General features: G+C 41.5%; 10 protein-coding genes and 1 non-coding gene across 29 annotated transcripts; 3 read left to right on the forward strand and 8 right to left on the reverse strand.

The window, feature by feature from the left end:
• Window positions 1-1,422: 1,422 nt before the first annotated feature.
• Window positions 1,423-95,004, reverse strand: LOC125009992 (contactin-associated protein-like 4). The gene is made up of 24 exons (XM_047588327.1): window positions 94,693-95,004; window positions 80,504-80,614; window positions 62,043-62,236; window positions 58,066-58,213; window positions 57,001-57,204; window positions 47,026-47,201; window positions 46,440-46,586; window positions 43,864-44,131; window positions 41,978-42,127; window positions 39,502-39,673; window positions 33,536-33,642; window positions 29,587-29,706; window positions 29,307-29,507; window positions 28,041-28,203; window positions 26,073-26,200; window positions 25,194-25,364; window positions 19,272-19,490; window positions 15,489-15,728; window positions 12,636-12,860; window positions 10,358-10,491; window positions 8,266-8,353; window positions 3,431-3,646; window positions 2,890-2,961; window positions 1,423-2,360 (listed from the first exon to the last, which is right to left on the reverse strand). Exons 1-24 carry the CDS (start codon window positions 94,784-94,786, stop codon window positions 2,167-2,169), a joined length of 3,942 nt encoding a protein of 1,313 aa, XP_047444283.1. The 5' UTR covers window positions 94,787-95,004; the 3' UTR covers window positions 1,423-2,166.
• Window positions 95,005-121,020: 26,016 nt separating this feature from the next.
• Window positions 121,021-125,358, reverse strand: ncbp2 (nuclear cap binding protein subunit 2). The gene is made up of 5 exons (XM_047586120.1): window positions 125,192-125,358; window positions 124,357-124,443; window positions 123,890-123,984; window positions 123,613-123,751; window positions 121,021-121,533 (listed from the first exon to the last, which is right to left on the reverse strand). The coding sequence occupies exons 1-5, from the start codon at window positions 125,264-125,266 to the stop codon at window positions 121,438-121,440; spliced, it is 492 nt and encodes a 163-aa protein (XP_047442076.1). The 5' UTR covers window positions 125,267-125,358; the 3' UTR covers window positions 121,021-121,437.
• A 1,311-nt stretch (window positions 125,359-126,669) lies between these two features.
• fkbp2 (FKBP prolyl isomerase 2) lies at window positions 126,670-128,425 on the reverse strand. Its single transcript, XM_047586619.1, has 2 exons — window positions 127,959-128,425; window positions 126,670-127,060 (listed from the first exon to the last, which is right to left on the reverse strand). The coding sequence occupies exon 1, from the start codon at window positions 128,414-128,416 to the stop codon at window positions 128,000-128,002; it is 417 nt and encodes a 138-aa protein (XP_047442575.1). The 5' UTR covers window positions 128,417-128,425; the 3' UTR covers window positions 126,670-127,060; window positions 127,959-127,999.
• Window positions 128,426-128,469: 44 nt separating this feature from the next.
• si:ch211-162e15.3 (protein NCBP2AS2) lies at window positions 128,470-130,635 on the forward strand. The gene is made up of 3 exons (XM_047586620.1): window positions 128,470-128,608; window positions 129,619-129,666; window positions 129,777-130,635. Exon 3 carries the CDS (start codon window positions 129,866-129,868, stop codon window positions 130,169-130,171), a length of 306 nt encoding a protein of 101 aa, XP_047442576.1. The 5' UTR covers window positions 128,470-128,608; window positions 129,619-129,666; window positions 129,777-129,865; the 3' UTR covers window positions 130,172-130,635.
• A 1,501-nt stretch (window positions 130,636-132,136) lies between these two features.
• On the reverse strand, window positions 132,137-142,464 carry meltf (melanotransferrin). The gene is made up of 16 exons (XM_047586618.1): window positions 142,174-142,464; window positions 141,464-141,618; window positions 140,988-141,087; window positions 140,213-140,395; window positions 139,596-139,746; window positions 138,903-138,970; window positions 138,596-138,759; window positions 137,738-137,891; window positions 137,416-137,567; window positions 136,847-136,943; window positions 136,556-136,747; window positions 135,717-135,870; window positions 135,551-135,618; window positions 135,273-135,460; window positions 134,741-134,933; window positions 132,137-133,953 (listed from the first exon to the last, which is right to left on the reverse strand). Exons 1-16 carry the CDS (start codon window positions 142,220-142,222, stop codon window positions 133,886-133,888), a joined length of 2,136 nt encoding a protein of 711 aa, XP_047442574.1. The 5' UTR covers window positions 142,223-142,464; the 3' UTR covers window positions 132,137-133,885.
• A 3,499-nt stretch (window positions 142,465-145,963) lies between these two features.
• On the reverse strand, window positions 145,964-247,173 carry LOC125009066 (discs large homolog 1-like protein). 7 transcript variants are annotated; one of them, XM_047586610.1, is made up of 24 exons: window positions 246,871-247,173; window positions 245,704-245,877; window positions 242,651-243,494; window positions 242,277-242,373; window positions 193,622-193,675; window positions 189,339-189,389; window positions 187,656-187,780; window positions 186,732-186,901; window positions 185,786-185,922; window positions 185,331-185,475; window positions 183,700-183,832; window positions 181,566-181,722; window positions 180,777-180,879; window positions 170,085-170,199; window positions 162,180-162,362; window positions 158,843-158,906; window positions 156,599-156,614; window positions 155,114-155,155; window positions 154,727-154,777; window positions 153,616-153,717; window positions 151,621-151,793; window positions 151,378-151,487; window positions 150,358-150,449; window positions 145,964-149,324 (listed from the first exon to the last, which is right to left on the reverse strand). In XM_047586610.1, exons 1-24 carry the CDS (start codon window positions 246,887-246,889, stop codon window positions 149,218-149,220), a joined length of 3,264 nt encoding a protein of 1,087 aa, XP_047442566.1. In that variant the 5' UTR covers window positions 246,890-247,173; the 3' UTR covers window positions 145,964-149,217. The 7 variants fall into 7 exon arrangements, with proteins under 7 accessions (XP_047442566.1, XP_047442567.1, XP_047442569.1 ...); XM_047586611.1 differs by lacking the exon at window positions 155,114-155,155 and having other exon boundaries at window positions 246,871-247,168; XM_047586613.1 differs by lacking the exons at window positions 242,277-242,373; window positions 242,651-243,494; window positions 245,704-245,877; window positions 246,871-247,173 and adding exons at window positions 217,644-217,766; window positions 220,826-221,233; window positions 235,809-236,295.
• Window positions 247,174-251,200: 4,027 nt separating this feature from the next.
• Window positions 251,201-365,793, reverse strand: lrrc7 (leucine rich repeat containing 7). 11 transcript variants are annotated; one of them, XM_047587608.1, is made up of 34 exons: window positions 365,393-365,793; window positions 341,875-342,149; window positions 288,074-288,276; window positions 284,539-284,656; window positions 284,267-284,345; window positions 283,410-283,499; window positions 282,750-282,806; window positions 282,069-282,132; window positions 281,234-281,308; window positions 280,993-281,137; window positions 280,376-280,448; window positions 280,124-280,141; window positions 277,770-277,899; window positions 276,461-276,576; window positions 276,069-276,138; window positions 274,864-274,963; window positions 274,462-274,586; window positions 273,050-273,340; window positions 272,712-272,834; window positions 272,115-272,226; window positions 270,170-270,383; window positions 268,138-268,635; window positions 267,647-267,871; window positions 267,304-267,535; window positions 266,843-267,193; window positions 266,444-266,689; window positions 264,981-265,193; window positions 263,289-263,456; window positions 261,670-261,789; window positions 261,266-261,473; window positions 260,820-261,076; window positions 259,997-260,089; window positions 256,408-256,482; window positions 251,201-254,482 (listed from the first exon to the last, which is right to left on the reverse strand). In XM_047587608.1, exons 3-34 carry the CDS (start codon window positions 288,260-288,262, stop codon window positions 254,372-254,374), a joined length of 4,986 nt encoding a protein of 1,661 aa, XP_047443564.1. In that variant the 5' UTR covers window positions 288,263-288,276; window positions 341,875-342,149; window positions 365,393-365,793; the 3' UTR covers window positions 251,201-254,371. The 11 variants fall into 11 exon arrangements, with proteins under 11 accessions (XP_047443564.1, XP_047443565.1, XP_047443566.1 ...); XM_047587609.1 differs by lacking the exon at window positions 365,393-365,793 and adding an exon at window positions 354,361-354,499; XM_047587610.1 differs by lacking the exons at window positions 341,875-342,149; window positions 365,393-365,793 and adding an exon at window positions 320,136-321,196 and having other exon boundaries at window positions 251,201-254,721.
• Window positions 365,794-368,014: 2,221 nt separating this feature from the next.
• On the forward strand, window positions 368,015-375,877 carry ccdc17 (coiled-coil domain containing 17). The gene is made up of 16 exons (XM_047586920.1): window positions 368,015-368,105; window positions 368,249-368,474; window positions 369,119-369,247; window positions 370,190-370,258; window positions 370,515-370,638; window positions 371,224-371,362; window positions 372,243-372,350; window positions 372,459-372,628; window positions 372,935-373,057; window positions 373,357-373,538; window positions 373,710-373,789; window positions 373,881-374,096; window positions 374,306-374,441; window positions 374,920-375,006; window positions 375,123-375,233; window positions 375,314-375,877. The coding sequence occupies exons 2-16, from the start codon at window positions 368,274-368,276 to the stop codon at window positions 375,479-375,481; spliced, it is 2,043 nt and encodes a 680-aa protein (XP_047442876.1). The 5' UTR covers window positions 368,015-368,105; window positions 368,249-368,273; the 3' UTR covers window positions 375,482-375,877.
• A 100-nt stretch (window positions 375,878-375,977) lies between these two features.
• Window positions 375,978-380,973, reverse strand: LOC125009398 (nuclear autoantigenic sperm protein (histone-binding)). 3 transcript variants are annotated; one of them, XM_047587327.1, is made up of 15 exons: window positions 380,782-380,973; window positions 380,381-380,437; window positions 380,151-380,264; window positions 379,873-379,953; window positions 379,618-379,724; window positions 379,055-379,444; window positions 378,736-378,803; window positions 378,585-378,655; window positions 378,428-378,501; window positions 378,160-378,348; window positions 377,889-378,052; window positions 377,669-377,764; window positions 377,504-377,578; window positions 376,770-376,901; window positions 375,978-376,191 (listed from the first exon to the last, which is right to left on the reverse strand). In XM_047587327.1, the coding sequence occupies exons 1-15, from the start codon at window positions 380,817-380,819 to the stop codon at window positions 376,153-376,155; spliced, it is 1,695 nt and encodes a 564-aa protein (XP_047443283.1). In that variant the 5' UTR covers window positions 380,820-380,973; the 3' UTR covers window positions 375,978-376,152. The 3 variants fall into 3 exon arrangements, with proteins under 3 accessions (XP_047443283.1, XP_047443284.1, XP_047443285.1); XM_047587328.1 differs by lacking the exon at window positions 376,770-376,901; XM_047587329.1 differs by lacking the exon at window positions 379,055-379,444 and having other exon boundaries at window positions 380,782-380,968.
• Window positions 380,974-381,335: 362 nt separating this feature from the next.
• Window positions 381,336-381,408, reverse strand: trnam-cau. The gene has a single exon. It is a non-coding gene; the product is annotated as a tRNA-Met (tRNA).
• Window positions 381,409-382,605: 1,197 nt separating this feature from the next.
• On the forward strand, window positions 382,606-438,756 carry LOC125009397 (glypican-5-like). Its single transcript, XM_047587325.1, has 11 exons — window positions 382,606-383,160; window positions 385,090-385,251; window positions 389,143-389,690; window positions 391,305-391,487; window positions 393,215-393,396; window positions 393,535-393,594; window positions 394,282-394,404; window positions 405,949-406,069; window positions 416,804-416,933; window positions 434,729-434,856; window positions 436,043-438,756. Exons 1-11 carry the CDS (start codon window positions 382,983-382,985, stop codon window positions 436,136-436,138), a joined length of 1,911 nt encoding a protein of 636 aa, XP_047443281.1. The 5' UTR covers window positions 382,606-382,982; the 3' UTR covers window positions 436,139-438,756.
• The last annotated feature ends 9,002 nt before the right edge of the window (window positions 438,757-447,758 follow it).

A 447,758-nucleotide genomic window follows, 5' to 3' on the forward strand; every position in this document is an offset into this window, starting at 1 on the left:
AGAGGGGAAATGTTGCTGTGTTTCAGCTTCATTTAACAGGGAAACAAAAGACCTCAGCTGCCTCTGAACCATTTTTTTTTTCCCCACAGCATTTTCTGCTACATTTAATGATTCTTTGTTTTTTGTTTTTTTTTCTTGCTATGGCAGGATTTAAATTTGCACGCAAGTCGTGGACATTGACTTTATAATCATCAGTGATGATTACTGGTAAATCTAACACCAAGTTGGTTCATAATATAAAACGACTTATTTTTGCTGGGTGCATTCAACAGATAAACACATAAAGAAAACTTAACAGCACATTTGAATGGTAATGACTTTCTTCATTAATAACGAGGCAGCCTCATCTGTCATTATGGGTGCCACCAGCAGACTAATGTAGATAAGGAGCTGCACATCTCTTTAATCTGAGAGACACTCAAGAGAGCACCTAAAGAGAAAGAGTGGTGCGCTTGGAAAACCCACATCATGACATTACTCCATTTATTTCACAGCTAGTTCCCCAGGAGGGAATTTGTTACCCTTTAACCTCTTTAGCCACCAGAGAAGACAGCCCACAGCCGACATCTCAGTCCCACGTCTGGACCCTTCCAGCAGCTTCAACACGCAGCTTTTCCAGGATGCAAAGAAGAAGGAAGAAGACGTTTTGACACTGCAGGGACGTGGTTTTGGTTGATGGCAGATCTAAAGTGAATATCTACAAAAGATCTTTGGGTTTGTCTGAAGCCCGATTCCGATCCGATCATTTTAAAAGTGCCTCAACACATCCCTGTGGCTACAATTTTGAACTGTCTGTGAAACAAGCTTCGCCAAAAGGTCGATGGCCTGGAGTAACCACATAACCACTCAGAAAACCAGTGGGTCACATCACAAAGGTTACATTTCGTTTTTTTACGTTTTTTTATGAAGATAATGTTAAAGAGAATTAAATAAAAGTTTCTTTTTGAATCCTAGAAATGTATAAAAGAAATAATGTACAGTTAGTAGAATGTGTTTTTATTTTTTTGTGTTTTATAGAACATTAAGAAATTCTTTATTAAGAAAATGCATGAAAAAGAACAAGAAACGTTAAATGCATCCTCTGAGTTTTCTAACTGTTTCTCTTGTTAAAATCTTGCCGATAAGTTTTGCAGAGAAAGTGGGGTGTAAACAATGAATAGTGTAACTTTGTTGGTTGACTTTCATGATTTCATCCATTTCATTATCAACATTTCTGGAGTTATTTGCATTTCCGTGATCTTTTAATCCATGTCTACCGATCAGGCAGAGACAGATGCAAACACATGAAACCGAGAGACCGTGTTTTATGGCCCGTGCTGTTTCACTGCTGAAAACTGAAAAACTCACTGCAGGTGGTGCAGGCAGGAAGCAAAAAAAATAAATAAATAAAATAAATAAAAAAATAAATAAAAATAGTCTGTGTCACATTGTGAAGCTTTTATTGTGGTCATGATATAAAGGAAAAGCACAGTGAGTAGAATAAAAACTGTCTGACTAAGTCGATGACAGCGCGGACGTAAAGTTTTAGACTGACTTCAGTTTTGTATTCATATATACAGCAGGTGTTGTCATTATGTTCAGTCGTGACAGATGGGTTTTCTCTGATTCTGGGACTGTGCTTTGGCTGGGCTTTTATATGTGAACCACGCATATCAAGCCTCCTGTCGGATAAGCCCGTGTCGATGTTTTTATTGTTTTGAAACATACTGTATGGCTCTGACATCTCAAATTTCACAGAAAGTTCATTGTCCTTGTAGAAAAGTGCTTCTTACAAATAAAGCCAAAAATACTTAACAGGAACAATTTTTTTTTCATCATTATTTTAGATTCTCTATTTTTTTTTCCTTTTAAATAAATTACTTGTTGGCAGAAATATTTAGCTATAAGCACACAAATCACCATTTACTGTACATTCTTAAATATTTACATCCTCAAAGTGACACCAGCAGCAACGTCCTTTACAGGGAGATTAGGCCCAACAAGTAAGTGTCAAATATTCACAAAAGAAAACAGAATAAATAAACTCATAAACTGTTCTGTTCACATCTTGTTGATCCACTGGGAGCAGTGAGGCAGAGGGGCTCTGTGCTGTCTTGCAATGAACCGTGTGCTGGTTAAGCCATCCCGCTCTGTCCTGTCAGGTCAGTGTGAGGCCAGGGGCTCCTGCTAGATGAAATACTCCTTCTGGTTTTCACTAGGAGCGCTCGGGGAGTCCGCCTGGCTGCTAAACGGAAACTCGTGGTCTTCGGGTTGTGCCGCCTTCATTTCCTGGTTGCGGTACGTCTCTTTCCTGGTGCAGATGAATCTGGCCATGACCGCCAGCGCACACAAAGTGACAAAAATCACCACGGCAATCACCCCTGGAAACGAGAGAAACAAAAATCGCTTACTACCTGCTTCACACGTGCCTGCTCATGTCGAGGACTGATATTAGTCTGTGCATTTGGTAAAGATGCAGAACAGGAATCGTTAGCATGAATGGAAACAGGGCGAATCTTCAAACTAGGCTTTTCAAAGAAAGTTGAAGAATAAAACCCAGTCCATCTGTGAAGCTTAATAATTAGCGCAAGTGTTCAAACCTTTACACAAAACCGTTGAAATGAAACGCAATGAGTGTTGTTTTCTTGACTCCAGCACAATTTAAAAATCGTGTTTATTTCTAAGTGATAATTTGAATTTCTCTGACATGTCACCAGGTTTTTCAGTTTGCTTTTGGCAACTGTGCATATGCATGATTTCACACTGGTACAGTGAGAGATGGCAATGTGTTAAGTGTGCCAGAGTAAAATGTAGAAAGTGTAGACGTCTGGTACTTGACCAAATTTTCTCAAGGGTTTTTAGTCAGTTTTCGCTATTTAATCTTATGCCTGCTGAAACGTATAGCATTACCTCCAATCAGAGCCGAGTCACTCCTGATGGCGTTGACTAAAGGTTGACCGGGATCCAATGAATCCGGTTGGTCTGGAGAGACAAAAAAATTATGATAATTGAGGGAGGGGAACAAAAAACAGGAAGGAAAAGTTAAAAACTCTAATGATAATGATAATAATAACAAATAATAAACCAGAGATGCAGATTGATGGCTCTCATAATAACTACCTTCCATCCTCCTTTACCTCATCAAGCAGCAGATTTTATTACAGGACACTGTAACTGTGCCATCACTCTGTCTGCTTACAGAGGAGGATGGTTAATGAGCCAATGTGAACGTCTAATGAAAAGTCATAAGAATAATAGTAAAGAGGTACTAGACAGATCCCTGCACTAGCGGAAGGAAGGTGCATAAGATCTATAGAGGCCCCTCCCCTCAACCCTCAGGAACCAAAGGTCCCCACTAACAACACTGTTTCAAGACACCACAGGACCCTCAGAAGGCCCATGTCCATCCTCTAACGAGTTACAACTATTTTGGAGGCCAATGTAAGGATACCTGATAAGGAGTGTGTGGTTTCTGCTGCATAGGGATCGGCTTCAGAGGAGGAACCACAGCTTGACTGTACCAGTGGGCCGGTGACAATAACGGGGCTGTCAGGATGCAGCAGAGCAGCTTTGAGAGGACTGATGGAGTTAAAGCGAACACCTGACAGGCAGCCAGTGAACCCAAGAGAGGCCAAGCCTGCTAGCTCTGCATCCAGACCATCAGACTCTGATCACAGGGAGAGAAACAAAGAGACAGAGCAGAGGTATGTATTATCAGTGCGAATAAATTACACGTTCAAAGTACAGCAGTGATGAGTCCTTAAGTATTTATCTTGATGAGACCGGTTGTGATGATAAGTGGTGTCTGTCTCTGGTGTAATTAATTTAATTTCAATATCCATTCTGCTGTTGCAAAATAGGATCTGAAAATGTCTGGTTTAAATAAAAAACCCAGCAGAGGTTGGCTGTGAACCACACATTATAGTCAGAGATAAAATTTGTCATAGGTTGAATGTCATAGGTCTTTAAACATGACATGATCGAAATAGGAAACTGAAACTCTTGGATAGATGGCTAAAAGACTACATCTAAACATAAATGCGAATAACTTTCTGGTGTGAAATGGCACATAAATCGTGGTACCGAGCATCAAAATCAAATACATGGTGTTGTGTACCCTCGTATTCTGTCATGCTACACGTGAAGGGCACGCTACATTCTGCACCTGCACCAAATACTGTCACAGGATATAAATCATGTCCCGCAGCGTCTTCCAATATAAATGAGAAGACAGGCCAATCTATGCGTGCGCCGTTTGGGCCTTTTGTCACGGTGAAACCTGTTCCTCTTTTTATTACTTTGAACTAACGGCTTATCAGGTGCCAAAACCCCGCAAATAGAAATGTAAATACAAAGGACACCAGGCAACATGTTAGACAGCTACATGTTGATATTAAAGTGCCACGTAGCAATATTCAAGAAATAAATTAACATTGGTGACAGTAAAGAGCAGGTAGTTATTTGTTTTCACATCAGTGACTGTTGAGGGCAGGAACACAGACTACGGTACAGCAAACAGGATTATATGGAAAAAGAAATGGTTACAAATGTAACCAAGGGTTCTATGAATTCCTACAGTGACCGAGAGAGCTCAACGCATGAGAAAACAACAACATGCTGCAAAAACCTCACAATACCATTCATATAATCTGACGAAATATGCATTAGGTGTTTATTAACTGAAAGTTGCTTTCAGACCAGTAAGTCGATAAGGGTTTGCTGGTGTTGTGAGAGTTTGCAGCACATTTTTGTGATTGCGCAGAATGAGGTAGAACACATGTAGCAATTACAAAACATTTCTTGAAAGAAACGCTGCATTCAAAGAAGGGAATGTGGCGACGCAGCTAATATGCATCACCTCTACCAGAATGCTTAATTATAGCTTATTTCCGAACACAAACACACCATCAGTGCTGTTCACGTAACTTCTCTTACTGGAGGAGACAGAAGTTCCACGGTGCAGTTTTAAACAGCCAGTAAGAGACATGTTTAAAGCCGACTAGCTGATAATGAAATGGTAATTAAACTGTATGTTATAAATGTGCTGAAAGTTTTGTAATAATAATGGTGCTAGAGGGAGGGTAAAAGGGCAATTAAACCCAGATTTATTCACTGTGGAGCATGAAGAAATTTCATAAAACCGTGGTTATGCTTAACTCCTCCACGAGTTCTTTCAACTTTAGTCTTGGGGAGACACCGGCCCATGATAAAAGACAAGAAATTCACTGCAGCTTCACAGTTTAAACACCTGCAATTAAACAGAAGCTTTTAAGATGTTTCCGATGACAGGAAATATATTTGCAGTGACATCAAGTTGCCTCCTTAAGAAACTCCCAGTGAGTCTAACTTGTGGCTGAGGAAACCATCGCAAACCTCACAATATGTGACAGCAGGTGCTAAATAAAATCTTAAGCATCTATAAATGTCAGTACGACGCTCAATTATTCCTGCAGTGCAATTTCATTACACAGCACATCATTGCCACTCATCTAAGTTATTACCAGAGCTAGACAACTTTTCACCATATGAAGGGGACACTGCAGCGTGGCCTGGCTGGAGAGGGCAGTTTATCAGCTGCATATTTGATCAAGCGCTGAGTTTTAAATTGAATGTGATCCTCTGAGCAGCGGGAGATAATTTGACTTGGATTTATTAAGCTCACACATGTCGATCTAGGGATGAATCAGTAAGTAAGATAGGGGCATGACTGAGTTGACAGAAAAGCTAAAGTAACAGCTGCATGGGTAAACTATTGTGTATTATTGTATTCTTTAGCCTTTCCCCCTTTGTAACGAATTAAAGCATACAGCCAAAAATTTAAATTAACTAAAATTCAGCAGGAAAATTTCCTATTTCAATAAAAAAGTAAAATATTTGTAAAAATACAACAAGATTCAAGAGTCTACTATTCTTTTATTTGAAAGAATGACTCATCTCTACTATTGGAAAAGTCTACGGCTTAACTTAGGATTTTGATGTTTGTGCATGCAGCCGAACCCGAACGGTGACAGCACCGGCCTCGTGAACTGAGAGAATACTGTCCACCTTCACCTCCGCCTCCTCCTGCTATCACTGTCTCTCTCCTCCCTCTCTATCTTTCTCCCCCTGCGAGTATCCGAGTCTCTCCATCCTTTCTCGGTCCATTAGTTAGGCTGATGGATGACAGGGCTGGCAGGGAGTGACAGTACATCAACCATACCCCTATGATACTGATATGACTGCTGAGTCCTCTGGCTCAGCAGGGGCGGCGGCTCGGTCGCACACTAACATGACCAGGGTCAACAATAAAAAAAAAAAAAAAACTAAGGAGATGAACTAAAAACAGCATCAATTTATGCTGGTTTCTTACACGTGGTCTTTTAAGTTACTTTCCACAGTCAGAACTTGCAAATATCTCAAATATCCAGTCATTTCAAGGCTTAAGTATAGTATTCAAAGTGCTGCTCCTCTTAGCTGCAGGTTGGACTTAATTCCTATTCTTTGTACCGAGGTATTAAATATAATAATCGTTTTTTTTTTAAGGCACTCTAGCCTCCATTAATTAACACCCAGGTGGCCTTGTGATAGACAACCTGTGGACTAGGTCAGGTTTTAGCTTTAAGTGGCCTTAATGGATGGATGGAAGGGAACAGAGCTTGTTTTAGATGACAAAATACATAGTGGTTTTTCAGTATTTCTATCACTGATGGCGTCTGCAAAGATTTCCCCAACATGTGTAAGACCAGACCAATTTTTCATTTTACTTGGAGAAACCGTAAAAGAAACAACAACCGTAATGATCTGATTTAAACCATAAGCAGCTCAGGTGAAAAACAGGATGAAATAACGCCCAACCCATTAACTGGATTTATACTGTAGTTTGCATTAAGCATAAAGATGGACTGCTCCTCAAAAGTGAAGCCAAAGCAAGTAGAGCTCCCTCTGGTGACTGGCTGCAGTATAGGTCATAAGTTCTACGTACTTCTTATTAGAATAGGCCAAAGTAAAACATTAAAATGCACATAAGATATGTTTTTCAAGGATAGCTTCTGTAATTTTAAGTATAGTTAATATACCATTGATGCAAGTATCAATTCTTTGAATACGTTTCATTTTCATCCAGGCCACTGCCATGCCAACCAGTCCGTAAAGCAGTCCATTAATCGTGCGAGTTGTAAAAATAAATAAATCAAAATAAATAAGTATAATGTAGTAAATGAAAAAATGTGCGGTTATTAGGGAACATACATTAACTGAAGCATGAGAGGCCTAACTTTAGCTGATACACTATCTAATGCTGAAATGTGTGAAAGACCTGATGCTGAACTATAAATTAAAACGTGCAACGTAGGTAATAAATCCAGCTTTTGGGGATTTCAGATTTAATCAGTTATGCAGTAACCACAAAGTACATGTTTTCAGAAAGACCAACGATTCAGTCATTGTTTTCTGATAGAGAATCCACAACAATACAGGACTCTGTCTGAGCTCTAAAGATATGCTGTCAATATATATGAAGCTATCAATGGTCATGGAAGATGAAAGTCACCATAACTTCTATGAAGTCTTTTGCCTCTGAGAGAATATCTGGCAGATAAATCCGTACAGTGTCTTCTCCGCAGTAACAGGGTGAACTGTACTGTCTGACATCCTGGTTTGCTTTGACCCTACCCACAGCATCGGAGACTTACCGGTTGCTGAGCTGAATCGCAGGGTGCTGACTCCAATCTTCTAAGTAATTTGCTCTTTTCAATCTCTCCTCATTACCATACAAAGTGAAGGACCTTTTCTGAAGTTATAACCATTACAGCTGTCTGAAACCCGGCTCAGCGAGACAGACATCAACACTGTATTACCCACCTCTTCAATAACACAAATAAAAGTGCACAAACATATACTGTGTGTCTGCATTAGCAAAAAAGAAAAAAAGAAAAAAGAAAAAAAGAAATGATTTGTACAATACTTTACCAACCCATATGGCACTAAAATGCATCTAATGCCACAGAAAACAGCGACCTAAGTGGGTGGCTGCACCTTCAGACATTTCTCAGCGTGTTCTCATTTTGCATCTCTACGAGAAAGCGCTCGCTTTGTGACCATTTGAATATGGATGTCAACTTGTTTTTAGAAGCACCACAGCTGCTGCTCTTGCCGCAGTTTTCCCTCTGGTCCATCAAGCATGATGAATAGAAAACGGCAGAAGGCTCCACAACAGTATTTTGTCGCATGAGGCCAAACATCTCAGAGCTGTGATTCGAAATGCGTCTGTCCAAGTGCTGGACTCAGCGCTAGGAGAGATTCACTTACCCTGCACTCTGCCCAGAATCACTGATTTGATGCTGTTGAATTCCACATCAGAGGTCAGGTTGAAGTCCTCTCTGGCACTCTGGTCAATCTGAAATATTATATGTGTTGAAAAATTATTCATAGCAACAAAAAAACAGCCGAACAGACACACTTCTTCATTGTTAAGTGCTCAAAGATGTATAGAAACTTCAACAAAAGTCTGCAGAGGAGCAGACGGCAGAACATGTTGACTTGGCCAGACTGATCTGCACATTCAAATGAGATGCAGCCCTTATGCTTGAAACCAATAGAGCACTGAGTGTTTTTGTAGTTCATGGTGGCTGAGCAGAAAAGATCAGAGGGATTTGAGGCAGCAAACATCTCAAAGAGAGACACTCTTTATGATGAACTCATTCAGTGTGATGTATTGCTTGCAATCACACAGATGTAGGCTTTAGTATCATTTTTCATAAGGGATTATCCGCTGCTGATCAAGTCGTGCCTTAAGTGGAGCCACAGCAAACAGTGCAACCAAAAGTAGCTCGAATAAAGAGGAGAAATGTATCATTTATGAAATATGGAAAGCTTTCAGAAGCGCCCTTGTGGTGGTCAGGGCTGTTTCTCGACTCATCTTTTCAACATGAGATTTTTGCTGAAATATTCTGAAGTTAATGTTACTGCTTTCTGATGTCACCCATTACTACTGGTGTATGCCTTTTCTGGTTTTAATTGTGATTTAGATGCCAAACATCTCAACAGGTACTGATCGTGTTAACGGTGGTTAGCATATTTCAGTGGACTGTGCTGGCACGAATGGATATGGAAAACACATATTTTAGAGGATATACTAATACACTCACTCTCCGAGACTGTGAGTGTTATTTTAAAAAGTTGACTATGACTGATCGGACCACGTTCACCAACTCCTACACTCTCATTCACTGGATGGAGGATTTGACCAAAGGAGGACACAGAGGGGACGAAGTCTGGTCTGTATTTATCAAGTGAAGCTGCTCCAACAAAGATATTATAAGAATTAAGTGGAACCACTGTGGAAGGTAAAGTAGCAAATGCAACTGAAAATACCCCTGAAACACACAACTAACGTTGCGTTACCTAGCGGTTAGCATTAGCATTAACATGTCCCCTAAACAAGCATTAACTTAACATATTTTCAGTCATGATTTATTCTAACCCATGACATTATCCAGGCTGAAACTGATGATGCATTAGATATTAATCTTATCTGATAAGAAGTGTGAGCATTGTAGTTTGTCTTACTCCAGTCCTTTCTTTTAAAGTTTAAAGTATTTGATACAATTTTGTTTTTGATTTGTCGATTTTAGCACCAAAAAATAAAGCAAAACAAGATTTTCATGGTTGAAAATGACAGTGTTTGCCTCAAACTTCCCTCTGTTTTGCCTCCACTTAACATTGTGATGTGACAGTGATGGCGGCCATGAAGTGGTCTCTAATCTTTCATTTATTTTCATTGAGCATCTGGAGGATTGTTTGTTATTTCGATGTCTGTCAGTTTAGGACTAATCTCTGACTGGAGCGTGAGTAAGTAGTAAATTTTATTTATATCGCACTTCTCGGAGAGAAGACTCACAAAGAGCTTCACAGGATAAAATACATAAAAAATGAGGTAGAAAAGTTCAGACAGCATGCAGTTAATATACAAGATAAGAAACATTGATCGAATTCTCACATGATGGCGTGTCACATATAGTATAGCATGCGGTGGCAGCATACACCTATATGCAGCATACATCTATGTACAGGATTCATTTGTAGCGGGAGACAGGAGAGTAACTCGACGAGTCATGAACTACGCATCACCCAGCAGCTTCAATTAAAGATATGACTGCAGGCCGACAACAGCCTGCCTACAGACTCCTCTCAGCAGCAGGTGTTCAGAGCAATGTGAGCACAGTTTGGATTTACACTGAAAAGCAGATTGAGCCATGAGGAAAAAAATAATAAATACAAGTTTCACCTCTTTGATGCCCTTTCAGGTAGTAGTGACAGCCTGGCTCACCCATGTCTAAAACTCAGCCCTGATCTGTGTGACACGGCGTAAAATATCCATATTTTTATTATTTTTTTTTACCTGCATGGAGACGCTGTCTGCCAGACGCTTGACGGTCACCGTGTGCAGGCGTCCATCAGCCAGGTTCATGACTCTGCTGCTCAACACCTCCGCATCTCTGCTGCTGTGTAACTTGTACCTCAGCTCCAGCTCATCTTCACGGAGACACAAAACAAGAAGAGCCTCACTGAACCGGCGAAACGTGCAAAAAAATCATTAAGCTGACTCAAAAATGTCTTTAAAATGATTGCTAAGGGAAGCATAGAGCTAACCTGTGTTTCAACTGATATTGATGGAGACTTGTTTGTGAGTACACTATTGAAACCATGTTCTGTTACTTAGGATGACTTAATCAGGGCAGTCAGTCAGAAGAGACTGGCCCGCTGTGAGGGAGTTTTCTATCAGATTGAGACGGGCGGTGAAAGCCTCTGATAATACGTTCAATGGGAAAATATTAGCGCCTGGGAAACCACTGATGCAATCGTGTCTCTCTGGAATTAATACTTTATGTCTGAGGGGCAGAAGCAGGGAGGTAGCAAAACTACAATCTGAGAAGAAGAATGAGGGCAGTGTCATCGAGTATGCTGGTCCGTCTCAGTCGTCTTCTTCTGTTTGATGAATAAAGCATTTTAAGTAAGAAAACTTCTTCCAACAGGTTCAACTCTCTACAGTGGCCACAGTAAAAACATTATCGTGTAAACAGCTTGAGTTTCTTGTTGGAATGAATTCAATATTCATTCATTGATTCATTTTCTGTAACCGCTTGTCATCATTGGGGTAGACAGATCTCCAGTCTATCGCAGGGCTAACACGGAGGGACAGACAACTTTTCTCACTTACACCTTCAGCCAATTCAGAATTTCCAATTAACCCTAACGAGCGTGTCTTTGGATGGCGGGAGGAAGCCGGAGAGAACCCATGCAGACATCTCAGTGCCGCCCGTGATTTCGATACGGTTGAAGAAACGCAGCCACCGTTAAGTCAAAAGATGTACATCTGTGCTCACATTTAAATGTTTCCACCTGGTACGGAGCTTTCTACAGTTAAAGGGCCGCGGTGAATTTAATTAACTTAGCATTCGAGCCATTTCACACAGAAATCTGCGCACCTTAGCAGATACTGTACGCATTGACTGCTTCAAAGAAAGAACCTTTAATATCTCACATCTGAATGTTCCCAGATACCAGCTTCCGAATCACAAAGCTGCAAGCCGTTTAATACTTTGAGGATTAATACTTTATCTGAGAAAAACATTCAATTACGTAAAATTAATTTAACTTCTTTTTTTTTACATTTAAAGCTTCAGTCCTATGGCCCTGAGATTATCTGAATGTTCTGCAGACTTCTCTTATATCTTATCTTTCCTCAAATCAAAACACACACAATACTAAATACTCCGTCCTATTCATTTTAACTGCACTCAAACGGACAGCTATTCCCTTATCATAATGCCAGATTTTTATATTAAAAAAAAAGAAAATAAATTGCGTTAGAGAAGGCAAAGAGTCTGTCAGAAACCTCAGCGAGTGGCTCAGAGCGTGCAGTGTGTGTGTTCGTGTGTGTGTGTTCAGCGGCGGCTGCAGCTTCAAGACACATGAGCAAAGCCGAGATAAACCTCTCCTCTGAGATGTAATTGGATCCTTCAGCGAGAGCGCAGATTCACGATGATCACTTGATCAGCTCACAACCTGCTACGCTTCTGATTTACCCCAGTCATTAAAAAAAACAAACATGTTGCAACTGTGAGCAGCAGGAGTTTATTCAGAGCAGTAATATACATCTATAAAAGCGTATGTTTTTAATGACTTCTAAGGGCAGATCTAATTATTTCTAGCGGAAGTTTTGATCGCAAAATGACACAAGAAATCTCCAACACTTGAGCACACCTCTTCGTGTTAAAAATAAGTCATGACATATTGTCCTAGGCAGTCGATGATGACGAATCCTATTAGACTGAGCAAGAACAGCTGCAGAGAAATGAAACAGTGTAAAGCTCTGCAGTGATGTGAGTGATCATAAGATGAATACAATAAATAATTACAATTGCAAGATAGCTTTCCCCCCTGTGAAAAAAGAGAATTATCATTTAGCATGAGATGCATGAAAAAAGGAGGCAGAAGAAGATGACAGACTGAATCCAAACAAGGAGGAGGAGGAGGAGGAGGAGGATGCAGGCAGTGGGGGAGGCAGAACAGAAGAAATTGCTTGCATGAAAGATGGGAAATGATGAGATGAATTAAAACTGAGCAATCTCGTCCAAACAAGTATACAGACGGACGGGCCATCTGAGTGTCCTCACCGTGTTTGTTGATGAGCAGGCTCAGGTACTCTCTGTAGAAAGAGCTGACGTAGAGCAGCAGAGCGGGACTCTGGCTGGTCCTGAAGCTCAGGGAGATGCTCTCACCTCTCAGCGTGACGTCCGAGTAGATGGATGAGGGCACGGCGCTGCTGTTCCTGCTCACTTCAAAGGGCTCTTTGAGGATGTAGGCGACGGACGTTGTCGACTTGAAGCTGGCTGAAAACTCTGAGAGTCGCAAAGTTAACCGGGGACTTGCATTTATACAACTAAATGGTTTAACAGCAGAGTTAGCGCTACAGTTCACGTCGCAGGGTTTAGTTAGAAAAAGCACAATGGTTGAGATTAGAGGATTTCAGAGGCTTTGATGAAACATTAATGAGGTCAAATGATCGTTTTCAGAATAAAAAGTATTTTGAGCGTGTTTACATGAAACACCACTTTGTACCGATGCGCAGCTTCGACATTGTCTTTATTTTGCAGTTCAGTATTAACATACTTTCTATTTTTAGAGGACGGGGCACGACAATTGAACAGAATACTGCATTTTCAAATGAGAACTATCAGCAAAGACGAAAGACTCGGAAATTACGCGTAAAACATTTTCTCTCATCAAATGCGTCTCTGTTCCTTTGCGGGTTGTTTGGCTGAAACTGACACGATGCTGACTTTCAGTCACGTGGTCGCACACTAAAGCTACACGAGTCCTTTAAGGTAATTCCACTGCTGGACCCGTTCAAAATGAGGCCGAGCTGTACAGACAGCAAATGAGACAGACGCGAGGGATCAATAGTGCTGATCTGTCTCCTCTTCAATGAAGCACCGGGGCTTCAGGTAAAGTGTTACAGTTGAATCAAAACTTTCCGCATTTGGAGTCATCGTGCTGTAGTTTTCATTCCAGCTATTTGCCTGAATGAGTTATAATCAGAAATCTGGATTGGAAAGCAACTGTCCTGCAAACGGCATCTGTCAAAGCCCATGATAGTCTATCACTGTTGTGTTTTTTATTTTACCATTTCCAAACCAAAAATACAAACCGTGTTCCATCATCTGTTGTGACATACGATGCACTAACTAGATTATTTCCCAGGCCTGAGATCTTTCATGCACTTTGTAAGTTTATGTTTAAACTTACAAAACAAAACCCTGAACAGCGTTACAATAATATACCACACTGAATGTATGTGTGTCAAGCACATGAACAAGCACTGTTCATCATGTTGCCTCCCATATGTATTAAATTAACACACTTTGCTTATGGATTTCTTCATGCACAGTCTGTACAGTTTCTCTTTTATTTATATTTTTATATGGTGTTATGCTTGTGCTTATCGTACTACCACAGGAAAGTATTAGTCTGTGCAAACGTACTTGGCAATTAAGTTGATTCTGATTCTAATAATGCAAATTATCTGATTTTCAGCTGGATGTGACACTAACCTTTTACCCTGGACATGTAGCGACAATCTCGAGGCATTTGTCTTAAATCCAGTAGCTGGCAAAAGCTGATTATGTCTATTTGTAGCAGTCTTTTGTGTAACGTTAAGTGAAATCAAGGAACCGTTGCTCGAAACAAACAACAAACCGTCGCTCATCTGACAAACGAGACGGGTCATTCGTCTTAATTTACAGATACTTGGGATAGGGATTCAACTAATGGCAAAATGTATGCAGTAATGAGAGACTTCTGTGGGTGTGATGTAGGTGTTAATCTCCTGAGAGCTTGTCTGATGTCACTGCTTCTGACTGCTGCCACATCAAACTGGCAAAACAAATCCCTTCCTCTTCATTTGGAGAGTCTCTGGAAAGGATGCACAGACTGAGCTGCAATAAAAAGCAGCCGCTGTTCAAACAAACCATAATATTGTACTGGCACCATATGAGAGAATACGTCTAAAGGCTTTAGACGTATTTTGTCTCTATTGTACCTATGGGTACAAGCTGATACCTTATAGGTCCTGTTAATTTATAATGTAAAGCCTTTTCTTTTTAAAAGTTTTAGTCTGTAAAGGCTGTAGGTGGACAGAACTTTTTGAATTAAGTCCCAGTTACTACTGTTTTTTATAAATTGAACAATGACTTAGTCACTATTGAGTATTGAATATTGGGGATGGGGGGGGTATAAACCCATTAGTTAAAAAAGCTATATTGACAAAAACGCTACAAGTTACTTCTTAAGGCGTTAAACATGTGTCGTCTGTATTATACATAGCGTTGCAACCTGATATCTTATAGGTACATTATATATAAAACTGAAATGCGTGGAGAGGTTTCTTTTCAGTATCAAGACGATATCAGACCAAGTTTCCTTGACGCTTTCAGTTTAGTCTTTTCTTATTTTAGTTTTGTCTGTAAAGGCTGTTATTGGACAAACATTAGTTACTAGTGGCTTTTAGAAAGATGAAAGAAAGAAAGAAAGAAAGAAAGAAAGAAAGAAAGAAAGAAAGAAAGAAAGAAAGATTAATTATTTTGTCTATTTTGTTTTTTTTTCCCCCTGTTTTATCTATTTTTTTTTAATTAAAATGTTTTTTTTTGTATCTATTTCAGTCTCCAGTTTTTTTTTTTAAATCTTGTTTTCCCCCCTGCAAGCGATTGGCCTGTATGGTAGTGAGGAATCAATGTTAACTATTTTTATTTATTTATTTTTTTTGGATTTAGGCTGTATATCACACTGTCTGTCCAGAATGTTCAAAATGTTCAATCAATAAAGTTGGAAAAAAAAAAAGAAGAAAGACAGTTTAGTCACTTTTGTTGAATCATCCAAAAGCGTATTTCAGAAACATTAAAAACATAATTTTAGAGACACAAACATCCAAGAATCCCGTTTTACTGGTGGAAATATGCAGATTTCTGTACCTTTATGACAGAAGGCTCCGGTGTAAGCCGATTGGCCGCAGTCGCAGGAGAAACCGCTGGCTTTTTCCACACAGCGACCCTGGTTCTGGCAAAGCAGACCGTAGCTGCTGCAGTGGCCCGGGCATCCAGGTCGGACCCCGGGGGTAATCTTCGCCCTCTCCTCCAAGTCCAGAGTCACACCGTTCAGCTGCAGAGAGCGGATGCAGCCCAGAAAGCCTTTCTGTCTAGATGCAGTGCCTCCTGCAAACACAAAATTAGAATATTACTATTAATATAAAAGTTTTCTACTCGCATCAAGGCGAAAAGTATAACACACGGAGAAGAGGAAGAGAAAAATCATAAAATATGATTTAGTGGTGGTTCAAAATACAAACTACCACACCAGGAGCAGAGTAAAAGCCGTCACGCTTCCCCTCTCATTGACTGACTGTAAATCTCTTTTTCTGTCTCCTCTGCAGTAAATTGTGATTGACGGCCACATGTTGACACCGCAGCGCGACAAGGCCGCGTCTGCTCCTCGGGGCAGAGACACGGACGCACCGGCCCGGGCAGCTGATTGGATAACTGCTCGGCTGATGAGCCATCTGGTGTCTGATATTCATTCTTTCCACTTTCTCCTTTCACCTGACAATTAAGATTCTGGTGCAGCAACCTCACGCGGTTTAGACTTGGCAAAACTACATTCCTCCTGGAGTTCCATGCTGGCGACATCTTATTTTATATCCATGCGTGACAGTTGTTTCCACAGATTGGAGCTGGCAGGGTATTAATCTCACAGTCGGAGTCAAGTAAGGCTTCAAACGTTCAGCTAGAGGAGCCTTCCCGTGCCACAAAATCTCGAACCCTTAAGTTTCCTTCCGCAGTTGCAAAACACAGACAACTGATTAAGAGCACGCGGGGTGGGAAATTTAATTAAGCACTCTTTAAACGACCTGATGTAGATAAGTTTGACTGCGAGGGCTAAAGCACAAGCAAAGCAAAATTCTATTTAATTTGGATCTAAAAGGGATAGTGTGAATATTTTAGAGCACTGGTGTGGCTGAAAAGAAGGGATTAAATCTAACTTGCACCTCGGATAAAAGTGCCATGGCAGTTTCCTGTTGGATGCCACCTCTGACTGAGGGAAGGAAACGGACAGGACAGGAGCCGCAGGAGAAAGAAAAAACGCGCATAACAGCGGGAATTTCAGCCGTTTAAGTAGTTTTAAGTTCACACTTCACTGCGCTAGAGCACAAAACAATCGTGAGCCCTGTCGTAATCAGAGCGGTGAGTCTTGTCGGGTCATGCGCACAGCTGCTATTTAGGTGCACGTGGCAGCGCAGAGTGCAGAAGTTCTGGCTGAAGTAAATTAGAGGGTATTATGAATAATAAATACATTCAGTTCAGGATTTGATAAATTCATTCTCAATCAGACACATCACTGGTCTCATCGCCCGGAAAAAGCGGAGTCAATCAGAGCGTCGCCTGATGGCAGCTACTTTAAAAGACTCTTCTCTGGGAAATTACATGTTTGCCTGAAAGGTGCAGAGTGGCTCTTTATTCACAGACTGTGTTACTGACATTTCAGGTTTCAGACTAAATAAATGCTAATTCTGTACGTCGATGTAAATGCATCCACAGGCTGGGGAATGATTAATTAAAAGTGGTTTGTGTAAAGTTTAAGAACTACAGCGTTATTTCCTCCCACCTGTGCACCTGGCGAGGAGCGACTGCACACGTACGTGCCGTGTTAAGGACCAAACGAGCTCTTTGAGCAGGTTTAACAAGACAAAGTGAAACTGTTTCTTGCAAAAGTGCGAAATGCCCCCTCATATTTTTCAAAAGGTTAGCAGGAAGGAGGTATAAATTCCTGTGTGTGCAACTTATTATCAGTTCTAAATATACAATTGAATTACTAAAGACAGGAACAATAATCAACAACAAATAAAAATAAAAAGGAGGTTATAGACGCTTTGAGAGCGCAAGAAGGATTATTATTAAGCTACAAAACCTTAATAGTGTGATGGGCGCCAAAGAAAAGCATAAAGCATCACCAAGGGAGGATGCACCGGGAGCATTTTTGTCAGACCCTCCATGCAAAAGTGTGCACGCAAGATGTAGATGCAACCTGCTTTTTTTCTGACGAGTTAAAAGAAAAGCAAACCATAATTCCATTCTTAATTAAAGTGCATTGTTCTGCAGCGTTTGTAAGGTTCACAAACCGCTAACCCACCGGTTTGACTTCACTCTCTGTGTGTCTTTTAATGAGCTGGACGTTGAGTATCTCCCCCTTTGGACAGCAGCTCACCAGCTCCTCACGTTCTTATGTGGCTTCTTCCTTTTGCACCATGCATCATCACAGGGCTTTTGTTCTTGTGACTTGATTGAAATGTAGACCATTACACAACATACACAATGATGAACACACCTTCCAGCAACAAAATACCTTATCAGACGTTTTGTAAGAGACATAACAGCAACTTATTATTGTGAGCATTAATTTCAGTCCATGTTACACTGTGTATACAATATTAATTATGTCCTGTGGCAATAAATTAAGCTGCACCGGAATAATTTTCGTCGTATAAATACACCCAAAGGCAATAATACGGCTTATTAATTCAAACTATGGGATATCTATTCTTATTAAGTTATACAAGGCAATTTTATATATTACGAAACGGGACGCAGTATTTATAGCAATACAGATGTCTCTGCAGATTTCTGGTTTTGCAGGGTGCAGGCTCTTAACATTTTGGGTTCAACTATAATTCTCCAGGAAGATACCAAAAAAAAAACCCCAACAACAAGAACACACAAATAGCGATGTTCTGCTGTAAATCAAGACAAAGACAAACACCCTTTTCAGGAAGTATTCTCTTTCATAATCCGCCATAATCACATCTCCATCCGAATATGATTTGGCGTCGCATTGCTGGTAAACAGCAGCCAGGGACGTTTCTCCACGTTTTGCGAGGAGAGAGACTCACGGCGACCGCTTTCAAGCTGCTCACAGAGGATTATTAGCTTAACACAGTCCGCCAGTCACTTCTCACCTCCATCTCTCTGCATCTCTCCAGTCTCATTATTTGCTGATTTTCTCTGCAAAGTGGCTGTTTACGAAGGAACATATGTCCGCAGTGTTTGCAGAGAGATAAAGCTGCATAATACGCGATGGATTTCCAAGCCCTCAAACACAGTTAACGCCTGAGCAGGAAACTCACAAAAGTCTGTGACAGACATGAGAAAGTGAGAGGAGTGTAAAAGGAAACAGTTTATGAAAGTTTATTTTGATACTAAGTTTTAGTATGTTGCCTTTGGTAACTTCTCAAAGTGTTCCTGATTTGAGTTATTTGGTTTATCCCTTGGTGATACCTATTCAGTCATTTCAGTATTTCCCATCTGTGTGCCTGTAGCCAAACATAGGCATATACACCGATCAGGCATAACATTATGACCACCTTCCTAATATTGTGTCGTGCCTCCTGTGTGGGACATTGATCTCACAATGTTATCTGAAAAGACTGGTAAAGATGGTGGAAGCCAGTGGTTCTTCTGATGTGCTTGTAGACAGAGTTTGCTGTGTGCCTGGAGTCTGAGATAAGAGAAGAGAAGACGAGGCACCGGCTAATGAGGTGAATGATCTAATCGTGATGACCTTAAACTAACCCTGACTCCCTCTCTCTCTTTTTTTAAAGTTAAACATAACACTGCAAAAGCTTTAACTCGCTTTAAAGTTTCCTCACGCGCCCAACATTTTCGAGGCCAGGCGGAAACAGACAAATTCACACTCCAACTCCTCACCTATGAATAACTGGCTGTTGAGCTGCAGATGAATGAGTCCGTCTGCGGGGGCCTCCTGGGTGGCGGCGGGGAAATCGTCCACACGCAGCAACGCCTCCTTCACGTTCCGCTCGGCGCGCACACTGTGCCACCGGTTGTCATCCAGCGGGAGGCTCGCCTCCACGCGCACCTCCAGCGGCCCGTTCCCCACGTCGAAGGAGAAAACGACCTCCGTGGAAGCTGGAGAGGAGAGGATCGTTACACTTGCGTTTTGACGATTGACTGTCGCAGCAGAAGAGTGAGCGCGACTTGTTGTTGCAGGCGTCGTTCAGTCTTTCTTAATCAGTAGAAAACCTGAATGACCCATAATAATCTGGTCCTCTGATGGTTTTGCAGTTTCTTCTGCAGCCTTAAACCGACAATGTGTGCAAGGATGTTCACTGTCATTAAGAGTAAGTGTATTAACCGTGTTTTATTTACGTTAAAATGTGTTTTTGGGTGACACCAATTAATTTATCCGAAGAAACAAAGCCAGCTCAGGTCAAGGATTTTACTAATTTGTTCTTAAAGTTCCTTCAAAGTAACATTCAAAACTGAACATGACGGACGATCGGCGTAATTTGGGCCCAATTGCAGGACACTTTCTTTTTCTCGCCTCATGTTTACTGTCAGTTTTTTTTCTTTTCCCAACTATTCACAGTCAAATAAATACAAAAACTGGGTAGCAGCAGTCCTTGTGGTCCTTGTAGTCCAAATTAAATGTACGACTTTTCGCAAATCAGAAGTATTTTTCATGTAATTAGATCCAAAGAGTGGAGCGGAGCGACAACTCGATTCAACTTGCCAGATTTTTTTTTTATCTTAGTAGAATGCAGCTATAAATAAATATCGATTTTTTTTGTTTGTTGTTGTTGTAATTCTTGTTGTTGTTTTAATTATCTAGTCTTTTTCCTGTCATGTTGTTAATTTAGATAAAGCCTGTTTCGCTGGTCGGGCTCCAGATTGCGCCATCTTTCAATAAACCCATTAGACAGTCACGTCCCTCCGTCATCCAACGTCGGCAGAAGTGTGAAATGACGTCCACCCACCAGTCCATCTGTTGGCAGGATGGACAGACAGCTGGACACGGATCTGACAGGATTCAGAGAGCGGCTCTGGGCAGGAGAGGAAGACTGCAGCTACAATATCTATTTGTTGAGTACAGCTGTTTAGTATCAAACATGTTAATATCTTCTTTGGGCCAATTCTGCACCGTCAAGAAACAAGGATCAGTTTTAACATCTTACATTTAAATTTCTTTATTTTTTATATTTCATATTTACATAGTGTTTATGTTCTGTCTGTATCTTAATGGGTTCTCTCCGGATACTCCGGCTTCCTCCCACCATACCGTTTGTTTCCTTGCCACTGTCGCCTTTAGGCTGGTTTTTGTAAAGCGTCTTGAGACAATTTGTATCTTTATTGACGCTATAAAAATAAAATTGGATTGAACTGAACACAGAGACATGCTTGTTAGGTCATCCCTTATAATGTGTCAGAAAGCTGCCCACATTTTTGATGGTAGCAGGTCAAAATTGACCCATGACTTAATCCAGCCCAAAATTGTAAAAAAAACAAACAAAACAAAACAAAAAAATGTTTATCATCCAGTATTGTTTTTTCACCAACCATATCTAACTTATTATGCATTCATATCCACTGCATTAAATGTTATTTTTTGGCCCAATAGACCTTTTTATCTTCAAATACACCACTCATATGTAAATTGCGCTAACCACCGAACCTAGAGACTTTCAGATTGCACTAAAATGGTGATAAAAATCCTTTGTTGTATTAAAATAGCTATTCTAAGAACTAGGAAAATTTACTCTTAACACATTTTAACTTGCAAATGGGTCAAATGTGACACTAACACAATATAAGGGTTGACTGTTGATTCTAAATACATTGGTATGAGTATGAATAGTTGCCTGTCTCTCTGTGCTAGCCCTGTGATAGACTGGAGCGTGCACCGTTACGCACTGATGCGTCAAAATGAGAAGGTTGTGGGTCTGAACCCATTGGCCAAAAGGGGCTATTTTATGCAGGGTATATGTCAGAAAGACATGCTCATTAGGTGAACTGATGATACTAATTTAGTCATTGGTGTGGTGCATGGGGGTGTGAATGGTTGCTTGTGTTAGCCTTGTGATAGTCGGATGACATATCCTGGTTGTTACTCTGGGCCAGTGATGGCTGCGACAGGCTCCAGCCCCTCAGCGACCCTCTAGAGGAGAAGCGCTAATAGACAATCTAGTAATGGTATGCTGATTTACATAAGGTAATGTTTCCCTCATGGGTTACTGTGGTGCACTTTATGCTGACATCATCCACTCTACTGGAGTACCAACAGGAAACATGGTAATAGAATCCAAGTGTGGATGTTCCAGCTCTGTCCTTTTTCACCCCTTTGTCACCCAAAACACACTGACTATGTGCTCAGCACTGACTTTAAAAATTCCGATCATGCCCCAAATTAGCACTATCAAAACTTATCAAGGATGTCTTGACTCCCTACATGACTGGATGTTCTTTTAGTTCAGAGGACAGGGGCCCTCTTCTTATTATAAATACAGCAGGGCTTTGCCATTAAAGCTTCCAGACTGTGCAAAACTATTGAGATACTTTCTTAAAACTTTATATGGGAAAGCAGTTATGAATATTTCATTTATCGCTTTGTGCTTACAACCCACTCTTTCAATTTTATATTTTTCTACATTTAGTTTTTATTAGTTTTAAACGTGCTTTTAGTATATATTGTTAGTACTTTTCTAAAGTTTATTGTTAATATATGCATCATTGTCCTTGTAATTATGTTAACATACGGGCTTAGCATTTGGCTGCCTCAAAGAGACAATTACAAAGGCTGGGACTCTCACCTGTAGTTGTACCATGACTGCGGTTGAAGCTGCAGTAACTTAGTGTTTTGGTACATTCTCCACCTCACTGTGCAGGGAAACGCTCTAGTTCTATTGAGAAGCATAATATTTAAACAGTATTTTCTGTCCTCTGATGGGCATAAACCCAAGTCAACGTCCTTTCTTGTTAAGGTATGGACGGCAAGCATCTGCTAATAATAGGTTTATATAATTAGCATGCTGTGGTCATTAATCTCCCCATTTACACTGCGCTAACAGCCTGAAAACTTAACCTATAATAGAGGGTTTTGAGCTGAAGGCCACGCGGACACCACTCATCCATCACAACTGTGCCAGCATGCCCACGCTCCACATTTAGGGGTGAAGTTAGCAGAGCGGTGACACCTGTGTCTGTGCAAAACATCATCCCTCACCGGGGCCGCAGACAGCGGAAGGGTAAACTCTGCTCTGCTGTACAACTTCACTTAGAAACTGGCTGCTGACTGGCTGCAGCCATGTTATCAGCAGTGGGTTGAGAGGAGGGGCCTCTGTGGATCGGGCTCATTCCAGTGCATCCCATGGAAACCATGACTGTGTGCATCCTGCTGGGGGTGGCTGCTGCCGTCAGTGAGTGTCATTGCTAAGTAACATCCACACGAATACGACGTCCAAAAGTTTCACAGCAGAACTTGGTGTTGTCACGAGATAATCAGTGTTATTTATTTTCTCCTGTCAGTGGCTTTAATGTTGTGGATGATCAGTGTGTGTACACCTACTTCCTAAAACATTAGGTAGACTATAGTGAAAATGAACACATTCATGACACTAAATCGCCCTCTGTGACTGTTCTAATGTTCAGTTTATGTTGAAACACAGCCAGCAAGGTTTTAACTCAACTGGATAATCATTTTGGCGGATGTCTTTTCTCTTATTTAGCCAAGCACGCAGACTAAAATGTGATTGTCAGAATAATAAAAACATGTGTCGGTACTACACAATAAATTTCAATAGCACCACAAACCACAGCCTCTAAAATGAACAAACAGCTCCTTCAGTTATTTTAAACAAATGCTGAATACCACACCCTTCCTGGCGCTAAGACGCATTTGCGCAGCACCGTTATATTAGAACGTATTTGTTTTCACTTGTGTACCCAATGAATTGGCAAGTAAGTTAGATGGAATCGATGGATGAGAAGGAGATATGCAGAAGTGGGAAAGGAGACTGAAAATTCGCAGTCTTCTCAGTGAACGGTTATTTATTTCTGATTTGGAACGTAACTGCTGTGAAACAACCAGAGAATTGGGTTTTATTTTCTACTTAACTCACTTTGTTCCTTCACTCTTTAACCTGCTCGAGCAGCAGCTCTCGTCATCAGCTCGTTCAAGCTCTTTTTATTTTCTCGTCTCTTTTTTCTTTAATATACTTTTTTCCCTCTATGTTAATAACAAACAATAGATGTCTGACCATTGTTAAGATATCAGCACTGGAGTAACTGGTTTCTTATTGAGTCGGCACAATTTGAAGAATCAGCCGTGGCAACTGTGTGCCTCCAAGCCAAGGAACACAACTCTGCTGGCTTTGCTCACCAACCTTTGGACAGTGAAAATAAAATCTAATCACTGGTTTCTTCAGCTGAATCACTGGCTTGGTACTGTCTGCGCAAAAGGTTCTTGGTCCCTTGGGAAAGCTCCTCTGTTGGAAGTACTGAATAATTAGGTCCGAAAGAAAAAGCACTGTCAGAGGCTTTGGATTTCCTGTTGCATACTGGACCGTGACTGGCTCTCAAGCACCTGTCCACTTATTGTGTTTTAAACCCAGACTTTAGATGAGCAAATAGAAACTTTCCGTCTCCAGCAGACGAGTCAGAAAACGCATTTTACAAATCTGTGGTTATGCTGACTGAAGCTCACATATCCAAGTTAAATAACACTAATAGGCAGTTTAGGCAACGCAGACCACAAGAGCTGAGACTGGTCCACTTGGTATTCGTGTATTTCTGCTTTACTATTTCTGGCTGCTTCACCATCTCCACAATCTTTGAATTGATTATTTTGGATCAATAAAGATGGAACACATCGAGGAAGGGTAAGATACACCAATTTGTAGGACTCGACTTTGGCAAAGCATATGGCATCCAAACGGACGAGCGCACGAGTATAAGTGGCTTGCACCGGTGTTGGCTATGTGCATAAGTTTTGGTGTCTAGGTACCCAGTACTCTAAAGGAGCCTTAACCCTTACCACACTGTAATACATTTAGACTTTAATGATCCACGAGGGAAATTACTTGGTCACGGCAGCTTTGTTTCACATAAAGGTAATTCTCTTAAAAACCACAGGAAAGACAAAATAAAATAAGATTAGAGTGAAATAAAATAAGAATAAATATTACCTAATAAACAGTGTAATAAAAAAAACAAACAAAAAAAACAAAATCAGCATTACGTACAAATGAACAAAAGTAGTTGGCAAATCAGTGTCCAAGGTGATACGGTTGTTTGGCCAGTTGCATAGCAACAGCGACATGAATCCTGTCACATGGTGACAAGGAAACACCATTTCATCCCATTCTTCCAAAATGAGGAAAAAAGCATTAAAAGAAGAGAAAATCTCTGCTGTCTGAAAACTCGGAAACAAAAGTTCACCTGCCGCCTTAAAGATGCGAGTGAACTCTGAACCTGAAGAAAACCTCAAAAGGTTATAACTAATGCTCATTTATTGTTTTAACTTGATACTATGAGTTGCGTAACTATTAGGTTACATTATCTATTGAAGAAAAATCATTTTATCTTGTCAAATGAACTCACATATTCATATCAATTACTATTTTAAGTTTAGAGAACCTTGATCTAATGCTTATTTGGAGAGTGTTGTGTGATAGGTATCCTCATTTCATCCTCTGCCTTATAGTAATAATAGTTCTAATCAAACATGCAAAAATGAAGGCAGCCTCTGTATTTCCCAGTATTCATATCATATCACCCTTCCTCCTCCCCTATTGCTTTTTTCAACCCCAAACTTAAACTGCAAAAGCTGTCACTCACAGCTGAGTTCAATCCGAATGAAGTCCTTGATGCCCAGATTTTCCAGGAAGACGCCGGAGGACGACGTCGTTTTGAACAGGAAGGAGATGTCCGCGTTCAGCTCTCCGTGAAAAGTGGGGAAGTGAAGGTAGGACGTCTCCTTGTCAAAAAACGCAGCATTCCAAAAGTTCTCTGCAAAAGACAGAGAATCTCACTCCTTAAATGCTTCACATTCTTTTTTTTATTTTCTTTTATGAAGAAATGTAAGATCGTTGTTTTCTTTTTTTTTTTCAGAGAGTAGACAAATGACTTTGGAAAGCTTATTAAAAGAAAACTCATTATGATGGCTGTGTGATGGAAATCACGTAGTAAACAAATGAACTTAACAATTCAGCTAATTAGCACGAGATGAACAAAGGCATTACTCCAGCTATCTCATTTACGTTGATTTATCTTTCATGGCATTTATTTACTTACTCGTTAAGCCGAGTGCTGAAATTAAAAGCAATTAATGCAAGGTACAGTGTATCACGCTTGTTTGTTATGTATCTTTGTATATTTTATATGTCGGCCTCCTAATTAGCGAGTGTAATCTGTTGTCGCAGATTTTCCATTAACTTAATGGGACATTGTATAATTTAAGGGTTGAATAAAATGTATCCGTTGAGTAATTTACCATCAAAAACATCCGCGAGGTCTGTCTGTTCCCGGTCATCCAGGTCATGGTAATCAAAAAGACGTTTCTTACAGAAAACAAGCCACAGAGTTTCCTACTCAAACCTCCACTTCCCACCACTCTACACGTCCAGTTGCCCCTTTTAAACGCCTTTTAGATACTCAAGATAAATGGTAGTTGAGAGCAGTTCTGTGAAAAGCATTGACCGGCTGGAGTGGACCTACTGTCTCCATGACAACGGAGGGGTCCCACTCTGTAAGCAGCCTCCGACCCCGGCCGATGGAGGTCACCCAGCACCAGGGACCTGACTGGGAGTGACTCCTTGTGGATGAGCAGGCCCGAGTCATCAGTCCTGGAGAAAGGGGGGAGAGAAGAGGAAGAGGATATTGAGTGGAAGGAGGGGGAATGAGTTAGAGAGACAAGAGGAAGAATGAGGCGGGGGGGAGCTGAGCAAGACATCAACATTAGAAAGCCGAATGATCGTGCACGCGGAGACGGCGTAAAACTTGCGCTCCCCCTGAACTCAAACCAAACAGTGGTTTTGAAAAAGTGGGACAAACTGTATTTAGATTACCGACGCAGCACCTCTCAACCGCGCTCATTTGTTCTCGGTGGTTTAGCGGTACGTTTCGCAGAACTGTTTTCTGAACGAACGCGGGCTGAGTGATTCATCTGCACAGTCGCGCTCGCTCGGCTCAGTGCTGCTTCGACATTCCAGCAGTCTGCTTTGTTCCTGAGGAACGTAGTAAAAAAAAAAAAATCTAGGGCTGAGGGTGTGTACAGCAGCCGTGAATCTGATGAGGTATTGACTGAAGGAGAAAGTCTATTAAAAGAAAAAAAAAATACATTGGCAGTCACACAAATTTAGGCTGAGAGATAATAGAAAGGACCTTTGGCTATGCAGACAGTAGCGGAATTGGTTACAACATGGGAAAATGGGTGTAAGTGCAGAATTGGTCACAGGATTGGAGACGGTGACCTAAATAGAGAAATGCTTACAGGATGGATACCAAGATTTAAATACAGGGTTTGAGAAAACAGAGAAACTCCCAGGCCAGTATACAATAAGTGGATGGGATTCATTTCCACGTATGTTACAGATACAAGGAATTCGCCTTGGTGTGTGGTGCACAACATTAATATCAAGCACAGTAAGAGACATATGTGGTTTTAAATGACGGAGCTGAACAGTATATGCAGGAAGATACAAAATAATATGAAGTGTGGACCGTGCACGTGTTGTTACTGTGAAGAGTGACAACATGCGTAATAGCCTGTTAATGTCACAAAAGACTTTTCACCTTTATATGAAACATTTCGACACTGGTTTGACTGAATCATTGGCTTTAAATAAATTAAACTAAATTTAATTAAATTGCTGGCTTACTTTGAAATTTGACCATTTGACCATGACCACCAAACTAATTTGTTGTTCTCCACTTTGTCTGCTTTCTTTAAATAGCAATCCATCAAATGGTTCAAAGGTATTTAAGACTAGACAAAAACGTTTGATGTACCAACAATCTACTGGTGTGTTACTGGCATGGTTAATGAACTTCTTTAATGTCATATAATAATAACCTAACAACCTTAGTTAGTTATGATGTATAATTTGCAGTTGTGGTGACAATCCACAATGTGTTAATTTCTATACTTTCCACCTCATGTGTATTCTTAATTTTCTTAAAGTATATTGTAAGTGAGAATTAAAGACCTGCACATTTAATTAAAATAAAAACTCTTAATAAATAGATATGTTTCAGTGGCTATAATTATATTCTGTCAATAATCAGAATAATAGCTCAATCAAAAACACATGAATTTTCAAATACTAGCTCCTAATAACCATTTAAACACTGGATCTGGTTGTTTCTCTCTGGTTGGAATAAATCCATCCTTAGGTGAAACATCGGCAGACGTTTCCAGGAGGGACAGAAACATGGAGGTAGTCAATCAACCACTTGTTCAAACATGTTTTTCTATAGACTGACAAAGCTGGAATCGATGTGAACAGCACCATTTAAAACAAGCGCCTCTGTCAACCATGTTTTCCTGTTGAATTTTATCAAATGATTTAATTTAGCATTCATGTAACCAGTGAAGGAATATTGTCCACGTAGCCACTGATGCTAGATAAATTCATGCAAGTATTTCCACTTCCACTTTGCTCCGACATAACATAAGAACAGTACCACTGGTCGTAGTCTGCGTCACAGTTGCAGTAGTGACTTGAATCCAGACACTCGTCCTTCAGACCGCAGGCGCACTGCCGGCTGCCAGGCAGAGCTCCGCCCCAGTAGGTCTGGACCTGACCTGCACCTGGACCTCCCACCCACCAGCTGAATGGAGCACCCTCTTTAACAGAGACACACACATGGAAACACACACCATTAATCGCCAGTCGTTGTCTGCTGCAGTGAAAAGTTACACTTCCAAACACAGAGAAATTCCACAGCAACTCTAAAACCGAGGTAAGATAATGAGTCCAGAGAGCAAAAGGTAACTGACAGCCGAATGGGAAACATCTTCACCAGTGAACTGTTACTCATCTACAGTTTTTACCAGACAGCAAACTCTGGGTCTGACCAATAAAGCCAAGTGTTAAGTCAAAAAAACTGCAGTTCATCGAGCGGCCACTTGAGGCTGGTCCCAAACATTTGTTTATTTTTTATTAAGGTTTAAAACTCTGCATAATTAAAGGCGTTCCCACTTTGAGTGATGGGCGGTAGCCTGAGCTAAGTCAATGGTTTACACTTAGCTTGAACATCGCATGTAAAATACATTTACGCTTTCCAACGTCTTCTACTTCTTCCACATCTTTTTAGGGTTTCGGCATAAACCTAGCACCCTCTCTCACTGACCAGCCTCGACCGTGCATCACCGTTGCTCCCCTGACGAAATTGAACAGGTAATAAGAAATTACTCTCTCATGACTTCTCTCCTTCAAAGGCATCCAGATAAGGATTTGGTTTACATAGCGGTGGCTCAGGCAAGAAGGTGTTCTTCTCGACGCGGTTCGTAGTTTCTTCCTCTGACCCTTGTCTATTATGTTTAATTAACAATTTATTTTAATTGAAATAACGCACAAGGATCCAGAAACAAAGCAACTGATGTTTTACTTGAGGAGTAAAGTTTTGTTGCAGATAAACTTTTAGCTGCATCTAAATCAAGAGGAGAGAATACACAACAGAAATGTAATTGATGGTTTAATTAGTTATTAAATTAAAGTAAATTGTAAAAACGCACCACTCCGCCACGGTTCCAGATATAGATCCCTCAGATACAGAAACGCTTGCTTTGCAAAGAAGCTTTCTGCTGTCATTTACCTTTTAATTACATTTTCCACAAACCGACACAAACACACCCAGGGTAATAATTAAATCTAGACGTCTCACTTTTCTCCTCTCTGAAGTATCTCTTCTCGGCAACTCGGATTAAACAAAGCGCCCAGACTTTACCCTGTGTGTTGAGGAGGCGGGACCTCCTGCAGTGGTAGGACACCTGCTGCTCACAGTGCTCTGATTGACCGATGATGGCTGCAAGCTGCTCCTCCTCAGAGGAGTAGTCAAAGTGGGCGAAGTGTTGGTTTTTCTCGGGGGAGGACTGAATCCTGGTCAGCTCAGTGTTATTGTGCTGGATCACCATCCACGTCCTGTCCTCTGGTGGAGAGGCAGGTAAGGGTGAAAACACAATAAAGAGGAGAAGAGACGATCATTTTTTTTTTTGTGTGTAACTTACCTGTCATGTTACAGTAAATAAGCTGGGGTTTGATTGGTCCGCTGCCGTCCACATCTACGTAATAATGTCCTGACGTGTTGCCCTTGTGTTTGTATGCCTCACATGACTGTTCATAAATTGCTGAGGAGGAAAACATATTCAATATTCAATATACGTACCGTTAATCAATTCCAACTGTTTTACAGAAATTTTAATGATTACTACTTCTCATTGAATTGTGTTTAAACTTTTGATTGGTAGTCTACTAACTAGCATACACCGATCAGCCACAACATTATAACCACTGACAGGAGAAGTGAGTAACATTGATCATCTTGCGACAATTCAATGGAAAACTTTTGGATCTGGGCTTCATTCATGTAGATGTTATGTAGAAGAAATGTACCATGGGGCACCCCCCACCACAGGCAATGCCACTCCTCGATGTCAGCAGCCATCCCCAGGAGGACACAGGGTTTTTAGAAACAGTTTAGGAACAACTAAAAACATCCACAAGGTGTTGACCTGGCCTCCAAATTCACTAGATCCCAAACTGTTTTAAGTATCTTTGGGATGCACTGGAACAAGTCTGATCCACAGAGGCCACTCGCCTCAACCCACGGGACCCAAAGGCCTCCACTAATAACATTCAGGACACCCTCAGGAGGCCCATGTCTTTTCTCCGATAAGTCCTAACTGTTTTAAAGGCCCAAGGGAGATCTACACAATGTTAGGAAGGGGGTCATAATGTTATGCCTGATTGGTATATAACTGTTGTAGCAACACAACATCCCACAGTACAAGAATCTTGTGCTTTGTTTGGTCATCATCTCTCCTGACCACCTCTTAACATTTCGCATATAATTAAAATAAGAAGGGATGAATATACCAAAACACAGGCAGCCACACCACAGTTAATCCTTCTTTAATCCAATTTATTAACGAGTAAACATGTAGTCTAGACGTCACCCCGAAGTCCCCCCGCCCACACAGATTTTTGTGGGGTTAGGTCTGAAGTCAGTGCGTTTATGAAGCGAAGAGTAATCATATAAAAATGTGAACAATAAGCTTAAATATGCATCGCAAAGGCCTTGATATTGATTACATAAAGGCTGAATGTCACTCCGCACAATACGCACCAACTACAAAAACCAACGCAAACTCTGGAGAGTTCCAAGGATCCATCTACAAGCGGGAGGAGAAAGTTTCCTACGCTCTACGCACATTTATCCATCTCAACTTTTCCCAAGAGGCTGCTCTGATACAACTCAAGAAAAGTTCTGACCTAAATCTAACAATCAAACACAGAGGTGAGCAGTGTGTGTGTGTGTGTGTGTGTGTGTGTGCAGAAAACCTGAATTGGCCGGGATCCAGCCCGGTCATGATCACACCACCAGAGCGTAGAAAGATTCAATCAATGCTTGGCAGCGTAATCAAAGCCACAATCTCTTTAATTTCTAATTTGACTCACCTAAAATACTGTAGGCAGTTTCTAAGTCGAAATCCAGTTATGTGGAAAGAACAGTCCGCCTCAGGACTCTCCTCTCCTCTCCTGACACGCTCGCACCTCCCTCTCACTCCCATCCTGACTCTTTCTTTATCTTTGTCTTTCTCCCAATCATCATTTATTTCTTGGTTTCATCTTTCGGTATTCTTACACTTGTCTTTGTCATCTCAGGTTTCTTTTTTTTTTTTTCTGGTAAGACTTGAGAGGAAGTTAAATAAATCTGCGATGCAATTACTTGAAGTTCAAGTTTTCTGACCTATATACATTTTTTCAGAGCCTACTGAAACAGATAACATTCATATATTATAGCGTAGTTCATTTTAAGAAGATATACAACAGCTGAAAGCAAACAATCTTTTCAAATTGTGCTGGAAGTTGCTGTTTGCTACCCTGCTAGTTAACCTTTCAAAAAAATTACCATAATGTAATTAAATGTGTACATTATAAGTATAACTTTGAAATTGCTTCAGTGCTCTTGGTTTTCAAAAAACAAACATTTTATTTATAGCGCCTGAATATCTCATAGCAATACATACAAATCTAAATATTAAGCAAGTAAAACGAAGGAGAGGAAGAAGAAGTTCACAGTCGGATACTGATGCTGCACTTGATGTGTGCTCTTTGAAGTGAGAAGTGGGAGAAATTGTGGCTTTCATCCACAGCAGGATGCAATCCCTTTGTTCTTTCTTCAGCTTTCCCTCAGTGGATAAAGTGACACTTTATCTGAGCATTATGTATTACCAACCAGGCTATTTTTGTTAAGAGGCAGCATAACAAATTTGGGGCAAACTCGTCCGCAAGTCTCCGCAGGCCTGCAGGTAATGCAGAACTTTCGGTAAATACCCATCACAGATTTTTAAGCTCATTTTGTACTAAAAGCGTGTTTAACTTAATTCTAATGTATCCAAAGCATTTGGGAGAAAAGGCACAAGGTAACAACTTAAGAGTTGCTTTGATCATTGTTTTGGATATATATATATATATATATATATATATATATATATATATATATATATATATAATTAAATTAGGCTGCACAAGATACAAAGTCGGTTCATGTTTCTCACAAATAACTTTATGTGCTAAAATGTTCCACCCTTTTATAGTGAGTCTATATCATTGTTCTTTATGCACATATTTACGGTATATTTAAGGTCCTAATGCACCGTAAGTATGTGTACATGCAAGAGCAGAGATAATGAGCCATCTGCAGGTGTCAGAAAGCAAAAACATAAGACCTTTTAAGTCCTTTAAATTAAATGGAAGCCTAATTTACGCAGCATAATGAAGTACCACCAATCTATTTGGTCTATTCCCGACTCAACGCAGCTAATTAAAGTTCTGAAACAATGCTCTGAGAAAAAAAAAAAAAAAAAAATAGACAGACAGAAATTAACCGTTTGGGGACATGTGGCCTCTGTGTTATTAAAACATGCCCAACAAAGACATGCCTGGAATATTAACCCCATTTACTCAAAGGAAACAACATGCAAGTCCGCTGTCATTTTGTTTGTAATGGAATAACAATAAATACATATTTTCAGATATCAACTGCACCATGGATGAGTGGCGTTGTAGTTTCAAGTTTGTACGTACGTCATGAAGCATATCACGGATGTGATGGAATTAAAGCCACTATCTGGGCAATTTAAATCCAGATTTAGCAAGAAACCAATATAAAAATCTATTTACAAGGCAAAAAATAAAACCCAGTCATGTTATAAATGCAGCGTACATGTTTTTCTTTTTTAGCAGCTTTTTTGCAGCAAGTTCATCCAGGTTTATCACAAGTAACTATGTAAAATGAATGTCTGCAGTTTCCTTTCAGCTCCACAGGAAACTGTAGCATCTTTCAGCTGATTGTTTTGACTTTTAGAACTTTTACTAATTTGTTTCAGGCTTGTGCATCACTGCTGACAGAAATCTATTTCGGTTTAGATCAGGGGTCTTTGATGCTTTTCAGGCCAAGGACCCACAAACTGATGGAGATTAAGAAGGGACCCCTTACCTTCTGTATGTGTTCTATATTGGCCTATATATACATACATCATTATTACCATTTTGCATACAGTATCAGGCTATCCCTTTACTAAAATATGTTGGATTCATGTAAACGTGTATTTAAACAAATTTAAAAAAATAAATTAATTTGTGGGGGAAAATAAAAAAAAATAAATGTGTGGTTTAGATAATCTCTGCATTGGATCAGTCATCACAGAACTCATGACCAGTTGGTGAAACACCATAACTCATTAATAGATTATGAGTTTTACCATCTGAATGTTTGCCACCTTTATCACCATTACCAGCTTAATAACTTGCATATATTGCGTTTCAGTGCATTTTCTTCCAATTTACCATACACCCCTGCTTTAATGAAGAAATAAAATAAAGCCAAAAAAAAAAAAAGAAAAAGTGCTGGTAAAATGAAGACGTGCGGAGGCCTTGTGGCTGATTGCTTACAGCTGTGGCAGGTGGCTCCTCTGTAGCCGCTGTCGGAGCAGTTACAATGGAAGGCGCTCCACGTCTGAGTACATCTGCCTCCGTGCTCGCAGTGACTGGGGGAGCACCTGGGACACAGACAGACGAGCAAACACACATCGACAAAGCCGCAGACAGAGCGTGAGAGACAGGCTTATTGTTTGCCAAAAGTTGTCTAAAAAGGACGTTGGTAAAAAAGATAAATAAATAAATAAAGAGTGACACGAACCAAAAAGTGACAATCTTTAAAAGACAGTTTCGGTTTTTATGTCAACTGGAGCACAGGTGCATGTTCTGTTACGTAGATGGTTTGAAACATTCCTTTGGTGCTATTGTTAACTAACATTTCATCACCCGGAGACAAAACTCTTGAACGCCCACACAACCTGTCTCTCAAGGACTAAAGTCACATTTTATTACTGTTTTTGAACCCAGAGACTGAACATGCAGCCACATTGTTCTTCTTAATTTGCTGAGGATGATGCTTCTCCCCAGCAGTCCCACAAAATACACGAGTGCGTTTCTATCCTTTTCTTTTTTTTTTGGCTTATATTTTGTCATATCATTTATTTGTCATGTGATACATTTGAAGATAGATTTTCTCCGTAAAATATATAAGTTTCCTTGGCTGCGGCTAGCGCTGATTGTGCCGATTAGTATGTAAACCCCTTGACTTTGCTTTATCCGCTGCTTTCGTGGCCGCAACACGCCACGCAATTACAGCTAAGCTATCAATTTCCAGCTAGTGCAGTGGATGATGTTTCCCAACTGGACAAGAACGCATTTGTCGTAGTTGTGGCGATGCTATTAGAGCTGAGAGGCAGTCATTTGCTGTCGGGGAGCCGGCAACATTTAAGAGTCAGCTGCATAACAGTGATTTTGTGCATATTTAGCTGGGACCCAGTGCGATTAAATTAACTGTAGTTCAGCACTAATAAGCTCATTTGCATTTGCGGTCCGTGGGCTCGATTTACAGCACACAGGGGCAGTGCATTAACAGCGATACTGTTCAGTGTGGGATATATTTTTTCCACTCTATGAAATAGCACATTAATGCACAATTCTAGCACATTAAAACAGTTTGAAGTCCAACTTTCAAACTTAGGAAATCTGCACGACGATAAAGTCAAAGGCCACCCAAGGCAGCTCAGTAACATTGCTTCAACATTAAGAAGTGGTGCGCCTGAGGACTGTGTGTGAACTTTCTTTACAGTCGGATGTAAAGCCAGCAGCCAAACCAACTTTGCACCAATATCTGTTTTCAAGCAAACTGAAATTCCTAGGTTGCCCACAAACGATTCAACAAGTAAACCTGGGGGCGTACATAAAAACAACACCAACAAAAAACTTTAACCTGGAGAACTCCGCGGAGGAAAAGTGTCTTCACCTGTCCAACAGAGAATGCATTTTTTTTTTTTTTTGGCAGGTATGATTCAAAGCAATCTTCTCTTCTCTCACACTGAAGGGTAGCGTTCTGCACTGTGGGATTTCAGCGCGGCTTGGCGTGTCAGTGCAGTTAAAGGCTGACTCACACAGGGGGCCGCGGAGGGGGATCACGGCAGTCAAACAACACTCACATCTCCAGAACACGTATGAGGACAGCATCGTCTCTCGGGCAAGAATAACAATTTCTCAACCATCTCACATCCTTCACTGTGAATACCGACTCCATCCATCAGCGCAGGATTTCCAGATTTATCTGGGAACGCTACAAACACAGCTGCATCTCAGTCCACTAAAGCTACAGCCAGCTGTTAACGATGGTTGACTGATTGTTGTTGTCATGGATTATAATGACTGCGCTTTATATTCATTCGTAATAATAATTTTAGTTTTATTTAGAAAAATCCATTAATAAAAACCACACTACTAATACAACAAGAATACATTTTTTTATTGAAGCTCAGACTGAAGATCTGCTCTCACATGCTCTGTCTTTATTTCTCCGTGGTCAATATTTTTTATTTTGTTCTTCCCTCTCTGCCACTACTTTTATCCAGTGACCTGATTGTCCTTGGTCTCCGTTCTTCAAATTGATTGAAATGCCATCGCTCTGGCTTCAGACCATCTCTGGTGCTGCCCCGCACTTCACCTCCTCCATCACATCCCGGATGTCGAAGGCATCTCAGCCAAAGCCTCCAAGAGTCTCAGAGAGATCCGGGCACTATCTCCTACTCTTATCTGGGATCATCTCTATCATGTTTCCACTCATTTGAATCTCATCCCCAAAAGGATTTATCTCACAGCCTCTTGTTGCTTAAATAAATGTTAATGAGCTCTCTTTACTGACTTTGCTACTGCGAGGAGTTTGAGTTGCAGGTAAGTAGTAGCTTTGCACCCTGCAGCGTAGCCTGACATGCACCTCCCCAGGAATGTAGCCACACAATGCAGACTGCAGCAGCTGTGAGTGGTTTGAAATGCATTTCCTTGTTCATGGAAATTTCACCCACCTCTGGCTCCTGTACACCAACATCAGACGTCTTCTCTCTTATTAATTGGACCTCACTGTGAAATTACGTGCGCAAACTGTAATTAGCGACTAGCTCCACCACCCCGCTTCCTCTCAAACATGTGCACTGTGCTTGTAGTACCCTCTGTGGTATGACGCATACCCTAGCTTTGAACCAGTTACCATCAAAACTGCCCTCACACGCAAAGTTCAAACTTACATCGGTCTTTGTAAAGTTAGAGGCGTAAGAGCACACAGTCACGCAAAATCTCCAGAGCAAAGCTGGGTATCCAACAGGATGAAAGAAAGGAGGCTGGTCTGGAAGGGTTCAGGTATTAGGAAGAGTGGACGGTGCAAGGGTGGAGGGAGAGACACGCAGAAAATGTGCGAAGGAAGAGGTGAGAAAGAGGGCCGAGGAGGGTGGAGGCAGGGCCAGATGAAGAGAGAAGCATAGGCGGAAATAATAAGCAGATACTTATGAATGGGAGACAGTTCAGTCATTAGAGACGATGAGGAGTTATTCTTTTGTCTTGTCTAATCCCTTAATTTAATTTAATTTATTTTATTCCAGAACTTGCCTAGTCACTTTTAATTATTTTCCAGTCAATTTATTACACAGCTTTATGACTTTTATGATGCCTTTCTTTTTTTTTTCTTTTTTTTTTTTCAAATGTGGCTCAAAGCACAAAATGAACTGCTTATAAATCTTAAAACAGAGACATTTTCTTTCTGCAATCTTTCTCATAAGTAGCTGCTTATCTGTCTCGGTCTCAATTCAGTTGTACTGATATGATAAGGCTCATCAGATAACATATTCTCAACAGACTCCTTGATGATTGGCCTTAAAAGATTTCTAATTCATTCACTCTTTACTGTAAGAGGAGACGAGAAGATAAAGTAGACACATTTATTTTTTTAAAAAAAAAAAAACTATTTTACTTCTACTGAAATTGGGAAAACGTGATCTTCCTTGGCAAGAAGCATAGACAACTTTGGCAGTTTCCTGTCATCTGCTGCATTTTCATCACCGCTAGAAATGCGCAAAACCTAAATATCGCAATAAAAAACTGGTAATGGACACGGCTACATTGTCATACATATCGCTCAAACATTTTCACGCTCTCTTGAGGTGTTTTTTCAGATGTATCAATATAAAAGTGTATCGCAGAAGTGCATCACCGGCGTCACTATAGGGGTCATGTGACCAGTTCATCTGAAGTCCATCTTCCTAACAGTGAAGTCTCTCGTGATCGAAATTTCAAAAACATAATGTTCATTTTGTGAAAGACTGTTATAGGGATGCAGCTAGTGGCTCACCGTGCAGTTTACTGATGGCACATGCCGCTTTACACATGAACCCAGAGACACAACTATAGCCCTTATAAATAAATCTACTTCCAGGGTTTAAAGTTCTGACTTTTGCAAAGACTTTGTCCTCTGTAAATCACCACAAGGCCACAAGCAAGACTAACAGTTTGTCATGCAACATGGCAGCATACTGCACCACAGCTCAGATCACAGGACTCCTGGATTAACTGAGAGAAGAGACTTTGTAGCTTATCTAAAACTTTGCAGCATGGTGTGACTGTGTCCTATAACGTAGCTTGGATCACAGGGCCTGCATCCAATCTCACTGGTTTCTATTACAGCCTCTGGCCAAACCAACACTGCACAGCAGCTCTCCCCTGATCTGCACACTATTACTGGACCGGGATGTCCTACAAAGACTTCAAATAAGTGGAGTCTGCTTGAACAGCATGAGCGAGAGAGGAGAAAGGTATGTATTTTTATCCTTTGAGTCCTCTCTGCACCTGCTCGCGGATACGCTGCCACATGGCCGACACACAGAAGGGAGCCCGGCATGACACGTAGCTGTGAGGGCTAAGATGTATGTTCCCTGGTCACACTGAACAACAGGCATGCCATAAAGTCACGACAGACGCACAGACAGACCCACAGACAGTCTGAAACAACAAGACAAGCGGACCTTTTGGTGACCCATGCCTCTTTTTATTTGTGAATGTGTGCGCGCGCTTTGACAAGGCGTATTATTAAGTTGTCAGGTACCTGACAGAAGCAAAGAGGTCAGAATTACTGCCTTCTGACAGCTTCATCTATCTCGCTTCAAAATGTACACACTCACAGAGAAAAAGAGAGACAGAGAGGTCTCGGAAAAACAAATGTGCCCTAAAGGTGCCAGCGTGCTACAAACAAAGCACGCGTTTCAATCCCACGGCCACCCATACTTAGGCTTTCTTTTGTTTCTCATTCTTTACAAAGCTCATTCCTTTAGTTTACATATGTGGAGTCACTGTTATCTCTGTTTGTATGATTTGTTGTGTCATGCCCTTCTCTGTGATGGGAAGGTTTTTGTCCTGCCTTTGAGCGTTATCAACACTTTAGCCGAAGTGTGTGTACACTGCAGCCTGCCAACTCCACGGCAAGACTCAAGAAACGGTATTCCTCCCTTTGCTTTTGAGACGAGAGGTGTTAATTAGTGAGCTTTATAGTTCGCTGAACGTTGGATTTTGTTATCTTCGGACAGAGCCGAGCCTCTACTTCACCTTCACGCTAAGTTAAACTAATCCCCGCTTCACATGTAATAGAATGAGAATTATATCAACCACCTAACCAACTCGGTAAGACCCTTTCTGACACTTTTGAGTTTGATAATAACCTGAACAACGAGCTTTTCTATTTTGCCTGTCAGTGACAATACATCTGCTGCACTGTACATACAGTAAGCCTTTCGGCGTCTCCTCGGGAATGCTGTTAAGTGCGGCTGATGTGCAAAGAAAAACGAGTGCTGGATTTGTTTGTGCCTCAGTGACGGATTTTTCTACATGAGAGTGTAGAACTACTTGAGAGGAGGTTCAGACGTTTCCTTGAATGAAAAGCCTGCTGATCGTCAGGGAAATAGAGCAGTTTTGCATTCTTTGAACAGTTCCTTTCATTCACCCTTTCAAGTTCTTTTTGTTTGTGCTGTAAAAACTGTTCATTATCTGTCTGTCTTTCTCAGTGTATTGAGGCCTCGTTAAAGAACTTGTATGTTGTGCAAAAAAATATTTAAAAAATGACACAACACACCTCTAAAAAGTAAAGGCACTATCCAATACAAATACATGAATATTTTTTTTTTTTTTTTTTTTTTTTTTTTTTTACAAAGAAACATGTGGGGCTATAAATGCAAAATAGCCTTCTGTAATGAAACAGTCAAAACCAGATGCTGCGGTGGCGCTGTTCAAGATGAGCAGCTGCTTTTTCTGGCAATAACAATCCCTCTGAATGACCAGACAAGTGCAAGTACTGTTGTCTTGATTTTCTTTGATCGGTGAGCCATGCACTGATATTTGCCATATTTATTTTGTTTTCCGGCGCTCTCCGGTTATGGAGGCATTGCCAAATACGAGGCCGTAATGAGACGCGAGCATGCAATAAAAGCTCATGTTTGATTATGTGCATCACGTTCACATCACTGGTGCCCGTTCTAGAGACTCACCTGTCGATGATGCCACACATATCAATCTGCAAGTGGCTGTAGTTTCCCAGCTGCCTTTGCTGCACTCTGATCAGGTCGACGAGTTGGTCATCCAGAGTTAAGAGACGCATACATCCCTGGAACACCGCGAATGGGTTCCTGCACTCCTCAGCGTTCTTCTGAGGAGGGCAACCTGAGGATGGCGACACAGGGAAATGCACATGGACTATATTAATCTGTACGCTGTTTATTTGGATCATCAACACATTAGGACAAACCACAGGCAATGAAGGGAACACAGGTTTTCTCCAATAAAGTCACAAGATGTTTTTATCACAATATAAACCTCATATTGTCCTCTAGGTCAAATCTGACCCATTTTGAATGTTTCTATATCACATAATTTTATATAAATTGTTGTCTAATGTCTATGAGTTCTGCAAAGAAATGCCCAATATATAGTAATTTGTTGAAAAGAAGTTTGCTTACAATGTGTAATACAGAATATTTTAGGCTTTGTAAATAGTCAGGGTTAGATATTGAAAGGAAGGTATATTTTGGTATGACTTCGTATCTGCTGAATATCAATCAGTTTCACACATTTAAAATAAAATATGACCTTCTGACCATATATGTACCAAGAAACCAATCCATTTAAGTCAACACTGACATACTGATAACACACCTAGATGGAACCAGAAGGTTGGCGTAGTTAATACGTACAAAAGCCATTACCATCTTGATGTTTTTATTGGTTTTCCAGGTACTTCATTTTAAACTTAAGTGTCAAACAGATTGAAATTATGGATCTTAATATTAAACTCTTGCTGGAAGCGGATGAGCAGCAAAAAGCAAATTTTCATTAAACTGACTTAGTTATTAGATGGCGAAATGGAAAAAAGAAAAACTGGAAAACTTGACCTGCTGTTGGCACTAAAGAAAAGATGAACAAGGCTCTTTTGCTTTCTTTTGGAGACTCTACAAGTCCTCACGTACAAAATGATGGCACGCCAACCGAGCTCAATGCATAATCATGGCTGAATATCGTCTACTCATTAGCTAGATGCCCTCAGACTGTTTTGAGTTCGCCAGTTTAATATCTCGGCCTGTGTGACGAGCCTTGACGCCGATGTTAGATTCTGCTGTATTTACCCTCTCCTAAGCCCTCAACACGGGCAGACTTTTGAGGTGGCTGTCAGATAAAACCACCCTTCGCCAAATCCTGTGAACGGGCTCCGTGTCTCATCCATCAATGATTCATGCTTGAGGTTGATCTTGGATGATGCCATTCCGTGGCCAAACACGGCATTCCCGCTCCAGGCTCTGCACTGCTCTAATTACAAGCAGGGCATCGGGCGCGCGGCTCGACACTTCCCAACAGGGGAAGGGAGGAGGGAGAAGAGATGAGTCACCCTTCATTGTCTATTTAAATTTTAGAAGAAGAAGATTTTGCAGGAGCCCTTTTCCTTATGGCAGCAACGTCGATGACGCAAGGAAGAAGTTGGATGTTACTCACCACGTCATAAAAAGTTTAATCTTTTAACTGCATGGGTTAAAGCTCACAGTGATTCAGTAGAGCAGGTGAGGTCACTGTTGTCTTTTTACATGTTAAGACTGTATTAAATTGCTGAGATTAGCATTCATAAGCAGTATATAGACTTTCACTGATTATAAAGTAGCTGTCAGTCGTATTTCTTAATGAAGTTACCACCACCTAAACCTCCTATGTGCCACTATAAATGTATGAACCAGTAATTAAATAGAGTAAAACCCAACTGTGAAAAATACAACAAATTGGGTTGACAAATACTGTACATTATTACAAGGACTAGATGCTTGCAATTACATTATAGTGTGTTATAAACTTCTGAATAACTGCGAATACACTGCTAGTATATACTAAGAGACAAAGAGTGGCTTAAAACACAATAAATTGCACGATTGTAAAACGGCTGTTCAAGACCACATGTCTGTAAATAGACAACGAGGAGCATGCAATTGTGTTAATATTCTGCATATATCCACAGCATGCAGTTTGACTTTATTGTGCAAGGGTGAAAACGGGAGAGAAAGAACACAAACCCTGCGGAGAATGTAAAAGTGGAAAATATGGCGTCAAATAAAGAGGGGTGATTTAGAGAGTGGGAGAGAATGTTCTCTGAGTAGGGCAGGGTGAAAATGAAAAAGGCAAAATATAGCAGAGAGGAGAAAGAAACCTGGTAGAAGAAAAGGAGGCAAAGGAGGCAAGGGGGGGAGGGGGAGGGGGCGGGGGGCTGAGCAGCTTTATGACTTCATCCCTCTCTGGGTGGTACTAAACCTCCAAAGGAGATCTGGCGATGATAATTGTTAGTGGGGTACCAGCATGAATTTTAACCAGCCCCTAAATGTCCATGTCAGCAGTTTCCCCATCTTTCACAGCAAAACACTGAGCTCGATTTATAATGTTTGACAGGTGAAACGATACCCACGGTGCTGTCGTTCTCGAATGCCTTCTTACCGCCGAAAAAGAGTTGAGTGTCCGAGGTCAGAGGGAGCGGGATGCTGGTCTGAGCGGTGGCTCCTTCGTCTCTGTCCACCGTGACGCTCAGGCGGTCTTGTCTGAAGTGCAGCTCCACAGAATGCCACTGACCGTCATTCAGACCTGAGCCTGGGAGAGAATGAAGACACGCAGGATGTGTTAATGCAAAACACACCAAATGAAGAAAATATATTTGAGGCATGAGAATGTGCTCTGAGTTATGGCTGAGTGATATACTGGTTCATACAGAATACTGGTATTTATTTTCCCACTATGATATGAATTTACAGGCATATCGTGTATTCGATAATGCATCGTTCGGAACGACACCATTTCAGACCGGACCTTTTTCAATGTAGCACTTCCAAACATGTGGTGCAACTGTGTCAATGCGAAGCGTGGTGAAGATGGAAAAGTCCGAAAATTGAAGCATCAGAACAAGAGGACTTCTGCCAAAGAAAAGGTGCCATGTCAGTTTCTTTTTTTTTGTTTGTTTTTTAGGGTGACCAGATGCTTTCTGGTGATATCCCCATTTTGGATGACCTGTCTAAAGCTGTCTCTGACTAGCCTAGCCAACAGCAGCAGTTATTATGGTAGGCGGTCGCGCTGTTATTGACATTATAGACATAGTAGTTTAAATATGCATAAATATGTCAAAATAAATGAAACCGAATATCTCTTTATTCATCCTGATAACATAATTTTTTATTTTTTTTTTAATATCGAATGTCCTCAGATTTCATTTCAGAATGAAAAATACTTTGCATTTTTGGTCATACCGCCCAGACCTACTCTGGGTCACAGTTCCACGCATAAAGTGATAAAGTCTGTGTGGACAGCTGCACTGGTGAGCACAGATGTGTGAGCTGGGTCACGGCGCAGTACTAGTTTTTAGATGTGCTGTGTAATCGTGTTGAGTGACTTGTTTAAATAGCAAACTTTCAAAGCCTTCAAAGAGATGGAGATGGGGCAAATGGCGAGTTTACGTGTTTAAAAACTGTGAAAATGCTGTACGTTTTCATATACTCTTTCCACAGAAGGACTGATATGTGGTTTTCAGTGGTACACATGTAAAGTGCTACACCCAGTCAAGGGTACCACTCAGAAAACTGTTAGAAAGAGAAAGAGAAGCATAATGGCTGTTTCATTCATTCGTTCAATATCTGTAACTGCTTGTCCTCTGGAGTGTCACAGGGGAGTCTATCCCAGCTGTCACCTATCCCACCGAGATGCAGTTTGCACCCTGTCCAGTCTTTTGCAGGGCTTACAAAGAGAGACAGACAACCATTCACATTCACATGCAAACTTAAAGCCAATTTAGCATCACAAATTAACTTAACAAGCATGTCTTTAGATGGTGGAAAGAGGCCGGGATAACCAGAGAGAACCAACGCAGGCACAGGGAGAACATGCAAACTCCACAGAGAAAGGCCTGGGTCGGCTGGTCGGACTGAACCCAGAACTTTCTGCAGTTGGCCAATTGCATGCGTGAAAGTTAGAGATAATGGATGACAGGGACGTCCCCTATCTGATGATGGAAAAGTTTAAGAACTTCTAAAAATGCTGACGAACCACAAACGTGGCTTATCTCTGCCAGTTTTGAGTTTAACCATTACTTTTTATCATCTGGTGTAGTCTGGTGGCAGGGGAGAACTCTTTTAACTGAAGGTCTCTTTTAACAGGAAGAGAAATTGAGCTGAAAAAGAGGCTCATGTGGGCATATCTGTCTGAAGCTGGCTGGCCAGCAGGGTGGAGAGACAGGAGTAAGAGGGAGGTGGGACAGATCACAAGGGGAGGGAGGAGATGAACATGATACAATTGGGTCAGTAGCTGCAGAGGCAGTCATAGTCAATAATTGGACCAACCTGTGCTGAGCTCCAGCGGAGCCCTGACAGCTTTACTGATCTGTAAACGAAGCCTGGCTTCATTCAGGTACAGGTGGACTGCGCCGTCCTGCTGAGGGAGGGTAAAGGTCAAGAGCAAGCCCGCCTTGTTCCACGTCCTGAACTGCAGAGCCACAGACACAACCCCTGATGACCACGATGTCAGTCCAGGCAACTGGAGGAAGCTGTGGGAATCGGTGAACGTCACAGCGACTGAAACTGGCTCGGCGCAGGAAAAGGTCACATTGCCCTGAGAAAGAAAGGAGGGAGGGGGAGAGAAATGATTATGAAAGAGATAATAAAACATGAATATTCAGCAACTGCAGAGGCTGACTCGATGTGACTTGATGTCACGGAGGTCTCGTCAGCTCCTCTCGGAAAAAGGACACCTGTATTACCATACTGATAACAGCTGAGCAGCTAAAACGCTGTGGGCTTCCAATGAAACCCTGAAGCTTCAGGGTCATGTATACATTACCAGTCACACCTTCTCATTTAATTCAGTGAGAAGATGAATGAGAAGGAGTGGTAGTGTAGGTCCTGCACCCTGCACAGTACAATACAAGTTTATTGGCATCATGCACGTCTAAAATTTCCATAACACAATCATAAATATTAAGTAGCCAGTGAGAAGTGAAATAATCATCAATGGATATGTGATATTATTAAAATAAGAGGCACATATCGTGTATTGGTTTTTATTGCTGTGCAACCGAAGAAGACCATTTATAGACTTCCCTGATTAATGTTTCCTTCTTTTTCTCATAGCTCTCGGGCTTTACTTCAACTTCAAAATGTGCACGCGATGACATTGGTGATGATAATGAACGCGATTATGATGACGCTAATGACGCCGAAGATGATGACAAGTGTAAAAATAAAGAGGACGATGATGCAGATGGTGAAAATGACAATGATGACGGTGACCATTAGCATAATAACAACATGGCTGCAGAAAAGGAGGAGGGAGCGGGAGGAGGAGCACAAAAAGTGTGATGGGAACTGAAGTGGCCGACTTGTTCCAAGTTTTTCATCAAGGCCGCATTTGATTACGCTGATAGCGGATGTTAACACCTGACAGATATAATTAATTACCACCGTGATCAAGAGATAGCCTGGGCCATAAAGGGCTCGACTAGGATGATGAAAAAGTAATGAACCAGTTTTTCTCCTAAAGTAGTTTGTGTTCATGTTGATTGGAAAAACCTGAAATAACCTGTAGCAGACCTTCGTCATGTGAGTTCAAGGGGGGCACCACCCACAGTCATTTACAAGACGCTTCTTGCGAAACTACTTTAAGAAAACTCAACAAGTACAGTTGCCTTTGTTTTAGTTTTGTTGGAAACAACCTTATAGACACCCATCACCTCACTTACACTCACAGGTTTCTTCCATATGGATCAGGCATAACATTATGACTGCCTTCCTAATATTGTGTAGGTCTCACTTGTGCCTTCAAAACAGTTGTGACTCATCAGAGAATGGACATGGGTCTTCTGAGGGTGATACATGTCTAAGTAACATCCACACAAGTGCCAGGTCTAAAAGTTTCCCATCAGAACAATTAACCATCACAAGATGGTCGATGTTATTTATTTCACATGTCAGTGGTCATAATGTTACGGCATATCTGATATGCATAAATGAGAAAGTTTGGGACAGAGACACTTTAAAATGCCTATAAATCTAACATCTGTACATAAATGCTGTTTTTTCCAGGTAAGTAGAACTGTAGATCGGACTGTAAATTTATTTTTTAATTCTTACTTACTACCTCATTCTTTATTCCTATGTCTATGTCTGGTTCACGTATGTTCTGTGTTACCCTGACACTCTTGGACAAAACAATTTCCCTGTGGGGACCAATAAAGTGATCTTGAATCTTGGCATGCTTTGTCGCTAAATTGAAAAAATAAAATCAATTAAGAAAGATTAGAAAAGTCACTCAACATCAGAACATTTGTTCAGTCGCTCTTATTGCCCTGTAACTCTTTCACTAGAGACAATCAATGTTATGTTTAATAAACAGATGCTTTATTCCTTCAGGCATCTTTGAATTTGACTGCTCTCTTTCATACCTACTGTGTTGTATCGCTGGATTTCCATCAAAAACATTTTTTTGTTTTTGTTTTTTTTGTTTTTTTCAACAAGTTCCTCTGGGAAAGCTTTGTTTTAATGAGTGTAGGTGGAGGTACCAAGCTGAATGGTAAAACATTACATTGTCTGTGGCAGACCTGCTCACAAAATAAATCTGTGACTCTGTGATCACATTCATTTTTTTGTTTGTTTGTTTTTAAATTTCTAAAATGTTTAATGCTGCGGCGTTTTACAATACTGCTTTACAACTATTAACTACTGATAGCTCTGAAATACCGCTACGAGAGGCCATGTGTACATATTGTTTTCTTATGGAGGCAAAGATGAACAGAATTCAAGGTCACCTGAACCCACTCTGAACCAGCGAATCCCTACAGTCACCCATTTTTGTCCTTCTCATAAACTCTGGATGGTGGATTACCATAATGCTGTTCCAAAAATGCTGACACGCAATCGCTTACCACTGCAGTGACCTGGGGGCTGCTCTGTTTAGCCAGGCCTATCAGGTTGAGGTCACTGTACAGCAGGTTTTCCAGGCAGCCATGGAAGTTCCTGTTGGACAGGATGGGTTTCTGCAGTCCGTGGCTCTGAACAGCTGCCACACCCAGCTGCACAAAGAGTCAACACACACACAAACACACACAAACACACACAGTCCCGTTAAAACCACTGCAAAAATTAACCGTCTTTAACAGAGCACACTGCTATTGAAACATACGTAGAAACAACATCATCTTCATTCGTTCTGTATATTAAAGCTTGCGGTGCCAAAATGCATGAGTTTCAGTGCCTTTCATGCTTGTTAGTAAGTGCATGAGCAGGTTGGGTACGCTGAGTCTCAGCACCTCCTGCCTTTTTCATTTTCTTGGAAAATGAATAAAATCAAGCAGGAGGACTGCACTGCAGGATTCATCATCATCTGGACCAACCAACGCAGAGACGGGCTGACCATAACTAGCCGTGCCGCATTCTGTAAAGCTTCAAACTTCAAACATCTCTTCGGGGCGTTTGATGCTCAAAAGATTCTGTGTGTTTTTTTCTTCTCACCGTGTGAATGTGCCAGCGGCTCAGCTCAGCTGGTACGCTGACCTGCTGGGTGTTTTTATCCACGGTGAGGTTGAGGTGAGTGCTGAGCCGCTCCAGCTTTACATGGTGCCAGTGCTGGTCATCAAGCAGACTACCGAGGGAAACGAGAAGCTGACCACCATGCGGTGAACTCACACCTGCCACATGGAGAGAGAAACAGAAGGAAGTTGTCTTTTTTTTATGTACATTTCCTGCTCAGGATCTTTCATTTTTTGTTATTTGTTTTCATCAAAAAACTGGTCAAGGTCAACGTCCCGTATGTTCCCCTCCATATATATTGTTAACAAGCACAGACATACTTAAAGAAACCAGTCAATGTCTCTTATTTCTGGCAGCCAGATCACCTAAAGACAGGTTTTTGTTTCATCTGTCACGAAAAGAGTCACAGAAACGCTGCAGCTTGAGTAGAAAATATTCATCTTAGTTTTAAACAAGGAGCAGGTCAGTGAGGTCGCCCACCCACTTTCTCATTAGGGAAAACATATCTGTATGCTGAAAGGGAGGAGGACAGCCGCACGATAAATGATGATGCAGCAAAATGATAGCAGGACATAATTAACGACAGGCTCAACGCCCGCAGGTCCAAATTGGTGGATCTGTTTTATGCACGTGTTGGTAGAGAAAAGAAGGAAAGAAACACACAGTCATTGAATATGAAAGACATCTCATTCAAAACAGATACATAGATTTACAGCACATTCATGATTATTTAATATATTTTATTTTATTTTATGACCAGGCATTCATGTTCATGTGCGTTTTGCTAAAATCCAGGGAAGAAGAGACTCATAGTGTTTTCGTTTTGGGGGAAAGCAAGAGCAGGATCTGGACACACACAGGCTGGAGACCGGGAGTGGTTGTTGTGCATAGCTCCTTACTAAACATAATGAGAAAGAGCTCCAGTGTCTGCATCTTCTGTAAGAGTGCACTCTACACCCATGATGCTTACACAATCAAAATCTGATGACAGTTGCCTACGAATGAGGCATCATTCAAAGCTGATTAGCCAACAATCAAACCGTCATGATGGACCAGATTGAGACAGATGAGCATCAGATTCTGAACATAATGTGAACATATGAAATGTGTTTGTTACAGAGTCGACAAGAACAAGAAGCTCAGGTCTTTTAATGTGTGCAACAAGTTGCTGGAGACTTTCAACCAGGCTGTTGTTATTGAGCGCCTTGTACTTTGCAAAAAGCACATTGGCAAGTTGATCTCAATGGCTGGGTAGGTGATCGGCCTTAAAAATAAAAAGACACCAATTTTGGACAAATGTTTGGGCACTGTTTAAGCATCGGCACCGTTTCAGAAGTCCCAGTTTGGCACCAGTATCGGATAAAATGATATCCATTCCTGTTCATATGCAAATGTTGTTATTTTTTCATATATATTATTTTATACTAGATTGGACTAGACTAGACTTGGGATCTTCAAGAGTGTCTTTATGTAGAACTAAGTTACTGTGACCAAACAATTTCCCTATACAAAGTCTGAATAAAGTCATTCTTAGTCTACGTGTCTCAGTTTTCAACAAGTAATACATCTCGGGAGGTAATTAGCTTTGTACAGAAACTGAAATAAGGGCAAACACAGTCGGCCTGTTCTGCCAGTTGAGGCTAGTTTCTTATGCTAAGCTAAGCTAAATGCGTCCTAGCCCAGACATGAAAGCAGTACAGTATCTAATGTTTCCCAAAAATATTCCTTTGACAACTTAGACCATTTAATGAAGCGAGAAACTCGGTTACAGCTTGAATAAGTGAAAGTAGAGAGGGAGAAATCAATCCGAGGGAAATAATGGTATCGTTTAACTTCCCTTCATGAAACGCTCCTCTCCCCCATTCACTCTCTGTCAGTCTCAATTTCCTTAATTCCAGTTCTCTTCTCTGCATGCTTATGAGAGAACGCAGGTTCGGTTTGAGAGCACCCCAACCTGCCACTGTCTTTATTGTTTAAATTGAAGTAATGCATCTGTCTTACGGACACACGCACTAACTGATCGACATATCCAGACTGAGTGGACTGATATTGAATGTTTCTCTCAGCTGAGGGCTGTACACTGAACACTAGTTTTCAACTTCGCAGGAGTCTAGTGTTCCAGACAGCTCCCCGAGGCAATATCACCTAATCATATTCTGTCTGCCATTCCATTAAGGTGCTTTTCTCAAGCTCTAAATCTGTTTAGGAAGGACCACAGTGACAGGTCTTATCAGGAGATACGCTCTCATTATTGTTTCGGGATTTTACCATCACGTGGTGACAGCATGTGAAATACGGCTAGATTGCAAAAGTAATGTTCCTTCACTAAACCATTCAACTTCAATCACAGAGTTTATTACAAAAAGACATAGTGGGTGAAAAACACATACTAAGATATTCATGGTAAGCTGTCAGCGTGTTAAATTAAAGTTTGTGAGGATTAAAACATGCTGCTGAAGTATATATGGATGTATGGACAGGAAAGTAACAGCGGCGTAGTCACACACTGTGGACCATTGGGAGTTGAATTAGCTGTAGGACTATGTCACATCCTGTATCTAGAGCCGCAACTCAAAACTTATCCAAAAAAATTGACACTTGAACGTTCATCAACATTATATAAAATAAATGAAATGACAGAAAATATCCCTGAAAAAAAATATTTTATGTATATTTTAGAGTTTAGCCCAAGTCCCATCCACAAACATGGAGGAGGCGGAGCTTATGACCTATACTGCAGCCAGACACCAGGGGGAGCTCTATTTGCTTTAGCTTCACTTTAGAGGAGCAGTTCCACATCCATATTTATACAGTATATGGTTGAACGACACATGAAATTTAAATTGTGTTACCAGACTGACTAAGAATTGCGTTGCAGCTACACCAGGCAAGAAATATGCAACACATCGATGACTGGGCTCTCATTAAAGCATTGCAGTTATAAAAAAAATATTATTACAAACTGTGTCGTCGATGGAGACACTACCTGAAAAAAAAAAAATTATATTAATAATGTTTCTTAAAATGCGGTAATAAAAAAGTTGTCTCTTATCTATGATACACAATGAAACATGCCCGTCTCAGTTTTGCCATAAGAACTATTTATCCCCGATGAGTTATAATTATGTAATTCTTGGAGGGGAGAGAAATTATAAATGCATTTTGGATTCATCCTGCATAGAAATCAGCTCTTTTTTCAACTTCTAACCATTAGTTTAACATAATAATAATATATGTTACAATGAGCAAATAAATCAAGAGGTAATTACCAAAAGCAGTTTTTAATACACTGCCGGTGTGTACACAAACATCCCTGGTTTATGTGTCATCCCTCTTCTCTCTTTTGCATTTGCCTTTTCACAATAAGCTGTGTGTGTGTAGCATACAATGTATTTATTTAGAGATAGCGTATTGTAGCTGCACAAACAGTATTAGCAACCTATTATACAACAGGGGAGTGCACAACAGCACGAGTGAAATGGCTATCTTTGCAGTTTCAGGCTCCCCTGAAACTCTTATGAGGCTGTTTACAACAGAAACTCCTGGAGGCCTGGTGTAAATCACTCCGGACAAAATGGAATACAGTAAGCAAATGCAACAGTAATCACCACAGCTCATAGTCTTATATACTCTGTGCCAACTGGCACAACAAAGACATTCATCTCTTTTCAACAGCGCTGTTTGGATGCCTGCGGCAAGATCTAGTTGTAGCTATTGTCACTCTGTGCAATGAACACAAACCTGATTGTTGTGATGTTTTATTTCTGCTATAATCTGAAATATTCAGCCTTTTATTGCTTTAAAACATAGCCAGCAACCAGACAGCAAGCGCAGCGTGTCATTAATACTGAGGATACAGAGAAAAGAAAGTGTCTCACTTAACATGCAGCTTGCCCTGCACGCTTCTCTGATGCCATCCTAATTTAGTCAGCAATACTTAACACCAGAATTCGTCCAGAACTCAGTGGAGCGGGACGCAGTAGCCCTCAGTGCATTTACTACTGTGTAGAACAGCTTCCCGGTGACAGTTCAGAATTGAACTGAATTATGAAGCAGCAGGCTACATTATAGCCAACTGACATTTTGATAAATGTAAAGCATAGAGGAAATGAGATGGTTTTGGATAGCGGACATAAATCTTAATGAGCCAGGCAATTTATTCCAACTTGCTTGGACAGCCACAGGCAGACAGTGAGGGTGTAACTGTCTCGCTGCGTTTGTTTGTTTGTTTGTTTGTACGTCTATCGTCTCCGAACGTCACATTGGTCTGTATGTAATGTCGGTTTTACTGTTTTCATTCAGCCATTAATTGACTCGAATGGGTGTTACTCACTGGCTAACAAAAACACTTCTTCTCTGGCTGAGCTCTTTATGTTTGTGTGTTTCTGGCTATACGTGTCCCTGATGCTCAGTGTCAGCCGTCATTAGCCACCTTTAGCTCCTCCGAGTCTCAGCCAGCTTGTTTTCCTCGTGATGTGACATGCATCACTGTTAACGTCAGGACCGGGACCAACGGGATCAGGTTGCCAAATGGGAGAGATAAGTTTGAAGAGCCTGGGAGAGTCTCTAACATTCCACCATGGAGATAATACATCTAACTAACAGAGCATTATCTTTGCTCCATTAGTTCCCCTGTCATCTTTCCTTTCCTTTCCTCTCCTCTCCTCCACTCTCCTTTCTTCTGCTCTCCTCTTCTCCCTTCCAGCAGCTGACTGTGGGGAGCATGCTGTGGCTCAGGATGGTTGCTCCAAGCTATTGATCTAAATTACACTGTCTGCAGACTGCAAACTCCTGGGAGTCACAGGGAGGGAGTTTTGTGAAAGAGGGAAAGACAAAGAGCATGCAATTGAAAAAGGTAAATGATCACCTCTGAGAAAAATCTAGATGCGGCGAATACGGTGCGATAAATAACGACAGAGAAGGAGAGGAAAGTCAAAAAAGGAGGGAATAGCAGGCAGGCAGTGAGGAAAACAACGAGCGCAAGACAAAGAATCGTGCATTGTCAACAATAAGGCAGAGGATGTTTTTGTTCCAGCCTTGACTGATATCACCGGATTATCTGGGCTCAATCTAATCTCAGCTCTGTGACAACAACAACGGTGTTTATTTTCATTCTCTGCGACCAGAGCTCTTTGAGCATGTTGTTGACTATCAGCCCGAGCCTAGCAGGTAAATGTGACAGGTGTCACTCAGCAAGCTGATGTCGGACTGATGACTTTTGCAGATGACACCTCTCTTCAGCTTGACAGATACCAATACCAGGAGGGAAATAATACTATTCCAACCTCTTCGCAACTGGAAGAGGACAATATTCTGTCCTCTTCCAAATAAAAAAAACATAGAAAAGGGAGAGAGGGAGGTTGAAATATATGAACTACAGCTGAAATATCCTGGGAAAAATACCTGTGGGAATCTGGGATCTTTGTGCACCTGTTGTCAGACGATACTCAGCTCTTGACATGTTCTTATTATGGTGTTTGAACATTTCACAATTGTCCTCAAACTGCTTCCTGTGCAAAGATGTTGGCAGTTCAATAAGTGTCTCAATCACATATGCAAACAGTGGAGTTTACCACAAATACATAGAGCCACAGATAAATGTCGTTTTTAAACATCCAATCATGCCAATAAATGTCTGCAAGTGCTGAATTTGAGTTCCCTCCCTCTGCAGCAGAAATACGCTTAGATAAAACTCTGCTGTATGATGCTGGTCATACTCCTTCACCGCTCCACGTTTACACAGAACAAAAATGAGGTGGGAACATTTCTATGGAAGTTCGGTACTTGGGTTAAATTTTCAGGCGAAGGACCCCAAACTGATAGAGAGATTTAAGTCGGGACCCCCTACCTACTATATGTGTTCTATATTAACCTCCTGAGATCCTGTGTCCTCATATGGGGACATTAGGTTTTAAGTTTTGTTGCAGCTTATTCTCCTTCATTTAAACCTGCTGTCCTCGTTAGTAGACACTTTTGTCTGCCATCTACTGGTAGCAAAGGTTAAAACTTATTTATTTATGCTAATTAATGTTTCTAGTTTGATATGACACACAAATTTTATCAACAGAAATGAGCTACAACCTCGCTAAAACTATGTACTCATTTGAGGACATTGGGACTTCTTTCAGTTGTTCGCAATTCTGGTTCTGCTTAGCCATGTGCAGGTATAAAAATAGTGGGTTTTACATTTTGTCGCACATTGGTGACTTTATTAGAATATAAATAATGAAATCCCAGTGTCCACACATGAGGACATTGTTTTTTTTTTCAAAAACTACTACTTCCTGTTGAAAAATGATGCTGTTTTTAATACTTCTTAGTTTCTTCTGATCCCAAAGAAATTTAAATTTGTGGGGGAAAATTTTAAAAATAGATAGGTAAATCAACCAAAGATTTTGGTTGATTTGACCCCTGCAGTGCCTCTGCGGACCGCCTGTTGAAGACCTATGGTTTACAGTATTACATCTACTATGTGATACACTATTCTCGAAATCTGGTCTATACTAATATGTCTTTGAATTCTTCCCTCATCCATGCAAAGAGCACCGTGACCATCAGGTTGATCTGAACACCATATCTTGTGAACTTTGCCAGCTACCACCTGGTTCCACTGGTCCTACTGATGTATGTAGGGTACATTTACGTATATTTCTATTTCTTGTAGTTTTTTTATATATGCAACTTTTGTATATTTTTGCTTATATGATTTTATTTTCCCTTTTTATTTTTTTTTTTAAACTACCTTAGACCTATTTTTCTTTGTACTATACCCACACATTTTCCCATAGTTTCTGCCATGCTCCGGTCTGTGCAGGAGGAGTCCGTCGGTCGTGTTATGTTGCACTAGCCCGCTGAGCTCCTCTATGTTCGTCCTTAACACATGTTGCTAGCATTCATCATAGATTAAAAGAGATAGAATCTGAGAGAGGACATCAAGCTGAAAGTGAAAAACTGAGAGATGCACCAGATTGGAGGGAAAGGCTCTGAGCCAAGTCTGAGAAATAATAAAACTTCCTCGTTCGCAGTCAGTCAACACTACTGTATTGACATGCAACTTCACAGCTGCAGCGATGTTATCTATCTACTTGTCACATTTCTTCAAAGCGAATGAGCTTTGGCTGAAACGCTGCTTGAGACATATGGATAAACAAATAAACACTGTAATGAGATAATTGGCATGTGCAGAAGGAAGACACACTCAAAATTGAATCAGTGGTATCTCAGAAAATCACATCTGACAAACACACAAGCGAACCAGCAGATGGATGGAGACTAACTTGAAACTTGCTCCATTTCATTATAGGGACAGAATGTGTTAGATATTAAATTCCATATATAGAGGCAAGATGCTGAAAGCTCATGAGCTTGAGTGAGTGTATAATTATTCAGTACAGTCTGAGCGTTTAGCTGACATTTACCCAGAGCAATGAACACCAATGAACAGCCAGATAGAGCGGCAGATTTTGTTAGCGAAGTTACCCAGAAGAAGTTAGCCAAAATAGCTTTTTTTTTGGACAAATTCAGGCATCCAGAGTTTCAGCAAGCCTACGGCAGAGGATCTTCAGTTCCTGTCCCCAGGAACTCTACTACTGCTGTTTTCTGCTCTTTAAAAAACTTAACTGGAATCAGTGGGAGTGAAAGTTGTGAAATTGTGTCTGACGAAATTCAGAAAACTAAATTTCATCCAAACTTAGGAAATAAGACACCAGATTTAAACGCCGAAAGTGCTTCCAAGAGTCATAATTATAGGAAGAAAAGATTTATTGTGTGATTCACAGGCAATTAAATAAACAAGTTCAGTTTGGTCTAGTAGCTCATTGCAGCACATTTTATCCAGAGATGGAAAACTTACGATAGACAGTATGGAGCTAACTTGTGTTAGCTATGTGTTGGACTATGATTTAGAAAATGATGTGTCAACTTTTCACTAGTTTTACCATAGATGCCCCCTGGCCACTTTGTAATAATGATAGAAACTGAATACTGTTCACACTCAGCTACAGGGACAACCGGACTAAACCGAACTGTTTCTATCCACAGGTCATCAGGCCACTGAATCACTGAGTGACTGCAGCTTTTTAACACATACCGCCTCATTGCCTCATCTGCACATATCAATGGCAATGTGACATTTGCACATATCTTTTGCACTGTAATACCGCTGTAACTGTAGTGTACAACATATTGTACCTTGAACCATCTTCTGATCAATACAGCTAAAACCAAGGAGACGGTAGTGGATTAACGGAGGTCCAGGTCCCAACTGCAGCATGTAACCACCAACTGGGAGTGTGTAGAGGTGGTTCAGACCTATAAGTACCAGGATGTCTAATTGGATCACAACCTGAACTGGTCAGCTAACATAGACTCAGTATCCAAAAAAGGTCAGAGCTGTCTCTATTTCCCCAGGAGGCTGAGGTCGTTTAAGGCAGATGCAGGAAGCTGCTGGACACCAGACTATCATTGCCAGTGACCTCTTCTAAACTGTAGTGTGCTGGGAAGGAAACACAAAGAAGAAGGACGCTTTGCGACTGGACAAACTGATATACAAGGCAGGCATCAGTGGCAGATGCAAGGACCCTGAACAAAATCCGGTCCATCACGAACAATGTTCACACAACACTCTCAGGCAGAGAAGCTCGTTCAGTGACAGGCTGCTGTCTCTGTCCCTCTCCATGGACAGGTTAAGGAGGACGTTTGTCCCTCAGGCCATTTTTTTATTTTTTCTTGTGTGCTTAGAGTAAGTTTATTTCCTTCATTTTAATTTAGCTTGGCTATTTATTTTAGTTGTGTGCAGAACTTGCAAAGTAAGACTCAGTGTTACCTTACTGTGTATACGACAATGAACGTCTTGAATCTTAAATAATAAAAAAGGGGATTTTACTTATCCCATAAATACCACTTAGTGGCCATAGTGACCACTACTGAGCAAGAGTATTACACTTTAACATATTGAATGTTGGACAGTAGTAGCCAACTAGGGTGAGTTTATCCAAAAATATATTTCCAATATTTTTTCATAGTGATCGGCAATAACCAAAAATATATTTACTATGTTATTAATGTGAAAGGAGAAACACCCAGCATGTTTGTTAGACCTTTGGTAGAACTTTTCATTTGAGATTTTAGGGACAATGTTGTCTACAGATTAGGACGGGATAAATAAATCATACAGGTCTTTTGAATAACTTTCTCCTCACTCAATGTGGTTCAACGTTTACGACATGTTGTGATGCACACGTGCACTGGGAGCTGTATTCACTTATGCTTCCCTTACATGTATCACATAGTAATATTAATAGACATATATACAGCGACAGGTTTGGTTTTTATCACAGATTCATTGAAAGGGCTGACACAGAAGCTGCTGCGGGGGCTTGAACTAGCGCCACCACAAGAGGCTTGTTAGCAAAATGTTATTGCGAACAGCTTGATAGTGCAGATTGTTGTATTGCGGTATGCTCAGTAGAATGGTAGCATCACCTTTTAAAATGACACAGATCCACCGGTGTTATATGACTTCTCCTGGCGACAGTTTTCCTCGTCTTTTGCTGACGCCTGACTTTCCTAATGGTTGCTTATTTCAGCTTTTCTAGCTGCATAAGTATTTTCTTTCCCTGTTTTGATCTTTCACAGCTATGGAAAAGAGCTGGTTGTGTTCTCAAGCAAATTGATTTATCACAAATGACTGGTTGGTACATGATTATTGTTATAAAGAGATCATTTTATCACCAAATAATTAAATTCACCAATCATAGACACGTATTCACCTTGGAAGACAATAACGATCCAGTGTAAATGACTGGTTGGTACATGATTATTGTTATAAAGACATCATTTTATCACCCAGCAATACAAATAATTAAATTCACCAATCACAGACACGTATTCACCTTGGAAGACAATAACGATCCAGTATAAATTAAAGTCTGTACAAATGGGATGTCAGTGTCCTACCTTGTTGATGGTAGAGCAGCAGCCTTCCTTTATCCAGCACCAGAGTGAGGCTGTGATCTCTTTGTCCCTCTGCATGGAGCAGCGTCCCAGAATTCTCCAGGGTTTTAAACTTCAGAGCAATGCTCTCCTTCGCTGTCCAGCTCGGCCTCACACTCAGTCTGTAGACCAGGCTGCTTCTGCCATCAAAGTTGGCCACATCAGAGGCTACAGAACATAACAGGGGGGCAGAAGAGCTTGATTCTGTACATTGCATAACAGTAAGAATAAAAAAAGTTCCTTGCATTTATAAAATCTGCTGTGACCTAGTTTCTAGTTTAACTACTGTATAGCTTAAAGCTTGTAGAAGTCTTCATCATATGTCCAGGCAGCCTCCCCCATATTGCTTGCTTGCATATTACACCAAGGTACCATGTTTGTTGCCGTCACTTCAGATGTTGAATTCACTCATGGTGAATGCATTTTATTGTTGGAGCATGTGGTCGTGTCAGTTCATATATCGATTCCATTCTTATCACACTCTATTATGAAAACAATGTACCCACGGTACATCTAAAAAACAGACAGTATTTTCGAGTGCCCGTCGTTATTTCTATCGTTTGTAACGCATTGATTTTTCCGGCCTATTTTTCTCCTTTAACGTCAAATGCCACAGTGGAACGTACAGCCAGGTCCCGGGCTAATGACTGCAGAGCAGCAACTACAGGTCCATAAAAAAGACGGACGGGCCATTAAACTGTAATTATTTAATAGCAAACCTGCTGTGAACCTGTATTATAAATATACATGCTACAACAATGTTCTGTGTTGTCCAGAAAGCTAAGCAACCAAGGAACCATTACTATGAATGTGTTTTATTTAATATTATCCAAAGTAAGTAATCTAGAGATCTTAAGGGTCCATTATTTTACACATTATTTCCTACAAACCTTCAAAAAATGAGAATGCTAAAAGCCAAAACCAACGACATCCAGTTTAGAATCTGACTATAAGATGTCAAAAAGATTAAGTATCAGCAAACAAGAGTCTGTTTCTGCCCCTGAAGTTAAACATTGAGAGCAAACTTACTGTATCGACAGCCATATATTTCCAGTCTGAGTCCAATCCTCCCTGTGGGGTTCCAGTCCAGTGGGATCAAGCGAAGGAAGCGAGCTACCACCGGCTGCTCCAGTTTGTACTGGACCACAGTGTCAGCGTTGCTGTTACCTGGAAAGGCCTGCAAGAGCGGAAGTAGATGTTAGTGCGCTTCATTTCTGATATTTAGCTGCTTGTTGCTGCAGCACGCAAGACGAATTGTTTGCAGGAACTCTGATGGAAAAAGTGATGTAGTGAACATGTTTGGGGTAGCTCAGACAGAAACATACTGTATTGGATGTATGCTGCCTTGAAATGGGTTCGTGTTTACCGTGTTGACGAGTCCATATGAATACGAGAAATTATTGAGTCTGAGTACACAAGTTGTGACATGCTTGCTGATGTTTCCAGATATAGTGGAGGTGGAAGGAGAAGAATATATCGCAGTTTAGTTGCACAGAGGTTCCTTTGTAGTTTTATCATTTGCACACACTTGTGAGGTTGCTGCGTGTTCTCACGACAGCTACAGTCTTGAAACGTCTTGACAAAAAGCACGCAATGTGCAGCTATATAACCACATTTGCAACTGAAAGGTACTTCACATTAAAAGGAGGCAGCAGTTCTCATTAAAATTTGCAGCCAGCGCGAAGAAAAAGTCTTCCTCGCCTCCTCGCTCCTGACGCAGTCCTCTCTGTATTTTCAAACTTTGAGCTCAAGGAGGTCATTGAAGACGATAACGTCCCTCCCTCTCCCTCATCTCTGTCCAGTGATCAATAACCCTGGGACCTCTTCTGTCTCCATACCAAAGCCTCTCTCAAAAGACTAATGGCTTCTATTTTCCCAATCAGCTGCATGTGGTAATCTACTGACACACACACACACAGACTGAAGTCATGTGCATGTGTTCATGAGCATGCCCTTTGCTCGTCTCTGTCCTCCCTGCTGAAGAGTGTGTGTGCCTGTGAGTCGTCTCTGTGTATATTGATGTGGCCATGTGAGAGAAATTGGCTTCCCCGGCACTGTATAATTGTGATCTCAGTGCCGTCTTCAGTGCTTTGAAGGGCTGAGGCGGCTGCGCAGCGGAGCGTTAAGCTCAACAAATGGCTCTGTTTCCTGCTGAGGAGGCCGAGGAGAGCAGCAGCTCATTTACTTGCCAGAGCATCTTTTGAAATATGAGTAGCCTCTGACAAGCCTTCAGTCAAGGAGAGAGAGCTGGTGTAGAGAAAGAGACGCAGGAAATCAGGGGAGGCCATGGGGAAGAATCATAGATCAGCGCGGGTGGAAGAATTTCCTCTGCCAGTTGTACCAGTGCAACAAAATAAAAATACTCAATTCCAGGTAAAAATAAATAAATAAAAACATCCATAATGCATCATGTGTAAAAGTTTTCGCCATCTTTTTGGAAAATAGTCTTCGGGTCCTGTAGCTGTTCTCTTATAAATGTGGTTGTGTTTGAAGAAGCAGGGGAGACGACAGTTTGGATAATAGGGGATTTTTAGGAGCTTAATGACCAGGTTTCTCTCAGAGCACCGTTAACGTGGTGCAGTTCTCTTTAGTTTCATCTTTGCTTTCTAAGGAAGCGACATGGCATCACTGTCATAGAGCTTAACACTCACCTCCCTCCTCTCCAAACCGTAAACGCTTGTCTTCTTTGTCTCTTGACAATTAGTTGATGACATTTGTTCATCGGGAAGTTGAGAAGCACTGCCAGATTTATTTATTTTTTGTTACCTTAATTTCTCCTGTATATTTCAGTAAGCTAGGTAACACATTTTATCTTGGTTTCTTCCGTAAATACTTAGCGCCACATGTTTTAAAACACACTTTAAATTAACTGCTGGTGTAGACTTGGGATAGTCTTTTTCATGTTGAATCTTGTCACCCTTACACAGGTCATGATCATAATCTCTAACTAAAGACAGACTACTCCTCAAAAAGCAAGTAGAGCTCCCCCTGGTGGCTGGCTGCAGTGTGGGAACCTGGGCCAAAGTAAAACACTGAAATACGAATACAGAAACAGAATGTGACCTCGTGATGTCTATCGGTTGCTGTGCCAATAGGAATATGAGAGTTGGAAAAAATAGTGCGTAAAAAGTGTATAATCCAACATTTCTTTGTGACTGCTGGAGATAGAGCAGAGCGCAGTGTTAATTAAACAAAAAACTTAAGTCAGTCAGGAGGTGTGGACTGGTTGTCCATATTTGTATGCAGCCTATGGTCATAACACAGTTGTTTTCTTGCTGATATCTGACACAACTGCAACAAATTGCTGCAGTTAGAAAAAAATCACAAGCCAAGAAAAGAAACAAAGCTGCTAATATATTTTATAATCTAATCCCGTGTGATTTCCGCAAGATAAAAATAAATCAGGGACTGTGTCAGTCAATGAATGACAGCTATCAAGTTATTGTATTTCTGTATAACAAGAAATTAAACTGAATTTGTTAGATAAAGTACTAGTATTTCAAATCTGTACTCATGTATGTAATTCTTTACCGGTGCAGAGAAAAATGAGAAAGAAGAAGCATCTAAGCAGCAGCGGTCAGGGAGAAGCTGACTGATAGTCTCCACCTTCACAGAGACACTGAGCTGACTAATTTATGGATCTTTAAAAACACTCTTGATAGTAGATCTGGATTCATCACCTTTCATGGTGAGTGTCAAATCAACATGTTTTTGTCTCTCTCCAGCGATGAATCCTGGGGCTTCTGAAAAGTTTGCGAGAAAATCGCATCGAGTCGAATCTGAATCAAAAGCAGTTCTTCATGCTGCGACTGTAACAAGTGGGCCACACTTTCCTCCATAAAGCAGGGAGGCGAAGCGTGAGTGCCTCTGAAATATGATATCAAATGTTGTTCAGCCAACTGAGGCTTGCGTGGCTCCCTGTCATTCTGACATTAGTCATTCTTCACACTGCTACTCTCTCTATTTAATGAAACAGTTCTAAAAGGAACACCGGAAAATAATGATGCAAGGAGAGAAAGCGAAAAGGGAACACCTGCAGACGCGAAGCAGCCACAGTTCTCAGGTAGTTAAGTTAGCCCGTCTCAGTCGGCTCTCTCCTCTGCATTTACATGTTAGGCAGCGAGCTGACACTCCTATCAAGACCAACCGTCAATGACTGCGCTCGTAAGCGTTCCTTCACCGACTTGCTTGCGCACCTGTGATGGACACCTTCGCCGCTCCAGGAACCAAAGGAATCAAAGGAATCAAAGGTGTGACTTTTTCTGCGTCAGGCGGTCTTTCTAACAACAGCACCAACCTCCTGTCAGCAGAGGTTAAACTGTTTGACAGCGGCTCCATGCCATCAACACAGCCTTGTCCAGGTCCCTTTCATAGTTCCATGCATTATTAATAAAGAGTGAAAGGCTCCTGGTGAGCAGGTTTGCAGCTGCAGGCACTACCAGTCCCCAAAGATAATGTAAATGATGTCTAAGACTGCGAGGCCGAATGTATTTTTAACTTCGGTGAAACGGAGGATTGAGTTGCACTTCCTTGCAAACTGTTGAAATGTGCAATCTTTAATTCTTTAACTATAAATTGTGAGCTCTTCTTTTACATAGAAATTACTCTGCAGATGTGTTTTATGCACTTACAGGGAAAACAGAAAAATCTATCTGACGGATTATATGGATATCTAAATCTCTAGTACTGTAATCCTTTAACTTTTCAAACTTTCCCCATCTCCGTATCAACATGGTGGATTTAGATTTCTGACATTCATGCTCCAGAGTGGATGCCTCCTTACAACTGCAGTGATCCCGACTTTTCCTCTAACTCCACCAGAAAGTTGGCACATGTCAGATTAATGTTTAGACCGCTGAGACATGACAGCTCACTTTTGACGTCTCTGGACACAACACTAAATATAACATCAGAAAATCCATAATGCCTTTTTCTTAACATTGTCCCACCAATGTTTGGTCCATTATTAAAGTGAAGCGGTTACTTATTAATAGCAGGGGACTCACCCCCAAGCTGTCCTCCTGCCGGTGTTGTCTCCAGTTGTGTCCCGTGTCGCTAAACATCAGCAGGTAGGCTGTCAGCCAGTCAGAGCTCCCGTAGCGACCCTGCGTGGCAACGGCAGTGATTCGGGTCCGTCTCCCAAGGTCCACCTCCAGCCACTGGTATCTGTCCGAGACGAGAGGAGACCAACCACCGGCCCCTGCACAAGGGAATACAAAAGATGTGTTTTACTGAGGAGTGAATTTATATTATGTGTGTGTGCAAAGAACCTAATGTAAGTATTACTCATGTTGGAGGGACAAAAAGTCCCAGTGATCTACAGTAAATTATTAAATTTAAAGAGGAAGTCTTGGTTTGAGGTTATGGCGTGGGCTAGCGTTAGGCAAGTGGTCGGTAAGGGTTCGTGTAAGCCTCCATGAAATGGAGTGTAATGTCCTCTGAAGTCATGTAAACGAGACTGCGTGCTGGCGACAGTGAAGAGTGGTGATCCATGTGTGCGTCTGATGCAAACAGGCAGAAGAGACATCAAGGATGGAGACAGAGCGTGATGCATTACATTTTAATGTACTTGGAATTAAACTTTAAAACTGAAAGTGTATAGTTCAGAACAGACAATTCAGGTTGAGATGTTTAAGGTGGCCAATAATAAATCTCTGTTTTGATGAGAATGCAAACTGCTTGTTTCTGTAATACAGCCTTGCAGATTAGAGGAATGCCAAAGAGAAGGGATCTAAGCTAATGTTGTGTTTCTATAATAATTAATAGACAGCACATTCAGAGAAAACCCTGTTTAAATGTTTCAAAGCGCAGTATAAATTTGGTTCAGCTCTTCCCTGGTTACGATTTAAGTCCACTTACATGCTCAAAGACATAAAATGCAGCAGTACGTCAAATATTACCCCTGGTTTCAGGGTGATAAATAATAAATCCTCATAATCAAAGACATTGAGTGGGATATATTTGGGTCTCAAATGCTTGAAGAGAAATGGATTAGATGCAGTAGCGGCACCAGGATGGTATTTAAAGCAATTTGATGACTCCCCACAACTCCGTAGGAAAATGTCTCCTTATATTTAATGCATCTGTTCTGGTTTTTATGGAACTAAGTGAAATTTGCTTCGAAATCATTCAGAATCTTATTCCTTCACGTTTATGCACTTCTACGCCTGAAATTAGTGAAAATTTGTCTTCTCTACAGCAAATGCAATCACGTTTTTAAGGGGTAACACGTGCCATTTTTACCCTGGCAACAGCTGTTGCAACAGCTGGAGGGGACGTCCAGGTAAGATTAACTAATTCTGTGCTCATATTGTGACTAAAAAAAGCTTGTACCAACATCACCGTGGCACTTCTGATGCTGCAATTTAAAGTCGAAGCCAAAGGGAAAGGTATATGATTTGTTTACCAATTTACTTAATAGAATAAACTGTTAAAAACGTAATTGGAGGGAGCAGGAAACAGGACTGGCATTCCTCATTGGCATTAGACTATGCCAATACTGTGTAATACTGTGTAATATTTGTCTTGCAATGGCAAACGGCAAAAAGGCACACAGGCTTTAATATCGAATGTACACATGTTTAAAGTGGATTAAACAGGATTTTATCAGGTTCCCTGACTTTCACTTCACATCGTTGAATCCCGGTTGATTTGATGCAGCTTTCAAAGTGATGTAAATTAAATGCAAACATGCACTCGCTAGCCAGTTTATACGGTAGCTAAAACTCGCTAGCATTCGAACATACAGTAACTGCAATAAATCTTGTGATTATGAAGCATTAACGCTTCGTGAAGCTCATGGTATTCAGCATCAGCACAACCGAGAAAGCTGCTGGCTCAACAGTGTTTACAGAGGCAGTGGTTTACAGTAGCTACTATTTAATTGTATATCTTTGTACCGACACACATTTCGATTATTCTTGGTCGGTGGGCCCGTGATCTGAGCTCACCATCAGTTTTCACCTGTTTCACCAGTCACCAGTTTTTAACCAGTATTGCGTGTCTCCCTAAATAGGGCTTAAAGTATTGCGGCATTTAGAGAAAAATAAAATAAAAATGTTGATGCAGAATATTGTCAGGTTCGATCAGTCAGTTGAGTTCCTCTACCGATGGAATGAGAGTAAGGCAGCTTTTCCTCTGCAAACTAACACCATTAACCAATCAGAAGTAGGGTGTGATGTGGGTCTTGGTTGAGATCCAGATGCAGCTGACGCTGCATTCAAGACAACTTGGGGTAAACAAATAGCTCTGAGTTGTCAATTACTGCTTCTAAAATAAAAAAAATAGCTGCTGAACATATTTTACTGTTCAGCAAACAGTGACAATATACCATTTTTTTTCTCCTCTGAGTCAACCTGTAACGTGAACACCACGATATTGGAAGTATGAAATTTCCAAGTTGGAATGTTGAATTTCCGAGTTTTAATGAAGGCATCATCTAGTTAAGAACCACTGGGCCAGTAAACAACAGTATCACTTTTATATTTGACTTAATATAGTTAAAGTGTCCAGTTGAATCACCAGCTTTCTTACTCTGTTTCAGCATAAACTGAGCTTTACAACAGTCATGAAGGAGGATTTAGTGTGTGGCCGTTATATTATAATGCATTTATTTTCACTGGTGTAACTAATAAACTGTCAAGTGAAGGTATATACAATATAGTTGTAGTTGTAGTTGAGATACGCCTTCGGGAGCAGTATGAATTTGTGAGTGCATCTTGAGTTATATCAATGTAGACTTTAAGTGTGTTTTTAATCGAGACACTGCTGCAGTGAAATATAACCAGAAGTAGCTGGTAGATTTCTGATTTTATTTGTAATATGTCAAAGCCATTCATTTTTATACAACTTAAAAATGAGTCAATGATTCAACTGAGTTCACAGATTCTGTATCACCAAGCATCCGAAGCTGATTGCAGGTGGATGTGTTAACTGAAGCTTATAGTAAACACTGGTCTCCAGCAACAAGAAGAGCTGAGAATGCTTACGTAAGGGAAAGTGAGTCCAGAGTCTATTAAAAGTTGTAAAGAGGGGGAAAGGAGTAATTTGTATTCTGAAATGAGAAAGGGGCGATAGAGTAGGCATCTTAGAATGTACTTTTAAAACCTGATTTATACTCTTATTTTGAATTTTCTTTCCTTTTTTTTTTCACTTGTGAACAAAATAAGCCCAATAAACTCCCAGATTCCATTTCCATGGAATACACGCGGTTATGCATTTGTCTCGCTCGCGTCCTCAGCTCATGTTTCTAATTTAATCTCTTGGCACAGGAATCCCTCTTAAAACTGAAGTAAATGTGCGTGGTATTTTGAAACTGATGGCTCAGCAACAAAAAAAAAAAGCCCTGCAAGTAACAAAATAGCTTTGATTTGAACAATGGAAGGTCCTGGTTTTGAATTAACCTCAATGAACGGTCCAGTTCGAAATAGGAAGGACGCCAGGAATACTTCTCTCGGGACTCATGCGGTCTGAACTCTCTGTTGTGTTATGTTACCCAATGCATTTGTTTGGTGTGGGTTTCTACTTGGGATAATTGAACTTGTTGCAGAGGACTCGTGGGTGGGAAAAAGGTGAGCGGAGGAGCAGATAGGGCCAGAGAGCAGAATGAGGGAGGGACTAAAAGACACAGACGGAGAGGACTGCCTTAATACAGTTGCTAACCTTTGCAGGGACGGTGCCAACACGGACCCAGCTGAAATTTCATATGGATCCTACTGGCATCTCAAAGGAGTGTGTGTGTCTGTGTGTGCGTGTGTGTGACATATAACAGAAGTATAACCGAGAAAGGAGGAGCTACGAGTTTCAGCCAAACCTGATTATGAAGAGGTGATGGAAAGGGCTGCTACATTGTAATGATGCTCTGAATACTGAGAAGACTGTGTGTGCACGTGTGTGTTTGTGTGTGTGTGTGTAATGAAAAGTGCAGAGTCAGGGCAAAGCAAATCTATGGTGCCTGAGCAGCAGATGGAGGGATTTTTCCCCTACAGAGCACACACACACACACACACACACACACACACACACACACACACACACACACACACACACACACACACAAACTAACAGCCAGCCCGAAGAGCACTTGAGACCGGGTTGCCAAGGTGATGTCATGCTGACAAAAGGACAATACAAATCAATATCACACACACTTCAGACACACAGCCGAAGCGGACTCTCTCCTTCTCGCATCTACCGCGCAGCCTCTTCATATTCAAGTATTCGAGTAACAGGAGCCACCGTGAACCCCATTAGAATTGTTCCACATAATGCTCCGTTGGACAGATAGCACCAGAGGCCGACGGCTGGTCACGTCAATTAGTTTGGTCCGGGGTGAAATAACATAAGAGCGAACAGTGTGTCCCCTTGCTCTCGGCTGCCAAAAGTTAGGCGAGGATATTTCATTTGAGAACAACAAAAAAACATAAAAAATGACGCCATGAATATTTTATTCCTCAGTTTATACAGAGCTTTTAAACAGCTCCAGTACTCCAGGATGATTTGCAGTGTTATACGGTCACATCTCTACAGCAGAAACTATCTGAGACATTTTCTGGTGGGGAGCAGCAGCCTTGTCCACTGTCGTTTCGTGTAATCACAGACTGGGTGTTTGGTTCGACTCCTTGTTCTTCTTTACGATTAAGAAGCTGTTTCATGGCTCTGGTTGTGGGTTTGTGGCTGTGGCCATGCTGCAGAATGACTGTGGGAAGGCAGTGGAAGCCCTTGAAGGTAATGAATGCCAAATAACAAGCTAAACATCTGGTATTTAGTGCTATATACACCAATCAGGCACAACATTATGACCACCTGTCAAATATTGTGTAGGTCCTGCACCTGTGGCTCCAAAACAGTTGTGACTCATCAGAGGATGGACATGGGCCTTCTGAGAGTGTCTGATTACACTTTACCAACCTTTAGGTCCTATGGGTTGAGGGGAGAGGCCTCTGTGGATCAAACGTTTTTAATTGCATCTCACAGATACTTGATCACTTTGGGATCTAGTGAATTTGGAAACCAGGTCAACACCATGTGTCGTTCTTCATGTTTTTTTTTTTTTTTTTTGTAGTTATTCCTGAATCATCTGTGTCTGTCTTTGTCAGGCTGCATCCTGCTGGGGATGGCTGCTGACATCAAGGTGTGTCATTGCTTTGTGGTGGGAGCGTCTGGTCTGATCTAGGTATATGTCTAAGTAACATCCACGTGAATGCCAGGGCAAATGTCGACCAGTAAAACATTTAATTGTAATAAGATGGTCAGTGTTATTTACTTCAACTGTTGGTGGTCGTAATGTTATGCTTGATCAGTGCATAAGCCAGTTTCCACCTACTACATGTACTCAACTTTTAGTTTACTTTCCTGCTCACCTTGTTTTTTTTGTATTTAAGCCACTCTTTTATTGTTGCCTGTTAGACATTAGTTCTGCCTGTTTTCGTACTTGTTTACATCCTTTGTCTCCGTTTTCAACGAAGTGAGTAATCATAATAATGAGGGCATCTTTAACATATATTTCTTTTAACATTACTGCAACTACCACTAAGGCTGGCGAATCCCTTTTCAGAGGGACATCAAAACATCAAAGTGTCACAATTTGCATAAAGCGATAATGTTGTTTCTCTGGTGAGTAAAACAAAGCCAGCAGGAGCAGCTCAAAGCTGGATACTCGGCTTCCACGTCTCGGTGGGGAAACAAAATCCTTTGGGTTGAGTTGTCTGTGTCTCAGGTCATCTTCTTTCCTCTTGCTGTGCTTCCTGCTCATTAGAGCAGCAGCTAAAGGCCAAAGCTAATAAGTACCTCAGTAACAGACATGGACACTGACAGCACAACAGGAGAGGGCAGACACACTGACCTTTACTCATTACAGCCGGTCTGCACAAGGAAGAAGCAATGAACGCAGACACAGGAAAGAAAGGCAGAGTGAGAGAGTGACAGGGAGAAGCGGATCAATTGACATGTGGGGCTGCAGAGGTGGAATTAGGAGGAGGTGGGTCCTGCTGGTTACCAGCCCAAGGAGAAAGCAGAGCACAGAGTGCACTCGTGGAAATCCGTGTGAAAAAAGGGATTTGCTAAATCCACTATGTTAGCCATGCGTCGTGTGTTTGATCAACAGAATAACCGTTTGTGTCATGCATGTCTTTCAGCGGCGTTCCAGGATACCTGCCCGCTCCCTCTCCCTAATAGCGAAAGCTTTTACACACTCTGTAGGGAAATTGAGGTTAAATGCGGGTCAGGGGCGCTACAGCAGCGCTCTGCTGGACGCTCAAATTGCCACGTTACCACAGCCAATTAACTAATCAGAAGACCGTGACTTTTTAGGGCGATGGACCAAACACCTTGAGAGGCAGGTGTTCTAAAGTTAGACATTCCCACATTTAGCGGCACATGAACCATGAAGAGATGTTCACAAAGATTGCACCAGACTTTAGTTACGTTTGGGCGACTAATCAAAGGCTTAATGGTAAATAACCTAAACAGGCTTTGAATGCATCTAATCTCTGTCTAAATTGATAAAAACGTATTAGACCTGTTGAGGGCAGTGAAACCAGCTATAAAAGCAACACTATCATTATCACTTCAGCAGCTAATGTGGCAGACTTTTGACTAAGTAGTTGTTTAGCATCACTGTCACTGAGTTGGAGTCCAGTTGGTTTCCACCTGGCAAATGCGAGACCAATATTCACTTGTGTTTAACTCTGTGCTGGTCGTTTCACGGTGTTACCATTGTAACTACTGGAGTATTTGAATGCACTGAGAGCAGCATGCTAAAGAGGAACGCTGAGAGTCAATTACTCTCATCCCTGAAGTGTTGTAGTTTAGTTTCTGTTTGTTAAATAAACTCAGACCAAGTTCACAGCATCCATCGCCAGTGACACGACAGGTGAACCGCACTGGAGGTCAGCAAGTTAGCATTTAAACATTTCATGTGTCACACCTTTCTTTAATAGCCTGGAGTAAATTCAGAGACAAATATCAGGCTCTTTAAATCTGGGACCAGCACATTATTATTGACACTTAACCTTAAGCTCAAGATAACATAAGATGATGCCGCAAGGCTGTTTGTGCAAAGCATTTTCATCCTCACAAGGGAGACAGACGGATAGAGAAGTTTGAACGTACTGCCTTAAATGCTCCATTAGGTTCACCAACTAACTTCGTATAAGGTTCAATTTGTGGAGGTAAGGTACAGCCTCTTGAACAAACTCTGAGAGCAGAAACTCTTAACAAAGAACATGCAGCTCAGTGGAGTTAATCACAAAATACATAACAAAAAGTAATTTGTTAAATTTCAAATTACGAGTACAAGAAGGATTATGCAGATGACCGGATATTAATGCAGTTTAAATACAAGTATCTTTACATTTATTTTTCATTTTAAATGCACCGAAAACACCTTTATCTTGTGTCCAAAAAAAAAAAAAAATACTGGCAATGAACAACTCTATAAATATGATTAAAAATTAATGAAATAAAATATTTGCTTCTGTGAATTTTTGATGAACGACTACTTCAAAGAGGTCTGAACTTGGAGTGCTTTATTTCAAGGACTCGTTTTAGTTGAACTTTAATTAGCACGTGGTCTCTTAACGGAAACGGAATTTAGAATCAGGCGAACCAGACTTCTCAAACAGTCCGTCAGTCTCGGGCTAATCTAATGACTTCATTTGATAGAAGTTTCTGAGGAATGAGTGCATTCCTCCAAAGACGCAAATATGTGTCATTACTGCTAATCACACGTTGATTTATTTGGGCTAGCATCAAAGCATCAAAGGGAATGTTATTTTGGATGCTTCCTCCTCGCTCAGTGCTAGGATACAGGCCAAGGACGTGTGGTGTCAGCGATGGATTATGACTTTTTTATGGCGACAGTGGTGGGAGATGGAACGGAAACTCAGAGATAACAAGTTCAGTTCCCACAGCAGCAACTTTGTGCCCATCAGAAACTGTGTTTTACAAGTGTCCTTGAGTTACTCCGAATGAGAACACCACCTCAGTGCCCATCATCCTTTCAATTTAAAATAAGAATACGCATTAGCTGGGAAGCCTGGCCACAATGGGGATTAGCTAAAAATGTGAAGGTTTTAGTTAAGAACCTTGTATCGATCAACATACTGCATCAGTCCACGGTATGGGGAATAAAATCTGACACTGGAAACAAGCTTTGGGAAATGGACATCTTTAAACCCAAGTACACAGCGCAATATAAGAGTTGTAAACATGTTTGCAGCAGGTTCACGTTTCAGCTAGGCCTACTATATGAGGGCGGTGGTATATTCTGCCCGGATAGGATATACTGTCTGTCTGTCTGAAACATAAAGTGAGAACGTATCAATTATAGAAAAGGAAGTGAAATATTAGCAGAGACAGCAGGAAGTTCAAGAGGTTAAAATTCCCAGGTTATAAAATGTCTGAAATGAGTCAGATTCAATCAAACACTGTGATGCTGTGTTTAGTATGAGGCTCACTCAGCCTGAGTCAGCTGCACTAGATAACTTCCTAACTTAAAATTTATCTGGTTAGACATCTCATGCATAATCCATTTTGTCACAATTGGCAAATAACATATTGAATTAAGGCTCGATCTTCACATCCTGGTTGGTTTCTTCCTCGAGGACTCCTTGATGTTAAATTTTTGTGCAAAATGTGAACGGGATTCAGAGATGGGCTTCACAAGAATTGGACGACCGGACGGATAAATTACTGTCATAGCAGCAAAGAGATTTGTAAATGTAAATTAGTGTTGTTTGAATTATTAAAAAGGGAATATATTTATTTGCAACCCTTACATTCCAAAACTATTACGCTAATCATAATAAAGTAACTTCTAATCTAACTTAGTTACGTTTAAATCAGTAATCAGATTACTTTTTTTTCAAGGTGTCAACACTGAGTGTAGGTTATAATGTCGGAATCATGTGTTTCTCAGTGTATAAATATGTAAATGCCTGTAAAGATATTCATACTTAATATTGTCAGTTTTCATTCTTTACAGCTCAGAGTGCTGAAGTCACACTGTGTTCATGCAGCTGACTGCTTTAAAAAATATAGCTGCATATGTTTAAAATTATTTCATTTGATAGCATGTTTGTACTTTGATTTTGCAATCTGATTTAATCAATTACTGCTTTTAGAGCGTGTGTTTACTCTTATCTTAACGGGATTAACTAGTGCATGTAATAATGTATTTAATAATGTATGTTTCGTAACACCACACATTTAACTAGGCCCTGCTGGTGTTAGCCGGAGCCGGTGAAATAACATCTCACACGCCGTGTCAGTCCTTTCTGTTCTAATTGAAATCTCCAACGCATTAAAGTCAACTGGGAAATACGGGGTGACACAACACTTGTCGGACCAGTGGCTTCACTCGGAGCAGCAGAGGTGTGCACCAGATAAATGTAATGTTTGTTTGGCGCCGGTGCACAGTGGTTCCGCCCAGTGCCGAGTAAATGAAAAGTGAAGCGACTATAAGGGACAGGAAGACAAAAATGGGACTGATGAGGAAAAGGAAACGAGCCATTACCAGGAGAAGTGAGAGAGAAAAAATAAAGAAAAAAAGAATTGGTGGATTTGAAGGAGATGCAATAAGCCAAGCTGAGACACATAAAAGCATTACCAGGTCACGATTTGTAAATGTTTCTTGCCACCCTGAGGGACGTTGGAAGGTTTTAAGCTAAGGTTTAAAATTGAAGCTTAAGATATTTTTATGACAACCTGTGAGATTATATGTAGGTACAGTATATATGAAAGATGGATAAGGTATGTTAAAAAGAAAGAAGAAGAACAAGAAAGAGAAACAAGGTTTAAAAGATGAAGTTTTTAACAGGAAGGTCAATGGAGCATGTGTGTGAAACTATCTTTTATGAAGACTATAAAGGCAGGTAGAGATTTACGGACTGCGTGTATAAAAGTAGAATATAAAGTAAAATTAGGGCCGGCCCCGAGAGAATTTCAATTCCGCTAAATAACAAGACTCAATCTTAGAGGGACTTTGTAAAGAAGAACAAATAAATTAAGTTTTAAAGTATGCCGAGGTATTAAAATATAATAACGCTAATACACACGCTCCACAGAAATCTATTTAGATTATACTGAAGCATCTGCAGTTCAAGAAAAAATGTCTAAATTTGAGAGTCTGAGAGCAAAATGGAGCCAAAGCTCATATCCCCTCTGCTTGATTTCAGTGGTACTAGGTTGGACCGTGTTCAGATACATTCAGGCGTGACTAAATCCTTCACAGAAAATGAGTCCAGTAACCTCTGCATGCATTTGGACAGACCAACAACCAAACGGAGCAATGAAATATGTTGTGCCTTGGTGTCCTATTGTTTGAGGGGACAGGATCAGGCATATTCCAGTGGATCCCACAGACACTTGATCAATTTGGGGTCTATGGAATTTGGAGGCCAGGTTTTTTTTTTTTTTTTCCTAAACCATTTTTGTGTGTGTGGGGTGGTACTTCAATGCCAAATCCCAAAGTTTCCCAGCAGAACATTGTATTGTCTCAAGATGGTCAATGTTATTCACTTCTTCTATCAGTAGTCATAATGTTGTGGCTGATCGGTGTAAGGAATTAAAGCACTCTTGTCAAAAGCAGTAAACACTGTTCACTCTTTGTCCTTTTAAGTGATTTTGTGTTGAATGTCTTTTGTTGTAAACAAATTCATTGATCCATTACCACATAAAGTTTGCCCAAATAGGCCTTGACATTAACTTTCTTCACTGTCACTAGTTGTTTTCCAAAGTTACTGTCCACTCAGCATTTTCACTAGCCGCAGTTTTGTTGTTGGGAAATTATGGTCCTCATTCCAGTGTGGGTTTGATTGCGGGTTTCTTCAGCTGTCCCTATCTAACACAGGTGCAAAAGCCCCAAAGAAATATATTTTTTAAAAAAAGATTTACAAACCTTTTAAATGTAAATGATCCTCGTACACACATACAGCACCAAGAAATGTTTAACACTGCAGGTCAATATCAAGTATTCAGCTCCGATAAGGTTCTGCATCGGCCTAAAGCTCTTTTTATATGAAAATATGAAGTCTATAGTAATAAATAGTGTGGTTTCTTATCACATATTAAAATCCTGCTTGGAACATAGTTTACAACCAAATTATTCAATAATGTGACTCAATATAATGATTCAATGACTCAATTTTATTCATGTAAAATTAGCTTCCTATTTATTTTCACCTCTCTCTGACCTCTTTTCTTTTCTTCTTCTTTGCCAGGGACATGTTGTTCTTCAGCCATGTATCCAGTATTTTGTCCTCTCCAAATGAATTAAATTTTATATTCAGTATTCAGTCCACTCCATTGTTGTAGTTATTAAGTGAGTTAAAGTTGGGTGTTGATTGCCAGGAGCAGCTGTGGTCCATCAAGAAATAATCACCGCTGAATACTGGCGATTCACCAAACAGAATCGATATTCAAGAGAGACACATTGTGTTTTTGTTAAACAGGCTTCTCATTTTCTTTGTCTCCTCACCTGTATTTCATCTTCAGCTTTTCTTTTGGTTGTCTCCTCCCCGGGTTTTCTGACACCTTAATGCCTCCACATCATCGCTCCACAGAAGTCAGACCACAGTGATGTTGGTCACGAATGAACCAATGAGCAAACTCTGTGCCCACACAGTGCTCATGGGAATTGTAGTGTTGTGGTCTCACTTTGCATTTCGTTTATTGTTTCAGATGCGGTTTGAGAAAACTACAATTGAACAATGTATATAAAATTCAGCCCGACAAAGTGGCTAGTGGCTGTGCTCCCGCCACTGTTGAAATGCACCTGCATTTGGCGGCTTGGCAGGTGTTAATGTCAAGCCCTGCGCTCAAACAATTTGATTGGCCTGGCAGATCTCTGAGCGAGCATGAGTAGTTCCCAGATGAGGGGCTGCAGAACAACTTTCCACAGTAATAATAAATATTTGTGAAACTAAAAACCGTGTATTCTAACGTCTGCACTTCTCACCTAATGAAATGGAAAACAAACACACAAAGAGCTTGTTCCTCCAATGATAGTTTAACTCTATACCTTGTTTTCTTTAACTCTCACTGCTCTGTTAGTGTTGTTTTTCAGCCACAACAAAAGAATCAACACTTTTCACTTCCTGCTCAGATGGAAGAAGGACACGGAGACTAGCTGGTAAACGAAGAATTATGGAGCCCGATATTTCCCTCAGGAGTTGGTAAAGGTAGCCCTAAATAAATAATAATGTAGCTCCCAAACTGCTAAGTGTGTAAATTAAAAAAAAAATCAAAAAAAACATTCCAAAATCCTGTGAAAACCTACGTGATTCGTTTTAAAGCTCATTTCTTTTCAGAAGTTACCCACCTGGAACAAGCTTATTTCTAACTTTATTAGGAATTTCCCACCCAGGGACACAACCTGACCTAAACATCCTGCAGATTCACACACAAATATCGCGGCACATATTTCATCACTTTGGCCAAACACTTTTAAAGTAGACATACGGAGTGCAGTTCAGGAACAGCAGCAAATTGGGGCGGTAGTCGCGGAATAAAAATATGGTTTTTAATGAGCTGTCAAGGATTAGCGACTCTGGCTATTTCTAGTAAATTGAGTGAAGGATGTAGAAGCAATATAGAAAAAAGCAAGCTAAGATGAGAGGCTTTTAGCTGCATTTTGTGAAGGAATCAGGCAATATTTACCCATATAATTAGATTTATGGAGAGAGTGACTACCTACGATTAAGAGGATTTTCAGTGGAGGAGCTGTGGAATTTAACCAGATAAGGCATTTAACGCCGGCATTTATAGGGAACCTGGAGAGCCAGAAGTGGTGCACAAACATCACATAAAGATCAATTCACGATTCTATGGCCAAGCGGACAATTTCACCCAACAGTGCCATGCTAATGTAATAACCCAACCCCTTTTCAAATCCAAATTAGTATTTCCAGAAAATGATTGCAGGGGATTGATGAAGAGTTCCAAGCCTATTTCAGCATAATTACAGTGTTTGAATGTGCAATTATCAGTATGGCCCGCTGAAAAACAGCTACCGCTTAGGTGTTAAATGCTGCCATTAACATTTGCCTATAAATGTTAAATGCTGTCATTAACATTTGCCTATACGATGCGATGAAGTTATCCCAATGTTTTCTCGGCAGTTAAAAAAAAATATAATTATACCAGAGCAAAATGGGTTGAGAAGAAAGTGTTATACAAGAGAAGAGGCAAAGAAAGGGAAGAGGAAAAGGAAGGAAAACAAGTGGGTTTTTTTTTTTGGAAGGATGACCGCATGAGCTGCAAAATGGGGTCAAGTGAATTAAATAATATAATAACATTTTAAAAATACACATTTCCATCCAGTCAATAGACTGTTACGGCCTTTCCCTCAATTCACCAGTATGAAGCTTCCTCTGTGATCCAGGACCTTTGCGTTAGCTTTCTATTTCACATAACCAATTCCAGCTCGGTGTATCTCTGCAAATTTGAAAACAAGAATACGGCCAATTAGTGGGTGCCTAATCAACCCTATAGGGAATGCCACAACAGCAACAATACAAAGATGAGTTTGCTGTCTGACTCAGCGGGACCATGAACCACTAGACCTACTTTCTCAACAACCAATTTTTACAAGTACAAAGTGCAAACTCTACAAAGAGAGAACTATAGCAATCCCCGTAAAATAACTATTTCCAGCCCTGTTGCGGACTTCATTTTTGCTCATTCCCATACCAGGCTCGCTGCTCCGGTCTGAGACCCACCGCTGCTTTCTGACAAGTTGCAAGAAAAGAGTCAACTGAGGGCAGTAACAGCGGTATGCAGCGCTGATCGACTTGTACAAAGAGCACCTGCTGCTAATGTATTAACTTGAGTGAACCTGAAAACTGGACTGAGTTGTAGCATGACTGAACTCGTTATTTTAGACTTGATGCGTGCGCCATGTCCCGAATTCTGCCTCGGTATTACTTTCTTTCATGTGCCATGTGGAAACTACTTCGCTTAATGTGATATTGCCATGTCTTGATTTAACAATAAATCATTCCAGGGACAGGACGGAGAACAGCCAACTGGTGCTATGGACTGTGGTCATCTTTTATGCATCATAAAGTCCGCTGCTGAAGTTAATGTGCAATAATTTATCCGCCTCTAATGGCTCGGACGGCGGACTGGACTCACACAGGTCAATCTACTCCAGTTAGAAATTCTAACTCTAACTCCACTTCTCTCCGGTAGAGTGGCACCATTTACAGCTCAGAATGTGCTCCTTATTTTCTCACTTATTGGTGGCAAAAGGAAACGTGCTCAACGTGACAAGTGTGTTGGTCGTCGGCCTTTAAACTAGAGCCTTATGCTTCAGGCCCGCTGCTGGGTTCTGGTCAAAGCTCCTCGCTCTGCCCTCGGGATTTTTTTGGACTCCAACAGTGCGGCAAGGACAAGCGAGTCCCACGGCCAGGGAATTTCCCATCTTAATGAATCATCTGCTTTTTATGAATGTTGAGCCGTTGCTGCTGTCCATCGCTTCAGCACGCAGCCAAAAAGTATATAGGTATATCAGTAAGGTACAACACTGGGAGTGGAGGGAAAACTGTGCAGCTAAATGGGATTAAAAGGCCACCATGTGTGAGCTCTCCACCCTATGTCAGTCCCCATATGGGCTGACCGGCCAAGATGAAACTAAATGGCAGCAGTGAGGGCCAAGGAGACGTGTGGGAGTTCTGTAACCTCTCCCTCCAAGCTGCCTACTTGGCTTCTGGTAGAGATATCGAATGCTCTCTGATGGACTTCAACTGTTTTTTTCAAGTCCCCTGTTCATTATCAAGAGGGATTTAGTATGTTGACAACATTGCTGTGAGCATATTCCATTTGGATATGCTAAATTAGGTTATTCCAAATATAACTAACCCTTATATATAATCAAGCCGACATTATTCAGGCTTTAGCAGCATTCTTGGTGCATTAGTGCACTGGGAGTATTGATTGCACACATTTTGAGACACATGGCCACATGTGTCGGGGTTCGAAAAGTTTGCCTCTTTTTGTGAAGCTGAGCTAACACAAACCCAATTTTTTTAAAACACTGTACACAAAACAAAAGACAGTTTGGAACGCTCGGGTCTAGGTGCATGCACAAAAAAACACAAGGAAAAACACACTAACACACGTGCAAACACTGGAACACCAACCTGTCTCAGAAATTGTTTAAAGGAATGAAAGCGAGAGGACGTGTTTGCACTGTCATCCGGCTGCATGCAAACATAAATATTTGTCAAATATTAATTTCATTAGTCATGTAATCAGCTTAGTGCATTCTCCTTTTCGGAATAAAGGGAACTAAAAAGCTGAATATCTCGAACAAAACGGTCAGCGATAGCTGGTGTAGAAATGCTGATGCTTTCTGTGTGGTTCCTCCAGACAACACATTGCAGATATTTGCAATCTGTCCTGAACGTGCTGGACTAAATTCATACACTGCAGATAGACGCGCCATATGCTCCAGCATTACATACTGTACGCTGTGGGAATGTGTCCAGCTGAGAGAGAATGGATCTATGTTTCAGTGGCTGCTACAGACCCGAGCGATAAGAAGAATAATTGCTCCCTCAAAATTAATTCCTTGCAAATGTTTCCATTATAATGCACATCATTCACGCTCACCCAGAAAAAAAAATCTTTCTTCTGACTTTTTTTTTTCCTCCAGGTGTGTCAAATTATTCTTACAGTGGAAGTAAAAGTGAAAGAAATCCCAGACTCCCCAACAATTCTCTGCTCTGGTACCGCAGTCAGCCACTGAGCTCTGTAAAGGGGAAAATCTGCAAAGCCTTCACCAAGAAAAAAGCTTGAAAACAAGTCCTGATAGCCCTTCACAAAGCCTGCATCAGCATCCTATGGAGAGCTCCCTGTTGAATTTTTACTGTGGCTGGTGAATCACAACTCAGTTTTATGCCCCTATTGAGAGGAGGTGGCCCTGTAGAGAGCTTTTGATGTACTAGTCTAATACGATTCCAATACATTACTCTATGCAGTACAAATGGTTGACAGGGACTGCTATCTATCCATCTATGGACACATTTATCATACAGATGATGAATGATCCATCCTTTTTATCTCGTCTCTGCCTCCCACTCTCAGTCCCAGCCGCTACTACAAAGTTATTTTTCAGACCGTGTGATGTTTTGGGCTCAGCGTCCTGCGGAGAACCAAACACTTTCTCCCGCACTAAGGGGAAATGCACCACTGCCGCCCACAGGACCAAACACATCTCAGTAAAAAGAGTGAGATTCAGTCAAGGGACATTGCTTTTTCCCCAACCGGTTCCCACCGTTTCACTGGCCCGAAGGTGATTCTTGACAGTTCACATCGACAGCTGATCGAGAGTATGAAGTTTAAAGCAGCACGAGGTAAAACTTTTTATGGAACGCCTGCACCGCCGGCCCCCCACCACCACCCCCCCTTCGCTGCTCATGCTTTCAAACACAACTGTGAAAAATGGAAAAGGTCATAGCTGTAAGGGAAAAGGGTATAGAAGAGTGATAACCATGCAGCTTGAGCTAACCGAAATCTCTTGTATTTTAGCCCTTTTGACCAAATAGTTCCAAGAAATAGGGAACCATTCCTGTTTGTGTTTTTCACAACATCTAAAAAGCTTTCAAAAAATGAACCCAATAAGACCAGTGATGGATTTCAAAAAAAGCACAACAGTTGAAACGTCAACACAGGGTCACCCAGGTGATCTCCTTTATTTCTGTTTTCCTGTTGTGTGTCTCTGATCTTGGATGTAATCAGTGAATGTAAGGGAAACATGCAGAATTTTGATTTATTATAACATTGATTTGTGAAGTACATAAACAAAAATGTCTCACTCTAATTCTAATATTAATACTAGACACACAAGTCAAACATATTTTGAGAAAAGAAGTCGTGGTTTGGAGTGAGGTCTGTGTGTTGAGCTGCAAATTCTGCTTCGGTAGTATTTTCGACAGTATGCGTCTCTCGGTGGCTGGTCTAGCGAAGAAAATTCTCCCTTCTCCTGCCTAAAACAAAATCCAAAAGTGTGGCTGAACACTGGGAAGTTGCGTTTTCTGGGGAAAAAAAACTGCCTTTACGGTAATGATGATGCACCACTGCTGTCAGCTGCAGGTTGGGGAGCGACGCAAGACCAGGGAGCCTCCGAGAAGAGAGAGTTGTTTGGAGGAGTTTGTTGGTAAAAATGGAGTTAGTTTTACCCTTGAGATGTCACAAAGGTCTTCCAGACAAAAGCACAACTTCCCAATGCTCAGCCACACTTTGAATTCTGTCAATAGCACAAACCAACGTGAGTTACGGTAATTCAAATACCGCATTCTTTGACGTATCACCAGCGATACGTTCAGGCTCATGAAACATTGGTGAAGGGAGGTTCCCAATTGAAAACCTCAATGATGTGCTACTTACTGCCTACTGCTGCTGGCTAGGCTAGTTAGTCTTCTTGTTGGTTGCTACCTGGTAGCTGACTGCTGGCCTGCTGGTCAGTTTTCAGCTGAATTGTGTTTTGCCTGGGGTCTTGGCACAAGGGATCTTAACATCTTGTCCTGGGTATTAATGAATTTCTGGCTGCTTCTCCATCTCTGCACTTTTTGAATTGATTGTTTTGGATCAATGGAGATAGAACACATCAAGGAAAGGTTAAGTGAGGAGGTTCGAAGAAACAAACATTTGTAAGTCTCGTCTTCAGAGAAAGTTTGAGTCGCAATTGTCGAAAGTGAAGCAGCAAGCAGAAAGTGAAGCAAGTACAAACAACTGACTTTTTTTTATAGAGCGAGGCAGACTGACGAGTGTAGGCGTCGTGTGTAGGTTATGGCAGTACTCTAAATGAGCCTTAAGGTCTGCTGCAATAGGAATAAGCAGCTGGGGGACGATGCATTCAGCCCATGTCCTCTATTCTCTTCTCTCTCATATCGAGCTCCTGTCCTCTGGTTCTTATCTAATTTCTTTTATATCACGGCTCGTGGAATGACTGGTGCTACTGCATGGCACGTTAACTGCTCCCCCTCCCCTTCTCCCTCCTATCCTCTCCCCTCTTCCTCCATCTTCTTGTGAGTGCCTTTGACTCGGAGTTGTGTGTTTCTGACCTGTGGAGCTCCATTCTACATCTGTTGTCGTGGTCTCATCAATCTGGCCAGCCTTCATGGCCCGCAGTTATCCACTCCTTCCTGAATGCATCATTCTGCCTGAGAGTCCTCTTATATTCAATCATTATAGCAGCTAACTCACCGGTGAAATAACAACTGCTGTCACTAACAGCTTTATGTATATGCATTATCAAACTGTCATGTAACATCAGCAGATATATATTGTATTGTTATCACCATGAGATTATACATACAGTCAGATGTATTTTGTCTTATATCTCCTCCTGTTCTCTTGTCTCTCATGTCTGTCTCTGCCTGGCTGATCTTGGGCAGATGGGTCCCTCCACATGAGCTGGGTATTGAATTGAATTGAGCTGAATTGAATTGAATAGATTCCTCACCTTCTCTCCTGTTGACCTTAGCAAAGACAGGCCCATGACTGCTGGACAGCTGGGAAGAGCTTCTGAAGGATGAAGGTGGCAGACTGGACACCAGCGGGCTGTCACACACCTCTGTTAACAAATCACAAAGCAGAACAGACAGGGATAAGTGTTAAGAATCATGAATAATGTCATCAAACCTATAAGCCAGTGTGATAACTCATACAGCTGCCGGCTGAGGCAGAACAAAGTTTTCTTGCAGTCGAGAGCTTAAACTTGAATATGACCCAATACCCCAAAACACATGTAATTATAGCTGAGACTAGATAATATGTCATATAAGGTCACTGCAGCAATAAGACAGCTTGGTTTCAGTGAGAGAAAGGAACAACCGATGAGACCTTTTCACGCCTCCCGCACTTTAATGTTTATGAATGTCAAGGGCAAGAAGTGGAGTACAAATTTAATCTGAATGAGTGACTCATGAGCCGCAAGTGTCTTTGAGTGAATCACTGTTGTGTTGCACGAGAAGACTGAAGTGCTTATTTTGAATTCATGGATGACTATTACACATGTACATGATTATATTGATGCATGAACAAACATTTTGGCAGCGGAGTGTGATTATGTTAAATATCAGTGTATTACAGAATGAAACCTGATTCATTCCTGTACACAAATTACTAGGGTTATTAGGGTTTTAAAAGCGTGAACAAGCAATAAATGTATCCGTCTAACAGCTATTTTTCTGTTGCATAGTGGTATAACGACATGATATACATTTCTTTTTATGATTTGTGAATTATTGTGTAGATTTGAGGTCACTAGTTTCACTGTAGTGTCATATTCAGCATCGGGTGGCATATATGAAAAATTAGAAAGATAAAAATGTTGATTTGTCAGAGATTTGTATGAAGTCTTATAAGTTTTTATGACTTTTTGACAGATGGACCTATAAGGAAGACGTTGTGCAAACATAATGACTCCATAAAGATGGAGAAACCTAACATGATATCGCCTATTTGCTCCCCTGAGAGCAGGTTTGAAGTGCAACATGGTGGCTAGTGCATGAACCAACTGACCGCAGACCAGTGAGGGCATCCACCTGCTACTCAAAGAGACCTCTACCTTCTTTGTGCACATATTTAAGCCTTAATGTAATTTAATAAGGAGAGTTATCAAAAATTAGCCATAGGGGTTGCACAGCTGTAGGCGACTGCTATGCGATGTCAAGTTGCTGATGGAGTCACTAATAAAACCACCGTAGAAAATAATGCTTTGCAACAATGAAATGTATATTCTTGACCTGAATACATATGCTGAGAACAGACACTTCATATATGCACCGCAGATATGTATAGTCTGTATAAAAACAGGCTGCAACTCAGCACCACCAATAGCATTTAACAGTTCCTTACAGCGTGTCGTAAGATAGGATAGTTTAGACAGTGTACACGTTGCAGTAGTACTGTTGTTGCTTCAGGACTAACTTACATATTGATGGGCTTCATCTTTAATGAAGTATTGCTGCTGATAGTCTGCTTCAATGATCTACTACTGATCTACACCTGTATTGTCTGAGGTGTCCATGTTGTTACATGACTAGTGTTTCCCAACAATTCCTGAGCCATGGCACGTATTAGAAAAATCCCACAGCACACCACCAAATAAAAATATCACAAAAAGTACAATGAAGTAAAAAGTACACGTACCCATCACTTATTGTTTGGAGAAGGTGTTTAAGTTTGCTTGGAACCATGGCTCACTACACACCAAGCATAACAGAGTCGGGTCAGTTGGTTCTCCCAGTAAAAGATAACTTTCATTGTATTGTCTTGAGCTCACAGTATTTGCTTTCTTCTGACCACTACTCATACTAGGATCTTCATCTGGGTCAGAATTTTCTGAAGGACCCAGTTTGGACTGAGTGCTTCTTCTTTTACAGAATTTATCCATCATTATCACCGCTGTCTCACTCCAAACATCATGACTTATCCTATTGTCTATAACCTCAATTAACCTCAAAGTTTGGCAATTTCACATTAAAGTGTATGGGAATGGACTTTACAGCCAGCCTCAAGTGGGCATTCAAAGAACTGCAGTGCATACTGAGTAGCACTTTAGTATTGGCTTCACTTCTCAGATGAGGCTGCTGCTTGGTCAAGAAGCACATATTGACCATTTGCTCATGCTGCTGTAGTTAAATTTCATACGAGACAATGTATGTCGGAAAACTGCAAAAATAACTTACAGCACGTCATTACTATTCATTTATGTGTGACTGTCAAGATCTGTCATGCAGTAGAGTCTTTTAGTAAAGGATTAAACTGATGCCTGGTGCTTGGTTTATAACAAAAGTAGTTATAAAACAGAAGCTGTGATTAAATTTATCCATGGGGAAACAGTTTCCTCATAAAATCTTACTATTAGGTAATTACAAATGTTCACTCACTTCTATGTTTATTGTGTAAGTGTAATCCAAATCCTCTTTATTAAAGGATTTCCACCACCGAGAACCCGTTCAAATCATTCACAGTACCTTCAGATGTGCCCGGTCCTGTCTCCCTGCTCCGACAACAAGGCTTCAGCTGAGATTACTTTGTCAACATTATTGCACTTCATTTCAAGCACAGAGGGATTCTCATTACCTGAGACAATAAACCACAAGCTGTTGACAGTTCTGAATATCCTGTCACATCCACCTAAGTCTACAGAGTCGAACTCTACTCGAGCACTTCAAAGTCCCTGCGCATTTCATTTCAAACGTAGGTCATTTCCTGCCAAAGCGGCATGTGAGGAAAATCCTGTGGCTGGTTGTTTATTCGCTGGTATTTACACAAGTGAAATTGATCGCTCTACTGTCTTCTGTGTTTTCAGATGGCAAAAGCGATGACGTTAAAATTCAACACTTTTTTACAACCAAACTACAGATAAAACAATATTCTGAAATTACTTAAAACATTGAAAGGCCTCTTTTGCTTTATTAAAAGACCTGAATGTCATGTGCATGTCATTGTTCTGGAAAGTAATTTAAAAGCAGTCTAAATTAGCTGATTAGCACCTAAGTGAATTGACTGAGGCCCATCCACGGTATAAAAAAGACATTATGGATGTGTTCAAGCTGCTTGAAATTTGTAGTAATTCTGAAACAATGGTTGATTGATTTCAGACAAAAGACGAGCCTCATTTGTGACAACAGTAATTTTTTAGTTGGCTAGCTACTTAAGCTTCCGTTGGCGCCATGATTCAGTGCGTTTCCAGTTAATTTTCCAATAATTCCAGCTGAAATTCTGAAGATGACTGTGAGAACAGCACAGACACAGAAAAGCTTAGAGGGAAATGAAGACAAAAAGCCTCTAAACCCCCACTACTGACCAGGGCTTTGTTAGATTAATTCGGAGCTGTAAGCGATGCACAGTTTCTTTGCTTTACCCTCCGCGGGGAACTAGATTGACAGCAGAAGAGAACTCGGGGGCAACATAGCCGCTGCCTACATATGAGCATATTCTCTGAACGAAAAAAGCACCGCATTTGTAAACTGCATCAGAGACGGCGCAAATACAAGAAAATCTCACACCAGAGACCTACAGTTTCTATCCAAGGTACAGCTTTAGGCAGTCAAAGCATTGAGGTTTAGGTCAGGAAAAGATTGTGTTAAAAAAAATCAAGTCTAAAACAATAACCAACCACTACTTGGACGAGTGTCAAACTCCTGTGTTTCTGAGGCTTTTTTGTACATTGTTGTAAATCACAATTTTTTCCCAAAGTTATCAAAAGTGCTGTGACTGCCTAAATGCAAGTGAAAATACCCAGAATAAAGCTGGAGGGGATGTTGTTCTGCAGAAAAAAATGAAATGTTCACACATGATCATATGTTCAGTGTCCGCGGATTTGTGCCTTTCCAAATACGCTATGATGTGATATGATCATTATATTACACTACAAACAGTAAACCCTAGTTGCATTTGCCTTTCTTTCTGAGTACATTTGCTTCAGCAGTTTAGTTTCCAGGAGACACAAGGTCACACAATTCAGAACACCTGCATCTATTTGTTCCTGTAACGATAACAACTGTTATTTTCAGGCGTCAATGTACACTTGTCTTTTAAAAAGCAAAAATTTTACTTTATTCACCCCCACGATCTTGGTTACTGTACTGTGTGCTGACTGCCTCTTGTCTGGATGAGGGGTAACGGGCATCGATTGACACAAGTCAAATGGCGAATCACTGATGATGATAAAGCTAGTGTGTTTTGCGATGTGGGTGCATTGAGTGCAGGAGAGAAGAGAGATAAGTCCATCCCTCTGCCTCATCTCAGCCACTTTCAGTGACTACAGTTTGCACTCAAACAAACTCCAACAAATGAACCTTAAAAGAGATTAACATAGTAGATATGTCAAACTCTTTTAAAGTCAACTTGTTTAATTTCTTTTTTTCTGTAAACAAGACAAATGTTCTTGCAGAAAACAAAAGTTATTTTTAAACTTACTGAAATTATGGATAAACTTCACACACTTTCATAGTCATTTCAAAGGTTTATCTACTTTACAATGTGCAACTGTTTTACTACAAACTAACAAGGTGCCAAAATAAATCCATAAAATGCATATGGAAATATACCATTGACAACTTTTGCCTTTGTTGCTTTTATTATGATGAATATAAATGAAAAAACATCTTAATTTTATATACAGTATATAAAGGCACTGTTTGCCCATTGTCATTCAAAATCGAGATCAGCCTTGTCTTCAAACCTGCACTCTCCAGGCTTTTGACACATTCGCAGACACAGACACACGCAAGCTAAAGGGTCAAAGCATGACAATCCGCCTGCCAGAAACAGATTCTGTCTGATCCCACGCGTATATAAGGAAAATGCGAATGATGAGACGGGAAAGTGGTGGAAGGCAAATACTTACATCCAAAGTCACACTTTAAAAAGCTCTGCCTTGCCATCTGTAAAGCTGCATATTTTGTGGATGTACTGTGAAACAAGCCATGCATAATTCCATGCCAATTCTCTGAGGGTTCACTGATAGCGGGTGAAGAGCAGTGAAGAATCTCAGTCTGACTCAGAGGCATTACTTTTCTTGCAAAGCGGTGCGTCAGGACACACTGAGATATCTGAGCGATACGTCAAACCGTACAGGTTTTTAAGGTCTTGTCATCTGTGTGTGTTTGTCAGTGTGTCTTGAGGAGTATGTCAAAACAGTAATATGAAGGGTTGCTGTGTGGACTATAGAAATAATTTTTTGTATTACTATGAAGAAAAGAAAATGTTTCTCAACTGTAGGCAGTGATTCTAGGAATTTAAATCAGTTACTTTGTTCCAATCATATACATCTCAGTAACTACCACAGGTTCAGACAGGACGCCCATTATCGTGTAGTGTCTCCTGCTTCCTTTAACTCATGTTAGCCAACTGCTCTGCTCAGGTACAGGTACGGTTCAGATAGTTCTGCTGCCTGGTCTACATTGATCAAGTATGGCATATTTAGCACCCATCTAGACCAGACCCCATAGGATTCAAGGATTCAAGGATTTTGTCATTCGAAACCATACAGAAGCATGAGATGGAGTGAAATTACGCACTCAGGACCCGGATTATTACCGATATAATATATAGACACTAAAGTAACTATAATGTCAAGATACTAGTAAACAGTGAATAAACAAGATAAGTAAAATAAGATAAATAACGTAGGAATATAAATAAAAACGGCAACCAAGGAGCATGAAAAATGGTAACAGAGCAGCATGAATTGTTCAAGTTTGCACAGGGAAAATAAATGTGCAAAACAACTGAGTTGTGCAAATCACACAGCTCCACCAGAGTTTAACAGTCAGTGGTCCTGCTCTTTATACCCCACAGCCTCTTGCCTGAGGGGAGGGGGGGACCTGAGTGGGGTCCTTCCTTATGCAGGTTGCCCTCTTCCTGTATCTGGAAGTGTAAATGTAGATTGCTGTGGAGAGGCTGACTCCAACAGTCCTTTGTGCAATGCGCAATAGCATTGCCACTCCTTGAAGGCAGCAGCCATCCCCAGCAGGATGCAGCCAGACACAGACGGACACACAAAAATGGTTTAGGGACAACTAAAAAAAAAAAATGAAAAACAGCACAAGGTGTTGACCTGACCTCCAAATTCACTCGACAAAATTCCTGCACATAATTAGGAAGGAGGCCATACTGTTATGCCTGATCGATGCATTTTCTCTGTGCACAACAAGCAAATGTGGCTAAATAACAAATAGTCAGTTCAGTACAGACAAACAACAAATCAACAACCTAAAAACTCAGTAAAGACCTCAACTATGTTTAAGTTTGTTTTTGATTACCAGTAATTTTGATTACTTATAATTGTCTTTTTATATGTAAAAATGTATGCTCACACAGGGCCACAAGTGAGGTGTGACTGAAAGCCATAGGAAGGAAGATCTTCAAGTTAAACTGTTCGGTTGAGTCATCCTCAGTCGTAGTAAGTCAACCTAAAAGTTTGCCTGGTGGTGCAGTTTGGTGGAGGCTGACGTGAATCCTGCGCCTGATTTGGCTGCATACTGGAGTCTGACAGCCTGACAGCTCAACTGAGAAGCTCTGCTGTAAGGCTGGCTGCTAACAATGAGCGAAAGGTTTGTTCCTCCTTTCCCCTCATTTGTCTGTTGGCGACACACCAGGCAGCCCGATAATTCTGCTGGCTTTCACCATCAAAGTCCTCCAGAGTTAGAAAATTACATTACACTTGTCAATAAAGAGTTCTCTGCAACAATTAACTATATTTTCTATGGAACGGCATTAAAAGTGCTGCAATGTGCCTTCACGGGAGGCAGACCTAATCAGCGAATTAAGCAATGAAAACAAAAGCGAACAGCAACAAAGCAGCAATTAAAACATTTATCTCAAGTCTGTGAAGTTTAACCCTTGTCACATTAATACACATGCTGAGTGCTGGAACAAGCAACCATAAATGAGTGCACACATTGCTAATGAGAGGAAAAACTCAAGATTTTTCACAATGAAAGATGTTAGTCCTATGTAGATTTGGGAGAATTGCTGCAGGTTACATCACTTTTACTAATGGACCCAGGAGGAGACATGTGGAGAATGTGATGAGAATGTCTTTAATGGGTCATATTTGCATTTCGAGATAGGGGGAAAAAACACTGAATAGCATACTTATCTTTGCAGACGCTCTCAGAGAGGAGACGCTAAGTCAGTTTGTGTTTTAAGAGAAACAAACACTTTTTACAAATTATCATACTCTTCCTCCCGTCCCTTTCGCCTCTAGCACTTAGGAGTGATTCTCCCTGTGGGTAGACAAGAGCTGACGTTTCTAAAACATTTTAATAATCTTCCAAAGCTCTGCTGTTTTTCTTAAAAATACATTGGCGCCTGACTTAAACCTTGAAGCTACAGGGAAGTCTTTGGGGCAGTGTGGAGGCTTTGCGATAAGTTCTCAATTTTATATTGTAAAATACTTTGTAGAACAACCATTTTGTTGTGATTATCATCCTTTCCTTTGTTACAAATTCTGTTATAAATGCTCCTTTCGAATGGTTGGTAATAAGTGAGAACACCTCTACAAAGGTCAGAAGGTAACTTGATTATGAAATGCTAAAGATGAGCCACTGGGAATATTTTTCGGACATTCGATAAAGTTATGAAGAAGAATTTTTTATTTTTATAACTAAATTTCACTGTGAATGCTATGTTCATATGAACTTTTCTCATGAACACACATGAACACTTTGAAGGCAATACCAAACTAGGAAGTTACATTACTTCCTCGTTTGGTATTGCTGACCCTACAGTGGTTTGTTGCTTGAACATAAACTTACATCTCTACTGAGCTTTTGTTAAAAGGACTCAGGAAGGATGCTTGGGACGACATTCTCTTAGACTGGGTTGGTAATCTTATCTGATATGAACTGTAATCAAACTGAAGCGTGAAAGCATTTGAAGTAAATCTGTTTCAGTAAAACAATCGTTTCCTCATATGATTGAAAGTTTGGGGCCCATCCCAACTGTCATTGGGCAAGAGGCGGGGGACACCCTAGACAGGCCACCAGAGCATCACAGGGCTAACACAGGAGGACAGCATTGGATTGTGCCACCCTATCCAGGTCATTGTATGTCCAAAAAAACAAAGCTGAAACAAAGGCTACTAAACTGGGTAAGATTTCTTGAAGATGTTTAACCCAAGTAGCTCCAGTTCTAAAATCAGAATCAGAAATTCCAAGTGGGGAAACTAGGTGAGCAGCAAGAGGCTGAATACATGGACTGGGAGGACAATTTAGGCTTTTATTAGGAACATGTTTGGTGGTGACCACCAGAATCTCCTCAGTTCTGGAACAACCACAACAAATAAATTGGAGGAATTCGTTTGCCCAGTGAATGAGGAACCCATTAATAGCCAGGGACTCCAGACTCAAGGTGTTGACAGGATGGCTTCCTTTACTCCTCTTTCAAACCATCTCCAGCTGAAATCAGGATGTCCTCAAAAAATGTGTCTTGTCTTTCAAGTATAGGTGGACTGTTGAATGTGGACTCGGAGAGATGGCGATCCTGTATTGAGCCATGCACTTGTGAAGGGGTACTTTTGTTTTTACCAAACATGCAAGTCTGTGCACTGGGCTTTTAGTACAGTGTAGTTTGTGCAATTGAGTAAACAATTGGGAAAAATTTCCTCCCTCCAACTTGTGCTTTTTGATCATCAATTTGAGGAGCTGCTTGAAGTCTTCCTTTGTCTTGTCAGTGGAGCTTTTACCAGATACTGAGTCAGCAAAGGTTGGACCTCCAAAACATGCGTTTTGCATTTAATTAAATATCTGATATTTAAAATTTCAAAGGCGGTGAGGAATGAAAAAGAGTGACGCTACATTTCCTTTGAATTAAGGTCTTCTCACTTATTATGATTTATGAGATCATAAGCAATTAACCAATTTACTGTTCATGTTCCAGTAGTGCCACCCTGCAGGCAGGAGAGTAAGACGGCGATACCGGGGAACAGGACTTTATTGGTAGAACTTGTGTCGCTGCGCACCACAGAGCTGCAGCTGTGCGGAGGTGAGATGAGGGGAGTCAGCGAATGAATGTGACAACACACACACGAACACACAAAGAAAAGCCACTGATGGATGAAATGAGAGAAGGAGTTGGGAGTGTCACTGCATGGCTTAAAGACGGAGGAGGGCACCGGCAATGAATGTCCTCCTTCACTTATTTCAGTACACTTCTGATTCCTTCTGCTACCACCTCCTCTTCTTCTTCTTCGGGTTTCTTTCTTCTTCCCTCCCACCACTCTGATAGAAATAGATTCCTTCTATTCATGTTACTTGAAATGTCTTGGGGACACCTTTTACCCTCCTGTTTCTTTAAAACTAAATCTCATTTTGGCAGTCTCTTGTCCCAAGCTGGATAACCTCAACACTGCAGGATATTGCTGGATATCTATCTAAATTATTTAGTTATAATCCCATATATAGTTACCACCATCTGTTTCCCTCAGCTTTATAGAACCCTTCAGCATATTTTAAGTCATTGTTTTGGTTTTATAGCCATTTGTTTATGCCAAAGAAAAGCTCTTGCCAGCACCAAGCAGCAGATGGGTGAATTTAGAGACTTGCAGTTGAACAGAGTGGAGCATTTTGCAGCCACGGAAACTGATAGTTGTCCCAGCAGGGTCAAAACGGAGCCGCTCGAGAGTAAATATTGAATTGGATTCTTCAGAGGGCCGGAAACATGACCCCAAATAAAACACGTATGTACATTTCTCCAGATCTGCTGGATATGCAGTTTGTTGCAAAAAAAGGCAAGCATCGGTGGATTTGATGTCTGTTTTCTCTGGTAAACACAACAATCACATTGTTAAAAATTTGTTATTAGAGATTTCAACTTACATACTTATTTACGTGGATGCTAAATATAAATATTTTGATGTATGTGTGTAATGCTTCACTAATAAAAATCTTCTTTTGAATTTTTAAACCATGGATATTTACAATTATTTAAAGAGAGTTGTTTAAAACTGGAGGAAATGGCTCCAGACGTTATGTTGACTAGTTTAATTTTATAAGCGCTAGCTAGCAAAGTCAGATAGAACAAGTTAGAAGTTAGAAAGTTAGAAAATTCAACTGTTTGCACTGCACAGAATACCACGTTCCTACAGCTTATGTCTAGTATTCACGTACATGAACTACACAGGATGCTGCTATTTGTCTATATTTGAGTTATTACTGTAATTTAAAGATGGACTGATAGAAAACGCATGCCCTTATTTGCTGTGCCATATACTGTATAAGTAGGTTACCTTAAAAGAAGGATATTTAATTTTGTGGGGAGCACTGTGTTGTTTCCCTTTTTGATCAGGGTTCAGAGCTTATACACAACAATCTCGCCACAGTGGAATGCATTTAGTAGCTGTTGTCGAGCCATGAGCACATCAAATACTCATCCGTGGAGAGAGTCTGCATAATTGTCCATGCTGAGTCAGCACGGATGAAGACTCCTCGAACTGTTCATAAGAAATGCAACGTGAACATCTCTAAATCATTGGCAATTAAGCACTAAAAAGAGACAGAACATTCCTAACCAAAGAACATGCTGAATACAGCTGAGTGAAGCTCCCACAGATGGTCACAATCATAATCTGCAGTTTGACATCTCACTCCCCATAAACACACACACAGGGTGTTTTTGCTAATAGCTGATGCCTACAGTTTCTAGGTTCCTGCTGCTTCAGAGAGTGACAGTGAATAGTGACCTCAGCAGAATGTGGCTGATTCTTGGACCGATAACAAGTCATCTGATATGATGACAGGGCCATTTGATGAATGGGTCTGTTTTTAGGGAGGCAGACATTCACTGGGGAGCTGGCCTTGGGCAAATACAAAATCCCACAGGTCACAAAGGCAGATGGATGGACTGCAGTTCTCTGTCACTTTTATCGCTTAAATACTTGTCCCCGGATTAATAAATCTAGATTCATGACTGGCAACCCTGGGCTACCGCCACCTTTACTTAACCTTGACTTAATCAGAATCTCTTCATGATTCCCCTTCAGCTAAACAAATGACACAAAACAACAGCGATTTATCCCCCATTACTTTGCTTTCATACGGGTTTCTTCAAGACCACCGGTTAAAGCAGAATAGGAACGGTTTTCATAGAGAGCATCGCACGCCTTCACACCAAATTGATTTTATTCAGGGGTTTATGTTCTCAGTGCAAACCACCAGCTCATTGAAAAGTAATAAATTCTGATAAGACAGAGAGGTTCGCATATGAAGCAGGGAGCCAGGTCTGTATTCAAATCCACTTTTCTCCCAACAACTTATTCTCTGTCTGGCTGCGGACTGCGGGATATGAATTTCCAGGACTCTGACAAAATATCCACACCTTGAATATCCTCCCTTCAGCCTCAGCTAGTTAAATAATCACCCAGTCCGCAGTCTTGGGGATCTGATCGATGAAACGCTTCCGAAGTTTCTTTCTGCCTCAGTTTTTTAAAAATGTTAAAGAAAACTTCGTGGACGCAGCGTGCGGTAAAGTGATGATAAGTGCAAAATGAAACAAAGCAAGCGGGGACGTGGGAGGAGGAAGGTCCTGAGTACTCTCCACAACCATTGTTAGAAATGGTAATGGCGATGACAATGATAATGATGAACACTGGTCAGGAGAAGCAGTGGAAGTGCGATACTGTTAAAGGAAACCGCGGCTCTGACGTTCCAAAGCAAAGGATTCAACATTCACACCGGATTTGTGCCAAGCCTGATCGGATGAAAAGGTTGATTTCTGACGTGATTTGACAACGCGTTGCAGAAGCCACTTCTTTTCAAGGTCCTGCTCCTTACAAAGTGATTTTGTGGCCTTTGTACAACAGAACCATTTACACAGAGGTCATGGTGAAAGGCTGAGTATATGAATTATATTAAGACTTCAATATTGGAGACTGTGCCATCTCCAACCAACAGTCACATGTTATAAAAGACACCAACATACGCCGACCAATCAGGCACAACATTATGACCAACTTCTTGATATTGTGTAGGTCTCCCTTGTGCCTCCAAAACAGTTGCCTCCGTGGTTCATCTCACGGATACTTGATCAGTTTAGGATCTAAAGAATTTGAATGCCAAGTCAACACCTTGTGCTGTCCTTTATGTTTTTTTTGTTTGTTTGTTTTTTTTGATGGTCGATGTTATTTACTTCTCCTGTGAGTTTTTTTTAATGTCGTGGCTGATCTGTGTGTTTTCCTGATCTGAAATTGTACTTATTTTCTGTGAAATGCATTCAGCACTGATGTTCTCTATATACGGTTTAATGTGGTTTAAGCTTTCAGGCTGTAAGAATTTTGTTTAATTAAAGTCAGAAAAAGGGTCAGGGTCAGAGACGATGGGAAATGACAGTTAAAATGGTGTCTACACCTAAATGCTTCAAGCTCGACACCTTTTGCCTCTCCACTTCAAGCCACTTCATGATGGAGCTAAAACCTTTTCGTGCCTGACAAGGCATAATCTAGACACAATACAAGTTGTTAGGTGGATGACCAAGTCTTTGACCGATACAAATTATGATGCAGAGAAAAATATATTAAGCACGGTGAAGGATTGCAGCAAAATTGCATTTTTTATTTTTTTTTTCTGATTGTCTCTTGTTGTTTATGGATTCCACGTGCAGAGGGACATAGTCATGCCTGAGCCAACATAATTTACCTTCTTCATCTGAATGTGGGTCTGTTTCGGTCAATAATATAAATATCTACCCTTTTGAGGCTGTTGTCTTTCCAAGCAATCAATACAGCTGAGAAACCACAATGCCTATTGATGCCCTTCCTCCCCGTCCCCCTCCTCCTCCCCGTCCTCCTTGATCAATCTTTGTGTTCAAACGTCAATTTCAAAAATTGGATGTCTCTGAGCCGATTAACAACGCGTGTGTGAAAACCTTCCGATCCATCGGGCTTGTTAGTGATTTCTCTTTGTCAATCTGTCACGTAAAAAGGCTGCCCTTATTCACAGCATCAGTGCAAGGGAGTAAAGTAATTACAGCTGGGGAGGACAGGCCGTGAGATTTTACCGAGCCATTTCAACAGTGAAGCTCTGGAAGCTATTCATTAAAACGTCCCCAGAGGAAACTAACAGCTCACATACGCCGAGGGACTCGGTGACAGTAGGGAATAGGGGATCAGTCGCACTTGTTGCAGGGGAGATTATCTTCCTTTAAGATAATTTCTCCTACACAGCTATTCAATGAGCAATAATCTTGACTGATCTTATTTTTTTTTTCTAGATCTTACACAAGAATAGACTTTTAGGATATTTCTTAAGCCTACCGTGTGAATAAAATTGGAGCTGAAGAAGAGGCAGCAGCGGCGGCAGCAGCAGGAGCATCCCCCTGTGCAGCTTCCTCACATCTCCACAGATAAACCAGTCTCTTCCCCCTCTCCCTTTCTCTCATGAGAAAACATCAAATGCTGGAAAAGCTTTTTTTAAAAAAAGGAGGAAAGCAACCTGTGGGATTTGGTATCTCTTAAAACTTATCAGCAGCACCGCCCCAGAGGACGAGCGTTCCCTTTTAACAGCGAGCCCCTGTGGTGGTCTGATCACACCAACTGTTTAAGTCACTAAACTCGGTGAATAAGCCTCATTTTCCCCCAACACTGGAGAAACAGGTCGCAGATCGAAATCAACTTGTAGCTGCGTCCTTGACATCCATCTTTTACACTGTTTTTAGTCATGGAAAAAGTGAGGCCTCCTACAATGTGCGAGGCAAAATAAAAATCCAACAACCCACATTGTTTTTAACACCCAAGTTGCATCTTCTCCAATGTGAGGATTTGCAAATTTCCTGGATTTTGCACACTTGAAAGCATCTTCATCAACTTTAGCAAATATGAATTTGGATTTTATGACATTTAGATGGTGCATATTCCCAAATTAAAATGCTAATAAAAATTGACCATGTGTTATAGCTTTATGAGAAGCGTCCTTTCATAGTTTTGATAGTTTAGAATCTTCAAAACACATTACAGATTTTTATTTCTACTTTTTCCCTGATTCATAATTGAGCATTGACAGCCTGTATGTCAGCAGTATGCCCCGCACTGTAAGTCCACACTCTAACAGCTGTGTAGCACAAACAAAAGGGGGTCACTTTCTACGAAACAATGCACTCAACACCCCTCTCTGGCAGCGGCAAGCGCAAAAAGCTGCTCACCTTCTCCACCTGTCCCACAGGAGCCCAGCAGCAGCAGCAGCAGCGATGCGATCAGCGCAGTAATCCCAGCGAGTCTTTTACTCCTCAGAGGCATGTTGAAGTGACAGGATACTGCAGAGTATAATCCCGACTGTCGGAGCGGAGACAGTCCGTCCTTCCTCTTCCTCCTCCTCCTCCTCTTCTACTACTACTCTCCTCTCCTGTTCGCGTCCCTCCAGCCCCGCTCCGGTGCGCCGCGCTGCGCTGCAGTAAAGTAGAACCTCGCCGGTACGCGGTGGGGAGGAGGAGGATGCTCTCACACCGCCTGCCCTCTGTCAACTGATGGAGGGGGAAAAGAGTAGAGCGAGGTTAAAAAAAGAGAGAAAAAACAGAAAGGGAAAGGAGGGAGGGCTTTTAGGAGACCGTGGCATGTCCAAATCCGGCAAAAGCACCTCCCTCAGTGAGATCCTGGAGATGCTCAGAGTTCCTGGAGGGAGTAAGTTTCACTACGACAGTGAGAAGTTTAACTCTTAAGGCAACTATCATTCAAAAGCAACAATAATAATAATAACCATAATAATAATCATAATGACGAATGTATAGGAGTCACTGGATGGCCCCTTCTGAGCTCTAGACAACTAATAGCTATTGTGCCATATTTGGTGTGTTTTTTTGTTTTTGTTTTTTTGTTTTGCGGTTTTTTTCATCAGGTGGAGCTCAGTTGTACCTGATAAGACAGTTTAGTAATGTATCAACACAAGAAATGAAATTGAGAAATAAGATGATCACCTGAAAAAAAAATATCTATAATACAGAGAATAATAACGCTGTCCCCTGATTCACTGAAAATTACATTTTATGTTGGTGTGAGCAATAGTTCTCAAGTTTCCAACTCAGTGACATGCAGGACCATGACTGGCCTCAAACTAGTCTTGACATTACAAAGTCATGCTCGTGCCTACACGTCTGGACCAAAGATTTAAAGCGAGCACAGTGAAACTTTCTCCGCCTTCAGCAGATGAATGTGCTTTCCACCCAAAGGCCTTCTGATGTCAACGTCTGCACATGCATCACTCTGCACGCAGAGGTCAAACATCTGAGGGAATTTACACTGCATGAATCACGTTTTTGAGAGGAGAGGCTTTAAATTTGTCACTCTGTCGCTGTTTCCGAGGCAGGTGTGTATGTTGAGGACACTGCAGAGTAACTATGTGTACAAAATATTTAAATACCAAAGAAAACCATTTAGAAAAAAGTTGCAATCTTTTAATGTTAAAAACGTAAGTGTGTTTCTTCTTCTCCAATTAAAAATCTATTCAAAGCATGCAAGTGACACATATTCTGAATGTTCTCCTAAAAACTGACCAATACTGACATATCTTTTACGCATTAATCAGAAAGAGCAACATTCAGAAAAAAAAGCCTAATGTGGAACATCCTAAATGGATACGGTGTTAACAATAACCACATCAAATTCAGAACATTGAATATTGAAAAATGGAATATTAATGTGTATGGAAATGTACTGAAGTGACACCGAGCTTCCTCAGTTTTTGCAAATATTCAAGAATCAAGAATCAAGAATCAAGAATCTTTATTGTCAATATTGACATTTATTTTGACATTTGTCCAAAATCTTTCTGAAAAAAACCTTAAAAAGATACGCTTGCATCTAATTGCTTTCACAAAAAAATATATTTAGAGTAATTTCTAGGTGTGCAACAAGACATGAAGGTTTTTTTCATCATTCACTTTGAGAAAAAAGTCGAAATTTCAAGAAAAAAGTCAAAATTTCAAGAAAAAAGTTGAAATACAATTTTAAGAAAAAAGTTAAAATTTCGAGAAAAAAGTGGAAAAAACAAAGTAGACCTTTAATATGGCACTACCGTATGCGCATGGTACCCGTGATACTCCGCAGAAGTGCATGAGGAAAAGAAAAAACATCTATCTCCTCTAATTTTTTTTTGTCATGTGTGGCCCTAATATACTTCCACATGTTTCAAACATCCATCACAAGTGTTTATCAAGACGCATAATTAAGACATGTTAGTGCAATGTTAAAAGCCCGCGAAAAAATTAGAACTTTCCTCCCAAAATCTCTGTACTGAAAATTTCATTGAATACATAAAAGTCTCAATTAGGAACCCCTCCAAAGGTCATGGTCACCCACAAAAAAAATAGATATAACCCCAAATAACACTCTTTACAGACTTGCTATTCGTCCTTGGGTTTTCTGTGGAAGCTTAAAATATTATCCCGGAAACATTTTGGCCTTGTGAGGAAATTCACAATGAATCGAGAAGAGAAAGCTGATTGAATGACACCAAAGGTTGGTGGCTAGATTTGACCCTAAAACCATCATGGCTGTCATGCTCTTGAGCCACATAAATCTCCCTTTTCTTTTTTTTCTTTTTTTTACAACGAAAATACTGCCACCTCACCTCACCTCACCTCGCTGCGCTGTCAAACTCGCAGAGCTTGAATATTTAGTCAGACCTCAGAATAATGAATATTTCATTCGGACAAGCTTCATTAGTCATTTTGATGCACTGGAGAATGGTGAAATGCCAATTGTCCCAAACTGCCAACACATTTGATACTCTCAAAACAAGATGTCCATCACTCAGCTCTAGATATGTCAGTCGTCCTCGAACAAAAAGTCCAAAAAGTCAAAGGTACCACAGCCGACCTTCAAACCAGTTGAAGAACAGCAGCGGAGCTTCTCCCGTTTCCCGTGAAGGTCACCAGCGGGAGCGGAAGTAGTTTAGCCTTCCTAGTGTTCACCCACCCGACCCCTGATCTTTGCTCTCGATGTCACGCTGTTTATTGTCAAGGTCAAGAGTTGCTCTTGCTCCCTGAGGAGGACGCAACAACAGCAAAAAAAGATAGATTGTTCCACCCTGTGTGACACGCTTGTTCGTTACACATGGAGGAATCAAAAGATCACGTCCCCAGTGACAAGAAACAGAAATTAAGATGAGAGGGGATGTCTTATATTCTGCAGAGTTCAACCAAATCTACAGTCCCTGAAAGTCACTGATTTCCAAACAGCATCTTGACAGGAAATGTACACGTACCTATCTGGATTTAACGTGTGATCCATTCAAACGATCAATAGTAGGCATACTAAATTATGTATTCTATAGATAATATGTTTAGAAGCTCCTCTCACTGTCAACCATGCATGCTGTCCATATTCTGTAAATATCATGTAAGCTATCAAAAATATGTCTATATTTTAACCCTTCACGTTCTCTACATAACACAACTGTACATAATTCACCGACTGTGTAGCCACTGCAGGAGAGAGCAACACTCAGCTCTATAGCTGTCACCTCTGTACTTACTGTACCTGCACTTTCTGTAAATACCTTCTTTGCACTTCGGGTGAGATGCTAACTGCATTTCACCGACTCTTGTACTCTAATAATAAAGCGGAACCAAATTTTATCTCCATGATAAATCCTCCAAAGCGAATTGTTTGCACCAATAAGTGTGTATGTGTGTGTTTTTAATGAAATTCTTATACGACGGAAGAACTCCTGTTTACTAGACTAATGTAGTACTGGGCGGTTGCAGATGTGGAAGAATTATAGAATTATGGAAGAATTATATCTGTAATCAACCGCGCTAATATGTGCTGCCTCCAACAAACTGCAGCTGAAATTATCCACACCAAACTTCAACTATGAACATCTGAGCAGCATCTTATAAGAGGCTCCCGTTACAGGAGATTGCACCGATCAGTTATGAAACACATCTGACACATGCAGATAACAAGATAACAGCTTAAAGTCCTCTAACCAACAATTTAAGAGTCCAGACTTTTTCTTCTTTGCCACAGTAGTGAAAGCATATCTCCGTATACTTCTGCTGCAAAGTTGGACATTTTGACATGGTTGTTATCATTCTGTGGGGGTTGACTCACTTTTGGAGCCGGTTTCAAGGGTCCGTTCGAGGAACTATAGTCTTCTGCACCTCTGCGCCGGCTTCATTCTCCAGCCCTGGAGTTCAGCTTGTTCTCACTGACAATATCTGTAAAAGTGTAGCCTTTCTCAACTTTCCCCTGTGGTGAATCCATCCAGCATATTATGCTGCCTCTAGCAAAGGCCTCGGATATGCAGGGCAATGGAAAAGTAATACAACTGTAACTGAACTACTAGAGCCCGTGGGATGCCTTAAATAATAAACCTGGAAGGAATTGGAGTGTGTCTTGTCCAATCTGGAAGTCTATCTCACACTAATGCTATTTATTTATCTTCCTGCTGAGGGTCATTTGTCACCAGTTAAACCAATAACAGCTTGCCAAAACTTTTATCAGTTCAATATCGCATCAGTCGATATCGCCAGCATCATTGTTCACCCCCGCTCCACCACCAGCTGAACAGTTCATGGCGTAAATACTGTTTATAAGGACTCTACTTGATTCCTTAGTGTCCCTTCTAAAGAGGCTTTTAGGCGATGTACAAGTGCTATGTTACTTTTCCCAGAGAGCACCTAAGTGTAGACTATAGCACTGTACAGAAGATGAAGCTGAACGGGTGACTCACAACATCACATTTGTGCTGGAAAATGGTAGTTTGACATTGTTTTGAACAAACAAACTTTAAAGGCAGCATTATGGACAACCAAACTCTTTAAAATGACACATATCCCGGTAATGACGGGGGAGGTTACATTCTGAAGCATTAGGGACTTTTAGTCTCACCTCACCTAAGAAACACGCATAATGTGGGCAAAGTAAAGAGATTTGTATATGATTTGCATATGCACGATTATACAGGTGCAAAGAGGCTTATTTTGGCATAAATCCACTCTGCATGGCTCCTTTTCCTGCTCTGCTGCAAATGAACACTAACAAGACTTCAGTGCTGAGCCAGAATGAGCTGCACGCCGCCTAGTTCATTTCCCCTCTGATGCAGTGTACTGCCAACACTGATGAAGCTGCTGTGTGATTACATTCAACAAAGCATGCAGGGTAAGGAATGATAGCTGGCAGCATAAATGAGAGGAGGCACCTGTTCGTATGCTGTGAAGGAGGGGCAGCGAAGAACAGTGACTCTGAAGCGATGCACGAGATGAGGAACTGCGGCGAGTAACAGCAGGTAATATCAACCGAGAGGGGGGAACGCAGCGTGGGAGTGACAGTGGTTTACACACACACACACACACACACACATACACGGAGCAACTGTTACCTCTCGGTGCCCGACCGACTGGTAGCACACAGAGGAATCAGTGGAGTATGTAATGGCAAGGCCTGCTGTCTCCTCAAATAGAAAAAGAGCAAGTTGTGGCCATCCCCAGAAGGAGTGTGCTATAAATAAGAAAGCCGGCTAATAGCCACAGTTTTTATTGTTGTAGAAACAAGTTTATAGCATCCATCATATCACATTCCACTTTCTCTCCGTAGTAACAAGCTGTTACATATAACGTAATAATACAGGACAAACCCTCTGCTCTAGAAGGTTTATGGCAAATTAAACAGTTTTCTCAACTGCTCTGTGGAATAAAAATCATTCAATTCACTGGACATTATGACCACCTAATATTATGTAGCTCTCCCTTGTGCCTCCAAAACAGAATGGAGATGGACCTTCTGAGGGTGTCCTGTTGTGTATGGTAGCAGGATGTTGTTAGTGAGGTTTTTTGGGTTTTATGGGTTGAGGGGAGGGGTTTCCATGGATCATCCCACAGATACTTGATCAGTTTGGGATCCAGTGAAGATGAAAGCCAGGTCAACACCTTGTGCTGTTCTTAATATATATATATATATATATATATATATATATATATATATATATATATATATATATATATATATATATATATATTTTTTTTTTTTTTTTTTTTTTTGTTGTTCCTAATCTGTTTTTGTGTGTGTCAGGCTGCATCTTGCTGGGGATGGCTACTGCCATCAAGGAGTGTCATTGCTATGGGGTTGGGGGGCCTGGTCTGGTCTAGGTGGGTGGCACATACCTAGTACATGAATTCCAGGTCCAAAAGGTTCCCATCAGAACATTGCATTATCACAAAACGGCCAATGTTATTTCCAGTTTAATACATTAGAGTCATGTTGGACTAGATTGACCAGACTGTGAGGAGTGTAAAAAACTTTCTTCCATCCTTTTATAAGTAAATGTTAGCATCTAATAACCATGTGAACACCTGAGTCAAACACCAGGCGGTGTGAACGTAGCAAATATAGCTAGCTATAAAAAACAATTGTTTGAAAAGAACAAAGCCAGAATAGATCAGAGAAGCACCATAGAAAATGTGGGTCAATCTTTGTCAACTTCTTCTATTGAACAAATTCAGTGTGGTCTATAAAGTTGAACATTTTATTCTGTTGTGTTTCAGGCACGTTCGAATCTCCACAGTGGGCAGAATCACTTTGCACATGTCAAAACAGATATAGTCCGATATATTTTATTATATTTTTTTTTTAATTTTATTTTATTCACCATTCACAGTTTTATCTTAAAACCATTTGTGGTTAGTTTTAGGGAACAAAAGCGATTTGAACTTTTCCTGTACACAGCTGTCATGAACTTACAGTACTTTTGTTATTATTCTTGTCTCAAATAAACCACATATAACCAAGTTCCTACTCAGTGTGTGGTGCATCATTGGCACCTACAGTCAAAGTCATATTTATATTCTACTAAACTGAAGGGCAAATATGTTGTGAAGGAAAGTGGTTGCATATCGGACAATGTTTTCTATCAAAATAATGAGGACATGTTGTCAGTTAATGAATCTGGTCAGGGCAATGTTCATTAACAACATATTTGATTAGTCACCCATCAAAATATATTCAAACTTGCAGTCCAGTGTTTCCTCATGGTGATTGCAACATTATTAATCTTTTGTTATGATTACCTGTTTATGATTAAAGTCAGAAAAAGGTTGGGGTTTAGGATCTGCACGGCTTTTAAGCCACTCCACTGCAGCACTCACTGACAGATCAAGTAGAGTCCAGCATGCAGGCTTGAAGCACTGAATGTTCTCCGCAGTAAGTGCACTCAGCTACAGTAAGCTACTGTTAGTCCAAGAACTTGAAACAAACTTGTCAGGAGGGAGTTAGACAGCAACAACATCTATTGATCACACATCCTGAATGACGTAAACTTCACAGCATAAATGTAAAAGGCGGAATTATTGTGGATAAAATGCCTGTGACCAACAAGTTGAATAACTGAAAAAGAAATCTCAGCTTTTCTACCTGTGTGTGTATGTCCTTCAAACTATAAAACTTTAAAACAGAAACTCAAAGTTAGCTAACAATTAAAAGTATTGTGTCTTTGTTCTCTCTGCCTTCCTCCCTTCCTTACAAAACGCTTATGGGGTAGAAAAAAATCTTCTGAAAATGCAAAGTGAACCCCACTCTCTAGGACATTGTGTCAACGATGGTAACATACTGTTGTCATCACCGACGTCCCCGCCTGCAAAAGGAAAATTGGAAATTGGATTGATGCTATTTGCTGTCTTGATTATTTGTTGCCGTATCTGAGAGATCACATGAAATTGCCTTACAATCGCGCAGAATGTGAAACCATTTTGCACTGGAGGTGCGAGAAAAGTAATTTCTTGCTGATTGTAAAAATGCATTGTTTACTCTCAGACATGTCTTTTGAATATTACCATGACAATAACACCCTTTCTGCTTTGAATGCAAACATGTTTTATTGTCGTTCTACCTATTGTTACCTCTAGGCTGTATCATAATGAACGAGTTGTGCATAAATTTGATTTTTAAATGCACCTTTCATTAAAAGAGAGGGAATTCCAAGAAGACCTGGGATGAAAAAAAAATAAAAACTAGTGCAATTAAAATTAAAGACAGCAAACCTAAAACTTTTAGGCTGTTTTAAAAGAGTCAATTGTCTGCATGCTTGGCTTGTTTGCTTCTCTCCCTGCAGGCTGAGTATAGAGCGTACCCCTAGAGACAGGAGGAAGCAGGCTGCAGCTAGATCTAAAGGTGCAGAGACAGTAAGTAAAGCGGGATTCATGTGAAACTCGTTTGTACAGGTTTCTGTCCTGCAGATTGGCGTTTGAGTTACGTTAAAACTCTCGGAACCAGAGCTGCTCTAAAGGGAGAATCAAACCTCAACGAAGGCAAAGAAGAAGAGGCTTCCTGGATTAGTAATGAGCTCCAATGATTACCTCAAGAAGAGGAACAGTTAATATTATGAAACTCAATGCTACTACCGACCGCAAGACCATTTTCTCTTCCTGCTGTCAAACGTTAAATGAATCCTTGTTTCACAAGTGTGTAGTCTAGTTTCATTTATCTCGTTTAGCAAAGAGAATGAATCAAGATGCTGACAATTCATCATATGTCAAAGTGGTAACTTGCTTTTTCAAAGAGGTTAGAGATCAGGACGGAGAGAGAGTGATGACCAGGAAACTTGTAAAGAATAGTAAACAAACTAAATGAAAAGAAGAAATAAAGATAAGCTACAGATAGAAGCTACAGAAAATGAATGAATGAATGAATATTTGCAGCTCCCAAAATGAGGGCAGCAATAGTGAGTCAAAGCAATACTACTGTAAACCAATGATACTATGATGCGCTCTGAGAAGAACTACTGATAAAGTCTAGTGATACTAGTGACCCTTTTATTGGTGTGAAGAGATATTTAATACATTGTTCATGTACAATTCTGAATAGTTCAGCTGTTTAACCTCCTGCAGAAACTTGTTTATCTCCAACTTAACACTCTATGTATCTTAACACTCCCCACCACATTATCCCCCCTCCACCAAACTTCACGCTTGGCACAGTGCAGTCAGACAAGTACTGTAATCCTGGCAACTGCCAAACCTAGATTCATCCATTAGATTGCCAGATAGAGAAGCACAATTAGAGTCTAGTGGTGGCGTACTTTACACCACTGCATCCTTTGCATTGCACTCAGTGACATATGGTTTGGATGCAGCTGCTCAGCCATGGAAACACATTCCATGAAAGTCTCTAGGCACTGTTCTTGAGCTGATCTGAAAACTACATGAAGTTTTGGAGCATCCGCTGACCCCACTCTGTCATTTTATGTGGCCTGACACTTCGTGGCGGAGTTGCTGTTGTTCCCAATCACTTCGACTGTGTTATAATACCACTGATAGTTGACTGTGGAATATTTAGTAGAAAGGAAATTTCACGACCGGACTTGTTGCACATGTGGCATCCTATCACAGTACCATGCTGGAATTCATTGAGCTCCTGTGAGCGACCCATTCATTTACAAATGTTTGTAGAAGCAAGTCTGCACGCCTAGGTGCTTGTTTTCATACACCTGTGGCTATGGAAATGATTGGAACACCTGAATTCAGTTATTTGGATTGGTGAGACAATACTTTTTGCAATATAATGTGCATAAGGAGTGCTATTTAGACTATTTTTCTCTATATGTATATCTAAGGGACAGAATTAAGTTGCTGGGTCAGCTAGCATCGACTGTTGGAATTCATTTCTTTTCTTACCTGCTGTTAGCCCTAGTTAGCATATAATGCAAATGAGTCTCAGTGGAATCTGTGAAAATAATTGCCTCATTTATCCAGACATCCGCTTCACTTTGATATTGAAATCTTTTTCGCCCATTAATATGTAAACAGATGCATGCTCACATAGTTAGTCTCGCTCACGCTGCGTTGCCCACACACACAAACAAGCATACACACACAGATTTTCTCCACCACGACACGTCTTCCTCTCTTTTGTTTGTCATGAATTAATACAGCCAAAGCTAGCATTAGATTTCAGACCAGTGAGTCCGCTAATGTCAGCTCCCCTCTGGGCATCAAGCTCTTCATTTGTGTATTTACTCTCGTCACTGACTTTCTTTCATTTCTATCCGATATAATTAAGAAAAATAATAATTTATGATTTGATTGAAAACTGTAATACTGAAATAGATAGCTTGCAATGGCAGTTCAAATAATGAAATCCAATTAACCGATAGTTAAAACAGTTGGCTGAAAGTACGAATCAACGACTGTAGTTTGCAGTGTTAAAAGGCTTAAAGTATAAATGAATGAAACTACTAAAAATAAATAAGTTCAAATAAATAGATGCAGATGATAAACAATAAATGTGCTGTTTGTATCTTGGCGCAAATGGACAACAAATATAAATGTTTTTTTTTTTGTTGTTGTTTTTTAATTTATCAGCTTCAACCAAAGTAGTTGGTTATCTGCCAGTGAGTGGATCCATGGGTCCGTTGTTGTATTCAATGTAACATGCGGAAGGCGCTGTCTAACAGAACTTGATGGACGTGGATCAGTACATTGTTTTACGAAACAATAAGAGTATTTCAGGGAAGACAACGTGACTGCAGAATAACTAAGCTGCATATTTCAGGTGAAAACTAGAAATAACTTTCTACAATTAGGGAATTGTTAGCTACTAGCTAACATTATAGATTTCTGCTGACAAGCCTCGTTTTTCCATGTCAAAAATCACGTCAGATTAAGGTTCAAAAGACATTTTAGCCTGGGCTAGGGAACCACAGCTAGAAGTCATGTATTTGGGCGCTCTGGCCCGAAACACAGTACAGTTCTCATACTTGCTCTTACTTTGAAAACAGCAACTTCCAGTTGCAAAATATGAAAAAATGGGTGCTTTTTTTATTTCTGTCTTCTATTTTATTTTTTTAGTTTTAGAAACAGGAAAGGAAAATAGAGCGTTTTTTAAGTTCTGTTTATCCATTCTTGACCCTGATAAAAAAAAAAAAGAAAAGAAAAACACGTTGAATCGCAAATTTGAATTTTATTTTCTAATTTTTTGTTTTTTAATATCTAATATATTAATGTCTTTTCTGAATGGAAAATTCAGTGACCAAAACATACTCGGATTTGAGTGTGACTGCTATAGGCATTTTGTTCTCATGCTTCTGAGTATAGTCCAACACCAGCTCATGTTCCATGGGCTACTGCAGGCCACTCTCTACCTCTAGATACAAATTGCCCAGGTCATTATAGCCACTTACACTAAGTCAAATAGGTCTTCTAGGAGGCTTGACCAGCCAGTTATCTAGTGATCAAATGCAATGAATCAGGCAGGCCTGAAAGCAACTGTCACACTTTTCATGGAGAGAGGACTATTGTCAGGAACATGCCTAATGTCAATAACAGAGATAATTTTGCTGCTTTAAAAGAGAGATGACTGAAATTTCAAAGTAAGTGCAACTTGTGATAGCACTTGATGTATCGCAAATGCAGTGGTTCAATATTAAATGTTGTACACTATACACTTCTCTTTATTTGAGATTTGCTGCACAATGTACGTGATGAGTTGAAGCTGATGATTCATACAAATGTCTTGAAACCAACCCATCTATTGGAGATCACTGTGGACCATCTATTCATTGTTGATCCAAACACGTGGATGGATGACACTCTTGCTTTAAATTTGTAGCCTAAAGAGAGGTCTTTGTTTCACATTACCGTCTGGTAGTAACTGGCGGTATCGCTACCTTGTTGTTGTACCTTTATTTAAACAGGTGAGTCAATTGAGAACAATTTCTCATTTACAATGACGACCTGAGGCATACAAAAACACAAAAAGTTAATTGCAATGATCACAAATTATTGTTGGGAGTGCGTTTTGGAAAGAGGAGAATGGGATCAATGTGTTGAGTTTGAGTTTTTGCTGCAGATCATTCCAGGCACTAGCAGCAGGAAATTGAAATGAAATGATGGACGACCAAAGGAGGTGTGGGCTCTCGGGATAACCAGGTTAATGTCGCTGCTGGGGTGTAGGTTACTGTTTATGTTGCTGATACAGAGTAGTGAGATGAAATATGAAGTGATCGTCTTGTAGATGAAGTGATACCACTGGATCAGTCTACGAGAGTGAAGGGATAGATAGTTGACAAGTGAGTACAGGTAACAGTGATGTGTGTTAAAAGTAGCATGTGTAACAAAGCGGTTGGCAGTGTAGTAGATGATGTCCAGTTTATTGAGAAGTTTTGGAGGCAGACCTATATATTATGTCCCCATAATCGAGGATTGGGAGAATTGGCATTTTAGTCAGAGTGGATGAAAGAAGCCTCGTTACGGTACAGAAAACCAATTCTAGATCCTACTTTGGAGAGAACTGTGTTAATGTGCACATCAATTGAGAGTGAACTGTTGAGCCAAATACTTAAATATTTGTAAGAATGAACAAATTGGAGCTCCGAACCGTCCAAGGAGAAGATTTTGTGAAGGCAGGTGATAAGTGGTAGATTGACTGGTTGAATATCATGCATTTTGTTTTATTAGTGTTTAAGTGAAGGTTTAAAAAAGTGTGTTGGATGTTGTTGAAGCTAATTTACAACAAAGTCAAGGCAGCAACCAAGGAGGGGCTGGATGTGTACAAGATGGTGTTGTCGGCATATAAATTGATATGAGAACTACCCGCAGCAGAGGCAATGTCATTTATGTAGATTATGAACAGAGTTGGACCAAGTATGGACCCATGAGGAACACCTCTATCTGAGTAGAGCAGCAAAGAAACAAAACAATTGTTCAATTCAATGTGACAATGTCTTTTTCTGTTTGCTGCACTGATGAATTTGGGAAATAGCAGCAGTTGGAATTACAATAAAACTAGAGTTATTGGAAAAATAATGAAGAGATGGTGGAAACAGTAACCTTTGTATTTGCAATGAGTAAATGAAATGGCATAGAAAAGTACAGTGTATTTACATAAAATAGTTAGAATTGTCTAAAACTAATGAATAAATGGAGCTAGCTAGTATGACTCAGGGAAACAATTAAAAGTATGAGTAAGTGGTCGGAGTCGGCTAGATGGGTCAGAGAATCAACTTCATTCACAGCTATTAACTCTAGTTTTAGTGTGTGTGTGTAATTTTTGCTGGCTCATTTACATTTCACACATTTGATATGGAATTAGACAGAATGGAATATTTATGAACACAGAACATTTAACTCTGGGAGTTTCAACAGTTACGTGGCAGCCGATTCACCGTCTGAATATTGATAGAAAACGGAGGTTATTTCCCCTCAGTGTCCTTTATGGTCGAGTTCAGCTGATATGAGATGATGAAATTTCATATCGGAGCTTATAATGGTGACTGTGCCTGTCATCATAATTGGACTGCCTCAGGAGCAAACAGAGAGAGCGTGTAGTTGTGCTGGACTGCTCCCAGCTGTAAATGGATGTAACTTATGCTGCAAAAGAGTGTGTGTGTGTGCTCAGCAAAGCCTCTATGTATAAATGAAGTTATCTTAATATGAAGTATAGTGATCAAATAATCAACACCTTTCAATTTTCTCAGTGAGCACATATTCCACTCCAGCACATTATTTGGCGGTGTCCGGTGATAAAGGAGTAAAATTTAGCATACCTTTTACCCTATCCAGCTACCACTACTGATATGATGCTTTAATTTGCTCCTAAATGAAATCCATATTTTTGCTTTGCAGCTGTTCTTCTTAAGCCACTCTAAGGTCGCCCGTTCCAGTTTCTTCCACATATTTATTTTGAAAACCAAATGGGGCAGCTGAGTGACCAAAATTCTCTTCCTCTAACGTTTTATCTGCAACATCTGCTGTTGGATGCTTTTGGCAGGTCATTTGGTTGGAAAAAAAAAAACAATTCAGTGGCTCCATTGCTCCTAAAAGAACCTCACCATGGCCTTAGTTGAATTATTCATCTATTTTCCAAACCTACTTATTCCTGTGCAGGGTCACATGGAGCCTATTACATCATGCACTGGGTGGAGAAAAGAGGCATAAAGGTCTCCACCTGGATTTAACTAAGCAAATAGATTTGAGCCCCCCATTGGATAATTGCATATGACTATTTAGCCCGAACTGATGCATTGAGTAGCTTCTCATTTCTTAAACCACCATGCCGAAAGACACATCCTGTGGTCAAAGATGTTAGTCTGTTTGAAAATGGTCAAATCGTTGGCATCATGAATCAAGCAGAGAAAATATCTAAGGACATTGAAGCAGAAACTACTCAAATTGGGTTAGGAACTGTTCAATGCATTAAAAACTGGAAGGATGACATAAATCCAATCGAAGAAAAAACAACAGTAGAACTCGGGGCTATATTTAATAGTGAAAGTAAGAGAATTTCCACACAATGAGAAGGGAACTCAAAGGATTGGGAATTAACAGCTGTGTAGCTTTAAGAAAACCACTAATCAGTGAGGCTAACCGGGAAAATAAGACTTCAATTTCCTAGGGAGCATAAAGATTGGACTGGAGCAATGGAAGAAGGTCATGTGGTCTGGTGAGTCAGGGTAAGAAGAGAGACAGGTGTACTGATGCACCCATCACGCCTAGTGCCTACAAGTCTGTGGGGGCAGTGCTATGATCTAGGGCTGCTGCAGTTGCTCAGATCTGGGTTCAGCAACATTATGCACAAGAATGGGATCATGTGACTACCTGAATATACTGAATAACCAGGTTATTCCATCAATGAATTTTTTCCCCCCTCCCTGATGGCACAGTCCTATTCCAATATGACAATGCCAGGATTAATCGCGCTCAAATTGTGAAAGAATTGTTCACGGAGCATGAGACATCATTTTCACACATGGATTGGCCTCCACAGAGTCCTGCTCTTAAACCCCACTGAGAATCTTTGGGATGTGCTGGAGAAAACTTTGCGCAGTGGTCGGAGTCTCCCATCATCAATACAAGATCATGGTGAAAAATGAACGCAATGGACGGAAATAAATCTTGTGACATTGCAGAAGCGTCTTGTCAAAAGAATGCCACAGTGAATGCATGCTGTAATCAAAGCTAAAGACGGTTCAAAAACATATTAGAGTGTGCAACCTTTTCTTTGGTGGCAACTTTTTCTTTTTTTGTGCCAGGCGTAGGTGTATTATTGAAGTCCAATAATTCAAATTTGAGATGGCGCTGGGCCATTGTATAATATTCTGTGAAGGTTTTGTCGGTAGGCTGAGAGCTGTTTCTCGTCTCTGTCCAGTCACCCTTGTAATGAAAACAAACACAGCCTCAAGGTGTTACTTATGAGACTAGATTTCTAAAACAAGGTCAGACAAGAGGAGAGAAAACAACAGTCTAAAAAAGGGCTATCGGTGTGTTATCAATGTTTCCTCTGGCTCATCCTTGAGATATTCAAATATTACAGGTCTAGAAACAACACCTTTGTTTCAGACAAATACTGCTTTCTCATGAAGTTTCTTTACAATTTATTAAAGCTCATTGTTTTGGAACAGGAAACATACCACCTGAGGTTGCTTGACAGAAACACTGTTGGGTTAATTCTAGGCCCATCAGCATGACTGACATCATCATCTCTGTCTAGCATAATCACATTCATTGTCTGACAAAAAAACAAAACAAAAAAAACCGCCCCCATAAAAAAAAAAAAAAAAAAAAAGAAACCCAGAACTCAAGCAGGAACTACAGCTCTGCGATTGCCTTCTATGCGAAGTGTCTGGCACTTACATCTACCCCCCTCCAGAGACAGTTAACGCCACTGGTATGAGGTCTCAGGAACAGTTTCCCTTCCATCCATGCTGGTATTAAGTGTTTGTCTTACACTGTATCCAGGTTGCTTCTGTGGAATCAGAGAGCCATAACATCCATTTAACCAAATTAAGATGATATTCCACTGATCACTGCCTCACAGTAAACTGGTGAGTCTTTCACTGTTTCACTATTTTCATAATTTTTAGGCATTAAAAATTCAAAGGGAAACTGTCTAATTACAACTAATAATAGAAGTTCATTTCACCTACTTAATTAAAAAGGTTATTTGAAGGAAATTAATCTGCACGTTGCTGCGATCCTGTAAGAGGCCGCCTGTCACCCTCAATTGGTTTGCGTTTGTGTTTGCTTGGCTGTCTCTTTTTGCCTCAGGTGTGCAGATTTGAGCTGTTGGTGGTCGTTATGCTGGTACTGGGCTGTCATCTCACCTGCTTCTCATCATCCAGTCAAGCTGAACCCTACTTGAGGACTTTCAACTCTCCCAATCACCACCAGTTCTTCAGTTTACCTCTGCGGTGCAGCAGACACTCTGGCCTGTTTCGCCAGCTAGCGCCTCCTAGTGATGGCCAATCGAGGCTTTGTTGAATCCTCCACACGTGAGTTAAAAGAGGTTCATAACTCAAAGCTTCATTGACACAGTGCTCTATTAGTACATCTAGTGGACAATAAAAGTAGTAGAATCGAGTACAATTGAGATGCGTCTTTATTGCTTGTATGGGACTTGATTTGCCATGAACATTACTGTTCCACTGCACTACGTGGATATGTGGTCTAAATCTGATAATAAATAAATAAATTGCATACATATAACAATTAAATAAAAAATAAGACAAGCCAATGGTGGATACTGGCCCAGACAGATGTGCATTGCTCAACAAATCTGTGCATCCCATGGACAAACATAATTACTTTTTCAAATAGGAAAATTCTCATGAAAGTTTTTGCTAAAGAATCATGATTCTAAAGCATATCATATTTCAATCTGTGAAGATTCACTGATGTATCTAAAAAAAAAAAAAAAAAGACAACTGGACTTGTTCAGATATCTCACCACTCATTAAAGTGGCTTCAAGCTTATCTTAATTTCGGTTCCGGTTTAACTGGAGCGTCTTCAAGAAATTAAAACAAAACACAAACAAGAAAAAAACAATGTACACCTGAACAATTTACCTACTACAGAGCATAGCCTCTCATTTAATTCCCCTAAACAATTACGGTAGTTAAATTACCAATTATATCCCCTGCCTCTACTGTAATTACTGTAATGCTAATGAGATAAGTCATGTAACTAAAGCTAGTAGCTGGTTACCTCTGCCTGGCTAAAAACTAAATATTCAGCACATAGCCCCATAAAACCTGGTCTTGTATTTATTCTTTTCAAAAGATACACAATAATCAGAGATATTTTTGATTTTGCGTGTACTAAATCAAAAATTTTAAATCAAAATTTGCGTGATTTTGTGTGTACTAAATTAGCTTAGCATATGAATAAATTTAGAGTACAAGCATGAATGTAGTACCGGTCTTCTGAAAATTTCGGTTTCTATGAAGCTTGGTCTCAGCCCTCAAAGTGACAGCATAAGAATTCACCCCAAGTGGCACATTATTTAGGAGGGAGGCTAGAAAAAGACAGTGGGTAATCCAGGTGGACACACAAACATGTGTACACAAGCTGACAGAAATACAGATGCCCAGTCTGACATTTCAAGGTAGGATAAATATAGGTCTCACATCCTGAGCAGACGGCGTCTGACAGGGTTTGACATGAACCAGTGGATGACATTGGCTCTGCAGGCTCCTGCTCATTTGTCAGCTGCAGCTTGGCCTGGACATCGCCGGGCTAACCTGAGGGAACAATGACGAGGACCCTGGCCTGCTGAGAGGTAACATCTCACCGGCTGATCAAGTCTAATTGAATCTATTGAATCCACGTTTGAGCTACAGATTGGGAGGGATGTGGAAATGATGGAGAGATTCTATTGTTAGTGGTGAGCTCAGTTTTCTCCAGATGGTGTTTTTGCTTTTAATTTGTCATCTCCTGTGGGCACAAAGATGTCCCGCCAGATAACAAATACCAGAGATAAACCCAGAAAAAAGGGGCTTTTTCATGGGATTTAGGATAATAAATATGTTTTCTCACTTCTCAAAATAATTTCCAATAGCGAACATTTAAAGATCAGCCATAACATTATATGTAACTCCCTAATATTGTGTAGGTCTCCCTTGCGACTTATCAGAGAATGGACATGGGCCTACTGAGAGTGTCCTGTGGTGTCTGGCAACATACTGTTCTTAGTGGGGGCCTTTGGGTTCTATGGGATTACAGGAGGGACGTCTGTGGATCATCCCACAGATACTTGATCAGTCTGGGATCTAGTGAATGTGGAGGCCAGGTCAATATCTTGTGCCGTTCTTCAAGTTTTTCGGGTTGTTGCTAAACCATTTGTGTGTGTCTGTGTCAGGCTGCATCCTGGTGGGGGTGGCTACTGCAATCCAGAAGTGTCATGGTCGGGTCTAGGTGGTTGGTACCTGTCTTAGTGACATCCACACAAATGTCAGGTCTGAAAGTTATGAGCTTCACGTCGAGAGGAAACACCAGAAGTAGACGTGAAAAATTTATGGTTCAGATGAGCTCAGTCATAAAGTGAAAGGAGCTGAAATGAAAATGGCATACCCCACCATCCACCCTTCCATCCAAAGAATCCCAATCGAGATATACTGTAAAATTCAATGTCTGCCAAAAGAAAATAAAAAAATAAATAAAACCCCTCTCTGTTCCGGTGATCTCTCTATTCATAAGTGATGGATGGTTTGCAGGTGTTTCCTCAGAAGGTGAGAGACAAGGGTCGCGAGCAATGTTTACCTGCTTTTTGTAACTGTATGCTTTTGATTTTCAAAAACATTCGTCAGGGCCACTGGGAGGAAGAAAGCAAATCGATCAGAGGTGGGAAATGCACTGTGCGAAATTGAAACAGACTGAAAAAAATTTCTGTAATTACAACTGCGTTTAATTAGCCTTAACATAATTACTAAAGGGACCAGGTGTAGCGTGGTTCAGGCAAGAATAGCTCAAGCGTGGCAGTTGTTTCTGTACATACATTACACTTCGAGCAGCATGTTTAAAGACGCCACATCAAAGAAGAGATACTGGGGCAGTTTTTTTTCTTAAGCTTGAAGGCACAAGATTGTCGCTAGGCATCCGAGAGTTCAAATTTCCTTTCAGTAAGTGTTTCACTCAGCTGACATTGATCTTTAGTGAGTGAGCAACAGGAACACATGTATTGCTTCACTGTTTGAGCACCACAGATGAGGTGAAGCTTCCCCAGAAGACTGTGGGGGTATTGAGAGTGTTGTGGAGCGTGATATTAAGGCCAGCGCTTCCTGCAGAGAGACCTCCGAGCCGTGACGACCCGCAAGCATCACCGGTCCAGAAGATATGACAGACAGGGTCTCTCAGTCGGGACAAGACGTCGAAAAGGATAGCGAAGTGTTACAGCTGCCGTCCAGACAGACAATCTTTTTTTTTCTTTTTTTTGCGAGAATTATGTTCACATGAAAGTGTTGTTGCGATAGGGAAAATAAACCTAATTGGGTGGATCTCTTGCCAGTCCTTAATTATCGCCCAGCATGTTGATTCCCGTCAGGGTCTGCACTGTGGTTGTTGCCATTATTCTCTCTGGGGACTAATGAATGCCTTGAACAACCTTTTTTTTATTTATTATTTATATTTTGGGTCTTTTGGACATACACTGAAAGCTCTTGTAGTAAATCATTAGATGTAATAAATGGTTACAGGGTGAAAGGGGCCTGGTCCAAACTGATGCAACAGAGGTGGGTATGTCCTGAACCATCAGTTTTAAACAATACCACTCAGTATGGTATTTTTGTCAGATCCTGGACTGGTCAATTAATGTCATTACACTACAGATCCATCATGGTACAAACATGTACTGGAAATGAAAGACTGCCAAGTACAAACCATTATGACCACTCACAGATGAAGAAAATAACATTGATTATCTCGTAATAACAGCACATCAAACGATGCGGTGGATGTGAAATGGACATAAAGACTTGAGAAACTCTGACAAATCACTGAGGCCAGACAACCGTCATGCATCTCTGGAAGGATGAGGCATGGGGTATCAGTATAAACTGGCCCAAGGAGGGACAGAGCATGAACCAACAACAAGGTAGCTCAGGCTACCAGGCGGCAGTAGTTCAGGAGGTAGAGCGGTCGTCCAATAACCTAGTCCGTCTGTCATTGTTGTGTCCTCAGGCAGGACACTTAACCCTCCTTGCTCCCTGTGTGAACTCCACTGGTGTATGATTCCGAGTGAGTGATGTTGGTGGTGGCCGGAGAGGCCGTAGGCAAGGATTGGCAGCCATATTTCCATCAGTCTGACCCAGGGCCTTGTCTATGATAAGGCACTATACAAAACCAAGGCATTCATTATTATTGCCAGGAGATGTGCTGGAGCCAGTCTAATTTTTAGTGCTTCCAACTTCCGCCAAGGATGTCTTGGTAGCAGATGCCTTAATGGGTCAGAGCTGTTTTGGTGGCATGCAAAAGACCAACAGCACATTAAGCAGGACAGTCATAATGTACGCCTCAAGTCTACACTGAGCCAAACATGAGGAATTATAGGAATTATTATGTCAAATCATTGACTAAGACTTGACAAAGCTTAATCGGAGTCACTTTGAGTTTCACATGCTGAAAAGTACTTATTTTGACTGGTAAATGGATGATGGTGAGCAACTAAGTTTAGAACAGTTTTTTCAAACACACACTTTATATGATGCTGTCTTGCTATTTACTTTCTTTAGATGCCTTTTGGGTTACCATGACCTGGACCTGACTTAGAATTTACACTAGCTATAGAGTTTTACACTGCAAAACAAAAACAAAGCCGAGTTCAGATCATTAGGATACCAAGTTTTTGCTTGGCACTTATGGGCGGTTTTAGACTTCTGCATTAAGTTGATGCAGACAGCACACACCCCTACACAGACAATGCATGGATCCTTGCGCCGTAAGTAATGTGAACCTCCTACACGCAGCATCAGCTCAGACTGTAAGAGCTGTAATTGGTCCGCTTGGTGGTTGCATATTTCTGGCTGCTTCTCCTTCTCTGTAATTTTAGAATTGATTGTTTTGAATCAATACAGATGGAAAACATCAAGGAAAGGTTAACTGAGGAGGTTCAGAGATGTTTGTATGACTCGTCTTCGCCATAATTTCAGAAAGAGTTTCAGTTGCCACTGCTGAAAGTGAGGCAGGAAGTAGAAACTAAACTTAACCTAACTGGTAAAAAAACAAAACAAAAGACACTGTACCAACTAGCATTTGGACGGCAATGCACTGACACAGGCTGTGTACATAAGTTACAGTGCAGTTAAGTTAGGTCCTGCAGTACTCTAAATGCACCTTTAGCTTGAGCTTTAGTCTGTTATAAGCTGCTTTTTGCAGGCAAACTTGATGCTTGTTAGTGAGCAAGAACAGCCAACTACTTTTTGCTGAAATAAAGAACAGATTGACCCAAACATCATTACTATATTTGCTTGAGTGATAGACCTAGAAGTATTATTGCAATAAATTGCATATAAATGTGCAGTGAACAGAGACCTTGCCAGGCACAGCAACAGCAGCAGGCTACAAAGACCCACTGCTACAAAGTACTGCCGCCGTAATGTAGTCAGCATCATTAATTTGAAGGTCGAGACCTATTAAATGAAATAAACACATTAAATGAAATAAAATCAATCTTCTTGTGAACCCTCAGAAATGTAATTCCCTTCCTTTCCCCGCCCTCCTACCCACCCCTCCGTCTGTGTTATTTTCTCAACATAGCACCTGTCCGTTCCAGCAGATACTTTTCTAATCTTAGTCAGTCACCTGCTGACAGATGGAGGGACTGATGTATCACATAAACCCCCACTGAGAGAAAGCGAAAATAAATGTAGCTCAAGAGGAAATGCAACGGGACACTTGACCACTCGGAGGTCAAAAATTTTCGATTTCCTTAATAAATAAAAGTTGTCCCCCGGTGTCCAAATACATCACAATATATATATATATATATATTTTTTTTTTTTCATTAACATCAGGCTTGTGTTTTTTATGTGTGTATCACATGGCAGATGAAACAGTTTTAATGAAACTACATTAGATTAAACAAAATACAAAAAAAACAGCCTCTGTGTGGAAAGACAAAGGGTTTTTCTTAAGGCTCGACGCGGAGCAGCTACCTGTCAAGGCCTTTTCACCATCTCCTCAACACATAGCACTGCTGTCTGAATCAAAACCGACCCTAATGCTCACACTTAAAGCATTAAAGCTGAACGCAAAAGCATCCAACCAGATAAAGCACCTCCTTTCCCTCGAACGCTTCTCCTATGACCACAAAATGCCAAGCTACCATGTGCTAATTCGGCCTCTTTATGGACACCCAGCAGCTCTTCAGCGTTGATGTGTTTCCAAACAAACCATGGAGGAGTGGGTTACTTTGCTGTAATGAGATCCACCTCAATACCAGCTGCATGTTTAGTCACTGGTGTATTTGAAATGTGTGCAGCTGATAAGGAGGAGGTTAATGATTTTTCTGACACTGCAGAAATGTGACATACAGTACGTATTTTACAATATGTGACCCCAGAATTAAATACGCAGTAGCCTAGGCTTCTTATGGACATGTTGGCTGAAGAGCATTTAACTTTCTTTCATTTCATGTTTTTATCTTGCAACCACCAGAAGTCAGTAAGTCAACATCATAAAACTTACTTTTTTAGTCAAACATTACAGGATTTTGACCTTTTGTATAGAAATTATTTTAAAACATAAGCCAATACTGACTCATAATTAAACAAACATTATTTAACCTGAGCACATTTCCAAACTTGCCGTTCAATTTAGTTTCCAAAGGGCTTCCACGGTTACAGGCTGAATCCAGTCGTCTCTCTGCAGTGCCTCTCACCTGCTTAACATACACTCGCGAAATGCTTTTCGGTTGCTCACTCCTTCCTGCTAATTTATATTCCCCCAAAAGGCTAATTACGTGTTCAATTTTCTTTCCTAACCGTGGAATTAATTTATTAGCGGACTCTGTTAGAGCTAGTCTAATGCAATCATTGTCTCCTATCTGGGTAAAACAACGGAGAGGATAGAAGCAGGTGAGCGTTCGAGAGGGGAATTATGGCTCAATACTGGGTATGATAATAAAAACAGCATCTTTAATCCATTTTAAGCAAAACATCTTCTCTTATTTTGTTCAGGAAGCGAATAAATGAATGAATTCACCCTAATTTTCCTGACAAACCACTGCACTGTGCCAGAAGAACTGATGTAGCAGATAGTCGCTGTAGGTTGATGTAGTAAAGGCAATATAGCATTTAGATTACACACTCTTTTGCCAAAAAATATATATATAACTAGATAATTATCCTTAAAATCTTTGGCATAAGATTCAACAAATACCAAACTGCCGCTGCTACCTTTGGATGATTCTGGATCCTGGTTGTAGGCGTTTGCTTTAAGCCACAAGAGCATTCCTGAGGTTGCAGATAACAGTTGGGCAACGAGATCTGGTTCACAGACAGCGTTCAAGTTCATACCAAAGATGTGTTGCAGAAAACAAACCAAACTCAGGAAACTTGGATGCAGACCATTTTAACAGCCAATGGACAGGTGTAATTGCCTGTCCGTTGCTGGCTCGGTCTTTGCGTACGGGGACAGTTAATGGAGCGGAACCATTGTTGACTGAATTAGCTTCACCTGTGCTCCTCTAGCTTTGACAACGTGTCCACTGTGGAAAAGGCTGCTTGTTACCGTGGAACAAAAACAGAACTTCTCAAAGATGTTGCCAAAAAAGTTTTTGGGAACACCATTCAGAAAATATCACTCTGCTATACATTTAAATGTTATGTCCTCTCTTGAATCTGGATAATATATACACAGATCAGACATAACATTATGACCACCTGCGCAATATTGTGTTGATTGCTCTTGTGCCTGCAAAACAGTTTAGACTCATACAAGAATGGACATCTTCTGAGGGTGTCCTGTGGGGTCTGGAAACAGGATGTTGCTAGTGGGGGTCTTGGATCATCCCACAGATACTTGATTAGTTTGGGATCTAGTGAATATGGAGGCCAGGTCAACACCTTGAGATGTTCTTCATGGTTTTTTTGAGCTGCTCCTTAACCGTTTTGTGTGTGTGTGCTTGTGTCGGGCTGTATCCCGCTGGGGATGACTGCTTCCATAAAAGAGTGTCATCGCTGTGGGGTGGAGGTATCTGCTCCGGTCTAGGTGGGTGGTACATGTCTAAATAACATCTACACAAAAAGCCAGGACCAAAGGTTTCCCAATAGAACATTGTATTGTCACAAGATGGTCAATGATATTAACTTCTCGGGGGTTTTAGTGGTATGGCTGGTTAAAGTCCGAGTCTAAAAATATGTGGATAGTGGGGGGAACTGAGGCTGAGCGTCTTGACATGAGTGAGCTGAATTGTTAGTGTCCTTATCCATGAAGCAGCCTCCATCCCAAATTAATGGCCACCTTATCTCATTACACATTAAAGGCTGACATTGAGAGCTGTTGCTCTTCATTGTGGACCGTGGATCATTATCTAACCACATCATCTGTAACCAGTCAGTGACGGGCTGTCTTGGTAATGATTTTTCTTAGTGAGACAAAGACAGGGATTTTGTGGCATTTCTTTCCATATTTCCAAACAGTCCTGTCATTAACACAATGTCTCATTAATTCTGGGCCTGGCCTCGGTGCTGTCTAATACTCACTTGAACCCATTTGAACTTGACTTTTTGAACCCGACTGATAACAACCAACGTTGTAAATGTGCAAGAACCGTATTATGAGAGGCACATTTGAGGCGAATCAATGAGCCTCACCTCTTTGCCGGAGGAGCATGGAAATGGATAAATCCTCAGGCTCCTTCAAAATACACATCATTCAAATGCATGGAGCTCCTATGGACCTTGGACAGGTTCACTGTGGTACTGAGGACAGAATTAAACCCTTTTAGCAGCTAAGGCCTGAATTCTTTTATCTTGAGGACCCAACATTGTGCAGTGACAGGTCTTGAGATTGGATAAAACAGATAGGTGACAAACTGTGGCCAATAATTACGCCTGTTTAACCTGCTTATGAATATCTTTATCTTATTTGCTTTCAAAAGCAAAGGTGTCTCCTAGACTTTTTGGTATCCACAGAGCTCATTAATAACACTTCAAACTTATTCAAGGATTTCAAAAAAGGGATGTTAAGCATGACTACTTTTTTCCCCACTGCGTTTAGGCCGGTTTGGTCAAATTCACATTACTACTACAACCACTTGGGAGAAATCCGATCTAGACCTTTCATCCTTTAATTTTAGCCATTTCTAATGATTTCAGCTTATAGATAACAGGTTGTCAGGTGTCTCATCTCTTACTTTTACCCATTAATTTCAACAGCTTGTTGATTTCAGCGAGTAATGAAAAGTATTCAGATTATTTTTATTTATTATTTTTTAGAAGTTATTTCAACAGTTTCAGTTACTTAAGATAACTAATGAAATGTCCGGTATTTCTGTGCTTTATTTCTTACTTTTAACTAGTTTTCTGTTAACCCATTATCTGTAGATAACTGTTTCACCTAAACTGTTTAACCTAAACTGCTTATTTGTTAGCTTAAGTTCATTTAAACTTTCAACCTGATGATTTGCTTATTTTGCTAGCTGTGCAAATCACTTAGCAATAGCAATTAGTTAAATATTTTCACTTTTCTTTTTAGTTTTAAGGTTATAGTCGACTTAAATTGCTTGAAGCATGTATTCACTAAAACTGAATTTCTGGTTTTATTTAGTACATTTGTTCTACAGCTGTTTTATGAGCTCTGGCGGCTGCTTAAACACCACTTGGAGAAGAAGTATCTCTTATTGGTCATAATTGCTCTATGAGATAAATACCCAGTTAAAAAGGCCAGTTGATCAGCAAGAATAAAAAAGGAATAAAAAGGAGAACAATTTGCTTTGTACTTGGTGCAAGTACTTTCACCGGCTGACCGTTTCCTCTTTTAATAAAGGCTACAAAGTCAAGTGGAGGCTTTGTTTCTCTTCACAGTGAGAACGTAGTGGGTATGAATGGAAATTGCTCGACTGCTGCTTCACTGTCTTTTCTCTACTTAATTATTTCAAAGGAACTCCACCTCCTCTTCTGCCATCTTGTGTCCATTTTCCAAACCTGCTTCTGATCAAGAATGAAGTCTATTGCCTGGACGGCAGGAACTAGAAGTGGAGATATGATCAAAAATGTAGGAACAGACCAGACATACAACTCCATCTACGGTGTGTAGGGGAAATGGAGCAGGGGATGTTCACTTTTAATTAGCTGTTTGGGTCTTGGTACCAAGACGAGCCAAACATCAGTGATATTCAAGTAAAGGTTTGTTATTATTATAAAGAGGGATTTTATATCGAAATGTACATTTGATGTGATTGTCTTTTACAAATAAATTGGGAATGCAAGAGGTTTTTTTTGGTATTTTACACATATTTTGAGCTTTATATGGGCTCAAATATGGATTTTGTTACCTCTAGACTACCCTTTGAGAGTTTCTGTGGTGGATAAATGGACCTCTAAGGGTCTTGACCCTAAACACAGAAAAAAATAACCAGTTTACAACAACCAGCCCTTTTTGTTTCCACTACCCACAAATGACAAGAATATTTTGTTGATCCAGGCATCAGCCATACACAAAATTCTGTATAACGAGTTATCTTAGCTATAACGAGAAATGCAGGTCGAGTAATAGTGCCCTAAACATTTGGAGAGACACCTAGATAATCAGACATCATTAGAAAATTATTTCATGTTTCGAAAAACACTTTATTTAAAAAAAGGTATGCACAATGTGGGACACAACGTTTCATAGAAAGCACGGAGGTAACTGAGTTTTCTTTGCCATTACCTCAGAAGAATTTGAACTTGACATGAAAAATTCATTTTACCTCTACATTTTTACAGAGCATTTCCAACCTGAATGACAACTGATGGTATTTCTAACACACAATTGCTTTGGGGATTTGGCTTCTGTTGCCCCGTAGACTGCTAGTAGATATGGCAATACCAGAGTCAGACCTTCCCAAAAATAAATAACAGCCGATTGTTCCTGGAGTCCATTAATCCGTGGGGGCCTGAGTTTTGTGGTCAAAGTCGGACAATGTCTGGTAGCTGTGACGTCACTGGAGGATTGATCCTGGCAGGGTCCAGGTGTGGGTCAGTCTAAAAACTATTGCGGGCCTCTGTTGGTCGATGCTGAGCCAGCTTACCATAGCCGCCTCTGGCAGGATCATAGTCCTGCCTGTACTCATCTCTCACCTACACAAGGAACAGAAACAAAATTAAATGTACATAGACACACACAAACATTAACAGAAGTGTTCCATTCAGATTTGTAAACTACAGAACGTAAAGTTATTTAACTTCTAACATGTTTAAAACCAATCATTTAATTCATTCTCTTCTTTCTCCCCATTAAAAACAGATTTTAATGCAATACTTTATATCTTTAAAGGCTGCTACATAAGTGAAGTCTCTACCTTCATTTGTAGAGCAAGTCATATCTTAATCAGAGTCTAATCAAACCAACTACACATAATGCTTACTGTAAAACTGAACTGAATGACAAATGACTCACTGTCTTCACTCAGCCTCTGGAGCTGGCTCAGATGTCAAGGCAAGTGGTTTTAAAGTCGCAGAAGCCAGCAGAGGGATTCACTTGAACATAACTAGTTCGTACAATGTGCCGTCTGGCCACATCAGAAGAAATTAGACTCGACAACACAGGAAAGCTGAGCGAGCGCAGCAACCACACAGAGGTGGTGGGTTGTTTCAATATGCGGATAAATGCTTGCTTTTTAGACCTTGAATTAAAAGAAAGAAGGAAAGCTTCCCCAAAACACTAGAAGTAAATAGAAGAAACCTCAAGTATTACACTCCCTGGACCAACAGATATGCACTTGATACAGGTGACCAGGAGGAACTCTAGGGACTGTTCACAGCGTAACAGCTTAACCAGACCTTTCCTCCTCCACAAATTAAAGTTACATACATTGTTTCTCAGACCTATGTAGATCTCTCAGTAAATATCATTTTCTTTATTTTAGTGGAGGGGTCTTTTCATAGTTAGAACCTGCTGAGTGTATTTTTTTTCTTAAAAGCAAACTTCTCCGCCTGTATCCCACACAATGATATTTCCAGTTTGCCAGAGATCATCGTGACACACCAAAAAATGGTGTAACTTGTGTTTGTTGAGAGCGCAATATAAATTTTCCCTTTTCTAATCCATTACTGCATTAATGCCATCTCTCCAAAGGCCACGGTTAATCATGCATAATTTATTTTGGAAGTTGTAAATATCATACCGGTGTATTAAAATGTCGTGCTACAGCGTATTGATTTTTGTTTTAATGTCATTTCATTGTATGTCATTTTTCAAATGTCATAGTATGCTGTGCTTTTTATTGTTTTTTCAAAAAGCTGCAGTGCAGAAAATCCAAAACTTTTTCATAATTAATAATAAAGTGAGAAGGCAGGAGACCTCGAACCTCCTCATGACACAGGATTCAAATCAAATAAAGGGCTACAGATAAACACCTGGCCAGTTTAAACTGCTACAGTCTCATCATGGACACCTGCACCACCTAGTTTCTATTTTAGGAACTGTGTCTTCGATTTCGTGTTATGGAATGGTTGGTTACAGTATAACTGATTTTACAAGCATATACTGGCATTTTTGGACTGAAGCTACTGAGATGTAATCTGAATCACAGCAAGCATTGATTGTTTCCCACTGAACTGCATCTTTGACAGAGTGGGAGAGAAAGAGACAGGTCGTGGGATATTAAAAACACTACCTAATAAAAAAATACAAAAGGAAATTTAATCATCACTGTGTTTAAGAAGCTGGTCAATAAGATTGTAGCTGCAACAATCCTGGATCGGCTTTTTTTCGATTTTTGTTTTATATTAAAAACCACTCTTGAACAAACCATCTTGAAAACATATACTGGCGGCCGGCTACCGACACCGAATGTTCATTAAGTTAACAGCAGGTGAAAGACAGGCCCAATATATCCATTAGTCTATCTGTTTCAGATCAAGTCAAGTTGGGAGATGCATTACTGACAAACACAGTTCCTTTAAAGTCCTCAAGTTTCAAACATACAAGATCCAGTAGAAATCATCATGTTTATTCGCGGAGAGGCAGACGGGTTTTCAAATATATTATACAACCATAAGTAAAGGATCAACATAAAAAGCTTCCCATCTATCCTAAATATTAGGAAGATTCAAACTATATTGTTTACTTTTTTTTTTAGTTGGTTACAAAACAATTTAACTAGTCAGCAATCTGATAATCACTTACTCATAAAACGACTCTGAAAACACACTGACCTGTCCTCCAGATTTGCCGCGGCCGTACTGTCGTCCCTCTTTGAAGCCGGCGTCCCAGTCTGTTCTGATGATACGGTCGTCCAGCCGCGTGCCATTAATGAAGCGCATGGCGTGTTCTGCATCTCCACGTGTGTAGTATCTAATAAAGATCAGGTTAAGGCCTGACAAACACACTTCATGCTGTAATGGTAGCGTATGTCATTCTGGTTACTAACCAGACAGGCAGATGTTCACTCTGAACTAATTATAATATGGTCTGTTATCTAATGAAGGATACTCTACGAAGCAGAATCCGCAGGCAGTCTTCTTGACTTTATCCAGGCCGATGATGATGCGCTTCACATCTCCACTTTTAGAAAATAGCTCGTGCACCTGTTCATTGGTCAAAAAATATGTGCCGTTACTCCACTGTGTTAACAGACATATCAAATATTAATAATAAGACATAAGGAAACATCTGCTAAGCATTAGAATACCATCCTGGAAATTATTATTATAGTCGGCCTTAAAAACATCTACATTTCAGTGTAAACCACTCGTATCCAATTTAAAAACACTGTAAATTTCACAGAAAACTCAGTGGCTGTAAAATTCATGAGATTTCGGGGACAAACAACAACAACAAAAAAAAAAAAATAAATAATGAACATAACAAATTTTAGTAACAGATTTTTTCCTTTTCAAAAGTATGAAACAAAAGTACATTTGTGTAGAATTTTAACTTATGTACGCGGTTTCAGTTACCTGCTCCTCAGTGGTGTAGAAGGAGAGGTTCCCCACATACAAAGTGTTGCTCTGTTTCAGCAGCTTCTCCTGTTCATAGCGATTACCCTGAAAACACAGGCAACCTTGAGAAACTAAATGGAAACTTAAAGCATTTCAGCTGATGCCTTAACACAACAGCTGTGAATCAGAGGCAATTCACAATGAGACATAACACACTTTGCAGGCAGCAGGACCATAAAACAGGATAAGAGGTCGATATAAAAAAGTGTCAAAAGTCAAATGAGGTAGTAAAGAAGTAAAGATAAAAGCAACATATGTCTGGCAAGTTCAAGTCACAGCTTTTGATTGACGAGCTGAGGGGAAAGATAAGAGAAAGTTGAATATAACACATATTAAACTACCCAACTCTCAGTTTTTCTATTTATTAATGTGAAACGATGTTAAGCATCATGGCTGAAGAGTAAACAGGATTTCACAAATCTTTTGTTTGTAAAAAATACAAAAAAGGCATTTTATCCAAAAACTAGACCAGGAAGTAACGGTTAGATCCAGGGAACGATCTCTTTATATGTTTAAACAAGAGAGTCCTACTTCAGACAATGGATAACTCGTTTTAGTATTCATTTAAAAATGTATGTAGACAGTTTCTTGATGCATTTCATTGATGCGAAGTCAAAGAAAGCACACTGAAATTTCTACATTAAGTTACAAGGAGGCACATTTATCCCAAAGCACGAGCTGGTCGTGTTGTTGTTTGCTAACGCGTGCTAATTGCTAGTTAACAAAATAAACCGTTGTGTTGAGGTTAAGTCGCTCGGTGTAACGTCATCCGTTGAGAGTTTTTGACACTTACCTTAAAATGCTGGTCTCTATATTGACTAATGTCGATGTAAGAATCACTATTTAAAGCGTTTAGTTTAGCAGACATGATGAAAAAATCGTGGAAAGGCGCTCTGACTATATTCAATTGTGAGCAAAGCGGAAAAACGATGGCAGCACTTCCGGTCAACGTGTCCGTCCTTTGAATGGCTCCGGGTGGAAACGATTCGGTTCCCTTTAACTTCGAACAACGTTTCAAAACGCCGCCTGTTGGTGTCATAGTATGGTGCTGATTCAGTTTGATATACCGTTCATAAAAGCTAAAAATAGCTAATTTGGAATAAAACAAGTCACCACTAAATTTAAAACAGCATTAGAAACATTTTGTATTTCTATGTGTGGAGTGAAATTATGGAACAGACTGTCTGGGGAGTGAAAGCAATGTCTTAAGCAGCGGTACACAAACACATGGCGTTCACCGGGTATGGGGACGAAGGGGTGTCTAAATATGTCTAAAATATACATGTTTATGCCTAGTATATACAGTCAATGGTTTATTGAATGTGTAAAAAAGGAAAAGTAAGAGAAAAATACGCACACGGGAAGTAAATGGAGAAGGGGTGGGATCAAACCAGACCTTTGAACATGTTATGCAAATATTATACAGATGTCCCCCCCCCCCCTTTTTTTGTATTACATTTGAAAAAAAAAAAAAATTCATTCATAGCTACAACACTAAAGTCCTACTATTTAAATTGATCTAATAACAAACTTGATTGTTTTAGTTTTTACTAAAACTGAAAATGCAGATTTGAAATTGTTTAACTATACTGTTTAAAATTGTTTTATCATAATTGTGTCATGATATTTTTTTCAAACAGTGGACATTACTGAACAATTTATTTTATTTATTTATTTTTCTATAAATACTAGAGCTTATTTTTTATTATTATTATTTCATCGTCTTTGTCTCTCAATCAGATTGCACCCAACATACAGAATACAGTTCTGTAAACTTGGCATATGGATTCACAGTCACATGATCATTGAATCGCTGAAGAGATGTGGTGCCCTGCTATTGGCTGTCGTCATCCTGTTACCATTGGCTACTGACAGACTGTTTTTTTTAAAGGATTCATATTTATTCAAATTTTTTTTAGAGAGCTGACATTTTATGAAGCACATTCTCCTTTTGGACATCATATTTTCACTTATCATATAATTTTGTTGAAAATTATGACTAGGAAAAAGTATAAAAATCCAGCTTTTTTCCCAAAGTTTGCACAGTTAGTAGAAAATCTTTTGATTCTTTCTGAAAGATGATACAGCTTTATTTCCAGTTATACTTTCTACTTTCTTTGTTTTTATAACTACTGTACTACCAGAAAGTTTCAGTATTTAAGTATTCACTGCCAAACAGAAAAAGAGCCTTGTTTTTTTTTTGTCCTGCAAACATCATTTGTGTTTGTGACCTTTAAAATCCACATAAACAATAAAAACTCTTTAAAAAAGTCCTTGTAGAGTAAACATTTTATTATCATAATTCAAATTCTTGAACAAAACCATTTATTCTAATCTGGCCCCAGATTTACCTAAATTTGTTAAACAAAGAATACACAGATATGAATGAACCCGCTTACAAATCACAGAAAATTAAAAAACAAAAATGAGATGAGAAGATGTTATCATTAGCCCCCAGTCAAATACTGCACTTAACTCCTGACTGTAAATGTTTAGCGCAGACATACAGCCAGTTCTTATATCATCTAATGACTCCAGTCCAATAAATCAGAGCACAACAAGCCAGTGAAGGGGGCACAGTGGCTCTATTCTCATGTTTTGCCAAGTAATCTTCATCAGAGGTCAGATGGTCTCCACTGAACGCAGCAGATCCTCCTGGAACCTGAAAGAAAAGCACAAAAGACTCAATGATCATCATATAAGAAACATGTCAGTCAGATGTGGAGGGAACTCAATAAAATAAGTTCACTTGTTGTTATTATGTGAAAGTACAGCAGGTTAGGTGCTCAAAATCCAATAATAACTATATTTTTCTGCTCAAGTATGTCTACACTTAAATCTTTTTTTTGACTGTCTCGCACCAGGTTTTTCCTGTCAGGTTACTTAGAAGCTGCTTATTGGTGGAGACTGTTGCTGTGCAGCCAAGACAAAAAGAATATTTGTTCAACTAAAACCTTTCTAAAGCTACAAGGCAACATAAAAAGGTGTAGTTGGTGGATCTAATATCATACAATCACTAAGATATTTGTAAAAAGAAATTCTAAAGTAATTTAAGCTAATCATAAATAAATTTAAAAAAAAATGGGGGGGGGGACTGTTATTTCAATGATCTGTTTTCCCACCATAACTTTACAGTATCTGTTTTTCAGTTTTAAAAATGTACCAATAAACTGTTATTCAAATATTTTATGAAATATTTATGGATATTTTTATTTGTCATTTTAGTTTATTTTTTTTTTTTACTTTTATTAACTGAGCCTGCTGTCCAGATTTTTCATTTTTTCCCCCTCTTTTCATGATGCCACGTAGGTTTATGCAAAGAAGTCAGGTGAGTCACATCTGTGGAAACTTCAAAAGTCTTTTTATTTTGTGATATATACAAAAACATTAGGATGAATTAGATATCAAATAATGATAATGTCTTTCATATTGAATGAGTGGCTTACATAAAAATCCAAATCTGCCCAGAACTTTTTGGATACAGGATATTCAAAAAACAAATTGCAATGAATCTGTTCGTGGGGTTTATGTTAATGTTTAAAAGTTTAAAGTGGACTTACGTTTAGTAGTAAGTAGTTGCCTTCGGTCCACCTCTTCTTCGTCAGAGATCGGATCTCCTCTCGATGCTCAGCAGCTCCACTTCGAAGATAAGCGTCGCTCCCCCGGGGATCTTTGGGGGGGCTCCCCGGTCTCCGTAGCCCAGCTCGGAGGGGATGACCAGCTTCCTCTTCTCGCCCTCGCACATCCCCAGCAGGCCCTGGTCCCAGCCTTTGATCACCTGCCCGGTTCCCAGGGTGAACGTGAAAGGCCTGTCGCGGGGAATGCTACTGTCAAACTCCGTGCCGTCCTCCAACTTGCCCGTGTAGTGCATGTTCAGCACGTCTCCCTTGCGGGACTTGATGGGGCAGTTGTCCACCCGCTTCTTGATGCCGATCTGCAGCTTCTTCTTCTCGGCTCCGCTCACCGACGCCGGGCTCAGATAAAGCACCGCCACCGCGAACAGCACAAACACCCGCATGGCCGCAGTCCGCTCGCACTTTATCCAGAGGAAACGCTTGGAAAGGCCTCAGCTCAGCGACGCACGGGAAAAAAAAATCACAGGGGAAGAAAGAGTGAAGTGGAAATCTGAAAGCGGAAGTGCGTATAAAGCTACCGGATCTAGTCCACCGGGTGGTGCAACCGGAAAAAGCCACCGGCGTTAACTTCCGAAGTAAGTTTCAGATTCGTAGATTTTTGTTGAAACTTTGTGAAAACTTCAAAAACACCCCTTTAGATTCGTGAAACCTAAATTCAACTCGCGTGCTATTCATTCTTGACCTTAAAATTGCCTATTCTACCCACATAGGGTGTTCGATATATCCATATTATGGCAAATGTGCTCTTTATGTGTTTTTACTCTTGACGCATATTTCATGGTCTTTTTATGTGAAGTTTCATACAGTCAGTTTTTTTTTAGGCTTTACATTATCAGTGGGCAACTGTACAGCTTTGTCATACTTTTTATTTTTAATCTAATTTTTTTCAGTTCTATAGAAAAATAAGTGTTATTTTCCAAGAATTTATACATACCTCCAACAAACATGCGTGGTCAATACATGTATTTATAGTTATTCTAAGGTCTCCTTAGTTTATATTTTTCGACCTCCTCAGGAAGATTTTTTTCTTTTAAATGTAGTCTACAGTCTACCATCTTTCTATGTCTTAAAGATTATTATTATTATTATTATTATTATTATTATTATTATTATTATTATTTAAAGAGTATTATAAGTCTGTCTGTCCTGGAAGGTCTTCTTTTTCCTCTTCCCCAGCTTTCTTCCACTTTTGTCTCAAAGGACAGATAGATAGGTTTGCTGTAAAGGGCTTCAAAATTTACTTTTGCAGATGACTTTTCTGCGCTTTTATCATATAAGTTTGGTTGGCTAACGTTTACGCGTAAATGTATTGTTTCTGCAGAATTAGTTCTCACTGCTTACCCCTGATGACACGTTCATAAAAGGGCCTCGAGTTCCATCCAAATGTAGTGGATCAAAAAACCTGGCGAATAATTGCAAATATGAGCTACATAGTCAGGCTGCATAAAATATTGAGTGTTATATAACCAGACATGTAATGTACAACGTTTTGTTTACGCAGAGTAGAGCACGTAAAGCTCAACTGTCCTTCATCTTTAAGGAGACTACTTACAAACTTGAAACCAACTTCATCTTCTCTCTATAGTTTGTTATGTCATACACCGCGACACAGCGGTCACCTGGTTCACTAGAGGTAAGTCAACTTTTTATGTGTGGTTTGTTACATTTATACAACTGCTTTTAAGAGACTCTGTGTGAGTTTGCGTCTCCAGTTAACTGACTCGAACGGTTGTGTCTTTGCAGGACTCAAACACACTAGAATTGGACGGGACCAGCTAAGCTACAGCTAAGCTACAGCTAAGCTAACGTACAACCAAGCTACAGCCGGGGAAATGCTCTCTCGCCTTTTATTCTCCCTCATCAACAGACTTCATGTGGTCGAGAAGCTGGCAGAGTCTCGCCCGATCCGCAGGGCGGCTCAGATCACAGCCTACGCCATCACCAAGGCTCAGATAGCCGGGCGGGACGCTTCTCAGCGGGTCATAAGATCCCAGACGCTCCGGCAGGTGCGTGAGGAGGCCGGTAAAGTCCCCGGAGACCTGGGAGAGGTGGGCACCCGGCTGAAGAGAGTCCGAGAGACATTTGTGAATGAAGTGAAGGAGGGATGGAAGGAAGGCTCCAGGCAGATCAAGAAGTAAAGAGGACAAAGAGAAATACTGCGGTTTGACAAGTGGACAGTATGTGATGTGTGTTTGCAGCCCCGGGAGGAGGCTGAAGGAGAAACGATGCCGGAATAAACTGCCTCAACAATGCAAAACAACAACAACAACCACAACCAGGAGAAACTCTGCAGGTGTTTTTTTTAATTATGTGGCGAGCTCTCTGCTGTTATCTGTCCAAATATCTCCAAATTAAGCTCATTATTAGAGGTCATTACTATGAAATGCTCAAACTGCCTTCTACTCATCCCATGACCTCTTCAGATTATTCTATCCTGTTTTGTGTGCAATCATCCACTACGGCACCTGCCGAAGAGCCTCTGTGGTTCTGTACTTGGTGAAATAATGTCCTGTACATATAAAAAGAGCTCTTGTATGTATAGACAATGAATTTGCCTGTTTAGTTTTCACTGTAGAAATAAAGATTATAATTTATGACATTACTTTGACTAGTCATGTATGTCAGAGTTAACATTTTTAACATAAAGTATGTCTAAAATAAAATGCATCTTTATTAATACTGCATTCATTCTGCATGTGCACAGCATCTTGTTCTGCTGGGAAACCTGTGGACCTGGTATTCATGTGGATGTTGCTTAGACATGTACCGCCCTACACCTACACCTACACCAGACCTGGTAGCCACACCCCAAAGCAACTGATGGGAGCAGCAGGATGTAGCCTGACACAGACACACACAGAAATGGTTTAGGAACAGCTCAAAAAACGTGGAGAACAGGGTGCTGACCTGGCCTCCAAATTCACTAGATCCCAAACTGCTCCAAGTATCTGTAGGATGTCCACAGACAGGTTGAGGAGGTCGTTTGTCCCTCATGCCATAAAATGCTACAGCGCCTCCTTGTGAGGAACAAACTGGACTTCGCCATCGCTGCCAATACTGTATATATTTTATTGCAGAATTATATATGCACATTATTATAGAGCTTAAATTTCTTGACATCTTTTTCTGTGCAGTGAAGGTACTAGACACTGAATTTCCTATGGAATAAATAATGTATCTACCTGTCTACACAATATTGCGCAGGTGGTCATAATGTTATGCCTGATCGGTGTATGTGTATGGTCCACACTATTAATCAGGATCGAAATTCTTTGACATTTTCAAAGTGGTTCTGCTGAATAAACAACAAACTGCTGAAGACTCCAGTAACAAAGTGTTTTGTAAGTGTTTATATGAGGCACTTTTATTGAGACCGGGCTGTTAAACTGATTGTTGGTGGGATATTACTGTCAATGTAAGTACAACTAGAGATGTAACACAGTAGGGAGAATTTACAACACACTTTATTTCATGATAAGAGGACGATTTACGGCCCTGCAGTGGATCCAGAAGGATTAAGCTTATTTAAATGTCTAAGTAACATCCACAGAAATGCCAGGTCCAAAAGTTTCCTAGTAGAACACTGAATTATCACAAGATGGTCAGTGTTATTTACTTCTCCTGTTGGTGGTGTTAATGTTGTGGCTGATTGGTGCATATTATTACACTGGTGGCTTTAATGGAAATTTACTTGTCAGCTTCTTTCCCGTTTTTCTTTTTGTTGTTAGGTTGCCACAGCCTGAAATCATCTCCAGTGTCTGTGTCTTTTCATCTTCTGTTTTCATATTTACCACCTCTCTGTAAATTCTACATTCTGCAGTTTATTCAATTTATTCTCTATTTACTATTGAGCAGATTCATATGATTATTGACTGGCTGCCACTTGTCATGGCGTCCTGTTTGCACTAATGACAGCCAAATGTCTCATCTCTCATTTCTTCAGGCACGGTTTCACTAACAACCGGCCTCCAAGGAGCTTCAACCACTTCATAGAGAAAATTAAATATTCCTCTCCTGCGTAATTAGAGCAGGTTATGTCCAGAATGCATATCCAACACAAAATTCTTTCACCTCGTTTGCCTCAAAAAAAAGACGAGCTCAGCTTAGTGCATTTGCAGCTTTATTTCATTAGAATGAGCACAGAAAACAGCTAAAGTCAGCGGCTTTGTGTAGCAATACTTATGCAGACGCACTGGCCTGGCAACTAAATATTAGTTACATGTTACGTTATTTCACATAGAAACAAATCTCTGTGGGGTAGAAGAGAGGGCGTGAGTTTCTGACAGCATGAGTCAGTACATATACACTGATATGGCACCTGAACTTCATATAAAAATAAATCTCTCAACATAAGAAAATACACATCCAATCAGCACTTTAAAACAGCAGCAAGGCAGCAGGAAGTACAGCAGGTGTGATGGGAAGAACGTAGAACGGTATTTGTGGAGTTGTCTAACAGCTGATTTCACCTCAGAATAGTCTAGCTTAAAACGTTTGTTGCTTTTTACCCATTTATTTAATTCTTGCATGAGTTGAAAACCTCCACCAAGCAAAAAAAACTATTAATCCCTTTGTTCTAAATCAATCAAAAGCGAACCTAAACAGCTTGGGATTTCATGAACAGACGTAAGCTCATTTTCCGCACCCTCAGCTAATCACAAAAGCATTCTTGATTTAAACCACATTGACAAGCAAAACCCCTTTCACACTGCAACACCAATCACAGCACGTCTTCTTCCGCGTTCTCCCCAAATCTGACGGAACCTGAACAGTATGTCAGGTTTACTCGCTCCATTTACAAAACGCAAAATGTGTTGGCTGCAGCCGGCAGGATCAGATTAATGACACCAATAAAGCATTTAACTGCACGGATGCACGACTGATCAAATGATCTATTTTCTTGATTTTTAGGTATTTGAGGAGAACCCATGAAGCAGACAGCTCCGTGTGGAGGCAACGCTGGCACCAATTAGCACCGATTAGCTTTTATTATCATTAGCTTTTAGCAGACTCAGCAAGCGAGAATGAGGCTGCGTTGGTTAGCAGCGCTCACAAAGCAGCAAAGCAGAGCGACAATCTGATTTCTAGATTCACACGATGCCTTTGAAAACAGGAGAGCTGATCGGCCTCGACGGCTTTGATCAGCACAGTTACCCTGCTTTGAGGAACTGGTTGAAGAGACCTTGAATCCCTTTCTTTGCAACAGTGTGGAATCAGAAATCTCGCGAGCAATTTCATAACTTGCACCGATTAAACGGATATTCAGGATAAAATATAAGATTAAACTGACAATTTAAACTGTTATAAAATGAGAGAATGAATGAAATCTTTGAAATATCAAAGATTCTTTGATATTCAGCAGAAATCTAACAAAAAATTTGCCCTGAAGATTTAGCGAGGAGAGTTCCACGACGAGACAAAAATCACCCAGTCTTTGAGTTTCTCTACCGGGAGTGCTAACTTTGGAGAGGAGGAGGGGTTGGCGCACTAACCACTACAGCAATGTAACAGGTGGCAGCATACGCACTGATATGGCAGCTCACCTTCAGTAAACGAAGTGGTAGAACAACCTTCCCTTGACTTATTTATATACACTGGCTGAAAATTGCTCCGGGGCTTTAACTCTTCTCTCGCTTCATCGTTAGCACAATTCAAATCGAAAGGCAGCTACAACAATGCTATATTACATATAATCACGTAGAAACGATACAAGGAGGCTAAACTGAGGGAATTCACCGAACAGTAAGGTGATCAGACAGCAGTCAGAACGGTTAAATTTACATGAGTGAAAGGAAAAAAAGGGCGGACTGTAAATGGGGAAAAAAGCAGGTAGGAGGTTTCATGTCGAATCTTTACATCCAGAAGTTGGTCAGCATGAAGCTGAGCAGGCTCATCAGCAGCACCCATACAGATGACAACACTGTAAACAAAAAAAAAACAAACAAAAAAAGAGAAGAGACGGATAAGAAAGTGTGACACTTTACTGCATGGCTTTTAGGAAAGTCATGCAAAGAAATCTGGTTTCCATGTTCCTAAAGTGTTTCCGCATTTGTCTTCCTTTCTCATCAAGCTGTATATTATATTTTTGTCCATCCATATGTCTCAGTGCATCTCAAAGACTCAGTGATATTGGTCCGAAAAAATGGCTGTTACATTGCTCATCCAGTTTATAATATGTTGAATATTTAAGACGATACTGAGCAAACGCAATGACAGAGGGAGGAAAAGACTTATAGTCTTAATAGCTCCTGCAATCAAATGTCAAAGCAGAACTAAAACACGTGACATTGTTACTGATTGGCAAGTCCACACCTGTGCTGTGATATAGGCCTGCTAAATATTAGACAGGGTTGAACTTTATACTATTTTGATCAGATTGCTGAGTGCAACAGTCTAAATGGAGAGGGTTTCTTGGAATACAGTGACAGGGCAAGACTGCAACCAGCTAGATAGCTGCGTTTCAAAAGCTCAAGATTGTTCATTTTGGCCTTGCAGTTGTGGAGCTAGTTGTGGCTAACGGCTAGCAAAGATGGACAGAAGCAACTTAATCATACACTTCATCTGAGCTATGAACAAAATGGCTCTGGCTGGTTGTAGAACTATCCACTAGAGGAATTTTTTCTTTGTCATGTTACCATGGCAGGCTTTCAAAGAAGCCCCTACATCCATCATCTGGCTTTTGTAAAAAAAAAAGAAAAAAAGTTTACCTGCATTCGATGAGCTGCACTCCATGTCGACCAGTGACTCCATGTAGCCCTGGCCCAGCCAATCCTGGTACGTCTTTCTGTCCGCAACACCGATGAGGCGAACGGTCGAGTCTTTGAAGATGAGATCGGTGCCTTTGTAGGCCTGAGAGTCAAACATCTTGAAAGTGGGATTTGTGTCGCTGCCAAAAAAGGTCTACAGAGAAACAGACCGGGACAAAGAAACAGAAAAAGAGCAGAAACTGAATTAGCGTCAGAACGACCATCAATTTCTTTGCAGTTTTGAAACAAAACAAATCTGTGTGGTCAGTAATGCACGATCATCAGAAACGGCAATTTTATTAATGTAAGAGGCTATTTTCAGCTTCTTATGACTGAGAAAGAATTATAAGGGCAGACATCCACGGTTCCATTTCTTATATCTTATTTTGCCATAATGTTTTCTAAAGCATGTTAATCTTCAGCTAGTTTCAGATGTCTGCACGTTGCTTATCTGCACTGCCCCTGCCTCACTCAGACAGATGACAACTCGTACCTGTGCGCGGTCCAGGAGTCCGTAAATAGCGTGGATGTTGGTGTCTGGTCGCACCATTACAGCGTGGGATGGGACTCTGGCCAGGTTGCAGAACTTGTACTGTGACACTTCGGCTTTAGTTCCCTGAGAACAGAGCAGCTGGAAATCTTTGGACTGGAGACCTGCAGCCCACGAATCAGACGAATGACCTGAAACAAGCACAGCGAACATTAACTTGTTTCTTTAAAATGATAAGAAGCTTGAAAACAGCATTTCCACCTTTATGTCACTTGTCTTACCATCAGTGTTTTGGAAGACAGTAGAATGCTTGATGAAAGCCACGTCTCCTTCACCTTTTGCCAGACACCTGATTAAATGAAATTATAAACAAACACATGTAAGTGTAAGAGGGACTTTTCCAGGTGGAGAATGAGGAAAGCAAGATACGTTTTTTTCTTTTAGTACCTGAAGGCACCATCGTATCCATCATACAGGTCTTTTCCCTTCTCGCATTTGTTTTGACCCGCGCTGTCTCCCACGCACAGGCCGCACAAGTTGCTGGGGAAACCGGGCTGATTGGCACCTGGTACACAGCTCTGCTTGAAGAATTCTCCCACCGCTAAGCACCATGGGAAACAGGAAATACCAAGTCAGGATTGTTTTATGACCTGCTGTGCTCAAGTCCGTGCACTTATTTTACATTTCACTCAAAGGAGGTTTAACTAGTTGGAACAATGTAACTCTGATGGTGGAACCACGGCTACATTTGATTGAAACACCACCACCAAGAGAAATAATGGGCGATGCAGGATTCTTTTAGTGGCTGACCCGTATTAAAGAGAATAAAAATGATGATTTCACATCTTTTTGCTGTAGAAATTTTCATCTGCTGTCCTTAATGGTGATGAAAAAAGTTAAAGAAATTGCTTCTACTGCAAATAAACACGCGTCACGGCTTTGACGCATTGAATAATTTGAGAGATTTGTTGATTAAATTTCATTTCAATTTTGAAATCCTCAAACAGAATGGCAGCACCACTGATCATCATCAAAAACAATTAGACTAGCATGTATACAAAACAAGCATGTTGAGGATACATTTTGCCATGTTATTAACTCAACACAAAGCTAATCATTAGTGAAAAAATAATTTGTTTAACTCGTGACAAAAAAAAAAAAATCTGAAAAGCTAAATGTTCTGGCTTATGAAATGTTCTTTTTTTTTTGGTGCACAAGGAGTGAGATCACAAAACTGCACCACCTCACACCTGACACACACACATATCACATCACATCACACTGACCTTGGGGTATCTGACATTGCTGAGGGTTGATCAGGCCTCTCTCCATCAGCGTCGATACGGGAATGTTCCATCCGGCCGTGCGACCGTACCCAGTGTGACAGGAGCGAAGGCCGCGCAGTTCGTCAAGGTTACGGATGTTAAGGCTCTTTTTCACGACGGCAACCGCGTAGTAAATGGAGCCATCGCGATCCTCTGGAGAGAAATAGAGAAAAACAACACAAGTCTGTATGAGTGCTACTCGTCCCTGAAAGCAGAATGTGTATTTTGTATTTTAGTTTTATTTTTTTTTACCTGTGTAGCTCTCGCCAACTGCAGGGACCAAGCCGTAGTCTTTGCCAGCTGTGTAGATGTAACCTCCATCCAGAGTGATGGCATCGGCCTCGTTGTTCTAGATGAACACGGAAAGGAAGGGAATTAACCTTTTATTTCTACGAGACAGGACCTCATGGATGTTGGCATGTTTGATTTTAGCGACTCAGCGTTATGATGATATCTGTATGTTGGCTAACAGTGATCGGAAACATGTACCATAGATAGCCCCATGAAAAAAAAGAGAAAAGTGGCCCCCACATGGCAAACCTTTTGGAATACATTGCATTGAGAACCACAAACGGATAAGGCCGCTTTCACTAGGAGGCCCCACAGAACCTAGCCATTAATATAGATGTAAAATGAATGATAGTTAATCGTGATTAATCGGATTAATCTCATTAACCGATCGTGTGGAAGTCAATGGGTTAATAACTGAAGGTGTTTTTATGTTGGAGGATAAATATGGACGCCGTTTTCCGTGGTGCTTCTCCCCATGTTTTAATTTTAAACGAACGAATATCACTCCAGCTGTTAAAAACATTTGTTACCTTTATTCTCGCCATGCAGTCTGTCACAGAGTCCCCATAGATACATTTGATGGTTGGGGTCAGACCTTTAGAGTGGAAAGCATTGCTCATGTCGGCACATTTCTGCTGCTCACCGCTGGACAACACACACCAGCGCAGTTGACTTGGGATATCTGTTGTGCAGATAGGGAGATGGGAGCACGGTAATGAATATTTACGCTGTTTAGCATCACAATGTATGTTGCATTTATGCTATACAGCAAAATTGTTATTAGAAAAATGTGACAATGGAACTAATCAGCCACTGGACATGTTATGCTTTAAATAAGTACTTGTGCTGTACCTTCAGGTTTACAGTCCATGACTTTCATAGCGTTATAATAGTCGTCCCCCATCCACTTCTTGGGGTCATCTGACGTGACCGCCTCAAACTTAGTTGTCAAGTTAGAGAAAAGTACGGTTCCAGGAGACGAAAACATGTTGAAGCCTGACTTTTCCTGCAGGCAGAGGTAACACAGTGGGGGAAAAAAATGATTACACTAAACCCAACAATTTTATTTCTGGGTGGGATGTTAAATCATATGTTAGGATGAGTAGTCGGCCCATATATTTTTAATGTCTTTCTTTCCTTTGGCAGATTGGCAGTGGATGAACGGCATAAATGAAATACAGTTCTGAATGTTCAAGGGTTAATTATGCATATCATTAGTACTGGTCAAACTACCCAGTAACTACTTTTCTTTCACACACACACACTTACACTGCACTCATGTCCATAGCTTATATGCTAATTGAGCGCTGACTGACAGTCACATAAGACTGAGTCTTGGACTAAGAATACAAGAGAAGATAGACTCTTCATTTTGCCGCTGTCAAGCCAACTGCATTAAACAATTAGCCACAGGTGTGGAGATGAGGAAGCAGATTTGAGCCTCTCTGGTGAGATTTTGTTCTTTTACTTTCTGTGTAAACAACTGACTGCAACCCTAACTTAACCAGTGCAAAGTGAAGGGTTACATTAACCAGTGTCATGGTTTCAGGCCGAGATCATTTAAGTTAAAACAACGCAGCTACTAGGTGGAAACATTAGTTTGGACAAGACAATGATATCACATCGTCATCATGACATCCCCACTCAGGTGACGGACATGGCTCTGGCGTTCAGAAACAAAATCATTTGGTTCAATGAGGCGCCACTTACCAGACCCTCGTTCAGCATGTTAAACACCACGGATGGATCGACGTCGGTGTTGACCACAATTCCACGAAATGGGATGCGGACCAGGTGGCACCTTTTCCAGTCAGTCACAGGAGCTCTGGTGCCGTCAGTGCACAGCAGCTCATAGTCCGATGATAGCAACGTTGCTGCACAGGTTTGATTAAATAACTGATTAGCCGACAAGTTGTCTGACTAAGACAAAGTACCTGAATGGATCATTAGGTGATAGAGTAATCACTTAATAATTTAATTTTATTTCTCTCTACTATTAAAGTAACTACAACGTTACCATTAGCGTTTTCCTCGACAGTCGTGTGTTTGATAAAGGCCACCTGTCCCGCGTCTTCAACCAGACACCTGAAAACCCAAAATGAAATTTAAAAATGCAAGCAGAATGTCAAACCAATTGAAAGTCTTTTTGTTCACCAATTGTTTCATAAAACATGCTGGTTCCAGTCACAGAGAGGATGGTAACATCACAACTACTGCAAACCCCCAGTACACTGGCATTGTCCCACAGATACTTTTCTACACATAAATCCAACAGCAAACATATATATGCGCAAGAAATATAAGATTTTTTTGTATATATTATATATATATATAGGTTTCCCTTTGGATTTAGTGTAAACATAATAGTGGTATTACACTTTAATTGACTGATTTATTTGACATTTTGGGATATAAGTCTATTTCACATCTTGCAGAAAGTTGAACAGCTTAGCATTAGCTTAGCATTAAAACGCAGGACACGATAATTAATTAGTGCCTCTTCTTGTAACTTCTGTGGCTTCAGTCTGTCATTTCCATTGTTAACATACGATGTATTAAAAACCCGGTTGTTATGCCTCATGTGACACGTACAACTGTGTTCTTTTACATCCAGTGGCAATTCATGACCTTTAACCTTAAGTGTAAGGAGTGATAAAACTGTCCCCTTCTATGTATGAAGTCTGTAGAATAAAACTAATAGGTGTGTTACCTGAAAGCTCCATCATAGCTGTAGTACATCTCTTTGTCGCTCATCTCACACACATGCTGCCCTTTGCCGTCTCCTTTGCACAGCTGACACAGAGAGGGAGGGTCCCCTTGGCATCCGGGGATGCAGCTTGCACTGAAGAAGTTAGCCACACCTGATCCCAAACACACACAAGCATGCTTAATACCTACTGATAATTATTATTGGGTTTAATTGGTTTGTCGTTATTGTAACTGATTGCAAAGAAGACACACATGGAGCTATTTCAGACTGTTGGTTCAGTGTTAATATTTGCAAATCATATTAAAAAGTGTTATGTCCCATACATATTATTATTCACATCAGTCCAACTAGAAACTCCTGAATTTTTGTGTTGAGATGTGGTGGTTTGTGTGCAGTTCAATCTGTCTGTTCTGTCTGTGTCTGACATATTACAGCCATATACATGTAAGATGTTGCTATAAGATTTATACTAAATAGTGCAGTGTCCTTTTAATTTAAAAATATGTGTTTGTGCATTATTGAATACTTCTGAAAATTAAACGACTAAATGAAAGTTTGCGGTTTCAGGAATGTTTTAGTGACTCATTCAAACTCTGTTAGCTGCATGTCCTTCCTACTTTGTGCGACGTTGCAGCCCATCATGGACATGTAGCCCTGGTCTAGGAGGTATCCCAAAGGCATCTTCCAGCCGGCGGTTCTGCCTTTCCCGGTGTGGCAGCTCTTCTTTCCCGCCAGGTTGTTGATATTGATGCCGGAGTTTGCTTTCTTCACCACAGCGACAGCATAGTAGGCGGCGGTGACTGAGGAAACAGCAGCATAGGAATTAACACTGTACGACAATAGTACATCAGAGCGTTCTCGGACAGCAGCTCTTATTATCAGGACACAGAAATTAGACGTGGGTAATTTGATCCTGAATTAAACATTTAAGCAAGCAAAAAATGCTACATAAATAAACCATGTTAATGTATTGTTCTTAGTGTAGTTTCACATTTGGTCTAACATTGCTAAATTCTTTAATTTGTGAGCCAACCCTCACTGAGGAGTGAGACCTGAGTTCTAACAAATCACCTTTCTTTATATGTTGTCCTGTTTTAGTACCATTATGCACCCATTTTCCTCTCTGAATCATTCCCTATACACACTGGATTTCTCTGTCTGGCTCGCGTGAGCTTGTCAGCACATCATGGAAAGTCGTACACACAAACTGCTTGTGTTAACTTCAGCTGCTGCTGGAGAACTGGTGGCGTCAAGAAGCCACTGATGATGAAAATGATGAGGCTATAATATTTGATATTTAAATAATAATTAAAAATATATGAAAAAATCATTATTATTTTTTCCTCTTGTCTCTGTCTATTGCCTGTCCGTCAAACGTTTGTCAATTCTTACGTCCAGCCTTTGATTCACTGGCAGCCACCTTGAAGGAAACAGTCTTCCCCAGATTGTAGATGCTAGAGGCGGACATGGACAAGGCATCAGCTTCTTTTGCCTGCACAGCAAAGACACAGCAAAGAAAAACATCAAAAAGGCTGCAAATATGCAGGGGAAAATCCAGACAAACTGATGAGTGACTGATGAGAAGCTGGAAAATTCAACACTAGATTTAAAAAAAAAAAATGTTTTGGAAAATGTAAAGTTAAATGCTCGTTTAAATTTAAAGTTAATTTCCTGGTAACTGGGACGTGCTGTTCTCAGTTCAGAAATCTTCCAGTGGTTATCATAAACACCTGTTATCAAGTTTATGGCAACTTTCCATGTGCTGTCTCTTGTTATCTGATGCCTGATTGTGTGTTATGCCACCCAGACAATCTTATTCACGATCATATACTCTTCTACTAGTTTTAAGTTTCTGAAAAAAATCAAACCTGCAGTTTCTGAGCGCAGCCCTCGACTGACTGCCCGTTGACACAGCTGAGGGAAGGACGGATGGAGACGGCACCGAAAGCCTGCGACATTTCCTGACATTTCTTCTGCTCTGCCTCTGAGATGGTGCACCACCTGATGTTGCTCTGGCCAAACACTGAGAGGAGGGAGAGACAGACAGACGCAGAGGCCACTTATCATCATGTTGTTAAACCATCCCATTAAGTGATAACAATCTTTTAATCTCAAGACTTGGCCATTTTAAAACACACAATAAAACGGGAAAAGAAAGGTATCTGTGCTTCTACTTTGTGCAAAGTCTGTTTTGCTGTTTTCACACATGTGCGCTGGATAATTTTACTTCTTCAGACACCACTGAAGAGATTGCTGAATTGTTATGCAGTCACTGTCTTTAGACGATCAGAATAATCACAGAAAGGCCATCGAGTGAAGCCAAGTGCTTAAAAAAGTGCTAACATTTCTGGGATGTATTTTATTGTTATAATTTATTATAGTCTATACAATTATTATGAATACGTTCACCTTTGCTTCATTACTACCTCAATATATTCCCTTGTTCTGTAGATATGTAATATATTCTGCACAATAATTATAATGCTGCACAGGGACACAAAGTACTCCATAAAAAAGAATAAGGTGGTCCATTTTATGTGTGTTTAAAGAATAGTTAGGTTTAAAAGGCAGCACTTACCAGCATGTACAATGAGCAAAAGAGCTCCGAGTGTCCTCCACGTGGCCATGGTCTCGTTCTCAGTCGCTCTCTTTGTCAGGTAATAGTCAGCCTCTCCCTCTCCTCCGCTTTATATATTGGTCCCTGAGTCAAAGTCCTCTGTCTATCCACAAGACTTGGCTTAAAGTCTGAGTGTGAGGCAAAGACAATGGTTGTAATTTAACCAATTTACAACCCACGTCGCCTCCGGCGATTACTTCAGGGATCACAAGACTCCCAGGTCCAGTTTTTGAGGCTCAGTGTAGAGTGCTTCCCTAACTTACCTGGTCTGACACGTATCTACCGCTGCTACTGCTGCTGCCGCCTGGCTGCGGGCCAAAGCCCAAACAGAAAGGTCTTTTATAGCCCAGACCCCACCTCTGCCTCTCCCTCCCCAAACTCCTCTCCTCAACTCGTGTGGTGCTTTTCCACTGACGGGCCGAAGGAAAGGAAGGATTCAGGCCAACGGCGGGGCTGGTGGTCACTGACTCACTGCCTTGGCTGCTGAGACCAACAAGGAGTCTGTTTACCTGCTTCCATTGCTAACTATGACTTCATTCCTGACTATAGCAGCAAAGGTGGTAATGTCAGTTTTCCCAGTTGCAGAAAGTGACAAACGTAATAATAAATATAATTATGCCGGATTGCGTGGCATTCGTCCTGTATCCAAATGTAAAATGCACAAATGCATAAGCGAAATCCAGCATCCTGCAAAAAAAAAAAAAAAAAAAAAAAAAGACTCATTCTGCCAAAAAATGACCACAGTGAGTCTAGGGCTTCCCTGTTTTCTGTTGTTGGAGTATATGTTTTTCAGAAGTATAATTCAACTTCATTTTTTCAACTAAGGGAAATCTGAAACATGACACAGAGAGTATCATGTTATGTTTGACCAGCCAAGACTACTCGAAACCACTCCTTTATTTACTTAATAATTTAAGTACTTTAAAAGAAATGTAGCAATGTTACAATGTTTTGAGGTGAAATCACAATTTTAAAAGTCAAAAATATCTCCTGTTGTTTCTGCTGAATGCAGTGCAGTTTAATACCTGGATGGGCATGCACTCGTTACTCAACACAGATTAGGAATTTTCTGTGAACTTTGCAAATATTCACTTGAAAATACTCGGAACACGTTTTAAAAGAACAGCTCAATAATCCCCCATTACTATTTCAATGTGGCACATATAGGAATGGCAAACATTTTGACCAAAGTGCCTTGTGTTTGATTGATCGCCACTGGCCTTCTGCCACATAGACACTTCGGAATGCGAGGGCACGTGAATGCGGTAATAAAATAATTATGCAACGTCTGGAAAAACTCAGGAAGGAGGAAGGTAGCCTCGTCATGAAAAAGCTATAATCATATTCTGATTGTTTCACCCTGTTCAGGTTCAGATGCCAATAACAAACATTTCCAATAACAGAAGGGGAATAATAAAGATTTATGTGCAGCGGCACAGTCATGCTTTCAGCGAAATGCTAACTTTAGCATGCTAGCTTGCAAGTCACTATCTTTAGCTTATGTTTAGCACTGTGATAGCCAGAGCTTATCTCTGAGTTGTTGATGTAATCAGTTTTTTTCCAGCATGCTAACATGATTATTAAGTTTATCCTGTGTGACGATTCTGCCTCAAAATTCAAAGAAACAATTCCAAAAAAATAAATACTAACTGTCAACAAACCTGTCGTGCATTCAAAGTAAAAATGGTGCCTAAATGAACCCGTGCATAATAAATTTTAAAGAGGATATGGGACCTAATTAAGAGTAATTACTAGTACACTAAATGCGACGGCAGCAATGGACGCTGTAGCTGTTTACACAGATTACATTTATACTACCGCAACATTCGCAGTCACATCTCAGTGTGACAGAGTGAGGATGACACAGAGGTGACAACCAAACTGAGGTGTCAGGGAGGTTTATTTTCAGTCGTGTCTTAACATCAGCTGACTTGTGAATCAGCTGTCGAATCTTCTCTAAAACACGAAAACCGGAGGGCTGAAGTTTTTTTTATTTTATTATTTTTTTCCACTATGTTGTCACTGAAAACAGCTTGAGACTACACTGTCCCTACAAAACTGTTGAACCAGCTGAATTGTTCTTATTGGTCACGTACAGCAGGCTCTGCGAGGTGTGCAGGCAGTATAACTATAAAGACGATTTTGTAAGATGCTTAGAGATCATATAACAATAGTTTTGTTCTGTTCACATCCTGTGGCACCCTACATGTCAGCTTGATTTGTTTTTTAATCCATCTACATCCCTTACCTCCGATAGCCGTTTATTGCAGGATATTTCCCGCTAATTACCGGATTATGGGCCACTTGAACTCAAGGACTGGAAGATCTAGAAAAGTGTGATAGTGCGAACCTTGGACCTGACATAAAGAGAAAAAAAACGCCTCTAGATATTTGTGAACCTCCAGAATAACTGACCTCAGAAGTGCTTTGCTGAATAAAAAAGGTAAGCTCAAATTATGTTCAAATATGTTTTTTATTCCAGGTTTTGTAATGTTTTAAATTAGCGTCCCTTTTCTTAAAAGTTGCTGTTTATCATTATTGCTAATTTATCATCGTCTGCATGCCCGGGAGTATTTTATCTCATTTAGTTTGTCAGTAATTTCAAATATTTCTTTAAAAAATGTATTGAAAATGATATTAATTATTATTAAATACAGGTATAATAAAAACAGCATACAATTTGTAAATGTGAAAAAGTGCAAGTATAACCTGGATAGTCTTTGTACAATTCTCACATCCTGTTTCTATAGCACCAAATGAAACTTAAACAGAAAACTGACACTTGAACATATATCAGCAGTATATTATATTAACACACACGCTCCACGCCGGTGGCAGCATGAAGGGAGGTGAGTCCACGATGCTGGAAATCACTGTTAAGCCTTCTTTGCGTGTCACGGGCCTGACTTAACGAAGCATCGCTGAAGGGAGGTGCCCACTTGAAAACCCCAATGATGTGCAGCATACTGCATACTGCTGTTGACTAGACTAGGTATCTGGTGCCTTCTTGTTGGTTCCTAACTGGTGGCTGATTGCTAGTCTGCTGGTTGGTTTTTCAGTTGGACTGGTCTTCTAAATGTGTTTAGTCTGGGAACTTGGAACAAGGGATTGTAACATCTCATCCTGTGTAATAATGAATGAAATAATCCTTGAAAAAACATTTTTTTGACGTGTGTTTTAATGTTTAATCTCAGTCTAAGTCCCATCCACTAACATGAGGAGGTGGAGTTTATGACCTATGCTGCAGCCAGTCACCAGGGGGAGCTCTACTTGCTTTGGCTTCACTTTTAAAGAGCAGTTTCGCCGTCCAGTTTTATACAGTCTATGCTCAAGATGAACTGTAATAACTAGCTATACTGAGGTGATTATTCTTCTTCATCCTCAGCATTACTGTTTTTCTTTTTTGTTGTTGGTGTAATTTAGTTGTTAATTTTTCATAAACTGAATCCAAATATCAAACTTATGCACAACCAAAACTGCACTGTGACTGTAGCTCAACTATGTATTCAGTTGGTTTTCATGATGGGCTTCATTAATGTTAAATTTTAGTTACATTTTTCCCCCCACAACTTATTTTTATTTAACTTAACTTAAATGAATATTTTCTACTTTGTGAACGTAAATGTGTTTTTAAATTTAGTGTGTGCCCCTGTGCTTTGTGTTATCTTGTGACCTTTGACCCTTTTGGACAAAAATGAAGTGATAAGGGAAACACATCAACACATCAACAGAGACCACTACAAACCCACAGTAGAGGTGAACGTAAAGGAAAATATATTGATATTTGCAGTTATCATAGAATATTCACATTCATACATGTTCCACGAACAAAAAGAATAATCATCTGTGATCGTCAGTCGAGGGGATTTTCGGTAAATCTCAATAAAGACCTTTATTTATTTATTTATTTATTTTTTGTACCAAAATAGGCAGTTAGAGCAGGGATAAATATTATAATATGTTAGATATAGATCCATCTCTGTAATAGATTCTTTGCATCAGTGCTTTACTCTAACAGACAGTGGCATGGTCCCCTGGCTAAAAAAAAAAAAAAAAAAAATCACACAGCCGGAGTCATACAGAGAGTCTGGTTCTGTCATCTGACAAACACCACACATCTACTTGAATCAGCGACAACTACAGATGGAAACAGATTTAATTTAGCTGGACGTTATGTGAGTAAACATTAAAGCTTCCAAAGCACATACTGTCAAAAGTATTCAGTATTTGGGAATAGGAGCTACTCTGTTGACAGAACGGTCTTTCTGTATGTCTCTGGTCTCCAGTCAGCTTGGAGGAGTCGCCTCGGGGTTGAGGATGGAGATGAGGAGGGGATGGCGGGTGGCTGACAAGGTCCATAAAGGGGCTGTGTCACCAAAAGCATCTTGGTTTCTCAGATGTTACACTTGGCGGATAAAAGCAGCGAATTTAACCAAAACGTAAAAAATAAAAAATAAAACGATTGGGTTTTTGTTTTTAGGACACCTAGCAAGTGGAGTTTGGGAAATCCTCCTCTGAACAGGGGATCTGGACTGAGATATAATCTGCAATCAATTTACAGTCTTAATTTCTGTCCCCATTCACATGTTGAGACTGGAGCTTCTGACTTATAATAAATTATCACTCATTAGGGAAAGATGACCGGTAGCAGATTAACAGATGCTAGTCAAGTGAGCTTCTGGGTGATTATACCCACAGATGTTCTTGTTTAAATACCAACTCCCCCCTAGTGTTTCAGAGACGGCTACCTCAATGAAGGGAAGAACGTCTTCAAGAAACCCTACAAGTTCAGTGGCCTTTTATTTTTAGCATTTCTGAGATATCTGAGATATTTATATCTGAAGTAGGACTTGCTGGCTTCTCATACCAGACATATGGCAGAAATCAATAGGATGCTCGTGCAGTTCCTTAAAATTAAATCAAACTTAATGCTATTCTGCTAAAAGTTTATGAACAATAATAAATGCTCAGAAACTCCATGATGCACCTTTAAGTCTGCTGCCTTCAGTTTGTGGAAACGTTGAAATGCTAGTTAAGTGCTCGGGCAAATATTTGATCTTTCAGCGCAGAGACCACACATCTGTAGGATCATAAAAATACCTTAGCTGGATAACGGGTAAAAAAAAAATAACATAACCATAACTGGACCATGCAGTAACATATGTAGCACTGAGATCATTGCTGTTTTATATGCACTGGTCTAAAGGCTTCAATCCAGAGTGGAATAAAGGTTGAAACAGAGCTAATGCAATGGAGCCTGTTCACCAGACACTTGATGTCTTTAAATACAACAGAAAGACATATTAGCAAGTGAGGTTTGGGGCTAGAAACCATCTCCTGTACCTCCTTTGAAACTACTATAATAATCACTGAATGAAAACATGAGTGCATTGTATCTAAAAACCAGAAACACTGGGACGGCATCAGCTCGCAGCGTCGCCCTAAGATGCTTTCAGGAAACCAGCCCTCATGAGTGCAACTACAGTAAGGAAGGAAAGCCGTAACGATGATGATTATGATCGTGATGATAGTGCCGATGAAGAAGATGATACACTGTTTAATGTCTGAGTGCCCGACGAATGTCACGCGGCGGATAAGGAGGGAGATGAAGGCGTGTGACAGAGAGGAGGAGGAAGAAGAGGTGTAGGAAAAGCAGAGAATCTCTGTTTGGGATGAAGACTCGGACCCGAGATTCCTAAACTGAGAATCTGCACCTGTATTTATCAGTTTACTGAGTCGAGTTTTGAATTTTTTTTTACTATAAATCTATCAAATTCGTATTTCTTAGAATGCAGTGTTTAGGAGCACTTATACAAGCTGTTCAGAAACAGCTAAAAACACTAGCTGTAGCTCTATGTGTAATTTATAATACGGCAGCTTGAGCTTTTTATTTGAAGATTTAATACATTTTCCACAGCAAGAATAACGGTGCGATTTCATGCACCCTTGTCTGCAGCTGCAGCCAATTTGACTCCGTTGTTACCGCATTTGTTATTTACTATAAACACATTAGACTGCTCCAATCGTTACTTTTATGGAAGAAAGAAAATCAGAAATGTGATTAATACAGACTCAGAGCTCCCAATGCAATCCAACACCATCATAAAGTTTGTATTAGGCTCTCCCAAAATAACATGCTGATGGACTACTTCATCTGTCCGAATGCAATCTAATTCACTTTTCTGTTTGTAACAGTGTTGTAACAATATTAAAAATGATCTCTGTGACACAAACTCTAAATCGTTTATAATTCTTCTTCTTGCTACATCTCCAGCCAGCGGCTGCACTATAGTTTTATTTCGGCCCTCGATGCCAAAATACAGGGGCACATTCTAATTATAGTAATTGTTTTTTAAGTCTGGAGACGGTTAAGGGGGGTGGGGGGTGGAAAGAGAGGGATGAGATATGAGAAAAAGTAAGAAAGATACAAGAAAGAGACTGAAAACGGGAGTGGTGCAATGAGAAGAGACAGACAGACAAGGAAGGATATCAAGATTTTGTCCCAAAAACATGCTCTTAAAGCTACAGCGTGCAAAAGTCTGCCTCTTGGTGACAATATTATCATTACAAACCCATACATGAATGCATTACCCTTCGTTAATATGAAAACAACAACGACAACAACAATAAGAAGAACAATAATGAAATCAAATCAGATAATGGTACATGTCGCCTTGATTTGAGCCACCTCCTTAAACATTAAGGAACTGAACAGTAGAAGGATCCGCTGATAGGCTGCTGGACAGACATGAGCTCCTCCCACTGCAGGAAGTAGCAGTCCCAGATAGTCCCAGCCTCGTCTGACTTCATGTGCTTGTGTGAATATGCAGTGATGTGTGTGTGTGTGTGTGTGTGTGTGTGTAATAGAGAGAGACAGAGAAAGAGGGGGAGAGAGGGAAGAAGAAGAAGAAGAAGAAGAAGAAGCAGGCTGATAATAGAAAATTAGGAGGAAGTGTGGAAAGTGTGATGCGTGCATGAATATATGTCGTCTATGTGTGTGTCTGTTCAGAGTCGATCCTTGGTGGGGACCCAGATGTAAGGACCAGACTGCTCCTCGACGATCTGCTTCACCTGCGAGTAAACCTCCTCTAGAGACGAGCCCTGGACTATAGCTGCACAGGCAGAGACACAGAGAGAGACAGAGGGATGAATGACCGACAGATGCATCAACAAAGCCAGATAATAGCTCCTCCTGGAGACCAAAAATAGAGCTAAAAGGGAGATAACGACTGAAATTCAGTCACAGTGTCCCAAAAATCAAAAACAGTGTCCAAATATCCCCCAGTCTGTTACTGCCATCTTTAAGAGCAAAGAGCGATTACAATGTTAAAATGAAGAAGTAGACGGTATTGCCATCTCACCTGGAATTTGAAGCATACTACTCAGGATTTTCAAAATTGCAATGGTAAATCCATACTTTGTATACCATTTGCATCGTTTTAACTATAAGTGTTGCTCGCTTCATGAAACTACATGAAACTAGCATCATTAAATAAATTATATTTTTAATTTTTGAAGATTCTAGTTTGGTCTTGCATGCAATTCATAGTTGAATAAAATATTCTTAATACTTCAATCAGGGTTCCTACACATATGAAATTTCAAAATCCCATACTTTTTCCGGACCCTAATTTCCAAAAGCTCAGTAAAAAACAAACAAACAAACAAAAAAATAAATAAAACTAATTTATGGCATTTGGGTAAATAGTTGTGTGTCATGTAAATAAATAATGGAATTATTCTTTTCATTATTCATATAGAACAAACCCAGATAAAAAAAACAGACTGATCATTTTATTTGTTTTAGATAACGGTCATGGAAACGTGAATATTTTTCCATACCCCTAACTTTCACTTTCCATACTTTTCCAGACCTGGAAATTTAAAAAATCTAATTCCATACTTTTTCCATACTTTCCATACTTTCATAGGAACCCTGTTTTACTTTACCCATAGTTATCCAGCCACACATTCTATTGGTGCTAATGTAGCTGCGGTCTCCTGTAGGAGACTATATCTGCAGGTCAGGAGCAGCTCATAAAAAAAGTGACTCTTGCTCCCATTTCCACACAGGATTATCACATTTGCACAGAACATTTATCTTCACACAGGACATAAATGTAGGACACGTGTTGGGTGACGAACCGGTGAAGAACTCTGTGAACTCCTGCTCCAGTTTGACGGCCCTGTCGAAGGTCTTCCTCGCCTGCTCCTCAGTGAAACGCTTGTTCATCTCTCTGCAGAACGAGAGACGTTACTAGTGAGGACAGTGATCCACCAAGATAAAGACAGACAGAGGACGATAATGCAAAGCGTCTTTTACACAAATACAGACTGAATAACTGCACGGATTAACATTTATTATCAAGGAAAAACACAACCCGGACATAATATTCACATGTTAGTAGTAAACAGCTACACGTTACTGGCAATGGTTCTTAAATTATGCTACTTAAATTTTATGCAAAGACGATAATACTTCAATCAAACATGTACAGAATTTTACAGAACAGCTGACAAAAAAAAAATCTAAATTTAACATTTTATTGCAACATTTTGCAACATTAAAATCTAGGAAAATGCAATAAAAAAGTATTAGCAAAAAAATGTACAAAATTAGCACATGAACGAATGTACAAGAAGTAGAGACAGAAGTTAAAATTATGGTTGAGTGTGTGATCATTTGCTCTGGAACTGTAATGTATTATTGCATGTGCTGTAATACATAGTATTGTAAGTACTGCAAGGTTTGGTGATACCTAGCAGTTCCTGCAAGGTATCACCAAGTCTTCACCAGCCAATAGGCAGCGTGCTGACATGTCACTGAGCTGGCAAATTTTCAAATCAGTGCTCTTACATAAGCTCTCATAAATGTTATCTTCTGGTCTGACTTGATTCACATTTCCTGACTCGGACCGTGTGGCACGGACAGAAATGTCATATTGGCTGCTAAACTGAACAAATGTTGAGGTTTTAAATTTATTGGACAACAGAAGAAAGAAGCTTTTGAACATCTACAGTTAAATGCCATATGCCCAGACTCCTTACTGCTCATCTGTGAATTGAGAGCTTAAAAATGACTGAGCACCCAGTGTGAGACTGTTGGGTTGAAAAGCAAAGTGTTGTTTATGTTACGGTGATGGTGTTAATGTTTATGTCACTCACAGGATGTTGTCGACATTGCGTGGTCTAATGAGGATAGCGATGGGGTGGAGGCCTGCCATCTGCAGACGCTTTATAGCGTTCCCTGATACATCCAGTATGCAGTGTTTACCCTGGGACAGCAAGAGAGATGTGGAGGTAGTCAGACAGATATACGCCCTTGGACAGTCAACACTGTTTTTCTCTGTCCTTTGCAGTTGTTTGTCCTCTCTTCCTAACGTTTCCCACTCATTCGTCTTGTCTCACCTTGTCTGCGACCTCTTTGACAGACTGTATGCTGGTTCCATAAAGGTGGTTGTTGTACTGCCCAGCCTCAATGAACTTGTGTTCCTGGATCTCTCTCTCCATGAGCTCCCTGGAGGCCATGAAGTGGTAATCTCTGCCGTCCACCTCGTAGTCTCGTCGCGGCCGCGTCGTATCTGAGGATGATTTCACACAGATAAACTGACTGCATCGTCATCATATGCATCTGAAAACACATTTTACTGTGGCGGCTAGATAAAAAAATGACAGGAGGTTCAGGAGGTGGCGAGTCTATCTAACTTCTTAGGGGAAACTTTTTTGATGACTTCAGCAAAAAAGAAAAAAAATGTCTTGGTATGATTCGTTTTAATGACTGATTAACGTGGCACTCATTTGACCTTCAGCTTTTAAAGGGATACGCTACCCCTATGTGAAATTTAGCCACTCACCGTATTCCTCAGAGTTGGAGAAGTGAGAATGGGCATTTTTAAAAATCGGCCCAGGCATTGTCCTAAGCCGGCAGTGCAGCTGTTAGCATTAGCTTAGCATTGGTGCTGTAATATAGTATTGCCAATTAGCCAGTGATTTGCAAAGGTTAAAAAAAACTCAAGAAATGTCCTAATTACTTCTTGTGACATGTACCATATAGATATAGGCTTGGGGCTATATTCTGGCAAAGACACCACACAGCACCTGAAAACCCCAACTTCCGTCAATAGCTAAAGCTAACAGCTGCGCTGCTGGATTAAGACAATACCTGGACCGATTTAAAAATGCTTTTTCTCACTTATCCAACTCCGGGGTGACTCAGTTTCATACAGGGGTGGCGTATCCCTTTAAGCTTCGCCATCGTTTCTAGCTCTGGTTCCCCTCAGGGCTGTGTTGTTTTTAATCATGCACACAGTCAGCTGTAGATCTTCAAGAGGGCAGTAACATGGTTAGTGACAGCGCCCTGCTGTCTCTTCTTCCGGATCCACAGTCTGATCATGGCTCCGCTTTAAATGATTTTATTAAATTGCCTGATGACAACTTCTTGGATCTTAATGTAACAAGAACGAAGGAGTTGATGACTGATTTCAGAAATAATAGTGCAGAGCCAAAAAACGGAATCTGTCCAAATTGTGGAAACTTATAAATACTTGGATCTCATCTCTCATGTCAAGTTGGACAAAAACACAGAGTCACTTGTTAAACGGGGACAACAAAGAATGCACCTGATGCGGACGCTGGACTCTTTTAGTGTTTCTAAAATCATTTTATGTTCCTTTTATCATTCTTTTATTGAGTCTTTTAATGTTCTCTCTTTCACTTGTTTGTGCAATGGTCTCTCTGTGACGGACAAAAATATTTTGAATCAAGAAGTCAGAGTCTGCTCCAAGATCACTGGAGACCAGCAAACAGACCTGAGTGTCCTCGCGAAAAACGTCCAGTGGTCCAGAAAACAAAATGCACAATGATTCAGGGAGACCATGTCGCTTAATTTAAATTTGTTTCCCTATCCTGCTTACTCATTATTTATTCTTTTCCTTGTTTAAATATGTATTTTGCATATTTGCACATGCATGAGATCACTGCTGGGAAACCATTAGTCAATTCATTACTGACGACTGAGAGGTGAGTGGATGACGGTCTTTAATGTTTGTTTTATTGTGCTGGGAGCTGTAAACCGAATTGCCCGCATGGGATAAATAAAGTTTTCTGAACTGAACTGAACTGAACTAAGCTTTCAACTAAGGTTTTTCTTTGGGATCCAGAAAATCATTTTCAAGCTCTTTGTCAAGTAAGTGATAACCAGCGGGAGCATGACTGCTGGGCCTTGGTTTAATATAAATGTGATTAAACGTTCATCATATTTTGGTGTTTCTGCACCGTAAGCATCACTTTATAGTTTTCATTATGTTTTAAAGGTCACAGTTATAAGGTTGCACTCCGTGCCAGGTTTCAGTACGTTGAATATATCACTTTTATTTGAAAAGGTTTTGAAGTGCAGAAACTCACGTGGGACGCAGGAGCCAAACTTGTCGGGGAACTCGGAGATGAGGTCGTCGTTGATGCGATCTTTCATGGGTCCGAGCACGATGACAGGTCGTGTGTAATTAACTGGGAATTGACGAACGGAGAGATTGAGCCATGAATAGACACAGTAAGTGGAGTTAAACAATAAACCAAACTAATTAGATTTCAGACGAGTGTTGTCTTTACATCAGGTTGTGCCTTTCCCGAAGTGGCAAATCATTTCATGCAAGTTTAAGGTAAGAAAACCACACTGTTTGAAATGATCATGCATCAATATTTGGATTGAAATAAAAAAAAGAGTTTTAAAAAAAAAGTTCACTCCAAATGATGAGCAAATAGTGACTGCAACCTCCAGGCCTTTAAAAAACGAAGCCAACAAAAACTGCAGTTACTCTTTTGGCCACTTGAGGGTCGCTCCAAAAACGAGTCAATACCCAGAGACATTTATGTTGGACTGTCCAACTTTACAGCAGAAATAAACATGTTTACACCCTGGTAAATGATGAGCGGTGGCACCAGCTGCACACAGGCAGAAAGACAGCAGTAATAATGGATGCTCAAATGCAAGATTTGACCATATGGAATCAGTACAGTATATTAATAAAAAAAAAAATGAAGCTATGTATAATTAGGGGCACAGTCATTAAGCTTTGAGTGACAGGTTGGCGGCCTCATAAGCTGCTAATTAGAACTTTAAGTCCATCATTAGGAAATCTATGCGAGACGTCACCTCAAGGGTTTCTTCATCTGTTTATGCAGTCAATGGTAATGACTGACCCACCAGTATTTCAGTGCGGGGGAAACAAGCTGCAGAAATTTCACAATCGTCTAATTGGGTACCTTTTTCCCTATGCCAGGCAGTTTTAAAAAAGTAAAACTTCAGATAGTTTGTGGGCCATGCATCCAGCCCACAGGTAACCAGAAACTTAATATGTGCACAAAGAAGCCTTTCGCAGTCAGATTCATTTAAAAAAACAGCACATATTATTCTGAACACAAGTTTCTTCCTCCAGTATTAGAACATGACACTTCCCAGAACAAATAATAATTAAAGCTTGAATACATAAAATGAGGATGAGGAGTTAGGACTGACCTTCCTGCTGCATGACAGGTTGGTAGGTGAGCAGGGCCTCCTCCTGGCCAGCTGTTCAGACAAACAGAAACGACGGACACGTTTAAACACGCAGCGGACAGATTCCTGAACACATGTCACACTCTCTCCCTTTTCCACATTCGGAGCAGACTTCTTCAGCAGCTCTGGAAACAGCAGACCGGAGGACACCAACACACCAAGCACATGCACATGAGACCGCACTAGTCACAGCACGCAAGTACACACCGGGGAAAAACGCACACGGACCAGCAGCTACAGCAAGTAGCTGAGGTTTGGAAAAAAAAAAAATAAAAATAAAAATGTGGTAGGATGGTGAGGGAAGAAAGAAAGAGAGACAGAGAGAGACAGAGGAGGGTCTAGACTTACAGGAACTACTCTCACTATCGCTGGTGCCAGAGGTTACCAGCTCTGGAAGGACAAGACAGGTCAGAGTCAGCCACACGTACATATACAAACACACACATGTACAAAGACAGACACAAACTTGCACATAATCACTTAGCGACACATAAAAGACACAATCATTCACATTCTATATCTGAGTATTTACTCTACACTGAAGGAATGTAAGTCCTGTCTGAATGTTACAACCTCCAGATCACAAAAGTGAAACACAATATTTTCCATTTCTACTCTATCACCCTACATTAGGTAATTACTCCTGACTGTTTTGACTGACCTCACCGTGTTGGACTTTTCCCTGATGGGGGATTTGTTAAAGACGTGGAAGACGAAGTAGCAGAGCCCGTCTAACTCCACACCTCTTGTGATAGAGGATGAACTGAAGTGCTCCTCCAGTGGCACAGAAGACATTTACATAAACTTGTTTTTTTTTTAACAGTACTGTTGCTGGTGCTGAGAAAACTGAACTTCAAATGAGGTGTCTCTTAAAATAGCACTGTGTGTTTAAGCATTATGATTTCCTTTATTTAAAACTAAGGTGCCAAAACGAAACCGGAGGACACATAAAAGGGACTGGAGATTTTCTCCAGTGACTTTATTTCTTCCTCCTGTTGTATGTATCGCTGATGTAGTCATGCATTTGATTAATATTTAATTGTTATGTTATTTGATACTACAAACTGTATAATGCTGTCACTTGACTTAACTTCAGATACTAAACATATACTCAGTATCTCTCATAAAACTAAACTTGTATACCTTGTAACAGAGTATTTTTAAACTCTGCAATTGGTGCTTTTGCTAAAACACAGATTGACATATAAGTCTGTTTGTAAAGTGTGAACATTTAAACAGGTTTTGCCTGCTGTAGTTGTTCATGTTTTAATTGTACATTTAAAAACCTTTTTCCTGATTAACTTCCTGATTCCTTATAAGTGATGAAACCACACACGTCTGTCTTAGCTAAAATACATTTAGAATTGAATTTACATTATTTTAGTGTAAAAAAAGGCTAAAAGGCTAAAAAAAAAGGATAAAATTCAAACACAGTGACATCCACTTGTTTCGTAGAATCTAATTTCATGAAGCCTCAACTAGTTACATTTAGGAAGGTATTATGCAAACTACAGATTTCATTGACAATCTTTTAAAGGAGGATGTCACTGAACAATTGTTCTATAACTACTGAGGTTTTCCCTTTGGCGCAGGTTTACTTTTTCAGACTTTGTGTGTGCCGCCATATTGTCAGAGGAATCCAGAACTATCCGTTCCATTCACACTCTCCAGTATATCTCAGCGCATCCTTCTCCCCCATCAGCAAGCACAACAGAAGCTACAGAGGCTTTATATTTGGAAGTGAAACTGACACTGGATATTAGTGTCAGATTTGACTGGAGGTGGTGTTACCAGTACTGACCAGCAGGTGTCACTGATGGAGAAAATACTTACCTTTATCATCTTGATCCTATACACGCAGACAAAGAGAGAAAGAGAAGATCATTAATCACCTCGCTGAAGATGATCATAACAGTATCTTGACTGTTATCAGAAAAAGTCTTATTTGAAAGCTCATGGGGTCTCACGCAAACTCACACAGAGTTCGAGCGAGCAAGACTAATTGCAGTCTTTCTCAAAGCATGGTGTCAGGAGATCCACCGTGTGTGTGTGTACGTGTGTGTGTGTGTGTGTGTGTGAGATAATTTTTAATTATCATCTCTTTACCATGCAGAGCTGCTGATTGCAGAGTTGCTGATTCACACGGTGTGAAGAAAACAGAGGGAGAGTGAGAGCTAACAACACGGTGATATCAATAGCTCTTGTTAAACTCGTGTGTCAGCTCTCATTAATCACGCTGGGCGAGAGTGCAGTGGTGAACGTCACGCTGCTGCCTCACCTCTCAACTCAGACTGGAACTTTTTGCAATCCAAAGACCTAACACGCAAGTCTGTGCACTCTGGATAAGTCTTTGATTACGAGTTAACATGCTACATGTGCATGCTTCCTAACATACAAAGTGAAGTGTCTGTCGCCGACTGTGTGAATGTAGCTCAGCTCAGTTACTGGAGTTCTTTGACTGTTGTGCTGATTGAAAAAAAACTAATCTGTAAAATCACTGCATTAATTCCACAAATGAAAACTGTCAATGTGACAGATTGCTTGAACTCTACTTACACAGTAAAGAAAGTTTATTGATATTATTGTGATGCCAGATGTTTATATGTTATTTTTCAGGCTTAGTTTATGAAGGATTTCTCGTTAAGCAACAGTTACCTTTCACTTTAATTATGTCTTTCTCTCTGAAATGCTTTTTAGCACACTTTTCTGTATAACAATTCATTTAGACAATGAATTGCACAACAGATGACGGTAACTTTCAGGATGATTTATCACGTTGCACAATATACCATACAAACTTAAATCTTTAATTTAGCCGTCCTTATTGCTCCCACAATTAAAACCAAAAGTGTGTCTGATCTGGAGCTTTTATCATTTGTCTGCACTCATAAACCACTACATACAAAAAGTTTCTGATCTAATATTGTCTCCGCCATTGTCAATGTTCGGCTTAGTGAACATTTAATTACAGATATTGTTGATAAGAAATCTATTAATTTCCATGTCAAAGTTTATTCAATCATCTGACATCCCTCAAGTGCTATTGATGAAACACTGAGCTGACCCTTATGTTTATATTCTTTTATTTCCCTTTTGAGGGTTATATTTTATGTTGGTATTATAATAATAATAATGGCCAACACTGATTACCAAGTAGTAGCTGCTAGTGTATGCAATGGGCTTTGCACTGGGCTTTGCAGTGGGCTTTGCAGTGGGCTGTAATGGACAGAGGGGGATGTGAAACCCTGTATTGATCCGTCATGGCGACATTCTTTCTCTCAGGAATCAGATGGATTTTTCTCTCTGGGTCATTTTATTTTCATTATTTATAATATTGGATCAAAGACCAACACTATAAAAAGTAAATCCATGTTTGCTGAACATTAAACATAACCCGTAGCTGTATCCTCGCAATGCTATATGCAATATTAATGCTATATCACGCAATTTAAATTTAATTAACAGTAAAGTTACAGTAAACAGCGTCTATTGTTATGTGGACAGGTAGGTTAAAAAAAAAAAAAGAAGCTTTTTACTGCAAATAACACCTGCTTGAGATGACAAGACTTATTGTGACGGCTGCAATTAATAATAATTTTAATCAGCACTTTACTTATGGTTTATTTTTTTGAAATCATCCGTTAATCGTTTACTTTATAAAAAGACCAAGTACACAGCATAACTCCTCAGACTACAGGATGACAGCTAATATTCTTTGTTTTATGTGAACAAACATATACAAAATATGTTCTTTTATTATCTGACAAGGGAAAGAAAATCAGCAAAACCTCATTTGACCGTTATACTTTCAACTTTACATGTAAAATCCTTTTATGTCTTCCATGCCTTTTTTTTTTTTTTGTAATAAACTGAACATCTAGGGTTGATGATAACACTGCAGAGGCAGCTTAGAGGATTTGGTCGCTTCCCATCTCACACAGCAGGTGGTTCAGCTTTTGAATGTAACTAGTGCAGCACTACTGAAGACTCACTAGAAGTTCGTTCTTCATCTGTGCTTTCATAACCTTTTTAAGAACTGCTCTTAACTTTGGGGCTCTGCAAAACGACGCCACTCACCGATCTGTCCTGAGACCTTGTCACTCTGACCGTCTTTAACCTCGACCTCTCCTTCTTCTCTGCCCTGTGGAGAAAACAGAACAGAGAAGGGAATCATTAGAAGACACGCAGAGAGAAATTGATGAGCTCCCTCTGAAGCTACTTTGATGTCTGAACGATTCAAACTGTACGTTAAAGCTTTTGGCATCTCAGCAGAAGTACTGTGCTGAACAGCGAATAATTGAGATCTTTTCACATCTAAAAAAAAAAAGATTATTACACAATATTCCCTTATTTAAAAATATTTTCAAACTTGCTTTATTACAATTTGAAGATTCAGATACTTTCAAGAGTCATTATGAGATTAACTCAAAATGAATGCAAAGCAATAAAAGGAAGATGCAGGACTTTTTTTTGGCTCTGCTTGCTCTTGCTGTGGGGACATTCTCATCTCCTGGGTTTAAATTTAGATTTGTCACTTCCTGTGCAAGACCATTTCCTGCTGGAAATCATGCCCAGCAGGAGAATTTCAAATAAGGTGAATCTTTTTTTTTTTTTTTTTTTTTTTTTAACATTAGACTCTGGAGCCGGATGCATTTCTGTTGTCATATTGAAGTCTTATATAACGCAGGTTTCTGCTTCCAAATGTCTGGACAGTAACAACAACAATGGAGTCCCCAATTATTAGAAACTAGAGAGAAAATTTTAAATCGTAGCCCATTCTTCACCCCGAATCATCGGTGCCATCTGAGCTGTAAAAGGCTTCATAAGAAAACAATCAATTCACAAGGGCATGTTTACACGACTGCATCTGCAGTTCGGAGCTTTTCTGTGCTCCCACTCGTGTTTTTTTTTTTTCCATCAGACATCATAATTAGAATGAGGAGCTGGAGGAGAGGAGCTGGAGGAGAGGAGAGGAAGAGGAGGAGGAGGTCACGCTGGTGGCTGAGAAAAAGGAGCAGTAAATGCGAATGGACATGAGGTGTTAAGAGAGCTGGAAGACAAGCGAAAGAAAGATCGTGGAAAGAGAGAGCAAAAGGTGCAGATGGAGGAGGGAGAGGAGGACGTAAGGAGAAAGCGGAAAATGGATGAGAGAAGCAAGACGGGCAAAGAGTGGGAGGAAATGCAGGAGGACAAAGTAACTGAAGGCATGAGAGGGGGAAGCGGAAAAGTTGGAGGGGATGAATTTGATCGCTTTGTCTTCATTGTTTAAGGCACTTTGTGACACTGATTTTGGAATGTGCTGCAAAGACAAACTGATTATTGGAGAAGGAAAGAGGAGGAGGAGGCAAAAGGAGCTGGAAGAAAAGAAGACTAGGAGGCTAAGAGAACAGGAACACGGGGGACAGGAAATTAACTGATGGTTAAACAGCGAATATACTTGAAAAATTAGATGACATTTTATGATCATACATTAACTCTGAAAATGCTGTATTTTAACTGTCCTCCCGTATCTAAAGCTCTAAAGGTGGATATATTCCAATGAGAACTTAAATTCTCTTAAAACCCGTAATAATACTTTATTTCCCCAGGGGATGAATATAGTTTCTATTCTATTCTATTCTATTCTATTCTATTCTATTCTAGTTGTCCCGTTAGCCTTAATGCACCTGCCTCCATTCTAACACCTCACTCTATAAATACCACAACACTAAACCCATCTGTAGCAAACCCCTCCCCTGCTCCTTTCACCTCACTCCCACTCTTTCCTCTAATCCCTCTTTCCCTCCTCTCCACCATTTAATACACTCTCTCACTTTCTTTCCCTACTTGCACTCCATCACTGTCCCCATCCTTACCTCCCCTCCCTCCCTCCCTCCCTCGTCATCCCCTCCCTCTACGTCAAGTGCGCTAACATGACTTGTACTAAACCCGTCTCCCCCTCGCACCTCAGAAACCTATCAGCATCTGTCTGTCACCTCCCACGCGGGGGAAGCATAGGGAGAAGAGGTGAGGTGTTTTTTTTTTTTTTACACCGCAGGTTTGTATCCCAGACAAGGATGACAATGATGCTTGCGGTAAAGTGAGTCGACAGAAAAGTGACGCCTCGATGTGAAACTGAAGCTAATTTGGAGCTCGTTTGTCTTGGTGACGGGAAGCAAAGAGCAAGAATCCGGTGCTTAGTAGCACACGAGTTTATTAGGCAGATTTACCAAGAATAGGATAATATGTTAAAAGATGCTGAATTTTACTAATGCTTATAAACAGATATATTTTCTTAACTGTGACAAAAAAATATATGTATATTTTATAGTTATGCTCATTATGCTCACGTGCATGAGCATAACGCTATAAAAATATAATCCGTCTTGAGATTCTAAGGAAGTGAAAGATTTGCTGCAAAATACAGCGAAAAAACATTCATACACTTACTTTTTTTGTATGAATAAATCAGATTTTTGTTCTGAAGGTGATAATTAAACTTAAAGAATAGATGAAGAGTTGTCCTATTCCCATATATTTAATGTTAATAGAGATTTAAAATATTTCTATGACAACAGAGACTGAATATGAAGGCCATTTCAATTTTAATTTTAAGTACTTAGGTTTGTTATGCCATCCAGCAGATTGCAGTCATAATCTACTGTATGTTTTTTTATTATTGTTATTATTTTTTTTTTTTCATTTTATCTCTTAAGGATGTATGATTGCAATATTTTTCTGAATATATTTCAGTGTTTTGATACAGGTAATGTAATTGAGAATGTTTCCATAAAATTATCGGTTTATTGGCTGACCGTGGAAATTTTGTCTGTTTGCACTCCCACTTCCTGTCCATACACTGATAACACATGTCTTAAAATATTAACTGCTGATTTCATTCACAAGTTTCTACCAGAACCTCCTAAAAAGTGGTAAATGTACCAAAGGTTTCTCTGCTCCTGTACTTTATAACCACATCTCTTTGTCTTCATAACATGGTCTATATGCTGTGCTAATCTAAAGCCGCTCGATCTGAAGACTGGAAAATATTGTTGAGAACTCAGTTTTCAATTTTTTAAGGTTTAGGACAGTCTGTGGATATTTTTTGAGTGATTTTTCTAATAACAGGTCTTTATAAGGTGATCTGCTCTACTAATCTAAAGTCAATTGATTTGCAGCACTCAAGTCTGAATGAAAATTAGAAAATATTGTTGAGAACTCAGGGACTTTGAGTGTTTCCAGGGTCAGGACAGTCTATGGATGTTTTTTGAATGATTTTTTTTCTTTTAAATAATTTCTAATAAAATGTCACAGCACCAAAACACAGGAAAGCAGGTAGTATACGGGTCTGTATAAAACGCAGCCTGTGACTAAAAGATAGATGTGAAGACTTGAGCTGAGAATGAAAGCCGTCTGAAACCCCTTCAACTCTGACCTTCGTCGGCTGGGGATGACCCCGACTTCAGGGCAGTTTGGAGGCGGGGGGCTGAGGTGACGGGCGGGCCACCACTCCTCCTCGCCGGCGCTGCTCACGTGGAGGATGTCCCCGAAATTGAAGGCCAGGGCCTGATTGGGCGCGCTCAGATCCGACGCACTTCCGTCATAGTCGAACAAAGCCCTGCAGACACAAGGAGGAGAGCGCGTGACTCCCTCTGGTGACAAATACGTTTTGCGCTGTAGGCACATTTGACAGTAAGATATTAGACAATTATTAACAAATCAACACATGTAATAAAGAAATAAAAATAAAATAGCAAAGTAAACAAAGAGAGAGTGAGAGAAATGTGTTGGAGTAAACAAGAGCCAGAACAGCTGAGTACTGCTTTTCCACACTATTAATTTATGACCTTGTCTGGGTGCAGTAGTACACATCTGTCTGTGTGCATCAGCCTGTTTGTGTGCCACAGTGCGCGTGTTTGCACAGTGATCTGACTGTGTGACCACAGAGATCTGAACCCATCCAGAGGGAAAAGACCCGGGAAAAGTAGGCCAGCAATATGTGTGTGTGTGTGTGTGTGTGTGTGCATGCGTGCGTGCGGACAAGTGTCAGTGTGTGAAAAGGAACTAGAGCTGAAATAACCGGCATCCCCTAAAGTCCCCCTTCTGCCTTCATCAATAAACCAGAGCGGAGACAAGAGAATGATAAACTGGGAAACAGAGGACATCAGACCCAGAGGTAGACGCTGAGGTGGACGGCAGCGTCAAACCACAGCCACACATATTACTGTAACGGAGATGGAGAGGAGGAAAATGAGCACGGCAGAGGGTCAAATCTCTGCAGGAGGTTGGATGTCACTGATTAGCAATAATGGCCCACATGCTTCCATAAGAGATAATCAGATTAGAACCTTGATCTAGTGGAAACAGGGCTAATTAAACAGCAGGTATAATTGTGTGTACAGCTACTTTACTTTCTCATAATTTCTAGAGAGTTTAAATTCACAGTTTGGTATTAATACAGGAAAAATAGAAGCAGGGTCGATATTGTACTTAATCGTGCCGAATCACTGACTTTCTAGAAGGAATTTACCTTGAAAGAACCTTTCAGGTTCACCCCGAGTAAACAGAGGTTCATCATTCATTTATGCTTATTTGAGTTTTTATGTTGAACTCTCCAGGAGTCCTCGTCCTCCTCTTCCTCCGACTAAAAGGCTCAAGGTTCAGAGCTTATAAATTTGTAATAAACCGAAAGTGTATCAGCTCATCTTTAATTCACAATTCACAAGAATAAATCCACGCGGATCTCCAGGAAACCTCCAATCAGTGTGAGCAACCCTGCAACGTTTTCAAATCACTTTAAAAGTAACATCCGAATCTGAATCAGAATCTCTTTATTGGACAAATGTACACAGGAATTTTACGTGTTGTATCAGTGCCACATACATTAAATAAGTTAACTTGGCAAGAAAGAAAAAAAAATAAGCAATATATACAATTTACAAAGGTAAAAAACTGGAAATATACATGTGATGCATGCCTGGGGTACAGGTAAGAAATAGCTGGTGCATGCGGAAATGGACTGGCCTTCCTTAGGGAATGGTGGGGGTGGGGGTCTCAGAGGGTTTGCTCAGGAGAGAAACGGCCCGGGGAACTGTTCAGGTGTCTGGTGGTTTTGGTCCTGATGGACCTGAACCTGCGACCTCATGGGAGTGTTGTGAACAGGAAAATGTGTATTCCACCGTATAGAAAATATACCAAACCGCAGCTTCCTCTAATGACAACTGCACAGCTTAGTGGGACACTAAGTGATGTTCCTGTCACGCCCCAAGAAATAGAAATGACCTAGAAAGGTTCTGTGAGTCCACAGATGCACACAACAAAGTCAGTTTCATACATTTTACACCTTTTCATGTCTTCTGGTTGAAACTCTCAAGATCTATAAAGCTTAGCACTTGGAATAAATTGGAAGTTTACCGACTGATCATTTTATTCATATACTGACAGAATGATATCAAAGGGACGGTTCAAGGAAATCTGCTAAATAGTTTGGAAATGACTCTGTGCGGGGGAGTTGAGGTTTATGTAACCCTTCAGAAACTTGACTTTACTTGTGTCCGTTAATGATCATCAAGTATCTGGTCTGTTTTTTTTTTTGTTTTTTTTAAACCTCACCAGTAAGTCCCCACCAGACTTTTAGAACTGAGGAAGCTACTTTGTTTTAGATAAATTAAAAAAAAGAAAAGGGTTAGAGTGAGCTTCACAACTTCAGTGGCACCTTCAGCCATGTTCCTGCATCCTACCTGAAAATAATTTTAATGTCCTAATATAGAGAAATTTATAGGAAAAAAATAAAGCTATGACACAAAAACCACAAGCTTAGTGACTCCACATATATAGAGAGTGTATGTGGCGATAATTGTTGAAACGAAATATACAGCTCATAGGCAAAGCTTTTTAGATATTTTGTCATATTTCAGGCTCGAAACGGATTCATTCGGCTGAGCTTGAACCGTTCTGCCTAGAACAACAGCGGATGCTTCCAAAAGAAACGCGTGCCGGGCGCGTTTTCATTTCCAAGAAGACTTGAGTCTGTCACCGCTGCTAAAGATGATTTAACCAAGTACTCAGGTGACGCAGACACTGAGGTGAGAAGAAAAATAATGAGTCTTAAACACATGGAAAGGGTCTGAAAACTTCCTGTAAGTGCTGCACAGAAGAAAATGAACAGCTCCATACGTCCCTCATGATTCTGCAGCAAAAAATGTTACACTGATGGATGTATGTAGCTATATATATAAATATAAAGGACACAGCTTTGTTAATGTAACTTTAAATCAATTACAGGCTCTCACTATTACAGTATTATTAGACTTGAAATCTAATTACTTGAGCGAGGGGACATTGATTACTGCAGAAATATTTAGCCACCTTACAGAATACAATAATAAAAGCGGTTGAGTTACCTTGTGGGAACGCACCTCTGGTGGGTTTAAATGTTCAACACACACTGTTCATGCTGCGTTTGTGCAGCCATCAGCCTATTAAAGGTCAGACATGGATGCTTAATTAATCTTAAAATGCTTTTAACTGAGCTGACGAAAATATTAAGTACCGTAAACAACAACAACAACAACAGGGTTCCATACATTTCAAAGCGCTTTGTCGCCGGCGGGTTACACTGATTGATGGCGTGTGGAATTATTAAGGCTACAGCTGTTAATGTGTGTCTAAATCAATTACCTGTTCTCAGCATTACAGTCGCTTTAATTCATACGCGCAAACCTGACAGGAATTACTCCTCTGAGGGAACACACGGTAATTACTGGAATGTGTCCGCGACAGAAACACTCAGTTACATTATTGTGTTGGAGTCGGATTTTGCACGGCCAGCAGACAGCGGTGCAGTTCACCTCCGCCCCCGAACGCTCCTATAGTATTACTGCTTGTGTGCACTTTTCAGAGGTGAGAATAGGCTGGAAAATAGTGCTGTCTAATATGAAAAAATGCGACTGGAATCAGGGCTGCATAGGAAGATTAACGGTAGCTACAGAGAGAACAGAGAATAAAACATTCACTGCACTCCCCTGTAATTTAAATACTTTTTTTTCCAGAAAACATTTAAAATGTTTGAAATATTCTGCAGCACTAAGTCAAAAGAGAACCACCATTCACCTGTAGCTGAGATTATTGCAGCGCATGCCCTTAGTTTACTTTCCCAGTGGCTTTAATTTGTCCTTCCCAAATATCCCTGACTGTTTCAATTCAATGATGTAATAGAAGGGAAAGCACAAAAAACGTCAAACTCACTTTAAATTACAAGAAAACTACAACAGTAGCAGAAAACAGCAGCAGCTTCGGACAGCTCACTCTGAAATTTCCTTGGAAGTGCATTGCAAGGTACGACCTCACATCTTCACCAGTTCAAACTGGATGAAGAAAACACAAACCTTTACCAGGATAAACGTCCAGCTGCAGAGGTCAGGCAATATGAAGAGGCTCTCCGGCTATTTGAAACCACAATATTCAGTTTCAAGAAGCCTGTGTCCTGAAACATTTTAAAATGCCTTGAAACTGATATCTGCAGCGGGAGTCAGTAAAGGAGAGACTCAACCTGTCTGGAATCAATGCATCATGCTTTGTTTGTAGCTGCATTGATCCTCATCGAGTGGAACGGCTGCAGGGCGCACGTTAGAAACTCTACCTCTACCCTTCTTCCCTTGACTGCAATTAAATGCATAAAAACAGCTGATGCGTTCTCGAGTAGAATAAAATAAACGGACGAGAAGTAAAATGAGGATTTTAAACATGCCGTGTGCCTTCAGAGGGGATGGGACTTGTTATCACATGCTTTGCAGCATATCCCTGCCTTTCCAGATGAATATTTCCACAGTGAAATATACAATTACAATGTCAGGCCATCGAGCCTTACGGTGGGCTTAAAATAGACCATAATGGAGTATAAAACGAGGCAGGAGAGAAGAACAGAGGAGAGGGCGCACACACCTTGCGCACAGAGGACAGCCATACATACCGAATGCCACTTTGTTTCAGTGACATTTCATCTGAGGAAAGGTTATTCCGTCTAGTACTCACAGTACACACGGATATAACACTCAGCGGCTCGTACACACCACACACTGTATGTTCATGTGAGGACACACAGCGGCAGCCCAGAGCGTCAGACACCCCCAATCTGTCACGCACGCACCGGCGACCGTGGCTCGACCATTCGACCGCCGACTGGCTGCCAGTCTGAAGATTCCTGCTCGGTATTTGCATACTGATTGGTCACCTTCGGGCAGACGCAGGAACTCCCAGTATGACAGTGATTTATCATGTGAGTTGGGGGTGGTGGTGGTGGTGGTGGGGGTGGTGGTCGTTCTGAGTTAACCTTGAAATGATCCCCGTGGCCTGATTCTGACAAGACTTGGAGGTACGTTGTCAATAAGATTCAGGGTGTGAACGGATTCAACTTGCAGGGGGGTGTCATGATAATTACCTCACACTGAAATGTCTTTATTAAGCTTATAATTACACCGTTTACTGTTACAGAGTGTTCTCTAATGTACTGCACTGTTCAAGTGTGGTGCCTTGTAACAGGGTGTTGTTAGTGTGGGTCTTTGGGTCCTGTAGGTTGAGGGGAGGGGCCTTCGTGGATCATCCCACAGATACTTGATGATCTGGTAGATTGGGAGGCCAGGTCAACACCTTGTGCTCTTTTACATATTTTTTTGAGTTGTTCCTACAGCGTTTGTATGCGTGTCTGTCAGGCTGCATCCTGCTGCCATGAAGGAGTGCCATTGCTATGAGCATGGGGGTGCCTGGTCTGGTCTAGGTAGATGGTACATGTCTATGTACCGTCTACATGAAGGCGAACGGAAGTTCAAAAGTTTCCCAGCAGACCACTGAATTGTCACAAGATTTGATTTCAGTAGTTTTAATGTTTTGGCTGATCGGTGTATAGTTTAATCTGAGTATAAGAACCTGTAACTTCAAAGTTAGTTTAGAATGAGCCCTTCATATCTACAGAGGCAGCGGATCCTATTTCAGAGAGTCCACCATGTTTCTATAGCAGCCCAGAATGGAGAAACCCAACTCTGGACTTAAGAGAGAACACTTTTCTCACATTCTTATGTTGAAGCATTCGCTAGTCTGATGTATTTTTAGCACTGACAGATAATGAACCCTTCCATGATGTCACCCATAGGATTTCAGGAGTCAGAAATGACCAAAGAGGTTGTGCGTGATTGAACCCAAACAACCTGAGATGGCACCCACCTGTCACAAACTGCAGCTTTGTCCACTATTGCATGTCTTACTTTAAGCTCTGATATAATTTAAACCATTGGATTTATAAAAAATCAGGCCCCTGTGCAGTTGTCATGAATGTTCTATTAACATGAGCATTTTAACCTGCTTCCTATGGGGACAGACTTGTTTTTGGAAGCAGCCCCAAACTGTCACATTAGCAGCACGGCTCTTTTGAAAGAACTAGCATCGAGCTGTCCCCTAATGATGAACTGTGATAACACACAAAGCTGTGATGGTGAACAAGGTAAATGTCAAGGTTGCTAAAACACATTAGCATGTTGCTATTATGAGCCTGTAGCATTAAGCAGAGAGCACATTTTTACAAATGCACTGCTTCACTGATTCAGTCTTGTTTTGGTCAAGATTGGTTGATTTTTTTTTAGCATCTGACAGAAGAAAAGTGATCACAGAGAATGGTTAAGAATGGATGGACTGCTGAGAACAGTAGAAAGTCTCTCACATCCAACTTCAAGTTTATTATTACCGCAGAACTTCATCTGCATGCAGTTTGAAGCACCCTACAGAATATTGTAATAGCATAATTAATGTATAAACTGGTTGTGGGTGACCAATTGCAGACTTAATGAAAACAATGGGCAGCCCATCTCTATTCACTTTTAACAAAAAAACAAACCGTGGATGCACACTAATTTATGCTAATGATAATCATGCTGGTGGCCGACGAGAATGATGCCAAGCGGGTGCAATGTCACGTTTCCTCAAAATTAACCATTAGATCTATATTCTTGGTGAGGATTTGAAGCAGAAGCACCACACGTCCTCTGGCATCTCACCTAAACAAGGAATGCAATTATATGAAATGAGACTTTAAAAAGTAACAGTGAGTGGATCAATCCTGTTTATGAGTCTGTGATGCACCAGATGACCAGTTAACCTGACAAATCGTTTTGACTTGTTAAGCATTTGTCAACGTACAGCTCCCTGATGGTTGAATTTCACGTTTGGCCTCCCTGAACAAGCTCTGACCTCAGGCCTGCTCCCTGTCTCAATCAGAGTGGGTGCTGTTTAAGGTGACGCCACCCGAGCTGCTGCTGCTGCCTTTTGCTTCCAGGTCACTTGCACTTAGTTCGGGTCAAAAGTTCCTATCATGTATAATATAGTCTGACTTTTCTTTCGGGTTTCATGCATCTTCTGGTAAAAGTATTTTTACAGAAAGTGAAAAGACGTGAAGCATAACTTTTTTTCACGCCTTTCAAAAAGACACATCTGTTAGAAGCACAGTGGGCACCGAATCCAAGTTTGAGCATGTGTCTGCCATAAAACTTATTACGACATACTTGCTCTTTACCGCATAAAGTTCAGGAAGAGCCTTAACCTTAACTTTAATCTCTCTTCCTTAAGCACCTGATCATTGACTTTTTCACCGTGTTTATGTGGGAGCCAATATTTTTCTTGCCTCCTCAGAAAGGGTGTTATTTGGAGTTAAAGGTAAAAAAAGAAAGGTGCAAACGTGATAAAAAAAAGTAAGAAAGCTTTATCCTCACCTTTAAAAATAGTTTAGCATGCAGTGATAATGAGCTCTGTGTTTTAAACTGAGAAAACTCATTGATGCACAGGTTGTTCAATAAGGATTAAACTGAAATAATATATGACCTAAAGCATATTTAAATCAGTCAGCTGATACAAACTGTGCCTTCTTTCTTTCTTTATTAATCCATGTATCTACCTATTTAATCTTAACTGCTTAACTGTGACACATAGTGACCCAATCAATATTTCAAATTCTCTTGAAGAAAGGACATCAGATGCATAGGTTTAGAACAAAAGTTTTAAGCTTTTGGGCTTTTTTGAGCTAAAGAATGAACCTGGTGAAGACTAAACGAGCGGGACAGGTAAGGACAACAATAACACAAGGACAGAGGGACACACACCGAGTTGATGGATGTGTTTGTGCGAGGCCGTAATTCGCCAGACAAACCGGCGCGATAATGTCCATTTCGGCATCTCACACACAGAAAACATTGAGCAGACAGCTGAGATAAGACCTTCTAATAGTTGTGTCACTCTAAAAGACACTGGACCATCAGTCACCTCTGTGCCGCAGTGTGTGTGTGTTTGTGGACCATACCTGACGTAAAGTGTTCGTTTCTGTGTGGAGCGGAGCGACGTGGAGCTGGAGCTGACACTGCTGGTCATCATCTGTTCCCTCAGGTCATGGATCTTTGCCTCGAAACGACTGTACTCTGCGCACGGAGACACACAAAGGGGACAAACATCGTTAAACAAAGGGGACTTCGGGTGAATCACATCCCAGGCCCTTCTCCTAACATTCGACATTTTCATATTTAAACAGAATCTGGTGCAGAAGATTTTTTTACAGTCTTCCTGATAATGCACATTGAAGGCAGTGGTTTTTACACTTCAATCGCCACTGACTCAGTGGATCAAAGACAAGAGCATGAACGAGCACAGACCAAAGGATGGTGGAGGCTCGTTCCCAACGATAGGCATTCCCTATATAAATGGCTGCAGTGCAACAAGAGCAGTGCATATTTTGAAATGGCATAAAAAAATTACAATACATTTATCTTTTCTTTTCCTTTTATTTGCTGCTCAGTTCAAATTCACAGTTCATAATACAGACTTTAAGGCCTCGAAAGATCCTCTACCGCCATAATCTCACAGTTCGTTTGATGTGAATGTTAACTCCTGTTACATCAGACCCCATCCACGTCAATTTCAACACCAGCACATCCATTTGCACACGTCGCTTTTTTTTTTTTTGACGGACTGAACCAACAATCAGCACTGGGCACGATTTGTGCAGATGGGATGTTATTAAAAAAACAAAAAAAACTGTGGCTTTATCAAAGTGATAAACAGACGCTGCAGTGTTGTTGGAAGTACCTGCCATCTAGTTTGACTTAATCCGTCTTAACTTTTCATTAACGTTGCCAGGTGACTAAATAGCTATGCAGAAGATTTATGTTCCCCTCCTATCTTCTGACAAGTTAATGGGTCCTTTAATTGGGAAAACAGCTGTCAGTGCATCCGACAACATAGCAAATCAGAGGTCTACAACAAGGGGATGATTCTTTTCCTCCCTTCCCTCTCCTTTAACCACCTTAACATGCAACTGATAAAAAGTTTCTCTGTGAGACACACTGATGTAATAGCAAACACGGCAGCTGCACCTGCCTGATCGATCCGACCTCGGCTGCTTTCACGTTGTGCAATAGGTGGAAAACCTGAACAAAAGAGTCACATTATATATGCGCGATGACTTCACACAGTGACGTCCGAGCGGCTCAGCAGTGGTGTGACACAGCCTCCTCGGTGCGGTAGTTTTTTTTTTATTTGGGTGAAATGCAGAAGGTCTACTGGAAATTCAAAGTATGAGAAAACAAAAATGATAGTGGGCATTTAAAGTGTCACCTATCACTCTCTAAACCAACTTACACTGCAAACAGTATTTCTTCTTGAACTTGTGCAGAGCCACAAATCTGAACCAATGATTTTTTTATTTTTTTTTTCCCAAACAGCACTTTTAGCTTAATTGCCAGGAACAACTATATACTCATCTACCTTGAATGACAAGTAGTAAATTGCAGGAGAGCACCGGTTGGCCAATCAATGCAAAGTGCAATGATTTGCTCACGCACTCAGCACAGCGTGCTTTAGTATCCTCCTGCTACATGCAGCAAAAACACTTTAGTTTCTGACCCATTTTTTTTCTTCTAGTGGCCATAAAAATGTCATTGTGCCTCTTTAATTATAAATGTACATTATTTATGGAAATGCAGGAAGTGGATATAAAATCAGATGATGTTTCAGATGATGTTTATGGTGATAGTCTTTCTTCAGAGGGAAAGTATATACTTTTAAACGGCAGCGTTTTGATCCGGAGAGGCTAAGCAAACAGCAGATACTGTATGTGCCGCAAATCCTGACTGATGGTCTTCTACTCTGTTTAACAACACACAGCTTCCCAGAATCATCTGAACTAACACACGGATGACAACGCCGCTGGCAATAAGCCTGAAAAAAGCCCTTCTGAAGGATGTCCCTGCCTGTGTGTGTGCGTGCGCCTGAACCATTACTTTGGACTGCAGAATCTAATTAACCCTGAGTAATTCAATCATACTTGAAGCACACACAGCCTTGCCCTCGTGTACACACACACGCACACACACACACACACACTGAAACCAGCAGTCTATCCTGATTTTTCCCTTCCTTATCCCCATTTCTCTGTCTCGCTCACGAGCCCCCGGATCTCGGCCGATTTACCACAAAGCATTCATTAGCCTGACACACTGACACAAACAACCAAACTGTGCAAAAAGAGCGCAAACGTTTATCCACCTCTGTGTTTTCAGTACTTAGCCTGCAGCGCTGAATGCTAATTATAAAAACAAAAAAAAACTACTTTCAGACTTCAAATAAAAACTGAGAAACCTGTGTGATTTCGGGCTGAATCATATTCAGTCCTTTATTTCTGAAATGTTTTCACTGCTGACCCCACTCTGGCATTTTCAATTTTCAGCGCACATCCACTGTAAGCCGCCACAAACTGATGGACTGACACTTTCAAAATCAAGATATGAACTTACGCACATCAGCATCTGACAGTCTCTGCCGACACACATTCACCTCAATATAGCATTATGGGATTAAGAGGGAGAGAGAGAGGGAGAGAGAGAGAGAAGAGGTGAAAAACAAGGAGAGGAAAATAGGTGGAAGAGGAAGCAGATTAGAGAGGGTGGTTGGGCTTAGGTGTGTTGCAGCAAAATCAAATATAAAATAAAAGCATCAATCAGTCAAAGGGCTAACACAGTGGAATCAAAGGCATACCCAGACACCACAGCTACACAGAGGTGCTGTTGCTCTTGTGATCAACAGAACAAAGACTGTGTTGCAGCTAGAATATTTTTTGCTATTGAGTCCCGATCAGAAAGGCAAAGTGTACAAGGATGCAGCTCTGATCTGATCTCTAGTCTTGAGTCTTTAATCAAAAACTGAGCTTTAAAGCAAGTCGGCGAAAGTAAGAAAACTAAAAACAACAGCACTGAAAGTGACACTAGATCACCACTGATCCACATCGCTGATCATTTCTCAGACAGCGAGAGATTAATGATGCACCAGCCGCCCTCAGAGGGTTAACCGTGATTTACCCGATCGGGTTTGACCATCAAACATTTCAAAGTGGCAAGAGTTAACCGCAAACGGCGACGTTACCCGAGGCAAGACGTTAACAAGTAAATCAGTTATAGTCTCCCAACTCCCTCTCGCACGCTGTACTCACACGCTGCTGGCAGCCTCGGCGTCCGGGATGCGATGCCGGCACAGCGCTTTCTTAGACTAGCGTCTCTGAGAGAGTGAGGTCTGAAGCTGAGATGTGAATGAGAGGGAAAAGCAGAGAGAAGAAGGAGCGATGCTGAGGGAGATCTAACAGCAGCTCCACGCGGGATTCAGAGAGCCAGAGCGGAAAGTGAGAACGCGTGTGTAGGTATGTACTACATGTGTGGCACAGAGGAAGAAAAAAAAAAATGTGTGTAAAATCAGTCCAACGTTGCTCAGCTGCCACAGGAACAACAGATGCTAACTCTACTACACTCTTCTCTTTCTCTATCTCTCTCTCATTTGCTGGTGTGTTCGTTTTGCTCCTCCCCCTCTTGGACAGCAGCTTGCTGTAGGGTGGAGACACACACACACACACACACACACACACACACACACACACTCAGAAACAGACACACACACTGTTTCCTCAGGTCACTCATGCAGGAAGCTGAGTCGATGCCAGGCTCTGCTGCCCTACTTTGGCCCAGGGAATCGGTCTCCACACCACACACAGACACACAAACACGACCAAAGCCTGACCAGGCACTTTGATTATATTGATTTCTGGCAAACTTAAGTAACAGCTCAATTCATATTTCTTAAATGGATTGACTACTCCTTTATAGGGAAGCAGCAGCAAAAGAGACTTCATCTTCATAAGGATAAGCAATTAAAGCCTTAATGGCCTGTGTGATCCATCTTCATATTCGCCTCCATCTGTCTCTCCTTCCAATGCTGGGACTTTTTCCCTGTCTTTAAATAGCTCCTGTGTATGTGGTTTTGCTGATAGCACATTTTCTACAGGTAAAAAAGGTAAAAGTCCACGATGAGCTTCCACAGTCCAAATACGCACGATTCCTCAGACACCTCAAAATCACCACATGAACGGCACCTGTCAACACCTCAGTGCAGAATTATGAGCATAAAAGCAAGAGAGACACAAAGAGGGAAAAGGTTCAAGAAAGAGGAGGGGAAAACTAAACCTAATAGAGAGATAGAAAGGGGGGCGTGAAGAGGGGGTGGAGGAGGAGGAGAACGAGAGGGGGAGGGGTTATGACAGAGACTAATGGCTCTGGGGTTCAGATTCTCTGCCTTCCTCATTTACCTACACACTCCCTTTCCTCCTCTCCTCTCCTCTCCTCTCCTCTCCTCTCCTCTCCTCTCCTCTTCTCTCCTCTCCTCTCCTCTCCTCTCCTCTCCTCTCCCAAGAGGAGCATTGTTTCTCCATTCGGCAGCTGGCAGAGACCTTTCCTGCATTGTGCAGCTTCGGTGCTATCCAACAGAGACGTGCAGTTCACATTTATAGCATTGTGTGCACTGCGCCAACATTTCCCTTTCGAATCACCTTTCCCTCTCTTGTCTATTTACTGTTCACACAAAGCTTGCTCTCCACAGCTCTGGGACCTCCTCGAAAGGCGACACAATACACCTCATCTCAAGGGGCATTTATCCTCATCTAATAAATGCCTTCTGTTCTCTTTTCCTGTCCTTTTTGCTCTTCACTCTTTACTGTTTATGTCACGTTTAAAGGGAATTTTTCCACCAGGGGGGAATGTTTTTATCAGTGGAACTTGTGCTTTTTTTTTGTTTGTTTTTTTTGCAGACAACCCAATCCTGCCAGAGTAATGTTGCTCCAGACACTGAAAGCCGAAGGCAGCAACACACAAAGAAATGGAGCAACACAATGACAATGGCAAGGAAGAAGATAAAGACCCCAAACTTAAACACATAGATGGAAAGAATGCACCGTTTAGATACAGGGGAAAAAATGATACTGTGAAGAAGGCAGCGCATTCAAAAAGTATATATGCAATGCAGCATGCAGAAACTCATCTAATTTTCCATGGGACAAAAATTTCTTCTTTCCTGCTGCATTGTCGTCATTTTAAAGCCATTATGTGGGCTATGCGTGTTTTTTATCATCTTACTATGTGATTTAAACAGATATATTAACAGGGGCGTGCACGCAAAAGCTTATTTTAGGAGGAGCGCGTTTTCAAAAAGTAATCAGTAACATTTCATAAAACTTGCATTTGCAAACATTAAAGTCCTTTGTCGGTTTTATAAGCGAAACAATAATTAATGTAAGGCTCCAACTCTAAAAATAGCCGTGCTTGGAGAGGCTCATTTATAATTGAAACGGCACAATGCAGTAATCTATATTGGTATTGATTGAGTGATTAGATTGCAGGAGAGATGGAAGATGAGAGAAAGAACAAGAGAGAGTTGGAGATCAATATACGTATGTCAAATGTTATTTGACATTTTGAAGTTTGAGAATTTTTGAAAACTGAAAGAAATAAAATAAATAAAAATGTGGTTAATCTCTGGCAGCTCAGCGTCAGTGACGAAAATAAAAAAAAGAAACTCAAATCAGTCACTTTCCCATTAAATACGACGCCTTAAAGCCCCCATATCGTACACCGTGGGTGGTGAGTCAGACCATTACTGCAGACACCAGTAACACCGTGGAGGAGACGGAGGAGGAGGAGGAGGAGGAGGAGGAGGAGCTGACAGGTGGAGAGGAAGGAAGGGGAACGAAGCAGAAAAAATAAAGAAAAGTACTTGATGTATTCAACCAATATTATTCCAAAAACTTTGTGTGCGAAAGCGATGGAGATGCTGTTAATTCTCTGCATAACAACTGGTGCACCACACACACACACACACACACACACACACACACACACACACACACACACACACACACACACACACACACACACACACAGAAAGTGTAATAAGCAGGCTAACACAAGTGAAGATAATCCCCTCTGCATCACCTCAGTATTAACAGACACCGCCTCTGTGCGAGTGTGTGAGGGTGTTTATGTGACAGTTGTGTGTGTGTGTGACAGTTGTGTCTAATCCCAGTGACTAATACAGCTGTCAACCTGCATCTTTACAGTCCCACATCAGGAAACTTAACAGTACATGAGACGATCAGGCTAAAAGATGCGCTGCCGCATTTTGGCCTTTTTTTTCAGCCGCTGTATCGGATATTTGAGAACGTGGAAGTGAAACAGCAACACTTCAGCTACAGGAGTGGCATTTATTTAGGATTTTGTGTTGGTTTAAGGGAGCTGCAAAAGTTCTGACACTCCCTCAACACTACGTTCTTGCAGAGTGTTTTGTGATTGCTCATAATTTTGGAGGAAGATCGGATTAGAGGCATAGATAATGCCATTTATAGCGGTTCATGTATCACTATGTGAAAAACAGGTTCAGCTCTATTTCTGTCGGGTGAGTGCTGTTTGAAAGCGAGATTAAAAATAGATGTTATGGCAGTTGCTAGTGTTAGCTGACTATATAAAGATACTGCACCTTTGTCTTTAAAGCAACTCAGTCAAAAACATATGGAAATAAAGTTGGTTAAATGATTATCCTGACATTAAAAATTTTAACCTTGGTGGATAATGTGGCTCTTTTTAAGGTGGAACTCAGACTTTACACATTGTTGTTAACAGGTTTTAGATAGTGTTACAGTATACAGGGATCAGACTTTTGAACTTGCCTACTTAGACATGTACCGCTCACCCAGACTAGACCAGATGCCCCCACTCCATAACAATAACACTCAACAAACATGAACTACAAATTCACTAGATCCCAAACTGATCAGGTATGTGCAGTATGCACTGGAACAAGCCTGATGCAGAAGACCCTCTCCTCAACCCATGGGACCCAAATACCCCCATTTCCATCATACTGTTCCCAGACACCACAGGACACCCTCAGAAGGCCCATGTCCATTCTCTGATGAGTCACAGCTGTTGTGTTTCGGAGACCTACACAATATCAGGAAGGTGGTCATAATGTTGTGCCTGATCGGTGCAAATGAGAAAAAGTTGCAAATAAAATTTTGAGGCAGCAGACGGAGCTGTGAGAAATGTCGATCGTAGCTTCAGTGGTGCCAAACCATCTGCAGCTCATACAGCTTCACTTCCAGTTCCTATGAACTGTCAGCGGTCAAACTGCATAATTTCAGGTTGACAAGGAATAGTGAAGAGTGTGTGGAATAACAATAATGTCATCTGTTTTTTTTTCCATAAATCAAACAGTGTCACAGGAGTGCAATGCTGAATTGCGCTGCCATGTGTTTTATTTTTGCACTTTTTGAAATTATTACTGGAAATAACCTCCAAGGTCCTGAAGTTACAAACCATGTAATTTCCACTGCATGTGCAACTTTCACTTGAATGTCATCATCTACTTTTGCTGTTTTTTTTGGATGGCTGCTACAATGAAATGAGACTTTCAAGGTTTATTTCAGTGAAGAGAAATCTGGCCAATGACAGATGACTACGGCTGGAAAACAGGAACCATTTTCCCCACTCAAACGTCCTTACCCAAGTGGTCCTCTGCTGTAAGTACACTGCAAACACTGAGTGGACAGTAACACTAATGTCACATAAAAACAACGCATTAAAAGAATACTGGAGCCCAATATTTACAGGGTCATCTGAAAAGTTAAGTGAATGATACATAGGATTGCAATTTCATGATAGGTTAGCAGAATTTTATGCTATATAAAATAACACCTTACAAAAACTGTACAGATTAAGTTTTGAACATATTCTAGTACAACAGCCACACTTGGCAGAGCGTGTTTAAAAGAGTGAATTTAATTAAAAATAGACTGAAACGTGATGAGGGACGCCTGCATCACTGAGTCACACAAACACTCCCCATCTGCTGCACTTGATATAAACACAGGTCTATATCTGCTGCGTCAGCTTTAATCAACCATGCCTCTCTCACTCACACACACACACACACAAACACCCACCATGAGCAGTCGAGTCCGGTCCAGTGCCGTGCTGCGCCTGGCTAAAGCGGCCGCCATATTTAATATAAATAACAGGAGGAGACCTGCACGCATAAACACGTTTCCTCTCCTGGTGGAGGTCATTATCAGTTCCTCTCTCTCTGGCAGGAAGTGTGCGCGTGAAACAGAGGGAGCTCGGCTGGTCACCGCGTGCCATCGCCACGGGAACGGGACAAACACGGCCCCGTGTCAGATTGGTGCTGACCAAAGCCCAGCGTGGACAGAAGGTCTGATATAGGGTTCGTTCAACAGTCAATAATGAGGTCTGCAGGAGAGTCACGACTCAGACACATAATGTGACTAAAATCCACTACCAGGGATTTTACTATATCTAATGAATGTGGTAGTTGAAAGACTCCCACTAGCAAACAGCAAACAATGCCAAGCTGGAAGTGGACCAGGCCAAACCAACCTCTGAACCACTTTAATCTTTGGTTAGTTGAATACCAGCAGGAGGCCAGACATCTTCAGCATAAGTGATAAGTATTGAAGGATGCTGCAGTTTGATGTTGAGTCACACTAAAAGCTGCTTCTATTATTTAAATAATTGGTCGACATGGAACTTGTGGGAGATCCAGCGGGGACGTTGTGCACATTTAGATCAGTAAATGTAGAGATAAATGGATACAAGGAAATTATTAAATAGATGTTTTGCAAACAACAGAGGCTGAACTCTGGTGGAGGATTCCTTGGGGCCCTTTTAAAATGTTAGGGCGCTATCCGTGGTGCTGAAACCACTTAACACTATGGAGCAGATACAGACACAACAGGGCGAAACATGCTCTAGCTCGTTTTCCATCTAAAGGAGAAGCAGTCAGTGTCAGGACGAAGATATCAGCAGCATTACACCTTTATTCTATCATCTCTACTCCCCCGCAGAGACACACCTGTGTACACAAAAGCTGCCCTCCCACCCCCACCCCTCGTGCAATAACACAGAGGTTAAAAGGCTTCAGTGATTTTGCTGCACACTTAAAGTATGACTACACTAACAACCAAGTTCAAAGGCAGTTTATTGCTTTTTCTCACCGAGTACTTACACATAAATACACATAAAAGAACGAAATACTGTTTCTCATCAGTAGTATTTAACTGTCAGGAGGTGGTTGATTGAGTATGTAGGTTCAGGGAGGGGGGACAGAGGCAGTTTTTTTTTCTCCCCCCATTATCAATTTAGTTTTGTCCCCTGAAGGGAAACGTCATTTGGGATCATCACTGAACCACACTTCCCCCCCTGAAATCGGATTCCTAATCCATACATCACGCCTGTTCACCCTCTCAGAATTCATAATCCATACATCACGGTTTCCGGCGTGATGTATGGATTATACTCTCGTTTTATCTCCATGCGCTTTCAAGAAATTTGAATACTACATCCTCTAGGGAACATCATTATGTCAAGACAGTGCCTTCCACGTCCTATTATACAGTATGTATATGAATCAGAACAATAATTTCATTTACAGTAAATCTTTCCTATGCATCATTTCTATATATTCTGGTTCAGACTCAAACATTTCCGCCACGCTGATTCTTCCTCATTCTGTCAAACTCTGCAGAGCAGCGCAGACATGATAAATGAAGATCATTACATAAACATTCTGTTTATTTGAAATCAGAAAGTCACTTATTTTTATTTGTCCTCAGCGAATTTAAAAATTATTTCTGCAATTATGTGTGCAATAAACCAGTCCTGTTTATAACAACATCAAAGATCCTATGTGAACAAACAACACATTCGACCTCTTTAACTCAATAATACATGAAGATTGATGAAACGGTCTCGCACAAACACATAACAGACACAGAACCTTCTACCCGTGAACACACCTCCGAATGAAATCAGGGATCAGGGGACCTCACACTGCTGAGCTGTGTGTATGAGTGGGTAGTTGTGTATGCGCTATGCTCAGGTCCCAAGCCATGACAGCATCCCATTAGTTTAGCCAATCAAAATGTTATGACCTGGTTCCCTTGGTTACGGCCCTCTCAGTTACTTCCAGTTGACAACTATCCAGGATGGGGATAGTTCGGAAACCTAAGGGCGCGCTCACATTGTGTAACTCCATATTTGTGAGGACAAAGTGTACGTGTTGACCGAGGGAATGAGGATGTTTTGATAGGTTTAAATTTATTTTGTGTATGGTGAAGGTTGTAGTTAAGAATCGAGTTACTTTTTACATTTAGAGTTGAGGTCTAGTGAATATATTATGCCGGTGAGGCCTCTCAGAAGCATTTGTGTGCATATGTAGTACTTCTGTGTTTTTGTAAATTAATATTATGCAAATATCATTAAGGTTAGACCACACCCCTCCTAGAAAGAGTACAAAAACCTAATTCTTTGCACATCTGTCACAGATTCCTTTCAAAAGATGTCACTGGTTTTCTGCATTCTTTCAAAGATCCTATGTGAGCAAACTTTTTTTTGGATGTTTTCCCAGAGAGCACAGACTTAACTGTAGAGGGCAGCAATACACCAAAGCTGCTTCCACAGAAAACTATTAAAAACCACCAAAAGCATAGAAATCTAAAGCAGCTCCGATGTATTTAAATAATCTTGTCCTCAGTTCATTAAGTTTTCCATCCGGGTCAAAACAGTATATACTTATGCATTAAATAGGGAATGAGCATAGTATCTGCAGTACTCACCCTCTGGTCTGTACTGTGCTACTATGGTAACGGTCGTTCCTGCGTTCTTCAGAGCTGCGGCCGCCTGCTCATGTGTAGCAGTGGACAGGTCCACCCCGTTTACCTGCACACACAGCACACACGCACAAAATTAAAGACCAACGGTGGATCAATAGTAATAAATGTTCAGTGAGATGAGTGGGTCATTAAAAAACGCTGCATGTCTTAGTGGGTCAGTGACTCACACGTGTAGTACTTGAGAGCTTGGTGTAGGCCTGTTTTAAGCCATTCCATGTCGGTACTTGCATACATGAATACTTAATACAGTAATTCTGCAGAGACTGACACCGTCTCTGCAGACTAAGGATTTAATCCACTCCTGTCTGAGCAAAATTAAAACCATATTTCAGCGTCAATACACACACACACATCTTCTATCAGCCCCCGGTGAGCTGACTGTGGAAAGTGAAATTTCATATCATCATATCATCCCTTCAGTTTTCAGATTGCTGTGGACAACGTAGATAAATAGAAGATGCTTTTGCACGAGTTGAAAATGTTCGGCTTTAGCAGAAATTGTAATTCTGCTGAGTATATTTGCATGACTACACACATCACTAATGTGCAGAAGCAGACACACAAACTAGAGGGGCCCTGGAGGAACATAAACTGACAGGATGACTCTCTTTATAAGCCTAGGGTATACAATCTATACAGCCATAAAGGTAAAATTAGAGTGACTAATAACAGTAATGATGACAGCGTCGTGTTATATTCCCCGGGGAGTTGTGTGTGTGTGTGAGCTCATACCGACAAGATGCGGTCTCCCTTTCGAAGCTCCCCGCAGAGATCGGCTGGACCTCCGGCAAGAATGAAGGAAATGAAGATTCCCTCTCCGTCTTCCCCTCCGACAATGTTAAAGCCGAGACCTGTAGAGCCCCGCTGCAGCACCACCCGCCGGGGTTCCCTGGAAGGAACATGCACACACAACATTAGAGCAATCCAACTTTTCTTTCTTTCATTTTTTGCATTAAGGACTTGGTCTTCTCCCAGTTTTGCAGTGGACAAAGACATTTGGTCTAACACTCAATTCAAGAATTTATGATAAATATAATAAATGTTGATATATTAAGCAGTGTGCTTTATGTGTGTATGTATGAATGTGTGGTGACAAATGTCAGTGGAAGGAAAGAGAATTTACGATTAGGAGTGTTCACCGTTTTCACCAGCAGATGTCAGTATTGCACTTTCTTATATTACAGCACCGATGCGTTAGTGCGAACACCCAGAGCCGTGGGTAGGTCTGCATTTCCCTGAACACACACTTCTGAGTTTTACATATTATTGTAATGAATATTATTGTAATGACTCAGCAGCACTTGCAGAAGGAAAGAAACAAAGGGGAACGCAGAGGACAGAGAGGCAAAAGCTGCACTTGATGGACTGAATTGGTTCTAACTACAGGTGCAACCCGACCCACTGGATCAGTGTCGGGGGCTGATACTGACCTCACTAAGTGGGGTCTCGATCGGCCTTATCCACATTAAAGAATCATTTACTGTCAGTGTAATTAAAATCCAGCAGTTTTTAGGACCACAGAGAGCCTTGGCCTTCATTCAGTGTACTGTGCATACGTTAAGGCAAAATGGAAGAATTTGTAAGTGGTTTAACGAGACAGGCTCAGTTAATATATCGGACTCGAGATGGAAAATGTCAAATAAGTCGACTTCTTAAAGCTGAAAAAATCCTTTATGGACATTTATTAAAACCCTTAATCCTCTATTTGCATGACTAATCAGAGAATGAGAAAGAACAAGGTGAAAGGTAGAATGAGAGAAAGAAAAAATAATGCACAAAAGAGAAGGGCAGACGTCAAACTGACCATTCTGCAGTCCGTCTGAGGCTTATCAGATTTATTCTAATCAAAGCGCAGTGATTGGCCCAAAGGTTCATGACGAAATGAGTCATATTCCGGTAACCACGGTGATGCCAGTCGAGTGACGAGGGCTGTGATTGACTGTAATCCCTCCATTAAAATGGATTAAAGACAGTAGACCAGCACTAGCGCTGTTTCTCTGTGCGTGTCTATGTGTGTGTGCGCATATGTGACCTGAGTTTACATGCCAGACAAAATTCACAGAGCCATCTGCCTTTTAGTGACAAACACACACACACACACACATGCGGCAGCAGAGTGAGCAGGGGAGGACAGAGGTCCCGCTGTGTATTTTGGGCTCTCTAGGACTCTATTTTATGAAATGGTGACCTCTGTTTGGGTCAGGAGGAGGACCGGAGGAGGACAGGACAAAGGACATGAATGAAAGGAGAAGGATAATGGAAAAAAAAAAGATTGACTTTGGATCACGTAGAATGAGAAAAAAGCTGCAAAATGAACTTTGAATTTAGTTCATGTTTGCTTCATACATTTGCACTGTGTCTCTCAGTTGCAATTCATGATATTTTGCAACAAATAAAAACAGGACACGGACAAAGTCCACATAATTAACCATTTTGTTTCACTGTGCAAAAGTTAAAAAGTTACAGTGAGCATGGCTGATGTTACAGCTAAAGTCCCCATGTCTGTTCTTCTTATAATTGGACATCTAGTAGGTGTAACAGTCTAGTGTCGTGAAAAAAAAAGCACGGACTACTGAAGGGTCGAACTAAATTCACAAGGACACTAATTGCTAAATTCAAGTCGGAAAGAAAAATGGAGACACCAGAAAAGTTTTAGAGAAACTAATCTAAATGCACATTAATAATACTGCACCTAATCCTATTAGCAGAGCCTTAGTCCACACTTGGATAATATTTAAAAATTAATAATGTGATATAAACTAATAGCTTTACTTTTATGACTTGCCTCAGCATGGGTACCAGGATTTGACCACACTCTGCCCTGTGACCGTCTATACAAACGTCTGTGCATGTGCCTGCATCTCACCTGGGGACATCGTCGTCTCCGGTCATGGACCTGGGCAGCGGGGAGTACCTGGGAGTGGTCAGCGGGGCCGGGCTTACAGACTGACTGCCGCTCATGTAAGGGCTTATGTGATTGTCCTGGTGTGGGGAGTACGCTGGAGGAAAACACACACACACACAATGTCATGCACAAAAGCACTTATTTTTCAAGATCAAATGTAAACTCAGTAGGCACCAGTGCTCCTGGTCCCAGATGTATGCAGCATTGACGATGTGTTAGATTTAGATTTTTTTAGATAATATGCTGATTTGGAGGGATGACAGATGGCTGTAATCCAGTGGACCAAATTTACCCCGGTCTGATAATCAGACTGTTATATAATACATAAACTGACTGTTAAATAGGAGCTGTGACCAGTAATGAATGTATTTTAAATAGCAACACTGACATTTTCTAACGTTTAACTGTTTTTACAGCACTTGAACTACCTTTTTTGCACCTTTTTATCCTGATCTAACATAGCTGCATGTTTTTCTAGTGACGCCAAAGCATTTTCTCTATTAAGATATCACATATCTAAGGTAACCTCAGGGATAATAAGTGGTCTGACCGCCCACTTAAACTGAGTGACACACGAAGTGGTGACAGGGAAAAGCTGCCACTTACCTACACAGACCGACTAAATGTACAGATGAAGTTTACAGATCAAGTAAATAATATTAATACCTAATAGTTCATATTTGCCTGGGAAATATAAGATAATAAGCAAACTGTCAGTTCTTCTAATCAGTGTGTCGGGACAAAGGCATGTGTAAATATCTAATAAACTTTTAAATGGGGAAAGAGTGTGTAAGAGTGGTAAGTACCTATAGACAGTCCGGTGAGGGACACATCTGCTATTTTAGTTATGTGATTGTGATTGTGAATGTGATTAACTAAGGTTAATCTGCAGCAGCATTAAACTAGCACATCTCACAGGACAAGAGGTAAAGGGTGGATCAGAGGTGACGCTCAGAGGAGCACATTCCGAAGGTGTCCTAATGTTTTGGCTCACGAGAGCCCCTTTTCAAAAATTAATTTGGCACCTTAAGTAGTGCTGGAATCCATGAAGTGCTGCTCTACACCTACAGTACGTGGGATCCTTCTTATTCATCCTCAACAGGAGCCCTTCCGTCATCAGACAAGTCATCTCACATTAAAAGCCACTTTCACCCCCTTTAATTCATTTCTCAGTGCTCACTTTCCTGATTTTACTTCTTTCCCTAGCACGTCTATCTTACATAACCTACTGAACATGTTACCTTGATTTGTTGCTTGTAATGCTAGGGCTGTCATGATTCACAAGTGAGACGCTCTGAGTAAGAGTGTCTACTCAAAAGCCTCGGCCTCAAGCAGTAAATGGAAGCTTTCTTCATGTGTGGGAGCAAAAAAAAAAAAAAAAAATGCCTGCTTTGTTCCTTGCTGTTTTTTTATTTTTTATTTTTTGTAAATCGTCCGACACCATCTGCCTCCATAACGCCGCTCCGTCTCGGCTTTAGCGACGTGCGCAACGTTGTATTAATGAGCGAAAAAAGTGAGAGTCTGCACACAGTCTGATGAATCTGCTCGTTCGCTCTCGGTCACGTAATGAGATCTCCGCGGTGTGTACTCACAGTTGGTTACATCGGGCGGAGGGAAGTTGTCGTTGATAAAAAGGGAGTTGTGTTTGGCCACACGGAGGTACACAACATCGGGAGTCGACTTCAGGGCGGCGACTGCCTCCTCGTGAGTTACCTCCTCCAAACAGGCGCTGTTTACCTGAAGATAAGAAGATATTAGTATCTACAGACAAGAACAGACACAAAATATGAAAAGTAGCCACCAGAAAGTTACACCAGATTTAATAAGTGTACGGATTTTGCTGTGTGGAATATTTGCAACGTGCAGCCTGAATAAACACAATTATAGCATGTGACAGTGAATGCTAATTATGCTGCTAAGGGGCTTAATTGGAGGTAATTTCATTACATAATCAAAACAATCGAGGAGACTTTCTCCTGTACTTCATTGCATTTTTTTTTTTTTTTTGCTTTCTGATGTGGACAGATGTCAGGAAACAGTTTCTTACAGCGACGAGTTTGTCTCCTATCTGTAGTCGTCCGTCTTTGTGTGCCGCTCCTCCCTCGATGATTTTCGTCACGTAGATGCTGTTGTCACCCGGGACATGTTGGTTTCCAACCCCACCTGCTATGCTGAATCCTAAACCTGAGAAAACATCGACGGGGCATGTTTTTGATGAAACGTTCAGGTTATCAGAGGAGGCTTTGTGGCTGTGGAAGGTGCTATGTAAACTATACCTTCTTACACAGTAAGTTTTAGAACACTCCAATATTTCTTTACTTTTTTTAATTGACATTAATGGAGTTTAATGTCTCATTTACTCTGAAATGAAAGCATAGACTAAATAAACAACTGAAGTTAAAAAGAAAAAACGTGATACATGTAACTCAAAATATATTCTAAACTTTCTAATTATAACATGTGACATTCATTCTTTCTGTGAAATGGTAATGAAATATTTGAGAGAGTTCTTCCCAATGTTTTTGCAGAAGTTCCCAGAAATGTGTGGCACTTGTAAGGTGGCTTTGCTCCACTTCATCACAAACCAGCTCGATGGGGTTAAATTCTAGAGACTGGGCCACGGTCCACTCCATGTTTTCAAGCTTTCCATCTTGTTTTTATCCTGAGTTAGTTCTGGTGTAGCTTGAACTAATGTTTTGGGTCATTATCTTGCTGTAGGATGATGAAGCCCTGACCAACTATACCAGAGGATACTGGGTGCTGTTCTAAAGCTTTTCATCGGTAGTGTATATTTTAAAGTTTTCTGTCCTTTTTTTTCATCTCAATAATACCAAAAAAGTTTTGCTGCTTGATCCTGCAATCTCACATTTTCTTTATTTCCATCAAACAGCTCTGAAGTCGAAAGTTAGAACTTAAACCAATCATCACGATGACTGCCGTTTTACCACTTCTTACTGACTCCACCGTTTGTTGTGTCTGTACTGTCGTCTCACCTTTGGGACCTTTGACCAGCTTGATGTCCATGATTCTCTCCGTGAGGCTCTTCCTGCGTCGTATGCACAGTCTGACCAGACCTCCCGCCTCCTTCAGAGCCTCCACAGCCCCGCTGTGGGTCACCTCCCTGACGTCTGTCTCGTTCACCCGGACTATACAGTCGTTGACTCTGCACAGCAACATGACACACACAGTTGAAGGCGTGTATGAGGAGACGAATGGGGAGAAGACAAAGAGTCTCTCAATCCTAAACTGAGCAGAAGCAACTACTACCGACTGTGAGTTCTTTTATGTTCTGTTGTCGAATTAAGGAAATGGAAAAGAATATTTGGCCTATAATAAATATGTAAAGTGCAGCGAAGACTCATTTGAGGGAAACGCCTGGTTCGCTCGCACATCTGCTGATGGTGCCTGAAGCTCTGTACCCATCTGCAGTAATGCACACTGGTAAAGGGCAAAACTGTTGAGGGCGAGACATTCAATTTCTGGATTCTCTGCAGGAAACTCACACATCGGCCAATTTACTGTGGAGACGCTCTCCAGACGGCACCCTTTTCCAAATGTTAATTGAGTTAGTTGGCACTTGACAAAATGATTTCTGCTTAAGTTCAGTACTTTGTAACAGTAACGTTAGCTGGTCGTTCACAGCTTCACCAGCAACAATGAACTTGAAAACTGCTTGAATGTCTTGAACGGGGAATGAATTCTAATCGGCATTTCCAGCTTTTGCAATCGCGTATCGGCAAATGTTACTGCGTCCAGTTCTACCTGTTTAAAAGTATCTTGCCCCAACAGTTATTTAATTTTAGGCTTATGGAGGAGGTTTTCGATTTTGCACGTTCTGGTTGGAAGAAGCCTGCTGGTAGTCTAGAGCCAAAGTCCATCCTCGCATTGGATGAAAACAACTCTGTCTGTGTTTGTACCTGAGTCGTCCATTCTGGGCTGCAGCTCCTCCAGGTATAATCTTGGTGATGAAGATTGAGGGGTCTTCTCCGATGTGGGGGTTATCAGTCCCTCCAGCGATACTGAAGCCCAGGCCAGAGTTACCCTGCACGCAGGAAGAAAAGCACGGAGTGTGTTTTAATGCTGGTTTTAAAAGATCAGCTGTGACGTGTGAAGCTGAACAACAATCTAACGTTATTCATTTGTTTTCCAGTAGGAAATAAAGGCTTACAGCATTTTGTTCCGTCTATACCTCTTGCCAAACCCTGTTATAATTTGAGCAAACGTTTTCTCTTTAATGACAGACTTTTATATTGCATCAGTCCGATAATAACATGCTTCTCTAAACTGGACACGCTACCTCTTTGTCTTTAACCTCTCTGTTGCTCACTCATGCTCTGTCACCGGGTTTAAAGCTATAGCACAAGATCTGTGCCCGCGATTGCATGTGCGCCCATAGTGTCTTTAAAGCAGATCCAGTGAAGCAGACAGAACCAGGTCTCGGGAGAATAGAGAGATGGAGAGACAGCCTCGGGGGTGAGGGAAAGGGGAATATAATGAGAGAGACGAGGGGGGTGGAGGATCAGGGGGAGGGAGGATGGACGAGAAACAGAGAGGACAGGGAAAGAGGGTCAGCAGAATCACGTCGGTGCTCTGGCCGAGGGAAGGAAAAGCAGAATGACGAGATGATGGCAGAGGAGACAGATAATAGAGGACTGGGTCGGCGGAGGCACACGGCAGATGGACGTTAAACGATTGGACAATTTCGAAAGGAAAACCCATTATCAGCCGTGCCGTGATTTCTTGCACAAAACACCTTTTCTTCTCATAGTTCGTCTCTCTCGTTGAAGATGCTTCTGAGCTTTGATCAAGATTAGGCAAACATTAAACCAGAATCTAGAGAGAGCTGTTTACCTGCGTTGCCAGGCTACAACAGGCTCTTACAGTCACATTTTACTTGAGAAAAAATGTTTTATTACAAACCGATGAGTAATAACGATAAAGATGAAAGTCTTTTGTTGATTTAACCTCCTGAGACCCTGCGTCCTCATATGGGGACATTAAGTTTTAAGTTTGTGGCAGCTTATTCTGCCTTATTTAAACTTTTATCCTCTTAACTAGATACTAGTTGGTGTAAAACCATGATAGCAGGCCTTTTTAGCTGATTCATTCAACAGCTGATCACGTGATAAAAATGCACAAGGTACAAAACCTCATCAAATGCTATCAATATTAATGAGCTATAACTTTGCTAATTAGCAAGTACTCGATTGAGGACGTTGGGTCTTCATTATTTGCAATTCTGCTTCTGCACAGCAATGCTCAGACATGAAAATGACCAGTTGTATATTTTGTTTCATATTGGTAACTTTATTATAATATTGAGTGAAATAGTCCCAGTCTCCACACGTGAGGACATAATTTTCTTTCCAAAAACTACTTCCTGTTCAAGGACGATGCTTAGTTTTTATACTTAGAAATAGGGAAATTAAAAATGCATACCAAATAGAAGCTCAGGTCTAAGGAGGTTAAAGAACTTTCATCTTGTTTCCAGGATTAATGGTGTTTTGGTGTGATACACATTGGAGCGCTCTGAGTGCACTGACAGTGTGTGTGTCATGTGTATGAACGTTTCTTTTTTATTGTATGTTATGTGTTTTTACCCGCTCCAGCGTGATTTCCTCATATTCATAGTCTGCCTCTGTTCCATTTACCTGTTAGAAAGAGAAGAACGGGAAGAAACAGGCTCAAAACGTTTGCTTTCATATGAATACAAATGAAATTTTTTGGTAAATATTAGTTTTAAAGCAACAAAATGTATGAAAATGAATGAACACTACAATACTAAAACATGTAATAATAGTGCAAATCATTCTACTGTAAAATAAATTGCATAATTATTTAAATATTTGTTTTATTTTCAGGCAGTTATAGTCATGATATTGTGTTTTTTTCATCCTGTCTGCTCCTTCATGACATTTGATTTGGTTTTCTCCTTGTTCTGTGTCTTGCTTTTATTCCCCATCTCCTCTCCTTTGTGACTCAGTGATTGCTTTCTCCTCGTGTGCTTCTCCCTCACTAGTCTCACCTGTGCCACATTAGCCCTTGTATGTGTGTGTGTATATATATATATATATATATAAAGCCCTGTCTCTCCCCTTGTCCTTTGTCAGTTTGTTGTCAGCCATCCACTTGTCCTTCCTTGTTCCTTGCATTCCCTCGCTTCCTTGTTGGCATTTCTTGGTAGGCTTTGACATATCAAACAGTGACGGCGTGTGTCATTTAAATGTCACATTTCCTTGAACCACAAGTATAAAGCGACGTTATTTAAGCAAAGCAAAAACCTTAAAACTGAAATCTCTGAATCCTGGTTATGTTTTCCTTCTCATTTCAATGCAAAAAGTGAGATTATCGTCTTATTATTAATGCACTAAAGAGGTGAAACGGACCGTGACAAATACGGGAATTAAAGAAAATAGTATTTATGAATGACGCATGAATCCTAGAGATTAAATTGTACTTAACGATGATGTATCTCTGATGTCATATTTGAACCAATCACACTGCTCAGACCTGGACCGCCTGTATGTTTGACTTGTGTTAGTTTTATGGATTATTCTGGATCACCTTTCGTTGGACTACCGTCCACTGGATTACTGTTCTGTTTGGACTCACTCTTAGACTGCATGCTTTCGCAGGGCACAGCTTTGTGATACCAACTCAAATGTTCAATAAACCGACTAAGTGTGTGGCTTATGTCTGCGTCCGTGCTTTGTAGAAACATGACATTTATGCCGATATTTTTGACAAGAACAGAGGAACAGAGTTAATGTCAGATCGGGCATGACCAATGACCAAGAGTAAATTGTCCCCAGCAAGGAACAAAAGGTGGGAACTGTTACAACTATATATATAATAAGGTAGTTCAATAAATCTGAGGTTGTGATATGACAAAAATGGGCAAGGTAGAAGGTAAAAAACTAAGTTTCAGACTATTCAGTCTGTTATTTCAATGAAATAATATGAATACTATGTTGTTGTATGTAGTTGTATGTGAGTTTAAATACTTAAGTGTCGTGTTAAAATGGTATTGAAAACAATAAAATTTGTGTCGCTCTGATGTTTTTACATTCTATGATACTTTCACATTTGAGCTACTGCTTTACTAGCTGGTCTGTGACAGACTCTTCAATCCCAAAACCAGTCGAGCAACTCTACAAAATAGCATTTAAAATTCTGGATAAAAAACCTTACACTTATCACCACTGTAATATCTTAACAAAATACAACATGTTACGTATTGATAATTTCAGGAAATTAGCAGCGCTGCCTCCACTTAGAACCACATGCTATTCCTATTATATTTGTTTTAAATCACTATTAACACTGTACCGTTCATCAGTGTGCATTGTCCAGTTCTTTCCCAAATAAAGTAAAGAGGGGTGCTATGTCTTTGGCGCCTCGCCTGTGTTCAAGCTATGTGTTTGTGGTTGATCCCCTACTGAACTACTGTCAACTAGGGATGGTGTATGTTAGGTGTTATAAAGACCAACATATACATACTATATTATGCATGTATAGACAGATATCATAACTAGCTGCAATGAGTGCTATCTAGCTTTCAAAGCTTTCCTCTTCACCCTTCTGCTGCCTTATGTGTTTGGTAAATCTCACTAGTTAAAGTTAGTGTGGCTAGATGGTGATGATCAAAAAGGGGTTTACAAATGGCAACTGAAATTGTTTTTTGAAGTAATTTCGCCACTCATCCGAGTAGCTTCTTCAGTTCTAAGAGACTTGTGGGAAGTTAAATAGGAAACTCTGTAGGTACCTACAGAGTTTCCTATTTAAACCTTAACCTTTTGGTTTACCATGACCTGGATGACTGAAAACCTCCAAAGACCTGATGGTGACGGACACATGGTTCATACAATCACCTGCTAAGTGCCTGGCCCTTTCCAAACAGCTTTCAAAGACGACTATTCAGATCGGCCTTTGCAACAAATCATGACATTTTACATCATGATTCTGTCTTTCATTCTGTAAATACTGTGTAAAATGCCACTGGGGTCCAAGAAATACTTTGTCAAGGTCCAAAATTAACTTGTCAATTACAGATTAATATGTATTGTGTTTTTTAATCTTAAGTTTTTATACTTTATCTGGAAAATCAAGAGTAGCGATTTATTTAGGCAAAGTAAAAACCTTAAAACAGAAATCAAGGACAGCTTAACTCTGAGCCCTGGTTATTATGGAAATTTGGAAAGGAAAGCTGTTATATATATTGTTAGACTGCAAATTTGATTCTACAGTAAAGCTTTTGTGGATTTCATCATTTCTGAACTGCTTTTTTTTTGTCATTTCTCCAATGCAGCATCAAATCCCTCCTGTTTATCACTGTTTTATCATTGCTCTTACCATTTGCGTTCTATAAATAGATTGAGGGGAAAAAAAACAGCATTTTTTTTTGTTTTCTTTTGCATTTTAATGCAAAAAGTGAGATTATCGTCTTATTATTAATGCACCGAAGAGGTGAAACAGACCGTGACAAATATCGGAATTACAGAGATGAGTATTTATGAATGACGCATGAATCGTAGAGATTAAACTTGTAATGCGTACTTAATGATGATGTGTCTCTGATGTCATGTTTGAGCCAATCACACTGCTCAGACCTGGACCGCCTGTGCTATATCAAAAATAAATACATTAACATCTATGGTTTCGGGCTGAATGAGAAGTGCACAGTATTAAATCTGGACTGAACAGACTGTTACATATTTGATGTACCACTGGGTTTATACTGGGATATTAGTGTCTTGTTCCAGATACAGATGCAGCAGGCACGCACGCAAACACACTACCAATGCACACACACAAACACAAACGGTGGTGGAGTGGCATCCCAATGGCCTGTGTAATCCCCTTGGATGTAATCTGCGTCTCTGTGTGGTCAGATTAGTTTAGGTTTTGAATTTCTGTCGTTTCAGACTCGGGGAACGGTCTTCCATCGGGCACCGTTCGCAGTCTGTTGACCAAACATGTTCAGTTTCAGACTGGATAGCGCCTATTTACACATTTATTTATTATTGATGTGAGGGAAATGTCCTGCATCCAATTAAATGTATTTTCCTATTTTTAAAAAAGGGTTTACCGACTACTTTTGCCTTATTTTTTTTAGCCCCCAGAATAACCCTAGCATGAGCGATTAAATTACTTGGTTTTCTGTATTTCACCAGAGGAAATTACTGCCCACAAATAAAAAGAGTCAAATGTGCGTGAGAAAAAAAAAATATTTTCCTGCCTGTGTTTTATTCCACTTCCAGTTCAGCGGGGAGTGATTCCACGGTAATTACATAATAAACTTATCTAACAACAGCAGAGACTGACTCTGTGTGGCAGCTGGCTACCAGTAAAATGACATCTGGATCCATCTCATTCTAAGACTGAGCGTTCTGTCAAAAGCCAGTGACGATACAGTCATCACCGTGCACATTTGCTGGGCGAAAATATTCAAATCAAAGCACTTGCACACCACAGTGTGGTGTTAAATCACGGTTGTGCTGAGCTGTGTAGGTGTGTGGGTCCTTCTGCTTTAGCTGAGATCTTGGAAAATGCATCTAAACGTTATTGAATAATTTATAGCGACGGCATGGAGCAGATTTGAGGAAGTCAGAGTGATGTCTTTGCATAAGTAATTATTGTGAGCTGACATTGCTGATTCGAAAGCAGTTAAGCACTTCAGACTTGATCAATGCCTGATTAAGTACACCTTCACTTAGGTCAGCATCAACACAACTCACACAACTCCTGACATCTGATTCCACGTCTTTCTCGAGTCTGTGTGATTTAACGCCTCTTGGTGTTTGACAGGAAAGTCTTCAACCGGCCACCAAGGTGTCACAGTGTCAGCAAGCGTTTAAATCGCAAATTTTAAAGAGGCACTCACGTAAGGGGGAGTGTCGACGCTGTCGGTGTTGACCACCACTGGAGGGGGGTTGGCCTGCAAGAGAGAAATACCACATTTTAAAACATGTTAAATGTCAAACATCGTATCCAGTGCTGAGGAAACAAGCGGGCGGGCAGCAGCGACTTACTCGTCTCATGTTTTGGTACAGCATGTCGAGTACATCTGCTACAGATTACCACCATGGAGCGACTGCATACACCGCATGACATACTGCACAGCCCTTATATTGGACAGTACTAACGTACTACACTGCAAACCGCACTAGATTTTAGTTTTCCCTGCTGAATTTTTACACTTCCCTGCTCCTGTGCCATACAGTCTCCGTCGCAAGCCACAAATTACTCTATCACAACATTTACATTTTATATTACATTCTCGTAGTATAAAACATCGCTGCTCTGAGTGCTTTTTACGACCTATATTTTACTCTCCTATCTTATTATATGTCAACCAATTCATCAGTTTTGCAATCTCCCATGCAGTTAACAGCGCCTCCTTCGCCCCTGTCTCCTCTGTCGCCGGGGCCTTGATCTAGTGTGCAGGCTCGGACAAACGAACGCAGTAAGAACTCGGGTTAGAGCAGCTGCAGGCGACTGGCATTATCCCCTATCTGCTGGCTCTATGCAAAGCGAACGGCAAACCTCACGGCGGCTAATGGAAAGCCACGGGGTGTCTTTTTCTCCTCATATTTGCGAGGCGGGGCGTGCAATATAATTCCACCCTTTGCCTCCTGTTCTCCCTTGTCTAAGCTCTCGCCTTTTTTTACTCCCGAAAGTATTTTTGCACTCGCCAACGTCCACCGTCTGCAGTCTCCTCCAGCACACGAGAGATGAACGTTCCGGTACAAGGTAGCAGCTCCACCTCTTTCTCCAGAAACCCCCAAAAAAGTTAGCAAACCAACTAACCAGCTACACAAGCATCAAACCCAACCGGACACCATATCGTTCAGGACGTGAATGTGCAACAGAGCAACGACAGCATCTATCCCTCTGCCCTAATCTCTTCCTCATAAACCCTGTTCCACTCCTTTATCTCCTCTCTCTCTCTCTCTCTCTCTCTCTCTCTCTGACACACACACACACACATGGACACACACACACACACTCTGTCTCTCTGCCACATGTGCAACTGTGTGTCCGTCTAGCTGACGGGATGCTTGATCCCACATGGGAAGAGAAACAGGGGGGCAGCGGGGGTCAGAGGGATTATAGGTACGGTGGGAGGAGTGAAATCTGCCTGCGCAAAAACAACAACGAGCAGCAGAGGGTGCAGACAGATGCACACACAACAAAAGAACAGACATGAGTAGAAAACTAACAGAAGTGGAGGAAGGATTAGACAGGGAGGGGTTGGAGGGTACAGTACAGTTTATCTAGACTGACAGGTGCAGCTGTTACCAACTTTGAGTGTGTAATGATGTGAATGAAGAGAAGAAAAAGAGATTATTATCACAAAGAGTTTTTTTTTTTCCCCCACTTTGCAGCACTGCATTTGAATGGTGTTCGCTTTTATGCAGAGGCGGCCTGTGCAGGAAAGGAGCCCTTCAACTTAGCGGGTTTGAGCATCTCTCGAGCTGAGTCACAGGAAAACACCGCAGATCATTTCCCAATGGACTCTGGGCCTTTTATTACTGATGGGATAAAACCCTTCAAAATGTACTGAATGAGCAACGCATTAGAAGGCGTAGCCTTACAATAAACCATGATTATTGAAATCAATAAAGAAAAGACACATTAGGTTTATTTTTGGATTTGTATTAGAATGTTTTTTTCTAAAAAAAACACAGGATGCATTTACTGTATCCCTTTGGGATTTAGTTAATATTATTTTATCGTGTAGTATTTTTCATCATACGTCACAAAATACGCATGACATCAACGCCTCTGCATGGCTGACAGATTGAATCAAATAAAAAACAAACACAAAATGTTTAGTTAATTAAGTTAATTAAGATGTTTTTTTTCACGTGTACCCTAGTTTTAGTGTTGACTATAACATCCTGTATCATAACTCAAACACACACATAGATCATATGATATTATATATTCATGTCTTCGTATGCATCTAACAGCCACAACATTAAAACCACTGACAGGAGAAGTAAATGTCGTTGACCATTTTGTGATAATTCAATATTCTGCTGGGAAACTTTTGGACCTGGCATTCGTGTGGATGTTACTTAGATACGTAGCACCCAAGCATAGCACACTCCTTGATGGCAATAGTCATCCTCAGCAGAATGCAGCCTGATCCACAGAGGCGCCTCCCCTCAACCCATACGACTCAAAGGCCCCCACTAACAAAGGTCTAATGCCAGACACCAGGGGACACCCTCAGAAGGCCCATGTCCATCCTATGATGAGTCACAACTGTTTTTTTAGGCACAAGGGAGACCTACACAATACTAGGAAGGCTGCATTATGCAACGACTGCTAAACGTCACACATTTACTGAACGGTTATTATCGAAAGATGCAGAGTCACCTCAACCGATGCTGATGTAAGCTGTTAACACCAGACAACAGCCTGCTTGTACTTTAATACCCTACACTTACCAGTCCATTGGCCTTATCTGACTCTCTCACCACTGTAACCGCACTGTACAACGTGTAGCTGTGTGTGTGTGTGCCATTCACAAAATGAGAAATCCAGTTGGTCCGTCAGCAGGTGATCATATCGACATGTGTGGAGAGGGCTGTGTTACATGAAAAGGCCAAAAGGACGAGCGTAAAAATACAAACAGACGAGCACTCATACTCAAATGCGCAACATCCATATCCAGATAGCGTTTTGTGGCTCTGTGCGAGTGATTGTCAGTCGTTACATAATCGCTGTTACACCAGCTGCTATCCAAACAAGTGACTTAGCCCTGTAGTTCATCGCTGTCATGCTACTGGATCTGGGCTTTTGGAGGTTTTGGGAAATTACCGTGGGGTGCTCTGTTTTGCATCCCACATCATGCACATAATAATTATCAATTAGCCGAATTGTGATCCAATAAACCGAAACGCAGAGTCTTAATGATGCACAGCTGCAGTTAGTTAAATAATCATTCAGTATATACAACACGTACAAAGCACGGAAAGTAAGCAACTGAAACAGTCAGGATTACAAGTGCTGCATGATAACAGCTCCAGTGTTTGAAGGCTTATTTCAGAAGACACTTGCTGCTCTACCACTGATTTCACTGACAGCACAGAGGAGCCTGTTTAGAGAAGTGGAGACGGATGCACACATTCATAACATTATCTCCTCTCAACATCACGGCGCGCTCCGTCTTCCTAATGTGCAACTAAACTCCATTGGACTAACGAGTTAATCAGATGGAGCGTGACTGTAATCACATCAGAACGGCCATGATAATCACGATAATCACGCTATCGCTACCTGCTACATCTGATTACTGTGGCCGCAGCAGATGTACAGTAACAACCTTGTTACACTAGCGAATAACAGGAAGAAGCCGTGTTTTATCATTTTTCTTAGCATACTATTGTGCAGTTTATGCAAGTCCCGTTACACATGGATGCTTATGTTGTTTTGATTATATCATTGACCATCAGCGCTCTAACCCTCCTATTATCCTCACTCAGCGTTGTCCTAACCACTGCAGGCTTTATTTTTGGGGATGAGCTATTTCAGTAAACATCTCATTTATCCCTAATCTGTTTTGTGTTTATTTCCGAATCCCTTTCAGCCTCCCTCAGAGAACAAGAGAAAGTCACGCCCTGCACAAGATATGAACACAGCGCAATTCAGTTGGCGGCTCAGAGTGCAGCTCTGAGTGGAAAACATCAGTGGAGCACTTGGAGCTGCTTCACTTAAAGGGCAGTTTAGCAGAGATAATTGCAACCTTACCGTAGTGACCTTATACTTCTAACACGTCATCACCACTTTGGCTGGATGTGAGTGCAAGACTTGGACTTTGCTCGGGTTTGATGGAGACTGATTGAGAACATCAGAACGTTTATAGTTTTCAGCTTTATGGACCCTCAATTAACCCCCAGTGTCTCTGTCTCATTTTCTCCACTACTGCAGCTTGTATTACAGGCGACCCAATCCACTGCAGGGTCAATACTGAAGTTGTGTGGGTTTAAAAGCTGTCTTTGTCCTCAGCAAGCATTGCCACTGCATTCGCATTCATCAAATGCTATATTACCTCAAATAAAGCCACTTATATCCTGGTTCTCAACAGGTACAGTTTGTATGGGGGCGCTTACTCCTTACTGTAAATCCTCGCCTATACTCTTCTAGTCAATCAAAGAAAGGATATGAAAACTGTGTGTGGATTACAAATTTCTGCAAAAAAATGCATATAATCTCATGCATACCTGCACTATATGTTAAAATAGGTATGCATAATGAAGACCAAAGATGCATTTTTTATTCTGTAACATGGAGTAATTGGAGTTATTTGTTAAACTATCAGTGTCCTACAACCTACCTGAATATGGGCCTGTATCTGTGGAAAGTGGTGTATGTGCGGCGCGTGTGGGGGCGCTTCTATCGAGTGTGTCGTCCATATATATGTGTCATTGGGCCACGGCCGGGCCGCAGCTTTCCCTTTGCTCTTTGTGGGACTTTTCTTCACGCTGTCTCTCAGGTTGGGAAATTTCCCCTTAGAGCCCCTGGTGGCAAGGTTGTTAGGCAGCGTGCTCCACCCATAACCCCCCAGCTCCGAGCACAGGGGGAGCTGCGGAGAGTGAAAAGGGTGGATGGACAGCGACTGGGACGCGTGAGGAAGAGGGGGAGGAGGAGAGTAGTTGTGGTGGTGGTGGTGCTGGTACTGCTGGAACAGCGAGTGGTGACTGGGTGAGTGGAGCCGCTGCTGGTGGCAGAGCTGATGAGTTGAGCGCGAGGAAAGCAGGTGACCGGGCGAGGCCGGGGGGTGATACTGTTGCTGGTTTTGAGAATGATGCTGCAGCTGATGATGGCTAGGTGACAGGTGAAGCTGGTGGTGGCTCGGAGATAGGTGAAGCTGGTGGTGACTGGGCGACAGGTGAAGCTGCTGGTGGCTCGGCGAGTGCAGCAGGTGATTCGGTGACGGTGGAGCCAGGTGGTAAGCTGGTGACGGCGGAGCGAGCTGATGACTTGGAGATGGCGGCGCTATGTGGTAGTAGCTGGGGGAGGGAGATGGAAGCAGATGTTTCTGCGATGGGCAGCCGCGCTTCGGTGAACGTTGGTGGTGCTTTGGTGAGTGAAGCGGTGATGGCTGGTGATTTGCCGTCTGTATTTGCAACAAATTCTGATTCTGCTTGGAATGAGAGTGGCTCTTCCCTGACTTGGCTTTCCCCTTGCCGGATTTACCTTTGGTGGAACCGCTGCTGGGCTTCTTGGGGCTACAACAAAACTCATGGCTGTGGAAATACATGGTCATTTTTTTTTTTATCTCTCTCTTCTTTACATGGACGACAAAAGACAGTAGCTCCTCGGAATCACTCGTGTCTGAATAATGTAGGTCACGCCGCTCAAGAGCAGCCAATCCTCCTCTGCGTCCAGAATAAAGTTGCAGCCCTATTCTCTTGTATATTAATGTGTCTCAGGATGTAAAACTCACTTGACAAATTTGCAAAACAATCCCTCGTTTGAAGGCAATGATTGTGTTTTCTTTTCCCGTGTGGACCATGTCCCCGAAAGAAAATCATCCACCTTTAGAGCGATACTTAATACTCCACTTCTCTGTTTTCTGCCGTCAGGTGTATACTGACCCCCTTGTCATCTCTCAGTGTCACAGGGTCAGCGTGAACATAAAGGGTGAGTCCCAAAAAGAAGGAGCGGAACAAGTTGGACTGGTCAAACCTTTCGTCTTAGTTTGTTGCTGTAGAGGATGACTCGGTCCACGCACTCCAAAGGAGGATTACCATTCCTCACTCCGCGATTACGCCCCACTCCAGTGGTCAGTCACTCTGAGTGGCTAAAATTATCCACCTGCGTTACTGAACACGCCGGCTTTCAGCAGATACACCGTTCAGTTTATATATCCCAAAAAGTAGAAGTAGTAAAACAGGAACTGAACTCTTTTCATTTAAGATTCCATTTTTCCATCCAGCCAGAAAAAGTCCACATGTCCTGGTCTTCCTTCTTGTCTGGTTTTGTCTTTCTGTCATGATAAACTGCGATTAGGCCACATCTCTAGGCACAAATCTTTCACTCTCCCTCTACGCTGGTCTCAGCGCCTGCTTCCTCTCCCTCGCTCTCTCTACAACTCTCTGTCTCTCTCTTTCCCAGACTGGCCAATTAGGGTCTTTCCTGGACTCCTGCACATGATAGCAGCCAGGCATGACTAATCAATAGGCGACCGGGGACAGTGATACGGCGCTCAGAGCTCAGTCACAGGGTGCGTGTGTGTGTGTGTGTGTGTACAGCCGAGGGAGAGCAGTGATTGGTGGAGGGCAGTCGCTTCCATCAACCTTTGTCTTGTTCTCTTGAAGCATCACAAGGCGGGCAGGGTCAGCTGCGATACAGTGTTTGTGAGTGCGCTGGCCTACTTCCCTGGAAGAGCATGTCTCGATGTGTGTGAGCAGCTCTTCATGCGCTCACTTATTATGTGCTTCCAGTTGAAAACACACACATACACACACACAGAGGCAAGACTCCAGGTATATACTTTACTATGGGACACATTTTACTGTGTTTGCTCTTTTGATCTGAAATGTTGTGGCTGGAAACGCTAATTGTATGCATTTCTAAATATGTATGCACATCGCGTGTACATCTTTGTAAGCACAGGCATTACCCCTACACAGGTGATTACACAGCACTAACATTATCTTGTTAGCTTTCCTGCACCTGTGAAGGCGGGACAAATTATACCACATAAATCCAACACCTGCGTGGGTTTAAAGACCTCTCAGGAGAACATTTAACGTGATTTTGTTAACTGTGACGTCCTTTGTAAGTCAACGTTTTCATACTTGCGTTTGCCGTGCACGTGAGTACGCAAATCAATCATTTTATCCATTAATAAGTCTTTTACTTTTACTTTTACAAGACAACTAACATCAGTTTAAGAACACTCTAGTGTCTGAATGCCTACAGTTGGTATTTAGCAAACAGAAGCTTTCATTGTTGTAGATGCACACACACACACACACACACACACACACACACACACACACACACAAACGCACACACACACCTATCTGGCAATAGCTACGAGGTCTGTGCCTTTATAATGTCAGCTAATATATGCCACAGCTCGCCCCAAACCGGGCCGATAAGAGGAAGAGGGGCACGCAGACGGACGAGGCGCATTAAAAAGCAGCACCCATGTGGAGAGCACAAAGAGATGAGGGGAGAATGTGGCTGAGAGAGAAGAATGTTAACAGCGTCTCACTGCGTTAGCGGCTATGTACGCGTGTGTTTGTGCGTCGCCCGTGTAAAGTACTACTAACGCTGCAGGCCAGCCGCTCAGTCAGGGAGAGGATGAGCAAGGAGAATAGGCTGTTAGCATCGCCAGCGCTAAATGAAGCCGGCACTAATATAGTGCTTTGAGGGGTGGGGTAGGAAGAGGTGGAGGCTGGTAGGAAATGAAAATGCACTGGTGGGGTGGAGGGGTGACAACGAGAGAGAGAAACAAGGATGTGAGAATGGCTGCAGAAAGCTAGACCCGAGGGGTTAGGCTGCAAGTACTCCAGTCACATCAGCCGCTTTCTTCCTGTGATTAGATGATATAATTACAATATACAAATACTTAGTTTTCTATTCATACACACTGTTTAATAAGAAACACATTGGGCCTATGAAGTGTCACATTGTCATCTCTGTAAAATAGTTTCTCATTTTATGTTCTGGGTCAGACGAACCTGACTATTCAGGGGGAAAAAAACATCCTCATTGTCTGGATATAAAACCTCTCCTATTTCACGTAATTAGTATAATGGATATAAATTAGTCTCGGGAACACGAGCACACATTTTTATTCTGATGAAAAGGCTCGCAGTATCAAATGCAGACGACCCTTTTTCTCGTTAGAAAAAAAAAAAGAAACATATGTTCATCAGCGAGGACTGAGCGTTCAATAAGGAAAGCGATTCGGAAATAACATCTTGGCCAGGGGCTTAGCAATTTAGCTGAAAGACTTCCGTGAAATAAAAATCAATTAGCATTATTTCCTGCAGGAGACCAAATTGCGATGGTGGCTGCCACCAGCAGGGGGCCTCAGACTCCACGGACGGCTGGGCCACATACAGTGCACTCACGACATACAGTGTATTGATGGTGCTCAGCTGTACTTCTCCTTCATCGTTACCGAGTTATTTGATGAAACAGTCTGAGATTATTGGCACCGATTGTCAGCTTGTGCTCTGTTACACATAGATAGTGTCGCAGAGCATCTCAAATCAAAGTCCAATAGTCTCTTACAGGAGCTAAAAAGAGTGGCATGCATGCAAGCGCACAGCAATCCACTCCATTGCAAATAATTACACACTATGACGCACGATAGAGGGAATCTGTGAAGTGCAATTATTATCCAACTCCAACAACAAGATCTATTAGCATTTAAAATGGTTCTACTGGTAACACTAAACAATTGATTCTACTTTTCCTATGTCTCTCTGACTGTGGTGAACCAAATAGCTGCACACTGACAGCGTCTGATTGTGAAGCATATGAAAAGACTTCAGAGCAGAGCTGCGATCTCTGTGGATTTACTGGTTGATCAGACATGTGAGGTTGCAGCCTGAGCTCTTCATTAACATATATCACACCAGCAGCCACACACAACATGGCAGAATAAATCTGTATTCATTTACAGAGACGGAGGTGATTGGAACAGGGATTTATTTATTTTATTTATTCATTTTTATTTATTTATTCATTTTTTTGCTGGTCTGAAACAGAGCGCAATTATTAACAATAACTGTGCTAGGCTAATTCATAGTGTAACAATAAATAGTTTTAGGCTTGACTTCAAAACCATAATGAGTAATTTAATGGGGTTAGGGACTTTTCTTGCACTAATCGGTGACTGTCTACTTTCTTAGTTTGCTTCCTTTACCAGAAACCGAACTAATGTTCTACACTAGGGTTAAAAATAAACTTTTCAGGTTCGATTTAGCTTAAATCAAGGGAATTTTGCAAGATCTTATTTTTCAGGATCCATACAGGACGTTTAACAAATATGGGACAATACTGTACATTATATCCGCAGTAACTGCCAAAAGAAATACGGAAGAGAAGCCAATAACATGCCAGTCTGTCCAGCTGCATAAGAGTGCAAGGCAACTCTGCCACCCACATAACATCTACAAGCCGCAGACTAGAACTGACTTTAATTTGAGCACTTCTCCCTGATACCGAATGTGGAAAGCCTAATTTAAAGTCAGCCTCCCCCTAAAGGCATAATATATGGGCAACCATTGGCGATGCACACTATCTATGAGTTTTACAGTCTTTATTAATAATATTTTAGTCCATCCAGTGAGATTCCTCAGGGCCTTGTCTTATCTTTTCTGATCTGAGCAGAAATGCTGCACATTAAGTGGCCAGCTGGGGTAATCTTTATTTTTGTTTAACACTCACACTTAACACTTATTTATATTACTCTATAAATAAGTGTAACACAACTTGATTGAAAGAATTGATTTCTGCTGGAATTGCTTTTTCCATAATAGTGGACTTTGATTAAATAGCATTGCTTATTATTCCTGGATAGAAGTCGTCCTACTTCTGGATCCCTTCCTCAGGCTAACACACAAAGTTCAACTGTATCTGAGAGGCTCACTTTCGCCACAGCGCTTCCCCTCTCTCCAAACTATGCTCTTTCTGGTGAAACCCTAGCTTGTACCGTGTTAGCTAGTCTGGCTTGTGTCTCGTTGTGAGCCCAGGCTTCAGAGTGAACCGCTACCTCTGTTAAGGGAACAGCCTCAGTGTCTGTTACAGATCGCCCTCCGCTTCTTTGTTTCCCTCTGTCTGCATGTCTGCCGTGGATGCCAGACCGCCGAGCTCTTCCTCCATGACTTAATTACAAACTGTTTTAAATAACAGGAGGTGCCGCTGCCCGCCTAACGCTGGCAGAGATTAAGGAGCTGCAACCATTACTGTGACAAAGTAGAAAGAGTGATTTAAAACTGTACAGGTTATAAAACTCATGCTAATGAGCATTCCTCCTCCATGGCTGTGTTTTTCAAACCCAAGGAAGAGCCTCCGTTTATCTCCTGATTATCTTCTACATTAATTATACGGTATAAACATTTTCAGTAGATATCTAATGCCTCCTATATATAAATATATAAATTATATGTTAAAACTGCAAGCAGGAATGACATCATTGACAGTACTTGCAGTGTTCAATTGATGGTTTAAGCAATGCTTCGCTAATGTTAGCTTGTTTACATGTCATAACACGAGCAGAATGCTGCTCAGAACACTGGTGGATGTACTGTGTGTACATACTGTGCGAATTTATCTGCGTGCATCTGCTGCTCTGTTCTCCTCCTCCGTTCTCTTCTGTTCCACCTCCCTCTGCTGTTTCTGTCTATCTAACCGGCCAGCTTGAAGCAGATGAGTGCCCTATATGAGCTTAAGGGCGTCCGCTCAATGTGTCTTCCTGTGAACAGGGGCTTTTTCCTTGCCACTCTCACCTTAGCGCTTGCTCTGGCGTCTCTGGGTTCTGGTAAGGGTCTTGAGAAATCCTATTGGTGCAATAAAAATAATATAAATAACTGCATTTAAGTGTCTAAGACGTTAACATTCAGTTCAAAAAAATGTATGTCAAAATACACCAATCAGCCACAACATTAAAACCACTCACAGGACAAGTGAATACCTTTACCTATCTTGTGATAATCCAGTGTTATGCTGGGACCTGGCATTCATGTGGACTTAGCACCCATCTAGACCAGGCACCCACACCCCACAGCAATGACACTCCAACCAAAAAAACAAACAAACACAAAAACCAGAACAAGGTGTTGACCTGGCCTCCAAATTCACTAGATCCCAAACTAATCAAGTATCTGTGGGATGCCCTGAAACGAGCCCGATCCACAGAGGCCCCTCCCCTCAACCCAAAGGACCCACAGGCCCCCACTAATAACATCTTGTTGCCAGACACCACAGGACACCCTCAGAAGACCCATCTCCATTCCCTGATGAGTCACAAGAGAGACCTACACTGGTATCAGTAATGTGGTCATGATGTAAACATTAATGAGAAATAGTTTCAGGTATAACTCATACAAATAAAGATGAATGCAGAAAAGACTACAATTTATATATATATACTGATAAAGCATTTATACTCGCTGTATCAAAGAAATATTTGATCACAAAGGAGTGGCGTAACTTGTCATAGCTGTCAAGGGCCTAAGCCTGGCAGGTTTCAGCACTTACAGGTAAAGGCTTCTGTTAACTCGTGAAACAAAAGCTTTTCCGATTTAAATCTGGGCCTCGTACCGTACACTCATGAGCCTGTTACTTGTGGTGGTTCATGGATGTGTGACCGTGTGACAAAGACACTAATATCACTCTGTCTGGTGACATCATTCAACCACGCACTGCTGCTGTAACGCAGAAACCCGACTATCCAAAGAGACAACGCAAAGCTTTTGACCCCCATCATCATTATCATCACTTTATACCTTGTAATGAAGTTCCCATGCGGCGACAGTGCACAGGTCAAGCCCCCCTCCCCCCCGTAATCACACCAGGATGGATGTACTGTAGATGTCATTACGTTGTGTTCAGCCTCATTAGTTAGTGGTCATATTAAGTGATTGCTCGTGGTCAGTTAATCTGTGCTGATCATATCAGCATAGACGGAGAACAGGCTGGAGGTAGGAGACGGACGGAGAGGGAGGAGAGAGTGTGTGTGTGTCTTCGTGGAGACGTGTGTGTGTGGGAGAGGGAGCAGATATGCAGGCTTCATCCCACACACAGAAGGTGACGCAACACCTCACACACTCTCGAGCATCACAAATCGAGCGCACTGCTACAACGCAGTGTGTGCGTGCGCCAGTGAGTGACAGAGCAAACCAGTGTGTATCAGGACTGTTAAGTTTATACACACACACACACACACTCATGTACTCTTTTTCATTGCCTTTAACTTTCTCTCTTACACACACACACACACACACACACACACACACACACACACACACACACACACACACACACACACACACACACACACACACACACACAGATAAACAGACACACACACACAGACAGGTTCAGCATGACAATAACCATGGCTGTATCACCACGACAGCAGCCGGTGCCACCCGCGGTGTACGCCAGCATCTGATGCGGAGCTTGTAGGTTACCAGGGGCAACGATGGTCCAGATTGTAAACATTTGCATTAGTTTCACCCACTGATGACATCACCTCCATAATTTTCATAACTTACTGTCATAGAGCGCAGCCTCTTGTTTCAAATGTAGGGATTGGTTAATTCATTTATGAGAACAATAAGCTTTGGCGAGATAAATAAATTCCACTCTTCTGTCTACTGTACAGTGTCAAGTAACGGCTGATCAGAATTAACCGAAGCAGAAGGCACACGCCAGTCACAGCGCCTTGAGGGTTTCAAACAAGTCTGAACGCGTTAATATTTCCATGTCACTGCTTTTAACCTTCCAGTTGCTCCAATATTCATTCCCGTGTGACGTGAGCGCAGCACACTCGTGGCACTTCTGTGCAGCATCAAGATGAGTTTTTATGATTTCTGAATTTGTGGTTTTTGTTTCAGATGAGATTGCTAAACTTCAGTTTATCACACAGTGCCCACTTAAATATTGGGATTTAAACTGTGGTGAAGTTTCAGTTTGGGTACGAGCGTAAACGGGTACAGTATCTGACAAACCTTGCACCTAACAAGGAAATTTACTGCCCAGCCGACCAATGTGGTGCCATCATGTTAAGGTGGCATAATTGGAATAGCAGATCTGAAATGAAAAAAAAAAACAAAAACAGAGAAGCCTACACATGCTAACTGGTGTCCCATGAGGCACGGGCAGAGTGGAAAGTTTCCTAGGGCAGGAGGAGGATAATGAGGCACTCTCTACAGGACTGGGGAGTGTGTTGGGGAGAGTATGTTGTACTAATGTACAAACTGAGAAACATTTAAGTGTTAATGACGTGGAGTCCCCATCCCCATCTTTTTCATTTTAAACTAAATTTAAACAATTTCCAGACTTCATTCCAGCAAAATGTGAATGTAAATTTGCAATGTATTTATTTATTTAGAGATTCCAGCTTTCTAAGGACATGTTTAAATGCCCCAAACCCCAAACATCTGATTTTTTTGGGATCCACAAAATGGTCCTGCTGCTCTGGAGAGTAACACCCAAAACACCTATTTAAACCCCAACTCACCACCGATACTTTCCAAGTGAAGAAGCTACTTGGATGAGTGGTTCAAGAAACTCCACAAGTCCAGTAGCCATAGAATTAGTTTTCCTAACTTAAATGACAACATTAAATGGACGTTTAACAGGCTACATAACCCCTGTGCAATACATGAGGTATTTTTTTACTTTGATTATTAGCAGAATAGAGTATACAAATGGAGTATAAAGATGGACAACAGAACTGCTCTTCAAAAGTGATGCTAAAGCTAGTAGAGCTCCAGCCAGTGACTGGCTGCAGTATGGGACTTGGGCCAAATTAAGACACTAAGATCTTAATTTGGCCCAAGGACGGTTTCTGTCATTTCAGGTAATTAATATAATGCAGATGCACCTTCAAGTATTAAGGTTTTTTTGTATAAGTTTCTTTTTAGTAATAATGGTGACTACCAGTTGCCGTGCCAACCACCCTATGTAGTCTTGCAGGGCCGTGAGAGTTATAATAAATAAACAAATAAGTGCACTGTATAATCCAACATTTCCTTGTGACTGGTGGTGGTAGAGCAAAGCATAATGTGCAAACTCTGGCTTTTGTAATATGGTGCCAACTGTGTCCCTGGGAAAAACAACATCAGTTTGGCCAATGCAAGAAAGTGGGGACATATTCTCCATATTTATACAGTCTATGGCAGAAAATACACATGTGGCCACTGTTTTACAGTTTGGGATACTAGTGACATCTGTTGTGATGGAATTTAACTCCAATTTAAACGCTTTGTAACTTTTCCTGATGCCGAGGAGGAACATCTGAGACACGGAACACTTGAGTAGTAAGACTCGAGTCTTAGCGGCATTAATGCATCTGGCACTTACGAGCACTTAATGCATCTGGTGTTCATAATTCATCGGCTGAAACATCTGATAGCCATCCAAACATCCATACCCATCCAAAAATTGTCACTGCCTTGACAACTGACTTGATGTATGCTCCTCATGTTGGCTGTGTATGTGAGCTGACAGGATCAGATTTCATTCACAGTCCTGATCGGTCACCAATTCTCTCCTTTGATGTGTGTGTGTGTGTCTCACTCTCTCTCTCTCGCTCCATCCCTCTCCACACCCATTTCCTGTGACCACTAAACACCTCTTTAAGGCTTTCAAGGCGCTTTCTGAAGAGCCAGAATGACTTTCATACCTCTGCTTTACCACTCATCAATTATACAGAGGAGAGGGTGGGCGGACTGGATCACGGTTTGTATTGACAACAAAAACACTGTTAACGAGTAGGGTTAACCATTTATCTTTGATTATTGAGATTACTAAACTCAGGTGAGGACGTGAGATGTAAGATACAGACGTGATAAATACTTGGTGTACTTGCTATGGTGACAAAATTACTTGAAGAGAGAGAACAGAGAGAGTCAAATCGTGCCAATTTAAAGTAAAATGCTAGACATAAAGATGTGTATTCCAGGCCTCTAAATGTCACGCCGCTTTGTTCTGAGCAGTTTTGTGAAAGGGTACTGTTAATTTGATTTAAAAATAATGAATATGTTTGTGGAATAACTTCCAGGTGTCCAGCTCAACCACAAAAATCTAATCTATCCACAACCCTGGACACTTGCAGGCCAACGCACACAAACACAGAGAAGCAGACACAGCCTGAAATGTGTTGTGGCGTGGTTATGGTTTGTGCTAGGAGACTCGTAACGGCCGATCCAAAGCTCTTCCATCAAAAAATAGCCTGTTCTCCCACCAACAAAGCCAACTGCTGTTTGTGTGCGTGAGTGTCTGTGTTTGTGTGTTTAGTTTTAATGGCCTATCAGTCATGCAGTAAGTGCCTTAGACAGGAAAATGGCAACACCTTGGGAAAACACAGACCAATGCGATTACTGCGAGGGGGTGGGTTAACTTTTTCCAAGGGCTGAGCTGTAAATCTGGAGGCAACAGCAAAAGTGGTGCAGGATGGAGCGGCGACCGGCGCCCCGTTCACTGAGGAGTTTCTGATCGATAATGCAGGTTCGGATTCAAGGGAGACATTGCATGCAATCTCCAATCCAACATATGTGAGACTGTAACGCAAATTAAGAACGACTAATCGTGCTGTCAACAATAAAGATAAAGAGAAATGTTGATTCTTTGAATTTAGGTGATAAATCTCCGAGACATACATGCTGAAATAAGACAAACGTGTCAGCTAATATTACATGTATTAGTACATGCAAAACTATACTTATCTTCCTTGAACAGTGTGTTTGACCTGTTAGTCAGAAGTGTCTCGTGGGGAAATGGGCACAAACACAATCACAAGTACAACATCAGCACGCAAGACCATAACCAAATCATTTCAAAAACTGTTGTGGCCTGAGGCTTAAGCATAAATTTAGCTGATGCTTTATTTATGCATGATACACAGTATCAGCATGACGGGGTGGGGTTGAAGCCACTAATGGCCAATCACATAATCTCACAGCAGCAGTTTCCTAATGGGCCAATGGTGCAGGTCAGAATCTCCTCAGAGAGAACTCGTCTTTTCAAAGAGATGCTAAGTGCAAGGCACAGCATCCTAAATATAGACATGTAATATTAATAAGCAAGACGCTGAATGAAAACAGATGACGCACAGTTTAATGCACAATCAAAGTGGACGTGGAATTACGTGAATTGTGTGAGTTGATTGAAAAACGGTCGGTATCTGACAACTTTTGTAATACACACAAGGGCAGTGACACATCAAGTCAACTGACACCCTTTACGCTATTTTTGTTTTCGGGGTGGGTCCTGTACAATTGCCACTGGTTGGACCTGTGTCTGTGGGTTTCTGGTCAATGTGGAGTCAGTGGTGGAGCGCGTAGGTGAGAGAGGTTTCGGTACATATGTCATGAAAGTGCAAACGGTGAAGCCAAGAGGGTTTTTCATCTTCATCGTATCTGAACTTTCACACGATCATCTGGAATGAATGAAAACGTAGACCAACTGATCAGCATGATTCAGGGGGGACCGGGTCTGTGGAATGATTTGTAGCTCCTTCTAGCTCCTTCTAGCGCAGCCCAGATCTCCCAGTTTGGTATTCTGACAACAGACTAGTGACACTTGTAGATGCGAAGAGTTACTTTCTTTTATGCATAAATAGAGCACATGTGCCAGCTATTTTTACTGCTGTCTTTGTGGTGGGTTCAAGTGCAACTTTATAGTCCAGATAAAGGCAACACAAGGCTTTGTCACAGTCGCCCTTTGTTGCCAGAAGTTATTTGATGTCGGTTTGATGTGTTTGCCCCCTTAATGCAATTACGTATGATCAAGGTGGCTTGGACATCAAAAAGACGGGACATAGAAAAAAAAAATGCCAACACATGATGAGTGACTCTGGTGCACTTACCAATGGTAATTATTTTCTATACTTTCAGTATTTCCTTGCAGTTTCTAAAAGGCTTTTCTTTGCAAATGATTTCCTGTACAGGTATAAGGGTATTATTAATTTTTTGTCTATTCTGGGTTATATTCATATTTTTGTTTAAGCATTGTTAGGCCACCAGTAGAAATTAACTGTACAACATTATACGCCACACACTTAATATGACTTAATGTGATCTTGGAGCACATGCCTTATTTGGTATATCCAACTAACCTTTATGAATTTATTTGGCATGTTCATTTTGAGATTATCGCAGTGTCAAAACAAATGAAATAAACTGATGAAAAACGAAAGAGACTTATTCTCAAAAGGCAGACAAATGAGCGTCTGGATCACAGCTGCAGCAGTAGATGGACAATGACGTTTCAAAACCGGACTATCTGTGTTACTTAATAGGAGAAGATGAGGAGAAGTCTTTTTTTGAACTTCCTTACAATTGTTTCATCTGAAAATTAAAACCTCAGACACTAAGAAGTGCAAACTGACCAATTGTAGTACGTCTGGTTTCCATATGTCTGACTATGTTTAGGACAAGGTACAACAGATGTATGTGGAAAAACTGTCACATTTTATTCCAGGGAAACCTAGATCTATATTATTCATAGACGCACTGTATTCCTATCTGTCATAGTGCTGTGACGTGACCATTACACATGTGGTGACAGTGATGCTGCTCTCCTCTGCTTAGTAACGCACCTTTCTGTGGTAAGATTTTGATTTCAGTGTGGAGTCTGCTCAGCTAAATGATGGCTTTGCCATGGCAACACACCGGCTCTCTGGGTCTCATACACTATGCCAGGGCTCATTTCCATGACAACATTATCAAAAATCTCAAACACAGAGCTGTCTCAACTTCCATTTAAAAAAAAAAAAAACCCTGCCTGCTTCCCCTGACTGTCTCTCTATTTTGGCTAAGAAACTGAAACTAGAGAATGCTTGCTAAGGTAATGACCAGCCCTGCAAATGGACACACACACAAACACACGCACACACAAAAGCTCAGGTTAAGTTACATGTGTCCCACACTCCCCCAACGTCCCTCAGGCATAATGCTCACACACACACACATCCAGCGACCGTGACGTGTGTTACCTGGCTAGCATTGATACAGTCGGTGAAGGCACTCCTCCTGGAGAAGAACATAAGGAGCTGCTGCCAGCGGGAGGAGGACGTGGACGGGGAGGAGGAGGCGGGAGAAGAGGTGGAAGGTGAGGAGGTGTGGGGAGGCGCCAGCTCCTCCGAGGAGCCCCGCTTAGGCCCCAGCTTCTGTTTGACCCCTAGCCCCGCCCCTTGACCCCCGGACGACCCGCCCACCCTCGCGCTGCGGGGGTACAGGGTGTTGTTGCCAAAGATATAGTTCATTGTCTCTGCTGCCCACTCGACCCCTTAGACGGACAAGATCGAGTTTATGTTGTAACGCTCCTCCGCTGCTTCATCTCCAGTTTCTCTCCGGCTCTCGGGGTGTTGCTTTCAAGCGCACGGTCCAACTTTCCTGTCACCACTTTCTGAAGATTATGCTGCGTTTGTTGATATTTTTATCTTCGCCTCCCTGATTTTTCTCTTAATAATATCTCTCCTCTTTTATCTTCTTCAGCTCCCTCATGAACAACAGAGCAGCTGGCAGATGGAACGATAAGGAGGAGGAGGAGGAGGAGGAGGAGGAGGAGCTGGGGGAGGAGGTAGAAAGTGCAGGGCAGGTAGACAGAGTCCTCTCAGAGTTGGCGCATGAGTCCGTCCGTCAGGGTCTCTGTGCATCTGTCCAAACGTCAATCCATCCAGAAGCCCGTCTGCTTCCGCTGTCCATCCATTCGTCCATCATCCCATCTTCTCTCTACCCAGGAGAAATGTCCAACATCCACATCTCTGGAAGTCCAAAATCTCCTCTCCTCTCCTCTTCTCCTCTCCCGCCTCTCTTCAGCGAGAGGACAGAGTGAGGGGGAGTGCGGGCCGCGCAACGGCAGGATATGAGGATTGATTATTTAAGGGAGTTCACTCTTTCTCTCTGTCTTCCACCACCCCACCTCCTTCTTCCTCCCTCCCTCCCTCCTTCGCCTTCTCTCTGAATCCAAGGAGATGACCAGTCAGTCTCCCCTCTGTCACTGTGAGAGCTCCCATTAAATATGGAAGGAAGAAGGGAGGGAGTGATGGGTGGCTGGACGGATGAAAGGAGGGAGGTGGAAGGATGCAGGCGAGGAGGAGAGCATCTGAAGTAGGTGGATGGTTGGAAGAATAATTCTGCAACTCTTCTGTTTCTCCTCCCCTCCCTCCTACATCTCTGTTGTTGCTCCAAGTCTCACCCTCTCTTCTCGTCTCTCTCTCTCTCCCTCTCTCTCACTCACAGTACATTACTCAGTCTTTTTCTCCGGCTCTTTTTTTTTCTACCTAACCCCCACCCACCTTCTCTCCTTCTCTCAATCTCTCGCTCTGTCTGTCTTTCAGCAAATTGTCTTTTCCAGTCTTTTATTGGAGCTGCAACCCGATGCCTCTCTCATTCTCCCTCACTGTCAGATATCATTACTGGTACAAGCCCCGCCTCCAGGTTCCAGCCAGCCAATGGCATAACAGACCTTCCCAGCCATTACTCCAAACACACGCACACACACACACACACACCAAACCTAAATGCACACGCAAAACATATACAGTGATGCCTGTTGCAGGTTGCAGCCGAACGTCATAGAAAAACAAAGCAAATGTGGGCTGGACGGATGACAAAATAAGTGTTGAGCGTGTAGGTGTGCTAAGCTGTATGCGTGTGCATGCATGTGTGTGTAAAAGGGGGGTAACGTTTAAAAAGAAGAGATATTCACCCACTTTTACCTAGTAACAGCAATTTACACTGCAACACAGTGCAGACAGGTTTGCTTCTAATGTGTTTGTCTCTAAGTGCGTGCATTAGATGTTGTTTCTACATGTGCAAGAGAGACAGAGACAGAAATCTTCTCCCGAGGCTGTTTCCAGACACTGCAGCAACCGGCTCTCCCACACCTCTCTCAGTAATACACACAAACGCAAACATGTACGCATAGAGGCGCGTAGCACGACTCCAAAATGGAAAAAACAACAGGCTGTTGCTCGGAACCAACCGAGAGGAGACGAACTGGGCTAGCAAGTATCCACACAGCCTTCCACCGGCAAGCATGGCACAAGGACCTGGAGGCTTTAGCAGACACTCTGTTAGCCAGCACATCTGGGCCACTGGCGAGCCGTGTAGGTAATTACTGCCTCGCCACAACAGCTGACGTGAACTAATGTCAGAGGTGCGCAGCCAGCCTGCACAGCTGTCTGAGCCTCCCCAAGGATTAGCCACAGGTGGAGCAGGACCCCTGTCACAGCTTCTTTCTGTTTCCTTGGGAACCGTATCTATGGCAACGGCTTTCCAAGTCCTGAAATACACCTGGTACTGGCTGACTAATGTGTTGTTTCCCAAGATCTGAGAAGACGTCGCTGAGATTTCTTATGCTTTTTATTATCCTGCTGAAGGGCCCCGGGCCCGCAGGTCAAAGAAATATGGTGGGTGAGATTTTCAAAGTAGCTCAGCCCCTTAAACCCGTCGCAAATCCACCTGCATTGCAAATTACTTTCCTAACTATGGTTCAATACAGTTTTAATGTGGTAGTTGCAGATTGGTCAAGCTGCAATAACACCAAGCGGGACTACAGAGTTGATATCCTATATTCTGTGAATCACACAGTTAATTCAAAATTCTCATTTTAACATTTTGACATTCCTTAGAGCAACCCAGACAGTTTGGCTCATGTAGGGGCACTCAACAAAACCTCTGCCAAAAATGTGTGTAACTGTCAGCGCAGCCAATCCAATCAGTACTAGCTATTGAGTTATTCAATCAAAAGCATTTTTAGCCACGCCAGCAGTATTCAGTCTGTGGTCCAGGCTCCAGAGTGAATATGCTATTGGGTGTAGAAATTCATGGTCCCCGGAAGATTTGCTAATTCACCATTGTCTGCATGTTAATATGCTGAAAGAAAATGGTTACCTACAGCTAGCTACATTATCATTTTAGCATTGCCAGTGTAAGCATCTTAGCTCACTAGGGTTAGCTTTTAGCTCAAAGAACCACTGTGTGCAGTCTTATAAAATCAGTAGCAAGGATTTAGATAGTTGTGTTTTCTTGTTCACTTGTCTGACATCGCTAATTAAATGTCGCAGCATGTTTATAGTTGGTCAAAAAGTGACATAAAAGGTTGATTTCATAAATTTACTTCCAAACATATGCTACGGATGCACGAACGGCGGGTAACGAAGGTTACAAAACACAACACTGACACAACTTGAGCTTCTTACGCAGCCCACAATCACAGTGGATAGAGCAGCGCATCACTCACGCTGTCTGCGGTGTCAGGGCTCAGTAAAAAAAGCTATAACGTAGCTGAAATAAATTACAACCGGAGCCATATTATTAGCATCTATCAGCCACCTTCTACAACCGGCCTGTCTGCAGCAAGGCGCAATAACAAAAGGCACAATACGCAGACATGTCAGCTGATACAGCAACAATTCAGCGGCACACGACCCTTAATGTGCCTCTCTCTCTTTCACTTTTTCCTTCTCTCTCTCTTTCTCTCTCTCTCTCTCTCTCTCTCTCTCACTCCAGTCAAATGTCAACCAGTGAATGCCAGCACTATTAATATTTCAGAACCAATTAAATAAAAGCACACATCATGCATGATTAATGTCCGGCTGCTGAGAGAGCCAACTTTGCCCTTCTGTCCTCCACAGGTAGGCCGGTCTAGTGATGGACAGGCCGACATACAAATGCTGTGTTTACAAATTATTTCTCTCGTCTGGCTGAGGGCCCAATGCAAACTGACCCACAACCTATTTTGTGTCCCAGCTCAGCAGGCTCTAGACAGCCTGACCCCGTAAACACAGTGACCCAGAAAACAGTGCGCTGGACATGATCAAACGTGGACTCTAGACTAAACTAGAAGAAAATAGAAGAATTTCCAGAACTGGGAAGAAGTTTGTGAAGAGTTAATAATGTTGTCACACTGACTTCGCTACTCTGTAACACGGCTCTCAATAAAAGCCGTAATGAATATTTGCTTTTTTAATTGACAACAGCCGTAAAGGGACCCCGATGCAGTCAGGAGCGCTGTAAAGTAGACGCCATGCAGATCTATACTGTGGTTTATTGCAGCAGTTCCTAACCGTTTTGGCTCCTCCCCAGCTCTTCCATTAGATCCCTTCTGGTAAGGGCAATTTTAAAGAGCTATGTCAAGCTCCCCTGGTAAATACTTGGCATATAGAGGCATATGCTGCAAACATACAGAGCAAGAAAGTGCATCATTTTGCAAAAAGGAGAATCCCAAAAGGCAAAACGGAAATTCTTTTATCTAGAGCAGGATATGTTGGATGTTTTTTTTTTTTAAAAAGACCAGTGTGCGGTACAGTTTGTTTCACTTTTTAGTTTTTAAAGATGATACAAACAATATAAGGCTGATGGTGAATTAAAGCAATGACTAAAAGGAGCTGGTCAGTGACACAGTGATGCCTCCAGGCCACTTCCCCTTGGAAGCTTCAGACCTTGATGTACAACCAACCAGTAAAATAAACCTTCCTGGCCAGGTTTAGTTATCAGTTGGTGAAATTTCACTCTGCTACGAGGCTGAATACCAGCAGAGACAAAGTACAACAGAGTGACAAGTCCAGAAACTTGATCAGCTGACAGCATGCGGAGACTCAGATGTATCGGCTTTACATGTGTAAATAACTATAAGCTGCTCAGTCAGGTCCAACCAGTTCTATGCTGTTGTTTTATGGACATTAAAAAAAAAATAGTATGGGTGGTCTGTACATGTTCAAGTTACCATCACTCAACATTGCAGTGAGCTCTGTGCAGAGGTCTTACTCGCTCTTAATTTCTAATAGTGTTTGAGTAGGAGGGTCGAGATTGTTTAAGGAAGGGTGAACTGGATGACTGACAGGCTGATTAACATCCAGCTCTCTGTGTGCCTGTAATTCTCTCTCCATCCCATGGCTTGGCGCTCCACGGTCCTCTCTGCCTTTACTTCCTTTCTAATTATCTGCATTAGCTTAATGACTACGAGCCGCTACGGTCTGCGACTGGACTTTGTGTGTCTGACTGTTTGTGTGTTGGCTCCACTATGGTCATTCAGCATCCGTGGCAGATATAAATCGTGTCTGAGTTTTTATGAAGGGCCAATTATACTGATGCAGTAGCAGTTATGTGAATGCTGATGACAATAAGTCCTGATATTCCAACTGCGAAGCTTCAGCATTCAATCACTGCGTATGTAACCAGTGCTATGAATTCAGTTTTGATTTTGTGGAGGCATTGTTTAGATCTTTGGCCTCTGCTGCCACCTGCAGTTTACAACGTGTAACTACATGTAAACAGAGCATATTAAATTTTAGATTTTTCTTAACTCTCTTCCTCCTTTTTCCTGATTTTTCAGTAATAAGAATGTAGCACAATTAAGATGTGGCACAGACATTTCTGAAAGCATCTTAAAATTACAGATTAAACTAAATTACACAGTGTATAAGTAAAAACAGACTGATTCCTTAAAAGTCTGTTCTTAGTGTGTCGCTCACATTTATTTCCGACCACATGTACAATGAGACTCAAAATGTGACATTACATACACATGTCAACAATCACACCATTAACAGAAAAAGCTGTGTTTTGGTTGTGTTTCCAGTAAAGTAATATAGCGCAGTATTTATGGTAGATTTGTGTTTAATTATATTCACAACATGTCTCTTAAAGGTCCGACGTATAGCTTTTATAAGAATATATCATTGTAAATTGCATTATTTAAGCTCATGTTCTTCCTCTAAATTGAACCGTGGAGCTTCTTAAATTCTTAAAGAGGATTTTTAACTTGTTCCATCCTCCCTGCTGCCTCCCCTCCAGGTTGTGGCTCCTTTTTCTAAAAATATGAACATGTTTGGAGCTATTTTTCCTTCACTTTTCCTCCTGCCATCTGCTGCTTAGACCTCTGGCACTTCCGCTCCAACAGAAGAGTGTCCCATTAAGGTTATATTTTTAATATTTTATAAATGTCAAAGTGCCACATGGAACACCTCAGAATTTCGGCCAATGCGACGACGATGACAACAACAACGTGGCAAGAATGTGAAAATCGGCAAATGTGTAATAATAATAATAATAAAGAAAATAGATAAAAACATGCAAAAATTAAACTGCATGCTCACGTAACCTGAACTTCAGAGACGGGAAACAACTCAGAACACAAACGAACGGCGGTATGAACGCATGCTATCGCCGCTGAAGCGGGATTACCTGGTAGTAGGCGTGGCTTTGCGAATAGAGGGAGGAGAAAGGCGGAGCTGGGACTTCGTTCAGCCTCTCCACCTCTGGGTGAGGCCACGCCTCGTCATCATAGGGAACCTCGGGGGATTCTACCTACAATATACAGACAGAGCTCAACACGGTGCAACACACACACTGTGACACACTACAGGTAAGGTCGGCTAATGTCTGATCCCTGCACAGGTGGAGGATGGATGAGAGAAGAGAAGATGCAACTGTCAATGACATTACCTAACAACTGATATGAAAGTATATGAAGATCAAAATTACGCATGTGACGTGAAGAGCAAACTCTTTGCAGAATATTGGTATATAGGTCCTTGTATATATGGGGCCCATTACTTTTTGAGGGCTAAAACCTGTTAAGACTTGTTTTTAGGATAAACATCAAAATGATGTTTACGATTACACTTACTTGAGATGGTGAGAATTAAGGTTAAGGGGCTAGGGAACGCAATATGTCGATGTGAAGTCGTTTCAATTATAGAAACATGAGCGTGGGTGCGTGTGCAAAAAAGGGAAAACAAAAAGAAAGAGACAGGACAGAGAGAGAGAGAGAGAGAGAGAGAGAGAGAGAGAATGGAACATGCACATGGGGAGAACAAGATGGCAGGTCCATCTGTCAGACAGAAGCAAGCCAGATCCAGCACCTGTGGTCGCACACGCAGTCACAAAAACATTTGGACAAAAACCGAAAGCACGAATACACGAGCAACAACACAAACATGCATGCTAACCACATACACGCAGGAAATTCTCATCACGGATTATACACAGAGGGACAGACGGATGGACAGACAGACAGACAGACAGGAGATGAGCTGCTGGACTAGTCTGTGAAGAGCGACAATAACAATGATTATGATGTAAAGGCCGAGACCTCTAAGCTATTTACTATGTAAAAGATTTATACATGGAATCCCTCAAGATCTACTTTGCTGCCCTAAAAATATTTGGAAGCTACAGTGACGTTATTTATGGTTATGGAAGAAGATGGAAGACTTATGAGTGGACAGATAAAAAAAACAGTTCAATCATCCTTCTTCACAATGTCACAGTCACATCAAACCAATGTTCTGTATTATCCTGGTGTTATTTAGGTGAGACAGAAGACTGAACTTCTGGAAATATTGAGGAGATGGGAAAGTGACTTCCATCCACAAGGTGGAGCTACACGACAACGTTTCCTCCAAACTGACGCCATGAACCTCTTCAACTCTGTCCGAAGCTTCCCCCCGCGGACAAACTTTGAACTTGCGGTGACTGACGACTGACTGAGTCAGCGCTGAGACGAACAAATGTATAATGACTTGGAAGTGACACATCGCCAGTGCACACCCTCCTCAGCTCTGCCTGCCCGCAGCGTGCCGGGGGCTGTCGTAAGTTACCCACACACAGATACAAACACCAGCACCAGCATCATAACATTTAATAAATAATACGCAGCCAGAACTGAAATAGGATGGTTTGTCAGTGGTGGAAAGACGGAGATACAATTGAGCCAAAACTCAAAATAACAAAATGGGAAATCTGAGAATGGAGTATGGTCTTGAATTTGTGGTTTATTGCTGATATAAAAAGAAAAGCTTTTGCTTGGTAATATGTTGGAATTTCTACAGGACCACCACTGGATTAATGGGCATTAGAAGACCTTTATTTAATGAGTAAGGATGTAATTTGCATATTCTTCTATTAAATAAACCACGGACCTGGGTGTGTAAAATCACACATAAACTATAGAATTAACATAAAATGGAGAAAAACACATGCATTATGGAGAATAATGTACTATTGAATGGGCTGGGAACAAGTGTGCGTGAGAACACATGAGTGTGTGCATTCAGAGCTGAGAGAGAACAGTGGTGTAAGCCCTAATCTGCAGACAGATACAGTCCAATCAACCAAAATAAAAAGATTACCGGGCTTGGCTGTGCGATTATGAGTGTGTGTGAGAGCGATAGAGAGGCTAAAGAAAGAGACAAAGAACGAGAGAGCCAGACAGACACAGACTGAGTGCAGAACAGAGATAGTAATGGGCCTCATTACTAAAAAATGGGACAAGCATTCGACTGAATCCCCTGCATGCTCCGTTCCGCAAAAGTATTCTCCTGGTACGAAGAAGGGCTCTGTGCATGGAAGCAAATTTAGGCCAGTTTCGCTGACTTTTAAGTGTTTTCTTCTGTCCGTACCACCTTGACCAGCTCCGTGTAAAGTCACGAGCTTCTAAAAGTGAAGCAGTTTTCAGACCGTGAACATGAAGCATATCGGAGCCTCTACTTCCTCAGAGAGAAAGTGGCGACCAAGTTGAATTTAAGCTTCACGACATTAAATTCTCATAATTAGTTTGGTTTAATTTGAAATATATACGCCAGCGATGTCCAGCAACCCTGCCTTGCAGAAATCACATTTACATATTCCTAATTTACAAATACATTTGTTGCTGTACGTCAGTATCCTGAAACTGACTTTAGTTTGGTTTCCCACAATATCTGCTGATGTATTCACTCTTAGTAGCTAAAGCTTGATAAAAGCTTTTTTTTTTTGTTGTCATATTTGAGCAACTACAAGCTTTTAGAAAATACTGAAAATACTGTTTTTCATTGCCTTAACCTGACCGCATAGGGTGAGGATGCAAAACCTACACTCTTGTCACATCTTAGCATCCCATCATTGAGCACCTTGTTCCCTGGAAAAAAATCCTACCAAACCTGCCACTAATAAGCCATCATTTGACAAAGTTAGTCTTCAGTATTTAATATCTTTAATTTCTAAACACAGCAGGATAACTTCGCTGTGGTTTCAATTACCATCAACTGATGATGCTGTTACCTCCGGTTATGAATAAATGCATCACATAATATCTTGTGTCTAATATGTCTAATATGTGTCTTAAAACATCAGCACATTTGTCGCCAAGGTCCTTCTGACTCATGGATTGGCAGGCACTGGTAATCTCATTAGCCGACATGATGTAAGAGTGACCTCGGTGTGTGTATTTGTAAAACACAGACAGACAGGTAGACAGGTATATAGACAGGTAGACGGCGCAGGCTCGCTGATGTGACGATGAACAGATTGACGGCGTCAGTGGGCCGCATGCGTGATGTGTCTGACATGCAAAGCCACAGAGACAGATAGCCACGGTCGGTTACCTGAGCAGGCGTGATGTGCGTATGAGTAACGTATCCGTGAACGTGTTGAATCTGAGACAGCTGCCGCTCCGCCACCTGAACCAGCTCTGCACCCCGCAGGTCACCGTGGCGACCGAGAGATCCGTCCCTCCCCAGCGACCGGTCCCGTTCTCTCTCCATGGTGCCGGCGAGCCCTCCGTCTCTTCTCCAGGAGCCTCCGTCCCTTCCCAGAGTCCCTCCGTCCCTCCCCAAGGTCCCTCCGTCCCTGCCCAGGGTCCCTCCATCCCTCCCCAAGGTCCCTCCATCCCTCCCCAAGGTCCCTCCATCCCTCAGTTCTCTGGCTATTCCCATTGGGTGCTGATGGCAAGGGTGTTGGTGGAGTTTCGGAGCGCCTGGTGACGCCCCTTCTTCTTCTTGACACCGATACTTCTACAGTGACAAGGGAGTCGGATGCGAGGAGAGGTGGGAGGTCAAGGGAAATGCAAATGAGTGAAAGGGAAGACGGTTTGGGAAGGGTAGGTGGAAAAAGAAGGAGAGAAATGACAAAAAAAGAAGAGGGAGGTTTGTTAAAAGACAAGTTAAGAAGTAGAAAAGATTTATTGAAGCTGGAAAAGAAGGAAGCATTAGTGCAACTGGTATAAAAGAGCATAGCAGGACATGAGTGTGAGTGTGCGCACATGAATGTGTAATGAGATTTTTTTCATCGTGCAGTTTCCGTGTGTCAGTGCATGGGCCAGTCCAGGTGTACACACAGCATGGACGTAATTGTTTCCTGAGCCTCCTCTCCTCAAATACACAAACACGTACGCAGGACTTGAAACAGAAGTTTCCAGGCAAAAATAAGATGCAAGGGACAGTGAGCGAGAGACACGGCTGCCTCAGGGAATAACTCATCTCTCTCTACCTTCATTGTGCCTCTTTCCCTTTCACGTCCAGCAGCCCCCCACACCCACCCATCCTCCCCCATTCTAATGCACAATCCAAGCTTCCTTTTTATTTTTTATTTTTTTTTAAGTATTTGATTTTTTTTTTTTTTTGCTTTACTGGACACAGTACAGACGAGGGAGCTGGTGAAGCTGATGGGGGAGGGACGTCGGGTCCTTGGCCAGTTTTTGAATGTATGAGATTACGTGGTGTGCAGCTCGGCCCGCTGAGCAGCAGAGGCGAAAGAGCCTTTGTGCACTGAATGAAAAGAGACAATCAACCCGTTCAGGAAGTAAACGGATGAGGTGAAACCAGGTAAAATCCTTTATCCAGCGGTATTTCATCGTCTTAAATGTAAACCAGGCAGGAAGGAGAGGTACCGATGGAGAGAAGCAGATGGCTTCTTAAGCTTTGAGACAAATGGACCGTTTCCCTGATTCTCTGATCACATCAACAAGCATTCAAAAAGAGAATCCACTGTACACTTTTACATCATAATCAATACGACTGTTGAAATGTTACAGCAACTGTAAGGCCAACCTACGAGACAAGAAATACATTCTGAATAACATAATGACATGTCTAAAAGCAAGAAAGGGCTCATTTACTTTATTGGGAGAACCAGAATCCCAATAATATGTTATGACTTATTATAGCATATATATATATATATGTATAGTATATCAGATCATATCCACTGATCAGCCACAACATTATGACCACTGAGAGGTGAAACAAAAAACACAGATCATCTTGTAGCAATTCATTGTTCTGCTGGGAAACTTTCGGACCTGGCATTCAATCATGTGGACGTTACTTAGATATGCACCACCCACCTAGACCATATCAGGCACCCCCACCCCATAGTAATGACACTCCTTGATGGCAGCAGCCACCCCCACACAGGCACGTAGACAAAAACAAGTTAGGAACAACTCAAAAAAACACTAGATTCACTAGAGCCCAAACTGATCAAGTATCTGTGAGATGCACTGGGACAAGCCTGATTCACAGAGGCCCCTCCTCTGAACCCAAAGACCCCCACTAACAACATCCTGTTACCAGGCACCACGGGACACCACCAGAAGAGCCATGTCCATTCTCTGATGAGTTGCAGCCGTTTTGGAGGCACAGGGGAGACCTACACCATATTAGGAAGTTCATTAGGGTTCCCTTTAGTTTTTCCATTCCCTGAGTCCGAGATGCTCTATTCCTTTAATAAACTAATTCTAATATAAATAAGACAGAAATTGTATAAACAACAGAAACCTGGATATTTGTGAATAGAATACAGCTCAATGTAACAACGTAGGTGTTGGTAATTTAAATTTAAACATGGCACAATTTCCAGGATGATAAGATTGTTTCTGGACTCACTGCACGCAAGGTTTCAGATGAGTGAGACCGGTTATCAGAGAGAGATGATCCATTTAAAGAATCTTAACTATAAATCTATGGGAACATTGCGTAATGCTTTTGATGGCGATACTACACAACGGCCCAATAAACAGTGATCAAAAAGCCATTGTGGGAAATGTATCAAGTCAATTGTCCACAGCTGAGGTTCACAGCGGATTAGGTAACAGTAAGTGTGAGGGTACTTAATGTCCTGCTGTATTCATAAACCAAATTATAAAGTATGAATGTATGCAGATATGGCTATTCATTTGCATAAGTGCCTTGGCTTAAGTGCCTTGGCTTGTAAACCTGAAATACAGCAACTGCCCTGGGGGGGCGTTACCTAGATCACGGCAAGCGGTGATACTTTCCCATTGAGATTATTGTTTCGTCATTACAGAGCTGAGAATACAATGAGCAAAGCTAAACTAATTATCCTGCAGCTTAGAGATGAGATGGATTCACCTCCCCTGTAGAGAGCCAGACAGTCAGTCCCATTAATATGACATCTGACCTTCTCACTTGTTATCTTCTAGGCAGCCGACAGAAAACCAGAGTCTCCATGTACATTAATTAATAGAAGAAAAAAACCTGCCCTCACGATCGCATTCTGGTGACAAAACAATGGCGGCCACAAGCATTACCATTTAGTTTAGTGTAAATAGGTTAGAAGTGGCCTTAGGTTAGGCATTTGGATATTGTAGTAAGTCAATACAATGCCCTAGTAAGTACTCTAAAAACAACCGCGGCTCTGTGATTTATCATACAGCTTCCTCTGTGTCTCTGCATCAGTAACTACATAGCCTACAGTATTAATTAAACCTCCTTCCCACTAGAGAAATTTCAACGTTTTGCCCCGCCTGTTAAATTACACTGTTATTGGTTTTTCTCTTGTCACGAATAATTAAACATCAAACCTGATGTACTCAAAAGATATCATAATGTATGCACACATGGTCTTAACTATGTCACGACGGCAAGCACAATTCATCAAAACACTTAGGTTTGACCCTGCAGCAGTCTGTCTGTCTGTCATCTGGGCAGCAGTAAGATGCTGCATCTATTCTGGCAACTGGGTTTTGGGGCAGGGAGCCGGGCCGACTGCTTTGCACAGGAGAGCACAGAAAAGTATCAGCTAATTCCTGCGAATTCAAACAGACATGGCTGCATGGGCGCTCCCCACCCCTGCTGCATCCTTTCACCTCATCTTTTTTTGTACCGGGACTGGGAGCGAACGCACATCTCTGACAACACGCGCCTATCTGACCCCCGATTCACAACCGTCAGCACGTTTCATTTCCTCCCCGCCTCTCGCTGTGATCTTTTCACTCACGGTCGTCTTGCTAATTAGCGAGAAAAGCCTCAAAATAATCTTGAGAGCAGAGAGCGAACGGCCAGGCACTAAGACCCTGGAGAGACCCTGACTCGCACTGTTGTCACAACACTGCTGCTGCTGCTGCTGCCCTCTGCTCTCAAACACGCACACGTACAGTATGTGTGCGCGCGCTGCAGACACGCAGCTATAATCCTATATTTGGTGTTTAATTTACACATAGCACAAGAGCACCTCTGAATGAATGAATGAATGAATGCAAGAATGGACAGCGACGCCAAATATGTCTGTTTTTACATCACCGGACGTGTATTTGTGTGTTTCTTTCTGCTTGCTCGACTATCAAGAGCAGAGCAACCCTAATCAGGATTGTGCCTGCAGATAGCCCACCGACCAAACACACACACACACGCGCGCGCACACACACACACATCTGGAAAGACACGCATGCACATTCTGGCTGTCATGTGTTAGTGTGTCAGCCAGTCTTGCGTAGCCAGAGAAACGTGACTAGATTGGGAGCAGATTCAGCATCCTGGTACATGTATATGTGTGTGTGTGTGTGTGTGTGTGTGTGTGTGTGTGTGTGTGTGTGTCAGAGTAAAGCCAGGCGTTAGTCACGCTTGGTGAGATATGAAAGAGCAGGGGATCCTCCGCCGTAAGGAACTTCTCGCGCACACACACACACGTGCCTTCATCTTTCCCTCTTTTCTCTCTTTCTCGTTCCCTCCATCCGTAACATCACACTCTCTGTCTCATGGTTTATTGGATTCGAGCACAAAAGGAGTTTTTTGGCAGGAGAACAGCTGATGATCAGATTCATTTAGGAAAGCTGACAAAGTGACAGCGACGACACGTGCAAATGGTTTGATACGACGTCAATGGACATGTTTGTCACTAACATGACATGAGTGTGCACCACTGGGAGGTTCTGTCTCACACACACAGCTGAATGAAAATATATTCTTCAGAACCGTTAGGTCTGAGAGAAGCAGGGACTAGATATTAATTTGTCACGAATATCTTGTGATATAAGAATTTAAATCTCAAATGAGCGCTGTTTTCTGCAGCGACTTCTTAGCGTCCCCAGAAAAAATTCACGGGCCTCAGCAGAAATAGTGGAACAGATTCATCTATTTTGAATGTGTTCAAATGTCTGACCTAGTTAAGGTGGATTTGATTTATCTTCTCAGGCACTTAAACAGCCTCAGATATGGACACGTAGCCGGCAAGGTAAGATTTAATGTACTGTAGCTCTCCTTCTAGTGTGAAAGAGATGCCCTCCTCGTTGCTTCACAGAGTTCCTATTCATGTGTCCGGTTTTTCTGTCACCACCAGTCATTTTTGATTAAATGAGAGAGTTTGTAATTGTTTTTGTAGGAAAAGGAAAATGTGTTTCCTCACTGTTGTTATAATATACACATGTTGAATGTAGTTTTACGCTTATGTGTCGTTGTGGTTGTCATTACTGTATCTACTATACAAATCTAGTACTTTTATATTGCAGGATATAGGATTTTTCTGTGAGTTGTGACACACTAAAAAACGATGTTGGCTCTCTGTCGCCAGCTTTTTTTTTATATATCTGTTGCAGCATTTCCTCTTTTGAATGACGAATTGAAACTACTGCCACCTGGTGGCATAAAGACTTATTTCCTAGCACGCAGACGCAGAACATATGTGCTGCTTCGCCTGCTGGCAACAGTCCACCACACAGTAAACAGTAGTCGCGTGAATTCACATGCATATGTCGATGAACGCTAATGGACTTCATTTCCGGTAATGAATCAAGAACCAGTTCTCAACCCTGAACCCGTATTTTATCTGAAAAGAATTCCATACTGGAAACACCTAAGCGTGGAATAGATTAGTCCTGATACTGTACACTATTACAAATTCACTGTGTTCACGAGTCGATATGAACATCCCACTCTTGTCGTATTCACAGCCTCGTAACTGAACATTTTTGATAAGGTCTGACCTCTTACTCATTTAGTTGTATAGCGGTTTCTTTAATTCATATTCGTAAAGTACTGATATCCTTGGTGTCAGCTGTGTTGCTCTCAAAACTTACAGACGATGTTATCGTTTTGCTGGTAAGCATTTAGAGTATAGAACCCGTCCCATGTGGTAACCACAAGTTCATGAGTTCAATTTGAAGGCAGCGTAAATACAAACAGTTCCTGCAGCTGCTGCACGCTAAAAGCTTTTTATAGATTAGTGCAACCAAACCAAAACTTAGTATTCACATAGAGATAATGTAAAAAAAAAATACACGATCCCTTCCATAAATTCCCTGCCTGCAACTGGATGATGGTAACAAACCACTATCTCTTTAAAACTGCCGTACAGCACACATTAGGATAAACTCACTTGTTACCCTCTTCAGCTACTCTTCTAGAGGACAAAGCTACGACTCACAGCGTGCCTCACGCTCATGTTGACTCGTTCTGTCTCTCGCTAGAGCTCCACAGTTGTCTCTCGGCCTGCCTCTATATAACAGGCTGTCATGTTGAGGTGATCTAATAGGACAGAAGTGAAGTTCATACACTTTAGTGTGGCCTAACCGCTGAACTGGACAACTGCATAACCCGAGCATGCACACATGCATAGTCCGATGATCCCTCTGTATCCTCTTATATTACAGCGCTGTGCATTGATTTCTCTCAGGCTCAGTGTTTCATTATTCAAAGACGAAAAGCTATAAATAACTTCCTTCACGTTCTCTATCGCTCCCCCGGATCAGGTCTGGGGTGTTTATTGCGCTATTTAGACAAGTTTATGACCTCATAATGAAGTCATTTATTTAGGTTAGCTGTGAGTTTAATGACTATCCAAAGATGCAGCGCAGTGTACCAACAGTTCCTCCACATCAAAGGCTCTCCCTCCTTAAGCGCTGGGGCGGAACTTTAATATTTCATGTGTTGATTTTCCACTCAACAGTTTCAGAGTACTTTGCAAGACGACAACTTCCAATTTTAGCTCGTTCTCTTAGCACAAGTGGACGTTATGCAATTAGCACTTGTGAGGGATACGGTGGGTTTGATTTAATAATGGGTTAAGGATGCCTAAGAACCGCCAGGGTTGGGAATCTTTAACATTCATACGTAGACGATAAGCCCGTCTACGCTCACTTCTAGAGTCTGTCCTACCTGCCAACACACACATGAGAACTGCTGCATGCCCAACGCAGAGTTTCCCACTGTCTTACACCGTCTTGCAGTGTGGAGGGAAAAACAACGCAAACACAAGAACAGGCAGACTCCCAAAGCACTAGTTGGCCGACAAGTTGGAATCTTTTCTACTCGGCTAACATGCAAATACAAGCACAAATGGCTGCACACGAAGAAAACATAGCCGCTTATCCGCTACTGCAAACTGTCAGGCAATTCACTGTGCTGATCATAAATTATTTCGCAAGCACTGCGATTTAGGGATTCAGTGTGACAAGTGCAACAACACATTTGGGAAGCAACATCCAGACTAAAATAAACAAAAGGGACAAATGGGAAAATGACACCTTCTTGATGTGACAGTATACGACAGTATAACAATGGAGAAGTTGAACAGAAACAGAAATCATTTTTAATGGTTAAGCTACAGATCTAAGATTAAACTATTCTGAAAGCAAATAACCACTGAAAACAATGCACTTCTAATATTTTCATAATCCTGTTTTACATTAATTTGCAAACAATCAGTAATAAATCACAAAAATAAAAATACATATCAGTCAATAACGGAGCCACGCTTGCATTAGTTGCGGCCACCGGAGAACAAACTAAGATTTAAATGCTGGTGATAGCAGAGCATGAAATTGAATTCATCATCTGTGTTGGGATATTGATAGATATTGACGCTCACACCCTTTATGTGGACATTTACTGTACGCGCGAAAGACTTAAATAACTTTGAGCCGATGAATTTAAAACGAGCGAAACATCAGGTCACATGGCTGCAGCAGCGGGGCCTGCAATGAAGATGTTGCAGATAAAGTGGCTCCGGAGTTTGTAATATAAAGTCTCAACTGAGCTTCCTCTCCCGCGCTATCTCCATCTATACCTCCCTAACACACACACAGACACGCGTCTGCTTCGCTCTCGCACACTCCTTCCTGCACTCCCGCGCTCTCCTGCTGGCTACAAACTCTCACCTTACTTTACCTCAAACCATGAGCTCCTTAACAAGCTTAGTCACTACATCTTCCCTTCTCTCTCTTGTCTCTCCCTCTCCTTCAGCAGAATGTGCCTTAGTCAGTGTCTCTCTCTCACTGTCCTTCTACGCCCCCCCCCCCCACCCCATGCATGTCGCTGTCACTCTGTCACACTAACACAAACACAAACACAAGCGGACAAACCTACCTTGCATCCAAACATCAGAGATATGGTGTTGTTGGTGCATGCTACTTTGCAGTGGCACAACATGTGGCTAACGTTAGCTAGCTGGTCCCGCGCTAGGGGGGCATCCTAGCCTTCACGCACACATTCCACGCTCGCACACTTTCATACATACATACACACGTGCACACACGCGCATGCACACGCACACATGCACATGCACGCCTTCCATCAACCACGCTCCATCCTGTCCCACAATCCCCCACTCTGCCTGCCCCCCCACCGCACCACCACCACCACCACCACCCTCCCTCCCCCCCCCCCTCCGCCTGGCTACGGTCCTCAGCTGTGGCAGGCCAGCGTCCTCTCCCTCACGCTCTTCATTGCTCTCATCATCATCATCATCATCATCATCATCATGATCATCATCATCATCTTCATCAGTGTAATCCTCATGGCCGGTCAGGACGCAGAGAGCAACATGGTCACTGTCGGCCCGCGCGTGTCAGAATGTGTTAGCACATGTGTGTGTGTGTTTTTAGTGTGTTGTTGCTGTCAGCATGTGTGGGTCAGTCCGTCTGTGTGTGTGTGCATGAATGAATGTGTGTATGTGCCAGTATGGATGTGGTCTCTCTTGTCCTCCTCTGCAGCAGCAGTCCCAGTCCTCTGTCTCCTCTCTGTCTATCTGTGTGAGTGTTTGCCTCCCTCGTTCTATCGCTACCCTTCTCTCTCTCACTCTTGCTTTCTTTCTATCTATGTCCCTCTCTCCCTCTCCCTCTCTCTCTCTCTCTCTCCCCCTGCCTTGCTCGCTCTCCCTCGGTTTGCTCCACTGCCTCTCTTGGCCCGCCTCTCCACAGCAAGATCAATGACAGATAGAAGAGAAAGAAAGAGAAGAGACCTGGACACGGAGGCAGAGGGACAATTAAAACACTCTTTCTTGTTCCTTCCCTCTCCTGCTCTCTCTCTCTCTCTCTCTCTCTCTCGTGTCCTGTCTCCTTGTCTCTTTTTACTTCTCGTACTTTCCTGCTGCAGTAACGCTCTGCCTCTCGCACAGTCATACACCGTATAACACAGCGAAGAGAAGGGGGAGTGTGGGAACGGTATTATACGGGCTAGTGGGGATTGAATTGACTACATACAACATGGGGGGGAGATGGAGAGACATAAAGAGTGAATGAGTGTGGCAGTTACATCACAAGTTATGATCGTTCCAAACACACACACACACACACACACTACAGGGGTGACCTGTTCAGTTGACATCTGAACACATAACTGCTGTGGCACTTTGCCACTTAGTCTTTCTAAAACCACACGTGGCCCCCAACCACATACAGTGTAAAAACCATCTGTGCGTCCGATAATCCAACAATAAATGCATCCGCCCTATTCGCAAGATTGTCCCGTTCATACTAGCTGAGATGCTTTAGATCAAATAACAGAACTGCATTTAAACTTAACAAAGTACCAAAAAGTCCTGGTCTCGTGCACAAAACCACTTCACAGGTTAAAATACAGCGACACAGGACTTTCTAGATAATAGAGGGGATGGTTTTGGTTGGATGGGGTGCTCGCTGTCACCCGCCATGTGTGTCATGGCGGCTGTGGTGGTTCTTGGTGACTGGGTCACCTATTCAGACACCTTTACCCTCCTGGACTCTCACATCTTCCCAGAGATCTACGCAGAAACCCCCTGGACCCACTCAATCCTTAGTGAGGTGACTTGGAAAGCAGAGGATCCTACACTCCACCAGTTCCTACCAGCACCACATGCCTCCCCTGCCTTCCCCTGTCCATCCTTCCACACCTTCTCTGTCCTTTGTTCCCCCCCTCAACTCACTAAGGTGTAGCACTGCCCTCCCTGCCACACAAGGTCACTCCACTCAATAGAGACCAACAAACTAGCTCCCAGGGAGGGTCGGTGATGGTCACACACATGCACTGAAACAATAAAATATTCAGCTGCAAAAATATAACTGCATCAGTCTCATAATGTTGATGACACTGACAGTGGTTGTTCAACTATGTGGACAAACGCAGACAAAAAAGAGACACAAAAGAGAGCAGAACTGCAGCATAAAAATATGCGAACCATCTTCTTAAATAATCAACTTTCTGTGTAATATGTGGCATAATAGTGCAAATTTGACCATCACAGTATTTCCCAAAAAGTCAAGGTAAAGCATTAAAGTCTAAAATTCAAGTATTTTCAGTTTACTATTATATACGACAAAATAATTCTTACACTTAAAAAGCTGAACAACTCAAAAATCTCCAAAAATAAAACAGCACACAATTATCTCTTATTGATCAACTGATCAACTAATCCTGTTGAGCAGCAGCATGTTTAATTTGTGGGACTGTTACGTTTGAAGGGGGACGAGGCCCGTGGGAGATTAAGGGCAGAGGAAGTCAAACAACTCGAAGCGAACTCAGGCTCTTGAAGCTGACGGCCGGGGCCATCTGGACCATCGCGCACACACGCACACACACACACACACACACACACACACACACACAGAAACGTGGACCCAAACACACACAGCAGTCTCTCTGCGGTTGTCTCTGCCTTCTCACCTCCACTTGAAAACAAACAAGGCTGCACGGTAGAGGGGGAGACAGAGAGAGTGGAACAATGCGGGAGAAAGACGAACGGATGGAGGGTGCAGTTTTGGGGTTAATGGAGGAAAATATCACATAAAAAAAGATACGGAGAAACAAACTGATGCCATTCTACGAGTTAACAGATAAAGTAATCGATCCACAATTAAGGGAGACGCCGCCGGTTATAGTTAAAGCAGGAAATCTGTAAAAACAGATAAAAGATGCACAGATCCGAGCCTGGAGGAACCAGTGAAATGGAGAAGTTGATGCAGGTAGACAAGGCTTATAAATAATCCAGTGAGATGAAAGGTTACTCTGAGTACAGCGGGGACTTCTTCCTGGAAAGGTGAATAATAAACTACATACATGTGAAACTTCAATGTTCAATTTAAGGAACGTGAGAGTGAGAGGAACGACGGGATCCTTCATCAGTGTGCCTGCATACATTACTGACTTCTTATTGTTATTTATACATTTCAAAGAATAACTTCACCAAAAAAAACTGAAGCAAACTACTAGGAGCAATAGATGTAAAAGTGCAGATGTATAAGCAATATATAATTAAGATTTTTTTTGTGGATTAATTAACTCCTCTCATGTGCCTAAGCCTCCGCTTCCACACAACAAGCTCAACTTTATAGAGTCCTATAGAATAAGCCAGTGAGTCTGTGGCGCTGGTCACTTCCAGAGGTCTCAGCTTCTGTGATAATCTAACTGCACAGTGAGTCCCTGCATGTTTGGCAAGAACCATATGGAGACCCCGCTGACACACACATACAAACGCGCACATGCGTTCATACATCTGGAATGGCCGCGGGCACTCCAGATGACACGGTTCACAAAATATAATGCGGATATAAATATAGCATCACATGATAGAAACAGAGAAACAATCACAGAATGGAAAGTAGGGAAGGAGAAGGGACGAGGGAGGAAGAAAAAGAAAAGAAAGGAATGAATAACAAATGGGTAGAGAGAGAGAAAGAGGTAGAGGGAGACAGAGAGGGGGGAGGAAGAGAGGATGCTACCTCATGAGCCTAGCAGGCATGCACTACATGTTAACATTAGTAGGTCAGCCAGCACAGAAATAACTATGCTGCGTGTATGTGTGTGCGTGTGTGTGTGTGCGGTAACCTCAAACACTCCCTAGCAGGCAGTGGTGGTGGATTCTCCATTCTACATGCTGACCAATTAAAAAAATAATTAACAAATTCAATACGTCAACGTTTTTAACGTGATCGGCTTTTACCAGCTGTGTGTTCAGCTTCCACGCGAGTGAATTTTCTTCTGTTCGTCTCTGAGACGATGTTTGACGGAAAAAAAGAGGCCGCAGCTCAAACGAATAACGGCTGTGCAGCAGAAAAATATGCGCCCGATATCTGCTGCCGAATATAAATATGTTTCACTATTAATGATTAATGTCAAGTGCAGTTAAATAAAGAACGTGTCAAGTCACTGCACAACACCAGTTTAAGAGCCATGTTATAGTGTTTATCATACCGTGAGTGCAGTGCCACCATGTGGTGAAACACAGGAACCGTATCAAGGGGGGAAAAGTTCTTTAAGTACTTGCTAAAAGTCTGAGACTACTGTAAATCTGGGATTATATAAAGTTTTAATGACATAAAAAAACACAAACTATTATATAACATGAAGAATAGGTTCTGTGGTTTTGACCGTGTTTGTATTTTTGTGAAAAAGATCCGATCTCCTTGAGTTGCAGTCTTCACTTGAAGCAGTGCTCAGTTACTGTGTCCCCACTTATGTTTAAATTAATCAACCTGCAACCACCGATCATTTGCTGTAAGTGGGACAGCACCTAAAGTTTCTAGCAGAACATTGCTGACTAGTGTAAGAAACACGCACACATCAAAACTAAGTGTCAGAAAGTAAGTAAAAGAATAAATGCAGGCCTAGGCTGAAGCTCTCTGAGGGTCTGCGAGTCTGTGCATGATGGGGCCCTAAAACACTTTGCGGAAACTGGATCGGTTGTATGGGCGCGTTATCAGAAGGTCAACACGTCAGGTCGTAAGAGCAACTTAATGCATAAATGCAGACGTTACAATAAAGAGCTCAAAGCTGCAAAAGATAGTTGATAGAAAGATTTTTAGAGTCTGTTTAGTGTCTATAAACTACTTCTCAGGAGGGAAAACGAAAACAAAATGCTAAGACGTACCAGCTTTTTACTGCTTATTGTACTTGTGATTAGATGCTAAACTGCATTTCGTTGCTCTGTACCTGTACATGTGTAATGACAATAAAGTTGAATCTAATCTAATCTAAGTTAAATGAAGAAGTCTTATTCACAGATTATTAAAGTCCCAGATGTATAGCAGTAACATTCATTCAACCTACGGCCAATATAGAATCACTGTGAGGCTTCTTGCTGTGAGGCATCAGTGTTGACCACCACACCACTGCGCCGCCCTATGGTAGCAACAGTATGTAAGAAAGCAAAGCGAGAATGAAACTTTGTTTTTTGAGTTTGGACTTTTTTCTGTTATTAGGTTCTCAGTTTTGGATTTACCTCAGTTTGGGTTCAACTACCATCAGCTGTGTGTATATATAGCCCTGCCTTTCCCCAAGTCCTTTGTCAGTTATCTATAAGTCCATTTCGTAGCCTGTGCTCCTTTGGCATCACAGTGTTTCCTGGTTCTTTGTATTTTTGGAATACTTGGACTATTTTTGGATGACCCGCTAATCATCACAATACATCTTGATTTGTAAGATTTCATTAAAGCCCCCTTCCTGTATCCTCATCCTTTCTAATTTGTCCTCTGTCTTGCATTTATGTCCTCCCCTTTTCCTCTTACACTTGACAGGACCCAAAGTGAAACAAGTGCAGCTGAATATTCAAGCAAGGAGTTGGACACTGGACACAAAATCAACTCCCTAAGCAAACAGAAGCAGCACTCCTTCCTTCAGAGACACGCTACAAGTTGTGGTTTGTATCTGTGTGGATTTACACTGCAGCAGGATGATGACACCAAAACCACACTTCAGAGGAACGAGGAACATTTTCGTCACCACAAGCTCTTGGAAAATCCGGCTGTACATGGACCAGGTTTTGCAGCTTTAATGAACAAAATAGTCAGTAAAAATATTTAAGAATATTTTTCAGAGATTAAAACTTGTCACACAAACCTTTAAGATGATACAGTTTGGAACGGGAAAAAAAAATAATAATAATAATAATTTTGATGAATTCCTAATAAATGCATAAATTGCTCCCTACATAAATGTCTGTATGATTGATACATACAATATTAATGAAAATCCTACAAATGCAGTAAACACTGAAAACCCTTAACTCTGAATGTTGCTTCCTTATATAATTAAGGCTTATTGGATTTAAATATATGTCCAAATATTACCTTTAAGAAATCAACTTTTACACCCTTTTCACCTAAATTGCAGCTCTGGTATTTAGACAGTTTATACTCACACACATTTATTATTTTTATTTTTATTTTTAAACTTATGTAAAAAGGACAAGCCTGACCTGAACTAAACTGACTTTCGCTGGGTTCGCAAATCCATTTATGTTCCTAAAAAACTGATGACTACACTAAATTAAAACCAACTTAACTCCCTGCCTCGTAATCTGTCCGTGTGTCTGAGATTAGTCATCTTCTTAAAGGGATTACCTGCCCTGGCTGTATCTGTGCGTGACACTGTCTGAACAGTTCATAATAGTTTATTTGGGTTTTAGCTACTACAGGACAATAGACGGATGAAAAAATTCTTACAGACTCAGTAAACTAACTGCTGGACATAAATGACACTTTAGTTACACAACTACTTCTGCAACACATTCTTGAGGCTGTCAGATAAGTGGTTTATTTCTTAGAGACTAGACGATTTACAGAGATCCCGGTAAGTTCCTGGTAACCAGACATGCTTGGCTGAAAAGGTGAGCTGGCTGTCAATAAAGGCTTCTGGATTTGATTATATTTGGACTGAGAAACAGCTAAAGTTACAGCACTTCCGGTCACTACATTTTTAGATCCACACGTTCCATTGTGTGGCCAGTATTCAGGTGTATAAGTGCGCGTAGTGTTCTTTAGTCAGTTGAGTGAACCTCAGTTGACTTGTTCGCCTGTGAAGATTGGAGCAGAAGTAATTGGACGTCATGGCCTCGACCGGGATTGAAGCAAAGGCGAGCAGCCGTCATTAAAGCCATTAGACTCAAGTTCTAATTCCTCTTAATTCAACAGCTTTGGATTAATCAAAATCACAAGACGCTGCCTATAGTAAGTACACATACAAATACTATGTAAACCCACACTTTTGATTGATTCACAACAAGTAAAAAAAATAAAATTATCTGTGTATGTAGAAAAATGTGATGAAACAGATTTAACAAAATAAAAAATAAAATGTATTTAAATAAAATGGTATACGTTACATTGATTGGGAACGCAGATTGGCAGCGGTCCATTTTCCTGCTTGTCCAGTAGCGATACTACAAACAGTGCAATCCAGACACCCGCACACTTAGTCCAGTTCTTTATAACAAAGTGTGGATCATGGAGAGCAAGAGGTTAACAAAGTGACAGCAGTCCTGTATCGCTGTGTTAGTCCCGCTGCAGATGCATGCCTCTCGCCCCTTAAATTTCCTACAGCTGCTCGGGATGTTCTCTCCCTCTTCCTCTCTCCGCTCATTCCTTCTCCATTGATTAAGTTGTCAGTGGCAACCCCTCCTCACACTTACATCACAGTGACAGCTGGAGAGTTGAGCAAAGGGATGGATCGGTGGAACGATGCAGCGTGGAGTTTGCCGGGAAAAAAACTAAAAATTAAAAAATAAAAACAGCCCGCCAGAGCTCCGGCTTCCAATGGAAACATGTTGTCATGCAGCCGCAGATTTACCGTCTCACCCTCTCTCGCTCTGTCTTTGTCTTTTGTGTGTCTCTCCATAAATTGTTTCTCTCTCTTTACTCCTCTTTGTTCATCTTAAAATAGCCCCACCTCTGTAAAGTCTATTAGCCGACTTAGGTAAGCCTCTTAGGAGAGACTCCTGCTCTCTTCATGCACAGAAGAGGCCAGACACCAAACAACAATTGTGCACAGATAAAAACAGGGGAGGATTTAAGACTGGATAGAGGAAAAGAGGATTGGATAAGACAGACAAGCAAGTCCCGATAAAGAGTAAAACTCATAGTTTGCTGTATGAGTATTCTGATAAAGTAAATGTGCGTGGCTCATTTATTGATTTGATGAGGAAAAGATTAGCCTTTTAACACAAGAGATCTTATATGTTTATTTTGCATCTGTAACGTGTCCTGGTGTGATCATTTCCCCTTTAGCACAAACATAAACGAGTAATTAATTTCTCCCCTGCAAGTTACTTTCTTGCAATAAGCACGTATGTGGCTTTTACATCGTTTATAAGGAAATTAATCTAACAGGATGAGAGAGACTGAACTGAAACAGTGTCACTCTGTCATTTAGCAGTCTTGAGATTAGGTAACGCCCTCTGTTTTGTAATCTCAAGGAACACCCTTGCTTTTCTCAATCCATTATCTTAACGAGATAAACAAGATTAACCAAATGAATGTGAGACGGAATCCCTAATGTGCATTGTACTCTATAATGCCCGGATCGACCCACGTCCCGCGCCGACCCTGGTGTTTTTCGTGCTGTGTGAAAGGGTCGACCCGGGAGTTAATCGGCTCAGCTCGGCTCAGATGCAGTGTGAACAGGCACCCCGTGACGTCCAGCTAATTTACACCATGACGTTGATGTACCCAAATGAAATGTGTTGTTACACGATCATTAACGGAAGTGCATACGTGAATTAGCCCTGGGTCATGTTTGGGAAATCGCACGGATGGGGGAATACATGTGTTTATATGCAGCTTCTATAGCGTTATAACACACTTTTTTTTATCGATCATGGCAGCGCACTGGCAAGACTGTGAGATCCGCGAGCTGCTCTGCATCCAAGTAGAAGAGGAGATTCGGTGGAAGATATTGGGCACTGTGCAGGACACAATTTTTTATTCGAATTTGGCAGGTCATCAACAAACTGAAAGCGTTGAAAAAAAAATACCTCCTGATAAGATAAACAACAGGATGTGCAGGAGCAGCATGGGACACACCATGCTGTCCGTTTACTTTGCAGTGTTCCAGTGCGCTTAACTGTGTAATGATGATGTTGGGGACGCAATGACATATGAGAGTGAGGAAACAAAAAAAAAACTGGTACGCAACTCTCACAGCGGGGGGTCAACCCAGGACTGCTGGCAGTCTGAAAGGACACCAAGGCAAGTAGACACGGGTCGGAAAATCCCATATCAATCCACTATTTTGGATGTGAAAGCGGTATATATCTGCTTAATCTTAGGGTTTCATCAGACCTTGCTTGGAAACTCTGGGAATAACACACAGGTTTGGTTCTCCCTCTGGTCTCAATATTACAAACTGTTTGACAGAAGCATGTTAAAATGTCTTAGTTGTAATTTCCCTGTTACAAAAAAAAGCATAATTCTGAAACAAAATTACCTGCTCATGCTTGTTCGAGCAGCTGTGGGAGATGCACTAGCAGTAGTGAGAAACAACAAAAGGAGACACGGGGGAGTTAGATTATGAACTTGGATGTCCATAGATGGATGTCAACCAATGACTGGTAGGAGAGTACGTAACACTGATCATTCTCTTCTGGGAAATGTTTGGACCTGGCATTAGTGTGGATGTTAATTAGACATGTACCACCCACCTAGACCAGACCAGATACCCAAACCCCATAGCAATGACACTCATTGCTAATGGAAATGGCTTAGGAGCAATTCAAAGGCGACCACAGGACCAAAAGGCCCACACTAACAACACTGTGTTGTCAGACACCACAGGACACCCTCAGAAGGCCCATGTCCATTCTCTGATAAGTCACAACTGTTGTGGAGTCCAGGACATAGAAGGACAGTCAAGAGAAAGTGAAGAATATAAAGTCTAGCAACGGATAGAAATTTACAAGAGTGATCTGCACTGACAGTATTTCTTACAAACATGCATATCAATTAGATCAAAAGACACTGCAATAACAAGTATCTGTCGACACATGTTCTGTTTCCTTTCCTCTGAGGTATAAATACAGGCTCCTTACACCTGCCACCTCTACATCTCTTGCCCAAGCAGTCAAGATCACTTTATTCTCAATTTCTGCAGCACCACCCTTGTCCAAGCATCAATTTGTCTGCGTTTGCTGAGCTAATCAATCCCTGGCCCATTCTTTAAAATCACTGTAAATCCGTCACTAGTCCTTTGGTCATGTACTCCTCCAGCTCCACATATACCCCTCTACCTAGTTGTCCTAGGAATCTTGATCAGAGATCTCATTATTGTCCACCTGCTAACTCTGTAGTCCCACCAACACCAGAGACTCCACCTAGAGGGATCTCTCCTTATTGAACAGTTTTTTGTTTTGTTTAGTTTTTTTATCAACAAATGTTTCAGTATTCTTCAACTAGTATCTGAATGTAAAAGCTGTGGCAATTATTGTAACTTTACAAAACAATAACTCATTCGCTTTTGACTGGTATAAAGAAAACATAAAAAATTGTAACTTTTCTCTCAACTTCCGTAACAATTTGGCTGCCCAACCTAAAACAATACCATGCATTCCTTGGCGGTGAGGCTGCTCCAAGAACCCCCTGGTCTCGACCTCCAACGATTCTGCTGCTTTTATATGGGCCATGCATTTAATTTCTGAGGCATGCACATATGTGCATAATAACTTTGCCAGCCTAGTTTTACAGCCAAGTTTTCTCTCCCGCCTTTGAGACTAGTCAGTCGTTCAGGCGAGCGGCGCATGAGCCATCTACCTACAATACACAGCCAGAAAGTCGGCCTTTTGAAGTGTGTGTCCCATCAACCCAGTTTCCTGCCTCTCTGGGTGTCACATGTTGTCAGACCAACAGCTGAGCGGCAGAGCTCGGCATTCCCATTAGAGTCGTTTCACCAGCACAGCCTGTTCCTCAAAGATGCCACCTTTTAGTGTGTTGACTCACAAATTATAGGAGGCCATCTGTACAATATGCAACCTGTCCTCAATTTCATCTTTTTGAGCTGGTGGACTTTTTTTTTCACTAAACCTGCAGTATATTGTGAAAATGCTTTAGTTGGATGCGACAATGGGATTGACAAAAAACTGCAGACCTCAGACTCCATTAAAATCAAGTAATTTTGATTACTGCAAAAAGATCCGGGGTGGAACATTCAAAGCTTAGCGGGCACTTCACACACTCTGTAAAACTTGCTTTAATGATTAATAAATGCCACAAAATGAGAGGCTGACGGGAGACAGACACACCCAATTCTCTCAGGTCCTTTCTGTTCTACTCTAATCTGTGCTCTTCCCGTGTCTCACCTTGGTAGTGAGGATGCAGATGCAGTCCATCCTCACCAGTCCGACCGGCAAACTTTCAGCATAACATCTTCCAGCTGCAACTTTTCCGTTCCCCCCCAATCAGACGCTTGTTGCCGTTAGCAGCATCCCTCCGCCGTCTCGGTCTCCTCCTTTTCTTTCATCCCTCAATCTCCCTCTCCTCCTTTTCTCTTGTCATCTCCACCTGCGCGTTCATCGGAGAACCCGGAGAAGGACTTCTCCGCTAGAATAGGGGCCGACTCGGAAACATGGCAGCAGTCCCGGTGCACCTCCGCCCGCCCTCTTGTTTTCCAGCTGCTGTCTTCGTTTTATGGCAGCTGGTAGCCACATTTTGACCTCGAAGAGTGCATGGCTCAGAATATATATCGGCCCACGTGCAGAACTCGAGAACGCACGAGAAACAAAAATAAAATGCAGGCAAACATCTAGAGACAGGCGCAGAAACGCATACACATGGATGCACAGGCAAACACTCACGCAGACGGACGTGTATACGCAGACATAAGCGCACACACAAATACTTACACTACACACACACCACTCTCTGCTGTTTTATCAGGTCAAGTCTCTGTTTGGCAGGAGTGTGGGTGGGTGGAGGGGTGGGGGGGTTACACTGAGTGAACAGTAACGCCGGTATAGCAATAGATGCTCTACTTTCAACTTTAACTGTGTGTACGAGTGAAGTTTGCTCCGTCTGCAGCCTGAGGGTTTAAACAGAGATGGGATTTCACTCCGTTAGGCTTTTTCGAGACGCAAAAAAATACTACGGATACTACAGCATGTTGTAATAATAGTCCTGTGGAGCAGATAAGGATCAGAAAGTGGTAACAAACCCGCATCCGACACCAACATCTCTAGCTTAACGCAAAAAATATGCAGTGTTCTGCTCTACTTCTGTCCAGTTCCTGGCTCTGCACACGTTGTCGGTTCTCTCCTGATGCTCTCTGATGCCAACAGAAGGTTGTCAGTCTGTTAGCATCAAGCTGTGATACTGAGACTCATTATTGGGTCTCAACTCCTCCTAAAGCCAGTAATAATAATCCTATTCATATATGCGTTATTGACGTTTTGGCCGCTTACAAACCTACACAAAAAAATAATCAACTCTTTACTTATTATGAAAAATGTACGTGTAAATCAATTACCCTAGCTTCCACAATATTATTTATTAAGGACCACCTGAGAAGAGCATGTGTGAATAAGAAGTTACCATGAACCATGGAAGCAAATGGAAGGACAAATGTGGCCCGATGCTCATACAGCAATGAAAAGAATACAACTCTGGCAAAGACAAAACACATCGTTGCCGGCACGATTTCCTGAGATGCGTTTTGTCAGAAGCAAATCGAAGCAACTCTGTGTACAGTCAGTGGAAGCCTGTGGTCAAATGACACAAACCGCACAGGAAAGCATTCAATCTCTATCTATGTGAGACAAAGACAAGTTACATCATCCCTTTGAGCTCAGTCTGCTGACTCTACTAAACACTTAAATGTTACTGAACTGAATTGATTCCACTTTATGTAATGTAACATAAGACAGCATTCAAACAGCCACGCTGCATAGACAACCTGCTTATTTTCTAACTTGTAAACACTTTTTGTTCACTTTTGATACACTCTGTCCTTGTGGCTACTTGGGACGACGGGGAAGATGTTTTTTTGTTTTTTTTGTGGAACATCCTAAACCCCTACACTGGGCATAGCAACCCAATTCTGCCTCCTGCAGCCACCGGCAGCCTTTCCATGGTTCAAGAAGAGATACTGGATTAGTGAAAACATGTGTCCTCTCTATCAGAACTATTTGCACAAGGAATGAGTGATATGTGAAACATGAACAACAGCATCCAGGGAAATGTAATCACGTTCTCTGTCATTAATTATGTCGAAGGCTTGACTTTTGACTCTGAGAAACCTTATATTGAGTGACAGCATGTTTATATTCACAAAGTTGACACCAAAAGATCAAGTGGAAACACACAGATGGCTAAAACCATGATGTAACATGGAGAAAGAGCAACATTTGGAGATAAAACTAGCACTACTGTCTCATGGCTGGATCCCGACCCCATACCTTCAGCAGTAATTTCAGTGCCTATGTCACTTAACATATAGCGGGGCAAAGCAGAACCAGTCCAAACAACGGCCATGTCAATAATGCTCAGAATTATCATTATTTCATCCTTGAGTCCAAGTCAATGTCTGTGCCAAATCTGAAGAAATTTCTTCAAAGCGTTCCCAAGATACTGCCCTCCCAAGGATGGGATGGGACACCACTGTCACCATAGCTATAAACACCATTAAACCAACTAAATAAATAAATGCTCCTTTCTTTTCCAGACTCTTGCAGCCCTGGTGGTACTAAAGGCCCAATGATTGCCATCACCCACCTTCGGAGAATATCTGTATCTCGCTCTGCTATCGGCTGCAGTGAGATTTCCCGCGGGTTTCCTCAGACGCTAACACGAAACAACAAGCGATGTCTTACCTTGGTGGGGGTCAGTGGGTTTATAGCTGGCCTGGAGTGGACTGGACCAAGGCTGGGGCTAGTGGGGGTGACTTTTTCTGGCCCAGGGCTGGTTGGACTGGGAACAAAGATCAGAGAGGGAGGGAGTCTGGAGGTGAACTCTGAAAACTGTTGTTGTTTTCTACACATCTACATTCTCAAACTCCTAAGGCAGTGTTGTAATATATCTCTCATTTTTTCAATGCATTTATGTTTTCACTATGTGAAGCATTTAATACATCTGCATCTCTTTAGTTTATTGCTTGTTGATTCCCACAAAATTTTGATTTATAAGTTGTTGTTTAGATGCCAATAACATTTATACATTAAAATTTTACTAAAGACTGCAGGCATACCTCAAATGAGGTCCTTTGTTTAGCTGCACAGGAGGACTTGTGGGACTGCGGCTGCTGAAAGTAAATTTTCCTTGGTTGGGGCTCGTTGGGCTTGGGCTGTAGTTGACTTTGCCGAATCCTGGCTCTTGGCTGTTTGTAAGAGCTTTAGAGATTGCGGTCGCGTCTGTGGCTCTACTGAAGCCTGGGCTGGTGGTAGGAGTGTTGCTGGTGGGGGTTAGTTTGTCGGAAGTGGTTGGAGACACAAGGCCCTGGATGGTACTGGACACGAGGGCTGAGACAGTCACTAGGTTGCGGTCTGGAGAGGCTGAGAGGCTTTGTACACTGGTGTAGCTTTCTGTAGAGGCCACAGAGCTGGTGGCAGTGAGTTGCGGCTTTGTTCCATTCTGTGATGTTTTTAAGGAGCCTGTGGGGGTCGTTATACTATTTGCGGAGGCCGGGGGAGAAGTAGGAACAGAGGGAGAAGAGGGTTTAGAAGTCTCTGCCGCCAGTGGTTTGGATACATCGGTTTGAACGGGAGGAAGAGGAGCACGGTACTTGACTTTAATTGACTGTGACTGAGTTGGGCTGGACGTTGTTGTAGGAGAAGATGGCTTTGAAGCAGGCGTTTCGGACGGAACTGGGGGGGCCGGCGCCTTGATTGAGCTAGTTTTGTGCATCAGCCGCTTAGGTTTGGATGGTACACCAGAATTCTGAGGGGTCAGGGAAGGATCTGAGGAAGGCTGCGACTGAGCTGAGGCTTCTGCACACGAGTCACAGGGGGCAGGGAGCTTCCCCGGCCCATGTGTCGGGTCCACAGAACACTTACTGTCTGCAAGTATGGTCAACTCATAGTACTCCTGGATATCTGTAGAGAAAACAACAGATTATATGGATTGTTGAATGAGATTATGATACATGGCAAAAAAAATAAGGATTGAGTACATCTTGAACACAACATTAATAAAATAAGTGCATAAATGTTTATGAGCATGTTTTTCATAAGTTTGTAAAGTAGTTAGTTCATATTTAGGATCTGCTGCTTTCGTTTTATCATTCATCATTGTAAACTGAACAGCTGAATAAACATTTTTTTTTTTTTAATTTTGGATTGTGAAAGTAATCTAAGCGTCTTCCAAACTGGTCACAAAAAGTCCTTATTTTTTTCAATAAAAAAACTATATGAAACTTAGGCAGTGCACTGGCGACACCTAGCGCCACCAAATGAGTACTGCACCTTAGTAACTTTAAAACAGTCGCTCCTGGAGTATCTATCCCGGGCTTCCCCACTTAAAAAGGGAGAAGTTCCCCTTTCAAGAAGTTAGTGCAGAGTGTATCAGCGACTGTTATGATCGGAGGTTTCACTTCCCCCTCTCTGCATAAAGAACTGATAGGCCCTAAATCATACACATGACTGTGAGCTCAGGCTGCAGATAAGTTTGGTGTCAATAAAGACACAATAAAAAGCAATAAAAAGTGAGGTGCAATTAGTGAGAAAAGAAAAGGAGAAGAGTCATAAAATAAAACATGCCACAGATATGGAACTACAATGACAGAGAGACACACCCGTGGATATCTAAAATAGTCTACTAAATGAGAAGTAGGTGATTTCATAAGGATCAATAAAAGGAAAGTGCATATCCAACAAAACAGTGCCAGCACTATTTCACCAGAGACAGCTCGGTTGAAGGTCAAAGTTACGTTCAAAACAGGAACTCATGCTCGTGTTTTGTGAGCAGCAACATGCACGCGCACTCAGCACAGCGCCAGAAGGATTTCAGTCAGTCAGTCTAAAGGTGTGGGCGGGGCACAAAGCATGAGGGACCAGAACCAGTTTGACATCGGCCACATCAGACACGCTGGTGTTTTTCCTTTCAAGAAGCGACAATTAACCACAAGAAAGCAATGCGTACGTGTCGGAACTGTTAACTCTTCAAAACTGCGCACATTCTCAAGATGTGTGATTGCTGTCCACAAAGAGCTCTGTGTTCTCTGTGACTGTGCATGTCAAACTTACATCTGTGTGCTCTGGTTTTTTCACCACAAGTCACAGGAGACTCAAACAGCTTCTATGCAATATGTACACAACAGAAAGCAAACTCTTTATCTCTTGATCTATCCTTCTGTCAATCCATCTGCAGGCCTAATATTATTACTACAGTTACCACTACTACTACTACTACTACTACTACAGAAAAATACAGATACACTGATCAGTCACAACATTAAAACCACTGACAGGAGAAGTAAATAACATTGATCATATTGTGACAATTCAATGCTCTACTGGAAATCTTTTTGACCTGGCATTCATGTGGATGTTACTTACACCAGACCAGGCACCCCCTCCCCAATGACACTCCTTGATGACAGCAGGATGCAGACTGACACAGGCACACACACAAAAATATGACGAACAGCACAAGTTGTTGACCTGGCCTCCAAATACACTAGATTCTAAACTGAGCAAGTTTTTGTGGGATGATCCACAGAGACCCCTCCCCTTAACCCATAGGACCTAAAGACCCCCCACTAACAACATCCTGTTGCCAGACACCATAGGACACTCTTGCTCATGTCCATTCTCTGATAAGTCACAACTGTGTTGGAGGCACAAGCGAGACCTACACAATATTAGGAAGGTGTTCATAATGTAATTTCTGATCAGGGTACTGACACTTGCAAAATGTACAGTAACAGAACTTAATCAGGAGCGCATCCCAATAAATGAAAACATGGTATAAACTTGCACATACATTTTAAATTAATAGTGTTTGAATGAAGCTGTGTGTCCAAATACTCCAAAGTACGGTTTTGTGATCCGGTTGAATTATGCCCTTACTTCTGCATGACAATACATGACAATAAATATCGCTAAATATCTTGATTATTTAATATAGTCTAAGAAAATATGCACATGCAAGCATTAAAATGTAGCTAAAGATGCAATTAAACATGGCTAACACTCAACAGAAAATACCTCAAACAACTCAGCACCTTGTCTATGTACCCTTCTTAAGGAGACGTAAAGTCCTGGGAACAGGTGAATAAATCCCGACCGCGTTTAATGTTCTTACCGAGGAGAGCGTTAAAGAGCTGACTCTGGAAGACATTGATGACTCTGTCCAGAGACTGCTGCAGCTGGCAGTCTTCCTCCACAGACCCGTCTGGTTTGGTCTGGTTCTGGTTCTGCTGTCTCTGGTCCAGTTTGACCCGATACTGCTGGAGCAGCTCCAGGGCTCTCTGGGCGTCTGAACACAACATAATGAAGGAGTCACAAATACGTTTATAGTTCCCATAAACAGGAATGGCAAAAAATTCCCCATGCACTGGAGGATGCAGTAAAAGTTTACACTTAAAAGCTGGTTTAGTTTCTCACAGGGTCTTAGCTGGGGTAATAAAAGATAAATTGGCTTCCTTGATATAGTCATCGCAGACACAGGTATAGTTTTATACTCTTGTTCTTCTTCTACAATGGGTTAAGGTGCATGTTCATCCTCAGCTCAATACAATTTCATTTACGAACTGCACATAGGCTATATGTTTACAAAACGCATATTCAGTTTTGATTGACATTTTTCTAATAATCTAATCATCACTGGAAACAAATATTAAATTGAAAACCATGTATTTATGTTTCCTTGATGCCATCACGTAGAAAGACAAGGAATTTAAAGCCCCTATAATAAACCAATTTGGAACGTTGCATTCCAGCATGAACAGCTGATTAAACCGGAAGCGGTGACATGTCACCGTCAAACTCGGACAAACTGTGTCACCGTTCAACTTTATACGTGTACAGAAAGATGTTAAGCCATGTGGCGATTAAATCAATGCAATTTAGTTGTTCTTTCCGTATCTTCAACCGAATTAGTGGACGAATAATTGGGAACGACCTTTTTGACACAGCATAAAGTTAAGCATTTCAGTGTAAACGACCAAAGATGTTGCTTTGTGAATATCCACGCCGAACTTACCACGACGTCTGAATATTTAGTAAGAGCTTGAAGGGGTTTTTCTATAAGTCCTACTCGTGCATGAATACACAACTCAACGTTAAATATCGCGTTTTCCAGAGAAGCTTCGTGCGTAAAAAGGCTTCGCCCACAACGCAGCCTTATGTAGCGAATAAAAGTGGCTTATTCGCCGTCGTTTCTCAAAAACGGCACAACACGTGGAGTGACTGCGCTACTAGAAGTGGAAATACAAGTAGGTAATTATAAAAAAGCTTTATATTTATTTACCTTTCTGTCGCACAGGCATGGTGGCACTCACAGCCCTCCTCCCCGCGTCGCTGTGACAGAGCGTCTGTTTTTACAGATGTGTGCGTCTGTCCCGCGACAGCCTCCTTCCAAAGTGGGACAACAAACTGTCACTGCAGCGGCCAACGCAAACCGGGGGTTACCGCCCAAAGAAAAACTTGTTAAAAACCAAGGAAATCGGACATGACAGACGCCGCGTGGACTTGGTTCACTCCCCTTTCACTTTAAGTCTTCCTCCGTTTCCCCTTGGCCAAACTAGTTCTGTATTTCTTCATTCAGGTGTTCAGGTGACTCAAAACGCTGTTCGACCGGTTAGACGGTACAGCAGAGACACACACACATACACATACACACACACACACACACCACACACACATGGACTCACTTCAAAAACACCATTAAAGCAGGCTTGAAAGGCTCTTCATAAGAAGCTTGTGTCTTGCAGGTATTGTCATGTTAAACAGCCTTATTGTGTGCAGTGGATAAAAGCCTGGTTTATTCCAGGGTGTGGACTGGAGCCAATCCACTCAGCGCAGAATTTGGTTTACTGATACAGATCTAACTCCCACATTAGATCAGTGTAACCCTCTCCTGTTCCCACTATCGGCTCTTAGATAAACTGTGTTTATGGTGCGCGCATGCATGCACACACAGCAACACAAAAACAAAAGGAACGCTAAGTGTACAAGATAAGGAGGCCCTTCTGAAATATCACACGTGTAATCCTGCCAGTAGCTAGGAGAAGTTCATCCTTTTGTGAGTTTTGTGTATTGTCGTGGTAAGGAGCATATTGTGTTGAGCGGGTTATCCTTCCTTTACGAAGATGTCCCCGTTGGCTGTGACATAAAATCATGACAGAGGCTTCTTGTCCATTCAGCTAAACTTCTGTTAACTTCTGTTCTTACAGTAAGTGTCTTAATGGTCCCTAATGATACACCTTAGACACAAATGTGATTTGCTGTGTGTTTATATTCATGAATAAGTCAAACTGTTACATACACACAGAGCCCTACTTTTGTTCTGTTATTTGGTTCATTCCAAACTAAGTGCTGTCAGCCTACATAATCACATTTATTTTACGCCTCAGTTTTGATCTTCAACTAATCAATTAGCCTGGCATAGAGTATTAGTCTGGTGCCACATCCATGGGGCAGGTTTCAACCATAGACTGTATAAAACATGGAAAAACCATCTTCCCTATCCTTGCAGGATATGGATACAGATCTCCTTGGGCTCCCCTATACCCTAACCCTCAACATGTAGCAGAAAAACAAGAAATAAATAAAATGGAAATATAAACGTTAAAGTACACATATATCTGGCACTGTATTGTTTATGCGATAACATTAAAATGATCCAAACTCTAGATTTGTGAAACATAAACGGTCTGAGCTGAATGTAGCCGAACATATAATTGATGTCATCTAGAAGCACCGGATACTCTGCGAGCTGAGCTGGCAGCCCGAGCAGATCTGGTACCTACACCTGTTTGGAACCAGAGTCTGAGCTGTACCGATCAAGATCGGAGCCCCGTTAGCTATGATCTATACTGCAGCCAGTCATCAGGGGGAGCTCTACTTGCTTTGGCTTCAATTTTGAGAAGCAGTCATGACGTCCATCTTTTATGTACAGTTTATGGTTTCAACCTATCTTTAACTGTCTAATCAGCAAGTTAACCACTGCACTTACCAGCACAAAGACACCAAACTTATACACAGTACTTGAAATTTACTTACCGAAAAGACTGGATGTTATGTTTCTTGGATGTTCCGTTAAGCAAGTTATTGTTTGTATTTAAAATGATCCAAAAAAGGGCAAAAACCACGAACACAGCTCATCTGACAGTCAAAGTGTCCATTTTAAGCTTTGATGAGTTGCCACAATTAGCGAAATTAGCCTCAAAACAGTCTGTAAAACTGGACATTTTAACAATGAGGTCTATGGGGATGGACTTCCTTTTGGAGCCAGCCTCAAGCAGTCATTAGACAAACTGTTTTTGGCACTCCAGCATTAGCTTCATTTTGCAGACCTGGTGGTTGCCGCTTGGTTTCAACCCAAACAGAGAGAAAAAAATATCTCTAAATGCAATTGGACTGACCTATAACCAGTCAATGTAATTTTATTGTAAACTAATTCAACCCCAAGGCACTCAGACGACGTTTTATGACTAGAGGTTAAACCTCTCTCCAACGCAGCATAAAACCCACTCAAATGATGTGAATGGCCTGGCCAATCTTTGCCGGCAGTCCAAGGGAGCAACTCCAGACTAATTTAACATTACAAGACATTTGCGGGCATTTTATGAACAAACTACTTGTTATAAGTGCAATTTCAGACACATTGCTTTCTGCTGGTTAGCAGCGGGTCTTGTGTTCGACCTGATATTCTTACTGCACCAGTAGGAAAATTCTGAATAGCAGTTACCTTTACTGAAAATGTGCAGTTAAAGCCTATGAAAAATCCACGTCACTGGCCAGTCAGAGTAAAAGCTGAAATAAGCAGGAATGCGAAATGCAATGCAAAATGTAAATTACAAAAATTCCTGACTGCCTGTGAACAGTGGAGCGGTTATGGGGAAGCTTCAGCAGGATACCACACATATGCAGGCAGCAGCCGAATGCAGGTCATGGACTCGGCCTCTGGTATTGTTATCGATCAGGTCACGGAAGCTTATTGACTGTTTTGGTGGCTGCACAAAAAAAAAAAAAAAACTCTGTATCTCTTACACACACTGACACACACACACACTGATTCCAGCATAATATATGAGCCAACGTGGGCAGAAATTTATGCATGATTGTGTAAGCGGGCTAGTCACTCGGTACACAGAAGTAACTTTTTGTCCAGAGCAGCGTGTAAAAAAAACTGAGCAGAGAGGAAAAGGGAACAAAGAGACGTCATTCTGCTTTTGCCAGCCCGTGCTGTGGTGTGCGTGCAGTGTTACCCTCGATTGTCCATTGTCGGCCTGCGCCGCAGTGAGCAGAGTTCTTGTGCAGGGGCCGCCGATGCCAGGAGGACAGAGGGGAATGGTACAAGACAAACAAAGTGGAGAAAGGTTAGGGAATGGCACCTGTGTCATTATAATGCAGCTAGTGGATTATACACTGCAGTAGTGGTATGCTCTAGGATAATGCAGTACTGGAGGAAATACTCATTGCGTAACGATTGACCATAACATTATGACCACCTTCCTAATATTGTGTAGGTCTCCCTCGTGCCTCCAGAACTGTTGTTATTCATGGGTGTTGTTATTCATCCAAGTCAACACAACCTGTGATGTGTGCCTATGTGCCTGCGTCAGGCTGCATCCTGCTGCCATCAAGGAGTGTCTTAGCTATGGGGTGGTCCCTGGTCTTTTCCAGGAGGGTGGTACATGTCTAAGTAACATCCACGCTAATGCCAGATCCAAACGTTTCTCAGCAGAACACTGTATTGTCACAAGATGGTCAATGTTACTTACTTCTCCTGTTAGTGGTCATAATGTTATGCCTGATCGGTGTGGTGCATTAAAGAGGAACCAGCATTTTATTGTAATAAATGACTGATGGATTCAACTTGTTTTTTTCCCACTGTTCATGTTTTGTTTGCCTTTTTTTTTTAATGTTAAAATGATGACATTTTTATGTTAATGTCTCTGTGCTGTACGCACACACACTGATCATGAATGAGTGCATTGTGCCACAGCAGGCCTTAAAAACATGGACTTCCCTCGTAGTAAGGAATCGAGTTTCCACATACAACAGATCACTCATTTAGGGACTTCGTCTGTGTCAGATCAAAAGCCTGTTCAAGTTCTAGCAAAAAAAAAAAAAAAGAGACTCCCATTGCTCAGTGACTGATTATTGTTTCTGTTGCATGTGCAAAAACAGCAATTAAAGTAATGTTTTATGCAGTTAAAACCTTTTCACTGACACTGGCTTTATCCGCACTTCTGAGGCGGCTGTCTCTCTGTGATCCATGGGTCAGATAAGAATAGATGAGATGACCAGATCGAGAGGGATGAAGAAGAGTCAGGCTGTCAGACTAATGGACAAAGAGACAAAGGAGCATCTGCTGAGATGATGAGAGGCTCTGCTGAGCGTAATCCACAAAGGAGCAGAGGTGACTTTTCATCACTCTTTCCTGCCTTCATCCATCGCTTCCTTTACTCACCTCATCTGCGTCTTTTTATTTCCCTTCCTATTTTGGACCCTGCCGCTCCTCTTTCATCTCACTCCTTCCACCTTTCTCTCCCTTGCCTTGTCCTCTCTCTTCCTTCTTTACTCCCCAACCCTCCTAAAGACAGAGCGCAGTGCACCAGAAGAAGCCCAGATTACCAATAGTGACATTTTTATTATTTGTACAATAGAGACTTTAGTACATTATTCAAAACACTTCTTATATACTGAAAAAATGGTACGTCCCAAAGCCCAAAATGGCTCCAGTAGAATCGCTGCACAGCATTTTTTCAATTTTATACATATATTATTTTTTGTAAAAACTGTATCTTAAATAGTATGTACAGATAGCGTCTGCAAAATGCATTCTAAACACATGATATATATTATATATACTTCGGCAATTACATTTCTCCGCATTAATACTCAAACTTAAAACTGGAAGGATTTCAACTTGCATGTGCAAATAAATAATGAAATAAATAGTTTCTGTTAAAACCGCCACTAAAATTCGTCCAACGTATAACTCGACAGCGTTTCTCTCCTCGGAGGTCAAAGTACTTTTTGTCACACAACAGAAGAAGCAGCATTCAAGTTGGGTAGGTGTAGGTACTGCAGAAAGCATGAGTACATTCACAATCAATATGAGTCGTTGTAAATTGGATTTCATTCACAGCTATGTACAGTGACACCGTCCTCATTTGTTCAGCTCTTATGTAGTTTAAACACATAGAAAATGACTGTTTTTATAGCCATATACATATATATATAATATATATTTGTATAACACAAATTCACAATTACAGTAGAAATACATTTTATACAGTTTTGGATAGTACATGTGTAGGTCTCCAAGTCATACTGTGCGTACTTCCATCCATAACTTTGTTATAAGTGTCATTATAAAATATCACAATTTTTGAGCAAAGCTAAGGTATATCAATATATTTAGAAAGAATTACCTGAAACATGTAGTAAAAAATAATTATATTATCAAAGCTTTTTCTCTGTTTTTTTTTTTTTTTTTTTATGTTTTGTTTTGTTTTTGTGTTTTTTTTCCGTCACAATATCTTTGATATTTCAAACTCTAAATAGGGCTGGGTGGGTTCACCTGTGGCTAAACTCTCTCAACCACACGATTTACCTGTGCCATCTTGTGTCGCCTTGTGTTAAATCAACTGACGTCTAACGCTTATTAGGAGAGCTGACACAAAATGGGCACAGGATGCGATGGCGTCATGTCACGTAAAAAGCAAAGGACAGTGACGGTCGTTGTTTCGCTCCGGATGAGACATCGGATGTTGTGCAGAACAGAACAAAATTCACCGCTGTGAAATGTCTTTAAGACGCGCGTTGCGTTTACACACAAAGATGGAAAATGAACCCCTTCGCAACTTCTCAAGTGTAACCGTGACGCTCAGACCGCGCTGCCATGGTTGCACCTTAGGCCAAAGGCTTCCTGTACAAACTCACATCTCTTTTTTTAACTTCAAATATTACCCGACTCTATCTACATTTACCAACCAAGTCGGCAAATCTACAATTTCACGTAGCGTCTTGTAGCATCTCTTCTAGTTGCACTCAACATTCAAGTGTAAGTAAAAGGAAAAACCTTGTGACACAGATCCGATCTTTCACCCGATTGTCTGAAAAAGGACAGAAAAAAAAAAAAAACAGCTTCTGTGCTAAACATGGTTCATTCTTGTGGGGACGCTTTTTTCTTTTTTTTTAACCTTGTTGCTTTCCACAGGAAGGACAGAGGTTTGGACACAGCCTGCGAACGCTTAGATTTGAAACTGAGCCAGCGCTTAAGAAACTCTCTCCAGGCTAGATGTGTGCAGATCAGATCTGAGCCACAAAGAGGTAAAGCTCTTGTAAATACAACCGGCGAGCGGCAGAGGGTCCAAACGGGTCCAACAAAAGACCATCATTCTCATTGAAACTCAAAGCTATGCTAGAGACGTCTAGAAGCCAACAACAACAACAACAACAAAAAAAATACATAAAAATAAAAAATGTCCGGCTGCAAGTGACCGATGATATGAAAGCATGCTCTGACTTTATTGTACAACTCAAACCCCTAAAAATGAACGTGACAGTGCTGTGACAAGAGTAGAAGACTTGAAAAGATGGCACACGTATTAATAACAGTGTTCAGTGTGAGTGCGTTTTATGTTCCAAAATCAGATTAAATTATCAACAGGGCTTCATTATGCAACAGTTCACAGAAGTGTGTGTGTGTGTGTGTGTGTGTGTGTGTGTGTGTTTGCCTGTGTGTGTGCGTGGCAGTGTGTGTGTGTGTAAACATTAGCGTGACTTGCTCAATAGATGGCACTGCAGGACAAGTTAGGCTCTGCTGGAAAGCTCAACGGGCTGAGCCTCGGAAATATTGCTTTAGGACTTCTCAGCACAGCTGTGCAAGCAAATGAAAAATACGAGTAGCAATGGTGAGCTATGAAAAAGTGTTTTCTATACAGATAAAATAGTGATATACTTTAGAAAATCATCCGTTCGGAGAAACCGTCCCTGTGTGCTCACAGGAGAGAATTCAGAATATAGTCTATCAACAATAATTATATTAATCATAAACGTTTAGAGCTGTCTGTTCAGGCCCTAGGGAGAGTGCAGCTCTAGAAAGTTGAATCTCTATATATGTACACAAGGCAGAAAGTCTTAAGTTTTCAATTTCTGTACAGTGGAGGCAATAATACCTGCAGAACGGAGGAAAAAAAAGACAGCGGGAAAAGAATGAAACACGAGACGCAAAAGGAAAAGAAGGACAAAAAGGATTAAAAAAATATATAGAGAAGACGGCTGAGAAAAAAGACAGAAGTGCACCATGTGCTACACTAAGCAAATCAATCAATTAAGATCAATCATGGCGGGGAGGGGGGGGGGGGGGGGAGTTGGAGAAAGGCAAAAGCATCCACGAAACTAACCAACAAAAACAAACTACTGAGACAGAGAGATCAGATGACTGCCTAATTAACAACCAACCACAAAATCCAAACTGCAGCAGCCCTGTGGGGACTCCAAGTGTAGAGTCCTCTTGTGGTCCGTCCAGCCGTCGATCAGGTCCCTGACCGCCGGTCGACAGAAGAGCCGATATGTTTGCTATGGTACATTTGGCACTGGTATTTGCCTTTGGTCCAGCAATAGGCAAATAAATGTCTGTGTGTTCCCCTAAAAAGGTAAAAAAGGCTCTTTTTTTTTTTTTTTGTCAGTTCCACCAGCCTCCAGCGGAGGGCAGGTGGGGTGGCGCGGAGATGGCGATGAGCAGAGAAGAGAAGCGTTGTTGTATTTGTTTGTTTGTTATAAAACTATTTCTAGCGCGTGCTGCTGTCTCTCAGAACCACCAAGTCCACCGTCCGCTGGAAACTCTTCAGCAGAGAGACGGCTGTCTCGTGCTCCATGTGTAAAAAACTATGTCCGTTAGCCTGCAAGGCAAACACGCAGCACAGTCAACAGCATGTGTGTGTGTGTGCATGTATGTATAGAGGTATGTGAGCTGCAGGGTTTGTTTTTTTTTTAGTTTTTTTTTCTCTTTTTGTTTTTTTCCATACACATGTCTATGTGTGAGTGTTTGTGGAGGGATGGAGGGTCACTGCCATCATTATCTCAGTAACACATCACTGTTGGGGAAAAGAGAGAGAAGAGGAGGAGCTACACAGTCATGCTGTAGAAAGAGAAGGGGTAAAGACAAAAAAGGGCTTTTAGATGAGTTCATCCAGCTAAACTGTACATCTGTGGAAAGAAGATGAAGAGGGGGGAAAACATGGAAGGGATGAGACATGAAGGGAGGTAAATCTATCACAGTCGAAGCACTGACAGCTCATTTTCACCTCACAGCACAACTCTTATCTTTTGGGGCCTTAATTCTAGGATTATATTGGAATATATAATAGTAAAGGACTTTTAGAAGCGAGTTCATACTTAGTGCACAGTGAGTAATTTAGTTGTATGTAAAAGCAGATTGAGAAAAATTATAATTAAATCTGGTAAAAGACTTGGAAATATCTCAGAATCCAGACACTTGTAGTTTACAAGTGTTCTCAAAGTATTTTGTCTTGTACCTGTGTTGCAGAAAATTTAGTAGTAAAAAAAACCCCAAAAAACTATGTACTGTTGGGCTTACCCAGTGGGCTACACATATCAAACTAAACTCAAAAACCGATATATATGCATATATATCGATATATAAGCATAATATGACATAATATTTTTTAAGCCCATATTTGTAAGTTTAAAAGGTAAAATTCTGACGTATCAGCTGATGTTTGTAGTTTCAACCAGGTTTTCTTCATAAACAGGAAAAATAACTCAATGGCCATTCCTCACTAAAAGATGAGCCACAAAACGTGTTTAAACGGTGGCATTTTTGTAATAGTAATCATAGTTTATAATGGAACACATACACCAATCAGGCATAACATTATGACCTAATATTGCATAGGTCTACCTTGTGCCTCCAAAGCAGTTGTGACTCATCAGAGAATGGACATGGGTATTTCTGAGGGCGTCCTGTGTGTGTCATTGTGTCTTATAGGTTGGGGGCCTCTGTGGATCACAGATATTTGGTTTGGGATCTAGTGAATTTGGAGGCCAGGTCAACACCTTGTGCTGTTTTTCATATTTTTTCAGTTGCTCCTGAACTGTTTTTGTGGGTGCAAAAGTTTCCCAGCAGAACACTGAATTGTCACAAGATGGTAAATGTTATTCACCTTAACCTGTCAGTGGTCATAATGTTATGCCTGATCGGTATGCGCTTATCCAGATATAGCTGCTACTGGCTAATTTAGTCATGATGTAAGTCTTTCCAGTTAAAATCAGACTTGTTTTCCGCTCTTCGTATTTAAATATTCTTATTGTTTCGTGATGAGACGTTTCGCTGTTTTCACCGTTAATTGCGTCGTCGTCTCACTTCGTCACTCCAGCTACCGAGCTGTCAGTCTCGTGCTCATGATGATAAAAGCCAAACGTTTTCTTTTAGGTCCCTGAAATGTGCAATCGAAGCTCCATGGGTGTCACCAGCTGATGATGAACATGTAGAAAGTGTGTGTGTGCGTATGCAGAGGAGTCATGCTTGATTTCTGGAGGGTGCAGACACAGAGGCAGAACATAAAGCAGGAAAATGTTTGAGACTCTTATGGGATCTACACTAAACAGACGTACATGGTGTGGTCAGCCCAGCAGATGAGCTGCAGGTCACCAGCTGGACAACCAGAGTAACTTTACTCTGCAGGTTAATTTGTTAAGGACTGTCTTTTTTTGTCCCGCTGAATGTCCTGCCTCGCTGTTCAAACACTCAGTGTTGAGGAGGCTGATTCTGGTCCTGATTTGATGACGAGTGAGAGGACGTTACCTGCAGTATCTTGTCTCCGGGCTGCAGGGCAGAGGCGGCGGGCCCGTCATGCTGTACCCTAGTAACAAAGATACCCTATAAGTCAAAATGATACACCGTTAGGACAACACAGGGACACGATGGTTTAGAATCTTTGCCTTTCTCATTCTCATCTCAATATCCACCACCACCCCTCAAAACAAATCACATTTCTGCCAAAAAAAAAAATATGCATCTGGTTCACCAATGTCTTTTTTAATTTTTTTTTCTAAATTTAGATGCATGCAAATGCTGCAAATTTATTATTAATTCTTAAGGATTTCATAATTTAGCAACTTTCTTAAAATTTGCAAAAGCTGAGTGATATGTTATTTCCATAAAGACATGTCAATATGGCTTAGTAGCAATTTATTGGCATAGAATAGACGTTATAAAGAGAGAAAACTAGCCGTAGAGTAAATATATAAAGAATATAGGAAGAAGAATAGGTGTGGGATGGGTTCTGACTACGGGAAGGAAGTAGGTAGCAGGGAGGGCAGAAGAGATTTCATCACCCCATATTTTCCCCCTCGATCACCCAAGGCAGAGATTGTAAAAACACCAACATCTTTTCACAGAGAGCTGAAAGATGTTTTTGAACACAGAGGGTGTTGGACAATGCAGCTGTATTGACTCAACACGGTTCAACAGGTTGTGCACGTGTTGAACGCACAGTAGTAACAGATAAATGTGCCACAGATAAGTGACTCCGGCTGAAAACCAGGAGCACGAACGATGTGGTAGTGACAGTGCAGCTACACACTACAGTCTGTGAGCGAATGCAGGAACAAACACATATATTGCACGTTCAGAAAATGCACATTAGAAGTACATGTCTAGTTAGTTTAGGACTGACATTTCATGCAGTGAGCCTCACATGTACAGACAGTCAAACAGTTGGTGATAAATTGTTTAATTTCGAATGCAAATCCACATCCTGAGAGAGTGGACTGTCTGATCTCATATGGAGCTCACCGCACGTTACAAACAACTTTGTTAGCGGCTGAAATTGCGTAGCGTTAGTCACAACAATTAAACATGTACGCTTCATGAAGCGGTTGCACACAAAGCTGCAGCATCCGGCAAAAATCCTCTGAAGAAATTTGGAAAAATCTGGACACAATTGAGGACGAGGTTTTTTGCAACTGCTTGATCACCTGAATAATTACAGCTTAGTGCGCAACAACAGCATATCTCTCAGCAGCAGGATCAGGAAATTGGATTTTCAAAATGTTTATGACACAGATCTGAGTAAAAATCCATGTTCTGATCCTTAAAACCTCCCGTCTTCTGTTCTTACACCGGGCCCGAGGAGGTAATGCATCAAAGCTCAGGATCCCAATCCAATCAATATAGGAACTGAGGCGCCGCCTCTACTCGCTGAGTCCTAATTAGCCAAAAGTGAAAATGACCCAGTGGCTTAGAAGGTGTTCACTAGCCTTTTAAGCCCAACATAGAGGATCATTCTCATTTCCTTTTAGAAGGAACCTAATAATGACTTCTTGGAACGACGCGTAATAAAGATCCCCTGTTCTCAGAAGAGTGGGCAGGATTATTCTGTGTCTACATCCCTACGGAAGGATTATTACTCCAGAATAAGAATAAACATCCTGTGTGTTTCTAGATACATTTAAGGATATAGGGGTTGTCAAATTTCAGATTACAGCTAAAAAAATAAATATATATTTTACACTGTTACATAACGTTTGAAATCTGGACATTGGTGTATTTTCCTCTACCCCAGACCACCAGCTGACCACCAGGGGGAGCCACAGCCCACAGCTGCAACGGGTTCTTGAGATCCAATCCATAGATGTATAATTTAGTAGTCAAGCTGTTTTCAAACATAGACCTTTTCAACTATCTAAAAACTGGGCCGATTTAGCATTAGCCTTAAACCTAGAGGAGTCCTCTCCAGCCAAAACAGCCACAGATATATCTGTGGAAAGTGTTGGGGGGAAAAAAAAAAAAATAAACCTTAATGAGTTCCCAGAAATGGGTCGGAAAAGACGATCAAACTGCAGTCAGAAGCGTCTGCATTAGTGTGAGATAAACCGATGACAAATCGGTGCGAAGATGATCAAACGATGAAGGAAACCTTCGGCTGCTTCAGGAACATGCGTGGGAAGAAACAACGGCGTGAGAACGAGGAGGTAGGGGAGGATACTTGGCGTAAGGTCAATAGAAAATGTCATTCTCTGTCAGGTCTTGTCTGAGGCCCTATAGGTGTGGCCTGGTCAGGTGCGTGTCACACCACAGGGAGGACATCTAAATCCTTGTTTACACTGTTCACACGCCCGTGACTCAGAGAAGAATAAACATTTGGTGACGTTTACTGTAGACATCAAGAAAATCCGGTATTTTTGGAAGCTGTAGTATGTTTGATTTTATTCTTGAGACTTCCTTATATGTATAAACAAGTATGTCCATATCTAGACCTTATAGATGGGCTCATATATATTTATAATTATACATTCTTGACGAGAACTTGTTGAGAATCTGTAGAGAAACCGTTCATCTGTATTGATTCCGTTTGCTGCCACTGTAACACAGCATTAATAATGGACAAACTGCAGCTGCTGGAAGTCTCAGAGACACGCGGAGAGGGGAACGATAAAATAACAGCACGAGTCAGCAGCTGTTCCACCAGTCGTCTGCTCAAAACTAAAAAGTTAAATGATGAATTGACAGTTTCCGTATAATCCGTTGACTTAAATAATCATTCCTCAAAAGGCCCCGGACGGAGGCTGAATGTTCAAAGAGCTCTCATTGGCGCCTTTCTATTAATAGACCAGCTGTCTCGTGTAACAATCAGTAAAATCTGTCGTACTACCATCCCTAGATCAAAGTGTCGAACATCTAAAATCACCCACGGCGTCCCAGAACAGAGCAGCCTTCCTAAAATAGTAGTCAGAGCTCCAAGAGCAGCCTGGGCTCCTTTAGACTGACTATAGCAGCGTGTTTCTAGGACGGGCTGCTATGTGCAGCGGGCCTGGGGGATCTGCAACCCCAACAGGCTCTCAGCACAGGCACACACTGACAGACTCAGTCAAAAGTAAAAAAAAAAAAAAAATGAAAGAGTTTGGCATATCTTGTAATGTACATGCATGCTGGCAAAAAAAAAATGTTTAAATTTGCTGACGTTACTACATTTTTTAAAAAGTGATGATCCTGCCAAAGATCATAAAGTTAAACTACAATACGTAAATTCAATTTTTCATTTGCATGGATCCAGTATCAGTAGTCCTAAAATGACTGTATGCAAGACCCAAGTGGCTTTATAACTAGTGGGGCTGACAATATTATGGGATTAGTTTAGAAGTAGCATGTGAATAACCCAGGGAAATAAGTGTACAGGTAATTAATTAATTAATTAGTTCATTAGAATTCATAACCCCTGGTCAAACTGCTTTTCCAGCAGACTCAAAGTTAACCGAGTCAACTGCCGCCCCACAGACAAACAGACAGACTGATAGACGAAATACTGCGGTAACGAGCAGCAGTTTCCATGGCAACTCTGAGGTAAAGCCGGAGAGGCTGTGATTGGCTGGCGGTCCGGGTCAGGTCGTACCATGTCGGAGGGTTTGAAGGGGTTCCCCTGGCCGCTGATGCCACCAGAGATACTGAAACCGAGACCAGGGTTCTTCTCTATTCTCACACACAGCTAGGAAGAAAGAGGAAGGAGAGGAGGAGAAAGAAGGGAAAACAAAGGAAAGAAAAAAAGAAAGACAACTGAAAGTGAAACACAAAGGTCGTGGGAGCCGCTGCACATGCACGGAGCGAACGGACAAAATGTGGAAAAAAGTGCACTCGTGTGACGTGTGGCACGGTTTGGCTGCTATACTGGAGGTCCTCGGATCTTTGGCAGCGGCGCTCGAGCTACAAATATCCCTGTCAGAGTTGTTCTATTTGGCATAATGAGCGCCACGCCGTACTCGTAAGGGGACAAACACAAGCCCTCGGGAGGAGCAGCTGATCCTGCTGGTGCTAATGACTTCATGCTCCCACTTCAACTGATACACGGATCTCCATCTGTGAAATATTTCTGAGTTACAATGACACCTCCGGGAGTTTTTTTTTTTTTTTCCTAGATCTGCTTCAGCACAGGCTGTTTCTGTGAATTACATCTCATCCTTACATTTGGTCTCCTTCACTTGTGTGATCCCCTCCTGAAACCATCAAAACCATTACACTGCATATCTCAAGCATTTTAGAGTAAGAGGAAGCGTACTCTGTCAGTTGCACAAATTACTACAATAATAACAACAACTAATATCCTTTCTAACCTAGTTACTACCTGTTCGGCCAATTGAGCTCAGCTAATTTTCGAACAGACCTCCAGTATAGCATGTGACGTGACTGCCGCAGGCACACACACATAGACAGACGGATACCTGTTCCTGGAAACCGTCCGTGCTCTTCTGGCCTTTAGTCTGCAGCAGGCAGCGAGCGCTCTGAGGCCGTGGGTTGGTGTGGGTCATGACGACCTGGTTGCTATGAACCATGCCCTGGTTGCCATGGTACTGGGGGTTGGTAGAGGGCAGGGAAGGCTGGTGGGAGCTGTGGGGGTTGTACTGGGATTGGTTTCCAGATGGGGACATAGCCATGGACATGCCACTGCTGGAGTAACCCTGGCCTTGATTGGAATGGGCTGTATGGGGAAAAAACAGAGACTGGTGGCATCTAATAAAAACAAAACATTGTAATGTTGAGCACTAATTGTACAACTGTTTTAAACTTAAAAACTTCACAATTGAATTTGATTGGAATGCATGGACGACTGAATACATAAATCAGTGTGCACCCCTCTGCACCATCTTTGGGTTTCAGTACCACTTACCTTGAGACATGTTGCCTTGGTACTGCCCCCCAGAGGGAACCACGGACAGAGGCATCCCTGGTTGGTACTGACCACCGCCCTTGTTCATCATCCCGTCGTAGCCCTGCTGCCCAACCACACGATGAGGCGTAGTGGCCGAAGAGGAGGAAGAGGAAGTGACGATCATGGTGTTGTGTGACTGGTGGGAAGGATTGTGGGAATGGCCGCCCTGTGGGAAGGAGGACGGGCAGTTAGGAATATATGTAGGAGATTAGCTAATTAGTAGCAAGTCTCAATTTCCCAACTGAACCACTTTTAAACATCATGTGCAAAGGAACTAGCATGTTCAGCTACACTCTGCAGTCAGAGAGTGTAAAAGAGGCTGGGAACAAGATGAGACATTTCACTGATTAATCAACAGATACCTTTTTCATGAGGTTATCAGGGGGGACGTCTCTCCTGCCAAGTGAGTAGGGAGCCCACTGGTTGCTCCCCGATACCCCCTCCTGGTCATTGTCCAACATGGCAGCTTGCTGAGAGGGGGTCTGAGAGAGACACACACAGAGCGACCATTACTGAAAGTGAACTAGATCCTTTTGATTTTATGAATCAGCTTTTGCCTGTCCGCCAGGTTTTTCCAGAAGAACGTCACTAATATTACAGCCAGTATCAGGCATCCCATATTTGAATGGAAAGATATTTTAAAGGTCCCATATTATACGTTTTTTCAACAATTTTAGAACTGTTGAACTAGAATCTGACCCAGAAGGAGAGGTTCCTGAAGAAGTTCAGACTGTAACTTAGTTTGTTCATATGTGTTGTAACAGTTACCACCGTGTTGATAATGCTAGCTTCCACTAACTCTAAGGGTAATTGTTGACGTAGCTGCAAGGGTTCGTTGATGTAGCCAACAACAGTGCAACGGCCGTGCTTTGCACATATCTTTGCCATGTGTGTTTGCGAGGAGAAAAAATGGCACCCGCTCCGTAATTTTAGAGAGCGGTCTCATATATTCGGGAGTCAAAGGCAGTATTTATTGTTTCCCCGTGTGACATCAAGAAGGGAAAAATCTCAGATCCACCTGTTTGAGCACACATTTGCTAAAAAGTGGACCAAACAAGTGAGGGAAGTAAGTTTTTTCACTACTCATGCCTCATACACAGGCTATGGGGACACATATTACTGTTAGAAAACCTTTGTAAAAAGAATTTTGCATAATGTGGGACCTTTAAATTCACCAAGAGCTTCTGCTTTAAAAACTTCAAAATAAAAGTATATCTCTGCAGCTTTAATGGACAGTTAATGTTATCATCTTGACTGGTGCACCTGTACAAGCATCTTCTCCTAACCGAAGCCCTGCCCAAAGTAAAACACAGAGAAGTGCTCAAAGAAAAAACACGGTCTGAACTCTTCAGTGTGCAATGAGCAAAACTCTTCTAGAAAAATGTGTTTTCTGGTAAGTTTCAAGGCATTCGATATATATAACCTTTTTTTTTTTTTTTTAAAGAGTTCCAAGAGCAAAAGTGCAGCTTTTCTGTTCTAAGTGGCAGGTAGATGAGACATGAAACAAGCCTTTAAAGATCATAACAAACAAGCTGCTGTCAGTTCTAAGCCCTAAAATGGTTGAATGTGGCATAAATAAGCAATGCCCAACGACTTCAAGCAAAGTTTAAAAGACAGTGTATCTTAGGGTGGTGAGGGCAGATGTGTTCTGTTTGTTGAGCTGCTTCCGCCTTGTTGTCTTGTTTTGACTTAACTCAACCACAACAAGCCACCATGCTGCCACACTTGGACATTATATAGGTGAGAAAACATCATGGGATTTGAACGGCAACACCAAGACACGTCACGCTTTTCACTGATTCTCACCTTGTGAGATGGTAAATACGGTAGTTAAAGTATTCTTTATTATAATAGCAACAATTTAACCATAATTCATGGCATCTTTAGGTGAAGAGGCAGAGGCTGCGGTCGTCTATAGTTACTCATGAATGCAGTAATAACAGCAGTACCAGGGGTTCGTTGTTCTCAGAGGGATACTCACAGCATTAGCAGACGGAGGAGGAGGTAGTGGCAGCCAGCGGCCAGCAGGGGGCTCATGCTTAGTGTTATTGTAAAGGTTAAAGTTCAAAGTGCTGCTGCGCCCCTGGCCGTGACCCCCGCCCTGACAGAGCATGCCCAGCGTGAGCGTGTTGTGCTTTAGGACACCACTCTGATTGGAGAAGACAACATCACACGACACGGGTGAATGTGGGGGAATGGGGAGGGGCGGAGCCGACACAGCGGGCTGCAGCGTGGCGACAACACACTGTTAGCTCCACAAACAGATAAACAGACAAACAACAGTGACACGGATAAAAACAACAACAACACCAGTGCAGAGTTGCTGAAAGCACAGAGAAATGTTAGCTCGTGATCGGTCAATACACACAGAACATTGTGTCAACAGGTGGATCAATTCATTCCAACAGTACAATGTAAGGTTTCAGATCTTTAACATTTGTGGATATTATAACAAAAACTTGTCCACTCTCATGTTAAACTTCTACCTACGGAGAGTCCAAGAGCTGCATTGCCTTACTTTAAACTTTAAAGACATGGTGGATGTATTTGCGCCTGTGAAGAATGACTTATTAACAGACGGCCAAGATTCTGCATGTCATTTAATAAAGCTTACTTCACAGCTGTGCGCTCCAGACCTCCTCCCTACCTCCTCCCTACCATGTCTGATTGTCTCGTCTGTTGAGGCTCTGGTTCTAAATAATTAGCCTGACATTTTGGAAAATATGCTCATTTGCCGTCTCACTGGGAGTTAGATGAGAGGACTGAAAGCCCTCCCATGTCAGTGCTGTGAAAGTGAAACGAGGAGATGTAAGCTCCGGAAACAAAGGTTAAAAATCAGTCTCCCTCCAAAGGTGAAATTATCTGCGCCTCTAAAGCTCTTTACTATGTTTAATCTGTAAAAAAAAAATAAAACATAAAAACAAGAGTATAAAGTGGCTAAAACCAATAGGTTATATCATAACTGCGTAAGAAATATGGGATTAAGATCACGCCACATGTTGAAACTGTGATGTTGAAAAGTTTTTAAGACTTGCATTTAAAAAAATTTAAACTTGAGCTTTAAAATGGTGATACTTTATTTCAAAACTGGGGGAGAAGCGTGTTTGGACTCGTGTTGTTGAAGCCCGGTCGAATCCATTGACTGTACATACGAGGTCAGACAGCCACAAATTCAAATTCAGCTTACAGACATGAGAGGGGCATCAATTCTTTTCACCCAACTTTTGGTAAAAAGGACTATGAGACTCAAATGAGATTTCTTTAATAATACTACTAATTCTTAGCTAAGTGCCAAGATAAGCCCTTCACAGTACTCTCATCCTCAAAAAGATCTTGTGTTTTCTATGAAAGAGATAAAAATGTCAGACATGAGAAAGTCCTAACTGCTGTATCATAAATTAACAGCAGATTTCTTTTGTTTGTCTCAGGAAATGTGATTTTCACGGCACATATCCGGTAGTGAGTGTGCATTAGGTCAGGCTGACAGAGCGACAGTGTGGAGTGGACACACATGCAGCCGGACACAAATCTGGTCAACCTTACAACACAGACTCACACAGATACAAACAGAGAGGGCTTCTGAATGCCGTGTGTGTGCTTGTGTGTGTGTGTGTGTGTGTGTGTGTGTGTGTGCGCGCTTTCTCTCAAGTGTGCCTGCATTGGTTTGACGTACCCTGTCCAATCGTTTGGCCTCTATGTGCCTGAGTAGCTGTTGCCTCCAGTCGGCCGGCATCTTGGAGGTGATGTCTTCGGGTTTCTGCGGTACGACGGGTCTTACTTTGATGGTGTCGTCAGGTGATTTCTCAGGACAGGTTGCCAGGGTGTAGTCGGGTGGCATTTTCTCCAGGAGAGCGGCCATGGTGGGACGAGCTGACACTGGACGGGCCTGAGGACGAAGGGTGAAAATATTTTTACATCTGGATATACTACATGGGTTTTTCAACTGCTTGGTGAACAAAAAGGGGGTGTTTAGCTGCTAAAATGCTAAATGTTTCCAGGGTAGATGGCGGAGACCAAAATGGAGATAAAAGTAAATATTTATAATTTATTGAGTGACCAAAAGAACGTGCAAAAATATCAATGAACTGTGATGAACTGTGACCTGAAAAATCAATTGATGCAGGATTTCAGAACAGATGTTGAACATTTTGTGTTACTTAGACCGAGATAACATTTTTTCTTTCTAATCTGTAACTGAACTTAACAACTCATGGTTGACATTTGCTATTAGTTTTGCAGGTTTTTAGTCATGAACACGGACAAACAGTATAAAGTAGAATCCAGTATTACAGGATTATAAAGGACACGAGAAAGTCAGGCAGATAAGTACGAAGTAGTAGTAATGCGCCAACTATACCAGCCTTGCCTGGAGGAAATAAAGCTTAATCTGAAGGTGAAGTCTTAGCATAACATCCGATGTATATCCCAACCTTCACTTTTGCGCTTTGGCTAAAAACAGCAAGAATAAGACTGCAGCCATAAGTGCTATATATAAGTCTCTTAGCTCTCAGCTTCCTCCGTGTGCCCTGCTTCTTCATGCTGAAAGGTGCCAGAAAAAAAAAATGCTTTGCGCACCTAATCAGTATGCTGCTGGACACCTCGCTGTGACTATTTTTGGAAAGTCTGACTTGAGGCAAACCCATAACATCCTGAAGGGATTATTTATGGACACGGGATTGCCTTTGGATCTGGAATATGGCCGAGGCAAAGGACACCAGCACCACTCTGCCTGGTCTGCCGCTACAATAACCCGGAGCCAGGTAATTGCTGGAAAATGGAAGGATGAAAATGCTGTAATCCCAAGTCCTCACACCTCTCTGAAAAAAGTAGGCCATTTGTTGTGCGAGCCAAGAATTCTTTTATTTTTAGGCGACTAAATCTACTTCAGGGACAAACTGTAGCTTAGAGAAACTCAACTTCACTGCTGTTGGGAGAGGGTATGCAAACCGTGATCTCTGGTGACGATGGATGTTTTGACATTTTTGGCACATTGTGCAAAACCATGATAAATGTCCTTTAAAGCAACTTGATAAATCCCTCCACATCTACACCTTCTGTGTTCCTCAGACTTTGCGAAACTTGACAGAAACACAAAACTTTAACACCTTCCATCAGCGCCTCAGGTGACAGACGTACCTGAGACGCTCCGTAAGTCTCAGTGCTGTAGCTCCTGGCAGACAGGGGACGGCGTTGAGTCAGGCTCTTGGTGGGATAACCAATCATGGGCTTCTTCTGCTCCTGGTAGGTGGGATAGTCGTCATCATAGCGACCGTTTCTCTTGTTGTGCATCATCTGACTCTGGCTGTCGGCCATGTTGCTGAGAGCAGAGTGCTCCATGGGTGTTGAGTAGGCGAGAGCCCGGCCATAGAGAGGGGGGTCCGCCTGAAGATAGGAGAAGGGAAGAGAGGATAGTTTCATAGGACTACATATTCAACAGAGGCATAAAATGAAATAACAGGCAGCTGAATTGGAGAAAATGTATGCTTAACATGCACACACATAAAAATAAACATAAAATCAGCTGTAAGCCCCTACCTGCTGCCTGTACTGAGCTTCCTGCAGCGCCTCCTGCTGGGCTTCGTGAACACGACGGAACAACGCGAGCTCTGTAGAGCTCACCAACGAGTCCGCTCTCCGTAGAAACCCTGGTCTGGAGCGCTGTGATGGGATCGGCTGCTGCTGCTGGCTCTGCGGACCATCCTGGTTAATTGGTGACTGGGGGAAAGAAAACATCTCCAGTGGCGGATAGGCGCGATACCGAGGGCTCACTAGCTCCTTGGGTAACGTCTTCCCTGGTTGATTTAAGTACTCCAAAGCCTTCGACGAGTGGTTGACGTAGTCAGGTGTGTTGGGGAAGGGAGGAGGGGCCCGACGATCCATGGTCACCTGGTTGGTCGAAATGGTCAGAGTGTTTACCAATGAGTGCATGAAATATCTTTTAAGTTTAGGTTTATTGTGCAACGTAGCACTACCAGTAGCAAGAAAGTCCACCTAACCTGGGGGTTGTAGTTCTGGTCAAAATGGTAGGCCTTGTGTGGGATGGCAGGTTTTTGGTTCTGTCCCTGCTGGTGCTGGTTGCCTCCATGTCCTGGAAAGCCCAGCTCATCGTCTAGCATGGGGGCAGACTGTGATCGCGACATGCTGGTCTGCTCCATAGAACCAGGCAGCTCTGGACGGTCCAAACTCGTCTGCTGCTCGATGGATGAACTATAGCTCTCCATGGGAATACTGTAGATATGGATAATAAACCAGTTTCACCTGCCACATTCGAGTCTGGCTGCACAAATGCTACTGAAATAAAATGAATCACGTTCTTAAAAAAGCAAGAAGCAAACCAACCTGTAGACTTTGTATGAGCCGATGTCAATCTCATCTATGCTCTGGGACTTCTTAAACTTGGATCTCGTCTCTTTCATCATGGGCGACAGGCGGTCCGAACTTTTGCTCATCACCACCGTCACCTTGTTGCCGCCGCCCACACTGAGCTGATCCTTCCTGTTCTGCTCCCCCTGATTGTCGTGGTACGTCCAGCTGCCAGGCAAAGGGCCTGAGCCTTGTTCCAGCCTTGGAGCAAGAGACGAGGGATCATGATTTGATGATTATGACATTTTACAAATACAAGCCCTAAAAACCAAGTAGGACTAAAGTGGTGTTGTAATAGCTGAAACTGAGAACAAGGACAGGTCAGACTGAGTTATTATGGACAAATCATCAAACTGAGTCACTTTATTTCCATGTCATCATCATGGCGATCTGGGAACCATTACAAAAAGTGTTGCACAAAGTTGTATGCTTGTGACCTTAATCTCTCCTCATTCTCATTCGCTCACCTTGAGTCCATGTCCTTGCGATCTGGGTTCGGGCTGGAAGTGGGAGTCAAGTCTAGTTTCGAGGGGAAAGCGGTTCTGTCCTCCAGCGGGCTGGGGGTCCTGGTCCAATTTTGCCAGGGGTTCTGTGACTGAGACGACTGCGGATCATTGTCTGGGGTGGACCGCTGGTTGCCGTGGAAGGGGAGCGTCTGCGTGTCCAGCTCCAGGGGGACTCCTACGATGCGCTCTTGCCTGAGGAGGGGTCGGCGGCCGTGTGTCGACTGGCTGCGAGGTTTAGAGCCCAGCGGTGGGTTTCCCTGACTCGTACCAGATGGAGCGTCCATAGGAGACTCCTCTGCGTCAAAACCCGTGTTGTCGTAGTGAGGGACCTCAGACCAATCGAAGGGCTCGCTAAGTGGACGCCGATCCCCGCGCTGCTGCAGGGTTCCTGACGGGGGCGTTTCTCTCTGAGACAGCAGGGGCTTGGAGTCGATGGGCTTGGGGAACGACTGGGCAAGTCTACAAAGACAGAAAATATTACTCACTGATTATACTGACCAAATGATCTGGATTTTACTGAAGTGCCACGCTACATTAATATGCATTACGCTTAATCAGAGCCACTGGGCACCAGGAACAGAACAACATTATTGCCTAATTTCTGAAACATAAATTGAGCCAAAAACCATGTTTGTGGTAATGAACGTATCCGAGAGCATGAACAAAAAACTATTAAAGCCTTCATACTCCCTCACCGCCACTTAAAGTTGGCAAATACCGTGTTTCACAAGTACACAGACAAAGGAACGAGTTTACAGGCTGTGATCTGTACCTCACCCCGGGCCATGTGAAATGACACGTCTAATGTCAAAAAATACCAGCCGAGCTTTCACCCTGCGGGGACTCCACAGAGCAAGGAGAGGAACGGGAAAGGGCGAGGACGAAAAAATTAGTTTCACTATTATCAGAGACTCAGCGTCTGTTGATGGAGCAAATGGATGGCGAAGTGTCACAAAGAAACTAAAAAATCAAATCAAATCTGCAAGGTACAGTCATTCAGTCTAGTCCAGAGTAAATCGGTACATGTTTATCAGATTTTTCTACTTAACTTATGATGATTGTTTCAGATTTGACTGGCTCAGTTTTCAATGTAGAATCACAAATGAAGATTTTTTTTTTTTTTTTTTAAAGTTTAACACATATTTAATCATTCTAGTTTAACAACTAACATTTCCATTTTGAACAGATATTGCAGCAACAACATCCACAAGCATTAGACTGACAAATTAATTAAGGAAATGTGTTTGAGGTAGTTTAGAAGCACTTTTTCAACTATAAAATATATTCCTCAGCCCATACTGAGGTCACAATCTGAAGTAAAAACGTCTGTCAAGAATAAATATTTCATGATAAGTGTTGTTGTATAAAAGTGATCGTCAGCCGACGTATCTGATTCAGACTTTTCATTCCTGCGCCCGGCTATCGCCACCGGAATCCAACCTCATCAGCGTGATTGAGGATATGCTGTCATGAATATGGCAGGCAATTTGAGCCGAAACGTTTGTTGTTGTTTGTAGATTCAACTTTTCCAATCAGCACCCCAGAAGAGATTTCCAAACAAGTGTTGATATCAATTTTCAATGTCACATCTGTTAAACTTCATTGTGAGGGCACAGCGAGTAAAACGAAAGACTCCAGGAGAAACGTGGCCGCGTAAAAACAACCCTCTTGATAGTAGCCTTACCCCAATCCAGGTGGCTTCGAAGATGAGGGGAGGAGAAACGGGAAAAAAAATCTTGAAAAGAGGTCCGAAGCATGCTAATGAGCGCCTCTGACCTTGCCGGATCAAGCACAGAGATGAGGAAAATGCAGGTAGATGGAAGGAGGAGAGGATGCGTCGAGCAATTGGATAGATGGATGAGATAGATGATGGATGGAGGAGATTGAAGCGGGGGTGGAATCGAAAGAGAGGAAGATGATGGATAGCTGGAGGGAGCTGCTGGTGATGAAATTGAACATGAAGCGGGTTTGTGTTTGCGCGTTTTGCGTGTACCTGTTGGTCCAGTGTGTCTGAGGAGCCTGGTCCTTGCTGGGGGCCGGCAGCGCCGGAGTGTGTTGGTGTCCGTGAGAGTGTGCGTGCGAGTGTGCGTTCGCAGGCGGGTTGGAGGAGCCGGAGGAGCCCTGTGAGGGAGAGTAGTCGGAGTAGGTGGCCGAGGAGCCGCTGTGGTTCAGACAGTGGAGTTTATCCACCTCCTCATCTGTAGACTCTGGACGGGGAGAGAGACACAGATTGACAGACAACTCCATTCAGTTGAAATGTCACATCCTCGTCTTTTCTGATAGCCTCTTGTACAGTTTCTGAAGAGCCTTTGGCATGCATGAAAAAAAAGAGGAACCCTTTCTGTGCGACACCCCACTTCTTCCATATCACATTATCAGAAGACGCGACCGGTTTGCACGGTTAGTGATGACGCAATCGTGTATTTTGTTGAATAGCAGTAAAAGGGGCTAAGCTAATCTCTCAGTTCTTGAAGTGTCGTGGGCCTAAATTAACGAAACACTGGTGAAGGGAGGTGCTAACCTGAAAACCCCATGATGTGCTGCTTACTACCTACAGCTGTTGGCTAGGCTACTTAGCTGGCTACTTAGCTACGTCACTTGTTGGTTGCTAGTTGGTAGCTGACTGCTAGCCTGCTGGTCGGTTTCAAGAAATAAGCAGGATGAAGCAATAAAGTTGTTAAATGACAAAGGGGTCAGAAATAATAATTATCATATAAAATTATAGAGGAAGAAGAATAATTCCTCATTAAATTAGTGATCTCTTGAGCCTGGAGAAGGAGAGAAGCAGGAAGCAGGAAGAGGAGGGACTTTCTAATACAGCGTCACCTTGGATTTAAAATTAGTACACACCCCCAAGTGCAGAATGACTCATCAACTTTTTTTCAACTGTTTTCCAGGAACTCCAATAACATTAACTTATATAGTTTGGTACTGTATAGAACAAAACATATAGAAACACTTTTATTTTAAGGTGTTAAAGACAAGATTAAAAGGCTGCAACAGTGTTGAGAAGCGAGAACAGCAAAACTCCTTTGTTTGTAACCTGGACTTTTACCCGACAACAAATAAATGACCAGAACTCGTACGAGGAGCCTCTTCAGTCATCGTGAAATAAGCTCCATTATATACTTCAGCACCAGACCGTGCAAAGTACTTTAAAATGGATTCTGAAGAACAGTGGAAGCCAGTGCGGGCCTTGTCATCCGTTTCTTAACCTAGATTCCTGTCGTGCTCTCATTATGTTTGGACAATATTCAGTCCAACACGCTGACGCAAGACATGGTCTCCTTTTAAAACATTGGTTTACCAGGTTTCTAAAATCTTTGTTTAACTTGACTGCTCTAATTGTAAGCAGCATCGAAGTAATTTAAAGACATAAAGCAGGGGGGGAATTTAAATTCCTTTTACAAATACCAGTGATATCAAACCAGCACTCTCTCCAGTCACACCAATTTAAACCTTAACAAAACAAACAATAGAAAGTTTTGTATTTGTTTGCAGGCTACACCGTCAATAATTCAGCAGTTTTAATCATTTTGTAGTGACTTGTGTGATGAAGGGCTGGATTACAAGGTCACAGTTCGGCACAGAGAGCAGTTAATAAACAGTTTCTTTCAGAAGATGTGATTAAGACGTTAAATAGTTTAGCTAAAGTAAAGTACAGGATAAGTAAAAGGGGTCAAGCAGAGAGCTGCACACACCAGACTGGAACCTACATTCACTGTAATGGTTCAGAGGACTCTCTCCCTCTCCCTGAATCAAATTAATCTGCTTGCCACCATGACTAATTAATAAACATGATTACAACAGGCCCCAGAGCCCTTTACAAAAAAAAAAAACACATTAAATTACTGTGTGCCGCCTTGTTTACATGTACTTTACGTTTGCACTGTATGTTTCAGTGAAGCTGTACATTCGCAGTAAATTAATTACAGTACCTTTCTTATCCTTGCCCAGCAGCACCACCTTTGGTTTGTACATGGGTGGCTCCACCAGGGTGGGCCTCATGTCAGAGATACGGATGTCGTTGGGAGAGCCGCCCATTGAGTCCTGTAAAGATACAAAACAGTTGACGTGACGTTAGGCTCTAGTACAGAAGGACAACTTTTGGCAAAGCAGCTGGCAGCTAATGAGGTACCAGACTGTCAGTCTATGGAACTAACTAAAGTAGATGGAGTGGAAAGTTATCAGCAGTAAATAAGATGAATTATACATAAAAATGACATAATTGTGTTGAATAAATACATAATTCAGTAGGTGTTTTGAATTAAGTTACATTTTGAAAAGAAAAAAAAAACAACTTTTGTACTTTCTTTGTCAGCACAACCTAGATTTGGGAATTTCTACGCTGCTGCATTGTCATTGTGAGTCGAATTAAATACAAACACAACTTTTGTTTGTGTGCATTGTACACAAAGACTTATGTAGATGTGCAACAAACAGACGAGAGCCTCACAGAATGACACCATTAGCATTACATTTTATACATGCATTTTTGACATTACTACACTGATGACACACTGAACTCGACAAACCTCAGAGCTCTCTGTCAGGTCCTCTTTGTCCTTCCTCTTGGGGATATCGATGCCAGAGTTATGCATTGATCCCTGATCCATTAGCTGAGTCTGAGAGAAGTCCTGCATCTCTCTATCTGTCACCTAGAAAACAGCACATGGTTTTCAGTTATGTGCCGATAACTGCATGAAACAACAAACACAAGCAGATGAGGAGTTGATACTTTAAGTTGTCTCAAAACATCATGATCAGAGATTTTGCAGCCTTAAGTCTATCTGTAGATAAAAGACATTCATCTGGAAAAAACACACAGCTATGTGATTATCTCCCCACTTGGCCTTGCATGTTTGCTTCCTACCTCTTTGGGCGGAAGGGGCCACGGCGGTTCGTACGGCTCTTTGCTGAGGTGTGTATGCTCCATGTTGGTTCCTGCCGAGGTGGCCGTCCCTGTGCTCAGCTGGTGCTGGTGCTGAAGTTGATGTTGATGTTGATGCTGATGCTGATGTTGATGCTGATGTTGATGCTGATGCTGGTGCTGGTGCCCGTGTCCGGCATGTACGCTTTTGCCCACCAGACTTTGCACCGACTTGACCATGTTCTTAAGGTCCTCCGGGTAGGGTGTCGGGTATCGCTTCAGATTTATCTCCACCTGCAACACATTTGAGGATAATGCTACCAGAAATTCTCTACAACAGTACGCACGATCTATTAAAAGCAATCCTGTTTTTATTTTTCCCACGGGCTTTTAAGACGCCTGCTGGTTTGAATGTTGAAATTTCAGTACAGACCACATTGAATTGAAGGTTTCTGTCCTGGCTTCCTCATGCCAAAATATAAATATCTATCAGATGATTTATCATTAATGACGAGTTGGATGATGAATATTTGAATTATGACAACTCAGAGATTTCAGATGTAGCATAGCTATGATCCCTTTGTGTGATAAATATGTATTAAAAACAGTTAAAATGAATTGAAAATCTAGCTGTTCTTACATTGTGTTTTCAATATATAGTCAAAGGTACGATTTGCCAGGGACCCAGAATTTTCAGCTCACATTTGTGTTAATGGTTTAAATTGAAAAGCTTCTTGCTAATCTCACGTTACACATTATACCCTCCTATTGTGTTTGGTCAAATCTGACCAGTTTTCCCTCTTAAGAAAATGCAGTTATTTTTATCAGTTTGTCATGAGATTCAATGACTTTGTTCTCACATGGCTTCAGAAGTCATAAAATAAGTTTTTGGTATATTTTGTGTGTTCTATTCAACATGTAAACACCCATTGTGTTCCCACTCAAAAATGGCCAGTCATTAGAAATGAATGAGTAAGACTACAACTAGTATTTAGTATAGATCCCAACAGCTCTGGTATGTAAAGGCTTTGGGGGGATCAGCACGATAACTGGGCATTTTAAATAGTACAATATGTTTCATCTGATAAGTTGTTGTAGTCAAAATAATATCTATGGAAAAACAAGTTGTATGGGCTAAAGTAAATTGGGCCCACGAGGACATACACGGCAAATAGATGTTTAAAACCTGTAATCTTCACAAGAGCTGAAGCTGGTAAACACATCTAACACGACAACAATTAGGTGATAATGTATGTATTATTGTGGATTTATAGTCACATTTGACCGGGAACATTATGAGCCAAAACGAACACAATAGGAGGGTTAAATTAACACATTTCGTAGAAAACCAGCTCCCCTTATTTTACCCTTTCCCTTGTGAGACACAAGGAAATGCGGAAAGACAGAGGGCTGACCTTGACCTTCCCAGAGTTGTCTTCCTCTTCTTTCTTATCCTCAAAGTCAAAGGCCACAGTCATCCTCTGCTGTCTCTGCTCCTCCCACAGAGTAGGATTAAAGCTGTCACTGTCCGACTGGTAATCTGCACACACACACACGCACATCAGTGATTAATGACCGAGGGGTTAACACTTCCAATCTGGGACTGTAAATTGTCAAATAAACCCACGCTGACCAGTACTCACACATCCTCTACAATGAGCTCACAACATCCTGTCATTTATAAAAAAAAAAAATAAAATAAAAATAAACGCTAACACTGTTATATTACTCAGCGTAATCAAACTCGTTCTAAATATTCAGTGACCTTTTCCAAATGTCCCTAAACATTCACGCGTTACGTGACACATAGTTTGTACCCTCATCGTGTCGCGGCTGCTGAGGGAACATGTAGTTGGTCAGAACCTTCTGTTTGGTTTCGGGGTGGGCTTCTGTCTGCAGTGGGATCAGAGCCTTGGACTGCAAACACACAAAGACACACACACATGTTTATAGTCTTGTAGCAACATTTACTGATGATATTAATCCCCTAATTCATAATCTTCCCATAATCCTACATCTATTATTAGAAATAACATTTTACGCTTGCTGCTTATTCAAATCTATCACGGCTACAAAAGAGACTTAACTTACCTTTAATATAAATAGCAGGGAAATAATTTGCAAATCAATTTTGCCCACAGAGCTTGGATTACAAAGTGATTCTGATTTTGCAGAGTGTGGCTTAGCAATGGAAAAATAATTATTCAATTTGCATGCCGGCCTAAAAGAGTCCATTAAAATGCTAATGTGATATAAATAGAGACGTTACTACACACATTAATTAAAAAATATTTTGATGGATTACACGTTCCCGTGTTGGCTTAAAATACAAACGAGCCATTCTGTCCTTCCTGAAACTTTAATGTCAACTCATCTGGATTTTCATGATCAAGTTCCCAGCTGTAATGGGCGAAGCAGCATGAATGAATTCTGACGCGGGGCGCGCGCGCAACAAATGGCTGTTTTAAATGTAAATGTGAGACCGCGCTGCCATTTAACAAATTGCATTTGAATTTTAAATGTGCTTTCTTCTTAACACGTAAATAAGGGTCCGGGGTTGTTGTGACATTTGATTTCATTTCACAGCTTTGATTGAAACTAAACGTTAAATGTCTTTTATGAATCATAGTGTCGCTGATGAGAACCCTGACAGGCAGGGAAGTGTCTAATAAAAGCACATGATCAAGTCATTTTTGATTTAAGAACAAATATATTTCACAGACATATGAATATTATCCATCATCCTGAACAACCTGTTGCTTAATACATGACTAGTATTGTTTATTAACGTTTTTCAAGCGCTATTTCATTTGTTTTTGTAATCTCATCTTTAAAAACTAATCCTTTAAGATGATAAGTTGCCATAAGTGAAACTCAACACAGATCTTAAGCCTTCCAACTGGTGGGAATGGGAGGCAGTCTGAGTAATGAAGCTTGATAACTCGTGCCATAAAATAAGTTGGGTTAATGTGGATTAATGCGTTGACGTTTCGACGAGGCACAGGAGGAGAGAGAGAAGTACCTGATTGTCAGAGAGCCACAGAGCTGCCAGGTCCTTCAGTTTAGTGAAGGTAAACGGTAGATTCTTCAACCTGAGAAGGAGGCCGAGAGGAGAGGAAGTCAGGGAGGGAAGGAGGGGGTGAGAGCGAAGAGGGAGATGTTTCGTCAGCCCACGCACTGTACAGCCTGCAGAGCGCGTAACCATGGCAACACACTCACCCATCCCCATGGCAACCGCGGGCCGTGAGAGCAGCTACGGAGCCTAAGCGGCCATTGAGAAAGGATTCGCCTTTCGTGTGAGTGTGTGTGCGCACCCCATTGTGTCACCAGTGAGTCACACCTTGGTCTTTGCCGGAGTGTGTGTGCATGCATGTGTGCGTGTGTATGTGTGTGCATGCATGTGCGTTTGGGTACCTGTTGTCACTGAGGTTAAGGACTCGTAGTTTGGTCATCTGTCCGATCTCATCGGGCAGAAACTCCAGCTTGTTGGACCGCAGTGACATCACCGTCACGTTCTTACAGTTACCGATCTGAAACGCACACAGTCCGTCAGATCGCGTTATAATTAGGTTAAGTGCACAACGAGATCCGCTGCACGAGGGACACCTTTTAAACAAGATGGATTACGCGGCGTGTTTGCAGGCTCTGTGGTGTTACAGTTAAGTCGTTTAGAGACCTTTTTAGGACCACTTTGATGAAATTTACAGCCTTACATTTACAAAATGAAAAGGGGTTTTACTGAAGCTGTGTTTTTATTGAACTGACACAAAAAAGAGCAGGACTCCATCGCTACAGCATCATCTTGTCATAAGGTTTGTAGCTAAGGAATTATGCCGAAGCTAAATAATTAACGTTAAAGTGAGCTACTTCTCTCATAAAGTTTAGATGATTCTTTTTTTTCCTTTGCCTTTTGGAGCTCGAGCGCAACTAAAGTGTTCACATTTATCCCGGTTATGTAACCGGGCTATGGTGGCACCACTGGAGTCATTAAAGTCATTTAGGCACTCATGCACACGCTGATTGCAGTATTATTAGGTCAGCAATTCAAGAGATGTCAAATCTTTTAATCTCAACCAATGTTTTAAGCGGACAAAGGAAAAGAGCTGATACATCAAGAGCATTCATGTAATGGAAAATACCAAGTACCAAAAATAAACTTATTGGTCACGATGTCAGAATAATTTAAGAAGAAAACTGAAATTTAATAACAAAAAAAGCAGTTCCCATAGATGTTCTATATAAGATTTTAAATTAAATTACTCTGACTTTTGGTAGAGGCTAAATGTGTATCCAGTGGAGGCTTTTTACAGAGGAACCGTGGAGAGCTCTGTCTTTTTCTTACTCTTTTACGGCACAAGCTCACAGCAGCATAAGCAATGAATTTGCAATATAAATCAATGTAAATAGCAATGTGCAATAATGGGACAACCCAACACGAATGTATGAAGTATGTTTTATCTTAAAACTTACTTTAAACTTTATCTTAACTTACTTTTTATGCTTTTTTTTTTGTAGAACTTGTGTGAAGCACTTACGGATCTAGCTAGGCATTTTCGTTGTTTCCTCAACAATGACAATAAAGTTCTTTCATTCATTCATTCATTCACAAGCTCTCAGAATAGTTTCGGATTCATTTGAAGATGGTTAGTTGATTCATAGTTGATCTCTTCAGACCTATATTACACCGCGTGAATGCCCTCGCATGCGTCCACCATCTCCCTACCTCCCGGGGCAGCTCGGTGAGAAAGTTCTCGTCGGCAGCGAAGGTCCTCAGGCTGTGCAGGTAGCCGATGGTGGGCGGCAACGACTCCAACTCATTACAACTACAGTCCAACTCCTCCAACAGAGACAGACTGGGTGAGAGGAACAGAGGCAGGGAGGAAGAGTTAGAGGCGGCAATGACGGACACGGGCGGAAAAAATCGCTCTGCAGGATACAAAATCTCTGCCACACTGCTAAGTTATTAAGGCATTAAAGGGTAAGAGTGGCCATATTCTTTATTTTTAGCAACTAACTTATCAAATCCTTTGAAAAGACTGAAACCAGGAAATAACTGATCCCACTACTGCCTGATTTACTGTATATATTTGTGCTATATTGGTCTCTTGTTGACCAAAAATCACATCAAAGAATCAGATTGTTGCATTTGGTCGTTCATTATTATCTACACACACATTGTGTTGGTGCTGTAAATCCACACCATACATCTATAAATCTGCATCTGAGCCCTGGGATTGAGAGAGTGCTACAACACCAGGTGGGAACGTCGCTTATTTTCAGTCTTTACATGGGATTAGTTGACATTAATAAAAATAAAGAATGACAGCAGCCGTATCTTCTAACACTTAATGATGAGAAAGAAAATTCGCAAGAGTGTCGAGAGAAGGAAAAGATCCCGACAATGAAGAATTTGTCAATTCATTCGTAAATTTGGTCCGCCCACACCCTCATTTCTTTTTCTACTTTGTACCCTTCAACGTCCCAAATTCTTCAACCTGGATCTCGGCTTCTCTGCTCCACTCAGATTAAAAGTAACATCCACGGCAAGGCCTCTACAGAACAACGTGACCCCACTTCTAACTGCCTCTGCTGGCCTCGCGTCCCGCTAACAGCAGGCTAATGCTAATGAGACAACAATTTTACATTAATGTACTGTCACTGTTAACATTGCATTAGTCTGCTATTATTATTCCCAATAGACCGGACCATCTGGGCCACCATACGGCCGGACTAGGAGAGGAGAGGAGAGGAGAGGAGAGGAGAGGAGAGGAGAGGAGAGGAGAGGAGAGCTACATAATCCTATATTCAATAACAGTTGTTGCATGTGGCTCACTTTCGGTCACTTTAAGTCAAGTCTAGATTAAAATCCTTTTTTTCTTTTTTTTTGTACGTGGAGCATTAAAACTTTTGCTGTGGGTTTTCAGCAGGCTGCACAATCCTTAAGTCTCCTTCTGGCTGAGAGTAAAGTCTTAAGATGCTGTTGTACATCATCATTACACTAAGAGACTTCTTGAGCAAACGAGGTAGAGATCTGTGTCGCAAAAACAGCTGAAAAATCACAATGTAATAACTACAATCAAAATATATACTCTGTTTAACCAATTAGCTTGTACAGTAATTTATCTACTGACCCAGCAGTTCTGTTGCGCAGTAAGCTACTGTACTGATAAAGCAAGAGGAGAAAGCATGGGCATAGGCATAAATTCTATTGTAGCAGCCAATTAAATACAACATTTAGTTATTTAGGAATATACTGTATTTACGAATCATAGAAACCGAAGCGTAGTAAGAGGTTCACATTCATCATCGCCACACTTAAAAACTAGAGGGTAAGAAAAAGGTTTTTAAGGGGAAGTAATGAATCTACAGCACTACTTATTGAAGCTAAAGTCTGGGGCTTGTTCAGGAAGACAAAATGGTTTCAACACGCTCAGATACAAATCTTGCCGAAAGTGTTTGCTGGTGTTTGCATCTGCACAGTCACACCGCGCAAAAAGGAAGTGATTCTAATTATTCTTCGCTGATGTAAATTTGTGTTTTTGTTCCCATTTGGATTGTTTCTCTTCCCCCCGAGCTAATAAACTCAAAGCTTATTATCGGTCTCTAAAATACATAGAGATGAAAGGAAGCTTCACTGACGAGTCCTTTAAATTAAGAATTAAAAAAAGAAAAAAAGAAATGTCTCTGTTTCATTCTATAAATGTTCGTCTCATTTAAAAGGCAACTAATGTGATTATTGTGACTGGATCTAGACTGTGATGCATAATAATGAATTATTGTAATCAGATTAACTGTAATCCTTTTACATGCAATCATCTGCATCTCAGTCCAGCAGGTTTTAGCTGGGCTGAGTCCTGCACATTTTCAATTAACGATTTTATTCAGTTATTACATCTAAACGTCCGAGCGTAAAGAAAATGCACGATTATGTTTGCATGTAATTCACAGAACTATAAGAGGTTCCCCCACACCGATGTCATGTGGTAGCAAGCTGGGACCTTTGCATCTGCAACGCATTCAAAACATCCGTCTGTCTCTGAACACACCCCTGGTTTCAGGTAGGCTGATGTTACTCACCCGTGCTTCGGCTTCGCACTAACGCCACGGCATCGCAGCAAACACAACACACAGAACCCCCCAATCATCAGCCAGCATTACAACACAGCAGCTAACAGTAATGAACAAGGAGAAGAACAACCCACCAAATTTTTAAACAAACACCCACTGAGATCATCTGAACTGACAACAGATTTCTGGCTCTTCAGATCTAAGCTGGCTTCAATTTTTGTTTTGCTTTAGTTCTGGTGAGAGTGCGTGCGGGTTCCTTACCTCCCGATGGTGTTAGGCAGTGAGGTCAGCTGGTTGTCATCCACCTTCAGCGTTGTCAGCTTCTTCAACATTCCTACGTCACATGCAAACACCCACACACTTATACTTCTTATTAAAAGAAATACAATCTGATCTCTAAAAACTATTTCAGTTATTATTATTATTGTATAATTCACCCCCTGCAGTGGATTCCAGATTCATTCTTGCTTACTCATTCGTGCAATCTATATAGTGCCTTTACAGGATAAATAAATTAAATTAATTTCTAGTTAGGTGAAATATACAGTGGTGTATGGGAAATATAAAGCTGCAGAAGATATCTGGTCATGTTAGATAAGCCAAACTAGCTTAACTATGTCCAAAATGTCACTTATTGACCTACCAGTACCACAAAGCACACTAGCTAACGATATATCGATGGTTTATTGGGGAGAAAGTGGGAGGAAGATGAGTTTTAACTCTTTGGATAGATCCATCCATGCAACCTGTTTCCCCTGTTTCCTAATCTTTCAAACGCCTCTCCTAGACAACAACAACTGGTGGATGTGAGAGAAAATAACAGCTTGGCTAGTTTTTCTGAGGAGTGTATTCGTGTGTGTGCATGCATGTGTGAGCACCTATAGAGTCAGGGAGGTGCTGCAGCATGTTGGAGGACAGCAGCAGGTCTTCTAAGGCCTCACAGCCTGAAATGTCCGTGTCCAACGTCTCAATGCGATTCTTCGCTAGGTCCAAGTAACGCAACTGCCGAAGCTTCCCTATTGACTGCAACGCAGAGGGCGAGGGGAAGAACAGACGATTCAAAGACAGTAAAACGTTACGACTTTAGTTTTTACCCTTAAAAGCTGAGAGCCGTCTTACCCCCGGTATAGACTGTAGAGAGTTGTTATCCAGCCACAGCTCCTTCAGGTTGTGGATCTGTTCCAACACCTCCGGCTAACATGCAAACAGAAGAGTTCTCATATACTAAACACAAACAAGAACTTTTTCAGATTCACAAACTGACCATGAGGTGCATTTTTTAACCAAGACGAGTAGAGATAGATGAAGGAAATGCTGTCGTATAAAAACCATCTGGGCAAGAAGCAGAACATGTCCTGTCCTCTCATCGTCAACTTCCTGTCTCCCCCCTCCCTTTCTGTCCTTGTTCTCCCAATTTCACCTCATGGCCCTGCAGAGCATGCACCTCATCCCTAATCGGGACGGTCCACAGGGGCTTGACCATCTGCTGTGTTCCCGATCTTCTTCTCACCTCTCTGCTTTTACAATGTTTCCAGTCCACTTCTTTATATGAGAGACATTAATGTCTTGAGCTTTTGCGAAAGATAAGCTGTTTAAATGTTGAACAATAAATTCAAAAAAATGTGCCAAAACTCTTAGGACTGTTACTCATCACACTACACCGTAAGGGAGGTCTCTGGATGATCCTAGTTTATAATCCAACACGACAATGACCCCAAACATAAATTGAGACTCATTAAAAAACTAACCTCATCAACAAGGAGCATATCTATGAGAGAGCTTTATTCAGAGACACAGTTAATGATATTATTTCACAAAGCATCTACACTGTACTTTTAGTGCAGAACACATTCGAACAGCCCTCTGTTTTTTCGGTTCATACTGTATTCTGCATTCCCTAATACCGTACCACGATCAGGCTGATTTGACAAACATGGGGGCAATCTGCCCTTACCATTTCAGAGAACTCATTGCTACCCAGATCCAGCCTCTCCAGCTGTGTCAGTCTATGGATGGACCTGAGAAGAGAAGATACAATAATTATTAATACGCACAATTGTGGCAACTGCACAATATACTTTTAACCTGAACTGCGGTTATGGTTTGCTTCGACGTAAAGTCCATCTTAATTCATTTGCCGTCCATTATCAGGGACAATTTAGACAAACTGTAAGACTTTCATATTCAAAGAAGTCAAACTAAGACATTAATGATTCTGTTTGCTCTGGCAGAATAGTTGCAAAGCGGCGGCGTTATTTACATGCATCTGTTAAAATATTGGAGATGCAAATGGTCCTTCCAGTAACTGCTGTGATATTACCTTTTTTCACAATTCATTGTAATTGAAATCACTGTTAAACTAAACACTTAACTAAGAGGCCTCTCCTCTGTCATGATGGTTATACGAACAGAGGGATAATTGAACAACTTTAGGTTTAACACAAAACAATTACAACTGTTAAGACCCTGGTGCGTTCCTGTTATAATAACCTCCATCAGCACGCAAGAACACCTGCCGGGGATTAATATGGTTTTTAATCTGGACACCTGGGAAGACAAGCACGGGCTCAGTGTGCACCAAAGAATCAACTTCGTCTCTTCCTCACACACATACACATATGGCGGTTTGTCTCACTTTGGCATGGTTTTCAGGTGGTTCTCTCTCAGCTCCAGGATCCGTAGTTTGGAGAGTCTGAAAACCAGATGGCACACAAACCAAAACTTAATCCCATGTACTATTACTCCATCAGTGGCGACAGTTATCACAAAAAAAGCCAAATAATATGAAAGAGAGGTAAACAAAGATGATGATTCCCTCCTCAGCAACTGTCCAATGTTAGCTCTCAATAACAGTCAAGTAATAAACAACAAGTCACTCACATTGTGATATGAAAACAACAGATTAATAATTAAAGCACATCTATATCATTTTGTTTTTCTATAATATCTGTCATGTTATAGAAAAAACAAAAAACATACACTAAGACCCTTTACTGGATAAACAGCTCAAATTAACTATATGAAAGGGTTAATATGAAGGAAGACAAATTTACTAACTGTGCATAAATTTTGTGGAAAAAAAAATAAAATAATGTAATTAATCATTCATGCACTCCCACCCTCTCATAATCCAAAATAGTCTTGCCCCAAAGGTAGAAATCCACACAAAGCTTAAGCCTCACTCCGTTTTCAAGCCAAAGTTCAGTAATTAACTCACACAAGGAGGCACAGAATAAACAACTTTGAAGCAACTTAAATTATTTAAACCGTAAAAGCGAGTCACGCATCCGTTTACCTGCCAAAGTTAGCCGGCAGATACTCCAGGAAGGCATCGTTTAAGAAGAGCTGGGTCAGATTTAGGAGCTGTGTGAAACCATCTGGGAGTCTGGAAGAGATAGAGATAGAGATAGAGATAGAGATAGAGATAGAGAAAGAAAGAAAGAAAGAAAGAAAGAAAGAAAGAAAGAAAGAAAAAAAGAAAGTGTATCCTTGAACAGCCTCAGTGTCATAAAATATGTTCAATGTTCCCATAACAACCAATGCGGAAACAGCTAACTGCTGTTAGCCTGCAGATGACTCATCTGCTGCACGCAGACACACACAAATAAAGCACAAGAGTCATTCTGCACTGTGTGGTGGAGTCTTGTTTTGGTTCTTGAACACTGTACATTGCATATATGAAAACAGCAATTACCAGGGTAACACCTGAAGCTCAGGGCATAATGTTAAACCAACCCACTATAGTAGCTAGTAGCTATATCTCCAGTTGGCTGGCCATCACTGAGCCAATAAGATATAGGCTTGAGAACAACGGCTGTATATGGTCAGTGCAGCCCATTATTATAAAATATTTAGTCTCTATGTGGCGCTAAATTAATACATTGCATTTTGATCCAAGTCCAACTCCACTCAAAGTAGCTGATAAAAATAGTGCCATAAACCAAACATGTTTCCCAATAAAGACCCTATAAACGTGCCAGTGTTTTCCCTTGGGCTGTTATCCAGAAGCAATGCTCAGATTAATTAGCTGCAAACTTGTTAGTCCTTTTTTTTTCATACTTTTGCAACATAAACTCCAATTTAGCAAAAGTCCAAAGCAAACTTTTTCACTCAGGTTGGGTTCTGCGGCGGCGCCGTGTGCTGGTGTCTTACTTGGTGATGGGGTTGACACTGGCTTCCACCACCGATAGGCCTTTACAGCACTTTATATTGTCTGGAAACTCCTGGATTCCTGTAATAGAGGGAGAGGCAGTCGGAGGAAATGTGATGATGCAGCATGATCAGATTTTGCTTTGCTAATGTTTTCACAGCATCGCGTTCCGTCTTCTGCGAGAAAGTTCAACTCCGGATACTTTATTTGGACAGACTGACTTCTGAATTCTATGTATATTTTTTCAATTGGTGGATACGAGATGATTTTTTACCGTTTTTACTGATGTCTAGCTCTTTGAGGTTAACCAGGCTGGCGATGGTGGTGGGCAGGTTGGACAGGTCGTTATCGGGCATGCTCAGCTTCTTCAAGGCCTGGCAGTTGAAGAGTTGCTATGGGAACACAAAAGGATGACAAAGGAATATTATAGTCTGTTCGGCAAGACCTTAAATAGAAAGACACGGTGTGTGTGGAAAGCCAGCTGGAGGCGAGCAGCACTTAATGTTGTGGAAAATCTATGTGATTTCAGTTGCATTCTCCTATGAATAATGCAGATTTAATCTCCTGCATATGGTGGCCCCGAAGGACAAAACACAGAGCAGAGTGAAGGAAAAGTAACATCAACACAACTGGTAAAAGTGTCGAATTTTGCTAACTCTACATTTGTCTTATTTGGTTATTTAAAAAAGAATTTGAAGCTTAAAAAAGGTCGAACTCGTTATGGAACTGTTTCAGTAGTTTACCTTGCGACGAAACAACAAATCTTCAGGAGTAAAGTTGGCACCTCTTTATAAATTCCACCATTAAGAAGCAATTACGAGCTTATCAGGAAGCTAATTATTCTAAATAATAATTTTATAGCAGAGCCACTCAATAATGTACTAGGTTTTCACAACTAATATCATTTAATAATGTGGTGTGTTAGCATTAACTTTAACAAGAGATACTTAACAGCAATCAATTCAGTGCTAAAGGGGTAATGCTAGCAAGCAATTTATCATTAGCAACATTAGCATATTTAAAGCAGCTAAGAGCTATTGGTGTATACATTTTATAAAGGTTTGAGGCATTGTTACTTATAAAATACATCAAACCCTCCTTTTACAGCCACAGTGGAGGTTCAGGACTGTTTTCTGCAGCTAAAAGTAGCAATTCCTTTGACTTTAGTTACTCTAAATATGGAGCAGTTTGGGCTAGCGACGGCGACAGATAGTGTTGATAGATGAAGCTGATGTTCCCAGACCAAAAATCACACAAACACACATGATATTAGATTTAGTTCAGTACTAGAACAATCCAGATTGCTTCAGCTAATGAAGCCTATCATAAAAACCAAAGCACCAGAAGTCATAGACCAACAAACACAGCTACCACCATGTAACTACAGCAAAGCCATTTGATCGCGTCCTGTAGTTCACTACTCTTGTTAAATATGGAGCAAAACTCTACTCTTCAAAAAGAGTCAGCTCAAACAACTGTACCAAACATTGTTAGTCACGCGAAGACAGATTAATGACAACTGGCATCTTCCTCTTTACATAAGCACAGCACATTCAGTGCACTCATGCATGCACAATCATACACACAGTCTTGGAATGAGTAAATGCACTTTGATTTTGTTCCAAATCAGAAAACCACCAAAATGATCCCCAAACTGGCCCAAATTTTGTTTTCCCATTAAAATCAAATTCAAAACACCCTAACAGGGCGTGAAACACCATAATCAGGCAACACTGGAGCTCCAGTGAAAACTAAAACACATGCACTTATCTCCAAAGAGTTCTGCAAAGACCGTGATCCAATCAACTCCTTTTCGTTTCCTCACCACACCATCACGTACGAAGTCACTTAGGAGCTGATAATTACATGATCACAACCTCTAATCAAATTAAAGGTGCAACAAAATGTGCTATGATTTTCAGAACATGCACTTGCACAGTAAAGGGGCAATCACGCGAACATTAACAACAAAAATAATTTGTGAAGTTTACATGTTTTTCTGCCACATATGCTCTGTCACATCTATCTCTTCAACCAAAGAGCTGCATTTAGTTTAACATGGGCTCTGGGTTAAAAGGTCACACCAGGCTACTCAAGTACTTACACAAACACACTCACATAAGGAGCTGTCCAATTCACTTACACAAAGGCCAATCTCCCAATAGCTCTTATAAGTTTTTGGCACATACACAATGTCGAGGCTTTTTATTTTTTGTCGGTTTGCCCTGCCTTACACACCACCCTGTTACACCGTCTCCAGGCATGCAGGCTAAGTTACAAAATCTAATTCATCATCTTTGTCATTTAAACCAGGGCATGATATCAAATAAACATGACGGCCTTCAAATAACGGCCCGTATTTCGCCTTTAAATATTAGAAGGGCATTTTGGCTCTACACTACCCACACAGCAGTGTAGTCCATTTTCTATCACGCTATGTTTCATGGAGCTTGCTGTAATTTGTCACTCTTTGCTTCAAGAATATTGAAACTCTGTCCTTTTGTCGGGCAGTCATTGTCGAACACTCAGCACTCATTCAGCCAGGTCGAAGAAATTTGTACAACACAACCCCCCCCCTTTACACTTAGACCCCGAGTTTCCAAGACTGTCAAGGAAAAACTCGACAGCTGCGTAGACTGAATGATCCCATCAATTACTGACTGACATAAAATGTTGTGATGGTCCCCTGAGGAAGACCTATTAATGACCCGGGCATGCCGACATGGACATGCAAGCACTAGCGTTTTCATTCGAATCACGGCACAGCTGAGCCTCACGACAACTGATGTGAAAGAAATGAGCTGAAAATATAAGTAACTGCACGGCTTTGTCACGTTCCTCAGGGGAAACCTGAGGCTCAAGCATGAACGAGTGGGCTCAACAGTGGCAACATTTACATGCAGTCCTTCTGATTAGAGATTCCTCCTTAACCGTTTATGTAAATAAAGTGAACGCCTTTTCCAAAAACTTGGAACACAAAATGGCTCAGCCCTCTGTGAAACTTCTCACCAGAAATTTACCAGTGCTATTGTGACATTGGATTCACTCAACTGAAGGTGAAGTTGTGTGCCGAAAAATACTATTTATTCCTTTGAAGAAGTCTTTGCTTTGCTCGAGGCAAGAAATGCACAGAAGCAATGTATTTATTTCAGCTGGAGAGAAACAATTAAATCAGTTGTTTACATGGCTATTAGGAGCCAAAATTTGCCACTGAATGGATTATTAAAGGCTTACACCACCCCTGAAAATTCCTTCATGATCAGGTCAGTCGGTTCTGATTAAGGTGGTTACATGAGGCGTTTTTATTATTATTCTACATTTGTAGTTTTCTTGTAACCAGAGCCAGGGACGTCCCAACATTTCTCAGCTTCTGTGAATGTACAGGTAAATAATCAGAGGGGATATTTAGTACATGAGGGAACCATGAGTTGGCATCAAGAGTTCAAAATTCATAGATATGACAAAGGAATTTGCCAAAATGCTTTGAAAGACATTGCTTTGTATCTTAAACAATGCTGCGCACAAGTTGTCTGCACAAGTTGGGTAAATCTGGGTACGTGAAATAAGTAATAAGTGCTTGATCCTTTATTAATTCTTGAGGTGCCCCTGAGCAAAGCCCTTCACCCTCAGCTGCTCCAGTGCAGCCAGCAGATCAGTATGAACCGAGCTGCTTTCAGTCGTGGATGTGATAAAATGTGAATGTGGCATGTGTCCTGTTTGACAGGGCTTAAAAGACAAAACGTAAAAGTGGTCAGTGAAAGGAAAGAGCGGTTTGAGACGGAAAGGGTTAAAATATGAGTCAGAGCTACCTTGGGTAGTTCCTCAATCTGATTGGCGTCTAAGTAGAGCTCCTCCAGAGTTCTCTCGAAGCTGAAGATCTCCTTGGGGACCTGCTGAAGGCTGCAGTGGGAGTAGTCCAACACTGAGATCACTTCCTCTTCACCACGGAAACAGCGGCACGGCACCAGCCGGCCAATCAGCTTCCGCTTAGTGGTCATCTCCAGACACTGCACTGTAAGGGCAAGAAGAAGAGAGCAGAGGCATGATTCATTGCTGAGGGTCTGCAGCTCATGACCATTAGCGGGGTCATTATATCTGATGTAGTCAGTGTGTCTGTGTTGGTCTGGGAGCAGCATGTACAAAACCAGGCTGAACCACTAAAAGGGTAACAAAGTCTCTGATATATATGGAAATAGAATCAAACATGGTTTTGCACAAAGGATTAGCTTCGGAGCTGGCGTTAAAATTCATGAGTGGGCTTCTGTCTAAAACATTCTAAAATTTGTGATAACAGCCGTGCGAGCTGCATTCATTAACGCTGACAGGTTTCGGTGCTTTTGATGAGTAATGAAATAAATAAATGCACAAAGAAACATTTTCGCAAAAACACCTACTGCAAACATTTCCATATCGTGCAGGGAAAATTCGTGTTTGTTTAAATCAGAGGGCGTAAAAATGACGAGGTCGAGTCGACTCTGAATCCATCAGAGTTAAACTGACGCTCAGATCTGACATATGAGCTGGGATTTGCTCCAGCCTTTTACCTCCTTCAAGCAGAAGATGTGCTAATGCAGAGAGCGAATTATGTTATGACTGTTAGAACTGTGAGGACATTTTTTCCCAGTAGAAAATTGTAACTCAAACTATATAGTCAGCGATAGACAATCTGGTTCACCTAACACCACATTTGTTGTAAGGTTATCAGTTGCCTTATATCAATAGTGTGATGACTCTGTTCTCTTTTGCTGCTCTTTATCTGTGTTTTAGATTTATTGACTGCAGAACTGTGTCCACAGAAAATACTTGTTTCTAACTTCTAACATCCATAAGATTTTGTATTATTGGTCAAAAATGTTTAAATGTTTGTATGTGGCTGGTGTTTTGTTGCTTACATGGGTCAACCTCTAAAAGCACAAGGCTACTCATTGTTTCTCCTGCTCATGCTGGCTGAACAGACACACATCACTTTTTAACATGGTTCGGATAATAAAGGTATTTCTGAGCAAACCTAAGTTTAGGTTGAATCAATCAGGCAGTTTTAGAAGCCATGCTGTTCTTGAGAAAGTCTGAGCCAAAGGTGCAGTACATCTGGTAATAGTGAACATAATGTACTGTATCTACACATCTGATGTAAAAGCTTCACTTTTGAGGAGCAGTTCCAACATCCACAGTCTACACCAAATGAAAAAGTGAATTATTGCCTTAAACTGGACAACGTAAGTGCATGCAAACATGTTACTCCGACTAAAATCTGAGTTCTCTTTATCCGATTAAGACAGATAATAGACAGATAGATTACTTTATTCATCCCTGAAGGGAAATTAGGTTACGATTTCAAATCGATTAAATCGATTATCTTAATCGGACTTTAACTGGACAACGCGTGTGCGCATGCACCACAGCCGCTGCGTTGGAGTGTGACGGCAGAAGAAAACATTTTATCGCATTGATCTGTGTTGTGTATGCCACTGTGGAAGATCATTTTAGGACTCTGCACAATTTAGTTTATTAAAAAAAATAATTATCAGCTACAGCACTGGAACATTTCAGTATCTCAATAAAGAGCCCTGCCTGGGAGTAACTTTGGTTTCTGCTTGTTATGGTTTACAGTGGGATGATTGGAGTTGTGTCTATCTGTCCTGAGAAGGTGAAATAAAGCTGTATGTGTACTGCTCTAATAGAATGTGTAACCTGCACATCACCCACAACCTAGAGACATTGGACACTGTCCAACAAGAAATAAGGCTTACATTTGTAATGCAGTTTTGCACAAAAAAAACTTGTGAGTGTTGTTCAGAGACAAATATGTGATTTTATCCATTAGGTCACAGGTGCTGTTGGACAAACACGAGCTAAAAAGCTTCAAATGCTATATTCGCTGCCAGGCAGGTGTAAAACTCGGGGCAGATGGGTAACGCAGTCTTCCCCCGCCAACCAGCAGCTACCCAGTTCACAGCAGGCTAACGCTCGACTCTCTTTGTCTCACACGAGCACACTGAGTCTTTTCAAACAACAAGTCAGAGCCATATAATTAGACCGAATCCTTTGTAATTCTGTGACAACATCACTCCATTACACAACTCCATTTAAAAAGCAAGTAGCTGAATGGCATAAGTAGGCCAACCCCGGGTATTAAAATCCCGGAGTGAAGATTCATCACTCAGCGTTCATCATTTCAAACGCTTACTACACTCAATCTGCTGACAAATACACACGTTTTTAAACAGAACAAAAGGGTGAATCCTCGGTTATCGGACCGCCGCTTCAATTTCCTGTTTGATCTCAAGCTGCGATCAGGGGAAGAGGGAAGGGAGGAAGAGGAGGTGATGAGGAGTTAAGAGGGACATTAGGACTGAGGCACGAGTCAAAAGGAGAAGAAAGGCAAGGACGGAACATGAAAATGAGGTGTAGAGAGCACAGAAGGAGACACCAGGAGGGCCAGAGATAAGACCTGCAGCTTTATCTGCCCGTAAACACACACACATGTCCAGCTGCATAGATGAAACCAGATGATAGACGACGTGATCTCGAGCATTGTCAGTACACTATGTTATTGGCTCGAGGTTCGCTGCAAACGCTGTGAAATCTGATAAATAAAAAAAAAAAAGGCTGCAGATCCTGCAGGACTGTTTATCTAAAAGGGCCGGACCATTAAAATCAATAGAACCTTTTCCACAGTCATGCTCAGAGTGGGTGTAATGAGGCCAGCAGGGATTTGCTGTTTGTCTACTGTATGTGTAAACTGGCAATCAGTGCTTTTCATTAGGCCGCTGGTTCTTTTCTAACTGCTCGTCTTTAGAGCTAATAACCTAGGGTTTGGTTGGCAGTGAGGGAATGGGAGGGATTTCACAATGAGGATTAGAAAAAAAAAAATTAAAAAATGTTTTTTTCTTCTCTTTAGTCTTTATGGTTTGGTTCAACATCACAAGGTAAGTTTATCTTTATTTAAGATCCATAACAAAAAAGTCCCATAATCAAAAAAAGAAGAAAAAGAAAACTTCAAACTAACTTTTAAAACAGAAGCAATTCAAATGGCATAAAATACAATATCTCTAAGCCTTTTTAAGCTCTTTGCATTTTAAAAGTGAATCATTCACGTGAATATTTCAGGATGGTTGTATGTCTTGTATTTATTGAACTATATCCCTTGAACAGGCATGACAATAACTTCTGAACTGAAAAAAAAATTAAATTAAATTAAATCAAATTAAATGTTAAAAGGGCTGTGTCACACTAAGCCACAGGTGTCAAACATTTGGCCGGCGGGCCAATTTTCTGTGATTTTTTGGCCCGCCAGAGGCTCAAATCTGGCCTGCAGCATGAATTTCCAAATGTTTGAAAATTACAAAGAAGGCTGCAGTTTTTAATTGAAAATAACTGCTGAGCCTAATTTGTCCACTGTTTTCGTCAGAGGAGCGGACAGGACACAACACTGAGACCAGGGACTAAACAGTAAATAGTAATGTGCCCAAATTGCACTTATTTTCATTAAGAAACAAAGAAGGATAGTTTATTAAATGCAACCATTCTCCTAATTTACTTGTTCTGGAGTTGTTGTTACTTATAGATTATTATGCTGTTATAGAAGTCATGATCGAGGGCTGAATGTGGCCTCTTAACTAAAATGAGTTTGACACCCATGCACTACAAATTAAGCATCACAAAAGTGACACAATTCAACAAAGAAAAGTTAATTTCCAGTTGATCCACACATTTAAATATACTAATATTTTAACAACAACATAATTACCTAGAATAAATAAACTGTGGCATGATTCAGGAGAGGCCAGCTCTTTATGATGGTGTGTAACTCTTCCTAACTTCCCAGCCTCCCAGCTCATAGTAACTCATCCCGTTTACTATTTTGATTGATGAATACAGATGCCTGCCGGTGTGAGGAGATATTATTTATATATTTCGTTTTCTGTTCCTTAACCCAAAGAAGGCTAAATACAGAAAAATGTCTGGGGAATATTGGGAGAAAGTTATGCTGGCTATTAGATCTTGATAAATGTGTTGCAGCTCAGGCTGGTTAATAAAACCTCGTTAACATTATTTAGACGTGAGAAATGCAAGCCCTGCTAGATTTACACTGTGGTAATAAGCCTGTGGTCCAGACTCTGAATGCTTCCCTCCTCCAAAGAGTTTGAATTATGTGAAATATTAATATCTGATGTATTCATATTCAGCAGTTTGTCATTCTGCTCTCTCCACCACCATGCATTCCTCATGGAATACAATGAGATACAACAGCATGACCATCATCAGCAGATACTGTAAGCAGCGCGCGAACCCCGAGCAAAAATCAACACGGCACATTTACAGTTGGAGACATATCTGCTGCTCTGCGCGGTCTCTATTATATTATCTACAGCAGACAAGCTTAAACAAAGCAGTGGAAACATCTTGAGCACATGCACAACTATATACAGCATGTTTAAGGTCAGTATATGTCAGCCCTCTCTGGCAGATGTCAAGGTTTTTATGTATTCTGCCTTCAATAATGTCCTGGTAAACATCGTGTGTGTGTGTGTGTGTGTGTATGTGAGACAGCACAGCCTAAAGGGGACACAAGTCAGGTGACAGACTGCGTCATGGTTACACAGCAGAAATAGCCCCGTGGTTCTTCTCACCGGCTGAGTAAGAAGGGCCCTCTGACTGCTTGTTTGGCTGAAGGCTGCATGGCCGGAAAAGGTGTGAAATCGGTTTAGTGCTTACTGCATCCACCAATCAACAGCTTGACATCCGTGCCAAGAGCCATAGGACAATGTCCCAAGTAAACACCGACGCGGCTCATACCATTCATGGGTTACAGTTTCTTAAAAGCATTTCCAACGGGTTATCCTGTCCGTCGGCTGAGGACGTCTAAATCTGTCCCTCCTGGAAAACCCGCCACCTGATGTTTACCCCACATGGGGAAGACATATATGTGCATAAAGTATGTGTGTTATCCAGAGAAACGATCAAGTGACTACAGGTGAAGAGATTACAATGGAATCAGTGAAAATGAGCTGTTGTGTTCGATGACTGGACTGAATAAGCAGCTAAATATCAGCACACAGTCGACCAAACAATGTCTTTATTTACTCCCCGATAATGCGTCTGCTTGACTTTGCCCTCACGGTCTACTGATGTGTAGCTAAATGTGTGTGTATTCAGAAACAGGGTGGACTAAAAATAACAGAATTCGTCAAGAGGAGGAGAGCTGATGTTATCAAGTGCTGCAACAGCAGGGACAATGACAAATATTAGCAAATGGGAGTTTGTTTACGTGGGCAACGACGAGAGACGAGAGGCGGTGAGCAGTCACCTCCACGGACTGACTGACTGCACGCCAGGAGAATCCCAGAAGAAGCTGATGTACAGAGCAGGGAGCCATGTTTCCTTTGAACAGACTGTACAAAATGATTTCAAACAAACATGACAAATTTTAAAGTGTACCTGAGCATTTGGTTGCGCGTCCATTTGTGGATTTTAATGCTCTGGGGGCAAAAATACACTTAACTGCTACTAAAAGTTGCATTTGTCCTTTGTGTTTGCTGCTCTCGGGTTGACCCCTTCTGTTAGAGTGAATGAATGTAAGAGGGGCACTCAAGTGTATCCATTGTTGCCCAGACTCAGAGAGTGCAAGAAGCCAAAAGACTTAGAAGTAGAGCTGGAGTGAACCGGCACCAATAGGGAGAGGTTAGGAAGTGAGCGTGGTTGGCTGCTGGGTTGGCTCTCGCTGCTGCTATGGAAACAGGATGACAGAGCAGACTGACTCTGCAGAGGCTACATGTACATGTGCACAGCTACCGACACATTTCAATAATGTAGCCCTTGTATCGGCACGGTGACGAAGATGTACATAAAAACAGGGATGTTGTGATAGATTTTCCAAGAAGTGCTACTGTAAACACACACACACACACACACACACACCAGCAGGAAGTGGTGGAAGAACATTGAGACATTATTTACTGAAGGAAAAGCAACTAACTAACTAACTAAGCTACTATGACCAAGCCATTTCCCTTGTGGATAATTAATGTTTAAGTACAAGTTCAAATCCAACCACATAGAAAATAAAGAATGGCAAAAAGGAGGTAATTGCAAATATTTGGCTTTAAATAAATGTCTGAATGAGTTATCACAATGTCGACTGAACCTATGACCCACTGGGAGAAAAAAAAAAGAAAAAAGGTTACAAAGTTACTGCAGATGTAATTGTAGAATAATCTGGATATGAAAATAAAAATCATCCTCGGACGATAGCTGATAGCTCATCTCATCTTCCATAACTGCTTGTCCTCTCATTGGGCGAGAGGCGGTTAGACCCGTGAGAGGTTGTCAGTCTCAGTTGCCTATCGCAGGGCTAATAGAGAGAGACAGACGACCATGGAACAAGAAAGAGCAACCGCAGTGAGCTGTTGGATGAAGAGCTGCAGGCTGCACTCTCTTTTCACTGTAACCTGCTACTCCTCTTTAAAAGAGGAATAGCAATTTAGAAATGTGTCCTAAAATACAAAAAATAATACAAACTGTGCTGCAAAATCTTACTCATTTCTATGAGGTTCATTTCAAAATGAAATCACCAGATTAATCAGGTGCATACAACCATTTGCCAATTCATTAGGTACACTATTCAAAGGGCATGCATTCTAATATAAGAGCTAAATATTAGCTTAACAAAAGTTATAGTATTCTGGAGTGCTGTTAAACTGTATTGTTTATATTGTTTTGACGACCTCATCATAGCCAGTGAGCTAGGCTAAACAACAAAACCTACTCTGTGTTAGAGTTCAACAGCACCACAAACTACATCCTGGAAAAAAGAGTGAAATCACCACTTTCATTATACTGTTCCAACATAAACTGAACGTTATAGCAAGGGGATTTAGGATTTAGTACAGGACTGTTCTATTAGAATGTATTGTTTTCACTTCTGTGCCTAATGTTTTGGCAAGTGAGTGTACATAAAGTGAAGTACAAAGTAAAACATTTCCCAAAAGTATTAATAGAAATACTCTCTTACTACCGACTTTTTGGTGTCACAGCTCCTCTTGATTTCCTCTTTTCCTTCTACTTTTCATTCAAGCTCATGTGTGTGTCTGTGTATGTGTGTGTGTGCGTCCTCCGGCAGCTCGAGAGGGTGAATTCTCCAGGGCGCCATGACAGCCATCACTTCACGTGCAGCCCTGCCGTCGCCATAGCAACCGCTGCCATAGAGACCGTCTCCCAGGAGCTGGGTGTATTTTTATTCATTCTCTCCCTCCCCATCTCGCTGTCATAAAACAGAACATGCTGCACTCAGTGGGCGATCGCTCCACATTTGGCGACGCTTAACGTAGACTCAGATATATCAGTCAGTTTTATAGCACCTGAAGAAGAGCTTCGGCGCGGCGCCTCCATCCCTCTCCGTGTGTTTGTCGTGGAGGTGCGAGCGCTACACTCTGCAGAGCTCAGCCTGGGCTCCTGCGTTCCCTCACTAATAAACAGCCGCGCGGGAGCACATAAAACACTCATAAACCAATGACAGTAACAGACACACACACATGCAACGCAGACTCATCTCGTTTATGATTACTTGTGACAGCCAGAGAAAATGGGTCCCGTTCACATCCGAGTGCTCCACATCGTCAAGCAAATCCCTGAGCCGTGCGTGTGAGACTGTATATGTGGGAGGCAGTTAGCTAACAAGTGGCCAAGAACAGCTTGTTCTGTCTTCTTGTTGTGTTTTGTTTTGGTTTTACGTCTACTTAAAGCAGTTACCTGCACCAGCACATGCATACAAACAGACAGATTTATTTGTCTTTTGTTTTGGGCCCGGGAGCTTAATCATTTGCGAATGTTCTGTTCGAAAAGCAAGAGCAGAGATCAGCAGAAATATGCTGCATTAAGGGGCTTTCAGCGAGTCAGTGCGCACGCACGGGAATAATGCCACGTTATTTAGCTTTGAAGTACAGGTGTACCTCGAGGGGGCGGATTTTTGTAACGGAAATTGAGTTTGACATTTTATTCCTCAAAACCGATGTGGTCTGGGATATCCTCCAGCCGCATGTCACATTAACAAGGAACGAGCAAATGAGGACATCAAATGGCGGTTTAAACAGGTTATTTAGCTGCCGACGCGACAGTTAAATAAATACAGAGCAATATCTGACCAACTCCCTCATCCATCAGATCCACTTTTCATGGGGTGGTGATTGTTATCCCGTCCTCGTGATAATATTTAAAAGGTAGCTGACTTTGTATGCTCAGTGCTTAGGTTGGTGCAAGATTTAAGACATGTTTGAGATCTTGTTTTGTTACTGTGTATATGTGCAGCCTATTGGACTTGGAAGGAAATAAATGACGCTTGTTTTCAAAGAGCAGAACCAGCGGGAGGGCATGATGTGCAGAAACGGGATCCACGCTGGCAGCTGCGGAGCCATTAATCATCAGCCACCTATTGACTGATTTCCTGTGCTGCTCCTCACATTTTAACATTTAAACAAACAAATGTGCACAGAAACAACCCCCGACCCGAGCAGGATGTCCAAAAGAACGGATGTGAACCACTTTGCATCTAAGAACGTTTGACCGGTTGTAAGGTTGTCTATGAATTTCTTAATAAGCCAGCCAAGTCAGGGGCATAATGTGAAAATATATTTAGTTTAGCGGACGATGGACAATAACTGACAAAGAATATGTTGAACAAGAAATATATTCAATTAAAGTGGATGTTATGCTAGCGTTGACCTGTCCAGGCCCCACTTCTTGCACCAATGCCAGCTGGGACAGCTTCCAACCCCCTTTGACTCTCTACATGATAAGCAGTTATAGATAATGGACGTATGGATCGATGTTAGGGCTTTAAAAAAAAATTGATTCTAAGCCGGGGTGGCTATTGGCAGCGACTTCACAATACGATACATATCACGATACTATGATATTGCGATATATTGCAGTATTCCACATAGTTCACTGAGAAATTTTAAATGCAGCTTAAAATACAAGCTGTATATATGTACATCAGATGTACAGAGAAAGTGGTGGTGAAGGTGCGGAAGATGTTTACAATCGGCCCAAAACATGACTTTTTTTGTTTCTTTTCAAATATTAAGACATTCAAAATCGATATTGTATCGGAAGAAAAAGAATCGCGATATATTGCCATATCGATATTTTTTCCCACCCCTAATTCTAAGGGCCTTCCAGATTAAATGAACTTGGTTAATATAAAGGAAAGACTACCTTCAGGGTTAACTTTTAAGTCTTGCTAGGAGATAGAATGCAAAACTGAGTCCACGTGTATATTTCTCACAATTAGTTGTTGTCAAGTGTCTGTGTGCCACCTTTCTCAGTCTTCTTGATGAGTACACAGTCTCAAGGATCCACACCTGAGTCTCACTGAATCCCTCTATGGGCGTTTTCACACTCACAGCCAGTCCAATCTGCATGCCACTGTGGCTCCAGGTGGCACGTCTCAAAGACTCAACGACCCGACACCGCCACCGACACTAAAAATAACAATCGGCCGGCTCAACAAAACACGGCAACAGCTGACAGTTCACCTGCACCCAAAACGTGGCAATCAATTATGCTCAGACGCATGAATGAGCAAACACACGAGCCGAACGGTCGTTGCTTAAAATGCGGGCAGAGAATGATTTGAAAAAGATGTCTTCGGTGTGCTCGCAGCTGACAAGTGGGTACCCACGCTCACTCTGCGGTGGAGAAAGTTTAGGACGTGATGTGCGTGTGGTGACAAATACAAATGGCAGGCGGAAAAGTTAGACAGACAAACAGTGGGATGTATAAATAGTGCGCAATAAAGACGGATAAACAAGCAGCCAGACAGAGAGAGGGTGCGTGACAGAAGCAGCACGGAGAGTCGTGCTGTCGGAGAGGAGCCCGTCTGAGTTACTGCAGGGATTTTATGGCATGCAATGCTGTCACGTGTCAGCTAACGGATCAATTTATGAATGAAAATTCGCCAAATATGCCCCGTTATCCGCCTCTTAAATGTATCAGCTGAAAATCTTTCTCTGTTGTTTGTCATTGTAGATTGAATACAGGTTGAATAGCATGTGGAACTGCAGAACATGCAACATGCCTGAAGCGGTTGGTCACTGTATATGGCAGTGATTCCCAACATTTCTTTTCCTTAAAGCACCCATTACATGTATCTAGGGAAAAGGTGAGCTCCCCCCACCTCAGGCACACACACACACACACACACCAACCTCTAGTCTTGTTTACACACGAATGTTTTGTGAGCGTCTTAGCACAAGATGAAGTTTGATTCAGCATTAGCCTGCTTTTCGCCACAAATGACACAGTCTGGTTTTGTCCTCCAATAAAACCAAAGCTTGGTTATCTCTTGAAATACAGTTGTAATAATCATTACTTTTACATTTTGCATGTCGTTTCATTCATAAACTATAGTGACGCTCCGGCCATAAGGAAAACAGGGCTGAGCCAATGTGTATTACTATTGCATATGCACCAATCAGGCATAACATTATAACCATGTTCCTAATAATGTGTGGGTCTCCCTTGTGCCTTATCAGGGTTTGCTGTGGTGTCTGGTAACATGGTATTGTTAGTGTGGGGCCTTTGGGGCCTATGGGTTGAGGGGAGGGATTTCTGTGGATCATTCCAGTTTGGGATCTAGTGAATCTGTTTTCTTGTTTTTTGAGTTGGCTGCTGCCATCAGGAGTTTCATTGCTATGAGGCTGGAGGTGCCTGGTCTGGTCTAAGTGCTTGGTACATGTCTAAGTAACATCCACATGAATGCCAGGTGCAGAACTTCCCCAGCAGAACACTGGATTGTCATCATAATAATAATTTTAACCTTTAACTGTCCCACAATGGGGAAACTGCAGTTCTTGCTGACCCATTAACTCCTTCACGCAGTAGTGTGTACAGCTGGAGCAGCGGGCACCAGCCTTTACGGACAAAAGTCCTTAAAGGCTGGGGTTCGATGTTTGCTCAGGGCACCACAACAATGGGAACCTGGGACACCTCGGTCGCAAGCTGGACCTCTAACCACTACCCCGCAGCTCCCCAAAAAATTGTTAATGAAATGGTCAGTGTCATTTACTTCACCTCTCAGTGGTCATAATGTTATGCCTGACCAGTGTATGTGCATGATTATCCCGTATGTGTGTCATTATGATTCTATTTAACCTGGCCACACAGGTTGGGCACAACAGGTCTGCAGTACAAAGTTTAACTACCAGGTCACCAGAAAACATAACCGATAATTGATTAAAACAGTGTTTCACAATAAGGGCTTTCGATCATTACCAGGAGGAGTTACTGTATGAGACAATTACCAAGAGAAGAAAGCAGCCTCTTTTCTTTCCAATTGCTTCCTTTGTCTAGCAAATTCTTATTGAGTAAAGTTCCTCATTCCTGACTGATAAATTGAACAGAACAAAGTGCACATAGACTGGCAAACATTTACTAACTGTAATAAAAGGGTTTCAGGAATCATCCACAGCTTTGCCTCAAAGAGTAAGGAAGAAGTGGAGTATTGCAGAATTTAGGTTAATGTATATTATGGGTAGCCTGGAAGCCAGCCCAAACATTTTGTCTCCCAATGGGAAGTGATTATGCCTGGCAATCAGATTACTCCTACATGTCATTTGAGGTTTAGCACACGCTCAGTAAAGAAACCCAATTCCTGAATTACCAGACTCATCCCCTGATAAGACAAAATTATGAAGATAATTCAGATCTTATTATTTGCAAAAGTTTGTTTGACAGTTTATCATATAATTGAAGAGCCTGAAGGTACAATTCATGCATAATTGCACAAGAAACCATGGCAAGATCAAAAATGAAGCAGAATATTTGTGTCTGAACAGTAATGAATGTCTAAAATAGATACTGTGAGAAATCCTTTAACCCTAGACTTTCGTACATACAGTATTGTATTGTGTGCAATATCCGCGATAATGTGCGATTCAATATTTTTTGTATACATGCCAATACATGTATTTTTTAATCTATTTTATGTTATTATTAATCTTTTATACAGTCCACTCTTTACTCTTGTTATTTTTTCTGCCCCTTCGTATGCTGTTGCAACCCCACTGCAGGACAAATAAAGGTTTTCGCATTCAGTTTCTAATGCAGTTGACCTCGTAGTTTGTTCATGACTTTGCACTGCTTTTGTTTCCTTGCCAGCTCTCGACAGCAACGCTATCGTAAACCAGACCCGGACGAGGGTCGACCTTAAACCTGCTCGTGTGTTAACGTAGAGTGATGTCACTATCAACGCAAACACAACCAGCTGTTCTCAAACATTTCCAGACCGACTTATTTGGTTTTTCATTTCAAGGCTGCGCTCCTCCAACTGTTCCTCGGTGTCTGCTGAAGCTCACTGAGCAAAGACTTCATGCTGTCCTCTCCTCTCCCTCCTCTCCTTCTGCCATCTCTCACTTTCTCACCCCATTTTTCCAGGCCAGTCTTTTCTTTTTCTCTCTCCTCTCTCTCTCTGTTCCTCCACGGCTGTGCTCAGTGGCCCAGTTCTTTCTGCCTGAGACGCCCCAGCACATCTCCTCTCTCTGTCTTCTGCCTTTTCCCTTTTAGGCTTCTCTCTCTCTCTCTCTCTCTCTCTCTCTGTCTGCGTTGAACTTTTCTCTCTCTATCTCCTCCTCCCTCCCACCCCCTAGCAAGATAAAGAAAGGGAAGCCATCTTAAATCAGTACTTTTTTGTTTCCTCGGCACAGGAGCGTCTCGATCTAAATCCGTTTTTAAAATTCCGGGAGGTGATTTCAATGCTCCTCAGCCTTCTGTGTCTTCTGGTCTCATCATGAAGGGAGCAAACTTTCTGTCCCATTTTCCAAAGCTTTTCAAGTTCGTCTTTTCACACAGCCTGAATTCCTAAACCAGAGATGTTCGTGTCACTACAGTGACCTCTTTAAGGCTCTTCATCATCACAAATTAGATAAGTACTGGACCTGACAGCTTGAGGATTTTACGCCCTGTTTGAATCCCATTTAGAGTGCATGGTTTGACTTTAGGTCAGGTTTAAGACTCTAAAATTTTAATTTATGACTCTTTGTATGCATGTTACCAATGAGCAGGCACGTGTCATGAGTCAATCAGGGCTGCAGTGAGCTTTGCAGAATAAGAGTACTTTCAGATCCACTTCAAACTTCCAACTTCCAGCATTTGACAGCATGAACGCAGTAATGGAACTCAGTTTGGGGAATAAATCAACCGAGCTGAGACCGGTTAGAGAGGGGGGTCTTAGCCCGCCTGCAATCGCTCCACAGGGCGATTCATTTGCAAACATCAAGCACGGACCAACTACTGCGGCTACTATATATGAGCTTAGAATTTTATGACCGAGCAGTTTAGCTGATGCACCTTTAGAAGAGAAACTGGCAGGTGAGTGGGTCCTTGCAAGCCTCCAAAGAGGTGGCAGCAGCAGCAGTACATATACATTAAAACTCTACATCGACACATAGACTATGTGATCAAACTATGATCAAACAAAACAGTTTGCAAGCACGTAGAGTTTTTCTTGATGAACCCTTGGTGGCTGGCTGCAGTATAGGTCATATACTAGCTTATAAGCTTCTCCTCTTCATGTCATTGGTTAGGACTTGGGCCGGATTAAAACACTAAAACACATGTCAAATGTTTTTTTGTTTTGTTTTTCCAAGGATGGGTTTTGTCATTTTAGGTAGTTAATGTAATGCTGATGCATGTTCAAGTGTCCACTTTCCTGACAAGTTTCATTTTAGTTAGTTATTTGGTCCTAAAGAAACAGGATTTGACAGCACGATGACCACCTCACTCCGTGAAGGAAGGTGAGAGCAGGAAATAAACGCAGTGTATAATCCAACATTCCTTTGCAACTGGTGGAAATAGATAAGCCCAGTATTGATCTAACGAAAACGCGAATGAGTTTAGTAAAGTGTGGGCGGCGGGGCTGGGTTTATCGATCTAAATATCGGTAGTATCGATACCACGGCTAGTATCGGCGTCGGATCAATATTAGCGTGATGAGATCGATTCTTTTGTTACAGGTTCTCTACGGTTCATGCGAGCGCCGCTTCTCTCCAAGTCTAAGTGCATCGGGAGTTTCTCCACCTGTAGTAAAAGGTTGGGACAGAGTTTGACACTCAAAACCTAGCATCACAGCAGAATCTCACAGCTGGCACTCAGAAGAGTATGACTTCTTTTTCCTAAAAAAAGTGTGTAGTCAAAAGGGAATTGCTTAACTCTTATACTGTTAAATCATTTTGTTTTGTGTTCAGTTAATAGAAACACGTTTTTTTGCCTAAAATATTTGCCCTGTGTTTTATCATAATCACAATCAACGAACTAAGGGCAAAATTACAAAGTTATCCAGTGATCACGACATTTCAAGTTTAAAAAAAAGTATCGGTACAGGCGATACCGGCCCTGCATTTACTTGATATCGGATTGATACTAAAATTCCCAGTATCGCCCACCCCTAGTGTGCAGGTCATCGGTAAAGTGGCTCCGCTGTTGGGCCGCAATACCAGATTCTGGCTCAAAACTGGCAAGATGGCGCCGCCCACATCCCATCCCCAATATTGTAACATATTGCATTACATCGCTCTGTGAATCAGATCGAAATATACGTGGGAAAGCAGCATAAGAAAATATGGAAAGGACGGTTTTAAACTCCTGCGTGTGTTTATTTATGTGTTCTCCATCTGAGGTCACCTTGCCATGCTGGCGTCCCGGCAGCTTGTCCAGCAACGCTCAGAGCCAGAAAGACCAAGAAGAGGAAAGAAGACATGGATGACTACTATTAAAGCACCATGTTCTCATATCCCTGACCTAGAAGTCTCAAACTATTTATAGATGATGGTAAGAACAGAGGGACACTTGTTATTAGAAGTTTGCTCAGTCTCCAGCCAGAGTTGTAGCTGATACCTTAACTTTTTCTGACCTCAAAGAAAGAGATACAAAAAAAAGAAAGTTTTTTTCCCCTCACACCTCATGAAGACACTGCTTCTTTTTGAACATTTTTTCTTGGCAAAACATGAATGCATTATCTTACAAAGAGGCTGCTGCAGCATATGCCGTCGGTTAGCAGACAGGCGCGTATTTACACGTCTAGCAGACACAGAGAAATCGATTTTAAATAATAATCTTTTGTCACCCAGAGAATAAAAGCCTCATGTTCACTCAGCTTTCTGTTTTTCCTTTTCTTTTTTATTTTTTTCCTTTTCCATGTGCAGTGGTAATGACTCAAAGTGCCACTGTTAATGGTTAATATTTTGGCGTGGTGTTCATTATTTGTTGCACTTTGTGTTTTTTTTAAGCTGCGCTGTTTTGGAAGTGGAAATCCTACAAATGAAGCATCTTCTAAGGCATTTGATGTCTTGCATTCAGGCTGCTTATTCCTGACCGGCACGTTGCTAATTGTGGCGGGCAGGTAGTTTGTAAAGGCTTTATCAGAACCATATTCCAGAAAACAGCTGCCTGCTAAAGCTGGAAATGACGCTGACGCAGGGTTTAAATAAATCACCAAAGTTGCTAAAAGATTCTCCACACACACGCGAGAGGGCAAGAGAATGACAATGAGGCGAGAATGAGAGTTATAATTTAAAGTTTAATCCTAAATGGTTGTCCTGAGATGCTTCACCGAGCGCCGATATCTGGGGTTTGTTTCCAGCCTCCTCTCCCTGCAACGTGATGCATACAGATCACACGGCCCTGATTGCGAGAGAACGGTTCACCTTCACCTGAAAAACTCTCTCTGTACACACTGTGAGACCTGCTGCTATCTGGAACAACCTCTCCATCTTTCTGTCATTCCTCTCTCTCTTTCGCTCTGGCCGGGAGTCAATCTCTCTTTTTTACTGCCAGCTGATAGCTGTGCATGACTGTCTGGATCTCTATTCATGCGTTCACTCCATCTATCACCTGCTGCTGCCTCTGTCACTCCTCCTTCCTCCCCTCTCCGAGTGAGAGCAGATAATACGTATGACGGGGCTTCTCATTTTTGCGCTGATGTCTTTTCAGTTTATGTGCTTTTCCTCGGAGGAATCAGATCGGGTTTACTGTTCGCCTCAAGGTCACTTAGAGAATAATGCACATTGTCTGCTGCGGGAATCTAACCCGTGACTTCTGCACGCTTCTCTTCCTCTTAACCTCGCTCGCATTTACTAGGGGCTTTTCAATATTCTTTCTCACCCAGCACGCATGAGAATCCATTTGCATAAACACCCCTTAGTAAGTTTTATCCCTAAAGCTTTCCTTAACAGTCCATGGAAATTGCACATTGAGCGGTTGCTATGGTAACCAGAGACTCAATAGCCCAAAATTACCATAAAGCACTAATTAAAAAGGCCTGGCTAAGAGCACCATTTTGACAAGCTTTACGCAACACACTGCTGAACCAGTCCCTCAGGTGAGGAAAATGAACTGGGAATGGAAGTCATTTCAACACCCACTGTACGAGGTTTTATGACTCGTTGACTCTCTGAATGTAAACGTGGTGTAAAAGTGTTTATGCAAGGGTACGCGTGCAGCTTGTGAGGTGAAAATGTGTGCAGGACGTCAAACAAACCTCCAGTACAGTTGGACAAACAACCGGTGGAGGTGTGAGGTTATAGAAATTTTAAATTTTTATGTTGGTTTTAGAGGCATCATCACCATATTTTGCAGAAAGACAGTAAATATATACAGTAAATATATACATAACATCAAATCTGCTGTTGTCAAACTCACACTGAATCCTGCCCTTGAAAGTTAATACCTAAAGAGATACGCCACCTCTGTGTGAAATTGTGTGAGTGATAAGGATAAGTGAGAAAAAAGCGTTTTTTAATCAGTTCAGGCATTGTCCTAATCTGGCAGCACAGCTGCTAGCTTTAGCTTAGCATAGGCGCTGTAATGTAGTCTTGCCAATTAGCCGGTCGTTCGCAAAAAGGATAAATAAAGAATTTACATTCACATCGAGTAGGGAGATTCTTGAGTTTATCACTTTTGCGAACGACTGGCTAATTAGCAACACAACACTACATGTGCTAAGCACCTGTGCTAAGCTAAAGCTAACAGCTGCTCCACCGGATTAGGACAATGTCTGGATTAATTTAAAATTGCTTTTTCTCATTTATCTAACACTGGAGAATACAGTGAGTGACTAAATTTCACATAGGGGTGAGCGAAAAATCACTCAAGCACAACACTGAATGCGCCAAAGAAGGTTGATAAAATTGTTGTTTTGCTGGAGCATTCATGGCGACTGCGGTCACCAGAGCTCCTCACTAATGAGCCGGTGCAGAATCAAGTAGGCGTGGAATTCCTGGCTTTGATTTTCTGATTCTTGAACCTTCACCACCTACTGTATGTTAAAATGGTGTACAAAAAAAAAGAAAGAAAAAAAAGATGTGCACGAACCTGTGACGCTCAGATGCTGTCAGTGCGTGGGATTACTGTATGCACAAAACAATAGATACAGGTGTTTGGATGCGTGTCATATGCCGCCTGTGTACGCTGTTTTTCACATGAAACCGGATAACAAATCCTTTGTTCTTCATTGCATAAATGGGGATGCATTACATTGAATACGTTGACTTTAAAACCTGTTTTTCGAGAGACTGAACTATCTGTTTCCATGACATGCAGCCTGATCCTAGTTAAACTCAGAGAGAAAGTCCTCCAATAAAACCAAGCTTCAACCGCTCGAGCTGAAAAAACGGAAATAATAACAAAGTCCTGAAAACTGGTGGTACCACACTCAATTCTCACAACACGATGCAGGGGAGTCGGTCTGGCTTCCAGGCCACCAAACTCCTCAAATGTCCACTTGGGGGTGGCTTCAAAATTTCAGTATACCTTCAAAATGTTCAACCACACAGTGGCAACAAACAGGTTAACAGCGTGGTATATTTTGGTCTCCATTTCTAGGTTATCCATTCATAAAAACTGTATGTCTCTTTACCATTAAAAATATGGACATCGTCTCGGGATAAGGGCTTCACCATCTTGCGAGTTCGGAGTCAGAGCCATGCGGAGCCGTGAAAAGGATGACCCGACCACACTTCCTCCAGACTCAGTCGCATTTTGGTTTAATTAATTCTACACTCTGCTCTACCTCCACCAGTTACAAGCAAATGTCCCACAGGATGGACATCAACTGGTAGTCAAATCCTGTTTCTATAGGCGTCAAATAACTAAAACAAAACATTGACACTTGAACATCCATCAACGTTATATTAATAAATATTATAATTGCAGGGACCATTCTTGAAAATTTGATGTGTATTTTAGGTTAGGTGCTTGGAGCTTATGACCTATACTGCAGCCAGTCAACAGGGGGAGCTCTAGTTGCTTTACTCTACTTGAATTCTGCGTCCATCTTGTCTTGTGACTGTCTATGGTCTTTACAGTTTGGAGTGATGCATAATTTAAGGTGTGGTCACTTAGAGTCACAGGGGTTACTTAGAAGTTCCGCCATTTTTTTTTTAGCTAGAGCCACCACACTGAGCCTGAAAAACCACTCTTCAGGCAACATATGTGTGATATTCCTGAAGGTACCAGATCAGGACAGTTCATCTAATATTAACAGTGAGAAGTCTTCAAACTCGCTCACTCGTTATCTTCATTAGAAAATCTAATTGTGTTTGTCATGGGTTATACTGCACTGCAAGAATAACAAAGGAATGCAACTTCACATCTCTAGTCGGTAAAACCAGCAGAGAGATGCAGTGAAAGCTTTCAGGCCAAAAGCAGCTGAAAAGGTTGTGAAGTTGCAGAGGGGGTTGCATCTTCTAACGGATCATCATCATCATTACCACCATCTCCTCACTGCGGTGATGATAACAGTATTTGTGCCACCACGGTTACTATCAAAAACCGAGCGGACGCAGCTTGGTGCAGAACAGAGTAGCTGCAGACGCCTTCCCTGTCTGGAAGCGGAAAGACGGGAGGAGGAGAAGAGCGAGAGCGAGGAGGCAACTCCGTGAGAATACGCTCATGTGAGGCCCACTAGTCACGACGCAAACGCTGCTGTGGGAAAAAAAGGTCTTGAACACGATGCCGCTGCCGCTGCCGCCGCCGCCGCTGCGGTGTTGTGGGCATCTCAAGGTAAATTCAGGCCAGTCATCCAGGGGTGAGACACCCCACTCCCACGTACCTGCGCACCGTCAAACCTCGCCGTCACGATTCACAGCGCTCCGAAAGGTACAGCCGCGCACATAATGCACCACTGATGCAGAACACGAACGCATGCTTAAACTAACAAGGAGTGAAGTGACACTTTTTGTTGCTGCAGGCTGTTACTTAGACTCTGAAACCTCACGTCACAAATGTCCTCACAAGCCGAGTTTACTTTTACCATCGTCTGCCATGTAGTAGTGACAGGCATGACTTAAATATGAGGCATGCAACACGAGGTTGTTTTTCACTTTCAGCCTCAGAAACGAATGCACACCGTTATGTACCGAGGAATGAAAATGTGGAACAGTTTGCCACCAGTCGTTACACATTTAACAAGTAAAATTGGTTTTAAAAAGAGTATAAATAAACACCTAATGTCACAGAACAACCCTTAATCCGAATAATTTCTGATTACATGGTTATCAGTGGGAAATTTACAGACTATTTTTAGATATTTTCTAAATACCGGTGTTATTGATAGTTTAGTTATTTTGTGTCATTATTTTTGTTTGTTTTTCGTCTTGGTGATGTAATGTTGACTTGCGCGGACCCCAGGAAGAGCAGTTGTTACCTTTGGTAGTGACTAATGGGGATCCAAATAAATAAATTAACTAATTAATACAGCAAATAATAAAATGTCACAGCCACTTATTCGCCGCAGAAGTGCACTCGTTATCTGTCTTCTGCATCCCGAATGTCACCGTGATGAAAAGTAATTCATCATCTCAATGGTACGGGTACAGCGACACGCAGACCCTTTCATGTGTTTCTTTCATATATTTGAAAAACCACCCACTGAAAAAGTTTCAGCAGGAAGTTTTTTTTCTCGGGGAAACCTGGGACATTCTAGGTCCAATTTGTATTCAGTTCCTGCATGTCTATAAAAGACCTGCTGTTAAGTTACAGGTCTGTATTTTTATTTTAGTTTTTAGATGTTAGCTAATAGTAAGTAGATATAGTACAAACTGTACTTGATTGTAATGCAGAATCATTTAATATCTTTTGGTTGCATTGTCGTTTCATGCTAAGTTTGAGAGATGTTGAAATGCATCTCAGACAGTATGTGGGATTTCTGGTATGACTCTCAGTCATCGGTTAGACTGGCTTATTAATTCGATTTTAGGTAATTCACCATTAAGTCTATGTGGACAGTGGATGTCTAAAAAGTGATGTTTCTTTATCAAGGTTCTGGCCATCTTGTCGGGGTTGTCAGTGGGGTTGTCTGAAGGTTTTATATTTAGTAGATATGAAATGGATTACATCACGCATGGACACTTGCAGACTTCCATAAATCATTAACTCAACAATAAATGTCCTTTATATCAATTCACTTAAGACCTTTAAGACAGACTACAATCCTTTTTCTTGTATTAATCAAGCTTAACTACACCTTTGGTCTTACGTTTCTGCTCATAAAGGCACAGTGTTTCAAATAAAGTTTTCCATGTCAGTTCCATGAATCTGATTTTGTGTCAGTGTGCAAATGAATAATATCCAAGAGAACGGACAGAAAATCCAATAAAGCTGGATGGAGAATCCTTCTAAATAAGATATGACGGGACAATGATTAATGGAATAAAAATACAGGCAGGTTTCATGTTTTCTGATAACGAGAAAATAGTTAAATTAAACTATTCTTCTTTGAAGAATTGGATACTAGTTCATTCTAAACCAAAGGGATTTTAGTCTATAACAAGAATCAAGATAAAAACACCAGGAAGGAGGTATGAGAAGATCACGCCTCAGCTCCAACAGGCACAATTGAATCGTTAATAAACCATGCAGACTGCATGTTAAGGGGAGGAGGGCGGCAGAAACAGGCTGACAAGCTACAGCTGCCATTCAGGCAGACCTATGGACACCTATAGAGTCCATAGGACCAGCAGCAGCTGGCCCACATACAGTATGCTGATATGGTGCACGCTATAATGAGAGACAGTCAACAAGACGAAAGAGAGAAGACAAGAAGGAGTGAAATAAAAAGTCAACGGAGCATTAAGCATCCAAGCTAAGGCTCTCACACAGTTTGTCCTTTATGGGTGAGGACCCCTCAATCCAAGGCCATCATTTACTCACTGGAAAAAGAAAAAAAATGGGTATACAGAAGGAGAGACACAGGTAATAAACCTTGTATCTTAACAAACCAGGGTGACATTTGTAGGTATACGCTGTTTGATGGGCTGCAGCTGAGAAGCTAATTACCCATCTACCCTGTAAACTAATTATAGCAGTGCAATTTCCGCTGCGAATGTTTGTTTGGACATTCGTTCAGCAAGGACAAGGCGTATGTTCGCGTTTGTAGGTCGGATAAGGAGGACCAGGAGAGTTAATGTGGCTTGCTGCTCTGAGTGTGCGACTCTTATCCTGTGTAGCAGCAGCAGCAGCAGCAGCAGCAGCAGCAGCCTATGACACAGGATAATGGCCCAAAGACGATCAGAACAGGTGGATGAGTGATGACTAAAGTAAGGGGGTCGACTTTTATGGAACCAGAAAATATTAATTTCGGGCTCACGGTATGAGTGGTTCACAGATCAGAGTTTAGTGTCTGACAAAATGAAATAAAATCAGTTTGACTTCTCTGAAGGATCGGGGATCGATCAAAATGTCCTTACTGCATTGTTTTTAAAACTGGAATCCTCACAAAAAATAAATAAAATAACAAGCCCACAAATACAGATGGGCAAAGTGATCGATGGGAAAGATTTTTCTGAGCAAGAAATCCTGGTGTTGCGGTGTTTTAATTATAAAATGCACAATCAGCAGTCCGTTCTTTTTGAGTGTGTGTGTGTGTCTCATGCACCTTCATGCAGTCACATGTAGCTCCACACACTCCGGACACACATGCATGGATAAGTACTCACTAGAGCCCTGTGACACAGTAAAGTGCTCACACACACAGGTCTCCCTCGGTCACGTGTAGCGGTCTATTAACATTCTGCACACATCGTTGCGTACAGTGAGCCCACGGGACTTTGCTCAAATGTAAGGAAAAAAAAACACTGTCAAACAACATTACCGCACCAGATTTCATCCCACAGATGAGCTCATGAATGGGCACATTCAACAAAGCGTTTGGCAAATACACTTTACTAAGAAGAAAATAAAGGAGTAGAAAGGAGGCAGTTTACTTCTGCAATTTGTTTTGCATAAAATCCTGCCAGGGAATGTCGGACAAGTTGACACGCAGGACGTTTGGCGAAACGGCGAAGAGAGGGGCGCTAAAAAAATATTATTAAAATGTCACCTGTCATCCTAAGAAGCGTTATCTCTTTCATCCTAATATAATAAATCTTAACTCTTTTGACAGTAAGACACACTAATAGACCTTTCGCTCCAGCAAAAGACACTGACTTGTCACAGCACGAATGGCACAGACTAAGAACTTCAACAACAGCTGGAGGTGTTGCATTTATGTGGAATATAGATATCATTAAGGTCAATGCAGTTTTCTTAAATTTATTTAAGCAGATTTATTTTACATGCAATCCTGACAGTGAACTTTTGACACTTTTGTTGTTATTTTTCTAGGTGATGGTTGGAAGTACTGTGTAATTGTACGATTTACAGATTCAGATTTCTAACACCAAATAGGATCAACAGACGCAACCAAGATACCGAACTGTATATACTAATCAGGTATGACATTATAAGCTAATCGTTCATGCCTGCAAAACAGTTCAGCCCATCACCGAATGGACATGGTCCTTCTGAGGGTGTCCAGTGGTGTCGGGTGGGTTGAGTGGAGGGGCCTCTGCGATCAGGCTCGTTCTAGTGCATCCCACAGATACTTGATCAATTTGGGATGTAGTGATTTTGGAGGCAAGGTTTTTGTGTGTGTTTCTGTGTCAGGCTGCTGCCATCAAGGAGTCTCATTGCTATGGGGTGGGGGCACCTGGTCCAGTCTAGGTGGGTGGTACATGCCTAAGCAATATCCACACTAATGCCAGGTCCCAAAGTTTCCCAGCAGAAACTTTGCTGCTACAAGGTGGTCGATGTTACTTACTTCTCCTGTCAGCGGTCATAATGTTTAACTTTTATTTCACTAATAATAACAAGAATGAAAGTTTGAATAAACTATAATTTATCCTTAAAAGACTGCATTTCTTCTACCACTGCATCCTTTTGACTTTTGCTGCTGTGAAGGTTTTAAGCATTCATCACCGAAGGGAGGATGGACAATCTTTTCCTTGGCCTTAAAATCCGTTCTTTCCTCTGAGCCTTAAGAGGAAGTGGCATCAGGCCAAGTCTTCATTTCCTCCCCTGATCCTGGTGGAAGCCTCACAGTTCTGGCAAAGCAGATGACCTCACTGCTCATAGTAATGCACTGAGCAGTGTTGGACTGCCACTGTTGGCTGGCCAGAGTTTGCTGTGACTGCAAGCAAGTCTGCAAAAGAATTTATGGGCACATTTTCCACACGAATAGAAGGTACTATTTCTCTCATAAATGTTACACAGATCCCATGAAAATACCAAAAACAACAAAGAATCATCCTTATTCAATTCATTCCTACCACAGAACCCCTGCTGGATGTACTCACTAACAGGGCCTACACACAGGAAGAGAGTAGCAACAGTACAGTTACAAGAGAACATGTAATGTTAATGAAATCTGGTGAAACCTTTGGAAAACGGGTGGGTAGTGAGTTGAACTAACGTCGACTTTGAGATCAGGGGACCAATGGTTCCAAAGTGATACGGTTGATTGACACATGACGCAAACCACGAGGAAACATCCATCAAAATGACAACAGACCTGCGCTCTACAATACAACTGTATTTACAAATCACACTCAGTAACAAAAATGAAAAGTGTGATGCTTAGATCCACATTTATTCTAAAACGATTGCCAGGCCTGTGAAAATCCCCTTTAATCACAGTGTGGCTACGTGTTAAAAAATTGTTGGTAGGAAATATACAAGAGGTAGTGGAAAAAATCAAGTTTAAAGCTGACAACCAATGGGAGTTGACTAACATATGATATCTGCAAATGTCTACCTCAGGGGAAGACATGCATGATCAAATTCACCATGCTGACTGAGGGCTTGGAGTCCCGGGCGAATCCAGATGGAGTGACGGAGTTGTTTTTTTTTTGTTTTTTTTCCCCCAAGTAGAGAGCTGATGGCAAGATGAGCCACTGTCCATACAAGGAGTTCTACAGGCTAGTCAACTAGTCGGTTTATCGGCATGTGCCGTGACGCTTTAAGAATCATCTCGACTACTCACTGAACTCTGACAGTAACAACGTAAACCTTCAGGGAGACAGGTGAGGAACCCAGAGAGTCCTAGCAGCAACTAGCAGTGGTCCATCAAGTGTATGGAGTCAACTCAAAACATAAGAACAAAAGTACTACTGCAACACACACGCTTATCAAAAGACATCCGCTAACATGAATAGAGGAACAGTCCAAATCCTCTTGACAGCAATGAATTAACTACTTACACTATCACGAATTTCATCGTTAAAGTTATTAGACCTTTAGCTGCAGTACACGCAAAAGGTTTCAGAGGAATACCGCACGTTTCTTAACCCAGCTACACTATCCCATCTTATGACACACTGTGGAATACTATTAAATGCTATTGATGTTGCAGCCTGTTTTTAGACAGGCTATACATGTCTGCAGCGCACAGTATGTAGCACATGTATGTATTCAGGTCAAGGATATAAATTTCACTGTTGCAAAGGAATTAATTTTAACCCTAACCCTAACCCTAGCAACGTAACTGATTTTATGTGTGACGTCGACTTGACTGCACGTCATCACAAAATAGTCGACTTGTGCAACCCATTGGTGGGATGGATGGCAACCTAGAGGCTTCACAGTATAGATAAGGCTACATAGATAGATAAGGCTAAACGCATCAAATCTAAAGCTCCAAATGGTCCTTAAAGGGTAACATTTGATATGAAAATCACAACTAAGTTTAGGCACATATGACGTGAAACTGGTAAAGTTTGTTTAGTCTTGAGATTGTCGTGAGATTTGAGACAAGCAACAAAATAAAAATGTCAGACTACTCTTTTACCGGAGGAGCCTAAACATTGAAAGACAAAGAGGCAGTGATTCCAAAGACAAAGTTTCCCATTGACGTGATAAAATGCCAAAGAGCGGCGAACCCGGGTGAACGCTGACACAAGCCATCTCTCAGTCTCTTCCCGTCTGATAGCCATGACAGCTGAGCTGAGACAGACAGAGCAGGACAGCGGGCAGATGCTGTCGACTTAGAGAGATTACCCTCTTCCTCTTCAGCCTTTTTGTCTTCCCGTGTGCTCGGCTGTACTGCTTTCCAAAACTTTCTCTACAGGCTTTCTTTGGCGTGTCACAAAATGTAGAACAATTACACTAAAATAGCAGAGACGGTGGAGGATGCTACTAACTTCAATTACAAGTTAATTGCAGTTATACATTTCCCACCGTGTCTTTCTCTGCAGACAAGCGTTGTGCTTTTATTCAATTTCTTTGGCGCTCTCATTAATGGAGGCTGTGGTTATTTTTGCCACACTGAAACTACCATTATTAAAAGACTCAATGGGTTCAAATTACCTCTATGTTAAACGCTGAGAGTCTGAAACGGATGAGAGGATTTTAAAGACTCTAACAGAGGCCTTAAGGGCGCTCTCTGTCTGTCTCTTACTCAGTTGCCATGCCGGGCTGTAGTGCCATTAGATGAGACTGGGCCGCCCACGGCAACACGCCGACTAATACAGGATGCGGATAGACCTGCCCCCCCTCCTCCCATCTCCTGGGAGACTGTCCCACAATACACTCTGACTTTACTGCTTCGGTTCTGACCTGACACGTGTTTTTTTTTTTTTTTTTTTCTTTGTAATGAGGTTTTACTTCTATTAAAGCATCATTAGACCCAAGTTTCAAAGTGTTAAACATGAACAATTTAGGAACTACCATAGCTTTACAATATGTGTCAACACATGTTGGGCGAGAAGTAACAATAAATTCACAGCTATTAATCACACGTATGTGCAACATATTACCTTGGTAATCATGTATGGGGGAACAGGAGGCATCATTAAACTAAGGTAAAAATAAGTTTCATCTTACACCCATAAATCCATGGTTTAACCCTGACAATGTTGTTCTTAAAATGTGTACACATGTCTTGCAAACTTTATGGGTAGCATGTGTTAGTTTAACCTCTTGTTCCTCTCCCACTTACTGTCTTGTTTCTTTCAGTTTTCAGTTTTTCAGCCTGTACTCTGGATGAACAGGCTGGGACCAAAGAACTAGACATTCTGAGTATGGGCTGACGGGCTAAACAGCATTTGTTTACAACGATCAGGCGTAACATCATTACCATTTTCCTCATACCCGTCGGTCCAACCTTGAGTCTCCAAACCAGTTGTGACTCATCAGAGAATGGACATGGGCCTTCGGGGGGTGTCCTGTGGCGTCTGCCCACAGAATGTTGGTAGTGGGGGCCTTTGGCTCCTATGAGGGGCAGGGACCTCTGTGGGTTAGTTTTGTTCCAGGTCCAAAGTTTCCCAGCAGAACACTGAATTGTCTCAAGCAATGTTGTTTATTTCTCCTTTCAGTGATCATAATGTTATGCCTGATAAGTGTATGTAAAATTAACTTACAATACAATGAAGAGTGCGATGGTGAGGCGATGAAGACACATATCAGCAAGATCTCACCATGCCAATGGGAATGTGAGAATTTAGGGAATAAAAAAACAGAGGCACCTTGTGGCCAATTCCCAGCTGGAAGAAGCATTGACAATAGGCGACATGGAAATTTGGAAACACACACACACACAACCCAGCAGATTCACTAGTAACACAGGGTTCATACCGTGTGACGCATTGGTCAAGTGTGAAAGACTCTATCAGCACACGCACACAGAGCCTCCTATACAGTGTGAAACACCTTGCTACAGTCCTGCCAGGTTCTTTAACAGCTGCATGGTTACCTATCGTTTCTGCCAAATCTGTTCATTCGTACAAAAAACATCTATATTACACTCAATCAAACAGATGTTTATTTTCCCATCTATGTACACCGGCGTTACACCACATTTGTGGCCATCCTGCTCTGCCGCTGTCCCATTTTCCACACCCATGAACAGCCTCCAAAACTTGGCACATCCCAGCCTCAGTATCCAGGCTTCGCTTCGTGCCTGTCAGTGACAGGTCACCTTCTTAAATGTTCCTGTAGCTGTCACAGTAAATGAGGGGAGACTTGTTCGTCGCGACAGACAGAAACCGGTAGCTCCTCGACCCTGTCCCGTCAGTGAATCACAAAGAAGATTCCTGCCCGGCGTAGCACAGCTGAGGAGGCTGAAACTTAAAGTGGAGCCCGAGGACTCAGATGACGCTGCTTCAGGAGGCATCGTGCAATTATGGATATTACTGTGGCAACTGAAAGCAACAGAGGTACAGTATCTTTTCAGTATGATAAAAAAGGACTGATTTCTACTTTAATGTGCAGAACATGCAGTGAAATCATAGTTACTAAGCAGGTAATCTATTTGGTCGATAGTTTGTTTTTTTAAACAGAAAATAGTTAAAATTGTGATGCACCCGAACATCTTGTCACATCGGAGCAATAATAACATTACAAAAAGTATGTTGAATCACAGAAATCTGCTAAAGTAGAGCTGCAGTTAAGAATGATTTGCTTTATCAATTATTTCTTGGATTACTTGGTCACACATTTCCACCTGTACTCTTTCATCTGACAATAAATAGTAAAACCCCCAAAGATATTTAGTTTACAATTAAATAAATCAGAAAAAAACAAAGATTGGAAGAGCTTAAACCAGACGATATATTTCATAAATCATATTAAAGAATTGTTTTAGCACTAACCCCGTTAAGGCAATTAATTCATAGCAATTTATTTTCTACCTTACAACCTGCACATTCATACAAATATCCAACCACACTATGATTGCTCTACGCAAGCAAAATCTAACTATCATGATTAAGACAGAGTACAAAGCGTACTCAAAAAAATTAATTATTCCATTAATTTCACCGCCGAATTTAATTCCCCTTGAAGACCGCGAAGGAACCAGAACCTCTAACTCAAGCCAAATAATTATGTCACCCCAGAGAGAACAATGTGCATGATGCAACGATGGCAACACTGTCACCACGGCTGGAGAAGGGGCAGAACGGGTGCTCCTATAAGAATCTGTGCTCACAGACAAAAAAAAAAAAAAAAATCACATTAAACCGGAAAAAAATGGACAAAATGACGGAGATGAATGCATCCTCTTAGAGACCGGTTTTGGAACAGCTTCACGCAGCCATGTGTGAACCAACAGTACAGTACGTACCGTGACGAAGACGATAATATTTCTGTCTGTTCTTCCTCCCTCCCCCTTCCACTGCACTCATCTCTCCACTCTGCTCTCTCCTGCTTCTTTAAAATCCTTCCTAGCATGGATTTGGTGGTTTAAAAAAAAAAAAGAAGCACATCTTTAAAGCTTAAATGTAGCTTTAAATCATACTCCATCGTAAATCTTTAACGGTTGGTTGTGGTAAAAAAGTCAGCTTGAGGTCAAATTATAAATAATTATTGATGGCAAGGAGGAAAAAGTGGCAATGGGAAATTGTGAAAAATCTGCTAAACTGATGCTTGTTTTTGTTGCATTTCCTGGCAAACCAACAAAGAAGTTTAAAGTGTGCAGAGTCTTGATTTGTGCAAATATATTCCATTTATGAAACTATAAAACAATCCATGTCACAGACTCTATTAGAAACAACAAATCATTAGATTATTACCAGACTAGTTATGGATTAATCATGTGCATCTCTACAATCCATCCGTCCACCTGTCCATCAATTAACCCTCCGTCCGCGGTGGCAACAGTTAACGTTTCTTTAAAGTACGGCACTGACACTGACCTATTTGATTTATGTCGCGGTCACATTCTGGCAAAAACACAACATGACTCTGTAAAGTGGCCAAATCGAGATCAACGTAATTAAACTTGACATTCTTAATACCCTTCACCGGGATCATGGCTGACATCGCCGCATCTGACAACACTGATCCATCCCAATAAAAGCACCGCGGTCTTCATCATCACCCTGGACAATATCACAATTCATCCTCATCACCGTAGCACACACTGCAGATGTACTGGTATCTCTGCCCTCCTTCCCCACCACCACCCCTACCGCCACCCTCGGTTCCCTCACTGGGTCTCTCTCTCTCTCTCTCTCTCTCTCTCTCTCTCTCTCTCCCTTGGCCCATCACCATGACGATGGGAGCCGGTTCCATGGATACAGTCACTAGGCAACCAGCAGCATCAGCAGCAGCAGCAGCGGCAGCAGCAGCAGCAGCAGGAACAGCAGTGTCCTGTCAGAGCTGGAGTGGAGCGGCAACGAGAGCCCGAGCCAACCCTCCTCCGTTATCCGCATGCAAGTTCGGTCTTTGAAGAGGAAATGTTAATGCATTTATCATGTCGCGGATCTGAAGCCTCTTACGTTACACTCAACGCCGGGGGTGCTTAATTTAGAGCGACATAAAAGGACTTACACCAGCGAGTACATCTATAGTTAGAATAAAATGGATACAGAGTGTGGGGTGGAAACGGAAAAGTGACACAGAGACTGTGTGCATCTGGTTTAAGCCACCATAAAACACATATCAATGTTATTATGACGTTCACCATCAGCGGGGGCTCATGAATGGACAATGCTTCTCAATCGTTCTCTGGATTTATGTCTCACAAATGGGGGAACCACCGAGGACCACAGGGTGATGGAGTAAATAATTAGATCTTCTAGTATTGATTAAAATGGGGCAATTTTCACATCTGAAACTGGAGAGTGTTTAGCAATTTTACTTTAAAATAGGAAAAAAAAATGATAATAAAAAATAAGAAAAATGTGTCTGTCAATCTGCCAGTCAAATACTGGACTCACCTGCCTGCTGCTAAGAGCTAAGAGTATAATGCATGATGTGGTAAAACAAACGAACAAAAAAAAAAACACTACATTACAAAAAGTTACCATTAGGAAAAGCCAGATCAGCAGAATGTAGTTAAAATGTGAAATGTGAAAATAAAGAAGGATTTTATACATAGAAGAGTTACCTCTGATGTATGTGCATGAATGTAGGTGCACCTCGTAGAGGTGATTTCAACTACTATGTGTTTTTATAAATACATTTATACATGTGTATGCTAATTCCTGCTGAAAACAGGCCCATGTTTACTGAGAAAGACTTGAATTAGGTAAATGTAAATAAGATTAGATTTTTCACTGAACGATGCTATCATGTTAAAAAAAACTTAGAAATGTTTTGTCAATAAGACAATGTGCGAAATAATTATCATTTGACATCCATATGAATGCAATGAAGGAAAAGTACAATAACCACTTCCATGAAATCGAACTAAAGCACCTCCAACCTCTATCAACTGTGCAAATACATTTAGTTACATACCTATTCAGCCATTGCCACACACTTGCACCAATTTCAACAGCTTGATAAATCACTGTAGAGTCTCCAAAATGGAATTAGCAGCAGAATTCACATACACAAAGGAAGGGATGGGACTTCCCAACGCACATCACCAGGAAACATGGAGGATTAGTCTATATGTCTGGAGACTTGCATGTTTTATACATGCAGGCTGGACTGCATGTATGCGGTCTATGTGGCCAAAGCCCAACACTGAAAACACATAATCGCCTGTTTGCTAAATGATAGAAAATAAGGTCGTTAGCAAGCGGCCGCAAAACCCCGCTGAAGAGAAAATTTATAAATAGCACTGATCTCGGCAGCAGCACGGACAGAGTAGCTTTGAAATGCGTTGCATTGAAGATTTCAATTAAATATTCTCTTTGATTGCAATAAGCTTCTTCTTTCTTTTTTTTTTTTTGCACGTTGCTTTAGTTCGCTGCAAGTCAGAAAGAAAAGCCACATACAGAAAACACTGGGCATGAAATTACAACAACAGCAGTAATTGGAAAAATTATGATCTGGATAATAAAAGGCTTTAACCTTCTGCAGGTGTGTAACTGCAGCAATAAACCGTTTAACCGTATGGTTTACAAGTCTTTGTCATTACAAGCTTGTAACAAGCATGACACACTGATACAGCTAAATAATGGGCGGGATAGGCTAATAAGCTGCAAATACCTCCGGCTGCTGGATTGAACAGGTGTGCTGGTGTGTGTGTGTGTGTGTGTGTGTGCTTGTGCATGTGCAATGGTGTATTATATGAAAGCATGAAGTTATCATGGCAGAAATGGCTGCGAGCTACATGTCAAACCAGGAGGGTATGTGACACCGCATCATATATCATCCTCACACACACACACACACACATTGCCCCCACCTCTCTCCCTCTTCTCCTCCTGCAGTCACGGCTGTTTCATTAGCTCATCACAAAGCTTTAAAGGCCCATTGAGGGTCTATGGCGAGATGAAGGGAAGACATGTAAAATTCCCGTGAATGCACATATGAATATGTTCCACACCGAGCCAGTTTTGCTGCTCAAGCCTGATGCAAGGATTGAATAATGCCATTCAAGCAGTGGCATTAAACTGGGCTAATAAAAAATGTATGGTCATGACAAAACATCGAGAAATGCCTGTTGTGACCCCTCCGAGCCAACGGGAGCAGATTTATGAGACATTTTAATATAAAGAAATGACATTTTCTGCAGTAAGGTCACACTGCTACAGATTACTCATTAAGGGATGCCCACAATTTAAAGCAGCGTGAACGAGAAATACTGCAGCAGGTATGTGTCTGTCTTACATTGTAAAGTAGAGTAGTTATCCATCTGTCAGGCTGCTGGTGGTCCGGCTTTTAAAAGGAAAAGAATATCACTCTGGTGGCCCCTGTGAGCACCGCAGCACCGGGCAGGATCAGACTACCGGGACGAACCGAGCCGGTGTGAAACCAGGACAGGTACCCGCGCTACCACCAGCCGCATCTTTGGTACCCACGGGGCCGGAAAACGGATGAGGCGAGCACATCGACCCGGGCTGTGTGATTCATTTCAAGATCGCTCGCTTTTTAAATCCAAAGTCACACAGACTACGCGCTGCTCTCAGACAGATCTCCTCGGTCCATGTGAGAAGAAAGAGGCGGGGGGGAGAAAAAAAAAGCCAAGACGTGGGCACAACGGGACCGGGAGAGGCCAGCTGTGGAAATCACACCGGAGGATCCGTGGCAGATGGAGAGGAGCAATGCGCGCCTTCTCCCTTCTTCTCCGTTACTGAGAAACCCGCTGCAGGAAAAAAACACATTCAGCAGCGGCAGCGTCTCCTCCCATCTGTCCCCCGTGGAGAAAGGGAGAGGGAGGGAGGAAGAGAGAGAGAGAGAGTAGTGGAGAGATGGATGAAGATGGAACGAGGACGCAAGGGGTAGATGCGTTTGCGCGTGCGCATCAGTGCGCGTTATAATTGTGATTGTGCGCGGAGTGAAGTGGAGGCTGTCTCGGTTTCTCTGTTGCCATGCTGTCTCCACCTTTCCCTGAGAGGATAATATGTGTGTATATATATATATATACATTTTCTATTTTCTGGTGGAGCAGGATAGCCCAGTTATGAGGAAAGACTGAACGAGAAGGTCCCTGGATGTGTCTTCAAATGTTTGAGTCATTCTAATTCAGTTCAGGGGCCACATACACCCCATGTTCATCTCAAGGGGGCCAGACCAGAACCACAACAGCACATTCACCTATAAATTGTGACAACTCCTATTGCTTCTAATCCTCTGTTTCAGTGAAACATTTAATTAACTGCACCTTTCTGAAACATTCAATGAACAGTTGGACATTTCTTAAGAAAAACAAAATTAGAAAAATTGCAGTGAATCTCTAGTTTTCAATATCATTTTTGCATATTCATCCCACGGGCCAGACACCTGGCATCTGTGTTTAAAAGGGTTTATAAGTTATAAGCATAAGTTCCTTATGCTGTTAATAAATACTTGGGTACTGGCTAAGAGCTTAGTCATAAAAAAAAAAAAATAAAGACTCCCAAGCTGATGTTTCCACTCTGCTGGTACATTGTGTAATTCACCATGCAGTTGCCTACGAAAAATCTTTATACCTGGGAAACATATATAGACCGAAATTAACAATCTGTGGTAAGTAAATAAATAAGCATTTAATCTTCATCAGTCTCTATGTCTGTAAGGCTAAAATGAAGAACTTTAGGCCCGGCTCAGGCTGCAGGGGTTTTTAAATCCTACTCTTATTTTGAAATCAGGTTGCATCACAAACTCAAGGAAAAAGTGACACAGACGGCCTTCTCTCTCATCCCAAAAACAATAGCACCATAAGATAACACGCGATAAGATGTGTTATCGGCACCGTGGTCGTGAACATTCACCTCAAGGACTCAAATGTTCGCCGCTGCTCGACAACGCCATCATCTGACCCACGTCTTTGTGTTGGATGCCGCGAAGGCACTCGCGTGATCATCCAGATTTTAAAACCTTTGATATTAATATGATATTAAATGATGAGCCTTGGGGCTGTTCAGGAGGTGCAAGATCTGTGAACACCTCATATTATGGGATAATCATAACCTCAGTACAGGGAGGTATTCTCATCTGACCGTCGGGAAAGGTTAATCGGGCAATCTGTCTAAATAATATGTCTCCTAATCCTTATCACCAGTGGGATTTCTACCTAAAACATTAGTACATGATTTTAAATCCATTAATAATAACTCAATTTACCACTAATGGTGTACACTGTAAATACTTGAGTCAAACTTTAAAGTTAACTTTAAAAAAGCGTAAATCAGAACGATTATCCGAGAACATCTTGTCACAGATTTTGAGGTCATCCGGCCAACCCTTTCATTACATAAAACAGTTCTTCCAGCTGTAGCAGCAGTAATGTCCAGACAATGAGCTGCGTGTTTGAGAGTCGCCAGCATTATCAGCAGCTGTCCCCACTGCCAAAGATTTCAAGCATTTGGCATCGTGCCCAGAACAAATGTGTCCCTACTCATCTTCATTCTCCTCTTGACCAACATTTCCGTGTCCACAATGGAATCGGGACCTGAAAGGTTAATGTGCCATCCAAGAAAAATGATGATCAATGTCCCGTCACTGAAGCTGTACCTCGGCCTAATTCGTTATTAGATTTTGCAGGATCCCTGCTGATAGCGATGACTGGCTTTACATTTACTTGCATATATTACACTGCACAGCTAATGTGTTCACCTGTCGGCAGGAAATGCAGATGCTCCTAGGAAATAAATGATGGTGCTTAACAAAAAAAAAGTGGTTTGAAGCTATAACACTGCTGGATAGTTAGCTTTGCTGTTAAACGCACTGATGTTAGCTTAATGTTAGCAAGGGTTAGAAAAGCTGACTGACAGAAAATCTGCCGTTCCACTTAAATGGAGCAGTGACTGATGTTTCACTTTGGTTGAACCATATGGTAATGACTGATCGAGGGAACCCATCAGGTGTCACGAGGGCAGCTGAGTTATGGTTTGAGAAAACCTTTAGACTTTGATTGCATTATGCATTAAAATATACAACCGATCAGGCATAACATTATGACCACGTTCCTCATATTGCGTAGGTCTGTGTTGTGCCTCCAAAACACTTGTGACTCCTGAGACTCGTGAGAGAATGGACATGGTCCTTCTGTGCGTGTCCTGTGGTGTCTGGAAACAGGATGTTGTTAGTGGGGGGTCTTTGGGTCCTGTGGGTTGAGGGGAGGGGGCTCTGATCATCCCACATATGCTTGATCTGTTTGGGATCTCGTGAATTTAGAGGCCAGTTCAACACCATGTGCTGCTCTTCATGTTTTCTTTTTTGAGTTGTTCCTAACTCGCTTTTGTGTGTGTGTCTGTGCAACATGTCTAAGTAGCATCCACATGAATGATCCAAGGTCCAAAAGCTTCCCAGCAGAATATTGAATTGTCTCAAGATGGTCAATGTTAATAACATCTCCTGTCAGTGGTTTTAATATTGTGGCTGATCTGTGTAAATTAATGGTCTTAATATTGTTTTCTGTGACGAATGGTAAGAGCGGGATAATGTCCTTTAATACAACAGTTATTCCCCTAGTGCGTAATATCTGTTTTAAGGCAATCTGCCTCTGAGAGGTGTATGAGAAAGATTTAAGGGATCATTTCAGTGTATGTCCCTGAGTGCAGAATGACTCATCAACATTAAATCATTTTCCAGAAAATTACAAATATCTACATCGACATATCGACATACTGTGTCATCTGAGAAAAACTCACTCAGTGAATTTGATGTGAACTTTAAGCAGGCCAACTGTACTAGAATTTAAAGTACTTTGGGTCTCATTGGTTTATACACAGTCACAGCCGGTGGCCAATTCATTCCATTTATCTTTAAGATCTACAGCAGGGGTTTTCAATGTTTCTCAGGACCCCAAACTGATGGAGAGATTAAGTAGGGACCCCCTACCTACCATATGTGTTCTATAGTAAACTAGTGGTATTTATAAATATACATTGTATATATATATATATATATATATATTATATATATATATATATATATATATATATATATATACATGTATATATTTATATATATATATATGTGTATATATATATATATATATATATATATATATGTATATATATATATATAGATAGATATAGATATAGATATATCTTATAGGTATGTTATGTATATATTCTATATAGATATAAACTGTCAATCTGTCAATTATTTTCTTTAATTGTCTATACATATCTATTTTTTTTTTTTTTTAGTTTTTTTATTTCGTCACATTGCTTTTATTTCCTTCAAGTGTGCATATTGTACACTTGACTCAGGCTATGTTTAGTAAAATTGTGATTTCTTCACAATTGTGATTTCTTGACAGTTTTAACTTTAAAAATAGCTGGATACTAACATACTGAAATATGTTGGATTGTTGTTTATTAATTATTTAAAGAAATTTAAAATTTTGGCAGAAAATTTAAAAAATATAAAAATTGTCTAATCAACCAAAGATTTTGTGACCCCCTCTGGAGTACCCGCTGTTGAAGACCTATGCTAATAAATCCACTCGACATGACATGTTTCAGTCTTGGCGACTGAGCATGAGCAGGTTGCCAGCTAATTATTAGCTTAAGATCCACAAAATAGTTTAATACTATTTAATCCCAGCTACTATGAGGTTTGATCTAAAGTGCAATTCGTAGCCCACCTCAGTGACACATTACCTGAAAATTAGCAAATCGTATCCAACTCCATAATATATATATATATATATATATATATATATATTTTTTTTTTTTTTTTTTTTTTTTTCATAAATCATTCACAAATAAATTACACCAATGTCAGTGTGAGAGTGAAGTAACAGGCATGTGGCAATAAACTTTCCTTCTGAAGTCTTGTGTCTTCTTGTGCAACTGCAGGAGCATTGAGTGGGTGTATGTGTGTACGCAAAGCAGATAAAACCAATCAAAAAAGAACAATACATAAATCGTCCTGACAATTTAGACCAGATCTCTGATGACAGGGTGTTTTAAATGCTGTCCAGTATTCGCCTTCCCAATTGTCTTCTGAAATAAAAGTTCCCTGAAGGTTAAGTTCAGGGTGAGTTTTCAATCAACTCAAACAACGTGGGCAGAAATTACATTTCCATAAGAAATAATACCAGGCATGGACCACTTGAGTGGGAGGTCATTACAACATTATGACAGAATCACAGCTGAATGAATGAAGCTGGCTTCTGAAATATGGATTTATAACTCCTCTTAAATAGAGTGTGGTTCCTGTCACGGCTTAAAGTGACCTCTGATGCCACAGCTCTGCTTCATTCTACTGTAACAGTGACATAGTATCCTTATACCATCTGTTCCAGTTGGCAGCGTCGGGATGAAGCTCCAGTTAAACCCAGATGGCAGCACTGGGATTCTCCAAGACCGACTGAGTTTGACAACAGTCTGTTAGAGAACAGGAAGCTGGCCAGCCCGTCACTCTGTCATCAAATCATCTTACTATCTCCGCATCTCCTACTTTCTGTGGCGGGTCACCTCGAGGTTCATCGGGTCCACCTAAGCTCCGTCAAACGTCTTTGAAGTGAATCTGAAGAAGTTATTTTCAGCTGAGATTGGTTTTGTTGCCTGGCGACAACGGTTTGTCAGATCATTTTGTTTCTGAAGAAGATGGATGGCAACACCAATAGAAAAATATTTTAAAATCATACCATTTGTCAAAAGGCTGGTTAATAGCAAGTGTCTCACGTGAAATCAGTTATGTGGAAGTCGTATTGCGCTAAATGTGAAGTCGTTCTTGAACACTTGCTATAAAAGAAAGCTGAGCCCTTATGGTTTTGCTACATCCAGCTGTGCACTGTATCACACCCGCCCTCTGTTTGATTACAGTGCTGTATCATATTACCACTGTTTTATAAAAGCAATGAGCCACGAGAGACCGAGGCTTGCCGTGATTTAAAATCAATATGAAGGGCTTTTACTGAGCGTCGTGTTGCGCCTGCTTATGATTTACCGCTTACACATGGTTATCGTGTACAACAAAGTGGCCGCAATTACGAGATGAAAATATACTTTGCAGCCTTAAGTAAGAGAATCGAATTATTTTGCATCTGTCTTTGAATTATTAATCAGCTGTCGCCATCGAATGCAGCAGATATAAGTTATTAAGATGGCTGACATTTAATGTTGATTGAATACAGAAATCTTTTTAACTTTGTTAGGAATTGATGGTTTTCGTGAAGCTATTCGAGGCCTTTTAGATTGTATTGGTCCCCATTAGCTAGTCTTCCTGGGGTCCACACAACAAATTCAGCAATGAAAACAAGCAAAGGTGAAATTGTACTATTTACCTAAAATTGTGCTAATTGTCTTCAAGAACATCAAACAAGTCCCATTTCATTTTAGTATTGTTTTATCTTATGATCTGGATCAATGGAAACCCTCACAGAAATGTGTGTCTAATTGGCCTTGAATAGCTGCTTTGCAAATCAGCTTTTAATGTGAGCAACATTGTGTCACGTGAACAGACAAATTTCAGCCAGAGTTAGAACTGTTTGTTGATTCAGACCTTTGTTTTACTAACAGCATCTCATATAAGTTCAACAATTTAAATGGCCAGTAGAGAATCAGCAAATGTATTCAACCATTTACAGTGGATGATGGAGCTAAATGGGTCTAAAGACATAACAACTCATACATTTCATGAGTCAATATGAAAAATGTCCACCGCGGCCTTAATATTTCCTGGACGGATATATTAGAATAGAATGGCTCCCACTCCTCAACCAAAAAGTGGAGAAACATGAAGAAAGCGAGATAACACAGCGGCTCCGTCTGCTTATCGGACTGTCAGGCAAGAGAAATTACACACAGGAGGGTATAAGCATCTCTCTGGTCGGTGTATTTCCAGGAGCTGAAGGCCATTAAAGTCGACCACAAGTCTATATACTATATATGAATGTGTGTTTTTTACTGAATAAGTAGTATGGAGACTTTCAAAGTTTTGATCAAATATTGCTGCTTGAAAATGTTACTGAAGCACTCCCTTCAAGTAAATCTGATAGCGGATTACTAAATAGTGCATTTTACACTCGGTGTAACACTTTGATGTGGTTTTTGCCCACCGGTCCTATTTCAGGCAGCTTGGATTCAGCTGATTTTGCCCACAGGTCCTATTTTGGGCAGTCCTGGTTTAGCGAGCCAAGCGTGGATCTGTAATAAAACATAGGTACAGAGGCTGTACATTTAGAGAGCTGGCCTATTTCAGGCACCACATTGCGGCTCTTTTAACAACCTGTGTGTATTTTGGGTTTTCTGCAAATAACACAAAGAGGCTGAATGCCAAGATTCACAGCTGTGAAAATACAGTAGAATTAGCAGCGGTGTCCAAACTCTGCTCTGACTCTTGTATATACTGGACATGAATCACTCTGTGCTTCTTTTATCTTTTCAAGGACAGACTTTGCACATTTAAGCTTTAGATGGGTTACTTTAGACTTAAATTAAGCTAAGTGCAATTTTTTTTTAGTAGCTTGTATTTGTCATAGTTAATGTTAGGGTTAAGGGCAATGATGTCTGACAGGCATAGACACAACTGGTAGAATTGTATCCTCACAGCTGTATTCACACGCAGCTTGAACACCGAGTATCTGCAACACACTATTATGCACACGCTACTGCATCCCAGAGAGACAATATGAGTATGAGATGAGACGCTGCAGGTAGCAGGATGTCATGCAGCGAGCTGACAGCCTGGTGCAGAGACAACAAAAAAAAAAGAGTTGTGTCATTAAATCACTGAAGCCTCAATAGTTGCTTCCTGTTAAGATGTTCACTAAGTTAATGTTGCCAAGCAACAAATACAATTTGAGCCTGAGAGAGAAGCTTTAGCCAAAATCACTTGGCAACAAAATTATGCACAAAGGAAAAGGGAAGGCTCAATAGCTTCAGACCTCGTGTGACATTATGAGGTTAAGATTTCCGAGAAATTGGAGCCGTGATCCAGTTCAAGATTTATAAGACAACTGATAAGCACAATTTGCAGCAGTGGTAGGCAAAAACAGGTACATGGGCCCAAATCCGGCCTTCTCTCTATCATGTTAGGCCCCATAAACCCACTGTAGGTAACAGACACAAACAGGTGGCAAGTCTAACAGTTTAGTGACTGCTGAATAAAAATAGGCCTGCACTCAAATGCAGTCCTAAAACTTAAACCCTAACAATACATTTTAATCTTTTTCAAAAGCGCTACACTGAATAAACATGAAAAAATATATAAATAATGGAAAGGATTCCCACCTGATTAAATTGCTGTATTTTAACCTAATGCAATTCTGTTGGTTCTAGTTGTTGTACTTAGGGTGGGTCAACTAATTCAAACTAAGCATCATCTTTGAACAGGAAGTAGTAGTTTTTGAAAAACAAAACAAAAAAACAGTGTCCTCATATGTGGACACTGGTATTATTTCATAATTTATATTAGAAAGAAGTCACCAATGTGTGACAAAATATAAAACAGTTTATTTTAATACCTGAACATGGCTGAGCAAAGACAGAACAATGAAGTCTCAACATCCTCAAACAAGTACTTGCTAATTAGCAAAGTTGTAGCATGTTGCTATCAAACTAGAAACGTTAATAAGAATAAATAAATATGTTTTTATCACCTGTAGAATTAATCCACGATCATTTTTTACACAAAACTAGTGTATTGACCCTTTGGCCATTAGATGTCAAACTAAAGCGTCCACTTATGAGGACAACAGTATAAATGAAACTAAAACTCTTCCCGTATGGGTGGACATTAACACAGGAGGTTAATTTATAAATGTCACATCTACTTATTTACTACAGTTGGACCCAAATTAACTTAGTAATGTTGGCCAAACTAGCTCCAACTCGATCCAACAGAGTTGGTCAGTTTTATTACATTTTAAAACAGTACAATTAAACTGTAAATTGTATTGGACCAAACCATGCAAAGTCAGTTAACAATAGTATGTTTTTACTATATTGGTCCCACATTTGCTAATGTCTTTCCTCTTGATAGAGGAGTTTAAGATGCTGGTGAACTTAAAGGTTTTCTTCTTGTTTTTAAGCCACAAGAGGGCAGTCTCACACACTATTCTATTGAGTTTGAGGTAGAAACCAAAAAGGTGGAAAGAATACTTTAGGTAAATGTCAATGAATATGCTCTAGAGGTGGGTGTATTAGTGTTTTGAGAATTTTGTTGGATAGTTTGTTTCCATATAACATCTTCTGCAGAACTTGTGTCTGTATCCGAGCCCCTGAGGGTAATTCTGGTTTAGCCCATAGACAAGACCAAGCAGCATCACCACTGCAAAAGCTCAGTGTCATGAAACTATATGCTAGCAATCTAACCATTAGTTGGATTGATTTGCTTGACTGCATCATTGTAGACTTACATGACTGAACCTTGAAAATATGCAATTAGCCAAGTATAAATACAGAGTAGTAGAGAAGGTGCTGTCTAAAAAGACGAGGGTTTAAATGTGAATATCAATCGCCTGCATCTTTGCTTCTCATCATCTGCTGAATGTACATGCCCTCAGCCTCAACACCTAGTACGACATCTAAGTTTTACTTATTCAGTGTTGCTCAAACTGAATTTAAATACTGGACGTTCACACTAATACGATGGATCCATTCCATTGCGGCTCCATATGGTTTCATAGCAAATAATATAATACTTGACACCGGAGACGGCTGCTGTTCATTGAAGAAAAAAAAAAGAAACTTGTGAAAAGAGAGGTGGTTCTGATAGGTGAGGTTCCCCTAATTCATAGGCTCAGAATAAGTGGCATGAGATCACGATGTGAGTCATAGAGGCTCAAGCTCAACTCCAATCACACACACACACAGTGCACAGGGCTTCCCCTGCCTGAGTGCAGTTTCCAGAGCTCCTAAAGTGACAGAATAAATGCTTGATTTATCTGCTAAATTATGTGAGGAAAAAACAATTGTTACCAGTTACTTTTCTCACATTTTCTTTTCCAACACTTCAGATCCACTGACTCTCCCATCGGTTCTCTTCACAGCTCCCTTCTCCCCCTCTAACCAGGTGGGTAATAAAAAGTCTCTAGATAACTCAAGCAAATAAGTCATAAATGAAACAGAAAGTAAGTAATGACTTTAGAAATGTGGCGTACCAAAGCACTACGATATTAACACATCATTGAACAACAGGTAAGACCTAATAACTTCCTATTTGTGAACTTTTACAAGGATCCATCATTGCCTGTGAAGAACAGGGTTATTTTTAGAGACGCTTTCTTTGAGATAAATGTCAGAAAAGTCCCGAATGTAGCGACAGTGTTTGAAACAGTAAATATCAAGACCATGTCTCTGCAGCCTGAAGGCGTGTTTGAAATGACACACGCACATGTGAATCAGCGATATAGTCTGAGTTTGATACCATGAAGATATAAGAATACAACAATAGCTGATTAGAGTAGGAGAGTAAAGACAAGAGCACAGTCTTCTTCTCCAAAAAAATGGTTGCCACGGAGACGCAGTTTCATTAATCAACTTTTTTTTTTCTTTTCTTGACGCCAAAATCGGCAGTTTATAAAGCTCTCTTGTGCTCGCGTGTTCCCATTGCTGCCTGTATTGTAAGCCTTGAGATCTGCTAGGCATTAGGTGTGGGAAGAGACCAAGTTTTAGTCTGCGCCCACTGAGATGAGTAATTGGCTGGCTGGTCGGTTTGTTGGCTGGCTGACCGACCGGCAGCTGAGCGACTCACTGACAACGGAGACACGATGAGGGAAGACGGGAAACACATGGGATTAAATGATAGGCAGGAGCTGGTATTTTAATGACATGGTAATCTGAAATAGTCCCTGACAGGAGCAGCACACTGTGTGGGACGCCAAACCTGCCGCAGGACTTAAACAGACCTACTGCCCCCGAAACTTTACAAAGAGGAGTAATAACTGAACAGGGCACGTGTTAGGAGACAAACAATTGTCTTAATTGGGCTTTCTTGTATGTAAAATAACAAGGAATGAGCCTAATTGACGTCTTTGTGTCATAATTGCAACCTGCCGAGCAGCCACAGGCTCCTGTTTTGTCTTTCTAAAAGCTCTAACACACATAAACAGCATATTTCCTGGTTTGTTATTCAGTCTCTGAAAAGCCAAGTCTCTTTAATGTTCCCTCTTTCTCGGTGCCTCGTTCTGAATCTGAGAGTACATACAGTCTCCATACTGGATTATGCCTTATATGGCATTTTGTGAATGGATGTTGCTAGGTAACTGGAGTGCAGTAAAGCGTGCCAACTTGATTCTTGTATTTAGGATGATTGTGGATCAAAGCAACAGTTTTGAGCACTGACACTACATAGGTACCTAGAAGAATTGCTTGTATAAGCGAGTTGCAGGGTTTTATCACGTAGAAACTGAGCGCTTTTCTCAGTAACTAAGCTTTGAAGCATGCGTTGTTGTGCGAAAAACCATTATTTTTCACGTTGTAAAATCTTTATCCAGACCAGGATGTCTAAATGGCATAACTGGATCCTTTGACCTGAAGGCTGAACCTTCACTAAACTGTGTGTGGAAGAAAAATCTCTACGTTGCCTACAGCTCCATCCACGAATAAAGCAATTTGCTCGTAGCTGAAAGTCGGTTGCTAGTGGACGTTCCAGGCTCTGGTTTCCTTGGTAACTCCCTTTCTTAAACTTCATACCGGAAGGATTTTATGAAAGAAACAAGCAGAACATAAAAATGTTCTTGCTGCTGTCACCACACTCTGTTGGAAAAGAAAATAATGTCAGTGCACAACCAAAGTTGTGGATGGTGTTTCCTTTAGGTTAATGATTCAGGAGCTGTATCAGTCTCTCCTATTGGCCGCTGCCTCAAATTTGAGATCAGTTCAACTAGGTGCAATTGCACAGTTCTTTCAAGGACTATTTTAAACCCTCAGAGTGGAGAACAGTTCATCCTGGTAGCCTACGGTTTTCTATCACCTATCAGCAAAGTTGTCATTCTTAGGTCATTCTTGGCCGGCTCGGTTGAAGCCTCTTAACTGGGGGCAGCATTCATGCCACCCAACAGCATCCTTCAAGGTAAAAAAATAAATAAATCGATGGACTGTCTGCTACCAACTGGTAAAACATGTAGAGCAGCAAAGTGCAGACACTGAAGGATGTGAGCCTCTGAGTCTGCAGTCTCCACCTCCTCATGCTGGATGGCGACAAAGGATGGCAGCTCTAGTCTTTCCAACGCTGAGCTGCAGGTGGGTGCAGTAACTCTGATCCAGATCTATACTCCTCTTCACTGCACCTCTCGTGGGTACTTGTAAAAATTCATTCCAGGCGTTTTAAACGGAAATGCCGCAGTTCGTGTCTATTTATGCATGAGGCATACAGAGAAATGAAAATGTACTGTGTGACCGAGCAGTGGCGATAGTTTACTCAAGTACAGTATATGTTTTGAAAAATCTAACATGTAGTTCCTCTAATGGCCACTTGGGGCTCCCACATAGAAAGCTCCATGCTGAATTATCTAACTTTACAGCAAAAATAAACATGTTTACAACCTGGTACAAAAAATAATTTTGGTCTCTATAGTCAGTTTTTCATTTTTTTTACCATTATATGGGTAAGAAAGCTTAAAATTATGCTTGAAAACCACTCCATCCTATCATGCACTGTTTGGCCATACATAATACATAGTCACTGGTCTTTATAAATGTACATAGCAATACAAACAAACAGAATCAATAATTTGTTTTTAATTCTGATGACAAATTGAACATTAGCAGAACAAGAAATGTATTTTTAATAGTTGTAATATACTACATTATAATATGTAGCCAATAGACTTCATTCCTTATACAAATGCACATTAAAAATTATCCAGTTGCTTCCAAAATCAGTGGTGAAGCTGTTGCCTGGTTAAGATTTAGTTAAGTTTTTGGCACAAGTAAGTACAGGGAATAGGCTTGGGCTAAATTGACTATGTCTTTAAGATTAAGGGGCATTTGTCCATAATAATGCTAATTCACACTTGGCTATAAGTTTGTGGATAAAAAAAAACAAACATTGACTGAAAATTGAAAGTAATTTTCAGAATTTAGGTCCAAGATTTTCGGTCCATGTACCCTGAACTCCTTCCTACATAGACTGTATACTTCACTGCTGTCACAACTGAAGGCTTCCCCACTCAAATGAGGATACGCATGACGCTGATGCTTTTGTTCTTCCTGGTAGCACACTGAATGCGGTATTCCTACTGGTAAATAAACATGATTTCCCGAGTGCCTCTCTGTGTCATGTTTATTAACTGCTCGGGATGCAATCATCTTTTTTTATTACTGCTGTAACAGCGCTTAACAGATGCATGTCACACCTGGTTGGCTAGGAGATGCAGCCAGCTGTCCACAGTATGGACAGGCTCCTGATGGATTATGGGTAATTACGGGTAAACAGCCTAATGTCAGGAATTTGTCCTGTCATCCTTCCTTCTATCATACTACCATCTACTAATTTTTCTGATCTGTATAATTTATCCGATCTCGTTTGCCTGTTTTACCGTATATTCGTGCACAAGAGTGAACGGGGATAGAAGCAACAAGGAGAAGCAAGCTTTCAAGCAGAAGTTCATTTTTCAGGGAGTCCGCTGTGTGTATTAACAATGTTATCTAAGGATTTAATTGCCCTTTTATCTATAGAGAAGAGAAGAGAAGCTAATTGATTTTTCCTGTCCTCTTTTCCACATCTTTCCAGGACACTTCACATCTATTATTCGGTCTCTTTTTGCCAATTCATCCACTATTCATCAGCCTCCTGTATAGTTAATGTATACTTCACATATCCCATTAGTGGATGGATGGATGGATGGATGGATGGATGGATGGATGGATGGATGGATGGATGGATGGATGGATGGATGGATGGATAGTTGAATTTCAGGATTTCTTTCTCTTCCCTCTCGCTTTATCTCACACATTCTGCCTCTCACTCTCTCCATGCCTCCTCTCATTCTCACTTGCGTCAGCACTTCTGTCCTGCTGATGAATATATGAATGAGATTAAAACAGAGAGACACACACGCACGCACACACTCTCCTTCTCCAGCACAAAGCCATCACTGCGAAAGGATATAAACATTTTTTACCATTAATATTTTTGGCGATGTGAGCATTTACTGGCTCTTATTTCTTATTTTACACTACGGTGAAAAGAAAGTGACGCAATCTATTTTTAATATTTAATAATGCAAGAGAGCCTTCCAGTCAGGAGATGCGGTGTGATTTCTTTAACTCCCCGTTTTACATCAACCCAGAAAATCTGCAGCAACAAGTAAATAATGCAGCTAACAAGCAGTTTTTACCTCGAGCAAGAACGCATCCATCCCTGTTTACAATAGAGGGGGAGGACCACGTTTGTTAGACCCAAAAGGTATAATTGGCCCTTAAGTCCATGACACAGAGGGACGGATGAAGGATTAGAGGCAACGCTGGAGGCATGGATAGAAGGAATAGATGAAAGCTTGAGGATAAACTTCCAAGAAAATGGAAAAACACATGTGGAGAGATGCTGTGCAGATCGTAAAGTTCTCCCTCCCTCTGTTCCCATTTCACTCATTTGCTGTCTTTCTTTTATTTTGCAGTCTTTCTCTCACTTCACCGTAGGCTCTCTGTTTCTATGACGACCGTTCTTTCCATCGCCGGGAAAGAAAGGATACCTGAAGAGAGGGAACGAAGATAGCTCGGGAGCAAACAGACAAAATGAAGACGGATGGAGGAAAGATGGAACAATATATTTATTTATAGATTCAAGGCTATGTAACTGTGTGCGGTAATGCCACTGTCGCCCAGTAGGTAGTCATGCAAGAACTGGATGAGAAGACTGATCGCAAAGTTGGTGGTCTGATCCCCAAACCCTTTCAGTAGCATCCTAGGACAAGACATTGAACCTGAAATTGCCGTGCGAGCACCTTGCACTGCAGCTCTACTGCCACTGGTGCTGTGTGTGTGAATGTGTGTGTGAATGGGGGGGGATGAGAAATATTGTAAAGCACTTTGAGTACCACTAAAGTAGAAAAGTGCTATATAAGTGCAAACCACTTACAATTCACCCTCTCATACTGGTTCATTAAATATAAGGCGACTGGACTATAAATTTAAAGCTATAGTGCGGTACTTTTACATATAAATGAACGTCTATTACATGTCTTAAACCAAAGGAGTTAAAGGAATGCTGATTGAGCCGAACAGCGCGACAGAAATCTCTTTAAAAGTAACAGTTAAATCTGTTCTTGTCAACCAGCGTTGACTGTTTGCCAGAGCTGAAAAAGGCAGCAACTACAGTGACGGAGACAGAGTAGCATACAGCCACTCGGAGAACAGCGGAAATTACTAATAAGTCACACAGGAGGAAACAAGGATAACTATCGGTGCATCTTTTACATATCGGAGGGAAAGGGACAGAGCCACTAGCTTATACAGGCAATATTTGTGTAATTACTCCCATTACCACAAGGGGGCGCTTTACATTTATTTTAACCAGAGCCTTATATTAGAGAGAGTCTGTCCAACTAGGGAATGGACCGTCTGAGCTATCCCTCTATGTTGATTGGTTCTGAGCTGGTCACGTGTTTCACGGGCGCCATGTTGGATGCATCTAAGCAATATTAACCCATAGAGTGACTTATGAGGCGATTGGGCTACAAAGCATTTTACAGGCTCATTTAAGATATTTAAAGTAAGTAGAAGTAAGAGATATGACAGATGTTTGCAATAACATTTATAGGCCTATTAATGGGTCAAAATAAGACATTTATTTCAACATAGCACATCTGCACCATAGGATTACACTGTAGAATCTTCCCTCCGATGTATCTAACATGGCGCCCATGATTTGAGTTGGCCAGATTCTTGCTAATATACTGGTCTGATTTTAAGATGATATTGCAATTTTGTAAGGACCAAGGCCATGGTAAAGAGACAAAAAGATAACCCTGATGTTTCAAAGCCTGGAAAAAATAAATGCACGTCAGAAACTAGAACTAGAATGAATGTGAAGGTTTGTAGTCATCCACATCATAATATATCCAAAACAACAAACTGAAACATGGGCAAATTGGGCTGACATCATTAACCGTCTTAGTTTGTCTGACAAAAACTAAAAAAAATGTTCAGTTTACAATAGTGAAAAAGAAAAGTGGAAGATTCTCAAACTGGAGAAACAGGAAGAACGACATCTGTGTAAAATAAATAAAACAAGTTGAATTGATTGGTCCAACTAGTTATCAACAGAGCCGCTTGCCTTGAGTCCAGATTGAAAAATAAGACACGATGAAGCTCTGGAGATGTTTGGCATTGACAGCACAGCGGACGAAGATAAAAATAAATGTACTGACGGTGCTCTTTAAATCGAAGCATCGTGTCCATACCTGTCAGAAATGTTTGGGTTTCGGCTCCTAATGGTTGCACAAGGTCAGCAGAAGAGGATGATGTGACTCACATTTCCTTGAAATACCAGTGGCAATGACTGTTGCATTCAAGTGGCCGGAAATATAGTGGTGGCATTAAAAGCAATCAGCTGGTCTGAACGGAAGACATGAATCACCTTTACCCTCAATCAAAAGGCTGTTAACGTTTGGTTGAACGCTTTTAATTATTTGACTGTTTGCTTTTGAGAAATAGAGGAAACTAGCTGACCAGTGTGTGTGTGTGATGTTCCATAATTAAAATTCAGTGGCAGGAAACCCCCTCTGATTAATTCGGCCAAACTCCCAAATGTGTTGTTCTTATGTGGACTAAGACGAAACAGCAGCAACAGTGAGCTTTCCAAATGGCACCAGATGACTATAATCTGGCCAAAGAGGGAATTCCCTACATGATCCCAGTTTAGCCAATAATACGAGGAGGTCCTGAGTCCCCAGGGGTTGCCAGCTGGTTATCTATTCACCTGCACGAGCTCTGATATTCTGCAGAAGGAAACAGACCATGACTGCAAATATATCTCACTCAGCAACAACAAGTTTGCTTATACTAAGCACACAACCATGTTATCCTAATCAACAGAGATAACAATGCCTTCCCGGATTTCTTGGCTTAATCAAATTGCACCAATCTGGCGCAACATTATGACCACTAACAAGAGAATTAAATAACATTGACCATCTTGTAACAATATAATGTTCTGCAAATGACACAAGGCACAAAGCTAGGCTGTAGATTCATTATTATAGAGGCTAAAGATACCTTTACTATGTATGTATGTGCACAGAAGTCAATTTTTTAATTAAAACCACAAACAGGAGAAGACGTCTCATGACAATTCAACGTTCTGCTGGGAAACCTTTTGACCTGGTCTTCATGTTGACGTTAATTTGACATGTACCACCTACCTAGACCAGACCAGGCACCCCCACCGCATAGCAATGACACTCCTTGATGGCAGTTTAGAAACAACTCAAAAAACATGAAAAACAGCACAAGGTGGTGACCTGGTGCCCGAAGTGATGAAGTATCTGAGGGATGAACTGGAACAAGGATGACCCACAGAGACCCCTCCCCTCAACCCACAGCACCTAAAGACCAGGCACCACAAGACACCCTCAGAAGGTCCATGTCCATTCTCTGATGAGTCACCACTGTTTTGGAGGCACAAGGGAGACCTACATGTATAGTGACAATCTGCAGTGTGAATGTCGCTATGACATGCAAGAAGACTGTGTTGCCATTAGTAAAACAGCGGTATTAACACACTAACGTCACATGGTGTAGTGATGTTACGTAACTAAAAGATGACTCAGTCATTTAGAAACGTACCCTAAAAACAGTTTTGCCATAATGCTGGGCAATATTTTACAAATTCCCATTTCTGAAGAGAAAAGAAAATCCTTGGGTGCAATTTGAAGGGTTGACTTGCTCTGTATGTAAAAGGTTTTATGGGTTACATCTGAAGCACAGTAGAGTCAGTGGAGCCAGTCATGAGTCCACCATCAGATGAAATTATTTTGTGCCTCTGCGGCCGATTGAGGCTGATATACAGACTTCAACGTTACAGCCTTATTGGCACTGCATTCAGCAGCATGCCCCTCCGTCTTGGAGAAACTCTAAATTGCTTTCTTAAGTGGGATTAAGATAGGATTTTCTCATTCGAATGTTCCTGTAATGTGGCCCCCAGGAGTGAGTCACGCAGGAGTTGTTCACAAAAGCCATTAACTCTGTTCACTTCAGCTCAGACTGAAGATTCACTCCCATGGGATTCATTTGCAACTGCTTCAATTACCACGGACCTGCCCAACTGTTCTCTGTTGCTCCATTGTCGCACACAAAAATAAAATATGAATGTTGCAACCACGGTTTTGCACACAGCATATGATCTCTCTCAAAATCTCCAAACTGCAAGCGTCATAGTCATTATTTTTTTTATGCATGCATGTGAATCATAACATCCAGAATGCATTCTGCTCCTTGGGTTAATTACAGCTCAGTCATGCTGGTGAGTATCCTACTGAGTCTCCGTATTCAGTGAGGAAAACAGTGCTCCCAAGGGACATGGCAGTCACATGCTTGTGTATATTTCTGGAACAAGATAAACAACAAAAAAAAAAAAGACAAAAAATGACTGCAGCCAATTATATCACAGCCTGCAGGTGTAGCTAGCTGCTTTTAATACACAGATATCTTGCAAAATAAAGATCATCTAGACGGCTTTGATCTCACGCCGTCTCTGCAGGATTGGAAGATGAAGGTTTCCTGAACTTGATACAAACTTACTTTAGATGTGATTTGGTTGATTATTCCTGGATTCAAAATGACCTAAATATGTAACTTAGTTATTCAAGTACATAGCAATCTGCAACAAGCAGCTATGGGTTGCATTCAGGTATTGTCACACTGAATCCAATGATTTCCTCTAGCATTCATTGCACCAGGGCTTCCCATTATAGTATGGCAGTGTGCCAGGGTCGAATTTACTCTGCCATGGTCTCATAACAAATCAGAAATAGTTTAGCATGTTTCAAACAACGTTAGAAACATTAAAGCATCTAGTATTAATGTATATGAACTGCACAGGCTGCTGCTATATGTCGCTAAATCCAATATTAACATTATTACGAGAATTTAAATGCAGACTAATGCAAAGCTCCTCTTCTTATTTCATGTGTCATATACTATATAAGTAATTTTTAATAGTTGGGATGAGATTATAATTAAGGACTTTCATTAAGACAGACAAGGACGATGCTTCAGACCAAAAAAATCTAACATCAGACCAGCAACCACTCTACATCTTAACAACAGAATGCATATACTGTAAAAACTCTGTTGAAACATTTTTGTTTTGTTTACCGTAAATGCCTGTAAGCTCTGAGTTTACATGAAAACCGTCGTACCAACATGCAGAACTGCTAGAAACAGACATGGTGTCAAGCTAAAGAAATAAAAAATCATACATAAAACATCTTTCCTCTGACTGAACTCCTTTGGATCATATCTTAAAGGAACTGGAGGTGCTTCCACCTGACACATGCAGGTCTTTATTTTTAAACTATTTATATCCCCATGTTTTCACATTAATTCATCTACTACTACATTTAGCATTTCTCCCAGTGCTCCTGATGGCCCATTTCAGCAACGGTATCATTAAAGGGATATGTTGCCATTTTTGAGACATGAAATCACTACTTTGACAGGTGCCTCCATCTTCTGTGTTCATTACGTGCGCGTGGAGGTGGTCAATTAAGCGAAGAAGAAAAGCTAGGAACAAGGGGGAAACTATAAACTACGTGCATGAAAAAGAGGAATTTTCTTGTCATTTTATATGATAATTTCTTGATGAAGAACTTGGCGATCTGTTGACCGCATACTTTATATACCACATATACAGCTGGTGCGGACTGATCATTGCAGATGGGTTCATCCTAAAACCACAGACTGACCATTTGACATTTTTCTTTGTATTGATTAGTGGCACTTATATTTGGACACTGGGAAGAGCCCGGTTAATTGTTAGATCCTGCCTCCAGGCTTTATGCTAATCTAGGCTCAACTCTATACTTAAAATGAGACTGAGCTCCATCTTCTCATGTGACATCTACAGAAAGAACAGGATTTAGCGTAAAAGAACTATTGCTCTTATTGGATTTAAAGTTTTGGATTGATCTCAAGTGTGAACTGCTAAATGAGATGAGCTTTCCTTGGAAAATCCATTTCATCTTTCACTCATTGCTCGAAGAAAAAGAGGTCAAAGTCACGGAGGCAGCCGAGGTGTCAGAGGAGATGCCGGTGCATCTTTTGCTGAGGCTTGACATCTCAAGATCATCTCGACGAGATTTGCTAAACGCGTCTGAGATGCCACCTAGTGCCTCCGACAGGACCGGCCCCGTCAAACTACGCCCTCATTTTCCTGACTCAGCGAAGAGAGATGAGTAGGACGGGTTTCCATGGGAACAGCAGATGGAGAGAAAGAAACAGATAGAGAGAGAGAGAAAGGAGAAGAGAGAGGAAGGACGGGGGGAGAAAAACACAATGAAGCTTCCACACGTAACTTGGCCAACGCATGCCCACACAAACACCCACTCGGAAATATACAAATACACACCAAACAAAGGATGTTACAAGGACACAAAGGTCAAATTCTAACTGTTAATTGCTCGTTGGGAGTCAGTAATCCCATTTAGGTGGGCCGTACTTTAATGAATGTTTAACTGCTGGTTGTTTAGCTAGGTAGGCAGTTTGCTCTAAAGGATTTAGTTAGAGATTTGACTGCGGAAGGATCAAATGAAGGCCCTGCTGCGCTGTTGTTATGTCAAGTCTACTGGGAAGTGTAACTCCACCACAAATATGAGATAAATCCAATGAAACCCTAACCCTAAATGGAAACTAAGCAACTTTTGTCCAAATTTTAACACAAGCTACTGAAATGTAGCAAAAGCCTCTGACTCTGTAGCTGACTCAAAGCTAAATTTATGCTTCTGCATCACCGCAACAGCTAAGATTGGTCCAAAACGCATTTCCAGTCCCATGTTTCTCAGCGGCCAGGCAACCACAGAAAAATCCTCTTCCCTCTTCCTCCTGCACACCATCTACCCAGAGGTATTCTCTCTTTTCACCGTTGAAGTGTTTTCAGTTAGAGTAACCACGGTTCAGCACTTATTGTCTCCAGCTGTATGAGCCGTTTCCTCAAAAAACATTATTTTAACGTTTCATTTCGTCTTCTATTGGTTTGCGTCTGCTTGAGATAACTTGTGACGTGTTTTCTGGGAGTTCAGTACCAACCAAGCTAGTGGTTACCCAAGCTACCTGGTGGTAATGGGATGTTAGTACGAGACTCCATTGACCGTGACGCCTGGATTAAAATAAGTACTAGTGTAAGAAGTAGGTAATGTCATACTAATACTTATAATGATGGGAATTTTTGGGCTGCTGGGGGATATTACTGTTGCAGACTTACCACCGGTAAAAATTGGTTTGCCGTGCGACCGACCGCTAAACTGTCTGTTGATACGTTTGTGAATTTGGTTTTCTTATGGACTGTAGGTGCTATTAACCTTTCTTCCATCTGTTTTTCATGATATCTTTCATTTGATATCTCCGGTTTGATTTTCAACAGCTTCATATGTGCTTCCAGCAACTTAAAGGGCGGCTGCTGCCTTCAAATTTTACTGAAAAGGTGTTTAGCCCAAGGCATACGCAACGGAACAGAGAGGCCTTATTATCCTTCAAGCAAAGTGTTTGTCGAAACCAACTCCCTTCAGGCCTCCAAACATCACAACTTTCCAAAGATGAAAACTTGACAATTAAACCCATTTCACCAGCTGCTCAGGTAAGAAACTATACACAACTACATCAGTCACCTTGTGTGTGCAGTCGCTTCTAAAACTGCTTACATTGATTTCACATTGACCTTTGTTACTTCCATAAATGTCTACACGTTTCTTTCCATTGACACTTTTAACTTCCTCACACTTCAGCTCTTCTTTTTGCCTCACATCCTCTGGTGGCACAAAGTCGTAGTGACAATTAGAAAAGCTGCTGACGAACACAATTCCTACCTTAGTGTGGGCCAATTACAATTCAGAAGCCGGCGTACGAGGTGTTGATCTGTCCGTCAGTCACCCTGGAGATCACTGGTGGGAGGAGCTTATATCCCCAGGTGACGGCCTGTGGTTGGTCAGGTTCATCTCCGCCTCCTCGTAACCCTGCCCACTGGGCCCTCACAAAGGCCTTATGTGTACCACGCTCTGCTGAACATGTTTGTGTTTGCTGTTCAGTTGAGGTGTCTCTGAGTTGCTTCTTTTGGCCCTTGTATCGTCTTCATATAGTTTTCCTGTGTGAGCAGAAAGAAAATGACGATTATTTTATTTCATCGCCTTCGTGTGCAGGGAGGTGACTCAATAAGGGGGCGACACTAATGCTCAAAAAACATTAGCCTACAGATAAATTAGGTGCCATCTTGGAATGTGACATCCAGTTCTCCTTCATGCGTCAGTGGTGTATATTTATGGTAATTTTTAGGACATTGGTCAAGTGTTGAGAAAGCTACATGCAGTCTAGAAGCAACTGAAGCTAACAATTAAAAAAAAAAAAAGCGTAATGTAGGAAATGCTAAGGCATAATAAAAATGTCAGGCTGTTGGGAATATCACTGTTTTCCTCAGACATGCCATCTAAAAGATAATATATACAGATAAATTAAAGCATCTCAAAAAATAATGTAGTAGGTAATGATTTTATCTCTGGATTTAGAAGTAATGCTTCACTGGTGTGGTGGGTTGCGTAAGTAATAAGCTAGTTCGTTTAAAATTCTAATTTTAAAAGCTTATGTTGAAGTCTGCAATGGGTCCTGAGCTACGATAGGATCATATTTGTTACTTTTCTGTGTTGTCTTCAAGTCAATATTTAAGATACAGTAAAAAATAAAATAAAATAAAATAAAAAAAATAAATCTTTGAATGTATTCCACAGTGGGGAAAATTTGCAGACAGTGGGGTATATAGAGCATATACATGTATTAATCAACCTTATAATGTATTGTAAGATATTTTTTAACAAGAACATGAAATATCTTTTTTATTTTTATTTTAGGATCACTCTGTAGAAACTGAACTGTCAAAACAGTGAGAGGCTGTATTATAGCCCAATAATCCCAGGACTACGATAAAAGCCTTGTGTTTACTCGAAAGCCCGTTTCCCTTGTCACTTAAAATAAAAAATAAAAACAATTGTCTCTCATCTCCATTAACACAATCAGTTAAGCTAAAACGTCTCAGTGTGACAATGCCGGGACGAGGCTTCGTCAGATCTGTGTAGAAACAAAGTGACTGTTTTGGCACTGATTGAAGACAGTGTCAGTTTCGGTAAAGAGTGAAATGAAGGGTTATAAACACTGATGCCTCTGCAGCTTGTTAATTCTTTCACCAGCCTTCTGTCTGTACAATGCTTAGGATAGGATACAGTGGTAATGCAGATACTAATATCTCGGTCAACGCCACTAATAATTTAACTAAACAGCAGTAAATTTTATCAGTGTTCCTGTCTTCAGTTTATCAGGTTTTTGGCCAATGTGAATGACTTCAGAATAGCAGGATTGCAAAATTAATTAATCATTTAACCTAATACTCCTACTATGAATGACACCAAATGTAGACTTCCTGTAATCTGCTCTTCCTGGCCTGATTGCTGTCGCTAACATTTGTGAAAAAATGTAATTTGGACTTAGAGATAAACAGGATACAATGTGTCTCTGACCCCTTCCAGAGATGGGGTCAATATTTAAATCTATGTATATGTGTCCTGGATATTTAAGTCTTCTGCAGTGCTTTCTGCAGTCACTTAAATGAATATATTTTAATAGTAACTATGCTCATGGAGAGCACTGATATAAACAACACATTCTGTTCTCCTTTTCTGGATAGAATATACACGTGTTATATGAGGAACATGTGAAGTAAATTATAAGAAATTATATGATAATTTCCTTTAAAAACAGGGACATTGGTTTGTAATTTTTCCATTGGTAGCGTGATGAACACTGAGTCAAACCAGTGAGATAATGGCGCAGCCTGTATTTGTGTCAGTTTGACGAGAAGTCCAAACGACATCGAAAAATGAAGGGATGCTTGTCGTCATGGAGATGCCGCATTAGTCATTGTGCTGTTGGTTATGGCGACAAACGCCTGCGTCAAACGTATTATTATCATTAGAGAGAGAAGATTAGCCTAGATACCAGCGCACACAGTCACAACTGTGTTTTAGTGTATATATTTAAAAATCCTCCGCCAAATATAAACGGCGTATCCTCGTCATCGCGCTTCATGGAACAGCATAGAGCATTCATTTAAATTAAGTGGGTCTGGTAGAACCATGCGAATAATCTCTATAGGAGGATCCACTGTGGATCAGGCTTGTTCCAGTGCATCCCACAGATACTTGATGAGTATGGGATCCAGTAAATATGGAGGCCATGTCAACACATTGTGCTTTTCTTCATGTTTTTTTTAGTTGTTCCTAAACTGTGTGTATTCTGCTGCAGATGGCTGCTGCTATCAAGGAGTGTCATTGCTATGGGGTGAGGGTGCCTGGTCTGGTCTAGGTGGGTGCTACATGTCTAAGTAACATCCACACAAATGCCAGGTCCAAAACTTTTCCAGCAGAACATTGAATTGTCACAAGATGGTCAATGCTATTTACTTCACCTGTCAGTGGTTATAATGTTGTGGCTCATCAGTGTACAAGGCCCATTGATAACAAAAGGAAAAATGCAATGGAAAAACCATGCACAAGTTAAAAGTCTTTGTGACATCCCCCAAGATACATGCCATTCCAACATGGATCATCTCTACACCAACACATTAGATGTGGAAGTGAACAGTGGGCTTCCCATCAGTTCTTTAAAATTCTCAAATCTTTTTTTCTTTACATACTCCACTGCCCACACACAGTTTGTTGGCTGCTTCACCCTGTTCTTATATGTGGTAGGAACAAAGCCTGATGGATAAACGTCTGCAGTTTTCCAGAGATTTAGGGAGTGATTATTGGTGAAAAAATTGCTTTCTTTAAAAAACAACACAACAAAAACAGATGTACACCAGACCCCAATGTCTTTATTACTACTTAATATAATATAAATGTATTAGGGATGGACCGATATTTCAGTATTTAGCAATGGTTTGATAATGTGCTCATGTAATACAGCACAGACACAACTGACATACTACAGTCGTACTCACAGAATCTAGAGTTGCAATTCATAACCAATGTCAGCTACACAAGTAGGTGGTGGTAGGTGCAAGTTTGCTTGCTTGCTTAGAAATATAGTTTCTGCCTCAGAGAGGTGTTGCTGATGTGGTAGCATTTAGACATAATGAAAGTCGAGTCCAACCTGGAGAACATTCAGGTTCCAGCTCAACCTTAAACCTTAAAGGACACGAAGACATGCCAGCTCACTCAAAAGACATGTCACATATTAGTAACCTATATTGTAGTTGTTGTCCCCAACAACCTCACTTCTCACCATTATACTTTTCTGTAAATTGTGCACAAGATAATTTGGGACGTCCCAAACAAACCCTGCAGTTACACTACTATCAGCAACACTGGGTCATGGCAAGTACCCAAAATGTTAGCACTTAGTCTGATAAAAAAAAAAAAAAGAAAGAAAGAAAAAGGCATCACATATATATTTCTTTTAATGCAAACACCAAGAAAAAATAGTCTGACTGGACTCTTGTTTGTCCTCCCTCCCTCCCTCTCACGCCCTCTTTCTCTCCCTCCCTTCAGCACGTCCATCCTGGCAAACAGAGAGGGAGCGAAGGGTGAATTAATAAAGGAGTGAAAGTGGAGCACAACTCCCTGAGGTCCGCCTTTTCTGGGACGCTCACACCGAGAAAGAGATACACACACACGCGCGCACACAACACGCAAACCATTAACGTAAGGCCTGCATGGCTTTGCTGCGGTGATAAAAACGAGGTGCGGTGAAAACTCAGAGGGACAACAATCCATACATCGCATCGTCTGCATGCATATGGCAGCAAGACGAGGAGGATGGAGGAGAGGGGGAGTGAAAGAAAGGAGGGGACTGAGGAAGAGAAATGAGGAGGAGGAAGAGGAGGGAGGGCAAAAGCCACGTGAGGAGGGATGCATGTAGAGTGTGGCCCAAGGCGGTGGTACTCACAGTGGCCCCACATTCTCTGTGATTTCTCCACTCGTTTCCTTTCACTTATATTCATCTTCTCCTCTTTTCCTTCCTCTTTTCATTCTTTTCCTTTCATATCTTCCTCTCCCACACATTTCTACTTGCTATTTCTTCCCTAACTTCTCCTTACCTTTAGATTCATTTTCTTTCTTCTCCACTCCTCATCTTCCCTTAGGTCTTCTTTTTCCTTCCTTTTCCTCCTTTCCCACTAGTGTTTTTCTTTTCTCGCCCTCAACTTTCCTCACTACGTCTTTCCTCTTCTAGTTTTCCTTTGCCTCGTTCCAGTACACTGTAACATCCTGGCCGAAAAATCCTGGACCCAAGCGGTCATTGTCCGATCACACATCTCAGCAACCATTACTATGTAAACAAAGTCCGTCAAGCTGTCGACATCCGACAAGCAAAATTGTGTAGCGGTGTGCCTATGCTATATCCAAGTCAGACACTAGGTACCTCAAGAGTTTGGCTGGGGGAGTCGTGTTCTTCCTGAAACCGAAAACACAACAGGAGCGATGCTTTAAGTGAATCAAATCGTGTGGAAGCCATCGTGATAGCTAGCTATGAGCTGTAGCTCATACATACAAAACTGTTATTTTATCTGTTATGGTTACCATTGGCGAATATTAGTAACATAGTGCCTAACTAACGTTAGTTAAATTAATGTTAGCTATAGCTAACGAGTTCACGTTAGCAAGCTAGCTGTAGCTGTTGCATAGAATCTCAATGCTCGGAGCTCTCTCTAACATTATGTTTTGAGAGTTTACATCACAGTTGAACATAGGGTCCCAACAGGTAATTTAACACAGTAAATTACTGTGATATATTTACAATAAATTACTGCAGAATAACTGTGAGAGCAATGCAATAATTAGCCGTTAATTTACTATTAACTTACAGTGAAAAATTTAGCAGTGTACTTTCATCTCCTTTCTTTAATATCGCATCCTTTCTACTTTATTTTACTCTTGGTTTCTGTTTTTTCCTTTATTTTCTCACATTCTCTCTTCAAATCTTCTCCTACATTTCCTTTGTCAATTTTTTGCCCCTTTAATTTCCTCTCGTCTCCTTTTTCCTGTCTTTTCCCCGCTTCCCTTAATGCTACTGTAGAGGGTGACGTCTAGGTATCTTCACAGGCCGACAAAAAAAAAAAAAAAAAACTGCATCAGCAAAAACCGAGCAGTGAGTCACTTTTTCTGGTTTAGCTGAAAATGCAGAACAAGTGATTTGTATTGACAGGTTGCTTCACACTCAGGAAGCGAGGTACTGTTTATTAATGGCTAACAACAATAAAACCTGTTAACACTTAAGCCTCTTTCGGTGAGGAAAACAAAGGGTCCCCGAGGAGTTTCATTGTAATTTAAAGCGTTGTAGTGGGCACAGTCGAGCACTGGGGATCAAGCCAGCAACTCTTCCACTACTCCCCGGATCTGCCAGCCAGCGAGCTTTTCCTCCCTCTACTCCATCCATCTTTCCTCTCTGTCCTCTCGGCCCATCGCTTTCTTTTCATCTCTTCTTCTGTGCAATATGTTCACAACAACAAAGACAAAAAAAAGTAGTGAATGAATTAAACGGTAAATGCAGTTGATGAATGATTGATGACATTGTGGGTTACAAAAGCTGCAAAATTGAATTAAAGTTTCCTTTTGTTTTTTGCCGTTATGTGAAGTGATCGGTGGATTTTCCCTTGAATAATCAGCTGGGATTTGCTGATACATGTCGACACGTGCTAACGAGGGCAAAGGGAAACCCGGATAAAAGACAAAGTAGCCTTGTGTCTTACTCTTAACTTTAATTTGTTCCACTGTCAAAGTCACTGGACGCCAGAACCAAGTCCAATTAAAGGGACCACCTACCTCTTGAATAGGTTGGCACATCTCTAAGAGGCTGCTTATGCAGTGGACAAACTCAATCCCCTAGTTACAAAAATGAGTCGTGCAAACCTTATGAAGCAACAACAACCGTTACTGGGAAAATGAACACACACGAAGGTCATTTTAAAAAGTGAACCACAGAGGGGGGTTTAAAATGGACATGGGTGCTCAAAGCTCAAAGATAAGATACTGCACACATGGTGAAGCTCAAAAGTAAGCAACACCATACAGTAAATGCCTGAGTGAACATGGGGATCAAACAATGTCAAAGTCAGCTTTTATTGTCAATTTCTTCACATGTACCAGATAAACAAAGCAATTGAAAAAAAATGTTTCTTCTGTCCCACGGTAAAGAGGTACAGGCATTTTCTAACACCAAAGTAAACAATAAATAAAGCGCACAGTTAAAAATCCAATAGACTCTTTCATGGTTAGTAAACAGTGTGATGTTTTTTAAGGGGCGGGGCTTAACTGGAGGCAAAACATCTCAAACATCGTAGCTTGCAAACAGCAGTTAGCAGATTTCAACGCAGTGTTCTGGCAAAACTGGATGAGGAAAATGCATATTTTAGAGAATATACTAATACACTCACTCCCTGAGACTGAGTGTATTATTTTAAAACATTGACTGTGACTGATAGGACTATATTCACCAGCGCTTACACTCTTAATCAGGATTTGACCAAAGGAGGACACAGAGGGGACGACGTTTGGTCTTTATCAAGTGAAGCCTCTCCATCAAAGATATTAAAAAAAATGGGCAGAGCCACTGTGGAGAGTAAAGTAGTAAATGCAACTTTTTGGACCAATAAAACGCACAACCAACGCTGCATTACCTAGCAGTTAGCATTAGCATTAACATGTAACAAGAATCTTGTAAATAAGCATGAACTTAACATCATTTCGCGGTCACGATTTATTCTAACCCATAATGTGATACTATCCAGGCTGAAACTGATGATGCATTAAATATTAGTTAGTTAGCGTTTTTGATTTTTCAGTTTTGGCCCCAAAAAAATACAGCAAGGTGTCATTTTCATGGTTGAAAGTGACAGTGTTCGACTCCAGCTTCCCAGTTAACACTGTGACGTCACAGTGACGCAGGCTATGAAGGGATCTATACAATAAAATAAAACATAAAGACAAACATTCTCTTAAACTTCAATGTGCATGCATACAGCATACAGTTGCCATGGCAACAAGCCATACTTACGAACAATATGCAAATGCTTACTATAGATCTCTACAGCCACATTTGTTGGCCTAAAACTGTTTGAACACTAATGAATACCAGTGAGACGTGGAGCTGAATAAAACATGGACAAAAAGTTTGAAGGCAGAACATTTATCAATGTAGAGTAAGTCCCTAGCATGACTGAACAAGGCTTGAACCCAAATGTGCGATTCAGAGATGACAGTCGTATTCAGTCTTTATTTATGAGAATAACTAAAATCACTCGTCAAGAGGCAAAAACACTAAGAAAATCAATGACTAAGGTAACACAAAGTCACTCTCTTTGAGGAAACATGTAATCCAAGGTAAAATAACAAACTTTTAAATAACCAAGGAAAATAAAAGCTCAAGAAAACTTTGACCTGGTCAGGACAAGGCTGGTTCCACTGAATAGTACCGGATGAAGTGGCAAAGGAGGTGGCTAGAATCCACAAGAAAGGCAAGTCAGCTATGACACTGAAAGAAACTTTCAACAAAACAAAAGCGGAAACTCTGAGTTTTACATTCTCATAGTGACAAGTCGATGTTTAAGGTCTGGTGTGCAGTTCAGAGGAGCCTATGGGTAGATATTTAGCCAGCAATACACTACAAAGGAACTGACACTACAAAGGAACTGACCCTGGAGTTGAATGCAATAGCCAGCCAAACAAACACACAATACAATAACCATCAATGCGCTTGATACAGCGTATTAATAGTTCAGCTGTAACAGTTAGAAACCCTGAGCAATTTTCAACAGATGTGAGGCTGTTAACATGAGGTTCTGTAGAAGTGATATTTCTCGTCAGGTACAGCAGGGTAGTTTATGTTTTTGTAGGCAAGAAAATCCAGGAATTAACACCAACAAGGCACCTATAGATTGTCAACAGTGTAGGAGGATTACAGGAACCTAGCATGTGATGGATGCTACTAGGAATGGCAGACTACGCATCATGTAGCTTTTTAAATACTGCTATTCATGGGCTTAGGGTTGTGTGTATGTGTGTAATGTCGTAGGGAGGGAGGTCCTCCCCGATGATGTTCACCATCAGTTATGTTTTTATTTTTATTTTTATTTGGCCTTTATTTAACCAGGTTTGTCCCATTGAGATCAATGATCTCTTTTACAAGAGAGGGTAACTATTTCAGAATGGCAGCAACAAGAATTCACATAAAAACACAACATAAAATTAGAGTTGCTTGACAAAGAAATGCCTATTCCATCTTTTGAAGTTTGAGATTAGACTGTGGGTCGTTCTATGCAGCAGGAGCAGAAAACCTAAAAGTCTTTTCCAATTCAATTGCTTAGGAACCACAAAATATAGACATGGTGTTTTTTTTGTGTAGAGTGAACTCTTCATAACCTCATAGGGAGACATGTCTGTTTTGCACTGCCAAGTTTCAACAGCAGTGGCCTAGAACAAACAAATTAAACAGTCACCACTGCAGGGTTTTATGTCTTTTGAAGGTACTATAGCTACACCCTTGGAAAGAGAAGATGAAGGATTATTCAGTTGGTTGTGATCTACAATGTCACCACCATCCATTATCCGTTATCTACAACCACTTATCCTCTGAGGGTTCTTTAGTCTGGATTGAGTAGGCGAGGAGGTCAATGATGACAGGAGTTTACAGATTAACTGAACTAAGCGCTTGCTGTGAGCGGAGGCCAGAGAAAAAAACTTTGAGAACTCTGTGTCCTTCTCTGTGAGGACTGACCTAAAACTTTAGTTTTTAGAATAACCTGATGTTCTTAGTGTCCATGCAGCGGGCACCACCTGTTCTCCTTAATCTATTATCATTCCTAAGAGCATTTTCAGCTTTAGGGTGTTTGGGAAACGAGGGCCAGGTTTGTGATCTGAAGTATTTAACTCTACCTTTAAAACATTCACCTGCAATTGGAAAGAAATATAACGCTCCAAACTAGTTTTTTTCCCCAATAGAGTTGATTTGAAATGCTGAAAATATTAGAGACTTATTAAAAATATCAAGGTATGAGCTGTCCATCCCGGAAACGGACTGAATGTTGGCCTCGACTCCACATAGTGGCAGAAAGAGGAAATTGGAAAAATCTGAATGTGATGCTGCCAAAGACGGGATGAAAGCTCGTCTGCAAGATAGGCTAAGGTCTGTAAAAAAAAAAAAAAAAAACAACGCTCATGAGAGTTTAAGATGATTTAACAAACTTAAATATCAAACTTTAAGCCTCCATCATCTCACACACATGCACACAAGCAGAACTTAACAAAGAAAGGCGAACACCAGCCAAAAAGCAGGAAAAACAGAGGTGAAATGTGCAAGGAGAACAAAGGCAAAAGACTGATACGGAGCAAGAAGGAAAACACGTGGGGAGAAAAGTGAAAGAAAGGGAAGAAACAGAGTCTCCGCTACTAAGCAGCGAGAGAAGGAAAGAGAGCCTCTTGCAGAAGCCCAGGGGGTATCCTGCTATCCCAGCATGCTTTGCTCTAACCTACTTTGGTATTTCTGTGTCTGTCTTTGTCTCCGCAGCGCTCTGAGTGGGCTAGCTACTCCATACGAACCATATCTGAACGAGAGTCTGTTCTCCCGTCCTTCAGAACGCCCGGTTTAATAGAAAAACGCTTTGCGCAGCCACACACCTGCAACCATTTGACGCTGCTATTTGTATACACTCCTATTTTCACTTGTGTGAGTGCAGCTCTGCGTATGTGTGTATGCATTTTGCTATATGTAACTGTCATTAAACTGAGTCAGTCCAGCTGTACATACTCATATATGTGTGTGAGAGTATCTACGGGTGAATGAGTGTGTGTACTGTATAAGTATGTGCGCGAGATTGTGTGAGTATGTGTTTGAGAGCATTGCGGGCTGAGTGGGCAGCCTGACGACCAGCTCAGCAACACTCTGTTACCATGGAAACTAATGAGCGGCGAATGGAAGGGAGAAGTGTGATGGAGAGATCTATCTATCTATCTATCTATCTATCTATCTATCTATGTGTAAAAATGCGTTTTGACTTTCTTCTTATTATCATTTATTATCTACTAAAACTTAATTAAGAGAACCAAACTCATATTTATTTATATATAATAATAAAGGACAACACTTCATCTGTTTCTATATCTCATTTTGCTACATACCTCCTTTTATTCTACTAATTTATTTTATTTATCGAGTTTTGCTTTCTGTGAAGTCGAGTGGGCCCCATGCACCAAGAATTTCAGTACTGGTAATGACGTTGCATTGTCACGGGGTATTTGACAATGAAGGCTCTTCAATCTTGAAATACAAAATGCTCTTGCAAACTCGGGCCTGATCTGTGATAACATTGTTACATGCATGACAACGACCAGAAACATCCAGTCAGCCATAGTCATAAAGAACCGATCTACAGTCACAAGAAGAGTGAGAAGCCAACAGTCAGTCAGTCAAGACGTTTATCCACTCAAGACAATTTAACTAACAGTGATATGATTGAGTTTACTTATAAAGTCTAAACCTGACTGATGACTGACAACAATTCATGGCATATTTATTAAAGTATTGCCACTTTTACATCTCAGCCGTATGAAATAAGCCCATCGTTAGAAAGACCTCTAAACAGGTATGTGACTGCACTCTAAATGTCATCTCATCAACAACAGATTGCGTTAAACAACCCTTTTTAAGCATCTTGTGGTATTTTCGTGGATTGCATTTCAGACTGAGTTTTGTAGTATTGAGATTTTCCTCCGTGCAACATCCAAACACAGTTTTTTTTATTTCGTCAAATGTGTAGACAGAGTCTTACACAACATTTACCGACCGCCCTCAGTTTTATTAAATCTAAAATAAACAGTGAAGATGGAAATTAGACCCCCGAAACTGTGTTCGCTAATACAGGTGCAGGCGCACATACATATACTGGAACTCCAATACTGGAACCAGGGCTCCACCTGCTGCATGCTCCAGAACACACACACACACACACACACACACACACAGAGAAAGACACACACTCACACGTCCTTGTAGTTCTATCTTAGTAAGGACATTCATTGGCATTCATTCCCTAGTCCCTTACCCCAACGCTAACCCTTTCAACTAAGTGCCTAACCCTAACCAAAACCTAATTGTAACCTGTACCACCTGTAACAGTCCCTCAAATAGCCTTGTAAAGAAGAGAGGGCCAGTCAAAATGTTACCCCCAAAACTTCACTTTCTTGGTTAACAGTTGAAGGCCTTGATCATATATTTTTTGCTTCTCCATCATTTTCTAATCACTCATTAACAGTGTTAAATCCGAATTAACTCTATGTTCCACACAAATCCTCCCAGCTCTATGCTCAGAATCAGCTTTTGTAATCGACAGCTCTCCGCACATGCATGTACAGTTTTAGCACATCTGCAGGGGAGCAGTAGTGTTCTCAACATACTGCATCCTCTGTCTTCTTACCATAGACTGTATAAATATGGACGACGCGTCACCACTTCCTTGCATTGGCCTAACCGTTGCTATTTTCCTAGGGATACCGACGGCCCCATGTTGCGACTCGGAGCCGGAGTCTGAGCAGTAAAGTCTGAGAGAGGAGCCACGCTAGCCGCGATATCATTGACCCAGCCACACTTCAGCCAGAACTAATACTGCGCCCTGCTCTTCCTCCACCAGTTACAAAGAAATGCTGAATTAAACACTCTTCTTATTTTTTAAAATTGTTTTTACAACTCTCACAGTCATGAGGAAACCCATTCAACAGTTTTTAAAACTTGCGGTTTGGGTGAAATGTTCATCATATGACACAGATTATTTAATACAGTTAATACTGAATGGAGCAGACAACAGATGGTACTCTACATCAAGCTGGCCTCAGCTCATTTACCTCACGTCCTCCCTTTTTTCCTCTTTTCCCCCCCTCTCATCGATTTCGTTTCATTTTTGCAGGATGAGAATGTCTTAAACCTTGATGGCATCAGCATTTTTCTCCCATTCAAATAGGAGTGAAACAGAAGTAGAGCAAAGCATGTTTCATAATGTAAACCAAATCAAGGAGGCAATCTGTGATTTCTTGCTTCATGTATGCACACATTTCCAGGCATATGTGCAGCCGCTTCCCATGTAAACTGTCCCTCGCATTGTAATAAGCACAGGCTGTCGCCCCCAAACCACCCTGTTTAATTGGCTAAACATTTGGGAAGGCTCTTCGAACGAATCGCTCGCTCCCCCAAACACAATCAAGCAAACAACGACGCGCGCGCACTTCCAGTGAAAGCTCAGTTAGCATTTACACGAAAGCACTTACCAGCGTTTGACTGGTGACAAGAGACTGAAGGAAAACACACAGAGGAGGCAGAAGACGTGACACGTGTTCGCGGCCTGTGCTACCTGGCTGCCATGGCGGAGAGAGTCGGGAGGACCTCAATCAGAGCCCACTGTCCTCTGTGGATCTCTGTGAGTGTGTGTCCATGGGCATCCTGTGTGTGTGGGCGGACAGTGAAGCTGAGCTGTCACATTGGGCAGAACATATCTGCATATTCATAACCGAGCATCTACAGTGTGCAAGCCTGCGCACAAACACACAGGTAGACTTAACGAGATGACATTTAACTATGTAACAATATAAATATATATATATATGTATAAAAATAAAAAAGACATCTATGACAACAGTAGGGCTGAGGGGAACAGCAGGGGGCAAAAGATGAGACGGACCGAAGGCAAGAGGAAAGAGGTAAAACAAAGACAGAATAGAAGCAGGGAGAGTGAAAGAGGAAGGGAATGAGTGGTAGGCAAGAGACTCTGTGTGGGTTGACTTTTTCTCTCGCCCGGGTGCTATGGTAACCTACAGAGCTGCAGCTAATCATAGGAAAGGAAAGGAAAGGAAAGGATACGGACGCAAGGAAAGGAGAAAAGGGGAGGGAAGAAGAGGGAAGAGGGGAAAGGAAAGGAAATGAAGGAAAAGTAGAAAAGAGGAGGCGAGACAAAAGGGAAAGAGTAGAGGAGAGGGGATCTAACATTAAAGAAAACCAAAGCAAGGAAAGGAGAAAATAAGAGGGAAAGGAAAGGAGAAATAGGAGATAGGAGGGAAGGGGGAAAGGAAGGAAGGGGGTGCGAAAGGAAAGGAGAAATGAGGAGAGAAGATGGGAAAGGAAAGGCGAAAAGAAGAGGGGAGAGGGTAATCACAATAAAAGAAAAGCAATGGAAAGGAATGGACGATAAATCCAGCTGTATCTAAAACTACGACCTTCAGCTGGTTATGAAAGAAGACTTAAATTTAAAGGCATTCGTTTTAATGACATGAATAGAACTCCTCAGGATTTGGGCCGACCAGTGTATTTCTAATTGAAAACATTCCAACAACTTCAAACCAAACCGAAACTCAAAGAAACTATATCACTAATATCACGTCTTTACATGTTTTTTTTGGTAGAAAATATCTCTCCCCGTGTTTTTGCCGTCCTCTTGGTTCTCATTTACGTCACAGCGCAAGAAGACATCCGTGGCCTCACCAACTAAGAACCTCATCGACCCCTTAACACCGAGGTCCACCAACGGATCACTGAGCGGTTTTAACATCTGATCAGTCATCTGCAGTTGCTCCACTCCGTCCCCAAACTGGAGTCACTGGAAGTGGGTTTGAGCTGAGCGGATGGAAGCAGGCATTAAATGCAGAGGCACACATGCATGCATAAGGTGCATTTCCACCCCTGCAGCTATATTTTTCTATCTAACTGATAATTATAAGCCTGCAGACTTTAATCAAGCCAGTGATACAGCTTGTGTGTGTTTCACAGTATTTTTTGTGTATGATTTTTATTTTTATTTTTTAAAGGTATCAAATTAAAAACATACACAAAAAGAATTGTTTGTGGGAAGGCTTCTGTTTTGTTTCTTACAGTGACAGCTGCTGACGATATAAACAAAAGAACTGCAAGGCTGCAAACACAACGGCTCTTTGTATCATGAAATAATCGCAACACGATTCGGCCTCATGGAACAAGGTGAGAGCTTTGATGGGCAGTTTCAATCAGTTTTAAAGGGGAATAAAAAGAAGAGGCGATGATGAACTGTTAATTGTTACACAGTTTATTCAGTATTGGAAATACCAAATGAATAACTCCAAAACCAAAACTGCTTACGAACCTAAATAAATAGCTGCTATTTATAATTTATGATATTGAAGCTCTTCCACCGCTCAGGAGAAAGACATCCAGACTGAACGAGATACAAAACTACTAACGATCTTCTTCAGGCAGATTATTGTGGTTTATCTCGTTCTACTGTAGTGATTTTGTGTCTCTTTCTCTTTGTGCTGTCTATTTCTAGGATAGACTGTATGAAGATGGACTTAAAGCAAGTAGAGCTCCCCCTGGTGTCTGGCTGCAGTATAGCTCATAAGCTCCACCTCCTCCATGTTAGTGGATGGGAAACAAAAACACTAAAATACACATCAAATATTTTTTTTTCCAAGGATGGTTTCTGTCACTGTAGGTAATTAATATAATGTCGATGCATGATCAAGTGTCAGTTTCTTGGATACGTTTTGTTTTGGGTTGGTTATTTGACGCTATAGAACAAGGATGCGACGTGCCAGTAATGGCGACCACCAGTTGCAGAACGAGCCGATGCAAGGAAGTGGAGATGCATCGCCCATATTTCTAAGGTCTATGATTTCTAGCTGTTTTTGTTGTTGTTTTACCCCTCTTTGCATTCGTATTGCATCTTTTTTTGTGGTAGTCTTTGTTGCTGTTTAGTACGGGGGCCTCGAGGGCTCAACGCACTACAGCTTCAGAAAACACGTGCAAATACACAAAGCACAAGAAAATATTTTCATTCACTCGACACCTCACAACAAAAGCGAACAGAAAAATGCGCTTCAAACTTTTTGTGTCTGTTTTTGTGTTTGTTTGTGGCATTTCTATTAATGTCTCTGAATTTTTTTGTCTGTATGTTTAGTTTTTCTCTCTGTTTTGTGTCTCTTTAGTGGTATGTTGCGTGTCTTTGTCTATTTGTTTGTGGTTCAACTCAGTTTGTCTTCCTGGTTTGTATTTTTTCTTTATGCAGTTATTTTTCGTCATAAAATTGTTTCTTTGTGGTCTTTTTAAATGTCTCCAGGGGCCAGAGGCTTCCTCTCTAACACAGCTGTGCAATTGCCATGTAGTTGTATTGATACTGCGTCAATAACAATACAAATTGTCTCAAGGTGCTCATGACTCTAAAAGGCCAACTACATATCATCGTCTTCGGACTGAGTGCTCGTGGTGCCCCTGTGAGCTACACTCAGTCCAGGTAATTTCCCCATATCTGTAATGGCACACAGGGCCTTTTGGAAGGTGTAAGGATAACACATTTTCTGGTGTGGATAGGCGCTGAGATAATGGAGCCAATTGGTCCCAAAAGCTTGTAGTCGAGAAGCAGCAAGTACAAAATTTGCTCAAAAGAGAGTGGAGAGAGGTGGAAAAAACGAAGCAACGTTTTCAGCAGAAAAAAAAATATTTCATATTTGAGATTGATCGCTATTGAACCGTGACGTGGAGTTGGAAAATGTGGCTTTTTTATTATTTTGTGTCCAGAGCAAGACATGTTGCGACACTGATCACGCAGCGGTTCTCTTACCTATGACTGTATTCTGACAGACACTGGCTTTCTGAAGCCGCAGGACGATCAGACACGTTGATTATGGGGCTGCTGTTTGTTGATCGCAGATTAACGTGCTCACATGTTGCTCGGTGGTGGAAACAGCTGAAAGCTCATCATTTGAATGAGTAATTCTCCAACGGTCCTCCTTAAGTTGTCTCATCATTTCTTTATGCTGTTTTCATGACTTGTGACAGAAGAATTAAATATCCTTCATTGTGGAAACCTGACAAGCTTTGTTTCTCTCGTCTGCCCCTCTCGGTCTTCATCTTCCTTTGTCTCTCTCCGTCTCTCTCTCTCTCTCTTTCTTCCTCCCATCTATGCTCATTTCTCGCAGTTTCATAATCCTGCCGGGAATGATGCAACTATACAGCAACTATACAGTAAGTGTACAGGCAGACAAGTGAACACCAGACTACTTAGGAAAATCGTACTCAGTCATTCACAAATGACAAAATCTCCTATTTTAGGCAGTTTTCCTCTGTCATATGTTTTGGATCTGTTTATGTAGGTCAGGAAGTGGTAACTTAACCTAATTTAGCTTGACTGGGTTACAAATGGTTTGTTATTCTGGCTGGATGTTTGCTGATGGTCACAACAAACACAGAGATGGTATTGGATTCTTTTTGGTAAGATGAAGGGCATAGATAAGGTATTTAAATACTTGACATGTTTCGACTGTCACCTGCTGGTAGAAGAATTTAATGATGATTTAATGTCAGATCCGTCAGGTCGGCCACGTATGCAGGAAAAACCTATTTTTTAAAATGACACATCACTTCTACCAGATGACACCTCACAAGAAGACTCCAGGTGACAGTCGTAAACAGGTACTTAAATATCTTACCTATCCCCTTTGTCTTACCAAAAGAATCAAACACCATTATTAAACACAGGGGTGTTCAACAGGGGATACTTCAGAGGGTTGTGATGTTTTTTTTTAATTTATTTTAATTTTTTAAATGAATCCAACAATTTGTAGTAAACGGATAAATGGAGGCACACCTGTCCCTCCCAAGAGTCCTGCACACAATCGTTGCTGTGCCAATCACGATGCCACATGTTACGTGCCGGCTCTGTCAAGTTCCCCGTGATTGGCTGCGAGCCTATTCAGTCCCCAGCTGACTAATAATCTGAGACGAAAGGCCGCACACTGCAGTATTGTTTGGAAAGAAGATACCTTCATAAAAAAGAAAGAAATGAAAAAACAACGACCTTTACTTCACCCACGAATCCCTGTGCAATCAATTTTGCAAGCTATACCTCGCTTAAACTCTGCAGCTCCTATCCACATCAGTGCACCATTGAATGTACAAGTACAAGGTGTGCTTATATGCTGCACTAGGCCGGCCCAGTCTATTACAAAACACAATTTTATACAATATATATATTTAGTAGGGAGTCCTGGGCCTAAAAAACACTGAAGACCTCTGGTCTAATATGTCAAACAGCAGAGACGGTCAGTACGCTTACATGCACATGAAAAAAAAAGAATTATTGCCTTAATTCGACTTTAACTGGACAATCTGAATGCGTTTAAACACATTACTCTGACTAAAACCAGAGTTCTCCTTATCCGATTAAGACACCCAGATAATGCAACTAGAAATCGATTTTCTCCGCCATGTATACGCCTTAATCGGACTTTAACAACACAACGTGTGTGCGCTGGGACAAGGACCGCATTCAGAAAGTCGAATTTCGAGCATAACTCGATTAAGCTGTGCATGTAAACGCACTGACTGAAGCTCTAGCCTCTGTTTATTACATTCAATCGATAGAACATAGTTTGAATTTCGCAAGATTTGCAGCTTTGAATGTATTTTCATAAAATCAATTAATGAATAACCTGTTTCCAGGTTCCAGAGTCTCCGGTTTACTGCATCTCATTTTTATTAAGTTATTTTATATATAAGTTATAATATTATCTTGGGGTTCAACAGCTTTAAACAATATATAATGTAATTTTCATCCTGTTTTATAACTGGGCGAGTATCAAATTCTGTCCAGTACTGAAAAGTTCAGAATTTTAGCTTTTATTTTGCCCACAAATGGATATCCTTAAAGAGGACTTTTATTATATCATCTCGAAAAGGATTACTGGTTGCATTGGTCTCTTACAACCATTTCTTAAGGTTATATCCAAGGGAAATGCTGGCTATCATAGAGAGGAGAGAGTAAAAGAGAGCAGGATTGTATTGTTTAAAAAAGCGGGGAATGGCACGTATTTTCAGATTATCTCTCCTCGGACACACTGATAGCGCTGCATTGTCCAAATGGAAACTGCCACAAAGTGTTGAGTAAGGTATTAAAAAGAAAGAGAACTGGAAATCCACACAGAGTGCCGCTATCTGATGTGGAGATGGAGAAGGAATAACTCCTTCCTGCTCTCACATTTCAATCAGTAAAAGCCGGACCTTCACAGAGGGTTTTTAATTTATCAGAAATCTTCAGTTTGACAAGAAAAAGGGGTTCAGTTTTTTCATTTTGTCCTGGAGGAAATGAGCTTCATTTGAACATGTGTGGGATGATATCAACTGTCCATCGCATTTACATAAGAACATATTCTCTAGGCTATGGTAGCTATGACTGCTGCTATTGTTATGAACAATATGGACCATTTTGGAAATCTGTGAATTGGTGATTTCTTGTTTAAGGACTGCTCGTCATCAACGTATCATTACTGAATTCCTCTCAGTGAATGCATTTATTTATTTTTCACACTGGGTGACGCTGACAATGTGTAGAAGAAATCAAATTGAAATTAAACATGTGCACAACTTCCACCATCAAGGAAGTCAATAGGAAAAACAGACCTCTAGTAGTTTAATTAACACCTTCCACAGGCAAACCCACAAAATGTAATTCCTTCAGCTGTCAACCTATTTGGACACAGGTCAGTGTGTTACCAATACACTTCATATCTAAACTGATCAGGCAGAACGTTATAGCCACCTTACTATTATTTTTAAGTCTCCCTTGTGCATCCAAATCAGTTGTGAGTCATCAGACAATGGACACGGGTCTTTTCAAGGTGTCCTGTGGTGTCTATTAACAGAACTTTAATGTTTTTTTGAGTGGTTCCTAAAATGTTTTTGTGTGCGCACGCCTGTGTTAGGCTCTACCCTGCTGAGGATGGCTGCTGCCATCAATGAGTGACATTGCTATGGGGTGGGGGTGCCTGGTCTTCCCAGCACAACATTGTATTGTCACAAGATGGTTGCTGTTATTCATTTCTCCTGTCAGTGGTTTTAATGTTGTGGCTGATCGGTGTATATCCCTACAGCAATTAGGATTCACAAGGACGTTTGATAAGCAACAGATATGGCTCCACCCTTCATGCTGACTTTGCTTAGCAGCTACGTTTCTTTATAAGATAATGAAAGTGAGTCCCACTGTGCAGAATGACTGTGATAGGGTTTGGACGAAGGGGGCATCAACGTGGCCAGATTGTCTTCAGAAAGACTGTGCAACCTTGAAAGCAGACAGGACAATCATCTGGATATAAATACATGCACACAGGCAGTAACACCAGAGGCCTGTTCCAGAAAGTCAGTTTGGCTTCACCCTGAATGGATGAGCAAGTTATTTCAGATGACCAAGGATGGGTTCATGGAGTAAGTCACCACAGCATTAATCACTCAGAGTTACAGATTAAGAAATACAAATTTAAGTGTTTCCCTTGTCTCAGTATTAACAAGCAAGGTTTTATCTTTACTGGTTTTCTGGACACAGACTACAAACCACACAGGATGGTGTCTCTGCTGAAGCAGAATCTACTGAATGTATGGAACACAAAAAGAAATTCTAACATTAACACTTTATTTAAGTGTTAATGTTAGAATTTCACATTTATTTCACACATTGCACATTTAATTTTAAGTGAGCCACAAGAAACTCTCTGTCACTTCGGGCACTTTAATGTCTCAACCCATCTAACACCAGAAGCACCTCTACCATGACTCAGACTGTTCTGCTTTTTCACTGGTTCAACACCACACATGTACAGTATGAAAGTGAATACTTCCAGTCAAGCTGGAACCATGAATGAAACAACCCATCCCTCAATTTCATGCAGCAGACTCCAAGACGAAGAGTGGTGAAACATCTTCAAGACCAGAGCAGCAGGTCAAAACTATCATCTCTCTTCGGGGGAAAATAGAGTGTTCCTGTCCACCGACGCTCCTCTTGTCCTTGAATTAACAAGTTCAATAACACCCAAGGGGCTAACCCTCAACTGAGGATTGGCAGCTGATGCCAGCATTTGGAATGGAACCACAAGGCCTGTATACCATGACAAAGTGTATATTTGTGTTTTTGTATTAAGTCCAAGTTGTCGAGTTACAGGGGGAAAAAAAAAACTTGGCCAATAGAAAATGGGCTGGTTCCAAGTTGAACTACTAGCAATGCTGACGCGATTGAGGAAAAGACCAGTGGTAGTGACTGATACATCCGGTTGAGATTTGATGCAAACAAGTATTTCCCCAGTTGTTTCTCAATGGCAAACACTTTCCGTGATTTTGTTTTACCTTTAAATTCACCAAGCTGACAGCGGGCTTGGACCATTGACTGTACAGAGATGTAGAAGGGAGGTGGATGGTATTTTCTTTGCAAGCACAAGGGTGGACAGCAAAGAGAGCTAGCTCCATCCATACACTCTCAATATTTTCTTTTTGCTTCACTCAGAAACGTTTGGGGCGGTGTAAAAGAAAAAAAAAAGAAAAAAAAAGTGGGTTACCAGAGCCTAGAACGACCATCATGACTGATTAACCATAATGTATATGTGGGCATCCAAAAACTGGGGTGACTGAGGTGTATATCCCTACAGCAATTAAAGCATTGAAGTTTCACCAACAACTTTCATTAGCAACATTTGGCTAGCAGCTCTCTCCCATTTCAAACCTTTGCAGCTTCATAATTTGTTTGCATAGATCTGACCAGCAGGAAAGCTTTCCCTGGTTGGGTTTTCAGAAGTTACTCCATTATCCATCAATAATAGACTTAAACATTGATTAGTGTTTTGCACCTTCTGTTGCCTCTTTGGCACTTACATAGAGTCACTGACACATTGTCATCCTGTGATCTAACAGGCTGGCTAAAACACAGTGGATTTCAGCCAAACCCTTACCAATCAGAAGGTACTAGTCGGGGGAAATACCGAGGTTTATCATGGCTCAAACTGTAATTGAAGCGGTATTAACTGATGTTACTTTCCACTAGGCTTTAAAAAAATCTCTTCGCCGTGGGGCATCTCTGTGTATCTGTGAGTTAAGGCAGTTATCATGTAGTTTATGATATTGAGAGAACAAATCTGTCTGTCGTCCTGTCTCATCCACCTTTCTCTATATGCCATCCTCTTTTCTTTTCACTGCTCAGCATACATTGTAATGAAGCAGAAAAGATTCCAAAAGCTTTATATCTGCAGTAGACATAACTGTGAAGATGAGATGTTTCCTCCTACGCATGCAGGCAGGCAGACAGGCAGACAGGCAGGCAGCAGCTCTAGAGACTTTAACACCTTCAACTGTAGCTACTGCAATGCTATGGAATATCTGATTAACTCTCAGTGATAGCAAACAGGAAGCCTGCAGACTGCATCCCAGCTGATAGACTTATTCTTTAGATTTGTATCTGCAGCGAGGATCTGAATTCATTGTGCGGACCGTTATCACACCTGCACTCGCAAAGATAACGCAATACAGCTTCGTGAGAAATATCAGGTACAACTATCGCTAAAGGCCGCCCGTGGTGAACTGAAAAACCTGTTAGGCTGCCATGTTAGTGGGATGACGAGATGGAATTTTATGAGCAGCGTGAGTCAGCTAACATCAAGATGGTTGGTATAAAAATGTCTCCATTCAGCAGGAGGAGGATGTAAACCAGAGGAAGCATATCTGTAAAAGCGTTTCCAGATTTATCAGGCATGTTATCGGCATTTTAGTACGGTAAAAAATTAATAATTTATCCAAAGTTCATGGTGAAACTTCTCATGCTGGGGAATGATTAACTAAAGCTCTGTGTTTTTAACAGTTGTTTGTTGGAAACTGTAAATGTGATGGACTAAATGGATACTATTTTACTCTAAAATTGCGTCTGTGTAATCTGATTGAGTTAATAATACTTACATAGTCAAGTTTAATTGTTGTATTGTTAATTCTTTAGACATAAACCAGGGAAATAATAGTAGAAATAGGTTCAAAATTACTGCTGTATGTTAATGTAAAAGGATCTTAAAACAAAATCTTTCAAATGTTTTAGGATAAATGTCATTCTAAATTTGACAGTATTCAGGTGGAGGCTGAAAAGGTAATCTGGAAGATGGTTTATGACAGTAAACTGCTACGCTTTTGTACATCACTTTCCGAGACACCTAAACAGTCACCTGTCAAATTCACATTAGCACCACCTGCTCTTTGTAGTTGAACGTGAGCATTGTGAGCATTGATAATGAGCGCTGTTGCTTCGGGATCATTCAGTTTCTTTGTGTACTTCAAACCATTGGACTTGAGGGGTTTCGTGATGGAGTTGGAACTAATAAATGTCGCTGAAGTCGCTGCAGTGTAGAAAAGAAAGAGTACACTAGAATTGGTTGCGTTTGCGACCATCTGACTAACTGAACTGTCTGAGAGGACCAGGAAATGGATTTCAGACCAATCACAGTAGCTGGGGTCTACCTCGCCACTCAGGGCAGTTACACTTCTGGGCAGGAGAAATGTCACCAAAGACATAAAAGCTTCAGAAAATGACTTCGGAAAGTGAAAGTTTTCACACCTGCTCCGAAGCTGCCTTGAAGTGTTTGGTATCCTCAGGTGGCAGAGGAGCCGACTCTTGCCAGGAGAGCAGCCAAGCACGAAACACCACTGGTGCAGAGATGAGTCTTTAGGGCAACGAGGAGCCATCTGCAGCCTGACACCAGGTTACTAATGGAGATTTTAAGGAGTCCTCCTGGTGGCACTGAGGTCTGGCACTGCACACATGCCAGGCACTTAAGACCAATTTGAACTGCACGCATGCTCTGTCTCTTGTTCTGATGTTTCACATTGTAACGAGACATGCAGGATCGGGTGTCTTTTTGACCTTTCCACACATGCGAAAGGACTGTTTAAACCGAGAGTCCAGTGATAGATCTGCACAGATAAGTTGAGGAGTCTGTCCCATTACAAACTGCCTCCGTGTCTTTCTAGGTTACCGTAGGAAAGAAGACAGCCACACAGCGCTCGAGATTCTCTGGACTAGTGGGACAGAATGATGCCGCACAGCACCGATACAAGAGTATAGATGAAGTGTTATGTAATTAATACTCCCCCTCCTATGCAGATACAGTAGACACGCATAAAAATCCCTGCCTCAGCTGTAATTGTATACCTGAAACGACTCATCCAGCTCACATACACAGAGTCATTTTAATCCTTTCTGCCTTCTACAGTCTCATATAGACCGTCAGCTCTTGACTCAGCTAAACCCTGTGCACAACTGTCAAACAGGCTTCATATGTAATGTAGGTTTCATACAGTAACATCAAAGCCCTTCTACAGCCACGCAGCATGCAGAAAATTTGTCTCACCCTCCCACACACTTCACATTAAGCCCAAAGACCCCTCTCTTTACCTGCTATCCTATAATTCCCAGTGCTGGCAAGGACAGGTGCCTGATGAAGCCAAGACAGACAGAGAAAAGTGGTGTGGGGTTTCTCTTACCAACAAATCCCCCTTCTTCGTAAATCCTTCCTCTCCTCTCCGTTCAGCCGGCTTCTTCCAGCGCTCCGGCTTTCATCTTTCCAGTGGCGAGAGCAGCGGGGAAAGAGACTTTAAATAATTATCATTCCTCTTGCTCTTGCGCCTTCTCTCCGTCTCTCCTCTCTTCCAGATTTCTCCACAGTCTCCGGGGGGGAAGCAGGAGCATCAGTGATACACTGCCGTGCGCTCCGCTGCAGGAGGCTGAGTGTCAATCAAACAGGTAACCTAGGGAACAGCTGAGCCCGCCCACCGGCCGCCGCCGATTGGTCGGTCGGGACGAGAACCAGAAGTCACAAGTCCTCGCAGATCCACAGATGGGTACCGAGAGCTGTGGTGGGATCATGTACAGAGCCAAACAAACAGTAGTGGATTGCAGTACTTGTGAACTCTCTTTCTCCTCTCTTGGTCTCTCTCGCTCTCCCTCTTTTCTCCGTATTGCTTTATTATGCAGTTGCTTAGCAACAGCCTGGTATGTATGAGTATGTGTTGCAGGGCAGGAGGAGAGATGTGGGAGAGAGAGAGAGAGAAAGGAGTTCAAGTCCTCAACTCTGTCTTTCTCTCTCTCTGTCAGAAGTGTGGATGGATGTTCAATATTTCAGCTCTCAGATGCAGTAGTCTGTCTCGGCATAACGGAGGGTGAATTTGCTTCAGAGCAGCCAAGAGTATTACTGTACATACACAGCTCTGGAAACTGGCTAACAGTGGAGGGGAAGGATAAAACGTATCCTCAGAGCACTTTGGATTTTAAGGGCTGACATGGATTTTTATGCTATGTAAATCAAATTCAAATAAATAATAAATGCCATGACAAGTCATTTTTAGTCATTGTTATTCAACAGACTACAACATTTTAGAATCAAATGACACAAAGTACAAACATAGCCTTTATACTCACTCCTATGAAAAGCATAGATGCTATAGAAGGCATAGTAGATTCATGATTATAGAGGCTAAGGATACCACAGCCACAACATTTAAACTACAAACAGGTGAATTCATTGGCCATCTTGTAGCAATACAATGTTTTGCTGGGAAACTTTTGGACTGGGCATTAATGTGGATGTTACTTGCACCACCCACCTAGACCAGACCAGGCACCCCCATCCCATAGCAATGACACTCCTTGATGGCAGCAGCCATCCCCAGCAGGATGCAGCCTGACACAGACACACAAAGACTGTTAGGAACAACTAAAAAAAAAAAACATGAAAACCAGCACAAGGTGTTGACCTGGCCTCCAAATTCACTAGATCCCAAACTGAAGTGTGGAATGTATTGGCTCAACCACAGGACACAAAGGAAGTTTCAGCAAGGACGTTGTAACAAGGCCAACATCCTGGGAAGATGTTTTTATTTATTTTTTTTACGGATAAAGTCCTTTGAGCACGAGTCTGGTGAGGAAATACTAATTTCATGCTTTTTCATTTTGTCTGTTGGCCACAAAAATTACACTGAAACTAAAAACCTCACAGCTTGGATCATTTACTAGGCACTCACTGCCTGAAGTAGTTGTACACAAGTCTGCACTCAAGCTCTCAAAGCAGCACCAGACTCTCTGATGGAAGTTAAAGGGTTTGTATGAGATGAAAAAGAATAAAGGTATTTTTTTAATCTTTAATTAGGGTGTCGGTGAACATTCTCAATCATCTAGGTCACCGTGCATCTAAAAGTAAGCTAAAAACACAGCTAACTTACCTTGACCGACTCCAGCATTTACTCTTGTCGGACCGGACTCACGGAAATTTTGTAACTGCATCTTCTCTGCAGTTTTAGTTCTGTAGAGAAGTGTATGTTGCACATATGAAGCGACACTACATACAAATGATTTACTCAAGATAAAACTGCCATGACTGAAACGCTAAAATTGCAGCAAAGCTCACTGTACACACGACTGCCAGTAGGGGGCACCCTTTCACTGACTGAGCAAGAAAACAAAGCAAGAATAAGAAAGTTGAGGTTTGACCACTGGGTTTGAAGGTAGAAACACGCTATGTTAATATTTATTTACAGCGTAGTTAAATCGAACACACCATAGAGCGCTTTTAAATGTCTAAAGTAAAGAATCAATGTGTAAATATTTTATGAAAAAGACGTGTAAAAGACGTGACTGATTTTTGGAGGTGGAGGAAGTATTTGAATCATTCGTCAAATAATCACATTGATAAACTATTATTAGATTGATATTGCTGTTGCATTAATGTTGTAGAAGTAGCCTATTATGCTGTTGGTTGCTCTGATTTTTGATTTTTGATTTTTTTTTAGCAATAACTCAATCTATTGATTAAATAAATTTAAAATATCCTAAATGATTTAAAGGCACCATATTTTCACGTTTCAGAAGACACCAATAAACCTGAAATACCTTAATTTTAGAAAATGATTATTATTGAGACTATTTAAATTGAGAATATATAACATACAGCATATTATGCAGTGTTCAGTGTGGCTGGAGTAGGAAATGCAGAAGAAGGTTTAGTGACAAACTTAAAAATAACATATTTATTTACATTTCTTCTTCTTCTTCTTCTTCTTCTTCTTCTTCTTCTTATTATTATTATTATTAACCAGGAAGCAGTAAAGTCTGGTATGTGGTTAAGAACTCAACACACCCTCACAACAAAATCACTGGCATGGTGACAGTTGCCAACAAACATACAAGCCAACAACTCAGGAGGTGAGTCATTTTACAACCTTTAAATGAGCCGACAATCGACTTCAATTTGGAATTATTATATGAGGTGTTTTTTTTTGGCACCTAACACTTATCTGTACATTTAAGTGCATTTCCTCCAGTGTTGCTCTCCGTTTTAAGGGCAGATAGTTCATCTGACTCTGATAACACATGGAGAAGGAGCTGATCTGCAGGGACTGTAACATGTCGTTTCACTCCGCCCGGCTGCTCGACAAACACAAAGCATTGTTCTGCATCGGGAGTGAGGTATCGACTCCTCGGGTGCAGAGACACAGCAGATCTGAGCCTCTCGGGAGGGACGGCGCTGGCGCTCTGATCCCGAGACAGACAAGAACCTCCAACCTGGTGCAGGTGAGTCAGTCAGCAGGTAAAGGGTTATTGATAAGTGCTGAACGAGATCTTGCTTTCTGGAAAACCACCAGAGTTAACTATGTGATCAGAGAATGTGAGCAAAAATACTATCTGTACTCAACAACTGATGATGATGGTCGATGTTGTTTATTTCTCCTGTCAGTGGTTTTAATGTTGTGGCTCATCTGTGTATACTGTAGTAAACTAATTAAAAGAAAGGGGCAGAAATTATTATTATTATTATTTTGTCATTAGGATCAGATTATTGTCTGCATCCCAGCTCACATGGGGTGACCCATCTGCTGGAGGACGGTCAGGTAGAAGACAAGAGATAAGAGGAGAAGACAAAACAATAAATGCATGCATAAATATGATGCGTTCTCGTGAAACTATACCTTTAAGTCTGGCCTTAAAGGTCACGTTAGAGCTGACTCAAAACCACTATAAGCTCCAGAGAGACAGGATTTATCGCAAGGCCAGAACTGCATTCGGTCGTACAGGTGTGTCCGATAAACTACAAGTGACAGCTGAGCATTTTGTCACTGGCAAAGATAAGGATGGCAGAAGTGCTCTTGTGTCATTCAAGGAAACAGATGCTGAGGCAGGCTGTGAATGTGCATCTTTGCATGTGTGTGTGTGTGTAGCTGAGAGGTCAGCAGAGGAACACGGGCAGGTGGAGAGACGTCAATGCTGAGCCAAAGTCACAGAGAGCGGAAGACAAGGCGGTGAGCAGTCAGACAGACGGCGCCGCTCTGCAACACCTCACCGACGAGGTAAAAAAAAAAAAAAAAATGGCCTGCTGCTCCACAGCTGGCGACATCTAAGGCACAGATTCAAACGATCATTCACAAGAGCCCGTCAGGGAAAAGGGTAGAGTTATTGTGTCGTTTCACCGAGCACAGTGGGCTATTATATATGGTCTTTGATTAAATTTTCATGTTTCCCTATTTCCATATTGTGAAGGTTCTCGGTCATCCGGGTCATGGTGAACTGGAATTTTGAGGTGTTTCACCACTCATCCAAGAAGCTTCTTCAGTTCTAAGGGACTGGCTGGATACTTACCTAGAAATTAAGCTGCACCAGTTTTTAAACGCCTTTTGGATGACGTGTTTTTATGCCAGTCAAAATGCACCAAAAGAGCAGCTTCTGAAGTGAGTCAGACAAACGCACTTGTGTGTAAGTAGCTCAAATATACACTCACTTGCCACTTTATTAGGAACACCTGTTCAATGGCTTATTAATGCAAATAGCTAATCAGCAAATCACGTGGCTGCAGTTCAATGCATTTAGTCACGTAGAGGTGATCAACACAACTTGCTGAAGTTCAAACCGAACATCAGAATGAGGATGAAAGGGGAATTAAGTGACTTCGAACGTGGCATGGTTGATGGTGCCAGACTCAAATAACTCGTTACTCGTCATTCGTTACAACCAAGGAATGCAGAATACTATTTCTGAACGCAAAACACGTCGAACCTTGAAGAAGATGGGCTACAGCAGCAGAAGACCAAACTGGGTACCACTCCTGTCAGCTAAGAACAGGAAACAGGAGACTGCAGTTCACACAGGCTCTCCAAAATTGGATGATATAAGATTAGAAAAAGGTTGCCTGGTCTGACGAATTTCAGGGATGCCACAGCCTACCTGAGTATTGTTGCTGACCATGTCCATCCCTTTATCACCACAGCGTGCCCATCTTCTCGTTGTACTTTCAGTTTTACAAGCTGAGGATGTCCATTGAAGATAATCTGCCAGCGTGGTCCAAAAGGGCGCCTGAAGCTGAAGTAAGTATTGTCTCCTCCTCTAAATGTTCATCTTGTTCCTCTTATTCAGCCCTTGATATTCTGCTCATTCGTCATTAGTCCACGTTTCTTTTAAAAGTTCTTTACTAATGGATGAAGGCCTAGCCAGCTGTGCAGGTGAGTCCCAGGGCCCATATGCGTGAAGGCGGGTGTCTTTCAGTGACAACACGAGTCCTGTAAAATGTTTAAAAGCGCCGACGTCGCGCATGAATCCATCTGTCATAAACGCGTCCTTCAGGCAAGTGGGCGGCAGCGGGGTCACGGCGACAGACTGAAGGAGATGAGGGAAATGGCGACGCTTCACGAGCGCCAGCTGGCTCTGATACAGGCTCGCAACCAGCAGCTGGAGCAGCAGAGAGACGGTGAGGGGCAAATACTGGGAGATGCTTGAGGCCCTGTAGGACTAATTTCTCCTTGGGCCTTAGTCTGATAGTCTATACTCTAAGAATATCTCAGATTTTTTTAAAATTTTTTTTTAACAGTTATTGACAGACATTGCTTTAAGACAGTTGTGTGTTTGGGGTAGGGACATAGCCTGTCACACTGTAAGGAGAAAAAGACTCGTAATGTGAATCATTCAAATTTGTAGTGAAGATATATTTTGAGAATAAGATTAGTGTACACCGATCAGCCACAACATTATGACCACTAACGAGAGAAGCCTGACACAGACGGTTCAAAAAAAAGGTTTAGGAACAATTCAAAAAAGCATGAAAAACAGCACAAGGTGTTGACCTGCCCTCCAAATTCACTAGATCCCAAACTGATCAAGTATCTGTGGGATGCACTGGAATAAACCTGGTCCACAGAGGCCACTCCCCTCAACCCAACTCTGATGAGTCTCAACTGTTTTGGAGGATGTTATGCCTGCTCGGTGAATGTCTCTGGATTAGGAACCAGTGCAAGGTCTTCTAAGGTGATGGAAAAGTGATTTGTGTTTGTGTCAGAGTTGGCCCACCAGGTGAGCGTCTTGTCTGAGCAGAGCAACACAACTCCCCTGCAGAGTCTGCTGATGGAGCTCAGAGAGCAGGAGGAGAGGAACGAGGAGACGCTGCAACAACTAGCCGAGCATCTCCGGGCGCTGCAGTAGGAAACGGCCGTTTGTGTTGTATTCACATCTTTAAATTGGTTTACATCAATTGTCAGGTTCTGTACTTTTTAAATGAAGTTTTTAAGGGTGGCAAGTGATTTACGGCTACTGGTTTTCAAAGAACACTCACAATATGAGCATTGAAACTTGCCTTAAATATTCCTCCAGTTCAACGAGTGAAGGGAGACGAACTCCAAATCTCTTGTTTTGTGCCCACATACTGTAATTTCCAATGTTGATTAAGGAGATATCTCCGAAAATAAAAGTATTTTATTTTTATTTTGAACATATATTAAAATAAAATAATTCTTACTTTCCCTGTTGTTAAGTATGACAGAACCACCATATGTTTTGTCACTTTTCCTTTACAATGGAGGCCTATGAGGCAGGGATCTTAATCCCTTAATTGCTGGTATAAAGAGGAGGAATAGGAATAACTTGTAAAACCTGTTTCAGGTTGATATGAGAGAGCTGGCGACTGCTTTGGAACAGATTTAAAAACAAGAAATCCTGTGCAAAATAAATTTTTGGTTGGGTTAAAATAAAGATTAAATTTAAGGGATTAATATTTTAAAACATTAACATAAAATTAAAAAAAGGAGTTAGTTAGAAGTGACTGAGCAGAGTCTGCTAACTGCTAATCTTACTGCAAAGAGGAGGCTTATTTCATGTGTATGTGAATACAAGTGTAATTTCTGAACTAGAAATAAAAAAAAAAATGCAGTGAAATATTCACTGGATTATGATTCATTTCCAGCTCACTGTATGAATCCGAGCATCAGTTATGTATTTCTCTACACTTGGTTAGTCCCTCACTGAGGTATGTTTGCTGTAGAATAAATTCCATTTTTGATTATCTACTATTTTTCTTTTCAGAGCGCACAGGAGCTCAGTAGCTGCTGATCAGCCAGATCCACACGAGAAGTTTCATCGCAACCTCAAGCTCATTTCTTCTGCGGATGGCCCTCTCTCTACCCAGATTAAGTATGTGTCCACGTCCATAAAGAAGAATTTGAGTTGTACAGAAAAGCAAGAAGGAGGACAGAGTATTCCCCGGCGATAGGAGGTTAAACGCAGGTCTGTTTGTTGCAGAGCCCTGAGACAGGCGTACATTCACTCAGGCGGGTCTGATCCAGCCATTGTGTCCCAGATGATCGACCTGCAGGCAGAAGCCCAGAGCCTGGAGAAGAAGCCGCCGCCAGCAGCAGCAGCAGCAGCAGCAGCAGCAGCAGCAGCAGCAGACGCCAAGCCCCGAAAAAAGAGTAAGAAACCGAGCGATGATGAAAAGAAAATATGTAGCACTCAGCACTGTCTAACCCTCTGTCAACACAGCTGTGCTCAGTGAAGCCTTTATTATGTTTACTCAGCTTGATTTGTCCTCTCCAAAAACTGAGCTCATCTCCTCCATGGTTATTAGACTCTGGTCCAACATTTTCCTTTCAGTGACAACACCCAAAACACACACACACACAGTGATTTAGAGAGCAACAGAGATGGTGAAATAACTTTAAGCTTAAATCCCCTTTTTTGGGACTGAGCCACGTGATCCTTGTCGTCCTCATGTCCAGAGGTGAAGCCTCCTTGGAGGGGTGCCAGCTGGGAGCTGCAGGTTTTGGAGCAGGAAAACCAGAGACTGGAGGAGGAGATCTTCAGGATCCAGCTGGCCAGAGAGAGACGCCGTGACCATGAAGGTTGGACAGCTCACAGTTCTTATTTTGTCCCGTTTCTAACAAATCTATCCACGGACGAGAGTTTCATACAGTGCTTCAAGATGACTCAAATTTCCTGCAATGTTCAGAGCATCCTAGCAGCTCTGAGGCTTTACTTTGTGATAAGTGCTAAGGCCAGTAGCATAATGTTTGCCAAGTTCTCTGACAATGCACAACTATTTTGGAGACCTACACAGTATTAGGAAGGTGGTCATAATGTTACGCCTGATTGCTGTGTGCTGTATGTGTCAGTTGTCATTAGTGATTGTGTTCTCCAGCAGCAGCGAAGACCGAGTTTGACCTGATTCAGAGGGAGAACCTCCACCAGACTGCCAGCTTACAGGCAGAGATGGAGTGGAATAAAGAAGCTTCCAGGCCCAGGAGACAACCTCCTCCTCCTCCACCTCCTCCTCCTCCACGTCCACCCCAAACTAAGAGCCACATTCAGGCACCGCTTTCTCCGGTACATAACTTTGAATCTTATATCTGAATTGTATTCAGATATAAATATTTATAAGGCTCTTCACATAAACAAGTGAAGACCGAAAGTTTTAAGCTCCGATTTAAACAGTAGTGGCCTTTACTCATATTCTTAAAGACGGATAATATTTTTCGATGTGTTCCTCAACTCCAGACCAGATCCTTCTTCTCTCAGCTGGGAGGATATGCTATGGACACCCAGGACTCTCTTGGCCCTGCACCCTACGACCCTGCGTATGTTCAGTTCTCCACAAAATTTGGGACAATATATAGCATGCATTGTACTTTATCTGCACACTTTCTGTTCGTCTTGTAATACTCGTAGAGCTGGTTTTGTGGTTTTCTATGACATGGTGCTGGGAGTTGATGCCTCTCAGAAGCTGCTGCGTCTGGTCTCTGCTCTCTACGCCAACGGTCAGGAGGTGGGGCCGCCTGCTCCGCTTCCCCCTGTCCGGTGCTTACCGGGAGCATCCCTTCCTTACCCACTCAGCCTAACCCCTGGAAACAGCGTCCACCTGTCAGTCAAACAGCCTGTACCCGGGTAAGGACGCCACTTACAGAAGGAGGACGGTAGTGGAGAGGGTTAACCTGATTAATATAAGCATGACTTATTGTTACTGCGTCGCTACGTACCTTGAGAGCGATGAGTGTTGCCTTCACAAGCAAACCACACTGAGCTAAGGTTTATGAGAAGAGGGAGTCTGATGTTAACATGTTCTCATCGACTCTTTAAAACTTTTTCATCTGCAGGATCCAGCCGTCGCCCTCCCTCTCCCTGGTGGTGGAGGTGCAGACAGCGAGAGACGCGGATGTTTACGACCACGAGGTCTTCAAACTGGAGTCCTGCGGCTGGACGCAACTGGACCTCTTTGATGAATTCAACCAGGTCTGTGGGAGAGTCATACTTTACATGTTGCTACTGGGAAATATGCAGGTTAACGCACATCTGTTTCGTCTCTGGTGTACGGAGCTCAGGGTGTAAATGTGTATTTTGATTTTCAGATACTCCAGCTTGCATGTTGATCAGGCATAACATTATGACCACCTGCCTAATATTCTGTAGGTCTCCCTTATGGTCTCCAAAAGAGTTGCGACTCATCACAGAATGGACATGGACCTCGTGGGGGTGTCTTGAAGTTTCTGGCAACAGGATGTTGTTAGTGGGGGTCTTAGGGAGCTATGGGTTGAGGGGAGGGGCGTCTGTGGATCATCCCACAGTTACTTAATTAGTTTTGTGTGTGTCATTGCTGTGGGGTGGGCATGCCTGGTTTGGTCTACATGCCAAGTTTCTCATTAGAACAATGTCAGTGTTCATGTGACTGATCTTTGTATGTGTTTACACATCATTTTCTATCCGCTGACAGCTTCGTAGCGGCCACTGGAGGGCGCCAGTGCGCAGCCTGCCTATTAGACCCTCAACCAGCATGGCCCAGCTCAACTCCATTCCCCAGGTACGAAGACCCAAAGAGATATTTTGGTACATTTGATTTGACAGCGTTTTGGGATTAGATGAATGATGAGGGAGTTTCTAACGGACACACCCGGCGTCTCTCCCTCTGAATTCGAGGTGGGAAACATGGAGCTGTGGGTGCGTTTGGCGAACGGCCGAGATGGAGACGTGCAGACCCTGGTAAAGCCTAACCTCTGGGGCAGCGGCCACTATAAATATCCAGCTGCAGTAAGTTCAAGAGTCTTTAATAACTCTTCTTCTATGAATGTTTTATTACTGGTGTAATTATTTTATCCATTACGACACAGGTGTCTTCTCTTCCTGCAATGATTCGAGGAAGTGCTGCTGTGACAGTTTCTGCATCAGAGCCCACAGGAGCGGATAAACTCTCCTCACCGCTTCCCATCATCGAGCAAAGAGACCCTTCACGCACTGACGAAGCCGGTGAAGAAAACAAGTCTACGCTCATGTCGTAGCAGATGTCTCAACTGCTGTTTTTTTTTTTTCCCAAATGTTGCATTACAAGTATAAAAATAAGTCTGTTTATATTCATTGTTTTGCTGCAAACGCATTTTTCACCCCCAATGATGTACCGTCGTTGCAATGCATTTTTCAGCCGAAGTAAACCTCAGTGCAGAAAAAGGAATGCCTTTGTAAGGTTGTATTACAGCTACGCACCATTTATGTCTGGTTAAATAACGCTTGATTTTAGGAATGATGTGCCTTTATTTTGTTAAAGATTCAATTTACAGTTCTGCACTCCATCTAAAGTTCACGGAGTTTCAAGTGAAGGCAATTCTTTCAAGCAATAATGCTACAAGATTTCTTGCACCAAGACAAATAATACATGGCATGTCTCTGAACCCCTTCCAACCTCAATGTAGAGTTGTCAGAACAGATAAAATGTTTATTTTTGAACTTATAGTTTGTTGAATGTTTCTGACCTCCCGAGAAAAAGAAACTCGTGGTACATTTTTACATCTGCAAATTCTTTATTATATTTTTTTTGTTTTTTTTTTACTACAAGTATACAAAACTTGACAGACAAAATCTATGAAAATGGATCTTATTTACAGAAACAAAAGTGTTGAGGAGTTGGACTGGCATGCGGTGCTGGTTTCAGAGATCAGGAAAGAGACAAAGACCGTCACGCCGAGGACTCGACCGAGGCCGACTGAGAGGCAGGCTGCAGGGAACAAAAAAAAGGAAATAAAGTTAGTTGTGTTTGAAAAGGTTCAACAAACTGCTATAACTAAAGATTCAGGAATAGTTTTGACTTAAAGAGCCATCACTTGAGGCTCCAGGCAATTTTCTGATGGCGTACTGAAAAACTCAATGACACCACTTAGCAATGTCACAAATACACTTGCCACTTGTTCCCTTCTGTAAAATTTAAGTCATATACAGAAAGTATTCTATCCATTATCCAGACAGCAAGTAGTCCAAGATCAACCACAGCAGCAGTTTATGCTGCACATAGTACTGTGCCGATCATCATCCCCAAGCCAAGAGAACTCTAGTCACCTTCTTTTCTGGAGCTTTAGCTGCACAGAAGGTCCCAGATGCAAATTGAATCATATACGTGGGCTTAACATTTAAGCAATTCAGAGTTCGTTCCATAATGTAGATGCAGACGAACGCCCCCAGACGTAAATCAACTGTGAGCATCCTGCCCGTCTCCATTAGCAGCCTCACAAGCACAATCATAATCAGAGAGTCCTGTGGATATATCATCAGTAAGTAAGAGATGAGCCTATCACTCGCCTCCTGTGATTTTCCCTCCTGGACTCCATTGCCGTTGCTGGCACTAGAGTCACCGCTGCCATTAACTGAGGTTTCCTGTTTCGCTTGTTTAGCGCCAGTGTCCGTTACTGGGCTCTCCTCCTCTGGTTTCCTCTGTGTAGAAACATAAACCGGGACACAAAAAAAATAAAAAATAAAAAAATAAAAATAAAAATGGGGGAGGGGAGGAAGAAGAAAACTGAACGATGCTCTACACGACTGTATTCGCTACACATGCCCGTTCAGGTCGATACGTAGACGGGCGGAAGGGAGTTCGACATTGGGATCGGTGACCCCGTTAGGTTGAGATGACACAGTTTCATGAATCATGCAAATGAGTCGGCCCAGATCGAAACTCCACAACGCCGTCGCCCACACACACACACACACACACACACACGCATGCAACAACTCCAAGCTCAAGAGTCACACTTCAGAAGCCACAACAAAAGACTGACATTGGCAGGAAAGCCACAATGACCTCCTACAACCACAGCAAGCAAGCACACAAAGCAGGAGACGACCGGCGTAAATTATAGCTCCAGCTGAGAAGGTTTTCTTCCTTCAGAAATTGAAATGATTGGCTTATTCCCCAGAGGAGCAAAGAAAACTGAATTTTGGGTTTAGACACATTATGTGAGCTGGAATCAAGATGAAGAAGAAAAAAAAAAAAATGAAACACCGATGGGAAAAACAGCAACGGAGATCAGTCTCACCTTTTTCCTGACGAGGTGAGAAATGTTCGAGACTGTTTTGGAAGACGAATCGCTGTCGAATGTTTTTACGGGACTCTGAAGAAGAGAAAAAGTTTAAATTGCCGCATGTTCGGCTTCGAGTCATGTTCATCAGTGAGTGTGCCGTTATTAACCACGTGCTTTTACCTGACTGCTTGTCGCAAACGCCGAGGAGGAGGACGATGACGATGATGAGGGGCCGCCATTTTCACACGGGAATGCTGATGAAGTTGAGGCGCCGCCCTGTAAGATGTCACTCAGGGAGTCAGCGTTGCATTAATTATGTGTACATTTGACCCTCACGTTTATTATCAAACGTCAAAAGGCCGGTCTAAACCCTAGATCGTGCCATTCGTGTGTTACCCACTAGTGTCTGCTGAATGGCCTGGGAGGCGACGCTGGCTACTCTCTGGCTTTCCTTGGCATCTTCCACTTTTTCCCTGATGTCGGGCAGAAGCAGCTTCAGCTCTTCCATCTCATTGTTCTCTTCTGCTGCCCCATCTGCTGCACTGATCACCTCCTGGAGCATGGCTGTACATGGACGTCACCCAGATTAAAACAAATGGAAGCGTAAATCACACTTCCCAATGCATTGCCTCTGATGAATTGATATTTATTTATATTTCTGAAAATCTCACCCAGTCGGGTCTCGATGACTTTTATGGAGCTGTTGTAATGCTGGATGGCCTGGCTGTACTGATCCATGTAGCAAAGCGTAGTGGCAACGTGGTAGTGGGTCTCAGCCAGCAGACGACTGTGGGGAGGCAGGTGCTTCAGCTGCAGGGCGAGGCACTCCTGGAAGTCGTCCAAGGCCTGGGGATAGTTACCTATGGGGAGGAATATAGGGGGGAGTCAGATTTGGACGGGGGAGTAACGAGACGAGAAAAGCGCACCTTGAAAACGTACCCGATTCAGCGCTGACTTCTCCGAGTTTCAGATATGCCTGTGCTGCCATCAGCTGGTCGTCTTTGTTTTCCTTTCTGCAAGGGTGGAGAGGAATTCAGATTATGAGTGCACATCACGCCGCCGCACACTTTTTACTATTCATTTTGTGTTGCAGTACCTTTTGTAGATGACTTTGGCCACCTCCAGCATTTCCCATGCCAACTGCAAATTTCCAACTTCCTCTTCTTCCTGAAAGAGGGAAAAGGTGTCAAAGATTAATATGTTGACAAATCATGTCAGCCTTCCATCTCTTTTCATCGTACACTTGCCTTATCTTTCCCATTTGTTTCACCGTCCTCATCATCGTCGTCATCATCATCATCGTCGTCCTCATCATCTATTGAAGCAAAAGAAGAAGAAGTTACACAGTCAAGTGATTTCCCCATATTACTGACAAACTGAAAGCGAAAGTGTTCAACAACAACAAAACGCGAGTAGCCTTCCCAAAAAGTGCTCTCTAAACTCACGCCTTTATTTATCCCCTTCACCTTTTGTGACAACCATTAAAGTGTGGCCCGTTGTGTATAAAGAAACATCAAGTTCAACCCATCTACACCAAAAGGTGCTCGTATCCCCAAACTCTACTACCCTCTGGTTCCGCTTTATCTTGTTCAGCCTCTGGTTTAGATTCCTCTTTCCCGTTTTCTGCCTTTGCCTCAGCCACCTCTCCGTTCTTTTCCTCTGAACCCTCAGCCTTCTTTTCCATCTTCGTTTCTTTTCTGGGGGATCCTTCCCCGACACCGTTTGCAGGACCACTCTTCTCGGCTCCATTCGCTTTGGCTTCCTGGACTGAACTCCTTTCTTCCCCATTTACAGCAGAACTTGGCGGTTCCTCCGAACCGTTCGCGCTTTGTTTGACTGGAGACGTCGCCTCGCCGTTTTCTTTTTTCACCCCTGTGCCGCCGTCAGCATCCTCGGCCTTTTCCTCCTCCGCCATTGCATCATACACCTGCTTTCGTAGCTCATCTCTAGTTTTTTCTGCACCGGAGTGGCACAGGAGAATTTATTCCTACCAGTTTAACACTGAAGACTATTCAATTTGAGTGCTCCATACAATTTGAATTATATCAATAACAGAGTTTTCTACTAGAAATCTGAATGTGTTCCCTTCGTCAAACAAAAACTAAAGAACAGAGTAATAAGTTACTAACCGTCAAGGTTGTTGGCACTTTCAATATTTGAGTTGCTGGGCTGCTCCTCTTCCTCCGATTCTTCCGGGACTCCGTCCAGGGCATTGCCAAGGACGCTGTTCTCCATCCTAGCAAAGACAGACAAACACCAGGTTATACAAATCAAATACCACACAAATTATTCATCGCCAAGTGACCACTTAATCTTTGAAGGGATGCAAGTCTACAACAACAGTAGCAAGACGTAGCAAAGGAGTTTAAGATGAGTGAACAAACCTGGCAAGCTCCAGCAGGGATTTCCCACATAAGAAAAAGGCCTCGCCACACTCATCAGCAGTGTCGCCGTACTTTGCAGCCCTGCCAGAACACAAGGGTTGGGCGGAGAAGGTTTTGACAAGATAAAAGTTAACTTTTGCTTTCCATTTCTCACATGTTCTGGCGGAGTTTCACATTTATTCAGTAACACTTTAATATGTGGGACTGTTAAAATGAATGTGTGCATTGTTTTCAGCGCATATTGAGTTGTAGCTCCTTCTTTCCTGTGGGGGACTCACAGCATGCCACAGGCGTCCTGGAAGACACTGACAGCAGAAACAACGTCCCCCATGACCAGATGCCTGTTCCCCGTGCCGATCAGTTTCTTTGCCTCCTCCATCACATCAGCTGAGCTACAGGGAGAAACAAACAACAACAACAACAAAAAAAAGCATGTTAATTCTAATGCATCGACAGTGAAATGGTTAACAGATGAAGAGGAGTTTGCTGAAAGGACGCGGATACTCGCCTGTCTGCTGCTGCTGCTGCAGCTGCTCCTGATGAGCACGGCTTCTCCTCCTCAGCGCTGCAAGAGTTCAAAGTAGAGTTCAGTCTAACGACAGCCGAAAGCCATAACTTTTTATTACTCGCTCGATCAGAGTTCCCTTAGCTATGCTATGTTGTTTGGCTGTTAGCCGGCTAGCTTAGCAGTGGGATCGTGATGCGACAGCCGCCGATTAACACTATCAACCTTTTGATTAATTAACAGAGAGCGTGGCTAGCAGTGCGTACGTATAGTGAAGATTTTGCACAACCAACACAAGTCACACAAGGTCGCCAACGTTAGCATTGTTATGTAGCTCAAGGCTAGCTTGCCGTGTTTTCCTTGTGCGCGTAATTGTACCGTGAACAACTGAAAGCGGTTCTTACCTCCCAGAGCTCGACGCGGCGGCGGTTTCCTCTGGCATTTTTTTATGTTTTGTTTTGTTTCTTTTCAGAAGAACAGTAATGACGACGTTTCCAGTGTGCTGTCAGTGGAGTAGTGCAGCAGATGGGTGCCCTGGCCTGGGATGGTCTTTGTTGGCGCGCTTAAATAGAGAAAAGAAGGCTTTCTATTTCCGCCTAACTTGGAACGCGGGAGACTGGACTTAAAGGGACCGTAGCATGAAACCGGGCGAAGCGTTTCAGGTCTGCCATAAAAAAACAAAACAAAAAAAAAAAAAAAAGGGCATTCAATGTAAATTCAAAGCAGCGTTGCAAACGCAAATGCCAACACAACATCAGCCTGCTTTAGCCATCTGTGCATGTTTTTATTTTTTATTTTCCTTCAATATAGTACTCAGTGGCTCCAAAGGAGGTTGAAATGACTCAAAGGGCATAAATACAACATGACAAATTGATTGATTTATCACACTCATGTGAGTAGTCTATTTTATCCATAATCTCGTTACTTCATTATGATGTTCCCCGTGTAAAAAAAAATGTGCCCCGTGTGAGGCTCGAACTCACGACCTTCAGATTATGAGACTGACGCGCTGCCTACTGCGCCAACGAGGCCTATGAGACCCTCACTCCAGTTATGTATCTAAAACTTCAAAATTCTTGTGAAATTCTGAGTGGTAAGCATCCACGTGGAAGGGAACTGTCAGACCTGTTAGTTATTATTACCCAATGTGATTGGGAGGCGTACCGTAGGCTGACTGGTTCTCACAACTCTTGATAACTGGGTAGCCTCCGATTACTAAAATCTCTGCAGAATTTTGGGAGGCGAGGACCAAGGGAGCGTCCCATGATGATAAAGCAACATGCGATAGCGTGAAGAAGACACAGCCTCACCTACGCGTGCTGTTCACGGTTCGAGCCTTACACGGGACACATGCTATTTGCACTGGGGCATTATCGGTAAAACCATGCCTCACTTCAGCAATTTAACCTACAAGCACATAATGTTAGGCCTACTTGAAAACTGTCATTCGTCTTGTTTTATAGGCTGTTATTGCTATGCTGGTTAGCAAAAGAACAAGCTTGGACACGGCGTTTTCTAAGTAACTTAGCTAAGTTAATTTAATTGTGCCACCCGGTACATTGAAGAAAAAAATAAATAAAATAGCCGAATATATGTATTATGGTCAGCATAAGCATTTGTTAGGGCTACTCGTTCAGCTACAAAAAAACTAGCCATGCAGCGTTTGTTCGCGTGTTAGCAAACATTTAGGTCACAAAGCTAAGCTGTAAAAAACTGTAAAACATGCCCGAGAGTCGTCGTAAAACACTCACCGTAGATGTGAAAGTATTTACGGACTACTGCAATTAAGAATGTAAAACTTAGGGGGGGGAAAAAATGTTCCTTCATTTGTCATGGCGCATTATTTGTGCTGCAAAAATGGTACTAGAAAAAGTAACGTTAAAAAGTGTATTTTTTTAATATAATTTAATTGACGCTTTATTTAAAATCTGGAAATGTGGTTAGAAGAAATTGTAATGTTTTTTTTTCTTCATGCAAAAAAATATATAACATTAATAAAGCAACATACATTTAGGTCCCACGCTGAAAGTCGCAACAAGTCATTTTGGTCTATGTTGTCTGTTGGTGTGTGACCTGAGGTGGTCAGCAGGGGGCGCACATGTTCCATATTTAATAGTCTGATCGGCTTTATTCACAACATCTATCAGTAAAGTTGAAAATATTATTTGAAAATATGTTGCGTTCTATGTATGGTCGACAACATAAGACAAAAAACGTATTTTATGATTCGGCAACTTGTTTCAAATTCGAGTAAAAATAGTTATTTATATATATGTGTGTGTGTGTAATGTTGCCAAGTTATTGTTGCTGTTTCCATCTCTGTTTTATGGCAGCAAATAGATCAGATGAAATGGCATTTCGAAAGTATTTTGAGTGCACACGTTAATTAAGTAATTGAGGTAAAGTGAGGGAGGGAGCCACAGAGGGAGGGAGGAGGGAGGGAGGAGGGCGCTGAGCCTGACGGCGGCTCCAGACCCTCCAGTCCAGACCCTCCAGACAGGCTCTCCGGCGGGCTGCAGATGAACTCCACAGTCACACTGCACCGTGGGACTTTCGGAAATTCACATTAACCGGTCCAGGCTCTTCTCCCGACTGACATGTTGCGATGTTCCGTGCAGCCTTGCAAAACGCGGACTTGTTTTGGGTAACTTTGTTGTGCTTTGTTCTTGTGCCGGAGACTGGCTGTGGATCAGCCGATGCGGACAGCTGTCATGAGGTGAAGACAGCCTACATGATGCGCCAAATAGGACCGGTGGAGCTGGTGCCAGACAGGCCAGGAACAGGTCAGTCAGTCCCGTAGGAAATATTTGAAAGAAGTGTATTTATAGAATTTAATATCAGGCAAGTTCCCCAAGATGGGTTTAATTAGTGGAAGCTAAAGGCGGAAAGTTTTGAAACACTAAACTTTTGACTCTATCTTTCATTTTGAAATAGACACATAGACACCACTAGGTATATACTTATATATATTTTTTTCTGAATGCTATTTAAAAAAACTATTTCATTAGTGGCACTTTTATATGTGGAATTATAATTTCAGTTATTTATGCATCTCTAGTCGGTTTGAACCGATGAGGTTTTTCCGTTGTACACTGACTGCTTTTTTTATGATACTTTAAGCACATTTACAGTGATTATACTTGTGTATTTTTACTCATGTAAGGTCTTACGGATGATCGCTTCCAACTGTTGTGTTTATCAAACTTTATTTATTTAATTTATTCTCTCGTTTAATCAGAGATTTTGTAAAATATATTTTTGCAGAGACAGATGCCCGATGCAGACTCGCCGTTGTCATGCATATGCTCTTTATGTGGAGGGAGGGACGCCCGACAGACTGATACACTGTAGATCACCTTGAACACACACTCGGCTATAAGTGGTGGAATAAATTGCAGTTTCTAAATGCAAAGGGTCCCATTCAATATTTTGTCGCGTTTATGAGAGCCTCTGTTCACTGTGCTGCTCTGTTACACGAGTGCATCCTCTTCTGAAGTGCTGAGTGGGATTTCAACCTTAATTGTGCACCCGAAATGAAAACACAGAAATCTTTATGTGGCAGATGAGTGGATTTCAGAGATCTAGACTTAAGCTATAATTTCTCTCCTTAAAATCTCTAATTGTAGCATTTAAAATTGAACGAGCTTCAGAGATTTAGATTCCTGATCCAGTCTGCTGCAGGAATAACTTTGCAGCCGTCTGGATCGACCAAATAGGTTATTGTTGAATCTCTGCGGTGTTGCTGCAGAACTGACTGTCTTGTGATTGCTAACGGCTTGTTAATAATACACTGTAGTGACCTTAGGAATCTCTGGCAGAGAAGTCTGCTAATTATGGATATTTACCACCACCGGAGCCGTGCACAATCTTTGCACAACATATCTGCAACAACAAGAGTCTCTTGTTGTTCCATTCAGTGATCTATAAACGAATTAGCTTCTAAGATAAGGAATGACTGACTCTTGTCTTGTTGACAATGGCATCAATACATCTGCCTGTACTGGACAGGGGCAGGCACCACGGCTTATTGTTAATCAAAAATAAAGTGGTGCTTCCCCAAAATGATTTAATTTGTTCCGTCATCAAAGGAGGATTGATACCGACCCATTATGCTGTGAGGCTGTGGGATGCAGTTTTTTTTAGTCTGATAAAAAGTTTAGTGCGTAATAAGAGGCCACAGCATTTGCTGAATCATGCAGACTCCATTAGCGTCAAAGTGGTCGCTTCTAGACATAAATCTCCCTCCACAAGTGGAGCTTTTCGAGCTGGTGCCTGACTTTGTGTGGCTTCCACGTTACCCGCTGTTCCCAAATCAAGCGTGGAACTCGGCGCGCGATTACCAGTAAATAGCAGCCGCCTCAGTAATGTGCTCCATTGTCAGCCAGCGCTAATATGAATGGCCCAAGAGTTTGACTCAGGACTTGTGTGCGAGTGAGTTCCACATAACTTAACGATCCATTCCTCTCATCTTTCTCTCTCCCCCCCTTGATCTCAGTCAGCTGCTTGACAGCTAGGCTTACAGTAGCCTACCAAAGCACACAACTAGAATAATTCTTTGGTAGTCAGTGATAGAACGTGGAAAACAACCTTTAGAAGCTACAGCTAAACCCACAATGCATGCAGATCAGTAGAATCTTTCTTTTTCATTTATCAGACAGCTCGTGCTTTATGGGAGCGACGGCGACACTAAAAATGTTTCATTTGTCTTCCAGACGACTCTCTCCAAGTGTGCGTCCACCCCGGGCCGAGCTGCTGCACCAGCAGGATGGAGGACAGCTACATGGCGGCCGTTCGCAGCGAGACGCAGCAGAAGATGCGCTCCTACAGCTTCGAGCTCAAGTACCTGATCGGCGGACACACCAAGGCCTACCACGGTGAGGAGAAACGGAGAGAAGCCGATTGAACAGTGGAAGACGGGGGGCGGTAGATGTGAAAATGCATACGGTTATTTTATTTTTGTTTTAAAGAGACTCATGATATGCAGTTGACATAAAAGATTTTTAAGAGAATTTAAACGTGGTGTACATTGACGGATGAAGGTGTGGTGTGATGAAGGTATTTCAAGTGTCTTTTTAAGTAAAAAGACAAATTATTTGGTCACAGTTTATCACACAAAATTCAATGTTTTTTTTTTCTTTTTTTGCATATTTGTTAAATACATTTTCTGGCTTTGGATTGCAATGTGCTGACTCCACCTTGGACTGTGGCAAGCTGGAAATATTTTAATTAGATTTAATTTATTTTGAGGATTTATTTGACATTTTGAGGAATTAAAAAGAAAACACTGGAAACTCAGAATAAACATTCGCTCCAGTCCTTCCAATCTTTGTCACCGTTTCAGCTGATCTGCGTTTTATCACTTAACGGACCAGTTAAGTGATAAAAGACCCTAAACCCAAAGTGACTTTAATAGCAGCAGTGATTTCAGTGTTTTACCAGTCCTGTCAAGGGCCTCTAGCCCCTCTGTCATTCTCACTTTGTGTGTTCATCATGAAATGGCTAGTTTGTGTCAGGGTGGTGCTGTGAGGCCAGTTTATTTTGTGAGGCGCCACGGTGGCTTGCCAAACAAACAACTGATGTTTCGATTGAGTCTTTGAGAGCGCAAACTCTCCGAGGGAGCGGCGGAAAACTTTGTTACAACTCCCCGCTCTCTTTCTCTGTCTGTCTGCCTCCGTCGCTGCGATAATCAGGTTTTGTTCTTGACCAATGGGAGCGCGAGGGACGAAGAATGTTTACATTCAGTACGTATCCGCAGCAAAGTGTTGTTGCCGTGGGCAACAGCCGGTCTCTAACGGGCTGCTCTGAATAGAAGGAAGAATACCCTGCTTGTCCACTTGTCTCTCATCGCTATTCACCAGTCTGTGTGAGCATGTGTGAGAGAGAGACCTTGTGTTTGTATGTGTCTGTGTGTGTGCGTGTGTGTGTGTGTGTGTGTGCGCGCGCTGATGTAGTGTGGAGATTATGAGAATGGTAGAGTTGATGAAACCCAGCAGACAGACATGGCAAACATGCACCTCGCTGTTTTTTTTTTTTTTCACGGCCTGTATCCCCCCCCCACCACCACCACCACCACCACCACCCGTCCCCAGCCACATCTGAATACACTCGGACTCACTTTCAGCTGCTATTGATGCCCAAAGGATGGTTAAAGCGTCCGTGGGTAAAAGAGATGCCAGCCAGCCGGACACAAAGAAGTCCTGGCCGAGTAGCAAGGAAGATCAGTTTAGATTCAGAAACTCACCAAGTTACGAAACAAATATCTTCCTGTTAACCCTGCATGACATTTGGAGACGTACGTAGATAGTTTTATTCTCACTAACACTGCAGCCGTCTCAGTGCCGTGGAGATGAACGAGGTTTGCAGAACGTGATAAGTAATGTTGAACCCTTTATTTAATTATTCGTGAACCCACAGTGTATTTCCTAGATTTGTTACACCTCTCGTATGATAAAATGTCTCATGTATGTTTAAAGTTTGTGGGTTTTTTTCATTGAGGTAAAACAGTTTAATTTCTCTTAGTCTCTTACTTACAGTTAAAACTAAAACATATTTATAGTTTGATGTTTTAGAAGAAATGGTTGTGATTAAACCATTTTCAGCAATAGGTCTTCAACTGAAATCGCATTCCAGTCCCAAATTGAATTGCTGTCCACAAACACCACAAATCCGCTAAAAGCTGTTGTGGATTTGTGGTATTTGTGCAAAGTAGTGTCTTAAACTGCAAAGCTTGCACAGATAAAAGCAATCCCAGCAGGTAAATGAAGGAGAGAATTGGGTTAACCATCTTTTTTGATTAAATAAATTCGGCAGGACCGCGGGAAAGAGATACCACTCACATCGGTGCGTTTGCAGGAGGTCAGCTTAGCTCGGCGTAAAGACTGGAAGGAGTGGAAGGAAAAAACAAAAACCTGAGACTGTTTCCACCTCCAAAACTCAGTAAACTCCTTTTTCTTTTTGCTTCATCTGTAAATGTCACACAAACACCTTAGCTTAGTTTTTTCCGCACGTTTCCGTGCAAACCACCGCTTTCATAAGGTTAATTAATTTTGCACGACTGCAGAGTTCCTCAACAGCTGAGCTGAGTCTCAGAGGGTCCCCTCTCCTAAGTGCGGTGATTATAACCCACTGGAGAAACTGAGACATGTCCCGAGTGGTTGTAGTCAGGCTCTATTTACACCCCGTGGCTTACGCTGGTGTGCGTGTGTGCAGAAATGTCTGGTTGAGTGTGTTTCCCCTGGCACCCTGGGACCCTCTCGCCCTCTCTTCCATGTCGCAGCTGTCGTCCAATCACGGAGGCTGAAGCGCTAATCACATGACCCCAGTGCGAGCAGAGTTGGCCGTGTCACTCGATGCCGTGTGTGTTTGAGCTGCTATTGCCAGGACATGGGTATGCAAACACATAAAAGTGCTTGAGGTTAAAGAGCCCCGCCGCCGCTGCTCAGCCACCTCCGACATCACGGAGCTCTCCCGCACCCAGTCAGCTGAAACGCCGCCTTATGTAATCACCGTTGTGATTTTTTTTTTTTTAGTTATTTTGTGCGTTGTTGCTTCTTGAAAAGTCGGGAGGCTGCGGCCGTGACAGTCAGAACACAAAGACAGGGACACGCGCAGTTGCACACAAACATGCACCGAGGCTGTGAGTGACTTGGTGAAAGTCGTAGGTAAATGGCTTCCTCTCGGTTGGGTGCGTGCGTCAGGATGCCTTCAGTCTGACATCATCCGCTTCAAACATAGAGACCCACACACACAACACAGGCGAAGGAGAGGCTGCCGTCCACTTTATTAGAGCCCGTCTGACACAGGAAGCGCAGCGGATCATGAGATTGGGCCTCTCATTATCACCTGACTATAGATAACAGAGTAGGGAAAACGAGCTCGGGGATGAATTAAGTTTGAACTATTTTGGCCTGTGTGCGGTCGGATAAAGTCAGTTCAAGGTTGGAGAGACAGAGATAGGGTAACAAGAAAAACAAACGTGTGCATGGATAGAGAAGGGCCAGATCTCCTGTGTAGGAATGACATATATAATATGTGTAAGTTACTGTGCATATGTAACAAAATTGTGGGCAGTTTACACTAATTACATTATTGCTAAGCACTACAACGATCAGGCATAACATTATGACCACCTGTCTTCTGTGGGTGTCCTGTTTTGTCTGGCAACAAAAGGTTTTTAGTCAGGTCCTGTGGCTTCAGGGGAGTGGCCTCTGTGAATCAAACTAGTTCCAGTGCGTCCCACAAGTACTTAATCAGTTTGGGATCTAGGGAATTTGGAGGCCAGGTCAACACTTTGTGCTGTTTTTCATATTTTTTTGAGTTGTTCCTAAATTGTTTTTGTACTGTATCCTGCTTGGGATGACTGCTTAAATCATGGAGCGGCATTATTATGGGGTGCGGGTGCCTGGTGTGCTCTAGGTGGGTGGCACATGTCTAAGTAACATCCACACGAATGCCAGGTCCAGCAGAACATTGAATTGTCACAAGATGTTTAATATTATTCACTTGTCCTGTCAGTGGTCATAATGTTATGCCTGATCAGCATAAAATGGGACAACGACGCATCCTCTGATTCCTTTCCAAGGAAGTAAAGGTTCATTAAGGTCCGGTTGATTGTGTTTCCACACAATATAAAGACAGTGATTAAACATCTTGTTACTGCTTAAACATTCCTACCAGTTACATCCAGTTTTATAGATTTTTGTCACAGGTGCACGTGGCACACAAAGAATAAAACTTTATTCTCTCTGTCTTCTCTCTTGTTCCAGAGACCTTTGAGTCACTCGTGTCCTTTACATCTAATCTGACCAGCACTCTGTTCGACAGCGCCTACTCCTCTCTGGCATCCGACTGTCGCCCGCTTGTGTCTCAGCTCTTCAGCGACATCAGACGGCACCTTTCCGGAGACTCCAACTCCTCCCTGGACAGCGCTGTGCGGCGATTCTACAACGACCTCTTCCCGCTGGTCTACCGCCGCCTACTCAACCCTGGGATTGGCCACATGTCAACCCAGTCCCACTCCTCCTTTTCGACCCATCAAGACGACTGTCTGCGGATGACCCGGCAGGATGTCAGCCCGTTTGGACTCCATCCGCGCCTCCTTGTTGCCAGCCTGTCCCGCGCGCTCGGGCACGGTCGAGCGCTCAGCCGACTGCTGCGGCTGGCTGGAGAGGTTGTGAATGCTACCGAGAGGGCCACGTTGTCCAGGGAGTGTGGTCGGGGGTTAGTGAGGATGCAGTACTGTTCCCACTGCAGAGGGCTGACGCTGATACGGCCCTGCACTGGACTGTGCGTCAACATCATGAGAGGATGTCTGGTGAGTTTTTAAAAGATTTTGCAAACAGCAGCTGTGTCAGTTCATCATGGAATACACTAGTGGAAATAGATGCATTTTAACCGGAACTGAACCTGAAAGATCCTGTTTGTTTGAGTAAAATAACTAACGAAAATGAAGCATATCCAAAAAGTTAACACTACATTACATTAGCTAACTTAAATGACAGAAACTATCCTAAAATTACTTGACATGAATTTTAGTGTTTTGGTTTGTCCCTCCCATCCACATACATGGAGGAGGAGGAGAGGAGCTTATGACCTATACTGCAGCCAGTCACCAGGGGGAGCTCTACTTGCTTTGGCTTCACTTTAGAGGAGCAGTTCTGCCGTGTAACTAATGAACTATCTATGGAGTATATTTACATTATCAGAAATTAAAAATTTGAAGGAGTACTGTGACATTTTGGGAAGTACTGTGTTGCACGTTAGCAGGACGGAGAAGATAGCTTAGCAAGAGGAAAAGGTTAACCTTCTTACCCCAGAGTGAAAAATGAAACATGCACCACCTCCAGAGCAACTTTTGTGACAATTTTTCGTGTGACAATTAGTTGCTTTGCCACTTTCTGAAGATGACCAGAGGTGCTGTAACGATGCCCGGTTTGGTATAAAATAATTACAGCGTGTAACTTCTGATCAGCTTTATTTTCCAAGTATGCACAGCCAAGGAATTATTTTTCTTAATCCATCCATTAGCACACACAGAAATGAGAGTGAGCATGCTCTGTGTTACACCGAGGACAACTCCCAATTCTCAGAAAAAGGACCCAAGCACAGAAAACAGAGGTTGAACAATGAACCGGAGTTTCCAGGATCTGGAGCCGAGTTCCAAAAATAAACAAAGGGGTCTGTAGAAGCTGGCTGGTGAATAGTGGAGCTTGGGCTGCACCTGTAGAAAAAAGGGAAAGGCAGAAATTCACTTCTGTAGCCACTGGTCGATAGCTTGCTTGGACTAAACTGCGATAATCCCCCAGTGTCCCTTCTCTGTCCTTGATGGACAGATATAAGATTACTTTTTTTTTTCCCATGACTGTCGCAAAGCAAATATGATTAGCGCTCAAAATACTGACCTCCTCCTAGACTTAACTAACCAGTAAATCTCCTGATACCTCGAAAGTTTTTTTAAAAAAAAGAGATGTTTTTGCTTGAAAAAACACTTGTAATGTCTTGTCAGATTTAGAATTTGGAAATTCAGTCCTCTGAGGGTAGTGTTTTAAATGCATGGAAGGCTTCAGACTACTTGCGTCGGAGGCAAAGCCGCTAATAGATTTGTAATAACACTCCCATCTCCCACACCGCTGAATTATTCACAGGGTTTCATCGCCAGTAAATTATTGCTACATTAAGTTGTAGACACAGAAATATTAACAGCATTGCCAAGAGGACAGTGCATCTTACTGGTATCACCGGACACAATGGAGAGACATCTTTACCGTTTCTTGGAAGAAAGCAAGATAGAAAACCAGCTTCCTAGATGTTTATTCTACTCAGCGAAGAGGAAGAAGGAAAACACATGCAGCAAAGCCAAGGAGAGGCAGCAGGATTTCCCTCGTCACTTCATTCCCTATAACTTCCTATCTTTTCCTCTCTGTTGTAGGTGGGTGTATCGGAGCTGGGTGTCCCCTGGGGGAGCTTGGTGGTGTTGCTTCAACGGTTAGCTGCTACTTTAGCAACCAGCAGCAACCACAACAGCATGGAGTTAGCCCTGCTAGCGGTCCGGAACCACGTGAACGACGCCATACTGCACGCTCAGCTGCACGGGCCTCACATCACAGCCACAGTAAGCAGAAGGGATGATGGGATGGATGTGAGGGTTTTGCTTTATACTCTTTATAAAGAAAGGGAATTTGGATGCGGATATGATGCTCGTTCTTACTCATATGCCCCAATAATAAAGCCATTTGAATGTTGGACACAGAGTGAGGAAGACCTTGGGTTTCTTTCAGCCTGGCAGTTGGATCTCCTTACAAAAAGCCTTGTACCTAGATGTGCTAAAAACAGCCTCATTCTTCAGAAAATCTGGGGTTCCCCTCAGTCTGTGTGTGCGCGAGTGTGAATACAGATCCAGTGCCAGACAAAGACTGCGGTTGGCGGGACAACCGATACCCAGAATTCAGCTTGGTTTCAGAGTGATGAGAAAGTTTCTGTGGCTAATCTGTGGACAAACAGATGACACACAAACACGGGCACGCATGCACACACTGTTGGAGGAAGTTATAGAGTCGCCGTCCAACTTTGAGAGAACATTGTGGACTTAGTAGAGTAGATTCCTGAGAGGTAAACAAACACGCACAAGCATAATTGCACCACTAATTGCGGCTAATAAGAAAATACCACTTCATTAAATATTTGATCAAGCCTCTTATTCACCAGGCACAGCACCAAAGGCTAACCCCTAACCCTTCAACTGTGTATATTAGCTATGCGCAGCATTTAAAGTGGAAAAATATGTGATTTCTGTAAAGAAGGAAGAACCGCTTGAGAAACTGAGGAGTTGTAGCAGGATAGATGGCGTGAGGGTTGTGTTTATGTCAGCACCTATAGCAGGGTTAGTATTGTATTTCCCTTGTGAAAGGTTCATGTCTGTCTTTCAGTGAGTGGATTTTATCAGACATGAAAAATTCAGTGTGCAGATGTGCAGTTGAGATCTAAATGGAAGCTGAGTTTGATGAGGGGTGTGATATGACGATATGCAGATGATGGTGTGATCCACTGACTGTATATATTGTGGACAAACCCATTGTGACGTCACCTATTGGATTCTGGAACCTCAAAATTTAATCCGGAAGTGGAGTCCAAAATGGTGAATAAAGGCTCCACCCACTTCCGGATTAAATTTTGAGGTTTCAGAATCCAATAGGTGACTCACTGATACTCCATGTATGGACATGAGGGGGCGTTTTGGGGCGGAGCTAAGGCAGCCTGGCTGTTAAGACCCGCCTACCCAACTCTCTGCTAATGTATTAACTCAGGCTACAGCCTGTCACTCAAAGCAGGAACACCCTCAATAATGTAGAATTTTGAACCTTAATGTAAAATAAACAAATGAGTTAGAAAAGAAATTCTCCCTTGTACAGTTGTCATGAATGGTGAAATAAACTATTAAGACCAACATCATTCTTTGTAACAGGCTGTAAACATATTTAGTATTGCTGTAAAATGTTTTGCACTTCCACATGGGCTTCATCAAGGTTGCTGTGTGGTGTAATCACATTGGAAGATCTTTAAGGTATGTTTATGTCGCTGACTCTAACACCACATGGTGCCATTAAGAGAAAGACTCTACCGCTTCCCAATTCAAACTTGACTGAACCCACACAATGTCTTGTATTAAAATAACAATATCAACTTCCAGCACATCTGGTCACATATCTGTTCATATCTGTTCAGACTCAGCATCAACCAGTGATGTAGATGATCTAGTTCCTGAGGTCATGTGATGGACTGTGCATTAAAAATCAAAGTATCATCATCTTTACAACTGAAAAATAACCGCGTCCTCTTCAGGTAGAGAAGGTGTGTGGTCCCGAAGGAGCTGGTCCCGTGATGACGAGCGCACGACCCACCGCCGCACACACCACAACCTCTGTGACACCTGCTACATCAGTGACCACTGCCAGGTCACCTTCGTCTTCGCCTCCCTCGGTCGCTCCTTCCTCTCATAGGCGTTTGCAGCTCCAGTCCTGGAAGTGAGTTATATTCGTATGATAAAACTCTAATCAGAAGAAAGAGGTTAAGTTCTTTTGACCTTCAGTCATAGCAGAAGAAAAGAAGAAAATTAATGGAAACTACTCCTGTTCTTTTTTTTTTCTTTTTTCTTTTTGCAGGTCATTCCCTCTCAAAGGCTCAAGAGGAGACAAGAGTCGGAGCCTGAAAAAATTGTCCAGGTAATTGTTTTTTAATATTGGATGCCACACAATCGAGACTTAGACCTTGACTTTATTGAACCACATGGGTAATTGCTTGGTCGCAGTAGTTCAGTTGTACATAAAAAAAAAAAAAACTCTAGTATAAAGAAAAATAGTGTAAGACTGTTACAAAACAACAAATACAATAAAATAAAAATAATGAAGTAAATAAAGTACAGTAGTATAAGCAAAATATACAAGTTTGCACATGTATAAATCCACAAGAAATAGAAATAGCAGTAAATACACACTATATATATATAGGATAAATTGTAAGGTATAAAATATGGTGCATGGAGCATTAATATTAATATCTTGGAGTTATCTGTTAGAGAAAGGTCACTGGATTAAGAATTAAAATGTTTCTGATGTAGTAGTAATTTACTCCATTTACTCCATTATAGTTTTCAGCAAGACCTCATTTTAGTAACAAATCAGATTTTCACTTTGCACTTTAGCTAAGTAAATGCTTAATGCATGTTTTCCTTCCTCCCGTTGCTTTCAGTAACTTAACAGAGTTTATCAGAAGAGATTTCACATGGAATTGGACGTGACGAGTCTAAATTGAGACAAATAAATCAATATGGTCCGGTGCACTCAATCTTATTAACGACGACCCCGAGCATTCAGCAGTGAACAACCCTTCCCTTTCTCTCTGTTTCTCAGGGAGTTTGAGGGCTCCATCCAGCGGTACCAGTGGTTCTTCTCAGAGCTGCCCGAGATGCTTTGTGAGAGTGAGATGGAGGTCGAGCAGCACACATGCTGGAGCGGCCAAGACGTCGTGGAGAGGTCTGTACGCGAAGCATTATGGGCATCACACGACTACTCAAGTTAAATTCTAATTTCTGGGATCAAATTCCCACAAATAGTATAAAATCAGACCCTAGCCAACTAGGAAGTGGAACATCTGAGCTATGCTCGTTGGTTTTGAGCTGGTAACGTGTTTCATGGGCGCCATGCTAGCTACCACTAACTAATATTCACCCATAGAGAAGTCGCAATAACAGAGAATAAAATTTCATTAAAAGCACAGGATCAGGAGAACACAGTTTCCTCAGTGAACAAAAACGAAGAAAGTTATGGGAGCAGAAGATTAAAAGGATGAAACTGGATGTCATCTGATCTCTCCCTATTATGTGAAGTAAATGTCAGTGTCTCTCTTTGACGTTGGTTAAGATTTAAGATAGGAAGAATAAAGTCATACCATCACTAATGTGAACCTTGATCTCAAAAACACCAAACACGGCTTTACAAATGAATGAAGTTTGAAGTTAACCTAGCCTTATGCTAGCCTTATGCTAGCTAGTTATCTAGACTAAAGGCCTAGAAAAATAGCAGCTACCGTCATGTATATAACCGTAAGACTACTTTAATTTTCTCTGTTTCTCAGTATTTATAATTTTTCTGAGTAATTTCAAACTTTTAACGGTGATGGACGAACACGGGAGACTGAGGAGAAGATTAACACAGCTCCATGACTGAGGAGGCGATTGGTCTACAAAACATTTTACAGGCTCATTTAAGATATTTAAAGTACGTAGACGCCGGGATACTTAAGTGAGGGTCTTTCACACATTGACAGACATTGGTAAATAACATTTATAGGCCCGTTAATGGTGAAAATATCCGCCCCATAGGGTTACATAGTAGAATCTCCCCTCTCGGGTATCTAACGTGGCGCCCATGATTTGAGTTGGTCTGGCTCTCTCTAATACACGGCTCTGGTTGGAGCTATTTATTCAGTCTGGATCCACTGTGTGTTTGAGTTGAGCATTTTAATTGTTTGAAAAGAGCTTTCAAGTTAAAAAAAAAAATTGAGTCAGAGCTGAGTTAATACAACTGTATCTGATCAAATTACTTACGACCCTGAGACCATAAGCAATTTCATCAATTACACCTGAGATCAGAAGCTGAAGTGCAGGTCATTATTAATGTTTTGGGCTCTCATTATTTTCCAGAAGCTACAATATTTTGCAGCAATTAAACTTAGATGAGCACTTCTCTAGGGCCATGTATGATTGTGATGTCTAATCAGATTGCATCATCAGAGCCAGTTGAATAGAACATAGAAGAGGTTAGAAAGTGGTTTCATTACTTTCTATCAGCCAGAAAACTGCAAACGTTATAAAAGTTTTAGGTTTAAAGAAAAGGGTAAGAGCATAGCGTGTGTGTCTGTTGGTTCGCAATAGTTGCCAGGGTGAAGGGGGAGTGGGGGGGTTGCTGGTGACGGGGTTGTGAAGGTTAGAGAGTTCGTTTCCAGAGTCTTTCTCATGGTGATTACATTGGCAGCTTAAACTGGTAACAAGACAAATGGCCGCGCACGGACACACGCGCGCATTCAGACGCGCGCGAACGCGCCCTCCCCGACGCGCACATTCCAAGCAACGCACATGCCGGCACGCACCCCGCAACATACACAGAATATGGGATGATTGCGCTTAACGCTTGCACGCGCACTTTAAATGCTGTCTGTCCGTCTCAGCTGGGAATCGGTCGCTGTGACGGAGAGGGCTTGTTATTAATCGCCTATCGACCAAATGAAACGGCCCGTGTAGCCTTGCAAGGACGTCCCGGTGAAATACACTTGTTACCCGTCGCTGCTACAGCGAAGGCCACTAAAGCTCATGTTTAATGGGTCTGACAAGACTTTGCCTCGGTTGGTTTTAGCTACAGCAGGACTCTACGGTTTAGTTTTTAAATGAGCGATTTCTTAACAATCCAATCCAGTCATTTTAATCCTGTGTTGTACACCAATCAGCCACAACATTAAAACCAGTAAATGACATTGATCATCTTGGGACAATTCAATTTTCTGCTGGGAAACGTTTGGACCTGGATTGATGTGGACGTTACTTAGGCATGTACCACCCACCTAGACCAAAACGGGCGCCCCCACCCTATAGCAATGACACTCCTTAATGGCAGCAGTCATCCCCAGCAGGATGCGGCCTGACTTTTACTTTTAATACTTACTTTTAATAAGTATATATATATATATATATATTAACACACATTATTGTTCATTTTCTGATAACAAACCTAACAGTTGTGCATCCTTGGGAGACATAGGAGGACACCAGTGTGTTATCTCTGACAGTGTTACTGTTAATTATTGTTGAATGTTGAGTGTTAGCTGCCGTCTAACAGACAAAAAACAGCTCAAAGTGTTGACCTGGCCTTCAAATTCACTAGATCCCAAACTGATCAATCCATAGGACCCAAAGGCTCCCACTAACAACATCCTGTTGCCAGACATCACAGAAAGCCCGTGTCCATTCCCATGAGTCACAGCTGTTATGGAAGCACATCATAATGTTATGCCTGATTGGCGTACTTAAGGCTGTTACTGTCAAATTAGTCATGGAAAATACAAAAGGTCTTTTTGCAGTCGAGGAAAAAAAAACTGCAGTTTTGCTATCGCGGGCCTTGGAAAAAGTTTCTAAAGAAAAGATAAGATGTCTTCGGTATAGACGAAGAGACTTCTGATGAAAGGCCGTTTTCCAGCTATGTTAATACTCTGTAATCACTGCGGTTTCAGCCATTAAGTCTGAGTCTTAAAAATTGGTTTCATCCCTTTCATCTCTCTCCCAACATTTAAGCCAAATCTCTGATCGTGTGGACAGTGAGAAACGTGACGTTCCCCCACGTACGTTCCTCCCCAGTCGACTCCCAACCACAAATGTCGGCATTCTTTATAAATTTGTCTGTGATTGATCGGAAATCTAATCTTCAGAAATCCCCTGTCGCCGCCTGTGAAGCGCCCGGGGTTCGGGGTGCAGTTTAACTCGGAGGGCTAGAAGAGATGTTGCCCTTGGCCTGGAGTTGGAGCGCGGCCAGTCTGTGCCTCTCTGACCTCTTTACATCTTCTTCTCTCTTTCATCTATCCATCCACCCATTCATTCATTAATTCAGCCATCCATTCATCTCTCCGTCCTTCTTTTCAGACCTCCATTCATCCTCCTCCGCCCTCTGACCCACTTCACTTACAAATGTCTGTGTTTGGTGGGAGTGTGTTTATGTGAGGGGAAGAGAGAAAGGCGGTAAATGATGAGAAAGTCTGAGAGTGGACGTTAGAGGAGAGCAGATTATCAGCTTTACCCTGGGTTACAAGACGGCACGGCAATGAAGACGGTTACACCTCTGTCTAAGGAAAAAAAAAAAAGAAAGAGTGCAGCCTCTACACACAGGAGTGACGTAGTTGAAAAAAGGATCTCTTGAAACATAAACTACTGGAAATTATTAGTACGAGAGCTCAAAGACAAGTAAGAAAACAAAGCTCCAGATCTAAGCGCTGCAGAAATTTAAGATGTTTGTCTGTGCCCACTTGGCAGCCGACTATCCTCCAATCACCTCTGGTCATTGATCCATATCCACCTACACACACCCACCCACACAGGAGAGCAACCCGGAGGAGAAACACACTAATCAAATACAAAAGAGTGATGTAAAAAAAAAAAAAAAAAAAGCTGTGATCGGGATAGTAGGGATAGTTTTTATTCTTAAATTGTCTTTTTTGAGGGCTAAGCCACCAGTGAATTTCACATTTTCGCTTATCAAAGAAGGAAAAGCACAAATGTTGCTCTGTGTCGTGAAGTGTCATAAGGAGCCAGCATTGAAAATAACAAAACAATTACACCAGGACTTTTCCATCTGAAAATGCAAAAAAATGCTGTAAAAAAATGGTTTTCGACACATTTGTAGTCGCACGGTGCCTTGAAAAAGCTCAAAAGCAAAGAAATCAAAATAAACCTTTTTAAAGTTGCACATGATCTGGATGAAAGCAAGAGGGCAAGTGGTTTTCATATATATGTGTGTCTCAGCTTAAACTTCCAGACTGGTAAGTGTGTGTCATGGCTGAATGTCTCCAGAAGAGGGCAGCATAATATCACCATCCATATGTGACCAGATATAAATTCTTTTGCTCTTTCCACAAAATACCTGCCACACCCAATGAATTAGTGTGTTTTGAATATGTTTATTTTTAAATGCATTATAATCAGCAATTGCAATTTTAAGGGCTTGTCAGTCAGAATTGTCCTGAGGGGTAAAGAATATAAAATAAAAGAAAGAGAAACTTCATCTCCAGACCTTTTCCAAACCACAGACATACCGTTCCCATCTGGTACAAGTACAAGTATACGCCTCAGGTGTCAGCATGTTGTGCTATTGTGTATATACACGGTATGTATGTATGTGAGTGGGTGAGATAGAGATGGAGGCATTTAAATGACTCCACAGGAATGCAGCTAGATTTACAACTGACTGCTGTGACTCTTATAATTACACATACCCCTCATATCAGACCACTATCTCAGGTAATTTCGTTTTCACTGCGCCTGTGTGTGCGTGCGTGCGTGTCAAACCACATATGCTTCAAACGTTTGCTGCCACGGATGAGACAGTAGAATCCGTATCTCTATGTGCGTTACCGTTAGCAACCCCGCAGAAACCGAGGGCAACGGCAGAGCGGCATTGTCAGCGCGACATCTGTGATTTATGTGTGTGCTCTCCTTAGGTGTCACTCACGGTCACACACTTCTCTGTGTCGTCCGCCGCATTATCACCTGGTGTCAAACGCACGGAGCAGCCTGACGGTTTGTGACCCGGCTGATTCCCATCACCGAGGCTTCCAATACATCCAGCAGGGAAGCGTTTATTGGATGTGAGAAAATGCTTTAGATGTTGCAGAGGCCCGAAACAGATTTTCAACATTTGCCAGGTGGCTTTTTACAAGTAAAGGAAATCTGTAACTTAAACAACATGCGCACAAAACACTCAAGAGATACAATGTGCTGATTAAAGATCATTCACAGCATTTCAGAATCATAATGCCGTTATTGTTTTTGCACACAGTACAGACAAGATGAGATAGATATGTTTTATTTGTCATATGCACAGTTATACATAGTACAAAGCACAGTGAAATGTGCTGTATACATATAGGTGTAAGTATAGATGTATGACTCGGAAAAATACAATAAAATATAAACTGTAAACTTGAGATGTAAACTTAAGAGGGGGGTAGATCGTACATATACATGAATTTACAATATTTTAAAGCAGCCGTGTGAATAAAGTGCAGTAATGCAGTGGTATTTAAGTCCAGTTAACCTCCTGAGACCCGGCGTCCTCATATGGGGACATTAAGTTTTAGGTTTGTGGCAGCTTATCCTGCTTCATTTAAACTTCTATCCTCATAACGTGTTAGCAGTCGGTTTAAAAACATGATGGCAGACTGATTCATTCTACAGACGATCACGTAACAAAAGTGGACAAGGTAAAAAAACCTCATCAAATACAGTAAACACTTGTTTATCTGTGCTTATTAACTTTCCTAGTTTTGTACGACGCACAACTGTAACAAGTTCTATCAATAGTAAAAGAGCTATAACTTCACTAATTAGCAAGTTCAACCGAAGATGTAGAAATTTCATTCTTTGCAATCCTGTCTTTGCACAATGTTCAGACATGAAAATCAACAATTTATATTTTGTTACATATTGGTGACTTTATTACAATGTTGCACTTCTTACCTGTAGCTGTTGGCTAGGCTAATTAGCTGGTGTCAGTGTTTTACCTCCGATCTTGGCAGAGGTGAGAGGTGTTGGTTGAAGTGTAGTTGCATGTCCCATCACTCATTACCTGCTGCTGTTGGCTAGGCTAGTTAGCTGATGTCTTCTTGCTGGTTGCTAGTTGGTAGCTGACTGCTAGCCTGCTGGTCGTGTTCTCAGGTGGACTAGGATTCTAATTGAGTTTTGCCTCGGATCATGGCACAAGGGATTGCATCATCTTATCCTGTGTATTAATGAATGAAAACTACTTCCTGTTCAAACATGATGCTTAGTTTTTATACTTCTTAGGTCCTACTAATCCCAAATAAAGAGAAATGGAGAAATTAAAAATGCATACCAAACCAAAGCTCAGATCTTGGGGGAGGTTAAGGCTTGGAGTTGAGCAGACGGATGGCGTGGGGATAAAAACTCTTCTTCGGCCTCTCAGTCTTTGTCGGCAGAAACTCTGGCCTGACGCTTGTTTAAACCCTTTAAACAAGAGCTTAAAATCATCTCCTTTGTGGTTTGTGTGAGAGCAAACAAAGTCATGCATTAAAAAAAAAAGCACACCACAGTATAAAAAAACACGATAAAATATTCAGTATATAAAAAATTCAGTACAATAAGGTGCATGTAAGAGAACACAGTATAAATTACAAGAAAAACAGTAATAAGTAGGTCAAAGCAGCAGAAATAATTATGTGTAAGTGAGGTTTTTTTTTTATATCGCATAGAACTAGTGTCTGCATTAATCAGATATTGCAAATTGCAAAGTTTCTCATTGAAATTGCACAGAGCAGAATGTACCAAGCATGTAGCTTGCTTATTTAACCCCCAAAAGTGAATTTCCTGGATAATTCTGCTTGATTCTTTTACTGGTACGTAACAATTCTGAAAGTCAGATATAATAAAATAAATCCCCGCACCTCCAGTCTCTGTAAAAGTGATAATATTCCCTTTCAGCTCGTTTTTTGCTGCTGGCTGACTGTGTGATTTTGCAAAAAGACAAATAGGTGCACATACTACAGCTCCCTCTGGGTTTCTGTCCCCCTTTTCAGAATTTCTCTTCTGTTTTTTGCGCTTTATGGTCCACCGGTGCATTAACAATTAATCGTTCTGTGGTCCTTGGGATTCCAGTGATGCAATCGTCCACTTTCCGAGCTGCCCTTCCTGACACCTGTCGTGGAATTGCTAATCAATAACAGCTGAAGGCGTTCCTTATCCCAGTCCTATCAGCCGCCCATAGCCCCATCTTTAGATTAGTTTATTAACTATCCCCTAGATATACTGGCAGCTTTTCATACTGACATACATATAATTTCTGGGGTGGACGTAAGCGGTTTCAGAGCTATTGATCAGACAGGCATCGGTTTGTCATGTTTGTACAGCTCGAGTTGAATCGCATCCTCTTTCTACGCATTCCCAACCTGTTCACCATTTCTACCCAGAGGTATATACCTGCAAGTATATAATGTAACTACAATTAAATCCATGCCGCTGTCAATATCCATATGATTTACATATTCCCAACCCGCATACTAATATCGAGAAGGTCACACTATATTAAACCTCCAATATCTTTCTCTCTAAGGAATTTTCTTTTAAATACCAAACCTTTTTTTTTTTTTTAATTAAGGTGCGACAAAGTGCATTCTGCACAGAAACACCTTCGCTTCAAAAAGTTGTTTTCCTCTCAGTTCAGTACAGCCTCCACCTTCAGACCCTTAGATTCCATCTACCATTGAGCTCTTAGATTCATTAGAGGAGATAATTACAAAACTTGCCAATGCATTTTTCACGATTAGGTCTATTTGTCTTTGTTTAATGGGAGGCAAAAGAACTCTTGGTGTTTATCTACTGCCAAATTGTCAGAGAGTGCAGTATTTATCCTTTTATGCGCTGGTAAATATGACATATAAGTTGTCAGCGAGCTGCTCTCGCATGCAGCTGTGGTATGCAAGGCCACATGATGTCTCTAATGGTCTCAAACATACCTGTAATTATTTTGTTTTGTCTCTATGTGTGTTCTACATTTCATTGTAATCCTGTTCAGGATGTAAAAGAGCGAAGAGGCTCAACCATCCTTGTAGATGTAAAGGTTAAATTAGCTGCCTGTCTCTCTTGGCTGCATTATTGCTAATGATGAAGAGAGGCACATTCCCAGGCTTTAATGGCGGTAAGGGAAAACATATTTTTGAGGTGCCGACAGTAACAGATGCTCTGGATGTGTGGTTTTGACACTGATCCCTAAAATCTTTGCGGGAGTTTGAGGAATCTTGGGATTTCCCCCTCGGGGAAAGTCTGTGGTTTTTAATCAAGCTTTTATTTCTTTTTCTTTTTCATCCTCGCTCATCACCCTCCTCCATTCCTGCCCGTCTCCTCTTCCTCTCCACTCTCGCATTTTCCCCCCTTCTGCTGCCTTTGATTTTAAAAGTCATTTCAGGGGGTGTTGCTGTGCCTTTTATCATGTGTGGTAATACTTTTACACGTAGACCCGCATCCTGTCATTATACCAAGTCCCTCTGTTTGGGGCATGTCGGTACATCTACCGTCGATTCCCGTTCCTCGTCCCGCCGCCCTCTCTCATCTTGGCCGTTCAGTAGAAAGCTGATTCTTATGATCTTTCACTGTTTGCTGGTGCGACTTGGCAATAAGTTTAAGCAGTTTCCATGGCGACGGTGTTGGCAATGCAGGAAAAAGATCTGTGAGATGTGGTCTACCTACCTCGTGACGTGATATTAACTTCTGTTAGATTCACAGGGCTGGTTTGTTTCATGTTGTGTGATTTCCTGTTGAGATCAAAGTTACATGAAGACAGATGTTGATCACACCAAGTAGACCGTCTGTAGCCTATTTCTCTCATAGAAAGACTTAATAGCTATATCCAGAGAAAATGTTCAACTTCTCAAATTTATTGAATGAAAAGATTGTGCAGTTCACCTGAGATAGTAGCATATAATGTATGTTTGAGACCGTTAGAGACATGCATTTTAATTCAAACCAGAACTCTTCTCTTCAGTGACTTAGCCTTTTTTAACAGACTCAATGGAGCTTTCGAGCACGAACACAAATAAAAAAATCCAACTATTGAAAAGTAGTTTCAAAGAGACTCAAAATATGTAGCTTTAGCTATGTTGTATTTAAAATATTCAGTCTTTCAAAGGATCCTCATGCGATGTGCTTTTGTATCCCAGTCTTCCATGTGGTAGCCAGGGTCACTAACCGCTGTACTATCTAACAACACTTAACACTGTTTCTAATGTCCTGTATACTGCATTCCTGATTTTTTTCTGACAAAGAATCTATAATTCCTTGTTAGGCCCATACTGTATCTCCTCCAAAAAGCAGGCACGGAAAACATAAAGTGAATTCTTGGCTACACTTGCCTTTAGCCAGTCCTCTCTTTCAAACCAAGAAAAACAAAACTTGCGATTTCGTCGTTTGTCACTTTGAGTTATCTGAACGTCTTCCTCCGAAGACTTGGAAAATGGATTAGTAATCCACCTTGTTAATGCTAACGCCGCCACAGCTGAACTTCTTCCCCCTCCTCCCGCTCTGGCACCGGCAGCACTTTTGACCAAATTTAGCCCAAATGATCAGTGAATGACGAGGGCATAGCGTGACGCCTGTCAATCACATACAAGAATGAATTAAATGAACGAAAGGGAACCGAGGGGCGCTGGTGTTGTAAAAAAAATCAGCCCATTTAGAGATATTCTATGTTTTACTTTTGACTAGTTGGTGCTGTTGCTACCCTTAGTTTCACCAAAACCCATTATACCAGCTCTCCTTGACTATATCATAAAACTATGTTCATTAAACTATTAGGGTCATTGAAAAACTTTAAAAACCTGAATCGCATCCAAGACAAATGAGTCCCACTAATTTATGTGCTCAGTGCCCTTTCCCGTGGCCATTATGTTTGGTATTTACAGTGAAAAAACAGCCAAAGTGTAATAATGCGTCTCATTATTATAGTCCCACACAAACTCAAGCCTACTGAATATGCTAAAAAGCGTCATCCGTATAATGTGTAATCTATTCAGCTCCCTTCCCATTAATGATATTTATAATGGTGGATAGTGTCATGTATTCTTTCCCGCATTGCATCATGTTATTTTCCCTTTCTCTAATGACCTAATTTTCCCACGAGAATCTCTTCTCTCATCCTTCACTCAATTAAACATGCAGCTCGCGATGTGTTGACGTTACATGTGACTGGCTGTGTATTTAATGTGAGCTTGCTCAAAGTTGGTTTGGAAAATCATATATCACAGAGACAGTTCATAAGCATTTTTTTTTTTTCGTTTTTTATAAGAGATTTCTAATGTCAGGCGTAATGAAGCCAAACACAGATTCAGCAAAAATCACTTTGTGAGGCCTCGGGACGTGAACGTTTTACCAAGACTTTCACGAAGAGATTACCTTTTATCAGAAAGATTGTGTGCATTAAAAATTATCTGTGTGGGAATAAATAAAAAAAACAACAACAACAACAAACTGAGAAGCTTAATTAAAGGCTTTACGCACTGTGTGAAGTTTTTTAGTGGGATCTTATTCCAAACCAGCTGGGTCAGCTTGGCTCCGGAGGATGGGGTCTTCACCACCGCATCACTTGGCGTTAGTCACATTTAAAACTCATCCATGCCTCAGCTCTTCGGTTCCCACAATCCTTTTCCCTCGTTGCCATAGCCGGAGTGTGTTTGTGTCGTCGAGGGTGTGGACTCAGCGGTTACTGAGTCGGTGGCTGATTGTATTAGCTAGCAAAGCTGGTCTGGAACATGGAAAAATATGACTCATGAACCTCAGTTTCTTCTCTTTTTGCTTTCTTTTTCTTCTCCCACTTCATTTTCCTTTTGATCCACCCACCCCCGACACCCCCAGACCGACCACATGCTGAGATGCTTGCTAACAGCCCACTACAGAAAGAGCTGTCAATATGTGAGATGATCAAAGATCACACTCGACGCTCAGTGATGAAATATCAGGCTATTCCGCCCAAATTAATCATTTAAAAATATCCAGAACAAAGTGCTTATATTCAAGCGAAGCCAAAAAATCTGGCTGTTACAATGTATTATTAAACTAAAATTAAATAATCCATTTTAAAAGACACTTTTAATATTTGAGCCTGTCCCAGCTGTCATAAGGGGGGAGGCAGGGACCCTGGACAGGTCATACCAGGCTAACGAAACAGGGAGAGAAACAAATATAAACATTGTGCAACTTTGCTGAAAATGATTAATACAGCGACGCCCAGTTTGGCTGTTTTCAATAAAATATTTCTTGCTTTTGACAAGGTGATTATGATTAGCGTCCCCAAAGATCAGTCAGCAATGTGTTTTTTTCCGATCTTTTTTTTTTATAGATCGGAGTGAACACATTTTGTGTCTGTGAACTTGCACCACTTATGTTGTGGGGACATAAATCTGTTTATGCGACATAAAAGCTCTCCCACGGAATGGGAGTCCTTACAATTTAAGATTTAAGATTTGGTTTGGGTTAAAGTTAGGGTAAATACATGGGTTAGGCAAGTAGCTGTTTTGGTGAGGGTTAGGGCAGCTCAGTGTAATGTGATCTGACAGGATAGGATCATGACTGTGTGTGTGTGTGCGTATCTGTCTGTGTGTGTATATTTGCACATGAAATTAATTCCTACACCCAGGCTGAACACACTGGTTTCGTGACTGTGGGAGAACTGGGGCAGAAGTGCAACATACACACGCTAACAAACTGGGACAGGAAGTACTTTGTGTCTTTCTCATGCTCTTTCTTTCTCCAGTTATGCAGGTCGTGTGGTTGGCAGCACATTAAAAGCCCAGAGGGAGAATCCGGAGATGACCGTCCGCAATACGGATCATGTCCTGAAGGGGGCGAAACAGAGGCTGGAGCAGCTAACACAGGTAGATGTACCTTATTCTCCAAAGAAACTTGCAGTATCTTCCATGGCTTTTTGTGAAATACGGCACATGATACAGATGCTGCACTTTTGTCCAGTTCAAGGCATCCTAAAGACTTTTACACACTCCGAGAGACACGAGAAATTTGTACTCGCTCCTAGGTGACGTCATTTTGGTCTCATAGCTTGTTCTTGACACATCAACTGGGCAGAACTTTTTTCCCCTCTGTGGTGTCCCACGAGTATCCTGTGATTGGTCAGAGGGCGTGGTTAATGCGGAAAAGGGGATACGCTAGTATCACTCTGCTAATATTCGCAGTGTGACCGCTAATCTCTTCTGGGTAGGGATCGTCATACTGTGCGTGGGTGCACACTGAACAAGCGGTGGGATCCAACCGACACGGCCATCAAAATGACATCTGAAAATACTAAGAAAAGTGCATCTTGTCCTCCATCTCCCACATCTCCCACAATGCTTAGCACAAGCACTTCGCACGAGGACTTTCCCCGGAGTTTGAGACTCACGTATCTTGTGAAGAGCGGGAACAAATTTCTCGCTTCTCATGGAGTCTGTAATAAGCTTGACAACTAATGTTCCAACTGTTGTGTAAATAGTGTGAATCAGGGGCCAAACATAAAGACTTAAAGATATGAAGGTCAGTAAAGACAGGCAACCCTGCCTGAGAGACATCATCATTCTATCCTTTGTCTCCTTTTTGGACTGAACAGACCCTGCAGACTCCAAACTATCCCGCCTCACCTTGACAGAGGCAAATCCGTCACTTTTCCATGCGTGATTCTCTCAGTCGCCTCCTTCTCAATGGACATCACAGCTAGGTGCTAGAGTCTGCTTTGGCCCGTGGTTCTTCTCAGCCAAGTGTGTTTAGCTTACAAGCTGTATTAGTCTTACACCTTGGCTTTCACATCGACACATATGCCTACCAAAAGCTCAACAACACAACAGCTCTAATATAAACTATGGACAGTGGTTGATTGACAACCTACACTCTTAGTTTGCCAGAGAGAGAACAAATCGTTAGCCACTAAACACCTTCTTAACAACAATAACAACAGTAAAAGTTAAGGCTGTTGCTAATGACTACAGTGCGTTAGTTAGTCAAACCTAATGTGTGTGCAGGAGGTGGATCATACCACAGCTCTGCTCTTATTTTAGAGGACCAAGTTTCAAAATGGGCTAGATACGCCTACAGTGTGTTCATTATTACACATAAGATGTTACAATCCCTTGCACCAAGATCTGAGGCAAAACACATTTAGAAGCACAGTCCAACTGAAAAACCAACCAACAGACCAGCTACCAGCTAGCAGCCAACAAGAAGCTAACTAGCTTAGCCAACAGCAGGCAATAGGCAGTATACATGAATGAATGAATGTTAATAGTCCTAATATTAATTCATTATGATTTGGTGGCTGTTACTTTAACGCTGCAACCAATTTTTCACACCAAACATTAAGAAAAATGTCACGTTATGTTGAAAAATAACCAGATTCTCTATAAAAATGTGCAAGAAAAATGTTCTTACATTCAAAAATGATTTCTCGTCTTCATTATTCACGCATTCTGCATGTAGGAAATGTCTTACTAATTGTTATGCAGTCATTTTGTTTGATGATCCTCAGTGTGCTGTGTATTTTGCTCATTATTTCTGCATTTGGATTTGGATAGGTTTAGAGTGGCAGCAGTTAGCTAATTATAATCCAGTTCTGGGTTTTCAAATGGGACGATTATTGCGTTGCTTTGTTATACATATGATCGATTTTAATTGTGCTGTCAGATAAGAGTTAAGACATTTGGGTGCATTTTCATAAGCTGTGGACAATTATAGCAGGCATTTTAATTATTATAGAGAGTTGACTGATTTAGTGTTGTATTTGCCTGTGTTATGAAGCTGTTCAGTGGTTTACTTTTGAGAAACTATAAAGCCACAATGATCATGAGGGTGTGATGGTGTGATTGCTCATCTGCATACCTAAATACGCATGCTAGTCTTAGTTTGAGCTGCGTTACTCTCAAACCACCTGGCTTTTCCCTGAAATTAGATGTAGGTGCACAGTTACTGAAACCGTCCATGGGGGCCCTTGGGGATGTCCCCCATGTTCATCTTGCTCTCAAACATCTGTTATCACCTCACGTGTGAAGCGCTCCTTAATCCAATAGACTTAAATGTCAGCACTCTGAACAGATGTAGATAATAAAACGCAATAATAAATTAATGAATTCAACAATTAAGCCGGATTTATGCAGCGCTTTCAAAGCTGTGCATGGTATGCTAATACGGTGGTATTATTTGCACAGATGATTCATAAAATCATATGAATATCATCCCACAATATGATACATGAATGTTAATCATAAGGATGAGTCATAGCGATGATTCATTATTTTTGCTGAAGGCCATGTGGCTGTGGATCTTTTAGAGGCAGGCTGACAGACCAACAAAAACAAAAATTGTGGGAGAAATGCATCGTTTGCTGGCCACGAAAGGATTAGCTGGAAATATTCTGTTTTGATGTGATTATCAACAAATGCCATAAAAAGACCAAAATCAAGAACGTGTTGAAAATTCCCTTTCCTATCTGGTATTCAGCCCCAACCCTTCTGTACATGAAATGCAAATGCAATCCTTTAAAGGCAGGAATAATAAAATATTTTCAAGAGCAGGGGGAAAGCTGTAAGACTTGGCTTGACTTTAATGATCAATGAGAGAAATTGCTTGGTTACAGTAGCTCCGTTGAAAAGCACTAGTAAAAAGAAGTATAGATGTAAGATAGTTATAATAATCTTAATAATAAAATAAAATACAACTGTATAAGCTGTTATAAAAATAAACTAGATTTGAATATGTACAAAGCAACAAGAAATAGAAATAAAAGTAAATATACTCTAAAATGATGAGTTGTAAACATGTGGTTAGAGAAGCATTAAAAGTGTTATCTGTTATATGCCTATCTGTCAACAGATGGTGTACGGTATAAATTAAGCATTCCCTTACTTGACATTCAAACTCCCAGTTTTTTAAAGTGTCTTTATGTGCGCACATGTGAACATTATACTGTTTCAGAAACCTGGAGAAGCTTTATCTCGGTTTCGAGAAACCTTTTATACGTCCTGAAACAGTCACGTTACGTGTTTAAATCGAGGTTTCTGGCAACTGTCGCCCGTCTCCACAGGTGTGGCTTTAGTTGTGAGCGATGTAGCATAAACCCCCAACAATGAAAGCCTCTCACATCTGGACTGATGAAGAGACTAGGTTTCGTCTTTCGGTGATGAAATAATTGAATGTACTTGGCATTTAAGATGGGCAATGAGTATCAACATGCAGGAATCAGGCTTTAGGCTAAAGTGGAACAAGCCCGGTCATGGTTTGAAAGAAACATTTGAATACGGGCAAACATCACAACCAAAGAGGTCTGAACCACTACAAAAAGGTGCCGTTGATATTGTTTTCCTCTGTGTATTGATGCCGAGCTTCCACAGGGGTGAGACATGGAAACTTCATAATGTGTAACACCGATCAGGCATAACATTATGACCACCTTACTAGTATTGTGTAGGTCTCCTTTGTGCTTCCAAAACAGTTGCGACTCATCAGATAATGGACATGGGCCTTCTGAGGATGTCCTGTGGTGTCTGGATGTTACTTCCGCGAGGCATTTGATTTCTATGGGATGAGGGGAGGGGCCTCTGTGGATCAACTCACAGATACTTGATCAGTTTGGGATCTAGTGAATTTGGAGGCCAGGTCAACACCTTAAACTGTTTTTTGTGTTCCAAAACCATTTATGTGTGTGTGTCAGGCTGCATCCTGCTGGGGATGGCTGCTGCCATCAAGGAGTGTCATTGTCTAAGTAAAATCTACACAAATGCCAGGTCCAAATTCGGTCTGTGTTATTTACTTCTGCTTTCAGTGGTCATAATGTTTTGGCTGATCAGTGTATGTACTATAAGCATACAGGTTCCTAAACAAATAAGACACAGTAATCACTAAAAAGTATACTAGTATGTATTACGTACGGTAGTAGGATGTGAAGAACCAGGTTTTCATAGCGTTTGTTGCTACTAGTGTGCGACTTATCCTTTATCGTAATATTTCTTTTTAACCACAACCATGATATGATGGAGACAGCGATACGATATCAGACTCTGAGCTCCTTTCAGATGATGCTGGGTCACGCTGTATCTGCAGAGGCCACCTACACGGGGCTTCAAAGTACCACACACCTGCTCAAAAATGCTCAGAGATAGCACGCGGAGACGACCAGACCTACACCGGTCAGCGTGAGCTCTGCTTGTTGCTTGCTGATGCTCGAGGAGAAGATTGTTGAGAACTGGGAATGAGGGGTGAATAAAAGGGCTCAGTCGTGTCCTGCCTCTCGGTAGCGCACATCTAGAAAAGATATTGCCACTAAGCCTTCTGCTTGCAGCGATCCCCGGCTAATTAACACAGCGAGACGAGAAAAGCACGTTCAGCTGCAGATCAGTGATGAAACAAAGTGGAATTTCATACTTCCTCTCGTGTCATGTAGTGATTAGAATCAAGAAATTAATTTCACAGCGATTAGGGATACTAATGACAGATTTTTATGTAACAGCGATTCTTTCCGGTGATGATTTGCTCGTTGTGTAATTATAAGATCAAGAGTGATAACTGTTTATCGAGGAGAAAACATTAAATTTTGTTCATAATTATATATAATGTTAATGGTTAAAAAAAAAAAAAAAAAAAAAAAAACATTGGATGGGACATGCTAAGCTTTATTTTTCTCTTTTTGCTGCTGAAGCTCTTTCTGTGCTCATTCTAAATTTGGCAGTGAGTCCATTAATCATGTTGCATTTACATGGAGGAAATGCCAAGTCAGCAGCACCCCTCCTCCTCTCTCCATGCCATACACACAAACAAACACACACACACACACACAGACACACACACACATATGCACCATATAATCATTTATGGATGAGATTTGCTTTCTCTGGCCCATTAATTCAACCTAACTCATACATGTCCTGGTCGCACCCACAATTTAAGGAAAATTTAAGCTTCTGTGAACCTCCTGCTGCGATCGCATGCTGACCAACATACACTTTGTGTGTTTTTGCATTTTCAGTACACTTCCCTCTGGATTGATAATGGTAGCATGTCGCCACATGGACTAAAGGGAAAAGTCTGATATAGTGCAGCTTATCTATATTGCAAACTATTCCCATTTCCAAAGGTTCTGCCGTTTGTTAAATTGATAGAACAACTCTGTGCACATAGGTAAACCTTATGGAAATATAAAGTTATGACCTATTATTGTCCTTTGAACAGTTTTAAGATTCTTTTAGGGCACTCTGGGACATAGGCGCCATAACTTACGCACTTGTGCGCTAACCAGTCTGGCTTACTCTGTAAAAACGCCTCCCAAACTCCCAAAGCTCTGTCTCTTTTCCATTCAGGTTAATTTTTGTTTCGACTTCCTGCATCACCTTCAACAATGCCGAAATTTTGCCGAAATGTCGCAGAATAAGAACTAGGGTCTGTGTAGCATCTGAGCTGTTGCCATAGCGACATACAGCACAAGAGCTTTGATTGGTCCGCTTGATTGGTCCACATGTTTTCCCTTTAGTATTTCTGGTTGCTTCTTTAGCTCCACAATTTTCAAATTGATTGTTTTGGATCAATAAAAAATCTGTAAGGTTAACTGAGGTTTGGAGATACAGACATTTGTATGACTTGTGTTTGGTGAAAGGAAGTGGAAATAAAAATGAACCTGAATGGCAGCACTGTCTAGTGTTTGGGTGCCGCTGTTACAGAACGAGCCCACTGACTGTACATGCTATGGGCAAACCAATTGTGACGTCACCCATTGGATTCTGAACCTCGAAAATGAAGCCAGAAGTGAGCTTTACTTCCCCCACACTTGGATATTCCTAAGCAATGGAGAAGATAGTTAAAAAAAAAAGGTGGTTCAGTGCGGAGTGGGAAAAAAAAGTGGGAACGACCCTTTAATTATGAAGAATTTTAAGTCTTAATAAAAAATAAATGAATGGGTTGGAAAAAAAATCATCCCCCGTACAGTTGTCATGAATAGTGCAATAAACTGGTGAGGCTAAAATCGTTTCTTGAACGACGCTGTAAACATGTTTAATAATGCTGTAAAGTTGGGCTTTTTAACATGGCGGTCTATGGGGATTTGCTCCCCTTTGGACACAACCTCAAGCGGCCACTGGATGAACTGCAGTTTTTTGCACTTTTGCGTGGGCTTCATTGCTTAGACCTGGAGGTTGCCGCTTTAGCAAACCAGACTGACCATCGCACAAGTATAAATTGCTGGCATCAACATAGCTGTGTAGGTTATGGCGTCAAGGTCCTGCAGTACTCTGTAAAGAGTCTTACACCACCTACAGAGTCACATTCGGAGATCCACATTCTGGGCTGTGTTTCTTTTATGCTACCTGTCCCAGTGGGGGGAAGCCATTCATCTGAGGAACACATATTAATGCAGGCAATGTATTAATTATTATTCATGCCTGTCATTTGTGCCATTTACACACTCCCACAACGAGGCTGAGAGGAGGAGGAAGAAAAAAAAAATTAAATAGGACAAAGAAGCCTTGGAATTTTAATTTCTTCATCAGCCATGTTTTTTTTTTTCTTTTTTAAGACCTGTCTTTCCCTCTGTCTCTTCTTATCTCTCACTGTCCCAGTTGGTGTAACGTGTTAATCAGACCTCTGCAGTAGTGGCTTGTGTTTCACACGGGCTTTGCCGTCTAATGGGATTCAATTAGTGTAGCCACTCGTTTATCCTCGCAATTAAAAATTGCATGTACACGCTCAGCCAATCAAGATGAGCCCAATCAACCCTGTGGGGGCTGCCCTGTGCAGAAAGGGCAGCGGTCTCCCTGAAGCTCATCTACTTTTTCATATTAAGTGACAGCAGATGACAGCATGGGCAAGGGGGCGGCTTCGTTAAGAGACTGCTTCCACTTTGCTCATCCTGCTGTAACTTGGTCAGTGACATTATCTGCAAGAATTACATTTGTCAGCGCGCAGTGTACATCTAATGACATCGGTCATACTGATTTTACAGAAACCAGACTTAGCCTCATCAACTTCGCTTCATATAAAGAAAAAGAGCAGCCTAGTTTAAAGAGAAGGAAACTATTGTGACTTCTCATATGAACCAGAAGAAGAGTTTATAACATAAAGACTAAAAACGGATAGAAAAAGGTGTCCCCACTCTGTTCTAATTTAATAAGATACTGCCTAAACTCCACTTATAAACATTGTAGACACGTTCAGTTAAGTCAATGAAGATGCCTGTAGCTACAATGTGCACACACTGTAAAAATGAATTATTTAACATTCAAAAACTGAATTCAATCAAGAATTTTGCAGAATCTTTGTGGAAACATTTTCCGTACTGATATCAAAGCAAACAAGCACATACATTCAGCACCTACATGAGTAGAAACACTTGAAAATAATAATCCAAACCAGCAGGCGGTAGTAGTCTGTATTCGTCAATCAGAAAGGAAATCACATAACATGGAACTAGCTGGCTTCTCCTGAAAGACTTGTCTTTAGTTAACTAAACTGAAGCATAAATCAGAGCATGTTTCTCACAAATCGGCTCTGCTGCTGAGAAGCTGCGTGCCTGACTAGAACCAAATGTGACACACCACAAAAACCAGGGCCACAGCTGCTCACCGGCTGCCCAAAATTGGTCGATGACCATCCATTGACTTGGTGTGTCACAGCCCACAGCCCATAGCGTTGCTTGATCAGCAGTATAAGGCAGCAGGCATGTTTTGCTAGTGACAATAAAATATTCTGCTGGGAAACTTTTGGTCCTGGCATTCATGTGGAGGTTACCGCCCACCTAGACCAGACTAGGCACTACCAACCACCCCATAGTAAAGATATTTCTTGATGGCAGCCCTCTAAATTCACTAGATCCCAAACTGACCAAGTATCTGTGGGAGGCACTGGAACGAGCATGGACCACAGAGGCCCCTCCCGACAACTCATATGACCATAACTACCAACATCCTGTTTCCAGACACCACAGGACACCATCAGAACGTCCATGTCCATTCTCTGATGAATCAGAACTGTTTTGGAGGCACAGGGGAGACCAACACAATATTAGAAATGTGGTCATAATGTTACGCCTGATTAGCGTACATCTAATTTACTCACATTATTTAGATTTGACCTAAATTTCAGACAAGTAAATATGATGAATCATCCTCACTCCAACCTCTGTCATTAATGAGACTGGACAGATTATTCAGGGTTTGCCGCACTTGAATAATTTCATTTTTTTGGCCCGTTGAAGAGTTTCACTGCCCAAAATCAGCTTAAACTCCAGACTTCCCACATGACTAAGAAAACGGCTGCAGTGGAAACATTGCTGTAATGTGTACTTTTCCTACTCCAGCCCTCATTTGCAGTCCGATGACATGATGGTGAATCACAGAGTGGAGTCTGTCTCCCTGTCCCCTCGGACACGCTGCCACATAATAACCTTGCTTTTCCCCTTGTTTTCCCGGCTGCCGCACACCTACTGTACGGTGGAGTCCAGATGTCCCGCGGTGTGCGTCCAGCGTTCATCTGTCCTGCAGACACACACACACACACACCCTAAAACACAGCGATTCTTACATCAGTTGCTTTTAAAATCACACACTTTTTGGTTCCTTACTTAAGTTAGCAGCATGTGCTGTAGTGCACCACTTGTCTAAATCAAGCGAGTCAGGAAAATTCTGTATAACGATGGAGTTTTAAAAAGATGTTTTAAGTCCCTAGAGTTTGGTCTTTTGTAGAATTTTATTCACCCAGACAGATTTCGCCAGCGTAAGTTAAAATAAATCATGATGATAGATGTTAAAGTCTCTGTGGTGTCACATTTGCAGCATATATATGTGTATATATATATATATATATATATAGATATATATAGATATATATAAATTGTAATCTTAGTGAAAAATAAAATGTCAGCATGTTATATTTTTGCCATAAAGCTGGTGTCTGTTCGGCTTATCTCTACCCTCAGCTGGAATTTATATATTATCCACCGTAACTCTGAACTCTGAATCTCTCTATACACATTCATCATGCAGTATATGTATTTATAACCTTCTGTTGCTCTGTATGGGTGAAAATATTATATTAACTATACGATATTATTTAACTATTCATTTTTTGTATCTACTTACTTGAAGCATAACTTTGGATTATTCATTCCTATTACACTAATCAAATAATATAACCGCTGGTCAAGTGTAAAAACCGATCTTTCCCTTAATAGCTAAGCTTAAGGGAAAAACATGAGTTTTTTTTTTGGGATCACAATTATGTTACATGACACAACATCCATGCTGTGACTTAACTGAGCACTAGAGAGTATGGATTCATGTTGAGACCTGAAAGCATGACCTCAATTAGCCTTTAATCTACTCCCTGACCTGTGTGTGTTTGTGTATTTCCCGATGTGCCCATGTGTGTTTGCACGTTTATATTTTTTTTTTCTGACCATTTTGTGCCTGAAGTTTTTTAACATCATAACTGATGCATAGCCACCGTCTCTTACATTACCATTAACTGTGATTTGTACGTGGTGTGATGCTAGCTAACAACCTAAAATAGGAAGTTTAAAGCCTACTGCCATCCTAACAGCTGTATTGATTGATTGAGCTTTATTTATTTTGAATATATTCAATAGTTATATGATGTATATAGGATTTGAAACTAAATGCTAACCTTCGCACACAAGCAGAAGTGGTGATGCTTATGCTACTAGTGTTCTGCTAACAAACAGAATAATAGTAACCACCTCAGGAAAAACACAAGCTGAACTGAACAGGAGGATTTTTTGAATTGACGGGGATGGAGTATAATTGGTTCAGTAGAAACATACTGTTTAATAATCATGTAAATGCTTGATTGGATTATTTCTCTCTGGGTGAACATCAGGTAACTTGAAGGCCAGAAACAAGGAGGTCGCAACACAAAATCAAACTAGTCCATTCAAAAAAAAAAGAAAAAGCAAGAGCTAACACATTTTAAACTTACAAATCAAGGAGGACAACATACTCCAGTTTCAGTTGTTTATTTTGTCTCTTGTCTAGTTTGAGATGCGCTACCCTTTTCCATCTTTCTTTGAGGGATGCACTTAATTTGGATTTAGCAAGATTTATTTATTGTTGCAGTACATCCTCTTCTTGTAGCATTTTTCAAGTGTTTGAAAAGACAAATGAAGCTAGAATCAGTGTGTGTAGGGCGCTGAAAACTTCTCGGACATCACCCCGAATGAATGAATTCGGTCAGGGTAAAAAAATATATATATTATTACTATTATTTGTGCTATTTCAGATCTGACAAAGTGGGCAGAAACACTTTGCACATGCAGTAAAAATAAAATATTGATTTAGAGCGTGTGAACACATACACTACATGTTGTCAGATCATCTGTAATCAGAGTAATTTCAGTTGAAATATGTAGAACATGTGACCTGCTGTGCTAAGGTGAAAATTATGAAGATAAATGATTATACTTTATTAAGTTGGTGCTTAAAATTTAATTGCAATCCATCTAATAGTTTTTCTGACACTCCACTAAAAAGTCGACTAATTGCTAATCTGTGCTCCACAGCTTGTGTGCCTGCGTGTCTTGGAAAACGTGCGTGTAACGCGTGCGGACATTTGCTCCTGTTTGTTTTATTTAGGAGCTGTTAGTGGAGCTCGGCTGGGCCGGCAAAGCGAGAGGAAGGGGTGAAGAAGAGGAGGGCGGCAGCGCGCAGACAGACGGGGGAAGCGGAGACGACTGTGACGACGAAGATGGCTGTGAAGCATCTGGTGAGGAGAGCAGTGAGTCACGCGTGCACACGGACGCGAGGAGCCAAACGTTAGCAAACGCGCGCCCACACAGGCGAGGTGGCGGCACGCTTGTACCCTTGTCTTTTCCTTTTTCTGCACGCAGGTGCGCGCAATAACCAAAAGACACCACTGCAAAGTTCATCGGCTTCTCAGAGGCTTTAATATGCTGCTGCCTCCACGTATCTTTCGCCAGCAGGGAAATGCCCAGAGGGAGGGATAGTATTAAGAGACGGATTCAGTTGTCCTCCCTCTCACTTTTTCCATCTTCATTTCTGCTTGTCTCTGCGTTTTATTTCCTCCTCAGCCTGCATGGACCACAAGCAACCAGGTCAGCCCACAAACAGAGGTGGAAAAGTAAACTGTAATTATTCATTTATCTCCTGAATTATTCACTGCGCTTACGCTTATGCATAATACATGGGTATCACAGGGATATCTGGGAACCCCTCGAAGCCTCGAGGCCGTCCCACAGAGTGAATGTAGTTAAAACTTTCTGTACTTTAAATAGTTAAGGTTATTAGTCAACTGTAATGCGTTCTGTCCTTGACCTGAAAAATATTTTAGTGCGGCGTGTCCCACAGGTTGAGAAATGGTTTGCTTTAAACCTGCGCTGCTCTTTCCAGTCACAGAGCTCTGTTTTGAATGGTTGTGCACGAGGCAAGAGGAAAAAGATTCGGCTCGAGGCTACATTGACTCCTGAAAGGGACAACAAAAATAAATAAATAGCGGTTTTATTTGGGTGGACTGTCAGTGGTTCTCACAGAGCTGAATTGTGATAAATTCACAGAGGTGTGTTTGCGAGAGAGGTTGCCAGGATGACAGAAAGGCTGGAGGGGTCCTGTGTTTTCAGGCAAGTTCAAAAATTTAAACAAACTCTGAAATTCCACCAACTTAGTGAAAGTTAAAGTCAGTTTATTGTCAGTTCTGACATTGAAAAGAAGAAGAAATATATATATATATATATATATATATATATATATATATATATATATATATAATATATATATATATATATATATAAACTAAGGCACGTGACAGATAAATGTCACACTTATGTAACACAGAATGAATTAACCCAGGTTTAGATGATCGTCCCTGGTTAAAGGTTCTTACATTTGTGGATGATTGCATCAAGTTCACTGATAGAGATCAGCAAAAAAACATGATTTTCTGTGGATAAAACTTTTTTTAAAAAGTAAGAAGGTAAATGACATTGTAAATTATTGATGGCATGAGCTCAGTGTCTTAAGGGCTGTCTGTATCTTTGCACTGTCTCTCATTCTTGAACCTTTTGCACTGTTTTCTATTGTCTGCGTGGGCTCATGCACACTTCATGCTCAGTCTCTTGTATTGTACTTTGTCCTATCTCTTCATGTGGCTCCATAGTCCTGGATGAACGTCCTCTCTTCTCACTTTGTACAGCATCTGCTATATATAGTTGAAATGACAGTAAATCCTCCTTGACCTTTGACTTTAAATATCAGTGCCTGCCCTGCGCGTTACCCTTTTCCAACAGAGCTACACATTTCAAATTAGTGTGAAGAGCACAAACAAACACATGACAGGTGTGAGAGTGGACTCATAGTGAGAAGTTAGCTCCAAAAGCAGGTTGAAACGGTGCCTTTTTATAATGAGTGCAAACAAATCCAGTAGTTTGCGAAGCAGCGTCATCGGCTTCAACCGGCACCATGCAGGACAAACAGTCCTCACACGCTGCAGCCTCGGCGTCATCTCGACGCTATGGAAAGCTTTACTGTCCACGTCTATGTTTAGCTGGAAAAACACATATGTTGATTAACTGGTCAGCGTACGAGGAGACCCCTGCCACCTTTGGGTGACGGAACTTTCCATGACACCCAGGTTGTTTCTGTGGGCGTGTTGCCCCCGGGGCGACGGTTTTTGGGTCGCATCAATAAAGTCGTACCAGCTGCGTTTGATGTTTGTTTGTTTTTTTATATATCTTCATTAGATGGAAACAGAACTGACGTCTTGCCGTCATAATTTAGCAAATTTGGGTACTGCTGCCGCACCAGCTCTCTGCCGGGAATCAGAGGTTGTGTCACCTTCATGGTCTCAACAATGTGGTTTTGTCATCTCTGTCCCTGGAGGCAGGTGCCTCAGGGTCAAAGGTTAGTGTTGCATTCATTATCTCGGCACTGTCCTTGTCATTGTTGGAGTCATGAGTGTGTGTAGCTTGGTACTTAATAATATTGTACTGCAGATCTAAACTGGAGCATGGGACCTTTTCTACTGAGCTAAGAAGAACAAAGCCTGAGTAGCTATTCTTCTGGGACATTTGTGCAGTGATTACCGCGATCATGCCGGTCTGTGTTGCATCTTTCCATAAGATGTGAGTTCATCTGAGCTGCATAAGGTTCAGTTTAGGTCCTTAGTCGTCAACTTTTTTTAGAAATCTCCCTTTCGTGTGTTTGTGGGATTTTTTTTTGATTTTTTTTTTTTTGCATACAAGCAATGCCATGACTGCACAGATGCCCTGCCAACAAGAACCTACTGTTTGACATTATCCTGTTTTTAGTCATGAGCGTGATAGAGAATAAAATATAGCTTTGATTGGGCCTCACATTTTTGAGTTTAGTCGTGTAGGATTTTTAGGTTGACTGAACCTTATGTCTTGTCGGGTTTGATAGATCTTTTTCCAAACATTGTGCCTTGTCCCAGAGCAGCACGCAAAGGCTATCCGTGGCACTTTAGGTAAGTCTTGTTTGTGTGCATCATGTTTCTCCTTCATGGCTTACTGGAACTGTTAATTGGGCATTAATTCCGACTGCATCTCCTCAACTGTGACAAATATCTGCCAGGAATATAGCCTGTAAAGTCGTGACAAAATAAAACTCCCAGGCCATGGCTGCCAGTTGGTGAAATACCACTTTTGGCTGTGCAGTCCATGTTGGAACAGGGTAATAGAAGATAAGAACTGGATGATCACTTTGGAGGGTGTAGTTGATCTGTATTGAATTATACACAAACATGATCTGTTATTCAGCCTGGCCCGCCAACTAAAGTGGAGTTGTCAAAATAATATAACAAAGTGTTGGTACACAGCAGGTTTGTGCGAGGTGTGGGTGTGATGGAGGCTGCAGCTCTGGGGATGAATCTGTTCCTCAGTCTGTTAGTTTGTGTTCTGATAGTCCTGTATCTTTTCCCTGATGGCAAGGGGACAAACAGACTGTGGCCTGGGCCGGATGGGTCCTCACTGACGCTCTTGCTGTCTTGTGTAGGCGACTAGCATACACAATGTCCAGATCTGGGAGGACAGTTCCTTATTGGCTTCTGCACATGAGATGCTTGATCGGTTTGGGATCTAGTGAATTTGGAGGGAAGGTCAACACCTCGTTCTGGAGTGTCACTGCTATGGGGTGGGGGTGCCTGGTCTGGTCTAGTCTAGCTGTGTGGTACGTGTCTAAAAACATCTACACAAATGCCAGATCCAAAAGTTTCCCTGCAGAATATTGAATTGTTATTTAATTGTCTCCAGACAGTGGTGTCAGTAAAAAAGACTTGAACAAAGGTTTTTATTTAAGTTAGGCTTAGAGGAGAGCCCCAAACTGATGGAGAGATTCAGTAGGAACCCCTTACGTACTATACGTGTTCTATATTTTATATATATATATCTATAAAGCTATTGAAGTATTCATTTTTTTTTTATTTCAAGCATGTGCAACAGGAGAGCGGCCGTGCAACTGTCGTTAACATAAACATACCGATATGTATCATGCACCATTTTGCATCTCTTCTGCTAATATTGCATCATGCACCTCGCATTTCCCCATGGAGACTGAATGGGCTCCATTTAGCTGCCTCCACTTACCCCTTTACAAAAATATGTTGGATTCATGTTAATGTGTATTTAAAGAAATGTAAACTTGCAGGGGGAAATTGTGGGTAAGGATAAAAAAAAAATATGTAGAAAAAAGGTTAATCAAGCAACGATTTCGCAGCCCCCCACCCCTTGCAGTACCTCCACTGACCCCCTAGGGGTCGCGGCCTTCCTTTTTGAAGAACTATGGTTTACTGGATCACCTAATGGAGCTGAGCCATCATGAAGTTTAGTTTCCTAGTGCGGCAAATGTCAGCCATGAGCAAGAGAGGTCTGAGAAATGGCGACAAAAATAAAGTCACAAGTCACGAGACATACGGTGAAATGCTGTTTTTGTCTGAACCAAAACAAAACAGGGAACTGAGAACAAGTCAAACATTTTATTATAGAAAATTATAGTTTGTTCTAAGCTCGTAATTCCTCATCATTACGCATTTCTGTATCGTATTGAAGCATTTATATCGACACGGTGGTTATGAATAGAAAGTTGTTAGCGTTCTTACACATCATCCCCCCCCCCCCTCTCCACCCCCCATTTAAGAGCTTTAGAAATAACGTATTCGTTGGTTCATCCGTCATACCCTTTCCTCTAACCTTGATGTGTCACATCTGTGGATATTTGCACTTCCTGCTGGGCCTGAAACTGGTGCATCGGCTATTTACAGAGTAAATTGCTGGTTATGATTTACCGAGCTGCTGCCTGGCGGTGTGTTGGCATCGCGTCTCTCAAGTCACAATGAGTTCCTGGTGAGAGAACCACAATAAAGAGTGACAAAAGAGGATTTTTTTTTTCCTGCATATAAACAAGCCTCTCATGCGCCGGTGCTAAACGAGCGATGCAGGAAGACCTCCTCACAAATCATGCAGATGGGATTTTTTTTTTTTTTTTCATGCATGTGCAGTTACTGTATGTCCGTGCTGTAGATTAAATCAGGAGTGCGCATAAATAAAACACCGTCCGATGAATAGATGCAGGCCCGCTCCGGTTTTTTAAATAGATGTGACTCCCTCTCTCTTTCTCTTTTTAAAATTCTGCTTACAAACCATTTCTCCAAATCTCAGTCACTGAAACGTGGGGCTTATTATTTCACGGGAGAGGAAGGAAGAGCAGGGAGACAAAACACGCTAGCGTGAGAAAGAGAGTGTGTGGATGCACAAATGAATCTTCACGGCCCTTCTTGTCGTTGCGCCCACATGTGTGCGAGATTTAGGCGTGTTTTTGTCTAAGCAGACGACACATCTGAGCCCGCGGTGTCACTGTGTGTGATCCAGTGTGTTTTATGGAGGCTGGTTCCCTGTCTGACTGACTGAAATGGATCCAGTAGTGTGTTGCCTCTTGACTTACGATGTCTTTCTCACTATGAACCTGCTGTTTACTGTAACAGACATGAGCTCAGATTCTCTCTAATCCCCCTCTGCAGATATGAACCGAGCAAAATGAATAGTGAAATTAATTGTCGTGACATTTGAGCTTCATTGAATCCTGAAGAAGGTCTGAGAGAGAAGTGCAGGAGGACTCAAGAATCCCTGCGTTTTACTTATTCTATGTGGGCCATTTAACAGCGAGAAGTTATTTTAGTCGCGCTGAGACGGCGCACAGTCTATTATTATTTGATTTAAGTCAATTTTCCACATCAAGGCGAAGTTGATCTCAGCCGAGAGAGGGAGAATCACTTGGCAAACATTCGTTCACAGAGCGGTAACAAAAGGGAGAAAGGCGGGCATCCAAGCGTGGGAGCAGTTGAAGGATTAAGTGAGCGCTAAAATGCGGTGAAAGTGTCAAATATCCCGACACATCTGCTTTGCATGTTAAATTGAAGGGTAGTGTATTTTATTCAACATGTTGCTTGAGTCTGTAGCAGCCTGAACTTTTTTCCAGGTGGGGGCCAAGCTAATTAATTTGAGGAATTATTTGATTAGCAATTTAACCATTTATTACATTTTAAATTTATACATATATACAGTTATTATTATTTTTTTTATTATATTTTATTTTTTATTTTTAAGTCTTGTGTTTGTAGTTAGGACACATTCTCCTAGCTTCATAAATTACTTCAATGAAAAAAAGCTGGCTTATATGACTACTACTTTCACTTTCAGGGTCCTCGGCCTGAAAAACATTGAAGACCCCTGATCTATACAGTCACAACTGTCTCTCTCCCTCTTTTTAAATGCTTACTAGTGCTAGGCAGTTATTTAATAGTGGGAGTATTTTCGTTCTTTATTCAGTTTTATTTTTTTCTTAGAAAAGATTGAACTCATTGATTTTCTCCGCTGCCCAAATGAGTGCAATCCCTTCTTCAGCTGCCCCTCACCGATCTCTCTGGCTCCTGAGACATATCGTGGTCGTATAACGTCAATAATGTAAATGTAATCACTGCCTTTTCTCTTCTCTTCTCTTCTCTTCTCTTCTCTTCTCTTCTCTTCTCTTCTCTTCTCTTCTCTTCTCTTCTCTTCTCTTCTCTTCTCTTCTCAAACAAACCAAACGCTGCATCACTTAATTGCTGTGCCGTGATGTGGTGTTGGATGCCACAACCACCAGGTATCCATGAGTCACGTTGCAACCGCTAATGCCAGTCTGGAAAGCACCAGACCTCTCCCCTTGAAAGAACGAAGAGTGGTTCTCTCTCTCTCTTTTTTCTTTTCTTTTCTTTTTTTTTTTTTTTTTGGTTAATATATTCAGGGACTCCTTGATGTCTACACCAGGTACAAGACGTATTTGTGTGCGAGTCTGTATGTGAGAGAATGTGTATACACGCGAGGGGCACTCAATCCCTGTAACCATGGTTACCAGGTGGCCTGTCCTCCCATGGGTCCCCATTTGATGACAATGAAGAAAGAGGAAGAGAGAGAAAGGGAGAAGGTGTGGAGGATTTTTTGTGCCATCTCCCTTGGCCAAGTAATAAATTTGTGTTTTGTTTCTTTTATGATTTAATCAGCGGTAAACGTTTAATTTCCAGGTAACATTTTGTCCACATTCTGTTCCTGCTACAAGCAAGCAATAAATAGTAGACATGGAGCGGGATATTGTACGCTGCAGAGCCATTTTCCTTTTTATTGTCCTGCTTCCATGTATCTTCCCTCCATCATCTCTGCCTTGCTCTGCCGGCCTCTCCCCCACTTCCCTGGGGCCAGATCCACAAAGCCTTTAGAAGCCATTTCATCTTAAAGGGAAAGGCCAGCGTATACCGCTGCTTAAAAAACGTCGCCCTTTTCCACCGGAGGACGGTTTGATATGCTTTTTCGTAAGCATCCGCCGCTTTTTAAAGGGAGCCAGGAAAAACAATAAAAAGTCTGGCGAGGCTTCTAATCTGCGCCCCGGACTATAAAAGTTTCCCGAGCGAGCCTTCGGATTGGATTGATCAGCGCAATAAAATGAAACGGCTTTCTTTGTACGTGCATACACGGAAGAACATTAGGGTGTAAGATGAATGCAGAGTATCCTACTGATTCAGCAGCTTTGCCCTGGAAATCCAAACCAGAGCATTTCATCCTGCTTCTTCCCCCATGTGCTCAACAGAGAAGAATGGGAGATCTTATGTGCAACTAATTATTTGTGCATTAGTAAAAAAAATAGGTTTAGGTTCGCTTTTTTAAATATTTAACCAGAACTTCACATGTTCCTTCTAGTCTAAAATGTATTCTGTCATATTATTGCACAGCGAACCTGTTTAAACCACGGATCTGTTTACTACTGGTGATATTTTTGCAGAACAGGAAATGTTAGGATACACAGTATATATGCGCTGTCTTGTTAACTGCAGCTTCTCCAAACAGTTCACGACACGTCCTTGGCAGAATCGGTTCTCCTCGTAAAACGGCTCCTGAGCAGAGTAGCAGCTTTTATAGGGGTAGTGGCTTTCAGCGCTTGGCTTTGTCCTCCTTGATATTTTCTACGTTGTGCCAAAACAGTTTTTTGAGAATGTGTCTGCGTCAGGCCCGCGTCCTGCTGGAGAAGACTGCTGCCATCGAGGAGTGTCATTGCTATGGGGCGGGGGTATCTGGTCTGGTCTAGGTCGGTGGTACATGTCAAAGTAACGTCCACACCATAGACTTTATGTAGAAGATGGAAAAACCCTCTGTGACGTTACAAAATTGGCTTCTCAACTGCTGGATGAAGCCTGAAGCTCAAGCATGGTGGCAGCCATATTGGTTCGAGAGACTCCACCCCTTTGGGATAATCCAACTATGGGCATGTGGGTGGAGCGTTGGTGGGGGCTGCGATGGGCCAAATAACCTTTGGCTTTAAAAGCTGCTAATGTTAAAAAGCCAAAATTTACAGCAGTATTAAACATATTTACAGCCTGGTACAAAAAAAAAACGTTTTTGGTCTCAATAGTTTATTTCACTGTTCATGACAACTGTACCGGGTAATTGAATTTTTTCTAACTGAAGTGGAAATGCCACTTTGAGTGACAGGTAACAGAGAGCTGGGTGGGCGGGTCTCAACATCCAGGCTGCTTTAGCTCCGCCCCAACACGACCCCCACGTCCATACGTGGAGTATCCGAGTGTGGGCGGAGTAAATCTCATCTAACGTGGTGACTGCAGGCTCCGCCCACTTTAGGCTTCATTCATCGAGGTTCCAAAATCCAACTCGCTCCCGTTTGGCAGCTAGCAGTCACGGCACCAGTGTTGCCTCAGAACCTTTGAAAAGTAATCCGATTAGTGATTGCTGATTACTCAACTCCTCCCACCGTTGTCGTTCACCTTTGTGTCGCTGTGTGGTTTTACACATGAGTCGTCCTCATGCTGAAAACGTGACTTGTCGCATACGTTGAACATACTTAAAAATAATTATTTAAACATTATTCATATTATCCTACACAAGTTTAAAAGCGCTATATTTACTATACTTATTATTGTGGTATCTTGATGAAATAGCCATTTTAGCATAATATTAACTGACTTAGACTGGAGTTCAATAGAAAGAGTAAATATTTACATAATGAACACATCTACTAAAGAAGTAACTTCACCTATAAACTTAATTTTCTTTATTCAGGATAACATCAAGTTTACTCATGTGGACTGGAAGAAGGAATCAGTGATGAAGTGATGTTTTTCAAAGTGTTACCTGCAGAGACGGGTGCCGTTTGGAATCTAGTTCATCTTCTCCTGTGCAACATCCACTGTTATAATGGATAATAGTGTTGTGGCTGTTGTTGTGCATATATAGAACAAATAAAATACAATGTTCCTTTGGTGGGGAGGGGGGGCATAATCCATGCAGCAGTTATCTCGACAAAACAAATGGGACCAATGGAGTAGCATACACATTTAAATAATTGAGATTCCTGTTATGTATTATCCGTCCGGTATTCCTCTTTTTCTCTGCTGTCTTTTCTTCCATTCCCCTTGTTTTTTTTATTTTATTTATGTAGCTCAGGACCCACAGCTTGAGGTGTATCGATTTTAACTGGCACGTACACACATAAACACAGCGAATGAAATCAAGAGCATGTCCACAAGAGGATGACGGGGGGGTGCAGGTAGAATCAATCATAAATGATAGTCCTCACACGCTGTGTGTGTGTGTGTGTGTGTGTGTGTGTGTGTGTGTGTGTGTGTGTGTGTGTGTGTGTGTGTGTGTGTGTGTGTGTGTGTTCAGCATGAGGAGGTGGTTAATAAGGTGTGGAGTTAAACGATTGACCCTCTGGGTAGGAGGTGTGGCTCATCCAAGAATTACGCCTTCACCCTCGCTCTTACTCAAAGCTAATATCTCTGTTTTGCTTAACATGCTCTAAATAGAAATAAAAGAAATGAACTGATTTAACCGGAGACGCAGCATAAGGTAGAAAACGTACTTCACCTGCACCTTCTATCAAGCACCTCCTGCACCCTGCTTCCTTCTTTTTCTGCTCGACTCACAGCTTGTCTCTGCACCTGAACGAGCTCATCATGCAAATCTGATTAGACATCATTTGTGTGTCAGTCCTCCTCTCTGCAGTGTTGTTGTTTTTCCACACTTGACCTTTTTGGGGGGTGGTGGTGGTGGTCAGGGGGACAAAACAAAACAAAAAACGCTGCCCTTGCTTTGTTAAGCTGCACCACCCGTAACACCCTCATCGGCTCGCGCTGATGCGCAGCCTTCAAAGAGTCACTCCGCTCTGTTCATCCTTTCATCCACCTCCAATCACGGCCTGTCTTTTCCCTCGCTGCATTCATGCGCCAGGTTTTATGATTCTGCTAGAGGCTGCGATTAACCTCGCTGAGTGCGACCTTGGTAGGAGGCTCCACTGCGAGTCGCGGCGTTAACTGCTGTTATAATTTGTTTGAAAACAAGCCCACGCCATTAAATGGGAAATTAGCTTTTAGTGCATGTTGTTAATGTTCAGTTAAATTAAGACAATTGAAGGGGTTTATGTTGATGGAGATGCCAATGAGGAAAATGGCTCTAGTAAACAGTCAAGATTATGAATAATTACTATTTTTTTTTTTTTTGTTGTTTTGCTCTAGATTATTTGCTAAATTACAGCACTTTATTAAGGAATACATTCCAATAAGGTAATAAGGCTATTTGACGGACTGCGGTGACATTTTGTGTGGACGTTATCTGTGTGCAGATACGTTTCCGATCAACTACAATCTCTGCGGTGTGTGTCGCCGCAAAGTGTAGTTACATTTGTAGGGAGGGGCTCGTCGGCCGGCATCGTAGATCTTGCAGAGAACTATAAATTTTAACGCGTTAGCGATTCCCTGATTTATGGACTACCATGAAATGGGGCCACAGTCAGGTCAGAATTAGTTGGACTCTTACCCGTTAGTTGTCTGTAATGGAGTAGATCGGGCTGAATGCTTTCAGGATTGAAAATATGATGGATGATCACCCATCAGGTAAAAAAGGATGACTTTATTATCTGCTGTCTTTTTATGTGGCGCTGACCTGGACAATTTAATTTGCATATGTGTTTGAATAAAAATAAATAAATAAATAAGTAAATAGTGCATAACAAAGTGTACAGTGTGCTCCCATCAAGATGGTAGACATTAACATTGGTTTCACTGTGCAGTTTAACATAAACATTGTGTCTTGAAAGTAGTCATTGTCACCGGTTTGTGTATTTACTCTGAAGTCCAAAGCAGGTGGCATACATTTTTCTTTCGCTATCATTATATAATTTGATTCTGATAAGTACTTGCTGAGGGTATAATCAAGCTACCCTCTACCATGCTCTTTCTGCTGTCTGTGTGTGTGTGTGTGTGTGTGTGTGTGTGTGTGTGTGTGTGTGTGTGTGTGTGTGTGTGTGTGTGTGTGTGTGTGTGTGTTTCCTCCCTGGGGAACTGAGGCTGAAGTAATGAAATGCTCATTACTGATTCAGCTGGAAATGCTTGGGATACATTTACACGCCTACACACACACACACACACACACACACTCACACTCCAGCTATCCAGACGCTTTTCAAGGTCACCTCATCATTTGCCTGTCTGTGTGTATGTGTCTGTGTGTGTCTGTGAGTGTATACAGGCTGAGGAGCAACAAGATTGGGCATAATTGGGGCGTAAATTGACAGTTCTGTACTAGACACCGCAGGCATCTGAAATCAGACACGGTCATTAATGCGCACCGTCTTTCGCACACCCACTTCCAAACATGCTCACCTTTGCTGTCAGTCGTTGCCGTTCACTTTTCAGCCTTCACTCGTCAGACCTCGCGCCCCCCCACCACCACCAAGAAAAATCCTTTCCCTCCACGCCCGTTGACAAATTCCCACGAAGTAGAGCGAGACAAGACGGTGCAAAATTTTGCTCCCCTTCTTTGTGTAGCGCATCATAAAACGCGTTCTTTGTATTGCGCCTTACACACTGTTTGGGCTGATCAAAGCATAACCGACGTGTTTCTGTGACACATGCCGTGTTTGTGGACGCACACATGCAGCACATGCTGGACATGCACGGCACTGTCTGGCGTTATTAGGAAGAAGCTGTGTTTTGTTTCAGATGGCTGGCAACAAAAGAGAATTGAACACGGTTATGCAGATGTCTGGGTATTGGCTTGAAATAGATGCTGTGGTTGTTACACATCAGAGAGGAATGCTGAGGTATGAACGTTAGGAAAGACCCAAGAACAACGGATACATGTACAATCTTTTCTATGATACAAGAATATATTTAATCACATTGTTTTTTATTTTGTTAGTGGGCTCACTCCTGTACACAACAAACAGTATATTATGTAAAAGCCACCTTAGAGATTTCAGCCTCAAAAGGACATTTCGACCCAAAATAGGGCTGGGTATCACTGCTGATTTGCTGAATCGATTTGATTTTAACTCACAAGATCCTTACTTGGCTCATCATCAATTTGGTTAGAGAGGCAATTTAGTTTTAAAGCCAAAACTAATCATTGGTTTCAGAGATCTGAAACTATGTGGCTAACATTTAGCTTTTCACATCTGCTTATCTCCTTATTGAATCTACCCATCAAAATCCAAACAACTTTCAGACCCGTTGTCGCTTCTCTCACTTTCTGGACCCCCTCTCACACGTGGTCTGATCTCGTTGCACAATTTTGCAACACCTGATGCACGAAACCAGTCCCGCGAAACCACGAGAGGATTCAGGAAACGGTGTCTGTTTAAATAAATCGATGTGAGGATGTCGTGACTTGATATTGAATCTTTCTAACCAAGATTAATTTGAATCAGGATTTTCAAATTTTTGAAATCTCAGGGATATTTTTTTTTTTTTTTTGTCTTTTCACAAGCGTGGTAGATGTCGCGCAACATGTGGTGCTCAAAGTTGGAAAAATACATCAATAAATTACAATAATTCAAATGCCTCCACAGCACCATGAGCTGGTTACTCATGTTGCTGTGGAGACCTTCAAAGACTCGGCGATGAGTTAAAGGCATCATCTAGTCTCATCAGTAAAAGCCACCACTTCCGTTTCAGGTCAATGCATTTCTTGCAGTTCTTCCTCTGTGTCCTTTGGTTTCTTCTGTTTAGTCTAACATCGCGTGTGAAGATAAGATCTGACCAATACTGCAAGTTCAGGGGATATCACAGAGCAACTGTAACTGATGTTACAGCTCAGCCAAGGAGACAGAAACTACTCATAACAACATATGTAGAAAAAATAATTTAGTAATTTGAAGCTGAGACAGAGAAAAGATGAGTACATTGATTTATCAGGGGGTACTTCATTTTTGAATGCTTTTTCTAGTATTTGTGTAGTATTTTCTTTCCTTAGTTAAACTTTTGTGAATTATTCCTGGTGCACATTAATATTCGAGTGCTCCTCTTCCACAGAATGGGATGGGTGCACAAAGCCAGCCAAATTTTAAAGAGCAAGACTTCAACTCTGAATAATTCTAGGAATAATATTCCGAAAAAAAAATATATATATATTATTGCCCTCTGTCTATTTCCCCAGCTAGCTATGTGGCTAACATATCAATTGTATGTTGTAAACAGTGCATGTCACAGGGGGTTTCAAGGAGTGTTGTGTTGAGTGGAGGGGAGGTAGAAACAGGAAACAAAAGAAGAACTTTAAAGGAACTTTGGAACAAAAGGTGCTGCATGAAAACTAAGGAAACGAGAAACCACAAGGAATGGATTGCAGACACTAGGGAAAATTGAGGCTACAACAACAAGCTAGGAATTAAACAGACGACGACAACCCCATAGGTAGCTTGACCTAAGACAAAGGGAAAGTCAGGACTGTACATACACACACATGGACTGAGGGGTCGAAGAGACAGAGGTGAAACCAATGAACGTACAAGGAGAACCCAATCATAATCAGAGGGACACCACAGACAGGAAGTGAAGCAGAATACGCCAAGGAAGAAGCTTACGTCATAAAAACAGGAAACCAAACAGGGTCACAGAAGATGTTTAAAACTCAAAACTATGATACGTTGATTGTTGATTTGTCTGGGTTTTCCCAACCAGCGATCCGACTCTATGACTCTGACCTAAAAAATTGCCACGTTTCAGCAACTTTCAAGTTTTTTTTTTGTTTTTTGTTTTTTTTTCCCCCGATTGCCTCACAACTCACAATGAACTTTTAACTAGGTCTCATTGTGTGTACCCACTTCCCTTCTGGTGACATGAAACAAATCTTGATAACGCAAATCATTCCATTTTTGGTCGTGGTTTATGCTGGGGGAAGTCTGGAGGAAATGAATCCAAGTCAGCATGTCCCTCTGAACTAACGTGGCTGTTTGCTCATTGTTTGTGTACGTGGGAGATGCACTAAACGCCTCAGCTTCGCTCCAGTCTCTTTCCCGTGGGTCACTAGGGCTCTGATTTATGTTCCTGCTCCACCTGCTCGGGGCGCTTACCGTCACCCCTGGGGGAACGCTTTGCTTGAATCCAATTTCCAGATTTATCTTGTTAATTTGGAAACGTATCTAAATTACAAGTCAGCCACGTGGAGGACGTATTTATTTGCTGGGAACAGAGTTGAGGGTGAATCACCGTGCGAATGCTTCCACCAGCTCCCTCCTTGCCTCTTTAGCCATCTCGAGACATTGTGACCACTCGTGTCCCTCCTTGTAAACTGTCAGCTCAGCTCCTGTGGGGATGCAAACGAACGAATGAGGCTTAAACTTCTGCCTGATCGGAGATAGCATTGACCTGAATGCTACGATCCAGCGGCGAATAGCGACAACAGAACCCCTCAAATGTCACCTCTGAATTCTTATTATCGCCCACAAACACACACACGCGCACCTCCCCACTCATTACTCTTTGTAGGAAAGGTTAAACGACCCCATAAGTGGGTCCAGTGGCATTGTTCATCACTCATCCCTGGCTGTGCGTGTCTGTTTGTGTGTTTTCCAGCCAGTCTGCGATATGTGACATGCTCGGGATTGTTGCTAAGAGACAAACGTGCCCAAGGGCGTGTGGGAGGAGCCTGCGCGTATGGACATGCTTCAGGACACACACATGCATACACACACAAAAGGGCATGCATATTCACATGCAAATCATTGATGTTTATTTAACCCCTCATCACCTTAGCCTCCGAAAGTGCGTGTGGAGGTTTTGGCTTATTTTTGACTATATAAAAAAAAAAAAAAAAAGTCAGAAAACGTCCTGTGAGTGTGTGTGCCTATTTTTACAGTTTTGCATGTTATAAGAGTGTAATGATTTTCTGGAAAGGCTCAAGTGAAATTACTGTAAAGACATTGTATTGTAACTGGGTTAAGTAGTTTCATTTAATTCATGGGTCTTCAACATGGGGTCCGTGACCCCTAGGGGGTCCGCGGTACTGTAGAGGGGTCGTAAAATCTTCGGTTGATTAGACATTTTTATATATATATTTTTTTTCAAAAGACAGCTCTTCAGTCATTCAACGATACAGGAGCCGTCTCAAAGTGGATACCCGTCAATCTGAGCCTCCTATCGCTGCTGAGCCAATCACAAGGCCACATATTACACGGTGACTCTGTCAGGTTCCCCGCAATTGGCCAAGAGCCTGTTCAGTCCCCAGGTGAAACACAGACGAATGCTACAATTTTAGCAGAAGAGAAGCTAACAGTGCAGCTCACTCTCATCAGCCAACTAAAATGGCTTGGTGATTCACTGTCCCTACTACATTTAGCTATCTTTAAAGTTAAAACTTGAATCTGCCAATTATTTTCTTTATCTGTCACCTCACTGTTGCACATGTTTGAAATAAAAAATGAATATTTGTACCCGTGTATTATTTGAATAGCCTAATATTGAATGTACAATGATAATAATAATGTATATTTATAAATAGCCTTGGTCAAGTTTGATATAGAACACACATAGTAGGTAGGGGGTCCCTACTTAATCTCTCCATCAGATTGGGGGTTTACTTAAAACAATTTTGGCTCTTTCTTTACTAAATGACTCATTGTCTGATGAGATCTGCCTGGTTAAAACCATGACTGCAAGTAATTCCAACGTGCATCAACTCAATGTACAGTCTGCACTAGTTCTACCACAACGTATTATGAAAGTATGCAGTATGAAAAGTAAAATTTGACATTATACTAAAACAATGGCAAATGGAATTCACAGAGTTGTCTTGAAGATGTTATACCACTCACCCAGGTACCTTCTTCCTTTCTAAATGACTGGTGGGCAATATCGGTTTCTATCTGTGGGCGGTGCACAGTTGAAACTCACATGATGAGTTAACAGCACAGACCATTCCTGAAATTAGCCAACGTTCGCATTGACTTGTTTGGTATCAGTTTGTTTTTTTTTCCCATGACCAGAAACTCTCCAGACTCAAGGCTCGACAAAGATGTTAAATCTGTACTGTAAGTGGCTGATTAATAGTGTCTTAGTCAGCCTCCCTTGTTTAGAGAGCTGCATGGAGTGGTCCCCGCCCACAGATGTTTCCTAAATAAAAAACTAAACTCCCCACCAGTCATCTAGAACTGAAGACGCTATGTAGATGACAGTGTGTGTGTGTGTCATCTATGTATTCACGAAAACCCATCGCTGTTTTAACTGTGCCCTTTAGGTACAGACGAAGTGACTGAGAATTCTCGTTATTCTGTTGCTGTATCTATATGGTCTAGGTCCCAAAAGTTTCCCTACAGAACACTGAATTGTTCTCCTGTTAGTGGTTTTAATGTTATGGCTGATCGGTGTATATCCTTGTAGTCTCTAATATAAAGTCGCTTTCCAGGCTTCAATATCTTCTAGTTTATGTTTAGTGATGATTTTGCTTCTTTGTTTGTCTTGAAGTATGTGAGGAATGCCCTCAACGTGTGTATGTTTACAATCAGGGTGAAACTGATGTGTGAGCTTTCCACTTTTTCTTACCTAATCGAGCTCAGTGTCAGATACTGAGCTAAACCTTAGACGTGAATTCCTCCCACTGCACTTGTTATTGTGGAGAATCGATACTAATGTGACCCAGTTCTGTTCCCGAAACAGGTTCAAACCAGATGTGACTCGGGGAACAGTTCCGATGGGAACGGATGACAAACGCAGGCACGCACATCTGCGCGGCTGCGAACCCGGTGTCCCACATAGCTCGGCGCTGGCTGCTATTTGTCAAGAAGGCACACAATAAAGGACAGATGCCTAATTGGGAACCGCTCCGCCGCGCGTAAATCATATAAATCACAGCCACAGTCAAAAACAAAAAACACACCACGCGTCGCGCATTCTGATATTTTTGTTCGGGGGGATTATCGATGTCTGTGCTTTGGATTTTTTCATGTTTTGTGTATAGACGCGCCCGTTTATACGCGGGGTTTCGTACGTAGCGCGCTTCTTTCCCGCTTTCCCCGCGTCTCTAACGTTACGAGGTGTAATATTTGCGCGAGTGTGCGAACATTGACAAACTCACCTCATTCCTCAGCGAGTGAAAGAAGCTCTTTGTCTATTGTACTGCAGGACAATGTGTATTGTGGCAGCCAGAATCAGATTTCTGCCCAAGCAGGTGTGTGTCTGTGTGTGTGTGTGCGTTTAGCCGGCGGCACAGTCTGTCTCCCTGCTGTCCTAATCCACTCACTTACCTGGAGTTTCTCCCAGGAGGGGCCTGGAGTCCTGCCAACACACACACACACACATACACATACACATACATATGTATATGAAAGCGTTAAGGCAGCTGGTTGAGTCTGGCCACATACCCATTAACTGAAGTGACATTTGTGCACATCTGTGTGTGTGTGTGTTTATGCGTATAAGGTAAGAGCACTTGGGAAGCTGCGGGTGGGTGGGGTGAAATCCATAAATCTTTCAGGTCCAAACAACAACTAAACAGCTATAAATAATGCAGGATTTTGTGCAATCATGACACCAAAAACAGAAACAGAAACGACTTCCACATATCTCGTCTTTTAATTTATGGAAGCCTTTACACCAGAGTTCTTTTTTTGGGCGCGATTGCGATGGCCCAAACGCGTTCTGGTTCATTTAAGTGATCTCAAATGGAGACTCGCTGCTTATATTTAACGGTGTTTTACTTCATTATTATCGCATCTGCTCAGGTGATGACGCAGGTGATGCATCCAGTGGTCGGATTCCGGGAAAGAAGGCCGCGGCTCCTCCTCCCCCTCCTCCTCCTCCTCCTCCTCACCAACGCCCGGTCTCTCCTCATCACCTCTCACCTCCACAGGTAAAGTAAACGAGTAAATCCTGCAGCGTCCCCTCAGCCGATTGAATGGCAGCAGCTGTTGGAGGCTCGCAGTGCAGTGACAGTGTTGGGGAATGTCTCCAAGCAGGTGTGTGGTTAAGAATGCATGACACTGCACAACAGAGGCAGATCCCACACATCAGCGCGTGCGAGCGCGTGCGGAGAGAGAGAAAGAGAGAGAGAGAGGGGGGATTATTTGGAAAGATCTGTTCTCGACGGCCGCATCGATTTTTTTGTCGGCTTTCATGCAGCCGTGCGTCCGTGCATTCTGCAGAGATGAATCTCTGACCGTTTTCCAATACTTTTTGGTTTATTTTACATCTCTGCTTTTTTTTTTTTTACCCCAACATTATGATGAGCTGCCCGGATTAATTACTGAGAACCCGGACGTGCAGGGGGATCGATCAGCTCATCATCACCTGCTGAGCTCAATATGACAACTTGGTTCCTAAATGACAGTTTAAACCTTCATCTCGCTCATTGAATATTGTATGAACCGTTTGCTGCTTTTCCTGAAACCTACTGGAAAGGCATAGTAGTTCTTTTTAGAGACACTAAAAAAAAAAAAAGTCATTTTCTGTGCATATAAACACATGTACATCGATCAGGCATAACATTATGACCACCTTCCTAATACTGTGTAGGTCTCCCTTGTGCCTCCTTTAGAGACATGGGCCTTCTGAGGGGGTCCTGTGGTGTCTGGCAACATAATGTTCTCAGTGGGGTCCTTTGGGTCCTAAGAGTTGAGGGGAGGGGCCCCTGTGGATCAGGCTTGTTCCAGTGCATCCCACAGATACTTTATGAGTTAGGGATCTAGTGAATTTGGAGGCCAGGTCAACACCTTGTGCTTGTTCTGTCTCCTTGATGGCAATCAAGGAGTGTAATTGCTATAGGGTGGGGGGGGGGGGGTCTTGTCTGGTCTAGGTGGGTGGTATGTGTCTAAGTAACATCCACACTAATTCCAGGTTCAAAAGATTCCCAGTACAACACTGAGTTGTTACAAGTTCCTCCATAATATTCACTTCTCCTGTGTGGTTTTGTGTACTTCTCGGTGGTTTTAATGTTGTGGCTGATCGGTGTACATACACTTCATGCCTGCAGACTTTACTTCACATAAACCTACAGTACCGGTGTTTTATTTCAGAATTTATAGTATATTTTTTCTCAGGTGCCCGTTAAGGCCTCGGCCCCCGCGGTGACTGTCGACCCTCTGACCCTGGTGACCCTGCTGCTTCTGCTGCTGTCGCCATGGGAACCACGCTGACCACACAGAGGCAGGTTCTGCGATGGACAGAGACAGAAAGGCAGCCACACGCTGTGTGTTTTGTGGTGTCGTTGGGATACTTTTCTGTAAGCGCAGCTCGACCGCTCTGATTGTTTTGGGGTTTGTTGTGGCCTAGCCGGCGGGACAAGCTCTTATTTTGACGGCTGCAGGTGCGCAGTATGAATTTTTTGTATTACCTGTACTGACCTCTACATGTGTTTATTTGTATTTAACTCTGATAGGTTAGACTGCACAGCACTACTGACTTTTTTTTGTTTTTTTGTTTTTGGACGAAAGATGTAAATACAAATATATATATATTATATATTTATACGAAAAAATGTCTATAGATAAAAAGAATTGATGTGTAAATAGAGATTAATATAGAACAGAGAAGACTTGGACGTTAAGGGATGTTTGGTTAGGTTTGACCTTTACATGATGTATCTCCCACTGAGATTTGAGAAGATGCAGCAATAGTTCAAGCGGAAGACCTTCACTTGTAATACTCCAGTGTTTTAATAACAAAGGCACACCAGCGAGGATATATTAATATGAAAAGAAACTGCCTGGGCATGTTCTTAAAAGGCGAAGCAGCCAATTATGTGATTGTTCAGACCATATGGTCATGCTGTGTAATGAAGGTTTTGACGGTTTGGTCTGTCAGTTTGTGCAGACTTAAGCCAAACCAGCACTTTTTCCTTCACGAAAAACATTGTCAACGCAAGACGGGGAATTTTTTTTTATATTTCTGCAGGAAGCACACTGAGCGTTTTAACTGTGTAACACTTAAATGACAAATTAATTCCTCCAAAAATTGCTCTTAAATAGCAGATTTGTCTCCCAGAAAAACTGCCCTCTGGTCATTTGTCTTCTCTAGGCATAGGATTTTATTTTTTTTTGCAGTGTGCAAAATTATAAAGGGACTATAGGGAAGGGTTAGCAGCCCTCAGCTCTGCCTCAGTTACACTCCCTCGACGGGAAGCTCTGTTAAAGTTTATATCCTGAACAGTGAAAAGCATATAAGACGAGAAAAGAGGCAGGAACCACCATCTGCACGGACGGTGAATAATTTGACACCTCGGTGTCTTATGCAAAAACTGTCATGCGCTTTCAAAAGCTGGCTGGCCTCCAAGTGTGTGTTTAATTAAACCTGCTGTCTCCTACAATGAGGTAATGTATAAGACCATCCAACTGAACACTTAAAGGTTTTTATTTTTTGGTTTGTTTTGTTTGTTTGAGTCTGTTAACAGCTCGTCTCCAGTGAAGACAAGCGATGGCGTACCAAGAGAGCTCCGGAGCCACAGCTGAGCTCCGATCCAAACGTATGAATAAAATGTAATTCATATTAATTAGCGTTGTCAAGTTCTCCCAGAACAGCTGAACTGCACACAACAGCAGGACAGAGAACAGGAAATACTGATTAAATACATACAAATGAACCAACTGAAGGACGCTGTATGCATTTCTGTCAGTGGGACCTTTTCCTCTTAGATGCATCACACTGCTCCTGCATGACCGGCTCAGATGTAAGTAAGAACTGGACTATTTTTTGTTTTTCCTTAGGTTTCACGTCGTAGATTACATCACAGTAATTGCTGTCATTGATTATGAGCTGTAAAACTTCTACAAATGCGTCCGCCTTCGTCACCTGACAGAGTTTATTCACGAGGGAATGTGACTGACGGATGAGCCAACTTAAGACATACCATTAAGAGCTTAAGTGTGTGAGTTATCTGGGCAGCGAGCCCAAATAGCATCTTAAGCAGCAGGGTGCTTTTACAACCCTAATCTTCAAACGGACGAAGATCCCTGTTTAAACGTATATATAATGAGAGGAGATTCTGCATTCAAGCCAACCCTTCCGTCTGTCGCAGCTCCTTCCAGACGACCGTGTATGTAAGCAAACCCCCCCCAAAACACGCAAATTCACAAACATGCCTGTTTAGACGTCTTAAGCAGGGTGCGTGTAAAATTAATCTTTGTGTATTTTTGTTATTTCTCACACTGCGGTAAGGCCAGGGTTTGATGAGGATTTATTAAACACTAAATGCAAAAAGATATAAGGAGAGAGTTTTGCTATCTGGGTGTTGATGATAGAGGTGTTAATACGGTGTTACAAGTCATCGCTCTGTGGTCGCTTGCTTACTGCACGCAGCTGTGCATCACGAGACGAGGTGTCGGGGAGTCTTTTGTAGTGACAGATGTGTGAACCTTGTCACTGTACATCTGTAGATGAGTTTAAAATTTTCATAACAAGTTTAAATTAGCGCAGAAATTACACTCTGTTCCTTCTCCGCTGTGCAGCGATGAGGGCTCTGTTCTCTTTCAGGCACACTGGTGCGCCTGGAGCTAGCTGCCATTGTTAAGTAACGCCAATAAATCTGCTTTATCAGAGTCTAATAGACCTGTTAGTAAATCTAACTCGACAAAACGCCGGACGGGGCGCACTGAACGACCTGTGGTTTCTCTCATCCTGAAAACCTGTATTCTAATGTAAACTAAACCCCTGTCTATGATGTGGAGCTTACTAGTGTAACACACTGTGTCCTGCTACTCTGTCGTGGCTTTAATCTACAGTTTGATGTCTTTAATAATAAACTATGTTTTCAAATATATATTGAAACTTTGTCCTTCATACGGGCTGCTGTGGACGTCTTAGCGGAAGATGCAGTGGGATCCATGAGCAGAACTGAAACAGAAGTGGGAAGTAGAAAATATGATCTCACTCAATGGAATGCATTAATTTCCAGTTGCACTGTAGCATAAATTAACCCCTTAAAGGCCTGGAACTACCGGCAATGACCAAAATGTTGCCCCTGAACACACAGTAGAGAATACAGTCGACAGCTAGCGGGGCTGGAACACACGGTCCGAGAGAAGATAAGTCTCCATACCAGCAGGTGGCAGTAGCCTGTATTTATCATTCAAAGTGGGAAATCGGAAGTAGTGATGCTCGATACCACAGATTTCCTTTCCGTTCTGATACTGAGTAATACCCTGGCTGGTATCCAATACTGATACTTTATGTAAATGTACCCAAATGAGTCTGGTAAATCTAAAAAAAACAAATAAAAAACGGCTTTAATGATCCACGCATTACTTTGTCACCATAACTTTGTTGCACATAAAAGTAAACACTCATAAAACCACAAGAAAGATAAATAAAATGAGGTTAAATTACAGTAACATAAAAAATAAGCAGTGTTATCAAAAAAATGTAGAGAATTAGCATTAAAAGTGTCCAAGGTGATGTGGATGTTTGGCCAGTTGCAAAGCAACAGTGGTGCGGATCGTGTCGTCATGGTGTTTCTTTATCGGCTGAGTGAGGGATGTAAATACATTAAGAATACAAGGCATCAGAGTAATTTATTTATTTTAAACTCTGGAGTATATTGAGGTAGCGGCCTCATTTACTACAAACACTACTAGCCAAGCTACAACCACAGAAAAACCAAACAGAGGACACAGTCATACAACATATGTGAAACCAGAGTTTCAATCGCTTAAAAAAAAAAAATGAATAAGTAAAATAATGACACCATTGCTTAACTATAAAGAATTGCTACAAAATGAAAACTTGCATCTTAATTGTGACACAGTGCTCTCCTCTTCTGTCCTCCTCATCATAAACGCCTCATGTTCCGTGTTTAACCTGGGTTGTTTCACAAGGTTTGTTATTTTGCCACAACAAAAAGTTTAGTTACTTTCCACTGTGTTCTGACATTACCTCGAACAACTGAACTATTGAAGATTTCGATATTTTGATTTGAGAATCGATTTCAGAGAACAGAGACCTGGTATCGGAAGTATCCGTATTTCGGTATCGCTCCGCACATCACTAATCAGAAGAGCTACTATTAGCTGGGAGGCTAACAGTAGAGCTAATGTAGAGCTGTCCTCACCTGTGTCATGCTGGTGTAATGAATTATTTCTGAATTCTTACTTGGAAGTATGTTAATCAGTTTTTCCAGTTACTGCAATCTGAGCAGTTGCTCATCCTGTCGCAAATTTGCTGGCGTGTCACTTTCTGTTCTCACCTGAAGGCACTATATACAACTACAAGGTCAAACCATGCCTGGCCGCAATGTTTACTCTAGATTCATTTTGAATAAACTCTGCGTAACCGCGACTGTAATCTACAATTAACAACTGACACCTTTTATAAAACTCAATCAATGAACACACATGGAGGTCAGTACAGGTAACACAGAATCAATCAGAAAGTGTTACTGAGCCTCTCCTTACAAATTCTCAACTCCCAAATTTGGTGCAGCCCAAATGAAGCGAGACAAATGTTGCATCTATTTAATCATCATCATTAATCTTCATTGAACGCACCACACTCGGCGGCCTTCGAAAAATGGCGGTGCAGGTTGAGATTTGATAACAAATACAGTTCGGACCCAGTACAGGAAGCTCGAGGACGTCAAAGGTTAACACTTATTCATTTTCAGAAATAACATGATAGAAAAAACAAAGGGCAGACGGCACAGAGGTGTTGCTACAGATGTACTCGGCTAACCGAGTACAGAGTTTACTATGTGGTTTTCCCCTCTGGTTTCCCCTGCAGTTGTACCGAAAACCCCCTGGTTTCACACATATTGTACATGTTGTATATGTTGCATAACACTTAGAAGGTGTGAAAGTTAATGTAAGACATCTTATTTTTGCATCATTTTAATAAATGGAAAGAAATAAAGACCAAATTCTTTTACTTTGTGCATATATTTTTAATAAAATGTTGAATCATATTTGTGAATTGTATATGAAATAACACAGGTTTGGTTTGCGCGAAGGTCCCGCAGACAGGCTCTAGTTCCAGGGTTATCAAATTAAACTGGAGTATAATTTCATATTGCTGACAAACACCTACTTATCTTAACATAAAATGAACCCAGTGTTTTTCACTTCCACATGTGCATTACTAAAATTGATTTAAGCGTCCCGGAGATCGGAGCCATCAGATTCTTATCTGTCTTATATGGGAACGTGGCTTGCAGGTCTTTGGCCTCTGGCCCTGGGAGAGATTACTGTGATTGGATTGGCATGGTCAGGAAGTTGGCACAGATTGCTTTGCTGGCACGGGAAGCTGCCAGGGGATGATGGGAAATAAAGACATCACTGAATGCGAATTGCCACGGAGATGAAGACACAGAGGGAGGGAGCGAAAGCACAAAGGAGGGAGACTATGAGGAAGAGGAGTATTCCCATCCCTCATCTTGACGATGGCACTTTGGAGTCCCACCCATATATTCTATTTCAAAGCATCTTTAAATTCACCATTTTACTTTTTTTTAGTTAGTTATTGTATAATGTAAGTGCTGCTTTAATTAATTGCGTGATGCTTTTTAACTAAAAAAAAAAAAAAAAGGCTATAGCATAAAGATAAGATCAGATGGACAGATTTGCAGGAGGCAAATGGGGTTAAGAGCATTGCAGAAAGTGCAACAAACATGTGAGAGTTCAGGGCAGGATGGAGGTGCTCGATGGCAGGATGTTCTTTCAACGCGCTGATGAGGTTTCTCCGCTGAATAATATCCTGCGCGCGCTAATGAAATCAGAGCTCTGATTATTCTGACCCCCGTCCAAGGGTTAGGATTGAGGTCTGCGCCATAAATCATGTTTATCCCCCGTCAAGCCACACGTCCAGCCTTCAAGCCTCGCATCATATTTGAGCAGCAATCGCCGGCATGTTCCAGCGACCCATGTGACTTGAGGCTTTCCAGTCATTAAGGCTCTTAAACACACAAAACAACACATCAAGATTTTATTATGGTTTTGCAAAGTGCCTTGATGCAGGTTCAAATGTGTGAATAAATGACTTTCATTGGGTTGCATTTCATTATAAATGTGTCTGTCTGTCCGTCTAGAATTGACCCAAATTAGTTTATGGTGTTTTGTGCTTTCCTATCCTGAAGAGGTTCACCGCCTACTGTTGTGGTGAGTTAATACTTCAACATCTGATCCATGAGAATGTGAACGGTCCATTGTTCCTGAATGCTTCTGGGCGCACGAAACATCCCTGAATATCAGTAACTGCTGATAGGATCTAAATAGCCCTTGTTGTGGAACTGTAGTCTAAATTTGGATTGGGTGTTTAGGACTCATTTAACCCTGAAAGCTGATCATCGTCGCAGTGGTTGGCCGCCTCCTTATCCACAGTCTATAATGCCAACATCAGGGCAGCTCTGCTGAAGCAATCGAGGATTAAGTGTCTCGCTGAAGGGCACTTTAACTTCAGTTTCTGTGTGAAAATAGAGCACTGAATCATCTGACTTACCTCAAAACACCTGCATATTATTAGTCCGTACAGTAACCAAAACCACCCACCCTGCAGTACCAGCAAGGTGAAGGGCAGACAGCCAAGTTATGGGCAAAATTAAGTTTTAATGCTTTGAATGGAAAAGTTGAGGATCAAGCACTTGTAATAATGTTTCCCACAAGATACAAGGAATATGCTTACGAGACAGATTTACAGAAGAGAGGCCAGGTTGATAGCCTCCTGGTGGCTTGCAGTGCATTTAATAAATCCAGTCCTGTTCACATTAGCATTGGGCATTAACTCAATTGTTTTACAACTATTTAATTCTTCCGATCTGTGTTCAAGGGTTTGTTTTGGTTTAGTTATTAGACTCTCTGTCTGCAGTGAATTGTAATTATTAACCTAACAGTGAGCTTCCTCTAGCCAGCAAGCTAACCACACACCCATATCTGGAAAATAAAAAGGTGCCTCTACGCGGCAATAGCAAGCATAGAAATTCATTCTTTAAACGTATTTAAGTTGTAACGTCTTTCATGAGGCAATGGTAGTTTTTTTTTTTTTTTAAAAAAAAGGTAGCTTCATGAAGTTACCTTCATGAAGTTAGCCTTGGTAGCTTGTAGACATCAGCTGATGCCTAGCATCTTGTAAACCTAGAAATATAACAATTGTCTTTTTAAGTGTATCGTATTGTCAAAAGGAAATGTGGAGTTTCCTCATGGCCTCATCTTTTAGTCATGCCTTTGCATTTCCTACACTACGTTACCACTTGTTAGCTTGCTAAAGGGTTAGGCTTTGTGGCTTCTAAACATAAGCAGTTGCCTAGCAACAGTGTGTTTGTGACTTAAGGATGATGTCACCGCTTGTAAGCCAAGCTTTTTGTGCACCATCAAGTACCATCACAAGACAGTATTTGCTAACTTTTTGCTGGAGGCGGTGCAAGTTAATTTTGCAGCTGACAGTAAGATCATTCTTTGTACTCTACTTTTTTATATTAAAGAATATCTGAGGAAAATGTTACATAAGCCATTAACACCTGCCTGATCTTTTCTTTATGCCATTATGATTCCTACATTAAGTTATGTAGTCATCAGCAGCAGTGTTTTCACCACTTAATGCTGAACGGAAAGCATTTTGTGTACTCGACTTCCTGCGTCATCAACATAAGCTCACAATTTCCATTTGAAGCTAGCTAGACCACACACTATTTCTAATTATTCTTATCTTGAAGCAACAAGTTCTTTTATTTGGACACTTCTGACCTCCGTCATATGTCTCCTCTGCTTAGTTGTAAATGGAAATGTAAATATTTCCAACAGAACCTGGGGATCATTATAACCAAATGGAATTATTATTGAAGTGGAAAACACTTTTCTGACTCAGAAAACTTCACTCAGTTCAAAGATTCCAATTAGTTTGTTGCTTCATGTCACGGTATTAGCTCAACAGCATTATTAGAAAGATTTGTTCGTACATGTAGGTGACTGGTTGACGACCAGCAATCACTGCCAACTCCTGAGACAAATCTTTAGCATGACTACAAATCACCAACTTCTTGTCTTTTCTGCTGCATTTACAGTGATTGACGTTGCCCTTCACAGATTTCAGGTTGAAGCAGGTTTCCCATTTAGCTGGACCCCAGCCAATCACTCACTCCCATGTTGCTATGTGTTTATTGGCTGTGGCCATGTGATCTTATCTCAAATGACTGATAGCTTGGACTGACAGTGTCAGGTAAGCTGTTAACGTTCCATCATCTGTTTGATATAATGTTAGTGTCCGTACAGTACTGTAAGTTTAGTTTTGTGTCAGACACATCAGCAGACTTCTTAGTTCGAGGCCTGCTTCTGAAGATGCCTCCAAGACAGACTGACATGTCAGTCAAGGGTGCCATTGGTTTAAAATCTGCTAAGACGGGTCTGTCTCTCTGACTTACAGACTTGAGAGAAGACGTCTGGAGCAGAAAAATACTTCACTGCAGCACACACACACTCACAGGTCGCTATACGCAGGTCGCGGCAGGCTAAGCTGCTTTGTCTTTCATTATTTTTCCCCCTGACATCTTCATGCTCCGATGCATCTCTGGCTTGCACTTAAAAATACAGAGCCTTATGATGCATCTGCATGATACCATAAGACTGTGTGTCTGAGGGTGCGGAGGTGTAGAGGAGGGGATAGACTGAAAAAAAAAAATGGCAAGTATTAAAGTATTAAAACTTTTTTTTTCCTCTAGAGCACGCGGGCTTAGCGGAGCCCAGATAAAAGAGGGCACGAAGTTCAAATGAGCAGAAAACAGCTGAGTTTTAAAGAGACCAAGGACTGGACTAAGCTGATGAATGTGGTTTAAATTTTGTGGATAATATATAGATATAGATGTGTGCATGCGACCCGGTTTTAACAGCCTCAAAATCTTTCCTCAAGGCAAAAAAAGATGTGAAACTCGAGTCTCAGGGAACGTTTCTGCTAAGTCTCCTTTATTTATGTTATGTAAACTGTGAACAAATTGTGCTAACAGGCTGGTTTCCTACAGTATCAGACAACATTTTGACATCTCTGCCACGGTTGGCCTTGGACCGTGGTGAAATCCCGCACTAGCGCGATGCCAAGAAGAAAGTCGAGATGACGCGTGTGCTCCTCTGCAGACAGAATCCCCATTGATGCCGTGAACGAACAGCCTAAACAAGAGTTCATACTGTACACATTGTTGTGTTCATTTTTTATTATTTTTTTTTTTTTTTGATAATGCATAACAGGAAGATGCTGTTCATTAACTGGATGTGAAAACAGGTACGTGGCATAGTACTCAGCCTGGCCTTCCAACTGGTATAAAACGGCGTCTATCTCCCGAGGGCTTAGTCAGCTGGTGTGTGCCAATATCTTTTAACGCATTAATCCTAACAGCATTTAGCCTGCCAAGGCAATAAATCATTGACTGGATTAACACTTGGCCTGATGTTACACTAGGTGTGTGTGGAACTGAACTTGGGTATGTGTTGAATTATGGGAAAGTGTGGCTGAATTTTTTTTTTTTTCCTCCTTCTGAATGAGATGGCCCTGTGAAGGTGTGTCCTTGGCCTGGAAGTTGTCGTCAACCAGCTGACAAAGTGGATTAAAGTGAAAGTTTTGACAGGTCATTTTAATTGAAGATGCAGCGAACGTACCTAGTTTTCACTTATCCATCAACACCACAGGCTTCGACATGCTCGGGCTGATTATACGGGCCTCAGCTGATGAGTGCCTTCATCAGCCACCAGATATGTACAGAATATAATAGACAAGACAAGTTTTTTTGTGGTTGTTGTTGTTTTTTAAAAAAAGGTACAGTGACCTGTCTGCAAGGGGAGGTCCCAAAATTCTGTTCTCTTACAGTACTACACCATCTTATCACAGCTGATAAAATACACCTAACAGAACTTTACTCGGTTCAGACGACTGATTGTACGTAACGATGAATGAAGTCTCCATGAAGAGGGTTCCTGAAGAGCGGTTCTGAAGGTCAATGTGGTCACTCCGGCCGTCACCATCTTGGTAATCACCTGACTCCTGATTAATAAAAAATGGGAAAATTAGATGGAGATGGCAACCTGACACTCAAAGCCCTTAATCAACCGTTAAGAGTTATATGAAATGTCACTCTTCTACTGTTGTCATTAATTGGAAAATTAGCCATAGCCTTTTTAGTTCCAGAGGTTACTGCCAGGTTTACACACTGCTTAATGGTTTTATTTCCCATCCACGGTCGTGAGATAACATAAACTGACTGAAGAAAGAGATTAGAGTTGCCGCCAATAATCACTCATGTCAAAATGTGGGATTTCTTTTTACCACTGTATTTTTTTAACCTGGCTGCAGGGTTGTACTGAGGTATTCATGAGGTTGGCTCCTGCTGTTGAGGTAGAAGCTCTGGCTCTTGGAGGCCAGTCATTTTCAAAACTAGAAAATATCTTTGTGAACCCACACCAGTTTGTAAATAGTTGAAAACAGGCCCTGACGTGGTTGTTCACATACCACTCTTCTGATTTCTTATTCAAGCGCTGGCTCTGGCTATGAGCGGATCTAACGCTGCTGCAGGGACACCGAGTCCATAACAGTCAACCATCCCCTGCACATTCGCCCTTTTAATCTCTTTATAGTCTGTTAAAATACATCATGTTATTAATTAACATGCCGTCACCCTGAGTCTGACCTGTGTAGCAGCAGCGTCTCTCGCGCACATTTCAACTTAACACTCCTCTGCCCCATCCAATTTAAAAGCAATGAGATCTAATTTAAACCCTTTTGTGCTTCAAAATCCAACAAATTGCAGTTCATTTCGCCTGCATCGCCGAGGTGTCAGGCAGATTTTTCAACTTGCCAGTGACCTTTCCTGACTGGTCTGCGGACCCAGTGCTGTTGCTGGGGAGGATGTCGAGTGCTGAAGATCGGAGAGCGTCTGACAGCTCATCGGTCACGTCCACCAGACTGAGCCGGAGGAAGGCGCCGAATCTCTGCCAGCCCGCTGACCTCCCTGCAGAGATGCACGGCGTATTTAGGTCCGCCGCATGAGTCAGTAACGTTTGCTTTTCCTGTTTGCATGCCACTTCTTTCCTCCGCGCGTTTGCTCTGAGAAGAAAATCTTCTTGTAAATCTCACATCCTGACCTCAGTATCAGCGTTTAAGAGGCCGCGATCTGACTGATGTTTCGAAGGCCACAGAGCAGCTGAAGAATAATTCAGCTTAATCCCTTTAGCTTTGAAACTCCCTTCCAGGGGATCTGAAGTTGAAAGAAATCCACTCTTAAATCAAAACCATATTTTTGAAAAGGGATTTTTATTAATGCCACACACATTTTTCCACTTGTATTCTGTTTTATTTTGTTAACTCTTCATCCTATTTTATTGTCTAGAAAAGTAAATGTTTTTTCTTATTGTAATTATTTGCCGATGTCTTAGAAGTTATAACAGAATAGACATCTGATCTGTCTTTGGCCATTGGAGGTCAGAACAACAAACTAGAGGGCGAAACTAAACCACTTCTTTGTGTGCAGCACATCAGACCATTTTAATCCAGCTCAAACAAAACCTTCATTCAAGTTTATGCAAATGGTTATTTTCACCTCTGTGGCTTATAATAATTCCAGTCTTATAAATTGTACAGAAAATGCACACAGCCTGTCTCTGTTTAAACTATTGTTTTGAATGAATATTGTAGAGTTCTGATTGGAGTATGAGGAAAAGCAGGCGTTGGTTCAAAATATCTTTCAAATAAGGAAGAGGCAAGGTCTGCACACTGCTGCAGTCTGGCTATGTTTTATTAATAGCCGCTTACTGTGCAACACATCAATGAGAGAAAAAAAAAAATCTCTGAGCTCTGATAGAA

The sequence above is a fragment of the Mugil cephalus genome, chromosome 6, assembly GCF_022458985.1.
Source record: "Mugil cephalus isolate CIBA_MC_2020 chromosome 6, CIBA_Mcephalus_1.1, whole genome shotgun sequence".
Classification (NCBI taxonomy): Eukaryota; Metazoa; Chordata; class Actinopteri; order Mugiliformes; family Mugilidae; genus Mugil; species Mugil cephalus.

Bases quoted from the DNA above. Each gene is read 5' to 3' on its own strand.
- LOC125009992 (XM_047588327.1), bottom strand. From the start codon at position 94,786: ATGCCTCTGAGGAGTAAAAGACTCGCTGGGATTACTGCGCTGATCGCA. The intron at 80,615-94,692 runs GTGAGCAGCTTT...ATTTGTTAACAG, and splicing joins CTGTGGGACAGGTGGAGAAG to AGGTGTGTGACAGCCCGCTG. The intron at 39,674-41,977 runs GTAAGAAGGCAT...CGCCATCCTCAG, and splicing joins CACTCAACTCTTTTTCGGCG to GTTGCCCTCCTCAGAAGAAC.
- ncbp2 (XM_047586120.1), bottom strand. From the start codon at position 125,266: ATGTCTGCTAAACTAAACGCTTTAAATAGTGATTCTTACATCGACATT. The intron at 123,985-124,356 runs GTAACTGAAACC...ACCAATGAACAG, and splicing joins TCTACACCACTGAGGAGCAG to GTGCACGAGCTATTTTCTAA. The intron at 121,534-123,612 runs GTCAGTGTGTTT...TTCCTTGTGTAG, and splicing joins GCGGCAAATCTGGAGGACAG to GTGAGAGATGAGTACAGGCA.
- fkbp2 (XM_047586619.1), bottom strand. From the start codon at position 128,416: ATGCGGGTGTTTGTGCTGTTCGCGGTGGCGGTGCTTTATCTGAGCCCG.
- si:ch211-162e15.3 (XM_047586620.1), top strand. From the start codon at position 129,866: ATGCTCTCTCGCCTTTTATTCTCCCTCATCAACAGACTTCATGTGGTC.
- meltf (XM_047586618.1), bottom strand. From the start codon at position 142,222: ATGGCCACGTGGAGGACACTCGGAGCTCTTTTGCTCATTGTACATGCT. The intron at 138,760-138,902 runs GTAACGTTGTAG...AAACCTGTGCAG, and splicing joins TGTCGAGGAAAACGCTAATG to CAACGTTGCTATCATCGGAC. The intron at 133,954-134,740 runs GTAAACTTTTTT...TTTTGTTTACAG, and splicing joins GTGCAGCTCATCGAATGCAG to TGTTGTCATCTGTATGGGTG.
- LOC125009066 (XM_047586610.1), bottom strand. The intron at 183,833-185,330 runs GTGAGTACACAC...GTTTTCCTCCAG, and splicing joins TCCGCCCGATGTAACCAACT to CGTACTCCCCACACCAGGAC. The intron at 181,723-183,699 runs GTGAGATGCAGG...TGTTCCTTCCAG, and splicing joins GGAGACGACGATGTCCCCAG to GGAACCCCGGCGGGTGGTGC.
- lrrc7 (XM_047587606.1), bottom strand. From the start codon at position 320,160: ATGGATAACTACTCTACTTTACAAT. The intron at 282,133-282,749 runs GTGAGACAAACC...TTCTCTTCTCAG, and splicing joins CACCTGAAAACCATGCCAAA to GTCCATCCATAGACTGACAC. The intron at 280,449-280,992 runs GTGCTCACACAT...CATGTGACGTAG, and splicing joins GCACCTCCCTGACTCTATAG to GAATGTTGAAGAAGCTGACA.
- ccdc17 (XM_047586920.1), top strand. From the start codon at position 368,274: ATGGAGAAGGAGCTGATCTGCAGGGACTGTAACATGTCGTTTCACTCC. The intron at 370,639-371,223 runs GTGAGGGGCAAA...TGTTTGTGTCAG, and splicing joins GCTGGAGCAGCAGAGAGACG to AGTTGGCCCACCAGGTGAGC. The intron at 375,234-375,313 runs GTAAGTTCAAGA...ATTACGACACAG, and splicing joins ACTATAAATATCCAGCTGCA to GTGTCTTCTCTTCCTGCAAT.
- LOC125009398 (XM_047587327.1), bottom strand. From the start codon at position 380,819: ATGCCAGAGGAAACCGCCGCCGCGTCGAGCTCTGGGAG. The intron at 378,656-378,735 runs GCAAGTGTACGA...TCCCTCTTTCAG, and splicing joins AAACAAATGGGAAAGATAAG to GAAGAAGAGGAAGTTGGAAA. The intron at 376,192-376,769 runs GCGAGTGATAGG...TGTTCCCTGCAG, and splicing joins AGGAGGGAAAATCACAGGAG to CCTGCCTCTCAGTCGGCCTC.
- LOC125009397 (XM_047587325.1), top strand. From the start codon at position 382,983: ATGTTCCGTGCAGCCTTGCAAAACGCGGACTTGTTTTGGGTAACTTTG. The intron at 385,252-389,142 runs GTGAGGAGAAAC...CTCTTGTTCCAG, and splicing joins ACACACCAAGGCCTACCACG to AGACCTTTGAGTCACTCGTG. The intron at 393,595-394,281 runs GTAATTGTTTTT...TCTGTTTCTCAG, and splicing joins AGCCTGAAAAAATTGTCCAG to GGAGTTTGAGGGCTCCATCC.